The sequence below is a fragment of the Hyperoodon ampullatus genome (assembly GCF_949752795.1).
Source record: "Hyperoodon ampullatus genome assembly, chromosome: 3".
Taxonomy (NCBI): domain Eukaryota; kingdom Metazoa; phylum Chordata; class Mammalia; order Artiodactyla; family Ziphiidae; genus Hyperoodon; species Hyperoodon ampullatus.
In genome coordinates this window covers 46569838-47135209 of record NC_136916.1, presented here as the reverse complement: position 1 = coordinate 47135209, position 565372 = coordinate 46569838, and the positions used below count along the sequence as shown (strand labels likewise).

At 38.0% G+C, this 565372-nt stretch overlaps 3 protein-coding genes across 7 annotated transcripts; 2 read left to right on the top strand and 1 right to left on the bottom strand.

The window, feature by feature from the left end:
* The first annotated feature begins 95665 nt into the window (after window positions 1–95665).
* MNS1 (meiosis specific nuclear structural 1) lies at window positions 95666–167497 on the top strand. Of its 4 annotated transcripts, XM_079700041.1 has the most exons (10): window positions 95666–95753; window positions 99571–99801; window positions 109364–109491; window positions 128024–128126; window positions 130618–130847; window positions 131814–132030; window positions 132132–132239; window positions 151006–151263; window positions 162836–162961; window positions 167379–167497. In XM_079700041.1, exons 1-10 carry the CDS (start codon window positions 95751–95753, stop codon window positions 167469–167471), a joined length of 1497 nt encoding a protein of 498 aa, XP_079556167.1. In that variant the 5' UTR covers window positions 95666–95750; the 3' UTR covers window positions 167472–167497. The 4 variants fall into 4 exon arrangements, with proteins under 4 accessions (XP_079556167.1, XP_079556169.1, XP_079556168.1 ...); XM_079700043.1 differs by lacking the exon at window positions 109364–109491; XM_079700042.1 differs by lacking the exons at window positions 162836–162961; window positions 167379–167497 and adding an exon at window positions 152656–152727.
* Window positions 167498–168131: 634 nt separating this feature from the next.
* TEX9 (testis expressed 9) lies at window positions 168132–369539 on the bottom strand (the record flags this gene model as incomplete). 2 transcript variants are annotated; one of them, XM_079698779.1, is made up of 12 exons in its annotated part: window positions 168132–168386; window positions 168968–169102; window positions 197659–197793; window positions 220037–220210; window positions 220634–220716; window positions 223646–223824; window positions 225931–226013; window positions 227381–227429; window positions 236697–236776; window positions 238522–238585; window positions 254086–254177; window positions 369414–369539. In XM_079698779.1, the coding sequence occupies 12 exons, from the start codon at window positions 369537–369539 to the stop codon at window positions 168312–168314; spliced, it is 1275 nt and encodes a 424-aa protein (XP_079554905.1). In that variant the 3' UTR covers window positions 168132–168311. The 2 variants fall into 2 exon arrangements, with proteins under 2 accessions (XP_079554905.1, XP_079554906.1); XM_079698780.1 differs by lacking the exon at window positions 369414–369539 and adding an exon at window positions 254279–254299.
* A 7786-nt stretch (window positions 369540–377325) lies between these two features.
* RFX7 (regulatory factor X7) lies at window positions 377326–541441 on the top strand (the record flags this gene model as incomplete). The annotated part of the gene is made up of 9 exons (XM_079700410.1): window positions 377326–377486; window positions 429894–429927; window positions 465179–465261; window positions 466654–466776; window positions 530619–530753; window positions 532043–532115; window positions 532762–532969; window positions 536257–536552; window positions 538163–541441. The coding sequence occupies 9 exons, from the start codon at window positions 377326–377328 to the stop codon at window positions 541439–541441; spliced, it is 4392 nt and encodes a 1463-aa protein (XP_079556536.1).
* Window positions 541442–565372: the final 23931 nt, after the last annotated feature.

Below are 565372 nucleotides of genomic sequence, written 5' to 3'. Positions count from 1 at the left end.
GCTTTGATGATACATGATACATGAAGAGTCACAAAGACAACATAATCAAATTGCTTAAAACCAGTAATAAAGAGAAAAAATGTAAGAATTTTAAGCAACCAGATAAAAAAGAAAATGACATACAGAGGAACAAAAATAAGGATGACATCAGAATTCCTTAAAAGTACTGGAAAAAAAAACAACAATCCTGTAAACCTAGAAGTGTATTCCCAGCAAAAATGTTCTTCAAACAAAGTCAAAGCCTTTGAAAATTTACCACCAGGAGACCCACGTTACAAGAAATGCTAAAAGAAGTCTTTTGGGCAGAAGGTAGACACCTGAGATCAAATTACTTAACTATGTTGTTCAAATCATCTATAGCTTTACTGATTTTTTTCCCTTGATATATCAGTTACTGAGAGAAATATTTTAAAATCTGACTCTGATAATGGATTTGTATATAAGCTGTAATTTTATCAACTTTTGCTTTGAGATTATATGCCTACAAGCTTAGTTTATTTTTCTGGTGACTTGAGCCTTATTATGTAGTGACCCCCTATATCTCTAGTAATACTTACAATTTACAGGCATAGCAGGTTTTATTGCGCTTTGCTTTATTGCGCTTCACGGATGCTGCATTTTTAACAAACTGAAGGTTTGTGGCAACCCTGCATCAAGGAAATCACCATTTTTCCAGCAGCATTTGCTCATTTCATGTCTCTGTGTCACATTTTGGTAATTCTCACAGTATTTCAAACTTTTTCATTACTGTTACATTGTTATGGTGATGTGTGACCATGATCTTTGATGTTACTACACAGCTCTCTGAAGGCTCAGTTGATGGTTAGCATTTTTTAGCAATAAAGTATTTTTTAATTAAGGTATGTACATTTTTTAGGCATAATGCTATTGCACACTTAATAGACTACAGAATAATGTAAACATAACTTTTATATTCACTAGGAAACCAAAAAATTCATGTGACTCACTTTATTTCAGTGATCTTGAACTGAACTTGCACTAACTCTGAGGTGTGCCTCTATTTTGTTTGATACAGCAATACAAACCTTCTTTTGGTTCGTATATTTTTAATATTTATTTTCCCAGTCTTATACTTTCTGTAGCATAAAATTATGTTATTAAAATTCAGGGACTTCCCTGGTGGCACAGTGGTTAAGAATCTGCCTGCCAATGCAGGGGACTCAGGTTTGAGCCCTGGTCCAGGAAGATCCCACATGCCGCAGAGCAACTAAGCCTGTGCACCACACCTACTGAGCCTGTGCTCTAGAGCCCACAAGCCACAACTACTGAGCCTGCGTGCCACAAATACTGAAGCCCACGTGCCTAGAGCCCATGCTCCACAACAAAGAGAAGCCACTGCAATGAGAAGCCCGCGCACCACAACCAAGAGTAGCCCCCTCTTGCAACTAGACGAAGCCCACGCACAACAATGAAGACCCAACGCAGCCTAAATAAATGAATTAAATAAATATATTTATTTAAAAATTAATCAGATAATCTTTGTCTTTTATTTATAGCCTTAAGTCTGCTGCATTTATGGTACTGATCAATTTTTCTATTTCTAAAAAACATATTTCTGTTGCCATTTCTTAATTTTTTAATCTTATTTCTTCTTTTGAACTATCCTTTTTCACATCTTTTTTTTTTATTCTACTGGTTTTGGAAGTTATATGTTCTATATTCTTTTTTTAAAAAATCTTTTTATTGGGTAACCCAAGAATGATACCATATATCCTTAATTTTTTAAGTTTAAAGTTAATTATATTTACCCTTTCCCCAAACAGGAACTAAAAACACTTTTAAATTCCACTTGAGACCACATACCCTTTTCTAACGGTAAACACTGCTCGTCAGTCAGTTCTAGTCCACTACTACAACCAGAAATGCAGACTTAGAATGGGATTTGAGATCTCTTGATTTTTAAGTGTTGGCCAAAAATGTGTAAACAAAACAAAAACGTTGACAGTTCATCAGTTATAAGCCTCTGCTAGGGTCTACAAAAGAGGAAATTTCATCATGGCTCTAATCAATAGTGGTTACAACTATTTTCATGCAGAAAGCCTAACTGTAGTCCCTTGCCACGTGTGCCATGCTTTTTTTCCCTGTGAGGTAAGAAATAAAAACTTCTAGTAGTCTCTGCTTGCCAATTATACCATATATCCTTAGCTTATTAATGAAGTTAATTATTTTTAACCTATTCCTAAATAAGGATGTAAAAACACTTTAATTCCAATTGCCTGCGGAAGACTACATACCCCTTCTAAGGTGGTAGCTGTGAGTTAGTTGCAGTCCACAACTGACCACCAGGAACATAAGCTCAGTTCTTGATGTTTAATCTCCTGGGTTTTTTTGTTTCTGTTTTTTGGTTTTTGGGGGGTTCTTTCTTGGCCAATGTGTTGTCAGCCAATAGTTTACAAACTGTTTGCAAACCAGAAATGGTTGACAAGCCGCCAGTTTTTAGCCTCTGCTAGAAACTAATAAAGAGCTAATTATAATGTTCGTTCATTCATTCATTCATTCAATACATGTTTATTGGGCCCTATGATGGTTAATTCTGTGTGTCGACTGAGCTAAGGGATGCCCAGATAGCTGGTAAAACACTATTTCTGGGTGTGTCTGTGAGGGTGTTTCCAGAAGAGATTAGCATTTGAATTGGTGAGCTGAGTAAAGCAGATGGCCCTCCCCAGTATGGGTGGGCATCGTCCAATCCCTCCAGAGCTCAAATAGAGCAGAATGGCAGAGAAGGGTGAATTTACTCTCTCTGCTTAAGATGAGACATCCATTCTCCTGACTTCTGACATAGGCACTCCTGGTTCTCAGGATTTCCAACTCAAATTGGAACTATACCATCATCCCCCCAGTTCTCAGTCCTTGGAACTCAGACTGAATTATATCATGGACTTCCTTGGCCCTCCAGCTTGCATATGGCAGATCCTGGGGCTTCTTGGTCTCCATACCATGTGAACCAATTCCTATAATAAATCTCCTCTTACATATATCTCTTTCTATATATCCTGTTGGTTCTGTTTCTCTGGATAACACTGACTAATACAGGCCCCTAGAATTGTCATGTACATTAATCCTTTGTTTTGTTTTAACCACTTGAGTAGTGCCTCCAAATGTCTGACAGAGGTAATTCTCTTTAGAGGACCCCATCTTCATTTTAGGCCTCTAAGAATTTCTCATGACAGAAATTAACCTATCAGTCAGGTTCATTCAGATTTACCATCATATTTACTAGTTTATTCTTCTTCATTCCTTCTTGTATTTCAGACTTCTATCTGGGTTCACTCTCCTTTGCCTGAAATACATCCTTTATGCTCTTCAGTGGGGAGTTTTCAGATTGTAGATTCTCAGCTTTTGCCTGATCAAAAATGTCTTTATTTTAATCCTCATTATGGAAAGTAATTTTCTGAGTATAGAATCATATATAGAAGAGTAATTTTCTTTCAGCATATTAAAATACCATTTATTTTTTCTGACTTTGTTGCTAAAAAGTCAGCTGTCCATCCTATTGTTGCTCCTTTTTCTCTGTCAAACTTTAAGGTGTTTTAGTCTTTTTTGCTCTGTAGATTCATAATGATATGTTTAGGTATGGGTTTTTGTTTATTACCCTTAATTTATTAGAGTTTTTGAATCTGTGCATGGGTTACTTTCTGGAACCTTTTCAGCCACTATGTTCATTTCCAGCATCTGTTCCATTCTCTCTTTTTAAAACTCTGAGTAAGGCTTTTCTTACTCAGACTTTTCTTTTTTTTTACTCTTTACTTCATTACTCTTAACTTTTTGTTTTCTTTTCATGTTCATTCTGGGCTACATTCTGCATAACACATTCAGTTCTTCCAATAATATCTTTCCCTGTATCTAACCTGCCATTAACTATATCTGCTGAATTTTTTAAGTTTCAGTTATTATATTTTTCATTGTAGACATTCTCTTTGAGTATTTCTTCAACTCTGCTTGTGATTTACTTATTATTTTCAAACTCCTTGAAGCATATTAAGCAAAATTATTTTCATGTCTGATATTCTCATCTGTGAAGTTTTTTCAGCTCTGATTCAGCTCACTGCTGTTTCAGCTATTCTCACTACGGGGTCTTATGTCCTTGATGTTTAGTGCTTTTATTTTTATTGTGATCTAAGTGTTAATTTTCCTCACATGGTAATTTTTAGAGGCCTGGAATGAATGAAGTTTCCTTCAAAGAGGGTTAGATTGTGTCAAGCATCTAATGGTAGTACTAGTCCATCACAACTTTTAATTCATGATTTGAGGTTTTATGGACTACCAAAATAAAAAATTCAGGCTGCAAACCTGCTTGAAGTCCAGCTTGTGAATACAAATTCTCAGGGGAAATCTTCCCTACTCCCAACATGCCACAGTTCTCAAACTGATCATTTTTCTTGCAGTCCCAGTGGTTGAGGGAGTGTGGGGGGGTATTTTTAATTCACCTTTACACTACAGAGTAGACTTCTGTGGTCTTATTTTTGTAGGACAGTCTCCTATTTGACATAAACTTTCTTTTCCTTCTTCAGAGTGAAGGCTGTAAAAACTGATCTTCAAGTTCATCTTGTTCAGCAAGTGACTCAAAGCAGAAATCAACTTCAGTACTCAGATTCTCAAATGTTCTGCATTCCTGCCTTCAATAAGTTTTCTCCTGTGTTCCTTCTTTCTTTCTAGATTATGGACCCATTTAGGAAGATCTTTAAAATATTTGTCCGGACTTTTGGGTTATTTTCAGTGAATTCTATTCTTGGCTTTCTTTGATAATGTTAATTTTCATCAGATGGTTTGGAATTTTCACCTGCAGATTCATTTTCAGTGAGAGTTTTTTTCCTCCTCTCCTTTTTTCTGTGCTAACCCTTCCCTATTTGGCAATTTTGTGGTTTTCTCCCTCTACTCATCCAGGACCCTAGTCCAAAACTAGGCCTCCATGGCTAAAAACTCCTGCCCCAGAGTGGATTGGGGCTATAGCTGGCCTTGTATCCAAGGCAGTATGCAGCTTTGCTAAGGTCTGTGCAGTTTTCTCTGCTTTTAGCAATAATAAAGTTATACAGGTTTACATAAGCAGTTATGTCAGGCAGAAATCACCAACTATTTTCACACAGAGAGCCCAACCATACCATGGTTCCATGCCACATATGGAGTGATTTTGCTACCTCAGAGTAGTAAATGCTCCCAGTGGCTTCTGGCTGCTTCCTGGACCTAGAAATCTGCAGGGCTGTAGCTTTAGCTACATCTTTCTGTTGATACTTTGTTGCCTTCTACTTATGACCCAGAGAAATTCTTACTTTGTATTTGAGCATGAGTCAGGCTTTTTCTTATTGTTAATTGAATCTATAATTCACATATGTAGAGCAGTAAGAGAGTTTAAAGTGTGAATTTACCACACTCTTGACCTAAAATGTCCCTTTCATATTTCTCTAAGTTTATTTTGTTGTCCTCTTTCTAGCTTCTTTATTTGGATGCTTAGATCCTTTTGAATCATTCATGTTTTCTAAAAATTAGTTTAAGGTGCTTATATTTTACAGCTAACATTTACTGACCATTTGCTATATGCCAGGCATTAGGCCAAAAGCACTCTATATCAATTATGTGCTATAATTGTCCCTCAAATCTTATGAAATAAAAATTATTAGTGCCATTTGTAAATGAGGAAACTGAGGCACAGAAAGAATAAGAAATTTGCCAAAGATAATCAAATAGGTTGTCTGTTTCTCAAAAGCCTGAGCTTTTGACTAGAATTAGACCAACCAGTTAAATGATACAATATGTATAAATAAAATGTAATAGATTTTCTTTGTTTCGCATTTACCACCCCCCTTACCCAACACACACGAAGTAACCAATGATAATAATCTGGTGCGTATCATTCCATTCTTTGCACTCATATAAACATATAAATGCACACGTATATGCATGCACAAACAGGCACATACAGATTTGCTTTTATGTGGACAAAACAGCTCTGTAAAAGCTCTTTAAACAAGGAGTACAATAGGGAGGGGAAGTAGATGCCTGGGGGTCTGGGGTGTGATGAAGACTTTTCACTTTATACTTTTACATACCTTTGGTATTTTGAACTATGTTAGTGAATTGCCTATTCAAAAATCAATTAAATAAAATACCTATTTTAAGCCACTAAATTTATAGTAATTTGTTACGCAGCACAGAAAACGAGTAAAGGTTGTTTTCAGTTTTCAGCCATCATAAGCTGCTATGAGCATTGTATACAAGTCTTTGTATGGACATATGTTTTCATTTACCTTTGATAAATACCTAGGAGTGGGATGACAAAATCACATGGTAAGTGTATGTTTAATTCTTTAGGAAATTGCTATACTCTTTTTCCAAAGGGGCTACCTTGTTTTATATTTTCATCAGCATTATATGAGAGTTCCATTTGTTCCAAATTGCCACCAGCACTTGTTATAGTCAGTCTCTTTAATTTTATCCATTTTAGTAGGTGTGTAGTAGTATGTTTATTGTAGTGGTATATCAGAGAATATACTCTACATGATCTTAACCTTTGAAATGTGTTGCGAGTGTCTTCATGGTTGAGTAAATGTCAATTTTGGTTAATGTTTCATATGTACTTGAAAGGTATATATATTCTGCAGTTGTTGGGTACAATGTTTTATATATGTCCACTAGGTCAATTTTATTAATTTTTATGATTCAAATCTCTTACATCCTAACTGACTTTGTCTACTTGTTTTATTGCTTACTGGGTAGTGTTAGTTAAAATCTCACTCTGATTCATATGTTACTCCTTTCAGTTCTTCAGTTTTTTGCTATATTGCAACCACTGACATAGTCTCTGTTACTACAGTTTTGTCTTTTTGAGAATGTCATATAAATAGAATAATAATACCTTATGTAACCTTTTGAGACTGGCTTCTTTCAGTCAGTGTAATGCATATGAAATTCATACAAGCTGTTCCATATATTAACAGTTTGTTCTTTTTTATTGCTGAATATCCATTATATGGATAAACCAAGTTTATGCATTCATCTATTAAAGCACATATGAGTTATTTCTTGTTTGGTGATTATAAGTAGAATTGGTATAGACGTTCATGTACATATTTTTATGTGACCATAAGTTTTCATTTCTCTTAGGTAAATACCTAGGAGAAAGATTGCTGGGTCACATTGTAAATGTATGTTCAACTTTATAAGAATCTAAAAAACTGTTTTCCAGAGTAGCTACACAGTTTGCATACCTAACTTTTCACATTTTACTTAGGATAAGTATTTTATCTCTTAAAGTGGAATGTAGAAAACTTACCACCCTATTTCCCTTTATCCTCCTTATGTTGTGTTGTAATTGTCCTATATATTACATCTACATTCATTAAAAACTCCATTAGATAGTGTTATAATTTTTGCTTTTAAACATCAGATATATTTTAGACTTCAAGAGAGAATAGTTTATTATATTAGAAATTACCATTTCTTTTGCTCCTCCTTTATTAATGTTGTACCAAGTCTCCTTTAGGTGTCATTTCTCTTTCATCTGAAGAACTTCCTTTAATAATTTTTTTAGCATAGATCTAAATGGCAACAGATTCTCTTAGTTTTCCTTCATCTGAGAACGCCTTTATTTCACCTTTGCTGCTAAATAATATTTTAACTGGATATTGCATTTTAGGTAGACAGATTTTTTTTTTCTTCACTTTCAAAAACATTGTACCATTTTGTTTGTGTCTCCATGGTTTCTAGTAAGAAATCAGTAGTCATTTGATTCATTGTTCCTCTATAATAAGGTGTTGTTTTTCTTTGACTGCTTTCAATTTATTTTCTTTGTCTTTGGTTTTCAGCAATTTGATTATGGTATGTTTGGGTGTGAATTTCTTCAGGATTATCCTATTTGGTATTTGCTGACTTCTTGAATCTGTAGGTTTCTGTCCTTTGCCAAATTTGGGAAGTCTTCAGCCAGGGGGAACCCTTTAAAATTTTTTTGGTAAAATATACATAACATAAAGTTTACTATTTTAATGTTTTAAGTGTACAGTTCAGTGGCATTCAGTGTATTCACCATGTTGTACAACCATCACTGCTATCTATTCCTAGAATTTTTTATTATCTCAAACAGAAACTCTGTGCCCATTCAGTATAACTCCCCATTTCTCCTCCCCCTAGTCTCTGGTAACTTCTATTCTACTTTCTGTCTCTGTGCCTTATATAAGTGAAATCATATAATGTTTGTTGTGTCTGTATTATTTTATTTCTGTATTATTTCACTTAGCATAATGTTTTCAAGGTTCATCCATGTTGCAGCATATTTCAGAATGTAATTCTTGTTTATGACTGAATAATATTCCCTTGCATGTATATATCACAGTTTGTCCATTTATCTGTTTATGGACATTTGGGTTGTTTCCACTTTCTTTTTCTTTCCTTTTTAGTCTTTTGGTTTTTTTTTTTTTTTTTTTTTTGGCCAAGCCAGGTGGCTTGTGGGATCTTAGTTCCCCAACCAGGGATTGAACCCAGGGCCACAGCAGTGAAAGTGCTGAGTCCTAACCACTGGACCAGGGAATTCCCCAGGGTTGTTTCCACTTTGTAGCTACTGTGAATAATGCTTCCCTGAACATTTGAGTACAAGTATCTGAGTCCTTGTTTTCTGTTCTTCTGGACGTACACCTAGGAGTGGAATTGCTGAGTTGAATTGTAATTCTACATATAACATTTTGAGAAATTGACAAACTTTTCTACAGTGGCTGCACCATTTTACAACACCATTAGCAATGCACAAGGGTTCCAATTTCTCCACATCCTCACCAAAACATACTAATTTCAGGGGTTTTGATACTAGTCATTTTAGTAAATGGTATTAGCTGTTATTTCTTTCTCTTTGTCTGGAACTCTGCTAACACAAACATTAGACCTCTTGGTAGTGCCTCATAGGTTCCTTTTAATGTAATATTTATTTATTTTTAATTAATTAATTTATTTATTTATTTTTGGTTGTGCTGGGTCTTTGTTGATGTGCACTGGCTTTCTCTAGTTGTGGCGAGCAGGGGCTACAGTTGGTGGTGGTCCACCCGCTTCTCATTGCAGTGGCTTCTCGTTGCAAAGCACGGGCTCTAGACATGTGAGCTTCAGTAGTTGTGGCACGTGGGCTCAGTAGTTGTGGTGCATGGGGTTAGTTGCTCCATGGCATGTGGGATCTTCCCAGACAAGAGCTCGAACCCGTGTCCCCTGCATTGGCAGGTGGATTCTTAACCACTGCACCACCAGGGAAGTCCCAAACTCTGTACTTTTTAAGAAATATTTCTCTCTCTGTTTTCAGACAAGATAATTTCTATTGATCTATATGCTAATTAACTGACTTTTTTTTTGCCATCTCAATTCCATCGAGTGAGAATTTTAAAAAATATAGTCATATTTTTTAATTGTAAAATTCTCATTTGGTTTATCTTTTTATCTTTCATTTCTTTGTTGGGACTTTATATCTTTCCACTCATACTGAGTGTTGCCCTTACTTCCTGGAACACTTATAATAGCTTCTTTAGTGCTTTTCAGATAATTGAAACATCTGTGTCAAATCAGCTTTGATAATAAAGTAGATAAGGAACACAGATATATTGTACAGCACTAGGAAATATAACCATTGTTTTATAATAACGTTAAATGGAGTATAATCTATAAAAATATTTAGTCACTACGTTTTACACCTGAAACTAATAAAATCAACTATACTTCAGTTTAAAAAATCAGCATTTGTATGTGTTGATTGTCTTTCTCTCATGTGAGTTCAGATCTGTCTGGTTCTTCATTTGCTGAGTAATTCTGGATGGTATCCTGTATGTTTTGAATATTATGTTATGAGACTCTGAGTTTTGTTTAAGTCCTATGGAGAATGTTAATATTTTTGTTTTAGCAGGCAATGAACCTGGTTGGGTTCAGGCTGCAAGTTCCAACCAGCCATCTGTAAGTTTTAGTTTCAAAGTTAGTCCCATTTTCAAAGCCTTCAGTTTATATTCAAATCTGTCTCACATGTATGCTGCTCACTGGCCAATCTGAGTCACTGGCTGGGAAAATACTTATACACAAATAATTGTGGAAAACAGTTCTGTGGTTCCTCAAAAAGTTGACAATAGAATTACCATATGACTCCACAATTCCACTCCTAGGTGTGTACCCAAAAGAAATGAAAACACAGTCTTCAACAAGCACATGTATATGCACATTCGTAGCAGCACTATTCACAATAGGAAAAAGGTGAAAACATCCCAAATGTCCATCAACAAATGAATGGATAAACAAATTTTCTTTCTTTCTTTCTCTTTCTTTCTTTCTTCTTATTTCTGTGGCTGGGACTTCCAATGCAATGTTGAATAAAAGTGGCAAGAGTGGGCATCCTTGTCTTATTCCTTATCTTAGAGAAAATGCTTCCACATTTATTATTATTATCGCCATCCTGGTGAATGTGAAGTGGTACTTCATTGTAGTTTTGTTTTGCATTTCCTTAATAATTAAGGATATTGAGCATTTTTCATGTACTTCTTAGCCATTTGTATATCTTCTTTGGAGAAATGTCTATACAAGTACTTTGCCATTTTAAAAATTGGGGTGTTTGTCTTTTTGTTGTTGAGTTGTAAGAATTTTTATGTATCCTGACCCTTGTCAGGTATATCATTTGTAAATATCCTTTCCTATTCTGTATGTTTTCTTTTCACTTTTTGATTATGTCCTTTGATGCACAAATTTTAAATTTTGATGAAATCCACTTTATTTTTTTGTTTTGTTGCTGTGCTTTTGATGTGATAGCTAAGAATCCATTGCCAAATACAAGGTTATGAAGATTTACCATATTTTCTTCTAAGAGTTTTTAGTTTTAGCTCCTATACTGATCCATTTTGAGTTAATTTTTATATGTAGTGAGAGATTGGGGTACAACTTCATTATTTTGCATGTGATATCAAGTTGTCCCAGCATTATTTGTTGAAGAGACTTTTCTTTTCCCACTGAATAGTATTGGTTCTCTTGTTTAAAATTAATCAATCAATTACCTCAAAGACACGGGCAACAAAAGAAAAAATAGGCAAATAGGACTATATCACAATTTTGATATTTGGTTTCTTGAAAGACACTGTCAACACAGTAAAAAGACAACCCACCAAATGGAAGAAAATATTTGCAAATCATATAGCTGGTAAAAGATAAATATCAAGAGTGTATAAAGAACTCCTACAACTCAACAACAACAAAAAACCCACTTCAAAATGGGCAAAGGAATTGAATAGACATTTCTTCAAAGAAGATAAAAAATTATCAGGAAGCACATGAAAAGATGCTCAACATCACTAATAATCAGGGAAATGCAACTCAAAACCACAATGAGATACCACCTGACATCCATTGGGAAATCTACTGTCCAAAAAAAAAAAAAAAAAAATAGCAAGGGTTGACAAGGTTGTGGAGAAATTGAAGCACTTGTGGACTGTTGGTGGGAATGTAAAATGGTACAGCCACTGTGGGAAACAGTTTGGTGCTTCCTTAAAAAATTAAAAATAGAATTACCATATGGTCCAGCAATTCCACATCCAGACCTATACCCAAAATAATTGAAGGCAGGGTCTGGAAGAGACATCTGTACACCCAAGTTCATAACAGCATTATTCACAATACCCAAAGGGTAGAAGCAACCCAAGTGTCCATTGATGAGTGAATGGATAAACAAAATATGGTATACATATCCAATGGAATATTACTCACTGAAACTCTGGCACATGCTACAACATAGATGAACCTTGAGGACATTATGCTAAGAGAAATAAGGTGATTACAAAAAGACAAATACTATATGATTCCACTTGTATGAGCTACTTAGAGTAGCCAAAATTAAGAGACAGAAAGTAGAATGGTTGTTGCCAGAGACTGGAGGGAGAAGATAATTAGGAGTTATTATTTACTGGGTATAGAGTTTCAATTTTGCAAGATGAGATGTGTTCTGGAGATTGGTTACTCAACAGGGTGAACATACATAACACTACTGAACTGTACACTTAAAAATGGTAAAGATGGTAAATTTTGTAATATATACTTTACTGTAATTTTTTAAGTCTGTACAGTAAGTACATTTTGAGAGGTAGGATGGGGTTTTGATGAGGAAGGGGCATACCTATTTATTGCCATTTTACCCCTTTACTATAATTTTAATGGAATTTTGGGAGTTGAGCAAAATTGTAAATTTGAACTGTTGCATAGATTTTTGTTTGTTTTTTGATTTTTTTTAGGAGATAATATTCAAATACCAATGTGTGAAGGATAGGCTGAAATCAGGAAAACCTGATGGCAATAGAAAGCTACAGGGAGCAGTTATAATAGTCAAATTTAAACACACTCATGGGGTTGGGCTCCAGCCTCTAAGAGTATTTGCAAATTAGCTTCAATTATTTATCAAGGAAATCTCTCCCTCTCTTGTAGTATCTCTAGGACTGATAAATACAGCAACAATCCAATTCAAACAACAGACATCTTGGTATGCTCACATTACTGTGATTCTCAAGAGCTTCTAATTTATATGGAATCACTGTACCCCTCAGTTTCATTTCTATCAAATATTGGAATTCGACATGGATTATTTTCTTCCTCCCATTTTAGGTCAACCTCGGCCTCATACTGTTACATGGCATTATCCAACTTATAGATTTAGACAAGTGAAGTCCAAGGTACATTCTACCTGGGGAAGAGGAAAAGTGGTAGAAAACTGGAAGAGAGATGGTGGGAACCAGCACCTATTTAGTACATCTCTAAAGCTGTATTATTGATTTTAAATAGGTTATGTCATTTAATATTTATGACAACCCTATGAGGTATATATTGTCATTTTCTGTTGTATAAATTAATAAAAAGAGACTTGGAGAGCTTTGATAACATTCCCAAAGTTAACTAAGTCATACAGAATAAGAAAATTGAGTTTAGAACTCAGGTGGTCTAAAGCTGTTCTGAGGTTGTTTTCTGACCTGCCAGGGGTGGTTAGCCCTGAGCTTGGCTTGATTTTAACCAGAAATTTCAGAAATTGGCCTTTGATTAAGATAAGAATGCATCACTGGGTTTTCTCATTTCTTCATGCACATTTTCCCGGTTGCTGTAACAAAGATGCTTCATCAAATGGAGAACAGATCCACACTTTGCCAATAGGAAACAGGATTCACACTCAACAGTTGCCTTTGGTGCCCAAATACACTATGAGAGGATAAACAGATTCAAATTCTGTATTTTGAAATTGAGAGCTATAGAATAAAACATCACAAGTTCAGTGCTGATTATGTTTAGATGTTAAGTCTGTTCTTGCTACCAAATAACAAAACAAAATAGTGATGAGCATTGAATTTGCACCAATGCACTCTTTGTGCTTACTTATTCATGAATGCTACACTGATTTTTTCCCAACTCATGAAAGGTTTATAAGAATACAAGAGGGAACATACTGAAAAGTTTTTAAATATTTACTAATTGAATGGCAAGTTTTCAAATTATGCTAGAAAATTAAAGTCATCTTTCTTGTTCAGTGGAACAAACTTGCATTAGAATTTTGAAGTAGTTCGTTGCTTAAATAGATCAAAATCCTGTGTTTAGAATCTGCTTCTCTTATGTGGGGATATGGAAAATAGTGAATATGTTTCTAGATCTTCATAAAGTAAACCTTTGTTAGAATATCACTTCCTCTAATTTCTCCATCCCAAGCTGACCTATATAGCTGACCGCTCTCTAAACTTGTGTTCCTACTTATTGTGAGAAGCACCTGACCATTGAGATGACTGTTAACTCCTTGAAGAAAGCTTCAGACTTCAAATTTCATTCTTTGCAGTACCCGGAGCAGTGCTTCTCAACCTTGCCTATAGGTAAGAACAAATTGTGTTGGTTAATTTTATGTGTCACCTTGACTCGACCGTGATGACCAGATATTTGGATAAACTTTATTTCTGGGTGTGTCTGTGAGGATGTTTCTAGATGACATTAACATTTGATGGATAGATTGAGTAAAGCAGGTTGCCCTCCCCAGTTTGGGTGGCCCTCATCCAATCCACTGGAGGCCTGAATAAAGTAAGATAGAGTGAGAAAGAAATATTTCTCAGCTACCTTTTCTGAATTAGTCAATGTTCCCTGGGCAAAAGCAAATCTCTGAATTGTTATCCTCTACTCTGAATCTAGCTCTAATATTTCTTCAATATCTTGTACATTTTTCACATGCTTTTAAGAATATGATTGTTTTATTCTAACACTTTTAAAGTTGTCTTCAACAGGAGGATTGATTCAGATTATCTAGTCCATCATCACAAGAAGGGAAGTCCTAATCATGCCTAAATTAGGGATTGGGGTTTTAATGTTTTTACAGTGACTTGGCTAACTTTGGGCTATAGCCTTGAGTCCAAATAAAGAACTGGAACAAAGCCCCCAGAATAAAACTAGGATCCCCCCCAAAAGGGGATCACACTTTTTATTTCTATGAAAAGGAAACTAGAAGAACTTCACCCATGAAGTTTTGGAAAGATGCAAAGTAGCTGGTCATTTGCCTGATTTTGTGATGTGGGGGCGCTTCAAAGTCTAAGAAATTGAAGCCTTGAGGCCACTCCACCAGTGGTCTCACTGTGGGCGTGATGTAGAGGATCTGAATTTATTCTACCCCATAGTGTAAGACCTTAATTTAAAAATTATCCCTAACTGTTACAATAATTTGGGGCATTCAGCAGGGAAATAAAGAAACCACAAAATTGCTCCATGGAGATCTTTCCACACCCCAGAATTCATTAACTCACACATATAAAGCAAACCCCCATTAAAGTTAAGCTAGCAATAAAAATTTATAGACAGCATGAGCATGAGATGATCTGACATGAGGAAGAGTCACCAAACACAGCAAACTAGAGAATTAGTAGGCTAAGAACTTGAGGTAACAGAATATTCTCATAAAGTCTACAAAGCAAATTTGTTTAAATGATCAAAGAGATGAAAGAAGTAGTAGAAATCACACTGATGAACAAGACACTGTGATTAAAAAAAAAAAAAAAAAGAGGCAAGGGCTTACCTGATGGTGCAGTGGTTGAGAGTCCGCCTGCCGATGCAGGGGACATGGGTTCGTGCCCCGGTCTGGGAAGATCCCACATGCCACAGAGCAGCTGGGCCCGTGAGCCATGGCCGTTGAGCCTGTGCGTCCGGAGCCTGTGCTCCACAACGGGAGAGGCCACGGCAGTGAGAGGCCCGCCTACCGCAAAAAAAAAAAAAAAGAGACAAATAGTTAAAAGAACCAAGTATATTTTTATTAATGAATATAGTCATTATAGTCATTGGAATTTAAAACTCAGTAAATGTTTAAATTGTGAAAAACAGAACTAGTGACATAGAAAATAAATCTCTGGATATTACACAAACACAGATTAAAAATATAGAACACAAAAGAAGTTATAAGACATGAAGGGTATAATTAGCAGGTCAAACATGTCTCAAAACAGTTTCACAATGAAAGAACAGAGTTGCACCAAGGTTTGAGGAGAAAATGTCTGCAAATTTTCTAGAATTGAAGAAAAGACACACACACCAAAAGAAAAGACATGAGTATTCAGACTGAAGGTACATTGAGTCCCCTGTTCGATAAATCAAATGAAATGCAGAAGTAGACACACAGTCACCAAAGTAGAGAATACCAAAGATAGGAGGAAAAATTTAGAATACACCAAAGAGGAAAAGACATATTTATAATGCAAATAAAACCTCAACTGACAGACTGAAGATCTGTTATATTGATAGTCATAAGATGATAGGATAATAATTTCAAATGTTAAGGAAAAATAACTCTCAGTCTATAAATCTATACCCAGATGAATTATCTTCAAGAATAAAAAAAAATAAAACCCCTTCCAAACAAGCAAAGAATAAGTTTATTGTACTCAGATCCTTGAAGAAAGATTTATAAAAGTAAATACTTTAGGAAACTTAAACCAGAGTAAAGTGTGGGCTGTAAGAATAATATGAGCAAAACAATGTAGATAAATCAAATTAATAGTTGAGTATATAAAAAAGAAAAACTAAATGAAGAATCACTATTATGGGACTGGAAAAAAAAAGGTGAAACTGAGAAATCCAAATTAACATGGGTAGTAGGTGCTTGTTGTAATCAGAGTCCTTACATTTTAAGGAGGAAGAACAATTGACTAATTTTAGATTTTCAGTCAAGTACAATCAGTAACCCTTACATCCATAGAGGGGGAATACGTGAGTAAAGAAAACTCAGTCAATCAAAAAAAATACATAAAAGTAAGTAAGCAAAGTAGGAGAAGGAACAAATAAAAAACCCAGAAAGTAGAAAACACAATACAATATGGTAGGAATTAAACCAAATAATATGAGTGATCATGATAAATGAAAATAGAATAAACTGGTCTTTTGAAACACAAAGATTGTCAAATAGGATTTCAAAATGTAATCTAAAAAAAATACAATCTAGCTATATGTTTTACACAAGAACTCATCTAAAATATTATGACACAAAAAGAATGAGGACTTGCAGTCATTGCTGTGACAATGACCCCATTTGTACCCAGGCCGGGGAGGCCATGGAAAACTCATAATGTGCTGGATCTGTAGACAAATGGTGATTCATGTTTACTGACCCTGTTACTAAAAAAGATTAGTTCTCCAGTCTTCCAATTTTAACATACTCATTTAGAACAGAAGCATTATTAATTCTTCAGTATTTGACGAAATGACTGTGGACAAAATGTGTCTTTTGGGTTTTTACATGCCAATCTAGAAATGGTGCCAAGGTTCATTCACTACTTGTACCCTTCTGCAGTCTAATTCAAATGTGCCAACTCATTCTAGCTCAGTCCTAATGAACTAGATCCACAGTGCAATCAGAAAATCACTGTTTGCTGAACTAAACAGAATACCTTGGAGGATACCATAAAACTACAAAATGATTTTGTTATGTTAGACGTCTAAATAGGGTTACTAAATATAATATTGTTAAGTTCATTTCACTGATGCTAAAAGGTTAAAATTTTCCTAGTATCCTTTGTTATTACATTTTTATTTTTAGAGTTATTATTTTAATCTAATATAAATATAACACTCAATAATATGTATTAAATAGTATATCTGAAAGACTGATACTTTGCATTCAGTTTATTAAAATTCTAAGCTGAACATTTACTTATCTTTCTCATGATAAGATGTGGATAGAAGATAGATGCACACTCATTTCTCAGGGCAAGATTGTGAATATTATCAACACTTAAAAATAATATTATGTATTACTAGAAAGATTAATGGAATAATAGAATCCATAAAAGAAGTCTAATAGTCATATGACGAAGGTGGCATTAGTGGAGGAAAGCCGGATTCTTCAAATAAGTCATGTTCAGACAACTTATACCAAGATATATTCCACGTGAAGCTAAATTTGATGATAAAAATGACTCCATAAGGTACTAGAAGAAGACATAGATTGCTATATATAATATTGGCATATGGATGGCCTTTCTTAGTATGATATAAAACCAAGATCATATAAAGGAAAAGAATAAGTAAATCTATTTAAAAATTAGTAACATTTCCATGAAAACTTTATATAGTAAAGTTAAAAACAACGTATTGGCAAAAACATTTGAAGATAAATTACAAAGTGCCATTTAAAAATCCACATTGAGTTTTTATAACTCAGTAAGTAAAGATGAACACCACCAATAGATATATGGGAAATGATATGAAGTCATTTCATATGTAAAAAATACTGAGTGAAAATAAATGCTCATCCAGCAAATACTTTAAAAGATGCAAGTTAAAAAAGCAATGGGATACTATTTTCTAATGTATAAGCTTAACAAAGATTTAAACCTTTTTTTAATATTACCCCATTAGCAGGATATTGAGGTACAGGTGCTCTCATAATGTGGGGATGCAAATTAAATTAGTTGTAACTGCTATAGCAAAAATTGACTACATAAATAATTTTTTGTCAGATTTACTGAGATATAATTACATACAATAAAATTTATTCTTTAGGGTGTATGATGAGTTTTGACAAGCACATATATTACTATAAAAATTTCTATTTCCATCATTCCCCAAAGTTCCCTCCTTCCTCCTTGAAGTAAAGCCCTTTTCTTCATCCCTAGACCTTTGCAACAATTAATATACTTTCTGGCCCTATATAGTTTTGCCTTTTGTAAAATATCATCACCTTTTTTATCTGGCTTCTTTCATTTATCATAATGCTTTTGACTCTTGTTGTATGTATCAGTTTATTCCTTTTCATTGCTGAATACTATTCCATTGAATGGATGTGCCACAGTTTGTCCTTTTGTAACTTGGGCATTTGAATCCAGTTTAGAGGCATTATGAATAAAATTTCTATGAATATACATGAGCAATTATTACATGGATATATGCTTTCATGTTTCATTGGTAAATATCCAGGAAAGGGATTACAGGGTTATATGGTAGATGTATGTTTAGCCTTATAAGATACAGCCATACTGTTTTCCAGAGTGGTTTTTCGTTTTGAGCATTTTAATTACTCCATATCCACACTAACACTTGGTATTGTCAGTCTTTTAAATTTAACCATTCTAGTGGGTCTATAGTAGTATTTTATTGTGGTTTTAATTTGCATTTGCCTAGTGACATACTGCGAATCTTTTCATGTGTTAAAAGAAAATGTAATGATAACACCAAGTGCTGGCAACATGAAGAAACTGGATCACTCATACATGGTGCAGCCACTCTGGAAAACCGTTTGGTAGTGCCTTAATAAACTGAACAGGCAAGTACCATATAACCATGCAATTGTACTCCTGGACATTTATCCCAGAAAAATTAAGAAGTATGTTCATAGCAACATCTATACATGAGTGTATATAGCAGCTTTTTTCTAATAGCCAAAAACTGGAAACAACATAGATGTACTTCAGTGAGTGTATGGTTAAACAAATTGTGATAAATCCATATCATGGAATATGACTCAGCACTAAAAAGGAACGAACTATTGATAAATGCAGCAGCCTGGATAAATCTTCAGAGAATTATACTGAGTAAAAAAAGCTAACCCCAAAAGGTTACATCATGTATTATTTTGTTTATATAATATTCTTGAAATGATTTCTAGAAATGGAGAATTAATTAATGTTTGGTTAAAGAGGGAAATGAATGTAGCTATAAAAGGACAAAATGAAGAATCCTTGTGGTAACAGAAACATTCTGTATTTTAACTCTATTAATGTCAATATCCTGGTTTTGATATTATAGTATAGTTCTGCAAGATTTACTACTGGGGGAAAACTAGGTAGAGTGTATTCAGGACCTTTGCAATATTTTTTGCAACTGCATTTGAATGTTCAATTATCTTAAAATAAAAAGTTTAACTTAAAAAAGTTAAATATACACCTACCATAGAATCTAGCCTTTCCATTCCTAGGTATTCACCAAAGAGAAATGAAAGCTTATGTCCATGCAAACAGTTGTATAAGACTGTTCATAGAAGCTTTATTTGTAATAGCCTAAAACTGAAGAGAACTTGTATCCTTCAACAGGTGAATGGATAAACATTGTGGTATATCCAAACAATGAAATACTCAGCAGTAAAAAGAACTGAACTTTTGGTACATGCGACACTATGAATGAATCTTAATATAATTAGGCTGAGTCAAAGAAGTCAAACAAATATAAAATTCTAAAAATGCACTTTAATCTTTGATGACGGAAAAGAGATCAGATGAATTTACAAGTGCATTTCAAAGCTTGTCAAATTGTATACTTTTAAGTGCATAAAACGAATTGTATTTTAAAATATAACTCAATGAAGCTGTAAAAATAGTCATGCTCTTTGTGTTTTTACAGAATTTTATTTAAAATCTCTATTGCCATGTGAGCTGTGGAGTTAGAGGCCTGGGATGGAGTCCCATTTTCATCATTTATTAACCATGTAACTTTATGGAAGTTAAAATCATTTCATCATCTATAAAATGGATATAACAAAAGTACCTATCTCAAAATGTTCAGAGGATTGAATGTAAAAATGCAACTCTTGACATACTGCCCATCAACTAGTAAGTGCTCAAAAATGCCCAGTGCTATTATTAATAACACTACATAGTGACCATTTAAAGGTTAGGAGGGACCATGTCTTACCCATTCTTGTATTCCCACTATCTCTTTTGTGTTTTTTTTAACATCTTTAGTGGAGTATAATTGCTTTACAATGGTTGTTAGTTTCTGCTTTATAACAAAGTGAATCAGCTATACATACACATATACCCCCATATCTCCTCCCTCATGCATCTCCCTCCCACCTTCCCTATCCCACTCCTCGAAGTGGTCACAAAGCACCCAGCTGATCTCCCTGTGTTATGCGGCTGCTTCCCACTAGCTATCTATTTTACATTTGGTAGTATATATAAGTCCATGCCACTCTCTCACTTTGTCCCAGCTTACCCTTGCCCCTCTCCGTGTCCTCAAGTCCATTCTCTACATCTGCATCTTTATTCCTGCCCTGCCCCTAGGTTCTTGAGAACTTTTTTTTTTTAGATTCCATATATATGTGTTAGCATATGATATTTGTTTTTTTCTTTCTGACTTACTTCACTCTGTATGACAGACTCTATGTCCATCCACCTCACTACAAATAACTCAACTTTGTTTCTTTTAATGGCAGAGTAATATTCCATTGGATACATATGCCACATCTTCTTTATTCATTCATCTGTTGACGGACACTTAGGTTGCTTCCATGTCCTGGTTATTGTAAATAGTGCTGCAATGAACATTGTGGTACATGACTCTTTTTGAATTATGGTTTTCTCAGGGTATATGCCCAGTAGTGGGATTGCTGGGTCATACGGTAGTTCTATTTTTAGTTTTTAAGGAAGCTCTATACTGTTCTCCACAGTGACTGTATCAATTTACATTCCCACCAACAGTGCAAGAGGGTTCCCTTTTCTCCACACTCTCTCCAGCATTTATTGTTTGTAGACTTTTTGATGATGGCCATTCTGACTAGTGTGAGGTGATACCTCATGGGGGTTTTGATTTGCATTTCTCTAATGATTAGTGATGTTCAGCATCCTTTCATGTGTTTGTTAGCAATCTGTATATCTTCTTTGGAGAAATGTCTATTTAGGTCTTCTGCACATTTTTGGATTGAATTATTTGTTTTTTTAATATTGAGCTGAATGAGCTGTTTATATATTTTGGAGATTAATCCTTTGTCCATTGATTCATTTGCAAACATTTTCTCCCATTCTGAGGGGTTTTTTGTCTTGTTTATAGTTTTCTTTGCTGTGCAAAAGCTTTTAAGCTTCATTAGGTCCCATTTGTTTATTTTTGTTTTTATTTCCATTACTCTAGGAGGTGAGTCAAAAAAGATCTTGCTGTGATTTATGTCAAAAAGTGTTCTTGCTCTTTTCCTCTAAGAGTTTTATAGTGTCCGGTCTTACATTTAGGTCTTTAATCCATTTTGAGTTTCTTTTTCTGTATGGTGTTAGGGAGTGTTCTAATTTCATCCTTTTACATGTAGCTGTCCAGTTTTCCCAGCACCACTTATTGAAGGCTGTCTTTTCTCCATTGTATATCCTTGCCTCCTTTGTCATAGATTAGTTGACCATAGGTGCGTGGGTTTATCTCTGGGCTTTCCATCGTGTTCCATTGATTTATATTTCTGTTTTTCTGCCAGTATCATATTGTCTTGATTACTGTATTTTTGTGGTATAGTCTGAAGTCAGGGAGTCTGATTCCTTCAGCTCCGCTTTTCTTTCTCAAGATTGCTTTGGCAATTTGGGGTCTTTTGTGTCTCCAAACAAATTTTAAGATTTTTTGTTCTAGTTCTGTAAAAAATGCCATTGGTAATTTGATAGGAATTGCACTGAATCTGTAGATTGCTTTGGATAGTATAGTCATTTTCACAATATTGATTCTTCCAGTCCAAGAACATGGTATATCTCTCCATCTGTTTGTATCATCTTTAATTTCTTTCATCAGTGTCTTATAGTTTTCTGCATACAGGTCTTTTGTCTCCTTAGGGAGGTTTATTCCTAGGTATTTTGTTCTTTTTGTTGCAATGGTAAATGGGAGTGTTTCCTTAATTTCTCTTTCAGATTTTTCATCATTAGTGTATAGGAATGCAAGAGATTTCTGTGCATTAATTTTGTATCCTGCAAATTTACCAAATTCATTGATTAGCTCTAGTAGTTTTCTGGTAGCATCTTTAGGATTTTCTATGTATGTTATCATGTCATCTGTAAGCAGTGACAGCTTTACTTCTTCTTTTCCAATTTGGATTCCTTTTATTTCTTTTTATTATCTGATTACTGTGGCTAAAACTTCCAAAACTATGTTGAATAATAGTGGTGAGAATGGACAACCAAGTCTTGTTCCTGATCTTAGAGGAAATGGTTTCAGTTTTTCTCCATTGAGAATGACATTGGCTGTGGGTTTGTCATATATGGCCTTTACTATGTTGAGGTAAGTTCCCTCTATGCCTACTTTCTGGAGGGTTTTTATCATAAATTGGTGTTGAATTTTGTTGAAAGCTTTTTCTGCATCTATTGAGATGATCATATGGTTTTTCTCCTTCAGTTTGTTAATATGGTTTATCACATTGATTGATTTGTGTATATTGAAGAATCCTTGTATTCCTGGGATAAACCCCACTTGATCATGGTGTATGATACTTTTTATATGCTGTTGGATTCTGTTTGCTGGTATTTTGTTGAGGATTTTTGCACCTATGTTTATCCGTTATATTGGCCTGTAGTTTTCTTTTTTGTGACATATTTGTCTGGTTTTGGTATCAGGGTGATGGTAGCCTCATAGAATGAGTTTGGCCATGTTCCTCCCTCTGCTATGTTTTGGAAGAGTTTGAGAAAGATAGGTGTTAGCTCTTCTCTTAATGTTTGATAGAATTCGCCTGTGGAGTCATCTGGTCCTGGGCTTTTGTTTGTTGGAAGATTTTAAATCACACTCTCAATTTCAGTGCTTGTGATTGGTCTGTTTATATTTTCAATTTCTTCCTGGTTCAGTCTTGGAAGGTTGTGCTTTTCTAAGAATTTGTCCATTTCTTCCAGGTTGTCCATTTTATTGGCATATAGTTGCTTGTAGTAATCTCTCATGATCATTTGTATTTCTCAGAGTCATTTGTTACTTCTCCTTTTCCATTTCTAATTCTATTAATTTGAGACTTCTCCCTTTTTTTCTTGATGAGTCTGGCTAATGGTTTATCAATTCTGTTTATCTTCTCAAAGAACCAGCTTTTAGTTTTATTGATCTTTGCTATTGTTTCCTTCATTTCTTTTTCATTTATTTCTGATCTGATCTTTATGATTTCTTTCCTTCTGCTAACTTTGTGGGGTTTTTGTTCTTCTTTCTCTAATTGCTTTAGATGTAAGGTTAAGTTGTTTATTTGAGATTTTTCTTGTTTCTTGAGGTAGGATTGTATTGCTATCAATTTCTGTCTTATAACTGCTTTTGCTGCATCGCATAGGTTTTGGGTCATCTTGTTTTCATTGTCATTTGTTTCTAGGTATTTTTTATTTCTTCAGTGATCTCTTGGTTATAAAGTAGTGTATTGTTTAGCCTCCATGTGTTTGTATTTTTTACAGATTTTTTTCCTGTAATTGATATCTAGTCTCATAGTGTTGTTGTCGGAAAAGATACTTGATATGATTTCAATTTTCATAAATTTTCAGAGGCTTGATTTTTGACCAAAGATATGATTTATCCTGGAGAATATTCCATGAGCACTTGAGAAGAAAGTGTATTCTGTTGTTTTTGGATGGAGTGTCCTATAAATATATCAATTAAGTCCATCTTGTTTAATGTATCATTTAAAGCTTGTGTTTCCTTATTTATTTTCATTTTGGATGATCTGTCCATTAGTGAAAGTGGGCTGTTAAAGTCTCCTACTCTGATTGTGTTACTGTTGATTTCCCCTCTTATAACTATAGGCATTTGCCTTATGTATTGAGGTGCTCCTATGTTAGGTCCATAAATATTTACAATTGTTATATCTTCTTCTTGGATTGATCCCTTGATCATTATGTAGTGTCCTTCTTTGTCTCTTGTAATAGTCTTTATTTTAAAGTCTATTTTGTCTGATATGAGAATTGCTACTCCCGTTTTCTTTTGATTTCCATTTGTATGGAATATCTTTTTGCATCCCGTCACTTTTAGTCTGTATGTGTCCCTAGGTCCACTATCTAACTGTTGAACAATGTACACTCTCAATCTTTAATAAATTGAATTGAATAAGTTGGCTTATTATTACAATACTCCAAAATACTTTTACCCTTCCTCAGCAGTTGAACATTTGGGCCATTTGCAGGGTTTTTTTTTCTGTTGAAACATACACAGCTACCTTATGTTGTCACAGTAATCACACAGACCTTCCCCAACCCATTTCAACTTCTTGGGATAGTCTCAGGAATAATATTATCACAGCAGTGGGCATGATTAGAATATTGGATTGTGGTGACTTTTATTTTGTGTAGGATACCTTCCCATCCCCTGTAATCTGGTGCCATCATCTTTACTTTGAAGGATGCATGAGGATGAGAGTAGTCTGGAGAACGTTGTCGTTCATGGTGTCCACCTTCACTGGTGAGTCTCTCATTATCCTGTATACCTCTGGGCAAGTGACTGGTTTGTTGATCAGACGGCATGTGACCTAAGTCTATCCAGTAAGTGTCCAAGTTGTAGAGGGAAAAATAGCCCTCTCTTTCTCCTGGATCTTGAGATGTAGGATATAGGCCTCAGATGATCAACTGTTCAATCTTCAATAATGTTAGCAACTCTAGTCCTTCAAAGTTATAAAAGAATGCTTTTTTTACTTAAATATAAAAGAAGTCTTGGGCTTCCCTGGTGGCTCAGTGGTTCAGAGTCCGCCTGCTGATGCAGGGGACACGGGTTCGTGCCCCGATCTGGGAGAATCCCACATGCCGCAGAGCGGCTGGGCCTCTGAGCCACTGCCACTGAGCCTGCACGTCCGGAGCCTGTGCTCCGCAACGGGAGAGGCCACAGCAGTGAGAGACCTGCATACCGCAAAAAAAAAAAAAAAGAGAAGTCTTGACCAATATGATTAGTTTTATGGCTTTTTACCCCTAACTCTCATTTAACTTACTGTACTAAAAACTTACTCATTTGTAGTGTTACCAGAAACATATGAGTGTACTTAATCCCCTTTGCCCACCCACACACGATTTCAGAATTTTAAAAATTATCTTTTACTAATTTAATAGGTGCAAGAATTGTGTAAGTTGAGGGTTCTGAACCTGCGACCCATCTTGTCACATGTTTTTCTCAGACTCTTTAAGAAATGCAATACAGAAGACTCTGCAGCCCAATGCATAGTCTACACTCCTAACTAAAGCTTCTGACTCCATCTTTGTCTGCTTTACAACCCTGGTGAGCTGGCCTGGACAGTAAACAAAATGATCTGATTCACCCACTTCTCTGAAATCCTGAGATAGGCCTAAAGTCTGGCTGTGGCTCTCCGCAACCTGTGGCTCTCCAGAGCCTCCTCTACTCCCTTGCTACTACATACTGCAGCAGAGAAATACAAAGAAGACAGAGGGCAAGCAAGAAATAGAGCAGAAGAAATTTTCATTATTTCTTCACTCTTCCCACCAAAGGTTTTATCTCCTAGTCCTGAGACAGTGATGAGCAAAAACACTGTTAATACATAGCTACCATGTATTTAGTGCTTATTAGGAGCCAGGTCTTATTTATATATATAGCCAGTTTAATCCTCATAACAATCCCATGAGCTTGGTGTAGTTATCCCAGTGAAGCTAATGAAACTGACCTAAGGGAGATTAAGTAAATATCCCAGGCTCACATGTTCATAAGGGACAGAGCCAAGATTTGACCCCCCAACCCAGACCACTGACCTCCCTGACATAGAGCATGCTGCCTCTCAGAGGTCACACCATTTAGAACGTATAATTCTTGGCAGTGGCCCTCTCTCCCTTGGCAGGTACAGAAAGACAGTAGATACTTTAAAAAGCCTTATTAATAAGAAAACACCTCTGTCATAATATAAATTTTGAACATAGCTTTAAGGTCAAGGGAACCATCTTGTATATGTTTTCTTGCTGTAGGGAAATTGATCAAAAGAAAAGGAAAGCATTGGTGCACATAATCTTAATAGATTTTAAATGATCCTTGGACCACCAAATGCTACCAAAGTGCTTCTAAACTCTAAAATGCTGTCAAATTACTTTTAATTTTTCAATCAATTTAAAATACATCATTTATATTTATGTTCCTAATGTGCTATGCTTGTAATTTACAATATGTTGTGATTCTCTGTATGAGCATATGAGTAAATATGTTTACAAAAATATCTTTGGAACTTGGGGCATAAGTTTTCTGTTTTAAGATACAATGAAGAGTTATAATTATATATATTGTCAGGCCAATAAATCCATAATCACAAAGCTGTTTCTAAGTGAAAATACTTATGCTGTGTTAAAATTTCTAGTATCTCATTGTATAGTAATGGCCCAGTTTCTCCTTTTCAGCTGCTCCCTGGTACCCTCCTAAAAAAGTTGTAGATTTAAAAACAGCAACCTTTACCTTATACTTTATAATAAGTGGCACTCCTGTTCTTATCCTACTGAAGACACTTAATGCCTACAGTATGTAAGTATAGTTAAGTAAATGACAAAAACTCAATGGTTTCTAATTACTGGGTAACAACTTTAATTAGTTTTTCTCTTGCAGTTAAGTAGCAGACTTCTCCAAATATATATATATATTATTCTTTTTTCTTGTTTCCCTCATTTTACTTGGGATTTTCAGAGCATTTTTGCTCTTAGAATCGCATGCCATTTTAAAATAAGACCCTTTTCTACATGTATCTTGTGTCAAAAAGCCTCTGGGTATAAATTCTACTTCTATTAATAATTGAGAGTCATGGTGGCTTTGTTTCTCTGCTTGTTAGTATTCAGCTCTCACTAACTTTTCTCTGCTAAAAAGTGTTAATAACAAGTTGGCTATTATATACTTTAAGTGAGCTATGCACATGAAAAGGATTATTAAAATGTTACATGAGATAGAAATTCAAAAGTATACAATTATCCATGAAAAGCAAGAATATGGCTAAAATACCACTATGTCTACTGAATAAACAGAAAAGACATGTCAGAACTTCACTGGCTTTGCTAACACTAACAGCAGTGAAGTCAGGAGAGGGGTTGGTACTTCAGTAATAATACCCTTGGAGGCCTCCCATATATGGGTTGCAAATAGTTAACCTTGAGCTACAAAGCCACTTAGTCTAGCCTACACAGTATCAGGCCATGTGACATTTAATAACAGTGTAATTATGCACCCTTTTAACATTTTCAAATGCAGCTTCAATTCGAGATAAGGAAAATGACAAATCTGCATATTTTTCTTCTATGAAATTTGCATAGAGCTGAGGAGTTGTATCTGTCATGAATTAATATATTTTTTAACATCTTTATTGGAGTATAATTGCTTTACAACGGTGTGTTAGTTTCTGCTTTATAACAAAGTGAATCAGTTATACATATACATATGTTCCCATATCTCTTCCCTCTTGCATCTCCCTCCCTCCCACCCTCCCTATCCCACCCCTCTAGGTGGTCACAAAGCACCGAGCTGATCTCCCTGTGCTATGCGGCTGCTTCCCACTAGCTATCTATTTTACTTTTGGTAGTGTATATATGTCCATGCCACTCTCTCACTTTGTCCCAGCTTACCCATCCCCCTCCCCATATCCTCAAGTCCATTCCCTAGTAGGTCTGTGTCTTTATTCCTGTCTTGCCCCTAGGTTCTTCATGACCTTTTTTTTTTTCTTAGATTCCATATATATGTGTTAGCATATGGTATTTGTTTTTCTCTTTCTGTCTTACTTCACTCTGTATGACAGACTCTAGGTCCACCTCACTACAAATAACTCAATTTCGTTTCTTTTTATGCCTGAGTAATATTCCATTGTATATATGTGCCATATCTTCTTTATCCATTCATCTGTTGATGGACACTTAGGTTGCTTCCATGTCCTGGCTATTGTAAATAGAGCTGCAATGAACATTTTGGTACATGACTGTTTTTGAATTCTGGTTTTCTCAGTGTATATGCCCAGTAGTGGGATTGCTGGGTTGTATGGTAGTTCTATTTTTAGTCTTTTAAGGAACCTCCATACTGCTCTCCATAGTGGCTGTATCAATTTACATTCCCACCAACAGTGCAAGCGTGCTCCCTTTTCTCCACACCCTCTCCAGCATTTATTGTTTCTAGATAATTTGATGATGGCCATTCTGACCGGTGTGAGATGATATCTCATTGTAGTTTTTTGCATTTCTCTAATGATTAATGATGTTGAGGATTCTTTCATGTGTTTGTTGGCAATCTGTGTATCTTCTTTGGAGAAATGTCTATTTAGGTCTTCTGCCCGTTTTTGGATTGGGTTGTTTTTTGCTATTGAGCTGCATGAGTTGCTTGTAAATTTTGGAGATTAATAATCCTTTGTCAGTTGCTTCATTTGCAAATACTTTCTCCCATTCTGAGGGTTGTTTTTTTGGTCTTGTTTATGGTTTCCTTTGCTGTGCAAAAGCTTTTAAGTTTCATTAGGTCCCACTTGTTTATTTTTGTATTTATTTCCATTTCTCTAGGAGGTGGGTCAAAAAGGATCTTGCTGTGATTTATGTCATAGAGTGTTCTCTCTAAGAGTTTGATAGTGTCTGGCCTTACATTTAGGTCTTTAATCCATTTTGAGTTTATTTTTGTGTATGGTGTTAGGCAGTGTTCTAATTTCATACTTTTACATGTACCTGTCCAGTTTTCCCAGCACCACTTATTGAAGAGGCTGTCTTTTCTCCACTGTATATTCTTGCCTCCCTTATCAAAGATAAGGTGACCATATGTGCATGAGTTTATCTCTCTGTTTTCTATCCTGTTCGATTGATCTATCTTTCTGTTTTTGTGCTAGTACCATACTGTCTTGATTACTGTAGCTTTGTAGTATAGTCTAAAATCAGGGAGACTGATTCCTCCAGCTCCGTTTTTCGTTCTCAAAATTACTTTGGCTATTCAGGGTCTTTTGTGTTTGCATACAAATTGTGAAATTTTTTGTTCTAGTTCTGTGAAAAATGCCAGTGGTAGTTTGATAGGGATTGCATTAACTCTGTAGATTGCTTTGGGTAGAAGAGTCATTTTCACAATGTTGATTTTTCCAATCCAAGAACATGGTATATCTCTGCATCTATTTGTATCATCTTTAATTTCTTTCATCAGTGTCTTATAATTTTCTGCATACAGGTCTTTTGTTTCCTTAGGGAGGTTTATTCCTAGGTATTTTATTATTTTTGTTGCAGTGGTAAATGGGAGTGTTTTCTTAACTTCACTTTCAGATTATTCATCATTAATGTATAGGAATGCAAGAGATTTCTGTGCATTAATTTTGTATCCTGCTCCTTTACCGAATTCATTGATTAGCTCTAGTAGTTTTCTGGTAGCATCTTTAGGATCCTCTATGTATAGTATCATGTCACCTGCAAACAGTGACAGCTTTACTTCTTCTTTTCCAATTTGGATTCCTTTTATTTCTTTTTCTTCTCTGATTGCTGTGGCTAAAACTTCCAAAACTATGTTGAATAAGAGTGGTGAGAGTGGGCAACCTTGTCTTGTTCCTGATCTTAGTGGAAATGTTTTCAGTTTTTCACCATTGAGGACGATGCTGGCTGTGGGTTTGTCATATATGGCCTTTATTATGTTGAGGAAAGTTCCCTCTATGCCTACTTTCTGCAGGGTTTTTTATCATAAATTGCTGTTGAATTTTGTCATAAGCTTTCTCTGCATCGATTGAGATGATCATATGGTTTTTCTCCTTCAGTTTGTTAATATGGTTTATCACATTGATTGATTTGCATATATTGAAGAATCCTTGCATTCCTGGAATAAACACCACTTGATCATGGTGTATGACCCTTTTAATGTGCTGTTGGATTCTGTTTGCTAGTATTTTGTTGAGGATTTTTGCATCTATGTTCATCAGTGATATTGGCCTGTAGTTTTCTTTCTTTGTGACATCTTTGTCTGGTTTTGGTATCAGGGTGATGGTGGCCTCGTAGAATGAGTTTGGGAGTGTTCCTCCCTCTGCTATATTTCGGAAGAGTTTGAGAAGGATAGGTGTTAGCTCTTCTCTTAATGTTTGATAGAATTTGCCTGTGAAGTCATCTGGTCCTGGGCTTTTGTTTGTTGGAAGATTTTAAATCACAGTTTCAATTTCAGTGCTTGTGATTGGTCTGTTCATATTTTCTATTTCTTCCTGGTTCAGTCTCAGAAGGTTGTGCATTTCTAAGAATTTGTCCATTTCTTCCAGGTTGTCCATTTTATTGGCATAGAGTTGCTTGTAGTAATCTCTCATGATCTTTTGTATTTCTGCAGTGTCAGTTGTTACTTCTCCTTTTTCATTTCTAATTCTATTAATTTGAGTCTTCTCCCTTTTTTTCTTGATGAGTCTGGCTAATGGTTTATCAATTTTGTTTATCTTCTCAAAGAACCAGCTTTTAGTTTTACTGATCTTTGCTATCATTTCCTTCATTTCTTTTTCATTTATTTCTGATCTGATCTTTATGATTTCTTTCCTTCTGCTAACTTTGGGGTTTTTTTGTTCTACCTTCTCTAATTGCTTTAGGTGCAAGGTTAAGTTGTTTATTTGAGATGTTTCCTGTTTCTTAAGGTAGGATTGTATTCCTATAAACTTCCCTCTTAGAACTGCTTTAGCTGCCTCGCATAGGTTTTGGGTCATCGTGTCTCCATTGTCATTTGTTTCTAGGTATTTTTTGATTTCCTCTTTGATTTCTTCAGTGATCACTTGGTTATTAAGTAGTGTATTGTTTAGCCTCCATGTGTTTGTATGTTTTACAGATCTTTTCCTGTAATTGATATCTAGTCTCATAGCATTGTGGTTGGAAAAGACACTTGATACAATTTCAATTTTCTTAAATATACCAAGTCTTGATTTGTGACCCAAGATATGATCTATCCTGGAGAATGTTCCATGAGCACTTGAGAAAAATGTGTATTCTGTTGTTTTTGGATGGAATGTCCTATAAATATATCAATTAAGTCCATCTTGTTTAATATATCATTTAAAGCTTGTGTTTCCTTATTTATTTTCATTTTGGATGATCTGTCCATTGGTGAAAGTGGGGTGTTAAAGTCCCCTACTATGATTGTGTTACTGACAATTTCCCCTTTTATGGCTCTTAGTATTTGCCTTATGTATTGAGATGTTCCTATTTTGGGTGCATAAATGTTTACAAGTGTTATATCTTCTTGGATCGATCCCTTGATCATTATGTAGTGTCCTTCTTTGTCTCTTGTAATAGTTTTTATTTTAAAGTCTATTTTTTCTATTATGAGAATTGCTACTCCAGCTTTCTTTTGATTTCCATTTGCATGGAATATCTTTTTCCATCCCCTCACTTTCAGTCTGTATGTGTCTCTAGGTCTGAAGTGGGTCTCTTGTAGACAGCATATATATGGGTCTTGTTTTTTTATCCATTCAGCCAGTCTGTGTCTTTTGGTGGGAGCATTTAATCCATTTACATTTAAGGTAATTATCGATATGTATGTTCCCATTCCCATTTTCTTAATTTTTGGGGGTTTGTTATTGTAGGTCTTTTCCTTCTCTTGTGTTTCTTGCCTAGAGAAGTTCCTTAAGCATTTGTTTTAAAGCTGGTTTGGTGGTGCTGAAGTCTCTCAGCTTTTGCTTGTCTGTAAAGGTTTTAATTTCTCCATCAAATCTGAATGAGATCCTTGCTGGGTAGAGTAATCTTGGTTGTAGGTTTTTCTCCTTTATCACTTTAAATATCTCCTGCCACTCCCTTCTGGCTTGCAGAGTTTCTGCTGGAAGATCAGCTGTTAACCTTATGGGGATTCCCTTGTGTGTTATTTGTTGTTTCTCCCTTGCTGCTTTTAATATGTTTTCTTTGTATTTAATTTTTGATAGTTTGATTAATATGTGTCTTGGTGTGTTTTTCCTTGGATTTATCCTGTATGGGACTCTCTGTGCTTCCTGGACTTGATTAATTATTTCCTTTCCCATATTAGGGAAGTTTTCAACTATAATATCTTCAAATATTTTCTCAGTTCCTTTCTTTCTCCCTTTTTCTTCTGGGACCCCTATAGTTCGAATGTTCGTGCGTTTTATGTTCTCCCAGAGGTCGCTGTGACTGTACTCAGTTCTTTGCATTCTTTTTTCTTTATTCTGCTCTGCAGTAGTTATTTCTACTATTTTATCTTCCAGGTCACTTTTCCATTCTTTGCCTCAGTTATTCTGCTATTCATCCCTTCTAGAGAATTTTTAACTTCATTTTTTGTGTTGTTCATCATTGTTTGTTTGCTCTGTAGTTCTTCTAGGTCCTTGTTAAACGTTTCTTGTATTTTGTCTATTCTATTTCCAAGATTTTGGATCATCTTTACTATCATTATTCTGAGTTCTTTTTCAGGTAGTCTACCTATTTCCTCTTCATTTATTAGGTCTGGTGGGTTTTTACCTTGCTCCTTCATCTGCTGTGTGTTTTCCTGTCTTCTCATTTTGCTTATCTGTGTTTGGGGTCTCCTTTTTGCAGGCTGCAGGTTCGTGGTTCCCGTTATTTTTGGTGTCTGTCCCCAGTGGCTAAGTTTGGTTCAGTGGGTTGTGTAGGCTTTCTGGGAGGGGACTAGTGCCTGTGTTCTTGTGGATGAGGCTGGATCTTGTCTTTCTGATGGGCAGGTCCACGTCTGGTGGTGTGTTTTGGGGTGTCTGTGGTCTTATGATTTTAGGCAACCTCTCTGCTAATGGATGGGGCTGTGTTCCTGTCTTGCTAGTTGTTTGGCATAGGGTGTCCAGCACTGTACCTTGCTGGTCGTTGAGTGAAGCTAGGTATTGGCATTGAGATGGAGATCTCTGGGAGATTTTCGGCATTTGATATTACGTGGGGCTGGGAGGTCTCTTGTGGACCAGTGTCCTGAAGTTGGCTGTCCCAGCTCAGAGGCACAGCACTGACTCCTGGCTGGAGCACCAAGAGCCTTTCATCCACATGACTCAGAATAAATGGGAGAAAAAAATAGAAAGAAAGAGGATAAAATAAAATAAAATAAAATACAGTAAAATAAAGTCATTAAAATAAAAAATAATTATTAAGAAAAAATTTTTAAGTAAAAAAACAACAAAAAAGGATGGACAGACCCCTAGGATAAATGGTGAAAGCAAAGCTATATAGAGAAAATCACATACAGAAGTATACACATACACACTCACATAAAGAGAAAAAGGGGAAAAAATAATATATCTTTGCTCCCAAAATCCACCTCCTCAATTTGGGATGATTCATTGTCTATTCATGTATTCCACAGATGCGGGGTACATCAAGTTGATTGTGGAGATTTAATCCGCTGCTCCTGAGGCTGCTGGGAGAGATTTCCCTTTCTCTTCTTTGTTCTCACAGCTCCCGGGGCTCAGCTTTGGATTTGGCCCCACCTCTGCATGTAGGTCGCTGGAGGGCGTCTGTTCTTCGCTCACACAGGACGGGGTTAAAGGAGCAGCTGATTCGGGGTCTCTGGCTCACTCAGGCCGGGGGCAGGGAGGGGTAGGGATGGGGGGTGAGCCTGCGTCGGCAGCGGCTGGCGTGACGTTGCACCAGCCTGAGGCGCACCGTGCGTTCTCCTGGGGAAGTTGTCCCTGGATCACGGGACCCTGGCAGTGGCGGGCTGCACAGGCTCCCGGGATGGGAGGTGTGGAGAGTGACCTGTGTTCGCACACAGGCTTCTTGGTGGCGGCAGCAGCAGCCTTAGTGTCTCATGCCCGTCTCTGGGGTCCGCGCTGATAGCCATGGCTCGCACCCGTCCCTGGAGCTCCTTTAAGTGGTGCTGTTAATCTCCTCTCCTCGCGCACCAGGATACAAAGAGGGAAGAAAAAGTCTCTTGCCTCTTCGGCAGCTCCAGACTTTTCCCAGACTCCCTCCCGGCCAGCTGTGGCACACTAACCCCCTTCCGGCTGTGATCATGCCGCCAACCCCAGTCCTCTTCCTGGGATCCGACCGAAGCCCAAGCCTCAGCTCCAGCCCCCGCCCGTCCCGGCGAGTGAGCAGACCAGCCTCTCGGGCTGGTGAGTGCTGGTCGGCACCGATCCTCTGTGCGGGAATCTCTCCACTTTGCCCTCCGCACCTGTGTTGCCGCGCTCTCCTCAGTGGCTCCGAAGCTTTCCCCCTTTGCCACGCACAGTCTCCGCCTTCGAAGGGGCTTCTAGTGTGTGGAAACCTTTTCTCCTTCACGGCTCCTTCGCACTGGCGCAGGTCCTGTCCCTATTCTTTGTCTCTGTTTTCTCTTTTTTCTTTTGCCCTACCCAGGTACGTGGGGACTTTCTTGCCTTTTGGGAGGTCTGAGGTCTTCTGCCAGTGATCAGTAGGTGTTCTATAAGAGCAGTTCCACCTGTAAATGTATTTCTGATGTATCTGTGGGGAGGAAGGTAATCTCTGCGTCCTACTCTCCCGCCATCTTGAAGCTCCCTCCATGAATTAATATTTACAGTGAGAGAATAAAATGTTTCATTAGGAACAAGACTGGATGCAATTTTACTGATTCACTTCTTTTGTGTATCTATGTCACACCTTTTTTTACCTTTGTAATTTTTCACTTCATTTTAAACTACACATCAAATTTTCTTAGTGAATCTGAGATCAGTTTCCTCATCTGCAAAATAAAAGGATAGTAAAATAGATTATTTTTTTTTTATTGGAGTATAGTTGACTTACAATGTTGTGTTACTTTCAGGTATACAGCAAAGTGAATCTGTTAAACATGTATGTATGTATATATATATATATATATATATATATATATATATATCCATTCTTTTTCAGATTCTTTTCCCATATATGTTATTATGGAATATTGAGTAGAGTTCCCTGTACTGTACAGTAGGTCCTTATTAGTTATCTATTTTATATATAGTAGTGTGTATATGTCAATCCCAATCTCCTAATTTATCACTTCCCCCATGTTTCTGCTTTGGTAACCATAAGTTTGATTTCAAGATCTGTCTGTTTATGTTCTGTAAATAAGTTAATTTGTATCACTTTTATTAGATTCCACATGTAAGTGATATCATATGATATTTGTCTTTGTCTGACTTACTTCACATAGTATGATAATCTCTAGGTCCATCCATTTGCTGCAAATGGCATTATTTCATTCTTTTCTAGGGCTGGTGTGTATATATATATATATATATATATATATATATATATATATATATATATACACATTTCATTGTATATATGCACCACATCTTCTTTATCCATTCCTCTGTCAATGGACATTTAGGTTGCTTCCATGTCTTGGCTATTGTATATAGTGCTGCAGTGAATATTGAGGTGCATGCATCTTTTCAAATTATGGTTTTCTCCAGATATATGCCCAGGAGTGGGATTGCTGGATCATATTTTAGTTCTATATTTAGTTTTTTAAGGAGCCTCCATACTGTTCTCCATAATGGTTGTACCAATTTACAGTGTAGGAGGGTTCCCTATTCTCCACACCCTCTCCAGCATTTATTGTTTGTAGACTTTTTGATGATGGTCATTCTGACTGGTGTGAGTTGATATCTCATTGTAATTTTGATTTGCATTTCTCTAATAATTAGTCATGTTGAACATCTTTTCATGTGCTTTTTGGCCATCTGTATGTCTTCTTTGGAGAAATGTCTGTTTAGATCTTCTGCCCATTTTTTGATTGGGCTGTTTCTTTTTTTGATATTGAGCTGCTTGAGCTGTTTGTATATTTTGGAGATTAATCCCTTGGTGGTCGCTTCATTTGCAAATATTTTCTCCCATTCTGTGGGTTGTCTTTTTGATTTGTTTATGGTTTCCTTTGTTGTGCAAAAGCTTTTGAGTTTAATTAAGTCACATTTGTTTATTTTTATTTTTATTACTCTAGGAGGTGGACCAAAAAAGATATTGCTGTGATTTATGTCAGAGAGTGTTCTGCCTATGTTTTCCTCTAAGAGTTTTATAGTATCTGTCCTTACACTTAGGTCTTTAATCCATTTTGAATTTATTTTTGTGTATGATGTTAGGGAGTGTTCTAATTTCATTCTTTTGCATGTAGCTGTCCAGTTTTCCCAGCACCACTTACTGAAGAGACTGTCTTTTCTCCACTGAATATTCTTGCCTCCTTTGTCATAAATTATTTGTAATCAAACTTTTTTAATGCTGAAAGTAAACATATCAAAAAGATAGAACTAGAGCTATTATGGCTGACACTGGGATAGGGAGAGGCTTTTCTCCCAAGGAGAACACTGAATCATCTCCTTCCCCTCTACCCTATAAGAACTCTAGAGAATCTAGTAAAAACAAAACAAAACACTTATTAGAAATAAGAAGTGAGGCCATATGATACAATATCAATATAGCAATCTAGTTAGTAATGAAATTTTTAAAAATTTCACTGAAGCATACAAAAGAATAAAATACTTACAAATAAAGTCAATAAAAGGGCAAGACCTATACACTGAAAACTATAAGTCATTATTGAAAGACATTAAAGGCCTAAATAAATGGAGATATGTACTATGTTCATGAATTGGAAGAGTTAATATTGTTAAGATGGCAATATTCCCCAAATTAACCAATAGAGTAAATAAAATTCCTATCAAAATCTCAGTAGGTTGACAAATTGATCCTAGAATTTATATGAAAATGAAAAGCACCTAGAACAGGCCCCCCCCAAAAAAGACCAAAACCCAAACCAGAACCAATCATGTTGAAAAGAACAAAACTGGAGGACTTATCCTACTTGATCTCAAAACTTACTACAAAATTTAAGAAATTAATATATTATGGTGTTGGCATAAAGCTAAACATACAAATCAATGTAAAAGAACAGCAAGTCCAGAAATAAATGCACACATTATGGTCAGTCAATTTCTGACAAAATTTCCAAAACAATTCAGTGGAGGAAGAGTAGTCTTTTTTTTTTTTTTAATGGAGTTGGAGTAACTGAATATCCATTACAAAAAAACACAAAACTATAGAACTTTACCTCATACCATACACAACAATTAGCTCAAAATGTGTCATAGACATCAGTGTAAAAGCTAAAACCATAAAATTTCTAGAAGAAAACACAGGCAAAAATTTTTGTGACTTTGGGTTAGGCAAAGATTTATTATATATGATACCAAAAGCACAATTCATATGAAAAAGTGATATATTGGCCTTTGCCAAAATTAAAAACTTTTCCCCTTCAAAGGACACCACTTAAAAACGAAAAGACAAACCACTGGCTGGGGAAAATATTTGCAAATCATATATCTAAAAATGGACATATGTACACAATACACAAAAATCAACTCAAGGGCTTCCCTGGTGGCGCAGTGGTTGAGAGTCCGCCTGCCGATGCAGGGGACACAGGTTCGTGCCCCGGTCTGGGAAGATCCCGCATGCCGCGGAGCGGCTGGGCCCGTGAGCCATGGCCGCTGAGCCTGCGTGTCCGGAGCCTGTGCTCCGCAACGGGAGAGGCCACAACAGTGAGAGGCACGCGTACCACAAAAAAAAAAAAAAAAAAAAAAACAACTCAAAATGGATTAAAGATTTGAATGTAAGACCTGAGACCGTAAAATGTCTAGAAAAAAATATAGGAGATAAGCTCCGTAACCTTGGTCTTGGCAGTGATTTTTAGATTTGACACCAAAAGCAGAGGCAACAAAAGCAAAATTAAACAAGTAGGATTACATCAAATTAAAAGCTTCTGTAAAGCAAAGGAAACCATCAACAAAATGAAAAGGCAATCTACAAATCAAGAGAAAATATTAGAAACTTATATATCCAATAAGGGGTTAATAACCAAAATCTATAAAGAACTCATACAGCTCAATAGAAAAAGAACAAACAATCTGCTTTAAAATAGCCGAACCTCTGTCCTAACAAATACAGGAGCCCCGTGTAGGTAGAGTAGTGTGTGAGGAATCCAGAGTGTCCAGGGTTAAGGGGGATTCGGGAGTAAGGGAGTGAAGGCAGCTCATGTGGACAATCCTTATCAGTATTTGTCAGTAAAAGGACTATGAGTAAGGCATGAGCACTTGAAGACATAATAAAGACATGGGACAGAAACTTCCTTAGGGAAGCTGTTTGTTTTTAAAAAGGGTAAGTATATTCCTAAGCTAAGGCTTGAAATAGTTAAACTAATACAGTTTGCTGCTACATTAGTCACTGATGAATATAAGCCAGTTTAGGAATAAATGCTATGAAAATAAACACTATGAACAGCAAGAGTGGAAACTTCTGTTAAGTGCTTCTTAATAGCAGAATTTACATTTCTATAAATCTACTGCATTGATGTTGCAATTTAACAAAATTAAAACCATTTTATTAAGTCAAATAACCTTAATCTGGTTTGATTATGAATGAGATTATATTAGTCAAGCAACTACTATATGTACATTATCACATTATTTAAAGAATCCTCTTGCGATCATTATGACAAGAGGTGAACATGCAGTAAACTTAGCTGAACGTAAGGCAGGACATTTTCAGCATCTTAAAGATATTTAAAAACAAATTTGTATGGAGATTTTATAGCAGAGATATAGATATGTCGATATATACAAAAGATATACAAAACAAAATATTTAGCAGTGGTTAGGTCTGGTTTATATACTTTCTTTTTGTTTATTTGTAATTTTTGCATTTTTGACAATAAAAATTTTTTAAAGAGGAGAAAAATGAACATTTTAAGTTTAAAAATCTTCTTTCTCCCAAACTGACATTAGTTGAAAGGAAACTAGTTAGTTGAAGGTGGAAGTAATAGATGTAACAAAACGTAAGCATGCACTCTGAACTGGGTTTACTTTTGTAAAGGAAGATGAGGAACAATTTCCAGAGTCAAGAGTGCTCTTTAGCTGTAAACATGCCTTTGACTGTGGTCAACTCTATTACCCCTGTGCAGGACAGGGCTTTTCCACAAGAGTCTAAGATTAAAATGGTGAAAGGAAGTGACTGTGATGAGCTAAGGTGTGTTTTAAGGATAACTGACAGTCCAGAGAAGAACTGAACAAAATGACCCAGTGGAGAAGTTGGAGAAATACCCTGTCAAGCAAGTAGTACAGGCTTAAAATCCGAGGACAGGAGTGTTTGCTTGGGCAGAGCTGATGGGAAAGGCACTTGGAATGGGCTCCTGGGGGAGGCCCCAGATCAGAGAAGTGGAGTCTGGACTAGGAAACTGTAGCATTTTCCTTTGAGGAAAACCCAGGGAAGAGTCTGGCTGAGGTGGGAACAAAGGCAACTTCCAGCGTGGCTGGTGGAGAAGCAAAGACCCTGCTCTGAGATTTGGAGGGTTACGAGAAAAGGAATGTGGGTGAAGTAGGATGATTAGTAACCCCAAAGACTGAGCCTAGAAGAGAAATCTCTGGACTGAAAAAAAAGGCACTATCACTAGGGAGGCGCCAAAAGTTCCCAGAATTTTATATCAAAGCATTGTGAAATTGCCTCATTGTAAGTTTAAAATTGTTTGTCTCAGCTGTATAACTATATGAAGCACACACCTCCAGATGTCCGCCTGCTACAGGAAGTTATATCTGTATATTGACACTACAGTGCACCCTGATGGGAAAAGAAGCACTGGTGGAGACTAGAGGGTCAGAAAAGGAAGGGTACTAACATCAATAGAGAAAATGCTCCTTCACAAAATTTGGCTACGGGTGTTAAGTATGCAAGGTTTTCTTCCAATTTTCACAAGGACCTTGTGCAGTCAATATTATTATCATTGTTTTATAGACATGGAGAGAAAGGAGTTTGATAAGTTGTGGCCTAGTTGACCAGTCAGCTTCAGTCTGCTCTGAGCCCAGGCCCTTATTCCTCATTTCACCACACCCATAAGTACTTTCTGACTTGAAAGTGGATATTAAATTTAGGTGAGTCAAGATACATAATTCAAGTGGGAAGAATCATCTGTTTGGCATTGTTTTTACTAGAAGGTGTAATAGTTTCAGCATATTGCCTAATTTCCCAAAGATTCCCAAGAAACACCTCCATACAAACTATTATGTATAAAATAAGCTACAAGGATATATTGTACAACACAGGGAATATAGCCAATACTTTATAATAAGTATAAATGGATTATAACCTCTAAAAATTGTGAATCACTATATTGTACACCTGTAACATATAATGTTGTACATCAAGTATACTTCAATAAAAAGTTTTTTAAAACAGAGATACACATTTCAAGACCTAAAAAGCAGAAACATTCCATTCTTTAAATGAAAACATTATAAGTAGTATTTTTAAAATGCAGCATCGTTATAACTGGTGCTAATGGAATTAGATACACTCAGCTATATAAGCAGGGCACACCATGTCCAGCTGGCCTGAGAGGGTGAGGAAATCAAATATTATTAAATGTGATTTAGGGATGTACAAAGATAGCTCTCATAGAGGAAGCTGTTAGCAGGTTTATACCATGTCTAAATTTTTCTTTTCTATTTTTGTATTACAGCATAGCTGTTGATAATCAAGAAAGATTACTTGTTTTCAGGGTGAAGGAAAAGAAGCAGCCAATTACACTGAATCAGAAGTATCATTTGGTAGGGAATAATAACTGATAGGAGTGATGAGTGACAAAGTTTCAACAAAGAATTTTAATGAGAACATTTTCACTCACTCATTCATTCATTCATTCATTCATCATTCATTCATTATTCATTTTTTCCTTCCAACGCCAGGCCCTGATAAGTATCAGAGAAAAGATAATGAGTAGGGCACAATCCTTCCCTCACAGAATTTGCAGTCCAGTGAGGGCAATAGATACGCATAACTACTACCTTGAAGTGATGGGCTTTACAAGGACAGGATGAGCAAAGGGCTGTGAATGCCAGAAGGAAAGAGGCCTCTAATGCACCTAGAACTGTGTGACTGTTAAAGTAACCCAGGGGCCAGAGGCCAGCCCCGGTCCCCGCAATGCTGCCATTGTGGCAGCTGCAGAGCCGCCGTTACACCGTCGTAGCAAGAGCTAGAGAGCAAGGTAAAGCCAGGGCCGGCAACCTCATTGTTGTGGTTAACAGGTGTTGAAGCAAGTTTGAAGAAAATGTTAAGATCACGCCACAGCCGGGTTTTGAGAGGTAAGAGCTCTATTAAACGCATAAAGAAATAACATGAGCAGGCAATGTTGGTATTTCACTGAAGTTTAAATCCATCTTCAAATTATCAGGATCCCAATATTTTTCTTCAGCTTTTCTCAGGCTTGACACTTATCTTGGTTATAGCCCTGATTTGGAAAGGATGGAAGTGTTGAGAGTTAAATGTTTGGAAGTGAAAGATGAACTTCTGTAAGAATGTGGCTGGAGTTTTGATTAGACCCTCATCTGGAACTTTCTCACCTGCTAATTCCTCACACTCTTTTCATTATTCTTTAAAAATTGTAGTGCCCCATTCATCCATTAAACACATATCAAGTGCTTAATGTGAGCTAAACAATGAGGATACAGAGGTGAGCAAGTGCCATCATTCCTCTCTGGGAGTTCCACCTTGATGAGAAGGCAACACTGAATCCCAATATAAGACAATAAATGTGTAAGACATACACTGGAAACACAGTGGAGAGACTGACTGATCTGCTCGAGAACGATGTCACAGCAGACAGCACCTTTGAGCTTGGTTCCAAAAGATGGGCAGGAGTTTTCAAATGGAGGATGACAAAGAGCTTTCCAAAGAGCCTGAGCCAAGATATGAAGGCACGGAATTGCATGAAATGTTCAACAAAGGTGACCAGTTTTAGGTAAGAATTGGAGTGGCAGGAGATGAGCTGGAAAGGTAGGTTGAGACTACTGTACAGAAAAGAGGAAACAAGTAATTGCATTAAAAGCTTTAGCCCCTCCAAACGTGTGGGTTCAGAGATAAGGGGGTTGCTTCTAGTTGACCTTAGATTGGCTTTTGCCTGTTGTGTACCAACCCAGTCATTTCTCAAAAGTTTTGAAGCAAGCAGAGTGCGTATAGAATGTCCCTCTCCCCCATTTCCTCTTCCCCTCCATCCTTCCCAAGAGTACCCTCTGTCTCCAGACTCCTTTCTAGCTTCTTTTACTCTGGTGATCTAACAGAGTCGACCAGCTAGAGACTCCCTTCCTCCTGGCTTTGCTCCAGGCTCAAACAAATTTGATAAACATATTAAAAAAACACAGTAGCTTCACTGTGTCACTTCTCAATACAATATAGCTGACTCTTAGCAGAAGTGTTCAATGTTTTACATAAATTTTTGGATCTGGCAAGTGCATGCATGTGTGTTTGTGTATGTGTGTGTGAAGATTTGGGGAGGGAGGGAGCAGGTGCCTTTTGGGCTACTGAAGTCATCACCTGGATCCCCATTTCAGTGAGAGTAAGGAGCTGGTCACATCTAACCACTTATTGGCTGGTGTGGTTGTGGTCCTGTCACCAATAGTCTGGTAGTGTACAGTGGTGGTTGATTGCAGCTTCAATGTACAACGTTCACATGTTTAAAATATTTATGATTATAAATTACCTGCAAAAGATGTAATATATTATTTACACTAGCAAAACAACCATCACCACTACAACAGATTTCATTCATAAAGTTCCACTGTATCTTATGAATCTGTAGGCTTCCTGCTTTAAGACTACTTGGTGTTTAATGAGATGCTTTGGACAAATTAAAGAGAGAAAACATAAATAGACAAAACTGTAAATTATATGATGGTTTTGTTGCCAGAACCAATCAGTGACCTAGGAGCAGAAGCATCACTGTCGTAGTCTATGAAACCAAAGATGTTTCCAGGATCCTACTATTCTTTCTTTGACACACAGCCCATTATAGTAGATATAGATTTCTACTATATTCTCCATTTCCTAAGTGAGGGTTCTAGAAGATATTGGGATGATGAGAGTGTTTAATATTATCAATATGGATAGGGGAATGTAAGTCTATCAGTGCAAACAAACAACTGCACTGTGGTAGTAAAGGAAGAGCCATTTGCCTTGCAGTGTGTATAGTCTAAGACTTTCACAGTCCCTGGTGGCAACGTTAGGGGGCAGAAGTAAGAGATGATACTAATAAGCTCTGATCTTGCAGATGCAGAATGCTGGGCCAGGAACTGACTATAAAAGGCTTTGCCAGCTGGGGATCCAAGACTGGCACTTAAATTAAAATGTGAGAACTTCACTTTTTTACACGACCTCTTTCCTCCCTACAAAGGAACAGAGGGCCTACAGTACTCTTTTCCTAATTCTACTGAGGGGTTTTAGCTTCATGAGCAAAGGGAGATGGAAGTTTTCTTTTAAACCAACATCCTAAGCAGGTCAGCTGGGAACTCTTCTACACTCCCCGGGAAAGGTAAAAATAGTAACATGCTCCCTCAAGGGTACGATGTCAGAAAGTGGGGGTGGCTCTATTATATAGGGCTTCACAACAGCAACATGATCTAGGCTTTGGCTGTGAGGGAATATTTAAAATGCTCATTGCCAAAGGGGGTGAGCTACCTCCATGCAGTCATGGGAAACAATTGTTGGAGGCTGGTGAAGTGGAGTCTGGAGAATTTTGAGCATTATCTCTTCTGAGTTGAACTCCTTCCCTCGTTTGATATTTGCTGTGTACAAAGCAGGTTAGCCCATCGCCTTGGGGAAAGGAAAATCCAAACTGAGGGGCCACAGAAACATTATCCATCTGCAACTTGGGCAGGGCTTTTGCATGTTCGTACACAGCTCAACGAGCAACAAGAGAGTTGTTTGTGTTTGGCTTATGTTTGCTGTGTTTCAAAACTAAGGTGAAATCTGGCCTCCGATCCCCGAGGTCTAACTAATCCAGTAATGAACTGAGACAGCTTGATAGGCAATGTTTCCACCCAATTCCCAGACTGTTCTGTTCCAGGAAGATATTTTCTAAGTTGAAAATGGGGTAAATGTAATGCGCCCCACTCAAAAATGACAAATCTCATTGTAAAATCATCTATAAATGAATTGAGCTGGTGATGCCTTAAAATATTCCTCTGTTCCTAAAGTTATAGTCAAGAGTCTTATTGTCAAGAAGACATGATAGGTTTATTAAATACCCTATAGAATAATATACTTGAAGTGCCTGCCTTATGCAATTTTTCTGTTTAATCTGAGTTGTATGTATGCTACTGTAGCTTCAAAACATCTGGGCACAGCAATTTTTTTTTCCTGCACCTGCAAGGGTAAGTACACACATAAACAAAAAAGAAATTAAATCTTCCGCAGAGGCAGGGAAAAAAACAACCCAACCAGCCATGAAGCTCAAGGGAGCAGTATGACAAGTGCTGAGCTGTAAACAAGCTTGAGAGGGATTTAATTCTTATGACAAGTGCCAGTGGTGGCATCTCACATGGACGCAGCATATGCACACATTTCAGAGAGAAGCCACACAGGATTTAATGCAAATAGAAAAGAAGAAAAAAAGGAAAAAGCTCTCAGTGCATCAGCTTCTCCTTATCTATAAATAGCCAAGCAAATCAGGATGAGCTAGTGTTGTAATTATCTTGATCTTCAGAATTTTTGCCACTCAGAAGAGATTTTTAGAGTCTCCTCCCTGCTCTTTATAGTTATAGCTGCTGTTCCAACCTCTGCCAAATGTTGGTGGTTGCAAAGTGATATTAACCAGGTGGCTGCTCTGCAGCAGAGAAAATTACCAAGTTTCCTTGGTTGGTCCGGTTTTGTCACTTAGGATCCAAATCAAAACTTCAGAGGGCAGCCATTCATCATCTTGTGACAGCCACTTCTTCACTTTGCTTGTGCCTTCTAGACTCTGGCGCTGTGGGGCCCTCTTGCACTTGAGTAAATGACATGACTAAGATACCAAATAGCTGTGTTCCACTTCGCTTAGAATCACAGACACCTGTGTCAGGAGAGGGTTAGAAACCAAGTCTTGTAACAGCCCAGAAGCTGGACCCCTTCCAAATGTGAAATGCCATGTTTTCTGATCCCTATTCTCTTGGTGTGTTTAAGAACTAGAATGCAGGATGGGAAAGGGGAATGGAGAGTGATTCTTAAAAACAGACGGGTAGGATGGGAGACCTTGCTCATTGCCTACCTAATATCTGTCTCCTACATCAAGAGTGGGCAAACTATGGTCCACAGGCTAACTCCAGCCCGCTGCCTATGTTTATAAATAAAGTTTTATTGGAACACATCCTCACCATGTATTACCTACGGCTGCTTTCATGCTACAAGGGCAGAACTGAGCAGTTGCAACAGAAACCATCTGGCCCACAAAACCTAAAATATTTACTGTATAGCCGTTTACTGAAAAAGTTTGCTAATCCCTGTCTTATACTAACAGAGCCCCATTTTGATTGTGGCAGCTATATGCCAGTTTTGTTTTTGTTTTAATCACCTTCTTGAAGCTAGGGGTAGACACGTGATCCAGTTCTGCCTAATGAGATGTAAGAAAAAGTGAACTTGGTGAGGGTGGGCTCTAGGAAAAACTATTGTTTGTCTAGATTGTAATGGGAAAGCTCCCTGAATCTCTTTCCCAAAAGTCATCTGCCTTTGTGGTATATATTAGCTATTCCCTGTGGTCAATAGTAGCGTTATGTGACGGTATAATTCTCTGACTTGGCAGGTAAACATGGTTGAATTTAGGATGTGAGAAGAGGTGGAACCAGGTAGAATTATCTCCAGTTCTGTATTTGAAGATTTTCTTTTTGTTCCATCTATGAGGAGGTAAAAACCATTTCTAAATGATTTCCCCAGCTCTTCCCGCAAGACTTCTCCTCTCCCTTTTCCCTGCTCTCCTCTTCCTTCTCTCTGCTGTGGTTCCCATGTTTGATATGCAGGGGATGGGGGTGGTGAGAGAGAGGAAAGTGGAAGGGGCAGGGATTTCATGAAATACGCAGTGCAATGTCTTCCCCTTACCTCCTCATAACTTGATCAAACTGCATCCATTAATGGACTTTATTCAAAAAATGATCATCACAGTTACAAAATCAGTCCATGCCAAAACGATAGCTTCAGTGCGGACGCTGCCAAAACCATCCCACAGCTTCCCCTGCTTCCTTATCTGAGCCTCAGTAGGACAGAAAGATTCTGAAAGAAACCCTTGAAATTCCTAATCTTTTCTCATAAAATCCGAGCAAAATCCAAAGAGACAAAATGCAGTCAAAGTTTCAATGGAAGATAATATGCCTGATACTTTCCTCCTTTGAATCTTAAAAGTCTACAATCAAATAATTCATCTTATATAAGACCCATGTTGATTTTTAAGATACAGACAGGGTAAAGTTCTGGAGTTGAATTACTATAAATACCAGTAGGAATTTTAAATGAAAAAAATCTTTAAAAGGATTCTAATGTGGTCATTTGCATGAATGTTTCTATCTGAGAGACATCATTCAGGAAAGCATTAAAAATACTTTTTTTTTGGTATTAAGTTTAAACATTATTTGGTCTATTAATGCTATCTTGATTTGGTTGTAAATGGTCTGTACCTGGTTTAACTTTTCATGGTTTTGTCTAAAAATTATTGTAGACTCTGGCTACCATGCTTGTGAAGTTATAAAGAAATATGATTGAATCCATAAGGCACTTGGTGCTTCAAAAATCACATTTCCAGGGCTTCCCTGGTGGCGCAGCGGTTGAGAGTCTGCCTGCCGATGCAGGGGACACGGGTTCGTGCCCCGGTCCGGGAAGATCCCACACGCCGCGGAGCGGCTAGGCCTGTGAGCCATGGCCGCTGAGCCTGCGCGTCCGGAACCTGTGCTCTGCAACGGGAGAGGCCGCAACAGTGAGAGGCCCGCATACCGCAAAAAAAAAAAAAAAAAAAAAAAAAATCACATTTCCACAATTTTAAGCAGCCACTCTTTCCTCTTTGTTCCTTTGGGAATGACATCAGATCCACCAAACCCCTTCATCAGAAATGGTTCTAAAACACAGGCATAGCTACTGATACCCCAGCCTCCTCAACATGCATCTCTGAAAATATAAATGGCCTGGCAATATTCCCAAGTTAAAACAAAACAAAACAAAACAAAACAAAACACTCTAGACTTTAAAGATTTGAGGTCAGTATGACAAATGTAAACAGACTTTTTACTTGAAAAAATATCTAGGAACTTTGAAGAGCACTAGAACTTGCAACACTGTGAAAGGCAGAATTCTGCAGCAGCCCCCAAGATTCCAACCCCCTGGAGTGAACGCCCTGTATATATATCCCCTCCCCTTGAGTGCAGGCAGAACCTGTGAATATGATGAGATATTAGATATCAGGTTACTAATAAATAAGTTGATTTTGTTTAATCAAGAGGGAGATTGTGTAGGTGGGCCTGACAGATTGGAAGTGTGAGAGGACTTATGGAGAAAACCACATAGCTAAATTTGAGGGCAGCCTCTAGGAGCTAAGAGCAACTCCTGGCCGACAGCCAGCAAGAAACAGAGGTCTCAGTCCCACAGCTGAAAGGAAATGAATCCTGCCAACAACTTGAATGCGCTTAGAAGAGGGCCCCAACCTCCAGATGAGACCCCAGCCCTAGCCAACACCTTGATTTCAGCCCAGTGGGATCCTGAGCAAAGAATCCAGTTTACCTATGCTTAGACTCCTAACCCAGAGAAATAATAAATTTGTGTTGTTTTAAACAGCTAAGTAAGTTTGTGGTAATTTGTTATGCAGCAATATAAAACTAATACAGTCACAAAAAGAACCCTATCTCTGATAACGCTTACAGCTATGGGACTCCATATTCTGTTGTGGGGAGGAGATGTCTCTCTTTATAACTTTCCTGCTGAGATGGATGGTCTGTTGACTGGATGTTGTACTTGGCAAGAATCACACAGGAGTAATATTCCATTGTATATATGTGCCGCATCTTCTTTCTCCGTTCATCTGTCGATGTACACTTAGGTTGCTTCCGTGTCCTGCCTATTGTAAATAGAGCTGCAATGAACATTGTGGTACATGACTATTTTTGAATTATGGTTTTCTCAGGGTATATGCCCAGGAGTGGGATTGCTGGGTCATATGGTAGTTGTATTTTTAGTTTTTAGGGTTTTTTTTTGCGGTACACGGGCCTCTCACTGTTGTGGCCTCTCCTGTTGTGGAGCACAGGCTCCGGACGTGCAAGCTCAGCAGCCATGGCTCACGGGCCCAGCCGCTCCACGGTATGTGGGATCTTTGCGGACCTGGGCACGAACCCGTGTCCCCTGCATCGGCAGGTGGACTCTCAACTACTGCGCCACCAGGGAAGCCCTATTTTTAGTTTTTAAAGGAACCTCCATACTGTTCTCCATAGTGGCTGTATTAATTTACATTCCCACCAACAGTGCACAAGGGTTCCCTTTTCTCCATACTCTCTCCAGCATTTATTGTTTGTAGATTTTTTGATGATGGCCATTCTGACTGGTGTGAGGTGATACCTCATTGTAGTTTTGATTTGCATTTCTCTAATGATTAGTGATGTTGAGTATCCTTTCATGTGTTTGTTGGCAATCTGTGTATCTTCTTTGGAGAAATATCTATTTAGGTGTTCTGCCCATTTTTGCATTGGGTTGTTTGTTTTTTGATATTAAGCTGCATGAGCTGCTTGTAAATTTTGGAGATTAATCCTTTGTCAGTTGCTTCGTTTGCAAATATTTTCTCCCATTCTGAGAGTTGTCTTTTCATCTTGTTTATGGTTTCCTTTGCTGTGCAAAAGCTTTTAAGTTTCATTAGGTCCCACTTATTTATTTTTGTTTTTATTTCCCTTTCTCTAGAAGGTGGGTCAAAAAAGGATCTTGCTGTGATTTATGTCATAGAGTGTTCTGCCTGTTTTCCTCTAAGAGTTTTATAGTGTCTGGTCGTACATTTAGGTCTTTAATCCATTTTGAGTTTATTTTTATATATGGTGTTAGGGAGTATTCTAATTTAATTCTTTTACATATAGCTGTCCAGTTTTCCCAGCACCACTTATTGAAGAGGCTGTCTTTTCTCCATTGTATATTCTTGCCTCCTTTATCAAAGATAAGGTGACCATAGGTGGGTGGGTTTATCTCTGGGCTTTCTATCCTGTTCCATTGATCTATATTTCTGTTTTTGTGCCAGTACCATACTGTCTTGATTACTGTAGCTTTGTAGTATAGTCTGAAGTCTGGGAGCCTGATTCGTCCAGCTCCATTTTTCTTTCTCAAGATTGTTTTGGCTATTCAGGGTCTTTTGTGCTTCCATACAAATTGTGAAATTTTTTGTTCTAGTTCTGTGAAAAATGCCATTGGTAGTTTGATAGGGAGTGCATTGAATCTGTAGATTGCTTTGGGTAGAATAGTCATTTTCACAATGTTGATTCTTCCAATCAAAGAACATGGTATATCTCTCCATCTGTTTGTATCCTCTTTAATTTCTTTCATCAGTGTCCTATAGTTTTCTGCATACAGGTCTGTTGTCTCCCTAGTTAGGTTTATTCCTAGACATAAAAAGAAATGAAATTGAGTTATTTGTAGTGAGGTGGATGTACCTAGAGCTGTCATACAGAGTGAAGTCAGAAAGAGAAAAACAAATACCATATGCTAACACATATATATGGAATCTAAAAAAAAAAAAAAGGTTCTGAAGAACCTAGGTGCAGGACAGGAGTAAAGATGCAGACGTAGAGAATGGACTTGAGGACACAGGGAGGGGGAAGGGTAAGCTGGAACAAAGTGAGAGTGTAGTATGGACATATATACACTACCAGATGTAAAATAGATAGCTAGTGGGAAGCAGCCGCATAGCACAGGGAGATCAGCTCGGTGCTTTGTGACCACCTAGAGGGGTGGGATGGGGAGGGTGGGAGAGAGACCCAAGAGGGAGGAGATATGGGGATATATGTATATGTATATGTATAGCTGCTTCACTTTGTGATAAAGCAGAAGCTAACACACCATTGTGGAGCAGTATACTCCAATAAAGATGTTAAAGAAAAAAGGAAATGAATATAATCTAGAAATTATTAGTCATAAACAAAATGCTTTCATTTTCTGGTCTTGTCTATTCCCAATAATAATAGCATTTATTGGGCTTCCCTGGTGGCGCAGTGGTTGGGAGTCCGCCTGCCGATGCAGGGGACACGGGTTCGTGCCCCGGTCTGGGAGGATCCCGCATGCCGTGGAGCGGCTGGGCCCGTGAGCCATGTCCGCTGAGCCTGCGCGTCCGGAGCCTGTGCTTCGCAACGGGAGAGGCCACAACAGTGAGAGGCCCGCATACAGCACAAAAAAAAAGAAAAATAGCATTTATTGAAAAAAAAAGAATCACACAGGAGTTCATAAGGATGGCTTGATCAACAGTAAAATTAGTTGATTAATCAATTTATTTATTTGAAAAATATTTGAGCACCTACTGCATACCAGGCATGGTTCCAGGCTTCATTTTGTATGATTGTCTTATATGATGGTGCTCAATTTTTTCTGTTTTCTCCTCTAGATACTATCTCCACTTGTTTCTGTATCTTAGGAGGCTGAGTTTTAGGGCCTTCCATGTGCTCTGGATTCAGCTAATGGAACAAACCAGCAGGAAGATGAAAGTGTAGAAAGAGAATGAAGTCAGGAAATTTATTTCCCTGGATTTTTCCTTAATGGGCTACTTAGAGTTAGTTGCAGCCCCCAGCTCTTGTTGGTGTTCCTCTCCTAGGCTTCTCTCTTTCGGAGCAGCCCCTCCCCTCCTCCCAGCCCCAGGCTGGTAAGAGCTCCCCACTATTGCTAGCCTTGGCATACTGCACCCTCCCTATTGGTATACCTAACACTGGCCACACTTTTGTAAACAATTCCCTTATCAAACTCTCTTCATTTCTTTGATGTTTGACTGTACTTTTTCCTACCAAGACCCTGAGGATACAGCACTAATAATCCCCCCACTAAAACTTGATATTTAGAACCAGTGGATCAGGGGACATGGAGGCCAATCTCAGTTCATCGTCTAGTTAACGGCAGGAACATGGTCTTTCAGGGACATGTTTCTTTATCTGTATAATGAGAGAAGAGGGTTAAAGTATTTCTAAGGTTTCTATCAGGTTTATGATATTGGTAAGTGGGTTGTAAAACACATTATGTGATGTTCAGAGAAAACATAATATATTTATCTGTGACTGATCTGGACTTCCTCATGTTTCTCAACCCATGCATGGATCATGTAACCAAATATAGTTAGAGAAACTATATTCAGGCCAATCTAATGAAATAATAGAACTAACCCTGTAGATAACACTCACTCTTTCTAGGTAAAAATGCTCAGCCTCTTAAAGTTCTTCATTTAATCTTTAGTCCCTATTCCACCTTCTCTCCAGGACAGTTTCTGGGTGTATAGAGGGAGGAGAGTGGCTTTTGTTATATGACCTTATGATGAAGGAAAGGAGTCAGCTTCTTAGATTTTCTTGGTATTCTCTGGCTCCTCTGATCTCCAAGGTACCATCTCTTGTTTGCCTCATCGCAGCCTGTCCTGCAACCTTTCATAAGGTCTAGGGCAGGGGTTGGCAAACTTTTCCCATAAAGAGCCACATAGTAAATATTTTAGGCTTTGTGGACCTTACAGTCTCTGTTATAATTACCTAGCTCTGCAGCTCAAAAGCAGCCATAGACAACATATAAACAATTGGGCATTTACCTTATTTACAAAATCGGCCAGCAGGTTGGATTTGACCCACGGACCATAGTTTGCTGACCCCTTGGCTGACTCGGCTTCCCCGAACTATCACTCTCGTAGACCCTGCCTTCTGCATGCTTACCACTCAGGGCTCAGCTGGCTCCATCTGGAACCCTGGCCTGAGGGGTCCACTCCAAGTCTCTGCTGTGAGGTCATCTCACCACCTCCAGGGTTAGCCCTCAAGGCCCCCGACTCAGAACCAGGGCACACGGGAATAAAGGCTCTAGTTTCTTCCTGTTGTGCCCCTCCCTGCATTGCATATGCCCCTCAGTTTAGATGGTATTTCCATAACCACCCTGTCTTAAAGCTTTGTCCCAAGAAGAGAGAAAAAATTAAGAACTCTGGAGTCCACTGTCTCTGGTTCCCTTCTTCTCACTATCCCTTAGGGTCAGAAGGGTCATTTTTTTTTTTTCTCCTGACCTATATTTTTACTCTTATCACAGAACAATAAGCTTCCTGGTCTAGCTGCCTTAGTGGAAGGAGTCTCTTCTCTCTAATATGAGAGAACTCTTTGAGTTGGTGCTTCCATACTTAGTTCTCAACATGTTTAAGGGGAAATAAAGGAATTTTGAAAATCTTGTCTTGAGAAAATAATCTGTTTGCGGACTAACATCTTTCTGCAAAATTCTCTTTTAAATATTAAAAGCTGGGTATTAACTCTTTCATTCTCTTTATATGCTTTTTGGAGCCACCACTACCAGTAAACATGCAAATGTCTTTAGTGGAAGTACAAGACTGGGGGGAAAGTCTTGTATTCAGGAAAACAAACGAGAAAAGCACATTCATGCTTTTTTTCTAAATACTACCCCTGTTACAAGTGAAAGGAGAAGCAAAATGTGGCAGCTGTGGAAGAGTCACCAGAAAAGCAGCCTCATTCCTAAATAGTTGTTTTATCTTTTATTCAAATCAGTATTGATCATTCACCCTATTTAGCACATGGGGCTCCAAATGACTCTGGGCTGTTTATTCTCCAATATATTCTCAAAAGACTAACATTCCTGCCCAAGGATGTCAGAAGCATGTGCTGGTGGCTCTGAGGCACTTCCTGAAAGAGAGGTGTGGAACGGATGTGAGAACTTATGCTTTAGGGTCTTACAGGACCACGTTTCCATCCTGCTTTGCCCTTCAGTTGCTATGAAATCATGGACTAGTTTTTTACTGTTTCTGAGTCTCATGTTTCTTATTTCTAAAATTAGCTTTGTGAAATGTAATGTTATATAACTGACTAGAATAGGGCCTGATTTTATGGTACATGTTCACTACATGGACTTTGATAGCTAAAGCTATTATCAGGAGCAGTCTAAGATGTCTTTAATTCAGTCATAGTAGTGGATAGTCACAACTCTGTTTTGTAATCTCTGTGTTTTGTAAAGGATTTTTAGCAAGTTGAATTGAACTTGGATTGAATTGGACAGTGTCTACATAAATCTCTGCTATCTTTGACTGTTTCTTCACTCATTACAGGTGACCTCCAGTGGAGGAAAGCAATGATAGGTTGGTTGGTACTGGATTTCAAGTACAATTTATGATAAGAATTACACATAATTGTCTTTTCTTTAAAATTTTTTTGCCTTTATATTTTAAAAATCATAATTCTTGGTTAGCAAAGAATAAACACACCAGCAGAACATACCACTTTAATTGACCAAACTGACATTTAGACCCTGTAGTTCATGCAAGGTGTGGGTTTCAGATATGTATAAGCAATTCAATAGTTGTAAATGTTTAGTTCCATTTGTCCCTTTTGCAACAAACAGACAAGAAAAACTTGTCTCCCCTGACCCCTGTCTTTTGGCTTTACTCGTAATACTTACTGGGAAATGAAATGTTAAATGAGGTCAAATAATAAATATGTACAGAACTGTTTAAAAGTCAATACCAATTGTTACATTTCCCACAACAACTTCACACCAGAAAATAATTAGATTTGGTACCAAGCTCACTGATGCTGAGTCTTACTCCACTGATTCCTATTCTCTGTGGAGAGGCAGACTCAGTGTTACTGCCTGAAGACTGTTTTATGGATTTTAGTTTTTTACTTCCCATGAGAGAGTTCAAATGGCCACAGCTGCTGGGCTTATCAAAGTGTAGCTGCAGACATCTGCGCTGTGTTTCCTGCTGTTTTTGATATTCCCTATGCTTATTTAAATGTATTGTGACTGACCTTTAGCCCAATCAGTTTAACTTTACATTGAGAGTTTATTGGGGATAGTGGAGGTGGGGAGAAGAGTGAGTTTCATGATGAAAACTCAAGTGAGGAGGTAAAAAGGCGTCTTTGGAGAGACACTTTGTCTATGAAAATGAGGAAGTAGATAAAAGAGAAGAAAAAATTAAACGCACAAAGGCTGCCCAGGTAAAAACTCCATAATGAGAATGGAAGAACTGTGGAAAACAGGAAATAAATTTGAGAAGTTAATAACATGTGCTTGATCCATCCTATGCCCATTCTCTTTCCTTTGACCTATGGCATTTCCTCTACTGCTCTCCTGGCTGCCTATGCCTGGCCCAGGGACACTTTCTCTAACTTCCCCTTTCTTCCTGCCCTGTCCTTAATCCTCATTAGGATGTACTTCCTCTGCATCCCTGGCCCAGGTAATGGGATTGCTAATGTGATGGTCTGATAATAGGTGTGAGTATGTTGGTATCTGCAAGGCACTGTCTTTAAAGTCTAGAATGAAAGTTTGGGTAGCCTGGGACTTGTCTGACTCTAGTGGAGAGAAAATCAATCATGGAAGCAGGACAGCTGGGGAGATCATTGTGGGCAGGAAGATGCACTGAAAGATCAGAGCCCCTCAAGTCATACCTGCCTACTCTAAGTGATGAACCAGCCCAGGACATGCATATCAGAATATAAAACTTAAGTTTGATGAGGATAAAGTTGCAAGACCAAGGGAAGAGTGTAGGGTGGGAGGACACAAAGGTGACGACAATCACAGCAGCATCCTACTAAGGGCAATTCAATAGGTCAGAGATGCTAGGAAATTGTAGCTCTTAATTTGGTGCCTGCTGCTATTTACAGAGTAGTAAAGATGGAATTCCACAAAAAGAAGGGGGAGGTGGCAGAGTCATTGACAAAATGGAACTTCCCTACAATTTAGCTTCAGTCTCCATAACGCTACACATTGGTGTTTCACAACACTTCTTTAAGAGGGTCTCTTAAAGATAGACACTCATTTGAAATCTATGCAAATTCCCACGATGGAGCATGCATTCGTTCATTCAATTATAGTTATAGGAAGGCTGTGTTTTTTAGGCATGTTCCAAGGATGCAAAAATAAGACAGACTTCATGTCCTTAAGGAGCTCGTGATCTAATCCAGGAGAGACACATGAGCAAGTAATTGCAATGCCATGTGACGAGTGCCCCAGTAGTTACATGGGTGGGGGAAGAGCAGGTGAAGGAGGAGAAAAGGCAAAAAGGTGTTCACAGAGGAGGTCGTGTTGAATGAATAGGAGTTTGCTGGCTGGACATCCCAAGCAGTGGAAGTAGCCAGTGCAAAGACATAGAGGAATGAAATAATCTAGTGCCTTTTTAGGGAGCAGATAGATAGAAGTTCAACGAAGCTGAAGGGAGCAGGGGTCAGATGATGAAAAGTTTTGAATGTATTACTAAGGATCTTGGGTATTATTTTATAGGTGATGGGCAAGTTGAGGAATTCCTGACAACTTTGGACCTTGAAGCAATAGAGATTCGTCTCAGGCCAGGTTAGTGCTCTGCACTGTCCCTTTCTTCCTTTCAATGGGCTTGATTCCCCTCAGGTGCCAAGAGCTGAGTTAGTCACACTCTGGTTCATGGCACTCTGTTGACATGGGTCTATGCACAGCCCCTCATTTATTTCATTATGTTATATTTTAATTTTTATTTCACTTTCCCCCTTCAACCATGATCCCTACACCCATTCCTTCCTCCCCACAGAGGCCTCCAGTCTGGTGGATTTGGCAGATGTCCTCAGATATTTATGTATCCTTGTAACTTATGCTGTGCTCTTTTGTATGTCTTTTTTTTTTCTTTTGTATTTATTTATTTATGTTAGCACGATTTAAAATTTTTATTTTATATTGGAGTATAGCTGATTAACAATGTTGTGTTAGTTTCAGGTGTACAGCAAAGTGATTCAGTTATATGTATACATGTTATCTATTCTTTTTCAAATTCATTTCCCATTTAGGTTATTACAGAGTACTGAGCAGAGTTCCCTGTGTTTTTCGTATGTGTTTTTAATTCACACAAACAGTATTGTGATGTAACTTTTCTTCATTCAGCACTATGTTTTATAACCTATCTTATGGCTATATGTATACTTGAATTATTACTTCCTACTCCTGCATAATATCCCACAGAATCTATTCACATTTCCTGATCCCTTCCACTAAAGTTGAACAAGAAGTTCACTGCCCTCTAGAACAAACAATGCAGCAATAAACATCCTCCTATATGTCCCTTATGGATCTGGGTAGGAATTTTTTTAGGTTATGTAATCAAGACTGGGGTTGTAGGAATGAGCTGTATGTATCTTTGGTTTACCAATTTGGCAGATTGCTCCCCAGAACAGCTATACTAGTTCACACTCCAACTAATTATACATGAGAGTACCATGTCCCTTCATCCTCACCAACATATAGTATTTTCTGACTTTGTAATTTTTACCAAACTCAAATATGTCAAGTGGTACCTCATTTTAATATAGGTGTTCCTCTGACTGCTAATGTGGTTGAGCATCTCTTCAATGATTTGGTAATTGTTCAGATTTCACTTTATGTGAATTATTCACTTATATACTTTCCCTATTTTACTCCCAGGTTTCCTTTCCTTTCCTTATTTATTTTCAGGTATTCCTCATGTATTGAGATATTAATCCCTTGGCTTCTTCAATCATTGCAAACGTCTTTTCCCATGGTGTCACCTGTTAATTTTGTCCATAGTGTTCTTCATCCAATAGAAATACTCAACTTTGATAAAGTCAAAACCATCAGGTTTTTTTCTTTAACTTACAACATATACTTTTAGGCCTGTTTAAAGAAGTTCTCTTCAACCCCCAAGTGGACAAAGATACTCTTTCACATTTTCTTCTTTTGGCTATATAGCTTTAATCTTTTATGCTTTGGACTCCTTGATCTGAAGTTCACTTTTGTGTATGGTGTAAAGGAGGGATCTAGATTTGTTTTTCTCCAAAGAGCAAAAAATTACCCCAACTCTGAGTACTAAGTAATCCATTTTTTCCCACCTATATGTCACCTTTTTCATTTATCGAGTACTCATACGTCTGTGGGTTGATTTCTGAGGACTCTATTTTGTTTCATTGTTCTTTTTATCTACTTCTATAGCATTGCCACAATGCTTTTTAAAAAATATCTCTTGTTTCTGATAGGGTAAATGTCTCTCAACCCCATCCTTCTTTTTCACAACTGGTGATGTTATCTATGGACTTGTATTCTTCCATATAAATTGTGGAATGTTTTCAAATCTCCTCAAAAATTGCTGCTGAAATTTAAATTGGGATTCCTTTGCATTTATGGATTAATTTGGGGAGAACTTATTTTTAAAACAAATAAGTCAGGACTTCCCTGGTGGCACAGTGGTTAGGAATTCGCCTGCCAATGCAGGGGACATGGATTCGAGCTCTGGTCTGGGAAGATCCCACATGCTGCGGAGCAGCTAAGTCTGTGAGCCACAACTGCTGGGCCTGCACTCTAGAGTCCATTTGCCGCAACTGTTGAGCCTGCGTGCCACAACTACTGAGCCCGCGCACCTAGAGCCCACGCTCCGCAACAAGAGAAGCCACTGCTGTGAGAGGCCCATGCACCACAATGAAGAGTGGGCCCCGTTCGCTACAACTAGAGGGAGCCCACGAGCAGCAATGAGGACTCAATGCAGCCATAAATAAATAAATAAATAAATAAATAAATAAATAAATAAATAGCAAGTCATTTCATCCATTAACATGAAAAATCTCTACATTTATTCAGGGTCTTTTTAATACCCTTTTAAAGTTCTAGATTTTTCTCCATTGAGGTCTTATGCATGCTTTATTATTTCATTCCTAGATATTATATAGCTGTTGTTATTGTGAGCAGTGCCATTTTTAAAAAATACATTTTTTTTTTTTTTTAATTTTGGCTGTATTGGGTCTTTGTTGCTGCACGCGGGCTTTCTCTAGTTGCAGTGAGCAGGGGCTACTCTTTGTTGCGGTGCGCGGGCTTCTCATTGCGGTGGCTTCTCTTGTTGAGGAGCATGGGCTCTAGGCACACGGGCTTCAGTAGTTCTGGCACATGGGCTCAGTAATTGTGGCTTGCGGGCTCTAGAGTGCAGGCTCAGTAGTTGTGGCACATGGGCTTAGTTGCTCTGCGGCAGGTGGGATCTTCCAGGACAAGGGCTCGAACCCAGGTCCCCTGCATTGGCAGGCAGATTCTTAACCACTATGCCACCAGGGAAGTCCCAGTAGTGCCATTTTTAAAATTACATTTTCTCTTTAATTGCTATTAGTGTAATAAAACCACTAGCTCTCTTATTCTGACAGGTTGTTGGTTTTGAAGGTTTTCCAAGTAGGGAATCATGATATCAGCAAAAAATGATAAAATAAAGTCTCTTCCCTCTTAAAACTTTTAGTTCTTGCTTCTTTTTCTGTGTTATTGCACTGTCCACGACTTCCAAAATCATACTGAACAAGAGTAGTGATAGCTGTTTTCTTGCCTCATTCCTGCTTTTAAGATGGCTACATTTAGAGTTACTCTAGTAAGTATGAAGTTTGCTGCAGGCAGCAATACAGAGCCTTTAACAAGTTCCAGACATTGCCTTCTATTCCTAGTTATCTGAGAGTTTATATTTTTATATTACAAATAGAGGTCAACTTTTTTCAAATGCTTTTTAGGCTTCTATGAGTTAGTTGTGTATTTTTTTCCTTTTTTGTTCATTAATGTGGTGATTTACATAGACAGATTTTCTGTTATAAAACCATCCTTCATCCCTAGGATAAGTCCTATTTCATTATAATATATTATTTTTTAAAAACTCTGCCAGGTTCTGTTAGCTTTTTTTTTTTTTAGGATTTTACATCTATTTTCATATATGAAATGGTTATAATTTTCTTTTACTACCATCATTTTGTATTGGAATCCAGGTTATACTGACTTTATAAAGTGAGTTGACTAACTTTCTCTCTTTTTCTACTTTCTGTAACAACCTACATATGGTTGAAATTACATATCTCTAGAATATTTGGTAGAATTTACTTGTAAAACAGTCTGGGGCTAGGGGATTTTTATTCTTTTCATGAAAAGGTGAATTCTTATTTTTCCAATTTCACTAGTGGTTTTAGCCTATTCACATTTTAGATTTCATCTTGTATTAATTTTTGGCATTTGTATACTTTCAAAGACATTTATTTATTTTGTCTAGGTTTTCAAATATATTGGTTATGTATATATGTGTGTACAATTTTAAATTTCTAATTTCTTTCTGTATTTTGTTTATTTGCAATTTCTCTCTCTCACTTTTTTCCCCTTTAACATTCTTGCCAGAAGCTGTTCTGTTTTATTGATCTTATAAAAAAATTCAGGTCTTAATTTAGCTAAATTTCTCTGTTTTTTTTTGGTGTTGCTTGCTGCTGTTCGGTATTTTATTGATTTTAATCTTATGTTTATTATTTCCTTCCCTTGTATATCTTTGGCTATCTCTGTTGTTCATTTTCCAATTTCCTGATTTAAGCACTTAGCTCATTAGTTTTAAATCTTTCTTGTTTTCTGATAGATATAAGTTTATTAAATCTATAAATTTCCTTCTAAGTAGTGATTTAGCATGTCCTACAGATTTTGACTGGTATATTTTTAATACCATCTAATTTTAAGTTTCCTCTTTAAACAAAGGGTTTTTGTACATATTTTTTAGCTTCCAGACAAGTACATTTTAATATTTTTTTCTTGTTACTGATTTCTTATTTTATTACATACAGTCAGGTAACACTGTATCATTTGATTCTTTGGAATTTATTGTGGCTTCCTCTGTGTACCATCACATAGTTGCTTTGTGTAAATGTTTTGTATGTGCTTGAAAAGAAGTGTATTCTCTCTTAAGGATAATAAATAGATACACGATAGATAGGTAGAAAGACACAAGTTCTTAATTTTGTTCTTTAAATCTATCTTCTTTATATTTGATTTTTAAAAATCTGAACAAAGTTGGCCATATGGACTTCAAATTTCCTAATCCAGGGTTGAGTGAGTGTAGTGAAACAAGATTGGGCATGAGCTGGGTGATGGAGGAGGGAATTTTTTTCACCCTCTGTGTCCAATTTGACTGTACTATGCTAATAATTTATTTTTATAGAGACATGTGTTTTATTGGCAGTGGTTGTAAGAAGAGTGGAGAATGAGGAAAGGAAATGAATGAGGTTTGGATGAATGCCTCCCCACAGTGGAAGGAGAATTAAAGAAAGTTACTCCAATTTGCTCTAATTTGGGCCCTGTGGATGGCTTAAAACCTGGAGAAAGGTAATGTGTGTATGTATGTGTGAGTGTGAATGAGTGTGTGTGTATAGGTGCAGGTACCTTTAATGAACTGGAACATTTGGGCACCAAACTGCTTTGCTTTGGGACATCTTGGATGGAAGGGAAACACAAAGAAGAGAGAACACTTTGGTATCACCTCCAAACTGCTCCTTCCTGAACAAAACAAGAAGGCTGTATGCTGTGGTTGGCAGGAATAGGTAATTATTTTGGAATCACTTTCTTTTCATAATTCTTGCTTTGTGTGAACAAATCTCAAAATTACCATAAATGTAGATGGAAGTTACACATTAATGCAGCCATCGGGTCTGAGACTAATATTTGTTTATGCATGTCAGCTCCCCTGGGGCTTTCAGAAATATTTTGGGAAGTGGACTTTGTAAAAGACTGGATAATCAAGCAGCAGAAGAGCTCAGGGCCATTGGATTTTGGCCATTAAGTGTTAAAATGACAATTTGTACTCACAGATAGTGACATACTAATTTTTATATGTGTATGTCTTTGTGTGTGTGTATTACCAGATTATATATATTTGGAAATATATATATAAACACATATATAACATTTTCCACAACTAGCATACAGCTTTGTAAACCTGCTTCATCCATTCAACCGTATGTCATTGATGTGATATAACAGTCAATAAAAATATTACTAGTAATCCGCAGTTGGGAAGAATTAATACATTTGAAAATTTGAGGAATTCACCCACTACTGGCTTGTCTGATCAGGCCAAATTTATTTAGCAAGGTAGTATCCAAACATTTAAGTATGCAAATATATAAAGCCAAGTGAGACATCATTTAATTCCTTTATTGTCTTACAGTGAAAGAGAGCAAATGAGCAAGTTGATGGCTTTATGCCAATTATTTTTACTGTGATTTCTTTTATGCTAAGGTATAGCTGAAGGCAAGCCCTCAAATTCTAGCATGAACATGCAGCAGCAATAACATGAATATTTCAGGGGCTATAAGATTCTTTTCATGGGTTATGGTTGGAAATAAAAGATTTAAGTTACAACTGCTTTGGCAAATGTCAAAAACGACTGGGACTAAATGTAAGAGTGTGTGTAGCCTCAATCCCAGACTTGCTTTAAAAGACCCAAGTTCAGGACTTCTCCGGTGGTCCAGTGGTTAAGACTCCACACTCCCAATGCAGGGGGCATGGGTTCAATCCCTGGTTGGGGAACTAAAATCCCACATGCCGCATGGTGCAGCCCAAAATAAATAAATAAATAAGACAAAGACCCAAGTTCTGGGTGTTCAAGGCCCTCCACAATGGTACCCTCTTTCTTCCTTTCTTTCTAGATTCATCTTTTACCACTCACCCCACTTAATGCAGCTCCACACCTCCTTCCAGTCACACAGACTTACTTAACAGGACATGCATTTTCACATTCAAGGAATATGGCCTAAGGACCATCTTCAAATATCGAAGCCAGCAACCCTGCAGTACAATGGTGGCAACACCAAGAAACTCAGACAACTGAGGCTGACTGGCTGAGTCCCACAGAACAGTGGGTTTACATGGCTTAGGTCATGACCCCCAGCATGACAGCTACATTTCCTCCAGTCCTCTACCAGACAGCAGGCTTACCTTCATGCAGTCCTCTTGAAGACTGTCTATTGGTCGCAATGGTGACCACAGCAGGGACCACATAAAGACACTCTCCCTGGGCTTCCCTGGTGGCGCCGTGGTTGAGAGTCCGCCTGCCGATGCAGGGGACACGGGTTCGTGCCCCGGTCCGGGAAGATCCCACATGCCGCAGAGCGGCTGGGCCTGTGAGCCAGGGCCGCTGAGCCTGTGTGTCCAGAGCCTGTGCTCCGCAACGGGAGAGGCCACAACAGTGAGAGGCCCGCGTACCGCAAAAAAAAAAAAAAAAAAAAAAAAGACACTCTCCCTGTCCGAATGACAGCTAGTTGGGAACATCCATTCACACTGAAAGGGAGACATTATTAATCTTGAGGAGAATTAACCAATCAGAGTATTTAACCTATTTGTGTAAGGGTGGTTTTTCCCTTTCCCGGGGGGAAAAAAAAAAAAAAAGTACAGTATTTCTGTGTTTAAAGCACATCAAGAATTAATGAACCTCATTCTCTTTTTCTTACCCAAGTCACATCACTGCTTAAAACCACAAAGTGCTGACCAAGCCAGTGGTTCCAGAACCCGGGGCCTCCACACAGCATTTTAAAGACTCCTCCTCATAATAACTTACTATTTTAATGATAGTCCTGGTAACATATGGTGAATGGAAAACACTTTCTGTAGATTAAGCAACATAGTTCCCATTAATGGTTTACTATACTTGAGACCTTAAAGAGATTTAAGTAACTGGTCATTTGGTTCAGTTTCTGCTGAATTATTTAAAACGCCTCCTTACTGCTTTAACTTTGAATCTGCATTAGAAAGTATAATGCCAATTAGGATTCCTCCATTGCTTCAAATGCTCTAAAAATAAATACAAGCTAAATCCCACCCCCAAATACATTTCTCTCTTTACACTGTGAGCTATCATCTTGAGCTTAGGCATAATAAATAAACAACACACAAAAGTTTGTGAAAGGGGAGAGCCAGAAAATTAGGAAATAATTAAGATAACAAAAATGAAAGTCTAATGGATGGCTTTTTGGCAGTGCCAAAGATACATGGTTCAGAGTTGTACACTTAGGTAAAAAACTCAGCGTTTACATTTGACTAGTACAAGTTCCAGAATTACATAATCTAAAATATAAATGTAAGTACTTACACTTATATAAAACCAGAAATGAAAGATATTGGCTCAGTTGACTGATTTGAATTTTATTTACTGTGATAATCAAAAGGGAAAATCAGATGCAAGGCAAAACTTTGGCTGACCATATTTCATTTTTGTTTATTTTTGCAAAGCTGAGTATTTCTCTTGTTTCTCCTCACCCACCTGCACCACTTTCTTCTCATGATATGAAGCTTAGGTGTTAACTTTAAGCCTCCATCAGATAAGTTTCCCAAAGTAGACCCAAACTGTTTCATATTCCTCATATACACTTCTTTGGCTCCCAAGAAACCTTTCTACAGGCCACTTCTCCTACCTGGAATGTCTGTCCCTTGCTGCCTCACATCCCTTCCTCTCCATTCAAAGCACTCTACTTAAGGAAGCTCTTCCACAAAAGAGTTCTCAACTAATCCCATCTGGTGCCAGGCATTCTGATCTCTCTATAAGGATTGTACCCTATATCCTTGTACACGCCGACTCTCCTAAAATAGTTTGCAGATATGGTTTGCATTACTTTTGTTACCACACGTTTTCACCCGGATACATCTCAGCTGATTAGTACACTGTCTTCCTCACAGTTACTGCTCAGGACCTGTTCCTGCTGGACCACTGGAGGCTTAGAATATCAATTTGAACCAGAGTGCCATCTACTGGTAGGAAAGCTATAATACATCAACATGACTACCTTCTGCCCAAGGTACACACACACACACACACACACACACACACACCAGTTCTCACAGTTTGATTAAAGAATAAGGAGTATGCTATATCAAATCAAAACTTTACTCCCAGCTTTAGTAAGATCTCTGTATTCAAAAAGAAATGACAATGAAGTAAGAAAAGATCCCCATTTGGATCCTCTAAATGAACCTGTCATCTTCAAAAGATGGGTGTGAATTCTAGACTATGTCCCCCGGCTGCTTTGTAACTTTTTCCTTCTATTTATTAAAAAGATTATATATGAAATGAGGAACTGGAGCAATATACAATAAAACATCTGAATGCCATTAAGTTTCTATGGAAATGGCACTGTTTTATGAGGAAGACTAATTTTTGTTTTTGTTTTACTCCAAGAATTGAGGCCTTCCCTCCAGGACTGACCATGTCTTTGAGTCATGAGTCTCTGAGTGCATGATTTCTCAGCACATTATGGAAGGAGTACATAAAAGCACAAAATGAGAAATATTTAGTCCCTGTTTATCAGGCTAACATTTTAGCCTAGTAAATAATTCCTCAAACCCTTTAATAATGCCAATCTTTCTACTCACTATAAAGCACATCACATTGTAGGTAAATTTAAATGGCACAGAAATGGGTCTGTAAATTAAGAGAAAACTTTTCTTTCCCCACACAGAGGCTGATTTAGATAGCATGGGATCATCAGTGACAAAACAGATGCCCCCATCTATAACCCAGAGACAGCTCTCAGCTGTACAGAGAACCTTCCGTTTCCTACAGAGAGGTGAACTCAAAACTTGTCACTGATTTTTGCACTCTCTTAATCTTCCTGTTTATTCTGTGCTTCATTAAAGTCAATCTCCACGGGCCAGGCTGTCATCCGAGCTCGGCCTGTCCTGCTGTCTGCTCTCTCCAGAGAGCATCCTTCATCCTGATAAACGGGCTATGAGCTGAGCACGTGACTTCTTAAAGTAAATAGATTACAGAGAGCTGCTCCTTCCACAGTCGCTCAACAGAATTTGATAAGCAGGAGCTCTGACGTGGGCATCACGGTGGAGACAATGCTTTCCCAAAAGATGGGGTTTCAGATTTACTGTTGTAAAATGAGATAGAGGATATTTATCTTTATCACTGTGTCATACCATCCGTTTAAGACTGCATTAGCTAATGTTGTTTATCTGCCAAGTGCCTCCCTCAGGATTTGGCATCATTATAGGATGTCTGCTGCATGCCAGGCTCTGCGCTAGGCACTGGAGACATAAAGATACTTAGAAGGAGGGACAGTGATGACCGTGGTGGAAAACACAGTGAAGCTCCGTGGGAAGCCCTAAAGTATGCTACTATTACAACTCCAGCCCATGTTCTGAGCTTAGGGTGTGCCTGTTTGTTGGACTCACAGACCATGTTATCCCAGAGCAACTGTTATATCTGCATGAAAAAACAACACTGGGGCCCATGACTGGTTTCTAGGCAGCTCTGCTTCTACCCTGACTCATGCTGACAGATGAAGCAGCAAACCTACCCCGAGGGTGCACGGCTCCTTCCTACCTAGGAAACCAGATGCAGACCAGACTCTGGAGAAGGAAAGTCTCATCTCTCAGAGAGGAGGTTTAGAGGCATCTTGGATGCCTGAGCTGAGGACAGTTGTGTTCCCGTGACCACCAGTGGAGCACTGGAATCACTTCCCAATACCTGGACGATGGGAACTGTGAAAAAGACACCCCATGTGTCATGGCAAGGGTAAAGGTATGGGCAGACCCATAAACTTTGGAAGCATCCATTCCTGGATGGCCAGGGCAAGAAGCTCACTTGTACTGAGCTAAGAAGCAGGATGAGTTCAAGGGGGACTCTCAGCCACCCCACCCCAGTTTTCCCAAGGTCTGAGTAGCAGAAATCAAATCCAAGAAGGGGCCTGATGATTGGCACTTCTTTATAATGATTGCAACTTCTGCCTGGGAGGCTTGACGATCAACAAGAAGACAGGACTCCAAGGAGATGGTGTCCTGCTCCACCAGGGGCTGCTCTGGGCTCCTGACTTGCCTCTAGTTTACTTGGTGACATGAGCAGCAGTGAAGAGCCTGCACGGGCAAGGCATCAAGGGCAAGGACTGCAACATCTGTGGGGCTGTTGAACTGTGCAAATCCATCCACCATCAAAGCTTAGTCAGCTAACTTCTCTTCCTTTTGGTTCACCAGGCCCTCGCTGGATCACGTGCGTCTCTCTCTCCACTGAGCTGCTCTTACAATGTGCAATTTATCATTTTATTATAATCAGTCTTGTAATCTAATTGTTCCTGGTACATTGAGCTACCACAACAAAACCACATTTGTGTCTTTCACTTCTTTGAAATGAGAGAGACACAGTATCAGGTGTGCAGCAGGTGTCTAATACTTAATCTAATTGGGAATCAGAAAATAAGAGCTTGTAGAAAATGTAAGTATAGCTTCCTCCTTTCAAAGAATAGTACACAGATCCAGAGAATTGCTGCTTTATTCATTCCACAGGTGTCTAATGGAACTTTCAAGTCACTGTGCTGGGCGCTGTGCAGGAGACAGAGGTGCCCAAGAGATGGGCCCAGCTCTCACGGACCTTTCAGTGAGGCATGGAAAATAGGAGTCGTGCCCCAATCACCAAAGGGCGAAACCCAGGAGGAAGGTAAAATAAGTCTGAGGGGGGATCTCAGGTGAGGGAGATGATGGGTCATTTAAAGACTCAGGGTGGTTTTATGGAGAAGGTGGCAGCTGAATTCCGTGTTGAAGGATGTGCTCTGTGGGAATGGGAGAAGAGTATTCAAGTATGCATGCGCTGCGGCCTTCACCAAGCTTTACATCCAACTCAACACCAGCCACAGGAGTCCGCTGGGACAAGTGTGATTGTGGCTGCCAGCCACGCTGAGCCTCCTGAGGGTTTGCTGAAGGAGGACACGACCGTCCACCAGAATCAGAGCTCCTCTTGACGTGGCTACCCCAGCTCTCCACACCCAAAGAGGGCTGCCTCTCTCCTCTCGTTTCTCAGTTCTAATTGTCCCCTCTTCCCCCCTCCAAGGGCAGGGAAGCTTGTAGTCCGACTTGCCTTTGGCAGCTGAGATGCGCTCTGACCTTCTCCGGTGGCCCCAGCCCCAGGGCCCTAGACCAAGGCCCAGCTGTGCCCAGAGCCCCTCTGCCCAAACGTGCTGTGAGTTTCTGCTCTGCCCGAGCCTTGCCTGGTTATCGCGCCCCTGGAGGGTACACAGGTGTGGCCCACTTCTGTCTGGGCTCCGCCTCCGCTCCGCCCCCGGGTTTACTCTTCCCAGGACGGAAGCCAGGCTGGGCCTGTTTCTGGGAGAAGAGAGGAGTGGTTGAGTGAGCTCGGAACGCTCAGGCCAGGAGCTTCCAAGCCCTCCCCACTGAGGCCCCAGCTCGCCCTTAACTCTGCCTTCACATGGCTCCGCCCCGCCCTCCCGCCTGCACAGAAGGCTCACTCTCCGCGACGCTGCCTGCGACCCAGTTCCGCCCTCCCCCGTCCACCGGAGTAGAGGCTTCAGCCCTGCTGGCGCTTCTGCTCACCCGGCTTCCCCTCGCTGGGCATGTGCAGTGGCCAAAGCCATCTCCTCTCCAGGTCTGCTTGCTTTCTTTTGTCCCCTGTCGCTTATTCCCTTTGGATTTAGGGAGAGAGGGAAAGCATCAGGATGCCAGCACAGCAGCACAGGGAACAGAACAGAGAGGTGCTGGATAACGTGCTTTTCTTCTTAGCTTAAAAGCCTGTCCCACAATTTCCTCTCCATTCTCCCCTCTAGACCTGAATCTTAGCTTCCTGTCTCCAACTTAACCGCCACATCAAGGGGGTTTCTGAAAGTGGCATCTGGATGAAAAGGCAGCCTCTTGGGCACTCCAGCAGCTGGTGAGGCCTTCCTGCCTTCTGATTGTTTAGGTTTCTGTCCGGTGGCAACGGGGGTAGGTAGGGTGGGAAGATGCTCCAAGCCAGGGTACCCTAATGTCCTCCCTCTTGGCTCTAAGGCTTCTTGTCCCTTTGGCCTGGGCAGGCTTTAAGTCACTAATTCTTTAGAGGTATGATATCCTTTTTACCTTTTATTTAAGTTCCTCTATCCCAAAGTTTAGTTTAAGTAAACATTTATATATGGCAAAAATATATGATTCACTTCTAATCCTTTGGTAGATGTGCATTTCACACTGTTTAATGTCACCCTGTTTGAGGTAGGACAATACATCAGGGCTGTACCCAGTTTCCCTTTTCCACCTTCCAACTACACCTCATTCTTATCACCTGCCCTTGGGTGGGGGCCTCCATCTTCTTGTCCGTCTGTCAGGCAGGCACTGGCAGTGCTGATGCTGGCCAGACTGAGCTCCCATTGCTGCCTCAGAACCTCCAGGTACTTTAAAAAACACCTTGCTTAGGGCTATCTGTGGATTTGGACTGAGGGAAAAGGCTAGAGGAGTGACTTCTTTGCTGTAATCTGCCTCAAACACCTCATATTTGAACGTGTAGGCAGCAAACTCTGGTCTCCTGGCCTGATGATATGACAGCCTTGGGAACCAGTGGTCACAGACCACCCCAGCTTCAGTCTGAGCAAGCAGGGAGGTCATTGGACAGGGTTTCACCTGATCCTTCTCTACTTCCAGCCCCCCAAACCCCCATTAGCTCACGGTTAAGATTCAGGAGATATTCACAGACAAAAATGACATAAAATGTCCAGACGTTAGGTACTTAATATTGATCTCCTCAAAAGAGGTTTAACACCAGTAAAAACTGAAAATAGACTCAAAATCATTTTCATTTTAGAAATTGTCCTATGGAAGCATTTGAATGCATGATAAAGAGTATCCTTCTCAATCTACTAAGCAAATGTAGGATGCGTGAACCCAAGGCTGACTGAGCCTGGAAGCTTTCTCTCCAGCCTGCAGGCCATGGCTCCCTCTAGTGTCCCTGACTCAGCCTTTGTTTCAGGCTTCAAACGCCCAGGGCCTGAGGAGTCTATTTATATGGAGATTCAAAGCCAGGTTCAAGGAACTTCTCTTCCTCTTAACCTTCCACGGTGACTCTTGACCACAGGCATCTCCTCCCTCCATGAGCTCCTTTGTTATTTTCTGTTGCTTACAACTAACATTTTATCATAGTCTGTTTATAAGTTAATTCTTTCATGTCTTTACCAACCCCCCGCCAAAAAAAATCCCACAATATCAGTCATGCAATAAGTATCTAATACTTACTTTAAATTTGGGAATCAGAATATTAGAGTCAATAGGAAAGCTAATATAGCTTCCTTCTTGCACAAAATGGGAAACAGATCCAGAGAATTGCTGCTTTATTTATCCCACAGGTGTCTAATGAAACTTTCAAGTCACTGTGCTGGGAGCTGTGCAGGAGACAGAGGTGCCCAAGAGATGGGCCCAGCTCTCACGGACCTTTCAGTGAAGCATGGAAAATAGAGGAGTCGTGCCCCAATCATCAAAGGGAGAAACCCACTAGGAAGGTAAAAATAAGCCTGAGGGATCTCAGGTGAGGGAGATGATTGGTCTGCTGTGGGACTCAGGGTGGTTTTATGGAGAAGGTGGTACTTGAGCCCCACCTTGAAGGATCTGGCTATGAGGGAATAGGGGAAAGTGTGGTGGTGTGAAAGCACATTCAGGGAAGAAAACATAAAGGAGAATATTAGAAGCTAGGACCAGAATGCCTCAGGGTCAAATTATAGCAGACTTTGAATGCTGGCCAAAAAGCTTGCACTCTAACCAGTAAGCAGGAAGCACTACAAAGGAAGATTTATAAAAATTTCCAAATTCTTGGGCTTCCCTGGTGGCGCAGTGGTTGAGAGTCCGCCTGCCAGTGCAGGAGACACGGGTTCGTGCCCTGGTCCGGGAAGATCCCACATGCCGCAGAGCAGCTGGGCCTGTGAGCCATGGCCGCTGAGCCTGCGCGTCCGGAGCCTGTGCTCCACAGTGGGAGAGGCCACAACAGTAAGAGGCCCGTGTAACGCAAAAAAAAAAAAAAAAAAAAAAAAAATCCAAATTCTTGAACATGTATTGAACTCTTTTTCAAAAGTGAATTCTCCATCCTTGGAGGTTTAAGGACCAACTGGATGTGCTTTTATCCACCTATCCACTTATGATTTATAGAGATTCACAAAGAGGATTCATGCATGGACTAGGTAACTGCTATGGTTACTTCTGATTGAGATTACAAAATCAGGATTTTGGAACTAGAAATTGACCCTAACATCACAGGAGGGAAGACTGAATTTGTATTTAGTAGGTGCTAAATGTATGCTTCCACAATTAATGAATGACATGAACAGAGTTATGCTTTAGGGAAAGGAATTTGGCTGCAATGTTTAAACTAGATTAGCAAGAAGGGAGAGACTGGATATAGGGAGACTGCTTAGGACACTGTTATTCATTTTCAAGGCCTAAACTAGGTTAGTGGAGATGGGAATGGAAAGTAGATAGACACGGTGGATGTAGAATCAGGATGACTACTTTGTTGTAGTTATCTGTGACTCTCTTCCTCAATGGATTGAAAATTCCATGGGAGCAAGAAGTGTATCTTATTTGACTTTCTATCCCCATTGCCTAACAATGACTAGCACATCTAAGTGCTCAGCAGGTATTGAATGAGGTTGTGGAGTCAGTGGTGCCTGGCTGAATGAGCAAGTAGTTGAGATGGTAACACTTGAGGGGCACTGGATATCCAAGCTGCTGGACAGGGGGCAGCCAGAGTCCCTGGATCTGAGCCCAGGACTTGGGTGGTCGTGGGGCAGAGGGAACACAGGACACAGCATCTGACTCTACTTCCTCACTCTCCATGCCAGGCAGGACTTCATCCCCACAGCCCCACCAGAAATTTTCACATTTAGGTCACTCCACCCTTGCCCTGCCTTCCCTCTTTGACTTAACTTCTCATCAGCATTTGACACAGCTGACCATTTCATTCTTGGAACATTCCCTTCACTTAACTTCCAAGACATTACTCTGCTGGTTTTCTTCCTACCTTAGTGATGGCCCCTTTCATTCTAGGCATTTTGGCTTAACCTCCTATTCCCAATCTTTAAATCAATGGTTCTAAGTCTTAGCTGCACATAAGAATCACCAGGAGCTTTTTTTTTTTTTTAACATCTTTATTGGAGTATAATTGCTTTACAATGGTGTGTTAGTTTCTGCTTTATAACAAAGTGAATCAGCTATACATATACATATATCCCCATATCAACTCCGTCTTGAGTCTCCCTCCCACCCTCCCTATCCCACCCCTCTAGGTGGTCACAAAGCACTGAGCTGATCTCCCTGTGCTATGTGGCTGCTTCCCACTAGCTATCTATTTTACATTTGGTAGTATATATGTGTCCATGCCACTCTCTCACTTTGTCCCAGCTTACCCTTCCCCCTCCCTAAGTGCTCAAGTCCATTCTCTACATCTGTGTCTCTATTCCTGTCCTGCCCCTAGGTTATTCAGAATCTTTTTTTTTTTTTAGATTCCATATATAAGTGTTAGCATACAGTATTTGTTTTTCTCTTTCTGTCTTACTTCATTCTGTATGATAGTCTCTAGGTCCATCCACCTCACTACAAATAACTCAATTTCGTTTCTTTTTATGGCTGAGTAATATTCTATTGTATATATGTGCCACATCTTCTTTATCCATTCATCTGTCGATGGACACTTAGGTTGCTTCCATGTCCTGGCTACTGTAAATAGTGCTGCAATGAACATTGTGGTACATGAACTCTTTTTAAAAATAAATTTATTTATTTATTTATTTTTATTTTTGGCTGCCTTGGCTGTTGCTGCGCGTGGGCTTTTCTCTAGTGTGGCGAGCAGGGGCTACTCTTTGTTGTGGTGCACAGGCTTCTCATCGGGTGGCTTCTCTTGTTGCAGAGCACAGGCTCTAGGTGCATGGGCTTCAGTAGTTGTGGCACTCGGGCTCAGTAGTTGTGGCTCGCGGGCTCTAGAGCGCAGGCTCAGTAGTTGTGGCGCACGGGCTTAGTTGCTCCACAGCATGTGGGATCTTCCTGGATTGAACCTGTGTCCCCTGCACTGGCAGGCAGATTCTTAACCACTGTGCCACCAGGGAAGTCCCTGAGTAAATGTTTTTGTCATTTCTCCACATCTAATCCATCATCAAATTCTGATAGTTTTATTTCTAAATTACATTCTAGACCCAACCACTTCCCATCACCTCTGCCACCACCATTCTCAGCCCTCACTGTTCCACAGCCATGGCTTCCCGACTGTTCTTCCTGACTTCACTCTTGCTGCTTTACAGCTCACACAGCCCTTAAAGGGTTCTTCAAAAACTTACATCATATTTCTTCCTCTTTAAAAATCTGTCCAGTGGCTTCCTATTATATATAGAACAAAATTCAAACTCTCTAGTCTGGCCTTCAAGGTTCTTTGTGATCTGACCTTTCCTACTATCCAACCTTTCCCTCACTCTCCCCTTTATTCACTCTCTTCTGGCTGTGCCTCCTTTTTGCTGTTTGTGATAGCCTTTGCCTCGCAGGCTCTTTGCCTAAATCTTCATGTGGCTTGATGCTTACAGTGTTCAGATCTCTGCCCACGTGCTATCTCTTTAAAAGAGTCTTTGCTGACCTAGCCTCTCACAGCTAAAACGGTCACTATCCCTCCCCGCAGTGGTCCTCTATTTTAACCTTGCTTTATTATCTTCTTAGCTCTTATTATTATCTGAAATCATGGTATTTGTTTATTTCTGTCTCCCCCTCCCCCCAGGAGGAGACAGGGGACTTGTCTGTTTTGTTTATTACCAGTAGTTTCTCAGTAATTATCTGTTGAATGAATTGTTAAATCCAGACTTGGAATTCAAACTGATAGTGAAGCAGACTGTACTACCAAGTTGTCACTGTGAGGTAGATGAATAATCTCAGCACGAGGCATAATTAATTAAAGACTCTATCAAAGGTGTTTTAGGAGAGTCTCTGCCTTAGCCGGTAGGCAGGCTGTCTGCCCTAAACTTCCTTCTTTCCTCTAGTCATGGTGTCTGAAACTCTCCCATTGGCAATTCAGATTCATGCCTCTATGTTGGAAGGTTTTCACCTCCTCTTGAATTCTCTACCAAAATTCAAATGCCTTCAGCATGTGTCTATTGGCTAATAAAAGATTCGGGAAAAAGGATTTTCTGAGAGATCAGACCAAGAACAGAAGGGACTAAAAGCAGAGGGAAGGCAGCTGATGGCCATACTAAATTTTCTTCACCGTGCTATAATGCCTTTGACAGAGTCACTGGAGGGAATCAGTCCTATAGAAAGCTGGATTGCTATAGGCCTTAACAAAAGACTTTCTGTGTGGATTCCAGTGGGACTAGCAACCTCCGAATCTCTCCCTCTCCCGTGTACTTCCTGTTCCACTCCGCAATCCCCAGTATAATTTCCTGCATGTGGGGGCTTGACAGTTTGGTAGTCTACCCTCCTGATTGTTTTTCTATCACAGTAAATCAACCAGCCCAACCTATATCCTTAAGAAAATAGTGATTTTTAAATGCCTAAACAATATGTTATAGTATTCTTAAATGCTAGTTGAAAACATTTCCTTATTATAAGGTAATACTTATATTTTAATAACATGTTAGAAACAAAGAATTTAATTTCCCTAGTATTCAAATTTGGGTTCCCTGAGAAGTAGACTCAGAGATGGAGATTAGCATGCAGAGCATGTAGCAGGGAGCACTCTTGGGATCAACATTTGTGGAAGGGAAGGAGGCAGGACTGGGCAGAGGGAAAAGCTGAGATCAGTGCAGCTTCCACAAAGGCCTCAGCTCAGCCCCTGGAGAGCTCTTCAGAAGAGCTGGGATGGCCCTTTAGAGTTGACTCCCCTTGCAGTGAGGAAGCTAGGGTTTCAAACTCCCACATCAGACAGACATTGGATTCAAGCTGATACCCTGTGAGAGAGGGGGCTGTGTGGCCAAGGGCAATTTCTGGAGAGGACTGACAGCTGAGGGTTATCTAGTGACAGCACTCCTAACATCTAGGAAAATAAGTCCTTAGACCAGAATACAGATCTGGGCAACACAACACAGCATCCATTACACCTAGTGTTTTCATGTTAATGTCGCTTTTTGGTTGCTAACATTATTCTGGGTATCTATTGCAAGGCAGTTTGATTAATTATGTACTAAGAATCTCCCTCCACTGAGTTGGCTTTACTACTGAGGAATCTTTTCTTGTTCATGCTGTGCTTCTGAAATACTTTCACTTTTCTGTCCATAACATGTGCTATATTCATATGCAGACGAGAACTTTGTTTTTTGATGTTGTTGTCATTCTTATTTAACATTTTGTGAAGCACTCACAGGATGTACGAGGGTTCTCAGATTGTTTCTTGGCCATCTGCAGTGGCCAGTCCGGATGATTAGAAAAGTAAGATTCGACTCTCATTAATCCTGCAGACTCATTTGAATCCATGTCCCAGAATTTTCTTTAAAATAAATAAATAAAACCCTCAGCCTAGATGATGTTGGAGGAACTAATTACCCAGGCTTCCCATTATAGTTTTGTCTGTGTAAGGACTGCCAACTGGGGCCCTGAGTAAGCGTAATTGAGAATTAATGTGTTCTGCAGCTCAGAGATGGGAAATAAAACTGAGATGACCCATATAAAGGAAAAGAAGATGATTCTTATCATGTAATTGAGGCAATAAGGACCCATGATTTTTGGCTTTATTGCTCAGGCCTAGCACACGGACAAAGACAAAAGGGCCTTCTTTCTGCTATGGTTTTTCAATCTGGCAAATTTGGTCTCTGAAATAAGACTAAATTATACCTTGTTCATCTCTGCAAAAACATGGACATGAAAGAGCAAGGAAGTTATACTTAGTAAGTTCAACACATGTCCCAGCGAGCATTAAGCAAATAATAGATTCTTGTTTGAGATGGTCTACTTGTCTGGAATTCTAATATTGTGGTTGGGACTAGGAGTTGGTATCAGGTGCATCATGGGCCTATATCCCTCTCCCTGCACTACTCCCAGCAACTGAGGATGATGAGGGAAGTTCCCATTTTTCCTTGCAGCTTTGGTTTATTGCTAGGGAGGCTCTACTCAGTGTTTTTGTTTGGATGGCAATATAGTCCCATGGCTTGGCATGTGACTCTGAAATCCTGGCTTCATAACTTAGTAGTTGTATTATGTTAGCCATCCTAAACTATCTGCTCTGATCCTCAGTTTCTTCCTCTCTAAATTTACAACGACCAGAGTTCCTACTCCTAGAGTTGTTAAAATAATTAGACAATGCATGTGAAGTGCTGATGGTGCATAGTAAAACCAGTAAATATTAGGTATTATTGTTTGCTAAGAATGAGTTCACAGGTATAAGATTAGGTTGAGAGTCACTTGGACAATTTCTGGGACAAAGAAAGGGGCAGATAGATTTGGTTGAACTACTAATTCTTTTAATATATACAATTAAGTAAATAAAATAGCAACAAAGAAGTTTCCATACAGAGTTGAAACCAATGAGATAGATTCCCTCTTTAAAGTTAGATCTAACTGTGGGAGCTGGATTAGATAATTTATTGGTAGCAAAGGTAATATTAAATGTTAAGTTAGGAGTGGCCATTGCTGTCATTGCAAGTCCAGGAATAGCCATTTCTGTCCATCACAAAAGATATAAGTCAGTCAAGGAATTGTATTTTCCTATACCAAAAAACCTTCCCTAGCTGAGCAGAACAAGATGTAGACTCACCAAACTCAACAACCTGCTTTTCTCACAAGAAAGCATAAAACTTAAGAACAGAATTTTAAATTTTGATCTGGTAGCCAACTTAGGCTCTGCTCCACTAAGGTATTATTATTATTATTATTATTGTTATTATTATTTTTTTTTGCGGTACGCGGGTCTCTCACTGTTGTGGCCTCTCCCGTTGCGGAGCACAGACTCCGGACTCACAGGCTCAGCGGCCATGGCTCACGGGCCCAGCTGCTCCGCGGCATGTGGGATCCTCCCGGACCCGTGCCCCCTGCATCGGCAGGCGGACTCTCAACCACTGTGCCACCAGGGAAGCCCTACTAAGGTATTATTAACTGAGTAGGAAAAACGGGTCTCTGTAAAACCTAAAATGTTTCTAGCACACGTATTCCTTAATCTAGGTATTTTATTTGGAAATTTTAAACTTCTGTGTTAGATTGCCTGTTGATTTTTATGTTTAAGAGAAATGTTTCTTCCATATCATGTTGTCTTTTCTAGTTGAATTTGCCCTGTCTTTATTCACTCAACAAATATTTATTGAAGGGCCACTATGAACCAGTTAGGTAGTAGGTGGGTGTTCTGAGTGGAGGTAAAAGGAGGAGGATAAAAATGGTTAACAGGCAAATGTCTTTGAAAATTCTATTGAAAATGTGTATTATTTTTATACTTTACATTCATGTGTCTGAATGAACTCATCTCTATGCTTCCTTAGAGTTGGGACCACATCTCCATAGTATTTTGGTAAAATTTCTGTTATCTCTGACAAGCATCCACTTGACACATTTGCTAAGGGATGCTAAAAGATTGTTGTAGTCAGTAGCGGGAGACAGTGACCCTAAGGGCAACGTGATTACCAGTAATATAGTTTCTCTGATTGGAAGAAAGTTAGCTACAGGTATAAATGCAACCTGAATAAATGATACAATTTGTGGATCTGTTTCTAGACATCAAGCTTTAAGAAAGTTTGAGGAGTTAAGTTTTAATTAGTTAAAACAAAACACAAGAAAATCAAGCTGCAATAATCAGAAAAAGGAAAAATGGAATAGAGAGAAAAGGGAAGTTAAAATGAAAACCATAGCTTCTCTCTGAAATTATAACAGTGTTGGTAAAGGCTTTGGTATCTTGCCCACTACAGGTGAGAATAATTTCTAAAATATAAAGTCAAGGTTTCACTGAAGGCATCCGGAAAGATTAGCATCCAGTAGAATTGAAAGGAATCAAGTTTAGTTTTTTATTTATTTATACTGCATTCTTCTATTGCTTCTTCCATCCTACTTCCTTTCATTTAAGGGAATCTTAAATAATTTGTTTTGGCTTTTCTGTGAAGACTGTGAGAGGGGAATGCAGGGCTCTACCCATAACCTCCTGAATCAGACCATCTGGAGAGTGTGATTCATTCACCTGCACATTTTTTTTGGTAGTAAGATAAACATAACATGAAATTTACCATCTTAACCATTTTTTAGTGTACAGTTCATTGGCATAAGTATATTCACATTGTTATGCAACCATCACCACCATCCATCTCCCAAACTCTTTTCTTCTTGCAAAACTGAAAAGTCTTGGCCCATTAAACAATAACTCTCTGCTCTTGTCTCTTCCCCCAGGCCCTGGCAACCACCATTCTACTTTCTGGCTTTATGACTTTGACTATTCTAGGTATCTCATGCAAGTGGAATCAGACAGTATTTGTCCTTTTGTGAGTGGCTTATTTCACTTAGCACAATGTCTTCAATGTTCATCAAGGTTGTAGCATGTGTCAGAGTTTCATTTCTTTTTAAAGGTGAATAATATTCCCTCTAATGTAAATGTCACATTTTGTTTATCCATTCGTCCATCTGTGGACACTTGGGCTGCTTTCACCTTTTGCCTATTGTGAATAATGCTGCTATGAATTTGGGTGTACAAATATCTCTTCAAGACCTGCTTTCAGTTATTTTGGGTATATGCCTAAAATTAGGATTGCTGGATTGTATGGTAATTCTATTTTAATTTTTTAAAGGAAGAACCAAACTGTTTTCCATGGCAGCTACACCAATTTATATTCCCACCAACACAAGAGTTTTGATTTCTCCACATCCTTGCCAACAATTGTTGTTTACTTGTTTTGTTTTATTAATAGTAGTTATCCTACTATGTGTGAGATGATATCACACTGTGGTTTTGATTTGCATTTCCCTAATAATTAGTAATGCTGAGCATCTTTTCATGTGCTTGTTGGCCATTTGTATCTCCTTGAAGTGTCTATTCAACTCCTTTGCCCATTTTCAAAATTGGCTGGGTTTTTGTTGTTGTTGAATTGTATGAGTTCTTTATATATTCTGGATATTGACCCCTTATCAGATATATGATTTGTAAATATTTTATCCCATTCGCTGGATTGCCTTTTCACTCTGTTGATTGTGTCTTTTGATGCACAGAAGATTTTTATTTTTACGTAGTCCAATTTATCTATTTTTTCTTTTGTTACCTGGGCTTTTGGTGTCATGTCCAAGAAAACACTGTCAAATCTAATGTCATGAACTTTTTACCCTATGTTTTCTTCTATGAATTTTACAGTTTTAGCTCTTAGGTTTAGGTCTTTGATTCATTTTGGATTAATTTTTGTGTATGGTATAAGGGAAGGGTCCAATTGATAAAACTGAATTCCCATTCAGGATTAAAACTCTTCACAAACAAGGGAATAAAACACCTACAGTGTGAAAAATAGTTTCCAATGTGTAACTTTTATATTACAGCATATACAGTATAATTTCTGTTAAAGATCTGTAAGTATATATGTGCACGGTTCACTAAAGTGTTAATAGTCATAATCTCTGGGTAAAGAAATATAGTGTTCTGTTCTTATATTTAGTTATCTATATTCTTACTTTCTAACAATGTACATATAATGCTTTTGCAATAATAAAGCAAAAAACAAACAAAATCTGCAGCAAACATCATACTTAGAGGTGAGATGTCAAACATATAAGTTAAGGTGTCCCCTATTAGTTCTTCTATTTGTCGTTTTATTGTAGATTCTAGCCAGTTCAATAAGGAAGGGAAATTTTTTAATGGTATAAGGAGAGGAAAGAAAAGCAAAAAAATGTTTATAAACATGGAAACTCAAGAGATAACAGAAATGATTATAATTTTAAATGGAATTCAGAAAGACTAGTGGATGTAAAGTCAATATGCAGAAACAATTTGCATTCTTATATAACAGCAATAAGCAGAAAATTAATTTTGTAAAAGATACAGTGCTGGATGTCTATTTGTCCCTCCAGATTTACTCTCTACTCTTGTCCATACTTGGTAATGCCTTATTGACTAGTGATAAGAGGCTCCCTTATTCTTTGGCTTCTCATTAGTTTAAGCAGCAGGAGATCAAGGAAGGGTGAAAGAGGGTGGGGATTATATTGCCTCACCTCTCTTCCTGTGAGGTTGTTCCTGGCTGGCTGTATCCCTTGACCAAAGGTCCCAGCTCCCATCAAAGTAGCAGTTTTTTACTTTGGGTTCTGGAAAATTGCCTCTTCCCCTTGCCTTTAGGGTTAGGAGTGGTAACGGTTCCCCTCAGTACTGTACAATTTCTGGTTTCTTTAAACCCTGCTTACATCTTTGTAAATGACCCAAATGAGCTGCTCTTTCCTACTTGGACCTTAAATGATATAGATATTATTTGTGACAGCAGCAAAGAAGTTAAAGTAACTAGGAATAAACCTAACAAAAAGAGGCACAAGATCTTTATAGAGAAAATTACAAAACTTAATTAAAAGATTTTTAAAAAGACATTCTAGGGATGTACAATGTACATGGATGGGAGGACATACTATCATAAAGACACAGGGTTTTCTCCAAATTGATCCACAGATTCAGTGAAGTTCCAATCAGTTTTTTTTTTTTTTCATGGAACTTGGCAAGGGAAATCTAAGTTTATATATATGAACTGAGGGCAGAGAATAGCCAAGGAAGTTTGAAGAACAGCAAATCTGGTCAAATATTATTATAATTTTACATAATAATAGTATTATATAAAAGTATTATAGGAAACATATAATAATTAAATAATCATGAAATTGGTACACTGTAAATTATTAGGGAAAGACAATGATGCTGGGACAATGGTTATCCATACGGATAAAAGAATAATAAAATTGTATTCTTATATCACATTATATAAAAGATATGTAAATTCTAGGTGAATTATAGATGGATCATGAAAAGCTTTATGAACTCACATTATTAAAGGATTGTTTAAATAAGGCACCCCCCCCCCCATAAGACATAAAGGAAACAATTGATAGCTTTGACTACATTGGACTTAAAATTTCTGTGCATTAGAAGGGATCTTAGAGAAAGTAAAAATATAAGCCAGAGCTTGGAGAAAACAAAGTAGATATATGTGTACTACCATGTAATTTCACAAGCACAGTGTGGAATTAAAAGCTATTTGCAGAAGTATGGCTCAGTTTTATCATTAAAGCATGCAAAATAATATCACATTTTTTTCAGAGATTGAATTGATTCATGGTATTAAAAGTATAAAGACATGCATGAGAATGATAAATGCTATTAAATACAGAATAGTGTTATCTCTTGAAGGACAAAATGAGACAGGGTGATGTTTACAAGTGCACAAGACAGCTTCCATAGGTTTTCTTATGTTGTATGAAAACATGGGTGTCATATTATTCTCCATACCTTTCTGTATGTCAGAAATATTACCAATGCAAGTGGACATGATATAAAAGTAGAAACTAGATACCAGCAATCAAAGTTCAAGAAACTAAAAGTTGTGGGATTTAAGTTTTAAAATCTAAACTAGATATGACTGTAATATTTAAGGGAAAAGTAGGAAAATAAAGCATTGTTTAAATGAATAGATGTTAAAAGGAGGATAACATAAAATATTTCCTTATTAACGGGAAATCGAAACTGTGGGGTTTTTTTTTGTTTGTTTGTTTTTATTTTTTTGCTAGAAAATTTACCAACATCTTTTCTACTAGTAATTCAATGTTGACCCAAGGTAAAGGCTATTTATGGAAACTCAGAAGCCAAAGAAGAATAAGAAAAACATAATGGAATTAGATGAAGTAGGTGTGGACAGAACTAAAATCCCTGATCAGATGTCCTTGCGCGCTTCAGAAATTGGTAAAGAATTTCACAAAACCACTGTCTATCATTTTATAAAACTCTGGTAGAGTTTCTGCTGAGGTTCTGAATGCAAAAAAAAAAAAAAAAAAAAAAAAAAAAAATGTCAGCACAAAGACTTTTTTTTAATGGAAAAGAACGGCCTTAGTATTATAATATGTCTGTCAAGTCAAATTCCTTGCCCAGGAAGCTATTGAACCTCTTTTGAAAGGATTAATTTGCAAATCTTAAAAATAGTGTTGGACTTAAAATCAACATGAATTGGTGAAGATTAGAATCTGTCAGTTGAATCTAATTTTCTTCTGTGATAGGTCTGTTAAAGGGCAGCGACAGTGTAATTAATTGCTTGAGGCTGAGAAACCCAATTAATCTTCAAGCTGACTTTTATTTCATATAATGTTAGTGCTAGAAGAGGCCTCAAGGAACATCTAGACTACTCTGTTCATTTTATAGATGAGGAAACACACATCAGGGAGGTTAAATGATTTGTTCAAGGTCAAAGATACTGTCTGTCCTTGCCACTGAGTCCTGTAAAGAGGTTCATATTGCATCCTTAAAGCTTCTATGAGTTTCTTTGCATCTGATCATGAAATATTATTTGAACATGGGTTTTTCTGGGAATTCATCTCATGAATATCTCCTTGGAAGGATTTCCAAGCCTCCATTTTTAAAATTTGAAGCCTGCTCCATAATGTTTATGCAGCAAAGGGGGAGTGGGGAGGGGCCATGTCCTCGTCTACACACTCCTGGAGACAGAGGAGCAGCCCTGTGTGGACTTGTGGAAAAACAGGGGTACCAAATTGACGGTGTGAGTGACACCTAATCCTGATGGTAACTTGCAAGCCATGCCATCCCTTAAGGATTCTATGGGCCTGACTGTAAGATGTAAGTAGAAAAAGCTAGTATGCAGAGTATTTTTCGAGAAGTTATCAGTCTGGTAGCTATGATAACAAAGATGACATATGAGAAGATCAGCAGAAATGAGACAGCTACTGTAATTGTGGAAAGCATGGAGGCATGCCTTGTGTCAGTGTGGCAGCCACGAGGTGTTCTGCTCAAATCTCCCTTTAAGAGAACCTGCTGCAAGGGGAATGGGTGTCCAAGAACCTCCAGTTGCTGTGCATTTGGATCTCAGCAGCATTCATGCTGAGCCCTCGCTCTCCTGAAGCTGCTCCCAGCCAATGCCTGAGCATGGCTGGGTGTTTTGGGCCCAACATGGGACACCTCTAATGCAGAGTCTTTGCTTGGGGACTCCACATTGGCCTGGCAGAGACTTTCTCAATTGTGCTGCAGTTTGAGGCTCCTCCATTTTTGTTTCCTCTCTCCTTCTACAGGTGTCAGATCTGTAGCAGTTCTGAAGGCTCTCCCTGCTTACCTCTACTTCCCCTCCTCTTTCATCCTTTATAGACCCTTCCCAAAATAAATGCCTTGACAGACCAATTCTGTCTTGGCCTCTGCATCTCAGAAGACCCTAGCTGATGCAGAGTATAACAATTGCCCTGGTTGATGCCAAGGAGGGATAAAAAAAATAACTTGAAAAAGAATTAGGATCCTACTCTGCTGGTGAGGGCGGCATAGTAATTGTTTCTGTTTGGTTGTTGTCGTTCCCATTATTATAATTCCTTAACTGTGCTCCTTCATGAAAAAATTCCATGTTTCATAGATTCTAAGCTATCCTTTTTTTTTCATTTTAACCTTTCTGAAATTGGGATAGGTCTTAAAATTGATGATGTGCCAATTTAATTGGCAGAGTTTTTTTCTTCTTTACTGATGAATAAAATAACGGTGCATCCTACCACTGATGTATTGTAGATTCAGTAAAATACATTAGCTTAATTCAGGTCACCAGATGCTAGGTACTATAATGGATTTTAAAGAACTAAGGGGCTGGATTAGACTTAGTGGGCTGTAATTTTGCTATTTCTTAGGTATATCTATGAGGAAAGGAAAACCCTAAGGAACAGGATTATATTATACAGAGATGTACAGCAGATAACTGTTGCCATGGGTATATTAATATAGAGAAGACTAGAGATCCAGTGAAACATTAAGTAATCATAGAAAGCAAGGGAATATGTTCTTTCACTTCTGGCTCTATTCATTCCTTTATTCTTCCTTTTTTGGCTACTTTTATGACTGATAATTCCTTGCAGGCCATAGTCACCTTGTTTTCCTGGTTATTCTGTCATTCTCCCCGGAGTATCTTGTATACTGAAACCTGTGATAATAAAGGTTTTCCCCTCTATGTGTTGAATCCCATGTTGGTATGTGGGCAAGAAGCACTGCATGGAAGACCAAGCAAATTTAGTAAGCTTACTAACAGTCTCCAGGAAGATGGGTTAGATGGAAGGATCTGTTGCCTGGGATCCCATAAATGTATCTGCTTATCTAAAATTGGAATCCTTGGCACTGACTGCTTCTAAAATTAGGATTGAAACCATTGTTTCCCTTCTCTCCAGGCACAGCCTTTATGCCTGGATAAGTTTCCCCTAGCACTCCCCATTTCCAAAATGGGGAAGTCTCTACCTCTGAAAAAACATAATTGTTATTCCTTATCTGGACACAAATCAGAGTACTGGATACTCAGTAAATAGTTGCTATTCTTGTTCTATAAATCCTATGCAGAACATAAACTGTGTAATGTATATACCATTAGTATATTACATATTTTATTGTGTATAAATTAAAAGTGTGTTATGTAATCTATGATCTATTGTTAACATATGCATTTTATTATAGCCATTAATTATAATGCATATTTTAACAAAACTGAAGGTTAGGTTTGCATAGGAAAGAATAAATGAGGATCATCTTGATATACTAATCCATAATCGTTAAAAGGACTGGTATAGTTTGTGGAAAACATTCCATAAAATGAGAAATTTGCTATAATTCAGAAGTGAAGAGCATCTCCCTAAGACTGGGAAAGAGAGGCAATGTGATCTAATTCAGTAGTTTTTAAACTTTTTTGAGCTTGGCCCATAGTGAGAAACACATTTTACATCATGATCCAATATATACATGCATTCTTTCTTTCAATAACTGAAGTTTCACAAAACAATACCCATCTTACTAGATTTGATGCCCTCTAATATTTTTCAGGCTATTCTATTTCTATTTAAATACTGTTCGTGATCCACAGTTTGAAAAATTCTGAACTCATGAAAAGAGCATGAGCTGGGGAGACAGACTTGGTACAAAACTCTGTCCCACTATTGGCCCTGTCTGTGAACTTGGCAAGTTGTTTCTTCTGAATCTTGTTTTCTGCATTTGTAAAACGAACTGGGTTGTTCTGATGATTACAGACAATTATATACGAAGTGACTGGCATGTAGTAGGTGCTCAATAGATGATAAGGTACCAGGATAATACTTTCTAATATTAACTGTTTTCCACTACATTTGCGTATACACGTTGCCATCTATTACCTCAAGGTAAGCTTGTTACAGAATTTCTGGACCATTCTTTTCTGTTAGCTCTATCACTTGATGGATACAGCTTCTCTCTTTCTCTCTTTCCCCCTCACACTCCCTACTCCTCCCTCGCCTCCAGCAATGGACCTACCTAGCAGGGCTGGGTCTGAGGACAGGACAATGGAAACAGCCCTGTACCAGTACTTCTCTGCCTGGCTCCAAGTTCCGGAAGCCAGCTTGGGTCCTTTGACTCCCTCCGCAGGGGGCTGCCTTCTTCATCTGCCATTCCTCCTGGAGGGTTATTGTGTCCCTCTTCCTCCCCTAGGACCTTAGAGTTACTCCTCAGGTTCTGAGTGCCCAGTCATTCTCCTTTCCTGTGAGGGTGCTTAGGCTCCCCCCAAATCACCTCTCCCTGGCCTGCCCTCCAGCCCTCCAGACACACCCACATTTCTCTAGGTACATAGCTGACGTGTTATCATTTACTTTAATCATTCCTTTATCATTGCATATTTCAATCACCCCTCATTTTTTGCTAAATTAGAAATTTTTACAATGAATATAATAATGCACTTAGTGGTTTGTAAGTTGGAGTCATGTTAATTTTTAATTAGAAAAAATTGCCATAAATGTACCAAATTTGATCAAATTAGGCACTTTTTCTAAAGCTAAGAAATGAAAAAAATACCTTTATAAAGGTAATTTACATATATATTAATATATATACATATACTTTTAAAAATCATTAAGAGCTTTATAATTCAGAAGCGGATGCCTCTGCTCTTCACAATGAATTAAGTGTGGTCATCTTTGCTTCACCACTAACCAAATTACAGTCTCTGTGCACTGTAACACTGGACAAATCCCTAAGCAACTATTATTTCATATCACAAGTTCCATACCCTGTTTATGTATACATGATTTTTTGTATATTCCAATCCCCTATTTTACTACTAATTTATATCACTTTCATTCAATTCTGTGCCTATACCTGTTTGTCTCTACTCTTTCTCCTATGCTTAGAATTTGACATTCAAGGCACAAAAAAGGACAATTGAGGCAATTATCTGGATGAAGGTAATTTTTTTCCCAATTATATGGTATTTTAAACAAAAGTGGCTTTTTACAAAATTACCTAGATAAAATTGTGTTCGTATCTACAACGAATAAGCCTTCTTTCTGTGTAGTGTTCCCCAGCCCTGGAAATGAGTATATAGCAATTCTGCAGTTATTTTCCAGTTTTACTTCAGAATTTACAAAGTCAGCAACTTCCTGGTCCCTGTAGACTTGGTGGGTGAGGGTGCCAGAGCAAGAGTGAAAGTGGGAGAGCAGGAGAGGAAGAGACCCACTACTCTAGGTTTAAATGGGGCAACAAATAAGCCATTTAATAGTGCCCTTCCCCCCACCCCAAACAATTATGTGACACTTGATCCCATCCTCACATAGTCAATGTGATTCCCAGCTTATGGTGGCTAAAATATCTAGAAACAGATTTCATTGTCTTAACAGAACAATCAGATTCAACACATGGAAGCTGGCCTATTCTGAATCAACCAGAACGTAGTCATTTCCTAACTGCATATAACAGAGAGAAAAAGTACAAAAGGAAGTTATATACGATGAAACCATTAAATGCAGATTTGCCACAAGGCAAGTTGGTAATGCTTGAACATTATGAAGTGCAAAAACTGCACAAGCACATTATATTTTAAACACTCCATCTATTTAACAAACTATGTATGCTCTTCAGCTAAATAAGATGAATTGAGATTCAAGTGGCAGCACCGTACTGGCAAATCTCATCCTAAAGGCATCCATTAATATAAATCAACAGTAGCAATTTGGTTTGATCATTTATTTGCAAGAATCATTAAGGTTTATTAGCATAATTATTCCCTGTGGGATTTCATGTCAAGGAAATGAAAAATGGCATTATCAATATTTAAAAGATAAGTGTGTAATGTTCAGAGTACTTAAACAGTCATCTGCAGGTGGTGTGTCCAGCTGCAGCAAATTAGATTAGATTTGGGCATTTTTCTGAACAAAAGAAAAATTGTTTTGTTCTAATTGCTTCATTTTATAAAGCAATACGATTTTGTAAATAATTTCTCCTGCATAGTTAGAACTTACAGTGTGTACCTATTAACATGCCTTATTTCATATCAGCACCTCCGATATGTTCAACCCTTTTATGTTGTAACTATTGGGGAACACTAATCAGTATAATCCATCATTTATTATCAGGGAAAGCTTTTTCTCTCTAGTAATCTAGACCTTTAGTCTAGACCTGTAAGTGAAAAGCTATATCCCAAAGGGAAATGAACCAGGAGATTTCCCCTTAATTCTGGGAAGGCATAAATCCGTCCTTAACAATGAAATATCATTTATAATAGTAATAATTTATCATGAGACATCTTTAAATGTGATAAAAATTTTTAAATATATATTTTTAATTTATTTATTTTATTTATTTTATTTTTTATTTTTGGCTGTGTTGGGTCTTCGTTGCTTCACGCAGTCTTTCTCTAGTTGCAGCGAGCGGGGGCTGCTCTTCGTTGTGGTGCACGGGCTTCTTATTGGAGTGGCTTCTCGTTGCGGAGCACGAGCTCTAGGCATGTGGGCTTATAATTGTTTTTTTAAAAAGCCATACAATGGAATATTATTCAGTGATAAAAACAAATGCTCTATCAAGCCATGAAAAGACACGGAGGAACCTTAAATGCATATTACTAAGTGAAAGAAGTCAGTCTGAAAAGGCTATATACTGTATGATTCCAACTATATGACATTCCGGAAAAGGCAAACTATAGAGACGGTAGAAAGATTAGTAGTTTCCAGAGGTTTGGGTGGAAGGAGGGAAGGATGAATAGGTGGACCACAGGGCATTTTAGAGCAGTGAAACTATTCTGCAGGATATTGTAATGGTGGATACATGACATAATGCACTTGTCAAAATCCATATAGAGGGCTTCCCTTCCCTTCCCTGGTGGCATAGTGGTTGAGAGTCCGCCTGCCGATGCGGGGGACGCGGGTTCGTGCCCCGGTCCGGGAGGATCCCGCATGCCGCGGAGCGGCTAGGCCCATGAGCTGTGGCTGCTGGGTCCGCGCGTCCGGAGCCTGTGCTCCGTGACGGGAGAGCCCACAGCGGTGAGGGGCCTGCATACCGCAAAAAAAAAAAAAAATCCTTATAGACCTGCACAAAACAAAGAGTGAACTCTGATGTAAACTATGGACTATAATGAATAATGTATCAATATTGGCTCGTCAACTGTAACAAATGTATGGTGCTAATCATAGTAGAAATTGTGTGGGTGTGAAGGGAAGAGGGCACATGTGGGAACTCTCTGTATTCTATCAATTTTTCCATAAACCTAAAACTGATCTAAAAAGCAAAGACTATTAATTAAAAAAAATTTTTAGGCTAATTTTCTTCAGATAAAATCAGTTAATCATTGCAATTGATTAAATTTGTCTTTGTTTTAGATGAACAGTCAGGCCAAAAATCTTTTTCTCTGGCAGACCTCCTATTAAATAGCATAAATTATTGTAGAATCTTTCTACAATATCCATGTGTGGACTAGACACAAGAAGCTATAACTAAAATTTCCTTTAGAGTCAGAGATCCTCAGTTAGAGAAGCAAAATAAATGAAAAGCATACATGTTTGCTAAAATACTTTGCAATGCTGCATGACATTTCACTATTAGGAATTAACAAATTCTACACTGTTGAACCTGTTATATCCTGAACTGATCCTCATCTCTTACCCTCACTTCAAGGAGCCTAACACTTTGAGGAGATGGTTATGTCAAGAAATCTGCAGCAGACTTCATCTCAACTCAATTTATACACAACACGAAGAGGGTAACCTTCCCTCTGTTCCTCTTAGACAGTGTTGCCAATGAGTAGAGCAGTAGAGGTAACGCTGATATGCAATCATGTGACCAATGACTCAAGGAGAGAGGGGAGCAAAAGGTTTGCAGCTCCCAGAAACTCTTTCAAGGCTCAACGGAAGCTTTTTATTCGTGCTTTGTATTCTTTTTCTCATGGTCTCAGTCTTTGCCACATACAGTGGTCCTTGGGTATCTGTGGGCAACTGGTTCCAGGACCTGCCCTGGATACCAGAATCCACAGATGCTCAAGTCCCATATACAGCCCACGGTACCCATCGTTCTGCATCTGCGGATTCAACCAACCAGTGATCCTGTAGTACTGTATGTATCTATTGAAAAAAATCCCTGTATATGTAGACCTTAGCAGTTCAAACCCATGTCGTTCAAGGGTCAACTGTATATACCTTTTAACCACAATTTCCTTCAAGGTGACTGTTGCATGTTTTAACTTGATGATGTATGCCTCAATCTTTAATCACTGTTTCTTAATTAGTACACTTTGTTCTTATTATAATGCCATTACCTTAAGGTAGAGGTCCCTTTGTTGGGGCAACCGGGAGTACAGTGTGAATACTCTATAACTGAGAACTTGAATTGTACTTGGTCAGAATTCTATTGGTTTTATTCAGCTCCCCCTCACTATTGTGATTAAAAGTGTGGCAACCATTCCACAAATCCTTCTTTTTGTCTCTCATAACTTCTGATGACCTACATGGCTTCCCCTTAGTTTATTTGTACTAATTGAATGTGGTGCTCCCCCCCCACCACATAATAGATTCCCTCCCTGAATTACCCTTCTAATCATCCTAACACTCAAATTAGTACATTCTAAATATAATGTTAATCCTTCAATGGATATTTATTAAGCTATGCTATGTTCAGGGCTCTGTGCTAACCACATTTTGGTAAATTTAGACAATTAGTACTGCATTTAAACTACTGCTGTGTGTGATGTTATGAAATATTAATTGCATGTTTTAAGAAGCAAATAGTATTGATATATTTAACTGCCTGATGAAACAGATAATCTATATATCGATGAGTGACATACTTTGTGTATTTGATTAATGAGTAGTCTCAAAGTTACAAATATTTCCTTGCAAAAACTAATATCCTATTGTGATTTAGAAGTCCATTGTACATGATAGAGCTTACCTTCATCAAGTAACTAAACATTTAAAGATCAGATTTGTACCCTGTTAATGTTTCAAAGACATTTCTATTTATTGATGTGTGAGCATTTCAGATAAATAATGTTGACTTGAGTCTGTGTATGCAACCAAAGAATTTGTCATATGGATGCCAAGCAATTAATTAGATTGTGTTAGGTAGATAAGGAAATGAAGAAATCATAATGTATCTAGACTTTAGAGAAGTCTTTTTGGAGAATTCCCTCATTCTTATAGAAGGGTATAGAAATATTGGTAGTATACTAGTAAAATTAGTGCATTGGTAAATTGTTGAATGATCATACTCAGTTTGCTGATCTAGTTCCACCTGGAGAGATACTCTAGTAGTGCATATCAGGGCTCTGTGTTCTCCCAGTCTTACTCAGCATTTTTATCTATGAAGTATTTGAAAATATGAAAGGCATTTTTATCCAATTTGTAAACGATGTCAACTGAAAAAAACGCACAGTGTAAGAGCTGTGAGTTAAGTTTCATTTGGGGCAAAATGAGGGCTATAGCCTAGGAGACAGCATCCCAAATAGCTCTGAGGAACTTCTCTGAAGAGGTAGGGGGGAAGGTCAGTATTATAGGTGATTTTAGTGGAGGTGGATACATGCAGTCAAGTTTACTTTTTTTTTGTAAAAAGTAAACTTGACTGCTAGTCTCATGAAGGTTGCTGCTAGTCATGAGGAGCAGATGTCTCTGTTAATGATTTTAGTGTCTTACTGCATATGAGAAGATGCAAGTATTTGGGCTCAGAAAATCTTCTCCTGAAAGTTTCTAACTATCTGAAGGCCTGTTCTGCTAGTTGTTCCCAGAGCACAGAGTGTCTCATTCCTGATCTCCACCCTGAACTCCTTTCAGGGTGTATTGAAGGTCAGTTACTGCAGTGGCTAGTGACTTAATCCTTGTAAAGGCAGATGGAAAGTGCCAATTTTTAGATAGCAATGACATGACTCTGGGTTATTGAATTACTAGACAAACATGTTGCATGGGTATTTTGGAGAGCAAAGCCAAGTATTAAAAATTGCAGTCAAGACTCTGAGATCACAGGGATTAAAGGAAGGAAACTGGCTAGTAACTTCTAGAAAATAAAGAAGGGAGAGAGGAAAATGTGAGAAAGGAACTTAGAGGTTTTCCACTCTAACTACTAATAATCTTTAAAATCAAACATTGATTTTTATTTAAAAAGGCAATTAATGCTGCAAAAAGTTTTGTTCTTCTTAATCATTTTCACCCATGAAATTAAACAGAGATAGTGGTTGTATCAGTTAGGAATTTCATTTGGATAACTGTAATAGAATCACGGGTGGAGAAGAGGACACAGAGGCTTAGACAAATTAGTTTACTTTTCTGTCAGATAGCATGAGGTCATGAGTTAGGCAGCCCAGGGCTGGTGTGGTAGCTCTGTGGTCATAAAGAAGCAAGGCTCCTTCTCTTTTTCTGCTCTGCCATCCAGAGCATGTGTTATCTCATTGGCAAGACAGCTGGTGGACTCTGTCATCACATACTCTTATTAAGGACAGAAACCCACACAAACAAAGGCCCTCTGACAAGAAAGAGCTCAGAGAAGTCCATTTTGGCCAAAGTTTGAAGAAGAAACCTGAAGGGCTAGATATATAAGCCTTTACAGGTCAGGTTGATGGTTTTAGACTTTCCTTAAAGGCCAGAAGAAAACAGTGAATTCTTATCATTAAGGAAAGTTTTTCCAATATGAGACAACAGAGACCTAGTGTGCCAAGACCTGTCTAAAATGCTGAGACTGGACCAGGATAACAGAGAACCCCCTTCCTCCCACCTCCTGGCTAGTAAGCAGGAGCAACAAAGAAGAGCAATCTGCTGGGGGAGGAGACAAGTATGGAGAGAACCTCTGACATGCAGGAACACAGGGAAGGCCTAAAGGTAAGGGTGAGTCAGGAATGTTGAGAGAAGCAATCTGGAAAACCAACCCCCAACATAAGCACAAGATAACACGAGAGAAATTTGAAGACAGTGGTGCACTGAAGATAACCGAAGCAACACAAAATTCAAATCCAGCTCAACTTCTGACTATACAGAGTCAACCTCCTACATTCACTGTAGGAGAATAGGTGTGCTATTGCCAGGCATAAATATGACGTATCTCAGTCTCTGCTGTCTTACACATGATGTCTGGCATTCAATCAAAAAGTATGAGACACACACACACACAAAACCAAGAAAAAACACTGTAAAAAGTGTACAAAGGTGAAGCAGTCAACAGAACAAAACTCATATGACCCAGATGGTGAAACTATCAGAAAATTTAAATACTATAATTAATATTCTAAAGTCTCTAATGGAAAAGATAGACAATATATGTGAAAAGATGAGTATTTTTAGCTGAGAAGGTGGAAAGTATAAGAAAGAGATAATGGAAATATTAGATAAAAACAAAATAGTAATGAACATGAAGAATGCCTTTGACAGGCTCATCAGAAGACTTGACATAGCTGAGGAAAGAGTCAGAAAATTTGAAGATGTAGCAATAAAAGCTACCTAAACTGAAACACAAAGGTAGAAAGATTGGAGGAGGAAAAATCAGAGCATTTGAGAGCTTCATGACACTATCAAATCACCTAACGTATGTGGAAACCTACGTATTGTGGATTTATATATGTAAATAAAATGTATGATAACAATAGCACAAAAGATGGGATGGAGGAATTGAAATTAAACTGTTGTAAACTGTACACACACACACACACATACATATATACATATATATAGTAAATCTTAGGGCAATCACTAAAAAATAAAGAGGTATAAATAATAAGCTGATAATGAAAATAAAATGGAACCACAAAAAATAATCAAAAAGAAGAGAAAATGAATCAATAACAGATGCAACAAATATTTTAAAATTTGCAAAATTGTAGACATCAATCCATGCATAATATCCATAATGGTATGTAAATATAAATGGCATAAACACACCAATTAAAGGATAGTGATTGTCAGATTGAATAAAAAAGCAACAACCAACTATACACTATCTACAGGAAAGCCATTTTAAATATAAAGACACATTAAAAGTAAAAGCAAGGAGAAAGATATATTATGTAAACACTCGTTAAATAGAATCTGGAGTGCCTACATTAATATCAAAAAGACTTCATAACAAAGACTATCACCAGGGAAAAAGAAGTTCATTTCAGAATGTTAATGTCAAAATATTTTTAGGACATAATAATAATCCTACAGGTGTATACATCTAACAATAGAACTTTAAAACACATGCAGCAAAAAAAGAACTGAAAAGAGAAATAAGCAAATCCACAGTTATTCTTGATGACCTCAACACTCCTCTCAGTAATTAATAAAGCAAGTCGACAGAAATACAGTAACGATATAGAATATCTGAACAGCATTCTCAATCAACTTGACCTTATTGAACATCCCACCCAAAACATCAGAATACATATTCTTTTCAAGGACACATGAAACATTCACCGGAACAGACAGTATTCTAAACAATAAAACAAACCTCAATTAAAAAGATTTGAAATCATACAGAGTGTGTTCTCTGACCATAATGGAATTAAACTAGAAATCAATAACAAAAAGACACCTGGACAATCTGAAATGTTTGGAAAGTTAACAAAATGCCTCTAAATAATTCATGGGTCAAAGACAAAGTCTCTGAATATTCTGAATTGAACAAATGAGAATGCACAACATAATCTGTGGGAGGCAGCTAAAGCAGGGCTTAGAGGGAAATACAAGTTATACATTTATATTTGAAAAGAAGAATGGTGTTAAAGATTTAAGCTTTCACTTTATGAAACTATAAAAAGAAGAGCAAATTAAACCCAAAGCAAACACAGAAGAAAATAATGATGGTAAGAGCAGAAAACAATGGACTTGTAAATAAAAAAACAATAGAAAAAAAATTAATAAAACCAAAAGTTTGCTCTTTGAAAACATAAATAAAATTAACAAAACTCTAACTGATGAAGAACAATATTTCTTCAAAGTTATTTCTGGTAGAGCTTTCTCTTGTGTGCATAAAAGTAATATAATTTCAATCATTTGTTCATTTAACAAATATTTATTTATCACTATATGCCAAGCACTATTTTAAATGCTTGGGATACATTAATGTTCAAAATAACAACAACAGGGCTTCCCTGGTGGCGCAGTGGTTGAGAGTCCACCTGCCGATGCAGGGGACACTGGTTCGTGCCCTGGTCTGGGAAGATCCCACATGCCACGGAGCAGCTGGGCCCTTGAGCCTGCGCGTCCGGAGCCTGTGCTCCGCAACGGGAGAGGCCACAACAGTGAGAGGCCTGCGTACCGCAAACAAACAAACACAACAACAACAACAACAAAATCTGCTGACTGCCCAGTCAACAAGGTTTAATTAGAGGCTACTTTAAGAGAAGCTATACATAAGCCATGATTTTCGTAGAGTTCTTTTGGAAGTTGCTAGACTAACGGGATTAAATGCAAATAATAGTTACATCCTGGCTTCAAAGTGTTTTGTACTGTACACACCCTGTTGTCAATTTTACTTTTGTAGTAACTGGGTTTATAAGACTCCCAAAAGACAGAAACATTGACAATATTCTCCCTATACACAGACACACATACACTTGCACAAGTCCCTTCTGATGTTAGAAAACAATATGAGTCTAAGGTGAGGTCTAAAAGCCCATTATGGTTATCTATTTGCTATTAATCTCTTTGCATTTCAGTTTGGGAGGTTTCTATTGACATATCTTCAAGCTCACTGATTCTCTCTTCAGTGGTGTCCTGTCTACTGATATCCTATTAAAGGCATTCCTCATTTGTTACAGTGTTTTTGATTTCTAGAATTTCCTTTGGATTCTTCCATTTCCATGTCTCTGCTTAAATTACTCTTCTGTTCTTGTATGTGGTCCACATTGTGTGTCAGATGCCTTAGCATATTAATCATAGTTATTTTAAATTCCTGTTTAATTCCAAATGTGTGTGAGAGCTGAGTCTAGTTCTGATACTTACTTTGCTTTTCAGACTGTGCTTTCCCTTGCCTCTTAAAAATCTGCCTTTAGCCTTGAAATTTGTTGTTGAAAGGTGGACACGGTATATTGGGTAACGGGAACTGAGGTAAACAGGGCTTTAGCGTGAGGTTTTTTATTATATGGCTAGGAGTTAAGCTGTGTTTAATGTTTGCTGTAGCTGTAGGTTCCAGAGGCTTCAGATTCCTCTGTTTTTGTTTTTGTCTCCTGTTGTCTTTGGATTCCCTAAGAATTCCTTGTTAGAGTGTGTTTTGAAGGACTTCCAGCTGTAATCAACTGTTATTACACTGGAGCATTGTTGGTGTGGTGATAAAGTGTGGGAAAGGGGAAGCATTTTATGGTTTTATGGTTAAGCTGTGTCCCTGGGCTGTGACCTTTACGAATATTTCTTAGATCCCCTTTGTCCACTTAGGTGAGACAGGAAGGCTGGAGGCAGAGAAATGTCCTTGCCCCAGGTAGAATAAGGCTCTGGTAAAATCTTTTCCTCTGTAAAGTAGGCCTTTATTGTGGAGAAGGCTCTGGACATATTTCACAATGATTCTTCTTCTCAGCCTCCTGCCAGGACCATGGGCGATCTTTTTCGGTTCTTCATTGTGAGAACCTGGTGAGATTCCTGGAGACAAAACCCAGAGAAGTGTGGAGGCCTCCCTAACACGGCAGCCCCCACTAGTTTCACTGATTCTAGTCCATACTCAGTCTCCAGCAATCCATCAAAATTACCATTTAATTATTCCTAATTCATGGCTTCAGGGGCTTCTGCTCCACGTAAGGAGGTCTTGACTGTGACTCTCTGGATTTACCTCTCCCCACATTTCAGGGTGATGGGTTGCCCTGTGACCTCAGTTTTATGGTGAATGCAAGAAAAGTCATTAGTTTCGAGTTTTTCCAGCTTTATCTGGTAGTAAGGAGGGAAGTGATAGCTTCCAAGTTTTTTATATTTCGGAGCTGAAACCGTAAGTCCTATTTTTAATTAATCTTTAAGCAGACATATTGCTACACAAGATGGACTTCAAATTAGCATAAACTAAGCCAAGTTCACATGCTAGCTACCTTAAAAATTTTTTTTTTCAGTTTGGACAAGATTTCTCTAAATATGTCATCTCTAAAATCAATATATTTGACTAATTTCTCTGACCCATTCCTGTTCTTAAGTTCTTCCATTTAAAATGGACTTCAGTGTGTAACTTGCCAATAAAATAAACCTAACCAAAATCCTGCCATCATCTGTCTGCTCTCTCATTGGTACCTGGACCTTGTATTACATAGAATAAGATCCATGTGGCCCATATATTTTATTCCCCCAATTTACCAACAGCTTCTGTGGGTCCCCCACAGTGCACAGTTTCTCAGCTAGGGAGACCGTGACCGTGCGTGCCACTGCCGAGGACGAATGCCGTCATCAACCCTGCAGAACCTGCATTGAGGCTGCAGTAAGTTCTGTGCACGGAAAGTGACTTTGGCCTCATGTCTTAGACAGGAGTTTGCCGTATTTCTCTGTAAACAGTTTCCACACCTCAACTTGGCTCCCAACTCCACCAAACCGACAGATAATGGCTTGAGGGAAATCTTGGCTCCTAACAGACTGCAAAGGGCTTGCCTCAGGACACATTTGGACTCCCCCCCGCGCCCCCCACCCCCGTCTCCTTAAAATTTATGGAAATACAAAAACAAAAAACTTACGGAAGTAGCCGCCCTGCCAAGCCTCCCAAGAAGCTCAGCGCTCATTGGATAGGGCTGCGCCCAATGGGAGGCGGCGGCCTTCGCGGGTGGCTGGCGCGCTGCGGCGGCAGTTGCCGGGAGACCGTATCAAAACCGGAGAGCTCTAACGGCGTCTTGGTATACCGCCTAAGTTGGTGGCCGCCAGAGCGGAAGAGGGGGAGTTTCGTCGGCCGAGATGGTGAGCCTGTCGGGGGTCTTAAAACTAGTTGGTGGTCTATTGATTTAATTCTAGTTCAGAGCCAAACTGCTTCTAAAAAAGGATTAGAAGTGCCCAATCTGAGAACAAAGTGGGAAACTCGTATTTGCTTTCAGAGACCTCAGGTGCTATTATTTAAGGGACTACTTGGTTGTCTATTGATTTAATTCTAGTTTAGAGCCAAACTGCTTCTAAAAAAGGATTTGAAGTGCCCAATCTGAGAATAAAGTGGGAAACTCGTATTTGCTTTCAGAGACCTCAGGTGCTATTATTTAAGGGACGCTCCTGGTGGCTTCAAGCCTTTTTTTCGCATTTCTCCACAGTATATTAAATCCGCCCGGTAAAAATCTTGCTTCCCACACATCTGGAAATTTGGGAAATGTTTAAGAACCGCTGAACATATGAGTGGAAATGAACGTCCAGGAGAGAGCGAATGAATAAATAGCAGCGGGTTGACCTATTAAATCTACATTAGAAAAACGTGACCTTTTTTTAACATCTTTATTGGAGTATAATTGCTTTACAGTGTTGTGTTAGTTTCTGCTGTATAACAAAGTGAATCAGCTATATGTATACATATATCCCCATATCCCCTCCCTCTTGCATCTCTCTCCCACCCTCCCTATCCCACCCCTCCAGGTGGTCACAAAGCACCGAGTTGATCTCCCTGTGCTATGCAGCTGCTTCCCACTAGATATCTATTTTACATTTGGTAGTGTATATAAGTCCATGCCACTCTCTCACTTCGTCCCAGCTTACCCTTCCCCCTCCCCGTATCCTCAAGTCCATTCTCTACGTCTGCACCTTTATTCCTGTCCTGCCCCTAGGTTCTTCAGAACCATTTTTTTTTTAAGATTCCATATATATGTGTTAGCATACGGTATATGTTTTTCTCTTTCTGACTTACTTCACTCTGTATGACAGACTCTAGGTTCAACCACCTCACTACAAATAACTTAATTTCATTTCTTTTAATGGCAGAGTAATATTCAATTGTATATATGTGCCACATCTTCTTTATTGATTCATCTGTCGATGGACACTTAGGTTGCTTCCATGTCCTGGCTATTGTAAATAGTGCTGCTATGAACATTGTGGTACATGAACTCTTTTTGAATTATGGTTTTCTCAGGGTATATGCCCAGTAGTGGGATTGCTGGGTCGTATAGTAGTTCTATTTTTAGTTTTTTAAGGAACCTCCACACTGTTCTCCATAGTGGCTGTATCAATTTACATTCCCACCAACAGTGCAAGCGGGTTCCCTTTTCTCCACACCCTCTCCAGCATCTATTGTTTGTAGATTTTTTGATGATGGCCATTCTGACTGGTGTGAGGTGATACCTGATTATGGTTTTGATGTGCATTTCCCTAATGATTAGTGATGTTGAGCATCCTTTCATGTGTTTGTTGGCAATCTGTATATCTTCTTTGGAGAAATGTCTATTTAGGTCTTCTGCCTGTTTTTAGTTTGGGTTGTTTGTTTTTTTAATATTGAGCTGCATGAGCTGTTTATATATTTTGGAGATTAATCCTTTGTCCGTTGATTCGTTTGCCGACATTTTCTCCCATTCTGAGGGTTGTCTTTTCGTCTTGTTTGTACTTTCCTTTCCTTTGCAAAAGCTTTTAAGTTTCATTAGGTCCCATTTGTTTATTTTTGTTTTTATTTCCATTACTCTAGGAGGTGAGTCAAAAAAGATCTTGCTGTGATTTATGTCAAAGAGTGTTCGTCCTATGTTTTCCTCTAAGAGTTTTATAGTGTCCGGTCTTACATTTAGGTGTTTAATCCATTTTGAGTTTATTTTTGTGTATGGTGTTAGGGAGTGTTCTAATTTCATCCTTTTACATGTAGCTGTCTAGTTTTTGCAGCACCACTTATTGAAGACTGTCTTTTCTCCATTGTATATCCTTGCCTCCTTTGTCATAGATTAATTGACCAAAGGTGCGTGGGTTTGTCTCTGGGCTTTCCATCCTGTTCCATTGATCTATATTTCTGTTTTTCTGCCAGTATCATATTGTCTTGATTACTGTAGCTTCGTGGTATAGTCTGAAGTCAGGGAGTCTGATTCCTCCAGCTCCGTTTTTCTTTCTCAAGATTGCTTTGGCTATTCGGGGTCTTCTGTGTCTCCAAACAAATTTTAAGATTTTTTGTTCTAGTTCTGTAAAAAATGCAATTGGTAGTTTGATAGGGATTGCATTGAATCTGTAGATTGCTTTGGATAATATAGTCATTTTCACATTATTGATTCTTCCAATCCAAGAATATGGTATATCTCTCCATCTGTTTGTATTATCTTTAATTTCTTTCATCGGTGTCTTACAGTTTGCTGAATACAGGTCTTTTGTCTCCTTAGGTAGGTTTATTCCTAGGTATTTTATTCTTTTTGTTGCAATGGTAAATGGGAGTGTTTCCTTAATTTCTCTTTCAGATTTTTCATCATTAGTGTATAGGAATGCAAGGGATTTCTGTGCATTAATTTTGTATCCTGCTCCTTTACCGAATTCATTGATTAGCTCTAGTAGTTTTCTGGTAGCATCTTTAGGATTCTCTATGTATAGTATCATGTCATCTGCAAACAGTGACAGTTTTACTTCTTTTCTGATTTGTATTCCTTTTATTTCTTTTTCTTCTCTGATTGGTGTGGCTAAAACTTCCAAAACTATGTTGAATAATAGCAGTGAGAGTGGGCAACCTTGTCTTGTTCCTGATCTTAGTGGAAATGTTTTCAGTTTTTCACCATCGGGGATGATGTTGGCTCTGGGTTTGTCATATATGGCCTTTATTATGTTGAGGTAAGTTCCCTCTATGCCTACTTTCTGGAGGGTTTTTATCATAAATGGGTGTGAATTTTGTCGAAAGCTTTCTCTGCATCTATTGAAATGATCATATGGTTTTTCTCCTTCAATTTGTTAATATGGTGTATCACATTGATTGATTTGCATATATTGAAGAATTCTTGCATTCCTGGGATAAACCCCACTTGATCATGGTGTATGATCCTTTTAAAGTGATTCTGTTGAGGATTTTTGCATCTATGTTCATCAGTGTTATTGGCCTGTAGTTTTCTTTCTTTGTGACATCCTTGTCTGGTTTTGGTATCAGGGTGATGGTGGCCTCCTAGAATGAGTTTGGGAGTGTTCCTCCCTCTGCAGTATTTTGGAAGAGTTTGAGTAGGACAGGTGTTGGCTCTTCTCTAAATGTTTAGTAGAATTCACCTGTGATGCCATCTGGTCCTGGGCTTTTGTTTGTTGGAAGATTTTAAATCACAGTTTCAATTTCAGTGCTTGTGATTGGTCTGTTTATATATTCTATTTCTTCTTGGTTCAGTCTCGGAAGGTTGTGCTTTTCTAAGAAGTTGTCCATTTCTTCCAGGTTGACATGACCAGCTTTTGAACCTCACTTTACAGCCAAAGGGGAAGGGGTAGAGGGTGGAATGAGGAGGAATTCCCTCCGTAGTGGTAAAGAGCTGGGTCTATAGAGCTCTGCTGCCCATCTTTGAATTCTAGTATGGCTGTTTATTAGCTGAGGAAACTTGGGTCAAGTTGCCGTAACTTTTCATGCCTTATATATAAGATGGGGAACACTAATAGTACCTGCTTCATTGATATATCATGTATTTACCTACCACATTTGCTTTTTTATTATGATATATTTCTTTGAATTTAGGAAGGAAGCCAAAAGCCTTTCGTTTTTTACTGTTAGCTATCTTCATTTCATTTGTTTCTGGGGCTACATCAGTATATTTTAAAAAATTAGATCCTGGATCACCAAAGTATTCTTTCCCCCCCACCCCCATTTTAGGCTTCCAAAAGGAGAACTCTGAGCTCTAGTGAATGGCATCAGAAATTAGTAGATGTAAACTATTGCAAAAAATTGCATGTCGGGGCACTACAAAGGCTACAAGAATCAAAGAATCAAATCAAGTACCAAATGGTGCAGAATGAGAATGATGACCGGGCTGAGTGCAAAAGGTTCCTCAGATTATTACAGAATGAACAATTTGAGTTGGATATGGAAGAGGCCATTCAAAAGGTAAGTTTTACTATTCATTTTTATATCATTTTTTTCCTTCATTTTCTCTTTGGAAACAATGAAAGCCAACTGGAATTGAGTAGAGAGACTAAGTATCAGGCAAAGGATGTCTCCCAGTGAGTCAGCCCAGTGTAGTGGTAAAGAGCTGGGGTTTTGGAGCTGGACTGTGTGTCTTTGAGTCCTAGTACTCCTATATGTTAGCTGTGGAAACTTGGGTAGTTTGCTTTTACTTTCTCTGTCCCATCTAGAAAGTGAGAAGAATAATAGTACCTACTTCATAGGATTGTTTTAGTAATTAATCAGTTAATACAGGCAAAGCCCTTAGAGCAGTGCCTCGAAGAGTAAGCACTCAGGTTTTTTTCTTCATAAATATGAAATCCATAATTACTAACTTCCACAGTTTTGTTCACATAAGTATAATTCTGTTCCTTTCCCTAAAATTCTAAAGACAAAAATTTAAGAATACCTTTTTTGAATTTATTGAGATTAAACATGTACATTAAGTGGTAGAAAACGAACACTTATTTATTAGCTATGAATTTACTTGTATTTTTGATTTTTGAAATACTGCCTTGAAAAATTCAGGTATAATATGTAGGTATGCAACTACTAAAGTGTGGAGACAGTTTTTCAGTGCATATTTTAAGGGATGAGGGAGGTAGAAAAAGGGAAACCAACAAGAAAAGAAATGAGTTCTCATAAATGTGAAAAAGATGTTCTGATATTTCAGTATTTTTTGAGTGTCTGCTATATGTTCAACATTTTGTAAGGTATTGTGGGGAATGGCAAAACCAAGTTTTAAAAGTGGTATTCATCCTTCTGAGTTTCAAATTCCAGAAGCTTAGACATGACTTTTTAACCCTGAGCAAGAAGATCCTTGGGGATTAGACTTTTTTGCCTATTCTTTTTATTCTTATTTTTTCTTTAATTTTAAAGAAAATCCCAGATATCATGTCAACTCTCTCTTGTATACTTCAGTATACATCTTACAAAATATGGATTTATTTTTATATAGCAGCAGCATAATGCCATTATCTTACCTGGTAGAATTATCAATAAATAAATTCAAGGTATCATTTAATACCATTCCATAATCAAATTTCTGTGATTGTGTCAGAAGACTGCTTTTACAGTTGGTTTGGTTTAATCAGATCCAAACAAGGTTTATCCAGTGTATTTGGTTATGTCAGGTCCCTTTTAATCTAAAACAACCCTTCCCTGTGCTTTTTTTTTTAACTTCATGTTTTTAACTTGTTAAAGAAGCTAGGACAGTTGTTTAATAGGATATCCCACTTTCTGAATTTATCTCTTTGCTTCCTCAGTGGTTCCTTTACTTTGTTCCCCTATCTCTTCTATTTCCTCTAAATGAAAGTTAGCCCTAAGGGCATGATTAGATTTAGGTACAACTCTTTTGGCTGTGACTCCATGGCAATGCTATCCTTGATATTTTATCCCACCAGCAGACATACTGGTGCTGATGTTGATGCTAATGTTGATTAGTGGGTTTAATGAGATAGCCTGGTTCCTCCATTGTAAAGATCCCTATCAAACTTTTTTTTTTTGTGGTATGTGGGCTGCTCACTGCTGCGGCCTCTCCCGTTGCGGAGCACAGGCTCCGGATGCGCAGGCTCAGCAGCCATGGCTCACGGGCCCAGCCGCTCCGCGGCATGTGGGATCTTGCCGGGCCGGGGCACGAACCCATGTCCCCTGCATCGGCAGGCGGACTCTCAACCACTGCGCCTCCAGGGAAGCCCCCCATCAAACTTTAATATTTGGTTTCACCAATGAATCTTTTTCATTATTAGGGGTTGCAAAACACTGATTTTCTAATTTTGGTGTTCCTTTCACATTTATTTAGCTGCAATTCCTCTGTAAAGAACTTTCCCTCATCAATTAGCGTAATTTGGTATCCTGAGATATAGTTTTTACTGGAAAGGGAGATAAATAATTTTCAGAGTAAGAATTGGTGCCCTAGTCACTTCCATTGGTGTATGCCTATGTTGCTTTTTAAAATTTTGTTTTCTTGAGCTTTGGGCTTTTTCCCTTAAAAAAATTTTTTTTTTTGGAGTCATGGGCCTTTATATACTTGAATTAATTGTATTTATTATTCTTTTTCATGCTCAGATTGTCCTACATTTGGCCAATGGATGCCCTTTTATTGCTTCTGTGTCCTTTTGACAAGACTCCCTTTATTTGTGGTAGCTTCCTTGCTTTTTGTCAGAATACAGTGTTACAGGCTAGGGATGGTTAATTTTACATGCCAGCTTGACTGGGCCATGGGGTGCCCAGATATTTGGTCAGCCATTATTTTGGGTGTTTTTGGATGAGATTAGCATTTGAATTAATAGACTGAGTAAAGCAGATTTTTTTTTTTTTTTTTTTTTTTTTCTCTACGTGGGCCTCTCACTGTTGTGGCCTCTCCCGTTGCGGAGCACTGGCTCCAGACATGCAGGCTCAGCGGCCACGGCTCACGGGCCCAGCCGCTCAGCGGCATGCGGACCCTCTCGGACTGGGGCACGAACCCATGTCCTCTGCATCGGCAGGTGGACTCTCAACCACTGCGCCACCAGGGAAGCCCGAGTAAAGCAGATTTTGAACTGAAACAGCTCTTACTGAGTCTCAAGCCTGCCAGCCTTTAGACAGGAACTACACCAGTGGCTCTCAGGCCTTTGACCTTAGACTGGAACTAAACTATTGGCTGGCTTCTGTCTCCAGCTTTCCAACTCACCCTGCAGATCTGGGGACTTGCCTGCTTCCATAATTGCTTGAGCCGATTCCGTATTATATTGTTTCTGTTTCTCTGGAAAACCCTAATACAAGGTTCGTTTTGTAAATTTCTTGCTTCGTACCTGGAATTGGGCATTGTACCAAGGAGTTCTATTATCATTTAGTGGAAATAATATTTAGAGACAATTTTGGGTTTAGATATGCTTATTACTCTTGTGTGTTAGATATGCTTATTATATTGGTTCTAGGTCTTTTCAGCAGATAGAACTTGGACATATGCATATTTTTAACTTTTTGAGATAAGTTTAGTTTTACAGAATAGTTGCAAAAATAATACCCTTGACCTGACTTCCCTTTATGTTACCGTCTAACATAATCATAGAATAATTATCAAAATGAAGAAATTAGCCTTGCCACCATACTATTAACTAAACTGTGAGATTTATTCAGATTTCATCAGTTTTTCCACTAACACCTTTTTGTTGTTGTTGTTCCAGTATCACAAATTGCATTTAGTTGTCAGGTGTCCTTAGTCTCCTCCATTCTGTGAGTTCCTCCCTTTTTTTCTGTCTTTCATGACCTTGACAATTTTGAAGACTATAGTTCATTTGTTATATTAGTTTTCTGTTGCTGTGTAACAAACTTCCACAAACTTAGTGGCTTAAAACAATATCCATTTATTACCTCACAATTTCTGTAGGTCAGAAGTCCAGGCATGGTGTAGGTGGATTTTCTGCTTGGTCTCACAAGGCTGAAATCAAGGTGGGATGCATTCCCATGGGATGCATTCTCATCTAGATCTTGGGGCCTCTTCTCAGCCCATTTAAGTTGTCAGCAGCGTTCATGTTCTTGTAGTTGTAAGCCTGAAGTTTTCATCTCCCAGAGGTTGCTGACATTCCCTGCCACGTGACCCTCTCTACACATGCAGTTTACTTGCTTTCTGGCACCACAAGATGTTCCAGGCTCAGCTTATTCTTTCCTTGCCTTGGAATCAACCAGTTCTCTAAGAAGACTTGGTCCCTTTTATTGGAAAATGGTATTTAGAAACCAAGGTCTGAATGATGGACGTGTTCATTATTACTGGGGTTTTACTGCTCTACTCCCTCTAGGTGGAAAGAACTAGAAAACAAACTAGAAAATAACCACACACACACATCTGTGTTTACATTTGTGTGTCTGTCTATCTGCATGTATTTATTAATAAAAAAAACTCATGAGCCTGAGTTGGTACTGCTAACTCCAGTCTGCCACCATAGGGGTCATTTTAGTCTTTCCCCTTTCCTTATTTGTAATTGCATTCTCCCAACAAAAAGAAAGCTGGCTCTCATTATCTACAATATATTTATTTATTCTTTCAACCCTAGAATACAAATAGTTTCAGAATTGCTAACCTGCACCCTTGTGAACAACAAATTTACTTACTACAATACAGACTTGGGTGCAGTTCTTTGTGTCTTTAGCCTTGCAAAATCTAGTCATTCCAAAGTTACTTATGTCCACTCCTACCTATCTCCTCCATTGTGGTTATTTGATTGATTTTTGCTTGGTTGGTTTTTTTGTGATTGATTTTTAATACAGTTAATTTGTTATAGTCTGCATTCCATTGTCCTCCCCAATCTGACTGATTGTCCTCAATCAATCTGATTGATTTCTTTTTTTTAATGTTGAAATAATTACATATCCTTGGGAAGGTGCAAAGATAGTGCAGAGAGGTCCACTGTGCCCTTGGGCAGTTTCCCCCAATGGTTACATCTTACACAACTGTAATATGATATCAACCCTGTAAAATGACATTGCTATGTTATGCGTATATATTTCTATGTCATTTTATTACATGTGTAGATTTATGCAGCCACCACCTCATTCAGGATACAGAACTATTCCATCACCACCAAGACCTCATTCATGCTACCTTCCCCATTATTGTCACACACTTCCTTCAAACCCCACAATGACTGGCAATCACTAATTTGTTCTCCATCTCTATAATTTTGCTATTTCAAGAACCTTATTTTTAAAAAAAGATGTTGGGGCTTCCCTGGTGGCGCAGTGGTTGAGAGTCCGCCTGCCGATGCAGGAGACACGGGTTCGTGCCCCGGTTCTGGAGGATCCCACATGCTGCGGAGCGGCTAGGCCCGTGAGCCGTGGCCGCTGGGCCTGCGCGTCCGGAGCCTGTGCTCCGCAAAGGGAGAGGCCACAACAGTGAGAGAGGCCCGCGTACCGCAAAAAAAAAAAAAAAAAAAAAATTAAAAAAGATGTTATATAAACAGTCCTGCATGTGATTCCATACATATGTGGAATCATACATCTATAACCTTTATTTATTTATTTTTTAAACATCTTTATTGGAGTATAATTGCTTTACAATTGCTTTACCAAGGTGTTAGTTTCTGCTTTATAACAAAGTGAATCAGCTATACATACACATATATCCCCATATCTCCTCCCTCTTGCGTCTCCCTCCCACCGTCCCTATCCCACCCCTCTAAATGGTCACAAAGCACTGAGCTGATCTCCCTGTGCTATGCGGCTGCTTCCCACTAGCTATCTATTTTACATTTGGTAGTGTATATGTGTCCATGCCACTCTCTCACTTTGTCCCAGCTTACCCTTCCCCCTCCCTGTGTCCTCAAGTCCATTCTCTACGTCTGTGTCTTTATTCCTGTCCTGCCCCTAAGTTCTTCAGAACGATTTTTTTTGTCTGTAACCTTTAGAATAGGCTTTTTTCACTCCACATAATGTGCTCTTGAGATTCATCCATGTTGTTGGATGTGTCAACAGTTGATTCCTTTTTATTATTAAGTAGTAGTACATAGTATGGATGTACTAGTTGATTTCATTTTAAATTTGCATATTATAAAATTCATTCTTTGTTATGTACAGTTCTGTGGATTTTGGCAAATGCATAGATTACTGTTTGCACCATCACAATGTCATACAAAGCAATCCATCACACCAAAAGTCCCCTCATGCTTCCCCTTTATCAACCACTCATACCACCCCCCAATCCCTGGAAACCATTGATTTCTTTTTTGTCCAATAGGTTTATCTTTTCCATAGTATCATATAAATGGAATTATGTAATATGTCACTTTTTGGGTCTGACTTCTTTCACTTAGCAGAACAAATTTAAGATTTTGTGTTGTTGCATGAATCATTCATTTTAATTGCTGAATAGTATAGTAGTGTTCTATTATATGGATGTAGCACAGTTTGTTTATCCATTCACAGTATGAAGTAAATTTGAGTTGTTTCCAGTTTTGGGCAAATGTGAATAAAACTGAATACAAACTTTTGTATGAACATAAATGTTCATTTCTCTTGGATAGATATCTGATAGTAGGATGGTTGGGTCATATGGTATGTGTAAGTTTCATTTTATAAGAAATTACCAAATCATTTTCCAGCGTTACTGCACTACTTTGCATTTCCTCAAGTAATGTATAAGAATTCCAATGGCTTTGTGTCCACACCAGTACTTTCTGTTGCTTTTTGTTCATTGAAATTTTTATTGAGATAATTATAGATTCATATGAAGTTGTAAGAAAAGTACATAAAGTTCCTATATATCCTGTACCCAATTTCTCCCAATGGTACATCTTACAAAAGTATAGTACAATATCACAAACAAGATATCAACAAGGATGCAATCCACCAGTCTTGTTCAGATTTCCCCAGTTTTACTTGTGTGTGTGTGTTTGTGTTTAGTTCTATACAGTTTATAACATGTGTAGCTTTGTATATGTAATACCATAGCCAAGATCCAGAGGAGTTCCATGATCACAAGGATCCCACGTTTTGTCCTTTTGTAAGCATACCCTTCTCTTTCTTGTCCATCCCTACCTCATCCCTAACTGTAGTAATCACTAATATGTTCTCCATTTCTATAATTTTGTCACGTAAAGAACATTACATGTACAACTCATCAGTAAAAAGAAAAAAAAATTTAATGAGCAAAGGATTTCAATAGCCATTTCTCCAAAGTAGATATACAAGTGAGCAATAAGCAGAAAAAATGATGCTCAACCTCATTAGTCATTAGGGAGATGCAAATCAAAACCACAGTGAGATACCACTTCAGACCCACGAGGACTGCTGCAATTGGAGGAAAAAAAAAGGAAAATAAGTGTTGGAACCCTTGTACATTGCTGCTGGAAATGTAAAATGGTGTAGTGGCTGTGCAGAATTGTTTGGTAGTTCCTCAAAAAGTTAAGCATAGTTACTATATTACACAGCAGTTACACTCCTAAGCATATGACCAAGATAATTGAAAATCTATGTCCACACAAAAACTTTTACACAAATGTTCATAGCAGCATTAATCATGATAGCCAGATAAGTGGAAACAACCCAGATGCCCATCAGCTTGTGAATGGATAAGCAAAATATGTTATATCTATACAATTTTATATTATGCAGCCATAAAAAGGTATGCATTACTGATATGTACTGCGACATAGGTGAATGTTGAAAGCATTATGCTAAATGAAAGAAGCCAAACACAGAAAGGCCACATATTGTATGATTTCTTTTACATGAAATATCTAGAATCGGCAAATTCACACATATAGGAAGTAGATTAGTGGTTGAGGGGTAAGTGGAATGGTGAGTGACTGCTAACAGGTATGGGGTTTCTTTTTCGGGCGATAAAAATGTTCTGTAATGTTGAAAACTTACATCCACACACAAAATTGCACTTGGATGTTTATGGCAGCTTTATTCATAATTGCCAAAACTTGTAAGCAACTAAGATGTCCTTCAGTAGGTGAATGGATAAATAATCCAGAAAATAGAATATTATTCATTGCTAAAACAAATGAGCTATCAAGCCATGAAAAGACATGAAAGTGAAAGAAGCCAATCTGAAAAGGCTACATAATGTATGATTTCAACTATATGACATTCTGGAAAAGGCAAAACAATGGGGATAGTGAAAAGATCAGTGGTTTCCAGGGGTTTTGGAGAGGGTGGGATGAATAAGCAGAACAAAGAGGATTTTTAGGGCAGTGAAACTACTCTGTATGATATTGTAATGGTAGGTATATATGTCATCATACAGTTGTTTAAACCCATAGAATATGTAACACCAAGAATGAACAGTAAGGTAAACTATGGACTTTGGGTGTTAATGATGTGTCAGTGTAGGTTTATTGATTGTAACAAATGTCCCCTCTGGTGTGGGATGTTGATAGTGAGGGGGCTGTGCATGTGTGTGGGCAGAGTGTTTATTGGGAACTCTGTTCTTGTCAGTTTTGCTGTGAACCCAATACTGCTCCAAATAATAGTCTATTAAAAAAAAAAAAAGTTCTGGAACTAGGTAGTGGTGTTGGTTGCACAACACTGTGAATGTACTAAAAAACTGCTGAGTCATGAATTGTGAAATGTGAATTTTATGCTGTGTGAATTATGTTTCAGCTTTAAAATAGAACATGTTCCAAGAACATTATATAAATAGGATCAAACAGTACGTAACCTTTTGGGATTGGATTTTTTTCATTCAGCATAATTCCTGGAGATTCATCCAGATTGTAGTTTGTATGAATACTCATTCTTTTTTGTTGCTGAGTGGTGTTCCACAGTATGGATATACCACAGTTTATTTGACCATTCACCTGTTGACGGATGTCTGGGTATTTTCAGTTGTGTATTTTGAATAAATCTGCTGTAAACATTTGGGTACAAGGTTTTTTAATAAACATAAATTTTCATTTCTCTGGGAGAAATGCTTAAGAGTACAACTGTTGAGTTGTATTGTAAAAACTATTTTCCAGAGTAGCTATACCATTTTACATTCCCACCCAGTGAATAATGCTGTTTCTCACCAGCATTTGTTTTTGCTGCTACTTTTTGTTTTAGCCATTCCAGTAGGTACGTACTGATATATCATTGTAGTTTTAACTTGAATTTCCTGATGTCTAATGATATTGAACATCTTTTCATGTTCATATTCTTTCCTAAATACAGAATTTAATCAAGTCTCTAGATCTTTCTACCATTTTATAGGAAATACAAAAGAGAAACAAGATATCCTGGTGAAGCAATCAGTCGAATTCAGAATGTGGGACATTCTGTGGGACATATGTCCTAATTTCCACAACAAATCAGTGTGCTGGCGGGGGGTAGTCTGTGAGGAGACTGTTAAAAAATAAAAGAGACTTAAGAGACATCATAACTAGATACAATATATGGACCTTGTTTGGATTTTGATTTGAACAAACCAAAAAAAAAAAAAAAGGATCTTCAAGACAGCTGGGGAAATCTGAATATGGAAAAGTTATTAGACCTTACTAAGGACTTATTGTTAATTTATTTCAGTTTATTACTTGTATGGTTATATAAGAAGAAATTCTTGTCAGGTAGAGATCAATATTGAATTATTTACATGGTAATGATATATCTAGGATTTGTTTTTAAATACTCTAGCAAAAAAAAAATATATATATAGGAAAAAGTGGGAGTGGAGTGGAAGAGTAGAGAAAAAAGATTGGCAAAATACTGATAATTTTTGAAGATGAGTGATGGCTACCTGAGGGAGTGTTTCAATATTCTTCTTACTTTTGGTGATGTTTGAAATTTTCCATGAAAAAATGTTCAGAAAAAAAAAACATTCAGATAAAATGTTCAGAAATTTTCCATGATAAAATGTTCAGAACATTTTCCAGATAAAGTGTTCAGAAAAAGTATTTATTGAAATTATATTTTGTATTTTAAAACATAAACAGTTGACTGCTCAAAAGGTAGTTGTAGTTTTTTGCTATAAAACAAATTCAACCTTAATGAAAAAAAATCTGATTCTGGGGGACAAATGACTAAAGTTATTTATTTTTTTATTTAGGCAGAAGAAAACAAAAGATTGAGGGAGCTCCAGCTTGAACAAGAAGAAAAATTGGCTATGGAATTGGCAAAACTTAAACATGAAAGTCTAAAGGATGAGAAGATGAGGCAACAAGTAAGAGAAAACAGGTATCTTGGCTTCCAAAAATTTCATTTATCTAGTCTTTTTGGCCACTTAAAAAAATTTTTTTTGTTTGCATTAGGTCCTTGGTTATCTATTTTAAGTATAGCAGTGTGTACATGTCAATTCCAAACTCCCAATCTACACCTCCCCTCTACCATTCCCCCCTGGTAATCATAAGCTAATTCTCTGAGTCTGTGAGTCTGTTTCTATTTTGTAAATAAGTTCATTTGTATCATTTTTTTTAGATTCTGCATATAAGTGATATCATATGATATTTGTCCTTCTCTGTCTGACTTACTTCACTTATCTTTAAACTTTTATGTAATGCTTAGCATCTGAGAGTGAGATTTCTTTCTTTATGTCATTGTACTTAGTTAATAGTTTGACTAGAAATACTGCTTTAAATCCTATATATATGTTCATCTGAGAAAAGAGGTAATATTCCTAGAAATACAGTATTAATGTTTAAGGTGAAAATCAGTATCAATTCCCTCTTCTCTAAAGATAATTTTTAAAATGACCTCTTATAAAAAAGACTCATGAATTCTACTCATAAGAAAAATCTTAGGTGATACCTAATTTAATTTTATGCCCCTACATAAATTTCCTACAGTATTTCTGGAAGGTGGCTGGTCAGCTGTGGTTTAGCACGTCTAGTGACCGCGATAGGAACTTTTTCATTCAGCCCTATCTTTGAATAATCCTTTTTTCCCTATTGTTTCAAAATTAATTTCCCTGTAATATCCAGGCATTTATCTTAGTTCTGCTATCTGATTGAAAAAGAAATAAATTGAGTTTTTCTTTAGGACATCCCTTCATATTTATGAATCCACTAAACATTTCCTTCTGTAAGTTAAATGTCCCTTATTCCTTCGTTTGTTCCTCAGATAACATGATTTCAACTTCTTTACCATCCTGGTTCTCTTCTGTAGATGTAATGTAGATTTTTAGTATTCCTTAACAAAATATTGCCCCCACAATTATGTGTAATACTCTAGGGTACTGTTTATTTTATTTAATTAAAAATATTTATTTGGTTTGTTTATTTATTTGGTTTATTTATTTATTTATTTGGTTTACTTATTATTTATTTATTTATTTGGTTGCACCGGATCTTAGTTGTGGCAGGAAGGCTCCTTAGTTGCAGAGCACTGGCTCCTTAGTTGCAGCATGTTGTCTTCTTAATTGTGGCATGTGGGCTTCTTAGTTGTGGCATGCATGTGGGATCTAGTTCCCTGACCAAGGATTGAACCCGGGCCCCCTGCATTGGGAGCACAGAGTCTTATCCACTGCACCACCAGGGAAGTCCCTAGGGTACTGTTTAGTACTCCTAATAGTGAGACTATTAACCACATTGTTCTAGAATATGTTTCCTAATGTTGCCTAAGATCGAATTACTTTTCAGTGGCAGCCTATCACACTGTTGATTAAAACTCAGACTAAACTAAATGCCCATTCTGTACTTATGTAGTTGAATATATTAGGAATTTACTTTGATAGTTGTTACATTTTATCTGAGCAAGGTTTCTATAGAATATTATATGACTCATGGATGAGCTCCAGAGGTTTTGAGCCCATTAAATTATATATGTATGTTTGGCAAATGTACCCATGTGTATTTTTCTGTGTCCACAACTTTTATCACATTCTCTAAGGGATTACTAATTCTTAGAAGAAAAAAAAAAGATTTAAAATTGCTGCTAATGTCTTCGTATTGCTCTAGTCTCAAACTATCTTTTTTGATCTTAATTCTCCAATTATTGTTAGCTATCAATCACACTTTTATGTTATCTGAAGATGAAATAAATGTTTCATATGTCTTTGTCTAATTCACTGATAAAAGAATTAAATACAGGACCTTTCTAGCAATTGAAGACTAGGTGATTCAGATAAAAGCTCCCTCTCAGAGCAGACTGTCTGGAGAAAGTATAATAATAAGATATGGGAGAGGAAGGAAACCAGAATGGTGAGCCTGGCATTTGTAGCTGCATTTCTCCTGGAAGTTTCTGCAGATGGCAAAAGTATGGCTGAGAGTTAACAAGTGAAGCAGAGCTTGGCCAGTAAGCATATAGTAAGGTGTTCAACATCATTCTACACACTGTATGCTTAAGAGTTGTGTATTTTGGTGTATGTTTTACTTTAATAATCCAGAATTTAATTAGATTTTATTAGATAGAAACAGATGAAGAGATAACGTGCAGTTTAGTGGAAAATATCCAGAATAAGCATAGAGAGACAAAAGGGTAGAAAAATACAAAAGAGAACTTAAAAGAGATAAGGGCTGTGCTGGAAAGTTCTACCACAGGGGTCCCCAACCCCCGGGCTGTGGACCAGTACCGGCCCACTCCCTGTTAGGAACCAGGCCACACAGCGGGAGGTGAGCGGCGGGCAAGTGAGTGAAGCTTCACCTGCTGCTCCCCATCGCTCGCATTACCGCCTCAACCATTCCCCCCATCCCTCACCCTCCGTGGAAAAATTGTCTTCCACAAAACCAACTGGTCCCTGGTGCCAAAAAGCTTGGGGACCGCTGTTCTACCAGATGTATAATTTGAATTCTGGTAGTAGAAATGAAAGTGGATGATGCAGAAGCAGTATTCAAAGAGATACAGGCTGAGAATTTCCAAAAATAATAAAAGGCATAAAGCCACAAAGACACAGTAAATAATTAAAAATACATCTATGCTCATCCTAGTCAAACTTTAGAAATCTAACAATAAAGAAAATCATAAAAATCACAAAAGTAGCCACACAAAAACGACTACTGCCTTCAAAGGAGCAACAGTGAGAAGTATGACTGAATTTTGAGCAACAACATTAGAAACTAGAAGACTGGATTTAAAGGACTGAAAGAAAATTTAGTATTCTATATATTGTGGAAAGTTTCTTCAAACATAAGGCAAAAGTCATTCTTGAGTATTCTTTCAAATAGAGTATGTTTCCTCAGCAGTGTCAAAACTGCTAAGAGTTTTTAATTTTGTGCATAAGCCGTGGTAAAATTTTGACTGACATGCAGAAATGGAGCACTTACTGATCAGTGTATTCATCTGGAAATTGGCGGGTCTAAATTGAAGGAAATGTTTGCTGTGGTGCTTGAAATGTATCCAAAGTAATTAAAAATCACCTATATCATGATTAGGCTCTTTAAACTTAAAAGAAATTAATTTTTAAAACCCAGGGTAAATTTTTAGAAATCAGTGAAATTTATTTTGAAAATAATTGTTCAAGTTCAGAAGTCATGAGACTCTTTTATATTATTGAGAACACATGATTTTTTTTAATCCAAGAAAATATTGAAAAGACAATCTAATTTTATTATAGCTTTTAACTGGAGTTGAGACACTCACTGTCTAGTTTTATCTTATTTATTTTTTATTGGAGTAAAATTGCTTTACAATGTTGTGTTAGTTTCTGCTGTACAATGAAGTGAATCAGCTATATGTATCCCTATATCCCCTCCCTCTTGGGACTCCCTCCCACACCCCACCACTGCCCATCTAGGTCGTCACAGAGCACTGAGCTGACCTCCTTGTGCTATACAGCAGCTTCCCACTAGCTCTCTGTTTTAAACCTGGTAGTGTATTTATGTCAAACCTAGTCTTCGAATTTGTCCCACCCTCCCCTTCTCCCCCATGTCCACATGTCCATTCTCTACGTCTACGTCTCTATTCCTGCCTTACAAATAGGTTCATCTGTGTCATTTTTCTAGATTCCACATATATGTGTTAATATACGATATTTTTTTTCTCTTTCTGGCTTACTTCACTCTGTATGACAGACTCTAGGTCCGTCCACATCTCTCCAAGTGACCCGATTTCGTTCATTTTCATAACTGAGTATATTCCATTGTATATATGTACCACATCTTCTTTATCCATTCATCTATCATTGGACATTTAGGTTGTTTCCATGTCCTGGCTATTGTAAATAGTGCTGCAGTGAACATTGGGGTACATGTGTCCTTTTGAATTACGGTTTTCTCAGGGTATATGCCCAGTAGTGGGATTGCTGGATCATATGGTAGTTCTATTTTTAGATTTTTATGGAATCTCCATACTGTTCTCCATAGTGGCTGTGTCAATTTACATTCCCACCAACAGTGCAAAAGGGTTCCCTTTTCTCCACACCCTCTCCAGCATTTATTGTTTGTAGATTTTTTGATGATGGCCATTCTGACCAGTGTGAGGTGATACCTCATTGTAGTTTTGATTTGCATTTCTCTAATAATTAGTGATGTTGAGCAGGTTTTCATGTGCCTCTTGGCCATCTGTATGTCTTCTTTGGTGAAATGTCTATTGAGGTCTTCTGCCCATTTTTTAATTGAATTGTTTGTTTTTTTGATATTGAGCTCCATGAGCTGTTTATATATTTTGGAGATTAATCCTTTGTTAGTTGCTTCATTTGCAAATATCTTCACCCATTCTGAGGGTTGTCTTTTCGTCTTGCTTATGGTTTCCTTTGCTGTGTGAAAGCTTTTAAGTTTCATTAGGTCCCATTTGTTTATTTTTGTTTTTATTGCCATTTCTCTAGGAGGTGGGTCAAAAAACATCTTGCAGTGGTTTATGTCAAAGAGTGTATTCCCCTAAGAGTTTTATAGTGTCTGGTCTTACATTTAGGTTTTTAATCCATTTTGAGTTTGTTTTTGTGTATGGTGTTAGGAAGTGTTCTAATTTCATTCTCTTACATGTAGCTGTCCAGTTTTCCCAGCACCACTTATTGAAGAGGCTGTCTTTTCTCCATTGTATGTTCTTGCCTCCTTTGTCATAAATTAGGTGACCATGTGTGCATGGGTTTATCTCCAGGCTTACTATCCTGTATGATTGATCTATATTTCTGTTTTTGTGCCAATACCATACTGTCTTGATTACGGTAACTTTGTAGTATAGTTTGAAGTCAGGGAGCCTGATTCCTCCAGCTCCGTTTTTCTTTCTCAAGATTGCTTTGGCTATTCGGGGTCTTCTGTGTTTCCATACAAATTGTGAAATTTTTTGTTCTAATTCTGTGAAGAATGCCATTGGTAGTTTGATAGGGATTGCATTGAATCTGTACATTGCTTTGGGTAGTATAGTCATTTTCACAATATTGATTCTTCCAATCTAGTAACATGGTATATTTTTCCATCTGTTTATGTCATCTTTGATTTCTTTCATCAGTGTTTTATAATTTTCTGAGTACAAGTATTTTGCCTCCTTAGGTAGGTTTATTCCTAGGCATTTTATTCTTTTTATTGCAATGGTAAATCGATTGTTTCCTTAATTTCTCTTTCTGATTTTTCATTGTTAGTGTGTAGGAATGCCAGAGATTTCTCTGCATTAATTTTGTATCCTGCTACTTTACCAAATTCATTGATTAATTCTAGTAGTTTTCTAGTGGCATCTTTAGGATTTTCTATGTATAGTATCATGTCATCTGAAAACAATGACAGTTTCACTTCTTCTTTTCCAATTTGTATTCCTTTTATTTCTTTTTCTTCTCTGATTAGCATGGCCAGGACTTCCAAAACTATGTTGAATAAGAGTGGCGAGAGTGGATATCCTGTCTTATTCCTGATCTCAGAGGAAGTGCTTTCAGTTTTTCACCATAGAGTATGATGTTTGCTGTGGGTTTGTCACACATGGCCTTTACTATTTTGAAGTAGGTTCCCTCTATGCCCATTTTCTGGAGAGTTTTTTTTTTTTTAAACATCTTTATTGGAGTATAATTGCTTTACAGTGGTGTGTTAGTTTCTGCTTTATAACAAAGTGAATCAGTTATACATATACATATGTTCCCATATCTCCTCCCTCTTGCGTCTCCCTCCCTCCCACCCTCCCTATCCCACCCATCCAGGTGGTCACAAAGCACCGAGCTAATCTCCCTGTGCTACGCGGCTGCTTCCCACTAGCTATCTATTTTACGTTTGGTAGTGTATATATGTCCATGCCTCTCTTTCGCTTTGTCACAGCTTACCCTTCCCCCTCCCCTTATCCTCAAGTCCATTCTCTAGTAGGTCTGTGTCTTTATTCCCGTCTTACCCCTAGGTTCTTCATGACTTTTTTTTTTCTTATATTCCATATATATGTGTTAGCATACGGTATTTGTCTTTCTCTTTTTGACTTACTTCACTCTGTATGACAGACTCTAGGTCTATCCACCTCACTACAAATAACTCAATTTTGTTTCTTTTTATGGCTGAGTAATATTCCATTGTATATATGTGCCACATCTTCTTTATCCATTCATCTGATGATGGACACTTAGGTTGTTTCCATCTCCTGGCTCTTGTAAATAGAGCTGCAATGAACATTTTGGTACATGCCTCTTTTTGAATTCTGGTTTTCTCAGGGTATATGCCAAGTAGTGGGATTGCTGGGTCGTATGGTAGTTCTATTTGTAGTTTTGTAAGGAACCTCCATACTGTTCTCCATAGTGGCTGTACCAATTCACATTCCCACTAACAGTGCAAGAGTGTTCCATTTTCTCCACACCCTCTCCAGCATTTATTGTTTGTAGATTTTTTGATGATGGCCATTCTGACTGGTGTGAGATGATATCTCATTGTAGTTTTGATTTGCATTTCTCTAATGATTAATGATGTTGAGCATTCTTTCATGTGTTTGTTGGCAATCTGTATATCTTCTTTGGAGAAATGTCTATTTAGGTCTCCTGCCCATTTTTGGATGAGGTTGTTTGTTTTTTTGCTATTGAGCTGCATGAGCTGCTTATAAATTTTGGAGATTAATCTTTTGTCAGTTGCTTCATTTGCAAATATTTTCTCCCATTCTGAGGGTTGTCTTTTGGTCTTGTTTATGGTTTCCTGGGCTGTGCAAAAGCTTTGAAGTTTCATTAGGTCCCATTTGTTTATTTTTGTTTTTATTTCCATTTCTCTAGGAGGTGGGTAAAAAAGGATCTTGCTGTGATTTATGTCATAGAGTGTTCTGCCTATGTTTTCCTCTAATAGTTTGACAGTTTCTGGCCTTACATTTAGGTCTTTAATCCATTTTGAGCTTATTTTTGTGTATGGTGTTAGGGAGTGTTCTAATCTCATACTTTTACATGTCCCTGTCCAGTTTTCCCAGCACCACTTATTGAAGAGGCTGTCCTTTCTCCACTGTACATTCCTGCCTCCTTTATCAAAGATAAGGTGACCATATGTGCGTGGGTTTGTCTCTGGGCTTTCTATCCTGTTCCATTGATCTATATTTCTGTTTTTGTGCCAGTTTTCTGGAGAGTTTTTATCATAAATTGGTGTGAATTTTGTCAATAGCTTTTTCTGCATCTATTGAGATGATCATATGGTTTTTATTTTTTAATTTGTTAATATGGTGTATCACATTGATTTGCATATATTGTAGAATCCTTGCATTCCTGGGATAAATCCCATTTGATCATGGTGTATGATCCTTTTAATGTGTTGTAGGATTCTGTTTTCCAGTATTTTGTTGAGGATTTTTGCATGTATGTTCATCAGTGATATTGGTCTGTAATTTTCTTTTTTTGTAGTATCTTTGTCTGGTTTTAGTGTCAGGGTGATGGTGGCTTTGTAGAAAGAATTTGGGAATGTTCCTCCTTCTGCAATTTTTTGGAAGAGTTTGAGAAGGATAGGTGTTAGCTCTTCTCTAAATGTTTGATAGAATTTGCCTGTGAAGCCATGTGGTCCTGGACTTTTGTTTGTTGGAAGATTTTTAATTACAGTTTCATTACTTGTAATAGATCTGTTTATATTTTCTAATTCTTCCAGGTTCAGTCTTGGAAAAGTGTACCTTTCCAAGAATTTGTCCATTTCTTCGTGGTTGTCCATTTTATTGTCATATAGTTGTTTGTAGTAGTCTCTTAGAATCCTTTCTATTTCTGTGGTGTCAGTTGTGATTTCTCCTTTTTCATTTCTAATTTTATTGATTTGCATCCTCTCCCTTTTTTTCTTGATTAGTCTGGCTAAAGGTTTATCAATTTTGTTTATCTTCTCAAAGAACCAATTTTTAGTTTTATTGATCTTTGCTATGTTTTCTTTATTTCTATTTCATTTATTTCTGCTCTGGTCTTTATGATTTCTTTACTTCTGCTGACTTTGGGTTTTCTTTGTTCTTCTTTCTGTAGTTGCTTTAGGTGTAAGTTATATTGTTTATTTGAGATTTTTCTTGTTTCTTGAGGTGAAATTGAATTGCTATAAACTTCCCTCTTAGAACTGCTTTTGCTGTGTCCCATAGGTTTTGGGTTGTGTGTTTTCATTGTCATTTGTTTCTATGTATTTTTTAAATTTCTTCTATGATTTCTTCAGTGATCTCTTGGTTGTTTAGCAGTGTACCGTTTAGCCTCCATGTATATGTGTTTTTTACAGTTTTTTTCCTGTAATTGATTTTCAATCTCATAGCATTGTGGTCAGAAAAGATGCTTGATGCAATTTCAATTTTCTTACATTTTCCAAGGCTTGATTTGTGACCCAGGTTGTGATGTATCCTGGAGAATGTTCTGTGTGCACTTGAGAAGAAAGTGTATTCTGCCACTTTTGGGTGGAATGTCCTATAAGTATCAATTAAATCTATCTGGTCTATTGTGTCATGTAAAGCTTGTATTTCCTTATTTTCTGTTTGGATGATCTGTATGTTGGTTAAGTGGGGTGTAAAGTCCCCTACTATTATTGTGTTACTGTTGATTACCCCTTTTATGGTTGTTAGCATTTACCTTATGTATTGAGGTGCTCCTATGTTGGGTGCATAAATATTCATAATTATTATATCTTTTTCTTGGATTGATTCCTTGATCATTTTGTAGTGTCCTTCCTTGTCTCTTTTAACATTCTTTATTTTAAAGTCTATTTTATCTGATACAAGTATTGCTACTCCAGCTTTCTTTTGATTTCCATTTGCATGGATTATCTTTTTCCCTCCCTTCTCTTTCAATCTGTATGTGTCCCTAGGTCTGAAGTGGGTCTGTTGTAGACAGCATATATGGGTCTTGTTCTTGTATCCATTCAGCCAGCCTGTGTCTTTTATTTGGAGCACTTAATCCATTTACTTTCAAGGTTATTACTGATATGTGTGTTCCTATTACCATTTTCTTAATTGTTTTCATTTTGGTTTTGTGGGTCCTTTTCTTCTCTTGTGCTTCCCACCTAGAGAAGTTCCTTTAGCATTTGTTGTAAAGCTAGTGTGGTGGTGCTGAATTCTCTTAGCTTTTGCTTGTCTGAAAGGCTTTTGATTTCTCTCTCAAATCTGAATGAGATCATTGCTGGGTAGAGTAATCTTGGTTGTAGGTTTTTCTCTTTCATCACTTTAAGTATATCCTGCCACTCCCTCTGGCCTGCAGAGTTTCTGCTGCAAAACCAGCTGATAACCTTATGGGGATTCCTGTGTATGTTATTTTTTGCTTTTCCCTTGCTGCTTTTAATATTTTTTCTTTGAATTTAATTTTTTTTTTTTTTTTTTTTTTTTTTTTTGCGGTATGCGGGCCTCTCATTGTAGTGGCCTCTCCCGTTGCAGAGCACAGGCTCCGGACGTGCAGGCTCAGTGGCCATGGCTCATGGGCCCAGCCGCTCCGCGGCATGTGGGATCCTCCCGGACCGGGGCACGAACCCGGGTCCCCTGCATCGGCAGGCGGACTCTCAACCACTGCGCCACCAGGGAAGCCCTGAATTTAATTTTTGTTAGTTTGATTAATATGTGTCTTGGTGTGTTTCTTCTAGGGTTTATCCTCTATGGGACTCTCTGCACTTTCTGGACTTGGGTGACTATTTCCTTTCCCATGTTAGGGTAGTTTTCCACTATAATCTCTTCAAATATCTTCTCAGACCCTTCCTTTTTCTCTTCTTCTTCTGGGACCCCTATAATTCGAATGTTGGTGCATTTAATGTTGTCCCAAAGGTCTCTGTGATTGTCTTCAGTTCTTTTCATTCTTTTTTCTTTGTTCTGTTCCTCGGCAGTTATTTCTACCATTCTGTCTTCCAGCTCACTTATTTGTTCTTCTGCCTCAGTTTTCTGTTATTGATTCCTTCTAGTGTATTTTTCATCAGTTATTATATTGTTCATCTATGTTTGTTTGTTCTTTAGTTCTTCTAGATCTTTGTTAAACATTTCTTGTATTTTCTCAATCTGTGCCTCCATTCTATTTCTGAGACTCTGGATCATCTTTACTATCATTACTCTGAATTCTTTTTCAGGTAGCTTGCCTATTTCCTCTTCACTTATTTGGTCTCATAGGTTGTTACCTTGCTCCCTTATCTGTGGCATTTTTTTGTTGCCTTATTTATTTATTTATTTTTGATGGGTGGGATTGTGTTCCTGTCTTACTGGTTGTTTGGCCTGAGGCTTCCAGCACTAGAGTTTGTAGGCTGTTGGGTAGAGCTGGGTCTTGGTGCCGAGATGAGGACCTCGGGGTGAGCTCACTCTGATGAATATTCCCTGGGGTCTGAGGTTTTCTGTTAGTCCAGTGGTTTGGACTTGGAGCTCCCACCACAGGAGCTCTGGCGTAACCCTCTGCTCGTGAACCAAGATCCCGCAACCTACGTGGGGCAGCAAAAAAAAAAAAAAAAAAGAAAGAAGAAAAAAAGGAGTAGAACAATAATAGAGTAAAAAATAAGATTAGAAAACTAATGGATATGTTAGAAAGAATAAAAAAATAAAAATATAGATGAAACAACAACCAGAAGGTAAAACAGAACTACAATAGTAAAAAAGAGGAGAGGAAAGAAACAAAAAAAAGCCAGAAAAGGCCTTGGCTGTGGGGGGGTGGGGCTTAGGTGGGGCGGGGTTTATGTGGTGGGCGGGGCCTATGCTTAGGACCCACAGGGCCGGCAGAGGCCCTGGGTGGGGTGTGGGGCTTAGGCTCAAGGCAGCAGGAGGGACCCAGGTGTGCCGCTGGCCTTGGAGGTCAGAGCACCAGGTCCAGGACCCCAGCAGGCTCACTGGGCCCGAGTGGGTGGGGGGAATGCAGGGTTCTTTCCCCCCCATCCTTGGATTCTAGAGGTCCCCTCACTTTTGGCCTCTCTTCTTCTCCCCCCCCACCTCCGTCCTATGCCCCTAGGAGCCACGTGGCCAGAGGGAGCCCCAGAAGGCAGGGGACCAGACCTGGAAGCCCAACAGGCTTCCCGAGGCCTAGTGGGTGGGGGAAATGCCCTCCGCCCCTCCCCTGATCCCCCAATCCCAGAGGGCCCTCCCATCTGCCTCTCCTCCTCTTCCCCCCTTCTCCCTCCATCCTATGCCCCTAAGACCCCCACAGCCTGACAGGGCCCGGGAGAATGGAGGACCAGGCCCAGGAGCCCAGCAGACTTCGTGGGCCATAGTGAGCAGGGGAAACATCCTCCATGCCTTCCCTGATCCTCTGGTCTTGGAGGGCCCCTCCCCGTCCACCACTCCTGTTCTCTGCTCAGCCCCACCCCCCATCTCCCTCCTACACCCCTAGGACCAACGTGGCCCGGAGGGGGCCTTGGAAGGTGGAGGACCCGGCTGGGGAGCCTGGCAGGCTTCCTGGGGCCCGATTAGGCAGGGGAAATGCTAGGCGTGCTCCCACTGATATCCAAGCCCCTGAGGGTCCCTCCAGGCATGGGAACCCCTCCCCCTCCCAGCCACCACTTCTCCTCCCCTCTCACTCCCCCCATGTCCTACCCATCACTCAGGGGGTTCCTCCCATCTCCTTGGGCCTCTAGGTCCCCCACCAGCGTCTGGCAGGTGCCCTAGTTGTGGGGAGATGTGAACTCTGCGTCTTCCTGTGCTGCCATCTTGACTCTGCCCCCACACTGTCTAGTTTTAGAAATCCTATTTTAATTGCAGCATTAATCAATAATTATAATTAGTTGTACAATTAGTTATAATTATTTACAGTTATTACAACTAATTGTATAATTATGACCATACAATTTATAATTATTAAATAATGAGCAATTGTATATTTATTATATAGCTAACCCATAGCTTTATGAAAGAAAAAATAAGTACCTTGTTTATAACTTGTATTTAAGTTCAGCAAAAACTATCTCAAAGAAGAGACAGAGATAGTCTTCCCTTATTAAATGTACAACAAGTTCCTTGCTGATGCCAGTACTATTATATTTCTGACTAATAATCAATATATTAATTATTAAAATAAATAAGATGGATTAAAAAATAACATTTTCAGTTAAATAAAACAGAGAATCAATCATGATAACCCTGAATTAAAGGAAATACTAGCAGTTGTTCTTCAGGTAGAAGAATAAAAATGATCCCAACATTAATCTCAAAACTTCAGGGAGGCAAATGCATAGTAAATCTAGGTGAAATATGAATCTGTAAATCACTTATTGTAATGTCTTTAGGATTTAAAATATATAAAGAGTTAAAAATGTAACAAACCATAACAAAAGTGAGGTAGGAAGTACATACATGGAGTTAAAGTGGTCAAGAATCTTTCATTGTTTAGTAAAAAATAATGGACAAATTTTATCAGACTTGAAACAAACGTGTAATCTCTGTAATACAAATTTGGAAAAGAATATACAATTAACAAATTAATAGAGGGGAAAATGTGATAATAAGGAATGATGAGGCTGTGCAGAAAAGAGTTGACATACCACACTTGAGGCTAATTTCCTCTGATAGGCCTGCTTTGCAACTTAGGTCCTTGGCTGGCATCTGGAAACTTGGATTTCAAGAAGGTTCCCACCACTCTATGATAAGAGTGCCTAACTGTTTGGAAAAATAGTATGCTTCATGCTGAACTCTATTCCTTCTGGTAGTCGTAATTTTGGTACTTGATAGGCAGAGGGTACGTGCATGACCAGCCCCTAATGAAAATCTTGGGCCCTAAGTCTCAGCGAGCTTTCCTGGTTGACAATTCTCACATGTTGTCACAACTCATTGCTGGGGGAATTAAGCATCTCCTGTGTGACTCCACTGGGAGAGGACTTTTGGAAACTTGCAGCTAATTTCCTCTAGACTTTGCTGACATGCTTTTATTCCTTGTCGATTTTGCTCTGTATTTCACTGTGATAAATCATATCCATGAGTATGACTATATACTAAGTCCTGTGAGTCCTCCGAGTGAGTGATGGAACCCAGTGTGGGGGGTGGTCTTGGGGACTCCAAACATAGAGACAAAAAGAAGAGAAGAGAGAACATAGAACAGGTAAGACAAATAGAAAGAATATATTAAGATTGTAAATGTAACCCAACTATATTAGTAGTTATAATAAACATGTTTGAACCATTTATGAAAACAGACCATTTATTATGCCAGAACAAATACAACAGATTTTTAACACATTTATTTCATACATAGTATGTTCTCTGACCACAGTGGAGTTAAACTAGATATACAATAACAAAAAGACCCCAAAAAACTAGACAATCTTTGTATGTTTAGATATTTTAAAATGTACTTCTAAATAACCCCAGGCCAAAGAAGCAATCAGAATTGAAATTAGGAAGTAGTTTTAACTGAATGATAATGAAAATGCCACATAGTAATGGTTGTAAGATTGGAGTGACATCTGAGAAATGGTGTAGTAGGCAGCCCCAAGTTCCTGTCCTCCCAGTCAAACTAGCAGAAACTGTCAGAATCAACTTTGTAAGAACTCTGAACAACAAAGTTTTATAGCAACCAACTGCATGCTCAAACAAGAAAAAGGCAACTTAACAATGGAAGCAAAGTCTGTAGTGTTTTTACTTTTCCTTGCTCCATCCCCTCCCAGCTCTGAGGCAGTCTTGAGGAGAGCAGCCCATAGAGTACCAGGCCCTGGTTCTGGAAGAGCAGATCTTATTTGCAAATTATTGTGTCTGTATATTCTAACCTACCTGGGAGCTACCTGAAGGACTGACACAATGTGCTTATCTGTGTTTCTCCTAATTCAGAACTCAGGCCAGAAAAGCAAATCGTATCTCTGGTTAAGATTTAATTTCCATAATATATAAAGGATGCTCACAGTTCAACAACAAAAGACAAACAACCCAATTCAAAAATGGGCCTGGTACTTAAAGATTTCTCCAAAGCAGACAGACAGTGGGCAATAGCACATGAAAAAGTACTCAACATTTGTTATTAGGGAAATGCAAATCAAAACCACGAGGAGATACCATTTCACGCCTGGTAGGATAGCTGTAATAAAAACAATGGAAAGTAAGTGTTGGTGAAGATGTGGACAAGTTGGAAACCTCAGATGTTGTTGGTAGGAATGTAAAATGGTGCACTGTGGAAGACAGTTTGGCAGTTCCTCAAAAAGTTAAACATAGAATTACCATATTGTCCAGCAATTCCACCCTTAGGTGTACACTCAAAAGAATTGAAAAATTGAAAACAGGGACTCAATCAGATACTTGTACGCCAATGTTCAATGCAACATTATTCACAATAGCCAAAAGCTAGAAGCCACCTAAGTGTCTATCAACAGATGAGTAGATAAACAAATCGTGGTATATACATACAATGGAATATTATTCAGGTATAAAAGGGAATGAAGCTCTCATACATGCTGCAATATGGTTGAACCTTGAAAAGCATTATCCTAAGGGAAGTAAGCCAGAAACAAAAGGATAAAGACTGGATAATTCCACTTACATGAAATATCTAGGGACAGATTTGCAGAGACAAAAAGTAAATTAGCAGGGAAGGGAGGAATGGGGAGTTATTGCTTACATGGGTACAGCATTTCTTTTTGGAAAAAAAGTTTGGAAATAGTGTTGATAGTTGCCGAGCATTATGAATGTAATTAACACCACTGAATTGTACACTTAAAAATGGTTAAAATGACAAATTTTTGTTATTTTACCACAAGAAAAAAATTCTAGGATCAAAAAACCCCCAAAACTTGTCCCCGTAAGTAGCTAAAGCTATTCCTTGAGGATAGCTTATAATCTAAAATGACTATTAGAAAAGAAGACTCCATCTGGAATTATTTGAAAACAAAGAGAAAATTCCCATCTGGAGTGACTAAAAAATAATGTAGGATAAAGATAAGGTCAGAAATGAGCAATTTAGAATGTAGACATAAAGTAGAGTCAACAAAGCCAAAAATTGTGCCTTTAAAAAGACCAATAAAATTGATAGTCCCTGGCAGGAATATATAACTGTAAAAGAGAATGCACAAATAACCAATTCTAGGAATAGATAGTGCGATATAACTGTAGATCATACAAATGGGAGATCACTGTAGATCATAGCAGGATATTGTGAACAATTTTATGCAAATTTGAAAATTTAGGTAAATTACTAAATAGCGCATTTACCAAACTGACTAGCAGTAGTAGAAAGGGAAACTGGCTCTGCAGTGCCAGTTTTGTCATAAAATAAATGTGCATATATGCATGCATCTATTTTTGCATTTTTCTATCCCATCCTTCCGCAACTGGGGTTCCATAAGAGATCCAAGTGTCACAGAAAGTTGAGTGAGTGTATTTTTAATTTTCTCAAAGACAGTATATAGCTGGTATTATTTTAGATCCAGAGGAACCAAGTTAATTCACTGCACATAATAGATGCTTAAGGGCATTAGGGCTTAAAACTTGCAGTTGAGAAGAGCTGCTCTAGTCCATTCCATTGATCCATTTGTTCATCCTGTGCTAAATCTACACTATCTTAAATATTGTGGCTTTATAATAGGTATTCATATCCTGAAGAAGTCTCCAATTTTGGTCTTCTTAAAGATTGTTTTAGCCATTCCTACTTTGCATTTCCATATACATTTTAGAATCACTGCAGGGCATTCAGAAATAGACATTTAAAAAAATGATACTGTTATCAATTAGATATCCATATGGAAGAAAATGAACTTGATTTCTACCTCACACCACACATAAAAATCAATTCCTGGAGGATTATAGTCTAAAAGTTAATGGTGAAATAACAAAGCTTTGAGAGACTAATATAAGAAAATATATTTATGTCTGTGGGGTGGGCAACATTTCTTAAAACATGACACAAAAGTTACTGACAATGAAGAAAAAGATTGGTGGATTAGAATACCCTTCATCTGAAGAAACCACTGTGAGAGTAACTGCAGACTGGAAGGAGGTATTTGCAATGCATATAACCAACAAGAGACTTGTATCTGGAATATGTAAAGAACTTTTGGGCTTCCCTGGTGGTACAGTGGTTGGGAATCCACCTGCAAATGCAGGGGATACGGGTTTCATCCCTGGTCCAGGAAGATCCCACATGCCGTGGAGCAGCTAAGCCTGTGTGCCACAACTACTGAGCCTGTGCTCTAGAGCCCATAAGCCACAGCTACTGAGCCTGCGTGCACAACTGCTGAAACCTGCGTGCACAACTGCTGAAACCTGCGTGTACAACTACTGAAGCCTGCGTGCCTAGAGCCTGTGTTCCACAACAAGAGAAGCCACCGCAATGAGAAGCCTGTGCACTGTAACGAAGAGTAGCCCCCGCTCGACGCAACTAGAGAAAGCTGGCGTGCAGCAACGAAGACCCAACGCAGCCAAAAATAATAAGTAAATAAATAAATTAAAAAAGACTTTTATGCAACAATAAGAAGTAGACAAACCAGTATAAAAATGAAAAAATTTTTTTAAAAATATTAAACAAGAACTTCACAGAAGTTATACAAATGAGTCAACATATGAAGAGGTCTCAGTTCCATTAGTAGTTGGGAAACATAAATTAAAACCCCAGTGATAAATTACATCCCCCAAAAGAATGGTTAAAATCTATGACAAGACCAAAGTGTTGCTGAGGATGTGGAGTGGTGTGAGTGCTTAGACACTGTTTATGAGAGTGTAAGTCTGACAAAGCTTTGGAAAACTGCCATTATCTACTCAATTTGAACACAGCCTACCCTGTGACTCAGAAATTTCACTTCTAGGTGTATATCCAATGGGTATGGGTGCCCTTGTCCTTCAAATGAAGGTCGTTTATTTGAATGTTTGTTGTTTCCAATTTAATGCACTTTTTTTTTGTAGAGACAGTATTATAAATTGATTGGGTTTGTATATTGGTGCATGATCATTGGTACCCAGCTCTAACAAAAATCTTTGTAAATGTATCTCAAACTCTTAGTGGAATAAAATATGTAGACTAACCTAGAAACTTAATCCTCGTTTCTAACACTATTTTTATGTAAGAAGGTAATCCTGTGTCATATACATTTGCACCTACAATGGTAAGGGGAAGAAGGACCCACACCATAATACCAGGAATATCTCTCTTCCCTTACCCCTTATGACTGTTTCTTTGTAGGTAGGGGGGTACTTGTAACTTGAGTTTATAGGTAGGTGAGTGCCTCTTTGTTCCAGTAAGAATTAACATGTACATCTTGGTGACATCTCAGGGCCCTTCCAACTCAGAATTCTCATATTCTGTCATATTCAGAATTATGACTGGCACAGTAAAATAAAAATTTTTGTATGGCATATTGTTTTCATTAAATTTAGGAGAGTGATAGATTAAAAAGTAATTCAGAGATTATCTGAGGCCAATCCCCATTTTTTTTTAACAGATAAGTAAAAAGCCCAGAGAAGTGACGTAAACTTGCCCATGTTACTCCCTCTTCATCATCATCAAAAAATAGTTACAGGGCTTCCCTGGTGGCACAGTGGTTAAGAATCCGCCTGCCAATGCAGGGGACACGGGTTTGAGCCCTGGTCCGGGAAGATCCCACATGCCACGGAGCAGCTAAGCCCGTGCACCACAACTACTGAGCCTGCACTCTAGAGCCCGTGCTCCGCAACAAAAGAAGCCACCGCAATGAGAAGCCTGTGCACCACAACAAAGGGTAGCCCTTGCTCGCCCCAACTAGGGAAAGCCTGCATGCAGCAGCAAAGACCCAACACAGACAATCAATCAATCAATCAATCAATCAATAAATGTAAAGTTGGGGTGGATCATACCACACAAATTTGTTGGGAGGATTAAAAAAAAAAGTTACCATATGTAGTAGAGTGTCTTCTGTTATACACATTAACTTATTTAATTGCCAAAACTACCCCTTGTACAGATAGCAAAACCAAGGTACAAAATTTAAGTAACTTGTATAGGTTTAAACCTCTCCACTTTAGTTATTCTTTTAGCCTAATAGTACTGGTAACTGGACATAAATTTTAACCTATATTGATGTAGCACCTTTTCTGAGCCAGGCACTGGCAGAAAGATTTTTAGTGATGATTATTGAAAATAAAAGGGTTGTTTTGTCTAGAAAAATTAATTACAATGTCTCTTTTCACATGCATTCTGATTTTTCTTGAGATGAATGGAGAAAGGGGTATTTTTTCAAAATATTTTTATTTTTTTTTTTTTTTTTTTTTTTTTTTTTGCAGTACGCGGGCCTCTCACTGTTGCGGCCTCTCCCGTTGCGGAGCACAGGCTCCGGACGCGCAGGCTCAGCGGCCATGGCTCACGGGCCCAGCCGCTCCGCGGCACGTGGGATCTTCCCGGACCGGGGCACGAACCCACATCCCCCTGCATCGGCAGGCGGACTCTCAACCGCTGCGCCACCAGGGAAGCCCTCAAAATATTTTTAAAATAATGTAAATATCTTTTATACATTTAGAAAAAAATTCATTTAAATTGCAGATACATGTTATTTTTAAAATAGTAAGAGATATATGGTCCTCGAATTTAAATTTCTGTCTTTTTTTAAAACAGTATTGAGCTCAGAGAATTGGAGAAGAAATTAAAAGCAGCTTACATGAATAAAGAAAGAGCAGCTCAGATTGCTGAAAAGGATGCCGTTAAATATGAGCAAATGGTAATCATGTTTCTGGTCATTATGTTTTCCATATTTTTAGCTTCATTTAGAAAACCAAAAATAGACCAATTTTTGGAAAATTGTTACATTCTATAAAGAATTTACACTGTTAGATTTCTCAAATACTTTTATACTTTTTAGATCCTTAAGGTGTAAGAAATTATGGATATTGAGCTTTGTGTAATTTAATATTAGAACCTTTCAGAGACATAAGGAATTAGGTTGATGCTTAGAATGAACAGCTATATTCAGTAACTCCCAGCATTCTTAATGGTCTCTGATTATTCTTTGACAAACCAATACAAGTTGTTAGCATAATCAGTGTATTTTAGAATGTTACTAAATTTTTAATTTTTAAAATGTTTTAAAAAATAAACTATAAGTAGGAAACTTTTCTGTTTCATAAAAGCAATCTTTTCTTCTCATGTTTTCCTCTATTTTTATCCTCTTTTCTTACTCCTGACCTACTGCGCATTACTGGTAATAGTTACTCTTGGGCAAAGGAGTTTCAGACACATACAGCAGTAGTGTTACACAGTATACTATAAAATAGGGTTTATTAACACTTAAAAGCAGGGTGTACGTCATCACTTGAACTATCGTTGTCACTCATAAAGGCTAGACATAGATGAAAAGGTCTGATTGCAATGTTACACAGTCTTTTAAGTTCCCTTCTCTCATTTCTCTTACTTTGTAGAGCATTTTGATAGCAGAGTTCCCTCTCTCATAGATCCCTTTCAAAGATGTTATATGGCTATTAAAGAGAAAGAGGTAAAGGGAAATAGTTTGGTTTTTAAAGTTGGCCAGAATATATTATATGTTAAAAGGAAAAAAAGCAAGTTGCAAAAAAAATTGGAGAATAATACATTTCACAGTACATTTTCATTTTTAAAAACTTGTACATGTATGTATGTGTATGTATGTGTATGTATGTGTATATCAGCATCTGTGTGTGCATGTATATGCACACACACATATATGTGTTCTGTATATCAACACACATGTTCACACACACATAGAATTAGAGGGGTGATATTAAAATACTTGACCAGTGCAATGTTATACAGGCCTCAAATAAGAACAGATGCTGGCCGTAGTGAAATGTGTGTGTGCATGTGTGTTAGTATAGAAAAAGTCTGGTGGGTTGTACAGCATGCTGTTAACAATGATAACCTTTGGTGTGGCAGGTGGTAGGAGAGGGTAAGGAGACTTCACTTCATGAGCCATATTCTACCCTTTAAAAAATAAAGTAGAACATAAACAATGTACTATTTGACCAGTAGATTGCAGTTTTAATTATTTTGATAATTGAGATTATTCGAGGCAGTTGTAGATATTTATTCTGGCTGTTGAAAGAATTGCTGTTATTGTCTAAATAAAATTGATCCACAAAAATTAAAGTCAAATACTCCTAGGACTTGACTAGGTGTCAGGATATTTAGGTGCTAGTTTTGGCTCTCTCTCTCAGCCTTAGTTTTCTTATCTGGGAAATGAGAACATTGTACTTCTATAAGTGTGTGATAATTTGTACATACATGTTTTTGTCATGTCATATTTTTTCTATAGAGCCTAGTATAACATGCTAAGAAAAGAGAAGGAAAGAAAGAATTTTGGTCAAGTCATATTAACAGTGTATATGTTAAAGGCATCAATTAGATCAGGAATGGCATTAGCATTCATATTTTAATCTGTTTCTTCTTTTATGTTTAATGCTGCTAACCATTCTAGCATTTGGGATGTGATCCTAATGGTAAAGGATGATTTTTTAAAGTGCCCTCATATATTTACTTTAAAACATTTTGTTAAATGATTTCAAAATGCTCAAAACAAGTAAGGAGTTTAACCCATTCAAGAAGGAAGATTGTGTCTAACTCAGAAGGAATGGTCTTGAATGAGTGAATTAAAACCTAAGAAAACAGGCACAGTGACATATGTGACCCTTTTACTAAATTAAAGTGATTACCAGGGGCCTTTAATAAATGAGAAAGAGGAGACTTCAAAGGCCAGTGGCAGGAAAGAAAATTTAGGCTGAGAGAAACTTAAGAGCTGCTCAGAGCTATTTAATAGTAGACTTGTATAAAAAAGATAGTACCGTCCTAACTCTAAATAGCAGCCAATACCCAGTGGAGCTAAAATTTGTGAAAATTGCCTACATCAACTTTTAAATAGATGAAAAAGTTGACTACTGCTTTGGCAGTTAACATAGTTGTTAACAAAGCACTTCTAATTTTACTTACTGGTTTTCACATGTGGAGTTTATTCTCCTTATTGCCCTGAGAGAGCTACTTGAAGGAATAGGAAAGCCTCTTTAGGGTTTGACTCATCATTCAAACCGTTCAGGTGACAGTGACTTACCTTTGCTTTTTACCTACACAGTTACATAATATTTTATATAACAGACTTTATAGTATTCAATTCCATCTGCTAAAAGTATTCTATCCTATTGTGCTCAGATTTGAAAGTGGAAAGATGAATTTTGTTTTAATAACAGAAACGTGATGCTGAAATAGCCAAAACTATGATGGAAGAACACGAGAGATTAATAAAGGAAGAGAATGCTGCAGAGGAAAAACGAAACAAAGTAAAAGCACAGTACAATCATGACTTAGAGAAACAACTTGAAGAACAAGGAAAGAAGAAGCAGGAAGCTTATGAGCAACTGCTGAAAGAGAAACTCATGATTGATGAAATTGTTAGGAAAATCTATGAAGAAGATCAATTGTAAGTTTATCCGAACTTTCTTACATGCCTAAACATTTACATTAGATTTATCTCAGGCTTGTCATGAAGAGTAAATCACCTAAACAGTGCCTAATACATGGTAAGTCCCAGTAAATGTTATCACATAAACTGAGACCAACTCTTCTCTTTTTTTTGCATAAATTTCTTTCTCTTTCTTTCTCTGTCTCTCTCTTTCTTTTTTCTTTTCTTTTCTTTTCTTTCTTCATTTGTTGCTGTGTGCCGGCTTCCTCTAGTTGCGGAGAGCTGGAGCTACTCTTTGTTGTGGTGTGGGATTCTCATTGCAGTGGCTTTTCTTGTTGCGGAGCACAGGCTCTAGGTGTGCGGGCTTTAGTAGTTGTGGCTCGCGGGCTCTGGAGCGCAGGCTTAGTAGTTGTGGCTCTGGGTCTAGTTGCTCTGCGACATGTGCGATCTTCCCGGACCAGGGCTCAAACACGTGTCCCCCACATTGGCAGGCAGACTCTCAACCACTGTGCCACCAGGGAAGCCCCCAAGTCATACTTACCTTTGTTAGCATGATAATTAATTGTCTGATAGTTAAGAAATACTTATTAAGTGACAATGGCTAAACTTTGTTTTTCTTAAGTAAGCCCATATCAAGAGAACTTGTTTTCTGTTCAGTTTCCCTGGTAGACAGCTAAAGTGTAGAGTGCTGTGAAACATATATAAACAGGTGGTGGCCTTTCTGAAGTGAGATGCATAAAACATCATAATAGGTTAGAGAAGAGGCATAGTAGTAGTTTACTCAGAAAATTCATACCTGTTATTATATTTAGTGGCACATAGTAAACACTCAAAATGTTTGTTGCATGAAAGAATGAAAAAATTGTAAATAGGGAAGCCATTTTTCTCCACATCATTATCAACTGAAGGAAATGATACTTATATTTTTTGATATTTTATTATTATTTCTGTTACTATACACCTGCATTCACTATTGCTTTTTAGGGAAAGACAACAAAAGTTAGAAAAAATGAATACAAATCGAAGGTATATAGAAGAGTTTAAGAAAGAGCAGGCTCTCTGGAGAAAAAAGAAACATGAGGAAATGGAAGAAGAAAACAGAAAAATCATAGAGTTTGCCAAGATGCAGCAACAAAGAGAAGAAGATTGGATGGCAGAAGTTCAAGAAAGTGAAGAAAAAAGGCTACAGCTTCAGAATATGGTATTAAAATAATCATCTCTTTAACACTTGAGAAATTCTGAAATATTGGTCATAGAATCTGATTCCTTTACATGTTTGTGTGTTTTTTTAAAATTTAATAGCTGACGCAGAGATTGGAAGAAGTGCTGCGGCAACGTGAAGATTTAGAACAATTGCGACAGGAATTATACCAGGAAGCACAAGCAGAAATACATAAGAAGAAACTAAAAGTAAGTTTTGGAAATTGAAGGAATGATTAACATAGAGAGGAGTATCATTTTGATTTGAAGCAGTAGAAAGATAATAGATTTAAACCTAACCATATTGATACATTATATGTAAATGGTATAAACACTACAGTTAAAAGAGATTTTCAGGCTGGGTAAAAAAGCTAGACCCAGGCAGCAGTTCACAAAGTGCATCAAAAGCATGATGCAACTATATTATCTACAAAGGAACATAATTTAAATATGAAGACACATATGGTTTAAAAGCAAAAGGATGGAGAAAGATATACCATACCAACACCAACCAAGAACATGTTAGAGTAGAAATCATGATGAATAGGCTAAATTCATGTAGAGGATGTAATAGCCCTAAAGGTGTGTGAACCTAAGTAAAACTTCAAAATACATGCAGAAAAACTGGAAAAACTGAAAGGAGAAATAAATCCATAATTATATCTGAATGTTTCAATACTCCTTCTCATTACTATATAAAATAAGTAGTCAGAAAACCATGGAATATAGTGTTGAATAATAATATCAACAAATCAAGAAGATTTGTCAGTTTTCTAATTGGGTGTTTTTTGTTCATTTATTGTAGAATTTTAAGAGTTCTTTATGTATTCTAGGTACTAGTCCTTTGTCAGGTGTGTGGTTTACAAATATTTTCACTCAGTCTATAGCTTGTCTTTTCATCCTCTTAACAAAGTTGTTTTCCAAGTAAATGATTTCAATTTCTGTGAAGTCCAATTTATCAATTTCTGTTTTTATGGATCATACTTTGGTATCAATTCTAGGAAGTCTTTGCCTACATCCTGAAGAATTTCTCCTTTTTTTCCCTAAAAGGTTTCATTTTCAGTTAATTTTTGTTTATAAGGTATGAGACTTAGGTCAGGTTTCATTTTTGCTTCTCTGTGTCCAGTTGTTCCACACTATTTGTTGAAAAGGTTTTCTCTCTTACATTGAGTTGCTTTTGCACCTTTGTTTAAAACACAGTTGAGCATATTTGTGTGTATATTCCTGGGATCTCTATTTTGTCTGTTGATCTATGTGTCTATCCCTTCAGCAGTACCACACAGTTTTGATTTACTGTAGCTATATAGTTGAAGTCTTCAAAATTGTTTTAGCTATTCTAATTCCTTTGCCTTTCCATATAAAGTTTAGAATAATCTTGTCTGTATCTACAAATAGTCATTGGGGAATTTGATAGGAATTATATTAAGTCTGAATATCAATTTGGGGAAAATTGACATATTCATTATATTGAGTCTTCCAGTCCATGAACACAGAATGACTGTCCATTTACAGTTGCCCCTTGAACAACACAGGTTTGAATTGTGTGAGTCCACTTATATTCAGATATTTTTCAGTAGTAAATACTACTATTTACACAGTCCATGGTTGGTTGATTCCACAGATATAGAGCAACTGTGGATACGTAGAGCTGACTAAATTTTGTGGATTAACCCCCGTGTTGTTCAAGAGTCAAGTCTATTTAGATCATCTTTGAATTTTTTCATCAATGTTTTATAATTTTCAGCTTACAAATCCTGTACATGTTTTGTTAGATTTACATCTAAGTATTTCAGTTTTTTGAGTGATTGTAAATAGAATTTAAGTTTTAATTTCATTGTCCACATACTCATTGCTAGTGAATTGACTTTTTTAATGTTTATCTTGCGTCTCATGACCTTGCTGAATTCACTTAGTAGCTGTAGGAGTTGGTTTGTTTGTTTTTTCCATACATAGTGATGTCCTCTGCAAACAGGGGCAGTTTTATTTCTTGCTTTCTTTTTTTTTTTTTTTTTTTTTTTTTTGTGGTATGCGGGCCTCTCACTGTTGTGGCCTCTCCCGTTGCGGAGCACAGGCTCCGGATGCGCAGGCTCAGCAGCCATGGCTCACGGGCCCAGCCGCTCCGCGGCATATGGGATCCTCCCAGACCGGGGCACGAACCCGTATCCCCTGCATCGGCAGGCGGACTCTCAACCACTGCGCCACCAGGGAGGCCCTCTTGCTTTCTTATCTATATACCTTTTATTTACTTTTTTTGCCTTATTGTACTGGCTAAAACTCAGCACTGGCTAGCACTATGTTGAATAAAAGTGATGAGAGTAGACATCACCTTCCTTTGTTATCTATCAGGGGAAAAGCATTCTGTTAATTGTAGTCTTTTTTTGTAGATACTCTTTATAAAGTTGAGGACTTTTTCTCCTATCACTGTTTTTCTGAAGATTTTTGTCATGAAGGGTGTTGAATTTTGTCAAATGCTTTTTCTATATCTATTGATATGACCATGTACTTTTTCTTCTTTAGCCTGGTTGATTGCATTGATTGATTTTGGGGGTTACTGAACAACCTTGCATCACTGGAATAAATCTCACTTGATCATGGTGTATACTTATAATATATGACTGGATTTTAGTTTTCTAATAATGTGTTAAGGATTTTTGCATCCATATTCATGAGGAATATTGGGTTTTAGTTTTCATTTTTTATACTGGTGTCAGGGTAATACTGTCTTCATAAAATGAATGGAGAAGTATTTCCTTCTATTTTCTAGAAGAGATTGTTTAGAATTGGTGTTAATTCTTTAAACATTTGGTAGAATTTTCCAGTGAAACTATCTAGGCTAGGAGTTTTATTTTTTGAGAGTTTAAAAATATTAATTCAATATTTTATTGTATATTTATTTTAAAGTTTTTATTTTATATTGGAGTATAGTTGATTTATAATATTGTGTTACTTTCAGGTGTACAGCAAAGTGATTCAGTTATACATATACATATATCCATTCTTTTCCTGATTCTTTTACCATATAGGTTATTTTAGAATATTGAGGAGAGTTCCCTGTGCTATACAGTAGGTCCTTGTTGATTATCTATTTTATATATAGTGGTGTGTGTATGTTAATCCCAAATGCCTAATTTATCCCTCCCCCACACCTTTCCCCTTTGGTAACCATAGATTTGTTTTTGAAGGCTGTGAGTCTCTGTTTTTTTTTTTTTTGTTTTTTTTTTTCTTTTGCGGTATGTGGGCCTCTCACTGTTGTGGCCTCTCCCGTTGCAGAGCACAGGCTCCGGACGCGCAGGCCCAACGGCCATGGCTCACGGGCCCAGCCGCTCCGCGGCATGTGGGATTTTCCCAGACCGGGGCACGAACCCGTGTCCCCTGCATCGGCAGGTGGACTCTCAACCACTGCGTCACCAGGGAAGCCCGAGTCTCTGTTTTGTAAATAAGTTCATTTGTATTGTTTTTTAGATTCCACGTATAAGTGATATCATATGATATTTATCTTTCTCTGTCTGACTTACTTCATTTATTATGATAATATCTAGGTCCATCCATGTTGCTGGAAATGGCATTATTTCATTCTTTTTTATGACTGAGTAATATTCCATTGTATATATGTACCACATCTTCTTTATCCATCCTCTGTTGATGGACATTTACGTTGCTTCCATGTTTTGGCTACTGTAAGTAGTGCTGCAGTGAACATTGGGCTGCATGTATCTTTTTGAATTATGATTTTCTCTGGATATATGCCCAGGAGTGGGATTGCTGAGTCAAATGGTAATTCTATTTTTAGTTTTTTAGAGAACCTCCATACCGTTCTCCATAGTGGTTGTACCAATTTACATTCCCACCAACAGTGTAGGAGGGTTCCCTTTTCTCCACACCCACTCTGGCATTTATTGTTGTAGACTTTTTGATGATGGCCCTTCTGACTGATGTGGTGTGATACCTCATTGTAGTTTTAGTGATGTTGAGCATATTTTTGTGTGCTCTTTGGCCATCTGTATGTCTTCTTTGGAGAAATGTCTCTTTAGATCTTCTGCCCATTTTTTAATTCGGTTGTTTGTTTTTTTGATATTGAACTGTATGAGCTGTTTGTATACTTTAGAGAGTAAGCCCTTGTCAGTTGCATTATTTCCAAATATATTCTCCCATTCTGTGGGTTTTCTTTTCGTTTTGTTTATGGATTCCTTTGCTGTTCAAAAACTTTTAAGTTTCATTAGGTCTCCTTTGTTTATTTTTATTTACATTACTCTTAGAGGTGGATGAAAAAAGATATTGCTACGATTTATGTCAAAGAGTGTTCTGCCTATGTTTTCCTTTTAAGAGTTTTATAGTATCTGGTCTTACATTTAGGTCTTCAATCCATTTTGAGTTTATTTTTGTGTATGGTATTAGAGAATGTTCTAATTTCATTCTTTTACTTGTAGCTGTCCAGTTTTCCCACCACCACTTATTGAAGAGACTGTCTTTTCTCCATTGTATATTCTTGCCTCCTTTGTCATAGATTAATTGACCATAGGTACATAGGTTTATTTCTGGGCTTTCTGTCCTATGCCATTGATCTATATTTCTGTTTTTGTGCAAGTACCATACTAGTTTTTTGTTGTATTTTTTTTATTTTTGGCTGCATTAGGTCTTCATTGCTGCACGTGAGCTTTCTCTAGTTGCGGCGAGCAGGGGTTACTCTTCGTTGTGGTGTGTGGGCTTCTCACTGCGGTGGCTTCTCTAGTTGCAGAGCATAGGCTCTAGGCACGTGGGCTTCAGTAGTTGTGGCACGTGGGCTCATTAGTTGTGGCGCACGGGTTAGTTGCTCATGGCATGTGGGATCTTCCCAGACCAGGGCTCGAATCTGTGTCTCCTGCATTGGCAGGCAGATTCTTAACCACTGCACCACCAGGGAAGCCCTACCATACTGTTTTCATGACTGAGGCTTTATAGTATAATCTGAAGTCAGGGAGCATGATTCCTCCAGCTCTGTTTTTCTTTCTCAGGATTGCTTTGGCTATTTGGGGTCTTTTGTGTTTCCATACAAATTGTGAAATTTTTTGTTCTATGAAAAATGCCATTGGTAATTTGACAGGAATTGCATTGAATCTGTAGGTTGCCTTTGGTAGTATAATCATTTTAACAATATCGTTTCTTCCAATCCAAGCGCGTGGTATATCTGTCCATCTGTTTGTGTTATCTTTGATTTCTTTCATCAGTACCTTATACTCTTCAGAGTAAGGGTCTTTTGCCTCCTTAGGTGGGTTTATTCCTAGGTATTTTATTCTTTTTGATGCAATGGTAATTGGAATAGTTTTCTTAATTTCTCTATCTGATCTTTCATTGTTACTGTTTAGAAATGCAAGAGATTTCTGTGCATTAATTTTGTATCCTGCAACTTTACCGAATTCATTGCTGAGCTCCAGTTTTCTGGTAGCATCTTTAGGATTTTCTATGTATGGTATCATGTCATCTGCAAACAGTGACAGTTTTACTTCATCTTTTCCAATTTGGATTCCTTCTGTTTCTTTTTCTTCTCTGATTGCATGTTAGGACTTCCAAAAATATGTTGAATTATAGTGACGAGAGTGCACATCCTTGTCTTGTTCCTGATCTTAGAGAAAATGCTTTCAGCTTTTCACCATTGAGAAGGATGTTTGCTGTGGGTTTGTCATATATGGCCTTTATTATGTGGAGGTATGTTCCCTCTATTCCCACTTTCTGAAGAGTTTTTGTCATGAAAGGGTGTTGAATATTTTCAGAAGCTTGTAGTTGATTTCTAATCTGATAGCATTGTGGTCAGAAAAGATGCTTGATATGATTTCAATTTACTAAATTGACTGAGGCTTCTTTTGTGGCTTAGCTTGTGATCTATCTTGGAGAATGTTCCATGTACACTTGTCCCTCCTCCCAATGCCAGACCCTCAGGCTGGGGAGCCTGACGTGGGGCTCAGAACTCTCACTCCTGTGGGAGAACCTCTGCGATATAATTATTTTCCAGCTTGCATGTCACCCAACTGGCAGGTATGGGATTTCATTATATAGTGAAAACACTCTTCGTACCAAATAGTTGTGGCTTCTTCTTTGTCTTTGGATGTAGAACATCTTATATGGTAGGTTCCAGTCTTTTTTGTCGATGGTTGTTCAGCAGTTAGTTGTAATTTTGGTATTTTCGTGAGAGGAGGTGAGCTCAGGTCCTACTACCCCACCATCTTTTTTCATCCCCTCAATATTCTTATTAGTTACTGAATAGAGTTATTCAAATTATCTTATTTCATATTCGGTGAGTTTTGGTAACTTGTGTTTTTCAAAGAAGTGATCAATTTTGTCTAAATTGTCAAATTTAGGTGTGTAGAATAGTTTGTACTACTATCCTTTTAATGTCTGCAGAGTCTCTAGTGTTTCATTTCTGGTATTGATAGTTTGTTTCTTCATTTATTTGGTCACTCTTACATTAGGATTTAATTTTATCTGAGGTTTCTTTAAATTTCAGCTCTCTTGAGGTATAATTGCCACATAAAATTGTAAGATATTTAAAGTGTACACTGTGGTGATTTGATAAACATTTACATTGTAAAAAGATTCCCCCATCTAGTTAATTACACATCTATCACTTAACAGATTTGGTTGTTTTTTTTTTTTACATCTTTATTGGAGTATAATTGCTTTACAATGGTGCGTTAGTTTCTCCTTTATAACAAAGTGAATCAGTTATACTCATACATATGTTCCCATATCTCTTCCCTCTTGCATCTCCCTCCCTCCCACCCTCCCTATCCCACACCTCTAGATGGTCACAAAGCACCGAGCTGATCTACCTGTGCTATGCGGCTGCTTCCCACTAGCTATCTGTTTTACGTTTGGTAGTGTATATATGTCCATGCCTCTCTCTCGCTTTGTCACAGCTTACCCTTCCCCCTCCCCATATCCTCAAGTCCATTCTCTAGTAGGTCTGTGTCTTTATTCCCATCTTGCCCCTAGGTTCTTCATGACATTTTTTTCCCTTAAATTCCATATATATGTGTTAGCATACAGTATTTGTCTTTCTCTTTCTGACTTACTTTACTCTGTATGACAGACTCTAGGTCCATCCACCTCACTACAAATAACTCAATTTTGTTTCTTTTTATGGCTGAGTAATATTCCATTGTATATATGTGCCACATCTTCTTTATCTATTCATCCGATGATGGACACTTAGGTTGTTTCCATCTTCTGGCTATTGTAAATAGAGCTGCAATGAACATTTTGGTACATGACTCTTTTTGAATTCTGGTTTTCTCAGGGTATATGCCCAGTAGTGGGATTGCTGGGTCGTATGGTAGTTCTATTTGTAGTTTGTTAAGGAACCTCCATACTGTTCTCCATAGTGGCTGTACCAATTCACATTCCCACCGGCAGTGCAAGGGTGTTTTCTTTTCTCCACACCCTCTCCAGCATTTATTATTTCTAGATTTTTGGATGATGGGCATTCTGACTGGTGTGAGATGATATCTCATTGTAGTTTTGATTTACATTTCTCTAATGATTAATGATGTTGAGCATTCTTTCATGTGTTTCTTGGCACTCTGTATATCTTCTTTGGAGAAATGTCTATTTAGGTCTTCTGCCCATTTTTGGATTGGGTTGTTTGTTTTTTTGCTATTGAGCTGCATGAGCTGCTTATAAATTTTGGAGATGAATCCCTTGTCAGTTGCTTCATTTGCAAATATTTTCTCCCATTCTGAGGGTTGTCTTTTGGTCTTGTTTATGGTTTCCTGGGCTGTGCAAAAGCTTTGAAGTTTCATTAGGTCCCATTTGTTTATCTTTGTTTTTATTTCCATTTCTCTAGGAGGTGGGTCAAAAAGGATCTTGCTGTGATTTATGTCATAGAGTGTTCTGCCTATGTTTTCCTCTAAGAGTTTGATAGTTTCTGGCCTTACATTTAGGTCTTTAATCCATTTTGAGCTTATTTTTGTGTATGGTGTTAGGGGGTGATCTAATCTCATACTTTTACATGTCCCTGTCCAGTTTTCCCAGCACCACTTATTGAAGAGGCTGTCCTTTCTCCACTGTACATTACTGCCTCCTTTATCAAAGATAAGGTGACCATAGGTGCGTGGGTTTGTCTCTGGGCTTTCTATCCTGTTCCATTGATCTATATTTCTGTTTTTTGTGCCAGTACCATACTGTCTTGATTACTGTAGCTTTGTAGTATAGTCTGAAGTCAGGGAGCCTGATTCCTCCAGCTCTGTTTTTCGTTTTCAAGATTGCTTTGGCTATTTGGGGTCTTTTGTATTTCTAAACAAATTATGAAATTTTTTGTTCTAGTTCTGTGAAAAATGCCAGTGGTGGTTTGATAGGGATTGCATTGAGTCTGTAGATTGCTTTGGGTAGTAGAGTCATTTTAACAATGCTGATTCTTCCAATCCATCTATTTGTATCATCCTTAATCTCCATCCTAAATAGATGGAGAGATGATTCTCTCCATCTATTTGAATCATCCTTAATTTCTTTCATCAGTGGCCTATAATTTTCTGAATACAGGTCTTTTGTCTCCTTAGGTAGGTTTATTCCTAGATATTTTATTCTTTTTGTTGCAATGGTAAATGGGAGTGTTTCCTTGATTTCACTTTCAGATTTTTCATCATTAGTGTATAGGAATGCCAGAGGTTTCTGTGCATTAATTTTGTATCCTGCTACTTTACCAAATTCATTGATAAACTCTAGTGGTTTTCTGGTAGCATCTTTAGGATTTTCTATGTATAGTATCATGTCATCTGCAAATAGTGACAGCTTTACTTCTTCTTTTTTGATTTGGATTTCATTTATTTCCTTTTCTTCTCTGATTGCTGTGGCTAAAACTTCCAAAACTATGTTGAATAAGAGTGGTGAGAGTGTGCAACCTTGTCTTTTTCCTGATCTTAGTGGAAATGCTTTCAGTTTTTCACCATTGAGGATGAGGCTGGCTATGGGTTTGTCATATATGGCCTTTATTATGTTGAGGAAAGTTCCCACTATCTCTAATTTCTTCAGGGTTTTTATCATAAATTGGTGTCGAATTTTGTCAAAAGCTTTCTCTGTATCTATTGAGATGATCATATGGTTTTTCTCCTTCAATTTGTTAATATGATTGATTTACGTATATTGAAGAATCCTTGCATTCCTGGAATAAACCCCACTTGATCATGGTGTATGATCCTTTTAATGTGCTGTTGGATTCTGTTTGCTAGTATTTTGTTGAGGATTTTTGCATCTATGTTCATCAGTGATATTGGCCTGTAGTTTTCATTCTTTGTGACATCCTTGTCTGGTTTTGGTATCAAGGTGATGGTGGCCTCCTAGAATGAGTTTGGGAGTGTTCCTCCCTCTGCTATATTTTGGAAGAGTTTGAGAAGGATAGGTATTAGCTCTTTTCTAAATGTTTGATAGAATTCGCCTGTGAAGCCATCTGGTCCTGGGCTTTTGTGTGTTGGAAGATTTTAAATCACAGTTTCAATTTCAGTGCTTGTGATTGGTCTGTTCATATTTTCTATTTCTTCCTGATTCACTCTTGGCAGTTGTGCATTTGTAAGAATTTGTCCATTTCTTCCAGGTTGTCCATTTTATTGGCATAGAGTTGCTTGTAGTAATCTCTCATGATCTTTTGTATTTCTGCAGTGTCAGTTGTTACTTTTCCTTTTTCATTTCTAATTCTATTGATTTGAGTCTTCTCCCTTTTATTCTTGATGAGTCTGGCTAATGGTTTATCAATTTTGTTTATCTTCTCAAAGAACCAGCTTTTAGTTTTATTGATCTTTGTAATCGTTTCCTTCATTTCTTTCTGATCTGATTTTTATGATTTCTTTCCTTCTGCTAACTTTGGGGTTTTTTTGTTCTTCTTATTGCTTTAGGTGCAAGGTTAGGTTGTTTATTCAAGATATTTCCTGTTTCTTAAGGTAGGATTGTACTGCTATAAACTTCCCTCTTAGAACTGCTTTTGCTGCATCCCAAAAGTTTTGGGTCGTCGTGTCTCCATTGTCATTTGTTTCTAGGTATTTTTTGATTTCCTCTTTGATTTCTTCACTGATAACTTCGTTTTTAAGTAGTGTATTCTTTAGCCTCCATGTGTTTGTATGTTTTACAGATCTTTTCCTGTAATTGATATCTAGTCTCATAGCATTGTGGTTGTAAAAGATACTTGATACAATTTCAATTTTCTTCAATTTACCAAGGCTTCATTTGTGACCCAAGATATGATTTATCCTGGAGAATGTTCCATGAGCACTTGAGAAAAATGTGTATTCTGTTGTTTTTGGATGGAATGTCCTATACATATCAATTAAGTCCATCTTGTTTAATGTATCATTTAAAGCTTGTGTTTCCTTATTTATTTTCATTTTGGATGATCTGTCCATTGGTGAAAATGGAGTGTTAAGGTCCCCTACTATGAATGTGTTACTGTCGATTTCCCCTTTTATGGCTGTTAGTATTTGCCTTATGTATTGAGGTGGTCCTACTTTGGGTGCATAAATATTTACAATTGTTATATCTTCTTCTTGGATCGATCCCTTTATCATTATGTAGTGTCCTTCTTTGTCTCTTCTAATAGTCTTTATTTTAAAGTCTCTTTTGTCTGATATGAGAATTGCTACTCCAGCTTTCTTTTGATTTCCATTTGCATGGAATATCTTTTTCCATCCCCTTACTTTCAATCTGTATGTGTCTCTAGGTCTGAAGTGGGTCTCTTGTAGACAGCATATATATGGGTCTTGTTTTTGTATCCATTCAGCCAATCTGTGTCTTTTGGTGGGAGCATTTAGTCCATTTACATGTAAGGTCATTATTGATATGTATGTTCCTATTCCCATTTTCTTAATTGTTTTGGGTTCGTCATTGTAAGTCTTTTCCTTCTGTTGTGTTTCTTGCCTAGAGAAGTTCCTTTAGCATTTGTTGTAAAGCTTGTTTGGTGGTGCTGTACTCTCTCAGCTTTTGCTTGTCTGTAAAGGTTTTAATTTCTCCATCAAATCTGAATGAGATCCTTGCTGGGTAGAGTAATCTTGGTTGCAGGTTTTTCTCCTTCATCACTTTAAATATGTCCTTCCAGTCCCTTGTGGCTTGCAGAGTTTCTGCTGAAAGATCAGCTGTTAACCTTATGGGGATTCCCTTGTGTGTTATTTGTTGTTTTTCCTTGCTGCTTTTAATATGTTTTCTTTGTATTTAATTTTTGACAGTTTGATTAATATGTGTCTTGGCGTATTTCTCTTGGATTTATCCTGTATGGGACTCTTTGTGCTTCCTGGACTTGATTAACTATTTCCTTTCCCATATTAGGGAAGTTTTCAACTATAATGTCTTCAAATATTTTCCCAGTCCCTTTCTTTTTCTCTTCTTCTTCTGGAACCCCTATAATTCGAATGTTGACGTGTTTAATGTTGTCCCAGAGGTCTCTTGAGACTGTCCTCTGTTCTTTTCATTCTTTTTTCTTTATTCTGCTCTGCAGTAGTTATATACACTACTTTATCTTCCATGTCACTTATCCGTTCTTCTGCCTCAGATATTCTGCTATTTATCCCATCTAGAGTATGTTTAATTTCATTTATTGTGTTGTTCATCGTTGCTTGTTTCATCTTTAGTTCTTCTAGGTCCTTGTTAAATGTTGCTTTTATTGTGTCTATTCTATTTCCAGATTTGGGATCATCTTTACTATCATTATTCTGAATTCTTTTTCAGGTAGACTGCCTATTTCGTCTTCATTTGTTAGATCTGGTGGGTTTTTATCTTGCTCCTTCATCTTCTGTGTGTTTTTCTGTCTTCTCATTTTGCTTATCTTACTGTGTTTGGGGTCTCCTTTTTGCAGGCTGCAGGTTCGTAGTTCCCATTGTTTTTGGTGTCTGTCGCCAGTGGGTAAAGTTGGTTCAGTGGGTTGTGTAGCCTTCCTGGTGGAGGGGTCTAGTGCCTGTGTTCTGGTTGATGAAGCTGGATCTTGTCTTTCTGGTGGGCAGGTCCACGTCTGGTGGTGTGTTTCAGGGTGTCTGTGGACTTATTATGATTTTAGGCAGCCTCTCTGCTAATGGGTGGGGTTGTGTTCCTGTCTTGCTAGTTGTTTGGCATAGGGTGTCCAGCACTGTAGCTTGCTGGTCGTTGAGTGAAGCTGGGTGCTGGTGTTGAGATGGAGATCTCTGGGTGATTTTCGCTGTTTGATATTATGTGGAGCTGGGAGGTCTCTTGAGGACCAGTGTCCTGAAGTTGGCTCTCCCACCTCAGAGTCACAGCACTGACTCCTGGCTGCAGCACCAAGAGTCTTTCATCCACATGGCTCAGAATAAAAGGGAGAAAAAGTAGAAAGAAAGAGTTAGTAGTAGAAGAAGAAAGAAAGAAAGAAAGAGAAAGGAGGGAGGGAGGAAGGAAGGAAGGATGGAAGGAAGGGAGGAAAGAAAGAAAGAAAGAAAGAAGATAAGTAAAATAAAATAAAGTAAGATAAAATAAAGTTATTAAAATAAAAAGTAATTATTTAGAAAAAAATATAAAAACAAAACAAAAAATGGATGGATAGGACCCTAGGACAAATGGTGGAAGCAAAGCTATACAGACAAAATCTCACACAGAAGCATACACATACACACTCACAGAAAGAGGAAAAGGGGAAAAAATCATAAATCTTGCTCTCAAAGTCCACCTTCTCAATTTGGGATGATTCGTTGTCTAAAGGAGGGAAGGAAGGAAAGAAAGAAAGAAAGAAACAAAGTTAAATAAAATAAAGATAAAATAAAGTTATTAAAATAAAAAATAATTATTAAGAAAAAATTGTTTTTTTAAAAACAGACGGACAGAACCATAGGACAAATGGTGGAAGCAAAGCTATACAGACAAAATCTCACACAGAAGCATACACATACACACTCACAAAAAGAGGAAAAAATCATAAATCTTGCTCTCAGAGTCCACCTCCTCAATTTGGGATGTTTCGTTGTCTATTCATTTATTCCACAGATGCAGGGTACATCAAGTTGATTGTGGAGGTTTAATCTGCTGCTTCTGAGGCTGCTTGGAGAGATTTCTCTTTCTCTTGTTTGTTCTCACAGCTCCCAGGGCTCAGCTTTGGATTTGGCCCCGCCTCTGTGTGTAGGTCACCGGAGGGCGTCTGTTCTTTGCTCAGACAGGATGGGGTTAAAGGAGCAGCTGCTTCGGAGACTCTGGTTCACTGAGGCCAGTGGTAGGGAGGGGTATGGAGTGCGGGGCAATCCTGCGGCGGCAGAGGCCAGCGTGACGTTGCACCAGCCTGAGGCATGTTGTGCATTCTCCCGGGGAAGTTGTCCCTGGATCCCGGGACCCTGGCAGTGGCGTGCTGCACAGGCTCCCGGAATGGGGGTGTGGATAGTGACCTGTGCTCACACACAGGCTTCTTGGTGGTGGCAGCAGCAGCCTTAGCGTCTCATGCCCGTCTCTGGGGTCCGTGCTTTCAGCCGCGGCTCGCGCCCGTCTCTGCAGCTCCTTTAAGCAGCGCTCTTAATCCCCTCTCCTCGAACACCAGGAAACAAAGAGGGAGAAAAAGTCTCTTGCCTCTTCAGCAGGTCCCGACTTTTCCCTGGACTCCCTCCCAGCTAGCCGTGGTGCACTAACCCCCTGCAGGCTGTGTTCACGCCGCCACCCCCAGTCCTCTCCCTGCACTCCGACTGAAGCCCGAGCCTCAGCTCCCAGCCCCGCCCGCCCCAGCGGGTGAGCAGAGAAGCCTCTGGGGCTGGTGAGTGCTGGTTGGCACCGATCCTCTGCGCGGGAATCTCCCCGCTTTGCCCTCTGCAGCCCTGTTGCTGTGGTATCCTCCACGGTTCCGAAGCTTCCCCCTCCGCCACCCGCAGTCTCTGCCCGCAAAGGGGCTTCGTAGTGTGTGGAAACCTTTCCTCCTTCACAGCTCCCTCCCACTGGTGCAGGTCCTGTTCCTATCCTTTTGTCTCTGTTTATTCTTTTTTCTTTTGCCCTACCCAGGTACGTGGGGACTTTCTTGCCTTTTGGGAGGTCTGAGGTCTTCTGCCAGCATTCAGTAGGTGTTCTGTAGGAGTTGTTCCACGTGTAGCTGTATTTCTGGTGTATCTGTGGGGAGGAAGGTGATCTCCGCATCTTACTCTTCCGCCATCTTCCCCTCCTCCAGATTTGTTTTTTTATGTGTGAGAATATTTTAAGTTCTACTCTCTTTGGAAATTTCATTTATACAATAAAGTGTTATCAACTATAGTCACCATGTTTTATATTAGATCCTCAGACCTTATTTGTTTTAGAGCCAGAAACTTGTACCATTTTACCAATGTCTTTCTATTTCCCCCACTTGCCAGCCTCTGGCAACCAGTTTTCAACTTTGTGTTTCAATGAGTTTGACATTTTTTTTCTTTTTCGATTCCACACATAAGTGTTACCATGCAATATTTGTCTATCTTTGTCCAGCTCATTTTACTTAGCATAAAGCCCTCAGGGGCCATCCGTGTTGTCAAAAATAGCAGGATTTCATTCTTTTTTATGGCTGAATAATATTCCAGTTTATATAGATGTACCACATTTTTTAATCCATTCATATGTTTATGGACAATTAGGTTGTTTCCATATTTTTGTTATTGTGAGTAATACTGCAATGAACATGGGAGTGCATATACCTTGTTAAGATCCTGTTTTCATTTCCTTTGGATATATACCTGGCAGTGGGATTGCTGGATCACACCTAAGAAGTGTAGCCCCGCTTGCCGCAACTAGAGAAAGCCCACGTGCAGCAACGAAGACCAAAAGCAGCCAAAAAATAGATAAATAAGTTTTTTTTAAATTAATAATTTCTTAATATTGTTAGGAAAATGAAAATGCAAGCCACAGTTTGGTAGAAAATATTCCCTATATGTGTATCTTACAAATAACCTTTATCCAGAATATATAAAGAACACTCATAGCTTGATAAAAGAATATAAAAAACCCAGTTTAAAAAAAAATTAATTTATTTATTTTTGGCTGCATTGGGTCTTTGTTGCTGTGCACGGGCTTTCTTTTTAGTTGCGGCGAGCAGGGGCCACTCTTTGCTGCAGTGTGCGGGCCTCTCACTACGGTGGCTTCTCTTGTTGCGGAGCACAGGCTCCAGGTGCGTGGGCTTCAGTAGTTGTGGCTCACGGGCTCCAGAGCACAGGCTCAGCAGTTGTGGCGCACGGGCTCAGTTGCTCCACGGCATGTGGGATCTTCCTGGACCAGGGCTCGAAGCCATGTCCCCTGCATTGGCAGGCGAATTCCCAACCACTGCGCCACCAGGGAAGCCCCCGAGTTTTTTTGTTTTTTGTTTTTTGTTTTTTTGCGGTACATGGGCCTCTCACTGTTGTGGCCTCTCCCGTTGCGGAGCATAGGCTCCGGACGCACAGGCTCAGCGGCCATGGCTCACGGGCCTAGCCGCTCTGCAGCATGTGGGATCTTCCCGGACTGGGGCATGAACCCGTGTCCCCTGCATCGGCAGGCGGACTCTCAACCACTGCACCACCAGGGAAGCCCCCCCCCCCCCGTTTTTTTTAAATGAGCCAAAAGTTTGAACACTTTGTTTGTTTGTTTTTTCTGGCCCCACTGCACAGCTTGCAGGATCTTAGTTCCTTGACCAGGGATTAAACCCATGCCCTCAGCAGTGACAGTGGGGAGTCCTAACCACTGGACCACCAGGGAATTCCCAAAAGTTTTAAGTTTGTAAAACAAGATATATGAATAGCCAAGTACACAATAAATTATAGCTATTAGTACTATTATTTGTAATACTATTAGCTATATAAAAATGGAACATTATTTTAGATACTGTTTCATTAATGAGGAGGAAATACATACCATGTAAAATATCAAAACTTATTTCATGTAAATCCTTAATTAACTGCATGTAAGAATATAAAATGTGTCCAGTTTTTTTAAGAAAACATCTTAATGTGATCCACTTATAGATACCTAATGTCAAATAACACCAAAAAGCATTAAGAATAAAATGATGGAAGAAGGCATAACAGGCATATATGACCAAATGGGAAGCAGGTAGGCAGGGTTATCACTAGGTAAGTGGAATATCAAATGAATCCCAGATACCACAGATAAAAGGTATAATCACCAAGGGAGGTAAAACAGAATGAACATTTAATCTTCCACGTAACGTTGTATTGAAGTACGTAACTTTAAAAGCTGTTAGATCGCCAAAGAAAATTTACTGGAATAATACAAGGGGAAAGCGTGTTTAAACATCACTAGAAATTAATAACAAATATTTTAAACTACTAACTGAAAATCTAAAAACTTTCTTTTCAATTATTATTGGTTGAAGAGGATATTTGCAGAAAATTCAGAGGATAAATTTATGACCTATCAAAATCTATCAGGCAATTAATTATTAAATGAGAAATATTAGAAAAAACTGTGTAGGCAACCAACTCAATAACTGAGAAAAAAATATAAATTCAAGTATGAGGCAAGAATATGGAAGGAAATAATAAAGATACAAGTAGAAATAAACCAAAAATCAGGAGAACACATTAGCATTTATTAATCCAGTTGCTTAATATTGGGGGGGGAAATGATTTTACTCTGGAAAAATGTAATAAAAAAGAAAAAAGGTGAAAACAAAATTTGAAGGAATAAAGGGTCTATAAAGAGAGTAGACTAGAAAAATAGTGAAAAGTTATTCAATTATCTACTAATAAAATGAAAATCTCAATGGCACAATTTTCTGCATTAAAAATACAGTGATTTCAAAAAATGTAGAAAAACTAGACAAAATAAGATTATTAAGGATATTTCCTCTATCACAAGACTTTTGTGCCCTGCCTCACATCTTCTCAGTCTCACCTCTGATTTCAGTGACAGCTGTGGGGAACAGTTGTGAGGGCTCAGACGGACTCTGTGCTGACGGCTTCCTAAAGTGTAGGGGTGTGTGGGGGGGGCAGGGAGGTAACATCCTCTGGGGCATCCCTCAACCAACAGTGGACAGAAATTGAGGGATAAATTCTTCTCTGCCTGGCGGCCTTTGGGAAGGTCCTAAAAGGTGCTCCATGCATTCCTCACAAGGTCCTGGCAGGATTAAGCCTCAGTTGTCTGAGGCGGTAACCAGCTCAGTGATGTAACCTTGTGTTGGCTTTTCTTCCTTCCTTGTTTTACTCTGTCCCTCACCACTGAGATTCCCTCCCTGGTAAAATATCTATATATAAGTCCTTGTTTAAGGTTCTGCTTTCAGAGGAGGACCCAGACTAAGATATCTCTAAAAAGTTTCCAGCCTCAGAGTAGTTTTCCAGCAAATTACTTCAAACCTTCAGTGAACTATTCCTCAAACCACATAATGGGTTTTAGAACACAGAAAAGGATGGAAAATTATACAGTTCATATTATGTAACTACATAATCCTGATCCAGAAACATCAGAGTACATGAACACTTTTCTGGTTGAAAAACATAATAAACGGTGTGTTGTTTTGCCAAACTCTTCCCTGTTCTTTAGCCAGATGTCTTCACCATTGGATTAAACTAAAATTTGTATGGGAGATGGTTGCCAGGCAATGTCAACAGTTCATTTAGTTCAATATGTACTGAATTTCTCTGTGCAAAGTATTATGATAAGCTGTGGAGGAATTCAAAGCTAACTGACACAGCGTCTTTGCCTTCAGTGAGCCTTTGACTTCTATAAAATATATGGTAAATAAACACAAACTATATATTATAAAATCACTACGTGCCCAGCATCTCAAAGGAATATAAGATATGCCATCTATGAATTTATTTTTAGTGAGAAGATGAGGCATGTATATATGGAATAAAATTAAATGATGGAACATTAAATGGTGTAAGAGCTCACAAAGAGAAGTTTGAGTTACAGTGATTAGAGAAGACTATGGAGGAGGTGGGATTTGAAAAGAGGATTAGATAGGGATAAATGAAGAAAAAGAGGCTGAATGATCAATATAATGAACAAAGTTGCTGTAACTGATACTGCAGATTGGCTCACTTAAAACCCACTCCTACTCCTACCACATCCTACCCTGTTTTAAATTCGTTTTTCTTATTATAAAGACTATAAAGTTAAAACTATATTTCTCTTCTTTTAGCTAGAATTCTTCATATGAACTATGTTACCTCCAACAGTCATCACCCCCACTTCAAGGTGTGAAGATGGAAGTGAGCAAAATGAGATAGCAGTCAGAGTTACCATAGGCAGAGTTACCATAATAGGACTTGAGCAGTGTGAGGACAGCTTGGTTCCCTGGCCTTCCAGGAAGTTCTGTATGCCACCTGATGGCCTAGAGTAAATCCCTTGTAGTTTGTGTTATCTGTAGGTAAGAACATTGGCCATCTGGGTGTTGTTAAGGCAATATTTTGAATGCTTTGAAGATTCTGGCCTACCTGGAGCTTGTATTAGAATTGAGCAAATTTGGTTAGATTAGCAAATGATTTAAAATTTACATCGGTCCTAATTGAATAGATAGATGATAAAGCAAAAATGGGTGATGACTGTAAAATTCTTTGTATTTTTTGAAATCTTTCATAATAAAATGTTGGGGAAATTAAACCTTGTAGGAAAGGACTTTAACTGCTTCAAGTAAATTTGAATTTCCCTGAAATACTTCCGATTGTCATTGCTAGATTATTGTTCTGAAAAATATTTATCAATGATTTGAACACAAGTTTCTAGAATGATTCATAGTTGGTACAAATTATACAGATGACAGATTTAATAAACTGAGATATACAAAAATTTTTTATATCAGCTCTTTTCAAAGTTAATGCATTAATTCTGACTACAGAAACAAGGTGGTAAATATATATTAATTAAAATTTAAAATAAGTAATAGGAGGCAATCCAAGGATAACATGTACTTTGTGTAACTATTAGTTTTTAAAGGATGGGGCAAAGTGTTACCTTGAAAAGCCTTAATTTTTCAGTTTTATTTCATATTGTGACACTAAGCGTAATCAAACTCTGTTCTACCCTATCTTTATAAATCTGCTGTAAAGAAATAGTTACTGAATTAACTTTTATATGTATTGTGATTTAGGAAGAAGCAGAAGAGAAATCGAGAAAGCAAAAGGAGTTGAAGCAAAATTTTATGGAACAAATGGCCTTGAAGGAACTAGTACTTCAGGCTGCAAAAGAGGAAGAGGAGATCTTTAGAAAAGCTATGCTGGAGAAGTTTGCTGAGGATGATCGAATAGAATTAGTGAATGCTCAGAAGCAAAGAATGAAGCAACTAGAACACAAGAGGGCTGTGGAAAAACTTATTGAAGAGCGTCGCAACCAGTTCCTTGCAGACAAAGTAAGAAAAAGTATTTTGGGGTTTTTTTTTTGGTAATTATCATTGAATAGCAACCAGCTAATTTATTTATCCACTAAACATTTAACTGAGAACCGTTTATGTGCCAGATGTTAGATATCCACTTACTAATCATATGATATATAAATTTTCTGACCACTTGTTAATCAGTGAATCTAGAAAATATTTGTTGATGCTTTCTATGTGTTAGACATTGTTTGGTGTTGAGAACACAAAGATAAATATGACTAAGTCCATATCATCTATGAGTTTTTGGTGTTGGTTAAGAAAAATACATTAGGGCTTCCCTGGTGGCACAGTGGTTGGGAGTCCGCCTGCCGATGCAGGGGACACGGGTTCATGCCCCGTCCGGGAGGATCCCACATGCCGCGGAGCAGCTGGGCCCGTGAGCCACGGCCGCTGAGCCTGCGCGTCCGGAGCCTGTGCTCCACAATGGGAGAGGCCACAACAGTGAGAGGCCCGTGTACCTCAAAAAAAAAGAAAATTAAAAGAAAAATAAAAAGAAAAATACATTAAAAACAGTGATTATAAAGATATATCAAGTGTGTGTGATGATAATTATACAGACATGGACATCTTGGTATGGCAGAGAGGAGACAGATCATGAATGCCCTGGTTCCTATTTTAATGGTGGACTTTATCTAGGGAGACCCACTGAAGAATTAAGAAAGCTACATGATAAGATCTGCACTTGGAAAGATGACTCAGGTAGCAGTGTTGAGGACAGATGTGAGGGGAGTAAGACCAGAGACAGGAAGATCAGTAAGGAAGTTATTATAGTTATCCCAGTGATAGGTGATGAAAACCCATGTGAACAGAGAAGGGATCCATCTGTGAGATGTTAGGAAGGTAGAGTTGATGGGACTTGGTGACCAATTAGTTCTGGAGAGTTGAGAGAAGAATTAGGCTACTACTAATAAATAATGCTATTATGTACTTCCATCTTCAGTGAGTGGTGATGTGCTACAGAAAGAGTATGTACAAAGAAAAGCAGATTTTGAGGGAGTATATAATTCCATTTTGTCCACATTGATTTTGAGGCCCAGGGGAAGATTTCTTAATTGTAAATGTGGATTTAAGAATTGGTGAGGAAACTAGCTTTGTGACTTTGGACACCTTGATTTGTCTATTTGTGTTTCATCCGTAAAACTGAAATAATACTTTAAGAACCAAATAAGAAAATGTGTGTTTTGAAAAGATAAAGAGCTCTAAATATGAAAAGTACAGATTAGGCATATGGCAAATATTTTTAAGTAGTAATAGAAGTGGTAGTAATAATAACTAACACTTACTGAGCATTTTCATATGTCATTCACTATTCTATACTCATTACAAGCAAAGTAATAACTTTTAACTTTCAACCCTGTGAATTAGGTACTATTACTACCCCCATTTTAAAGATGTGGACACTGAGGCATAGAGATTATATGTATTGCCCAAGGTTTCACAGCAAGTAAGTGGCAGAGCTGGGATTATTAAATTAATATCATAATGCTGATCTTTCCTGCATGGGTAGACAAAAAGAAATCTCAAGATATTCTTATAATCAACAGATACTTATCTGCTAGGCATTCTGCTGAGTGTTGGTGAGGGAACCAATACAAATAAAAGCTCATTCTGGTAGCTTCTAATCTAGCAAAAGAAAATGTCTAGATACCCAAAAAACTCGACTATATATAGCACTATATTAAGAATATATTTCTTAAATGAACAATGTAAACATTTGTAGAATGTGGTAGTGTGGGATTTACTAGTGTTCAATACCTTTATGACAGAACTATGTGGATTTATCTGGAAATACATACAAATGAATAAAAGAAGACAGAGGAAGGCTATTCCAAGTTGGCAGCATATGGAATTATCAAATGGAGAAAGCTGAATAATAGGCAGAGGAGTTTTGACATGATACAGTAGAAACTGGTTATCATAATATGGTCTTTAACAAGAGGAGAAAGTAGTAATTTAAGAGTGAAGAGATGAGGACCTGGAATAGGTTAACAGAGCAGTGGAAGGAGAGAGAAAGGGGAGAGTTTAAATATTTTTAAGGGAAGAAGAGATGAGACCTGTATGATTTTTTTGGACCATATAAGGTAGAGTGGAGGAAGGAGTCAAAATAACTCTCAAAGTTTCAAACATGAGAAACTCAAGGAATACAAGTGCTGTTATGTTTTGAATTGGAGCAAAAAGATATAATGACTTCATTTTTAGTCATATTGAGTTTGAAATAGAAACACAAGTTGAAAAATCCTGAAGGCAGTTGAACAGAAGAAAACTTAGGTCAAGTATTCTTAGACAAGCATTTCTGTCATTAAGTAGCACAGAGAGTTTCAAACTAAGATGATTCTTCCAAATAATATATTATAATGAGAAACAATCAGAGGGCCAGTGACTGAGACTTGGAGAACATTCTAGTTAGGAGGTGGAAGTAGTAGAAAAAATTGCCAAGACCGAGAAATGGTCAGAAAGATAAAAGAATCTGGAGATCTTGAACTGTGTCAAGTACAGCGCTTCTGCATATGGTCCCAAGCTGAGGTGTCGGAGCAGCGGTTTCACACTCAAGTGCCAGGTGCAAGGCCTCTGCACACGGTCCCCTACGAGCAAGTGAAACTAGATGAAGCACAGAGGAAAAAAGCCGGGTAGATGAAAGGCTCTTGGTGCTGCAGCCAGGAGTCAGTGCTGTGCCTCTGAAGTGGGAGAGGCAACTTCAGAACATGGGTCCAAAAGAGACCTCCCAGCTCCACATAATATCAAGTGGGAAAATCTCCCAGAGATCTCCATCTCAACACCAGCACCCAGCTTCAGTCAACGACCAGCAAGCTACAGTGCTGGACACCTTATGCCAAGCAACTAGAAAGACAGGAACACAACCCCACCCATTAGCAGAGAGGCTGCCTAAAAACATAATAAAGCCACAGACACCCAAAAACACACCACCAGACGTGGACCTGTCCACCAGAAAGACAAGATCAAGCCTCAACCACCAGAACACAGGCACTAGACCCCCCCACCAGGAAGCCTACACAACCTACTGAAACAACCTTACCCACTGGGGACAGACACCAAAAACAACAGGAACTACGAATCTGCAGCCTGCAAAAAGGAGACCCCAAACACAGGAAGATAAGCAAAATGAGAAGACAGAAAAACACACAGCAGGTGAAGGAGCAAGATAAAAACCTACCAGACCTAACAAATGAAGAGGTAATAGGCAGTCTACCTGAAAAAGAATTCAGAATAATGATAGTAAAGATGATCCAAGATTCTATTTCCATGATCCAAAATCTTGGAAATAGAATAGACAAAATGCAAGAAACAGTTAACAAGGACCTAGAAGAACTAAAGATGAATCAAGCATCGATTAAAAACACAATAAATGAAATGAAAAATACTCTAGATGGGAACAATAGCAGAATAACTGAGGCAGAAGAACGGATAAGTGAGGTGGAAGATAAAATAGTGGAAATAACTGCTGCAGAGCAAAATAAAGAAAAAAGAATAAAAAGATCAGAGGAGAGTCTCAGACACATCTGGGACAACATTACACGCACCAACATTCGAATTATATGGGTTCCAGAAGAAGAAGAGAAAAAGAAAGGGACTGAGAAAATATTTGAAGAGATTATAGTTGAAAACTTCCCTAATATGGGAAAGGAAATAGTTAATCAAGTCCAGGAGGCACAGAGAGTCCCATACAGAATAAATCCAAGGAGAAATACGCCAAGACACATATTAATCAAACTGTCAAAAATTAAACACAAAGAAATCATATTAAAAGCAGCAAGGGAAAAACAACAAATAACACACAAGGGAATCCCCATCAGGTTAACAGCTGATCTCTCAGCAGAAACTCTACAAGCCACAAGGGAGTGGCAGGACATAATTAAAGTGATGAAGGAGAAAAACCTGCAACCAAGATTATTCTACCCAGCAAGGCTCTCATTCAGATTTGATGGAGAAATTAAAACCTTTACAGACAAGCAAAAGCTGAGAGAGTTCAGCACCAACAAACCAGCTTTAAAACAAATGCTAAAGGAACTTCTCTAGGCAAGAAACACAACAGAAGGAAAAGACCTACAATACCGAGCCCAAAACAATTAAGGAAATGGGAATAGGAACATACATATCGATAATTACCTTAAATGTAAATGGACTAAATGCTCCCACCAAAAGACACAGATTGGCTGAATGGATACATAAACAAGACCCATATATATGCTGTCTACAAGAGACCCACTTCAGACCTAGAGACACATACAGATTGAAAGTAAGGGGATGGAAAAAGATATTCCATGCAAATGGAAATCAAAAGAAAGCTGGAGTAGCAATTCTTATATCAGACAAAATAGACTTTAAAATAAAGACTATTAGAAGAGACAAAGAAGGACACTACATAATGATAAAGAGATCGATCCAAGAAGAAGATATAACAATTGTAAATATTTATGCACCCAAAGTAGGAGCACCTCAATACATAAGGCAAATACTAACAGCCATAAAAGGGGAAATCGACAGTAACACATTCATAGTAGGGGACTTTAACACCCCACTTTCACCAAAGGACAGATCATCCAAAATGAAAATAAATAAGGAAACACAAGCTTTAAATGATACATTAAACAAGATGGACTTAATTGATATTTATAGGACATTCCATCCAAAAACAACAGAATACACATTTCTCTCAAGTGCTCATGGAACACTCTCCAGGATAAATCATATCTTGGGTCACAAATGAAGCCTTGGTAAACTTAAGAAAATTGAAATTGTATCAAGTATCTTTTCCGACCACAATGCTATGAGACTAGACATCAATTACAGGAAAAGATCTGTAAAAAATACAAAAACATGGAGGCTAAACAATACACTACTCAATAACGAAGTGATCACTGAAGAAATCAAAGAGGAAATAAAAAAATACCTAGAAACAAATGACAATGGAGACACGACGACCCAAAACCTATGGGACGCAGCAAAAGCAATTCTAAGGGGGAAGTTTATAGCAATACAATCCCACCTTAAGAAACAGGAAACATCTCGAGGAAACAACCTGACCCTGCAGCTAAAGCAATTAGAGAAAGAAGAACAAAAAACCCCCAAAGTTAGCAGAAGGAAAGAAATCATAAAGATCAGATCAGAAATAAATGAAAAAGAAATGAAGGAAATGATAGCAAAGATCAATAAAACTAAAAGCTGGTTCTTTGAGAAGATAAACAAAATTTATAAACCATTAGCCAGACTCATCAAGAAAAAAAGGGAGAAGACTCAAATCAATAGAATTAGAAATGAAAAAGGAGAAGTAACAACTGACACTGCAGAAATACAAAAGATCATGAGAGATTATTACAAGCAACTCTATGCCAATAAAATGGACAACCTGGAAGAAATGGACAAATTCTTAGAAATGCACAACCTGCCAAGACTGAATCAGGAAGAAATAGAAAATATGAATAGACCAATCACAAGCACTGAAATTGAAACTGTGATTTAAAATCTTCCAACAAACAAAAGCTCAGGACCAGATGGCTTCACAGGCGAATTCTATCAAACATTTAGAGAAGAGCTAACACCTATCCTTCTCAAACTCTTCCAAAATATAGCAGAGGGAGGAACACTCCCAAACTCATTCTACGAGGCCACCATCACCTTGATACCAAAACCAGGCAAGGATGTCACAAAGAAAGAAAACTACAGGCCAATATCACTGATGAACATAGAGGCAAAACTCCTCAACAAAATACTAGCAAACAGAATCCAAGAGCACATTAAAAGGATCACACACCATGATCAAGTGGTGTTTATTCCAGGAATGCAAGGATTCTTCAATATGCGCAAATCAATCAATGTGATACACCATATTAACAAATTGAAGAAGAAAAACCATATGATCATCTCAATAGATGTAGAGAAAGCTTTTGACAAAATGCAACACCCATTTATGATAAAAACCCTGCAGAAAGTAGGCATAGAGGGAACTTTCCTCAACACAATAAAGGCCATATATGCCAAACCCACAGCCAACATCGTCCTCAATGGTGAAAAACTGAAACCATTTCCACTAAGATCAGGAACAAGACAAGGCTGCCCACTCTCACCACTCTTATTCAACTTAGTTTTGGAAGTTTTAGCGACAGCAATTAGAGATGAAAAATAAATAAAAGGAATCCAAATTGGAAAAGAAGAAGTAAAGCTGTCACTGTTTGCAGATGACATGATACTATACATAGAGAATCCTAAAGATGCTACCAGAAAACTACTAGAGCTAATCAATGAATTTGGTAAAGTAGCAGGATACAAAATTAATGCACAGAAATCTCTGGCATTCCTGTACACTAATGATGAAAAATCTGAAAGTGAAATCAAGAAAACACTCCCATTTACCATTGCAACAAAAAGAATAAAATATCTAGGAATAAACCTACCTAAGGAGACAAAAGACCTGTATGCAGAAAATTATAAGACACTGATGAAAGAAATTAAAGATGATACAAATAGATGGAGAGATATACCATGCTCCTGGATTGGAAGAATCAATATTGTGAAAATGACTCTACTACCCAAAGCAATCTACAGATTCAATGCAATCCCTATCAAACTACCACTGGCATTTTTCACAGAACTAGAACAAAAAATTTCAAAATTTGTTTGGAAAAACAAAAGACCCCGAATAGCCAAAGCAATCTTGAGAACGAAAAACGGAGCTGGAGGAATCAGGCTCCCTGACTTCAGACTATACTACAAAGCTACAGTAATCAAGACAGTGTGGTACTGGCACAAAAACAGAAACATAGATCAATGGAACAGAATAGAAAGCCCAGAGATAAACCCACGCACATATGGTCAACTTATCTTTGATAAAGGATGCAGGAATGTACAGTGGAGAAAGGACAGTCTCTTCAATAAGTGGTGCTGGGAAAACTGGACAGGGACATGTAAAAGTATGAGATTAGATCATTCCCTAACACCATACACAAAAATAAGCTCAAAATGGATTAAAGACCTAAATGTAAGGCCAGAAACTATCAAACTCTTAGAGGAAAACATAGGCAGAACACTGTATGACATAAATCACAGCAAGATCCTTTTAGACCTGCCTCCTAGAGAAATGGAAATAAAAACAAAGATAAACAAATGGGACCTAATGAAAGTTCAAAGCTTTTGCACAGCAAAGGAAACCATAAACAAGACCAAAAGACAACCCTCAGAATGGGAGAAAATATTTGCAAATGAAGCAACTGACAAAGGATTAATCTCCAAAATTTATAAGCAGCTCATGCAGCTCAATAGCAAAAAAACAAACAACCCAATCCAAAAATAGGCAGAAGACTTAAATAGGCGTTTCTCCAAAGAAGATATACAGACTGCCAACAAACACATGAAAGAATGCTCAACATCATTAATCATTAGAGAAATGCAAATCAAAACTACAATGAGATATCATCTCACACCAGTCAGAATGGCCATCATCAAGAAATCTAGAAACAATAAATGCTGGAGAGGGTGTGGAGAAAAGGGAACCCTCTTGCACTGCTGGTGGGAATGTGAATTGGTACAGCCGCTATGGGGAACAGTATGGAGGTTCCTTAAAAAACTAAAAATAGAACTACCATATGACCCAGCAATCCCACTACTAGGCATATACCCTGAGAAAACCATAATTCAAAAAGAGACATGTACCAAAATGTTCGTTGCAGCTCTATTCACAATAGCCCGGAGCTGGAAACAACCTAAGTGTCCATCATCGGATGAATGGATAAAGAAGATGTGGCACATATATACAATGGAATATTACTCAGCCATAAAAAGAAACGAAACTGAGCTATTTGTAATGAGGTGGATAGACCTAGAGTCTGTCATACAGAGTGAAGTAAGTCAGAAAGAGAAAGAGAAATACCGTATGCTAACACATATATATGGAATTTAAGAAAAAAAAAGTCATGAAGAACCTAGGGGTAAAACAGGAATAGAGACACAGACCTACTGGGGGTGGGCTTGGGGATATGGGGGGGGCTGTGACGGGGTGGGGGAGAGGCATGGACGTGTATACACTGCCGGGCGTGGGGTGGATGGATGGTGGGGTGTGGCCGCATGGCGCGGAGTGATCGGCTCGGTGCTTTGTCGCCGCCTGGAGGGGTGGGATGGGGAGGGTGGGAGGGAGGGAGACACAGGAGGGAGGGGATGTGGGAACAGATGTATATGTATGACTGATTCACTTTGTTGTAAAGCAGAGACTAATAAAAAAAAAAAAGAATCTGGAAGTCACAGAAAACCAAGAGAGATCAGCTCTTTTGCCTGCTGCAATGACGTGTTGATAGACTTGGGGTTCAATTTTTGGCTTTCCTCTATACTTAATCAACTCATGGTGTAGTTGTTTTTTTAAAAAATATTTATTTATTTATTTTGGCTGCGTCAGGTCTTAGTTGCGGCACGTGGGATCTTTCATTGTGGCATGCAGGCTTCTCTCTAGTTGTGGCCCACGGGCTTAGTTGCCCCGCAGCACGTGGGATCTTAGTTCCCTGATCAGGGATCGAACCCACGTCCCCTGCATTGGAAGGCGGATTCTTAGCCACTGGACCAACAGGTAAGTCCCCTTACGCCGTAGTTCTTTTGTCATATTTCCAGATGCCTAAAGGACACAGTTGGAAATCTTGTGGGTGCCTTAGAATTTAGGTTTCCAAAAGAGAATGTAACAGACAAACCTTCTCCAACTTCTGTAGCCTGAATCTTGGTTAAAGACAGGCTTGGGTGACTGAGTGAATATGCTATCACATTGGAATCATTCCTGGATTCTTCCCATTTCTTACCTAATAATTTTTAGTCAACCACCAACTCCTATTGATTCCACCTCAACAGTCCTATTGATTCCACCTCTTAAATTCAGTTTCTCTTCTTCATAACTTAATTTAGACATTCAGTATCATTCTGTGGACTACTGAAATTGACTTATAATTGGTCTTCTTGTGGCATCTGCTACCAGTTAGCAAGGTATAAAAAAAAATCTCATTACGTCCTCATCCTGCTTAACTTAAGTGAATTCCTACTGGATAAAACTTCTGTAGCTTTGATATAAACCAACCATGATCTACTGTAACCTTTAAGGGAGATAATTACCTATAAAGCACCTAGCATTTTGCCTGGTCAGAGCAAAGTGATCAAGGAGACTGAAAATTAAAAGCCTTTTGAAATTGACCAGAAAGCTTTGAATACTCTTTGTCTAGAAAGAGGTAGAACCAGTGACTGTGACTGTCCTATCTCATGGCTTACAGAGCTAATCTGAAAGCTATTGGAAAAGTTATCAAGACAGCTATAAATGGAAGAAATCTGAAAATATTACCTAAAGCATAAATACTTTTACAAAAAATTTATATCTTATTTTTTTTTAATTGTAAATGTTCCTGATATGAAGCTGTGGGCTAATTTAAATATCAGTGAGATTGGGTCACATTTCTATTCTGGTCCAAGGGCAAGGATGAATTTTCATGATCATAGAATCATGAATCCATTCTATTACACAATCATATAAGCCTCTAACTCTGTTTTTTTTTTGTCCTCATGAACAAATTGGTTTCATACCTTTCTAAAATATTTATCCTAATTAACTATAAAAATGTTTTTTAAGAATGAACAGTTAATGTGGTCTACCACATCCTAAGAAGGGAAATCCTGTATTACACCCAAATTAGAGCCCATATACATCACTGGACAAAAATCTAATGAGTGAGTTTTTCTCATAACATTATAGAACTTCTTGCACCTCCATATTATAAGGAATAGATCAGTTAGGATGATGCCTGGCTACAAGTAGTCTCAAATTAACAGTGGCTTAGTAGATAGTTTACTACTCCCTCACATGAAAGTGTGGAAATTGAGGCTTTATTCATAGTCTTCAGGAACCCAGGCTCCTTCTAGCTTTTCGCTATGGCTTCTGTAGGATATAGTCGTCATCTTCATGGTTTAAATTAGATCTTCAACCTTCATATCCATGTTTTAAGCAGAAGATGGAAGAAGTGCAGAAGGGACAAAGGATATAAAATTGATTCCTGGAAACTGCCATCTGACACTTCTGCTTATATTCCATTGGCAAAATCCTAGTCCTGTTGTGACCACATTTGACCCTAAAGGAGTGTTAGAAATGTAGTCTAAAAAAAAATTCAGGTATAGTGATTCTATGGTAGATTCTATTACCCTGTTTCATCTTAGAGATAAAATAATTAAGAGCAACTCAACCCTTTGATTCAGTAGCAACATGGGTGAAAGTGTAAGTCTTTTCTCAATTAGCTGTCGGTGATACTTCTAATTCTGGTAATACAAATGAATCTGAGATGATAGTAGACAAAATATTCTCAGGAGAAGCAATTCCAGGTTTTAACTGGCATTGGATATGGCTGTGTCCTAGCATTCTTCTGTATTTTCATTCAATAACTTTAAAGAGGTTATATAGAAGCTTGCCTCTCACTGTAGCAAAAAAGACAGATATCCTGCTTTCTGGTTTACATGACTTAAACTAGTTATTTCAAAGAAAAGTTTAGCGTTAATACTACTTTAAAGTAATTCTTGGCAGAAATTCATCAATGTTTTTTCAGTGGTCTGCCTTTAGTATCCTTCCCTATCCAATAGGACTATTTGGATATATTTCCATAAGAGTTCTTTTAAGCCCTAAAACGTGTTAAAGCTAGTCATCTCTTCCATATTTATATGGCACAGAAGTTTGGTGTGGTTGTGTATCAGACATTTGTTTGTTTGTTCATTTATTTTTGGCTGTGTTGGGTCTTTGTTGTGGCGAGTGGGGGCTATTCTCCGTTGTGGTGTGCTGGCTTCTCACTGCGGTGGCTCCTCTTGTTGCAGAGCAGGACTCTAGGCAGGCAGGCTTCAGTAGTTGTGGCTCACGGGCTCTAGAGTGCAGGCTCAGTAGTTGTGGCGCAGGGGCTTAGTTGCTCCGCGGCATGTGGGATCCTCCCGGACCAGAGCTCAAACCTGTGTCCCCGGCATTGGCAGGTGGATTCTTAACCACTGTGCCACCAGGGAAGTCCCTCTATCAGAACTCTTGCCTGAGAAATACTGGTTCTCCTGTTGGAACTCTTGCTGTTACTCTTGTGCTTCATACAGGCTTTACAAAACTTTATATGGCAGTATTTCTCTTTTAGATATCCCTATTCTATTTTATCTACCTTTTTCTTCATCTTACACTGTAAGCTGCTTTCAGTACCTGGAGTATGGTAAGCACACAATAAATATTTGTTGAATTAATTAGGAAATCATTTCTTTGAATCTTTTTCCTTGGTAATGAAGATACTTGTCCTGAAAATATGTACTTGCCTCCCTAAAATCCCAGTCATAACTGGGATTTTTCTTGTAACTTTAAAGAAATAGTGACTGTAATATATACATATATACATATATATATATATATATATATATATATAAAGTGTAAAAGATATATATTATCTAGTACCTATCAGTTTTATCTAATTTACTGCAAGAGTAAATTAGACAAATTTATTGGACACATTCTTAGTTTAATGTGTTTTGTGACAATAAATTTTATTTATATTTCCAGCAACGTGAACTGGAGGAATGGCAGTTGCAGCAAAGAAGGCAAGGATGTATTAATGAAATTATTGAAGAAGAAAGACTAAAACTTCTCAAAGAACATGCTACACAATTACTAGGATATCTCCCTAAAGTAAGTGACATTTAACACATAACCTCTAATAGTGGGGAAAAAAACATGGTATTAAGATTTCAGAGGGAAACTGAAGTAGAGTAGAAGTGGAGTAGAAGGACGTGCGCTCACTCCCTCTTGTGAGAGCACCAGAATCACAACTAACTGCTGAACAATCATCAACGGGAAGACACTGGAACTCACCAAAAAAGATACCCCACATCCAAAGACAAAGGAGAAGCCACAATGAGATGGTTGGAGGGGTGCAATCACAATAAAATCAAATCCCATAACTGCTGGGTGGGTGACTCACAAACTGGAGAACACTTATACCACAGAAGTCCACCCACTGAAGTGAAGGTTCTGAGTCCCACATCAGGCTTCCCAACCTGGGGGTCTTGCAACGGGAGGAGGAATTCCTAGAGAATCAGACTTTGAAGGCTAGCAGGATTTGATTGCAGGACTTCAACAGGACTGGGGCAAACAGAGACTCCACACTTGGCGGGCACACACAAAGTAGTGTGTGCATCAGGACCCAGGGGGAAGGAGCAGTGACCCCATAGGTGATTGAACCAGACCTACCTGCTAGTGTTGGAGAGTCTCCTGCAGAGATGGGGGGGCAGCTGTGGCTCACCATGGGGACAAGGACACTGGCAGCAGAAGTTCTAGGAAGTACTCCTTGGCATGAGCCCTCCTGGAGTCCACCATTAGCCCACCAAAGAGCCTGTACCCTCCAATGCTGGGTTGCCTCAGGCCAAATGACCAACAGGGAGGGAACTCAGCCCCACCCATCAGCAGACAAGCAGATTGAAGTTTTACTGAGCTCTGCCCACCAGAGCAACACCCAGCTCTACCCACCACCAGTCCCTCCTGTCAGGAATCTTACACAAGCCTCTTAGATAGCCTCATGAACCAGAGGGCAGACAGCAGAAGAAGAACTACAATCCTGCAGCCTGTGGAACGAAAACCACATTCACAGAAAGACAGACAAAAGGAAAAGGCAGAGGACTATGTACCAGATGAAGGAACAAGATAAAACCACAGAAAAACAACTAAATGAAGTGAATATAGGGAACCTTCCAGAAAAAGGATTCAGAAAAATGATAGTGAAGATGATCTAGGACCTCGGAAAAAGAATGGAGGCAAAGATTGAGAAGATGCAAGAAATGTTTAACAAAGACCTAGAAGAATTAAAGAACAGACAAACAGAGATGAACAAAACAATAACTGAAATGAAAAATACACTAGAAGGAATCAGTAGCAGAATAACTGAGGCAGAAGAATGGATAAGTGACCTGGAAGACAAAATGGTAGAATTCACTGCCGCAGAACAGAATAAAGAAAAAAGAATGGGGGCTTCCCTGGTGGCGCAGTGGTTGAGAGTCTGCCTGCTGATGCAGGGGACACGGGTTCGTGCCCCGGTTCGGGAGGGTCCCACATGCCGCGGAGCAGCTGGGTCCGTGAGCCATGGCTGCTGGGCCTGCGCGTCTGGAGCCTGTGCTCCGCAATGGGAGAGGCCACAGCAGTGAGAGGCCCGCGTACAGCAAAAAAAAAACAAAAACAAAAACAACAAAAAAAAAAAAGAAAAAAGAATGAAAAGAAATGAAGACTGCCTACGAGACCTCTGGGACAACATTAAATGCACCGACATTTGCATTGTAGGGGTCCCAGGAGGAGAAGAGGGAGAGAAAGGACCCAAGAAAATATCTGAAGAGATTACAGTGGAAAACTTCCCTAACATGGGAAAGGAAATAGCCGCCCAAGTCCAGGAAGCGCAGAGAGTTCTAGGCAGGATAAACCCAAGGAGAAACACGTCAAGACACACAGTAATCAAACTGACAAAAATTGACGACAGAAAAATTATTAAAAGCAACAGGGGAAAAACGACAAATAACATATAAGGGAACTCCCATAAGGTTAACAGCTGATTTCTCAGCAGAAACTCTACAAGCCAGAAGGGAGTGGCATGATATATTTAAAGTGATAAAAGGGAAAAACCTGCAAGAATACTCTACCTGGCAAGGATCTCATTCAGATTTAATGGAGAAATCAAAAGTTGTACAGACAAGCAAAAGCTAAAAAAATTGAGCACCACCAAACCAGCTCTATAACAAATGCTACAGGAACTTCTCTAGGCAGGAAACAGAAGAGAACAAAAAAGGAAGTGAAGAAAAAAGACTTTGAAAACAAACCCAAAACAATTAAGAAAATGGCAATAGGAACATAAATATCAAGAATTACCTTAAACGTGAATGGATTCAATGCTGCAACCAAAAGACACAGCTTGCTGAATGGATAGAAAACAAGACCCATAGATATGCTGTCTACAAGAGACCCACTTCAGATCTAGGGACACATACAGACTGAAAGTGAGGGGATGGAAACAGATATTCCATGCAAATGGAAATCAAAAGAAAGCTGGAATAGCAATTCTCATATCAGATAAAATAGACTTTAAATTGAAGAATGTTACAAGAGACAAGGAAGGACACTACATAATGATCAAGGGATAAATCCAAGAAGATATAACAATTATAAATATATATGCACCCAACATAGAAGCACCTCAATACATAAGGCAACTGCTAACAGCTATAAAAGAGGAAATCGACAGTAACACAATAATAATGGGGGACTTTAACCTCACTTACACCAATGGACAGATTATGCAGACAGAAAATTAATAAGGAAACAAAAGCTTTAATGACACAATAGACCAGATAGATTTAATTGATATTTATAGGACATTCCACCTGAAAACAGCAGATTACACTTTCTTCTCAAGTGCACACAGAACATTCTCCAGGATAGATCACATCTTGTGTCACAAATCAAGCCTCGGTAAATTTAAGAAAACTGCAATCATATCAAGCATCTTTTCCGACCACGACGCTATGAGATTAGGAATCAATTCCAGAGGAAAAAACGTAAAAAACACAAACAGATGGAGGCTAAACAATACGTTACTAAATAACCAAGAGATCACTGAAGATATCAAAGAGGAAATCAAAAAATACCTAGAGACAAATGACAATGAAAACATGATCCAAAACCTATGGGATGCAGCAAAAGCAATTCTAAGAGGGAAGTTTATAGCAATAGAATCCTACCTCAAGAAACAAGAAAAATCTCAAACAATCTAACCTTACACCTAAAGGAACTAGACAAAGAGGAACAAACAAAACCCAATGTTAGTAGAAGGAAAGAAATAATAAAGGTCAGAGCAGAAATAAATGAAATAGAAAAAAAACAATAGGAAAGATCAATAAAACTAAAAGCTGGTTCTTTGAGAAGATAAACAAAATTGACAGACCTTTAGCCAGACTCATCAAGAAAAAGGGAGAGGACTCAAATCAATAAAATTGGAAATGAAAAAGGAGAAGTGACAACAGACACCACAGATATACAAAGCATCCTAAGAGACTACTACAAGCAACTCTCTGCCAATAAAATGGACTACCTGGAAGAAATGGACAAATTCTTAGAAAGGTATAACCTTCCAAGACTGAACCAGGAAGAAATAGAAAATATGAACAGACCAGTCACAAGTAATGAAATTGAAAATGTGATGAAAAATCTTCCAACAAACAAAAGTCCAGAAAAAAAGTCCACTTTTTTGCTTAGTCAGTGCAAAGGAAGGAGAAAGAGAAATGTGAACACTTATTACCTGTCCATAGGACCTTATAGTAATAGACAGGATTAATGAATACAAAATGATACATTAATGACAAAAGCCATGTGGAATTGATAAATTTCATAAACTAGACTATAAATTCTGGGAGAGTCTTAGGGTTTATATATTTGTGTAGCAAATAATTGTGGAAATGGGAGAGCCTGATGATAACCTAAAATGATTTTATCCTAGATCCTAGTGGCTCCAAATGACCTAAATTATTCTCTGGATTCTTAGGATAAGTAAATACTCAAGTTTAATTTTGTTTTAAAGGGATTAAGATTAGTTGGCTTAACTCCATACCTGGATTCTTTCCTGTAAGATTGAATGTTTGCTGATTAGACAGAAAACTGAGGCAAGAACCAATCCCATGCATGAATCTGGCAAAGCTCAACCTCTTCACCCTGACCTCTCTCATATCATACTGTAGGGCTGTTTCAAAACAAGGGTTGAGGGTATAGTATGGATTAAATTAATTCCTATTCAGCCCATCAAAGCAGTAGTACTTGTAGTAATAAAGCAGAAGAGCCCAGATTCGTATGACAAGTTCTAACACAGAATCTGGTAAATCAGGAAATCAGGTCAGGCTAAGAATATTTCGTATATATCAAGTCATTATTTCAGAAAAAAATTTTTCATAAATATATTAGATTTTATCTTGGAAATAATTTTAGAAATTTCACGTCTGTATATCTGTTAGCCTTAATGAACATTTAGTGAATTATTCTAGCATTCATAGTAACCCACAAAATATTTTTCTTGTAGGGAGTATTCAAAAAAGAGGATGATATTGATATGCTTGGTGAAGAGTTTAGAAAAGCGTATAAGAAAAGGAGTGAAATTTGTGAAGAGAAGTGATATCATCAAAATTTGGTAAACCTGGATTCTTTTGTATGTTACCACTAGATGTCATAGTAACTTCTGTTTTACAGTTCGGTGAGGGTAGGAATCCATTGTCTGGATTTTCTAAAACATCTCTATTTCATCATTTATAAACAATTATTTATAAGAAAACATTTGTTTTTGATAAAAAAATTACTGCATATTTTTTCACTGCAAAATTAATGGCAAAGTTAATTGCTTTTAATCAAACTATTGTTTTTATACTAATAATTTGAAGATCTGAATTCTACACCACACTCCATATAGAGAAATATATATATATATATATATATATAAAATCCAACAACCCAGGAGACTAACCTCTCCATACCACTTCTATCTATGTTGGTGTGTTGGAACTTTACTTCCCTTATTTGGCCAGGGAAAACTTTACTTTTCTTTTCTCACAGTAGACAGGAAAAGAGTGAGGAATTTCAACGTTCTTTACTAGCGAATGCACTTCTCAGTAAGAACACAGAAACAGTTTCTCTCATATAAACATCATTTACAACCTAGAGTTACAACTCTAGAACATAAAATATTTTCTATTCAAATGCAGTTGAAAAAGGGCTAGATGGTCATAAGAAAGATAACAATCAAAAGTTAAATTCCTATTGCTTTATTTTATAAAATATTTCCATTTTGTAATAATTAGATATCAATTTTACATCCCCAGATCTACACAGGGAATTTGGAATTATTTTGATTTATCAAGTATCTTCATTTCTTAGAGTAAAAATAATTCAAACCATTACAACTTAAGTTAAATAAAGGGTATATCCACCATGCGCTATAGGTTAAGAAGTAGATCACTTATTACTTTCCCCATTTGAGTGCCTTCATAAATTCCTCTTCAGTGAAAGACAACATCTTGGCAGCTTCAATATGCATCTGTGTTTAAAAACAAATATTGTCTAATTTAGTGTTGAGTAGACCACAGAACAACAGGAAATTTATAAAAGTGTGTATAATATGCTATCAAATTAAGTTTTGTTGTAGGAATGTGTAATTCTAATTACAATGAATGTGACATTTGAAATGGTCAGCTGCTAAAAACCTTCATTCACTGCTGGTATTGTACCAACCTGTTAAGAGAGCAATTCAATAATATTGTAATATCTAATCTTTGCAAAAAGGGACAGTGGCAAAGCCATGAATTCATATTCTCTTACCACTAGGTAACTCGTGTAGTGAACAGGACAAAAGTGGGTTGGAATCAGTTTTCACTCTTCAAGAGGCAAACGGATCCCCTAAGTTATTTTTATATATGGTATTTTCTTTAGTTAGGGAGTATCCATATTGTATTTACTAGTCCTATTTCCACATTTCTAATTTACCTGCATTGATGTATAGATAAAATTTTGTGACTAAGCATGTCAAAATAAACATATCTAAAGTAGAAATACTATCTTAGTAGAAAGAGCCAAATAATATCTATGATTTATTTTAACTGTTATTTAGGATAAACTCACCTTCTGCCTTTTTAAAACATCAATTAATTTTAATTGTTTCTTGAACCCTATCATTAATTCTCCTTTTTGTCTTTCTAGCTTCTTGTTTTCTGATTTTAACACTTCAATTTTTTTGTGTTCTTCGTTTGCTATATCCTGCAAAAAGAAAAAAAAAATCCCATTTATTCTTTGCAGTATTTGAATGGAAAAAATGATATCAGCAATAAAAGCTATTTTTAGTTTTTGCATTACTAAATTACTGTAACTTTGATAACTTGTAATGATGCTCACACTTCCAGCATTTTAAAAAACGTTTTTAAAATAACAACTCAGTTCTAATTCCAATAATGCCAAAGTAGCTTATATTTGAAGGCAGAGATGAGTAATCAGTAGTAAGCAGAAACTGGAGATGGTTATGAGCCTTGAAAAAATGGAAGCATACTGGTTGAGATCCACATTCAGCTGGTTTCTGAGAGCACTTTTCAGTTCATCAGTTCACAGGGGACAGACTTGAAGCAAAAAGTATCAGTCTTATTGGGCTAAGGAATTGGACAGAAGGGCTGCCACAATGGTAGAAATTTCCAGGTGGGAAATCCCTCAATCTGCATACACAGTTCCCTCAAATCCTTGGCACCTAAATAACATGGGCAGGGTGAGACTCCTAGGAACCCATGAAAGGTAACAGTTGTGGCCTAAAGAGCTGAGCAGAGAATTCAGCCACTTCCCATGATAAGGAAGACCGAGTTTGTAATCTTGGTAAAAATTAATTGGATAAGCTCTGCAGCAATTTGGACAATGGAGAAAAAGGACCAGTGAACTCTAAGACAAGTAGAAACTATTAAGTAGAGGAACATCTGGTACTTGGAAAAAGTGTGAAAGGATGTCTTTCATGCAAAAAGGGAAATGATACCAGAAGGAAATCTGAATCTACATACATACACATTAAAAAAAAAAGTATCAGAAATAGTAACATGTGGTAAGTACTAGTAGAGTTTTTCGTTAAAAACTTCTAAAAGATAATTGACAGTGGGTTAGATTTGGTTGCCAAGATGGCAGAGTAAGACCCTGAGCTCAACTCCTCCCATGGGCACACCAAAATTACAACTATTTACAGAACAACTATTGATGAGAAAGACCTGAATCTAACAGAAAAGATCTTCTCCAACCAAGGATATAAAAAAGGAACCACAACAAGATAGGTAGAAGGAGTGGAGGTGCAGTATTGTCAAGACCCATACCCCAGATGGACAACCCACAAACGGGAGGTTAATTACAATTACAGAGGTTCTCCCTAAGGAGCAATGGGTCTAAGCCCCACATTGGGCTCCCCAGCCTGGGAGTCTTGTACTGGGAAGACAAGCCCCAGAATGTTTGGCTTTGAAGGCCAGTGGGGCTTACTTTTAGGAGACCCAGAGGGCTGTGGGAAAGAGATATTCCACTCTTAAAGGGTGTACACAAAATCTCACATGCTGCAGGACCCAGAGAAGAAGCAGTAATTTTTGAAAGGAGCCTGGGTCAGATCTACCTGCTAATCACCAAGAGGTAAGAGGCAACTGAAGTTCATCCTTGGGACATAGGCATTGGCAGCAGTCATTTGTGGGAGCCCATTCTATCACGTGGACACTGATGCTGGGTAGCACCACTTCAGAGTCCTCCTCTAGCTTATTAGCACTGGGACATGGCTCCACCCACCAGCCTGTCAGCACCAGTACTGGGAAGCCTCAGGCCAAGCAACTAGCTTGGTGGGGCCAAAGCCCCATCCACCACCAGCAGGCAGGCTACCTTAAGACCCCCTGAGCCTACAGACACCTGGAACACAGCACAGCCCCGCCCACCAGAGGGCCCAGGACCCTGCCCCACACACAAGAGCAGAGGCACTAGCCCCAGGATCCCCAGGGCCTTGCAGCCAGAGACCCTGGGACCCAGCTCCACCCACCAGTGGGCCGACACCAGCCCAGGACCACCACAGCCTGCCATGGCAGGACCCAGCCCAGCCACCAGCACTGGGTGCCTCCTCACCGCTAGACCCTGGCCCTGCCCACCAGCAGTCCAACACCACCTCTGAGACACCTTGGGACCCTTGGCAAGATTCAACACACTTTCATGATAAAAAACACTTAAAAAACAAGGAACAGAAGGATTCTACTTCAACATGATAAAAGCCATATATTGACAAGCCCACAGCTAACATCAAACTCAATGGTACAAGACAAAGCTTTCCCTCTAGGATCAGAGACAAGACAAGGATGTTCACTTTTATCCAACACAGTACTACAAGTTCTGGTCAGAGCAGCTAGGGAATAAAAATAAAAGGCACCCAAATCAAAAAGAAGGAAGATTATCTCTGTTCACAGATGACATTGTCTTGTATGTAGAAAACCTTATAGATTCCACAAGATTCCACAATTTATCCATCTGAATAAATTAATTTGGCAAAGTTGCATGATATAGAATCAACACACACAAAAAACCAGTTGTGTTTCTATATGCTACTAGTGAACATTCCTAAAAAAAAATTAAGAAAACAATTACAAATATAATACCATCAAAAAGAATAAAGTACTTAGGAATAAAAGTAACCAAGGAGGTGAAATGCTTTTACACTGAAAACTTCAAAACACTGCTGAAAGTATTTAAAGACAAACGAATGGAAGGATATTCTGTGGTCATAGACTGGAAGATGTCAGTACTACCCAAAGAGATCTACAGATTCAGTATGATCTTTATCAAAACCCCAATGGCACTTTTACAGAAATAGAACCATGCTAGCTAATATTTATATGGAATCTCAAGAGAACACATAGTCAAACAATTTTAATCAATAACACAAGTTGAAGGTCTCACACTCCCCAATTTCAAAACTTACTACAAATCTATGGTAATCAAAATAGTGTAATACGGACATAAAGAAATATTTACCAATGTAATAAAGAGCCCCTAAATAAACGCTTGCATATAAAGTCTAATGATTTTTGACAAGGATGCCAAGACCATTCGCTAGGAAAAGATGGCCTCTTTAACAAACTGAGCTGGGAAGCTAGATATCTCCATGCATAACAATGAAGCTGTACACCTACTTCATATCATATACAAAAATTAACTCAAATTTGGTCAAAGACCTACATGTAAACCCTAAAACTATAAACTATTAGAAGAAAATGTAGGGGAAATGATCATGACACTGGATTTGGTTGTGGATTCTTGGGTATGAAACCAAAAGCACAGGCAAACAAAAGAAAAAAATAGATAAATTGGATTACATCAAAGGACAATCAACAGAGTGAAAAAGAAACCTACAGAAAATATTTGCATATGATATACCTGATAAAGAGTTAATATCCAGAATACAGAAATAACTCCTACAAATCAGTAACAAAAACACAATTAATAAATGGGCAAAGGACTTGAATAGATAATTCTCCAGAAAAGATATACAAATGGCTAACAAGCACATGAAAAGGTGGTCAACATCACTAATATTTAGGGAGATTCAAATCAAAACCACAATGAGATACCACCTAGTAAATATAAGGATGACTACTATTAAAAAAAAAAAGCAACACAAAATAACAAGTTGGCAAGGATATGGAAAAATTGGAACCCTTTTGCACTGTTGGTATGGATGTAAAATGGTGCAGCCACTATGGAAAAACAGTATGGTGGTTCCTCAAGTTAAAAATAAAATTACCGTATGATCCAGCAATACCACATCTAGGCAAATATCCAGAATAATTGAAAGCAGAGTCTTTAAGAGATACCTGTATACCCAGGTTCATATCAGCATTATTCACAATAGCCAAAAGGTGGAAGCAACCCAGGTTGCTTTATCCAATGAATGGATAAACAAAACCTGTTACATACATACAATGGAATATTCAGCCTTAAAAAGGAGGGAAATTCTGATACATGCTACAACATGGATGAACCTTGAGAACATTATGCTAAGTGAAATAAGCCAGTCACAAAAAGACAAATAGTATATGATTCCACTTACATTAGGTACCTAGAGTAGTCAAAATCATAAAGAGAGAAAGTAGAATTGTGGTTGCCAGGGATCAGGGAGAGGGGGATGGGGAATTATTTTTTAATGGACATAGGTTTTCAGTTTTTGCAAGATGAACAAGGAACAAGTTCTGGAGTTTGGATACACAACAGTATGAATGTATGTAACACTAGTGAACTGTACACTTTCAAAAATTAGGGTAAATTTTATGTGTAGTGTAATACAAAGGTTTTTTTTTTTTAATTCAGAAAGTTCATTAACTCCTCAAATCAAAAAAGTAACAATGTAGGGTGGAGTTTGTGTATAATAAATAAAATGTATGACAACAAAAAGGGGAGGAGAGAAGTATACTGCTGAAAGGTTCTTACATTATTCATAAAATGCTGTTACTTGATGGTAGACAATGATAAGTTAAAGGTGTATCTGATAAGTGATAAAACGTCCATAAAAAGAAGTGGAGATAATAAGCCAGTAAAAGAGATAAAATGAAATTGTTAAAAAATATTCAAAAGGAGAAAAATAAGAAACAGGAAGAAAGAGCATGAACATATAGCAAGTTAATAGAACAAAGAGAACAAATAGCAAGTTAATAGAATAAAACCCAACCATTATTAATAATCATATTAAAGGTAATGGTCTAAGCCTCCTAATTAAAAAGTCAGAGATTGTCAGATTGGATTAAAACAATAGGAAAACAACTATATGTTGCCTACAAGAACATACAAAGGAGTTACAAATGAAGGGATGGAAAGGACAACACTAATGTCAAGACTAATTAAAAGAAATTACACAATTTCAGGATTTATTATAAAGGTATAATAAGACAATATATTAACATGAAGACAGACATACAGATCAATGGAACAAAAGAGAGATTCCAGCAACAAATCCACACATATCTGGGCAACTGATTTTCAACAAAGGTACCAGGGCAATTTAATAGTGAAAGGATAATATTCTCATCAAATAGTGCTGCACATATTCCAATAATGAACCCTGACCCCTTATATCATGCACAAGAACTCACCAAAACATAAAAACTCAAGCTATGCAACTTCTATAAGAAAACCTAAGAGCAAATCTTAGTGACCCTTTAGGTTTAGCAAAGAATTCTTAAATAGGACACAAGAAGCATAAATTATAAAAGAAGAAAAACAACAGATTGGACTTCATCAAAATTTTAAACATTGCTCTTCAAAAAAACTGTTACAGAAATAAAAGGCAAGAGATATTTGCAAAGCACATATCTGACAAAAGACTTGTAGTTAGTATATATAAAGAACTCTTAAAACTCAGTTATAAAACAAGTCAACTCAATTCTTTAAAATGAACCAAAGAGATAAAAACTAAGGAAATATGAATAAAGTATGGTCTTTAGTTAATAATAGTGAATCATAATAATATTGATTCATTCATTAATGGTAACAAATATACTATACTAATGTATATATTAGTTGCAGAGGAAACTATGTAGAGATTATAGAAATTCTCTTTACTAATTTCCCAATTTTTATGTAAATCTAAAACTGTTCTAAAAATTAAAGTTCATTTAACAGTTTTTTAAAAGAAGAAAAGACTTATACAGACACTTCACCAAAGAAGATAACAAGACTCTCCTGAATAACCAACGGATGAAAGAAGAAATCAAAGAGGAAAAAAAATGATCTTGAAACAAATGAAAAAGGAGACACAACATACCAAAACTTATGGGATGTAGTAAGAGCAGTTCTAAGAGGGAAGTTCATAGCAACAAATGCCTACATTAAGAAAGATCTCTGCATTTTTACTCCTCCCTGCATGTTTAATGTTTTTGACATCTTATTTTACATCTTTTTGTTTTGCATATCCCTTAACTACTTACTGTGAATATAGATGATTTTACTACTTTTGTCTTTTAATCTTCCTAGTAGCTTTATAACTGGCTGATCTACTACCTTTATTATATGTTTGTGTTTACCAATGAGATTTTTCCTTTTGTAATTTCCATATTTCTAGTTGTGGTCTTTTCTTTTTCACTTACAGAAGTCCGCTTAACATTTCTTGGGAAGCTGGTTTAGTGGGGCTGAATTCTTTTAGCTTTTGCTTGTCTGTAAAACTCCTTCTCTCTCCTTCAAATGTGAATGACAGCCTTGCTGGATAGAGTATTCTTGGCTGCAGGTTTTTTCCTTTCATCATGTTAAATATATTGTGCCACTCTCTTCTGGCCAGCAAAGTTTCTGCTGAAAGTCTGTGGACAATCTTATGGGAGTTCCTTTATACATAACTAGTTGCTTTACCCTTGATGCTCTAAATATTCTCTATTTTTTTTTTTTTTTTTTTTTTTTTTGTTGTTGTTTTGCAGTATGCGGGCCTCTCACTGTTGTGGCCTCTCCCGTTGCGGAGCACAGGCTCCGGAGGCACAGGCTCCGTGGCCATGGCTCACGGGCCCAGCCGCTCCGCGGCACGTGGGATCTTCCCGGACCGGGGCACGAACCCGTATCCCCTGCATCGGCAGGCGGACTCTCAACCACTGAGCCACCAGGGAAGCCCAATATTCTCTATCTTTAACTTTTGCCATTTTAATCATAATGTACCTTGGTGTGGATCTCTTTGGGGACTCTCTGTTCTTTCTGGACCTGGATGTCTGTTTCCTTTCTTGTGTTAGGTACGTTTTTAGCTACAAATGCTTCACATAAGTTCTCTGCCCCTATCTGTCTCTCTTCTCCTTCTAGGACCCCTATAATGTGAATACTAGTATGCTTGATGTTTTCCAAGAGGTCTCCTAAACTGTCTTCATTTTTTAAAATTCTTTTTTCTTTTTTTTGTTCAACTTTGGTGATTTCCACTACTCTGTCTTCCAGTTTACTGAGCCATTCCTCTGTATTACCCAATCTAATGTTGATTCCTTCTAGTGTATTTTTTATTTCAGTTGCTGTATTTTTCAGCTTTGTTTGGTTCTTCTTTATATTTTCTAACTCCTTCTTAAAATTCTCACTGTGTTCACCCATTCTTCTTCCTAGTACATTAAGCATTTTTACGGTCATTACCACGAACACTTTATTGGGTAGATTGCTCATCTCCAGGGTTGTTAGAATGTGTTCAAACTTAAGACATCTTCAACTTTCAATATTCACCTGTGTATGTTGCTATATATAAACCTCATGGTAATCACAAACCAAGAAATCTATAATAGATACACAAAAAGAGATAAAGGAATACAAATATAACACTAAGATAGTCATCAAATCACAAGTGAAGGAAGGAAAAGAAGAAAGGATGAAATAAGAACTACAAGGACAACCCCCAATCAATTAACAAAATGGCAATAAGTACGTACCTATCAATAATTACTTTAAATGTAAATGTACTAAATGTTCCAATCAAAAGACACAGTGACTGAACAGATACAAAAACAAGATACACACACACACACACACACACACATATGCTGCCTATAAGAGATTCACTTCAGATCTAAATACACACACAGAGTGAAAGTGAGGGAATGGAAAAACAAAGTCTGTAACGAGAGACAAAGAAGGACGTTACGTAATGAACAAGAATACATAACACTTGTAAATATTTATGCACACAAACTGGAGCATTTAAATGCATATAGCAAATAATTCCAAATATAAAGAAAGATATCGACAGTAACACAATAATAGCCAGGAGCTTTAACACTCCACTTACATCAATGAACAGATCATCCAGACAGAAAATCAATAAGGAAACACAGGCCTTAAACACATTAGATCAGATGAACCTAACAGATATATATAAAACATCCCATCCAAAAGCAGCAGAATACACATCCTTTTCAAGTGCACATGGAACATTCTCAGGATAGATCACATGCTAGGCCACAAAACAAGTTTTAATAAATTTTAAGACTGAAATCATACCAGGCCTATTTTCTGACCACAACACTATGAGACTATAAATCAACTATTAAAAAAACCCAAAACACATGGAGGCTGAACAATATGCTACTGAACAACCAATGAGTCACTGAAGAAATCAAAAAGGAAATAAAAAAATACATGGAGACAGAAACAAAAACACAATGATCCAGAATCTATGGGACTCAGCAAAAGCAGTTCCCAGAGGGAAGTTTATAGTGATACAAGCTGACATCAGGAAACAAGAAAATCCTCAAAGACCCTAACCTTAAACCCAAATGAATTAGAAAGAACAAACAAAACCTACATTTAGTAGAAGGAAAGATCAGAGCAGAAATGAATGAAATAGAGATGAAAGAATGAAAAAGAGAGAAAACAAGAAACAAAGAAATTAAGAGCTTTGAGAAAATAAACAAAATTGATAAAGTTTTAGCCAGACACATTAAGAAGAAAAAGAGAGTGGGCCCAAATAGGTAAAATCAGAAATGAAGTTACAGTTGACACCACAGAAATACAAAGGATCATAAGAGATTACTCTGAATAATTACACACCAATAAAATGGACGACCTAGAGAAGTGGACTAATTCCTAGAAATATACAGTCTCCCAAGACTGAATGAGGAAGAAATACAAAATATGAACAGACCCCAATTAACACTAATTAGATCAGTAATAAAAAAATACTCCCAACAAACAGAAGTCCAAGACCAGATGGCTTCACAAATGAATTATGCCAAACATTTAAAGAAGATTTAATTCTTATCCTTCTCAAACTATTCCAAAAAATTGAAGAGAAGGGGATGCTTCCAAAGTCATTCTTTGAGGCCATCATCACCCTGATGCCAAAATCAGATAAAGATACCACAAAAATAAGAAAATTACAGACCAATAACACTGGTGAACATAGATGCAAAAATCTTCAACAACATTAGCAAACTGAATTGAAAAATACATTAAAAGGATCATACGCCATGACCAAATGGGATTTATCCCAGGGAGGCAAGAATAGTTCAATATCTGCAAATCAATGTCATACATCACATTAATAGGATGAAAGAAAAACATCACATGATCATGTCAATAGACACAGACAAAGCATCTGACAAAATTCAACATCATTCATGATAAAGACTCTTAACAAATCAGGTTTAGAAGACATTTACCTAATGAAAAAACAGGCCATATATGACAAGCCCACAGCTAAAATCATGCTCAATGGTGAAATATTGATAGCTTTTCCTCTAAGGTCAGGAACAAGGCAAGTGCCCACTCTCACCACTCCTACTTAACATAGTACTAGAATTCTAGCCAGAGAAATCAAGCAAGAAAAATAAAAAGTATCAGAACTGGAAAAGAAGTAAAATTGCCTCTGTTTGCAGTTGATATGATTTTATATATAGAAAAGTCTTACAGACTCCACCAAAAAACTGTTAGATCTCATCAACAAATTCAGTAAAGTTGTAGGGTACAAAATTAACATTAAAAAAATTAGTAGTTTCTATATATTAACAACAAATTATCTGAAAAAGAAAGAAAACAATTCCATTTAGAATTCCATCAAGAAGAATAAAATACTTAGAGATAATTCAACCAAGGATGTGAAAGATCTATACACTGAAAACTTTAAGAAATTGATGAAAGAAATCAGATAAGGCACAAATAAGTTGAAAAGTATCCTGTGTTCATGGATTGGAATAATTAATATTTTAAAAATGTCAATACTACCAAAGCCACCTATAGATTCAATGCAATCCCCATCAAGATTCTGAAGAAATTTTAAACAGAATTAGCAAAAAAAATCCTGAATTTATATGGAATCACAAAAGGCCCCAATAGCCAAAGTAATCCTGAGAAAGATCAAAGCAAGAGGCATCACACTTCCCAATTTCAAGCTACATTATAAAGCTGTAGTAATCAAAATTTGTATTGTACTAGCATAAAATCAGAAACATAGACCACTGGAACAGAATCAAGAGCCCAGAAACAAACCCCACCATGTACAGTCAACTAATATTTGACAAAGGAGCCAAGAATACTCAATGGAGAAATGATAGTCTCTTCAGTAAATGGTGCTGGGAAAATATGATATTCACATGTAAAAAGAATGAAACTAGTTCTATATTACACCACTCACAAAAATGAACTGAAAATGGAATAGAAACATATATGTAAGACTAGAAACCATAAAACTCCTAGAAGAAAACACAGGATAAAGCGCCTTGACATTGGTCTTCATAATGATTGTTTTGGATGTGATACCTAAATCAGAAGTTACAAAATGAAAAATAAACAGGTGGGGCTATGTCAAAGTAAAAAGCTTCTGCACAGCAAAAAAAAAAAAAAAAAAAAAAGATCAACAAAATGAAAAGGCAACCTACAGAAGGGGAAAAATACTGTAAACCATATACCTGAAGAGGTTAATATTCAAAACATATAAAGAATTCATACAATTCAACACACAAAAAAATCAAATTATCCAATTTAAAAAATGAGCGAAGGACATAAATATACAATTTTCCAAAGATTTACAAATGGCCAACAGGTGCATGAAAAGGTGCTCAACATCTCTAATCATTCGGAAAATGCAAAATAAAACCACAATGAGGGGGCTTCCCTGGTGGCACAGTGGTTAAGAATCCACCTGCCAATTCAGGGGACACAGGTTTGAGCCCTGGTCCGGGAAGATCCCACATGCTACGGAGCAACTAAGCTCATGCACCACAACTACTGAGCCTGCAAGCCACAACTACTGAGCTTGCATGCCACAACTACTGAAGCCTGTGCACCTAGAGCCTGTGCTCTGCAACAAGAGAAGCCACCTCAATGAGAAGCCCATGCACTGCAATGAAGAGTAGCCCCCGCTCGCCGCAACTGGAGAGAGCCCGTGCGCAGCAACGGAGACCCAATGCAGGCAAAAATTTAAAAAAATAAATAAATAAGTTAAAAAAAACCCCAATGAGGTATCACCTCATGATTGTTTGAATGGCTATCATAAAAAAAAACAAAACGAGATAACACATGATGGTGACGATGGGGAGGAAAACGAACACTTGTGCACTGTTGATAAGATTGTACATTATATTCCAATCACTATGGAAAACAGTTTAGAGGTTCCTCAAAAATATTAAAAATAGAACTACCATATATCCAGCAATTCTACCATTGAGAATATATCCAAAGGAAACAAAAATACTATGTCAAATAAATATCTGCACCCCAATGTTCACAGCAGCATTATTTACAATAGCCAAGACATAGAAACAACCTAAGTGTCCCATGACAGATGAATGGATAAATAAGTTGTGGGATACATACACAATGGAATATTATCTAGCTACAAAAAAGAAGGAAATCCTGCCATTAGCATCATGGATGGGCTTTTGAAGGCATTATCTAAGTGAAATAAGTCAGAGAAAGTCAAATAATGTATGATCTCACTTATGTGTAGAATCTAAAACAACAACAAAAACAAAATAATAAACTCACAGAAAAAGAGATAAGATTTGTGGTAACCACAGGCAGAGGGTGGTGGGAGGGTGGGATTGGATGACAGTGGTCGAAATGTATAAACTTCCTGCTATAAGACAAAAAGTACTAGGTATATAATATACAACTTGATGACTAGAGTTAACACTGCTCTATGGTATATTTAAAAGTTAAGAGAGTAGATCCTAAGAGTTCTCATCATCAGAAAAAAAACACTTTTTTCTTTTTCTTTTTGTATACATATGAGATGATGGATATTAACTAAACATTATGGTAATCATTTCACAAAATATGTAAGTCAAATCATGTTATAGGGCTTCCCTGGTGGCGCAGTGGTTGAGAGTCCGCCTGCCGATGCAGGGGAAACGGGTTCGTGCCCCAGTCCTGGAGGATCCCACATGCCGCGGAGCGGCTGGGCCCGTGAGCCATGGCCGCTGAGCCTGCGCATACGGAGCCTGTGCTCTGCAACGGGAGGGGCCACAACAGTGAGAGGCCCGCGTACCACACACACAAAAAAAAAATCATGTTATACACCTTAAACTTATAGAATGTTGTATGTCAATTATATCTCAATAAAACTGGAAAAAAGATAGCAAGATGGCAAATAAGCACACGAATATGCTCAACATCACTAGTCATTAGGGAAATACAAATTAAAAGCATAACATGAAATACGACTAGGCACTTATTAAAACAGCTAAAATATAAAAAACCGACCACAGTAAGTGTTGGGGAAGGTATGGAACAGCTGCAGCTTTCATACAGTGCTGTTGAGAATGTAAATTGGTACAACCATTTTAGAAAACAGTTTGGCAGCTGAACGTACATGTAAAATACAACCCAGATAATTGACTCCTAGGTGTTTACTCAAGAGAAATGAAAAGACATGTCCACACAAAGACTTACATGTGAATGTTCATGTGGGCTTTACTTGTAATAGCCAAAAAGTGGAAACAACCCTAATGTCCATCAACAGGTGGTACAGTTTGGTAGATTTACACCATGCATAAAATTATTAAAAGTGAACTACTGTAACATGCAGTAACATGGATGAATCTCAAAATATTTTACTGAGTGAAAGAAGTTACACTTTAAAAAATATGAAGGGGGACGAGGGGAAGATGGCAGAAGAGTACGATGCGGAGATCACCGTCCTCCCCACAGATACACCAGAAGTACATCTACACGTGGAACAACTCCTACAGAACACGTACTGAACGCTGGCAGAAGACCTCAGACCTCACAAAAGGCAAGAAACTCCCCACATACCTGGGTAGGGCAGAAGAAAAAAGAATAAACAGAGACAAAAGGATAGGGACGGGAACTGCACCAGTGGGAGGGAGCTGTGAAGGAGGAAAGGTTTCCACACACTAGGAAGCCCCTTTGCGGGCGGAGACTGTGGGTAGCGGAGTGGGGGAGGGGGAAGCTTCTGAGCCACAGAGGAGAGCACAGCAACAGGGGTGCGGAGGGCAAAGCGGAGAGATTCCCACACAGAGGATTGGTGCTGACCAGCACTCACAAGCCCGAGAGGCGTGTCTGCTCACCCACCGGGGCGGGCAGGGCTGGGAGCTGAGGCTCCGGCTTAGGTCAGAGCGCAGGGAGAGGACTGGTGGCTTGAACACAGCCTGCAGGGGGTTAGTGCACCACGGCTAGCTGGGAGGGAGTCCGGGGAAAAGTCTGGACCTGCCGAAGAGGCAAGTGACTTTTTCTTCCCTCGTTGTTTCCTGGTGCATGAGGAGAGGGGATTAAGAGTGCTGCTTCAAGGAGCTCCAGAGACAGGCGCGAGCCGCAGCTAAAAGCGCGGACCCCAGAGACGGGTATAAGACGCTAAGGCTGCTGCTGCAGCCACCAAGAAGCCTGTGTGTGAGCACAGGTCACTATCCACACCCCCTTCCAGGGAGCCTGTGCAACCTGCCACTGCCAGGGTCCGGAGATCCAGGGACAACTTCCCCGGGAGAACGCACGGTGCGCCTCAGGCTGGTGCAACATCACGCCGGCCTCTGCCGCCACAGGCTCGCCCCGCACTCCGTACCCCTCCCTCCCCCCAGTGTGAGTGAGCCAGAGCCCCCAAATCAGCGGCTCCTTTAACCCTGTCCTGTCTGAGCGAAGAACAGACGCCCACAGGCGACCTACACGCAGAGGCGGGGCCAAATCCAAAGCTGAGACGCGGGAGCTGTGAGAACAAGGAAGACAAAGGGAAATCTCTCCCAGCAGCCTCAGAAGCAGCAGATTAAAGCTCCACAATCAACTTGATGTACCCTGCATCTGTGGAATACCTGAATAGACAACGAATCATCCCAAATTGAGGAGGTGGATTTTGAGAGCAAGATTTATGATTTTTTCCTCTTTCCCTCTTTTTGTGAGTGTGTATGTGTATGCTTCCATGTGAGATTTTGTCTGTATAGCCTTGCTTCCACTATTTGACCTAGGGTTCTAGCCGTCCGGTTTTTTTTCTTAATAATTAATTTTTACTTTAATAACTTTATTTTATTTTATCTTACTTTATTTTATTTTACTTTATCTTCTTTCTTTCATTCTTTTTTCCTTCCTTCCCTCCTCCCTTCCTCCCTCCCTCCATCCCTTCTTTCTTTCTTTCAACTTCTACCAATTCTTTCTCTCTACTTTTTCTCCCTTTTATCTGAGCCGTGTGGATGAAAGGCTCTTGGTGGTTCAGGCAGGAGTCAGTGCTGTGCCTCTGAGGTGGGAGAGCCAACTTCAGGACACTGCTCCACAAGAGACCTACAAGTTCCACATGATATCAAACAGCGAAAATCTCCCAAAGATCTACATCTCAACACCAGCACCCTGCTTCACTCAACGGCCAGCTAGCTACAGTGCTGGACACCCTATGCCAAACAACTAGCAAGACAGGAACACAACCCCACCCATTAGAAGAGAGACTGCCTAAAATCATAATAAGTCCACAGACACCCTATAAAACACCACCAGACGTGGACCTTCCCACCAGAAAGACAAGATCCAGCCTCATCCACCAGAACACAGGCACTAGTCCCCTCCGCCAGGACGCCTACACAACCCAGTGAACCAAACTTAGCCACTGGGGACAGACACCAAAAACAACGGGAACTATGAACCTGCAGCCTGCAAAACGGAGACCCCCAAACACAGTAAAATAAGCAAAATGAGAATCAGAAAAACACAAGCAGATGAAGGAGCAAGAGAAAAACCCACCAGACCTAACAAATGAAGAGGAAATAGGCAGTCTACTTGAAAAAGAATTCAGAATAATGATAGTAAAGATGATCCAAAATCTTGGAAATAGAATAGACAAAATGCAAGAAACATTTAACAAGGACCTAGAAGAACTAAAGATGAAACAAGCAACGATGAACAACACAATAAATGAAATTAAAAATTCTCTAGATGGGATCAATAGCAGAACAACTGAGGCAGAACGGATAGGTGACTGGGAAGATAAAATAATGGAAATAACTACTGCAGAGCAGAATAAAGAAAAAAGAATGAAAAGAACTGAGGACAGTCTCAGAGACATCTGGGACAACATTAAACGCACTACATTAGAATTATAGGGGCTCCAGAAGAAGAAGAGAAAAAGAAAGGGACTGAGAAAATATTTGAAGAGATTATAGTTGAAAACTTCCCTAATATGGGAAAGGAAATAGTTAATCAAGTCCAGGAAGCACAGAGAGTCCCATACAGGACAAATCCAAGGAGAAATATGCCAAGACACATATCAATCAAACTGTCAAAAATTAAATACAAAGAAAACATATTAAAAGCAGCGAGGAAAGACAACAAATAACACACAAGGGAATCCCCATAAGGTTAACAGCTGATCTTTCAGCAGAAACTCTGCAAGCCACAAGGGACTGGAAGGACATATTTAAAGTGATGAAGGAGAAGAACCTGCAACCAAGATTACTCTACCCAGCAAGGATCTCATTCAGATTTGATGGAGAAATTAAAACCTTTACAGACAAGCAAAAGTTGAGAGAGTTCAGCATCACCAAACCAGCTTTAAAACAAATGCTAAAGGAACTTCTCTAGGCAAGAAACACAAGAAAAGGAAAAGACCTACAATAACAAACCCAAAACAATTAAGAACATGGGAATAGGAACATACATATCAATAATTACCTTAAATGTAAACGGACTAAATGCTCCCACCAAAAGACAGAGACTGGCTGAATGGATAAAAAAACAAGACCCATATATATGCTGTCTACAAGAGACCCACTTCAGACCTAGAGATGCATACAGACTGAAAGTAAGGGGATGGAAAAAGATATTCCATGCAAATGGAAATCAAAAGGAAGCTGGAGTAGCAATTCTCATATCAGACAAAAGAGACTTTAAAATAAAGACTATTAGAAGAGACAAAGAAGGACACTACATAATGATCAAGGGATAGATCCAAGAAGAAGATATAACAATTGTAAATATTTATCCACCCAACATAGGAACACCTCAATACATAAGGCAAATACTAACAGCCATAAAAGGGGAAATCAACAGTAACACATTCATAGTAGGGGACTTTAACACCCCACTTTCACCAATGGACAGATCATCCAAAATGAAAATAAATAAGGAAACACAAGCTTTAAATGATACATTAAACAAGATGGACTTAATTGATATTTATAGGACGTTCCATCCAAAAACAACAGAATACACATTTTTCTCAAGTGCCCATGGAACATTCTCCAGGATAGATCATATCTTGGGTCACAAATCAAGCCTTGGTACATTTAAGACAACTGAAATCGTATCAAGTATCTTTTCCGACCACAACGCTAGAGACTAGATATCAATTATAGGAAAAGATCTGTAAAAAATAAAAACACATGGAGGCTAAACAATACACTACTTAATAACGAAGTGATCACTGAAGAAATCAAAGAGGAAATCAAAAAATACCTAGAAACAAATGACAATGGAGACACGATGACCCAAAACCTATGGGACGCAGCAAAAGCAGTTCTAAGAGGGAAGTTTATAGTAGTACAATCCTATCTTAAGAAACAGGAAACATCTCGAATAAACAACCTAACCTTGCACCTAAAGCAATAAGAGAAAGAAGAACAAAAAAACCCCAAAGTTAGCAGAAGGAAAGAAATCATAAAAATCAGATCAGAAATAAATGAAAAAGAAATGAAGGAAATGATAACAAAGATCAATAAAACTAAAAGCTGGTTCTTTGAGAAGATAAATGAAATTGATAAACCATTAGCCAGACTCATCAAGAAAAAAAGAGAAGACTCAAATCAATAGAATTAGAAATGAAAAAGGAGAAGTAACAACTGACACTGCAGAAATACAAAAGATCATGAGAGATTACTATAAGCAACTCTATGCCAATAAAATGGACAACCTGGAAGAAACGGACAAATTCTTAGAAATGCACAACCTGCCAAGAGTGAATCAGGAAGAAAGAGAAAATATGAACAGACCAATCACAAGCACTGAAATTGAAACTGTGATTTAAAATCTTCCAACAAACAAAAGCCCAGGACCAGATGGCTTCACAGGCGAATTCTATCAAACATTTAGAGAAGAACTAACACCTATCCTTCTCCAACTCTTCCAAAATATAGCAGAGGGAGGAGCACTCCCAAACTCATTCTACGAGGCCACCATCACCTTGATACCAAAACCAGACAAGGATGTCACAAAGAAAGAAAACTACAGGCCAGTATCACTGATGAACATACATGCAAAAATCCTCAACAAAATACTAGCAAACAGAATTCAACAGCACATTAAAAGGATCATACACCATGATCAAGTGGGGTTTATTCCAGGAATGCAAGGATTCTTTAATATATGCAAATCAATCAATGTGATACACCATATTAACAAATTGAAGGAGAAAAACCATATGATCATCTCAATAGATGCAGAGAAAGCTTTTGACAAAATTCAACACCTATTTATGATAAAAACCCTGCAGAAAGTAGGCATAGAGGGAACTTTCCTCAACATAACAAAGGCCATATATGACAAACCCACAGCCAACATCGTCCTCAATGGTGAAAAACTGAAACCATTTCCACTAAGATCAGGAACAAGACAAGGTTGCACACTCTCACTACTCTTATTGAACATAGTTTTGGAAGTTTTAGCCACAGCAATCAGAGAAGAAAAGGAAATAAAAGGAATCCAAATCGGAAAAGAAGAAGTAAAGCTGTCACTGTTTGCAGATGACATGATTCTATATATAGAGAATCCTAAAGATGCTACCAGGAAACCACTAGAGCTAATGAATGATTTTGGTAAAGTAGCAGGATACAAAATTCATGCACAGAAATCTCTGGCATTCCTATACACTAATGATGAAAAATCTGAAAGTGAAATCAAGAAAACACTCCCATTTACCATTGCAACAAAAAGAATAAAATATCTATGAATAAACCTACATAAGGAGACAAAAGACGTGTATGCAGAAAATTATAAGACACTGATGAAAGAAATTAAGGATGATACAAATAGATGGAGAGATATACCATGTTCTTGGATTGGAAGAATCAACATTGTGAAAATGACTCTACTACCCAAAGCAATCTACAGATTCAATGCAATCCTTATCAAATTACCACTGGCATTTTTCACAGAAGTAGAACAAAAAATTTCACAATTTGTATGGAAACACAAAAGACCCCGAATAGCCAAAGCAATCTTGAAAACGAAAAACAGAGCTGGAGGAATCAGGCTCCCTGACTTTAGACTATACTACAACACTGCAGTAATCAAGACAGTATGGTACTGGCACAAAAACAGAAAGATAGATCAATGGAACAGGATAGAGAGCCCAGAGATAAACCCACACACATATGGTCACCTTATCTTTGATAAAGGAGGCAGGAATGTAGTGTTGAGAAAGGACAGCCTCTTCAATAAGTGGTGCTGGGAAAACTGGACAGGGACATGTAAAAGTATGAGATTAGATCACCCCCAACACCATACACAAATATAAGCTCAAAATTGATTAAAGACCTAAATGTAAGGCCAGAAACTATCAAAGTCTTAGAGGAAAACATAGGCAGAACACTCTATGACATAAATCACAGCAAGATCCTTTTTGACCCACCTCCTAGAGAAATGGAATTAAAAACAAAAATACACAAATGGGACCTAATGAAATTTCCAAGCTTTTGCACAGCAAAGGAAAACCATAAACAAGACCAAATGACAACCCTCAGAATGGGAGAAAATATTTGCAAATGAAGCAACTGACAAAGGATTAATCTCCAAAATTTATAAGCAGCTCATGCAGCTCAATAGCAAATAAACAAACAACCCAATCCAAAAATGGGCAGAAGACCTAAATAGAAATTTCTCCAAAGAAGATATACAGACTGCCAACAATCACATGAACGAATGCTCAACATCATTAATCATTAGAGAAATGCAAATCAAAACTACAATGAGATATCATCTCACACCAGTCAGAATGGCCATCATCAAAAAATCTAGAAACAATAAATGCTGGAGAGTGTGGAGAAAAGGGAACACTCTTGTACTGCTGGTGGGAATGTGAATTGGTGCAGCCACTATGGAGAAGAGTATGGAGGTTCATTAAAAAACTAAAAATAGAACTACCATATGACCCAGCAATCCCACTACTGGGCATATACCCTGAGAAAACCATAATTCAAAAAGAGTCATGTACCAAAATGTTCATTGCAGCTCTATTTACAATAGCCTGGAGATAGAAATAACCTAAGTGTCCATCATCGGATGAATGGATAAAGAAGATGTGGCACATATATACAATGGAATATTACTCAGCCATAAAAAGAAACGAAATTGAGTTATTTATAGTGAGGTGGATGGACCTAGAGTCTGTCATACAGAGTGAAGTAAGTCAGAAAGAGAAAGACAAATACTGTATGGTAACACATATACATGGAATTTAAGAAAAAAAATGTCATGTAGTACCTAGGGGTAAGACAGGAATAAAGACAGAGACCTACTAGAGAATGGCCTTGAGGATACGTGGAGGGGGAAAGGTAAGCTGTGACAAAGCAAGAGAGAGGCATGGACATATATACACTACCAAACGTAAAATAGATAGCTAGTGGGAAGCAGCCACATAGCACAGGGAGATCAGCTCGGTGCTTTGTGACCACCTAGAGGGGTGGGATAGGGAGGGTGGGAGGGAGGGAGACGCAAGAGGGAAGAGATATGGGAACATATGTATGTGTATAACTGATTCAGTTTGTTATAAATCAGAAATTAACACACCATTGTAAAGCAATTATACTCCAATAAAGATGTTAAAAAAAAAGAAAACACCCCTCAAAGTTAGAAACAGGGCAAAATAATTTAAAAATCAAAAACTTAAGACACATACACATATTTTTTCAGAAATCTGAAACAATATACATGTAACAAGTACATTTAAGAACTTTGATCTCAAAATGTCTACTTGAGAGTAAACACTTAAGTAATATATACAACAAAATGTCATCCCACTATGTTTAAATCGATCACCATAATGCAGACCTAGAGTCAGAAGTTTGTCTTGAACACAGCTAAGTTGTTTTTATTTTGTTGATGGTTTTGAACTGAGATGTTCACATACCAAATCCTGATGACTTGAATTTGCAAAATGGCTGGCTAGAATAGGAGAGTCATCTGTTGTCATGGAAATAAGTTTTTCTTTCTACTTCTCTAATGTATGTGCTAAAATAGAGCTCAAATCTGAAACCGGAATTAGCAAATACTGACATTTACATGATTATTCCATTTTATTTTCTTCAAAATCCCTTTAGAATACAGCAGAATTAGAAATAATACTCCAATAACATAATTACTGGCAAGTCTGTAAAGCTGACTTCCTAAGTTGTTCATTAAATACATTCTATTAATAATTCCCAGTCATACTATCGATAGCTCTTGAATGTGAACACAGTCTGATCATACAGCATAAACTATCACACAGACAATATCTTAAAACTCTGTAGTCACTGTAATATATTTGCCTCTGTTAAAAATATCGTACTTACCAAGATTGATTTAGTTCTATGTCCTATTAAGTGTTACTAATTTAATCTAAAATCTGTGCATGTAAGGGGGGTGACACCTAAATTCATCATCCAAGGCATTGTTAAATAACTAAGTATTGTCCTAAGGGAGAGACTCCAATGGAGTGTCACTTTCAGGTTGACACAAAACCAAAAACTAATAGCCAGTATTTATAGAGTGTACAAAAGGCTTTCACATCCATTGATATTTGAGTCTTCATTTATTCAACAGATATTCCAGGAACTGAGTGTTAATTCTACACCAGTCATTGGCTAGATGCTAGAGACCCAGTGGTGATCCTTACAATAACTCTATAACAGTGGTTATCAAAATGTCGTCTCAGAAGCACTAGCATCAGCATCAGCTGGTAACTTGTTAAACCTGCACATTTGGACTTTCCAAGATGGTGGAGGAGTAGGAGGATGTGGAGTTCATCTCTCCCCACAAGTGCATCAAGAATACATTTAGAAATAGAAAAATTCTCACAGAGCACCTGCTGAACACTAGCAGAGGACCTCAGACACCTAAAAGGACAAGAAAGATCCCTACATAACTGGGTAGGACAAAAGAAAGAAGGAAAAAGGAAGAGGAGAGGAAGCAGGACGGGATGGTCTGTGCCACAGCCCTGTGCACCTCAGCCTGAGACAGGTGTCTGATGGTGGCTGGAATGTGGGGTTTGGAGAGCAAACCTGGGGAGGGGACTGCTGTTGGGTGTGAGATGACAGCCAGAAGGGACGGGAGTAAGGAGCTCCACAACAAGGAATGCTCGTAGAGGAAGCCTGGACCTCCACAGAGGCAAAGAGCCATTGTTGAGTGATGCATAAAGGGCGGGGCGGCCATTACAGCCTCTCCCCTCATGCACCAGACCCTGCATCCATGGGCACTAAGGAGGGCTCCCGCTGGAGCTGGCTCTCATAGCTCTGCTACTGCCTCCTCCACCCCTTCCCTCAGCCTGGGGGACCCACTCACCCGATTGCTGCCTGATGGGCTTGCATGTTCCAATCCCTACCCCAGCACCCTCCCGCCTGGGGAGCCTGCTCACCCTGATCACCACCATTGTTCCTTCCTGCCCGATGGGCTCTTGTGCTCTGACAACCTCTGGAGCAGACTCTGGTGGGAGGAACACACAGAGGTGGGGCTGAAACCACAGCTGAACCCCAGGGGGCCATGTGACTAAGGAAGAAGAGCTGAAATCTCTCCTCATGGCTGCGTGAACTGCGGAGTTACACCTCCACTGATGGCTTCCTAAATTCAGTGCCTGCAAAACATCTGAAAGGACAAATGCTCCAGTAGGTGGGACAAGTCTGGCTTTAGCAGCTGTGGGCTTTGTGGGCACATACATGCAGAGGTTGGGCCAGGCCAGAGTCTGAGCTGCTTCCATAGCTCCACAGCAGGTCCAGGTGCACAACTACTGTAGTCCTGGGACCTGACTTCAGTGGAGCTATGCCAGTGGCCTGGTGAAAACGCCTGAGAGTCAACAGAGCCAACTGCTGGCATACCCACAGTTAAGGTGGGACCGAGAGCAGTGCCAACAACAGTGTACTTTGTGAGCCCGCACAATGGGCGAAAGGGGACAGAACAGAGGACATTCATGGTGATCAGCTCCAGAGGAGGAATACTCAGTGGCTTATCTCCCAGTGGGAGTGCTCCATTCCCACCTACCTCACACCACAGTACAGAAACACAGCTAAGAAACAGACCTGGGGCCTCTACTCCAACAACCAGGGAGCAGACCCCACCCCTGACAGGACAGTGACAACCACAGAGCAAAGGGAGGCCCCACTCAATATCCAGGGCAGGCTCTGGTCACCACAACACCAGTCAAACCTCCTATCAAGGGGATAATGGCACAAACCTCTGGACAAACCTCACCCACTAGGGGGCAGACACCAGAAGCAAGAGGAACTACAATACAGCAGCCTGCGGAAAGGAGACCACACATACAGTAAGTTAGACAAAATGAAAAGACAAAGAGATATGTTGCAGATGAAGGAGGAAGATAGAAACCTACAAGAACAATTAAATAAAGAGGAGACAGGCAATCTTCCTAAAGAAAAATTCAGAGTAATGATAGTAAAGATGATCCAAGATCTTGGAAAAAGAATGGAGGCACAGATAGAGAAGATACAAGAAATGTTTAACAAAGACCTAGAATAACTAAAGAACAAAAAAACAGAGATGAACAGTACAATAACTGAAATGAAAATAGACTAGAAGGAATGAATAGCAGAATAACTGAGGCAGAAGAACAAATAAGTGACCTGGAAGACAGAATGGTAGAAATCTCTGCTGCAGAACAGAATAAAGAAAAAGAATGAAAAGAAATGAGGACAGTCTCAGAGACCTCTGGGACAACATTAAAGGCACCAACATTCTAATTATAGGGGTCCCAGAAGAAGAAGAGAAAAGGCCTGAGAAAATATTTGAAGAGATTATAGTCAAAAACTTCCTTAACATGGGAAAGGAAGTAGTCACCCAAGTCAAGGAAGTGCAGAGAACCCATACAGGATAAACCAAGGAGGAACACACTGAGACACATATCAATCAAACTAACAAATATTAAATACAAAAAAAAAAAATTAAAAGCAGCAAGGGAAAAGCAACAAATAACATACAAGGGAATCCCCATAAGGTTATCAGCTGATTTTTCAGCAGAAACTCTACAGGCTAGAAGGGAGTGGCATGATATATTTAAAGTGATGAAAGGGAAAAATTTAAAACCATGAATACTCTATCCAGCAAGGCTCTCATTCAGGTTAGACAGATAAATCAAAAGCTTTACAAACAAGCAAAAGCTAAGAGAATTCAGCACCACCAAACCAGCATTACAACAAATGCTAAAGGAAATTCTCTAGGCAGGAAACAGAAGAGAAGAGAACAAAAAAGGAAATGAAGAAAAAAGACTTTGAAAAGAAACCCAAAACAATTAAGAAAATGGCAATAGGAATATACATATCAATAATTACCTTAAACGTAAATGGATTAAATGCTCCAACTAAAAGACACAGACTGGCTGAATGGATACCAACAAGACCCGTATATATTCTGTCTATAAGAGACCCACTTTGGACCTAGGGACACAAACAGACTGAAAGTGATGGAATGGAAAAAGATATTCTATGCAAATTGAAATCAGAAGAAAGCTAGAGTAGCAATACACATATCAGACAAAATAGACTTTAAAGACTGTTACAAGAGACAAGGAAGGACACTACATGATGATCAAGGGATCAATCCAAGAAGAATTTACAATTGCATATTTACGTACACAATTGTAAATATATATGCACCCAATATAGGAGCACCTCAATATATAAGGCAAATGCTAACAGCCATAAAAGGGGAAATTCATAGTAACACAACTATAGAGGGGGACTTTAACACTCTCTTACACAATGGACAGATCACTGAGACTGAAAATTAATAAGTAAACAGAAGTATTAAATGACACATTAGACCAGATAGACTTAATTGATATTTATAGGACATTCCATCCAAAAGCAGCAGAATACACTTTCTTAAATGCACATGGTACATTCTCTAGGACAGATCACATCTTGGGTCACAAATCAAGCCTCAGTAAATTTAAGAAAACTGAAATCATATCAAGCATCTTTTCCAACCACAAAGCTATGAGATTAGAAATAAATTACAGGCAAAAAATCCTGTAAAAAACACAAACAGGGCTTCCCTGGTGGCGCAGTGGTTGAGAGTCCGGCTGCCAATGCGGGGGACACGGGTTCGTGCCCCGGTCCGGGAAGATCCCATATGCCACAGAGCGGCTAGGCCCATGAGCCATGGCTGCCGAGCCTGCGCATCTGGAGCCTGTGCTCTGCAACGGGAGAGGCCACAACAGTGAGAGGGCCGCATACCGCAAAAATAAATAAATAAACAAACAAACAAACAAACAAACAAATAAATAAATAAATAAAATAAAAAAACACAAACACGTGGAAGCTAAACAATATGTTACTAAATAACCAATGGATCACTAAAAAAATCAAAAAGGAAATAAAAAAATACCTAGAGACAAATGACAACAAAAAGATGAGAATCCAAAACCTAAGGGATGCAGCAAATGCAGTTCTAAGAGGGAAGTTTATAGCAATACACTCCTACCTCAAGAAACAAGAAAAATCCCAAATAAGCAACCAAACCTTAATGTCTAAAGCAACTAGAGAAAGAAGAACAAACAAAACCTAAAGTTAACAGGAGGAAAGAAATCATAAACATCAGAGCAGAAATAAATGAAATAGAGATGAAGAAAACAATAGCAAAGATCAACGAAACTAAAAGTTGGTTCCTTGAGAAGATAAAATTGATAAACCTTTAGCCAGACCCATCAAGGAAAAAAAGGGAGAGGGCTCAAATCAATAAAATTAGATATGGAGCTTCCCTGGTGGCGCAGAGGTTGAGAGTCCGCCTGCCAATGCAGGGGACATGGGTTCATGCCCCAGTCCGGGAAGATCCCACATGCCGTGGAGCAGCGGGGCCCGTGAGCCATGGCCGCTGAGCCTGCGCGTCCAGAGCCTGTGCTCCGCAACGGGAGAGGCCACAGCAGTGAGAGGCCCGTGTACCACAAAAAAAAAAAAAAAAAAATTACATATGAAAATGGAGAAGTTACAATGGATACCACAGAAATACAAAGGATAGTAAGAGACTGTCTACAAGCAACTATATGCCAATAAAATGGACAACCTAGAAGAAATGGACAAATTCTTAGAAATGTACAACCTTCCAAGACTGAACCAGGAAGAAATAGAAAATATGAACAGACCAATCACAAGTACTGAAATTGAAACTGTGATTAAAAATCTTCCAACAAACAAAAGCCCAGGATCAGATGGCTTCACAGGCAAATTCTATCAAACGTTTAGAGAAGAGTTAACACCTATCCTTCTGAAACTCTTCCAAAAAATTGCAAAGGAAACACTCTCAAGCTCATTCTATGAGGGCACCATCACCCTGATACCAAAACCAGACAAAGGTATCACAAAAAAAGAAAATTACAGGCAAATATCACTGATGAAAATAAATGCAAAAATCCTCAAAAAAATACTAGCAAACTGAATCCAACAACACATTAAAAGGATCATACACCATGATCAAGTGGGATTTATCCCAGGGATGCAAGGATTTTGCAATAACACAAATCAAACAATCTGATACATCACATCAACAAATTGAATAGGGACTTCCCTGGCAGTCCAGTGAAGACTAGTTAAGCAGGGTTAAGGCTCCTTGCTCCCAATGCAGGGGGCTGGGTTCGATCCCTGGTCAGCGAACTAGATACTGCATGCCGCAACTAAGGATCCCTCATGTTGCAACAGATGCTGCATACGGCAACAAAGATCCTGCATACTGCAACTAAGACCCCGCACAGCTAAATAAATAGATTAATATTAAAGAAAAAACAAATTGAAGAATAAAACCACATGATCATCTCAATAGATGCAGAAATAGCTTTTGTCAAAATTCAACACCCATTTATGATAAAGAATCTCCAGAAAGCGGGCAGAGGGAACACACATCAACATCATAAAGGCCATACATGACAAACGCACAGCAAACATCAATCTCAATGGTAAAAAAATGAAAGCAGTTCCTCTAAAATCAGGAACAAGACAAGGATGTTCACTCTCACTACTATAATTCAACATAGTTTTGGAAGTCCTAGACACGTAATCAGAGAAGAAAAAGGAATAGAAGGAATCCAAATTGGAAAAGAAGTAAAACTGTCACTCTTTGCAGATGACATGATACTACACATAGAAAATGCTAAAGATGCTACCAGAAAACTACTAGAGCTCATCAATGCATCGGTAAAATTGCAGGATAGAAGTTAATACACAGGAATCTCTTGCATTCCTATACAATAACAATGAAAGATCAGAAACAGAAATCAAGGAAACAATCCCACTTACCATGGCATCAAAAAGAATAAAATACCTAGGAATAAACCTACCCAAGGAGACATAAAACCTGTACTCCAAAAACTATGAGATGCTGATGAAAGAAATAAAAGATGACACAAACAGATGGACAGGTATACCATGTTGTTGGATTGGAAGAATCAACATTGTGAAAATGAGTATACTGCCCAAAGCAATCTACAGATTCCATACAATCCCTACCAAGTTACCAATGGCATTTTTCAAAGAACTAGAACAAAATATTTTACAATTTTTATGGAAACACAAAAGACCACAAATAGCCAAAGCAATCTTGAGAAAGAAAAACGGAGCTGGAGGAATCAGGCTCCCTGACTTGAGACTATACTACCAAGCCACAGTAATCAAAACAGTATGGTACCGACACAAAAATAGAAATACAGCTCAATGGACCATGATAGAAAGTCCAGAGACAGACCCACACACCTATGGTCACCCAATCTATGACAAAGAAGGCAAGAATATACAATGGAGTAAAGACAGTCTCTTCAGTAAGTGGTGTTGGTAAAACTGGACAGCTGCATGTAAAAGAATGAAATTAGAACACTCCCTAACACCATACACAAAAATAAACGCAAAATGGATTAAAGACATAAATGTAAGGCAGATACTATGAAAACTCTTAGAGGAAAACATAGGCAGAACACTCTCTGACATAAATTGTAGCAAGATCTTTTTCAATCCACCTCCAAGAGTAATGAAAATGAAAACAAAAATAAATAAATGGGACCTAGTTAAACTTAAAAGCTTTTGCACAGCAAAGGAAACCATAAACAAAACAAAAAGACAACCCTCAGAATGGGAGAAAATATTTGCCAATGAAGCAACTGACAAGGGATTAATCTCCAAAATATACAAACAGCTCATGTAGCTCAATATCAAAAAACGAAACAACCCAATCAAAAAATGGGTGGAAGATCTAAATAGACATTTCTCCAAAGAAGACAAACAGATGGCCCAGAGGCGCATGAAAAGATGCTCAACATCACTAATTATTAGAGAAATGCAAATCAAAACTACAATGAGGTATCACCTCACACCAGTCAGAATGGCCATCATCAAAAAGTCTACAAACAATAAATGTTGTAGAGGGTGTGGAGAAAAGGGAACCCTCCTACATCATTGGTGGTAATGTAAATTGGTACAGCCACTATGGAGAACAGTACGGAGGTTCCTTAAAAAACTAAAAATTGAGGTACTATATGATCCAGCAATCCCACTCCTGGGCACACATCTGGAGAAAACCATAATTCGAAAAGATACATGCACCCCAATGTTCACTGCAGCACTATTTATAATAACCAGGACATGGTAGCAACCTAAATGTCCATCAACAGTGGAATGGATAAAGAAGATAAGGTGTGTATATATATATGTGTGTACACACACACACACACACAAACACACACAATGGAATATTACTCAGCCATAAAAAAGAACAATATAGTGCCATTTGCAGCAACATGGATGGACCTAGAGATCGTCACAGTGAGTGAAGTAAGTCAGAGAAAGACAAATATCATATAATATTGCTTATATGTGGAATCTAAGAAAAGGGTACAAATGAACTTATCTACAATATAGAGTCACAGATCTAGAAAACAAACATGGTTACCAGAGGGTAAGGGGGGAGTGATAAACTGGAAGGTTGGAATTGACATACACACAGTACTGTATAGCACAGGGAACTCTACTCAATTCTCTGTAATGACCTATATGGGAAAAGAATCTAAAAAAGAATGGATATATATATATACATATAACTGATTCACTTCGCTGTACAGCAGAAACTAACACAACATTGTAAATCAACTACACTCCAATAAAAATTAAAGAAAACAAAAAAACCTGCACATTCTCAAGTCTCACTCCAAATCTACTGAATAAGAAAATCTGTGGGTGGGACCCAGGAATCTATGTTTAAATAAACCCTCCAGGTGATTCTGATATGTGCTCAAGTTTGAGAACCACTGCCCTGTAAAATAGCCCCTTGCATTATATATTAGAAAAATTGAGGCTCAGAGAGGGATAGAACAGACTTGAGATTCAAAACAGACTTTTTTCCACCATTTATTTATTCCCAGAGATTAGAAAGGTATCTGGCATATAAGATGGGCACACAATAAAGATCTGTTGGATGAAAAAATGAATGAATTCTCCAAAGAGCTGTGCCATCACCCAAGTATGGCACTAGTCCAAGCAATATAATTCTAACTTATTGGAAATGTACATATTGCTAATAAGGGTATTTCTTCTGAAAAGAGGTGTGTTCACCGCGACATCAAGAATTATAATTTAAAAACTATCACTTTTGAGTCTTGCATAAAAGAGAAAGTTACCAAAGGTGATCACAACCCAAATTATTCAGTTTTTCCATACCTTGTTATTTTGCTTTAGTTTACTTAACTCCAGTTTATACTTTTCTGCTTCTTCTAGAGCTCTATTCAAGCGAACTTCCATGGTACTTTGACTAGCAGCAGCTTGTTTTTGTAGTCTTCTTTTATTCTCTAATTCCTGTACAGTAAGAGAGATATGTAGAACATTTATAAACATATCATATGTTCCTTCTATTATTCTGAAACATTTTCCATTTCCATATTCCTTGCTTTCCCCTAAACTATATACACACACACACACGGCCAGAGACAACACTGAGTGACAGAGGTCTCAGGGAATTCTCACTCTGAATTGGTTTTAGGAAAATATATCCTTAAAGATGTAGTCACAAATTAGGCTTCCAAATTGCTTTTTGTTTGGAATTTTCTGCCTTTTTATTGATCCCAAGAGTCAGTATACATGTCTTCTACATTTACTTTATAAACATTTTATAATCATGGTTCTTCTCTTGGGAACCTCCCAAAACACCAATGTAAGACATAAATTCTCTCATAAATACTGTGTTTGTGTAAACCTGATGAAATATATCACTTGAAAAAATATTTGTTAAGTACAGAGCATTCTATTGTATATTAGCAATATAGGAAAATCCCAATTCTGAGCAAAAACAACAGATTCTATGGATATTTTCCATATCTTGGTGTGGGTTTAGACCTGCATTTCTGCAAATATTCTAAGAGTTGCTGTTGCAGAGTCTACAGGCCACACAGGAAGAAACATGAACATACAGGATAAGCTCCAAACTCCATCACAATCTGGTACCATAATCTCATCTCCTCCCACAAATGTTACCTTCAGCTATAAGAGCAGTACTTGCTTGGATCTCTCCCAAACAGCCATGATATTTCTTGCCTCCGACCCTTTGCTCATACTCTTCCTTCTGCCCTGATCTCTCCCTACCCCTCATTTTTACCTGGCTAACAACTATTCATCCTTCAAGACTCAGGGCTATACACTGGGGTTTTACCTTCTCCCAGAAGCCTTCCCTCACTGTCTTCCTCACTATCCTCCCAGGTTGAATTAAGTACCCTTTCTTCAGAGCTTCTATAGCATCTTGATATACATATATCATAGAACCTGCTTGTGTGGAACCGAAACTATCCATTTACTTCATTTCCCCCACTATATTGTAAGCTCCTTAAGGATAGAACTACTTTAATTTCTATATTCCCAGCACTTCAGCAGCATATAAAAGGCACTAATGACATGTTTACTGAACTGAATTTATTTTGTAATATTTAACTCACTCTTCTTTGCATGTCCTACAATGCCTGGTACAGAGCATTATACAAAGCAGACACTCTCAGTAAATATCATGGAATTGAAATGATGCAGTTAACAACGTAGTTGTCTGTTTTCTTCTTTTATAATTTTTTCTCCTGGCTGTATCACTATGTTTTATTTGAACACTGATCTCCCTGGCTCTGAGTAATTAAGGGGAAAACAAAACAAAACAAAACACATGCTGCTCTTTATGCAGGTTTCTACACAAATCAAACTGTGCCTGGATACCATCTGCTCTCACCAGCCTTCTTCACAGCTTTGTGGGTGGTAGCTACACTAAGAGCAGCCTGATTTCTCTCACTGTTCACACGGAAAAGGCAGAGACTCTCATTAGCTACCAAGGCACAATTCTTGCTGCCTCATTCCAGCCTCTTCTCACAAGAATATGGAAATGAATCTTTGCCCTTCTCTTTCCTGCTAGTGACTCTGTAACCTACTTCATAGAAAAAAGAAAACCTTTCTTTACCACATGATGTTCCCCTACTGCTGAATCAATAGTGCCCCACTTCTTGGGAAAAGTGAAAAAGAAAAAGGATAGTCAGAAGAATAGTAAAGTAGGAAATAAAATTTTCCTATACGAGAAAATCCATTAAGAAAGGGATAATCTTAACAAAAACTTGAAAACACTTCTGTTTTCAATCATACTTCAGTACTTTTTACAAAGTGCAGACAAGATACCAATATTGAGTATTTTTAGGATGAAAACTCTCTCCTAAAGCAAATCTATTATTACCTCCCAAATTAAGAAGTTTACAGGTTGCTAGAGAACATTTTTATGAAAAATCTCAAATCCTGAATTTCACATTAGTTTTAAAAGAAAAAGCTGGATAGCTTAAAGAAAATCAAGTCTAAGTTTAAAACTCAAATACTAAGAGATCTAAGAAGAAATAATTTGTGATTCTCCCATAATTTTTAAAGCATTCATAAGGTACTGGGATAGCGCGAGAAAGAGGTATGCATCAGTAACAGTACAAAACAAATGTAGCAAATACTTAAAGAGTAACAAAAACAACCATAGTATTTCTGATGAGGAGAAATCAGATGAGGACAAATAAACAATCAGATAAGGTTCCAGAAACAAGTGGCTGAGGTTCAAAAAGCAATAAACTTGGAATCAAAAAACCTGCCAGCTGTGGTAGATTCAGTTTCTACATCTGAAATTGGGAGTAGTAATATCTATGCCTAATAGGTTTTACTTATTCACCACATTTATCAAGCACTTACTACGCTGCCAGGTACTATTCTACATGATGGGCACATGACAATTAACCAAAGTTCTCCTCTAATAAAGCTTGCACTCTAGAGGAAGAGACAGATGATAAACACATACATATATACACACCTGTATGTAACATCTGACAGTGATAAGGGCTATGAAGAAAAAGAAAGTGTAAGAGAACTGAGTAGGGAATTCCCTGGCAGTCCAGTGGTTAGGACTCTGTGCTTCCACTGCTGGGCTTGGTTTGATCCCTAGTCAGGGAACTAAGATCCCACAAGCCGTGCAGTGAAGCACCACCACCCCTTCCAAAAAAAAGGAAGAAGGAAAAAAAAGAGGACAGAGCAATGTGGGAGGGACATAATTATTTAAAATACAGTGGTTAGGGAAAGGCTTCCAAATGAGGGAATGATTCATGTATAGATCTGGTGGAACAAAGAAGACAAAGACCCTGAGGCTGGAATGCATTTAATATATTCAAAGATCTCCTACATGGTCAGTGTGGCTTCAGCTCAGTGACACAGGCAGTGTTAGGTCTCGAGATTGCAGAAACACCCAGGGTGACCTTAGGTGGACCTTGTAAACCCTGCCTCATAGTTTGGATTTTATTCTGAATGACATGGAAAGTCTTTGGAGGGTTTTTAGTCAGTGTGTGTGTGTGTGTGTGTGTGTTTTATCCTAAGTTTTTTTAAGGATTGCAGTTGAACCAACATGGGTTTCAACTATGTGGGTCCACTTACACACAGAAATTTTTCAATAGTAAATACTACAGTAATACACGATCCACAGTTGGTTGAATCTGCAGATGTGGAACCACAGGTACATAGGAACTGGGGATACAGAGGGCCAACTATAAATTATATGGGAATTTTAGATTGTTCAGAGGATCGGCGCCCCTAGACCCCAGGCTGTTCAAGGGTCAACTGTACTCTAGCTATTGTGGTATTGCTATTGAGTGTAGGAAATCTAGGAGGTCATTAGAATAGTATAAGTGAAACACAGTAGCTTGGGCTTGGGTGGGAGTAATGAGTTTTTGAGAAGTAGTTAATTCCATGTATTTTGAAGACAGAATTGGCAGGACTTGTTGATGGACTGGATGATGGTGTGAGGAAAGAGAAGATTCAAGATGACTCTTGGATTTTGGCCTAAATAACTCAATGTTTTTACTGAGAGGAGAAAAGGAGAAGGTCTGCAGAGAGCAGGGAAGCAAGAGCTCCCTCTTTAGGACACAGGATGTTTAACATACCAAGTACTGATATCAAGTTGGAAGCAAGATGTTAATAAGAGTCTGGAGCTCAAAGAAAGATCCTAGCAAGAAGTAGAAATGTGAGAGTGATCAACACATAGATGGTACATAAAGCCATGGAAATGAACGAGTGCATCTCAGAATTGGATGTAGACAGAAGAGAGCCAAGGACTGAGCCTTGGACACTCCAACATAGAAAGGTCAGGAAAACAAGGAAGAAAATTACGAGTGTGATGCTCCAGAAGCCAAATCAAGTGTTTCAAGGAGGGAGAAATCAACTATGTCAAATATTGCTGAGATATAAATTACTATGAGGAATAATAACTGACTAGAACTGGCAATGTGGATTACTAGTGACCTTGTTAAGAATGGTTTCAGAGGCAGAGTAGAGATAGAAGCCTAACTGTTGTAGTTTCGAGAGAATGGCAAGTGAGGAATAGATAAATTGAATAGAGACAACTATTTTAAGAAGCTTTGCTATAAAGGAGAGTAATGATACAGGGCCAGAGGTACATATGAGATCTATGGAGGTTTTAAAATATATATATTGGAGATCCTGTGGCATGTTTGTATGCTAATGCAAATAATTTCATAGATAGAGTAAATTTGATTTTTGCAAGAGAATGGAAAACAGGATAATTGTAGGAGCAAAGTGCTTGAGTAAGACAGACTACGGGATCCAGTGCACAGTGAGGTGATCAGCTTTAGATAGAAGAGATAGTAATCCATGGTAATGAGGGGGAAAGAAGAGTAGATGGGTACAAAGGCCAAGAGACTGATGTAAAATTTACTGTTTTCTTAGTAAAATAGGGGGAAGTTGTGAACTGAGAATGGTAATGTTGGAAGAGGTATTGGAAACATGAGGAGAAAAAATAACCTGTTTAATAATCACCTCTGAAAGTGGGAGGGGGGACTACCTTCTCAGAAAGTAGGAGAGGAAAATAGCATTACACTTGATATTTGTAAATAAGTTAAAGTAGGACCAATCCACTTGGCTGTGTATTTTTGTCCAGCCATATAGACAAGCAGTATGGGGGAAATTAGGTTGGGTTTTGCCATGCACTACACTGGCAGGGAAATTAAGAATATATTCAATGGCTAATTAAGTTGTGTATGGAACCTAAGCTGGAGAAGAAGGAAATAAAGAATATGAGGGAAGGGGTAGAGCTATGTAATAAAATATATAAAAATGAGAATATATAACTCTTATATGTATATGATATATATACAATATTAAACAAAGATAAGGTACATTCATATCATGATTTTGCAGGATAAATACAGGCAAAAATGAAAAAAGTTTTCTTTACAATATAAGGAAATGAAGAAGGTGAGAAAATGCTTTTGAAGAGTTTTTACTATGAAAGCAGAAAAGAACAAAGCAGTTTTAGGAAATGACACAGAGATCAATTTTACCTGGAGCAAGATAACAAGAGGGCAGACATTTTTTTTAAAGAAGGTGAGTTACTGATGTTAATAAGAGTGTTAATATGACAAATCCATGATCAGAGAAACTTGTGGAGTGCACCAATAACTTTAAGTTAACCAAAAAACAAAACAAAAATGAGATTAAGTCTTCCGGCCATGAAGAAATAATAAACACATGACACAAAAATACACTGTAAACAACTAGAAAAAATGATTAAGATATGTTTAGAAATACTGGAAAACAGTAGGGTTGTGATTCCTGAGAAAAGGGAAACAAATAAGTCCTACAATCACCCTAGCATTCTTCTGGGAGGCAATATCCACACTGAGGCTACAGGGAAGAGAAAATACAAACAGAGCCCAGAGGTCCACTGAGTTGAGGAAACAGAACACAGCTGGAGGAGACAGAGGCAGCTGGGAATTTGTGTGAAGGTTCAAGTAAGGAGGAACTACACTAGGAGAGAGCTTCAGGAATCTACACAGGAAATCCCTTGAGTCTATTAGGCTATGCCTAAATACATGAAAATTCAAGAAGGCCAGATAAAGCACAATTAGAACAATTGTAAATAGAACAATTCCCATAGCTCACACAGGGCAGGAAGACATCTGAGGTCTAATCATCCAGAATGACAATCCTCAGTGATCATCAGGGACATTTGGTGGAGATCCTGAAAGGTCTCTTTAGGGGAAGACTTAAGGGTAGAGCTGAACTATTCCTGAAGGCTGCTCTAGACACACTCTAGCAAAACTTAAAAACAGGTCTCAAAGTGATTAAACTGGCAAATAACTACATGTCAAAATCCAACACTGTCTTCAAAAAGCACACTAAAGAGAAATGCTCAACAATATAATATTCAGTGTCTAGCATCTGGTAAAAAATCACTAACCAAGCCAAGAAGCAGGGAAATGTAACTGATATCCAGGAGAAAAATAATCAGTCAATAGAAACAAACCCATAAATGAGAAATATAATGGGTACAGTGAACAAGGCTGTCAAAACAGCTATTTTAATTATACATAAGTGATTAAAGCAAAACATTAATATAATGAGAAAATAAGCTGAAGCTATAAAGGAGAATCAAATGGAACATCTATAGATGTATAATATATCAAAATGAACATCTCTCTGCTTAAGAATAGGGGCATACTAGACACTACAAAGAAAAGATCAGTAACCTACTGAAGACATAGCAATAGAATCTATCCAAATAAAGAATATAAGAAAAAAGGCTGAAAACAGCTCATAAGTAACCTAATATCACAGATATTATCAATGTGAAAATATCAAGTAGTCTAACAGAAGCATAATTGGACTCTCAGGTTGGGGAGGGAGATAGGGAGTACAGGAAAAACATTTGAAGAAATAATGACCAAAATTTTCCAAATGTGATGAAAACAATAGACCCACAGATTCAAAAAGCTCAACAAACTTCAGGCAGAATAAATACACTCCGCACACAAAACTGAGAAAGCACATCATTATGAAATTGCTGAAAACCACTAACAAAGAGAATATCTTAAAAGCAGAGAAAAAAGACACATTACATCCAAAAGTAGAAAGAGAAGTTATGTGGACTTTTAGTCAGAAACTATACAACACAGAAGACAAAGGGAGGACAACTAATGAAAGAAAACAAAAAACAAAAACAGTCAATTGACAATTCTATACCTAGTGAAAAATACCCTTCAAAAATTAAAGGACTCAAAAACACATGAGTGCATACAAAACTGGTGAAATCTGAATAATGTCTGTGGATTGTACCAATGTCAGTTTCCTGGTTTTAATACTAGACTATAGTTATGTTAGATGTTACCATTGAGGGAAACTGAAGGATACACAGGACCTCTCTAGAGGTACTATTTTTGCAACTTCATGTGAATTGATAATCATTTCAAAATAAAAAGTTTTTTTTTAAGTAAGGAAAATATTCTTTTTCAGAGAAACAAAAACAGAGAATTAATGACTAGCAAACTGGTACCACAAAAATTGAAAGGGTAGGTATATCAAGCAGAAGTATGGAAAACAGATCTGAAGAATGAAGAATACAAGAAATGGCAAATATCTTCATCTCTTTAAAATATAACTGTTTAAAGAAAAAAATATTGTGTGATGTATGACCTTTAAAAATAAAGGTATGGGGCTTCCCTGGTGGCGCAGTGGTTGAGAGTCCACCTGCCGATGCAGGGGACATGGGTTCGTGCCCCGGACCGGGAAGATCCCACGTGCTGTGGAGCGGCTGGGCCCGTGAGCCATGGCCGCTGAGCCTGCACGTCCGGAGCCTGTGCTCCGCAACGGGAGAGGCCACAACAGTGAGAGGCCCACGTACCGCAAAAGAAAAAAAAAAAAAATAATAATAAAGGTATGACCACAAAAGAAGCAGACGGAGTATGAGAGTGTTATATTATACATGAAATAGTATAACATGATTTGAAGGTAGACTGTGATATGTTAAATATGTATATTGTAAACCTTAAATCTAAGACTAGATTTAAGGTTAAATCTAAGACTAGATTTAAGACAGCTAATAGCAGAGGGAAAAAATGGAATACTAAAAAATATTCAATTCAAAGGAGGAAAACATAACAAAGTTAACAGTTGGGAAAAAGAGTAAAACAAATAGGAAAATAGTAGGTTTAAATCCAAACATCAAAAACTGCTTTAATGTAAATGGACTGAACGTTCCAGTAAGAGACAAAGACTGTCAGAGTGGATAGAGAAGCAAAAACCAATTATATGGGTTCTATAACAAACCCATTTTCAGTACAGAGACAGATTAAAAGTAAAAAGATGACAAAAGAGAGTCAAGATGATGGAGGAGCAGGAGGACGTGGAGTTCATCTATCCCCACAAAGGCATCAAGAATACATTTACAAATGGAATGATTCTCACAGAGCACCAGCTGAACACTAGCAGAAGAGCTCAGACACCTAAAAGGACAAGAAAGATTCCCACATAACCAGGTAGGATGAAAGAAAGAAGAGAAAAGGAAGAGGAGAGGAAGTGGGACAGAACCTGCACCCCTGAGGGGGGGTGCTGAAAGAAAGAAGAGGTTATCACATCCAGGGAAGCCCCCTCACTGGCGAGGAGATCAGATGGGACAGAAGGGGAGCCTTAGGGCCTATCAGAGGAGAGCGCAGCAACCGATCTGTGGCAGGCAGGACAGAGTGAGACCTACACAGAGGGTCCATGCCACAGCCCTGCATGCCCTGCCTGAGACATGTGTCTACTGGTGTGGCCATGGGTTGGGTTGGTGTGGCCGTGGTGGGGTTTGAAAAGCAAACTTGGGGAGAGGACTGCTGTTGGCTGCAAGGAGGCAGCCTGAGAGGACAGGAGTGAGGAAATCCACAACTGGGAATGCTTGTGGAAGAAGTGCAAACCGCCACAGAAGCAAAGAGCCACTGTTGAGTGACACACAAGGGGAAGAGCCATTTGCAGCCTCTCTCCCCACGTGCCAGCCCCTGCCTCCCCAGGCACTAGGAAGGGCCCCCGCTGGGGCTGGCTCTCTTGAGCCTGCAGCCGCTGGATCCCCTGTGTGCCCTGTCCCCACCAGGGCTCCAGTGACCCTGGCTGCCACCACCTCCATGCCCCTCCTCACCAGGGCGGACTCGTGTACTCTGGGGCAGCCTCAGAAACAGACCCCTGTGGGTGGCCCACATGCAGAGGTGGGGCTGAAACCACAGCTGAGCCCCAGGGGCCATGCAACTAAGGAAGAAAAGCTGAAATCTCTCCTCACAGCTGGGCAAACCATAAATTGACACCACTGCGACTGACTTTGTAAACTCAGTGGCTACGGAACATCTCAATGGACGACGAGTGCTCCTGCAGCCAAGACGGGTCTACCTTTAGCAGCTGTAGACTATGCAGGCACATACACATGGGGGTTGGGCCAGGCCAGAGTCTGAGTTGCCCCCACAGCACCCACAGAGGGTCCAGATCCATAATTACTGCAATCCTGGGACCTGACTTCAGTGGATCTACACTGGTGGCCTGGTGAAAACAACATCTGAGAGACACCAGGCCAATTGCCAGCATACCCACAGTTAAGGTGGAGCCGAGAGCAGTGCCAACAACAGTGTAATATGACAGCTTGAACAACAGGTGAAAGGTGACATAACAGAGCACACCACAGGTGAATAGCTCCAGAGGAGGAATACTCAGTGGCTTCCCTCCCAATGTGAGTGCTCCAATCCCTCCAACCTCACACCACAGACCAGAAACACAGCCAAGAAATAGATCTGGGGTCTCTAATCCAACAACTATGGAGAAGACCCCACCTCTGACTCGGCAGTGACAACCACAGAGCAAAGGGGAGGCTCTGCTCAATATCCAGTGCAGGCTCTGGTCACCACAACATCAGTCACACCTCCTATAAAGGGGACAATGGCCAACATACAGTGAGGAAAGAGGCGGCAGACATTCACACTAAAAACAGCCCTCACACCAAAAAATATTAAACCACGCAGGCTACACAGGGACGTTCCCACATAAAATGGCCCTACAAGATAGTCTGAGGGTCTGGCCTTTGGCAGAAGAACCGCCCAGAGCATTTAGGCTTCAATGCCAGCAGTGCTTGAGTGCAGGAGCTCCACAGGGCTGGAGGAAAAAGATTCCACTCTTGGAGGATGCACACAAGGTCTCACGTGCACTGGGACCCAGCATAAAGCAGTATTTCCAGAGGAACATGGCTACACCTAGATAGGGGTCTTTGAGGGTCTCCTGGAGGGGCAAAGGTCAACTATAGCTCACTGTGAGGGCAAGGACACTGGCAGCAGAAGCTGCAGGGATACTGATCAGAGTGAGATCTCCTGAAGGTCCACATTTTGGCACCATGACCCAGCCCCACCCCACAACCTGCAGGCTCCAGTGCTGGGAAGCCTAGGGCCAAACAACCATCAAGATAGGAACACAGACCCACCCATCAGAAGAAAGGCTGCCTAAAGTTGTACTGAGCTCACAGCCACCTCAAAACTCACCCTTTGACACAGCCCTGCACACCAGAGAGAAAAGACCCACCCAGCTCCACCCATCAAATGGCAGGCACCAGTCCCTCCCACCAGGAAGCTTGCATGAGCCCCTGGGCCAACCTCACCCACCAGGGGGCAGACACCAAGAGCAAGCAGAACTACGATCCTGCAGCCTGTGGAAAGGAGACCCCAAACACAAAAAGCTAGAAAATGAGATGACAGAGAAATATGTTGCAAACGAAGGAACAAGATAAAAACCCACAAGAACAACTAAGTGAAGAGGAGATAGGCAATCTACCTGAAAAAGAATTCAGAGTAATGATAGTAAGGATGATACAAAATCTGGAAAAAAGAATGGAGGCACAGATCAAAAATATAAAAGAAATGTTTAACAAAGAGCTAGAAGAGTTAAAGAACAAACAGAGATGAACAATACAATAACTGAAAAAAAAATACACTAGAAGGAATCAACAGGAGAATAATTGAGGAAGAAGAATGAATAAGTGACCTGGAAGACAGAATGGTGGAAATCACTACCACAGAACAAAGAAAAAAGAATGAGAAGAAATGAGGACAGTATCAGAGACCTCTGGGACAATATTAAATGCACCAGCATTCGCATTATAGGATCCCAGAAGGAAAAGAGAAAGAGAAAGGGTCTGAGAAAATATCTGAAGATATTATAGCTGAAACTTCCCTAACATGAGAATGTAAACAATCATTCAACTCCAGGGAGTGCAGATAATCACATACAAGATGAACCCAAGGAGGAACATGCTTAGACACATATTAATCAAACTGACAAAAATTAAAGACAAAGAAAAAATATCGAAAGCAACAAGAGAAAAGCAACATTTAACATACAAGAAAATCCCCAGAAGGGCTTCCCTGGTGGCGCAGTGGTTGAGAGTCCGCCTGCCGATGCAGGGGACACGGGTTCGTGCCCCGGTCTGGGAGGATCCCACATGCCGCGGAGCGGCTTGGCCCATGAGCCATGGCCATTGAGCCTGCGTGTCCGGAGCCTGTGCTCCGCAACGGGAGAGGCCACAACAGTGAGAGGCCCACATACCGCAAAAAAAAAAAAAAAAAAAGAAAATCCCCAGAAGATAAGCAACTGATTTTTCAGCAGAAACTATGCAGGTCTCAAGGGAGTGGAATGATATACTTAAAGCAATGAAAGGGAAAAACCTACAACCAAAAATACACTACCCAGCAAGGTTCTCATTCAGATTCGACAGAGAAATCAAAAGCTTTACAGACAAGCAAAAGCTAAGAGAATTCAGCATCACCAAACCAGCTTTACAATAAATGCTAAAGGAACTTCTCTAGAGGGGAAAGAGACCAGCAACTTAAAACAACCTTGTACATATATAGACTGCTATATCAAAACCTCATGGGAACAACAAACCCAAAACTACAATAGATACACACACAAAAAAGGAACAGAAATGTAAACACAACACTAAAGATGGTCATCAAACCACAAGAGAAAAGAACAAAAGAGGAAGGGAAGAAAAAAGACCGACAAAAGCAAACCCACAATAATTAAGAAACTGGCAATAGGAACATACATATCGATATCCCTTAAATGTAAATGGACTAAATGCCACAACCAAAAGACACAGACTAGCTGAATAGATACAAAAACAAGACCCGTAAATATGCTGTCTATAAGAGACACACTTCAACTCTAGGGAAACATACAGACTGAAAGTAAGGGGATGGAAAAAGATATTGCAAGCAAATGGAAATCAAAAGAAAGCTGAAGTAGCAATATTCATATCAGACAAAATAGACTTTAAATTAAAGACTATTACAAGAGACAAGGAAGGACACTACATAATGACCAAAGGATCAATCCAGGAAGAAGATATAACAATTGTAAATATCTATGCATTCAACATAGGAGCACATCAATATACAAGGCAAATGCTAACAGCCTTAGAAGGGGAAATCGACAGTAACACAATCACAGTGGGAGACTTTAACACACCAGTTATACAAGTGGACAGATCATCCAGACAGAAAATTAATAAGGAAAACACAAGCCATAAGTGACACATTAGACTAGATAGACTTAATTGATATTTATAGGTCATTCCATCCGAAAGCAGCAGAATACACTTCTTCTCAAGTACACATGGAACATTATCCAGGATAGAGCACATCATGGGCCACAAATCAAGTCTCGGTAAATTTAAGAAAACCGAAATCATATCAAGCATCTTTTCCGACCACAATGCTTTGAGATTAGAAATCAATTAGAGGGAAAAAACTGTAAAAAACACAAACACATGGATGCTAAACAATATGTTACTAAACAACCAATGGATCACTGAAAAAATCAAAACGGAAATAAAAAGTATCTAGAGGCAATGACAACGAAAACACAACAATCCAAAACCTATGGGACACAGCAAAAGCAGTTCTAAGAGGGAAGTTTATCACAATACAATCCTACCTCAGGAAACAAGAAAAGTCTCAAATAAACAACCTAACGTTACACCTAAAGCAACTAGAGAAAGAAGAACAAACAAAACCTAAAGTTAGTAAAAGGAAAATCAGAAAGATCAGAGCAGAAATCAATGAAATAGAAAGGAAAAAAAAAAACAACAGCAAAGATCAATGAAACTAAAAGCTGGTTCTTTGAGAAGATAAACCAAATTGATAAACCTTTAGCCAGACTCATTAAGAAAAAAAGGGAGAGGACCCAAATCAAAAAAATTAGAATAAAAAAGAAGTTACAACGGACACGACAGAAATACAAAGGATCACAAGAGACTACTACAAGCAATTATACGCCAATAAAATGGACAACCTAGGAGAACTGGAAAAATTCTTAGAAGGTATAACTTTCCAAGACTGAACCCAGAAGAAATAGAAAATATAAACAAATCAATCACAAGTACTGAAATTGAAACTGTGATTAAAAATCTTCCAACAAACAAAAGTTCAGGACGAGATGGCTTCACAGGCAAACTCTATCAAACATTTAGAGAAGAGTTAACACCTATCCTTCTGAAACTCTTCCAAAAAATGGCAGAGGAAGAAACATTCTCAAGCTCATTCTACAAGGCCACCATCACCCTGATACCAAAACCAAACAAAGATACCACCAAAAAAGAAAATTATAGGCTAATATCAGTGATGAACATAGACGCGAAAATCCTCAACAAAATACTAGCAAACCAAATCCAACAACACATTAAAAGGATCATACACCATGATCAAGTGGGATTTATTCCAGTGATGTAAGGATTCGTCAACATATGTAAATCAATCAATGAGATATACCACATTAACAAACTGAAGAATAAAAACAATATGATCATCTCAATAGATGCAGAAAAAGCTTTTGACAAAATCCAACACACATTTATGATAAAAAACTCTCCAGAAAGTGGGCACAGAGGAAACCTACCTCAACATAATAAAGGCCATATATGACAAATCCACACAAACATCATTCTTTTTTTTTTTTTTTTTTTTTTGCGGTACGTGGGCCTCACACTGTTGTGGCCTCTCCCGTTGCGGAGCACAGGCTCCAGACGCGCAGGCTCAGCGGCCATGGCTCACGGGCCCAGCCGCTCCACGGCATGTGGGATCTTCCCGGACTGGGGCACAAATCCGCGTCCCCTGCATTGGCAGGCGGACTCTTAACCACTGCGCCACCAGGGAAGCCCCAAACATCATTCTTAACAGTGAAAATCTGAAAGCATTTCCTCTAAAATCAGGAACAAGAAAAGGATGTCCACTCTCACCACTTTTATTCAACATGATCAGGAACAAGACAAGGATGTCCACTTTCAACCACTTTTATTCCAATTTTGGAAATCCTAGCCATGGCAATCAGAAAAGAAGAAGAAATAAAAGGAATTCAATTGGAAAAGAAGAAGTAAAACTGTCACTGTTTGCAGATGACATGATACTATACATAGAAAATCCTAAAGATGCTACCAGAAAACTACTAGAGCTCATCAATGAATTCAGTAAAGTTGCAGGATACAAAATTAATACACAGAAATCTCTTGCACTCCTATACACTAACAACGAAAGATCAGAAAGAGAAATTAAAGAAAAAAATCCCATTTACCACGGCATCCAAAAGAATAAAATACCTAGGAATAAACCTACCTAAGGAGGCAAAAGACGTGTACTCCAAAAACTATAATATACGGATGAAAGAAATCAAAGATAGCACAAACAGATGGAGAGATATACCATGTTCTTGGATTGGAAGAATCAACATTGTCACTGATTCTTTACAGAGCATTTTTTACAGAATTAGAACAAATAATTTTACAATTTGTATGGAAACATAAAAGACAACGAATAGCCAAAGCAATGTTGAAAAAGGAAAATGGGGCTGTAGGAAACAGGCTCCTCACTTGAGACTATACTACAAAGCCACACTAATCAAAACAGTATGGTACTAGCACAAAAACAGGAATACAGATAAAGGGACCATTGTTGCATTCCTGGGAACACCCCATAGAGAGGGTTGGCCTAAGCAGTACCCTTGGGTTGAGCAACAGGTTGGGGGAACTTGTCTAACAGATCAAGGTCAGTGCACAAAAGCATCATTTATCCATGACATGATGAAGATAAGAGAGTAAGCCTGCAGACGGATGTCACCAACTATGGGTGAATGGATCGCTCTGGGTTGGATACTTTCACCTGCATTTACCTGGTCTGAGTTGTACCAAGAGACCAAGTTCTAGTTTCTTCCTAAGAATGGTAGGTTCAGGACAGGTTGTTTTTCTAGATAATAGATCCTCTTTTCTTCTTTGGGGACCCAACCCTTAGCCACTCTCAGTCCATGTGACTTGGAGGGATGGACTTCATTTTCCACCCCCCTCTGTTCCCATGTCCAGAGCTCAACACCTCACCAAAGCTTGTCCAGTGCTGAGTCCACAAAGCTAAAGTAATTGGTTTGGGGACAAACTAATGGGAATCAACCTCAAGACTCCTGCTGGAGCTGTGGGGAAGCAGGGGCTCTCTTTGCTGGGGTTGTGATAGAAAGTCCAGAGATAAACCCATGCACCTATGGTCTCCTAAACTATAACAAAGGAGGCAAGAATATACAATGGACAAAAGACAGTCTCTTCAATAAGTGGTGCTGGGAAAACTGGACAGCTACATGTAAAAGATGAAATTAGAACATTCTCTAACACCATACACAAAAATAAACTCAAAATGGATTAAAGGTCTAAATGTAAGACTGGATACCATAAAATTCTTAGAAGAAAACATAGGAAGAACACTCTTTGACATAAATCATAGCAAGATCTTTTTTTTTTTTTTTTTTTTTTTTTTTTTGTGGTACGCGGGCCTCTCACTGTTGTGGCCTCTCCCGTTGCGGAGCACAGGCTCCGGACGCGCAGGCTCAGCGGCCATGGCTCACGGGCCCAGACGCTCCGCGGCATGTGGGATCTTCCCAGACTGGGGCACGAACCCATGTCCCCTGCATCAGCAGGTGGACTCTCAACCACTGCGCCACCAGGGAAGCCCCGCAAGATCTTTTTTGATTCACCTCCTAGATTAATGAAAATAAAACCCCAAATAAACAAATTGGACCTAATTAAACTTAAAAACTTTTGCACAGCAAAGGAAACCATAAACAAAATGAAAAGACAACCCACAGAATGGGAGAAAATTGATGCAAATGAAGTGATGGACAAGAGATTAATCTCCAAAATAAACAAACAGCCCATACAGCTCATTATCAAAAAAACAAACAACCCAATCAGAAAATGGGCAGATATAAACAGACATTTCACCAAGGAAGAGATACAGATGCCCAAGAGGTACATGAAAAGATGCTCAAAATCACTAATTATTAGAGAAATGCAAATCAAAAATACAGTGAGGTATCACTTCTCATCAGTCAGTATGGCCATCAACAAAAAATGTACAAAAATAAATGCTGGGAAGGGTATGGTGAAAAGGGAACCCTCCTACACAGTTGGTGGGAAGGTAAGTTAGTACATCCACTATGGAGAACAGTATGGAGTTTCCTTAAAAATTAAAAATAGAGCTACCATATGATCTAGCAATCCCACTCTTGAGCATATATCCAGAGAAAACCATAATTTGAAAAGATATACATTTACCCCAATGTTCACTGCAGCACCATTACAGCAGCCAGGACATGGCTAACTGTCTGTTGAAGGAGGAATGGATAAAGAAGATGTAATATACATATACAATGAAATATTACTCAGCCATAAGAAAGATCAAAATAATGCCATTTGCAGCAACATGGATGGACCTAGAGATTGTCATACTGAGTGAAGTAAGTCAGACAGAGAAAGACAAATATCATATGATATCGCTTACATATGGAATCTAAAAAAATGGTACAAATGAACCTATTTACAAAACAGAAATAGAGTCAGAGATGTAGAAAACAAACTTATGGTTATCAAGGGGGAGAGGGGGCAGGACGGATAAAGTGGGAGATTGGGATTGACATATACACACTAATATATATAAAATAGATAAGTAAGAAGAACCTACCATATAGCCCAGGGAACTCTACTCAATACTTTGTAATGACCTATATGGAATAGAATCTAAAAAAGAATGGTTTTATGTATATGTATAACTGATTCACTTTGCTGTACAGCAGAAACTAACACAACATCGTAAATCAACTATAATCCACCAAAAATTAATTTTAAAAAAAGATATACCACACAAACACTGAGAACAAAACTGCAATTACTACGCTAATGTTAGACAAAGTAGACTTTGGAAGAGAGTATTATCAGAGATTTTTTAAAATAGTGTTTCACCATAAACGGGACGAAAAGACAACCCTCAAAAGGGAGAAAATATTTGCAAATGAAGCAACTGACAAAGGATTAATCTCCAAAATTTGCAAGGAGCTCATGCAGCTCAATATCAAAAAAACAAACAACCCAATCAAAAAATGGGCAGAAGACCTAAATAGACATTTCTCCAAAGAAGATATACAGATTGCCAACAAACACATGAAAGAATGCTCAACGTCAATAATCATTAGAGAAATGCAAATCAAAACTACAGTGAGGTATCACCTCACACCAGTCAGAATGGCCATCATCAAAAAAAATCTACAAACAATAAATGCTGGAGAGGGTGTGGAGAAAAGGGAACCCTCCTAAACTGTTGGTGGGAATGTAAATGATACAGCCACTATGGAGAACAGTATGGAGGTTCCTTAAAAACTAAAAATAGAACTACCATATGACCCAGCAATCCCACTACTGGGCATATACCTTGAGAAAACCATAATTCAAAAAGAGTTCATGTACCACAATGTTCATTGCAGCACTATTTACAATAGCCAGGACATGGAAGCAACCTAAGTGTCCATTGACAGATGAATGGATAAAGATAAAGATGTGGCACATATATACAATAGAATATTACTCAGCCATAAGAAGAAACGAAATTGAGTTATTTGTAGTGAGGTGGATGGACCTAGAGTCTGTCATACAGAGTGAAGTAACCGTATGCTAACACGTCTATAATCTAAAAAAAAAAAAGGTCCTGATGAACCTAGGGGCAGGACAGAAATAAAGACACAGACGTAGAGAATGGACTTGAGGATACACGGAGGGGGAAGTGTACGCTGGGACGAAGTGTGAGAGTAGCACTGACATATATACACTACCATATGTAAAAGAGATAGCTAGTGGCAAGCAGCTGCATAGCACAGGGAGATCAGCTCAGTGCTTTGTGACCACCTAGAGGGATGGGATGGGGGGGTGGGAGGGAGACACAAGAGGGAGGGGATATGGGGATATATGTATACATACAGCTGATTCACTTTGTTATATGGCAGAAACTAACACAACACTGTAAAGCAATTATACTCCAATAAAGATGTTAAATAAAAGAAAAGAAATATCAGGAAGGAAATTAGAAAATACTTTGAACTTAATGAAAATAAAAAGACAGTCTCAAATTTTGTGGGATGCAGATAAAGCAGCACTTAGAAGAAAATTTATAGCTTTAAATGCTTATGTGAGAAAAGAAGTAGAAAATCAATTATCTAAACTTCTGCTTTAAGAATCCTGAAAAATAAGAGCAAATTAAGCCCAAATAAGTATGAAGGAAATGCTAAAGATGAGGTTGGAAATCAATAAACAGAAAACTGACAAACAGTACAGAAAAACTAAGGAAGTCAAATGCTGAATCATTGAAACGTTCAATGAAACTGATAAAAAACTGGCAAACAGTACAGAAAAACTAACGAAGTCAAATGCTGAATCATTGAGAAGTTCAATGAAATTGATAAGTATGTAACTAGACTGATTAAGAATAAAACAGAGAAGAGACAAATTATTAATATCAAGACTGAAATGGGGTCACTATCACAGATATTAAAATTATAAATAAAAATATAATAAATATTATGTTCAAATTTATGCCAATAAATTTGACTACTTAGATGAGTTAGAAAAATTTCTTGAAAATCATAAATTACCAAAACTGACTCAAAAAGTAATAGAAAATCCAAATAGACTTATATACACTAATAAAATTCGTGGGCAAAGACTTCTCAAATAGGATGAAAAAAGCACAAAACCACACACTGTGTGGTTTCAAAAGACACTGTTAAGAAAATTTTAAAGTCAATTCAGATTGGGAGAAACTATTCAGAATACATATTCTTCCTAGCAAAGAAACTATATAAGGAAGCATAAAGAACTATTACTACAACCAAATGTTTTTAAATTGGGCAAAAAATTTGAACATACACATAACAAAAGAAGATATATGAACAACCAATAAGCATATGAAAACATGCTCAAGATCAATAGTTATCAGGGAAATACAAATAAGCCTATACTGAGATACTACTTCTACCCCTCTAGAGTGGCTAATACTAAAAAGACTGACGATATCAAGTGTTAAGTGAGGATATAGAGTAACTGGAACTCTCGTACATTACTAATGGGAATGAAAAATGGTACAATCACTTTAGAACACAGTTTGACAGTTTCTTAAAAAGTTAAACATATACTCTCCATAATACTCAGAAGTTCTACTACTAGGTATTTAATCAACATCATGAATGATACTGAATGTGTCTACACAAAAACATGTATCTACACAAAAACTTGTACATGAAAATTCATAGTGGCTTTATTTTTTATAGTCCAAAGCTGGAAACAACTCAAATTCCCATCAACCGTTGAAGAGATGAAATGTGTAAATCCATAAATAAATACCACTCAGCAATACAAGGGAATGAATCACAAAACAAGCAACAACACTGATGAATGTCAACAACATTATGCTGAAGAAGACAGATGCAAAGAAGTACATACTTAGGATTCCATCTATATGAAATTTTATAACAAGGAAAACAAATCAGTGGCTGCCTGGGGCTATGATTAGAGACTGGGGATTCATGGGGTAGAGACACAAAGGAAATTTGGGGGAGTGATAGAAAAATAAAATCCAAAGCTGGAGTAAAATGCTTTCTGTTTTTTTTTCTTTTTAAATTTTTTTATTTTTTGCGGTACACGGGCCCCTCACTGTTGTGGCCTTTCCCGTTGCAGAGCACAGGCTCCGGACACGCAGGCTCAGTGGCCATGGCTCACGGGCCTAGCCGCTCCGTGGCATGTGGGATCTTCCTGGACGGGGACACGAACCCGTGTCCCCTGCATCGGCAGGCGGACTCAACCCCTGCGCCACCAGGGAAGCCCTCTGTTTTTATATTTTAAAAATGACTCCATCTGTTAGAATCAGCAGCTAAAATAAGTTAATATACATAACAATGTTTTAATAGTTGGTTTTTGCAGGTTTACGGAAGCAGCTACTTAAGCTCTGTTTTGCATTTCATTGAACTGTACACTAGATTTGTTTCTAGAGATATAAAAAATGAATTAGCAAGAAAGATTCAATCTTGAGTTTCACATAATCCAGGAGAGTTATGTTATGCCTCTCTGGCTGGTAGGTAGATAGGAATTCAAGCTGAGAAGCTCAGAGCCAGTGCAAATTTTCATAAAAATCTTCAGCTAGCCAATGTGTCATAATGCCTTAGTACATTCACTGTGAACTAAAAGTTTCAAATATTAATTCTAAATAACGAGATTTTAGAACAGCTGTGTGTTTAAGTCTATTTAATTCTGGGGAGTTGGAGAAAGAGTCTACGTGATTTACAAAGTCAGATAAACAGAGTTTGAATCCTGCTCTGCCATTCCTGTTTGACCTTAGGCAATTTGCTTATCCTCTCAGACTCAGTTTCTCTTTTGTACAATGTGTTTTACCTGGCAGGTAACACTCAAAAAATGTTAGTTCCTTTTCTGCTCAAATAAAAGTAGAGTTATAATCAATGTGGTCCTTTGAGAATATTAATCTTTTGACAGGGTACAGAATACCGTGGATAAGAAAAAGAGAAAGGACATAAAATAACTAGTGAGAAGGATTCAGAAGTAAGATAATAATAGCCTGAACCAAGAAGTGGCAATGGGAATTGAAAAGAAGAGATGAATGAAAACATTTAGAAGAAAGAAAACACAGGATTGGGTATGAGAGCCAAGAACAAGAAAAGAATCAAAGATGCAGGCAAGTTATGTGGACTAGAGTAGTGAAATGACCACAGCTTGGATGGATGATGACAAATGGTAAAGTGACAAATTAAAACAGTTGTTTCCCAGATATAACAGCTTGTTTTTTCTTAGACCACTTGCCTTTATTTCTTAGAGCAATAGAAACATAGTACAAACTATGTATGTAATTTTAAATTTCCTAGCAGTCACTTTAAGAAGAAATACATAAAATAAATTTTATTACTATATTTCACTTATCCCACTATATCCAAAATATTATCATTTCAATGTGTAACCATTAAAATATTAATGAGATTTTGCATCATTTTTTGTATTTAATCTTCAAAATTTGATGTTGATTTACACTTACAGCACGTCACAAGTTGGACTAGCCACATATTAGTGGCTACCATTTTTGACAGCACAGGCTTAGACTATTAGATACTATAATTAATTTTTCTTTCCAGATGAGAAGGTCAACAAAATGTGGAATACCCATTCAATGTTACAGTCAACAATAAAAAGGAACAGACTACAACATGGATGAATCGCAAATGCATTATGCTAAGTGATTGGACTCAGGAAGCTACGATGTAATTCTATTTATATGACATTCTGGAAAAGGCCAAAATATAAGAATCAAAAACAGATCAGTGGTTGCCTGAGGTTGGAAGTAGGGAGAGGACTTGACTAAATTCACAGAGAAATTTTTTGGTATGATGAAAATGTTCTGTATCTCAATTACGGTGATGGCTATGTGGCTACGCATTTGTCAAAATTCATATTAGAACTGTATAGAGTCATCCCTCAGTATCCACAGGGGATTGGTACCACCAATCTAATGTGTGTTGGTAGGATGTGGAGAAATTGGAACCCTTATATACTGCTGGTATAAATGTAAAAATGGTATAGCTGGTTTGGAAAACAGCCTGCAGTTCCTCAAAAGGTTAAATGTAAGGTTATAATTTACCAATTCTACTCCTAGGTATATACTCAAGAAAAACAAAAACATATATCTACACAAAAAATTGTACATGAATGTTCACAGCAGCATTATCCAAAACAGCCCAAAACTAGAAGCAACCCAAATGTCCATCAACTGATAAACAGATAAATAAAATGTATTACATCCATATACTCTATAAGAAAGAATATTACTCTATAAAAAGCAATGGAGTGCTGATACATGCTACAATGTTGATGAACCCTAAAAACAATACTTAAAGTGAAAAATGTTGGTTACTAAGTATCACATACTGTATGATTCTACATATCCAGAAATGTCCAGAATAGGCAAATCTATCAAGACAGAAAATAAATGAGAAGTTGCCTAGGGCTGGAGGAGATTAGGGGAAGAGGGTAGAGGTACTGAGGCTAAAGGGCATGGGGTGACTTTTTGGGTGATGAAAATGTTCTAAACTTGATAGTGGTGATGGTTGCACAACTCTGTGAATACACTAAAAGCTACCAAATTGTATAAAGGGTGAGATGTTTGTGAATTATATCTCAATAAAGCTGTTTAAAAATACTCTCCTAATAATGGGGGAAGAGTTTTTAGCATACACCAACAAAATAACTAAACAATGAAAAGTGGTGTCTATGCAAACATGTAACTTATATGTTTTTGTGCATCTTTGGCACTAGATTAGGAAAAAATAGCAAAATTATTACCCTTTCTACTGAAGACAACTGTTGCTGTAATCCATCACATTTTTTGCTTGCTTCTTCAAAAAGAGTTTTATACTTTTCTGTTTGAGACTGTTGCAAATTAATTGTCCGCTGCTGTCTCATATAATCTCCTTCAGAATTTTTCAGTTGAGACTTTAAATCCTGAATTTCATCCTCCTATAGTTATGAAATTATAGATTATATGGAAAAACATACATGATTTGGTATCAAAACATAAAGCAGAAAACATAAAGGAGCTTCGTATGATCTTTGGTGAGATATTTATACCCATTTCACTAAGAAAAATGAATTACATTCTATTTTCATCCTCAAAATGGAAGTCAGATGTTTTATTTGCACTTAATAGCTTACACTTGTAAGTCTAATACAGAGCATTCTAATTGCTAGCAAGTATTTAAAATTCTTCAGCTCTGTGAAAATTCAACATCTCAGAATAAAGTTCAGTATTTAAATTTCTGAATTTAAAAGTTAACTGTGAATTATACTTCAATGAAGCTATTTTTAAAATAAAATTGAAAACTGCTCCTAAAATGACTTTGAATATTACAGCATTTATTCTGAAAGGTTTTAAAAACTTACCTTTTTATTGCATTCACATACAACATTATCCAATTCCTCCTGCATAACATGGAGTTTGGCCTTCAGATATCTGATCTGTGCTTCTGTGTCAATTTAATAATAATATTTATTGTCTTTCACTGAATCTAAGATGCCATCAATTGTAAGAAAGAGTATTATTTTATGAGGGAAAAAAAGGCTCAAGATGGGGAGTCTAATAGGAGATCCCTGTTTGGGAACACTCAAGACACTACATACCCCTAATGTAGAGGTAAATGAAAAATCCATCCAACAGAAAGGAACTGTTACACTGGAACCAAGTAAAGAAAGAGGAAAAAAACAAAAACTTTCCCTGAGAATCAGAACCACAAGCCAAGTACTCACATAAGTTTGCAGACTGAATTCATACTTACCCAGGTGGTTCGAAACACCTCAAACAGAACTTAAAAGTGGTCTCAGATCGGTAATGCCCCTAGGTGTTTGGCAAAAGCAAACACAAATCCTCTCTAGCAAAACTCAACTTCAATCCCAGCCATTGTAATTATAAAATGCCACTGACTGTAATACACATCTCAATTTCACAGATGTTAAAATGTAGTGACGTGTCTGAGAAGCAAAAGAACGCACTAATACCTTACTGCCGAAGCTTTCTCCCACAAACCCCTCACGAAGATCTATCTTTGCTATTTCATTGCTATCAAAAGTTCTTTATTCAATAATATCAGTAAATCTCTGAGGGTTTTAGGCCTATAAAAGTAAATAAAGTAAAAACTGAACTTAGAACTCACTCATAATTCATTCAATCATTCATTAAAAAGATATACATCAGGACTTCCCTGGTGGCACAGTGGTTAAGAATCAGGGGACACGGGTTCGAGCCCTGGTCTGGGAAGATCCCACATGCCGTGGAGCAACTAAGCCCATGCGCCACAACTACCGAGCCTGTGTTCTAGAGCCTGCGAACCACAACTACTGAGCCCACATGTCACAACTACTGAAGGCCACATGCCTAGAGTCCGTGCTCCACAACGAGAGAAGCCACCGCAATGAGAAGCCCACGCACCGCAATGAAGAGTAGCCCCCACTCGCCGCAACTAGAGAAAGCCCGTGCCCAGAGGCAAAGACTGAACGCAGCCAAAAAAAAAAAAAAAAGATATACATCAAGTCTCTACTATGTTCCAGGCATAATACGGATATTATAAGACAAGGTTTGCCCTCATGGGACTTATCTTGCGTAAACACTCTGAATAGCCTCTGAAAGTTATTAGGACAAATTCCGCAGAGCACAATAAATCTCCACATACTTCCTGTTTCAAAGCTCTTCTTATGAAGTGTCCCCCGTGTTACATGGAGCCAATGAACAATGGTTGGCTCTAACCCCACCTAGCTTTTTCCAGCCTCAACACTCCTTCTAGCTTCTCATGTAACTCCAGGTTAGCAGAGGACAGAAGGGAAATGATAAACTTAAAAGTGTGAAGTTTGCAGTCGTTGGTCTCTAGGGGAAAGAAGGAAGAAGCAATGGGAGAGCATGACTTTTCACATCTCTTTTTCTCCCCAACTCTAACCGCGGTAGCATCACCAAGGATTTGAGTGCTCTGTCTCTGTTGGTCCACAGCATTAACCTCCCCACCCATCCCACTCCAACTTTAGTCTTATAAAGCAGTCTGTGCTCCTAAACTACTTTTTTATTGTTTCCTCCCACACATAACCCAGCCATTCTAGGCAATCATGTGGAATAAGTGAAAACTCCCCTAAAAGGGGAGACACCTTGGCCAAAGATTCTGAAAAGGGAAGACAGGGATGCAAAGTGGCAGAGAGGTCATTCAGCAATAAGAAAAAAAGCAGTAATTTAAGGTAGTCTGTGCTGGTTCCCATACTGGGAAGAGGACTTTTGTTAACAAGGCTATGGGTGACTGTAAACTGAGGAACAGCCAACATCTGACCATTGCATCCCTGAAGGTATCTTAACAGAGGCATGAAGGTTAACTCTTCGCTTCACTTACCTTCGTTCCTAACAATTAGCCCCAGAAAGCTTGGATAGGTCAGTAAATGTAATAAATGCATAAATGAATTAATCTGCGTTTATGACTAACTAGCATGTAGCACAATAATCATTATACATGTAAATCGTTGTGATTTTCACAGAATCAGAGAATTTTAAGGGTAAACTTCATGATCATTTAATACAAACTGCTACATTTTCAAGTGAAGAGATTGCTATTACAGAGAGGCTAAAGCAGTTTGCCTGAACCTACAATTAATTATAGTTCAGCATTAACTGTTCATATACACTCGACTGTCTTTTTTAAAATTTATAATAGCATAGGTGGCTCCTCATAAATTCAATAATTTTAGAGGCACTACTGGTAACTAACATGTTTTTGATGATCTAGACTAAGTATTAGTTTTCTAGTGGTATGCAGAGAATGAATTTATAAGAAAGAAAATAATATTCATTAGAAAATTCATTATTTTACCTGATGCTACATCAATAATTCATTTATCCTTTAACATGTGTTGATTTAACACACAATAAAGAGAATTCAGTAACATTAAATGGAAGGAATTCAAAGAAATATGGTTTTTAAAAATGTATTTCAATGTTTTAATGCTAAGCTATGGGGCATTTAACTTATTTGAAAAGTGGTCAATGAAACCAATACCAGATAGTTCTTTTTTTTTTTTCTTTTCTCTCTCTCTTTTTTTCTTTTTAGCCACACCACACGGCTTGTGGGATCTTAGCTCCCCGACCTGGGATTGAACCCAAGGCCACGTCAGTAAAAGCACCAAGTCCTAACCACTGGACCACAAGGGAAATCCCCAGATAGTTCTTTTTAATTTTACTTTTTACAATGGAAAAAATCAAACATATACAGTAGTGAGATGAGTTCAATGAAACCCTACTCACCCATCATCCATTTTCAACAATTACTGACTCAAAACCAATTTTATTTCGTTAAACAAATGCAAGACATCACTACATTTTCTAAATAATTGTGATATAAGGATAAAAATAAACAAAAAACAACCTACCTGCTCCAATGTCTTCACTAACATCACAAAAAATACCATCATCTATATAATCAGGTAAGCTTTCTTCTTCCAGTTGCCCTTCAATTTTGCTAATTGTTTTTGCAAGAGAAAAGTCTGAGAAATCCTCTGGAATGGCAACATCGCTGGCAGTTTGTACATCAGAGTATTTCAATTTTATTCTAAAAAAAACACATATAGGCACATTATATATTATATACATATAATATAAAAAGGAGATATGACTCCCAGATAGGACTTTTATCCAAATAAAAAAGCAGATCAAAATTATTATAAAGTTTAAATTTATGATGAAATCTACAATTGATACTTTCAAGGACTATATTACAAGAGACTTAGTAGACTTTCAATCTTTATGAATCACACAACCACTGAGCTAGAGGAGGCTTTATGAGGCCACTTAGACATGGCCTGTATAAAATATTAATAAACAGAAGCCTCAATTAAACAGTCAGCAGACCAGAAGGGGGAGCTCTCACACCCTGAGACAACAGCAGAGCCCCGCGGTGTGAAGGAAGGCTCCTCTTCACTCCTGGCAACAAGTCAGGTAATGAAAAGCCTTTGTTTACTCTAGCCCTCCCAACTTCCTTTTTCCCTCTATAAGAGTTCTCCTTGACTTGCTGTGTGCAGACTTGCACGTGGCTCGCCATCGTTGCAGACCCTGAAGTGCAATATTCTGCTGATCCCAAATAAACCCATTTTTTTGCTGGAGAATTATTTGTTCTAGGTCAACGCTCCCAAACAAGTGAACATCAAAACTAAGAGTACTGAACTTGGCCTCCTAGGTGAAATCCAGCCTGTGGCTTTTAATTTTACATGCTGCTGGAGTAGAACTGTACAATTTGATATCACTCTAGTCATAATTCTACAAACACTGAAGAATAATACCTCTTAAGAAAGAATTACAGAGTGAACAGTTCTTAGCTCAAACTCTTTTTCCCACCTAAAAAAACATATTTTAAGCAGGATCAAAGTTTACCAAAAGTTGATTTTTTTTTCTTTAATGAAGAGAGAAATATGAAATGGAAGTTACTTCTAAAGACGTTGAGGAATGGGTCAGGCCTAATCCATCAAGTTTGCTTCTGAAAACCTTACTTTTAACCTTTTACTTACTTTAAAGCCTAACTTACTTTTTTTTTTTTTTTTTTTTTTTTTTTTTTTTTTTTTGTGGTATGCGGGCCTCTCACTGTTGTGGCCTCTCCCGTTGCGGAGCACAGGCTCCGGATGCGCAGGCTCAGCAGCCATGGCTCACGGGCCCAGCCGCTCCGCGGCATATGGGATCCTCCCAGACCGGGGCACGAACCCGTATCCCCTGCATCGGCAGGCGGACTCTCAACCACTGCGCCACCAGGGAGGCCCATAAAGCCTAACTTACTTTTAACACATAAGCAAATGCTTTAGAATTCTTTTGGAAAAAGAACATTTTATTTAAAAAGTAAACTTGAAGTCTGAAAATAAGGTAACCCTTTCCAGTTATGTATGTATGTACAGTACTTATGTATGTAACATATGTTCTCTTTTTTTCCATCAGTTTTAGTTTTTTTCTTCCTTATCCTTTCACCCTATTTTTTTGTCTCTTTTGTTCAAAAAACAAAAACTTTACTTAGCCAATTAAAAGACATAAAGATTAACAAAGATTCTTCTAGAATTATAATGCAATTATCAGTTTGGGTAAGCAACAGACATAAATTTAACAATTTACTGTGAATTAGAAGCTGGTTGGTACCATCCACTGCAGATGTGACCCTCCTTTTCTAGAAGGTCTACTATCCTAAAGAACCTCTTGGGCCCCTTTTTATGCTTAAAGTACTAAAAACAGTCTTGAATTCTTTCTCACCAAAAACAATAGAATGTAAATTATAACTATACTGTAGTTTTATTGAAAGCATGCCAAAGTCATTCTGTATCTCAATAAATACAATAATGCATGGTGTTCAAAAAGTATAAGTCTATTTGAAAGAACTAGGCAGAGAAAGACATCTAGGTTCTAGTTTCTGATCTAAGAAAACATCTAGCTAAAAATAACATTTAAAAAATTTGAAATGTGGCAATTTTGTTTAAGAGAACAATACAAAATGTTCATTAACTGTTGCAAGACATTTCTGATTAGAAGATGTTTTAAATTATTAAATGTGGAGAAGAAATACAGAGTACAATTTTGTATATTTTGGGTATAAAAAGTTCTAGAGAAACAGATCTTATTAAGAACAATGATAGTATAAATTATAAAAATTTTTTAAAGTAATACTTTAAAAACTGTACTATACCTTGAATTTGATTTCCTTCCTTTACTTGCAGAGTGTAATTTGTTTTGAACTTTGTTTATTGGATCAAAGCTTTTGGTCTTTGGCTACATGAAAAGAATTTAAACGATTAATTAATTAGACTCTAATCACTTGCCAAGGAAGGCAACTGTGTAATACACAGAATTGCTAGATTGCTACATAGAAGAATTCCTATTTTCAGAGAATTAATCAAATTATATTTTAAGGAATCCAAAATTGTATACCTGGAAAAGACCTAGTTATTACTAGGACCAAAAGATTTAAAGACAAGAAAATGAATCCCAAAGATTCAAGGATATTCAACTAGTTAGCGGAATGTTAAACTGGATGTTCTGATTCACAGAATTTAATTCTCCTCACCGATTATTCTTCAGATAGGCCTCCACGTATACTATTCCTTAGGTCTAGATTCCCATGGGTAGGGAATTTGTACATCCCAGTGTGCCCAGCACCTAGAATAGTGATCGCTACACACTGTAAATATTTAAATGAATGAATAAACCTTCCCAATCACCTTCTTTGTATATGAATACTTTTCTTTTTCAGATCTTCTATCTAGTAAATTTGGGCTTCGGAGAGAAAACTTAATTTCACTTAGAATTTTTCCAATGTATCTCCAAATTGTTCAGTGAAGTTATGAGACAAAAAAGGACTCAATTCATTTTACGAGCAACATTTCATAAAGACATCCCTTCTGAATATCAAGGCTAATATTCTATTTCTAGCTGTTACTGGAAGGCGTGCTGCGGGCCCTAGGACCTGCTCCCTTCAAACTAGTGGGAGGCTGGTGGGACTGGTTGCTTCTACCCCATAGGCCAGTGCACTGTCACAGGGTAGAGGCAACCAGGGGTGGGGGAAGGGTGCCCAGCCAGAATCAGCTGGAGTGCACCGGGTGAGCATCCTGGGTCTTGTAGACAACAGGCAAGCCCGGCAAATATGAAAGCATCTTCCAGGGCAGCGCGGGAAGCAGGCAGGTTGGGGCTGAAGTGCCCACAAGGGGAGCACGGAGAAGCCCAAGGAAAGGGGGTTAGGAAGGAGGGAGAGGAAACTGCTTGTGGGGTAGCGGGGATGCACACCCAGCTTCGTGAGCCCAAGGGGTGGGGTGCTTCTGGGGTTTGGGTTTCTTTTTCAGAGGGGCCGAGGCTGGCAGAGCTGGCCTGGGGAGCTCTTTGGGGGAGGGCCTGCCTGCCCACCTCATCCTTCTTTCCAGAAATGTTGCAGGAGTGACATGTGCCAGCTGCCCACTCACAGGCAGGGGTCCTGGAGTTCTTGTGACTCAGGAAAAGCATTTTAAAGAAAACACCCCCTACCCTACCCGCAATAAACACAATAAAAGTGAGAATAATAAATACAAAAAAAAAAGAGAAAAATCTAAAAAACAACCTAAATTCTACAGAATATAATCACATTCACAAAAAGTTTGATTTCATACCTTAGTTTCTGAACGTAAATGAACTGTCCCTTCAGACAATAATGGACGTCTACAGATAAAAAGTAAACACCATATATTAATAATAAATTATACTAAACCGAGACATATTAAAACTAATTGTTAATTAATTAATTGTAGTTTGGATCTCAGTGAAATTACATACCATCTGTAAGTCCTTAGGCAATCTACTGAACTTCTCTAAGCTTCAGTTTCCTCATTTTTTAAAATGAGGACAGTAATATTTATTTCAAAATAATAGTTTGAGAATTAAATGAGATAAAATAGGTAAAAGGTTTACATTGTGTCTGACTGGTATAAGCCCCCAATTATTAGTATTTTATAACTTACCTTATTCTTCAAATTATAGATTTCTAATACTTACAGGTAAAAAGATATTATATAATAACAGATCCACATACACTATCCAAGAAAAATGGCATTTTCCCGATTTCAAGCTATTATACAAAGCTATAGTAATCAAAACAGTATGGTATCGGCATGAAAACAGACACATAGATCAATGGAGCAGAATACAGAGCCCAGAAATAAACTCACTCATATAAGCTCAATTAATTTATGACAAAGGAGCCAAGAATATACAAAGGAGAAAGGATAGTTTCTTCAATAAATGGTGCTGGGAAAAATGGACAGCCACATGTAAAAAAAAAGAAAATGGACTGTTATCTTACATCATACACAAAAGTAAACTCAAATGGATTAAACATTTGAATGTAAAACCTGAAACCATAAAGCTCCTAAAAGAAAAATATAGGTGGCTAGCTCCTCGACATCAGTCTTAGTGATTATTTTTTTGGATTTGACACCAAAACCAAAGGCAACAAAAGCAAAAATAAACACATGGGACTACATCAAACTAAAAAGCTTCTGCACAGCAAAGGAAAGCATCAACAAGATTAAAGGTAATTTACTGAATGGGACAAAATATTTGCAAATCGTGTATCTGATAAAGGGTTACTATCAAAAATATATTTTAAAAATCTCATAAAAGCCAATTAAAAAAAACCAACAAACAATTGGATTTAAAAATGGGCAAAAGTGGAACAGACATTTTCCCAAGAGGACAAATAGATTGCCAGCAGATGCACGAGAAGAAGCTCAATATCACTAATCATCAGGGAAATGTAAATCAAACCACAATGAGCTATCACTTCACACCTGTAAGAATGGCTATTATCAAAAGATAAGAGATAACAAATGCTGGCAAGGCTGTGGAGAAAAGGGAACCCTTTCACACTGTTGGCGGGAACATAATTTGGTACATCTTCTATGGAAAACAGTATGGAGGTTCCTCAAAAATTAAAAACAGAGGGGGGAGGAGTCAAGATGGTGGTGTGGAAAGACACAAAGTTAGCGTCTCCCCACAAATAGGGTGCCTGCCGGCTGCTGGTGGGGGACTCTGACCCCCGAGGAGATGGAAGGAACCCCAGAGTGAACTGGTAGGATGTAGGGGGACTGAGGTGGGAGGAGAAGTGGAGGCCAGACAAGATCGGTGGCCCTGAGGGCAGGGAGATCACGAGAGGCAGGTGGGAGGGACTCTCCAGGAAGAGGAAGAGTGGGAGAGGACTGGAGGGCGATAACCTGGCCCACTCAGGCCAGGGAGCCTACTGAGCTCCCAGGCCAATCCCCTGCCCTCCAAGCCCCCTCCAGGCTGCATGGGTCCTTGTGGGCATAGGAGGAAGGCCAGGGAGATCAGGAGAGGCAGGTGGGAGGGGCGCTGTGGGAGGCACCCTGCAGGAGGAGGAGAGGAGCTGATGGCATTTGCCCCACCCACTTGGGCCCAGGATGCCTGCTGAGCTCCCAGGCCAATCCTCAGCCCTCCAAAGCCCCCCTCCAGGTCACGTGGGTCCTTAGGGGCATAGGAAGGAGGCCAAGGGGAGAACAGGAGAGGCAGGTGGTAGGGGCCCTCCAGGAGGAGCAGAGGGCGACTGCCCCGCCCGCTTGGGCATGGGAAGCCTGCTGAGATCCCAGGCTGGTCCCCTGCCCTCCAAGGCTCCCCCTTCCCCGCCCGGCCACATGGGTCCTGGGGGCATAGGAGGGAGGCCGGGGAGATCAGGAGAGGCAGGTAGGAGGGGCCCTCCCAGGCCCCAGACCGGAGGAGCAGGAGAGGAGAGGAGAGGAGGGTGTTTGGGCTGCTCAATCGAGCCCAGGAAGCCTGCTGGGCTCCCAGATGAGGTACCCTGCCCTCTAAGACCAGGGGTGGGGGTCATGCCTGGGTCCCTTCTGTTCCTTGAACCTAAGCCACCCTCCCAGCCCCCAGGGCCTTTTCCAGCCCTGTGGGTCCTGAGCACAGGCCCTGCCCACTGCCCAAACCTCACCCTTGCTTAGGCCCTGCTCTCCACAGCCAAGGCCTTCCCCCCGACCTTTTTTTTTTTTTCTTTTCCCTCCTCCTCTTTTTACTATTGTGGTACTGATGTACCTTCTGGTTGTTGATTCATCTATATATATATATTTTTTATATTCTTCCTAACATATCTGTTAGTTTCCTAGTCTGATTTTTTTACTTCGTTATTGTTCTTTTTTTTCTTTTCTGCCCCAGGTGGCTTGTGGGATCTTGGTTCATGAACCTGGAGTCAGGCCGAAGCTCCTGCGGTGGGAGCTCTGAGTCCAAACCACTGCACACTAACAGAGAACCTCAGACCCCAGGGAACACTGATCCGAGTGAGGTCTCTTGGAGTTCATCATCTCAGCATCAAGACCCAGCTCTACCCAACAGCCTACAAACTCCAGTGTTGGAAGCCTCAGGCCAAACAACCAGTAAGACAGGAACACAATCCCACTCATTAAAAAAAAAAAAAAAGGGACAGCAAAAAATATCTCACAGATGAAGGAGCAAGGTGAAAACCTACAAGACCAAATAAATGAAGAGGAAATAGGCAATCTACATGAAAAAGAATTCAGAGTAATGACAGTAAAGATAACCCAGAATCTCAGAAATAGAATGGAGGCATGGCCTGAGAAAATACAGGAAATGTTTAACAAAGATCCAGAAGAACTAAAGAACAAAGAAAGAGAGATGAACAACACGACAACTGAAATGAAAAATACACTAGAAGGAATCAAAAACAGAATAACTGAGGCAGAAGAATGAATAAGTGAGCTGGAAGAAAAAATGGTGGAAATAACTGCTGAGGAGCAGAATAAAGAAATAAGAATGAAAACAATGGAAGACAATCTCATAGACCTCTGGGACAACACTAAACACACCAACATTTGAATTATAGTGGTCCCAGAAGAAGAAGAGAAAAAGAAAGGGTCTCAGAAAATATTTGAAGAGATTATAGTTGAAAAATTCCCAAACATGGGAAAGGAAATAGTCACCCAAGTCCAGGAAGCACAGAGAGTCCCATATAGGATAAACCAAACATCAAGACACATATTAATCAAACTAACAAATATTAAATTCAACAAAAAATATTAAAAGCAACAAGGGGAAAACAAAAAATAACATACAAAGGAATCCCCATAAGGTTATCAGCTGATTTTTCAGTGGAAACTCTGCAGGCCAGAGGGGAGTGGCAGGATATACTTAAGTGATGAAAGAGAAAAACCTACAACCAAGATTACTCTATCCAGCAAGGATCTCATTCAGATTCAATGGAAAAGTCAAAAGCTTTTCAGACAAGCAAAAGCTAAGAGAATTCAGCACCACCAAACCAGTTGTACAACAAACACTAAAGAAACTTCTCTAAGCGAGAACATAAGAGGAGAAAAAGACCCATAAAAACAAACCCAAAACAATTAAGAAAATGGTAACAGGAACATACATATTGATAATAACCTTCAATGTAAATGGATTAAATGCTCCAACCAAAAGACAGAGACTGGCTGAATGGATGCAAAAACAAGACCCATATATATGTTGTCTACAAGAGACCTACTTCAGACCTAGGGACACATACAGGCTGAAAGTGAGGGGGTGGAAAAAGATATTCCATGCAAATGGGAATCAAAAGAAAGTTGGAGTAGTAATTCTCATATCAGACGAAATAGACTTTAAAATAAAGATTATTACAAGAGACAAAGAAGGACACTACATAATGATCAAGGGATCATTCCAAGAAGAAGATACAATAATTGTAAACGTTTATGCACCCAACTTAGGAGCACCTCAATACATAAGGCAAATGCTAACAACCATGAAAGGAGAAATCGACAGTAACATAACAACAGTAGGGGATTTTACACCCACTTATACCAATGGACAGATCATCCAAACAGAAAATAAATAAGGTAACAAAGCTTTAAATGACACAATAGACCAGATAGATCTAATTGATATTTACAGAACATGCCACACAAAAGTGGCAGAATACACTTTCTTCTCAAGTGCACATGGAACATTCTCCAGGATATATCACATCTTGGGTAACAAATCAAGCCTTGGAAAATTTAAGAAAACTGAAATTGTACCAAGCATCTTTTCTGACCACAATGCTATGAGATTGGAAATCAGTTACAGGAAAAAACTGTAAAAACCACAAATACATGGAGGCTAAACACTGCTCTAATAAATAACCAAGAGATTACTGAAGAAATCAAAGAAGAAATAAAAAATACATAGAAACAAATGACAACAAAAACATGACGACCCATAACCTATGGGACACAGCAAAAGTAGTTCTATGAGGGACGTTGAAAGCAATTCAATCTCACCTCAAGAAACAAGAAAAATCTCAAATAAACAATCTAGCCTACACTTAAGACAACTAGAGAAAGAAGAACAAAGAAAACCTAAAGTCAGTAGAAGGAAAGAAATCATAAAGATCAGAGTAGAAATAAATGAAATAGAAATAAAGAAAACAATAGCAAAGATCAATAAAACTAAAAGGTGGTTCTTTGAGAAGGTAAACAAAATTGAGAAAAACTTAGCCAGACTCATCAAGAAAAAAAGGGAGAGGATGCAAATCAATAAAATTAGAAATGAAAAAGGAGAAATCACAACTGACACTGCAGAAATACAAAGAATTATAAAAGACTACTACAAACGACTATATTCCAATAAAATGGACAACCACAAAGAAACAGACAAAATCTTGGAATGGTACAATTTCCCAAGACTGAATCAGGAAGAATTAAACAGACCTATCACAAGTAATGAAATTGAAACTGTAATTAAAAATCTTCCAACAAACAAAAGTCCAGGACCAGATGGCTTCACAGGTGAATTCTATCAAACTTTTAGAGAAGGGCTAACACCCATCCTTCTCAAACTCTTCCAAAAAATTGCAGAGGAAGGAACACTCCCAAACTCATTCTACAAGGCCACCATCACTGTGATACCAAAACCAGAAAAAGATGCTACAAAAAAAAGAAAATTACAGACCAATATCACTGATGAATATAGATGCAAAACTCCTCAACAAAATACTAGCAAACAGAATCCAACAACAGGTTAAAAGGATCATACACCATGATCAACTGGGATTTAACCCAGGGATGCAAGGATTCTTCAATATACGCAAATCAATCAATGTGATACACTATATTAACAAATTAAAGAATAAAAACCATATGATCATCTCAATAGATGCAGAAAAAGCTTTTGACAAAATTCAACACCTATTTATGATAAAAACTCTCCAGAAAGTGGGCATAGAGGGAAGCTACCTCAACATAATAAAGGCCATATATGACAAACCCCCAGAAAACATCATTCTCAATGGTGAAAAACTGAAAGCATTTCCTCTAAGATCAAGAACAAGACAAGGATGCCCACTCTCACCATTATTATTCAACATAGTTTTGGAAGTCCTAGCCACGGCAATGAGAGAAGAAAAAGAAGTAAAAGGAATACAAATTGGAAAACAAGAAGTAAAACTGTCACTATTTTTTGATGACATGATACTATACATAGAAAATCTTAAAGATGTCACCAGAAAACTACTATAACTAATCAATAAATTTGGTAAGGTTGCAGGATACAAAATTAATACACAGGGTTTCCCTGGTGGTGCAATGGTTGAGAGTCCGCCTGCCGATGCAGGGGACGCGGGTTTGTGCCCCAGTCCAGGAGGATCCCGCATGCCGCGGAGCGGCTGGGCCCATGAGCCATGGCCACTGGGCCTGCGCATCCGGAGCCTGTGCTCCACAATGAGAGAAGCCACACAGTGAAAGGTCCTCGTACCGCAAAAAAAAAAAAAATTAATACACAGAAATCTCTGGCATTCCTATACACCAACAACAAAAAATCAGAAAGAGAAATTAAGGAAACACTCCCATTTACCAATGCAACAAAAAGAATAAAATACCTAGGAATAAGCCTGCCTAAAGAGGTGAAAGACTTGTACTCAGAAAACTATAAAACACTGATGAAAGAAATCAAAGATGACATAAACAGATGGAGAAATATACCATGTTCTTGGATTGGAAGAATCAATATTGTGAAAATGACTATACTACCCAAAGCAATATACAGATTCAATGCAATCCCTATCAAACTACCAATGGCATTCTTCACAGAATTAGAACAAAAAACTTACAGTTCGTATGGAAACACAAAAGACCCCGAATAGCCAAAGCAATCTTGAGAAAGAAAAACGGAGTTGGAGGAATCAGGCTCCCCAACTGCAAACTATACCACAAAGCTACAGTAATCAAGACAGTATATTACTGGCAGAGAAACAGAAATACAAATCAATGGTACAGGATAGAATGCCCAGAGATAAACCCACACACATATGGGCACCTAATTTATGACAAAGGAGGCACGAACATACAATGGAGAAAAGACAGCCCCTTCAATAAGTGGTGCTGGGAAAACTGGACACCTACATGTAAAAGAATGAAATTAGAACACTACCTAACACCATACATAAAAATAAACTCCAAACGGATTAAAGATTTAAATATAAGACCAGACACTATAAAACTTTTAGATCAAACCATAGGAAAAACACTCTTTGACATAAACCACAGCAAGGTCTCTTTTGACCCACCTCCTAGAGTAACAGAAATAAAAATCAACAAATGGGACTTAATTAAACTTAAAAGCTTTTGCACAGCAAAGGAAACCATAAACAAAAAGATAACCCTCAGAATGGGAGAAAATACTTGCAAATGAAACAACAGATAAAGGATTAATCTCCAAAATATACAAACAGCTCATGGAGCTCAATATCAAAAAAACAAACAATCTAGTTAAAAAATGGGCAGAAGACCTAAATAGACATTTCATCAAGGAAGACACACAGATGGCCAAGAAGCACATGAAAGATGCTCAACATCATTAATTATTAGAAAAATGCAAATGAAAACTACAATGAGGTATCACCTCACGCTGGTCAGAATGGCCATTATCAAACAAGCTAGAAACAATAAATGCTGGAAAGGGTGTGGTGAAAATGGAACCCTCCTACACTGTTGGTGGGAATGTAAATTGATACAACCACTATGGAAAACAGTATGGAGGTTCCTTAAAAAACTAAAAATGGAGTTTCATTAGGTCTCATTTGTTTATTTTTGTTTTTATTTCCATTTCCCTAGGAGGTGGGTCAAAAAGGACCTTGCTGTGATTTATGTCATAGAGTGTTCTGCCTATGTTTTCCTCTAATAGTTTGATAGTTTCTGGCCTTACATTTAGGTCTTTAATCCATTTTGAGCTTATTTTTGTGTATGGTGTTAGGGAGTGATCTAATCTCATACTTTTACATGTACCTGTCCAGTTTTCCCAGCACCACTTATTGAAGAGGCTGCCCTTTCTCCACTGTACATTCCTGCCTCCTTTATCAAAGATAAGGTGACCATATGTGCGTGGGACTACCATATGACCCAGCAATCCCACTGCTGGGTATATACCTTGAAAAAACCATAATTCAAAAAGAGACATGCACCACAATGTTCACTGCAGCACTATTTACAGTAGCCAGGACATGGAAACAACCTAAGTGTCCATCGACAGAGGGATGGATAAAGAAGATGTGGCACATATATACAATGGAATATTACTCAGCCATAAAAAGAAATGAAATTGAGTTATTTGTAGTGAGATGTATGGACCTAGAGTCTGTCATATAGAGTGAAGTAAGTCAGAAAGAGAAAAACAAACACTGTATGCTAACACATATATATGGATTCTAAAAAAAAAATGGTACTGATGAACCTAGTTGCAGGGCAGAAATAAAGAGGCAGACATAGAGAATGGATTTGGTGACATGGGGTAGGAGGGCGAAGCTGGGGTGAAGTGAGAGTAGCATCGACATATATACACTACCGAATGTAAAACAGTTGGCTGGTGGGAAGCAGCAGCATAGCACAGGGAGATGGGCTCAGTGCTATGTGATAATCTAGAGGGGTGTGATAGGGAGGATGGGAGGGAGGCTCAAGAGGGAGGGCATATGGGGATATATGTATGCATATGGCTGATTCACTTTGTTGTGCAACAGAAACTAACATGGTATTGTGAAGCAATTATATGCCAATAAAGATCTATTAAAAGAAAAAAGAAAAAATATATTAAAAACAGAACTGTCATATGATCCAGCAATCCCACTTCTGGGTATTTATCTGAAGAAAATGAAAACACTTATTTTTTTATATATATGCACCTCCATGTTCATTGCAACATTATTTACAATAGGCCAGATATGGAAACAACCTAAATGTCCATCAATGAATGAATGAGAAAAGAACATGTGCTTTTACATATATATATATATATGTTAAAGTATTATATAAAATGATATTTATATATATATAACTATTACTGAGCCATAAAAAAAGAATGAAGCCTTGCCATTTTGACAACATGGATGGACCTCAAGGGCATTATGCTAAGTGAAATAAGTCAGAGAAAGACAAAGACAAATAAGTGATCTCACTTGTACGTGGAATCTAAAAACAGACAAATAAAAACAAGCCTGTAGATACAGAGAACAGATTGATGGTTTCCAGAGGCTGGTTGGTTGGGAGCAGGCGAAATAGGTGAAAGGAGTCAAAGGGTACAAATTTCCAATTATAAAATAAGTAAGTCATGGGGATGTAATGTACAGCATGGAGACTATACTTAATAATTCTAATGGCATATTTGAAAGCTGCTAAAAAAGTAGATCTTAAAAGTTTTCATCACAGGGAAAAAAGATTCTGTACCTATGTATGGTAATGGATAGTAACTATACTTACTGTGGTGATCATTTCACAATATATACAAATACTGAATCACTGTGTTGTACACTTAAAACCAATATAATGTTGTATGTCAAATATACCTTAATTAAAAAAAAACAACAGAAAACAATCTTAAAGCATTTACCCAGTAAAAAGAAAAAATTTTTAAGGTGTTTGGGAATTTAGGACTTACCTTAAACTGTAATCATCTCCCTCTTCATATGATTTAATTTGTGTTGAAATAGACTGAGATCGTACTTCTTGTTGATCTCTCTAGTTAAATAAAACAAAGTCATATAGGAAAATAACGCACAAAACTAGGATATATTCAAGTGCCTTTCTGATCATTAATTATTTCAGAGTTGTCCACAATTTCTATAAAATCAAAGCACAGAATTCTAAAAGCTATGGTATCAAAATAAGATCTGTAACAATGTAGTTTCACCCTTTCATTCATTCTTGGTTAAAAGAGTCAGTTCTAAGGCAAAACTGAAAGAATGCCAATGCCTTTATATGGTCTTAGCTGACTCCTGCTTCCCAACTACATTACAGCTTCCATCTTCTGTAACATGCAAAGGAAATAAGGTTCACAAGAAGTGGAAACATAAATCCATTTAATGGATAGAAAAACTTGTCTCAAATCATAAAAACTTCAATGTTAAGACGACCACATACAAATGAAAGTGCTAAAAATGAAGCACTAAGAGTGAAAGCTTTTGGAGAAGATGTATTGATATGAAAGTGAAAAAAACAAAAATTCAACGTGGCAAAAGTTATATCCATTAGAGGACTCTGATCAGAATACATAATGGATCACTCACTCTACTATAATGTTGAATTTCTGAACATTATTTTCAGAAAAATTATTTTCCTGCTCTTCAGACACTGACAAAAACTAAAAGATGTAATGTTTATTTTTTAGTAAAATATTTAATTACAAATGCAACTAGTAAATCTGTAACCATTATCTAAATATTCTCATTCCTAAACTAACAAATAATGATGGATCTGTCTAAGACATTAAAATATTGCCTATTCTTCCCTGCCTCCATCAACTCCAAACTGGGGTGGGGGTGGGATTTAAATGAAAGAGAATTATAAATGAATTAGAATAAAAAATTTAAAAAGTTTGAAAGCAGCTACTTTATTCCTCTAAGGAATATTACTATATCCTATCAACTAATATTGGGAATGCTGATACTTAGGGAGGGATGCTTAAAGTAGGAATAACCAATTTGGTAGCCAGAATGGGGCAAATATGCTTACATTGTCTAGTGATGTAACCTCACTACATTTTGCCTGACTATAAATCTGATTATAGTCTAGCCCTAAGAATCTGAGTTACATCCAACTGCAGAGTTTAAGAAACAGATTACCATCTGAGCATTAATGGTACTTGTTAACCTTTATTCAGCTTCTGTCCAGAGACCAGTTTATTTCTATCCTTACTGAATTACCAGTACTAATTCTATATAGCTACTTGCAAACATTAATCTTAAAACAGTGGGAAATACTATTCAATATTAATGTTCCTATTAATTAGATGACTGGAATATCTAAATGGAAAACACTTTTTCAGTGGCTTTTAGAAAACATGTGCTGGGCTTCTCTGGTGGTGCAGTGGTTAAGAATCCGCCTGCCAACGCAGGGGATGCAGGTTCGAGCCCTGGTCCAGGAAGATGGCACGTGCCGTGGAACAACTAAGCTCCTGTGCCACAACTACTGAGCCTATGCTCCAGAGCCTGTGCTCCGCAACAAGAGAAGCCACTGCAATGAGAAGCCCACGCACCGCAACGAAGACCCAATGCAGCCAAAAATTTTTTTAAAAGTGTGCTTATCAAAAACATATACATGCATGTATACACATACTTATGCATATATTGATGTTCAATTTATGATAATTCATTGAGCTGAAAATTTATGCTTTGGGCACTTTTTGTATGTATGTTACACATCAAATTAAAAAGTTAAAAAACTAGCACTTACATGGAATTACTATTAATTGTACATTCACTTACTATTACTTCCTTAGCTTGTCGAACCAGATCAGCCGTTTTTGCCTCTAATTCTGCATTTAAACGCCTAAAAGCAGAAAATAATAATTGTGATAGACTGAAGATTGTAACACAAAAATAAAAGTAATTAAATTTCAATAACTACAATTTAGCTAATCAATAAATGCCAAAACATACACATGACATTTTTATTAGAAAATTAACACAACTATTACAAAGCTTATCTCCAAATCCCCATGATCCTTCTTCTTTCTGGTGGAAGTTCAAACCATGTAACTCCTAGCCTCTCCCTGGCCATTACTTCAGGTGGAATGATTTATTTGGGAAGAATAAACTGGGTGGGTTCAACTCAGTTCCACTCTCCATGTTCTTGGGATCAACTCCAATTGGGAACAGGAGTGGGGTGGGGTGGGGTGTGGAGGGGGCTGATTTCATCAGGGGTGTTCAGGTGACTGGGGAGGTATATCTGGGGTTTAGTGAGCAGACCTGAGGTGGCTCATAACTCAGCTACATACTTCAATATCAGCTTCATCAGGAATACAGGTGATTACTTTGACCTACACCTGCCACTCCTTTTTTTTTTCAATCTATTTGGAATCTAGCAAAGAATAGGAATACTATTTAGTCCCATTAAGACTGTAAGAATAGCAATGCCATTGAGGGAAACCGTTTTTAAAGGAAAAATTGCTCATCATCCTACCACCATCATCCAATCATTTTTAAAATTCCCTTATAATTTTCATCTGTAAGCACACACACAATCTTGTACTGTTCTGCCATAACAATACAGATGGAATATATTTATCTCTATATAATTTTAATAATTAGTGTCTTAAGTGGCTATGAAATATTCTAGAGTTGAAGTTAACATAATGTACTAAACTGTTCCCCGTTAGTTGAAGTCCCCTTCTCAGTTTTAAAGGTTAACATTATAATAAACATCTTCAAAAGCATGTAACTTTTAAATTCTATTTGTAGGTCACATTTCTAGACTATCTAGGCTCTTCTGAAGTTTTATGGAGAAAATATGCAGAGCAATTTTTAAAATGAGATACCTTGGTTTTTTAGATATGTGATTCAGAAGTACCAAAAACCAGTGATGACTCCCACCCCCAGGAAGAAAAAAAGCAGTATCATATCCCTTCTTTAAAAAGTCTGATGTTTTAAGAAATATTTTTATATCTTAGGATGAGTTAATCAAAATAAAAATATCTAATAAAGACTTAAAGTTGTATTCAAGATGCCTTTACCTGCTTTTTCACATTTCCTTAACAGTAACAATTAGAGGTTTCTGGTCAATATAGCAGGCTGAGATAAATCAAAAGGCTATTCTTCTGCTCCAAAACCCATAGAAATCCTGGATAAAATATAATGAACGAAATATTGCTAAACTTAAACTCAGGCAAGGAAAATACCCTGGCACTAAAAATAAAGCAGCAACTCAAAATGAGAGCAGGAAACAGGAACAGAAGCCAAAACAGCTTAACAGCTAGAAACTGATGCACATGAGTCACCAAGGGCTACACCTGTGAACCACAGACCACAAAAACACTACCCATAACCTTAGGTGAATGGAAATGAAACTAGAGCCATGTGTGGAAAAGATTCTCTTGTGAGTAATCAGAGCACACAGGAGTGTAGTCCAAGTTCATCTTACCCAGATGGTACAGGGACACTATGCTATAACTTTAATATAGTAAGTTGGATTAGAACCAATGAAAACTCTGATAAGCTAATAAAGTTAAATGCAAAACCACCCTTAGGGATTTACTCATCTAGAACACATGCAACTCTCTCAGAAAGCAAACCCTACTAAAGATGTCTTCACAAACGTAACAAATTGCATTAAGAAACAAGTGCATGGACCGAGGGGAAGATGGCGGAAGAGTAAGACGCGGAGATCACCTTCCTCCCCACAGATACACCAGAAATACATCTACACGTGGAACAACTCCTACAGAACACCTACTGAACGCTGGCAGAAGACCTCAGACCTCACAAAAGGCAAGAAACTCCCCACATACCTGGGTAGGGCAAAAGAAAAAAGAATAAACAGAGACAAAAGAATAGGGATGGGACCAGCACCAGTGGGAGGGAGCCGTGAAGGAGGAAAAGTTTCCACATACTAGGAAGCCCCTTCGTGGGCGGAGACTGTGGGTGGAGGAGGGGGGAAGCTTCGGAGCCACGGAGGAGAGCACAGCAACAGGGGTGCAGAGGGCAGAATGGAGAAATTTCCGCACAGAGGATTGGTGCCGACCGGCACTCGCCAGCCCTAGAGGCTTGTCTGCTCAACCGCCGGGGCGGGCGGGGTTGGGAGCTGAGGCTCGGGCTTAGGTCAGAGCGCAGGGAGAGGACTGGCTGCGTGAACACAGCCTGAAGGGGTTAGTGCACCACGGTTAGCTGGGAGGGAGTCCAGGGAAAAGTCTCGACCTGCCGAAGAAGCAAGAGACTTTTTCTTCCCTCTTTGTTTCCTGGTGCGCGAGGATAGGGGATTAACAGCGCTGCTTAAAGGAGCTCCAGAGACAGGTGTGAGCCGCGGCTAACAGCGCAGACCCCAGAGACGGGCATGAGACACTAAGGCTGCTGCTGCCGCCACCAAGAAGCCTGTGAGCGAGAACAGGTCACTATCCACACCTCCCTTCCGGGGAGCCTGTGCAGCCCGCCACTGCCAGGGTCCCGGGATCCAGGGACAACTTCCCCGGGAGAACGCACGGCGCACCTCAGGCTGGTGCAACGTCCCGCCGGCCTCCGCCGCTGCAGGCTCGCCCAGCATCTGCACCCCTCCCGCCCCACAGCCTGAGTGAGCCAGAGCCACCCAAAGCAGCTGCTCCTTTAACCTCGTCCTCTCTGAGTGAAGAACAGACACCCACCAGCAACCTACACGCAGAGGCGGGGCCAAATCCAAAGTTGAGCCCCAGGAGCTGTGCGAACAAAGAAGACAAAGGGAAATCTCTCCCAGCAGCCTCAGAAGCAGTGGATTAAAGCTCCACAATCAACTTGATGTACCCTGCATCTGTGGAATACATGAATAGACAACGAATCATCCCAAATTGAGGAGGTGGACTTTGAGAACAAGATTTATGATTTTTTCCCCTTTGCCTCTTTTTGTGAGTGTGTATGTCTATGCTTCTGTGTGAGATTTTGTCTGTATAGCTTTGCTTTCACCATTTCTCCTAGGCTTTTTTCCATCCGCTTTTTAAAAAAAAATTTTTATAATTATTTTTTATTTTAATAACTTTATTTTATCTTCTTTCCTTCATCCCATCCTCCCTTTCTCTATTTCTTTCTTTCTACGTTTTCTCCCGTTTATTCTGAGCCGTGTGGATGAAAGGCTCTTGGTGCTGCAGCCAGGAGTCAGTTCTGTGACTCTGAGGTGGGAGAGCCAACTTCAGGACACTGGTCCACAAGAGACCTCCCAGCCCCACGTAATATCAAATGGCAAAAATCTCCCAGAGATCTCCATCTCAACACCAGCACCCAGCTTCACTCAACGACCAGCAAGGTACAGTGATGGACACCCTATGCCAAACAACTAGCAAGACAGGAACACAACCCCACCCATTAACAGAGAGGTGGCCTAAAATCATAATAAGTCCACAGACACCCCAAAACACACCACCAGACATGGACCTGCCCACCAGAAAGACAAGATCCAGCCTCATCCACCAGAACACAGGCACTAGTCCCCTCCACCAGGAAGCCTACACAACCCACTGAGCCAACTTTAGCCACTGGGGACAAACACCAAAAACAACGGGAACTACGAACCTGCAGCCTGCAAAAAGGAGACCCCAAACACAGTAAGATAATCAAAATGAGAAGAGAGAAAAACACACAGCAGATGAAGTAGCAAGATAAAAACCCACCAGACCTAACAAATGAAGAGGAAATAGGCAGTCTACCTGAAAAAGAATTCAGAATAATGATAGGAAAGATGATCCAAAACCTTGTAAATAGAATAGACACAATAAAAGCAACATTTAACAAGGACCTAGAAGAACTAAAGATGAAACAAGCAAGGACGAACAACACAATAAATGAAATTAAAAATACTCTAGATGGGATCAATAGCAGAATAACTGAGGCAGAAGAACGGATAAGTGACCTGGAAGATAAAATAGTGGAAATAACTACTGCAGAGCAGAATAAAGAAAAAAGAATGCAAAGAACTGAGGACAGTCTCAGAGACCTCTGGGACAACATTAAATGCACCAACATTCGAATTATAGGGGTCCCAGAAGAAGAAGAGAAAAAGAAAAGGGACTGAGAAAATATTTGAAGAGATTATACTTGAAAACTTCCCTAATATGGGAAAGGATCTTTCAGCAGAAACTCTGCAAGCCAGAAGGGACTGGCAGGACATATTTAAAGTGATGAAGGAGAAAAACCTACAACCAAGATTACTCTACCCAGCAAGGATCTCATTCAGATTTGATGGAGAAATTAAAACCTTTACAGACAAGCAAAAGCTGAGAGAGTTCAGAACCACTAAACCAGCTTTAAAACAAATGCTAAAGGAACTTCTCTAGGCAAGAAACACAAGAGAAGGGAAAGACCTACAATAACAAACCCAAAACAATTAAGAAAATGGGAATAGGAACATACATATCAATAATTACCTTAAATGTAAATGGATTAAATGCTCCTACCAAAAGACACAGACTGGATGAATGAATACAAAAACAAGACCCAAATATATGCTGTCTACAAGAGACCCACTTCAGACATAGGGACACATACAGACTGAAAGTGAGGGGGTGGAAAAAGGTATTCCATGCAAATGGAAATCAAAAGAAAGCTGGAGTAGCAATTCTCATATCAGACAAAACAGACTTTAAAATAAAGACTACTAGAAGAGACAAAGAAGGACACTACATAATGATCAAGGGATCAATCCAAGAAGAAGATATAACAACTGTAAATATTTATGCACCCAACATAGGAGCACCTCAATACATAAGGCAAATACTAACAGCCATAAAAGGGGAAATCGACAGTAACACATTCATAGTAAGGGACTTTAACACCCCACTTTCACCAATGGACAGATCATCCAAAATGAAAATAAATAAGGAAACACAAGCGTTTTTTTGTTTGTTTGTTTGTTTTTTGTTTTTGCTGTATGTGGGCCTCTCACTGTTGTGGCCTCTCCCGTTGCGAAGCACAAGCTCTGGACGCGCAGAATTAGTGGCCATGGCTCACGGGCCTAGCTGCTCCGCGGCATGTGGGATCTTCCCGGACCGGGGCACGAACCTGTGTCCCCTGCATTGGCAGGTGGACTGTCAACCACTACGCCACCAGGGAAGCCCAGGGAACACAAGCTTTAAATGATACATTAAACAAGATGGACTTAATTGATATTTATAGGACAGTCCATCCAAAAACAACAGAATACACATTTTTCTCAAGTGCTCATGGAACTTTCACCAGGATAGATCATATCTTGGGTCAAAAATCAAGCCCTGGTAAATTTAAGAAAATTGAAATTGTATCAAGTATCTTTTCCAACCACAACACTATGAGACTAGATCTCAATTACAGGAAAAGATCTGTAAAAAAAATACAAACACATGAAGGCTAAACAATACACTACTTAATAACGAAGTGATCACTGAAGAAATCAAAGAGGAAATCAAAAAATACCTAGAGGGCTTCCCTGGTAGCACAGTGGTTGAGAGTCTGCCTGCTGATGCAGGGGACACGGGTTCGTGCCTCGGTCCGGGAAGATCCCACAGGCCGCAGAGCAGCTAGGCCCGTGAGCCATGGCCGCTGAGCCTGTGCGTCCGGAGCCTGTGCGTCCGGAGCCTGTGCTCCGCAACGAGAGAGGCCAAAACAATGAGAGGCCTGCGTACCACAAAAAAAAACAACAAAACCTAGAAACAAATGACAATGGAGACACGACGACCCAAAACCTATGGATGCAGCAAAAGCAATTCTAAGAGGGAAGTTTATAGCAATACAATCCTACCTTAAGAAACAGGAAACATTTCGAATAAACAACCTAACCTTGCACCTAAAGCTATTAGAGAAAGAAGAACAAAAAAACCCCAAAGTTAGCAGAAGGAAAGAAATCATAAAGATCAGATCAGAAATGAATGAAAAAGAAATGAAAGAAACGATAAGAAAGATCAATAAAACTAAAAGCTGGTTCTTTGAGAAGATAAACAGAATTGATAAACCATTAGTCAGACTCATCAAGAAAAAAAGGGAGAAGACTCAAATCAATAGAATTAGAAATGAAAAAGGAGAAGTAACAACTGACACTGCAGAAATACAAAAGTTCATGAGAGATTACTACAAGCAACTCTATGCCAATCAAATGCACAACCTGGAAGAAATGGACAAGTTCTGAGAAAAGCACAACCTGCCAAGAATGAATCAGGAAGAAACAGAAAATATGAACAGACCAATCACAAGCACTGAAATAGAAACTGTGATTAAAAATCTTCCAACAGGGCTTTCCTGGTGGCGCAGTGGTTGAGAGTCCGCCTGCCAATGCAGGGGACGCGGGTTCGTGCCCCGGTCCGGGAGGATCCCACGTGCCGCGGAGCGGCTGGGCCCGTGAGCCATGGCCGCTCAGCCTGCACGTCCGGAGCCTGTGCTCCGCGATGGGAGAGGCCACAGCAGTGAGAGACCCGCGTACCGCAAAAAAAAAAAAAAAAAAAAAAAAATCTTCCAACAAACAAAAGTCCAGGACCAGATGGCTTCACAGGCAAATTCTATCAAACATTTAGAGAAGAGCTAACACCTATCCTTCTCAAACTCTTCCAAAATACAGCAGAGGGAGGAACAGTCCCAAACTCATTCTAGGAGGCCACCATCACCCTGATACCAAAACCAGACAAGGATGTCACAAAGAAAGAAAACCACAGGCCAGTGTCACTGATTAACATAGATGCAAAAATTCTCAACAAAATACTAGCAAACAGAATCCAACAACACATTAAAAGGATCATAAACCATGATCAAGTGGGGTTTATTCCAGGAATCCAAGGATTCTTCAATATACGCAAATCAATCAACGTGATACACCATATTAACAAAGTGAAGGAGAAAAACCATATGATCATCTCAATAGATGCAGAGAAAGCTTTCAACAAAATTCAACAGCAATTTATGATAAAAACCCTGCAGAAAGTATGCATAGAGGGAACTTTCCTCAACATAATAAAGGCCATATATGACAAACCCACAGCAAACATCGTCCTCATTGGTGAAAAACTGAAACCATTTCCACTAAGATCAGGAACAAGAGAAGGTTGCCCACTCTCACCACTCTTATTCAACCTAGTTTTGGAAGTTTTAGCCACAGCAATCAGAGAAGAAAAGGAAATAAAAGGAATCCAAATTGGAAAAGAAGAAGTAAAGCTGTCACTGTTTGCAGATGACATGATACTATAAATAATCCTAAAGATGTTACCAGAAAACTATTAGAGCTAATCAATGAATTTGGTAAAGTAGCAGGATACAAAATTAATGCACAGAAATCTCTGGCTTTCCTATACACTAATAATGAAAAATCTGAAAGGGAAATTAAGAAAACACTCCCATTTACCACTGCATCAAAAAGAATAAAATATCTAGGAATAAACCTACCTAAGGAGACAAAAGACCTGTATGCAGAAAATTATAAGACACTGATGAAAGAAATTAAAGAGGATACAAATAGATGGAGAGTTATACCATGTTCTTGCATTGGAAGAATCAACATTGTGAAAATGACTCTACCACCCAAAGCAATCTACAGATTCAATGCAATCCCTATCAAACTACCACTGGCATTTTTCACAGAACTAGAACAAAAAATTTCACAATTTGTATGGAAACACAAAAGACTCCGAATAGCCAAAGCAATCTTGAGAACGAAAAATGGAGCTGGAGGAATCAGGCTCCCTGACTTCAGACTATACTACAAAGCTACAGTAATCAAGACAGTATGGTACTGGCACAAAAAACAGAAATATAGATCAATGGAACAGGATAGAAAGCCCAGAGATAAACCCACGCACATATGGTCACCTAATCTTTGATAAAGGAGGCAGGAATGTACAGTGGAGAAAGGACAGCCTCTTCAATAAGTGGTGCTGGGAAAACTGGACAGGGACATGTAAAAGTATGAGATTAGAACACTCCCTAACACCATACACAAAAATAAGCTCAAAATGGATTAAAGACCTAAATGTAAGGCCAGAAACTATCAAACTCTTAGAGGAAAACATAGGCAGAACACTCTATGACATAAATCACAGCAAGATCCTTTTGGACCCACGTCCTAGAGAAATGGAAATAAAAACAAACAAATGGGACCTAATGAAACTTCAAAGCTTTTTCACAGCAAAGGAAACCATAAACAAGACCAAAAGACAACCCTCAGAATGGGAGAAAATATTTGCAAATGAAGCAACTGACAAAGGATTAATCTCCAAAATGTATAAGCAGCTCATGCAGCTTAATAACAAAAAAACAAACAACCCAATCCAAAAATGGGCAGAAGACCTAAATAGAAATTTCTCCAAAGAAGATATACAGATTGCCAACAAACGCATGAAAGAATGCTCAACATCATTAATCATTAGAGAAATGCAAATCAAAACTACAATGAGATATCATCTCACACCGGTCAGAATGGTCATCACCAAAAAATCTACAAACAATAAATGCTGGAGAGGGTGTTGAGAAAAGGGAACACTCTTGCACTGCTGGTGGGAATGTGAATTGGTACAGCCACTATGGAGAACAGTATGGAGGTTCCTTAAAAAACTAAAAATAGAACTACCATACGACCCAGCAATCCCACTACTGCGCATATACCCTGAGAAAACCATAATTCAAAAAGAGTCATGTACCAAAATGTTCATGGCAGCTCTATTTACAATAGCCCGGAGATGGAAACAACCTAAGTGTCCACCAACAGATGAATGGATAAAGAAGATGTGGCACATATATACAATGGAATATTACTCAGCCATACAGAGAAACGAAATGGAGTTATTTGTAGTGAGGTGGATGGACCTAGAGTCTGTCATACAGAGTGAAGTAAGTCAGAAAGAGAAAGACAAATATCGTATGCTAACACATATATATGGAATCTATGGAAAAAATAATGTCATAAAGAACCTAGGGGTAAGACGGGAATAAAGACACAGACCTACTAGAGAATGGACTTATATGGGCAATTAATCTATGACAAAGGAAGCAAAAATATAAATGAGGAAAAGACAGTCTTTCAACAAGTGGTGCTGGGAAGACTGGACTGCTACATGTAAAAGAATGAAATTAGAACATTTTTTCACACCATATTCAAAAATAAACTCAAAATGGATTAAAGACTTAAATGTAAGACCATAAACCATAAAACTCCAGAAGAAAACAGAGGCGGAACACTCTGACATTAACCACAGCAGTATTTTTTGGATCTGTCTCCTAAGGCAGAGGAAACTAACTAACTAAATAAATAAATGATAGGACCTAATTAAATTTAAAAGGAAAGGAAAGGAAAAGAAAGCATTGACAGGGCTTCCCTGGTGGCGCAGTGGTTGAGTCCGCCTGCCGATGCAGGGGACACAGGTTCGTGCCCCGGTCCGGGAAGATCCCACATGCCGCGGAGCAGCTAGGCCCGTGAGCCATGGCCACTGAGCCTGCGCATCTGGAGCCTGTGCTCCGCAACGGGAGAGGCTGCAACAGTGAGAGGCCTGCGTACCGCAAAACAAAAAAAGAAAGCATTGACAAAATGAAAAGACAATCTACTGAATGGGAGAAAATATTTGCAAATGATATGACCAACAAGGGTTTAATGCCCAAACTATATAAATAGCTCATACTACTCAATATCAAAAAAAACAAATAACCTGGTTAAAAAATGGGCAGAAGACCTGAATAGACATCTTCCCAAAGAAGAATACAGATGGCCAACTGGCACATGAAATGCTCAACACTGTTAATCATCAGAGAAATGCAAAGCAAAACTACAATAATATATCACCTCACACCTGTCAGAATGGCTATCACCAAAAAGACCACAAATAACAAATGTTGGCAAGGATGTGGAGAAAAGGGAACCCTTGTGCACTGTTGGGGGGAACATAAATTGGTGCAGCCACTGTGGAAAACAGGATGGCAGTTTCTCAAAAACTTAAAGATATAACTACCATATGACCCAGTAATTCCACTCCTGGATATATATCCAAAGAAAATGAAAACACTACTCTGAAGAGATATATGCACCCCAATGTTCATAGCAGCATTATTTAGAATAGCCAAGATATGGAAGCAACCTACATGTTCATCAACAGATGAATGGATAAAGAAGATGTGATATATGTATATCTATCTATCTATATATATATATACATCTGCATACATACCATGGAATACTATTCAGTTATAAAAAAAGAATGAAATTTTGCCATCTGCAACAACATAAATGGACCTGGAGGGTATTATGCTTAGTGAAATAAGTCAGAGAAAGACAAATACTGTGTGTTATCACTTATGTGTGGAATCTAAAAAATGAAGCAAATAATGAATATAACAAAACAGAAACAGACCCATATACGTACAGAACAAGTGGTTACCAATGGAGAGAGGGAAGGGGGGAGGAGTACAATAGGGTTAAAGGATTAAGAGATACAAACTACTATATATAAAATAAATAAGATACAAGGATATATTGTACAGCACAGGAAATATAGCCATTATTTTATAATAACTTTAAATGGAGTATAATCTATAAAAGTTTTGAATCACTATGCTGTATACCTGAAAATAGTATAATATTGTAAATCAAGTATACTGCAACAAAACAAAGAAAAACGACAAATATTTGAAACTTGAAGAATATAGCAAGAAACATAAAACAAAAGAAAATACTTTTTTTTAAAAGAGATAATGCTGAGAATGTTCCAGAAATGAATAAATATAGGGACCTCAAGCAGAATTAAGAAAACAAATCCACACCTGTACACATCATAGTGAAACTGCAGAACTTCAAAGACAAGGAGAATGTTCTTTAAATTACAAAGCAAATATTTAAAAAGAAGAGAGAAAAATAGTCTACCTGCATGACTATCTTAAATGCTAGCAGTAGATGCCTTATCAATATCTCTAGATTCCAATGGACAATGAAATGGTATCTTTAATGGACCATCGGGAGGTGGGGGGGGCAGGGACTAGCCATTTCAAGTTCTATATTCAGCTAAACTATCTTTGAAGAATAAGTGCAAAGTAACAAAATTTTCGGGTAAGACTGGAGAATTTAAGACTCCGATTTTCATACAGAGAAGTAATGAATGGCCTATGCTTCAGAAAAGAGGAAATTGAACCTAGAAAAAAAGTGCAAAGAAATGAGAAAACATGATGATAAATCTAAATTAGTACAGAATATGGAAATAACAGGTAAGGGTATTCAAAGCAAAGGGGAAATAAGTATTATATAACTCGACAAATGAGGGAAACCAAGTTAAAGCATTCTAAGGTCTTTCCAAACCAGTAAAGGAAAAATAAAGACATAATGAAAACTCATTCAACCAATAAAAGACAGAAGAAAACCCCAAAGGCATAAATAGAAAACAAAAATAAGATGGTCCAAACAACTTCAAATTAATAAACAAAATAATATAAATAAATTCACTCATTAGAAGGCAGAAATTACCAGAGAATATAAAAGAAATGCTCTTAATAAAGCTAAATGACATAAAAAGTTTGAGAATAAAGAAATGAAAGAAGATATAACAGACACTACATAATAATGAAAGAAATTATTCATCAAGAAGATTTAAATAAATCAAACAATATAGCCCCCAAACAAAATTGGACACAATTACAAGGAGAAATTTTTAATCATAATTATAGCTGATTTCAGTACATCTCTAACAGAAACTAACACAGGTACTAGAAAAAAAATGGTGATGATACTGATGTTATGGACAGCAATATTAATTAGCTTGATCTAAGATATGAGTCAACAAATAGTGAATACACTTTCTATCAAAGAACACACAGAATATTTACAAAAATTCAACACGTACCTGGTCACAACTAAGTTTCAAAACATTTTTGAAAATCAATATTATATACATTCTCTGACCATAGTACAATTAAAAATAAATTATAAAATAACAAAAATAAAACAAACAAGCAAACAAACAGATGCTTGAGAACTACAAAAACACACTCCTAAAATAATCACTATGAAAAATCATAAAATATTTAAAACTAAATAACCACAAAAGAAATATATATATCAAAACAGATACTGAAATACTGATAAGCTGTCGTTGGAGAGAAATATACAGAAATTAAATGTATGTATTAAAAAATAAGAAAAACTAAACTAAAAAAAGAAACTAAAAAAAGAAGAAATAAATCCACCATTAGAAGAGAGAGAAATAATAGAGATAAGACTAATCAAAAAAAAATTTAAATCACATAGATTAGCAATAAAACCAAAAGCTAATTCTGTGAAAAGACCAATAAAACATATACACCTCCCAGCAAGACTGACAGAAAAGTCCCCAAAAGAAGGTGTGTATAAGGTTACAGATACAGTCACGATTTAAAACATAAGAGCGTAATTAGAATAAATGTATGTTAATACATTTTAAAACATACATGAAGTGGACACTTTTCCAGAAAACTTGCAAATAACCAAAATTTATTCTGGAAGCAAAAATTATTAAAGAAACTGCATTCACAGGCAAAAAAAAAAACAAAACCCACACTAGACTCAGTTTCACAATTTTAATCAAAGGGCAGATGATCTCTGATTACAAGAAGCTTCCAAGAACAGACTAAAACAAAAAAGGAAAACTATTCAGCTTATTTTTATGTGGCTAGGATAATAATCACATCAAAATCAGAAAGGCAAAGAACTAGAAAAAAGTGCAAGACCAATTTCATTTCTGTTTATAGATGGAAAACAACCTCCATAAAATTAAAGCAATCTAATCCAGGGGACTTTAAAAGAAAACAAGAAATCTGCCTTTGTAGTTCAGTATGTTAAAACATTAAATGAGGGGGTGGAAAAAATTTCATCGCCTAAATAAATTTTGGGGGGAAAAGCTTTGTTAAAATTTAACATTCATTCAAAATACAAATTAAGGGTATAATACTGCATATCAGCTATCCTTGATTAAAAAATAAAGAATTAAGGGAAACAGCGTCCTTAAGCCTGATTAAAAAAAATACCAAAACGCTACAGCAAACCTCAAATGTAGTAATAAATTATTAAAAGTGGGTTCCTGAAAATCATAACTAAGATAAAAATGCTTACCATTACTTTTTCTATTTCATATTGCACTGGAAGTTCTAACCAGATCAAGAAAAAGGATGTAGAAGAAATTGTAAAGGGACAAAACTATCACAATTTGCATATGATATAACTGTCTTTATAAAAAACTCAACGGACTCTGCAGAATAAGAGAGTTCAGTAGAGCTGACAATCTATATAAATATAGGTCTAGGATCAACATACAAAAATCAGCAATGTTTCTATACATATAACCAATTAGAAAATGTAGTAGAAAAAGAGCCATTCATTATAGCAAGAAAAAACTATAAGGTACCTTGAAAAAATTGTACATGCAAGACTCTTATCTAGTAATATGATAAAATATTATTAATGGATACCCAAAACACCCACATGTAAATAGAGATATATCACATTCGTGGAAGGGCAGATTCAACAGCATAAAGATGTCAGTTCTCTGCAAATTAATCTATAAATCCAATGTAATTGGCATTTATAGGCAAGAAGTTTGGGGGAAGGCTTGCCCTTCCAGTTATCAAGATCAATTAAACCAGATGTCATGTAATCTTATTGTTTAGCTCTCTGGTTTTATGATATACGCACAAGGCTTGGAATATCTATTGACTTGAGTGATCAGCATATTCCTTGGTTTACTGTCTCATATAGTGATTATTTCCTCCAACTATTTGACAGGAGCTGATCGTAAAAGATTCTGCATTGGGATCCCTGCAAAGTGCTGTGTTCAGTTATTAAAACAACATCCCCATATGCTTACCACCAAGACAACATGTGGCAAAATACTCTGTTATGAATTCATAGTCTTGCCTATAAGGATGGCCAGACATTTCACCCTTATGCATAGTGCTGAGTGATCACAAATTTCAAGCAGTGCCTGGGAGCTACTCTGTTCAAACGCCTCAGATTTGCACACCTCGGAGTGCATATAACAGAACAAGTAACAAGTGGGAGCCTTTACCACAAAACTTTTGCTAAAATAGAATAGTTCCTATAGATGCCTGACTTTGATCAGGAGCATATCCTTAATGAAGGGCCAGATGCAAATAGATGTTTAAATAACCGAATGAATTAACCTAATCAGTGCACGTATTTAGTGCTGTCTGGTGCATGATAAAGAAAACAAATGTTTTGGGTTGAAAACAGGTGATTCAGAGCTGTATATGAACAACAGATCCATTGATTAAGTACATTCATACTTGAATAATAGGCCCATTTCATCAAGCAGTGGAAGATCATTATGTTTCTACATGCAAGTTGACACGTGTCTAGTTTATCTAAAGAAAGTACACTTCAGTTTTAACTCTAAACATGCTTTAATTTTAAGTACAGATCATTTGGTAACTCTATGTTAAACCATTTGAGGAACTGCCAGAATGTTTCCCAAGTTTTAAATTAAATTACTTTAAATTAAAAAGGTGAATTTTTAAAATATAATTTTTTTGGTAAGGGTATATACGAGGCCAAATAAAAGACATGGTCTCTGACCTTGTGGAACTAACAGTCCAGTGGAGGAAACAGACAAAATGTAAACTAACAAATGAATTTACTGTAACAAGTTATGCTAATTGCAATGAAAATTTAATCACACAATTAAAAAAGAGTAATGGGGAGCCTACTTATCATAGTCAAGAAAGGCCACTCTGGTAGGCAAAAAGGAGAGAGGTCAAGATCACACAAGAGGTAGGAGCCTGGTGTGACAGAGCTTTTGAAGTGCAACTGGAAACCACTGCAAAGTTTTAGACAAGGGAGTGACAAGATCAAATTAAAAGATTACTCTGACATCTGCATGAAAACCGGGGGATGAAGAGTGGAGTGGTCCAAGAATGAAAGCACGTGTTGTCAGGATAGCTGTAATTACACTGACAGCAGATAAGGAAGGGAAATCCTCCCAACACCACCAAATGTGGATGACAACGGTAATTCCAAATGCCCTGAGAAACATGCTTTCAGTTTAGAAACCAAACCTAAAAGAAATTTACATACGTAAACTCTAGGAACTTAAAATTAAGTGGAATTCCTTTAACTAGAAACTGAACTATTCGTGGCAATTCCTGCTATCCAAACTACTTCTAGCGGTATCATCTCGCTGACGAACAGGTTTAATCACTTGGGTTAAATTTTCACCCACTTTCAACAGCTACGAGGCCGCAGCTCAAGTTAAAAAGAAGGGCAAGCGAACGGGATGATAAACTGCTGGACAGTGAATGGTCCCAAAGATCCAGTCAGTCACCAGGAAAAGTATTTGTAAGCAGCCTCATTTAAGTGAAAGAAAGAAGGAAAAGCTGAACCGCCAAATTTCTTACTTATATTCTTCCTCCTTGGCGAGGAGGTCCCGACGAGGTGTGGCAGGTTGCTGAACGCGTGGTGGAAGCGGAGTCCCTGAAACGCCCCGTCTCTGTAAAAGAGACACTTTCAGACCCATAGTTAAATGAATTCCGGTGTCCGCAGGACCGCCCGAAACCTAGCTGCTACCCAGCAGAGTAGAGTTGAACGAACCTTAAAACTTCGCCCCGCCATCTTTCGCGGCCGCGACGCCGTTACCGAGGCAACGACGCATCTTCCCGCGAGAGTTACGGCAACACGGGCGGCCTCCAGCCTGGGGGGCGATTCTGTCCACGCCCCTACTGTTGGCAGAAAATAGCGCGAGGCTGCGGCGGGGCTGAGAACTGGGGAGTGGACCCTGCGGCCTTTCCGCTCCTCGCCGGTAAGCGCTAACGTCGGTCTTGCTGCAAGAACCCAAGAAGCCGAAGTAGTGCGTTGATTTATAAATTCTTAAGTTGGCGATGGAGGGGTTTCAACCAAGGAAGACAGTTCCATTTCTAATACTCAGTAGGAAGCAAGCTAGTAAAGCTTCTTCTCTGTTGTGGTTTTTCCAAACTAAGTGGCCAGTTTGACCTCCAACTGTTTTGTTTAAAATGAACTATTTAGTGGGATTCCAAGTTCTGACTTATCACATTTATTTATAGCATGGTTAAAAGCTCAGGCTCTCAAGGCAGTCGTCTAAATTCATGTCCTGGGTCTGCCACTTATTAGCTTGGGCAAATCATTATCTCCGCTACTTCATCCGTGAAGTGGGGGTAAGAATAGTGCCCATCTCACAGAGTTACTATGAGGGATAAGTGCATTTGTGCTTAGGATTGTGCCTGGAACACAGTAAGCAGTCAAAAATTCCAGTTTTTTTGGAATTAACTTGGGAATCTAGAAATAAACTTCACATTTAAGGTCAACTGATCTTCAACGAGGGTAGCAAGACCATTCAATGGGGGAAAGAATAGTCTTTTCAACAAGTGGTACTGGGTTAAGTGGATGTCCACATGTAAACGAATGAAGTTGGACCCTTATCTCACACCATGTACAGAAATCAACTCAGAATGGATCAAAGGCCTAACCTCAAGAGCTAAAACCATAAAGCTCTTTAAAGAAAACATAGGTATAAATATTCATGAATTAGGTGATGATTTCTTAGAAATGACACCAGAAACACAAGCAAAGAAAAATCTATAAACTAGACAACATCAAAATTAAAAACATTTCATTTTAAAGGATACCATAAATAAAGTGAAAAGACAAACCACAGAAAGGGATGTAAATTTTGCAAATCTTTTACTTAATAAGAGACCTGTCAAGAATATACAAAAGAGCTATTTTTAAAAGGGCAAGTATCCTGCATAGGCATTCCTTCAAAGAAGATATAGCCAAAAAGGACATGAAAAGGTGTTCAAAATCATTAGTCTTGGGCCTCCCTGGTGGCGCAGTGGTTGAGAGTCCGCCTGCCGATGCAGGGGATACGGGTTCGTGCCCCGGTCTGGGAGGATCCCATGTGCCGCGGAGCGGCTGGGCCCGTGAGCCATGGCTGCTGAGCCTGTGCGTCCGGAGCCTGTGCTCCGCAACGGGAGAGGCCACAACAGTGAGAGGCCCGCGTACCACAAAAAAAAAAAAAAAAAAAAAAAAAAAAAAAAAAAAAAAAAATCATTAGTCTTCAGGGAAGTGCAATTCAAACCATAATGAGGTACCACTTCACACCAGCTAAGATAACTATAATAAAAAAAGATGGACAATAACAAGTGTTGGAGAAAATGTGGAGAAATTCAAATCTTCAAACACTGTTGGTAGGAATACAGAATTGTGCAGCCACTGTGGAAAACAGTCTGGCAGTTTCTCAAAAGTTCACACATAAAGTTACCACATGATCCAGCAACCCACTCCTAGCTATATACCCAAGAGAAATGAAAACATATACCCTCACAAAAAGTTGTACACAAATGTTTATTGCAGAAAAGACAAAAAGTGGAAATGACTCAAATGATAATAAACTGATTAATAGGTAAATAAAAAGTAGTATATTCGTACAATGGAATATTATTCAGCACCAGAAAGGAATGAAGTACTGATGCATACCACAATATGGATGAACCTTGAAAATATGCTATATGAAAGAAGCAATTCACAAAAAAACCACATATCATATGATTCCATTCTAATAGGACCACATATTATATGAAGTGTCCAGAATAGGCAAATCTATAGAGACAGAAAGTAGTTCAGTGGTTGCCTAGCCCTGACAGATGATGGGGGGTTGACTAAAGGGTTGCAAGATTTTTTTGGTGGGGGAGGGGTAATAAAGATGTTCTAAAATTCATTGTGCTGATGGTTGCACAACTCTGTGACTATACTAAAACCAATTAATAGTAATCTTTATATGGGTGAATGGTGGGTATGTGAAATACATCACTCAAGTTGTTAAAACATTAAAAATAAATTATTAAAATTAAAAAGTCAAAAGATGGGAAAAGTTATGCCATACTAACACTAATCAAAAGAAAGCTGGAGTAGCTACATTAATTTCAAACAAGGTGATTTCAGAACCAGAAAAACTGTCAGGGATAAAGAGGATCACTACATAATGATAAAGAGGTCAGCTCTCCAAGGAGATATAACGATCCTTAATGTGTATGAACCAAAAAGTTGAGTGTCAGAATGCATGAGGCAAAAACTAATAGGAGTGCAAAGAGATACAGAAAAATGCACAAATACATTGGGAAACATCTACACCCCATTTTCAGTAGTTGATATTTCAGGCAGGCAGAAAATCAGTAAGGATATAATTGCCCTAAACAGCATTATCAATCTGATCTAATTGACATTTAGAGAATACTCCATCCAACAACAGCAGAATACACATCCTTCTCAAGGTCACACAGAACATTTACCAAGAGAGACTACATCTGGGCCACGAAATGCACATTAATAAATTTAAAAGTGTAGAAATCATATTCGTTCCCTAGAAAGGCTGTAAGAAAGTACCACAAACTGGGTGGCTTAAAACAAAAGAAATTTATTGTTTCACAGTCTGGAGACTGGAAGTCCAAAATCAGGGTGTTGGCAGGACCATGCCCCCTTTGAAACCTGTAGGGGAGAATCCTTCCTTGCATCTTCCTAGCTTCTGGTGGTGGCTGTCACTCTTTGGCATTCTTTGGCTTGTAGTTGCATCATTCCGCTCTCTGCCTCTGTAATCACATAGCATTCTCCCTGTGTGTGTCTGTCTTCACATCGCATTTCTTCCAGTCATACTGGATTAGGACCCACCCTAATGACTCATGCTAACTTGATTACATCTGTAAAGACCCAATTTCCAAATAAGGTCATATTCACATGTTAAGGGGAGGGGTGTGTATGTGATGGGTTAGGATTTCAGCATGTCTTTTGGGGGACCACAATTCAAACTGTAACAGAAGTTATATAAACTATCTTCTCTGAGGCCATGATGGAATTAAACTAGAAATAAGTAACAGAAAAATAGCTGTAAAATCCCAAAATATTTGGAGATAAAATACACACTTTAAAATAATACATGGGTCAAAGAAGTCTAAAGAGAAATTTAAAAGTATTTTGAACTCAATGAAAATACAGTTTATCAAAACCTGTAGGATATAATGAAAGCCGCACTTAGAATTTTAGCATTAAATGTATGTATTAAAAAAGAAGGTAAATCTAAAATCAACAATCTAAGGTTCCACCTTGGGCAATGAGAGAAAGAAGAGCAAAAGAAAAGAAATAATAAAAATTAGAACAGAAATCAATGGAATTGAAAACAGGAAAACAACAGAGAAAATCACAGAAACCAAAATCTGGTTCTTTGAAAGGATCAATAAAATCAATACACTTCGGGCTTCCCTGGTGGCGCAGTGGTTGGGAGTCCGCCTGCCGATGCAGGGGACACGGGTTCGTGCCCCGGTCCGGGAAGATCCCACATGCCGCGGAGCGGCTGGGCCCGTGAGCCGTGGCCGCTGAGCCTGCGCGTCCGGAGCCTGTGCTCCGCGACGGGAGAGGCCACAACAGTGAGAGGCCCGCGTACCGCAAAAAAAAAAAAAAAAAAAAAAAAAAAAAAAAAAAAATCAATACACTTCTAGCCACACTAACCAAGGAAAAAAGCAAAGGCACAAAATTACCTGTTCTGTTCTTTTATGTGATGGTCAGTCAGGTCAGTCAGGTGCAACCACAAGAGAACGTATAGAAGAGGCTCATGAAAACAAAGTTCATTATACTCATAGGTCCTAGAATTGGGAGGCACACCATGCCATGCAGAGATATATGGAAAAGCCTCAGAGTAGTTAGGAGGCAGAAAACATGAGTGAAGGGAAAACCTAGACTACCCTATAGAAAAAGCAAGGCAGAGTGAACAGTTTAGGATTGGCTAGTTTGAATCATTTCAGCAGCCTTTAAGCTTTAAGGTCTGTTCCTAGTTGCCTGGTATCTGGCCCTGGGATGATTAAAACAGAGGAATATTGCCTCCTGAGGTGTACAGGCCAGATAGAGGAGATATGACTCTGCATTGGTCAGTTGGTATATTTAAGGTACACTCCTGGCTGAGCCCTTTGCTATCTCCAAGAATTGGCTATGCCAAGGAGTCTCTCCCCAGCCAGAAAGCTTTTTTAAGATGTAAAAACATAATAATATACAGAAAAAATGTTTAAACAAACAATACAATACCATTATCAGAAACGGAATAGGGATCATCTTTAATTATCCCATGAACACTAAAAGAAAAATAAAGGAATACTATCAGCAACTGTATACCCCAAAATTTGATAAATTAGATGAAATGAACCAATTCCTTGAAAGATGCAAACTATCAAAATTCACTCAAGGAGAAATAGATAATCTGAGTATCAAGGACTGAATCAATAACTTTCCAGGAAAGAAAGCACCAGGCCCAGATGGCTTCACTGATGAATTCAACTAACATTCAAGGATGAAATGATACCAATTCTCCACAATCTCTTCTAAAAAACGGAAATAAAGGGCACGCTTCCTAACTTATTCTATGAGTCCAGCATTACCCTAATACCAAAAGCAGTTAAGGACATTATAAGAAGAAAAAACTATGGACTGATATCTCTCATGAACATAGATGTAAAACTCTTTAACAAATATTAGCAGATTGAACCAACAATGTACAAAAAGAATTATACAACACAACCAAGTGGGATTTATTCTAGGTGAAAGAGGACAGTTCAACATTCTAAAATCACTCAGTATAATTTAGTACATAAAGAGGATGAAGAAGAAAAATCATACAAGCATACAAATTGATGCAGCAAAAGCTTTTGAGACAATCCAACAACATTCCTGGTAAAAATTCTCAGCAAACTAGCAATAGAGGGGAACTTCCTCAACTTGATAAAGAGCATCTACAAAATACCTACATCCAGCATCATAGTTAATAGTGAGAAACTGAATGCTTTCCTCCAAAGATCAGGAACAAGACAAGGATATCCTCTCTCACCATTCTTATTTACTCTCACACCTAAAGTCCTAGCTAATAATAAGGCAAGAAAAGGAAATAAAAGGTATACAGATTGGAAATGAAGAAATAAAATACCTTCGTTTGCAGATGACATGAGTGTCTATGGAGAAATCCCAAGGAATCAACAAAAATCTTCTGGAACTTATAAGCAAGATTGATAAAACAAAATGTAGTATATACATACAATGAAATTTGGATACACATTATAAGATGGATGAACCTTGAAAACATGCTAAGTGAAATAAGCCAGACACAAAAGAACAAATATTGTATGATTCTACTTATATGAGGTATCTAGAATAGACAAATTCAGAGACAGAAAATAGAATAGAGGTTACCAGGAGATGGGGAGAGGGGCCTGACATGTTATTTTTTTAATGGGTACAGAGTTTCTGTTTGGGATGATCAAAAAGTTCTGGAAATGGACGATTGTGATCACTGAACAATGTTATGAATATATTTAATGCCACCAGATTGTAAACTTAAAAATAGTTACAATGATAAATTTTATGTTATGTATATTTTTCTACAGTAAAAAAATTCCAATAGAGGGGCAGCCTACAAAATACCTGATCAGTATTCCTGAAAACTATCAAGGTCAGGCAAAGCAAGGAAAGTTTGAGAAGCTGTCACAACCAAGAGGAGCCTAAGGAAACATGACAAGTTAGTGTAAAGTGGTATCCTGGATTGAATCCAGGAGCAGAAAAAGACATTAGGTTTAAAAACCAAAGAAATATGAATAAACTATGGACTTAGTTAATGACAGTGTATCAATAATGGTTCATTAATTCTAACAAATGTACTATACTAATGTAAGATGTTAATAATAAGGGAAATTGGGTGCAGGATATATGGGAACTCTGTACTCTATTCTCAATTTATCTGTAAATCTAATTCTGTTCTAAAAAATAAACTCTATTTAAAAAAATATATAAGCTGAGGGCTTCCCTGGTGGCGCAGTGGTTGAGAGTCCGCCTGCGATGCAGGGGACACGGGTTCGTGCCCCGGTCCAGGAGGATCCCACATGCTGCAGAGCGGCTGGGCCCGTGAGCCATGGGCCCATGCAGCCTGTGCGTCCGGAGCCTGTGCTCCGCAACGGGAGAGGACACAACAGTGAGAGGCCCGCGTACCGCAAAAAAAAAAAAAAAAAAAAAAAAAAAAAAGGCTGAAAGAGACTTCTCCAAAAGAATTGTAAGCTAAATCATCTGGGGCATCCTTGTACTGCAAAACAACCAGATTCTATTAAAACAAACAAACCATCAAATGGACAAATATATATGCATTGCTGAAAACTTGAAGGAAGAAGAGAAAATTTCTATGTATCCTGCTGACATCTCCCCCTCCAGCTCTTTGCTCCCTCAAATAAACAAAACTGATTCTGTGAATAGGCAATTTAAAATAAAGGGACTAATCTGAGAAAATGCCCATAAAAGAACTGTGCTCAGTCTGTGTTTAAGTCAACAGTAATACGAAGGAGCCGAACTTGAGACCCTTGCTCTAAGCTACTAAGCTAAATGAAAAAGGCTAAAGTAGTTCCAGACTGGTAGTGCCCCCAGGCTCCCAGCAGAATCAAACACAAATCCTCTTCAGAGAAAAACATCTCTAATTAAGCCCACCAGATTCCGGAATTAAGATCAAGAAAATGTGAGTTCACCATCAAAAACCACCAAGCATAAAGGAAACAAATCACCATTAGTGAAAAATGGGAAGAAATAATAAATATTTAGAACTCCCAAGAGAGATATTAAAATTGTATCAGCTGTGAAATGTAGAATATCTATTTAGAAAATATTTAAAGAAATAAGGGATAGAACCATAATGATGAGCAAGCAACAAGAGACTATCAGGAATGACCAAGCAAATGTGACAAATACTCAAATTAAGCTTTCAGACATCAAATACACATTTGTTGAAATGAAAACACTCAGTGGATAGGTTGAATGGCAGATTAGACACAGACGATTTGTAAAGCATAAAATATCTAAGAAAATTATCCAGAATGAACAGAGAATGATAAGGACATGGGAAATACAAAAGAAATGTAAAACAATTGCAGAAGTTAGACTGAGAAGGTCTGACATATAAATAAGCAGATTCCAAGGACAGATTTTTAGAATTGAGAAGCAATATTACAAAAGTTAATTACTTAGAATATTCTAGGACTTAGGAAAGACATGAATGCACAGATTCAAGAAGCACAGAGTGTCACAAAGAGGATAAATTTAAAAATCTATTCTTATGCCTGTCATAAAATCCAAAACACCAAAGAAAAAGAAAAGACCTTTAAAGCAGCCAAAGAGAAAAAAGACAGACAACCTAGAAAGAAGCAATTAGACTGAAAGCGGATGTTTTAATAGCAGTACTGGAAGCTAGAAGACACTAAAATAATGAGTGAAATCCTAGGATAATAAGCCCCGTTATAAATGAGAATTTGGGTCACATATGATTGGTGATTAATCACCAATTAATCATTAATGATTGGCTGCCTTTTGCCTAGCCCCAAATTGGTTGAGATAAACTTTTATCTTCTGGGATAGGAATGTGGATGGGGTACAGGATATGGAGGAAAGGGTAAGGCTGGGTGAGAAAAAAGTAAGCACACTATCCCAGGAAACAGGGAGGCAGGGGCCCTTTATTGCCGTTATTCTTCTAGCTAAATCTCCTTTGATTAGACTGACTAAATGGGCCCCAGCTAAACAGGAGGTTACTATTAATGCTGCCACTGACCTGGAAGTTCCAGCCAGTGAGACAGGATCCAGAATTGGCACCACTGATGTTTATTTTGAAGCAGACAGCCACCACCAAGTGGTGCTAAACCACAACCAGGATGAGAAAAGATTTTAATTATAGAGCCAGACCACTAGAACTTCTAGCCAACCAGCTAGACAGACTCAGATGATTCATTTCTTTAATTTTCACAATAAGCCCACCCTTCTTTTTACACAATTGAAATTTTTTGTCTTCATGAATCTTATTATGAGGGGGTCTTATTATACCCTCAAAGTGATCAAAGAAAATAATTTCAGTCTAGATCTGTGTACTCAGTCTCTAATATTATATTGCAAGAGAGAGGGAGAAATAAAGATATCTTCAGATAAATAAAACCTAAGAGAGTTACCACCCACATACTCATACTAAAGGAACTTCAAAATGATGTAATTCAGGAAGAAAGAAAATAATACCAGAGGAACATTTTGAGACGCCAGAAGAATGTTAATCAAATAAAATGGTAAATGTGCATGTAGGTCTAAATAAATAATTTCTCTAAAATTCCTATCAATAATAATGCCTACCATGTGGTGTTTTTTAAAGAAAAAAGTAAGACTAAAAATTGTATTCTCATCAAACTGGGAGTAGAAGGAAACCTCTTCACCCTGATAAAAGGCATCTCAAAAAAAAACTATATCTAACCTCATACTTAATGATAAAAAACCAAATGCTGTTCCCTCATATGAGGAAAAAAGCAGGAATTTCTACTCTCACTACTCCTATTCATAATCATACCTGGACATTATGAATGATGGTTCTATCCTGTGCAATAAGGTAAGTTAATCAATCAAACAATCTTGGAAAAGAGGAAGTAAAACTGTTTCTATTCACAGATGACATGATTGTCTATTTCAAAAATTCTGAAAAATCTACCCCCGAAAATCTAAGGAGCTACTTACTAAGTTTGGCAAAGTTGTAAGATACAAGGTCAATGTACAAAAACTAATTGTAATTCTATATACTAGCAATGAACAATTGGAAATTAAATTTTGAAATGCAGCACTATTTACAGTAGGACCAAAAGAACATGAAGTGCTTAGGTAAAAATCTACCAAAATATGTGCAAAATCTATATGCTGAAAACTGCAAAGCATTGATGAAAGATTTCAAAGAAGAGCAAATAAATGGAAAGATATTCCATGTTCCTGGTTTAGGAGACTTAATATTGTGAAGATGTCAGTTCCCTCCATTCAACATCCCAGCAAGATTTTTGTGGAAATCAACAAACTGATTCTAAAATTTATGTGGAATGACAAAGGAACTAGGCTAGATAAAACAATTTTGAGAAAGAAGAGCAATGTTGGAGGACTCACAATACCTAATTTTAAAAGTACAGTAATGAAGACAGTGTAGTACTGACAAAAAATGTAGACACGTGGGTCAATGGAAGAGAACAGGGTCTAGAAGTAGACCCACACATTTTAATAAAGGTGCAAAGGCATTCAATGGAGCCAGAGAATAGGCTTTTAAACAAATATTGCTAGAACAATTATAAATCCATATGAGGAAAAGTTAACCTTGATCCACACTTCACACCATATAAAAACCAATTTGGCAGTGTTTTATAAAGTTAGATATATGGTTACCATACAACACAGCAATTTAGTTTGTAATTACCCAAGACAAATGAAAACATATATCAAAGACAAAAGGCCATATACTATATGATTCCACTAATACTAAATTCTGGAAAAGGCAAACCATAGTGACTGAAAGCAGATTGATGGTCACCTGGAACTGGAGGAGGGAGGAAGGCCTTGACTGGAAAGGGACACGTGGAATTTTTAGTTGTTGGAAATGTTCTATACCTTGATTGTGGTGGTGGATACCTGACTGCATATAAGTGTCAAAGCTCATTAAGCTATACACTTAAAATGGGTGAACTTTACTGTGTGTAAGTTATTCCTCAATAAAGCTGGAGAAAAACAGATTGGTTAAGACATTCCTAAAAATTCCTATACTCAGTCTGACTTGTTTGAATTGCTTTTCAACTGACTCAAGGATATCCATCCTTCTCCATATAATACTTTCTTCTGTATTATCAAGTTTAGTTGTGCAACTTTTATTGAGTGCACTACTATTTTCTCCAGATTTTCTTCCATGCTTCTGACTCCATTTTGCAAGTTTTGGAGTGAATATTCAAGCAGTGATGATCACATTGTTTCTGCCACTTATCTGACTGTAACTATAAGATGCCTTCTGACTTCAGCTATATTAAAATGTGAAGAAAAAAAAGGACGTTAGAACTGAAATGTGGTAGAAGCAAATAATGCTTAAATCCTGGTGAAATTAACCTTTTATTATTATGTAATAATCTGTCTATCTCCAATAATGCTTTTTAGTTGGTCAATTTTATATGCTATAAAAATAACTAACTTGGCATTCTTTTCATTGGTCATTTTCCTGGTCTATCTTTTCCCCATCTTTTTACTTTTGGACATAAGTCCTGCTTTGCCAATTCAAGGACTCTAAAAAGCCAATGCTGGTGTTCAGCAGAGTTTACAATGCCCAATGGGAGAGAGGTGGATATCTCACAGAGCAGTAGCAGTACCTTTAAGGTAAGATTTGTTTGTAACTACAAGACAGACACCTCTAGGGACTCCTAGTAATAACTGAAGGCCACTGCAAAAGTGCGTAATGTCCTCTTTAAGCAGGTGGAGCAAAAGCCAGCCACATCTGAGTATTAATGTAAGAATGATTCTTACCTCTGACCCTAAGTGACCTAACTCAGGATACAAATGTGCAAAGTATATAAACACATTTAAAAGCGAGGAAAGTTTCCACTAAAATGTCAGCCTTTGTTATCACATATGATTTTTTAAAATCTGTATGTTCTAATTTACTAAAAAGAGCACATATTACTTTTGTAATATTTATAATGCTAAAAACAAAATGAAACAAATATGAAGTTACCCATCTAAAATACAATGGAAAGACTGAGCAATAAGCAGACTGGGAAAAGTTCTCTGGATTTGGCAAGAAGGAAGACACTGGCCTCAGGAAGGATATTTATAGTAAAGTAGAAGAATTAGAAGCCATGTTATAAGGGAATGAGTGGAAGGCAATTACTATCAACAGTATGTCTGAGGAATGTGGTGCCAAAAGATGGTTGCATAATTCTTTGAATTCGTCCATATCCCAAAATCTGAAGCTTAGGCCTGACCAACTGAATTGCCTCTTGCCAATTTCTTTACATATGGCACTTTAAATTTTTACCACATCATCTCTTTTTGCTAGATTTTTTCCACTTTTTGTTATATTTTACTTTAATTAAGTCATTTAAAACTCACAATTTTAATCATGGTCAAAAATTTCTTTTACTAATATTAATGTAACTTTAAAAGAAGCTAGTATTCACAATTCAGAAAGCTGTAGGTTATAATTTTCAAAAATGCTCTCTATTAATTTAGAGTGCTAATATGGTTTTGTTTTTTCCCCAGTGTTTTTATAGAGATATCAGAAATTCAGTAGTAATTGTTATTTTCATTTTTTTACTTAAAAACATCCAAAGCTGAACATTTCATTGTGGCATCATTGGGAAGTGACTATTCATTTTTCAACATAGCTGTCCTGAAGGGAAATAGCAGAACCAAAAACAACAGCATATACATTAATTTAATTAAATTTAATTAAAACAAGCTTATAAAATCTGAGTATTTCTCAACAAATGCAAACAATATAATAAATCAAATATGCTATACACCAAAATGCATAAAGTAGCTATAAACGGAAAACAAGTACAGTCCAGTCAGGGCAATATGAAAAGGACTATGGAACTCACTTAATTTATCTCTTCCTGGTCAGAAGTTTAGTAGAAAAACTTTAAATGTGTTTTCCAGCTTCAGTTATCAAAGAACTTTGTGACAAAATTCATACAGGGAAAGTTCTCACTTTCTCTTCACCCACAGAAAAAGGTGCTGTTATTAATATATGGATTAGCTCTTCAATATTTTATGATAAGTGTAGATGCCTAAGTAAATCCTTTTTATTCAAATTACTTGCTTTCAAATTATTATGAGAAAAAATATTTCTTATAATATTAATTCAATACATGCACCCCGATCTTCATAGCAGCATTATTTACAATAGCCAAGATACGGAAGCAACCATAAGTGCCCATTGTCAGATGAATGGAATATTACTCAGCCATGAAAAAGAATTAAATTCTGCTATTAGCAACTACATGGATGGACCTAGAGAGTATTATGCTTAGTGAAATAAGTCAAAGACAAATATTGTATGTTAGCACTTATATATGGAATTTAAAAATAAAACGAATGTATATAACAAAACAGAAACAGACTCACAGACATAGAGAACAAACTGGTAGTTACCAATGGGGAGAGGGAAAGGGGAGGGATGAGAGAGGGGTACGGGATTAAGAGACACAAAATACTATGTATAAAATAAATAAGCAACAAGGAGATATTGTACAGCACAGAGAAATATAGCCGTTATTTTGTAATTACTTTAAATGGAGTATAATCTATGAAAATACTGAATCACTCTACAGGTTGTACACATAAAACTAATATAATATTGTAAGTCAACTATTCTTCAATTAAAAAAAAGTCAACCTTTTATAAGAGTCACACTGAATGAATAAAATGAATAGTCAAGAAAAATTTCTTTCCATCTCACCACTGTCCCTAACTAAGCATGTTTATATAATCTATTTGGGGAGGGAGAGATGATTTCTGGATGTTCTTCTTCCCCAGCAGATTGACAACTGGCAGCAAACAAGACACATTCACACACACTATTCTTTGTTATGTATTTTCAGCAGCTGTTCCCTACCTTCAAACATTGTGTAATTAATGTCAGATGAGGTCAGAAAAGAGTGTGTAAAATCCGTAGCCCTTCTTGAGCAAAAGCTGAGCCTTAGCTTTAATTATTCAAAATTTTCTCTATGCCAATGTCTATGTGTAATAATTATTAGACCTGGGTGAAAAGTTGTACCATATTTTGATCTGTCATCTCCCAAATGACAGAGATCTCCTCAAGTCCTGCCCTGATAATACCAATCTTCTGGTGTCTTTCAGATAATACTTGTTACCTACAAAATGACTAAAAGACTCAGCTGTCAGTCAAGTCATGGAGGGCACGTATCATCTCTCACAATACCTCTCTTGAATAAGGAAGTACTCTTTGATAAACTTTTCAAACAGTGCTTTTGATTTCCTCCACTTTAAATGGAACTTGCCCATTCAAAACTAGTCTTTCATAATTCAATTCTGCAAATATTTGGAAAAAATTAGGAATGTTTGTAATTCTATGTAGTCACCACATGTACTTTGAAATAATGTTTTGGGGTAATGAGAATGTATAAAACAGAGCATTTAGCTATGGAAACATTGTGAAAACAAGCAGGAGTTCGAAGGATGTTGTGAATTCCGGACCTTTATCCAATAACATTCATCACTTTGAGTGTGACATGAATAAACATTTGCAGTTGATTCAATAATATGGAGCTAGAAACTAGAAACAGAAAAGGTTTATTGGGGGGCGGGTAGCTAATGAGAATTCAGCTCAAAATGTGCATGACGCAAACACAGCTTGGTAATTGTAAGTATCTAAGATATCCTTAACATTAACTAGAATGGAATCCCAACCTACTTAAAGTATTTTTAAAGTTTCAGATGAAATTATACTATAGAATCATCACATTTTAGAGGAGTACAGTATTTGGCATAGGCCCTTCATTTTCAATAATTAGGAAATCAATCTCTAGAGAGATTTAAAAATTCATTCAAGGTTACATGGTTCATTAACAGTAACTTTGGGGTTAAAAGCCAGGTTTTTATGACCCCCAACCCCATTGTTTTTGACAAAATTTTAAATTAGAATAATACTTTAATTTTATAACCAGTATAATAATTTATTTTTCTCTAAAGTGTTTCAAAATCAGGATTTAACCCTTAGACATGTTAAAAGTACAAAGTTTAAGAAAACAATCCTGTCCTGACATTGTGTCTATAGCCAACTATAAAATGTATAAAAATAAAATACATGCTATTTCAGAGGTATAAATTGGGCTGGATAGGAAAATCCATTACATATAAAGCTATATGTTAGCAGTTTATAAAATGTTTAAATGATGTTGGAGGAAATGAGACTGAAAAAATGTAAAAGTCAAGACAATAGGATAGAATTTGTGATTCAGAAAGGGCTAAAACATGTAATAGATGTTATAGGAATTCAAGAAGGGAAAGTTCCTAAATGTCTTGAGAAATAAGGAAAAACTTCATGGGGAAGGAAAAAATACATTTGAAGGATTTGACCTGGGCCTTAAAGAATATGTAACATTTGGCAAACATTGGGAAACAAAAGAATCATTTGTATTTGGAGGGAAGGGAAGAGGAGACTGGGATGTCCCATACAGTGGTTAACAGTGGGTAGCAGGGAGTAATAAGGAGTGAAGGACAGTGAGAAAACGTCGAAGGCTCCTTGAACTTTGGAGAAGTACTATATATTTTTTAATTTTTAAGGAAAATTCATCCAACAGCAGTAAATAAAATGAATAGGAAGAGGAGCTCTGTGTGCAGAGGTCCCAGCTAAGAAACTATTTTGGTAATTAGACATTTAAAGCATTTGAAAGAAACAAAATTATACTTTGAAAGACAATATAGTATTGTGCAAAGAACACCCACTTTAGACTCCAATCTGGGTTTGATTCCTGGTTCCACCACCTAATAGCTGTGCAAACTTGGGTATGTAACTTACCTACCCTGAGCCTCAATTTCTACTTGTCAAATGGAGAAACCCATATTGTAGAGTTGTCATGACAATTAATAGGTGGTAAATATGATTATTTTTAAATCCTCTAATTCATAGTTTTTGCACATTTAGAGTAGGCTTCACTGTAGTTAGGCCCTGCCTTTGGGAGGCCTCATAACCAGAGTTGTTTGCCAGTATAATGGAAAGTCTTGTAGGGTAGTGTATTCTTCATCACTAATAAGCATTCACTCAGAGGCTGAATGAGACCACACATCATGGATACTGTAGAAAAAGATTCTGGCATTGGTTGAGACATTTGTTATGAACTGAATGTTTGTGTCCTCCCAAAATTCATGTTAAAACCCCACTCCCTAATGTGATGGTATAAGGAGGTGGAGCCTTTGGTAGGTAATTAGGATTACATGAGGTCATGAGGGTGGAGCCCTCTTGAACAGGATTAGTGCCCTTGTAAGAGTCACCAGAGAGCTGACTTTCTCTCTCTGCTCTCTGCCATGTAAGAATACAATAAGTCAGCAGCCTGCAACCTAGAAGAGGGCTTCTCAAGAACCCAACCATGCTAGCACCCTCATCTCAGAAGTCCAGCCTCCAGAACTGTGAGAAATAAATTTCTGTTTTTTATACACAATCCCATTCTATGGTATTTCTCATATACCATATGCCTGAACAGATAAGACAGCATTGAGGTAGATGATTTCTCCAGTGCTAAAATTCTGTTCTTGAAGACTAAAATAATCTTTATAGATGTTACTTCCTAGTAGGAACTTATAGATCAATCAATGATTTAGCACATAGCCCATCGAGGAAGTGTTATCTAAACCCTTGTTACTCAAAGTGCAATCCATGGCCATGGATTAACAGCACCAGTATTACTTGGAAACTTATAAAATGCAGAATCACAGGTCACACCCCACAGCTACTGAATTAGAATCTGCATTTTGACAAGATCCCCAGTAGATTTGTATGCATGTTAAAATTTGAGAAGTACTGATCTGGGCTTTTTAGGATTGTAAGGAACAGTCTCATGTTATTTCAATTAATGAGTCTATTGTGGGTATACAGGAGGAGGTCACTGGAAGAAAAGGAAATAGTCTCAAAAGCCATATAGCCAGGCCATGGAGAACTGGGGTGTCATTAGGGAAACAACAGAACTTCAGCAATCTACTTACTTCCTCATACAGACAACAGTAGACTTTCATTGCTCCCCATTCTAGTGCTCCACAACTCAGTCACTGTCTTTATTGCTACTGCTCCGGGCAAGAACAGTGAAATAACTCTTTCAAAGCAAGTGTCTCATTCAAACTCTCCAAGAGAAGTCTTTGTTGGCATTGGCCAGTTATGGGGCACCTGGGCACCACTCTTGGCCAAAGCTCTCATAATAGGCTCACTCATCTGCTTGCCAGGTCATTTGCTACCTTTGGGTCTAATCAACTGTAGTTATGGTGTTGAGATCCTATAAACCTGAGCATGGCCACCTATGCTTAAGGGCTGCTACTGGTCTATTTGTTCAGAAAGGGGCTGTGAGCAGGTCAGGCAACCAAACATTAGGCCCTATATTACAAGGATCCAAATATTTGTTTATCAGTTTTGTATAAGAATATGAAAGAACTTACCTTAGGTAGTTTAGATAATGAGCTGAATTGGAGAGAAGATGGAGAGGGAAAAATAATGATTCAAAGATATTTAGAAATGTAGTTTTCAAGCACTCTCATCTGGTGTGAAATTATGTTACAGAGCTTAGTCTTTATTAACTGACTATCTTATTTCAGAGTTTGGGTGGAGTAACTAAAATTTTGTGCATGAAAAGCTTATTTTTAAATTTCAAAGTAATATATTTCTGATGTGATGGCAAACATGTTTCCTGCTATTCAGTAACCTGATATAAAAGCATCATATTACAGTAAGAATACTGAAAACAACAGAGATAATAAACAAGAAGTGCCATCAGCCACTTCATTGTCAAGAGAAGTAAATAATTTAAATAGGTTTATACTAATGGAAGACACAGGGCAGAGCTTGAAATAGAAATGCAGCAATTAACATCTCCACCTGCACCTCACACCTAACACCTCATCACTTAACACTTTCCAACCTACTCCTGTCTGGGAGTCCTTTTAAACCTGCACAAGCTAACTTCCCAGAATGAAGTTAATTCCCCAAAGTATCGAAGTTGCTTCTTTTTCAATCTTGTTCACCTTATAATAGCTTTAAGCTCACTTACAGGGATGGATACCTTCACACCAAGAGCTTCATTATGTACTTATCATGCATCCTCTCCCACTCATCTCAAGTACTAAGGAGAATGACAACAGTGTCTAAAGTGCCTCCTTAACAAAGTTAGGTACTAGGATTTAGAGGAATCAAGAGAAAGCATATTGTGTACCTCAACTTGGTATTTTAGTTGAAATAACATTTTGAATGATTAAAGAAATACACAGTGCCAGATAAAATAGCAGTTCTCTCTTTCACACATAACTCAATCTTTGTGACTACATTTAAATGATTTTATGAAGCCAGAAATTTTTTGAGCTCAATATTTTGGCAACTGCTAAGTCTGACTGCGTAAGACATTTGCTGAATCCAAAGTTAATAACCTCTAGCTAGGCCTGATATTTTGCCTAGCTAAAAACCTAGAGATCAGTCAAGGATTATTCTGCCGTCCTTTCATTTTTCTCCATTCAAAACAATATTACACAACATGCAAATACCACCACACTGGCTGCAGTCCAACCCTTGTGCAGTTTTAGTCCTCTGCTTGTGACATAATTTTTTATGTTCAAGTGAAACTACACACTGACATTTTGGGGGCAAATCCAGAGGATTTTGCCTACAACAGATATGTTCTTCAAAGGAGGATGGAGTTCTAACCTTCTTAAAATTGCTGTTTGGGCTGAAATGTTCAATAATGATGGTATCCTATCATAACTCCATTATCTCATTTGAGACAGTTTATTAGGCAGATCTTTCTTTGTCCTTTACTGGAGACAATAAACAGAAACCTGGCATAAATTTCAAACAAAGTTACTTTGGATCCATGATTGCTATAATGTGAAATTTATCTTACATAGAAAGGTGCACAAAATCTGGGCAAGACCTACAAAACATGGTTAACAGCCACAAATTATTTTCACCTTTTCCTCAAGAGACAGGGAAAACATTGTATCCTAAGTGTCTGGGGTTTGATAGCCTATGAAGGGAAAACTGACAAGGGTCTCCTGAAACAGTGACCTTCAATCAAGCTATGGAAATGTTTTACAGTTGCCCTTCTTCCATCTTACCAACTCCACTGCCACACATGCTACAGACTCTTTAAACACTCATTATATGGCATATTCTTGCCTGGTCTTGGCCACAGCAAGCTATCAGTTAATTGACTATCTTCTAAACTGTTACCCCTCCCACAAATATTTTCACTTTAGTTAGGGACCTTTTAAGAACCAATGCAAGCTCAAGGCCTAATGAAATGAATCAAAAAATCATGACATTTTTGGGACCACAACTGATATGTCCCCTAGTAAAAATAAACTAATCATTGAAGATCATCAGACTAAAGGTCAGACTCACCCAGTGCCAGACTAAGTGAGTAGAATCTGGAATTAGTTGCTCTGAATGGAATGAGAACCTTCAGACATCTGTAGGTCCACTATGTAGCTACCTTCTTCTCTGGCCCCCACCATCAGTGCCTACTCAACAGGACATAGATTCTACCTCAGTTCCTAGTTTGAATTGTCATTCCTACTGCTGGGTCTAAAACCCTTTCTAGGACTCCAAGCTACTTGACTGTCTCCATAACCATCCTACCCTACTAGGCCAAGATTTAGATTGAACCCTGTGATTTGACTATCTGGACACTACACCCTTACACACTTACCAACAGGAAAAGAATCATAAAAATCATAATAAAAAATCATAAAATTAAAAATGTATATAATTTTATGATATATATATATCATATCTCATGGCTTGTCAATACAGAATGTTCAACAGAACATTTAGCCTATGTACCAGATCTTGTACTAGACACTAGGGCTCTAAAGATAAATAAATAAACTAGGGTCCCTGAGGTCAAATTGTTATAGTCAGTTGGAAAAAATACATACACATTACTAATTTCACTAAAATATAACAAGTGCTATAAGCAGTTTGATACGGGGTCCTATGAAAGCCCAGAGGAACATCTAACCAGCTCTTAGGTAGCTAACTAACTTTCAACCTGAAGGAAGTGGGTGAAAGGGAAGGTTTCTCTGAGGAGAAAATGTCTTAACTAATTCTTAACAAATGAATAGATGTTATTTTGGTAAAAAAGAGAGAGGAAAGGAGCTAAAATTCTTGTATGGCCGAGTAAGCTGTTGGACCAACACATTTGTAGTTTATAACAACTATAAACTCTAAACACAATACAAAATAATCACCTGTAGGCACTGAAGGGTGACAAAAGCAGGCAATTTATGGAAGAAAAATTATACTTGGGTGAAGAGAATGGCATGGAGTTTATTTACCATTTTTATAGCTTTTAACCTGAGGGCGAGCTACAGTTGGAACAACATAGGGTGGCTAAAACTCTGATAGAAAACTCACAGTAATTCTGGTCTGAATAACCAGAGGACAGAGTTTGGAGCAACTGGAAAACAGGACCAGAGAGGAAGAGCCCAGAATTCTGTGTATAAATTCTACCCAAATCTCTAGCTGACCAATGAATTATTCATGCATGGGCAGGCTTCAAGCAACACAGCTAATGATGGATATGAGATTTGCAGTATTTCCCAAAAGACAAAATTTTCAGATTGAGTCTGACAAACAATTTCCTGTTAAAATAACTCTTTGGAGGAATATAGTAGAATCCAGAGTCTCCATAACATTAGTATTCACATTGTCTAAGGTATAACCCAAAGTTACTTGACATGCAGTAATAGGAAAATGTGACTCATTATCAAAATAAAAAACCATCAATGAAGGTTTTGTGATGATCCAAATGTTGGAATTAGCAAACAAGGAACTTAAAGCAGCTATTCTAACTATCAACAGTGAAATTTTGAAAAATTCATTAGGTGGGCTGAACAGCAGAATGGAGATGACAAAGGAACTTCAGAGAGCTTGAAGACAAATCACTAGAAATGATTCCATCTAAACAACAAAGAGAAAAAGGTTGAAAATATGAACAGAGACTCAGGGACCTATGGGAAAATATCAGTAGTTCTAATGTATGTGATATATGAGTTACTGAGGTCACAGAAACAGAGGAGATTTAGAATGGGACAAAAGAAATATTTTTTAAAATAATGGCTAAAAACTCTCCAAATTTGGTGAAAAAAATAAATTTACAGCTTCAAGGAGCTCAGTGACCACAACACATTATAAATATGAAGAAAATCATGCCTACACATCATCATCAAATCTTTGAGAACAGAAGATAATGTAAAAAACCTGAAAGCAGTCAAAGAAAATTGACACATAAAGGGCAACAATAATTTGAATTACTACTTACTTCTCTTCAGAAATAATGGAGGAGAATGGACAATGGGACATCTTTAAAGTGCTAAAAGGAAAAACCTTTAACCCAGAATTCTTTATCCAGCAAAAATATATATCAATAATGAAAGAAAAATTAAGATATTTTCAAATAAAAGAAAAATATGCAAACTTGTCACCAGGAGACCTGTGCAAATTTATCATCAGGAGACCTGAACTATAAAAAATATTATAGAAGTTTTTCAGGCAGAAATGAAATAATACCAGATGGATATTCAAGAAAAAATAAAAAGCATCAGAAATGGCAAATATTGGAGTAAATATAAAATAGTAATTTTCTCTCTTAATGTCTTTTTAAAAGAAGATAAAGTGCATTTCAAGCAAAGGAAACAGCATAAGCAAAGGCCTGAAGATGGGAAATAACATGGTGTGATAAGGAAGTACAAGCAGTTTATTTCTTGTAATGTTACGTGTGATAAGAAGACTGACAGGCATGCCTGCCATGCTGAGGAGCCTGGTCTTAATCTTTAGGTGAAGGTTCTCCAGCCAGAAAATGAAATTGTGAGGTCTGTATGTATGTAGATCACTCAGGCTACTCAGTGAAGGATATATTTGAAGGGGCAGGAAACTCAAGCTATTGCAGTGATCAAAGAGAGATATTAAAGAAAGCACATCAAGAGAACACGATCTGGAGAAGTAATAGTATAGAAGTTTGAGAGAACAGTGTTAACAATTTTTTGGAGGTAAGATCTGTATGAATTAGAGGTTGTGAGTGAAGTAGAAAAAATATCACTTGGATCATTAAAAAGTTTTGGGGGAGTTTTCCCTCAATATAGACCAATTTACTGCCTAAATTTCTGGTAACATTGTATTGGGCACTAATTCCTGCTACCTGTCTCATTCATAGCCCCTACTTATTGCTCAAACCTCCTACTTAATACCAGGTGACTGTGCCCCATCATCCCCTTGGCAACAGCTATTTTAACTAGGCTGCATGGTAGGCAAAGGAACTGAACAGTCAATGCATAAACCTAGCAAGATCCTATGATGTATCCAGTACCAAAAAATGAACTGAGCTAATCAGATTTTCTCTCTCATGAATTTGAACCAAGAAATCCCAAAAGAATAGGTCATTTAACAGTGGAAGCCAAGGCTAAAACTTCATGTCAAAGAGAGAGGCTAAATGCCTTATGAAATTCTAAGAACTGAATAAGAAATATGGAAAGAAGCAGACACCCCACAAGAGAGTGACACTATAGTTCCAGAGAGAGGGAAAAAGAATAAGCTGATATGCTAGAACTTCCTTGGTTTCTGTGCCTCGCATATAATAAAGACTAAGTAAACTTTTTCTTGTTGTATGGAGGAATAAATAAATGAACACACAAATTAAATGAATGATGATGACTTTCTAGTGACAGTTTTTATAAAGCAAAATTTCGTACAGCCTTGTTTTCTACTTCCTCAGAAATTCCTATCCTCCTTATTGTTCCATTTCTATTCCTACACTACACTCACCTCCACTGCATCACGTTTCATGAAGTTCTTTGAACATCTGCATTCTTTTCAAACTAAAAAGCTGAGCTAAATGACTGTCAACTTTGTTGCAATTTTTTCAGTATCTCTGTTTTCCAAAAGGTCCGAAATTCTCAGTATGTACCCATACCAGTGGTGGATAAATTTTGGACTCAAAATCAAACAGCCTTTACAAGTATTAACAGATGTATAGCCTGAAGACCTTCTGCAGTTTCTGTTTGTTTGTTTGTTTTGTTTTGTTTTGTTTTTGCGGTATGCGGGCCTCTCCCTGCTGTGGCCTCTCCCGTTGTGGAGCACAGGCTGCGGACACGCAGGCTCAGCGGCCATGGCTCACGGGCCCAGCCGCTCCGCGGCATGTGGGATCTTCCCGGATCGGGGCACGAACCCGTGTCCCCTGCATCGGCAGGCGGACTCTCAACCACTGCGCCACCAGGGAAGCCCCCTTCTGCAGTTTTGAATCACTCAAAATTTGGAGGCTGCACCCCTTCTAGAATCACTCTTGTCCTGAAACCATCTGTGCCCTCTGCACAAGTATCAAGTCTGTGAAGGCATCTTTGGGTAGCTCTCCAGGCTGCTACTGTTTTATACTTTTCCTAGACCAGGTGTTTTGTTTAAATCAGAGCCTAAGTGGAGTGAGGAATGATGATAGTACCTGATCATCACTACAGCAAGACTTCCTGTACTCCAGCTCTGAAACTTTGCCACATTTATTTTAGAATAACACAGCAAAGTATCTGAGCCAGTGGCAGAGACCTCAAGCACAGAGACCCCAAACTACAGTAGAAAAGTATTTTGTACCTACACAAATTCTAAAAAGTATTTGTATCCTCTTTGGCACCACTGAGTTGAATAGAGGAATAAAGAAAATTTTTTTCTTTAAAAAAAACTTCTAAAAACTCTTAAAAAGAAAGGAGATATTTTCTCACTTCTGCTCCTTAGAATTGCATACTGCTACACATTCTGCTTGAAGGAGGAAATTAGACAGATGAAGAAGGAAACAGAGATGATTAGCCTGTCACTGGAAAGGAATATTAAAGGATGGGAAAACAGAACACATTTGTCAGTTCCTTACATAACCAGGTGAAATAATTATATTTAATTGTTTCTGAATTATTTAACTATGACGTACCCCCAAATCCTTAAGAAAGCCACATTTGTCCCTGAGGAGAGTATTTCAGTCCAATGTAAACTCTTGCTTATTTTTCTTGTACAGAGGCTTTTAAAAAAGTAATTTACTATCTCTTTAGGAACTCATTGCACTGGACCAGTGTTTAGGTGTGTTTATTTCTGCCACCCCTAACCGCAACACCAACTTTTCTCCAGCACACAGAACTTCTCTTTTCTTTCTCTTTAATAAAATACTGAATGTTCTGAACCATAATATTTGCCCCTACTTCCTTCCTTGACCACAGATGGGTAGATGGAAGATTGTTGTTTCAAGTAAAACAGACAACCACAGAAAAGAAAATTATTCTTAACATTTTTATTTTTTAAAACCAGCTACCATGAAATTCATTTTCTAAAATGAGCAGAGGTGGTCATGTGGCTCATTTGTTTACTAGCTATGTGAGAATTACAATTAACCTCTCTGAGCCTTAGTTTTCTAAACTGAAAAATGAGGATAACAATACTTCCTATTTCATAAGGTTACTGTAAAATGTGACAACAATAATATGAAGTGTTAGAAGAGTTCCTTGCATATTATTAGCTATTATTTTTATGGGGCCACAAGAGTAGTGACCACCAATAATAGCACCAAGAAAAGGGGAAGGAGTGGTATTTTAGTACTGAGTTGAAAGTTCATGTTTAAACTTTTAAAATTCTAGACTCTGGGCTTCATCACAGGGCTCAGCATGGAATTAAATCTATGTCAGTGTAATAGAAAACCTCACTTGCCAAAAAAAACATAGTTGATAAAAAAAGCTGGGTATCGGCATATATGATAAATTGGGAAGATCAATATGAACTCATAACTTTTTTAAAAAGAACTATCTTTTCCACCTCTGCCTCTAAAATTATCAGCATTTTTGCCTATCAGTAACTCTCCTGTGTACCTAGAATTAACATTAAAGATTTCCTATTAAAGTGAACATTTTTATAGTTATGATTATCTTTTTATATACTTTATATTAATTTTTCTTTTGCATATTCTCACTTCCTTTCACAGACTCACATTTTACATCAATTCTTAAAATAATAATTATTATTATTGTTATTTTGCTGCTCAAATATCACAGCTTGAGCAATGGGAACATTTAAGGGACTACACACTTTTGGTTTTTGTATTACTCCCCAATAAAATTAACCAGGAAATCTTGGAAGAAAGTAAACAGCATAAGGCCACTTTAAAAAATTTTTTTCCAAATTTCTACTTACTGCTCAAAGTACAAAAGAAGCATTCCAGGTGCATAGGTTAGTGGCTGGGGTGTTAGTAAATGACTGACCTAAAAGTCTAAAAGCCTGGCCCTCTTGCCTCAAGTTGGGAAAACTGTCAGTGTGATTTATATTCCAGAGGACCCAGCCCCATTCTTAAGTCAGACTTAACCTGTGACCTCATCATTGCATGCTCTTTCCCCATCCCTATCCTGCTTCCTTCTATCCCTCTTTTTCTTTTTTAACTCGTATTTATTATAGAAAAATCCAACAGATTTTATTCCATTTGAAAACTTTGCCATGAACTTCTATGTTATTGTATCCATAGAAATCTAATCTATTTAATGTCCTAAAGGCTAAATTTGTAAAACTGTGCTATATTTCTTCTATTTTTTTATTCCACTAAAGAGTCAAAATTAAATGGTCTACTCTTTTTTGATGTCAGAGGAAACTGTTCTTTTTTAACATATGATTTAAAATACACATTTATAAACAGTGATTGTGTTGAAATTCAAATGTTTTAGATTGTTTTGTACTCATGATAGTTGTTCAAAACGTTTCCACAGGACTTATATGCTATTTTAGTACTGATCACTGGTTGGTTTTCAGAATGGGTTCAGGTTTCCTCCAAGCTAACCTAAAAGACACAGGATTCTGGTGGCCCCTTGATTAAACATGCATCATTTATAATGATTTTCCACATGATTATCCCAAATAGCCACGGAAGAGCACAATTTTAGGTGTAAGTTTTCTTTAGAAAATGCTGAAATCTCTGCCTCGACTCAGTAAAATTGCTTCATCATTGTTAAGCACATAGCAGAGCAGAGACACAATTGCAAATGCCACAGGAACCAGTGCCTGGGTAGGAAAAACAGAACAGTAATTGACAAATTGCTGGAGGCTCAGTACAGACAACTCTGAGAGTTAAAAACTCCAAAGAAATTCGGTCATGGAGGGTACCCACATACTGTGAGATTTACCTCTAGGAGTCTGACCAGATTCCCACAGTATACACTGGAGAGAAATCCCCTTGGTCTTCCTTCAGGGGGAGAGGAAAAGGCACCACTGTAAATACACCAGAGCACTGCCCTTCTATCTCTTTTAAGTTTCTTCCGGAAGTACACTCCCTCAATAAATCGCCTGCATCTGAATCCTTGCCTCAGCTTCTGCTCCTACAGAACCTCAGAATGTGTTAAGAATGGGCTAGGAAGCGGACTCTAAGGATGGTATTCACGAGCTGAATCACCTGCTGGCCAGCTGCCAATGAGGACCTCACCCCTGTGGGTAGGTAGAGTATTGGTAGTCCTGGTATCCTGAAGCAGTAAAATCATTAAGGCTTCCCAATTGTGGCTAACTGGGATATGATCTGGAAGAAGATGCACTGGCTTGTTCAATATCTCTGGCATTTGAGAGGTACGGGAGAAGTAGTAATTACAAGGACTGTGGAATTGCCTACTTGTTGCTGAACACCATCAATGTCTTGAAGTGAAAAAAGAAAATGATAGGCTAAAGATGACTACTCATCAATTCAAAGCAAAGTGTGAATACTAAAGATCCTATTAGGTAGCCCTTAAAGAAGTCATCATTGGCTGAGGACCTCATCTTAAGAGTAGCAGAATTTTAGAAAATATTGCATTTTCAACCCTAGAAAGTTTCCTATGCCAAAATCAGGGCCCAGATATGGAAAGAATGAGACCCTGAGACTTGAGTTAAGGATTCTGGGTAGATCCAGCTCAGAACTTTGAACCCCTGGTATATCTGAACCCTCTGAGCCTACAGATATGCCCCATTCATTCTTGTTAGAAGATGAGCACTGCTCTGCTTGAAGAATATGCAGATGTTTCAAATAGACAGGTGACTTACAAAACAATGCTTACCCTTCTTGGGATCTGCCACCAACTGATGTCCAGATCAATAACTAGAGTAAAATCTCAACATAATTGGGGAGTGTCGGGTTTGCTAAGGCAGAAGAGAAATGAGCAACAAATGAACTGTAGCATCTCAATAACATGCAGTGACCAAAAACCGGGACCATATCCATGGAAGTAAATCCTGAGGATGCTGAATCACAGGGAACAGAATATAAAGCAGACTGAAGAAGAGTCTGTTGATATAGAGGCACTCTCCTATAACATTGGAATTAACACCCTGGCAAGGATCTTGACATCCAGTTCTAGTAAGTTTCTGGGATAGTTCTTAGAAGCTTTGAAAAAGCAATGGCCTATGTTAAGTGAAGTGGAAAATTCAACAGCTAATTATATTGCCTGGTATGGCCCTGAAGACATGCTATTTACCAAAGCAATACAAAATGCAATGGTGAGGATGGGCTGCAGCAGCAGGGAGATACTCAGTAGTGCCTGTTCTCTGTAAGAAGAGGCTGACAGTAAGAAATTTTGTAACACAACTAGCCTCCCTAATAGTTATGGTATAATCCTGGCATAGTAGAGGCCAGGTGGCAGCACCTAACTGTCAGAAGCAAGGTGGGTGTAATTATTCTCTTGGGTAGCAAGGCAACTAGGGAAGCCCAACCCACAGTAATTTATAGAACATGATGTATCCAGGAGCTAGATAGGCATCCAACAAAGTATTACTCACTATAAACAATCAATCAGGGACATACATTACTGGATCAGCAAAAGATTGGGGTCAGCTGCCCCAGTAGGAAGAAATAATCCCTTGCCTAGTTTCCAGATCTAAGACAGTTCTCAGACTCAGAACCCACCTATTAGGGAGGCCAGATCCCTTGAAGAAGGACACTGCAATACAACAGCAAATGTGTACCACAGTGATTCCCCAGTCCTCCCCCACAAAGACTTTTCTCAGGTAATTATAAACTGAGGAAAGGGAATACATACAAGTTTTTGAGAGATGTTGGATGTAAGGTCTGAATGAACAGAGTTGAATACCCCATGGCCCCAAATGTTATCACAACACCTCTGTTAGAATAAAGAATAGAATTCTGTTAGAGTAAGGAAGTCAGATAAAAAATGGAATCTTGGCCCAAATCCATCTCATAGCGCCTCCATTGGGTCCAAGAATAAAAATAAATATAAAATGATCTAAGGGTCATTTCCATGGTATCTAAATACATAATTGGAGTGGACATTCTCAGCAACTGGCAGAACCCTCACAATGGTTTCCTGACCTATGAAAGAAAAACCATTATAATAGAAAAGGCCAAGTGGAAACCCCTGATATTGCCCTCCCCATCCTTGGAAGACCGTAAAATCAAAAACAATACTGCTCTCGTGGGAACAGCAGAGATTAGTACCATCCTCAAAGACTTAAATGATGAAGGCTTGAAGGTATCCATTTTTTTTTGTATTTTTTGTTTGTTTTTTTTGTTTTAAACATCTTTATTAGAGTATAATTGCTTTACAATGGTGTGTCAGTTTCTGCTTTATAACAAAGTCAATCAGTTATACATATTCATATGTCCCCGTATCTCTTCCCTCTTGCATCTGTCTCCTTCCCACCCTCCCTATCCCATCCCTCTAGGTGGTCACAAAGCACTGAGCTGATCTCCCTGTGCTATGCGGCTGCTTCCCACTAGCTATCTATTTTACGTTTGGTAGTATATATATGTTCATGCCACTCTCTCACTTTGTCCCAGATTACTCTTCCCCCTCCCCATATCCTCAAGCCCATTCTCTAGTAGGTCTGCATCTTTATTCCCGTCTTGCCCCTAGGTTCTTCTGGCCATTTTCTTTTCTTTTTTTTTTTAGATTCCATATTTATGTGTTAGCATACGGTATTTGTTTTTCTCTTTCTGACTTACTTCACTCTGTATGACAGTCTCTAGGTCCATCCACCTCACTACCAATAACTCAGTTTCGTTCCTTTATATGGCTGAGTAATATTCCACTGTATATATGTGCCACATCTCTTTATCCATTCATCTGTTGATGGACACTTAGTTTGCTTCCATCTCCTGGCTATTGTAAATAGAGCTGCAATGAACATTTTGGTACATGACTCTTTTTGAATTATGGTTTTCTCAGGGTATATGCCCAGTAGTGGGATTGCTGGGTCATATGGTAGTTTTAATTTTAGTTTTTTAAGGAACCTCCATACTGTTCTCCATAGTGGCTATATCAATTTACATTCCCACCAACAGTGCAAGAGGGTTCCCTTTTCCCCACATCCTCTCCAGCAATTATTGTTTGTAGATTTTTTGGTGATGACCATTCTGTGATGTGTGAGATGATATCTCATTGTAGTTTTGATTTGCATTTCTCTAATGATTAATGATGTTGAGCATTCTTTCATGCGTTTGTTGGCAATCTGTATATCTTCTTTGGAGAAATGTTTATTTAGGTCTTCTGAACAGTTTTGGATTGGGTTGTTCGATTTTTTGATATTGAGCTGAATGAGTTGCTTGTATGTTTTGGAGATTAATCCTTTGTCAGGTGCTTCATTTGCAAATATTTTCTCCCATTCTGAGGGTTGTCTTTTCGTCTTGTTTATTGTTTCCTTTGCTGTGCAAAAGCTTTTAGGTTTCATTAGGTCCCATTTGTTTACTTTTGTTTTTATTTCCACTTCTCTAGGAAGTGGGTCAAAAAGGATCTTGCTGTGATTTATGTCATAGAGTGTTCTGTCTATATTTTCCTCTAAGAGTTTGATGGTGTCTGGCCTTACATTTAGGTCTTTAATCCATTTTCAGTTTATTTTTGTGTATGGTGTTAGGGAGTGTTCTAATTTCATTCTTTTACATGTAGCTGTCCAGTTTTCCCAGCACCACTTATTGAAGAGGCTTTTTAAAATGTTTTTTTGTTTGTTTGTTTTTGCGGTATGTGGGCCTCTCACTGTTGTGGCCTCTCCCGTTGCGGAGCACAGGCTCCGGACGCACAGGCTCAGCAGCCATGGCTCACGGGCCCAGCCACTCCACAGCATGTGGGATCCTCCCGGACTGGGGCACGAATCCGTGTCCCCTGCATCAGCACGCAGACTCTCAACCACTGCGCCACCAGGGAAGCCCTGAAGAGGCTGTCTTTTCTCCACTGTATATTCTTGCCTCCTTTATCAAAGATAAGGTGACCACATGTGCGTGGTTTATCTGTGGGCTTTCTATCCTATTCCATTGATCTATATTTCTGTTCTTGTGCCAGTACCATACTGTCTTGATTAGTGTAGCTTTGTAGTATAGTCTGAAGTCAGGGAGCCTGATTCCTCCAGCTCCGTTTTTCTTTCTCAAAATTGCTTTGGCTATTCGGGGTCTTTTGTGTTTCCATACAAATTGTGAAATTTTTTGTTCTAGTTCTGTGAAAAATGCCAGTGGGTAGTGTTGTATGAAAGGAGAGAAAGTTAGCACTCCCCTTGAAGGTACCCATTATATTCATCTGTAACTGCACTGTCTGGCCTCTAAAATAAAAGGAGGATAATATCTCGAATTTAACTAAGCAGTAATCCTAATTGTAGCTACTGTAATGGATGTGATATCATTGTTGTAGTAGATTGCCACAGCCCTTAATAAGTGGTATGTGGCTATTAGTCTGAAATATGTGTTGTTTTCAATACCTAGAAGCAGGAGGAGATTAAGCACTTTGCTTTTACATGGAATGGACAATAGTATACATTAATGGTCTTGCTCCAGGGTTAACTCTCCTATACTCCATTAAAACATAGTGGAAAATACCTGGATCATCTGGACTTCCCATGGAACACCACACTGTTCTATGACATTAGAGATTTCATGTTAGTTGAACTTACTGCATAAAAAACTGGCAAGTACTCTGTATACCTTTGTAAGACACATGCACTCCAGAGTGTAGGAGACAAACCCTACGAAATTCAGGCCTACCCATGTGAGTGAAGTTTTTAGGGTCTGGGGCTTGCTGAGACATCCCCTCCAAATTAATATTGAGATCTATTTCAGGTATGGGTTTAATTTTCCTGCCCAAAGTGTCTCAGACAACACCACTATACAAAGAATCACTGTCTCAGATGAAGTGAGCATTTTTACAAAAGAGATGTGGTGGTGGACCCAGAACCATGAGAGTCACTGGTCCTATCACATACTGTATCCCTCCAAACCTGTAGGCCTGATAGAGAAGTAGAACAGACTTATGAAAGCACAGCATCATGTATGCATGGGCATGATTCTTCAGCATAGGGTTCACACAAATCAGTAGCCATTGTATGGGGATATTTTCCAAACAGGGGAACCCAGGTTGTGGAAGTAGGAGTAGCTTTCTCTACTAGTGCCCCAAGTGATTTCTGTCACTGCAACTTCATGCTCTGCAGGCCTAGAGGTTCTAGTTTGCATAGGGGAAATGCTTCCAAATAGGAACACAGTAATAAGAGTAATTAAATTTTACTATGAGGCTACTGCCTGCTCATTTTGGATTCCTTGTACCAAGAGGCTGGCTGTCAAGGAAAAGAGTCCCTGTACTGGTGGGGTAACTGACTTGGATGAGGTAGCATTGCGTTACACGATGCAGGGGAAGGAAGCCTATTCTGCAGTTAGCTGGCCCACTGGAATGCCCCTTGATAACTTCCCTAGGCAATTTTGATAGCAAATGGACAAAGCCTAAGCATCCACAGCCTTAGACAGACATGGTAACTCAGGACTTAGATCTCTCAAGGAAGGGAGTCTGGATAGCCCCACCAGACAAGCCACCTAGCCCAGCAGAAGGGCTAGTTAAATGTTAAGGAGATATAGGATCTTTGGAAAAGGAGAGACATGATGAGTTTCAAGATCAAATGCAATGTCAGGATTTGGACTTTTTCCTACTAACTCTGTTGTAAATTTCTCCAGGAAAAAAAAAGAGTAAACAGAATCCAGGATAAGCTGTCTCCAGATGAAGTTATGTTTCTCAGAAAGTTTCTGAGACTACACTCCTTTAAACCTCCCACATGCACATCTCCATCTCAGTCTGTTTCTCAGAAAACCTAACTTAATATCACACCCACTGAACAAATTGAGATCATGAGGATATGATGCATAATTTAGCACTGCTATAAACTAACAGACAACAAGGGTTCTGAGGAGAAAAGAAAGTACTCCAACTATACAACCACACACGGGAAGCCGTGATGGCTCTGAACTGGTGGTACTCAGCTCAAATCCAAATTAATCTTCATAAATATAAAGAAATGGATCCTAAGTTGTGGTAGTGGTGTTAAGTGAAATACATGAAGTTGAATCTCTGTAACCTAAATAGCTGTATCTTGTGATATAATCACAAGACATAATACAGTGTTTTGAATCCAAACTTATCTGAATTAAGTAATATTCCTAAACTGCAAAGCAAGTATGAGTCACTGGCATTTGAATACACAGCGTTCTTTCCCATACTGTTTATATCTTTTAAGCACATTATCATAATAAAAATATAGTTGAGTGGCAACTGAACCAAATATAAATTCAATGTTCAAATGAGACTGAAATAAAGCATCTCCCTGAAGAACAGCAAAAACCTGGAGCCAATCTAAGTGTCCAATTAGAGAATTAGTTTAATAAGTCATGGTATAGTATATCATAGTTAGTGATGATATGAGTAGATTTATATTTATTGACATAGAAAGATGTGATGCATGGTATTACTAAGTGTCAAAGCAGGCTGCAAGTTAATATTGTAGAATACCTCATTATTATTATTTTTGTCTGCGTTGGGTCTTCGTTGCTGTTTGTGGGCTTTCTCTAGTTGAGGTGAGTGGGGACTACTCTTCATTGTGGCACGCAGGCTTCTTGTTTCAGTGGTTTCTCTTGTTGCAGAGCACAGGCTCTAGGTGCACAGGCTTCAGTAGTTGCAGCACACGGGCTCAGTAGTTGCGGCACGTGGGCCCTAGAGCGTGCAGGCTTCAGTAGTTGTGGTGCATGGGCTCAGTAGTTGGGGTGAGTGGGCTCTAGGGCATTCAGGCTTCAGTAGTTGTGGCTTGAGGCTCTAGAGTGCAGGCTCAGTAGTTGTGGCACACGGGCTTAAGTTGCTCTGCGGCATGTGGGACCTTCCCAGACCAGGGATCTTTCCCGTGTCCCCTGCACTGACAGGTGTATTCTTAACCACTGCACCACCATGGAAGTCCAGAATGACCTTATTTATGATAACTTATAGTCATATAAATATATATATAGAAAAATTCTGAATAGAATTACATCAAAATTTTATTCATTAATAATTATAGTTATAATTATTTTGATTATTATCATAGATGCTGCCACTGTCCCATGTAGTACTGCAGCCAACTTCTAATGGCTTCCTCTGTGTCTGACAGCTTTTTATTCCAGAACTGTGGAAGACAGCTTGTTTGGCAGCAGGCTGAAAATGCTGAGGTAGTAGCTCACCCTTGAGGTGACCTCATTCTGAGGCAGTTTTTTACAGCATTTCTCAGGATTTCTCCATGAGATTTCTCTTTAGTAGCCCACTGTGATATTTGGCTTAATAACACACCCTTCACTGGTTGGATTCTCTTCGTTATATTACTCCTTCATTCCCATAAGTACTCTGTATTTCCGAAATAATCTGCTTACACTCAAATCCTTGTTTCATCTGTTTCTGGGCATACTTATACTAAGATATCTATCTGTAATTTTCAAATACTTCTACTAAAGCTCAGATGATTTATGTAAAAATTTAAGAAAAGTTTAAAAAACATTATATATATATATATATATATATTTTTTTTGCGGTACGCAGGCCTCTCACTGTTGTGGCCTCTCCCGTTGCGGAGCACAGGCTCCGGACACGCAGGCTCAGCGGCCATGGCTCACGGGCCCAGCCGCTCCGTGGCATGTGGGATCTTCCCGGACTGGGGCACGAACCTGTGTCCCCTGCATCGGCAGGTGGACTCTCAACCACTGTGCCACCAGGGAAGCCCATATATGATGTCTTATAAGTCAGATGTAAAAAAAACATAAACAGAAGGAAAGTTAAAGAAAAGTTAAAGAACACAGAGTTCTTTCTGTGTTCTTCAATAAAGATATTTGTCTCTGTTTGTTTTAAAGCTGTGATGGGGGCACGAAAACTACTTTCAAATATTTAAAGGGCTAATAAGTAAAAGAAAAATTGATGTATTCATCATGATACTAAAGAAACCATAGAAAAAGAGGCTAGTGGAAGTCATAAGGAGAAGAATTTCTATTTAAATAAGAACTGTCTGGCAGTTAAAGCTGCTTCAAACTGGAATAAACTGTCTCTGGAAAAAGAGCATTTTTGTCAGTGACAAGTCCCAGACTGTGAGCAGAACCTGGTTGACTCTTGACAGGGGCAGTTGGCTGGAAGGATCTTTAACATCCCTCTCAACTTGGAGAGTCTCTAAGTCTGAGCCTAATTAATCAAACTATGTGGATATCTGGGAATCATTTATGCTTTCTTACTAATGATACTAGGAGTACTGGATTATTTGGGACCATATGTTCATTCCTAGACCTTCAAATGTGAGATAAGGGATCACTGTAGCACTTTGTACAAATGGTAAATACACATTCACAAAACATAGAAGTGGAAAAAGATTTAGGAGTCTGGATAAATCATAAAATGTGGATCCAAAAATGTTAATTTAAAAATTGACATTATTGACACTGACTTTAGTCAGACCATGAAATAGGTCTAGTTTCATACAATTTTCTGGCATTTGAAATATGTAAGCCAGAGACCATCAAGAAGTGGTCAGTTTGAATAAACAGGAAAATTAATTGTGTATCCTTAAAACAAAAGGAAACACACTTTTCCCATGGCCTGCATTATGAGAGAGTGAAGAAATGGGAATAAAGATTTAATGTGTAGAGACTGGTTCAAGATGGTGGAGTACAAGGGCATGTGCTCACTCCCTCTTGCAAGGGCACCAGAATCACAACTAACTGTTGAACAATCATTGGTAGGAAGACACTGGAACTCACCAAAAAAGATACCACACATCAAAAGGCAAAGGAGAAGCCACAATGAGACACTAGGAAGGGCGCAATCACAATAAAATCAAACCCCATAACTGCTGGGTGGGTGATTCACAAACTGGAGAACAATTATACCACAGAAGTCCACCCACTGGAGTGCAGGTTCTGAGCCCCATGTTGTCAGGCTTCCCAACCGGGGGGTCCGGCAATGGGAGGAGGAATCCCCAGAGAATTAGATTTTGAAGGCTAGGGGGATTTGATTGCAGAACTTTGACAGGACTGGGGGAAACAAAGACTCCACTCTTGAAGGGCACACACAAATTGTGTGTGCATGAGGACCCAGGGGAAAGGAGCAGTGACCCCATAGAAGACTGAATCAGACCTACCTTCTACTGTTGAAGGGTCTCCTGCAGAGGCGGGGGGTGGCTGTGGCTCATCATGGGGACAAGGACACTGGCAGCAGAAGTTCTGGGAAGAACTCCTTGGCTTGAGCTCTCTCAGAGTCCGCCATTAGCCCCACCAAAGAGCCTGTACCCTTCAGTGTTAGGTCACCTCAGGCCAACAACCAACAGGGAGGGAACCCAGCCCCACCCATCAGCAGAGAATTGGATTAAAGTTTTACTGAGCTCTGCCCACCAGAGCAACACCCAGCTCTACCCACCACCAGTCCCTCCCAAGAGGAAGCTTGCACAAGCCTCTTAGATAGCCTCATCTATCAGAGGGCAGACAGCAGAAGCAAGAAGAGCTACAATCATGCAGCCTGTGGAATGAAAACCACATTCACAGAAAGATAGACAAAGTGAAAAGGTAGAGGACTAGGTACCAGATGAAGGAACAAGATAAAACCCTAGAAAAACAATGAAATGAAGTGGAGATAGGCAACCTTCCAGAAAAAAATTCAGAATAATGATAGTGAAGATGATCCAGGACCTTGGAAAAAGAATGGAGGCAAAGATCGAGAAGATGCAAGAAATGTTTAACAAAGACCTAGAAGAATTAAAGAACAAACAAACAGAGATGAACAATACAATAACTGAAATGAAAAATACACTAAAAGGAATCAATAGCAGAATAACTGAGGCAGAAAAATGGATAAGTGACCTGAAAGACAGAATGGTGGAAATCACTGCTGTGGAACAGAATAAAGGAAAAAGAATGAAAAGAAATGAAGACAGCCTAAGAGACCTCTGGGACAACATTAAATGCACAGACATTCGCATTATAGGGGTGCCAGAAGGAGAAGACAGAGTGAAAGGACCCGAGAAAATATCTGAAGAGACAATAGCTGAAAACTTCCCTAATGTGGGAAATGAAACAGTCAGCCAAGTCCAGGAAGCACAGATAGTCCCAGGCAGGAAAAACCCAAGGACGAACATGCTGAGACACAAAGTAATCAAACTGACAAAAATTAAAGACAAAGAAAAAATATTAAAAGCAACAAGGGAAAAACAACAAATAACATACAAGGGAGCTCCCATAAGGTTATCAGCTGATTTCTCAACAGAAACTCTACAAGACAGAGGGAGTGGCACGATATATTTAAAGTGATGAAAAGGAAAAACCTACAACCGAAGTTACTCTACCTGGCAAGGGTCTTATTCAGATTCGACAGAGAAATCAAAAGCTTTACAGACAAGAAAAGCTAACAGAATTGAGTACCATCAAACAAGCTCTACAACAAATGTTAAAGGAACTGCTCTAAGTGGGAAACACAAGAGAAGAATAGGACTTACAAAAACAAACCCAAAACAGTTAAGAAAATGGTAATAGAGACATACATATCATTAATTACCTTAAATGCCAATAGATTCAATGGTCGAACCAAAAGACACAGGCTAGCTGACTGGATACAAAAACAAGACCGGTATATATGCTGTCTAAAACAGACCCACTTCAGACCTAGGGACACATTCAGACTGAAAGTTAGGAGATGGAAAAATATATTCCATGCAAATGGAAATCAAAAGAAAGCTGGAGTAGCAATACTAATATCAGATAAAATAGACTTTAAAATAAAGAATGTTACAAGAGACAAGGAAGGACACTACATAATGATCAAGGGATCAATCCAAGAAAAAGATATAACAATTATAAATATATATGCACCCAACATAGGAGCACCTCAATACATAAGGCAAATACTAACATCTATAAAAGACAAAATCAACAGTAACATAATAATAGTGGGGGACTTTAATACCTCACTTACACCAATGGACAGATTATCTAGACAGAAAATTAATAAGGAAAAAAAAGCTTTAAATGACACAATAAACCAGATAGATTTAATTGATATTTATAGGTCATTCCATCCAAAAACAGCACATTACACTTTCTTCTCACGTGCACATGGAACATTCTCCAGGATAGATCATAACTTGGGTCACAAATCAAGCCTTGGTAAATTTAAGAAAATTGAAATCATATCACGCATCTTTTCTGATCACAACACTATGAGATTAGAAATAAACTACAAGAAAAAAACTATAAAAAACACAAACACATGGAAGCTAAACAATATGCTACTAAGCAACCAATGGATCACTGAAGAAATTAAAGAGGAAATCAAAAAATACCTAGAGATGAATGAAAATGATCCAAAACCTGTGGGATGCAGCAAAAGCAATTATAAGAGGGAAGTTTACAGCAGTACAATCTTACCTCAGGAAACAAGAAAAATCTCACATAAACAACCTAACCTTACTCCTAAAGTAACTAGAGAAAGAAGAACAAACAAAACCTAAAGTTTGTAGAAGGAAAGAAATCATAAAGATCAGCACAGAAATAAATGAAATAGAGAGAAAGAAAACAATAGCAAAGATCAAGGAAACTAAAAGTTGGTTCTTTGAAAAGATAAACAAAATTGATAAACCATTAGCCAGACTCATAAAGAAAAAAAGGGGGAGGACTCAAATCAATAAAGTTACATATGAAAAAGAAGTTACAACTGACACCACAGAAATACAAAGGATCATAAGAGAATACTACAAGCAAGTATTTGTCAATAAAATGGACAACCTGGAAGAAATGGACAAATTCTCAGAAAGGTACAGTCTGCAAAGACTGAACCAGGAAGAAATAGAAAATATAAACAGACCAATCACAAGCACTGAAATTGAAACTGTGATTAAAAGACTCCCAACAGGGCTTCTCTGGTGGCGCAGTGGTTGAGAGTCCGCCTGCCGATGCAGGGGACACGGGTTCATGCCCCAGTCCGGGAAGATCCCACATGCCGCGGAGCGGCTGGGCCCGTGAGCCATGGCCGCTGAGCCTGAGCGTCCAGAGCCTGTGCTCTGCAATGGGAGAGGCCACAACAGTGAGAGGCCTGCATACCGCAAAAAAAAAAAGAACAACAAACAAACAAAAACTTCCAACAAACAAAGGTCCAGGACCTGATGGCTTCACAGGAGAATTCTATCAAACATTAGGGAAGAGCTAACACCTATCCTTCTGAAACTGTTCCCAAAAATTGCAGAGGAAGGAAAACTACCAAATTCACTCTATGAGACCATCAACACACTGATATCAAAACTAGACAAAGATACCACAAAAAAGAAAATTATACACCAATATCATTGATGAATATAGATGCAAAAATCTTCAACAAAATACTAGCAATCCAAATCCAACAATGCATTAAAAGGATCATACACCATGATCAATAGGGATTTCTCCCAGGGATGCCAGGATTTTTCAATATCCACAAATCAATCAGTGTGATACACCACATTAACAAATTGAAGAATAAAAACCATATGATCATCTGGTGGTGGGATGAATTGGGAGATTGGGATTGACTTATATACACTAATACATATAAAATAGACAACTAATAAGAACCTGCTGTATAAAAAATAAATAAAATAAAATTCAAAAATTCAAAGAAAAACCCACCATATGATCACCTCAATAGATGCAAAAAAAGCTTCTGACAAAATTCAATGTCCATTTATGATAAAAAGTCTCCAGAAAGTGGGCATAGAGGAAACATACCTCAACATAATAAAGGCCATATACAACAGACCTACAGCTAACATCATACTCAATGGTGAAAAGCTGAATGCATTTCCTCTAAGATCAGGAACAAAACAGGGATGTCCACTTCTGCCACTTTTATTCAACATAGTTTTGGAAGACCTAGCTATAGCAATCATAGAAGAAAAAGAAATAAAAGGAATCCATATTGGAAAAGAGGAAGTTAAACTGTCACTGTTTGCAGATGACATGATCCTATATATGGAAAATCCTAAAGATGCCTCCAGAAAACTACTAGAGCTCATCAATGAATTTGGTAAAGTTGCAGGTTAAAAAATTTATACACAGAAATCTGTTGCATTTCTATACACTATCAACAAAAGATCAGAAAGAGGGCTTCCCTGGTGGCGCAGTGGTTGAGAGTCCGCCTGCCAATGCAGGGGACACGGGTTCAGGCCCCAGTCCGGGAAGATCCCACGTGCTGCTGAGCGGCTGGGCCCGTGAGCCATGGTCACTGAGCCTGTGCGTCTGGAGCCTGTGCTCCGCAATGGGAGAGGCCACAACAGTGAGAGGCCTGCGTACCGCAAAAAAAAAAAAAAAAGATCAGAAAGAAATTCAAGAAGCAATCCCATTTACCACTGCATCAGAAAGAATAAAATACCTAGGAATAAACCTATCTAAAGAGACAAGAGACATGCACTCCAAAACATATAAGATGCTGGTGAAAGAAATCAAAGAAGACACTAAAAGATGGAAATATATACCATGTTAGTGGATTGGAAGAATCAATATTGTCAAAATTACTACACTACCCAAGGCAATCTACAGATTCAATTCAATCCCTATCAAAATACCAATGGCACTTTTCACAGAAGTAGAACAAAAAAATCTTAAAATTTGTATGGAGACACAAAAGACCCTGAATACCAAAAGCAATCTTGAGAAAGAAAAACAGAGCTGGAGGAGTCAGGCTCCCTGACTTCAGACTATACTACAAAGCTGTAATCATCAAAACAGTATGGTAATGGCACAAAAACAGAAATATAGATCAATGGAACAGGATAGAAAGCAGAGAAATAAACCCAAGCACCTATGACCAATTAATCTATGACAAAGGAGGCAAGACTACACAATGGTGGAAAGACAGTCTCTTCAACAGATGTTGCTGGGAAAACTGGACAGCTACGTGTAAAAAAATGAAATTAGATCATTCTTTAACACCATACATAAAAATAAGCTCAAAATGGATTAAAGACCTAAATGTGGGACTGGACACTATAAAACTCCTAGAGTAAAACATAGGCAGAACACTCTGTGACATAAATCACAGCAATATCTTTTTCGCTCTGTCTCCCAGAGGAATGGAAATAAAAATAAAAATAAACAAATGGGACCTAATTAAACCAAAAGCTTTTGCACAGCAAAGGAAACCATAAACAAAACTAAAAGACAACCCACAGACCGGGAAAAACTATTTGCAAATGATGTGACCAAAAAGGGATTGGTCTCCAAAATTTACAAACAGCTCATGAGGCTTAATATCATCAAAACAAACAACCCAATCAAAAAATGGGCAGAAGACCTAAACACACATTTCTCCAAAGAAGACATACAGATGGCCAAGAAGCACATGAAAAGATGTTCAATCTCACCAATTATTAGAGAAATGCAAATCAAAACTACACTGAGATATCACCTCACACCAGTCAAAATGGCTATCTTCAAAAAATCCACAAACAATAAATGCTGGAGAGGGTGTGGAGAAAAGGGAACCCTCCTACACTGTTGGTGGGAATGTAGATCAGTACAGCTACTATGGAGAACAGTATGGAAGTTCCTTAAAAAACTAAAAATAGAGCTACCATATGACCCTGAAATCCCATATCTGGGCATATATTCAGAGAAAAACATGGCCCGAAAGGATACATGCACCTCAATGTTCATTGCAGCACTGTTTACAATAGCCAAGACATGGAAGCAACCTAAATGTCCCTCGACAGAGGAACTGATAATGATAAAGAAGATGTGGTATATATATATATATATATATATATATATATATATATATATATATATATATACAATGGAATATTACTCAGCCATTAAAAAGAATGAAATAATGCCATTTGCAGTAACATGGATGGACCTAGAGATTGTCATACTGAGTGAAGTAAGTCAGATAGAGAAAGAGAAATATCGTATGATATCCCTTATATGAGGAAGCTAAAAAAGAAATGATACAAATGAACATATTTACAAAACGAAACAGACTCACAGACTTAAAGAATGAACTTATGGTTGCCACGGGGGAAGGAAGGGAGGAAGGGATAGTCAGGGAGTTGGGGATTGACATGTACACTGCTGTATTTAAAATGGATAACCAACAAGGACCTACTGTACAGCACAGGGAACTCTGCTCAATGTTATGTGGCAGCCTAGATGGGAGGGGAGGATGGGGGAGGATGGATACATGCATATGTACAGCTGAGTCCCTTTGCTGTGCACCTGAACTATCACAACATTGTTAATCGGCTATACTCCAATGTAAATAAAAAGTTTTAAAAAAAGCATGAGTAAATGGTGAAAAGATGCTGATATTGTGAAAAGACTTAGCGATTCAAAGAGAGGGACTGAAGGACCAATCTGAACATTCAGCACAAATAACACCCAGCAAAAGAAATATTTTCAGGAAGTTGGGAGGGACTTTAAAAAATCCTTTCACTTGTATCTTTAGTGAGAGTTGAGATGCTGTTACGTTGATTTAAAAAGATCAATCTGAAAATAATAAAGAATTCTTAAAAAGAAAAAAATAAAGTAAATTACAGATATGTAACAACATGATGTGAGGAATTCCAGGAAGGATTACTCTCCTAAAAAAACCTGAAGTTGTACCATTCATAATTTATTTTGTTAGACAGTATCTTTTGACATTCTTTCGTTCCCCCCTCCTTCTCCCATCCTCTCTTTACCATTCCTCTTACTGTCCTCTTACCTACCTTGATACCCTCCTCTCTTTACCATGTAATAACCTCTTGCAATATGATTGTGTAGTGGATTAAGATATTAACATTTAGTGAGAATTGTGGTAATATTATTTTGGCCCCTTTGTTCATCCCCCAGACATGTCTAGCAAAACCTTGACTCTAGATTAATTAAACCATCTGCCTTCTTCATTATACACCTGGGCTTCTGAACACTGCTAGAGAAAATTATACAGTCAGGTGCCTTGGAGCCACAAAAAAACTTAGTCAACAATCCCATTTATCATCTCATCAAAAAGAATAAAATAGGGCTTCCCTGGTGGCGCAGTGGCTGAGAGTCCACCTGCTGATGCAGGGGACATGAGTTCGTGCCCCAGTCTGGGAAGATCTCACATGCTGCGGAGCAGCTGGGCCCGTGAGCCATGGCTGCTGAGCCTGCGCGTCTGGAGCCTGTGCTCCACGGAGAGGCCACAACACTGAGAGGCCCGCGTACCACAAAAAAAAAAAAAAAAAAAGAATAAAATATATAGTAATAAACCTACCTAAGGAGCCAAAAGACCTGTACTCAACTATAAGACGCTGATGAAAGAAATTAAAGATGACACAAACAGATGGAAAAATAAACCATGTTGTTGGATTGGAAGAATCAATATTGTTAAAATGACCATATTACCCAATGCAATCTACAAATTCAATGCAATCCCTATCAAATTACCAATGGCATTTTTCAAAGAACTGGAACAAAAAATTTTTAAATTTGTTTGGAAACACAAAAGACCCCAAATAGCCAAAACAATCTTGGGAAAGAAGAACAGAGCTGGAGGAATCATGCTCTCTGACTTCAGACTATACTACAAAGCTACAGTCATCAAAACGGTGTTATACTAGCACAAAAACAGACACATAGATCAATGGAACAGGATAGAGAGCCCAGAAATAAACCCTTTCACTTATGGTCAATTAATTTGTGACAAAGGAGGCAAGAATATACAATGGAAAAAAGACAGTCTCTTCAATAAGTGGTGCTGGGAAAACTGGACAGCTACATGTAAAAGAATGAAATTAGAATATTCTCTAACCCCATATACAAAAATAAACTCAAAATCAATTAAAGACCTAAGTGTAAGACTGGATACTATAAAACTCTTAGAGAAAAACATAGGCAGAACACTCTTTGACATAAATCGCAGCAATACTTTTTTGGGATCTGTCTCCTAGAGTAATGAAAACAAAAGGAAAAATAAACAAATGCAACCTAATTAAACTTATAAGTTTTTGCACAGCAAAGTAAACCATGGACAAAATAAAAAGACAACCTATGGACTGTGAGAAAATATTTGCAAAAGATGCATCCGACAAGGGATTAATTTCCAAAATATACAAGCAGCTTATACAGCTTAATATCAAAAAAACAAGCAACCCAATCAAAAAGTGATCAGAAGACCTAATGGACATTTCTCCGAAGAAGACATATAGACGGCCAGCAGGCACATGAAAGGATGCTCAAAATCACTAATTATTAGAGAAATGCAAATCAGAACTGCAATGAGGTATCACCTCACACCAGTCAGAATGGCCATCATCAAAAAGTCTACAAATAATAAATGCTGGAGAGGGTGTGGAGAGAAGGGAACCCTCTTACACTGTTGGTGGGAATGTAAACTGGTGAAGCCACTATGGAGAACAGTATGGAGGTTCCTTAAAAAACTAAAAATAAAGTTACCATATGAGCCAGCAACCCCACTCCCAGGCATATATCCGGAAAATATGAAAACTCTAATTCAAAAAGATACACGCACCTCAATGTTCATAGCAGCACTATTTACAATAGCCAAGACATAGAAGCAACCTAAATTTCCATAAACAGCTGAATGGATAAAGAAGATGTGGTGTATATATATATATATATATATATATATATATCTCCATAAAATGGAATATTACTCAGCCATAAAAAAGGATGAAATAATGCCATCTGCAGCAACATGGATGGACCTAGAGATGATCATATTAAGTGAAGTAAGTCAGACAGAGAAAGACAAATATCATATGATATCACTTATATGTGGAATCTAAAAAAATGATACAAAGAAATTTACTTACAAAGCAGAAATAGACTCACAGACATAGAAAACAAATTTATGGTTACCCAAGGGAAAAGGGAAGTGGGGGGGAATAAATAAGGGATTTGGGATTAACAGTTAAACACTACCATATGTAAAACAGATAAACAACAAGGACCTACTGTATAGCACAGGGAACTATATTCATTATCTTGTAATAATCTATAATGGAAAAGAAGGTGAAAATGAATATATATATAAAATGTATATGTATATAACTGAATAACTTGGCTATACACCTGAAAACTTGTAAATCAACTATACTTCAATAAAACATTTAAAAAATTCTTAGTCTCCAACTGTAACTAGCATTCAAGTTACCTAGAAGCATTTCTACATGTACTACAACGTCTATTTAAGGCCCAAGAGAATAAGGAATCCTAAAATAATATTAAGGATATTATGCAGTGATGAACCAGAGATGGGGCTCTGGCCAGGAAACAGAACAAAGTTTTCCCTCTCATTCACTCCTTCCATACTAAACTCCTTCCACCCTGCCACCACTTCTGTACAGTTGCAATGTCTTTCTTGATTCCATACTTGCCCCCAAATATTCATTCTCCATATAGCAACCATGGTGAGCTTTTAAAAATGCAAGTCAGATCAGATAATTCCCTTGCTTACTCTCAGTGGCTTCCTGCCATACTTAAACTGAAACTTAAACTGAAACTCATTCTTATGAAGGCCTATCAGACTTCACATGATCTGCCTGCTCTCCTAACTTTTGCCTACTCCTCTCTCTCCACACTGAGAATGCTGATCCTCAAAACTAAAGCATGTGTCCACCTTTTTTGCACTTGTTGTTCCCTCTGATTAGAACACTCTTCCTTAGAGTTTGATATGGTTCACTCTCTCATTTCATTCAGGACTCTGTTCATATATTACCTTCCTCTACCTCCACACCTATCCTCTTTCTTATACCATCAGCACAAGTGTTGAGATATATCAGTACTCAAGGTTCTACTTACTACTGTATAAGGGAATTTTGATGGAGCAAGTTACATACTCCCATATACTATTTCTACTGTGTCAATGGTCTATAATATGCCTACACATGGAAAGGCAGATGTATCTTTGTATCCTTCAGAAAGATATAAACTTGTTAAAGCAACAGTCTAGAGAAGGCTTGGTGGCCATGATGGTGGAGTAGGAAGACCCTGAGTTCACCTACTCCCATGGACATATACAAATTACAACTATTTACAGAGAAACTATCTAGGAGACATTCTATGGAGCCCAGCAGCATACTCGCCTCTGGTCACCAGAGCTATATGCTCTTGGGATGCCCTCTACCCAGGCTGTGGCAGGGCTGAGTACTGTGGGTGCACTGATAGGAGGCACTAGTCCCCAGCCTGATTGGCTGTCATGTCCTGCCTCACGTGGTGGCTGCCAGCCCATCTGTGGGAAGGGCTAGGTCCCTGCACAGATGGCTGTGTGGCCTGGGAGTTCTTGGAACTGCTGCTGGTCCACTGGTGGGCGGGTCAGTTCCTGGTGCTAATGCACGAGAAGAAAGATTCCAGTATGGCGCTTGCCAGCACCAGTGACCTCATGATAGAAGGAGCTCCCCAAAATGGCTGCTGCCAGTGCCTATATTCCCAGTGGGAGTCCTAGTTGCCTCCTGCCTCACCAGGAGGCCCTTCAAGATCAGCAGGTGGGTCTGACTAGGCTCCTTTCAAATTACTGCCTCTATGAACACAGTAAGAATCTTAACAAAAAATTAGAAAACATAAAGAAGAACCAAACAGCTTAAGAATATAATAACTAAAATTTAAAAATACACTAGAGGGAATTCCCTGGTAGTCTTGTGGTTAGGACTCTGTGCTTCCACTGCAGGGGGCACAGGTTTGATCCCTGGTTGGGGAACTAAGATCCATGATGTGGCAAAAACAAACAAACAAACAAACAACAACTAAAAAAAACCCACCAGACGGAATCAACAGTAGAATACATGATACAGAGGAACAGATCAGCAAACTGGAAGACAGAGTAGTGGAAATCACCCAAATTGAATAGAAAAAAATAAAAAAGAATTTTAAAAATGAGGGTCATTTAAGAACCCTCTGGGACAACATCAAGCATACTAACATTTGAATTATAGGGGTCCCAGAAGGAGAAGAGAGAAAAAAGAGGCAAGAACTTATTTGAAAAATAATGGCTGAAAAATTCCCTAACCTGAGACAGGAAACAGACATCCAGGCCCAAGAATCACAAAGAGTCCCAAACAAGATGAACCTAAAGAGGACCACAACAAGATACATTATAATTAAAATATCAAAAAGATAAAGAGGGACTTCCCGGATGGAGTAGTGGTTAAGAATCCACCTGCCAATGCAGGGGATGTGGGTTCAAGCCCTGGTCCGGGAAGATCCCACATGCCGCAGAGCAACTAAGCCCGTGTGCCACGACTACTGAGTCTGTGCTCTAGAGCCTGTGAGCCACAACTACTGAGCCTGTGTGCCACAACTACTGAAGCCTGCACACCCGTGCTTCTCAATAAGAGAAGCCACCGCAATGAGAAGCCCGCATACTGCATCAAAGAGTAGCCCCCACTCAATGCAACTAGAAAAGCCCACATGCAGCAACAAAGACCCAATGCAGCCAAAAATTAAAAATAAATAAATAAATTTATATTAAAAAAAGATAAAGAGAAACTATTAAAAGCAGCAAGAGAAAAGCAACAAGTTACATAACTATAAGCTGACTTTTCAAAAGAAACTTTGCAGGCTAAAAGGGAGTGGTACAATCTATTCAAAGTGATGAAAGGAAAAAATCTATAACCAAGAATACTCTACATGGCATGGCTATCATTCAGATTTGAAAGAGAGATAAAGAGTTTTACAGACAAGCAAAACTTAAAAGAGTTCAGCACCACTAAACTGGCTTTCCAAGAAAAGTTAAAGGGACTTCTCTAAGTGGAAAAGCAAAGATCACAACTAGAAATATGAAAATTACAAAAGGAAAAATCTCATTAGTAAAGGTCAACATACAGTAAAGGCAGTAGAGCAACCACTTAGAAAGGTTTTAGGAAGGTTAAAAGACAAAATTAATAAAATCATTATTGTTAAAATGACCATACTACCCAATGCAATCTACAAATTCAATGCAATCCCTGTCAAAGTAACAAAGGCATTTTACACAGAACTAGAACAAATAATTTTAAAATTTGTATGGAAACACAAAAGACCCCAAATAGAACAATTTTGAGAAAGAAGAACAGAGCTGGAGGAATCATGTTCCTTGATTTCAGACTATGCTACAAAGCTACAGTAATAAAAACAGTATGGTACTGGCACAAAAACAGACACATAGATCAATGGAACAGGATAGAGAGCCCAGAAATAAACCCTTTCACTTATGGTCAATTAATCTGTGACAAAGGAGGCAAGAATATACAATGGAGAAAAGACAGTCTCTTCAATAAGTGGTGCTGGGAAAACTGGACTACATGTAAAACAATGAAATTAGAACATTCTCTAACCCCATATACAAAAATAAACTCAAAATGGATTAAAGACCTAAATGTAAGACTGGATACTATAAAACTCCTAGAGCAAAACATAGGCAGAACACTCTTTGACATAAATCACAGCAATATTTTTTGAGTCCATGTCCTAAAGTAAAGTAAATAAAAGCAAAAATAAATAAATGGGACTTAATTAAACTTAAAAGCTTTTGCACAGCAAAGGAAATCATCAACAAAACAAAAAGACAACCTACTGAATGGGAGAAGATATTTGCAAATGATATGACTCATAAGGGGTTAGTATCCAACATATGTAAACAGCTCATACAACTCAACATCAAAAAATAACTTGATTAAAAAATAGCAAGGGATTAATTTCTAAACTATACAAACAGCTCATATAGCTCAATATCAAAAAAACAAAAAACCCAATCAAAAAATGGGCAGAACTAAATAGACATTTCTCCAAAGAAGATATACAGATAGACAACAGACACATGAAAAGATGTTTAACATCACTAATTATCAGAGAAATGCAAATCAAAACTACAATGAGGTATCATCTCACACCAGTCAGAATGGCCATGATCAAAAAGTCCACAAATAGTAAATGCAAGGGAGGGTGTGGAGAAACAGGTACCCTCCTACACTGTTGGTGGGAATGTAAATTGATATAGCCACTATGGAGAACAGTATGGAGGTTCCTCAAAAAACTAAAAATAGAGTTGCCATATGATCCAGTAATCCCACTCCTGGGCATATATCCAGATAAAACTGTAATTCAAAAAGATATATGTACCCCTATGCTCATAGCAGCCTTATTCACAATAGCCAAGACATGGAAACAACCTAAATGTCCACTGAGAGATGAATGCATAAAGCAGTTGCTTCTTTACTTGAGCATTCTGTGCTCTGCCCTTGACTCTGGTTTGCCACATTTGTGTTTTGAGTGTGCCCTGGGACAGGAGGGTTTAAGTGCTAATGTCCAACTTCCAGCCTGGTTACTGCAGCCCTGGTGTATTCTTATTTGACCATTTCACACCCACTAATCATTCACACCCACTGGGAACTCTGACCCATGAATTATATATTGGGATTGGGTTTCCAAGAAGTAGGAAAAATAAGAAATCACACAGGTTAGTTCCTGAGCCTGGTGCAGCTGCAGCATTAACACCAGGGGTTACCATATCTGGCAGGCTATATTGCAAAGTAGCTTCAACAACCACTGATGAGTCACAAACCTGTTTAGGCTTTGTCCCATGCATATTAGAGGGGCTACACTGGGTTCTAGCTCTGAATTAACCTTGGAGGCCTCTTCATTTCCAAGTTCTAACCACTACTGCTCACAAGACTCCTGAGAGAGGTATATGCCCAAGCAACAAGGGCAAAGGGAAAGCAAGCAGTACTTTAGTTTTAGGTTAGTGGGACCATATGGCCTAGTTTGTCAGGACAGTGCTGGATGTGTGGGTATAATTATTGATAACACCTTTTTTACTCCCAAAGTGTACCAGTTTTGATTATAAATTATACGGCTACCCTAATTATATACAGCATGCATATATAACATAAAACTTTCCCCTTCCCCCTATCCTCTAAGCTCTGGAGGGAATATGGAACCATTAGAAATTAGACAGACAAGGAGAGGCATATAGAGTCAAAGAAAGGAACCAAAGTCATTCCCAGCATTAAAGTAAAATTGGCAGCCAGAATTTTGTTACACCTCTTAGAGTGAAAACAATGCACCCATAAAGGGAGTTCTCAGGGTAGAATTTTAAGGCCCCTGAACCTAGAGAATGACATCCCAAAAAAGAAGTGTGGTGAAGCAGGAAGGAGATGCAGGAAAGTCATGCAGATTGGACCAGAACAGAGACTAATCCCTTAGCCAAAATGGCTGAAACAGGAACTAAAAGATGATACCAGAACTCATGATACAGCAGAGGGCCTTATCTTGGGCTCCTTGGATGGACCTTGGGGTCTATGGAACTTCTGTGAATTATAACTAAAACTTCTTGTGTATAAAAATTTTTCTGGAAGATATATCCATAAATTTCATCAGAATCTCAAAAAGTTCCCTCAAAGTTAAGAACAATTGCTTTATGATGTTTTCAGTTCTGATATATATTAAAAGATATATCAATATTAAAAGAGTTTTTTCATTCAGGTGTGTGAGTTTAGTCATTCTCAACACATCTACTACTAGTCTTACAAAATCCTGAGTTAAATAAGTCTTAACTGGGCTAGGTGGGCCCTATCTGAGTTTTACAATAACAATTCCAATACCCAGCATGGAGAAAACCAGATAAATAGCATTGTTAACAAAATACTCTGTTAACACAGCTTATTTCTGTCTAGGCGAGTTGCACATTACAGAAGCCCTTGGTAATTCTGTAATTCCCAAGAGAGAGAGTTTTTCAGCTTCACCACCAGGTTAAGTATTAATAAAATATCATTTGAGATAAAAATAAGAGAGGTACCTTATGTGTAAGAAACTAGACTGGTTCTGCAAGGCCGTTTGAGGACACTTTGTCTCCTTTTGACGTATGGTTTAGTTTACTTCTTCTGAGTATGTGAGCTAGGGTGTGATTGGCTTACATGGCTTTTACCTGTAATAAAATACTGAGTTGTAGTCAACTCTACCTCTGCTACAGTAAACCCCATACTTGTTCCTACCATTAAGTATCTGGATGCCCTTGTGGAACTCACTTAACTTCTCTGGGTCTGATCTCCAGACATGAATGAGAGCACTGGATTTCATTAGATGTTATCAAAGTTTCCTTCCAACTGTCGGATTTAATAGCACTGTATTTCTAGGAAGGCATCTGTGTTTACCATTCTTAAGTTTGTGCAACAAACTCTTGGGGAGGAAAGCACGTTCTGCTCATTCAGGATAACATCTAAGACAAAAAACAAATAAAAGATAAAACATCAATTGAGCACTTTAGATAGCTTGTGAGGGAGCCTCTCAGGGAAACTTTCTTTCTCCCAATTCCTCTTCTTCCTTCTGGAGAAGACTGATCAGCTACATTCCAGGAGTTTGTTTGGACCACCTGACATAGTGGATGGGACCATCATGCAGCAAAAGTCACACACACACACATGCAGCATGAATTCTCTCTTCCTTCTCATACCCACAAGGCTTGTTCTAGCGGGCTCTTTTGTATCTTCTTTCCCATCACATAAAACAAATGCAAAACTCAGCCAAGTTCCACTTCTCAGTGGGAAGGGTCCTGGCCTTCGTGCCCTCTTCCCTCTCTTGGGCACAGAAGTTCTTACAGGACTCCTGTCCTTCTGGCCTCCTTTACAGAACACAAGAAGTTTCTGGTATTCAGAGGTAGGACACATGCCTCTATGAAAGTACCAGAACATGGTCCATGGTGGAGAGAGGAGTGTATGAGGCTGAAGGCCCAAGTAGGCCCATATAATATTTGGTAACCCTACCATAGTTATACACACCATATTATATATAACATTCCCCTGAAGTGAAAGAATTTCCTCCTGATTACAGCCTGACTGAAAATGGGTTCTTCTATTGGGCAAAATTATGAGGCTTTTAGATTATCCCCAGCTCTAGCACAGCAATAGCCATTTATAAGCATTCCTATTTAATAACATATGAGCTGTTTTCATTTTGACAATTGTGATGGCCCTGAAGAATGACTACCCCCTCTTTACTTCATGGCTCTTGTAATATCTTAGACGATACTGCTGGAAATTCAAAATCCAATATATTTTACTCCAGAAATACAAAATCTCCTGCATTTTGCTCCAGAGAAAGTAACTTTTAGTATGTGTCATGCCATGCAACATCCAGATCCAAATAAAATCATTGTTCTTCCTTCACAGCTATGACCTTTGTCTTCTTGAGTTAGTATGTAGTTGAATTCTTCTTTATAATGACTTAGGCTGGACTGCAGCAGTCTTCTGTTCTTATGCAACACAGTGATTACTTAAATACTTGGATATGTTTCTTGCTATCTGAATTCTTATTGCTAAGAACCCAGAGTATTAAATCTGCTCTTCTCTTGCTTCTATAAAAGCTCTTAGAGGCCCATACCCATCAAGGCTCAAATTATATTAAAAACCACTATAGTTTTATGCATGTTGGCTTGGGAATCTCTCCATCTACTCTGAAGGCCTTTTTTTTTTAAGATTTTTTTTTGATGTGGACAATTCTTAAAGTCTTTATTGAATTTGTTACAATATTGCTTCTGTTTTGGTTTTTTGGCCACAAGCCACGAGGCATGTGTGATCTCAGCTCCCCAACCAGGGATGGAAGCTGCACCCCCCTGCATTGGAAGGCGAAGTCTTAACCACTGGACCGCCAGGGAAGTCCCTACCCTGAAGGTCTTTGCTCAACATCAGCTTCCTTTGGCCTTCACCTCATTCAATTTCAGGCCTTACTGGCTTTCGTTATCTAGCTCCATTTTGACATGTGACCAGTTTCCAGCCATTTACCTTATCTCTTTTAAAACTTGGATTGGATAATTGTCTTCAGGTAAAAGCTAAAGGGTGAGGAAGCCCACTGATGTGCTCCATATAGGTCAGCTTTCTGGAGGAAAAAACGGTAGAGAAGGGTAGAGAGGAGGGAGAAATGGAAGAAAGCCAACACAATGGCAAACTGAGTGTCAGGCATTTTGCTCTTCTCTGAGTTTTTCCTTCACTCTGACCCTGAAGCATTGTTCTTTCACCAAGCAAATAGATCTTCAGCAACCTCATCCTATGAGTCCTCCAGCCACATTCAGAAACACTGAAGTATTGGGGTGAACACAGCTCGGAGTGACAACATAGGACCTCACCTCACAAAACAGTGGTACCCAAAGGTATCTTTCTCTGAGCATGAGAATTCTTACATCTTCTTGTAGATGAATTCTCTCTTCCTTTTACTCTTTCAATGTGAATAAAATAATCAATATATATCCATGTGCCAACAAACTGCCATGGTAGTTCCCAGACTTCAGTCTTAACGGCTTTTTTTGAATGGCACGTATTTTTTTTTTTTTTTTTTTTTTGCGGTACACGGGCCTCTCACTGTTGTGGCCTCTCCCGTTGCGGAGCACAGGCTCCGGACACACAGGCTCAGCGGCCATGGCTCACGGGCCCAGCCGCTCCGCGGCATGTGGGATCTTCCCGGACCGGGGCACGAACGCGCGTCCCCTGCATCGGCAGGCAGACTCTCAACCACTGCATGGCACGTATTTTTAATGTGGTCCTTCTTTAGTCTATTTTAGGACTATTTATAGCCATTGTGTTAAGTGTTAAGCGTTGTTATGGACTGAATATTTGCATGCTCCCCAAATTCCTATATTGAAGCCCTACCCCAAGTGTAACTGTATTTGGAGATAGGGCCTATATATAGATAATTAAGGTTAAATGACGTCATAAGAGTGGGGCTCTGATCTGATAGGATTAGTGTCCTTATATGAAGAAACACCAGAGAGCTCACTTCTTCTCTCTCTGTACACAGAAGAAAGGCCATGTGAGGATATAGTAAGAACATCATCATAGTGAGAAGACAAGCTAGGAAGAGAGCGCCTACCAGAAAATGAATCAGCTAGAACCTTGACCTTGGAAGCTCAGGTTCATTGCAGCATTATTCAAATTATCCAAGACATGGAAAAAAACGTAGGTGTCTGTCGAAGGATGAATGGATAAAGAAAATGTGAAATATAAATACATATATACATGCACAAACATGCAAATACACACCCACACACACATACATATACAATGGAATACTTTCTTTCATAAAAAAGAAGTAAGTCCTGCCATTTACAACAACATGGATGAACCTAGAGGATGTTATCCTAAATGAAATAAGCCAGGCAGAAAAATATAAATACTGTATGATCTCAATTATCTGTGGACTCTAAAAAAATTGAACTCATACAACCAGAGAGTCAAACAGTGGTTGCTAAAAGCTGGAGGGCAGAAGAAATGGGGAGATGTCAGTCATATGGTATAACTTTCAGTTATAAGATAAGTAAGTTCTGGGGATCCAATGTACACGACGGTGACTGTAGTTAATGATACTGTATTGTATAATTGAAATCTGCTAAGAGAGTAGATCTTAAGTGTTCTCATCACACACACACACACACACACACACACACACACACACACAGTAACTATGAGAAAAAAAACAGCAGAATATACATTCTTCTCAAGAACACATGGAACATTCTCAAGGAAAGATCACACGTTAGGCCATAAAACAAGCATCAATAAATTTAAAAGGACTGAAATCATACAACATATGTTCTCCAACAACAATGGAATAAAATTAGAAATCAATAACAAGGAAATTTGGAAAATTCTCAGATACGAGGAAATCGAACAACACACTCATAAATAATCAGTTGGTCAAAGAATAAATCACAAGGGAAATTAGGAAATACATTGAAATGAATGAAAATGAAAATACACACACACAAAAACTTATGGAACAGCTAAATATATGCTTAGAGTGAAATTTATAGCTATAAGCACCAGTATTAAAAAAGAAGATCTCAAATCGGTTGCCTAAAGTTTTGCCTTAATAAACTAGAAAAAGAAGCATAAACTAAATCCAAAGCAAGCAGAAAGAAGAAAATAATAAAGACTAGAGTGCAATAAATGAAATGGAAAATAAAAAAATAGAGAAAATCAACAAAATTAGAAGTTAGTTCTTTGAAAAGATCAACAAAATTGATAATCCTTTAGCTAGACTGATAAAGAAAAAGAGAGAAAACTAAAAGTATTAATAGTACAAATGAAAAGGAGATATTTACTACATTACAAAAGTTAAAAGGAGGAGGGAGGGAATCCAGATGGCAGAATAGGAGAATGTAGAAGTCATCGCTCACAGGTACATCACAAATTCATCTACAGATGGAACAATTCCCACAGATCACCTGCTGAACATTAGCGGAAAACTTCGGAAACCTAAAAAAAAGAAAGAAAAGAAAAAAAAGAAAAGAGGAATCAAAAAAGGGACCAGCAACCATGGTGGGAAGCTGAAGGTGAGCGGAGGTTCCCACACTCAGAAAAACTCCCTCACGGTGGGAGAATAAGCTGTGACAGAAAAGCACGTTTGGGGGATCAAAGGAGAATGCAGCAGACAGTCTGTGGAAGGCAGGACAAAGTAAGAACTGTATTCAGGGTCTACACCACTGCTCTGCACATCCCTGAATCACGAGTCACCTGTTGTAAAAGGGGGCTGGGTGCTGGAAAGTGGGGTTTGGAGTGTGGACCTAGGGAAGGGACAGCTGTTGGCTGTGAAAAGAGAGCCTGAAGGGACAAGAGTAAGAAACTCCACAACTGGGTAAGTCTGCAGGAGAAGCCTGAGATACCATAAAAGCAAGGGATCATTGTCAAGTGGTGTGCAAGGGGTGGAGCCGCCATTATAAGCCCTTTTGCCAACCCCCAACCGCCAGCTTCTTCACCCTCTGTGGGCACTGGGAGGAGCTCCCATCTGAGCAGGCCCACTCCTCCCCTGGGCCAGGGTCTCCTCCGCCTGTGTGGGTTCCGGGGGCCTGAGCACTGCCCATCCCAAAGCCTCCTTGGGAATCAGGCCTGGGTGCCCCTGGCTGGGACAAGAGTCTGTAGTGCTGGAGGGGGCTGAGTGCTAAAGCATGGGGCTGGGAGAAGGAATCCAGGGAGAGGAATGCTGTGGGCTACGCGGATACAGCAGAGGGGATGAGAGTGAGGGGAGGCATGGCCAGGAATGCCCCTAGAGGAAGAGTAGGCTGCCTGGAAAGCGAGGCACCATTGTTGAGAGGCACGGGGGCGGGGGTGGGCAGGCTGCCCCTGCTCCCATTTGCCAGTGCCACAGTCTATTCTAACTGTTTGCTGGACCCGTTGCTGCAGAAAACTTGCAGACACTTCAACTGTGGCCACAGTATCCAGGCCCCAACATGAGTGAGACAGGGTGCCCCAAGTAGCCGCTGCTTTTGCTCTCTCCTGCCTGGGCAAGGAGCAGACTCCTGAGGGCGGCGCACACAGAGAGGTGGGGTCAAAACCAAAACTGAGCTTCAGGGGCAGTGCGACTAAGAAAGAGAAATGGAAATCTTGCTGTGCAGCTGCACAAGCTGTGGATTAAACCCCCAGTGTCGGCTGGGTAAATCCTGCATCTGTGGAATACCTGAACAGACAATGAGTGTTTCAACATTTGAGACCGGTCTAGCCGTCACAGCACTGGACTCTGGGGACAAGTACACTCAGGAATCGGGCCAGGTCAGAGTCTCTGCTGGCTCCACAGTTCTCACAGCAGGTCCAGAGACCTACCTAGAGGTATTGGAGGGCCTCCTGAGGAGGCGGGGATTGGCACTGGGTCACTCTGGGAGCAAGAACACTGACAGAGGAGGCCCCAGGAAAATATTCTAAGGACTAATATTTTTTTGTTTTTTTTGCTCAGCTGTTGGTGGTGTTGTTTTCATTATCTTTTATCTTTTATTTTTGATTTTTATTCTTATATTCTTAATCTTTTTTCAAAATATATTATTTTAAATTTTTCTATTTTTACTTTACTGTTGTTGCTTTGTGGTTTTTTCCTTGCTTTTGTTCTTTGTTTTTTATTTTATTTCTTTTTTTTCAATTTTTTTTGAATTTTATTTTATTTTTTTATACAGCAGGTTCTTATTAGTTCTCCATTTTATACATATTAGTGTATACATGTCAATCCCAATCTCCCAATTCATCCCACCCCCACCCCCACCTCCCGACGCTTTCCCGCCTTGGTGTCCATACGTTTGTTCTCTACTTCTGTGTCTCTATTTCTGCCCTGCAAACCGGTTCATCTGTACCCTTTTCCTAGGTTCCACGTATGTGCATTAATATACGATATTTGTTTTTCTCTTTCTTCTTTACTTCACTCTGTATGACAGTCTCTAGATCCATCCACGTCTCTACAAATGACACGATTTTGTTCCATTTTATGGCTGAGTAATATTCCATTGTATATATGTACCACATCTTCTTTATCCATTCCTCTATCGATGGGCATTTAGGTTGCTTCCATGACTTGACTATTGTAAATAGTGCTGCAACGAACATTGGGGTGCATGTGTCTTTTTGAACTATGGTTTTCTCTGGGTATACGCACAGTAGTGGGATTGCTGGGTCATATGGTAATTCTATTTTTAGTTTTTAAAGGAACCTCCATACTGTTCTCCATAGTGGCAGTATCAATTTATATTTCCACCAACAGTGCACACTTTTCTCCACACCCTCTCCAGCATTTGTTGTTTGTAGATTTTCTGATGATGCCCATTCTAACTGGATTGAGGTAATACCTCATTGTAGTTTTAATCTGCATTTCTCTAATAATTAGTGATGTTGAGCAGCTATTCATGTGCTTCTTGGCCAGCTGTATGTCTTCTTTGGAGAAATGTCTATTCAGGTCTTCTGTCCATTTTTTGATTGGGTTGTTTGTTTTTTTTTAATATTGAGCTTCATGAGCTGTTTATATACTTTGGAGATTAATCCTTTGTCTGTTGATTCGTTTGCAAATATTTTCTCCCATTCTGAGGGTTGTGTTTTCATCTTGTTTGTAGTTTCCTTTCCTTTGCAAAAGCTTTTAAGTTTCATTAGGTCCCATTTGTTTATTTTTGTTTTTATTTCCATTACTCTAGGAGGTGGATCAGAAAAGATCTTGCTGTGATTTATGTCAAAGAGTGTTCTTCCTATGTTTTTCTCTAAGAGTTTTATAGTGTCTGGTCTTACATTTAGGTCTCTAAAACCCATTTTGAGTTTATTTTTGTGTATGGTGTTAGGGAGTGTTCTAATTTCCTTCTTTTACATGTAGCTGTCCAGTTTTCCCAGCACCACTTATTGAAGAGACTGTCTTTTCTCCATTGTATATCCTTGCCTCCTTTGTCATAGATTAGTTGACCATAGGTGCGTGGGTTTATCTCTGGGCTTTCTATCTTGTTCCATTGATCTATATTTCTCTTTTTGTGCCAGTACATAATGTCTTGATGATTGTAGCTTTGTAGAAGAGTCTGAAGTCAGGAAGTCTGATTCCTCCAGCTCGGTTTTTTTCCCTCAAGACTGCTTTGGCTATTCAGGGTCTTTTGTGTCTCCATACAAATTTTAAGATTTTTTTTGTTCTACTTCTGTAAAAAATGTCATTGGTAATTTGATAGGGATTGCACTGAATCTGTAGATAGCTTTAGATAGTATAGTCATTTTCACAATATTGATTATTCCAATCCAAAAAACATGGTATATCTCTCCATCTGTTTGTATCATCTTTAATTTTTTTCAGCAGTGTGTTATAGTTTTCTGCATACAGGTATTTTGTCTCCCTAGGTAGGTTTATTCCCAGGTATTTTATTCTTTTTGTTGCAGTGGTAAATGGGAGTGTTTCCTTAATTTCTCTTTCAGATTTTTCATCATTAATGTATAGGAATGCAAGAGATTTCTCTGCATTAATTTTGTATCCTACAACTTTACCAAATTCATTGATTAGCTCTAGTAGCTTTTTGGTGGCATCTTTAGGATTCTCTATGTATCGTATCATGTCACCTGCAAACAGTGACAGTTTTACTTCTTCTTTTCCAATTTGGATTCATTTTATTTCTTTTTCTTCTCTGATTGCCGTGGCTAGGACTTCCAAAACTATGTTGAATAACAGTAGTGAGAATGGACATCCTTATCTTATTCCTGATCCTAGAGGAAATGCTTTCAGTTTTTCACCATTGAGAATGATGTTTGCTGTGGGTTTGTCATATATGGCCTTTATTATGTTGAGGTAGCTTCCCTCTATGCCCACTTTCTGGAGAGTTTTTATCATAAATGGGTGTTAAGTTTTGTCAGAAGCTTTTTCTGCATCTATTGAGATGATCATATGGTTTTTATTCATCTATTGGTTAATATGGCTTATCACATTGATTGATTTGCATATATTGAAGAATCCTTGCATTCCTGAGTTAAATCCCACTTGATCATTGTGCGTGATCCTTTTAATGTTCTTCTGGATTCTGTTTGCTAGTATTTTGTTGAGGATTTTTGCATCTATATTCATCAGTGATATTGGTCTGTAATTTGCTTTTTTTGTAGTATCTTTGTCTGGTTTTGGTATCAGGGTGATGGTGGCCTCATAGAAAGAGTTTGGGAGTGTCCCTTCCTCTGCAATTTTTTGGAAGCATTTGAAAAGGATGGGTATTAGCTCTTCTCTAAATGTTTGATAGAATTCACCCGTGAAGCCATCTGGTCTTGGACTTTTGTTTGTTGGAAGATTTTTTAATTACAGTTTCAATTTCATTACTTGTGATTGGTCTCTTCATATTTTTTATTTCTTCCTAGTTCAGTCTTGGAAGGTTATACCTTCCTAAGATTTTGTCCACTTCTTCCAGGTTGTCCACTTTATTGGCATAGAGTTGCTTGTAGTAGTTTATTAGGATGCTTTGTATTTCTGCGGTGTCTATTGTAACTTCTCCTTTTTCATTTCTAAATTTATAGATTTGAGTCCACTCCCTCTTTCTCTTGATGAGTCTGGCCAATGGCTTGTCAATTTCATTTATCTTCTCAAAGAACCCGCTTTTAGTTTTATTGATCTTTGCTATTGTTTTCTTTCTATTTTATTTATTTCTGCTCTGATCTTTATGATTTCTCTCCTTCTACTAACTTTGGGTTTTGTTTGTTCTTCTTTCTCTAGTTCCTTTAGGTGTAAGGTTTGATAGTTTATTAGGGATTTTTCTTAGTTCTTGAGGTAGGCTTGTATTCCTATAAACTTCCCTCTTACAACTGCTTTTGTTACATCCCATAGGTTTTGGATCTTCGTGTTTTCATTTCATTGTCATTTCTCTCTGGGTATTTTTTGATTTCCTCTTTGATTTCTTCAGTGATCTCTTGATTACTTAGTAATGTATTGTTTAGCCTCCATGTGTTTGTTATGTTTTTTTCCCTGTAATTGATTTCTAATCTCATAGCATTGTGGTCAGAAAAGATGCTTGCTACGATTTCAATTTTCTTAAATTTACTGAGGCTTGATTTCTTACCCAAGATGTGATCTATCCTGGAGAATGTTCCATGCACACTTGAGAAGAAAGTGTAATCTGCTGTTTTTGGTAGGAATGTCCTATAAATATCAATTAAATCTATCTGGTCTTCTGTGTCATTTAAAGCTTTTGTTTCCTTATTAATTTTCTGCTTGGATGATCTGTCCATTGGTGTAAGTGAGGTGTTAAAGTCCCCCGCTATTATTGTGTTACTGTTGATTTCCTCTTTAATAGCTGTTAGCAGTTGCCTTATGTATTGAGGTGCTCTTATGTTGGGTGTCATATATATTTATAATTGTTATATCTTCTTGGATTGAGCCCTTGATCATTATGTAGTGTCCTTCCTTGTCTCTTGTAACATTCTTTATTTTAAAGTCTATTTTGTCTGATATGAGTATTGTCACTACGGATTTCTTTTGATATCCATTTGCATGGAATATCTTTTTCCATCCCCTCACTTTCAGTTTGTATGTGTCGCTAGGTCTGATGTGGGTCTCTTGTAGACAGCATATATATGGGTCTTGTTTTTGTATCCATTCAGCGAGCCTGTGTCTTTTGTTTGGAGCATTTAATCCTTTCACGTTTAAGGTAATTATTGATATGTATGTTCCTATGACCATTTTCTTAATTGTTTCTGTTTGTTTTTGTAGGTTCTTTTCTTCTCTTGTGTTTCCCATTTAGAGAAGTTCCTTTAGCACTTGTTGTAGAGCTGGTTTGGTGGTGTTGAATTCTCTTAGCTTTTGCTTGTATGTAAAGCTTTTGACTTCTCCATTGAATCTGAATGAGATCCTTGCTGGGTAGAGTAATCTTGGTTGTAGGTTCTTCCCTTTCATCACTTTAAATATGTCATGCCACTCCCTTCTAGCTTGTAGAGTTTCTGCTGAGAAATCAGCTGTTAACCTTATGGGAGTTCCCTTGTATGTTATTTGTTGTTTTTCCCACGCTGTTTCCAATAATTTTTCATTGGCTTTAATTTTTGCCAATTTGATTACTATGTGTCTCGGTGTATTTCTCATTCGGTTTATCCTGTATGGGACTCTCTGCACTTCTGGACTTGGCTGGCTATTTCCTTTCCCACGTTAGGGAAGTTTTCAACTATAATCTCTTCAAATATTTTCTCAGGTCCTTTCTCGCTCTCTTCTCCTTCTGGGACCCCTATAGTGAGAATGTTGTTGCATTTAATGCTGTCCCAGAGGTCTCTTAGGCTGTCCTAATTTCTTTTCATTCTTTTTTCTTTATTCTATTCTGCAGCAGTGAATTCCACCATTCTGTCCTCCAGGTCACTTATCTGTTCTTCTGCCTCAGTTATTCTGCTATTGATTCCTTCTAGTGTTGTTTTCATTTCAGTTATTGTATTGCTCATCTCTGTTAGTTTGTTCTTTAGTTCTTCTAGGTGTTTGTTAAACATTTCTTGCATCTTCTCGATTTTGCCTCCATTCTTTTTCCAAGGTCTTGGATCATCTTCACTATCATTATTCTGAATTCTTTATCTGGAAGGTTGCCTATCTCCACTTCATTTCGTTGTTTTTTTGGGGTTTTATCTTGTTATTTCAGCTGCTACATAGCCCTCTGCCTTTTCATCTTGTCTATCTTTCTGTGAATGTGGTTTTTGTTCTACAGGCTGCAGGATTTTAGTTCTTCTTGCTTCTGCTGTCTGCCCTCTGGTGGTTGAGTCTATCTAAGAGGTCTGTGCAAGTTTCCTGATGGGAGGGACTTGTGTTGGGTAGACCTGGCTGTTCTTCTGGTGGGAAGAGCTCAGTAAAACTTTAATCCACTTTTCTGCTGATGGGTGGGGCTGGGTTCCCTCCCTGTTGTTTATTTGGCCTGAGGTGACGCAGCACTAGAGCCTACCCAGGCTCTTTGGTTGGGCTAATTGTGGACTCTGGGAGGGCTCACGCCAAGGGGTACTTCCCAGAACTTCTGTTGCCAATGTCCTTGTCCTCACTGTGAGACACAGCCACCCTCCCGCCTCTGCAGGAAACCCTCCAACACTAGCAGGTAGGTCTGGTTCAGTCTCCTATGGGGTCACTGCTCCTTCCCCTGGGTCCTGATGCGCACACTACTTTGTGTGTGCCCTTCAAGAATGGAGTCTCTGTTTCCTCCAGTCTTGTTGAAGTCCTGCAATCAAATCTTGTTAGCCTTTAAAGTCTGATTCTCAGGGGATTTCTCCTCCTGTTCCTGGACCCCCAGGGTGGGAAGCCTGACGTGGGGCTCAGAACCTTCACTCCGATGGGTGGACTTCTGTGGTATAAGTGTTTTCCAGCTTGTGAGTCACCCACCCAGCAGTTATGGGATTTGATTTTATTGTGATTGCACCCCTCCTACCGTCTCATTGTGGCTTCTCCTTTGTCTTTGGATGTGGGGTATCATTTTTGATAAGTTCCAGTGTCTTCCTGTCCATGACTGTTCAGCAGTTAGTTGTGATTCCGGTGGTCTCACAAGAGGGAGTCTTTTTCATGTTTTTTTGTGTGCATATTTTATGTTTTCTTCGCTGTTTTTGTTCTCTGTTTGCTTTCTGTTTTTATTTTTCATTCTTTGTTTTTGTTAGTTTAGTTCTTATTGACTGTTCTAATTTTAGAATTTTTGTTTTTCTGTTCCCTTGTTTTCCTTAAATTTTTTTTCTCTTTTTTCTGAGAGTGTGGGTGTGTGCGTGTGTGTTGTGCTGTTGTTGCTGCTGTTTGTTTGATGTTGTTTTGCTATTTGTCTTGGGTTTTGTTCATCTGTTTGTTTTCTTTAATTTTTACTTTTTTTTCCTTTCCTTTTTTTTTTCCTCGCTTTTCTCTCATGTTGCACTGTGCAGCTTGTGGACTCTTGGTTCCCTGGCCAAGGGTCAGGCCTGGGCCTCTGGGGTGGGAGCACAGAGTCCAGGACACTAGACCGGTAAAGAATTCCTCAATCCAGGGAATATTAATCAGCGTGCGTGCTCCCAGATGTATCTATATCAATACCAAGACCAAGTCCCACACAACAGCCTGCAGGCTCCAGTACTAGACACCTCACGCCAAAGAACCAGGAAGACAAGAGCACAGCCACACCCATCAGTAAACAGGCCACCTAAAGTCACACTAAGCTCACAGACACCCAAAAACACACCACCTGAAGAGGCCCTGGCCTTCAGAGGGAAAAGACTCAACTCCACCCACCAGAATGCAGGCACCAGGCCCTCCCACCAAGATGCCTACATAAGCCCCTGGACCAACGTCACTCACCAGGGGGCAGACAAGAGAAGTAAGAGGAACTTCGACCCTGCAGCCTGCGGAAAGAAGGCCATAAACACAGTAGGTTAGACAAAATGAGATGACAGAGAAATATGTTACATAGGAAGGAGCAAGGTAAAATCCCACAAGACCAAATAAATGAAGAGGAAATAGGCAATCTACATGAAAAAGAATTCAGAGTAATGATAGTAAAGATGATCCAAGATCACAGAAATAGAATGGAGACAGGGGTCAGGAAGATTTACAAGGACCTAGAAGAACTAAAGGACCAACAATCAGTGATAAACAATAACTGAAATGAAGAATACACTAGAAGGAATCAACAGCAGAATAACTAAGGGAGAAGAATGAATAAGTGACCTGGAAGATAGAATGGTGGAAATAACTGCCAAAGAACAGAACAAAGAAAAAAGAATGAAAAGATTTGAGGACAGTCTCAGAGACCTCTGGGACAACATTAAATGCACTAACATTCAAATTATAGGGGTCCCAGAAGAAGAAGAGAAAGGGAAAGGGCCTGAGAAAATATTTGAAGAGATTATAGTTGAAAATTTCCCTAACATGGGAAATGAAAGCCACCCAAGTCCAGGAATTGCACAGAGTCCCAGGCAGGATAACCCCAAGGAGAAACATGGCAAGACACATATGAATCAAAGTAACAAAAATTAAATAAAAGAAAAAATATTAAAAGCAGCAAGGGAAAAGCAACAAATAACCTACAATGGAATTCCCATTAGGTTATCAGCTGATTTTTCAGCAGAAACTCTGCAGGCCAGAAGGGAGTGGCAGGACATATTTAAAGTGATGAAACGCAAAAACCTACAACGAAGACTACTCTACCCAGCGAGGATCTCATTCAGATGTGATGGAGAAATCAAAAGCTTTACATACAAGCAAAAGCTAAGAGAATTCAGCACCACCAAACCAGCTTTACAACAAATGCTAAAGGAACTTCTCTAGGCGGGAAACACAAGAAAAGAAAGAAGACCTGCAAGAACAAACCCAAAACGATTAGGAAAATGGTAATAGGGACATACATATAGATAATTACCTTAAATGTAAATGGATTAAGTGCTCCAACCAAAAGACACAGACTAGTTGAATGGATACAAAAACAAGACTAGTATATACGCTGTCTACAACTGATCCACTTCAGACCTAGGGACACATACAGTCTGACAGTGAGGGGATGGAAAAAGATATTCCATGCAAGTGGGAATCAAAAGTAAGCTGGAGTAGCAATACTCACATCAGAAAAAGTAGACTTTAAAATAAAGACTATTGGGCTTCCCTGGTGGCGCAGTGGTTGAGAGTCCACCTGCCGATGCAGGGGACACGGGTTCGTGCCCCAGTCCGGGAGGATCCCACGTGCTGTGGAGCGGCTGGGCCCGTGAGCCATGGCCGTTGAGCCTGCGCGTCCGGAGCCTGTGCTCTGCAATGGGAGAGGCCACAGCAGTGAGAGGCCTGCGTACCGCAAAAAAAAAAAATAAATAAAATAAAATAAATAAAATAAAATAAAGACTATTACAAGAAACAAGGAAGGACACTACATAATGATCAAGGGATCAATCCAAGAAGATATAACAATTGTAAATATCTATGCACCCAACATAGGAGCACCGCAATACATAAGGAAAATGTTAACAGCTATAAAAGGGGAAATTGACAGTAACACAGTAATAGTGGGAGATTTTAACACCCCACTTACACCAATGGACACATCATCCAGATAAAATAAATAAGGAAACACAAGCTTTAAATGACACAATAGACCATATAGACTTAATTGATATTTATAGGATATTCCACCTGAAAGCGGCAAAATACAATTTCTTTTCAAGTGCACACCGAACATTTTCCAGGATAGATCACATCTTGGGTCACAAATAGAGCCTTGGTAAATTTACGAAAACTGAAATCGTATCAAGTATCTTTTCCAACCACAACGCCCTGAGACTAGATGTCAATTACTGGAAAAAATCTGTAGAAAATACCAGTACATGGAGGCTAACAATAAACTACTAAATAACCAAGAGATCACTGAAGAATCAAAGAGGAAATCAAAAAATACCTAGAAACAAATGACAATGAAAACACAACAAACCAAAAAACTATGGGATGCAGCAAAAGCAGTTCTAAGAGGGAAGTTTATAGCAACACAATCCTACCTCAAGAAGCAAAAAACATCTCAAATAAACAACCTAACCTTACACCTAAAGCAATTAGAGAAAGAAGAACAAAAAACCCCCAAAGTTAGCAGTAGGAAAGAAATCATAAAGATCAGATCAGAAAGAAATAAAAAAAGAAATGAAGGAAACAATTGCAAAGATCAATAAAACTAAAAGCTGGTTCTTTGAGAAGATAAACAAAATTGATAACCCATTAGCCAGACTCATCAAGAAAAAAAGGGAGAAGACTCAAATCAACAAAATTATACATGAAAAAGGAGAAGTAACAACTGACACTGCAGAAATACAAAGGATCCTGAGAGATTACTACAAGCAACTATATGTCCATAAAATGGACAACCTGGAAGAAATGGACAAATTCTTAGAAAAGCACAACGTTCCGAAACTGAACCAGCAAGAAATAGAAAATATAAACAGACCAATCACAAGCACTGAAATTGAGACTGTGATCAAAAATCTTCCAACAAGCAAAAGCCCAGGACCAGCTGGCTTCACAGTGGAATTCTGTCAAACATTTAGAGAAGAGCTAACACCTATCCTTCTCAAACTCTTCCAAAACATAGCAGAGGGAGGTACACTCCCCAACTCATACTACAAGGCCACCATCACCCTGATACCAGAACCAGACAAAGATGTCACAAAGAAAGAAAACTACAGACCAATAGCACTGATGAACACAGATACAAAAATCCTGAACAAAATACTAGCAAACAGAATCCAACAGCATATTAGAAGGATCATACACCACGATCAAGGGGGGTTTATGCAGGAATGCAAGGATTCTTCAATATACGCAAATCAATCAATGTGATCCACCATTTTAACAAATGGAAGGAGAAAAACCATATGATCATCTCAATAGATGCAGAAAAAGCTTTCAACAAAATTCAACACCCATTTATGATAAAAAAAAAAAAACCTCCAGAAAGTAGGCATAGAGGGAACTTACTTCAACATAATAAAGGCCATATATGATAAACCCACCAACAACATTGTTCTCAATGGTGAACAACTGTAACCATTTCCTCTAAGATCAGTAACAAGACAAGGTTGTCCACTCTCACCACTATTATTCAACATAGTTTTGGAAGTGTTAGCCACAGCAATCAGAGAAGAAAAAGAAATAAAAGGAATCCAAATCGGCAAAAGACCTGGACACAGAAACCTATAAGATAATGTTGAAAGAAATCAAAGATGACACAAACATATGGAGAGAATACCATGTTCTTGGATTGGAAGAATCAATATTGTGAAAATGATTATACTACCCAAGCAATCTACAAATTCAATGCAATCCCTATCAAATTACCAATGGCATTCTTCCTATAATTAGAACAAATAATTTTACAGTTTGTATGGAGACACAAAAGAATCCAAATAGCCAAAGCAATCTTGAGAAAGAAAAACAGAACTGGAGGAATCAGGCTCCCTGACTTCAGACTATACTACAAAGCTACAGTAATCAAGACAGTATGGTATTGGAATAAAAACAGAAATATAGATCAATGGAACAGGATAGAAAGCCCAGAGATAAATCCACCCATCTATGGTCACCTAATCTATGACAAAGGAGGCAAAGGTATACAATAGAGAAAAGATAGCCTCTTCAATAAATGGTGCTGGGAAAACTAGATACCTACATGTTGAAGAATGAAATTAGAATACTCCCTACCACCATAGACAAAAATAAACTCAAAATGGATTAAAGACCTAAATATAAGGTCAGACACTATAAAACTCTGTGAGGAAAACATAGGGAGAACACTCTTTCACATAAATTGCAGCAAGATTTTTTTTGACCCACCTCCTACAGTAATGGAAATAAAAACAAAAATAAACAAATGGGACCTAATGAAACTTAAAAGCTTTTGCACAGCAAAGGAAACCATAAATAAGATGAAAAACAACCCTCAGAATGGGAGAAAATATTTTCAAACAAAGCAACTGACAAAGGATTAATCACCAAAATATACAAGCAGCCCATGCAGCTCAATATCAAAAAAAACAAACAACACAATCCAATAATGGGCAGAAGACCTAAATAGACATTTCCCAAAAGAAGACATATAGATGGCCAACAAACACATGAAAAGATGCTCAACATCACTAATTATTAGAGAAATGTAAATCAAAACTACAATGAGGTATCATCTCACACTGGTAAAAATGGCTATCATCAAAAAATCTACAAACAATAAATGCTGGAGAGGGTGTGGAGAAAAGGGAACCCTCTTACACTGTTGATGGGAATGTATATTGATACAGCATGGAAAACAGTATGGAGGTTCCTTAAAAAACTAAAAACAGAACTACCATATGAGCCAGCAATGCCACTACTGGGCATATACCCAGAGATAACCATAATTCAAAAGACACATGAACCCCAATGTTCATAGCAGCACAATTTACAATAGCCAGGACATGGAAGCAACCTAAATGTCCATCAACAGAGGAATGGATAAAGAAGATGTGGTACATATATACAATGGAATATTACTCAGCCATAAAAAGGAACGGAATTGGGTTATTTGTAGAGGCGTGGATGGACCTAGAGAGTGTCATACAGAGTGAAGTAAGTCAGAAAGAGGAAAAGAAATATCGTATATTAACTCATATATGTGGAGTCTAGAAAAATGGTATAGATGACCTTATTTGCCAAGCAGAAATAGAGACACAGACGTAGAGAGCTAACGTATGGATACCAAGGGGGAAAGGAGTGGGTTGGGAGGAATTGGGAGATCGGGATTGACACATATACACTACTCATAGTATGTATAAAATACACAACTGACAGGAACATAATGTATAGCACAGGGAACTCTACTTAATGCACTGTGGTGTCCTAAATGGGAGGGTAATCCAAAAGGGAGGGGATATATGTATATGTATGGCTGATTCATTTTGCTGCACAGTAGAAGCTAACAAAACATTGTAAAGCAACTATACTCCTATAAAAAAAATGAAAAGGAGTATAAGGGAATGAAAAATTGTTTGCCAACAAATTCAATAGCCTAGATTGAATATATTCTTGTAAAGACAAACTACCAAAACTGAGTCAAGAAGAAATAGAAAATCTGAACAAAATCATGATATGTAAAGATATTAAATTAGTAATTAAAAAACCCACCCAGGGTTCTACTCAGCTTTTAAATAAGACTTAACATCAATCATTTTAAAACTCTTTTGTAAAATAGAAAAGGAGGAAACTTTTCCCAATTTATTATATGAGGCCAGTATTACCCTTATATAAAAATCAGACACCACAAAAAAGGCAAAATACAGACCAATATTTCTTATGAATATAGAGGTTAAAATTCTCAATACCAGCAAATACTAGCAAATCAAATCCAGCAATATATTAAAAGGTTTACACACCAAGTAGGATTTATCCTAGGAATGAAAAGTTCTATTGAATTGGAAAATTAATTAATGTAATATTAATAGAAAAAAAAACCCAAACCACATGGTCATCTCAATAGAGATAGAAAAAAATGTGACAAATTCTAACACCCTTTCTTAATAAAAACACCCAATAAATAAGAAATAGAAGGGAATTTCTTCAACTTGACAAAGGTCAACCATTTAAAACCCACAGCTATCATCATACTTAACAGTGAAATAATGAATGCTTTCCTCCTAAAATCAAAACCAGGAATGTGATGTCTGCTCTGGCCACTTTACTTCAACATTGTATTGGTGATTCTAGCCAGAGGAAAATCAAGAAAAAGAAGTAAAAGGCATTCAGATTGGAAAAGAAGAAATAAAAACTATCTCTATTTTCAGATGACATGATCTTGTACACAGAAAACCCTAAGGAACCCACACAATATACCATTAGGACTAAGAGAAGAATTCAGCAAAGTTGTGGAACACAAGATCAGTATAAAAAATCAATTATATTTCTATACACTGTCAAGGAACAATCTGAAATTGAAATTAAGAAAAGCATTCCATTTACAAGAGCACCAAAAAGAATAAAACACTTTGGAATAAATTCAACTAAAGAGCAATATTTACACAATGAAAACTATAAAACATTTTAAAAGAAATTAAAGACCTAAATAAATGGAGAGACATTCCACGTATATGATTCAGAAGACTTAATATTGTTAAGATGGCAGTACTCCCCAAAGTGATCTACAAATTCAACACAATCAGTAACAAAATCCTGGGTAGTTTTTTTGCAGAAATTAATAAGCTGATCCTAAAATTCATATGAAAATACAAGGAATCCTGAAAAGCCAAATCAATCTTGAAAAAGAACGAAGTTGAAGGACTCACATTTTTCAATTTCAAAACTTACTACAAAGCTATGCTAATGAAGGCAATGTAGGAGTGGCAAAAGGATACAGATTAATGGAATAGAATCAAGAATCCAGAAACAAAAGAAACTTCTATTTATGGTCAATTGATTTTTGAAAAGGGCATAATATAATTCAACGTGAAAAGGATGATGGGACCACTGGGTATCCACGTGCAAAAGAATAAAGTTGAACTCCTCCCTCACCCAATATACAAAAATTAATTTAAAAATGGATCATAGATCTAAATGTAGGAACTAAAACTATAATACTATTAGAAGAAAGCAAAGAGGTAAATCTTCATGACCCTGGATTAGGCAACAGTCTCTTAGATATGACACCAAAAGCACAAGCAACAAAAGAAAAAATAGATAAACTGGACATCATTAAAATTAAAAACTTTTGTCCCTCAAAGGACACAATTAAGAAAATGAAAAGACAACCCACAAATTGGGAGAAAACATTTGCAAATTATGTAGTATTTGATGAAGGCCTAGTATCCAGAATATATAAAGAATTCTTACAACTCAACAATAAAAAGACAACTAATTAAAGAATGGGCAAATGATTTGAATTGATATTTCTCCAAAAAAGACAAACAAATGGTCAATAAGCACAAGAAAAGATGTTCAACATCATTAATCAGCAAATGCAAATCAAAACCACAATAAGATGTCATTTCAGTCCCACTAGGTTGGCTATAATAAAAAAAGTGGACAGTAACAAGTATTGGCAAGGATATGAAGAAACTGGAACACTCATATATTGCTGATAAGATATAAAGTGGTACAGCCAGTTTGGAAATCAGTTTGGTGATTCCTCAAAAGTTAAATATAGAGTACCATATGACCCAGTATTTTCCTTCCTAGATTTATCCTGAAGAGAACTGAAAACTTATGTCCACAAAAAAACTTGTACACAAATGTTCACAGTAGCATTATTCATAATAGCTAAAAAGTGGAAACAACCCAACTGTTCACCAACTAATGAATCTACAAACAAAATGTGGCATACCCATACGATGGAATATTATAGGCTATAAAAATAAATTAAGTGCTGATACACACTACAACATCCATGAACATTGGAAATATTAGGCTAACTTAAGGAAGCCAGACATAAAAGGCTATACATTATTCCATTTATGTGAAGTGTCCAGAATAGGCAAAACCATAAAGATATAAAGTAGTCAGGTAGTTTTCTGGGGTTGGGGAAATGGAGACTGGGGAGTGTATGCTAATGAGTACAAGGTTTCCTTCTGGGGTGATGAAAATGTTCTAAAATTAGATAATGGTGATAACTGCACAACTCTACAAATATACGAAAAAACCACTGAATTATACACTTTAAAATGGTGAATTTATATCTCAAAAAAACTGTTATTTTTTAAACGTCTGGCATACAGTAGGCATTTAATAAATGTTGGTTGGTTTCATTCCCATCAGCCTAAATTTAGATAACAGAGCTGAGGCTACTTCCTGCCCAGGGTTTAACAAATTTTACCCCCCTTCAGCCTTGGCAGTGATCAGGTGGGATGGCCTGAGGGTTGCCAGGGAGGGAAATTGGAAACAGCTGTCCATATCTTTGGGCTGGAAAGAGGAGCTGTGTTAAAGAATGGGGAATCCAAAGTTAGGAATCAGAGGCAGATTCTCTCATCAGAGGCCATTCTAGACAATAAACTTGGGAGGAGGGTGAAAAATAAAAGTTGAGACAAGAGACCACTGGCTTGTGATCTGGAGGCACCTTAATTCAATTAGCAGCTTCCTATATCCCCTTCTCTGACTTTCATTTGGCTGCTAGCTTGATTTCTTTTTTTTAAATTTTTTTATCGGAATATAATTGATTTACAATGTTGTGTTAGTTTCTGCCATATAGCAAAGTGAGTCAGTTATACATATACATACATCTGCTCTTTTTTAGATTCTTTTTCCATATAGGTCATTACAGAATGTTGAGTAGAGTTCCCTGTGCTATACAGTGGGTCTTATTAGTTATGTATTTTATATACAGTAGTGTGTATATGTCAATCCTAATCTCCCAATTCATCCCCCCATATATACAATGGAATATTACTTAGCCATAAAAAAGAACAAAACAATGCCATTTGCAGCAACATGGATGGACCTAGAGATTGTCATACTGAGTGAAGTAGAAAGACAAATATCATATGATATCACTTATGTGTGGAATCTTAAAAAATGGTACAAATGAACTTATTTACAAAACAGAAATAGAGTCACAGATATAGAAAACAAACTTATGCTTGATTTCTTATAGAGAAGACAGGTATCCCACTGCTTATAGTCACAGTGGACTGAGTCATTTTCTTGCCAGGAAACTATATCATTTCTCCTATTTTATTGAGGTATACTTGACATATAACATTGTGTTTGTTTTAGGTGTACAACATAGTAATTTGATATATGTACTATTGCAAAATGATCACCCCAATAAGTTTAGTTAACATCCATCAACTCACATAGTTACATTTTTTTCTTGTGACGAGAACTTTTAATACCTAATCTCTTAGCAACTTTCAAATATACAATACAGTTTTATTAACTATAGTCACCATACTGAACATTACATCCCCAGAACTTATTTATTTTATATTTTAGGTAAATAATTATATTACTAAGCATCGCAATGAAGTACAACAAATGAGAGCTGAGTTTCTAAAATATCGGGACCCACACCCTGGATATGAGTGAAAAAGTGTTGAAATGTATTGTGCTGTATTAGCAACAGGTAAACCAGGACTGCCTAAATCTTCACTTGACTCGATCTTTTATGCAGATAAAGAATACTATGTATTTATTCATTTAATCAATAATATTAAACAAATTCTTGTGGGAATAGAACTAAAATGTATTAAGAATTGACTGGTTACTGGGCACTGCATTAAGCACTGTCACAAACGTGATCCAGAAAAACAAAGCCTAAGAGAGAGCCTTTGAATCTCAGGATGGACAAGAGTGGCCTTTGAAAAGCAGGTTCACTGGAGACGTGAACCAGAGTTGGGAGGATTAGAGTGAGTGGCAGTGAAAAAGTGAAAGCAATAATGTGTGTGGGCTCCTTTTCCAAGTTCACCACTAAAGGAAAGGATAGATGAGACAGCTTGAGGAAGAGGCAGGGTAAAAAACATTATAGTAACTTATTTTTCTGATTATATAATGAGGGCCCAATGTAGATAGTTTGGAAGAAGAGAGAAATATAACAAAAAAAGAAAATGGTTTATGATCTTTAAACAAATCTACATTTTCTGCATAAATTCATATCAAAGAAACCTGGACACTAAATTTAAAAGCTAGTATACAATTTAGATTTCTAACTAATCAAAGTATATTTCTATCAAGGATAAATAAAGAAGGAAAGGTCAAAAAGTGGCTTTTCTTTTAAGGCAGACGTTTAATTTGAAGGAAAGGTATGAAAGTGACTGAAGCCACTTGGTACTGCTTTGAGATTATTTTCCTTACTGATAACAAGAAACTTGTTGACAGAAGGAGATCTAGAAACTTAGAATAAAAACAGAGTGGCTCTCCTGGGGATGCAATGTACAGCATGGTGACTACAGTTAATAATACTGTCTTGTATGTTTCAAAGGTGTAAGATAGTAGATCTTTAAAGTTCTTATCACAAGAAAAAAAATCTGTTAACTATGTGTGGTGATGGGTGTTAACTAGACTTATTATGGTGATAATTTTTGCAATAAATACATCTATCAAATCATTATGTTGTACACCTGAAACTAATATAATGTTATACGTCAATTATATTTCAATTTAAGAAACAATAAAATAAACATATAGGAGCAAACAAAAATTCTATTCCCATTTAATAATCGAAATTAGAAACTTCATTTATATTTTAGGCTTCTCCTCTCTATATCTGGCTCAGATTTGCTGCACCCAAAGCAGCCTGCAGTCAGAGAAGCCGGAAGTCAGGAAAGGGAATATGATCCATTTATTTTCCTTTTCATTGCATTTCTACTGCTCCTCCCATAGTTTTATTACTCTTCAAAGCTGGAGTGCAGAGGGAGAGGAGAGGAAAGCAGGGCAGGAAAATTCTTACTTAACTGATGCTGATGCTGGCTGCTATTGGCTCTTTTTAGACTTGGCAGATGTTTAAATCTGGCTCTTTCTCTCTTAGATGATGTTTGGGTTATTTTGCAAACCCTATCACCATCACCACCACTCTGCATATGTCCAATCCATCTCTATTCCAGCTAGTCATTTGTGATTTCTTCCATACCCTGAGGGTTCTGCGGGTCCACTTCTGGCCTACTTCTACTGAGGCTTCCTCCTGGGCAGGAACTAAGACAACCCCAGACTGACACTCTGTCACATTATCCACCCAGATCTGGTCCATGGGAAACCTCACAACTCTTGTTGTGACAGACTCTAAAGGGCACTGACTTCCCAACTGCAGCCATTGATGACTTCCTCTTAAGCCCTCATTTTTTAGATTTTTCAAGCATTATTCTGACACCAGTATTCTGAATCCCCCAAATGCCAGGGAGCACATATTAAGCTCTTTCAGTGGTTTCCCTAAGTTCCTCTTTCTTGCCTTGATGTGAAGGGGAAGCACCCAGACCCTCAGGCTCTTCCCACCATGCATGGTGTAATCATACTTATAAATTTATATAAAATTACATGTGCATATATTAAAAGTTTTAAATAAAAAAGAAATAAGGCATTTAAAGAGCCAAGCACAGTGCTAGGAAGATGGTAAGTACTGAATGAATGTTAGCTATTATTGCTAAATATTAGTTTTCCTGAAAGGTCATCTATATGATTGTTAAGAAACAGGAAAAAAAGCATCATTTCTTAATTGCCTAGCTAGCTACACACCAGTAAATCGATTCTCATTATTAAAACAAATATAGTTAGAAATGTGAAGGACTATCTCGTGTCCTATATGTATATATATATATATATATATAGATATAGATATAGATATAGATATAGATATAGATAGTATATGTTTACAACAAAGATGGAATGACATAGTTAAATGAGATCAGTACATCTGCCAAGGCAAAGGAAGTGTTATCAAAACATGAGACTTCCCTGATGGCGCAGTGAATAAGACTCCACACTCCCAATGCAGGGGGCCCGGGTTCGATCCCTGGTCAGGGAACTAGATCCCACATGCGTGCTGCAACTAAGAGTTCATATGCCACAACTAAGGACCCTGCGTGCCACAACTAAGGAGCCTGCCTGCTGCAACTAAGATAAATAAATAAATATTTTTAAAAAAAGAACCACTATGAAAGAAAAACTAAACATACATGGCACAGCATGTTGAACATTGTTAGGATCTTTAAAAAAAAACTAAACAGGGTGGCATGATCAATAGAGCTATTTTGGTGCCATCTAATTTTTTTTTTGTAAATGAGGTGGAATATAAATGAAATAAATTATAGTAGCTATAATTGTTCCTTGAAGATCACACAATCAACATGGCAGAGGCAATTTGGTGGGTCATTAAAATGGCTAAAATGATCAAATTGCCTCTGCTGTGTTCTTGTTATTTGGGGCAGCCAGACTTAACCAGAGACACTCAAGCATTCCATATTCATGCCTTCATTCATTCAAAAAATATGCACCTACTATGTGCAAAGTGTTTTCCTAGAGCCTGCATTGGATATAAAGAACTATAATACAGTAATTTGCCTTAAGGCATGTACTGTCTAGTTGAAGAAGGTAAACAAAGCATGCTGTCTTTCAATTTAGAAATTTTGTGGCAAACTAAGCTAGCTAGGTAGAGTGTTAGGTACTTGTCATTAGGAGAAACATTTGCTGTTGCTGTCAAATTCCATATATATTTTCAAATTCAAGGTGTCTATTTTCAAGTTTGTTGTTGAGTAGTAAAAGATACATATGGTGAAAAATTATTCAAGAGTATTTGTTTTTAAATACTGTGTATATATGCATTTCTTACATACCAGGACACAAGAAATGCCCTAATCTTCAAAGACACTAGCTTTTACTTCACCAGCTTATTATTTCACTTCCTTCTCCAATTCACCTCTACGTCCATGGCATGCAGTATATCGAATTTGGTAGGGATATTCTAAGCCAACATAATACTTGGCCAGATATCATTCCCTGTTCTCTTTACAGAATTTCTGCAGTATTTTCTCTAAATGTTTTTTTTTTCCTATGACATAATCTCTCTTCCTTTTTTTGTTGTTGTTTCCCAATAGGAATCTAAATTTGTAACCTAATAGGGATCTAAAAATCCTTACTTCAGCAGCTTCTAATCTGCTACTGAATTCTTCCCAGACCCATGATTTAACATCTGGGTTCGATATTCTAATCTTCCAATGAGGACTAGAGCTCAGCTTTACTTGCTTCTTTCAACCTGGGAAAGCAACTCAAAAAAAAAAAAAATTGAACTCATCAGCTTCCTGATTTGAGATCTTTGTAATATAGCTTCATTATTTTGACATGAATTCCCTAGACATCAGACTCACCCATATTCAAATTTAAGGGCAAAAACATCCCAAAGACAAACATAAATTCCTTTTGGATTGCTCAACCTCTACTTCTCCCGATGCAGATAATTGAGTTGACAGTATATTTTACACAATGAAAAATATAAAAGGACCTTTGGCTAGTAATTAGCTTTTTATATAACTTTGAGATACTGTAGACCAAAGAGGTAGCATACAGACTTGTTAATAATTCTTTTTAATGTTACATTTAAAATAACTTTAAAATTGGGTCATAATGAGTGATTCTTGAAAAATCCCCAGTTATTTCAATTGCCTAGCTTTAAATAATGCTGAAACACAATGGCTTCATCTTGAAAATTTGACAACCAAATTGATACTAATTAAAGCCATGTGTGCAATTTTCCTAGGGCTTTAAAACAAAATGGAATTTGAAACTCAGTGACAAACTAGAATGACTGTCACAAAATTAGATAATTAGAAGATTTTAAAAGAACACATGTAATACAGTAGACAGCAGGTAGCTCTACAAAGTACTATACGGAATGTAATTTACGTGAATTTTTAAAAGGTATAATACCAGAGTGCACTTAGCAGTACTTAACACTTGTATGAGCTTGACCCTGAGGTATACTGGGCTGAATCCAGGATGAGACAGGAGGAGGAACAGATCCACCTATAAGTTGGGTCATGGGGCTGCAAGCTAGTGTTCAAATGGCAAATTCCTCACTGATTCAGACTGGCAATGAAAGCTGGTCCATTCCAGTGGGCAAGGGTATAGAGATTAGAAAATAATGAAGTCAGAAGAGGTAGTGGTTTGGGGTTTCGGCAGCAGAAGTCTAACAAAGCCTTAGTTTATGGAGCACAGGATTCAGCACCTCAAGAGTGGGCTGTTAGGGTCCCCATTCACGTGGACTTGGTTCAGTGCTCCTGTTCCAAAGGGGAACTTGAGTTCTGAACAGTTAACTGAGACAGAAATCCAGTCAAATGGCCTGGAAGAGCATAGAAGGATGAGCAGAGCCTGGGCTTCAGGCCATATGAGAAGCCAGGGCTCTTCCCAGGCACACAAAACCCAGGCTTAAAGCAGTAAGATGAATCCCATATTCCAACGACTCTGGTTTGAATCTGATTTTAAACATTGCCTGTTAGGAACAAAGATAAAAGCAATGGCTGCAAGAGAGTCAGGAACCTGGTTTAGCTGAATGTCAGGCTGAGAGTATTGGTACCTTCAAAAGAGCAGGGCTAGTGAAGGCAGAGCCTATAAAAGCTCAGTCCTCAAGAAGTGATTCGTGATTTAGAAAGGATGGAAACCCAAAAGGAATGGTTTGTACTTGTATACATTCAAAAAAGGATGCTGATTAACTTGTACATCCAGTTAGGACACCAGAGTGGTGTCCCTTTAAGAATACTTGGTGAGAAGTTTTTTAAACCCAGAATGTTATGAGAGCTAATAGTAATGGCTACATTTATTGAGCACCTCTATTGGGCCAAGCACTTTTCGTAAATTATCTATAATGCTTTCAACAACTGACAAGGTACTTAGACTTACTAGTATTTTACAGATATGAAACTAAGACTCAGAGAGGTACAGTAAAGGGTCCCCAGCCACTCAGCTAATAAGGTGCTGCACTGGGTCTGGTTCCAGTAAAGCAGTTGAGAAAAAATAGGCTTATCTTATGGAATAAAATATGTATAGTTTATTACCAGTTAACTTAAGCAAAAAAAAAAATTTCATTCACATGTATAGTTCAGCTTACTTTAATATATGTATAGCAAAATGAAAATAAAACACAGGCTTTGTTACTGTGATGATCTAATGCTAACTGGTCCTTTCTCATTCAGATATTAGTGAAATCTTTAGATAATGTCTACGCTTCTCAATCTGTGTCTTGGTTTCTTAGTGTCCGCCTTTTTACTCTCCCAATTGGTCTACCAATTGGGATGTACTGGTAGATGTATTACCCCAGTTACTAAACTAATCCTAAGTGAAACAGAAATTGTGTTTAAAATCTGCTAGTATTCAAATTCCAACTTAAATTTCCTTCATATCTTTGGGTCACAGTCATGGAGCCTCCTCCCAGCTCCCAATATCAACTAACACCTGACGACAGGGAAAACTAAGGTATGAGGTGATATTATTATCCAGGATAATAAAACGTTAGAAGAAAATTACCACAGATATTTAAAAATCATAAAGACAATGCTATGGACGCCCTACTACATCTATTCACAAAGAAGTTTCAATGTAAAGAAACACTTTAACATTAGAAACACAATTTCAGAGATAAAAATATATAGTACAGGGCGTCCCTGGTGGCGCAGTGGTTGAGAGTCCACCTGCCGATGCAGGGGACACGGGTTCGTGCCCCGGTCCGGGAAGATCCCACGTGCCACGGAGCGGCTGGGCGCATGAGCCATGGCCGCTGAGCCTGCGCGTCCGGAGCCTGTGCTCCGCAACGGGAGAGGCCACAACAGTGAGAGGCCCGCATACCTCAAAAAAAAAAATATATATATATATATATAGTACAGGAGTTGTATCTGTGCATCAGATAAAGAAAGATTCAGTACTGATTTCCAAGCAAAATAATATCAGATGTGTCAACAAAAGCATACATTGGGCATCTGAAGGGAGGAGGAGGGTGAAGGTTAGGGGTGAGAGGGGAATATCTGTCCCTGATGCAAGAAACAGAAGAAAGGAAAAGAAGCAGCATCAATAATAGTCTGAATGGAAAAGCAGACTTTGGTCACGGCAGGGCAGATGCCAGGTCCCAGAAAATGCTGCTGAAACTAAACATCTCTTTGTCAGTCCACCCGACCAGCTCCCCTGCCTCCCAACTCCAATCACATGTACTGATGGGCGGCACTCACTTGGCCCTAGTGATGGTTCCAGAGCTGGAGATGAGAGGCCAAGCCAAGTATGAGAGTTTAGCCAACTGAACACTTAGGAGGAACAGTGTCCACACAAGATTGCCATCACTTAGGACACCAGCTGCAAATGTGGGGCATTCCCCAAACCACCCTCAGTTTTGAGAATTCGCTAGAAGGACTCAGTATGCACTGAAAGCTGCTACACCCACAGTTATGGGATATTACAGGGATTAAGATCAGTCAAGGGAAGAGATGCATGCATAGGGCAGAGTCCAGGATGGGTCCAAATACAGAGCTCCTGGTTGTCCTCTTCATATGGAGCCATGGACAGTGTTAACTCCTATGGCCATGTCATGTGACAATACACATGGCCAGCCAAGGAAGCAAACCCCAGTCTTCGGTGTTTAGAGTTTTTACTGGGGCTCCATCACACGCTGTCTACATGGCTGACCTTCACTCTCCAGCCCTTCTGGGAGGTTGGGCTGATATCTTTAGTCTCCAGTCCCTTCTGGAGACAAAAGGGACTGATACCTCACGGCCCAAAGCCCCCATCATAAATCACATTTTTAGATGGATAACTAGTGGGCCAAAACCCTCAGGCAATGATACTCCAATCAGGCAGGACATTCCAACGGCCTAGAGATCACCTCCCTGTAGTTGAGGGAAAGGCCAGACCACTCTCTGCATAAGGTTAATTTTCTACTGCATACCAGGCCAACCAGAATTCTTCCCCAGGAATTTTCTTTTTGGAGATAGAGAAGAGGGGACTTTGTTAGTCGGAATCCCTAGAAGCATAGCAAGGACTCTTGTGTAAGTGATTTACTGAAGGAGTGTTCTCAGCAGAAAGTATCAGGATGTAAGGGAAGCACAATAGTACAGGGGAAGATGCTAAGCAAAGAAATGGTTTCAGCTGAAGTCTAGCCATAGACCAGGGGCATGACATTGATTATACCTCAGACCTGACCCACCTTGAGAAGAGGCTTTGTATCTCCAAAGCAGTCAGCCATTGGCTTTGGGCCACCACGGGGGAGGGGAGGCATTATTTCCCAGGCATTACTGGGTGAAGCAGCAACTAGTGTCCCAAGGCAATTCTCCAGAGTTGGGTGCAGCTGTGAGCCAGTATCAATAGGCACACTGGCAGCAGCTCAAGGACAGATGCACTGACCTGGAAAAGCAGGTATGGGTGGGCCACCAATATCAATGACTGTAGTCCACACCTTGTACTGCTCACATCAGTGTGCTCTCACAGTGAGTTCACTCCACCCAGTCACGGCTTCTCCAGCATTCTGGAGCATTCATTTCCCCAAAAAGGAAGGTCAGTGGGACAGACTTTAGCCCTCTGCTGCTACATCTGATCACAAGGCCAGATACTCATCATCTCTCTCCTCTGCCGCTCATTCTAGATTCTCCTCTCCACTGGCAAGGGTTTCCACTGGATTAGGTTAGCCTGGTGTAGTATCTCAGACCCTCACTGTGAGCAGGGCTAAGGCCCTTCTCAGACTGTGATTGCTATTTTCATCTATTTACAGTTAAAATCAGGCAGGAGAATAATAGATGCCACAGCAGATCACCTGAATAGCAAACCAATTTCCCCCTGCTCCTTTAGATATCAACAGTTTTACCTCTTCATAATGATGAAGGTTATTACCCTTGCCAGTGTGGTAGTTACTTTCTTTGCCTACCAACTGCTGTAGAGGGACAAGGATCGCAAAGTGACCAGGAAGTAGCTATAGCTTTAGGTTTAGAGGTACTCTCTGTTCTTTGGTGGAAGGACCCACCCCCCTGAAAATTCAGAACTCTCAACCCTCAGATTCTAAACCTGAAAGGATAGGAAGACAAATTCTCCAAGTGGGTCATTGGGAGTGATGTTGAGTAGGGATACTACTATTTCTACCCCTTAGATCCTTAAGCTATGCATTCTAACTACCTGAGACATAGATCCATATAATAATCATCACTTTAGTATGTACACAACATTCTAAAGAACAGCGCTCCTTTCTCACTCGGGAGTCATCTCCCAGCTAGCACCTCAGCAAAAGCTTCAAAAAGCCATTCCACCACATTATCAGGCTGACAGCTCCCGAGTCATGCTATATGTGGTAGGACCAGTGGATTCTATATTCAAACGCAAGTTGTCTCTTCTCCTTTGCCATAAGATGGGTCCTTTGTTCTAAGGAGATATTATATGGGATCTTATGTCAGTTAATCAAAATCTATGAGCCATCAAAGAATACAGTTAGATTAGGTTCTGTAAACGAGAAAGACACGCCCACACCCAGAAGGATCATAGTTAGAATAAATCTTTGCTCTTTCAAAGGTGGACATTATCTCATGTAATCAACTTGCCACCAAATGATTGCAAGGGAGACCAAATGGTCTCCTTACAGGAGTGTAAAGGCTCCTCTCATCCCGAGCAAAAACAAGCATCGTTGGCTCTTCAGCAACATACCACACTCTATGGTCATGACCAAGGCCAATAGTATCCTTCTTCTCCTGTTCAGACTTGCAACAGCTCTGACCCAGAAGACCTTTCACACATGTATTTAGAAAAGTGTCTCAGTCTACATTACAATTTGTATAAATAAAGAATTCTAAATTTATCTAAAGCTTCTAGGTGCATTAAAACTGTTTCCTTACTTATAAATGGCTTCTATTCTCTTTCCACTTTGTTAGTTTTACTTTTGAATGCTCTTTGCTAGACAAAATGGAAGGAAAATAGGAGTTACCAAGTCCTGTCTTCCTTAGTAAACATTGCTTAACCTGCCAGAACAGCTAAAGTGTGTCTTTTCAATCATTTTAATCCAATCATCTAAACATCTTTTTTTAAAATGGGAGATGCGGCACTTTTCATGTCTTTAGCATATCTTATCTATTGAACTCCAGCCTTCCAGTCTTAAACATTCACAGCACATTTTGTTGTCTTTGAATTACGTGACACTCCCTCTATTTTTTTTTCAGATCATTTTAAAGCCTGAGCTTATCACAAAGCTCCCTATATAGCTAATTTTATTTCTTTGTATGCTGGTTATCTCACTTTCCCAATGACGTAATTAATGATTGCATAGTGATAATTTTATAAAAATCTCATATATTTTGAACCATATTCTTTTATAGATAGTCTAACCCTAGTATCAACCCTAGTATAACATACTAGATTATCCATAACATATGGATAATCTTGGCACGTGGCCAAAAACTCATGGCTGCTGAAATCACTAGGAAGGTCAGAGTCTGTACTTAAAGTAAAATAAATCTGTGCCTTTGACAATCCCATTTTCAGTCCCAAAGCCAGAGGAACCACAGAGGACATGGTCTCTCTCTTCAGAGATTCCAATCTCACATTATCCTCGGGTCTTTGTTAGTCAGATTTAAGTCCATAGTGGTATTTCCCATTATTGTATGAGAATGTTGCCTCAGGTCTGGCATGCATCTTCACAAATCTCTTTCTTTTCATTAGATTCCACAAAAGTCCAAACTTAAGTTACTTTAAACACTGTCATGAATTTGATTTGGTGGTTTTCTTTATACTTTTCACATAATATCATCCACCTCCCCCTGAAATCTTGTCCTCTTTAAAACTATAATATTTTCTGAAAAATAAATTCTTTGTTCCAGGCTATAAAATTCCAACGTGATCAAAATGCTCTGGAGGGCTTCCCTGGTGGTGCAGTGGTTGAGAGTCCGCCTGCCGATGCAAGGGACACGGGTTTGTGCCCCGGTCCGCGAAGATCCCACATGCCGCGGAGCGGTTGGGCCCGTGAGCCATGGCCGCTGAGCCTGCGTGTCCAGAGCCTGTGCTCCGCAACGGGAGAGGCCACAACAGTGAGAGGCCCGCGTACCGCAAAAAACAAAAACAAAAACAAAACCAAAAAAAAAACAAAAAAAATTGCTCTGGAAATTCAGAGGTGGGGCAAACTGGAAAGAGTAATGGCTTTCTAAATCAAGAATGGGTTATAACCCATCTTTGCTTGAGATGGAATGAGGACATAGTTCATGAAAACAGGAAGAACTGGAAACACTCAAGATGTGTTTAGAAGACAAATGAACTAGTTTATCTGGAAGGTTTCGAGAATCAGATGTGAGAGTTAAATCTGGAATGGAAAAGTGGAGAATTTACATGCCAAGCTAAGAATTAGGATAATATCCTGGAGTGAGAAGGAAGTCTTCAATGGTGTTTAGGAAGTGAATTGATGGCATTAAAACTTTATTTTGGGAAGATGTGTGATGCATTAAGCAGAACTATCAGAAGGAGAATTAATGACAGTAAAGAAATTTTGAAGTTATTCAAGCATGAGGGAATAACTCCTCATACTGATGGTAACAAAACTGGAAATAATGAATAGATGGAAGACCTATTTCAAAACACAGGGCTTGTATGGCTGTTCCTAAAAAGGTTAACCATAGCATTACCATATGACCCAGCAACTCCACACCTAGGTATATATTCAAAAAAACTGAAAACAGGTGTTCAAACAAAAACTTGTACACATAAGTTCATAGTAGCATTATTCATAGTAATCAAAAAGTGGAACCAACTCAAATGTTCAAATAACGAATGGATAAACAAAATGTGGTATACCTATACAATGGAATATTATTTGGCAAATAAAAGTGATGAAGTACTGATACATGCTATAACATGGATAAACCGTGAAGAAATTATGCTAAGTAAAATAAGCCATATACAAAAGGACCAGTATCGGATGATCGCATTTATTTGAAATATTTGGAATAGGCAAATCTGTAGAGACAGAAAGCAAATTAGTGGTTACCAGGGACTGGGGTAAGGGGATGATGGGGAGTGACTATGTAATGAATACAGGGTTTCTTTTCAGGATGATGAAAATGTTCTGGAACTAGATAGTGATAACGGTTGCACACCACTGTGATTCTTAATTCCACTAAATTGTACATTTTTAAATGGTTAAAATGGTCAATTTTACGTTATGTGTATTTTACCACCAAAAAATTCCCAGAAAAAAAAAAACACAGGGCTTGTTAAATGATTGGAAATGTTAAGGAAAAGGGATGAGCCATGATATCATTTGAAGTATGGTTGACTGGGATACAGATGACACCATTATCTGAAAGAGGGAAATTAATTAGGGGACTTACTTAGGGGAAAACTATGTGGCAGGTCCCCCCCTAAATGGCAAGAGGGGAGGTCATGGGGGTCAACATTAGGTTTTCTTTAGCTGGCTTGTTTACTGTGAGTGGTTAAGCCTTATACCCAATAATACACAATGAAGGTGGAGCTGATGCCTGCTGATTTATGAAGGAGGAGACTTCCACCTAAGTGCTTCAGATACTGCCTCACCGACTGTGAAGGACAGGACATACCACCTAGATTCCCCTTCATGGAAGGAGTTTGTAACTCCAGCTGCTGGAAGTGCTGTCAGCAGGCAGCCTTTAGCTGTCAGCGCTTATGGGGTCTGCCTCAGGCACAGACAGTGCCAAGCCCAAGGTCATGCTCTTTCCAGAGCAGCTCATAGCCATGACTTATTAACAGGGGAGTATAAAGGCCCTGCCAAGTGGGCCCAATACAGGAAAACTCTGATGGGCTATTTTAGCCCCAGAGCTCTTCCCTCCCTTCCACAGCTACTGATCACAATGGCACTCCCTAATAAACAACCTGTACCCTAAACTCCAATTCAGTATGCTTCCCAGAAAGTCCAACCTGCACTAATTAGTGCCAGGAGTGGTCTAAAACACAGATAAGATAGGGATTTAGAGTTAGTTCGTTCACTACCTGCTCGGTAAAGAGGATGCCATCACTGACAGCAAATGAAGCACGGACAGCCTCTGGAGGCAGCGAGCTCTGCAATGGTCCAAATTCCCACTTGTGGTGAACGGGGAAGGCATACCAGTGGAAAGAAATAACCTAGCTGGTCTGATGTATTAGACATTTGAGAAATATGGACACATTAGTAACTACAAGGACAATGGAATTCCATAGCTAATGCTAAAGTGGATTGATGCTCTAGAAAAAGAGAACAAAAGGCTGAGAGCAATTAACACACAATTGAGAGTCAAATGGAAACCAGGAGGCCCCTTAGCAGCATACAAAGTGGCTCTCCTTTCCTGAAGTAGGAGGGCATAGAAAACTTAGGACCAGGCCCAGAACTTAATTGTTAGAGTGGGTACTTTCCAAAAAAAGTTCAACTTTCAAACAAGACAGGTCAAGACACTATCTGAGAAAGAATTGGGCCTTAACACTTAGAGTGGGGAAGTCTCGGTTGATACCCTTGAAAATATCAAATTCTCAGATTTCCTGAAAGCTATCAGGCTACAGAAAGAGCCCAACCCTATTCAGAGCTACCATGTGTCACTTGCTTTAAGAAAATGCAGATTTCTCTCTCCTGCCAGACAATATGTGCTCCTCTAAGAATCTGTAAGGTAGGCAGTGGGGGATGATTCTGATGGGGGTCACAGCAAAACCCAGCTGGGAACATGTTGGACCTAATAAGGACAGAAAGGAAATGTGGGAGCCAGCCAGCATGGGCTGGAAAGAGCTTGGGAAGTATGCCTGGGACTGTATTCTGGAGTGCTTGATCAAGAGGATTAGAACAAAAGATTGTAAAAGGGGTTATTTATTAAATCCTGAGATACAGGATTTAACAACTATAGCAAAGATCCCAAGAGGGAGTGTGAACTCACTAACTGCATAGCACATAGAAGCATGCAAAAAATGATGGTGCATAATAAAGGAAGTCAAAATGCCAGAATCCCTGTGGCAGATGGAAAAGGGGATTGAAAGGCACAAGGAAATAAGCATCCTAGAGTAGATATACCATATCATACAAAGAACAAACCAAAAAAAACCTCGTTATGTTCAATGGGAAGATCTGAAGGATACACAATTTACCAAGACCATACAGATGTGCTGGTGAGAGGAAGACAAACATCACCTGAAAACTTCAGTGTTGGTTCTCTTTTGTATGCCTGCACTCTTGATAGGAGTGACAATTAGATAACCAGGTTTACTCATGGCAATAGGGATGATAAGGTCCCAAAAAGATAGAGGACAGGTGGTAATACTTAATGATCAGAAGCCAGGTTGATGCAATTATTGTAACGAATGGCAAGTTCAGGCTGGGAACTGAGAGGAACTGACCCATGGAGAATTATGGAGATGGTTAGTATAATACAGTATCCCCAGCAACAAAACAGATGGACAAAACCAAATGCACTATTCAACTTGTACCATCAGAAGAGAGCAAGGATAACTAATTAGGAGGCTGAGGACAGTTGTCCCAACAAAACTTCATGATCAGGACTTCCCTGGTCCAGTGGTAGAGAATCCACCTTACAACACAGAGGACGCAGGTTCAATCTCTGGTCAGGGAACTGAGATCCCACATGCTGTGGGCAACTTAGCCTGTGCGCCACAACTACTGAGCTCGGGCGCCTCAATGAGAGAACCCGCGTGCCACAAAACTACAGAGCCCACTCGCTCTGAAGCCTGCACGCCGCAACTACAGAGACCATGTGCCCTGGATCCCGCGAGCCATAGCTATAGAGAGAACCTGCAAGCCACAACTAGAGAGAAGCCCGCGTGCCACAACAAAAGATCCCGTGCACCACAACGAATGACCCCACGTGAGGCAACTAAGACCCGACACGGCCAAAAATAAATTTAAAAAACCCAAACAACTTCATGATCTTTTGCCCAGTTTTAAAAATTAAACCAATTTTTTGGACCCAGAGGATGCCAGCTCCTCAGAAGGAATAGCCCTACAACAGCAGGGCAAATGTACATGGTAAAAATCTTTTCCCACTGGGACCTATGGACATTTACTCAGATACACATGTACTGGGAAAAGGGAACTGTCCAAATGTTTCAGAGACTGCTGAATATTGCTTTTAGACTTGGTCGTCATGTCTAAAAACAGCAGAGGTGCCAGCTGAGGATGACAAACATCTGGACTGAGACACGCTGCAATTACAGGGCTGTAGTTCACCTCACTAACATTCCTCTTCTAAGTTTTCTCCAGTAGAAGAGGCCCATCAGAATCCTAGAGGACCTTCCTTCCTGTCCTATTTTAAGAAGTTGATTTGAGCTGTGCAGAGGGTATATAGTGATAGACACAAAATTGTGATGCCCAGACGCTGTTTAGAGAAGGACTTTGCTGTCCAGTCACTAGCTTTTTTGGACCCAGCTCTTATCTCTTTCCAGGATTGCCTCAGCTGTAGAAACACCCCTCACCCAAGGTCACAACCCTTCTCAATGGCACACATCCAGTGACTGATTGACACTAAGAATAAAGGCCCCATCATTTCCATCCCAAATAAAGCAACTCTGACAATTAGCTCCAGAGCTCTCCCCGGCATTGGCAAAACTGTCATCAAGCCTGCATTACAGTTGGGCTTTTCTCTCTGTGCCTACCTGCTTCTTTTTTTCCCGCTACAGGTATTAATCCTGAGGGTATTCTGTAATAAACACCTTGCACTCTAACTTCTAACTAACTCAGAGTCTGAGTCCTGGAGGACCCAACCTACAGTAGCTACCTTCTCCAAATCAAATGGAAGAGTATAGATAGATATTTTACTGAGACAAGGGTTGAGTGGTTGGTGGTAGTAGAAGATGGGTCCCTGGGTTTTAAAATTTGCTCCCTTTTCCATATAAAGCTTCACTCTCTAGACCTTCAGGTGGTAGTGAGAAGATCTACCCCAGTCACTTTGAAAATGTCCCTATCTTTAACCTGCTCTATTTCCATCTGCACATTCTGCAGTGTTTGCCTCTCCATTTCCTTGGAATCTGCCACCTGTCCCTACACAAGTCATCAACTCCTAAACCCTTCTTGGGACCTGTCGCATATTTACTGCATGTACAAAATCTATTTTGCATCACCCTCATGGGACTTAGGGGGGGAAAGGCAACCAAAGGAAACAGAAAGCTCATGCTGTCCGCTGTGCCATGAGTAAAAAGTCCTTTGTCTCTGACCCAAAAGTCTTGTGTCTTCTGCCAGCATCCCTGAAAGTTTCAGGCTGATGTTTAGCATGCAAGTAAGGTTCGGTTTCAGATCCTTCACTGCCCTTCACACATTTTTTTAAAATAAATTTATTTATTTATTTTTGGCTGCATTGGGTCTTCATTGCTGGGCGCGGGCTTTCTCTAGTTGCAGTGAGCAGGGGCTACTCTCCATTGCAGTGAGCGGTCTTCTCATTATGGTGGCTTCTCTTTGTTGTGGAGCATGGGCTCTAGGCGTGGGCTTCAGTAGTTGTGGCATGCAGGCTCAGTAGTTGTGGCATGCAGGCTCAGTAGTTGTGGCATGCAGGCTCAGTAGTTGTGGTGTGCAGGCTTCAGTAGCTATGGCTCACGGGCTCTAGAGCACAGGCTCAGTAGTTGTGGCACACGGGCTTAGTTGCTCCGCAGCATGTGGGATCTTCCCAGACCAGGGCTTGAACCCGTGTCCCCTGCATTGGCAGGTGGCTTCTTAACCACTGCACCACCAGGGAAGTCCCACTGCTCTTCACACTTTTGTCCCATGAAAAGTTGGGAAAAGAATGGAAGCAGGAAGTTTCCACTCTACCTGTGGCTGGGATTCTTCTCAATAATCATAATCAAACACCCATCAACCTTGAAGTTTAATTTTTTTAATACATCTCTCTACACAAAAGATTTCTACTTCTCCTACTGGCATAACTTTGATTTTATTTATTACAAACGTAGGCCTTATGTTAAAAGAACATAACATCCTCCTTGACCTGGGCTAAACTACAAAACGTTCTGACATTAAGTAACAAGGGACACTCTGCTCACGTTGCTTTTCCCTGTTTCTCCCCTGATTAGAGGAAAAAGAGTACAGAGGTAATTGTCCCAGCTGGCTCTCTCTGTCTCATTGGGAATATAAGTGGTATGGTAATAAATAGGCCAAATTTGAGGTGATAGTCGAATACCCAACTAGAAATTTCCAGTAAGCACTTGGATGGAACTTGAGGAAAATGTCAGATTTAGAGATAAAGATGTAGTAATTTGAAAGTTAGTCACAAGCTTGTATAAGATATGCAACTTATTTTCCTTTTTTACATTTCAACTTACTTTCTGATCCTGACTTACTTTCTGACTCCATTCCACTGGGATGACAGGAAAGTTGATCTCAGCCATTCTTAAGGATGGCCTTCTCCCTGGGTTGTACCATAATTTCAAGGTCTTATACAGCGCCAGAGCATGGAGAGGAACTTACACAGTTCCCACTGGGAGTCCATGGGCCCTCCAATTCTAGAAGATCTCTGCGGCTTTTGTGCCAGTTTAGTGCCTGGGAATCTTTTTCAGACTGCCTATGTTCCATCTGTCTATATGCTCCAAGAGCCATTTCTCTCTAGCTGCTTTCTTTCTCTGTGCTGTCTCCCTGGTGGTATAGCTGAAAGCAGTACCCCAATGTCTAAGCTCAGTACCTCACAGATCTTTTCATTCTTGCCTCTGAGAGAATATCTGTATAGTCTGAGATAGATCTTTGTTCTTTCATGTCTCTTCTGAGACATGCCATTTATGCCTAGGAATTTTATCCCCACTTCCTTTTAACTTCCCCTTTAAGTTTTTTAAGGGCTCACACTTTTGGGATGCAAAATCCAAGGAGACTTGGTCGATTTCTGCTTTCCCTTCTGCTGCATGCCTTCTTCTAGGCAATGATCACAGGGCTACGTGCTTGAATGAGACGTAAGGAGAAGGGAAATACAGAGATTAAAAACCCCATAGATTCATATCTCACAGCCACATAGTTCTGATCATGAGCTAAAGGTGAAGCCATTAAAATTAATTAAATATTTTTTATCCTATTACATCAAAATCCTTTGGTGTATCTTGCACTTTAAATCACACTTCTGCCATTAAACTAGTCAAAGTGTTTCAAACTCCGGTGATTTCATTTTCTTCTGAACTCAAGAGAAATAATTATCACTAGATTCATTCTTTTGATAATGACCATGTACTATCTTGTGACTTATCTTGCTCTCTGGATATCCTGAGGTTTTGCCCATAATTGTTTTAAATTGCAAAACTATTATGTTTTCATTATAAAGAATTCGTTTGGGGATTTAATTTTGTGTGATGGCAGGTAAGTATTTGAAGTAATGCTTTTACTGAAAACACCAAAAAATGCTGAATATAATATATATGTTTTAATTAAGAGCACAAAAAAACTGACAAATCATAAGGAACTACCAGGCCAAAATCCAAGGGAAAGCCGAAATCCAGAGAGAGAAGTCACAACACCAAAGCTACTCTTGGCCTGAGGGTTTTGTTATTCCTGGAAAACTTGAATTTGGTTTGGAAAACTTGCAGGGTAGTGGGGACAGATGTCAAATCCTAAGTGGGAGGCAGGGAGTCTAGGAGAAGGTTTAGTCAAATTAAACTGAGGCCATAAAACGCTATACTCTCAAGATAGAGATGAAACAAGTAAATCTGTTCTAATTCCCACTTCTGGGGGATTGCAAAGAATCTTGCTTGGTTCTGGAAGAAGAAGAAGGAGAAGGAGGAGAAGAAAAGGAGAAGAGGAAGGAGGAGAAGGGGGAGGGGGGAAGGAAGAAGAGAAAAAAGAAGGGATTCAAACCTTCTCTAAGAATTTGTGACTACACAGTGTATCCTCCCATGGATGTGCAGCCTGGATTAATATCACTTGATGATCAATAAAACCTCAAGCCATGAACTTGTTTTGAGAGATGGTTTTGGACTGGAGCCTGGCAGAAGCAAACACAAATACTCTCTGGAGAAGGTACTGTGGTAGGCAGAATAATGCCTCCTCCCCCAGAACAAAAGGTGTCCATGTTCTAATCTGTGGCGCCTGTGAATATGTTACTTTACTTGGTAAAAGGGACAATGCAGATGTGATTAAGTTAAGAATCTTGAGCTAGGAGCTTATCCTGGATTATCCAGGTAGGCCCAATGTAATCATAAGGCTCCTTATAAGAAAGAGGCAGGAGGATCAGAGTCAGGAGTAGGAGATGTGGTGATGGAAGGAGAGTTTGAAGTGATGCAAAGAAAGAGCCAGAAGCCAAAGACTGCAGGCAGCCTCAGAAACTAAAAAAAAGGCAAAGAAACAGATTCTTCCCTAGAGTCTCCAGGAAGAATGCAACCCTGCTGACACCTTGATTTTAGACTTCAGAACTGTAAAAGAATAAAATATGTTATTTTAAGGTATTAAATTTGTGGTTGTTATAGTAGCAATAGGAAATTTTTACAGGTGCCTTAATTATAGGTCCCAAAGAATCCCCATCAATGATTTTCAAGAACAATGAGCCATACACAGTAAAAATACCAAGCATAGAAAAATGCATTTCCAAGCTATAGATGATGCTGCAACAATTAACTTTAAACACATAGTTTGGGAACAAATCTAAGACATAAACTTGTCTATAAAATAAATTTTCACCGCTAACTGAAATATCAACATAGAAAGTTTCTATCTCCATTTCTGATATAGCCAAAATTAGAGACCAGAATATTAGGTATCAACTTTTCTACAATTCCAAAGTGATGCACTATACTTCTAAGCAAGACCTGCAAAAAAATTTGTCAAATCTGTCATTGTTTTTGGTGGTGGTATTGTCTCTAACTTCTAATATATTCTCTGCACCACCATGTGGATGGTGTCTATATTCCAAAAGTATTGTCCTGGTTGTGTCATCCTATTCATAAACATTTTTATTTCTATAGCATTCTATTGAACACTATGTGAAAGGTTTTGGGCAGATGGATGGCAGTGTGGATTAGAGAAGAAGGAGAAAAGTGTTCTATCAAATAAATTTGGAGATTTTGCCAATTATGATGTTTTCTTGGAAATTTCCCAACTATATAAGCATATAGATGACTTTTACAAATTCTAAAATCAGGAAACTGATTTTAGTATTAATTATTGTAATTGTTTGCAAATGCATTTGATGAAGAAAATTTTTTAATGAAATCTATTTATATACAAGCTTGTAACATAAATAAAAATTCTTCTCAAAAAAAAGAAAAATGCAAGGTACAATTAATGAAAACCAGCAGAAACAGCATAATAAATAGAGGTACAAAGTATTCGGATATAAGAACTATCAGACATAAATCTTAAAACCCTCTATTCCTTCTGTGTTTGAAGAAAGGAAAGTTTGGAATTTTCTCTAGAGAATAGGTATAAAATAGACTGCAAATGATCAATTAGAAATTGCAAGAAAGAAAAAATACATACTAACCACAATAAAAAATGTAATGGATGTGCTTATCAGCCAATTCTAGCTAGTGGAAGAAAAAAATAAATGAATCAAAAAATAAGTTAGAATAAATTATCCAGGGACTTCCCTGGTGGCGCAGTGGTTAAGAATCCACCTGCCAATGCAGGGGACACAGGTTTGAGCCCTAGTCCGGGAAGATCCCACATGCTGCAGAGCAACTTAGCCGGTGTGCCACAACTACTGAGCCTGCGCTCCAGAGCCCATGAGCCACAACTACTGAGCCCGTGTGCCACAACTACAGAAGTCCCCCTGCCTAGACCCCATGCTCCGCAAGAAGAGAAGCCACCACAATAAGAAGCACACACACTGCAACGAACAGTAGCCCCTGCTCGCTGCAACTAGAGAAAGCCCGCACGCAACAAGGAAGACCCGACACAGCCAAAAATAAATAAATAAAATAAAATAAATTAAAAAGAAATTATCCAGAATGCAGCATATAAGATAAAAACACATAAGATTTTGAACAAAACATTAAAAAACATGGGGATAGAGTGACAAGGTCTAATAAACATTTATCAGAATTCCATGAGAAAGGAAAGAGAGGGTTGACAGAGGCAATATTTTAAAAAATCATGACCATGGCTAAGAATTTTCCAGAACTGATGAATGACAGCAATCTACAGATTCAAATAGAATGAGATAAATAAAAAGAAATCACAATCTAGGTATATCATAGTGAAAATGTAGAACACCAAAGATAGAGTCTTAAAGGAAGCTAGATGTGAAAGATCACCTTAAAGATCAGCTGTTATACTTATGACTTATTTTTCAACAGTAACAATGGAAGCCAGAAGACGGTAGAATATCTTTAAATGTTGTTAAAGGAAATAATTGCCAACCTAGGATTCCATGTACCAAGAGAAAACAGTTTTGAGACTAAAGGTAAGTTCTAAAGGTTGTACTTCAGGTAAAAGGAAAGTAATCTCAAATAGAAGGTCTGAGATACAATAAGGAATAAAGAACAAAAATGGTGGACATAATAGGTAAATCTAAATGAGAAACAAAATCTTGTGAAATTAAAAAAATTACAACATAGAATTTTAGAATTCAACAACATGTAAGTGGAGATGGGAAAATAAAGTTAATGTGTTCTAAGAAATTTGTATTGTGCTGGAGGAGAGCAAAGGTATTGATTACACTTTGATAAGTTAGGTATAAATTTTTTTTTTTTTTTTTTTTTTGCGGTACGCGGGCCTCTCACTGTTGTGGCCTCTCCCATTGCGGAGCACAGGCTCCAGATGTGCAGGCTCAGCGGCCATGGCTCACGGGCCTAGCTGCTCCATGGCATGTGGGATCTTCCCGGACCGGGGCACGAACCCGTGTCCCCTGCATCGGCAGGCGGACTCTCAACCACTGTGCCACCAGGGAAGCCCTAGGTATAAATTTTTAAATTTCTAGTGTCACTATTAAGAGAAGAGAAACTTGAGGTATAAATTCCAAACTAGAAAAAAGTTTAAATAATATTAAATTTTTTAAGAAGTCAAAAAGAAGGCAAGAAAGGAGAGAGAAAGAAACAGAAAAGTGAGACAAGTAGAAACAGATAAAATGACAGATTTAAACCCAAATATGTCAGGAATTGACTGACATAGACTTAATGCTCTAGAAAAAGAAGGATTCAGGCTGGATAAAATAACACAATATAACTGTATGACAATTACAAGAAACATGTCTAAAACAATAAGATTTAAATAAAAAAATGGAAAAAGATATACCATGCAAATACTAAACTCTTTCTTAAAAACCTTGTGTAGCTGTTGCTATGTTAATATCAAACAAATAAAATGCCGAGACAGAAAACATTACTGGAGATAAAAAAGATCATTTCTCAGCTCGGTGCTTTGTGACCACCTGGAGGGGTGGGATAGGGAGGGTGGGAGGGAGGGAGACGCAAGAGGGAAGGGATATGGGAACAGATGTATATGTATAACTGATTCACTTTGTTATAAAGCAGAAACTAATAAAATCCTTTAAAAAAAAAGGTTATTTCATAATGAAAAAGGTACAGTTGTCCAGGACGATATAAACATTTTTAATTTGTATAATCCTAATAATATAGTCTCAAAATTTCTAAAGCAAAAATTTGCCAAACAACAGGCACACAAAAATAAGTATATAGAAGACTTGAATAAAATAAAGAAAATTGACCTAAACAAAGGATTAATGTAAAACACACACATTTTTTCCAAGCGCACATGAAACATTGTCTCAACAAATCTAATATGGTTTAAATTATATAGAATTGTTTTAATTAATAGACTTTATTTTTTTTAGTCATTTTAGGTTTACAGAAAAACTGAGTGGAAAGTAGAGACTTCCCATAAACTCCCTCAGCCTACTCCTTCACCACCGAGTTTCTGCTATTACTAACTTTTTTTTTTTAAATCAACACGTTCATCACCTCACAGTTGCCATTTTTTTGTGTGTCTGGGGAGAATGTGTAATATCTACCCTCTTAACAACTTTGAAGAATACAATACAGCATTTTGAACTATAGTCACCAGGCTGTATATTAGATCTCCAGAACATATTCATCTTATAACTAAAAGTTTGTACCCTTTGACTAATATCTCCCCATTTCCCCCACTTCTCAGTCCCTGGTAGCCAACAATCTAACTTTCCATTTCTATGAGTTCAACTTTTGTTTGTTTGTTTGTTTTTTTCTTTTCAGTACGCAGGCCTCTCACTGCTGTGGCCTCTCCCGTTGCGGAGCACAGGCTCCGGACGCGCAGGCCCAGCAGCCATGGCTCACGGGCCCAGCCGCTCCGCGGCATGTGGGATCTTCCCAGACCAGGGCACGAACCCGTGTCCCCTGCATCGGCAGGCGGACTCTCAACCACTGCGCCACCAGGAAAGCCCTGAGTTCAACTTTTTTAGACTGCACATATAAGTGAGGTCATACAGTATTTGTCTTTCTCTGAGTTATTTCACTTAGCATAATACCCTCAAGTTTCATCCATGTTGTTGCAAATGGCACAACTTCTTACTGTCTTATTGCTGAATTTTATATATATATATATATGTATATATATATATATATATATATATATATGTATGTATATATATGCCACATTTTGTTTATCCATTCATCTATCAGTGGATACTTAGGTCGTTTCCATGTCTTGGCTGTTGTAAATAATGCTGCAATGAACACGGGAGTGAAGATATTTCTGAAATAGTGATTTCATTTCCTTTGGATATAAACCTAGAAGTCAGATTGCTAAAACATGTAGTAGTGCTATTTTAAATTTTTTTATGAAGCTCCATACTGTTTTTCATAGTGGTTGCACCAATTTACATCCCCAACAACAAAGCACAAGAGTTCCCTTTTCTCCACATCCTTGCCACCACTTATTATCTCTTGTCTTTTTGATAATAGCCATTCTAACAGGGGTGAAGTGATATCTAATTATGGTTTTGATTTGCATTTCCCTAATGATTACTAATGTTGAACAACTTTTCATGTACCTACTGGCTGTTTGTATGTCTATTGAGGTCCTATGCCCATTTAAAAATCAGATTATTTGACTTTTTCTATTTATATGGGTTCCTTATATATTTTGAATATAAGGTTTGAAAATATTTTCTCCCATTCTGTAGGTTGCCTTTTCATTTTGTTGATCGTTTCTTTTGCTGTGTTGAAGCTTTTTAGTTTGATATAGTTCCACTCATTTATTTTTTATCTTGTTGCCTATGCTTTTAGTGTCAAATCCAAAAAAGCACAACCCCCCCCCCCAAAATTGCCAAGATCAATATCAAGGAGCTTATGTTTTCTTCCAGAAGTTTTATGGTCTCAGGTATTACATTTAAGTCTTTACTCCATTTTGAGTTAATTTTTGTGAATGGTGTTAAGACTGGGGTCTACTCTTTCATTCTTTTGGATGTGAATGTCTCATTTTCTAACACTATTTATTGAAAAGACCATCTATTCACCACTGAATATTCTTGGCTCTCTTTTCAAACATTTAATGCATGGATTTATTTCTGGGCTCTTGATTCTGTTCCATTGGTCTATATGTCTATTTTTATGGCAGAACTATACTGTTTTGATTACTATAGCTTTGTAATATAGTTTGAAATCATGAAGTGTGATGCCTCCAACTTTGTTCTTCTTTCTCAAGATTGATTTGGTTATTCAGGGTCTTTCATGATTCCATATGAATTTTAGGATTTTTTTTCTACTTCAGTGAAAAAAATGTCATTGGAATTTTGATAAATTGCATTGAATCTGTAGATTGCTGGGGGTAATATGGACATTTTAACAGCATTAATTCTTCCAATCCCATGAACACTAGATATCTTTCCATTTATATATGTCTTCTTCAATTTCTTTCATCAATGTCTTACAGTTTTCAGTGTACAGATTTTTTACTTCTTTGGTTAAATTTATCCCTAAGTATTTTATTGTTTTTGATGCTATTGTAAATGGGATTGTAGTCTTTATTTCTTTTTCACATAGTTCACTGTGTATAGAAACACAACTGATTTTTGTATGTTGATTTTCTATCCTGCAAATTTACTGAATTTGTTGATTAGATATAAGAGTTTTTTGGTGAAGTCTTTAAGGTTTTCTATATATAAGATCACATGGTGTGTGAACAGAGACAATTTTATTTCTTCCTTTTCTGATTTGGATGCCTCTTATTTCTTTTTCTTGCCTAACTGCTGTGACTTGGCCTTCCAGTACCATATTGATTTTAGAAGAAAAGCTTTCAAATGTTCACTGCTGAGTATGATGTTAACTGTGGGCTTGTCATATATGGCCTTGCTTATAGTGGGGTATGTTCTTTCAATACCCAATTTGTTGAAAGTTCTACCATGAAAGAATGTTGAATTCTGTCAAATGCTTTTTCTGCGTCAATTGAGATAATAATATGATTTTTATCCCTCTATTAATGTGATATATCGCATTTATTGATTTACACATGTTGAAACATCCTTGCATCCCAGGGATAAATCCCGCTTGATCATGTTATGTGATTCTTTTAATGTGCTGCTAAATTCAGTTTGCTAGTATTTTGTTGAGAATCTATGCATCTAAATTCATCATGGATATTGGGCTGTAATTTTCTTTTCTTGCAGAGTCCTTATTTGGCTTTGGTATCAGGGTAATGCTGGCCCTGTAAAACGAGTTTGCGAGTATTCCCTCAAATTCAATTTTTTTGGAAGAGTTTGAGAAGAATTGGCATTAATTCTTTTTAAGTGTTTGGTAAAACTTACCAATGACACCATCTGGTCCCAGGCATTTCATTTTGGAGAGGCTTTTGATTACAGATTCGGTCTTTTTACTCATTATTGGTCTGTTCAGATTTTTTCTTTCTTCATGATTCAGTCTTTGTATATTTCTAGGAATGTATACATTTCTTCTAGGTTGTCCAATTTGTTGGTGTATAATTTTCATAGTAGTCTCTTATTATCCTGTGTATTTCTGTGGTATCAGTTGTAATACCTCCTCTTCCATTTCTGATTTTATTTACTTGAGAACTCTCTCTTTTTTCCTTGGTCAGGCTAGCTAAAGTTTTGTCAATTCTGTTTATCATTCAGAACCAACTCTTAGTGTTGTTGATCTTTTTTTCCTGTTCTCTATTTCATTTATTTCTACTCTAATCTTTATTATTTCCTTCCTTCTGCTACCTTTGTGTTTAGTTTGGTCTTCTTTTTCTAGTTCCTTGAGGTATAATGTTAGGTTGTTTATATGAGAGCTTTCTGTTTTTCTTAATGTAGGCATTAACAGCTATAAACTTCCTTCTTAGAACTGCTTTTGCTGGATCCCATAAGTTTTGGCATGTTGCGTTTCCATTTTCATTTCTCTCAGATATTATTTGATTTTCCTTTTGATTTCTTAGAGAATGTTCTCTTGTCACAAAAGAAGTAAGCTAGAAATTAATACCAAAAATCAGTTAGAACAGGAATACCAAATGGGAGTGTGGTTTAAGTCCTGTGAGAAGATCAGAACTTGAAAAAAAATCAAGCCAGTGTCAGTGAGGATGGAGGAAAAAAGGAAACATATTTAGAAATATATGAGTAGAGAGGTGCATCTGGGGAGAAAATGGGTTTGATTTATCTGCAGGACAACAGTTGTCCAGAAGTCAGTTGGAAATATGTGTCTGGAACTCAGGGGAGATGTCAGGCCTAGAGTTGCCAGAGTCATTAATGTATGACATCATGATGTGAATCACCTTGGGAAAGTAAAATATAAGAAAGACGCCAAGGACTTAACTCTGAGGCCCCAAAATTTTTTCCATGTTTTTATCATTCTTTTCTAGTTTATATATTTTAATATAAAATGAATATAATAATTATATACAATTTTATTTTTAATTAAATTATTCTGAATTAAAATAAAATTTTGAAAAAGGATTATTAGAACTATGTGGGGAGTATGAACTATTTTTATTTCATCATACTTTTCCACTTAAAAAGGAAAGATTATCTTTAGAGAAAATTAGAATAAAAAAATCACTCATAGGGCTTCCCTGGTGGCACAATGGTTGAGAGTCCGCCTGCCGATGCAGGGGACACAGGTTCGTGCCCCGGTCTGGGAAGATCCCACATGCCACGGAGCGGCTGGGCCCGTGCGCCATGGCTGCTGTGCCTGCACGTCCGGAGCCTGTGCTCTGCAACGGGAGAGGCCACAGCAGTGAGAGGCCCGTGTACCGCAAAAAATAAAAAGTTAAAAAAAAAAAATCACTCATAGTCTCCTCACTCATTTGAGCGAGTCATTATATTCAATTTGTTTCTTACCCATCTTTTTTCTATATACTTTTAATTTAACAAAATAATAATCATTCAACGAATATACTTATTCAATAAATATATTCCTTCTTTCTAGTTGATATTGTATAACAGGCATTTTACATTCTATCCACACATACTTGGTAAAATGGAAATATAATATTCTATATAGAGGATGTCATAACAGCCATTCTTTTATTTCTGGACACCACTTTAAATACTATTTAGATGACATTTTTATGCATAAAGGTTTTTTTCATATTTAGGATTATTTCCCTAGGTTAGATTCAAGAAGTGTAATTTCTAGGACAAGAGAAATAAACACTTTTAGGGACTTCCATACATATTGCCAAAATGCTTCCTAAAAAATATTTTTACTATCTCACATTGCCATCAGCAATTGACGTAGGCAGCTCACTGATATTAGGAATTCCACTATCAATCTTAAAAAAATCTGTTAAATTTATAGATGAAAAATGGAAGTTCATTTTAATTTGCATGTTTCTGATAACCAGTGAGGTTGGACATTCCCATGTTTATTAAAGATTTGTATTTTCTCCTCTGTGAATTCATTTCCTTTGTGTATCAATTGAAGTCTCAGTATTTTATCAAATTTGTATCAGTGCTATCAAATTAAGTGTGATTTTTCCTCCAGGTTTATGTTTGTCTCAATTTTAGTTGTGGCTTACCTTGGGGATAAACAGAAATGTTAAATGTTCACATAGTTAAATATTTCCCTAATTTTTTCTATTGCTTTTCAGCTATCTCCGTCTAAAAGTTTGATAAATATTCCCTTCTATTTTTCTTGTTTTAAATTGTTTGTATATTAACTCAAACCATCTGGAATTTATTTTGATGTTTGTTGTGAGGTGAAAATCTACATGATTTTTTTTCCAAACTGCTAAACAATGGCTCTAGCATAATTCACTGAATAACTCCTTTTTTTCCATTGATTAATGATATATCCTTTATCTATATTGCTTTCACATTATATTCAAGTCTATTTCTGGGCTATCCTGTGCCACTGACTATCTCTTCTTGCCCCAGTATTTAATGGTGTTTATAATTGTGTGTTACAATATTCTTTAATTCTAGTAGGACCAAAACTTAACAGATGGTTTTCAAACATATTTTTGTTGTTTTTATTCTAGAAATATTTTCAGTGGGGATTATTTGCTGATTGTCTGTGTTTCAAAACAGGGATATAAGAAACTTACAACACAGTCATAGAAAAAGATGCAAATAATATTGAAGAGTAGAAAGCAAACAGAAAAGCCCGCTCCCTCCATGTTCCTTTCAAACTCTCAGTGCTGCTCCTTGGGGGCCACTGTTAACACTTTTTTGGTTGTATTCTTCCAGAAATTTTCCATGTATTTACTTATAAGAATATATATAATGTCCAGTCCCCTTTCCCAATTTTGACACAACTTGGTTCATACTACACATTCAGTTCTTAAACTTGTTTTTTTCCCTTCACCTGTCATAACCGTGGTACATTCCTTATCCAGAAAGAACTCTAAAATAACTTGTGATGCTCCAAAATATCCCACTGAAGTTTTGTCTGGAATTGCATCAACTCCTATACACACTAACAGGCATATTGAACTTCCTTTACTCCCTCAGCGATAAAGGGCCTCCTCTTGCCCCTGGGTCTTGCTTAGAAATTCCCTTAGATAGGAAGAGTACTCTCATCTGCCTCAGTTCCTTTCTGCCTCCCTTCATCTTGGTAACTCTTAACCACCCTTCAGGTATTAGCTTGTGATATTTCTCCCACTTTCTGATATCCAGTGTTTATCCAGTGCTTTAATAAAATGATATTAATTCTAATGGTTTTGGAAATTCAAATGAAATTCCTTGATGTCAAATAATATAATTTGCAAATAATGAGAGTTTACCTATTTCTGGTTTATCTTTATTGCATTAACCAGAACTTCCAATGTAATATTAAGTGGTAATAGTGATGGTAGATACCCCTAATATTGTGTCTACTTTTAATAAATATGTCTTTTCTGTTTTAATTTAAAATATGATGTCTGCTGGTGACATATGTAATATGTACTCTCTACCATGTTAAGGAAGTAACTACCTAGTCCTACTATTTTAGAGGATATGAATGGTTTTGGTTTTATTAAATGTCCTTTTGGCATCTGTTGAGATGATTGTGATTTTTATATGACTTATTTATACAATGTATCACAGGAAAAGTTTCCTAATGTTGAATCTTGATTTCTTTCCTGGGATAGATCTCTTTGGTCTGGGAGACTAAAAATACAATTGTTGCTTTCTCTTTCTCACATTCTGTTTAGCATTTTTTGCACCTATATGAATGAGAAGGATTAGTAACAATGATTTGAGAGCGGTAACTTAGAATGAGAGAACATCAACATTTGCAGGAGCAGGTAGTCTCTCAACTTAAGCCAGAAGTGCCTTTTATTATAAATGAAAAACAACTGATAATCTGGAAAAAAGTATCCTGTGAATTTGATTAGCATGAATCCATATCATCTCATCATCTGTGGATGAATCAAATTACTCAATCTGTAGTTCTTAGGGGGGAAACACTGTATTGGGGCAGAAGTATAAAGTATCATAGCCATGAAAACTGCCAGCATGCAGTCAGCCACACCAATTCTCACGAGTTCCTAGGTCAAAGACCTTATTTTCAAAGGGCAAAAGTATTACAAAATTACTTCATTATATAGATACCACAGTTTTCTTTTGCTTTTCAGTTATTTTGACTACCCAAGGATTTAAACCCATATACTAACCTCTGTTAACTAATATCTTTGGGGGAATTTTCTTTTCATTTGCCTTAAAAGGGTTCTATTTTTCCCTTTCCCATTCTGTGACACAAATATCTTTAAAGGCCTATTAAGCATTTAGGAACTCTTACATTCAGAAACACCAGCACTTTTGTAATGCTGAAGGTAATATGCAAGTAACTCAGATGTCATTTAACCTGTTCAGTGCAAGTTTTCTATCACACACACGATAACGTTCTTACCAATCATTAAAAAAAAATCCCTGGAGTACCTCTGAACTCAAAAGAATCAAACTTAAATTAAATTAAGTCTTTCTGAAGCCATAAAGGACAACTTTGCTTTGGTTTCTGGTTTAATTTACTGACTGATACCCAAACACAAACCTTTGGTTGAAATTACTTCAGCAGATCTATGACAGGCATTAGTTATTCATGTGGCTTTGCAATAATGTTGGTTTTTCTAATTAATGTTCACTCTTAGGCATAAAATCTCCATTGAGAATTTAAATGATTCAGCCAGGGACTGACAAATGTGGAAATCATTCCCAGCTCTGATGATTCTGTTACATCTCTCTTCAGATAACTTTATTCAGAACAACAGTTCTCTGAAATTAAAAATATCCTGATGGAGTTATGTTCTTTTGTATGTTTCTTGTGGACAATGTTTCTTTTTCTTATAAATCTACTAGAAAATGGTTAAAGTAGGCATAACCTTGCTTTTATTTGTAGCAGCCACAATCATACATTATTTAACTTGGCTCATGTAATTTATTCCTTATGCACAGAAATTACATCTATCATTACCACCCCCCCCATCTTTGCCTTTGGGTAGAATATTTAGAAGATAAAAGGGGGTTATTTATCCCTTCTGGTAAAATTATTCCTGCATAAGAACGTGTGTATTTTCAAGACTTACACAATGTGAGGGTTTAACAATAAAATAAATAACATCCTTCATCTCCCTAACACCAAAGGTAATTCCCACAAAGACAGCTAAAGTTGTTAGTAAGGATCATAGGGAGGAAATGCCTCCAAATTATCTCTAAATTCTTATAGTATATTTCTGCTTTTCTGTACACAAATTTAATATTTCTGAGACATTTGCTTCATGTTAATATAATTACATTAAGAAAAATGTTCTGATATTTGTAAATAAAGCAAAAGGATAAGTACATACCTTTTTCATGTGTTGACTGAAAAAAAATGCACCACCTAAAAGTTGAGAATTATGTTTTATTCAGCAGACTTACTGAGAACTTCAGCCCAGGATACAGCCTCTCAGATAGTTCTGAGGGAATGTTCTGAAGAGGAAAGGGAGGAGCCAGGATGTATAGGAATTTTTGCAAAAAAAAAAAAAAAAAACCCCAAAAACCCAGGTAGTCTAACATCAAAAGATTGCTGCTAATCGAAGAAAAACCAGACATCTCAAGTTAATGATTTTAGCACTTTTCTAAGTATTGGAATATGCAAGAGTCTGGACTTAATGAAATTATTCCTTTGATATGAACCTTAACTATCTAGGGCCAGTATCCTGTTTTTCTCCATCTTGAATCCCCTCAGGGTGCACCACTGGGTAGGGGGTGGGGGTGGCTGCAGTAGCTGATGGCTTGATAGCTGCAACATCCTTTGTTTACTGATATGGCAGGAGATATTCTTTGTCCACACGTTACTCTAAAGCACTAATGGCTCTGTCCAAAGATTATTTAATTCCTGAGTAGGGAATTTTACCTTTGCTTGACTTACTATTTACACTTGATTAGGGGCTAGATTCTATAAAATTAGATATTAATTATATATTTTTCTCTGGAAATAATGGTAACCCCAGTGGTTATGGCTCTCTTGCCCTGTAGGACATTAACAAGTTTGTAGCTGTTAGCAAATGCATTTCAGCTTTCCTTTCACTGGATAACTACCTATCTTGGGTTCCTTAGATTTTTTTTCTTGAATCAGCTTTGCCATCTTTATGATTTCCTCAATAATGGATTAAGAAATCCCTGACCCACCATGCTCACTATAATATTTACATAATAAACCAGTCTTAATTTTTTAAAGAAACTACACTTTGACAATTCTCATGTTTAACACATAGTTCACTTTTGAGGTCAAAGCTTCCTATGTTATTCTCCTCCCGAGCTCTTCTCAACACAATATGAAGGCACGTAGTTTCAAATATCATAAAACATGAGAAACTATAATCCCTGAGGCGTATTTCTAAATGCAAGCATCAAGTAAACCCCTTAAAAAAAAAACAAAAAACCCTGTCACTGGTAAGTACATGAACAGGGTTTTTTTTCCCTTAAATTAACAAAAAATGTAAAATTCTGAATGCAATTTAATAGATTGCATCAGGCCAATGTTCCAGATGTAACAATTAGAAAAAAATAAATAAATGACAAAAGTCACATTTTTAAAGACATCAGAGTGATGTGGAAGCAAAAATGACTGGATAATATTCCAAAGAAGGAAGAAGCCTTTCTAATAAGCTATGCTGGCAAGCAGTTTTCTTCCCTGGTGGAATTGGCTAATTCTGGGCTTGGATTACAGATTAGACTTGGTGCAGGTAGAAGAACTAGAATGAGTGAAAGAAAAACCAGTGGATCTTTGGGTGGTTAAAGAAGGTGACATGACAGATTGGAACTTGAGGAGCCTATACAAATACTAACCAAAAGAAAGCTGGGAAGGCAATACTAATATCAGAAAATTGGACTTCAGAACAGGAATATTTCTGGGGATAAAGAGAAAAGTTACATAATGACCAAGCTATCAGTTCACTAAGAATACACCAAAAAATGCTAAGTGCACATGCACCTAACAGAAGATCTTCAGAATACAACAAGCAAAATTGGGTAGAATGAAAAAATAAAGACATATTCAAAATTATGATTGGTGATTTCAACATTTTTCTCTCTATAATCAACAAAATAATGAGACCAAAAATCAATAAGGAATTAGAAAACCTGAACAACATGTCAACCAACTTGAACTAATTAGTATTCATAAAACACTCTACCCACCACAGCATATGTCATCCTTTTCAAGAAAATATGAAACATTCACCAAGATAGATGATATTCTGGGCCATAAAACAAACAACACATTTAAAAGATTTAAAGCATACAAAGTATGCTTTTATAACAGAATTAAGGTAAAAAGAAAGATTTCTGAAAACATCTTCTATTTGGAAAATTTTAAAACTCTTCTAAATAACAAATGGGTAGAAAAAAATCTTGGAAAGGAAATTAGAAAATATTTGGGACTGAATGAAAATGAAAATACAACATATCAAAACTACTGGGATGCAGATAAAGCTGTCCTTACAGAGACATTTTTAATATTAATGCTCATACTCACAAAGAGATGGAGAGATATACCATGTTCTTGGATTGGAAGAATCAATATTATCAAAATGACTGTACTACCCAAAGCATCTAGAGAATCAATGCAATCCCTATCAAATTAATATCATTTTTCCCAGAATTAGAACAAATAATCTTCAAATTTGTATGGAAACACAAAAGACACCAAATAGCCAAAGAAATCTTGAGAAAGAAAAACGGAGCTGAAGGAGACAGGCTCCCTGACTTCAGACTATACTATAAAGCTACAGTCATCAAAACAGCATGGTACTGGCACAAAAACAGAAATATAGATCAATAGAACAGGATAGAAAGTTCAGAGATAAACCCACGCACCTATGGTCACCTAACTGATGACAAAGGAGGCAAGAATATACAATGGTGAAAAGATAATCTCTTCAATAAGTGGTGCTGGGACAACTAGACAGCTACGTGTAAAAGAATGAAATTAGAACACTCCCTAACACCATACACAAAAGTAAACTCAAAATGGATTAAAGACCTAAATGTAAGGTCAGATACTATAAAACTCTCAGGGAAAACATAGGCAGAACACTCTCTGACATAAATCGAAGCAAGATCTTTTTTGATCCACTTCCTAGAGTAGTGAAAATAAAAACAAAAATAAACAAATGGGACCTAATGAAACTTAAAAGCTTTTGCACAGGGCCTCCCTGGTGGCGCAGTGGTTGAGAGTCCGCCTGCCGATGCAGGGGATACGGGTTCGTGCCCCGGTCTGGGAGGATCCCATATGCCGCGGAGCGGCTGGGCCCGTGAGCCATGGCTGCTGAGCCTGCGCATCCGGAGCCTGTGCTCCGCAACGGGAGAGGCCACAACAGTGAGAGGCCCGCGTACCACAAAAAAAAAAAAAAAAAAAAAAAAAAAAAAAAGCTTTTGCACAGCAAAGGAAACCATAAACAAAATGAAAAGACAACCCACAGAACGGGAGAAATATTTGCAACCAAAGTGACCGACAAGGGATTAGTCTCCAAAATATACAAGCAGCTCATGCAGCTCAATAACAAAAACAAAAAACAAAAAAACAACCCAATCAAAAAATGGGCAGAAGATCTAAATAGGCATTTCTCCAAAGAAGACATACAAATGGACAAAAAGCACATGAAAATATTCTCAACATCACTAATCATTAGAGAAATGCAAATCAAAACTACAATAAGATATCACCTGGCTATCATAGAATAATCTACAAACAATAAATGCTGGAGAGGGTGTGGAGAAAGGGAACCCTCCTACACTTTTGGTGGGAATGTAAATTGGTACAGCCATAATGGAGAACAATATGGAGGTTCCTTAAAAATCTAAAAATAGAGCTACCATATGATCCAGCAATCCCACTCCTGAGCATATACCCAGAGAAAACCATAATTCGAAAAGATATATGCACCCCAGTGTTTACTGTAGCACTATTTACAATAGCCAGGACATGAAAGCAACCTAAATGTCCATTGACAGAGGAATGGATAAAGAAGCTGTGGTACATACGTACAATGCAATATTACTCAGCCATAAAAAAGAATGAAATAATGCCATTTGCAGCAACATGAATGGACCTAGAGACTGTCATACTGAGTGAAGTAAGTCAGACAGAGAAGCACAGATATTGTATGATATTGCTTATACATGGAATCTAAAAAAATGGTACAAATGAACTTATTTACAAAACAGAACTAGAGTCACAGATGTAAAAAACAATCTTATGGTTACTGGTGAGGGGGGGAGGGGGAGAGGGATAAACTGGGAGATTGGGATTGACATATACACACTACTATATATAAAATAGATAACTAATAAGGACCTACTGTATAGCACAGGGGACTATACTTAATACTCTGTAATGACCTATATGGGAAAAGAATTTTTAAAAAGAGTGGATATATGTATATGTATAACTGATTCACTTTGCTGTATAGCAGAAGGTAACACAACATTGTAAATCAATTATACTCCAATAAAAGTTCTTTAAAAAAGAGAGACATGACTATATGTAATGTGGTATCCTGGAAGGGATCTTGAAACAAACAAACAGACATCAGTGGAAAAACTGGTGAAATCCAAATAGTCTGTAGTTTAGCTAATAGTACTGTACCAATGTACCAGTGTTGGTTTCTTAGCTGTGAGAAATGTGCCACTCTGAGGTAAGGTGTTACAATAGGGAGACAGAGTGAGAGTTATATGGGAACTCTCTGTATTATATCTGCAAATTTTCTGTAAATCTAAAATGATTCCAAAGTTGAAGTTTATTAAAATAAAAAACTAAAAAAATGCTAATACTACTAGAAAATTAGAAAGGTCTCACATCAGTGATCTAAGCTTTTATCTTAAGAAAGTAGAAAACTTATATGAATAGATAAAGGAGCTAGTATAACAAAAACAAAACAGAAAAAAACAAAGGTGGAGGATATTTCCTATATGGTTTTGAGATGTATTACAAATAATCAAATAATCAAGATTGTGATATTGGTGAAAGAACAGACACATAGGTCAATGGAACCAAGTAATCCAAAAATAGAACCATAGCTAACTGGTTTTCAACAAAATTGCAAAGGAAATTCAATAAAGAAAGGATGTCATACTTTCAACAAACAGCATGGAAAAGTTGGACATCCATTTCAGAAACAAAACTAAATCTCAGCCTATAATATAGACCATACACAAAAAGTAAGTCAAATGAGCTACAGATATATGAAAAATCTAAAGCTATAAAACAACTACAGTAAAACACAGGATAAAGTCTTTGTGACCTTAGGTCATGCAAATATCTCATAGACAGATTTCTTACTCAATAATTTATGAACCATAAAAGAAAAAATTGATACATCAAAATTCAAAATTTCAGGTTTTCGAAAGACCATGGTAAGAAAATAAAAGATAAGTGACAGACTGGGACAGAACTATTTCAATAACACCTATCAGTTAAAGTCTCATGTCCTCAATATATAAAGAACTCTAAAAACTTGATAAGAAGAAAACAGAAATCCTGGAAAAAAACTTGGTGAAAGATCTGAGCAGATACTTTATCAAAAAAGACATATGGAATATTGAATCATTATGTTATACACCTGAAACTAATATAATTTTATGTCAATTATAGCTCAATAAAATGAGTATTAAATAATAAAAACAAAACAAAGCAACTTATGGATGATAAATAAACACATAAAAGATAATTTACATCAGTAATTTTTAGAAAAATGCAAATTAAAATCACAATGAGGTACCACTACACACCTATTAAAATGACCAAAAAACCCGACAACACCCAGGGCTGATGAAGATGTGAAATTTTTATACATTATTGGTAGGAATTAAAAAACTGTATGACTACTTTGGAAATGAGTTTTCAGTTTCTTAGTAATCAATTAACTGTTTACTGATCATATGACACAGCAATCCAACTCCTAGGTGCTTGCCAAGTAAAAAGGAAACATACATTCACACAAAAACCTGTATAAGAATTTTCCTAGCAAATCTATTCAAAATTGCCGGGCTTCCCTGGTGGTGCAGTGGTTGAGAGTCCGCCTGCCGATGCAGGGGACACGGGTTCGTGCCCTGGTCTGGGAAGATCCCACATGCCGCGGAGTGGCTGGGCCCGTGAGCCATGGCCGCTGAGCCTGCGCATCCGGAGCCTGTGCTCCACAATGGGAGATGCCACAACAGTGAGAGGCCCGCATACCACACACACACACAAAAAATTGCCAAAAATTGGTAGCAAGTTAAATGCATTACTACTAATAGTCAAAAAGTGGGAATAACAAATGTTTTTCAATTGGTGAATGGGGAAAGATTGGCTGAAAAGGGACACAGGCACAATTCTGGGAATGACGGAAGTGCAATATACAGGCATACCTCATTTTACTGTGCTTCACTTTATTGTACTTCACAGATACTGCATTTTTTTTTACAAATTGCAGGTTGTGGCAACCCTGCACTGAGCAAGTCTCTTAGTGCTGTTTCTCCAATAGCATTTGCTCACTTCATTTCTCTCTGTCACACTTTGGAAATTCTTCAAATATTTCAAACTTTTCCATTATTTGTATATCTGTCATGGTGTTTTGTAATCAGTGATCTGTAATCAGTGATCTCTGATTTACTATTGTAATTTTTTGGGGCACCATGAACTGCATCCGTGTAAGAGAGCAAAATTAATCAATAAATGTGTATGTCCTGCCTGCTCCACTGACCTGTGTTTCCCCCATCTTTCTCCCTCTCCTCAGGCCTCCCTTTTCCCAAAGACATAACAATCTTAAACTTAGGCCAATTAATAACACTACAATGTCCTATAAGTGTTCAAGTGAAAGGAAGAGTCATATGTCTCTCACTTAAAATCAAAAGCTGGAAATTATTAAGCTAAGTGAGGAAGGCACATAGAGAGCTGAGATAGGCCCAAAGCTAGGCCTCTTACATCAAACAGTTAACCAAGTTGCAAATGCAAAGGAAAGTTCTGGAAGGAAATTAAGAGTGCTACTCCAGTGAACACATGAATGATAGGACAGAAAAACAGCCTTATTGCTGATATGGCGAAAGCTTGAGTGGTCTGCATAGAAGATTAAACCAGCTATAACATTCTCTTCAGTTGAAGCCTAATCCAGAGCAAGAAGCCAACTCTCTTCAATTCTATGAAGGCTGGGAGAGATGAGGAAGCTGAAGAAGAAAAGTTTGAAGCTAGCAGAGGTTGGTTCATGAGGTTTCAAGAAAGAAGCCATCTCCATAACATATCGGTGCAAGGTGAAGCAGCAAGTGCTGATGTAGAAACTGCAGTAAGTTATCCAGAAGATCTAGCTAAGATCAATATTGAACATGGCTACACTAAATAACAGATTTTCAATGTAGACAAAGTAGCCTTATATTGGAAGAAGATGACATCTAGGACCTTCGTAGCTAGAGAGGAAAAGTCAACGCCTGGCTTCAAAGCTTCAAAGGACAGGCTGACTCTCTCATTACACGCTAACACAGCTGGTGACTTTAAGCTGAAGCCAATGCTCATTTATCATTCTGAAAATCCTAGGGTCCTTAAAATTATGCTAAATCTTCTCTGCCTGTGCTCTATAAATGGAACAACAAAGCCTGGACAGCAGTACATCTGTTGACAACATGGTTTACTGAATATTTTAAGCCCACTGTTAAGACCTACTGCTCAGAAAAAAAGGTCCCTTTCAAAATATTACTGCTCATTGTTTTCATGCCTGCTAATGCAACATCCATACTTCAGCCCATTGATCAAGGAGTCTTTTCAACTTTCAAGTTTTATTCTTAAAGAAATACATTTTGTAAGGCTATAGATGCCATAGATAGTGATTCCTAGGATGGATCTGGACAAAGTAAATTGAAAACCTTCTGGAAAGGACTCATCATTGCAGATGCCATTAAGAACATTAAGGGTTCATGGTAAGAGGTCAAAATATCAACATTAACAAGAGTTGAAAGAAGTTGATTCCAATCCTCATGGATGACTTGGAGGGTTCAAGACTTCAATAGAGGAAGTAACTGCAAATGTGGTGGAAATAGCAAGAGAACTAGCATTAGACATGGAGTCTGAAGATGTGAGTGAATTGATGCAATCTCATGATAAAACTTTAACGGATGAAGAGTGGCTTCTTATAGATGAGCAAAGTGGTTTCTTGAGATGGAATCTACTCCTGGTGAAGATGCTATGAAGATGCAGTGGCAGAGTTTGAGAGGACTGACTCTAATTTTGAAAGAAGTCCTACTGGGGGTACAGTGCTATCGAGCAGCATTGCATGCTACAGAGAAATGTTTGTGAAAGCAAGAGCTTACTGATGCAGCAGACTTTGTTTCTGTCTTAGTTTAAGAAATTGCCATAGCCACCCCAAACTTCAGCAACCACCACCCTGATCAGTCAGCAGCATCAACACTGAGGCAAGACCCTCCACCATCAAAAAGATTATGACTTTCTGAAAGCTCAGGTGACGGTTAATATTTTTTAGCAGTAAAGTATTATTTAATTAAAGTATGTACTTTTTTTAAAAAAAGACAATGCTATTTCACATTTAATGGACTACAGTATAGTATAAACAACTTCTATATGCACTGTGAAAGGAAATCTCTAAGCTATGCCTGCATCTTGACTGTGATGGTATTTAAGAAAAACTAGTAAAGAAGTAATACAGAATAATAAAATAATTAATCCTAAAAAATAGGAAAGAAGGAAAAAAGAAAGAACAGATGAGAGAAATTAAAAACATAAGCAAGTCAGTTATATGACTAATTATATTAAGTGAAAATGGACTAAACCCTTCAATTAAAAGGCAAAGATTTCCAGACTGGATTTAAAAAAACAACTCAAGTGTGTGCTGTTACACTTTAAATATAAGTACACAGATTGAAACCAAAATAATGGCAATAAATATCATACAAACTATAAAGTAAAGGAAGCTTGTGTGGTAATATTAGTAACAGATAAGGTAAACTTTAAGGCAAGAAGTGTACTAGAGATAAAGGGTGGCATTTCCTAAGATAAAAGGGTCAATTCAACATGAATACACAGCAATCCTGAGTTTTTATATCCAAAATAACATAGTTTCAAACAAGGTAATAAAACAAAAAAGGAGAAACAGACATAACCCCAATCTTAGTTTAATACACCTATCTCTGGGGTGTTAGACTAAAAAAAGAAAACTAAGTTATATAGACTCTTTGAACAAAATTATGTAAAAATTTAACCTACTGATATATATATATATAGTACACTACACTAAGCAACTGGAGAATACACATTCTTTTCACGTGCTCACGAGATATTTACCAAAATGCACTATATGGTATATGTAAAACAAGTCTGAAGAAACTTCAAAAAATTAAAATCACATAGGGTATGTTCTCAGGCTATGGTGGAATAAAACTAGAAATCAATTAATAGATAACTAGAAAATTTGATAATGTTTAGAAGTTAACCAACATTTTTCTAAATAACCCAGAAGTCAGGAAAGCACAATGAAAATCAGATATTGAAAATAAAACACACTAAAATTTATGGGATATGGCTAAAATGGTGTGTGCTGGTTATTATTTACTGCCTTTCAGTTTTAAGTTCCACCTATTAGGCTGCTTTGTGAAAATGGGTTTGGGTCCTTTAAATATTTCCCCTTGCCAACCGGCACTTTGCCATTAGAGGGCACTGTAAATACATTGCAGGAGGGAAAAGTTTTTGCTTCCTGGTTCTGGGGTGTCTGCTGTGCAAGCTTCTCCAGGATGCATTACTTTCCCCTACACTAGACTTCTGCAGTGCACAGTGGCCAGCAGCACCTAGCAGCCAGCGGCTTCCCCTGGCATATCCCTCAGGCAGTTTTGTAGCAAAGGCCCTCCAGTGAGATATCTCCCTGTGAAGAGTCTTCCCTGGCACCCCACAGGGTGGATTTCCAGCAAATTTCAGAGGGTGGATTTCCAGCATATTTAAGCAGGATGGCACCACAGTAACCTTTCTGCCATCTAGTGAGCCACACTGTGCCTTCTAAAGAAAGGTCTGGATCTCAGGCCTCAGTGGGCCTCTTCCTTGGTGTGCTATCTCAGCTCTGGGGGGTACTAGCTTTTCCCTATATCTACTATTTCTATATTCTTTTGAATCCTCTTTAATTCTTGCTAACCAATCCCTCATTACTGCCATCCCCTGGTATTGTTAATAATTCCTTACATTAAAATCTTTCTGTTGAAATTACTGTGTGATTTCTCTCTCCTGATTGGACCTGTTGATCCACAGTGCTTAGGAGAAAAATGACTTTCAATGCATATATTGGAAAAAAATTAAAAATCAACTTCTAGGAAAAACAAAAGACCCCGAATAGCCAAAGCAACCTTGAGAACGAAAAACGGAGCTGGAGGAATCAGGCTCCCTGACTTCAGACTATACTACAAAGCTACAGTAATCAAGACAGTGTGGTACTGGCACAAAAACAGAAAGATAGATCAATGGAACAGGATAGAAAGCCCAGAGATAAACCCACGCACATATGGTCAACTTATCTTTGATAAAGGAGGCAGGAATGTACAGTGGAGAAAGGACAGCCTCTTCAATAAGTGGTGCTGGGAAAACTGGACAGGGACATGTAAAAGTATGAGATTAGATCATTCCCTAACACCATACACAAAAATAAGCTCAAAATGGATTAAAGACCTAAATGTAAGGCCAGAAACTATCAAACTCTTAGAGGAAAACATAGGTAGAACACTCTATGACATAAATCACAGCAAGATCCTTTTGGACCCACCTCCTAGAGAAATGGAAATAAAAACAAAGATAAACAAATGGGACCTAATGAAACTTCAAAGCTTTTGCACAGCAAAGGAAACCATAAACAAGACCAAAAGACAACCCTCAGAATGGGAGAAAATATTTGCAAATGAAGCAACTGACAAAGGATTAATCTCCAAAATTTATAAACAGCTCATGCAGCTCAATAGCAAAAAAACAAACAACCCAATCCAAAAATGGGCAGAAGATTTAAATAGGCATTTCTCCAAAGAAGATATACAGACTGCCAACAAACACATGAAAGAATGCTCAACATCATTAGTCATTAGAGAAATGCAAATCAAAACTACAATGAGATATCATCTCACACCAGTCAGAATGGCCATCATCAAGAAATCTAGAAACAATAAATGCTGGAGAGGGTGTGGAGAAAAGGGAACACTCTTGCACTGCTGGTGGGAATGTGAATTGGTACAGCCACTATGGAGAACAGTATGGAGGTTCCTTAAAAAACTAAAAATAGAACTACCATATGACCCACCAATCCCACTACTAGGCATATACCCTGAGAAAACCATAATTCAAAAAGAGACATGTACCAAAATGTTCATTGCAGCTCTATTCACAGTAGCCCGGAGCTGGAAACAACCTAAATGTCCATCATCGGATGAATGGATAAAGAAGATGTGGCACATATATACAATGGAATATTACTCAGCCATAAAAAGAAACGAAATTGAGCTATTTGTAATGAGGTGGATAGACCTAGAGTCTGTCATACAGAGTGAAGTAAGTCAGAAAGAGAAAGACAAATACCGTATGCTAACACATATATATGGAATTAAAAAAAAATGTCATGAAGAACCTAGGGGTAAAACGGGAATAAAGACACAGACCTACTTGAGAATGGACTTGAGGATATGGGGAGGGGGAAGGGTAAGCTGTGACAAAGCGAAAGAGAGGCATGGACATGTATACAGTACGAAACGTGAGGTAGATAGATAGTGGGAAGCAGCCGCAGAGCACGGGGAGATCAGCTCGGTGCTTTGTGACCGCCTGGAGGGGTGGGATGGGGAGGGTGGGAGGGAGGGAGATGCATGAGGGAAGGGATGTGGGAACGGATGTGTATGTATGACTGATTCACTTTGTTATAAAGCAGAAACTAATAAAAAAAAAATCTCCTATGGCAGCTGCCTCAGGTGCAGTGTGGCTTTGGATGACTAAGACCTGTGCTTTATCAGATTTTCAAGTGGTGGCACACGGTCCCTCGGCTGCTGGCCCTTTTGATTTTCAGGGCCCCTGTTAATGTCAAGCTCCTTGTCCTCCACCATCATTCTATGTCTTCCCTTCCCTTCTCCACCTCCTCAGGAATAAAATATACAGGAAATTCACATTTATTTGGCTCTTACTAAGTATAAAACATTGTGCTAGGTATTTTCACAAATATTTTTCATCAAACATTCAGCATAACTATGTAAGGGAGTCCTGTTTCCCCATTTCTACCACTTTGAAACCGAGGCTCAGAGAGTTGTGAAGGACTTGTCTGGGAGTACAAAAGTGGCAAGGGGTATGGCTGGGATTTGGGTCCTGGACTCTCAGCTCCGAAGCCCAAGGGATGTCCCTGAGAGTGAGACTCAAGACTGGCCTGTCCAAGAGTGTGGATCTGAATTCAGATGAGAAACTGGAGGCTGAAGGGAGAAGGTAGCTGACTCTTCTCTTTAAAAGGAAGAGGGCTGGCCAAAGTACCTTTAAAACTGGAGAATCATAGCACCAGATGTCTAGTTGAACAGACAATATTTGGCTGCTTGGGAAAGTTTTGTATAGTCACAGAGACATGAATTTTAAGTATGAATTAACTAAGTTCTTAGTACCTGCACTATTATTACGGACAAGCTATTGAGTTTTCTTATTAGCCCTTTCTGCTTTTTCCTGCATTCTGCCTTTTTTTTTCTTGGCCTAAACAAAAGGAGCTCTCTCTAACTCAATAATTCAATTCAGCAAACATTCATTATTTGGCTACTTTATGGTAGGGACTGTACTATATGTAGGAGATACAGAAAAGAATAAAAACATACATTCTAACCACATACAGTTCACAGTACTTGGAGCCAACAGTGGGGAGGGTAGGTACAAGAAGTTGACAAGTAAACCTACAATTACCATATAATGAGATAGTGTCTTTGACATAAGGCTGTGTGAGGTCCTAAAGGACCACAGAAAAGGGACAGCTAACTCAACCTGGGTGTGGGTGAGATGAGGAATGGATAAGGTAAGACTTTCAAGAGGACGCAATTCTTGACATTGAATTGAGCCCTTCAGATGATCAGGACCATAACCGCGTGTGTAAATCTTTTGGAAGAGAGAGATCCATCCTAAAGTAAGGTAGCAATGGAAACCTTCTCCTGGGGATCTGAGGAAATAAACCACTTGCTAGAACTGCATTGGAACCTAAATGGACTTTTAGTTCCCTAGCTCTCTTCAAGTCTGTATGAAGTCGCTTAGACTTCCTGCTCCTTGGTTTCTGGTCAGTTATTCTGGATTTCCCCAAGGCCTGGCCAATAATCTGCTCTTCGTCATTGATGCCCTCTTACTCTGGAGCTCCATCAAAAAATCTCCCCAGTTTCTATCCACCTCTGGGCCTATTGCTCCTACCATTACTAAGCAACTATCTTATCTTCTGAAAGCCTTTTCTGCTTCTCTTCTCACAGTTGCCTCTTACTTATTCCCTCTACTGGTTGCTGCTGCCTAATGGTTTCTGAGGCCTGCCTCTCTTGTGTCTCTTAGCTACTTTATTTTTTTTTTTTTTACCGCCAACTGCCTAACTGTTTCTCTTTATCATATTCATATTCTCCAAGAAAGGAATCAATTTGTTAATTAATTACTAACCTCTTCCTTGAGCAAAGACCTTATCTTTAGCCAGCTCACAGGTCACTGTCCAGCCAGGGGATTGGTTGCCCTTATGTTGGAGCTGAGCCCTGTTCCAACTACAGACCCAGGGTTACAAGTGACAAGGATGGAGGCTTACATCAGCTGAGCCCTTTAGAAGGTAGCTACAGAAGGCAGAAACCTGAGGGCTTGGCCAACTCAGGAGAATGATGCTAATAGGTACACTAGAGGCACTATAAATAGGAAAAACAAAAAACAAAAGATTAAAAAAAAACCTATACTAACGTCAAACCACAATTCTTACTTGGTACAACTTCAGGTAATAGGGGCAGGAGGGAAGGATGAAGAAAAACAGGAAGTTCCTGGGAGTATGTATATTTATATACAAAAAAGAGCAAAGAAAATAAATATACCCAAGGAAAGGACACAAGTTGGCCTACTTCATAGGACAAGATCTTTCCTGAGGTTCCTAAGAAGAAAGTCCAAAGACTTCCCCCTCTTCTCAAATACATGAGGGATGACATAAAGAGTGTAGTGAATGTGACTGTTAGCTTTATGTGTCAACTTGACTAGGCTAATGTACCAGTTATTCAATTAAATATTAACCTAGGTGCTGCTGTGAAGGAATTTTGTTAGATGTGGTTAACATCTACAGTCATTTGACTTTAAGTAAAGGAGATTATCCTTGATATTCTGGGTGGACTCCATCTAATCAAGTGAAAGGCCTTAAGAGCAAAACTAAGGTTTCTCCTAAGGAAGAAGAAATTCCACCTGTAAACTGTAGCACCTGTTCCTGCCCAAGAGTTTCTGGCCTGTCAGCCTGCTGGCCTGCCTTACAGAGTTTGGACCTATTAACCTGCACAATCAGGCAAGCCAGTTCCTTTAAATTATATATTATAATAGAATAATTACAATAAATATTGTGATAAATATGTGATCATAATGAATATTACAAGAAATTTATAATATATTCTACTGGTTGTTCTCTGATACAACCCTGCCTTATACAGCGAGGACAGAAGCAGAGATTTGGAATTTGGTACCCAGTGCAACCTTTATCATCAGCTATTCACTCTGGTTAGGCCAGTCTCCTGTTTGTCTCTTTAGTTATGCTGATTTTCCTGCTTCTGTTCACACTGCTTTTCCCTTCTGGCTTGCTGCCATTCTTTCTCCCACTTTCATAGACTTCCCTTTCCTTACACTGCAACTCTGTCCGAAACCCTCCGTGAAGCCACCTCCTTTTTACTTTTTTTTTGGCCCTCCGTGAAGCCACCTCCATTTGCTCTTCTCTTAACTCCCTCAGCAGTTATTAGCTGTGTCATTCACTGTGATGCTTAATCTTACACATCTCGCTTAACACTGCTTCGTATATAGTATCCACCACTAGTTAGGTTTAAAGCTGTAAGTACAAATTTGGGCGTGCAAGAAATGTCACGTTTCTTTATCGTGTTTAAATCAAATTAAATTCACCTCAGACTTAAATGAGCCCAGCCTTAATTCCACTGAAGTAGAAGGAAATCCAATCCCAGTTATTACTGGGCTTCCCTCCATTCTTCCCTAGAAATGCACTAGAGTCTGGAAGATTTATGTTGAGCCCAGAAAATGGGGGAAGATGGACTTTGACAACTTCATTGTTCAGGGATACATGGTCCCTAGAAGCCAAGCAACAGCTCTGCTCATAGACCAAGAGTGGCAGGGCGATCCAGCCTCCATAGGGCCACCATGCATCTATCTGAGGTCTGGCTATCACTTGGGGTGATCGAGGAAACAGGGCTGGTGTCCCCACTACTGCAACCCTGAACTTTGACTCTTTTCCAGTTTGGGAAATTTTTTCTTTTGCAACAGTTCCACCTACGCACAACCCCTCCTTCCTTCTCTCTCTTTCCTCCTTTTCCTCACCAGATGCCCTTACCTCTTGAACCCCCTAGCAAAATCCCTCTAGGAGCAAGGAAACTGAAAGGCAAATTGCTGGGCACAACTCCAGGGGTAACATTGACAGTGCATCCTAAGGAGTTGTGGTCCAGGAAGCTTCAATTACAATGTGAGTGGTGCCCCCTGGAATGGTCTAATATGGAGCTCCTGTCAACTTCTTTCTGCCTAGAAACACAAAACTCCCTTGAAGCATGTTTGGAATGGAGAGGAGGGAAAATATAAGGAGAACATAAACCAAATTAATAGCTCAATAAATTATCCTGTCACACACTTATTTTTTTTGTTTGTCCCCTGCATTTTCACTTCATGTTTAAAAATATGTGTGGGCTGATATGTCTATGTTCCAATTAGATTATCAACTTCTTGAAGATAAGAACAATACTGTATTTACCACTTATTTTTTTTTAATATTTATTTTTTGTAATTTATTTATTTATTTTGGCTGTGCTGGGTCTTAGCTGTGGCACTCAAGATCTTTGTTGAGGCATGTGGGCTCTTTAGTTGCAGCACGCGAACTTCTTAGTTGTGGCATGCGGATTCTTAGTTGTGGCATGCATGTGGGATCTAGTTCCCCGACCAGGGATCGAACCCGGGGCCCCTGCATTGGGAGCGCAGAGTGTTACACACTGGACCACCAGGGAAGTCCCTTACCACTTATTTTTAAATCTTTCTGTGGTTTCAGCATAATAATTAGTATATAAGAGGGACTTAAATCTGTCTTGAACTGAGGAATGATGAGTTTGTGGATTACTGACTAGGCTCTACCAGTTCAGACTGCACCAGTGCTGACCTCTTCATTGTAGGACTGGCTCTAGTGTCTTTTTACTGTCACTTTTAGGGTTAGGTAAATATGCTTTTCCTTTACCGGCTTCTGTTCATAGCTGCTGCTGGCCTGAATTTCCAAGATATCAAATTTCTACTTAGGACCTTTCCGGCCCCAAGTAAAAGTAAACATTTCTTTTAAATTCAGACAGATGATATTAACTTGAACCTTCTTTTATATAAAGAGAATGCAGGTCACAACATAAACGTGTATTGTAACAACAGTGGAAAATTTCTAAATGAAATTAAAGCAGTATCTGGCATTCATTTTCATAATACCTTTCACTTGAAGAGCCAAGTACATTACGAGAACTTTATCCCAATAATCCTTAGAAGTAAGTAAAGGGACCTGACAGAATGACTGGTATAGATCGGGTCACATAGCCAGGTAGTGACAGGGTTGTTAACACCTTGCTGCCTTACCCAGTATTTGAATAGTTAGGCTACTTCCCCTTAACAAACCATTGTTTTGATGACATAATAGAATATTTGTGCTCTAACAGGAGAAATCATATTTTCACATCATACTAACATTAGTAAGTATGGCATGGAGAAAATTTAACCAAATTTGCCAATATGCACTTGGTTTTGAGCCTTCCAACCTCCCTCTTCTGTAATCTTGCTTCCTCTTTGTTGTCTTCCTCTTGACTGCCCTCACCTCCCTCCCTCTAATGCTAGTAAAAGACTGAAAACTCAATTACATTACAGCACTGGAACTTAATACATCAGCTCCCCTTGTACTACATGCATTTTGAAAGACAAGAGCTTAGTCCAAAGAAATTAATCATCACTTTCTGATACAGAAAGATTTTTTTGGAGATGGAAAGCCTTTCTTCCCTGTTCCCTTAAATAATAACATGTAGGTAATTACATATTCTACTTTCAGCTCCTAGAGGGAAAAGTTTGCAATGGAAGAAGGCAGAGAAAGTAATGATAAAGGAAAAGAGGATGAGGGAATCCTTTGTTTTTAAGAGGGGAAGGAAAAGAGGGTAGAACCTGATCTTTTCCACATCTGTAAACCACCATAATTGGTGGAAATTAAATGTACACTTTAAGCACTTAACCAATATTAACCAATGATGAGCCTATTTGAGGCCTCATTTTGTCAGAACAATCGTAACTAATAACACAGAGTAACATTTAGTAAAATGGGCTGTGTCTCCCTCCCCTCCTTTCCCTCCTCTATACACTCCATTAACGATCTGAGCACAGAGCTAACACTGGGTTCTGCATTATGCACTCATCTCATGTGCCCTTTCATGGCTTCACACCAGTGTTCATGTTGCTTCTTGACCTGAAACCATCTTCCCTCAGTGTACTGCCTGTTGAACTTCTATTCACCCGATGAGACCCCATTCAAATGATAGCCAAGAGGCCTTCTCCAAAAGCTCTTTTACCTTGAGCAGGACCAATACCTCCCTTCACTATACTCATCATCTTGTGTAACTAATATATATTAATAGGTCTCTCTTCTCCCCAGAATGTAAACTACTTCAAGTTAGGACCAGGTCTTACCTATCTATTTAATTATATTTTCAGTGCCTGACACCCTTATGTATGGGATATAATAAATGTATGATAAACATATGTACTACAGTCTGGTCAGTATACAAAGTTTAGTTTCATAAAGGAGACAAAGTTTAGACATAAGAGAGCAAGATGGTATAACGTACTGGGCTAAGAAAATCAACAAATATGAACACCCAGGAGTAAGGAATTGTGTCCCGGGATTACTAAGATAAAATAAGGCTTCGAGGTGCTCATGATCCACCTTATAGATTGTCTTTCTCTGTGTATAGCGTTTCCCTGGTTTAGGTATCACCTTATGTGTTTCTCACAATAACCTTGTGAGGTAGGTCATGATTTTCATTTTTATAGAGATGAAAACAGAGGGTTTGAATTCCTAGGTTTTCTGACTCCCAGACTGGAGTCTTTCTTCCCCACTACATCAGTGTTTCTCAAAATTTTCTACGGGAGTACACTTTCCCAGGGAGAACAGACTTACACTCCTCCGGGTTGAGGAACAGAAGCTCAAAATTTAGTGTATTCTCTTGAAAATTCATGTTCACCATAATGTTTTCCGCTACTTCTCACTGAGTCAAACTGAAGGTCTGAGGAAATCAGCCACATTGATTCTGGGTCCCTGAGGGACCTTAGTACAGAGTTTCATAACCAGAGGGGGGCAAACACAATTTCAGAAGCACCATGGCTACGCTGCCACCTTTACTCAAGGCATCTGGGTTTGGCTTGAGTCCCCACCCACGATTTTGAATAACTTCACCAGATTTCTTTTAGGTTTCTACTGGTATAACTGTATTCACCGCCCTCTCGGAAGACGGTAACAAAACACACACTCTACTCCCAGATTTTAAGTGAGCAGTGGGGGCTGACTCTTTAAAGCCTCCCTGCAAGGATGTCCATTCTGGCAATAAGATCTCTTAAGTCTGACATTATCTGCGACCCCTCTCATTGCTGGTTGAACCTAAGAGTCCCAGATGTCAACCCCTCGTGGGCCCTTGAGGGCCCACAGGCTCAACAATGCCCTCTCGTCAGCACCGCCGCTAGAGGGCAGTTCAGGGTTGCGGCTCTGCTCTGCCCTCTAGTGGCTGCTGGGATGACATGCTCTTTTATGGAACCTATAAAACACTGAAAAATTGCAGTCGGGAAGTCAGCCTGTGTGACACCCGGTAGTAAATTTTAAAAGAAACGTCTTGGTTCTCAGCTTCCTTTTCTTAAGGCGTTTGGCAGTCTCAGATACATTACCCTTCTTGGATGAACCTCCTCCCTAGGGTCTCCCCCTCCCAGGGTGTGGCAACATGGAGCCATCATTCTCTCTTGGCAAGGTAAAAAAAATTAGAACCTGGGAGACTTTGCGACTTTCCCCAATGCCTTTTTACTCCCTCCATCTTCCCCATGGATATACAGCTTAGATATGCATTCAAGATTTTTCAGTATAACTTCATTTTCACCAAGGCTTGTAAGCTCTGGCATTAGACTTCAGGATTCAAATCCTGGCTCCCTCATTTACTATTTGGGTCACTTTAAGAATGTTAGGGCTTCCCTGGTGGCGTAGTGGTTGAGAGTCCGCCTGCCGATGCAGGGGACACCGGTTCGTACCCCGGTCCACGAAGATCCCACGTGCCGCGGAGCGGCTGGGCCCGTGAGCCATGGCCGCTGAGTCTGCGCATCCGGAGCCTGTGCTCCGCAATGGAAGAGGCCACAGCAGTGAGAGGCCCACGTACTGGGGAAAAAAAAAAAAAAAAAAAAAAAAAGAGCCTGTCTTTACATAGAACACAAGGGTCCATATGCAAAATGAATTCATAAACAACTAATATTTTCTAAAAATGGCTAAGCTAATAGTGACCCTAGGTTATAGAAAATGGGGGCTCGTTTGTGTGGCAGAGTCAGTGCTGTGGGTTTCAGGGTGCAAAGGAATCCAAGGGGCTTAGAATTGTCTTGCACGCAGGTGTCCTTCCTCCCTCCTAGTCCTCCTGCTCCCACCACGTGCAAGAACTCAGGGTGAAGCTGGGAGTGGATTCTGTGAGTCAGGCCTGAGGGCACAGTGGTGCAAAAGCAAAAAGGTTCCAGGCCAAGGCAGGGAACCTAGAACTCCAAAGGCCAAGAAACCCAAGCCAATCAGATTCCCCACCCAGGAGGAGTCTAAAAGGTGGCAGGGACTCACTGCCCAAAGTCCAAGCACTGCAGGAAAGTGGCCAGAGAATCTGACAGGTAGAAACCTGATAGAAACTGTCAGAAAAGTTAAAGCAGAATAGCTCATAACACCCACAGGCCCATAGAAAGGTCAGTGTGAGCTGAGCAGCTGTTCCATCTGGTGCCAGAGGCCTTGGCTGTAGTCTTCTACACCCAGGCAGTTTAGGCCTCCCTGATCAGCCCCACCTAGAAAAGCCAATTCTTCTGCTCTTAAAGGGGACTTGCATGTTTCTGGCAGGGAGTCTTACTCTTGGTGGGCAAAGCTAGCTCTTAAGGATGAGTAGCGTGGGAGGGGGCAGAGAGTGCGTCCAGGGGTTCAACTGGCTCCGAAGGAAGGAGCTTGTGGCTGGAGCCTGAGCCTCCATGTTGTGAGAACTACACGCGTTTCTTTCCGAGACAGGCAGGGGCCTTGGCTGCCAGGGACCCTGACAAGCCTCGACTTGAGCTGTGCCCGAGAGCCTGGGTTGGCTGGAGAGCGGTATAGAGGAGGAGGGAGGGCAATCCAGGAAAGGGGGTGGGGTGGGGAGGGAGGTGAGAGGAAGAGCACGAGCAAAGGCACGAAGGAAGAATGAGTCTGCGGCGCATTGAGAATGGCATGGAGACTTCACTGATTGGAGCCGGGAGTTCTTGCACGGGGATGGAGGCAGCTATGATTGGATAGCTAAAGTGGGGCCAGATTTGGAGGGCTTTGAATGCCCGACCGAGGAGCACTCAACCCAGCTCCTGCCTTGCGATTTCCGTTCAAGACTGAATGACCTAAAGGGTGGTTAATTCCAACGGGTGTTCTTCTTTGGGGGCTTCTGAAAAGTCAGCTTATGCTCTTACCTGCTTCAGTTCTCTTCCTTTACCCAAGGAGAAAGTAATCCTCACTTGCCGAGGGGAGGGAGGATAATGTTGATTGATTTCACTTTACTTGCTTGGAGGATGCAAAAAAAAAAAATCCCATTTCCACGCCAAATGTTAAATTTGGTTTCTCCTCCTTCTCCTCCTCACGCAAGTTCTCTTTCTCTCGCCAGCACCTCCCCCACGTTTTCCTGCTCTCCTCCACCAGCTCGTCCAGTCCCCTCCTCGGCCCCGGCGGCGCACGTTCCGGGCCCCGCTGGCCCGCGCCCGCCCTCCGCGCCCGTGCGGCCCCCTCCCGGCCCCCCGCGCCCTCGCGCGTATCCCGCACACACTGGTTCACGCCCCCCCCCCCCCCCCCGCGGCCGAGCGGTAGGTGTTTTGCCGTCTGCGCCTGGCCGCAGTGCGGCTGCGCGCACTGGGCTGCCTCCGGGACTGGCAGGGCAGCGGTGGCCGCGGCGGCGGCGGCGGCGGCGTGGGGAGTGGCGTGCAGCCGAGCCTGGGGCTGCAGCAGCGCGGGGCCGCCAGAGTAGAAAGCCCCGGGGGCAAGAAAGGAAGGCCAGGACGCCAGGTCCCTGAGCAACCGTTCTCCTTGGATTTGGGGGAGCCCTGCCCCCCCACCTCGTGTTCAGACGCCCCCTCCTCACACCCCCCAAGCCCCGGCCGCTGACGGGAGGAGGCGGCGGCGGCGGCGGCGGGGGGCTGAGGGGCGCCGCCATGCCTCTCCCGCGGTGAAGCGCCCGGGCCGTAAGGAGCCGCTCGGTCTCCCCGGTGATGTCCCCCAGGCGGCAGGCGAAAGCGACTCACTCGAGCCCTGGGGTAAAGGCCTAGCTTATCCAGCTTCCTTCCTCCTCCTCCTCGTCCTCGTCCTCCTCCTCCTCCTCTTCCCCTCCCCCCTCCTCCTCTCCCCCTACGTCCTCCCCTCCCCGTCTCTTCCCTCACCCTTCCCCGCGCCCCCATCTTCCCTCCCTCCCTCCCCCCCCTCCAGCAGCGATGGCAGAGGAACAACAACAGCCGCCACCACAGCAGCCTGATGCCCATCAGCAGCCTCCCCCCAGCGCCCCCAACTCGGGGGTGGCTCTGCCAGCCCTTGTGCCCGGGCTGCCAGGGACAGAGGCCAGCGCGCTGCAACACAGGATCAAGAACTCCATCTGGTAAGAGGATCCTCCATCGCTGGGGTAAAAAAGCCCAGGCACATTTCTGCTGCAAAGCGGGTGGGGGGCGGCGGGCAAGGGAGCCGAGGAGGCGGCTGATGCATTCATTGAATGGGGGTCTCCACAAAGTCGGGTGCATATTCATAGGACCTCTGGAGGTGTGGAGACTTTGCATGAGCCCCTGGGCTCCGGAGCCAAAAAATGCTTTTACCCCCTCCTCAATTTCGAGTGCAGATAAACAAGTCATTTATGTTTTTCACTTATGTGTAAGAGGAATACAGGTCGAAATTAAGTCATGGTGCATGATGGTAGCATGAATTTGGGACTGAGGAATGTAAAATGTGTTTACTCCTTTTTGCAGTCATACTGGGAGGAAGAAGTGTATTGTGAATTTTCACCAAACAGACACTGTGCGTAAGAATATTAATATGCAGCACAAAACCTAATGTGTCTCTTCCTTTCAGTTGGTTTAGCTGCTGTTTCTGGATGTTTTTGCCTTCTTTATTCTGAGATTAAAATTCTCTTCCAGGGATCTTAACCTTTGCATTGATTGTGAAGAAAGCGTTTCTTTAGTATGAGATATTTTAAGGTGGTAGTTTACACAGCAAAGTGATTTTCTAATTTAAAAGGATGTGTTTAATTTAAAATAAATGTGTTGCCATTTCATGTGTCTTTTTTTAGAAACCATGGATGAAATATCCTTTTCTATTCCTATACTTTCTTGTATGAGAATTTCCAATATTTCAACATTAGATTAAACTCTGAAAGACTGGTAGCAGTCTTTTAATAATTAAATACACTGACTTAAGTCTGTCCTCTGTTAGAGCCATTTCAAATATTCTTTGAACAGGAACTTGCATTATTTTTGTAGGGTTCTTCATTAACTGACATGTTTTAAAAAGTGTAGTGCTATTTTAAAAATGGAAAGTATTATTTGGAGTTTAGTCTAAGAGACTGCTTTTAATAGAAGTTTAAAAATAGAATTAAATGTGGTGTTTAAAAAAGCTCTGATTTTAAAAATGAGATCTTGCATGTTCATCATTGAATATGATTACTGAAATATCAAAACTCCTTACTTTTTTTATATTGCAACTTAAAAAGTATCATAAAACAACTGGCATTGCAGTACAATATTTACACATTTAAAAATAGTGACAATTTTTTAATACAAAATTAAAGTTTGTTATATAGTAATTTCATTATTTTCTTGGCATATATCCATATTGTCATGATGATAATATGAAGTAGGTCAGTGCAGGCTTTAATAGTTTCATACTGCACAGTAGCTGGCAACTGAGTATCTTGCTTTCAGTTTTAATTTTAAAATAAAGTTTAAATATTTTAAAGGAGAATTTTTTAGGGTTAACAATAGTCCTGCTGTGGCAATTTGAATAGGTCAGATAAATAGGATTGCCTTGTGTGTGTGCATGTGAGAGAGAGAGAGAGAGAAGGCTTTATTCTTCGATGGATGCCCTACCCCCTTTTAAAGCTGTAATTTAAAGGAAGAGATGCTTAATCTCCTTACCATCAAGGTTTCCAGAAACCAGGTTTTTTTCCCCCCTATTAACTTGATGTAACTAGTGTCTCTGAAATCTGAATTGAGCACTTTGGTTTTTACATTCAGGTAAGGGACATCCAAGTTAAAGGACTAAAATCTTTTAAGAAAGGCAAATTTTGAAAGTTGAATTAGTAAGTATATGTTTTAACTTATTATGAGAACAATAGGGGAGAGGAACCTTCACCTTATATTTTTAAAATATGAATAAGTTGTATAGGCAGTGGACTGAAGTGTTTGAATGATAATGATAGTGGAGTGGTGCTCTTTTTGGTAAATCATGTGATTTAATTATTCTTTAATTGATAATTTATATTTACACATCCATTACGACTTAACTGCGCTGATTTTAATGTAAGAAAAACTTCTGAAGTACAGTGTGCTTCAGTTTTTGGTACTTGCTCTGAAAAGAAAAACTGACAACAAACACCTTAATTCCCAAATGTACAATTTTATAGCTTCATTTTAAAATTGTACTGGCACACTTAGTAGCATTTAATTTTCAGCTTTAGAAATCCTATTTGCAAAAATCATTTCTTTATATTTAAAACTTTAGACAACATTTGTGGATCATAAACAACGTTAGTGGCTCTATGTAATATATAGACTCATAGCCACTGCTCCGCAAGACTGGATTTATGTTATTCATCAAGTGACTATATAAAATAAAGACATTAGAAAGTGAAAGCTCCTTCACCACAGTCTCTTCCTAAGAAATAGTGTGTGTATGTGTATAAAATTAAAATGACTTTTAATAGGTAAGAGTGCAGTTCTTTAGGTATCTCATTTCACATTTTTTTGAAGCAACAATATCTTTTTACCAATTATTTTATCATTTGATAATGTTCTGAAAGATTGTCAGTTTTGTAGTACATCCTATATCAACCTTTGGTATCACTACTGATGAGAATTTAAAATTGCATTAAACAGAAATGTGGCATTTAATAATTATCAGAAGGGTTTTGCATTTAGGTTGATCATAGTTTCTAAATTATTGGACTTGGCAGGTCACAAACAAGTCTGAACTTGTCCTCCTATTTTACAAATATACAGTATGTGATGTAGGCCTTTAGCTAGATAATGAATTATTTATTATCTCAGTTCATAATTAATCTATTCTGTTTATTAAACTAAAATACTGTTAGATAAAAGTATGTCCATGGTTATTTCAAGCATTAAAAATGAGTCTTTGGAAAAAATATTAAGTATTCAGAGTTGAAATCATGGTACTTAATGATTAACATCAGGAACCAGATTTCTTAAGAATTGGAAATATAATGTATTTTTAAGATAGTTCTACAAAATAAAGTTACTAACTTGATAACTTGATAGTCTTGTAGTATTTGTGTAATATATTTACAGGTATTTTCAGCTTAAGTCCAATGTAAGGAGCCTGTACCTTTCTTGATCTTCCTTATCCCCACTCCATAGACAGAGGTCCAGATCACTTACACAACTCACTTGAAAGGAGATTTATTTGCAGAGGTGTGTTTTAATACTGAATATGCTATAACATAGTATTTATATTTTGTAAGTAATAGAAAATAATAGAATTCTAATATAAACTTTTCATTAAAAAAGGAAAGCTAGTAAGTCATGCATTTTTTCTAAGTAAAAACTCATACTGGCAACCTAAAACAAAGCCACAATTTAACCTCACTGCAAACTTCTTTAACTTACATTGCACCCTTCTTTGGTTACCTAAAAAAAGAATAGTGAAGCAAGTTTTTCCTTCCTCTTATCTCCCAGTGTCTTCACAGTTAAAAAAAAAAAAGAATGTTTGTATTTAATTTAGACGAAAAGAATTTAAGTGCTTTTCTTTTCCTTTTTAAAGCAGTTTTTCCTGAAACCCTGATAGAATAAAATTACTGTGGAAAAATTGCATTTGAAATCGCTCTGCCTGTTTGTGATTAGTTATGTTTAAGAATAATCATACCTGCATGGTTGGGAGTGATTAGCATATTTGGAATTAGACTGTCACATGGACGATAAACATTTACCTATAAATTCAAAAGAAATCATGATGTTTCATTGTAGAAAATGTTCTAATACTGTATTTACTCAACAAACAAATTCAGGGATTCTTAAAAGAATTCGTTATTATCAGTTATTATTTTTATTTATATAACTATTTGCAAGTAAGACCTTAAAAACCATTTTTTTAAAACAGTTTTATATGATGTGTCATTATTCTACACACTTTATGGAAAGAGATAAATTGAGTGACAGGGAAGCTATAGGACTCCTCTGATTCATTGTCAGATCCTGGGAGCAGTGCTGTGGCTATAGTTCCTTGTCTTTATTTAATCCTGTAAGTCATACAGAGGTATGAATCTGGTACATTTTAGATTTAGAATTTAAACCCAAATTGAGCAATTTTGTTTTACTCTCTTATTTCTTAGTTGCAGCGAGCAAGGTACGGCGATCCATACGTTTTTCTTATTAACGCCATATTTGTTCTGATTTCTGTCCCCTGTCATAGAACTCTGTAGTTCAGTTTTGTCCTTGGTTCTGGGACAGGCAATTTTTAGCTCTAAGAAACAGTTATTGTTTCTTCAACTTCAGTGGGAAACATTTGCTATAAAGCTCATGACTTTAGAGTTTACTTTAACCATAAGCCCAGGATTTTCATTTTGCTTTAAAATTAGAGACTGACTAGTACATCATCTGGCTTTTAAATATTTTGATTAGTTGTTTGACATGTCACCTACCCTGAGTTCAACCTATCTTCCATACCAAGCACACCAAAGACTTAGGGTCCTTTTAGCTTGTCTATATTGAGGCCAGCTGTGATGGTGCATCCTAGCACTAAGTGTTTCTGATTCCAGAAAGAAGGCAATTCCTTGTTCGCCTCTATGATCAGAAACTGATGAAATTGTCTTCCCTATTGCTCAGAAAGGCAAGTTAAGCAGTTTCAAACCCCTCAACTTTATGGCCTCGTTTAACTTAGGTACTGATTATGTGTGTGTATAAATAATTGACCAGTTTGCTCTCCCCATTGGGAGGTGTCTTGAATGATGTAATGTGCAGAACTGATTTGGTTTCTGTGTCACTATTAGTTTTTGGTATTATTGGGGGAAATGAACTTCACAGTGGTAGGAAAGGCAGAAGTATCTTATTTGTTATGAAAGATGCTTTGAATAAAAACTTACGTCAAATCACTTTTTATATTAGAAAAATGTTACACACTAAAACTGTACAAATGAAAATGAGCATTGTCGTTCACTCAAATTTGAACACTTTAAGCAAGAACAGTGTTTAAGTACTCACCTGAGTACCTGCTGTATACAAAGTACTATTCTAGAGACTGGCATTTGAGGAATGCCCATTCACATGTAATATTAACCTAAGCAAAAATGTGCAATAAAACCTCTCTTTCATTCAGTTAGAGGACCAGGGAATGCGGTGACAAGTGCCAAAGCATGGGAAAAGTAGACCCCTTCATTTCCTTGTCTACAAAATGAAAGGCTTATACCAGATGACCCTGCAAGTTCCTTTAACTTAAATTTCTGTGGCTCTGTTACTAAATTAATATTGACAGCAATAATAAAGCAGTCCATAAGTACAGTGAAAGACTAACATTTAATTAATCAGCAATCAGCAGAACATTTTCAATGGACGGATTGTTAGGTTTTGTCCGGGTTTCCTTGGGTGCTAGCCCAGGAGAATTACCTGAAGGTGTGATTCACTTATTGTTACCTTGTGCAAGAGTTCTGTTATGTGAGATTCAGTCTGCAAATATTTATTGAACATGTATTACATTTAATGTATTCTAAGAGCTGTTGTTGATTATGCAAAAATATGTGAGACTATGTAGTACTCCCTGTTGTTGGGGAGTTTACTAACTGCTACTTGAAAGATTGCACTAGGGGGGTTATTTGTGTGATTGTTTTGTTTATGAAGAGGTACTCAATACTTAAGAGCATGTCACATAGGAACTTTTCTCCTGTAGTAATATAATATTTTAAGGCAGTAGAGAGTGTTATATTGTAAATTTGGTTATGTAAATAAGAAAGGTGTGTATTCTTTTCAGAAAATTGAGTGTTAAGTTGAGCTTCACCACTTTATTCATCAAGGGTAGGCATTTTAATTTGTAGTTGTGACAGAGTGTTCTTTATAAGTATTGTAAAGAATGAGACAGTAAGATACTCTGTATCTCTGACCAAACTAGACCACTTTGTCAAGTGCCTCCTTTTCCACTGTCCCCCCCTCCCCCCCGGTACGCGGGCCTCTCACTGTTGTGGCCTCTCCCATTGGGGGAAAAGGCTCCGGACGCGCTGGCCCAGTGGCCATGGCTCACAGGCCCAGCCTCTCCGCGGCACGTGGGATCTTCCTGGACCGGGGCACGAACCCGTGTCCCTTGCATCAGCAGGCGGACTGTCAACCACTGCGCCACCAGGGAAGCCCCCTGCATTTGGTCTTTTTAGTTGCTTTCTCTTCTGCTTCCTTGAGGTTCTAAAAGTTCAGGTTAAAGAAGAGTAACATGGGCCAATAAGAGGAAGACTCTTTCTGCCCTGGGCAGGATAATAAACAAGGAACAATAAGCTCTGAAGCCTTAATGCACTTGATTGCTGACTATGAGATTAAGGTAGTTAACGCTTAACCTTAACCCACATGAATAAAAACTTTAAAACATGATTTAATTTTTCTTTCTTGAGACGTTTACTTTTTTCTGTGTCAGGGACTGTGTACTTCCTATTCATAAGAGGAAATAGAAAACAATGAGGTTTGGTTAATTATGCACAATACCTCTATCAGGCATCTGTTACAGGAGCTCCTATATATATTACAAGAATGTGTGGGAGGTGAGGTTTTGTATCTTAGAACAAACTGAAAACATACAGGTGTATTCCTTGCTGTTTGTACCCTATTTGGTTTCTTAATTTGAAGAGTGAGAGGTCGGAGTGACAGGTTCCGAATCTGTTATGTTTTGGAATTTGGGGAAGCAAGAGTAAATATGGTGGGAAATACCATCTCCTCCAAATAGCTTTATCTTAAAAAAAAAAAAAAAAAATTCCTGAACCTGTTTGTGGTGGTCTGGGTTTGGATAGGAAGGGTTCAGATAGCAAAGGATACCTTTACACTCATTTCGACACAGGATTCAAATAGACTTGAACTTGCATGCCACAAGTCTGACTAATGAGTGATGCCTACGAAGGGCATGGGAATAGGAAGTGATGGTACATATGCCCTATATTTCCTCCCCTTTTCTTTCTGAAGTCTGTGATTTTTAGAATTTGAGCTGTGTTATAGGTAAAGCATCAGAACTATTGGTTATCTTGGAGGATGATTCCCTAGAGCTTTGGGGTTGCCATCTGTGATTCCTAATTTTAAGATACAAACCAAACATGTAGAGCACTTGGGTTTGTGTTTTTCATTCTTTTCTTGTGTTTTTATTTTTCTGTGGCTTTCCTGCTTTGATGATCTTTTGCTGCTAAGTAGCTTCAAGATGGGAACAGGGGATTACTGTATTAAGTGGCTACTTCAGTTTGTCTTATCCATAACCCTTTTTTCTTTGCTTTCATTATCTTGTTTCTCTGCTTATGCCTGTGCTGGTCTTTTTACCTGCTACCTTAAAAACCCTTCTTTTTTTTTCTGTTAATGTAAGTGTCTAACTTTAAGATCCAACTCATGTGCTACTGCTTCCATGAAACTTCTCCCAACTCCTAAGGAACAATGATCTAAAGTGTATAAATTAGTTTTTTTCAGTAATTTAGACTGGCCTTACCTGAGATGAATCCATTTTAGTGAATTTTTACTGAATTTAAATGAAACATTCTCATTTTCCAATATGTAAGGTTTATAGGAATTCAGAGACCGAATATACCTGAAACAAAGCAATCACTGCATAATAAGTAGTTTACAATATGACAGTAAAATAATATTATTTGTATATGGGAGAGCCAAGAACTTGCCATTGTTTTTGCAGTATACATGAAATTTTAAAAATGTAATTGGATAAGAGTGTCACTTCAGTGATATCTTGCTTGGAGCAAAGTTGGTGCTCCTGGGAGGTTGGGAAATGTATTTGAACAAGATGCTTCAGTTAATGTAAGTGAATCATTTCCCTAATTTGATTGCATTCATTAGATTTATTAACTGCATTTGTGTATAAGCAATCTATGATCAAAAAATTAACTGTCAAATTACTAAATGCATGATCCCTTTTTCTGCAGTAGAAGATATTAGTAAGCTTAGTTTGGGCAAATTCTGTACATACAAGTTCCAAAGAAGTGAGAAGGTCAACAACTAATCCTGCATTTATGGAATCAAGTGGTCAAAGAAAACTGAATTCAGTGCACATTTATTTTAATGTCTACTACATACAGGCATAGGAAGATTAAAAAGCAATATGACACTAGCTCTACCTTACATTCACCCTCTGTGGGTAGTTGTATGCAACATAATTGAATTTAACAAAAGTAAGATTTTGTTACATGCAGTGATGGTGTAATCAGTGGTATAAACAAATACAGAATTAGATGAGAGAAAGATTCAGTGAGGACATAATAGTTTTTTTGGCAAAATTCAGGATCATGGCCTTAGCTAAAAATCAAGGGATGGGCTATTGATCCAGATACATTTAACAGTTTGCTTACTGGGAGATCTTTATTCCCACTGTCAGGAATTAGATTCAGAGTTGTTGATGACAGTAAGCCTTGCCAGTAATGAGACTAATTAGAGGAAAATAGCTTAGGACAAAGTTTGCTTGACTGAGGAGTGGGGTTTTCACCAATCACAATCCTCTCATCTAAATTTTAATGCACAGAGGTGGAAGCAATAATATAAAGTAATAATAGAGAAGAAAAGGACGAGGGTGGGTGGAACTGAGGCAGGGGACCAGACTGCTCCAATAGCAGTCTTGGCAGGGGACTGCGTACCCTGAATTGACTCAGTGAATGATGCCACTTCATGAAGAGGATTAGAATATTTAATGTGGGGGTCCCTCATGTATCTCATTCAGTCCATATCTTGGCTCCTATATCTTGGCATCTATATCTATGTACTTTTCTATTATTGGAGGCAGTTTGCTTTCCCCGTTGGATTCATCTGTGTCCATATATTTAGGGAATTTGTTTTAACACATACCCCTTTTCTGTCAGCATCATCAAACTGTTCTTTTCCGTAGGCTGTTTTTCCTGTGGCTTTATACATGCTTAGGACTCCCTTAAATCAGCAGCAAACAACCTTGGAGGTTTTGCAGTAAAACAAACAGTTGATCCCTCAAAGACCTAAAGAACTCATTCATAGTCATAAGAAAAACTAAGAAAAACGTCATTAGGTAAGTGAATGAAGAATGTAGATACTCATTTTATAGGAAGAATAGCATAAACTATTAACAAATATGCAAAAATCTTTACTCTCGATGATAATAATTATAACAGAAAAGTACTATTTTTCTGACTACTAAGAAAAGGTTTAAGAAATATAGTAATTATTGCTAGCTAATCTAACCCCTGGTGGTTTTACTATTTTCCTTATCTCTTTCCCTCCCTCCAGTCCCTCACATATTATCCTGTTGTATGGTATGTAAGCCCACTCATATTTTTGGTAGAATAAGTTTGAACATATGTTTTAAAAGTGTTAACTGTGTCTGCACTTAGGTGGTGGAACAATGTATGGTTTTTCCCTCTGCTTTGTTATATTCTCCAATTTTTTTTAAATGAGCAAGTATTATTTTTAGTTTGGAAAAATATCCAAGCAAGTAAAATACTGCTCGTTGTCTATCCTGCTGCTCTTCCCTTTAGGCTGCCGTCTGTCCTTCAGATCTTTCCTCTCCCTTACCCATTTTAACTCTTGCAGTCTGGCTTCCTGCTCTTCTTGCCAACTCAGTGGGCTTCTCTGAGACTCTGTTTTTCATTTTGTAACTTTTCTTCTGATTATTAAGATTCCTTTGCACTTTGGAAATTCTCATTCATTCCTTTTTGAGAGTCACCTTTGTATCAGCTGCTCTGCCAGGCGTTGGGGATTCCATGGGCAAGGATGTAGGATCTCTGTTTTCGGGACCTTACCTCTGATTAATGTTTTATCTGTTCTGCTGCTTTCCTCTAGATGCTCTTTAATTGTGCATCTCCAAACACTTATTTCTCAGCCATCCATTCTTTTTCTCTTTTTATATCTTTGCTAAAGTCACGAAATAGATAGGCTCACCAGACAACTCTAACCACATCTACTCATTCATTTGCCAGAGTACAGGTTGCCACCATTGTCACGTTAAACTTGGCATTTTCACACTAACCCTTCTTCTATGCCATGATGCCTTGCCACCTCAATTTGCTTTCCTTTCTAGTTATTCTAGTTCTTTTGGTAGTAGATACCAGTGTTCTTCATTCTATAAGGCTAGCAGTATTGGCTTCATATTTGATTTTTCTCTCTCATCCCTTGCCCAATATTTTGACATGTTGCCAAGTTCGCCTTGTCACTTAAGTTTCTCCCTATCTTCCTATTTCTACTGCCAGGACCATAGCTAAGTGCTTTACTATCTCATTCCTGGATTATTACAGCAGCAAAATAGCTGTTCTCTGCCCCTGGCCTTTCCCCCTGTTCAGTGATGCTGTATACTGCTGCCAAAATCAGTCTCTAAAACATCCTTTTTTATGTATCTAAAGCCTACAGTAATTTCCTCTTGCCCCCCGTACCGTGACTGAATATTTGTCAGGTTTCAAAGGCCTTTGTAACCTAGTCCTGTACAGTACATCCAGCCCTACTTCTTTCTGTTCACAAGCATTCAACTCCACTTCAGTGCAGCAGGCACTTCACTGTCTGCCTTATATTTTGTGGTCCTGCTTTCACTCCTGCTTTGTATCTTTTCTAGAATCTCCACTCCCCTGCCTCCAAATCCTGCTTAATCACATTTTAACTATTTTGAAGTCATAGCACAAGTTATTGTACTGTAAAACATTCTTTAGCTACCCTAGTCCATATTTGTTTTTTCTTAACCTCATGTTGTATATTGAGGTCTGTACAATTAAGCACTTAATCACTCTTAATTTTTTTTCCTGTGCTGTTTCAATAAACAACAAGTTCTTTGAAGCTAGGGGCAACATCTTTTGCATCTTTTTATTTCTCATGTAGCAGTAGGTACTACTGAATACCATTTTTGTTTACTATATTCTTAGAGGTATTTTTTTCTACATATTAATGTTTCTGTATTTTATATATTTAATGAGGTAATTTCCTCCCCAAACAAGTTATTAAACTCATGCTGCATTTTACATAATAGAGGACTTATAGCAGTTGTTTTTTTTAAATTATATTGGCGAAACTGAAGTAATCATGTGTTTCAAGTTTCAGTTTTACTAGTCAAATGTCTTTCACTGTATTTAGATTAAAAAATGATGTATATCCCAAGTGAGAGCCGTTTTGTCCCTGATTTAAAAAATGCTGAACAGATGACTACTACACAGTTCTGTAACCTTTCATGAATGAGTATACAGTAGTAGAGTTGACCCTTGAACAACGTGGGTTTGAACTGGGAGGGTCCACATTTATGTGGAATTTTTTCAGTAGGTATGTGCTATGGTACTACACCATCCATGGTTGAAGCCACAGATGCGGAACCACAGATACTTAGGGTGACTGTAAAATTATACTCAGAATTTTGACTGCACAGGGCTGGGCAGCCCGTCCTCCGCATTGTTCAAAGGTCAGTTGTATTTAGTTAGGGTTTTCTGGACTGATCAGCTGTGTCCCAGCTTAGTTCCCAAATGATAAACTTGGAATTTTGAAGACTCCCTTAACATTGAGCTGGAGATAACTTCTTTTAAGTTTGGTCCTGGTGGAAGGTTTGACCTACTTATTTTGGGAGCCAAGATCCAAGGCTAAGGTAACTTGTTGAGTCATGACTGAAGCCTGAAGACAGCAAAGGAAACCACCTGTGAGTGAGGGCAAGTAACTGGGGGAGGTGGATTTATCTGGGAAGTAAGGAGGGAATGACTAAAATAGGAAAATAATTCTGAGGGCCTGAAGTATTTCAGATTCATAAAACAGGCTAGTCTGCTGGGCCTTTTTATCTGACATAGAGCCTTTTTAATTTGTTTATTTGGCCTGCTAGATATTCTTTCAGAGAGATACAGCAACTAGTTTATCTTTAAAAGACTTTTTAAGCTTTAAAATTGTATTTACATGATGCTACTTGATTTGTTAGAGCAGTGGTTGTCAAATGGTGGTCATACTAGCATCACCTGGGAACTTGTTAGAGCTGTAAATTTGGGGACTCTACCTCAGATTTACTGTAACAGAAACTGGGGGTGTGACCATCAGTCTTTGTTTTAGTAGCCTTTCAAGTGGTTCTGATAGATACTGAGGTTAGAGAACCACTGGCTTAAAGGACATATCTTCTAATAAAATATTAAGCCCAAGTCTTCTCTGTGGCAGAGCTTTAGTATTCTCAATTCTTGAGTACCCCAGGTAGAGTTAGTAACTCCTTTATTTTAATTTTTATAGTATTTGAATATAATTCTGCTATAGCATCATTTACACTGTGCTGTAAAAGATTTCCACTAAGTTGAAATCTTTAGTTTCAGTAATTGTACATTAAGTGAATTGATGAATAAAAATTAAACAGATAGTGCATAGTCATCATTGCACTCATCCCTGGTCAACAGTTTAAAGACAGGCAGACAGGCACACGATACCAGTGACCACATGTGCAAGAAAGTATGGGATGTATAACCCAGGAGTCAGCAAGGTTTTTCTTCAAAGGGCCAGATAGTAAATATTTTTGGCTTTGTAGGACATAGAGTCTCTGTTGCAGCTACTTTACTCTGCCATTGTATTAGGAAATTAGCCATCAGTAACATATTAGTGAATGGGGATGGCCAAATTTGTTCCACTGCTGGCAGGATTTGGCCCTTGGGCAGTAGTTTGTGGACCCCTGTATACCATTGCTAACTGGGAGAAGTATGCAAAGAATATAGATAACTGTTCTCAATCTTCACTATCTTACATTGGCAAAGAATGGATGCTAGTCACCTGCTTGATATTAATTGTCTTGTAATTCTCCCTTGGGTAAAACCAGGATTATATGCAAAGCATATTAGAATACAAATGAGAGTTATATTTCAGCAGTAGTCGTAACTCAGCTCCCGGTGATGATAATAAAGTATACTGACTTTTGATTTCTGGTCCAACACATAAAGAGCTTGAAAGTCTTCACTCCTGTTGTCACAACAAGAATAAAAGGAGGAGAAAAGTAACAATTTTGAAATACAGCCAGAGCTCTCTGTTCTCTTTAAGAAGGCCTGCCTCAAGGGAAACTGTTTTACCAGAGCCTAACCAACTGGGGCTTTACCAAAGCCTAATTGACCTGAGGGAAAGAAAATACCCAACTCCAGTCCCCTCTAGTCTTCTATGTGGGGGAAGGGAAATACCCAACTCAGGTTCACTAAAAGACCTGAGACCTAATCATAGGATAGTAGAATGCTCCTCACCCCCCACCCCCAATTTTACCACATCAGTAGGGCTTCTGTATAATAATGGGATTACAGCTAAAACAGCTATAAGCCTCAGACCTTGCTTAATAAATACCTTATTATAGGTACTCTCAAAGACAACACGGGAGACAAAAACAAGGAAATTAGAGAAAATTTTAGTTTCAGACACCACAGCAATGGCAAACAATTAGTGCAGCCCAGCTCTTAGACAGATGAACATAACACCTCACAGTAAGGAGCTATCTATCTCAGTTCCTTTTACCCAACATCATGTCTGTCTTTCAGCAAAAAATTACAAAGCATGCTAAAAGGAAAAAAGCACAATCTGAAGAGGTAAACCAAGCATCAGAACCAGACTCAGATATGACACAGATTTTGGAATTATCAGGCTGAATTTAAAATCACTAGATTAATATGCTAAGGACTCTAATGGAAAAAATGGACAACATGCAAGAACAGATGGGTAATGTAAGCAGAGAGATGGAAACTCTAAGAAAGAACCAAAAGGAAATGCTAATAATCAAAAATACTATAACAGAAATGGAGAATGTCTTTGATGGGTCCATCGGTAGACTGGACATGACTCAGGACAGAATCAGTATGAAGTATGAAGATATGTCAATAGAAACTTCCAAAACCGAAATACAGGGAGGAAGAAAGAATGAAAAAAGTGGAACAGAATATCCAAGACTGTGAGACGATTACAGAAAATGTAACATGTATAATTGGAATACCAGAAGAAGAAAGAAAGAGAGGAACAGAAAAAATATTTGAAGTTTAATGGCAGAATTTTCCCCAATTAATGACAGACAGCATACCACAGATCTAGGAAGCTCAGAGAATACCAAGCAGGATAAATAAAAAATATCTATACCTAGGTATATTATGTTCAAACTGCAGAAGATTAAAGGCAAAGAGAAAATCTTGAAAGAACTCAGAGGGAAATAACCACCTTACCTACAGAGGAACAAGGGTAAGAATTACAATAAGACTTCTCTTCAGAAACCAAGGAAGCAACCAAGAGAGTAGAGTAAAATATTTAGCATTGAAAGAAGGAAACCACCAACCAGTAAAATTATCCTTCAAAAGTGAAGGAGACTGCTTCCCTGGTGGCAAAGTGGTTAAGAATCTGCCAGCCAATGCAGGGGACACAGGTTCGAGCCCTGGTACGGGAAGATCCCACATGCCGCGGAGCAACTAAGCTCATGCACCACAACTACTGAGCCTGTGCCCTAGAGCCTGTGTGTCACAACTATTGAGCCTGTGTGCCACAACTACTGAAGCCCACCGCTTAGAGCCTATGCTCCGTAACAAGAGAAGCCACCGCAATGAGAAGTCCACGCACCACAACGAAGAGTAGCCCCTGCTCGCCGCCATTAGAGAAAGCCTGCGCACAGCAACAAAGACCCAATGCAGCCAAAAATAAATAAATTTAAAAATAATAATAAAAAACATATATAAAAAAAGTGAAGGAGAAATAAAGGCTTTCTCAGACCAACAAAAATTGAGAGAATTCGTTATCAGTAGACCTGCTTTGAAAGAAATGTTAAAAGAAGTTCTTCAAAGAGAAGGAAGCTGATATAGAACAGACACTCAGGTCTGCATAAAGATAGAAAGAGTGAGAAGGAATAAATGAAGATCAAATAAAATCTTATTTTTCTTTAATTGATTTAATGGCTAACAGTTTGTTCAAAATAATGCGTTTGGTAATTATAGCTATGGATAAGTGAAATGAATGACAGTAATGTTATAAGGGACTGAAAGAAGGAATTGGGAATACTCTTAAAAGGTACTTGCACTAACTGTTAAGTGGTATAGTGTTACTTGAAAGTGAACTTCCCTGGTGGCGCAGTGGTTAAGAATCCCCCTGCCAATGCAGGGGACACGGGTTCGAGCCCTGGTCCAGGAAGATCCCACATGCCTCGGAGCAACTAAGCCCGTGTGCCACAACTACTGAAGCCTGCGTGCCTGGAGCCCATGCTCCGCAACAAGAGAAGCCACCACAGTGAGAAGCCCGCACGCTGCAACGAAGAGTAGCCCCCGCTCGCAGCCACTAGAGAAAGACCGGGCACATCAACGAAATCCCAACGCAGCCATAGATACATAGATAGATAGATAGATAGATAGATAGATAGATAGATAGATAGATAGTTAGATAGACTGGGCACATCAACGAAATCCCAACGTAGCCATAAATAGATAGATCGATGGATAGATGGATGGATGGATGGGTAGAAAGGAAGTGAACTTAGAGCAGTCATAAAAGTATCCTATGGTAACCAGTAAAAAGATTTAAAAAGGAAGTATAATTGACATGCTAAGAGAATAGAGAAAATAGAATCATATAAAATGCATTTAAAAAGGAAGTATAATTGGCATGCTAAGAGAGTAGAGAAAATAGAATCATATAAAATGCTCAAATAAAATGAAAGAAGGCAGAAGGTGGAGAAGACCAAAAAAAAAAAAAAAGGCAATGAATAGTAAATAGTTACAAATATGGTACATATTAATCCAGCTGTATCAATAATTTAAATGTGAACGTTCTAAATACACCAATTAAAAGACAGAGGCTGTCAGAGTAGATTAAAAAACAAGCCCCAACTATATGTTGTCTACAAGTATTACCATTCTTATACTTTGGTACATTTAGTAACCAATTACTTGTAACATAGCTCAGGAATATGTTGTAACTGAATTTAAGAATCTTTGCTATAAAAGTTGCAAGCAAATGGTTTAAATGGTAAAGAGCTCAAGGGAGGGTGGCCATGTTTTGTGCCCAGTTTTGTCTATAAGCTATTTAATATCCATTTAAAATTAATTTTACAAGTAATTATTGAGCATTTCTTATGTAGATTCTGATTTTTTAAACAGCTTTAATGAGATGATTTGCATACCATTAAATTCACCTCTTCTAAGTGTACAATTCAGGGGTTTTAGTATATTTACAGAGTTGTGCAGTCATCACCATGATCTAATTTTAGAATGCTTTAATTTTTTTTTTTTTTTTTTTTGCGGTACGTGGGCCTCTCACTGTTGTGGCCTCTCCCGTTGGGGAGCACAGGCTCCGGATGCACAGGCTCAGCGGCCATGGCTCACGGGCCCAGCCACTCTGTGGCACGTGGGATCCTTCCGGACCAGGGCACGAACCTGTGTCCCCTGCATCGGCAGGTGGACTCTCAACCACTGAGCCACCAGGGAAGCCCTAGAATGCTTTAATTTTTTTTAAGCAATTGAGAAATTAATTATATTGACTAGAAGTGGAAAGGTTATTTGTATAATTGTAATTCTTCAGGGTCAAAGGTAGTAGGAGCATTTGAGGTAGTGTTTTTGTTTTACCTGTTGATGAGACTTAACAATAGTACATGAGTTTCTAGAAACTCAAGAGATGAAGTTGCATTTGGCTCTGCTCTTTTTCCCTGCAGTCTTTGCTTGTCTTTATCCTCTGTGGACCAGTCTTTCATTACTTTAGATATGCTAAAAAGCTTTCTACTATTTAGGTGCTTTCTGCTAAAAAAAATTTCCTAAGTATTGCCTTGAGCTTCATCATAACTGGTTAAATACTCGTGTGAGTCTTACTATGGCACACATTATTTTAAGACATTTCTACTTTATGTATTTGTAATTATAAAGCACAATATGTCAGCTGTCACTTTTGTTTTTGAACCAGTGAGGTAATTGTACTGTCCTAAATTAATTTTCTCTTTAAGATGGTTAGAAATTTTCTCTGCCAAGCATAAAAACTTACAAAATAGTGTAACTTTTATTTTTAAAATCTTACATATTTAACAGTTTTAAAGTGAAAGTAATCAGAATCACAAAGAGGCAGTCCAGTGCAGTGGTATGTCATTAAATTATAAGATATTCTGAAATTAGTTGCCTTGGTTTACCACTGAAGTCACATAACTTTTTGAAGTTGTCTCCTTTACCAGTAAAATGGAAACAGTAATGGTGTTTACCTGGTAAGGTTGTAGTGAAAATTAAATGAGATAATTCATGTAAAACACTGAGTACAGAATCTGGCACATGGTAAGTACTCAGTAAATGTTGGCTACTATTTTTTAACCACAGTAAAATTCAGGGAACTTTTTCACTTTAACATAGAATCTGTTTACACAGAGAATTCAGATTACTTCCTGATTCTAATTACTGAATTACTGTACTGTGATAGAAGGAACCATATTTGAAGGAAGTTTTCCAGGCTGAGGGAACAGCAAATGCAAAAGTCATGAGAAGGCCTCCCCAAGGAGGCCAAGCGATGAGAGTGCATCAGAGTGTACAAGTGAAATCAGAGATAGAGGGGCAGATTTGTTTAGGCCTTTGCAGGTCTAGTAAGCACTAAGACTTAGGCTTTCCTTCTGAGTGAGGTGGGAGCCACTGGAAGGCTCTGACCAGAGGAGTGACATGATCCTACTGATATTTTAAAACTCTCACTGGTCCACACTTTCCCAACCCTAATACCCCCTTGGTAAATTTCTGCTTATCATTCAGAGCTCAACTTATATAACTCCAAAAGGAAAGAATCTTTCCTGAATATTTAAGGTAAGTCAGGTCCATCACTCTCCTCCTAGGTTCTAGTTCTTGTTACCATGCATTACAATTGTAGTAAAATAGTTGAATAACTTCATAGTCTCCTCCGTTAGAATATTAGCACCATAAAGACAGGGATTGTATCTCTCAAAGATATTTCCCCAGTGCAGTGAATGCATGCATGTGTACAGGAGCTAACTTAATAACTATGTACCAGACTTCTTTTAGACTTCAGTTGGAGGTCTGATGCAGTTTTCCTGTTATTCCTTCTCCCACCTTCCACTGTCTACCCCTCATGTCATGTTTTAAGTTATAAGTTACTAAGTGTAGGAGTTATAAATAAAAATAGCAAGCTTTAGTACTTTTACCATTAAAAATCTTAAGTTTTCTTGATAAACCATTTTCAACAGTACAAAAGTATAACTTATTTTCAATTTCTGTTGAGATGATCTTTTTGAATGTCTAAACTAGTGTTAATATAGGCAGCATTACCAAAAATAAATCATTTTATCAGAATTCAAATTGGTATGTATTATCTCAAGTTGGTGTTTTTTAGCTTGAAGTATGAAACATTTTTCTGAAACTCTCCCACATATTCCTTTTTCCCTCAGTATGGTAGATTTTACCGGTGTATATATATGTATATCATAGTATGTTTTATTGTGAAGAAGTATTAAGTGCTCTTAATAGAAATTTGTTAAATTTCTTTATAATTTCTCATTGGGGAGGTAGGGGAGGAGAAAAAAAAAAGACTTTGTGGTGTCACTGCCCCACTTCTTTATTTTTAATATCTGGAAATGATGGCGTGTCTGATTAGTACATCCTGAGTATACTAGTCAGTATGAGGGAAATAGTATGAGGGAAAGTCTGGCATATAGACAGCCTGTGCACTTAGCTGTGATCCTTAAGGCTTCATTCTGGGGGGATGTGATTTCTTTCTTGAAGGGCCTTTCCAGGGAATTCAAGATTAACTAAACACATATGTTTTTATGTCTATCTCAATTCTTTAAAAAATCTTTCTGATCACTTTTTTCCCCTTGGAGAGTAATAAAGTTTTTATTCACAATTTCTTGCTTGGGGATTTTTGGAGGTTTTTTTTAAACACAGAGAATTCCAAAAAAGTTTCTCCTATGTAAAATGGATCTGAAGAACCTCCAAACATAAAGAAAGCTCTCTTTTGTTCTTTGGCTTGTGGTTCACCACACTTACTCCCATCCCAGTGTTGGGTGCCACTTTTCTTGGGGCTGCACTCTTGTTTTTATGCTCTTCCTATCTGGAGGGTTTCACACATTATGTGCTCAACTATTTATAGCTTTTCATTGTATATATCATATATACCATAATGATAAGGAAATCTTTGGTTATGGACTTAAATACTGGTGGGTAATTACATCAGGGTCACACTTTTGTCGTGTGAAAGAGCAGGTCTTAACACAGTGTGTAAGTATTTACAGTTTTCTCTGTATATTACCTTCTTGTTCCATCTTTGCTTCTAGCACATTTAAGTCTGGGTTTTCTTTCTCAGTTTCTTTCATCATTGTCTGTCTTTTTTCCTCCAGTTCTACCTCTGCAGTTGGCATGTAGCATCTGTTTGTCATTCTTCCCAGAGCTCTTCTTTGTTCTCTATCTTTCTCTAGGGGACTTCCCTCAGGATAAGTAAGGGTGGATATCTACCCTGTACTTCCTCTTAATCTTCATAGTTAATCATCAGTTTCTCATTTCTTCTAGTCGTTTCTTCAGGCAGACTCTCTGTGGCCCCAAAATATTTACATTGGTCTAGTACATTTACTTCTTTAAACTTCTGTTTCATAAATGTGGATCATCTCATCTAAAACAAGACAAGAGATAATTTCCAGTAAATTGTGAAGTGTTTCCTCACAGTGCTCATATTAGTACAAGGTGTTTATAACAGCTAATTCAGAACCTCCTAGTTTGTCTCCCTCAATTTTTCTCCATCCCCCTTTTTTCTATTATTTTATTCTCTCTTATTCTTTTCCTTACCCCCTCTTCTTTTACGTTTTTTTCTGTCTCTTACCTTTCTCTCCCATTCATAAAAGAAAAAACTTTATGTAATTTATTAAAATTGTATGTCATTTCTTAAATTTAGAATCTGAGAAGTTGATAGCTTTATATTTTTTTTTATCAGGGTATTTCAAAGCCTAATCAGGTTTTTATCCTTTTTTTCTTTTTTTGGCCACGTCTCTCTGCATGCGGGATCTTAGTTCCCCCACCAGGGATGGAACCCATGCCCCCTGCAGTGGAAGCGCGGAGTCTTAACCACTGGACCACCAGGGAAGTCCGTAATCAGGTTTTTAAAGAAAAGATGTGATGAGCCTTTGCTATGGAAAAGATTATGCAAAATCATTTAATAATGTACTGTAGAGAAGGTGTTAGTCAGCAGGCAAGTTTAACAGAAGGAAGGGCTGTGCTCGGCTGATTGCTTTCTTGCTTTAGTCTCCAGATAAAAGGCTACCAAATTCCCACTAGTTGAAGACAGATAGGAATAAAGCTAAAAGGACATTTTGGGATACCTGACTCCTGAAGTGAGATGTGAATTGTTGTGAATTCTCTAAAATTTCAGCTTATTTGGGTAGACATGCAGCTTAGTCTTGCTTTATTTAAATAATAGAATAAGTTCTCTGTAGTTGTTTAGAATCTTTTTTTTTAATAAGTTGGAAGTTGTATTCCAGCATTGGCAATGCAGTATGAAGAATTTAGAGGTTGCTCAGACAGTTGCTTTGCTGGATGAAGACAAAGAACTGTGAGGGACTATAAATGAAACCCAGCTAGAGAAATTCAGTTTTATAGGAAATTGTTTTGGGACATCAGTGCTGTAGTGTGTTTGCTATTTGAGTATATAGCTGAGGTTATATGTGTTTAATCTTTCTGATAATTTAAAGAGATGAATGGGCTTTGGAGTGATCATGGCAGATTAAAAAACAAAACAAAACTGTATATTTTAGATCTGTATAATTTGGCTGTTTTGGATTGCAATTATTCATCCCTTGAGTTCCAAATATAAAACTGTTACATTAAGTAATATTTAATAATATAATTTTGTTTGTTACTGTCATTTATATATTTTTTAAATTTAGAATCATAATCAAGTTGTTATTTCAACTATAATACAAATACATGATAAAAAGGGCACCACAAATGAGCAGGAGGATTATTTAAGAAATGGTGTTAGTACAATTGCTTAAATTTAAAGCTGCAACTCATAGCAGTCATCAATACATTACAGATGAATAAATGGTTAAATGAAAAGAAAAAAAATGGGTCGATTAAAAAAAAGACTAGAACAAAATAGAAATCAGTTTTGGTGTAGTGAAAGATTTTTTTCTGTTAGAAGTAGTAGAAGACATCTCAGAACAAACCAAAAAAAAAAGAAGAAAAAGATTTTACTACTTAAAATGAAAAACAAAAAACTTAGTAATTTTTTTTTACCTCCTAGTCCAAATTAGAAGACAAATTGAACAGAATAAAATTTAAATGGTTATGCTCCCATTAAAAATTATTGAGGAGAATAAATGAATAAAATATTCTGATAGACTCTTAGTGGAATAAAAAAAAAGCAATATAGTTGCACAATTTCACACACATAACCAAACATACACACACATGTGCACATACACACACACACACACACACACACAACCCTAATCTTAGAAGAGAGAGTGAGAGAAGAACACACCAAAATACTGCCTTTCAATAATGTTGGGAGTGGTGGTGTGGGTGATTTTCAAAATAATTTATTTTATTTTATTTTTAGTATTTTTGAGCCTCTCTGAAATGCTTACTTACTTTACTTTAAAAAATATTTCTTTTAAAATTGCTTACAGGATGAAGTCTAAACACTTCCTAATTTGTTTCCAGCTTTTCTTCTCTGTCTTACTTTCTGTTACACAGTGTGTCTACCAGGGACTAGTACAATGCTTTTTATAAAATTTTACAGAAATTTTAATGTGAATACCTTCAATTTGTTTGATTTCACAGCATGGCCCACCACATCTTATTTGTATTAGATACTGATGCATCACACATTTAGGTTATATGTCTAGCCCTGGAGGATATCCTTGCCTTGCACCCCTTGCCTGATAGGTGTTTTGGAGTTTGTGCTGTTCTCTGACAGATCTGTCACATAGTCTTCATCTCTTTTCCTTGGTTTTGGCTTACCTTTTCCCTCTGCATATGCAAAGACAGTTTTCAAGAACATAATTAGGCCACCCCAGTTTACTGTATTCTTTCCAGTGTTTCTTTTCCCCCAGTTTACCTTGTACTTCCAGTATAGCACTTATCACAGTTTGCATGTACTGTATTTTGTGCTGTGTATGTCTTTCTTTCCCAGTAGATGTTGAGTCCCTGATGGGCAACAACCATATCTTATTCATCTTTATATCTCCCACAGTGCTATGTTAGCAAATATTTATGGTCTTAAATTGATATAAATAATAATTTGTCACAGTTTAAATCACTAGTCAGAAAGATGTTTTAGTTCTTTTTTTACTTATATGGATTTATTCTTGTTTGATATGTAATCCAAATGCAGTCTTTGTCAAAAAGATCATTTATTTTTTACATCTTCAAAGCAAAGAATATTAATTACAGAAAACTTATAAACATGTTTCTTTTGTTTTTTTTCCTATAAATAATTTTTGTTTTGGTCTAGTTTAAATCATATTGTATATAGTTTATCCTTCTTTAATATTCATATAGTGATTCATTCAACAAATAATAAGTACCTGCTGTTAAGCAGGGATTCTTTTAGAACTCTGGGGTTATAGCAGCAAACAAAATAGTAGAAAACGTCTGCTTTCATAAAGCTTGCAGTGTAGTTGAGGGAGACAATAAACAATAAATAAATACACACACACACTAAGTAATATGATGGTAAATTATATATACACATATACCACCATTTCTTTTATTCATTTATCTATCAGTGGACACTTAGCTTTCTTCCATAACTTGGATACTTAAATAATGTTGCAGTGAACATAAGGGTGAATATATATTTTTGAGTTAGTGTTTTTGTTTTCTTTGGATAAAGACTCAGCAGTAGCATTGGTGGATCATATGGTAGTTCTCTTTTTAATTTTTTGACGGACCTTCATACTGTTTTCCATGGTGGCTGCACCTATTTACCTTTCACCAACAGTGCACAAGGGTTCCCCTTTCTCCACGTCTTTGACAACACTTGTTATTTCTTGTCTTTTTGATAATAACCATTCTAACAGGTGTGAGGTGATAACTCATTGTGGTTTTGATTTACATTTCCCTGATGATAAGTGGTGTTGTGCATCTTTTCATGTGTCTGTTGGCCATCTGTATGTCTTCTTTGGGAAACTGTTTATTCAGGTCTTCTGCCCTTTTTTAAATTAGGTTGTTTTTTGGTAAGGGCTGTAATCCTTAAGAAAAGGAAAACTCAAGAGGTGAGCTCACTCTGGCTTTCCAGACTGCAGCTCAGGGAAGTAGAGCCCACCCAGAGACCAGAGATTTAATGAGTTGGTGGAACCAGTGATTGGAGTGCATGGCTGCTGAAACAGCTGGAATTGGAGGTACTAGAAAGGAAGGAGATACTTATAGAAGGAGCTTCAAAAATTTCAACAGTGATTGTCAGATTCTTTGGCTAAATAGTGATTTCCACATGTGCAGGACAGGTCTTTTTTCAGAGAACAACTGCTGGGACCTTTAAGTTAGCAGGAGATTCTGAAGGTCACATGGTGCTGAGAGACAGAATTTCAGCCAAGCAGATTGGAAAGACCTTGCTGAGCACCTTGGGTATTAGTTGAGACCCCAGAAAGTCTTATATTTTAGGGCTAAGGCTGTTTTACCCATAGAGTAAGGGCTGTTCTAGACCTACTCCAACAAAGCTTAAAACTAAGCTTCAACAGAATCATGTTGAATTGCCATACATTAACTTCCTGCCAGAATAAAACACACTTTGAAGGAACTTCAGACACTCAACAACATAGTACCCACAGTGTCCAGTTATGTAAAAAATTATTAGACATATGAAGAAGAAGGAAAATGCAACTCATCTGTAGAGGAAAAAAACAATAGGAACAGACCCAGAGATGACAGAGATGTGGAATTAGCAGGCAGATATTAAAAATTATCTCTGGTAAATGGGACTTCCCTGGTGGTCGAGTGGTAAAGAATCCACCTTCAAATGCAGGGGACGCTGGTTCGATCCCTAGTCAGGAAACTAAGATCCCACATGCCACGGGGCAACTAAGCCCGCGCACCACAACTACTGAGCTCGCCTGCCTCAACTAGAGAGCCTACATGCCACAACTACAGAGCCCACACACCCTGCAGCCTGTGTGCGCCACAACTAGGGAAGAGAAAACCTGCATGCCACAACTAGAGAGAAGCCCGTGTGCCACAACAAAAGATCCTGCATGCTTCAACAAAAATCTTGCATGCTGCAGCTAAGACCTGACACAGCCAATAAATAAATAAATTAATTAATTTAAATTAATTAATTAAAATAAATAAATAAAAATTAGCTCCAGTAAATATTTTCAAGGGTGTAAATGAAAAGATGGGCATGATCCATGTGTACAGGTAGGGAATCTCAACAGAAGTGGAAATCTAAGTAATTATCAAATGAAAAATCTAGAACAGAAAAATTCAGTATCTGAAATAAAAATTCACTGAATATGTTTAATAGCAAATTGTAAACTGCAGAAGAAAAATTAAGTGAACTGAAGCACAGAGAGAAAAAAGAGAGGAAAAAAAATGAACAAGCCTCAGTGATCCATGGGCCAGTATTGAGTGGTAGGACACTTGTGTAAATAGAGCCCAGAAAGAGAAGAGAGATTGGAGCAGGAAAATATTTGAAGATAGTAGTTGAAAGATTTCCAAATTTGATGAAAATTCACAGACCTGTGGTGGTCAAGAAACTCCAAGTACAGTAAACACAAGGGAAGCCATACTAACGTATCAAGTCAAATTGCTGAAAACCAAACATAAAGAGAACACCTTAAAAGTAGCTAAAGGGAGGGAAAGACATTGCATTATACATAGGGGAACAATAATAGGAATGAACACTGATTTCTCATCAGAAATAATGGAGACTAAAAGACAATGGAATATATTATTTATAAAGTGCTGAAAGAAAAAAAAATTCAACCTGGAATTATAAATCCAGCAAAAATATCTTTTAGCATTGTAGGCAAAATAAAGACGTTTTCAGATGAGCAAAAGCTAAGAGAATTCATCACCATCAGAATTCACTACTAGTAATACTAAAGTAAGTCTTTCAGGCTAAAGGAAACATACCAGTCAGAAACTCAGCTCTAAATGAGGGAATGAAGAAGGCCAGAATTGGTCTTTATTTAGGTAAATATAAATAACATTTTTCTTATTATCTATAAAAATTCTATTTAAAATTGCCTCTTTAAAACAAAAAAGTTAATATATTGTGAGATAAAGTAAAAAAAACATGGGACAGTAGCACAGGATAGTAGGAAGGTAGATTGAATCACATAGTTGTAAGATGATGGAATGGTGTAATATTAACTGAAGGTAGACTGTGATAGATTAAGGATATAATATAACAGATCCCTAAGGCAATCACTCAACAAAGTGGTGTGGCTAAAAAGCCAATAGAGATGATAAAATGCAATACTAAGAGATACCAGATGAAGCAAAGCCAACCATATTAATATTTACCTTAAATGTAAATGGACTAAACACTACAGTTACAAAGCAGAGATTTTCAGACTGAATAGAAATGCAAGACCCAACTATATACTGTCTCCACGAGATGCACTGTAAATATAAAGATACAGACTAAGTGTAAAAGGAAGGAAAAAAGACATACTGGTAAACACTAATGAGAAAGTTGGAGCAGCTCTATTAATATTAGACAAAGTAGTCTTCAAGACAAAGAGCATCACCAGTGATAAGGAGGGACATTTCATGATGATAAAAGAGCCAATTAATCAAAAAGATCTAAAAACCTAAAATATGTATTTGTGTTGTCATATAATGGAGCTTCAATATACATGACACAAGAACTGATTAAAGAAGAAATAAAAGTAAATATTGTAGTTTTGCCAGTTAATAACTGAGGAATTAATATATTTTAGGTTTTTATAGTAAACTTCAGAAGGGTATTATGTTACCAACCTCTTCTTTTCCCAGTGTCATCTTGCTCACTAAATTTTTATCTGAACTTGAGTCCTTCACTTATTTACATTAGTTTATTCACTGTTCTAATGGACATTAACTCTCTAATTTTGCAGTTAGGTGTTTCTCTTACCTGGTATTAGTAAATAGTGAGTGTATAGGTTTGTAATAAGACAGACCTACATTTGAACTCTGCTTCTTTTTCTAGATTTGTATTTCTTTGTACCTCATTTTATAAGCAATGTATATAAAATACTATGTATTGGCACTTAGTATGTGATAACATTATTACCTGGGAGAGTTTTTGTTTTGTTTTAGTATTTTTTTGCTTTGTTTTGGACAGAGGTGATTAGATCTTTCTTGTTGCTTACTGCACATGCTGTTAAAGTTCAGTCTCTACTTCCTTCCCAAATAGAGAATAATTATACTTTACTTTGTCATCCCTTCTTGCCTCTAGAGGCCCAGATACTGTAGTTCCATAAACCAGGCTCACTGTGTTTTCTCCAGTTTCCCAGGTAATCAGCCTGACAGTGCATTGCCCCTGCTGTGGTTTTAAGGGCACTATGTTTCTTCTGTTTGGGATTTAAGACCTAAGGGGCTAATGATGTACGATAGTCAGTAGTCAGTGAATTGTTGAAGGACTCCTTAGAGCCTAGTCTTTAGGGAAGATGTAGAGAAAGATTAAGTCTCAGTCATAACTGTACCAGGGAAGAAGGCAGGATCAAGGAATATTGGTTCTCTTTTTAATATGTGAATTATTGAATATGAGGATTAAACTCTATGCTGTTATTACATGTAGTAGACCTTGGTGCTAGTTCATTACTGGAGAAATAATAAAAATGAAAGAAAAACTGACAAATTGGTTTCGTTGAGTAAAAGAATATTGATAACTATCATTTACCTGAGCTATTTAGCATTTGTGTCTGAATACTTTGCCAGAAAAAAAAAAGCATGTCATTAAATTTGGGTCAAATTAAAGCTATAATCAAATAAATCTTACATACTGTGCCGTTCAGTTAGTGTGTTCTCAGACATCCTAACTGGTGCTCAGATTATATGGACATTGACTCCTAACTTAAAATGTTTAGTGGAAAAGATAAAGTATTTGCTTTAGAATAGTCCTTGCATTCACTTGTGCCATCAGGAGGAAGCAATCACAAAAATCCAGAGTATGTGACATTATCAAGTCAACTGTCCTGGACTTGGACTCTTCAAAAAGTGAATGTCATAGGGGAAAAATGGAAGAGACTGTTCTAGATAAAAGATACAAGAGCCACTTACAGTGTATGAATCTGGATTTGATCTGGTTCTGGGATAAAAGCTATACTAAGACATCCTTGAGATAATTAGGGAAAATGTGAATGTGGGCTACATGCTATCTTGTGGAATTATTATTAATTTTCTTAGGTGACATAATGGAATTGTGGTTATTTAGGAGATTGTGCTTATTCTTAAGAGATGCATGCCAGACTCTTTAGGAATCAAGTGTCTTAGTGTCTACAACTTGTAAATGGTATAGCAAAATGCATGTGTTATATATACTATATATGTGTGTATGTATTAAGAGAAAATAAATTTGGCAAATAATTATTGAATCTAGGTGAAGCATATATACAGTTGTTGGTTGTACTTTTTTAAAAAAATGTTCTTTGCTTTAACTGTTTTTATAATGAAAAGTTTGAGAACCTCCACGCATTTAGCAATTTAAAAAATATCTTCAAAGAAGAAATGATGATGAATATTAGAAAATATTAAGAACTGGCTGATAATGAAAAGATTCCCTATTAGAACTTATAGATGTAGCTAACTGGTACTTAATAGAGAAATTTGTAGCTTTCCTTGCTTGTATTAGGAAAAAAGGATTGAAAATTAATGAGCTAAGCTTTCAGTTTAAGATGAAAAATGAACCACAGAATTAACCCAAAGAAAACAGAAGGAAAGAAGTAATAAAGGTAAGAATAAAAATCAATTGAATAGAAAACCAAGATATGATAGGATCCAACATCAGAGTTCATTTCTTTGCAATATCCTGTTAAATGGTCAAGACTCAGGAATGATGAATCAAGAAAAAAGTAGATAGAAATAATATTAGGGATGAAAAATGAGATATAACTATGGATGCAGCAGAGATCAAAATAAGGGAATTTGTTGGCTTCCGTGGTGGCTCAGTGGTTGAGAGTCCGCCTGCCGATGCAGGGGACCACGGGTTCGTGCCCCAGTCCAGGAAGATCCCACATGCTGCGGAGCGGCTGGGCCTGTGAGCCATGGCCGCTGAGCCTGTGCGTCCGGAGCCTGTGCTCCGCAACGGGAGAGGCCACAACAGTGAGAGGCCCGCGTACCGCAAAAAAAATTAAAATTAAAAAAAAAATAAGGGAATTTGTAAGCAACCTTGATGTCAGTAAATTTGAAACATTAAATGCAGTGGATAAATTTTTTTTTAACTTTAAATTACTTCAGTAACAGAAAAGCTGGTTGCCCTTTAACCATTAAGGAAGTTGAATCTGTTCTCCAAAAATTGCCTACAAAGAAAATACCAACTCACAATAGTTTTAGAAGTGAAATCAACCAAATGTTCAAGGAACAGATCATTCCAATTTTACACAAATTTGGAAATTAGAAAAAGAGAGAATACTCTGTGGTCATTGTAATATATGTTAAACTCTTTGGGTACTGGCTGGACCTATTGATGCAACCTTTTTTTTTTTTTTTAATTTATTTATTTTGGCTGTGCCAGGTCTTAGTTGTGGGCTCTTTGTTGTGGCGGGTGAGCTTTCTCTCTCTAGCTGTGGCGCACGAGCTCCAGAGCATGTGGGCTCTGTAGTTTGCAGCACGTGGGGTCTCCAGTTGAGGCGCACAGGCTCAGTAGTTGTGGCACGTGGGCTTAGTTGCCCCACAGCATGTGGGATCTTAGTTAGTTCCCCCACCAGGGATCGAACCCATGTCCCCTGCATTGGAAGGTGGATTCTTTACCACTGGACCACCAGGGAAGTCCCCTATTGACACAGCCTTAACAGAAAAAAAGCAGAAGCGATGGTATGAGACTTTAGAGAATAGTTCTTAAAAGGTGCTGCAGCTTCTTCCTCACTCTGTCTGTTGGATTACTCATTCTTGGAATAGCCAGCTAATTATCATGAGGACCCTCAAGGCTATGGAGGAACCTCTGTTTGAGGAGGTGAGGCCTCCCACCAACAGCATGTGATTGGGCCATCTTGACAATGGATACTGCAGCCCCTGCTGACATCCTGACTGAAACCCCATGAGAAACGCTTAGACCGCACCCAGCTAAACCACTCCCAAGTTCCTGACATACAGAAACTGTTAGAAATGTTTGTTGCTTTAAACCACTAAGTTTTTAGGTAATGTATTACACAGCAAATAACTAATATATACTGTTACTCATTTTGTGAAGCTAGGATAATCTTGGCACCCAAATCAGGTAGAATATTTTAAAATGGTCTTTAATTTTACTATACCACGCAAACATAGGAACAGAATGTCCAAAACAAAAATAAGAAAATTGAAGCCAAAAATGTTTAAAAAGGTAATATATCTCAGCCAGGTTGAGTTTTACAGAGTACAAAGTTAGTGCATTAGCAAATCTGTTCATGTAAATGACCACTTTAACATGCAGGAAGACAAATTATTTATCTGTGATGCAGGAAAAGAATTTAATAACATTCAGTATCTGTTTATGATAAAACTCTTAACAATCTAGGAATATAACTTTCTTGACTTGTTAAAGGGTATCTACAAAGAAACTACAAAAAGCATACCTATTAGTGAAAAAGATTTAAAATATACTTTTTAAAATCAGAAACAAGATGGGGATGTTTCTTATCACTCTTATACACATTGTACATTCAGAAATAAAGAAAAAAATAAAATGAGTTAAAGTTAAGAATAATTACAAGGAAAAAGCAAATTTATGGGTTAATTTGTATAGAAAACTCAATCTACATAAAAATTACTGAAATTATTAAAATAATCTAGCAAGTCATTTGCATTTGCATATATAACAGTAATTTTATCTAAAAATTTATATACAAGTATAAAATTTAATTTAAAAACATATTCAGTAACAAAACAAATAGGTTCTTGTATATAAATCTAATAAGAAATGTGCAAACCTTTTAATAGATTTTAAGACCTTACTGAAAGATTTAATAATTTAGACCTAAATAAATGGAGAAACTTACCATGTTTATTTAAAGACTACTGTGAAGATTTTTTTCATTTCTTACCAAATAGTTCTATAGATTCAATGCAATTTTAAACAAAATAGTGTTTTTCAAAAAAACACACTATCTAATTTTAAGCTTTTTGTGGAAGCGTAGTCAAGATGCTCCTGAAGAAGGACAAAGTTAAGAACTTGCAATACCAAATGCCAAGGCTAATTATAATTATGACTACAGTATTTATGGCACAAGGGTTCCAATTTCTCCATATCCTTACCAAGACTTCTTGTTTTGTTTTGTTTTTTTGTTTTGTTGATAGTAGTTATCCCAGTGGCTGTGAGATGGTATCACATTTTTCAACCTATGGAATTGCTCCAGCACTGTTTGTTGAAAATCTGTCTTTCCTCCATTATTGCTTTTGCACTGTTGTCAAAAGTCAATTGAGCATGTTTGAATGGGTCTATTTTTAAGGTGCTCTGTTCTATTTCATTGATCTATGTGTGTTATCACTCTGCCAATATAGTGGTAATCCCAGCTTCATAAAATGAATTGAGAAGTTTTCCCTCCTATTCTATTTTCTGGAAAAGACTGTAGAGTTAGTGCTAGTTCTTAAATGTTTGGTAGAAATCTCTAGCATTTCTGAGCATTTAAATAAAAGTTTATTTAATTCTAAAATTTTATTAATTTTGTGTCAGCATAATGAAAGTGAAAGGATAAGTCACGAACTGAGAGAACATGGTTGCCACATAACTGAAAGATAAGTATTTGAAATATATAAAGAAGTCCTCCAGATTACTAAGAAAGAGAAACAAGTAAATAGAGATTTGGGCAAGAAATGTAATCAGGCATTCCATAAAAAGGAAACATGTTTGTTTGTTTATTTATTTATTTTTGGCTGTGTTGAGTCTTCGTTGCTGCGCACAGGCTTTCTCTAGTTGTGGCAAGCGAGGGCTACTCTTCGTTGCGGTGTGCGGGCTTCTCATTGCGGTGGCTTCTCTTGTTGCGGAGCACAGGCTCTAGGCACGCGGGCTTCAGTAGTTGTGGCACACAGGCTCAGTAATTGTGGCTCACGGGCTCTAGAGTGTAGGTTCAGTAGTTGTGGCGCACGGGCTTAGTTGCTCTGCGGCATGTGGGATCTTCCCAGACCAGGGCTCGAACCCATGTCGCCTGCATTGGCAGGCAGATTCTTAACCACTGCGCCACCAGGGAAGCCCTTGCTTTTATTATCTTAATTGGCACCCTTATAGGTATTTTATATTTCTTTTCATTCTAGACAGTGTAGCTGTTTCATGTGTTTCTATTTACATTAATTATTCTGGTTGCTTGTTTACTTTAACTTTGTGCTGTGACGTTCATAAAGTCCTTAAACATGCCTAATTTCAACTGCAGCAGCTTTAGAATCAGGTGAGTTTTTGACCCTCACTCCTATTTGATTTCATAAAGTTTCTCTTTTGGTTTGCAGGAGCATACAGACCAAAATAAGATTTGGGGAGGGTAAGATTTTAATTAAATTAATCTTGTATTTCATAGACATTATGACTTGAATATAAGAAGAGGGTAGGTATTACAGCTCTGCAGACAGATCATTGCCTTTTATACTGGACCAAATCAAAAAGGTGTTCCTGATAATTTAGTCCTTAGAGTTTATGTTAGAATATAGGAGCTATACCTTCAAAGCCTACCCTAACAATATAGTATATTCTGTTCTTAAAGCCCTTAGGAACACTCTAGCATTGATTCTCCCTGGGGTTATGGAAGTAGTGATTCTTACCTGTGCTTCTAGATCATTATTTTACAGCTTGAGATACTAGTTTCTCAAGATGATCCATGAGAGTAAAGTATCTTTGTTAAATTAGTTGGGAAATGCTGCATACTGTAGCCCTCTTTCTAACCCACTCTAAGATGGAGACAGTGCATGGTAGCATGTTAAGGTGCATGAACAGTCCTGCATTATAAGGATGGGGGAACCTAGAATATGTTTAATTTTATTTAACTCAACAGTTCCTAAATTTACTTGAATATTGGCCACTTTTCACATGGGATACCTATTTATATGAGGAGGAACAGTCCTCCCAAAATGCAACTCTAGAATAAATACCAGCAATATGTCACTAATGTATACTAACCTTACAGTTCTCAGTTCCAGATGACTGGCTGCTAACATTTTCATACTCTTTTTTACTTGACAACTACCTTCTCCCTGTATTATGTTATAATCACTGTATTATGTTATAATCCCTTATTGACTACAGCACATAAATGGTTTATCATCTGTGCCTGTGATTCTTGGTTTTAAGTGAAGGACAACAGGATATTAGCTTAGTGACTTCTTTTGGTAGGGACAGATATTGGGATACTGATCCCTTTATTGTCCTAGAAAAGGAATTATTCCACATGAATCATGAAGGCAATCTACCCAAGAGATTGATAGTTTCATATACTTTTTAAGGAGTAAATATAATTAAAGAGCAACAGATGACCTGTTTGGTCTCTGCTTGCTTACCTCTGAAACCATCATCAAACGTACTTATATTCTTTTAAGTATAGCCCTGGAGACATACTGTGCCATACACCTGTGCTATCCAGTACACTTAGCCACTAGCTACATGTGGCTATTAAGCACTTGAAATATGGCTAAATCATATTGAGATGTGTTAAGTAGAAAATACATACTGGATGTCAAAGATTTAGAAGTATGAAAAAACGATCTAAAATATTTTAATGATTTTTATATTTAAATACTGAGGTGGTAATTTTTTTTCTCTCTTAATGTCTTTATTTTTTTATTAAAAAAATTTTTTATTGGAGTATAATTGCTTTACAATGTTGTGTTAGTTTCTGCTGTACAATGAAGTGAATCAGCTATATGTATACTATATTCCCTCCCTCTCAGACCTCCCTCCCACCACCTCCCCCCATCCCACCCATCTAGGTCATCACAGAACACCGAGCTGAGCTTCCTGTGCTTTACAGCATGTTCCCACTAGCCATCTGTTGTACACATGGTAGAGTATATATGTCAGTCCTAATCTCCTAATTTGTCCTACCCTTCCCTTCCCTGTCCTGTGTCCACATGTCCGTTCTCTATGTCTGCATCTCTATTTCTGCCCTGCAAATAGGTTCGTCTGTACCATTTTTCTAGATTCCACATGTGTATGTTAATATACGATATTTGTTTTTCTCTTTCTGGCTTACTTCAGTCTGTATGACAGACTCTGGGTCCATCCACATCTCTACAAATGACCCAATTTCGTTCCTTTTTATGGCTGAGTAATATTCCATTGTATATACCACATCTTTATCGAAAATATTTTAATGATTTTTATATTGAAATACTGAAGTAATTTTTTGATGTATTACTTATAAAATATTTAATTAAAATTAATTTCATCTGTTTTTTAGTACTTACTGTGACTACTGGATAATTTAAGATTACTTATGTGGCTTGTATTATATTGCTATTAGTCAGTGAGACTGTAGATAATTTTCCCATGAACTGACAGATCTTGAAGAATTGAACCTCGTTAGTTAGGTTTTTATAAAGCTTTCTGGCCCAGGGAAGAATTCTGTTTTTGTTTTGAAAACTTTTGCCTTAAGATCAAATGATCCTTCATTCTGTAAGTCTCTTTGAAGTATCCCAAGAAGAGATTATTACCAGACGTTCCTTTATGAAATCATGCTTTAGCCATAGAAAGATGAAAAATCTAGATGTTTCTAACTGTATCATTAATTATTTTACCTATTTCCATTGATAACTATTCTGTTTTAAAAATATATCAGTCTTAGTATCTTCCTTTCTAAAACATCTGAGCATTGAATATCTGATCTCCTTGGATGATCTACTTTATAGATTGGAACACTGTTTTTAGGTTAGGCACTCTGCTTTTGGTTCTTTTAGTGCTTTGGGGGAAAAATTTTAGTATTAACTATCAAATTGGTTTTTACCTTTCTGACAAAAGTCCTTGATTCATGAGCTTAAATGGCAGATAGTAGGACATTGAACTTGGTGGCTTCGTTTTTTGAACAGATATTGAAATACTGAACCCTCTACAGCCCTAATAAAATCTAGAAAAGAGTAGTAGTAAGTCATCTCTCAAGAAGGCAGTATACACGAGGGTCATTTCAAGTACAATTTTAAGAAATATTCTTGTAGCCGTTTATATGAAACATTAGCATACTTTCTGATCTGCACATCAAGCATCATTGCCTGCATCTGCCATCTTAGAGGAAGTCTCATTTTAAGTTCAGTCCTCTATAGCCATCCTCACTTTGGTTTCCTTCTTTTAGAATCTCAGTTAAGCATCTAGTAATGACTACCACAGGTTGGTATAATGCTTTTTAGTTTAAAAAGACTTACACAGGGCTTCCCTGGTGGCACAGTGGTTGAGAGTCCACCTGCCGATGCAGGGGACACGGGTTCGTGCCCCGGTCTGGGAGGATCCCACATGCCGCGGGGCGGCTGGGCCTGTGAGCCATGGCTGCTGAGCCTGCGCGTCCGGAGCCTGTGCTCCCTAATGGGAGAGGCCACAACAGTGAGAGGCCCGCGTACGGAAAAAAAAAAAAAAAGACTTACACATATGTCACCTATTGATCACACATAAGGTACCTATAAAGAAAATGAAATCACTTACCTTTATCTCTGTTTTTCGCAATTTAAAGATCTGCCTTATCTCTGATCCTGCTTTTTCATAAGGTAACATAAGAAGATATGAAGCTGCATGGCTGTGTAACTCTTTTTCTGAAACTATGCAGTGGGGGAGAAGAATAGTTTACCCCACTGGGCTACCCACATGATTCTGTCCTCTGCATATTTTAGTTTGTTTTTGAAAGTTTCATATGTTTATTATAAAAATTCAAACAAAAACAGAAAGTGTAAAAAGTTTTTTTTTCTTTAAGTTTGAAAAGAAAACAGAGCCTCTCAAAAATCTCATCTCCCAAAGAAAACGGAGTCACCTTTATAGATGGGTCTCTATGTGCATGCACTTGTCTCATGTTTCACTTCGTTATTTTTATGGGCACTGTTAACCTGTTCTGTTTGGAACCTGAGGCTGCCTCTGCAGATCAGCACTAGAGGGCATTGAAGCCCAGCAAAGAGTATATGGCTTGGGAGTTAGTCCAAGCCTTCATCCAGCCCACTTACCAGCAATACCTAATGTTTTTTGGAGAAGTAAGTTCCCAAGTGATGAGACTAGGGCACAGTTTTTCTTCTTAATTAAAATATCAGTGTAAAATAGAGGCATTATTATCAGTTAGTATTTTTTACTGGATAATGGGGCAAATAAAAATCAATGTGTGACTACCAGATGTAAAATAGATAGCTGGTGGGAAGCAGCCTCATAGCACAGGGAGATCCACTTGGTGCTTTGTGACCACCTAGAGGGGTGGGAGGGAGGGAGACGCAAGAGGGAAGAGATGTGGGGATATATGTATATGTATATCTGATTCACTTTGTTATAAAGCAGAAACTAACACACCATTGTAAAGCAATTATACTCCAATAAAGATGTTAAAAAAAATCAATGTGTGACCTTGCACAAGCCATTTAATCTTTTTGATCCTCAGTTTCCTTACTATAAATGAAAAAGGATTTGACTATTTAGTTTCATTTAACATTTATTAGCAATCTATTACTTGCTTGTTGTTGCAGTATGGCTTTTATTTAGATCATCTTGTTTAATCTTCACAAAAAACTTCGGAGGTATCATTCCTCAAAAAAAAACAGTTCATCTAAGTAAGAAGCATATCGCTGGTAGTGGCAGTATTGGAGTTCCTTCTTTCAAAAACCACAGTATTGGGACTTCCCTGGTGGTCCAATGGTAAAGAATCCGCCTTACAATGCAGAGGACGTGGGTTCAATCCCTGGTCAGGGAACTAAGATGCCACATGCCACGGGGCAACTAAGCCGGCACGCACCACAACTACTGAGCTCAGGCGCCTCAACAAGAGAGCCTGCACGCTGCAAACTACAGAGCCCATGCACTCTGGAACCTGCGCACCGCAACTGCAGAGCCCACGTGCCCTGGAGCCTGCATGCCACAGCTAGAGAGAAGCCCGTGCACTTCAAAGAAGAGCCTGTGCGCCACAACGAAAGATCCCGCGTGCCGCAACTGAGACCCGGCGCAGCCAAAAATAAATAAAATAAATTAAAAAATAAAAAATAAATCTTTTTAAAAAATGATATTTTTTTCCTGTTACATGTATCATGGTGTTTCTTACTACATAAATTTCTTTGAAGGAGTCTTTTTAACTTTAAAAAGTATATTGTATGAGCAAATGCTTTCCTGTTATTTGACTGCACATTTGAATCCTGTTGACTATTTGAACTTTTATTATCAACCTGAAAATCTGCGTCGAAAAAAATTGGGCAAATGCATAGATTGAGACTAAAGAGAACAGCCAATATTGTTCAGTACCCTGCCTCCCCAAAGTACAGATTTTTACAATCCTTTTAGAGCAAATTTTAATGGTAAAAGTCAGCATTTGGAACAACCAGCTCATATAATGAAAGATGCCTGTATGTGGAAGAACAGCAAAAAAAGGAAAAATAACTCATTAGAAACTTTTCTATGAAAATGAGTCATTATAGTCTAAACTTTATAATACAGTCATCCCTCATTATCTTTGGAGGATTGGCTCTAGGACTCCCCTCGGATACCAAAATCTGCACCACTGAGATCCCTAATATAAAATGGTGTAGTGCAGTTGGCCCGCAGATACTGAGGGCTGACTGTACTACCAACATAATTTTTCAGTATCACTCAGTAGACATTGGTTATAGTGGATGAATCTGTGATTCTTAAGTATTCTGTATAGTCCTCTCATAGAATTTAAGTCCTTCAGAGTTTTAATCAACATCAGAAGGTTTCTAGGTCTCAAACTATTCTCTTAGCTTTAGGACCTACATGGTTAGTTTGCTTTTCTTTTAAAAAAGAGCTACTAAGTACTCCCACTTTCTAAACGTTATTTTGAAAAATTTCAGTTGTATACAGTAGAGAAAATGCAGTGAACTCTCCTGTCCTTATTCAGCCTCAACAACTAGTCTCATAGCTATCTTATTTTTATATAACCCCATCTATAACCCTCCACTGATTATTTTGAAGGAAATCTCAAAGATCATATGATTTCATCTGTTAATAAATATAGCTCTATGATTAACACACAAAAAATAGTGATTCCTTAATATTTGCAAGCATAGAGTCAGTGCTCAAATTTCCACATCTCATTTTGTTTTATTTTTTCCTTTACAGTTTGTTTGAATCAGCATCCATACACTGCTATTGGTTGATAATCTCTTAATCTGTAGATGTTCTTTTAAATTTTTTCTTGTAGTTTTTGTATTTGTTGAAGAAGCTGGATCATTTGTCCTCTGGATTTTCCCACAGTCTGGGTTTTGCTGGTTTCATTCCCATGGTGCTATTTAGCATATTTTTCTTCCCCCCTTTTTCCTGTGTAGTGGTGGTTAGATGTATATATGGTTCAGTATGTAGACATGGTTCAGTATTTCAGCAAGAATACTCCCTTTCACTCTTATGGAACATACTTCTTATACTATACTGAACTAGATACCATAATGTTACTCTAGGGAGCTGTTTTTTCTGTTGAGGGCCACTGAGACAAAAGTCATTCTAGGTCTCATTCTTTTCTTTGTTTTCTATTGTCCCCCACCCCCATTTGACTTTCAGGTTAAGAATGGTTGGGAGGAGACTATTCACCCACCTGTTGATTGTTCCTGTATTATTTAGTTAAGGATATAGAAGCCACATGACTGTTCTGAATAGTAGTAAATACAGCTTACCTTTTAACAGCTTTTCCAATCTCTCTAGGCTTCCTGTGGTACATATAGCCACCTTTCCTACAGGAAAAATTCAGCTAGAGTTATTATATTGAATTCTTGGTATATCTTTGCCCTTTATACTTAGGCTTTGATGAACATTCTGCAAAGACTTGATGTAACAATCAAGTGATGCTTACAACATCACAGTTTTCTGGATTTTTGAACCAATTCAACACCAGCAAGGCCATATTCTCATCCTGGGAGAGAAAAAGCAGAGTCAGTATCAGTTACACATGAGTAATATCTTTGCCTCTTAACTTTCAAGAGTTCTGGAAAGTCATCTTCCTGCAGACCACCTCTGAATCTGTTTTAATACCTTTTGACTTGTATGGGTCTGATATTTAGTTTGTACCAAGGACTATGATCTGAATACTTTTCCCCACACTCCCATCCCTACCTTGCCTTCCTTTCTTTCCCTTTTCTTCCCTCTATTCCTCCTTTTATTGATCACACATTTATAACTGCCTAATATGCACCAGGAAAAGTGCTTTTAAGAAACAGATTAATAAGACATAGGCCTTTAAGGGAAAGGGTGGACTGCTGTCTACATGAAAAAAAAAAGCTTATATCACATGCAGAATCCAGGGAAATTTAACCCCCTAAATGTGAAAAGCAAACATTAAAAAAAGAAAAACTCTGTGGCCTCATGATAAGGAAGACTTTTTTTTTTAAAGGAAGACTTAAGACACCAAAAGCACTTCTCATGAAGAAAAATATTAATAAATTTGACTATATTAAAATAAAAACTTTGTAAAACATTGAATGCCATAAAAAGAAAAACAAGCTTCAGATGGGGAGAAGATATATGTAATTCAAATAATTGGCAAAGGATTAGTATCCAAAGTATAAGTGGGCTCCTCTAAGTAATAAATAAATAAATAAGTAAGTAAGTAAGTAAGTAAGTAAGTAAGTAAGTAAATAAGTAAGTAAGTAAGTAAGTAAGTAAGTAAGTAAGTAATATTGGCAAACAACCAAATAGAAGAATGTGTAAAGGATATGAGTAGGTAGTTCACAGTTGAAAGATTAATGGTCATTAAACACATAAAGATGTTCAACCTCACTAATAGGGGAATGCATATTAAAACAACAAAGTATTTCACACGCATGAGATTGGCAAAAGTCTGTCATTACCACATTTTGGAGAGGATAGAGAGAAATCATTCTCATACGCAGTTCATGGAGTGTACTTTGAAGGGCAATTTAGCAATAATTAGAAAGTTGAAGATCAACATTCCAGAATTCGCCTGCAAGGTTTGTCTGTGTATGTTTCTGTGTGTGTCTATCTGAGGAAAAGTCTTGGCAGTGTGTATAGTAAGATCTGTGTGCCACATGTTTGTTGCAATATTGTGTGTTACAAAAATAGAGCTGGAAATACCATAAAAGTTCTTCAGTGAGAGAAGGTATAAATAAAAAGTGGTATGTTCAAATAATGGGATACTATATGTATTACTTTGCTAGGGCTGCCACAACCAAGTACCACAGAGGAGGTATCTTAAACAACAGAAAATAATTTTCTCATAGCTCTGGAGGCTAGAAGTCCAAGGTCAAGGTTTCAGCAGGGTTGGTTCCTTCTGAGGGGTATGAGGGAAGGATCTTTTACAGGGCATTCTCCTTGGCTTGTAGATGGCCGTCCCCTTATGTCTCTTCACATTATCTTCCCTCTATGTATTTCTCTGTGTTCACCTTTCCCTTTTTTATAAACACACCAGTCATATTGGATTAACATCCTTCAAATACTGATTTATTCATTTTGACTTGATTGCCCCTATAAAGACCCTATCCCCAAATAAGGTCACATTCTGAGGTACTGAGGGTTAGGACTTCAACATATGAATTTTGGGGTGGGAGAGATACAATGCAAACCATCACACTATGTAACAGTTAAAAATGGATAAACTAGAATGAATCAAAGTAGATAAACTTCTAAAGCCTATTAGGTAAAAGGAAAAAAAGATAGAGTGATATATGCATCATAACTCCATGTCTATCAAGTAAGCAAAACTGCTTTATATAGTTTGAGTATACTCAACATCTATAGTAAAAATCTCAACATTTATGGGAATGGTAAACAGCAACTTATGGATAGTTCTCACCACTGAGTTAGGAATGGTGAAATGCAATTGCAAAAGGACCATAGCAGCTTCAGTTTTACCTGTAAAGTTTTCTTCCTTAAGGGAACAAAGGCAAAATGTTCAGATTTGTTCAAACTGGCTGGCAGGTACATGAGTGTTATTAATATTCTTTGTAACTTTCCTATATTGCTGCAACTTGATAATTTAAAAAATAATAAGAGAAAAGAAAATATTAGTGAATGGAATAATGTCACTAAGTTGAAAAGTTAATTTTAATAATATAACCAGTAATTAAATCACAGGCAAAAGTTATAGAGTAGTGACAGAGTTAATTCTGGTTGAAATTAGTTTTAATGTTCAGAGCAACAAAATGAATTTTACGATAAAATTGACAAACATTTATAATACAGGCATACCTTGGAGATATTACAGATTTGATTCCAGACCACTGCAATAAAGTGAATATCAGAATAAAGTGAGTGGCATGGATATTTTTGGTTTCCTAGTGCATATAAGAGTTATATTTACAATATACTGTAGTTCATTAAGTGTGTAATAGCATTATGTCTAAAAAAAAGCAATGTACATAATACCTTAATTTAAAAACACTTTATTGCTAAAAAATTCTAACCATCACCTAAGCCTTCAGTGGGTCATAATCATTTTGCTGGTGAGGGTCTTGCCTTGATGTCGATGCTGCTGACTGATCAGGGTGGTAGTTGCTGAAGGTTGGGGTGGCTGTGGCAATTCTTAAAATTGCAGTAAAGTTAGCCACGTCAATTGACTCTTCCTTTCAAGACTGATTTCTCTGTAGCATGCAGTGCTGTCTGATAGCATATTACCTATAGTAGGACGTCTTTAAAAATTGAACTCAGTCCTCCCAAACCCTGCCACTGCTTTATCAACTAAGTTTATGTAATATTCTAAATCCTTTGTTGTTATTTCAACAATCTTCACAGCATCTTTACCAGAAATAGATTCCATCTCAAGAAGCCACTTTCCTTGCTCATCCATGAGAAGCCACTCCTCATCCATTCAAGTTTTCTCATGAGATTCCAGCAATTCGGTCACATCTTCAGGCTCCACTTCTAATGCTGATTCTCTTGCTATTTCTACCACCTCTGCATTTACTTCCTCCACTGATGTTTTGAACCCCTCAAAGTCATCCGTGAAGGTTGGATCAACTTCTTCCAACTCGGATCATGAATGGAATCTAGAGTGGTAAATCCTTTCCAGAAGGTTTTCAATTTACTTTGCCCAGGTCCATCAGAGGAATCACTGTCTGTGGCAGCTATAGCCTTACAAAATGTATCTCTTAAAGAATAAGACATGAAAGTCAAAATAGGTCCTGATTCATGGGCTGCAAAATGGTTGTGTTAGCAGGCATGAAAGCAACATGAATTTTGTTGTACATTTCCATCAGAGCTCTTGGATGACCAGGTACATTATCGATAAGCAGTAGTATTTCGAAAGGTATCTTCTTTTTTTTTTTTGAGCATAAGATGTTCAATAAACCATGTTATAAACGGACGTGATTCCATCTAGGCTGAGTAGATTTAGCATAATTCTTAAGGGCCCTAGGATTTTCTTAGTGGTAAAATGAGCACTGGCTTCAACTTAGAGTCACCAGCTGCATTAGCCCCTAACGAGAGTCAGCCTGTCCTTTGAAGCTTTGAAGCCAGGCACTGACTTTTCCTCTCTAGCTATGAAAGTCTTAGATGGCATCTTCTTCCAGTATAAGGCTTTTTTGTCTACACTGAAAATCTGTTGTTTAGCATAGCCACGTTCATTATTGATCTTAGCTAGATCTTCTGGATAACTTGCTGCAGCTTCTACAACAGCATTTGCTGCTTTACCTTGCACTTACATGTTATGAAGGTGGCTTCTTTCCTGGAACCTCATGAACCAACTTCTGCTAGCTTCAAACTTTTCTTCTCCTTCATCAAATTGCAGAGAGTTAGGGCCTTGCTCTGGATTAGGCTTTGGCCAAAGGGAATGTTGTGACTAGTTTGATCTTCTTTCCAGACCATTCAAACTGTCTCCATATCAGCAATAAGACTGTTTTGCTGTTCTATCATTCATGTGTTCACCAGAGTAGCACTTTTAATTTCCTTCCAGAACTTTTCCTTTGCATTTGCAACTTGACTGACTGGTGCAAGAGGCCTAGCTTTGGGCCTGTCTCAGCTCTCTACATGCCTTCCTCACTTAGCTTAATCATGTTTAGCTTTTGATATTAAGTGAGGGACGTATGACTCTTCCTTTCACTTGAACATGTAGAGGCCATTGTAGGGTTATTTATTGGCCTAATTTCAATATTGTTGTGTCTTAGGGAATAGGGAGGCCTGAGGAGAGGGCGAGAGATGGGGGATTGGCTGGCCAGTGGAGCAATCAGAACTCACACAACATTTATTGATTAATTTTGCCATCTTATGTGGGCTCAGTTCATGGTGCCTCCAAACAGTTGTAATAGTGACATCAAAGATCACAGATCACCGTAACAGGTATAATAATAATGAAAAAGTTGGAAATATTGCAAGAATTACCAAAATATGGCAAAGAGACATGAAGTGAGCAAATGCTGCTGGAAAAATGGCACCTGTAGATTTGCTTGATGCAGGGTTTCTCATCAACCTTCAATTTGTAAAAAATGCATTGTTTGTGGAGAGCAAAAAAGCAAAATGCAATAAAACAAGATATTCCCATGTCCTTTGTAAAAAGCAAGAAGTTCACTTTTCATACCTGAAGAAGTTTGAACTTTTGAAGTGACTCATTTGTGGAGCATTGTGTTGGCCATGTTAGGGAACATCTTATATGTGACTCAACACATAGCATGTAAATGACTTTATTCTCTACAGTCTAGAGCAGTGGCTCTTAACTAGGTATGTATGGTAGTAGGTGGGGCATTTTTGGTTGTTATAATGTCTCTTGACACTTAGTGGGCAGCATCTAGTAATGCAAAACATCCTGTAATGTATAGGACAAACTTGTACAGTAAAGAAGGATGCCAATAAATGTCAATGGCCCATTGAGAAATGTTGGTCTACAGGCTAATTTCCTTTCAAAGCAGATCACCTGAAGGTTCATAAAAGCAGATAAGAACTGTGAAACAGTAACTATTTTTAAAGCATTTTGGGTTATAAAAATAAACAGTACTTTCTTGATTAGTCACCGGTAGCATCAAAATGAATTTTTCTTAGTTTTATGATAACAACTATTTGTTTTTCATTGAGGTAAAATTTACATAACATAAAATTAACCATTTGAAGTGTACAGTTCCGGGACTTCCCTGGTGGTGCAGTGGTTAAGAATCCTCCTGCCAATGCAGGGGACATGGGTTCGATCCCTAGTCTGGGAAGATCCCACATGCCGCAGAGCAACTAAGCCTGTGTGCTGCAACTACTGAGCCCACATGCTGCAACTACTGAAGCCCACGCCTAGAGCCTGTGCTCCACAACAAGAGAAGCCACCGCAGTGAGAAGCCCATGCACCACAACGAAGAGTAGCCCCTGCTCAGCGCAAATAGAGGAAGCCTGCATGCAGCAACAAAGACCCAATGCAGCCAAAAATAAATTAAAAATAAATAAATAAAGTGTACAATTCACTGATATTTAGTACATTCACAGTGTTGTGTAACCAACACCTCTGTCTAGTTCCAGAATTTTTGTCATTACCCCAAAATGAAGCCCCATATGCATTAAGCAGTCACTTCCCATTCTCCTGTCCTCTCAGACCCTGTCAACCACCAATCTGTCTTCTTAGATATTGTGGGTATTTTATATATATGAAATCATATAATATGTGACCTTTTATGTCTGCCTTCTCTTACTTAGCATAAAATTTTTAAGATTCATCCATGTTTGGCACATGTCAGTACTTAATTCCTTTTTATGGCTAAATAATCCCATTGTGTGGCTGTATTGCATTTTGTTTATTCATTTATCCATTGATGGACATTTGGGTTGTTTTCACCTTTTGGCTCTTGTGAAGAGTGCATCTGTGAATATTTATATACAGGTTTTTGTTGGCATAGCTGTTTTCATTCCTTTGGATGTATACCTAGGAGTAGAATTGCTGGATTGTATGGTAATTCTGTGTTTAACTTTTTAAGGAAATGCCATACTGTTTTCCACAGCAGGTCTACCATGTTGAATTCCCACCAGTAGTGTACAATTGTTCCAATTTCTCCACATCCTCACCAACAGATCCCAGTTATATTTAAGATGACATACTGAGTAATTGAATCAAAATGTCTGGATAGTGGGATTCAGGGTAGTTTCTGTTTTCTTTTTTATATTTTTCTGGGTATACCTTTTAACCTTTTTAGAATTAGTCACTATTACTATGGTTATTTTTTTAATGTAAAATTTTATTTGTTCTCATTTGAGCAAACTAAAAGTAAATGCTTCACATTCATTATCGACAAGTGTAAGGTTAAAATTCGTTTTATATGTTGGACTGTGAGCTGAGTTGTAATCCACAAAAAAGATCTGAAGTCTTAATATATTTTAACAGAAGTATTTTACAAGAGAAGAATGTAAGAGTTTGATTTGTCCTGGCAAGACTAGAATGCAAAAGGTTCTTACGGTTGAGTATTACACGGTACCTCTGCTACCTCAGATTTTCTGTGGGTGAAGTCTCGTATCTAGTGTTCACAGATCTCTATTTCTGCAACACAAGAATTTTGAATCAAGAATATAGGAATTGTGAGTCTGAATTCAAACTTGGGGACTCCAAATAAATTTAGAAGTAGTACTGAACTTTTGGATGGAGGCCAAACTGGTGTTGGAAGAGATGAGTGGGAGTCTCTTAGAATGATATTATTTGCATTAAACAAATAGTTAAGAAACAATTTGTTTAAAGTGGGGAAACAGAGCTTCTGAAATGTTTTTAGCAAGAGAAGTCTCTAAGTGTTCTTTCACGCATCCTTTTACTTAGAGTGTATTTATTATATACCATGTGTGTTTGGCCCATGACTGTTAATTTAGTTATTATATCATATTTTAAGTCTGAAGAAAGGGAAGTATTACAGGGTATTTTTGTGAAGTGTTTCTTTGAGGTAAAGTAGGCTTAGATTAAGTTATTTGTCTTTGTTTTTTAAACATGTGCTTCTTAAATTTACTCTCTTTTGTGTAGTCCTACTGGGTAAGAAAGTTTTCCCCAGCTTCACTCTGTAATTTGATTTAGGGAAAACAAAATATGCTTTCTCAAACTGTACCCCTCTTCCATAAGTTTTTATATGCTCTCCTTGCTGGTGTGTTTTCCCCTTTTTCTTACTCCATTGGTCTAGGATTAAGCTTTCCTTTATAACACTGTGGTGATCTGACTTGATATGTGAAGGTTGAACTAAAAGATTTAGAAGATGAATGATTGGCATGTTTCATAAACTTTGTAATTACAATAGCACAGCAAAATTATCATCCTGATATTTTGTTTTTATCTAATACCAAAATACCAGGTTGATACTATTTAATTAAAATGTTTACAAAATAATTTTTAAAAAAAATCAGTGAGACCAAAAGTTTAATGCATATCAAATATTATCAATTATCAACAATTCAGAAAATGTCAAAAACCTTATAAAAATATTAATATTAAATATATATTATTTGAACATAAGCTATTTGTGGATAAAATTAACAAAATACTTTTATTCAAAAATAAAAATGAAGAACACTTAAGTGCAGCTTCAAATGTGCATCAGTGGTTCATTATCAAGCAATGATCGTATCTTTGTGCATATTTTTCCTGCTGCTGAAGAAGTTTTCTTAAACTTAATGAGTTGAAATAATGATGAAAAAATAATTATAATCCCAAATATATTCATAGATAATCTCATTTCTTGTTTGATAGCTTTGAGATTTTTTAATTTAAATTTTATATATTTAAGTTTCATTTTTGATTGAAGTTTTAATGCTCATAGTTTAATGAGTCAAAAAGGTCTTACAAGACTAGCTAAGAAGAACCACAGTCCCCCAACCACTAACTCATTGCCTTGTCAGAGGGAAAAGCCAAGTGCAATAAATACCTCCTTTCTCTTTTGCGCTCTCACCTCCTTCTCATGACTAATATCAGCCCACTGAAAACCAAAAGGGAAGGAAGCCATATAGATACAATGCATAAAGGCCAACCTCCTTTTGCAGAGGGTGGGAATTGGATCTGAAAGGGCAAACAGGAAAAAAATTAGCCCAATAGTTTTAATTTCTAAAACACCACTTTTTTTTTTTTTTTTTTTTTTTTTGCGGTACGCGGGCCTCTCACTGTTGTGGCCTCTCGCGTTGCGGAGCATAGGCTCCGGACGCACAGGCTCAGCGGCCATGGCTCACAGGCCCAGCCGCTCCGCAGCATGTGGGATCTTCCTGGACCGGGGCACGAACCCGTGTCCCTTGAATCGGCAGGCGGACTCCCAACCACTGTGCCACCAGGGAAGCCCTAAGACACCACTTTTTAGTGAGTTTTTTTTTTTTTATATATAGTAATATAGTACCCAATTTTTGGTTTTTACCTTTGTGAGGATTAAATTTTTTTTCCTTCTTTCATGGTCTTCTTCCTTCCAAGTGAGGGTTTCATGCCCTTTTTATAAGGGGAATGTTCTGTCTTTCATATTAGAGATTTTCCCCAATTGTATACCCATCTGAGTGAATTTAAGAGTGAGGCACAAAAAGCTGACAGGAAGGTCTTTGCAGGTGGATGGGGCTTCTGCTTTCTCATTCAGTAGGCCTGAAATGGGACTTACAAATTTGCATTTCTAACTAGTGTTGCTAGTCCAAGAATCACATTTTAAGAACCATTTTATTAAGGAGACTCACATCTATGAAAGGAATGGATTGGAAGGAAGCAGAGAGAAAGTTAAGCTGCAGTGCGGAGAGTTCTGAAGCTAGAATGGCCCATCAGAGATGTCCAAGTTAAGACAAAGAGCTGGGCCTTTATTACCCCCATGTTGATCAGCCTCTGGATGTGGGCTGTCCCTAGAAGGAGATATGACCTTAGGGAGTGAAGTTTTCTTCAGCATAGGTATCCCCACAGGGGGCTGACAACTGAGGGCTTTCTGCTGGAAGCACTCCCAGCAGGTGTGGGGGACAGTGTCCTTCTTTCCTGAAAAGGGGAAATGGGGCAGTATATTACATATGTTCCCAGTCATTTCCTGAGCTTCTTTGGATATGTAAGTTTGTGTTTTTCACAAAATTTGGGGAAATACTGACCATTATCAGATATTTTTCTGTCTCATTATCTTCTCCAGTGGTACATAATTAGACCACTTGATATTGTACTATGAATCTCTGAAGCTCTGTTTATTATTTTGAAGATCTTTTTCTTTCTCCTTTAGAATCAGTAAAATGTATTGATTTATTTACTGGTTTAGTGTCCCCTTTTCTGCTGTAGCTGATCTCCTTTAGGGTAATCCAATGAATTTTTCATTTCAGATATTGTCCTTTTTGCTTCTAGAATTTCCATTTGGTTCTTTCATTTTGGTTCCATCTCTCAGCTGAGATTCCTCCCAGGTGTACATTTATTATGACCATATTTTCCTTTAAATACTTGAATGTGTTTGTAATAATTGCTTTGAAGTCTTCATCTACTAATTCGGATGTCTAGGTCTTACAGCATTTGGTTTCTTGGAGCTGCTTTTTTTTCTTGACTCTGGGTCTCTTTTTCCTTTGTTCTGGTAAATTTTGCTTGTGTAATGGGTATTGTGAGTGATATGTTGTAGACTTTGGATTCTGTTATTTTTCTCTGATGAGTGTTAATTTTTTTTATCCTGGTTGCCAGTTAACAGGACTGGATTCAAACTCCAACATTATCTCTTCTGTGTTAAGTAACAACAAAAGTCTCAACTCACATCTTTACACCTTCCAGCTAGTGCTTTTTGCTGGTAACCTTGGAGTGTTCCCCAAATGAAGGTCATCCAAATATTTGGGCATAGTTTATACAGAAATTTTGTGACATTTTCCTTTCTGGGATTCATCTTTATTTTACAGTGACTCTGGCAGCCCTAGACTTTGTTCTGTGGCTCCTCAGCTAGCAAGAAGGCAGATTTCTGCTTCCGTCCTGAGTGATTGTTGCTGTGTGGGCAGTTAAGTGCTATCAGGCAACAGCCCTATAAATACAGCTCCTACCTGGTGCAGTTCCTTCTTTTTTTTTTTTAAATTAATTAATTAATTTATTTATTTTAAATTTATTTTTGGCTGCACTGGGTCTTTGTTGCTGTGCTCAGGCTTTCTCTACTTGCAGCAAGCGGGGGCTACTCTGTTGCAGTGCGTGGGCTTCTCATTGCGGTGGCTTCTCTTGTTGTGGAGCATGGGCTGTAGGCACGCGGGCTTCAGTAGTTGTGGCTCACGGGCTCTAGAGCACGGGGTCAGTAGTTGTGGCACACAGGCTTAGTTGCTCCGCGGCATGTGGGATCTTCCCAGACTAAGGCTCGAACCCGTGTCCCCTGCGTTGGCCGGCGGATTCCTAACCACTGCACCACCAGGGAAGCCCCAGTTCCTTCTTTTAAGGATGACTTCCCTCCAGTTGCTACCTGTTTTTGGTCTTGTTTGTTTTTATATTTTAATGTTTGTTTTTATATTTTATCCACAGTATATAATTGTTAAGGGTGGGAAGGTTACTCTAATATAGGTTAGCTTGTCATTTCAAAGCAGAATATTATAATATTGAAGCATTATTTTATTTTAGTTCAGTCAAAACATCCATTATTCAAAGAATATTTTAGGAAATTGTAAAACATCCACTAAACGGAATATTACGATACATTATGTTAAATTTTTGAAACAAAATTTGGAAACAACAAGGATGTCTGCTATCACTGCTACTCTTCACCTTTAGATGAGAGATTTTAGCCAAAGTAATTAGATAAAAAGCCGGGTGTGGGGGTGGGGAGAGGCCTAAAGATTGGAAAGGAAGAAAAATATTTTCATTAATTGTAAGTGAAATTATTATCAACAAGAGAACCTACATACTATTAGAACAGATAAGAGTTCAGGAAGGCTGCTGGATCTAAGGTCAGCATAGAATACCAATAGTTTTTCTGCACATCAACATGCACATTAGCAAAAGCCAATTAGAAAACATATTAAGAAAAAAGAGATACAGTTTACAATACCATCTACAAGCTACTAGTACTCTATAACAAAAGATATAGAGAAAATTACATGACATTTTTAAAGGACAGACAAGAATAAATTCAAATTATCAGTCAGCTCCCCCAGTTCAATCTATAACATCAGTGCAGTCCAATAAAACTCTTAAGACTTTTGTTGAGTTGGAAAAACAAAAGGCTCACCTGGATATTAGAGGTCCAAGAATTCTCAAGGTTGTTCCGCAAATGGTTGAGGAGTGTCATACAAATTCAAAGTGTGGTGTTGGCTTAAGTATAGACAAGTAGATTGATAATAAAACTGAAAAAAAGCTGGAAAGAGATTCAAACATATATGTAAACTTGACATAATAAAATAGAGAACAATTGGTTTGCCAAATACCAAACAAGAATAAATTCTGATTAAAATAAAGATCAAAAACAAAAAAGCTAACTTCAAAAATTTTAGAATGAAATATAGAATGTCTTTAAAACCTTAGCTAGATAGGATTTCATATGACAAAAAACACAGGTCATAAAGGAAAAAAATTAATAAATTTTACTAAGTCAAAAATTTAAACTTTAGTAAGTTATTAAAATGTACCACTAACAAACTTAAGATAAGTATATGTAACAAGCAAAAGATTAGTATCCAGAATATATTAAGAACTACTACAATTTATTAAGAAATCATCAACTCCACTTAAAAATGGGCAAAAGCGAAGAACCAACAGTTAATGGAGGAGAATCCATGTGGTCAAAAAGCAGGTGAAAAGATATACAACAATGCTAGTAATTGGGATAGTGACAAAGAGTTTTTCATACCCATTAGAATAGTAAGTTTTTTTTTTTTTTTTTTTTTTTTTTTTTTTTTTTTTTTTTTGCGGTAGGCGGGCCTCTCACTGTTGTGGCCTCTCCCCTTGCGGAGCACAGGCTCCGGAGCACAGGCTCAGTGGCCATGGCTCACGGGCCCAGCCGCTCCGCGGCATGTGGGATCTTCCCAGACCGGGGCACGAACCCGTGTCCCCTGCATCGGCAGGCGGACTCTCAACCACTGCGCCACCAGGGAAGCCCTAGAATAGTAAGTTTTTAATATATGTCAACGTAATATATGTATCATATATAAATGGCATATGTGTATACATTTTTTTTTTCACGGAAGTTGACAGGAAAATAGGAACTACATATACTGTTGATGGAAGTATGAATGTATACAAGTGCTTGCGAAAGGAATTCTGTAATACATAATAAAACTGAAAAGATACATCCATGAATCCTAGAAAATCAACTTTTAGACTTATAACTGAGAAATTTTTGATTGTGTATACCAGGAGACATGTACAAAGATGTTATTGCAGCATTGTTTATAGAAAAACTGAAAAGTACATAATTGGCTTTCAGTAGAGGAATGGATGAATAAATTTGATACATTCATTCAATGGAATACTTTGAGCAGTTGAAATAAATGGACTTCATCTAAGTGTGTCAACATGGAAAGATCTCAAAAACAGGGTTGAGTGAAAAGGACATTTGCAGAATATATACAATGTAATGGCATTTACATAAACACTTAAAAGCTTCATGGAGAAATAGTGTATGTTGCTTGTAGATCTAACACAGGTATAGATATACCACCTGGGAAGGTTATACATCAGATTAATGATGGTTGTGTTTGGGAAGGTGGGGGAGGGTGTGAGACTGGACAGAAGAACAAAGGGGACTTAAATTTCTTCTATATCCCTCTATCATGTTTATGTTAAGTATGAAGGGCTAGATTTAGATATGTTCCCATTTTACTTTATAAGTTTATTCCATAAAAGGCTGTCTTTTACATATTCTTTTCAGAGATTTACCAAGTTGTTTGTTTGTGATAGGAAGTCACAGTCATCCTCTTTAGATATCCTGTAGAGCAGTCAGTTTCTTGTAGAAGGGGAATATATTTAGATCTATTGTTTTTAAAATAATCACATTTTCAAGTTCATATTAATTTCTCTAAAAACGCTTTCTTAAGTGGTCCCAAAGAGTTGTCTTTATATGGGGGACTAAATGTCTGTTTGTCATTCATTTATTCAGCAGATTTTATTGAACATCTAACATATGCCAAATGATAATACAGCAGTGAGCAAAACAGATGAATCCTGCTGTCATAGAGTTTAAATTCTAGACAAGGAAGATAGCCAGTAAACAAATAAATTAATAAAAATATAAAATGGTGGTAAGTGCAGTAATGAAATTTAAAACAGGATAAGAGGGATAGAGCGTGATGGAGAGTATTTTACATGAGGAAGTAGTCAGGGAAGAAGTGTCTGTGAAAGATAATATTGAGCAAAGTCATGAGGAAAGTGAACAGATAAGTTATATGGGAGAAGATTCTTAGATGCTGACCAAAAAAGCCAGTTCGAGGCCCTACTCCTGCCTTGAGAAACAGCATGGAGGACAGCGTGGCAGGAGCTGAATGAATGAGGAGTAGACTAACATGAGATGAGATTAGAAAGATAGCAGAGGGCTGGATCATACAGGGCTTTGTTGGTCATGATTTTTTACTTACGCTATAGATTAACTGTATAGCTATATACAAAGGTAAATAACCACTTTTTTTTTGCATTTATTTGGCTCTAGAACCTTTTATGGAAAATAATTTGGTTTGTAACATCTATTCAAGATAGTATATAAACTATCTTTGAACTTTTGCATGATTTCATTGCATTTTCACTTTGATATGTTAAAATCTAAATTATAGTTCAGCTATTTTATACCGGCTTCATTTGTATTATATATTAATTGTTCACTTATTTTCAATAGTTCAGTTAAATTTTTATATAGTGGCTTTTTGTGTTATTTATTTCTAAATATAGTCTTTCCAACTTATTACCATATTAGCTAATCTTTATTATTACTTTTATGTCTATGGATTCTGTGTGTGTGTGTGTGTGTGTGTACATGAGAGAGGGGGAGAAAGAGAGGAGGGGAAGAGAACCTACTTTTTTTTTTTTTTTTTTAATTTTTTGGCCGTGCCACGCGGCATGCAGGCTCTTAATTCCACAACCAGGGATGGAACCCACGCCCCCTGCAGTGGAAACGAGGAATCTTAACCACAGACTGCCAGGGAAGTCCTCGAGAGAATCTACTTTGTAATAAGTCTTTAGAAATACAGATAATGTTACACCATTATGGCTTTTAAATGCTAAACAAATCATTGTCCAGAGGGGCAGGCATACAGTAAAAATCATAATTCATTGTAAACTCTGTGTTCTATTTCTATGTGTAATAATACATCTGCACTTTTATGTATCACTAGAAACAAACTTTGTTCAAAAACATCTTTTACAAAGATAGAGCGTATCAGCAATAGGGTGACTGTAGCAACTCAGAAAATATTCTGATCATGCTTTAGGATTGAATTTAGTACAATGAGTGGGAAATAGATTTTTATTTTGCTTTGTGAAACATGCAGTTTTAGGGTATGATGCCTCATCTTAAGAAGTTTTGTTTATTTTTTTCATAGTACAGATAACGAATTACCATGTCTGTTTGAAAATACTTTGAACATTTAATAAATTTATCAGTCTTATTAACTTAACTTTCTTTTTCTTTTAGCAAAACTATACAATCTAAAGTGGACTGCATTTTGGTAAGTAAAATAACTAATCTTAAAGTTCTTTTGTTATAAGGCTTTTCCCACTATATAAAATGCATTTTTGTGTAAATATTTATTTTAAGTATAACTCAATTTTAGTGAAAAAATTTGACATTTAATTACATCCCTAGGGGTGAACTGGCTATGTGCTGTCTAGATACTTTCCTATATCTCATCAGTAATAATTGCATGTTTTTGAAACTTACTGGCTTTTACTAAAGATCGCTTCAGCATTTAATAAAGTGAATGTTTATTTTTCTGTTCTAATAACTCTTAAAGGATTTGTTAAAGAAAAAATTCAAGATGTTTGATGGGTTAAGTTTTGTTGTGATAGTGTATTTTTTGTATTTGGGTTGCTAGACTTCAGGAATTAAAGCCACAATAATAGTTTACATTCAGGTTTGACTTACAGACTATAAGAATTTGTTTAAATGATAGCTTTTAAAATACTTTATGGGTTGGTTTTTGTTGCTATAATATACTTTTTATGTTTGGATTGCTGGCCTTCAGGCGTTAAAGCCACAAAAATAGTTTAAATTTAGATTGTGTTTTTAGTTCCTTAGATCTTCTCTTAAGCATATGAGGGAAGAAGTATGCAGCTACTGAGACTACTGGAATAGTACTGACTTCTTTCATGGAAGTGTTTATTAATGGAATGTTCCCTAGGCTCTAGAATATTCAGTGATTCTGCACTGTTAGATTCCCCCAAATGTCACTGTAGTTACTCCTCTTTCTATATTTGTGATATCAGAACTTTCTTATTCAGGTTCAGGTCTTACTATAAGCTAACATTTTTTTGTTAGGGAGTAAGTGTGTGTAGTGTCTGGTGCTGAAATAGTATGAAATCTTATTAGCTTATGATATTATTATTAGTTTCTAGGTAGGTGAGTAGATAACAGTACTTCATAGGAGAACAGGTAATTTGATCAGTTCTCCTATGCCTTTCTAACCTAATAGTTAAGAAAGAGGACTTTGTGGAGGTGTTTTCCCCTTTTTTTCACTTACCTTTATTATCTTTTTTTTTCCACAGTAACCCTCTGAAGTAGATAATCTTGTTACTTCCCTTTTACAAATGAAGAAACTGATGCTCTTGCATTTACTTCAAAAAATAATTATTGAGCCCATGCTAGATATAAGGGATACAACATTAAAAGGAGATGTTGCCTTGCCCTCAAGAAATTCAGTCTGTTAAAATAGATTTAATAGTGCTCTTAAGATCTAGGGAGGTGGTGATTAGGGATGGAGGGGCGACCTTACCCCCACCCCCCAGAGCATTTTCTGAATCTCCCATCTCTGGAGTCTCATTGTTTATATCTATCACTCAGTAACTATTGCATAATTACTCTGTGCTAGACCCTGTCTGGGTGTCAGAATACAGTGGTAAACAAGACAGATACAGTTGCTATCTAAGACCTCCTGCCCTTTTTTTTTTTTTTTTTTCAGTATCTGAGATAATGTTGAAGGATTATTCAATTTTTTCTTATCATTGAGAAAATTGAGACAGAAGACTAGTATAATTTATTAAATATGGCATTTATAAAACACTAAATAAGAACAAAAAGGTTTTTTTTAATCTTTCAAGAGTTCACAAGTATTTATATTTTAGCATAAGTTTTAAAGTTATATGTATTTGATGAACAAGATAGTAAGATCTCTTCTTCATGAATCTTACATTTTATTGAGTGAAGTAGACATTAAATGAATGGTAAAATAAATAAGCATTATAACTTCAGATAACCGTAAATACTATTACAGAATTTTTAGAGGCAACAGGAGACAACTGATGGTGGGTAGGATAACCTCAGATTGGGTGATTAGGAAAAGTCTCTGAGGAAATGACATTTGAGAGAAGACCTGAAAAATAGGAAGCCAGTCTTGTGTGAAGATCTGCCAGTGACACATACTAGGCAGAGGGAACAGAAAATACAAAAATTCTGAAGCAGAAATGAGTCTGGGATGTTTGAAGAATACAAAGAACCCAGTATGCTGGAACTTATGAAAGGAGGAGAGGATGATAGGAGAAAAGTCTAGATAGGGCTTATTTAGCTATGGCAAATAGTATGTATTTTCTTCTAAGTGAATGGAAAGCCAATTAAAAGGTTTTAAGTAAGAAAATAGTATGATCTAGTTTTTTTGTTTGTTTTTGTTTTTTTGTTTTTTAATACCTTAGCTGTTGTTGGAAAATGGGCTTGTAGGGGGATAAGAGTAGAAGCAGGAAAACCAGTTAGGCTATTGGAAAAGTCCAAGTGAGAATATAAGGCTCTTGCTCAGATGATGACAGTGGAAGATGGGGAAAAAATAGATGAATTCAAGGCATATTCAAGCCAGTAGGCCTTGCTTGCTGACGTATTGAATGTGAAGGGAGAAACAAAGAGGAATTAAGGATAATTTCTTTTGGTCTAAAGGATTTCCCTTAGTATTTCTTACAAGGCAGGTTTGCTCATAATGAATTCTCTTGATCAGTATTTATCTGTGAATGTCTTTATTTTACTTTCAGTTTTGAAGGATAGTTTTCCTGGAGATAGAATTCTTAATTAACAGGGTTTTTTTTTTAAATTTCATCTCTTTGAATATGTCATTCCACTGCCTTTGGCCTTCATTGTTTCTGATGAGAAGTCAGTCATTAATCATGTTGTTTTCTGGTACACGATGAGTTGTTTTTCTCTTATTGCTATCAAGATTCATTCATAAATTCATTCACTGTTTGTTCACTCACCCACCTACTCTTGCTTTCAACAGTGTGACTATATATGTAGGTGTGGATCACTTTGTGTTTATCCTACTTTGGTTTTGCTGAGTTTGCACCTGTAGATTAATTTGATTTGGGACGTTTTCAGCCATTATTTCTTCACATACTTTTTCTGTCCCTTGGATTCCCCTCTCCATAGAAAGCTGCCATTACACAGCTGTTGAAATTATTGATTTTATCACTCTAGTCTCTGGGGCTTTGTTTCTTTTTTTCTGATAATTTTTCCCTGTGTTCTAGTTTCTCTATTTTTATTAAGATTCCCTATTATTTCATTCCTTTTCATCATGTTTTCCTTTTTATGTTTAAACACAGTCAGCCTCATCCATGTGGGATGAGTCATGGGAGAAGCCCCAAGCAGGAGCAAAACAGACTCTCACAGTTAATACCTGAAGTTCACCAGTTTTTAATGACCAAAGACTTCTCAGTTTGTTGCCTTTCGTCAGTTTCCAAAGCCCTAAAATCATTCTTTTTGACAATTTTTCATCATTTTAGAGTTATTTTGAGGGGAGGATTTGCTGGCTATTCATTCCATTTGTTCTAGATAGCTCAGCTTTCTCACATAGATTTTATCATGTTTTCTTCAAGAAGTTTTATAGTTTTAGCTTTTTCTATTAGGTCTGTGAACCATTTTGATTTAAATTTTCTCTTTGGTATAAGGTGAACTGCAGTGTTTATTTTTTACTGTATGGATAGATATCCAGTTGTTCCAGCATCACATATTGAAAAGTCTACCCTTCCCCAATCACCTCCTATATCAAAAACCATTATGCATGGGTCTTTGGCTAGAGTCTCTTTTTTCCATCAATTGCTGTCTCTTTCTTTATGACATCACCACACTGTCTTGTTTACAGTAGCTTTGTCAAAAGTCTTGACATCAGGTAGTGTGATAGTTCAAATTGGTTTAGGCATTTCCATACAAATTTCAGAATAACCTTGTCAATTTCTTTCAACAAAAAAGTCTACTGGGATTTGTTTGTGATTACAGTGAATTTATTGATAGATTTGGGGCCAATGGACATCCTAATGACAAGTTTTCTAATCCATAAGCATAGTATATCTCCATATTAGTGGATTCTTCTATAATTTCTCTCAGCAGTGTTTTCTAGTTTTCTGTGTATAGGTTTTGTATATATTTTGCTTAAATTATTCCTAGATATTTTGAGATTTTGGATGTTATCACAAACGGCATTAAAAATGTTTGTTATTCAATGTTTTGTTGCTAATATTTATATTGACCTTGTGAGTATGCAGACTTACTAAATTCTCATATGAGACGTAGAGTTTTTTGGATTTTCTACCAAATCAATCATATTATCCATGAATAAAGAAAAGTTTAATTCCATTTCAGTCTAAATATCTACTTATTCATTTTGCTCTCCTTATTCACAGCTAGGACCTTCAGTTCAATGTTGAATAGAAATGGTGAGAATTGGATTTCCTTCCCTGTTCTCAGTCTTAGGAGAAAGCCGTTTATTCATTCACCTTGCAATGTGATGTTAGCATTAGCTTTTTTTTTTTTTTTTTTTTTTTTTTTTTTTTTTTTTTTTGCGGTAAGCGGGCCTCTCACTGCTGTGGCCTCCCCCGTCGCGGAGCACAGGCTCCGGACGCGCAGGCCCAGCGGCCACGGCCCACGGGCCCAGCCGCTCCGCGGCATATGGGATCCTCCCAGACCGGGGCACGAACCCGTATCCCCTGCATCAGCAGGCGGACTCCCAACCACTGCGCCACCAGGGAGGCCCCAGCATTAGCTTTTTTATGAATGCTCTTTTCAAGTTGAACATGTTCCCTTCTGTTCCTATTTTGCTAAGAGGATTTTTATCAAAAATACATGTTGGATTTTATCAAATGATTTTTCTGCACTTACTGAAATAATCACATGGTACTTCTACATGATTCTATTAACAAGGTGAATTACACTGATGGATTTTCCAAAATCAACCATCTTTGCATTCTCCTGGTAAACTCCATATGGTGCATATATTTCCATATGTTGTGTTATACTATTATATATTGCTACATTGGATTTTCTGTTTTTTTAAAGACTATTGTCTGTGTTAATAGGACTTTTGATCTGCTGTTTTCTTATAATGTCTTTTTGTTTTTGCTCTCTGGGTAATGTTGGCTCATGAAATGAGTTTGGAAGTGTTTTTCCTTTATTTTTTGAAGGGATTTATTTAAAATTAATATTATTTCTTCTTTAAACGTTTGGGGTTTTTTTTTTTTGGTCACACTGCACGGCTTGTGAGATCTTAGTTCCCCAACCAGGGATTGAACCCAGACCCTCACCTGGACCCTCGGCAGTGAGAGCGCAAAATCCTAACCACTGGACTGCCACGGAGTTCCCTCTTCTTTAAATGTTTATGGTAGAGGTCACTAGTGAAACTATCTGTGGAAAAGGTTTTAGTTATGAAATCAGTTTCTTTAATTATTATAGGTTATTAAATTCTTAAATTTTTTCTTCATGCAGTTTTGGTGTTTGTGTCTTTCAAGGAATTTGTTCACGTTTCCTATGTTAGTGAATTTGTTAGTGTAATGTTCATAATATTCCCTTATCATCCTTAACTATCTGTAGGATTTGTAGCAGTTTCCTTTAATTTCTGATAATGGCCATTTGTATCTTCTTTTTTCTTGATCAATTTAGCTAGAGTTTTTAAAATTTTATAAATAAAATTAGTTATATTAAATAATTGTTACTTTGTAAATAAACTTTTGGCTTCATTTATTTTCTTTCTTTCTTTATTTTTTTTTTTTGCGGTACGCGGGCCTCTCACTGCTGTGGCCTCTCCCGCTGCGGAGCATAGGCTCCGGACGCACAGGCTCAGCGGCCATGGCTCATGGGCCTAGCCACTCCGCGGCATGTGGGATCCTCCCAGACCTGGTCACAAACCCGCGTCCCCTGCATCAGCAGGCAGACTCTCAACCACTGCGCCACCAGGGAAGCCCTATTTTCTTTCTTGATTGTCAGTTTTCCATTTTGTTTCTTTCTCCTCTAATATGTGTTATTTTTTTTCTCTTTTGCTTTACTTGGCTTCAATTTACCCTTAGTTTTCTAGCCCCTCAATAAGGAAATTTTTAACTTTTTTTTCTTTTCATTGTAAGCACTTAATGCTGCAAATTATCCTCTAAGCACTGGTTTAGCTACATTCCATAAATTATGTTGTGTTTTCATTATCTTTCAATTAAATTTTTTGTCTATTTTCCATTCTGATTTATTCCTGTACCCATGGAACACTTAGATATAGGCTGATCAGTTTCCAAATAGTTGAGTGTTTATTGAATCTTGTTTATGGTATATCTTCATGAATGTCTCATAGGTACTTGAAAAGAATGTATGTTCTAGTGTTATTGGACGGACTGCGCTCTCTCTCTCTCTCTCTATATATATATAGATAGATAGATAGATATAAACTGATATATGTATATATCCATTGGTTATTGTTTTTCAAGGCATATTTATTCTTACTGATTTTTTTTTTTACTTATTTCAGTTATTGAGAGGGATGCCTAAAATCTCATATTTGTGATTGTGATTTTTTTTTCTCTCATCTTGTCAGGTTTTGCTTCATGTATTGAAGCTGTTAATAGGAGCATAAATTTTTAGGATTTTTATGCATTCTTCATGAATTGATTCTTTTATTATTATGATATTTCTATTTTTAACTCTGGTATCATTTGTTGCTTTCAAGTCTGCTTTGTCTGATATCACCATAGCCCCTCCGTCTTTCTTATAATTAGTGTTTGTGTGGCATATCTTTTTCGTCCTTTTACTTCTAAGCAATCTGGGTCTTTGTAGTTAAAGTGTTTTGTTGTTGTTGTTGTTGTTGACATCATATGCTTGTCTCTTTCTTAACTAGTTTGACAAGTTTTGTCTTGTGATTGGTTGAATGTATGTATACCATTTTGCTATTTATCTTCTTGTAGTGTAGGTCTACTGTTGATTAATTCTCCCAGTTTTAGCTTATCTGAAAAAGGTCTTTAATTGCCCTTCATTTACAAAGGGTATTTTCACTGGGTGTAGAATTCTAGATATTTTTTCTTTCAGCATTTTTGCAATGTAGGTCCGTTTTCTTTTGGCTTGCATAGACTCCATTGAGAGGTTTGTTGTCATTCTTAACTTGTTTTCCTGTGTGTAATGTGTTCTTTTTTTCTCTGGCTTCCTTTAAGATTATTTATTAGTGGTTTTCAGCAATTTTATAACCTTAGTATGGTTTTCTTTGTTTTTGTCCTGCTTGTGGTTTACTGAGCTTCCTCAAACCTGTGGGCTTATCATTTTTCATCAACTTTCAAAAATTTCCAGCCATTCAAATACTATTCTTTGCCCCCTTCCATCCTCGGACTCAAACTATGCTTACGTTGCATTCCTCAGTAATTTTCCACAGGACACTAAGGCTATGTTTATTTTTTTCTCTTTTTGCTTCATTTTGGATAGTTTATATTTCTTTATTATTATTATTATCACATTCCTTAATCTTCTTAAAGTGTCTAATCTGCTATAATTCTATTCAGTGAATTACCCATTTTAGACCTTGTATTACTTAAGTTCTAGAAATTTCACTTGGTTATTTTTTTTTTATATATCCTCTGTTTCTTTCCTTGTTATATCCTTGGGCATGTTTATAATAGCTATTTTAAAGTCCTTGTTTGCTAGTTATATTATCTCTAAGTCTCTTTTTATTTACTGAGTTTTTGTTGCAATTATGGGATCACGTTTTTCTGCTTCTTTCCACATCTAGTAATTTTTAGTTTAGTATTTATTTAGAATGTTTAGGTTTTGTTCTCTTTCTTTAAAATGTATTGCAGTTTTCTTTGGCTGGCAGCTAAACTACTTGCAGATTAGTTTGATCCTTTTGAGGCTATGTTTAAGCTCTGTTGTGGCAAGTCTAGAATAGCTAGACTTTAGAGTTCAGCTTTTATACTAGAATGTTACCACTCTAGTGTCTGTACTGCATTCCTTGGGTGTTGACTGATATCTCTCAGTGCTGTCTGATTGGAATTTGAACATGTCACAGTCAGTTACAGTTCCCTGGTAGTTCTTTTCCCAGCCTCATGGAGTTTTCCTCTACCTATATATAGTTTAATACTCAGCAGTAGATTCCAAATCTACGTAGGGATTTGTATAGATTTTGAAGATATTTCTGTGTCTTCCTTCCTTTTGGTACTTTGCCTTCTCAGACACTGATCTCAGAAACTGAACTGCTTGGGTTCCTACTCCCTATACCACAGTTCAAAAGTTGCCTTCAGACAGAATCATCTCATTTATTTTTTTCGCTAAGAACATTCCATCCAATGACAGTAGAATATACAACTCTGTTTTCAGAAAATGGACAACAAGTATGCTCTTTTTAACTTTAGCTTCTTTAGCTAAAGTTCCTAAAGTCACTTCTGTTGTCAGCAGATGATCTCACCTCCTACTTCTCTGAGGAAGTAGGAAGATGCAGTGTAGGTATCCCACAAAATTAAAACCACTTCGTATTCCCAACTCAGTAGTTCCTCACTTCTGTACCATGTCTTCCTTCCCTTCCTCCCAACAGAAGGAATATCTTTCTGCCTATCTGAAGGTTGATCTCCTCCTTCTAGGCCCTGGATACCATCTCTTCCTGTCTCTGAATTCATTTATTCTCTTCCTCCTGTTCTTTTATGCTCTCATTTTCTACTGACCTTTTCCCATTAATAGTTAAGTGCTTAATTTTTTTCCATCTAAAAAAAAATCCTTCCTGAAACACACAACCCTTCTTTAGCTACCACCCTATCTTCCTCCTTTCTTTTGAAAGAAGAAAGTCAAGGCTTAGTCAAAGTGTTGATTGAATTCAGTCTCCTCCTCTGAAACTTGTGTTTGTCAAGGATACCATGACCTCTCGTTGCTAAATATAATGGACAGTCTCAGTTCCTAACTTGACAACCCTTTTTCGGTTGACTCTGTTGACCATCCTTTTACCCTCCCTTGTTTAGTTCATTCTCATTCTTTTAATTCATTAGATGCCACACTATCATGGTTTTCCTGTTACACCTTAGGCTGTTCCTTCCCAGTTTCTTCAAGGGTCTCTGTTCCTCAACCTAAGTCCTCTGTATTCTGTCTATATTTGCCCATGGTCATCTCATCTATTTTGATGGTTTCAATTAATCTCAGTATACTGATGATTCATAATTATACATCCCCAGTTTAAGCTCTAGACCCATACAGCCAAACTGTTATAAATTGACCAATTTTACTAAGATGTCACATAGGCACTTCAGACTCAGCTTTTCCAGAACCAATCTCACTGTATCACACCCCAAATTCTGAACATATTTCTATTTGTTTCTTATTGCTGCTGTAACAAATTATCATAAAGTTATTGGCTTAAAACAACACACATTTATTATCTTTTAGTTCTGCAGGTCAGCAGTCTGACACAGGTCTCACCTAGATAAAATGAAGGTGTCAGGAGAGCTGTGTTCCTTTTGGAGGCTCTAAGGGAGAATCTGTTTCCTTGCCTTTTACAGCTTTTAGTGGCTGCATCTTCAAAGCCAGCAATGGCTGCTCAAGTCTTTCTTACACTGTATCACTCTGACACATCTCTTTTTTGTAGTCAAATCTCCCTCAACTTCCCTCTTACTAGGACAGTTGTGATTACATTAGGCCTACTAGATAATCCAGGATGCTCTCTCCATCTCAAGGTCCTTAATTTAATCACATCTGGAAAGTCCCTTTTACCATCCATGTAAGGAAACAGATTTAACAGGTTCCAGGGATTCAAGGATTAGGACATGAACATCTTGGAGGGCCATTATTCTTTCTACCACATTGTCTTAGTGAATATACTCACTCATCCAACCTAAAAGCCTGGTGGCCATTCTTGTTTTCATCCTCCTTCTCACCTGCCTCACATCTAGTCAGTCACCAAGTCCTATCACTTCTGTGTTCATAATTGCTCCATTTTTGTCTGTCCCTACTGCTACTACATTAATCCAGATCATTGTACTTGTTGGAAATACTGCAGCTATTTTTCTGCTTCTCGTCTCTCCACTTTTATTCCATTCTTCACAGTATCATCTTTATGAAATGTGAATCTGTGTATTTTGCACCCTTGCTTAAGACCTTTTGCTGGTTCCCCATTGTTCTATCTTTAAGGCATTGAAGACCCTTCTTCATACTCAGGCTTTACTTTTCTTATTTAATGTCATCTTTCTCTATACCCTCCACAGGCTGTCAGCAAGCTGTAATGAACATTTGTGGAGTAAGAAAAGAGAATATATGCTCTCTCAGTCTAGAACAGCAATAGCCATCAGAACATTCTATGGTGGTAGAAATGTTCTGTATATGCACTCTTCAGTATGGTAGCCAGTAGACACATGTAGCTATGTATTAAGCACTTGAAATGTGGCTAGTGTGACTGAGAAACTGAACTGTTAATTTTATTAATTTAATTTTAAGTTAAATAGCCACAAGTGGCTAGTGGCAACCTTTTTGGATAGTGCATATCTAGACAGTGGTTCTCAACTGGAGGCAGTTTTTTGCCCCCCAGGAAACATTTGACAATATCTGGAGACATTTTTGTTTTGCTACCAGTTGAGTGGGTAGAGGACAAGTATGCTGTTTAAACATCCTGTAAAACACAGGACATCACTTTATCAGCCCAAAATTGTCAGTACTGTTAAAGTTGAGAAACTGTGGTCTAGACTGTCTTCTCTTTTTTTTTCCCCTCTCTCTAGTTATATTTTAAGATTCATCTTAGATATCACCCCCTTGGAAAACCATCTGTGATTTGTCAGGTCTGGGTCTGATACATTTTCTGTCCCCTAATGTCCTGTGCTTACCTTTATTTGTTTTATGTAGTCACCTCTGTGATAGTCATAATCAGCATTTTTATTTGTTCTTGGCTTCTTGAGTGTAGGAACATATTGGAATATGCCCAAAGGCACATGAGTATGATCAATAAATATTTGTTAAATGTATGAATGAGTATAATCTAACGACTCAGTTATTAAACATATTGCAATTTAAAATGTAAAGAAGTGTTACCACCTTCAGCTGAGACCTTTTTAGAGACCGTATACTTCATAAAACATTTGAATTTATTTGTTGGAATTACTTCACAGTTTGCCCGTAAGAACAGAAACTGGTCTCATTCTTTTAGAGGGAAAGAACTTTTTTTTTTTTTTCCTGGCATTCTCCTCTTTTCCCCTGTTCTTCTCAGCTTAGGTATTTCTCTTCCTCCTGCACTAACCTGTTAAGAGAGAACCAGCCAAAACCACTCCCACTCATCCCCAGTGTACAGATGGGGAACTGAAACTTTATTGCATAATTCAGGAAGGATTTAAGCAAGTAAACTGGGATAAATAGTTCAGAAACTAAGAGAAACTGGCAGCATAACAGAATGGCTCAGAGCTGAGGCTATAGAATGACACAGTCCTGAATTTGAATCTTTGCCCCTACCATTATTGCCATTATTGTCTGATTTTGGACAATTTTAACGTATTTTAGGTTTTTTTTTTAAAAGGTGATAATAATAGTACCTAAGCCACTGAGTTACTGTGAATATTAAAGGAAATAACAACTGTACTTGTTACAGGCATACCTCAGAGATGCTGAGGGTTTAGTTCCAGACCACTGCAGTAAAGTGAATATTGCAATAGAATGAGTCACACAAATTTTTTGGTTTCCCAGTGCATATAAAAGTTATCTTTATGTATATGTATGGCTGAGTCATTTTTCTGTGCACCTGAAACTATCATAGCATTGTTAATCAGCTACACTCCAATATAAAATAAAAAGTTTAAAAAAGAAGTTATTTTTATACTATGCTGTAGTCTTTTAAGTGTGTGATAGCATTATGTCTTAAAAAAATTGTACATACCTTAATTGAAAGATACTTTATTGCTAAACAATGCTAACCTTCATCTGAGCCTTCAGCAAGTCTTAGTAATAATATCAAAGATCACTGATCACAGATCACAATAACAGATATAATAATAATGATGGAAAGCTTTGAAATACTGTGAGAATTACCAAAATGTGACTCAGAGACACAAAGTGAGCAAATAAGATTGGGAAAACGGTGCTGATAGATTTGCTCAACTCAGGGATGCCACAAACCTTCAAATTGTAAAAAACACAATATTTGCAAAGTGTGATAAAAGGAAGCTCAATAAAAGGAAGTATGCTTGCAGTATAAATACAGTGCCTGGCACATTGTAAGCACACATGACAGCTTCAGTTGAAGGTGTTGTATGTGTAAATTGTTAATGTGGATCTAATTGACTTTATTGCCACAAATTTATGTTTCTAGAAGTCTGAATATTAGTCAGGGATAACATTTTATGTTCATCATCACAAAACTTACCATTTAAGAATGAATGCTTACCATATGGAACCAATGAGGGGAGAATATTGAACCCCTCAAACATAGACAGTGGAAGACAGAGAAGTTGGGAATCACCTGGCTAAAGCTGCCTGGAAGCCAGAAGGTACATATTGTAGAACAGCTGCCAGTATCAACACTCTATGCTCCCTCCCCCTTCAGGCCTTTGTAGGTGCTGTTTCCTCTGCCACCTGTGCCCTTCTCAGATTTCTTCACTTGGATAACTCCTAGTCCTTTTGGACTTGGCCCAGAAACCCTTTTCGGAATGCTTTTTATCTATTAGGAATGCATTCAGTTGCAGATAACAGAAAACCCCAACTATTGGTGGCTTAAAGAAATAAGAGTTTGTGTCATCTAATAAGTCCAAAGTTAGGCATCCAAGAGTGGTGCAGTAACTCAGTAATGCCACTGGAATCCTAGGCCCTTTGTTTTTTGCTGTGTCATCTTTTATCCTGTCATGTCATTGATGGCTGCTGCACTTCCATGCCTTCTGTCCAAATGCTAAGGCAGGAAGAAGGGAGGAAGGGTCAAAGGGCTTTCTTCTACGGAAGCTCTGTCTTTGTTTTCAAGTACACTACTTCTGTTTCAAAAACCCACTTCAGGAACTTCCACCTCCAGGGTAATGTCACTTGGGTGCTTCTAGCTGCAAGGGAAACTAGGCTATGTAGTATTTTGTTTTCTAGCCTCTATACCTACCAGAAAAAGACCAAAAAGAAGGTGGTTAGCATTATACGTCTGAGTCCAGCCTGTCTGCCATACCTTCTCATGTTAAGGTCCCCTGCTGTCATGCACCTTATAAAAAGCTTTATACCCCTATTAAAGCTCTTACCATATAGTATGCTAATCCCCAGATTAATTGGTTTTCTTCCCCAAGAATAAGCTTTTGGTAGTAAAGACTGTGTCTTACAGTCTTGGTATCCTCAGTGCTTAGCACAGTGTCTTGTATGTGGAAGACACTCAGTAAATATTTGCTGAATGATTATCCACAAACAATAATTATCAAAAAGAATGTATAATATGCATATAATATCCCCAGAGTTTCTTTATACGTGTTGTTGTTATGAATATTAACATTTATTGAGTATTTATTATCATGTGCCAGGCAAGTGCTTTACATATTTTATCATTCAGCCCTCATAATTTGCCTATGAGGTTAATCTGTTATCCTCATTTTACAAATGACGAAACAGGCTCAGACAAGTTAAGTAACTTACTCAAGGTCATAAAACTTGCTAATTGGTAAAATTAGGCTTTTAATCCAGATAGTCTGACTCCAGAGCCCAGGCTTCTAAAAAACTGTGATATACATAACATTTTTAAAGTGTCTGAAATATTAGGTTATTATATATGAATTTTTAAGAATTCTACTTCTTCATCTTCCTATAATTAAGAAATGTTCCTGAAAGTAATTAGCCACTTTGAAAATAAATCTGAAAAGAAAAAATGAAAAGCTGCCCTCATTATCTTACTGAATTTTAGTAGTCAGTAATTCTAAATTCAGTCTCTTTTTTTGCATGCAGGTTGCTTGAATGCCATTTTAAAAACATAATATGCTCATTAAAACAAAATTGCTAAAATGATTTCAGCTATTTAAATTGATTACAATTGTGAAGACTATGGTGCTGTGAAATATGCTAGAAGTGAAAAATAGAAAATTGTATCTGTGCTATTTTTAAAGCCTAGTATTTTGCCTGCTTATCACTAAAGACAAATCGAAAATATTTGCAGAAGCATAATTGTGAACAGAGTTTTTTGTTAATATTTTAATGCTTTTGCAATAAAACAATTGATTTTTACTTAATTTTAACAATAATCAACATGACTTAAACTAAATTTCTCATGAGTTATAACAATTTTAGATCTATAATGTCATTGTACATTTGTAAAGCCGATCCAATTATATTTTTCATAACCAGCTTAATAGTCAAGGCAAAAGTCTTACCATTGATACTTCCAACACCCTAGGATTAGCTAGACCTCAGCAGAATTTGAAAGCTGCTCATTCCATATCAGCTAGGCCCCTTATTTTAGTTGAATGAAATTGGACTACCTGAAAGCTATAAGCGAGGCCTAAAGTGTGAGAGAAATAATTCTGAATGTTTGATGGAGAAAAGGCCTGGTTTGGTGAGGCTCAACCACAGAAGGATGGGAAATAATAGTTAATTTCCCAAAATATGGTCCTTGGAAGAATAATTCTATAGGATGTTAATATGCAAAAAAGGTTCCAAAAGTCAAATATGTTTCGTGAACTCTGGATTAAAGGATGTGTTAAGAGCTGTTATTAATATGCTGCTGTGTATCATGAATCCTAACAAATATTCAATATATACAAGACTTTTTTCCCCTCATAAAACGTCTCATGAAACTGATGTTCATGAGAAGACACACTATTTGGGAAGTGATTGATAAAACTGATAGCAATGCTAAGTTTCTGCACTAAAGAGAGAAATTATTTTCCATGTGCCATCCAGAACTATCAGGATATTGAGAACTTCCAGTTTATATTACTGTATATTAGGTGTGTATGCTACCAGGAAGCAATCTTTCACCAGTTCTAATGTTCAGGTCCCCTATATTGATTAGTTGTGTTGGAGTTACTAGAACTAACAAGAGTTAAAAGAGGGGGGAAAATGACCATATATTTTGGTTCCCGTTTGGAAAAGCTAATGTAAATATTAAAACAAATAACACTTCGCTTATCAGGAAATCAGTTGAAAGCAAGAAGAAAACTATTTCTGTCTCATGGACTGGGCAATTCAACAGCAATCCTAGTAAGATTATAGAGATAAGAGTAGACAATCTTTGTTTACTTTTTTTCCCATCAGCTGGAGAGATAAAAGGCTTAAAAGGAGGAATAAGGGAGGCTAAGTACAGTTGACCCTTGAACAACACAGTTTTGAACTGCTTGGGTCCCTTATATGCAGATTTCTTTTGCTAAATATGGTACTACAGGCTCTGTGGTTGGTTGAATCCCCAAGTGCAACTGTGGTATGGAGGACCAACAGTGAAGTTATACTCGAATTTTCAACCACAAGGATGGTAGACAACCCTAACCTCCATATTGCTCAAGGGTCAACTGTATTTTAGATCCATTTAAGTCCATATTTTAAATGTCTAAGGAAGAGTATACTGTCTTACTTCTAGGGCTCTCTACTGACCAGTATTCTAAGAGAGGACTCTTACGCATTGCCAGTTACTTCTAAGTTTAATAAATGCAGTGTTGGCGAGTTAACATGGCCTAATAAGGCATGTGCTTTACAGAGCATTCTATGCTCTGCACCAAGAAGGCCAGGTAAACTCAACTGGGCAGAAATTGAACATGTCTGATGAGTTCCTTGCACAGATGAGTCTAAAGGCTTCTTGACCTAAGTCTGCTATACTGGGAGAGGGCGAGTTTTATTCACGCGAGTTGAACCAAGGAGGACTTTCTAGGATTACCAGTAAGAGAGAGAAGTTGAAAGTGATGTGAGGTTGCCAGAATGCCTATTCCTTCTGGAGGGCTAGAGAAGCTTGAAGTTTGGCGACAGATGCCATCATTCAGATTATTCTGTAGTGAGGCAGGTTCCCTACAGGGGAGAACTCTCAATAGGGTCCTCTTGCGAGGGAATACAGTAGAAAACTTGAAAGGGTAAGATTGTAGTGAATCAATAGTCAGTATGTGTTAGGTTCTGAATGCTGATTAAGTAATCCTTCAGTACTCTGCTGTCGCCTCCCACCCATGCTGGACTAATGTTTGTCCTCCCTGCGGGAAATGAACAAAAATTAACAGTCTAAGCTATGTTCTATAAAAAGTTTCTTTCTGGGGCTTCCCTGGTGGCGCAGTGGTTGAGAGTCTGCCTGCCGATGCAGGGGACACGGGTTCGTGCCCCGGTCCGGGAAGATCCCACATGCCGCAGAGTGGCTAGGCCCGTGAGCCATGGCCGCTGAGCCTGCGCGTCCGGAGCCTGTGCTCCCTAACGGGAGAGGCTACAACAGTGAGAGGCCCGCGTACCGCAAAAAAAAAAAAACAAAAAAAAAACAACTTTCCTTCTGTAACGGACACCAAAGTCTATTATTAGATGAATCCTAAGAACCAACTTTCTGGGCACACGTGAGTTGTCCGTTATAAATGCTAAAACCTGAAAAGAGAATCACAATGGAGGTACTAACTACCCTATCTGAAAAACCCTGTTTAGCTCAGTAATAAGTTGGTTAGAAAACAGGCAGGGGGAGAGCAGGGCAAGCAATCTGTCTGTAGCAAGTCTATTCACTTATCATGGATATCTATGTGGAGGTTCAACATTACTTACATTCGCACCAGGGTCACATCTGAAACATTGCAGTAGAGAATATTTCCCTGGGTATAACCTTTCCAGTATCATTTCATCTTGGCTTATAGCATCTTATTCATATAGCTTACTCTGAATCGAAGTACTGTACATCCCAGAGATCCTGGATTTTAAAACATATGGTTGCTCAGGTATGGACTGGATGGTAATAGCAAGCAGGCCTGGTCCAGCAACTCAAGCATCTTGGTGCTTATGACCCTGGAAGGAATCAACCCTTAACCCTGTAGACCCGAGGAGCTAAACTGGAGACCCACAGACTAGATCCATTCCACAGAGGTGCTTCCTTTGGCCCATGGTAACATTTTCTAAATTTCGAATTGGTTGCCATTTTTCAAATTTGAAATTTTAAAATTGGGAGAGTTCACAGAAAAAAATCAGGTGTCTGGCCTCTCTGAAAACTTAGGACACTGATGAGTCTTTATTTCTACATGATGTGTATTTTCCAATTTTCTTGCATTTTCCTGCCATGCATTTAACTCCTAAACATATATATTTTTATTACCTGTAGTCTAGTTTAATCATTTGCATTACCTACCTGGCATTTGAGCTTGTGACCTCTGTGTTAGATCCTTTGGGGGCAAGAGTTTCCTGAGAGCCATTCATCACAGGATTGGAGGAGCCATAATAGTATGTATGAGGACAGATAATGAGAAGGCAGCCTCCATTTTTGTCTCTTAGTAATGTGGCCTCTTTACTGTCAGTTCTTGCCCTGCCTGGCCATTACAACAGTCAGTCAGTAGAAAGCAAAAGTAGGGTAGAACAAAGAATAATGGTAAAGATCTTTGAGAATCTTTCCTATTGGTTAGCTACTGTGTGAAACGTTTTATCTTCATACTTTCCAATGAAACCTTCCCTGACCACTCTAGTTTAAATTGTACCCGCTACCAATACTTATTCTTTATAGCATTTATCATTATCATGTAACAGATGTTCTACTTTTAAATTTTATTGTCTGTCTCCCTGGTCCTAAAATGTAAGGTCATGCATGTCTAAAGCATAGTTGGCACTCAATACTCAATGAATGAATCAATGAATATAATCTCATTTAATCTTTTAAACTTTTCAAATCTATCCCATAGTTAATGTTTTAAGTTAGAAACCAATTCTTTTAATGTGCCTACAGCTGAAGTGGTTGGATGAGAAGTAAAAGATACGTGAAGCAGGTTGTAGGATATCTGCTTCCTGAGAACCAGACTAATGTTATTAGAGTGGGACTTTCTAAGACAGATGACACACTCCCAGAAATACATTCGAGTAACTTGCTCAAGGGAGAATTTTTCACAAAAGGCACACCTCCTCTCCTGCCCTCCAGGGATATATGTTACTGAGGGGGCATGTATGAGGTGCATACAATTTGAAAAGACTTCTTTCCTCCCTTTCCTCCTTTATGGAAGAAAGCATGCTTTCTCACCTCAAATCCTTGCTATAATGAATACTAAATGATGACCAAGGTCAATTTCCTGACCCAGTATTGATTGAAACTAAAAATTTTGTTTGGACTATCTAATTAAAATACATCAGACTTGAAAAAGGCTCATTGTTAGAATAGAAGATAGGGTTTATCATGTGACGTAGCACTGGGGTTACTTTTAGTAAAGACCTAGCTTAGAATCTGACTTTTCCTTTCAACCACTTGGTGGAGAGGAAATGAGTAACTTTCAAGAGAGCTACTTTTGTGTAGATTTTGCCTGTCCTGGCAGGGGTTGGGGCATGGTGCTTGCTGACAGAGGGGCTGGATTTAAATAGCTGCATTTGCTTTGTTTTTTGAGTATCACAAAAAGAAATCATCTGTATAAGGCCATGCCATCCATTCAGAGGAATTTGAACCCTTTATTCTTCTTTATTCACATCGAATACATGAGTTATTTTATCCCTCAGTATGGGAGGACAATATAGTTACAATGTTTTTCGTTTTTTGGGTTTTCTCCTATTAGGAATTCAAGTGGACTAAATTGCCGCTAAGGCCCAAATCATGAGTTCTAGTTACTTTTCTCTTTCGTAATTGTAAAGAATGCCTTTACCATTGTTAGCTAGCTTTCAAATTCATTTTATTGCCACTAAGAGGAATAGGATAACCAAGATGGCAATCTCTCACCCATTTACCTGAAATAAGTCCAATTTTCATTAGTACCTTTATATTCAAAGAATGATATAATACACAATAATGCGTTTTGATAGAAAACAAATGAATTCTTATAGTATTCTAGTTTTTCTATTTTTGCATTTTAAGTTATTTTCAGACTTACAGAAAAATAAACTAAGGGAGAAAAAAGGAAAGGTTACTAGGAGCAGAGACAGGAATTAAAGAACTAACTTTTCCTCTGTGGCCTACACCTTAGTTGAGGCTGTAGCTTTGTGATCTTGAAGAATCAATTAGAACAAATCCAGTTTTTTGGAAACATAATGGTAGCTGTGCTCCCAGGGACTATCCTTTCTTTCCATGCTATAAAAACAAAAACAAACAAACAAAAAAACTTTAAACACAGTGACTCGAAACACCTAAACCTTATCCTTCTTGCTAGTGCCCTCAGCCTTATCCCTAACCACTAGTAGAACCCTAAGATCTTTTCAAACAGCATACAGAAACATTGATAATAACCTTTGCCTCACCTAAATGAGCCAGAGAAAGATTACATGATCATTCCTTGATGCTCACTTTTTGTAGCATTTAACTATGGGCAGAAGTATTCTCCCTAGAGATGGCTCTCATTTGAATCCTGTTTCAAAGGGACTCAAATCTGTAGGTTTATGTACCCTCTGCCTATTTGAACCCTAGCAATATGACCTTGTCTCAGCATTGAATTTGGTTTTTAGTCATCTGGGCATTTATGTAGCTGTGGTACTTGCTACCATGTTATTCATTATTTCAATTTGAGGGATTTAGCTTCCTTTTTTGTTAAGCCCTAAAAAAAAAAATCAAAGAATATATTTTAGGGCACATTTATAAAAAATGACCACATGGTTCTCATAGCAAGTTAGGAAACTGAAAATTGCTGAAAATTAAGAATTCTAAGCAAAACGAATTGAAAAATGGAGTCCTTATACCTTGACCTTTTTCTCTATCTTCCTTACTCAATCCTGTGGAAGGACAGCTTTCACAACTGCTGGGGCCTGAGAGAATGTAATATCAGGTATGTTCATTGTTTCCATAAATTTTTTAAAAGGCTATAGAATAAGGTTCTACTTTCCCCCTTCAAGTCCTTCTGTCAGTGATGCTGGTGAAGCAAGAGGCCTTTTAGTAACTGTGCTCCGGAATCAGTGTCTCTTGTTGGGGAAGAAATAATTAGAATTTTTTTCACATTTTGTTTTTTGTTTTGTTTCTGAAGTTTACAAAATTAAAAAACAAATTCAAGGGCTTCCCTGGTGGCGCAGTGGTTGAGAGTCCCCCTGCTGATGCAGGGGACACAGGTTCGTGCCCCGGTCCGGGAAGATCCCACATGCCGCGGAGCGACTGGGCCCGTGAGCCATGGCTGCTGAGCCTGCGCGTCCAGAGCCTGTGCTCCGCAACGGGAGAGACCACAACAGTGAGAGGCCCGCGTACCGCAAAAAATAAATAAATAAAAAATAAAAAACAAATTCAAGTCTGATTATCCTGTCATTGTATATATTTTCCCTCCTTACCTGGTAACTTAACTGAAGAAACTTGTCAAACTGGAGAATTTAAGTTTCTGGATTTTAAGCTAACTGTTCTAAATACAAATTTAAATTAAAACTTCTTTTAAAACCTTTTTCTGATACTAGTTTGAAAAGTAAAATTTAAAGAGGTAATCATGAATGTGATACCCTGGTTGGTCATCTTCCATCAAGACATTAAAAAAAAAAAAAAAAAAAAGACTCCGTCATTGTCAACCTGACTAGTTCCTTGAAAGGTGTTTATACATCTCAACAGGAGAGTTTCTGCTTCTTTTGGAAATAAAGATAATGATCCATTAAGGATTTGCATGAAAGCTCCTCAGTTAAGTCCTTACTTGTTACCATCTTTATAACCATCAACCCTTCCCCAGTTTTGTGACCTTGTAAAAAAAACCAAACAAACCTGAGTAATACCTGAGAGCAAAGTCTCATAACAAGAAACACATCACTGCAAAGAAATTTATTTCAAACAGGGAAAACCTTTTTTAGTAATGTTTAAGAAATTGTGGGGTAAACCTGATTCAGGATGTTCCCTAAAAACCGGAGCAGATCTCTCCACTGAGACTACCTTATAACTGTATTCTATGCCAGTAAATAGTGGGAACGTTTTTCCTTACCATATGCTTGAAGGTTTTCAAGTTCTAGTAATAAGACATTGAAAATTCTACCTGGTTCTCTGCAATTCATCTGGTATGTTTTGATAGTTTGGAGGTGGATGTCCTGAGCAGACAAGCTGAAGCACTAAAAATTAACTCAGTTTTCTGAAATTAGAATATTGTTTCAGGTATTTTTTTTAACAACGGAAGACAAATGGAAAGTTATACATTTTTTTTCCAAGTCCAACCTAGGGAAAGCTTTTATTTCTGACCTATTCTGCTTAGATTGATTCCTTTCTCTCTAGTATCAGAGTTATCAGAAATACTTTCTAACTTCAGTTACATCTTGATGGCTCAGGAAGGAATAGTGTCTACATTTTTCTGCACTTACCCTGACGAAAGTCAGTGCCGGTGGAACATTGTCTTCAGTAATTTGTGGTCAAGTCTGATGCTCACATAAAATCTAGGAACCTTGCTCTTGTGGTATACCTCTTAAGTTAGTGGAGGCCACCAGGCAAAATATTTCCTAAATTTCTTAAGATACCTTGCTTTTTCAAATAAAAGATTCTATACTTGTTGATAGAATTTGAAGTATAAACTCTTTTGCCAAAATCTGACTTTAAGCAAGTTTATATTTCAAAATAATATTTATGTAATAATAATACCTATTATAGATACCTTTTATAAATTTCTTTTAATCCTCACAAAAATTTTATGGGCATTTTATCACTGTTTTACAGACTTGAAAATAAATGCTCATCTTGCCTAATATCACAGAGCTAATGAGTGGCAAATCTGGAACTCTTCTGCTTCTGTATCCTGTACCTTAGCACTATATCCTACTGTTTTAGATAGATTAGACTTGAAAGGTCCACCAATCAAGCTCAAGTAGCAGCTGCTTTATTCATCTATAATATATGATATAGGTCCTTTATCCTTATTAGCTATTAATTTATCAATACGAGACTTGCCTATTAATCTCAGATTTCTAAAAGTTCCATCAGAGCTGCTTTATTACTACACTAATCAGTTACTGGGAGATATTCTTATATGAAAAGTCTGTTTCACAAGTTCAAGGAGGATCAGTGAATCATATATTTTGCTATATGATCCTCTCAAGGATAAGTTGCCAGATTTTTTCTAAGTTAATTCCAACTCAGTGAAAGTTGTTTTTAAATACTGAAGGTAAAAACAGCATTATTTTTAACCTTTAATAAACAAGAATCCCATAATAGATGTGGCATGAAAATTAGAATTGGTGAATCATTCAATAAATTATACTAGGAAAATTAGCTAACCTTGTGGAAAATTTTTAATTAGATTTCTACTTCATAACTTATAGAAAAATAAATTTTAGAGGAATTAAGTACAATACCTAAAGACCTAAATGTGAAAAACAAAACTTTAAAAAGAAAACATGGGATATCTTAATGACATTGGGATAGAGAAGGATTTCAAAATAAGACACAAAAAGCACAGATTATAAATGAAAAGATTGATATATTTGACTGCCTGGAAATTAAAAACTTCTCTGCATCTCAAGACTCCAAAAACAAAATGCAAATACAAGCTACAACTAGAGAAGATATTAGCAACACTTCTAAGCAATAGAAGATTACTATGTGGACTACATAGTAAATATTCCCATTTTTAAATGTGTAGTTCCTTGAACAGTGGTTCTTCAGATGTGATCCTCTGACTAGCAGTATCAGCATCACTGGGAACTTTTTAGAAATCCAGGTTGTCAAGGTCCCTGCTCCAGACTACTGAATCAGAAACTGTCATCTCTAACAAGCTCTCCAGGTGATTCTGATGCATGATAAAATTGGATAGCCATTGCATTAGAGTAAACTCAAATGGTAAATAATATGATAGTCTCATCGTCAATCAGAAAATGTAAAATAAAACAGTGAGATACTTTTTCATACTTATAAGATTAGCTAAAATGGAAATCTTAAGTTTTAACAAGGATGTGGAGAAATTGTAGCATTGCTGTTGGAAATAAAAATAGGCATAACAGTTTTGGCGAGCAATTTGGGAATACCAACAAAGTTGAAGATGTGCATCTTATATGACCAAGTACTTCTACTTTTAGGGAAGTTCGTACTATAGAAAAAACTCCCACTCAAGGACACAAGTCACAAATAAAAATTTTTATTGCAGCACTATTTGAAATAATGAGACTTTATAACAACTGTCTGTCATAAAGAAGTGGAACCCTGGGGGCTTGTAAATTTCAGGGGCTGGAGGGGGATGAGGAAGAACCAGCAAGGTGATGGAGAAGGAGAAGCCATTTGGGGAGCAGGAAAGCTGATATCTTCTCCCATTTACTGATCAATCCGTCTCAGGAAAGGCAGATTTACAAAGGTCTTAAGACTGAGGGTATTGGACTCAGTTGGATCTGGATTCAAATCTCCATCACAAACAAAAATTTTAGAAATAAAGTTTGCAGCTAAAGATGTCCTTCGTGAGCCGGAGGAAGATGGCGGAAGAGTAAGACGCGGAGATCACCTTCCTCCCCACAGATACATCAGAAATTCATCTACACGTGGAACAACTCCAACAGAACACCTACTGAACGCTGACAGAAGACCTCAGACCCCCCAAAAGGCAAGAAACTCCCCACATACCTGGGTAGGTCAAAAGAAAAAAAGAATAAACAGAGACAATAGGATATGGACGGGACCTGCACCAGTGGGAGGGAGCCGTGAAGGAGGGAAGGTTTCTACACACTACAAGCCCCTTCGAGGGCGGAGACTGCAGGTGGCGGAGGGGGAAAGCTTCGGAGTAGCGGAGGAGAGCACAGCAACAGGGGTGTGGAGGGCAAAGCAGAGAGATTTTGGCACAGAGGATCGGTGCCCTCGGGCACACACCAGCCCGAGAGACTTGTCTGCTCGGCCGCCAGGGCGGGCGGGGCTGGGAGCTGAGGCTCGGGTATCGGCTTTCAGTCGGAGCGCAGGGAGAGGTCTGGGGCTGGCGGCAGGAAGAGACCCTGAAGGGGTTAGTGCTAGCCCGGAGGGAGTCCGGGGAAAGGGTCTGGAGCTACCGGAGAGGCAAGAGACTTTTTTCCCTTTTGTTGCCTGGTGCGCGAGGAGAGGGCATTCCCCTCCCTCCCCTCTGCCTGAGTGAGCCAGAGCCCCCGAATCATCGGCTCCTTTAAACCCGTCCTGTCTGAGCGAAGAACGGACGCCCTCCGGCGACCTACGCGCAGAGGCGGGGCCAGGTCCAAGGCTGAGACCCAGGAGCTGTGAGAGCAGAGACAGGGAAATCTCTCTGTGCAGCCTCCGAGGCAGCGGATTAAAGCTCCACGGTCCATTTGATGTGCCCTGCGTCTGTGGAGTGCATGAATGGACAGCGAATCATCCCAAATTGAGGAAGTGGACTTTGAGGACAAGATTTAAGACTTTCCCCCCCTTTTTTTTTTCCTCTTTTTACAACGAATTATCTCAAATTAAGGAGGTGGACTTAGCAAGATTTCAGACTTTTCGCCCTTTTCCTCTTTTTACAACGAATTATCCCAAATCGAGGAGGTGGACTTGGAGAGCAAGATTTTTGATTTTTCCCCCTGCTCTCTTTTTGTGAATGTGTATGTGTAATCTTCTGTGTAAGATTCTCTCTGTATAGCTTTGCTTCCACCATATGTCCCAGGGTTCTTTCGGTCCGTGTTTTTTTTCAATAATTACTTTTTAATTTTAATAACGCTACTATATTTCATACTTTATTCTATTTTACTTTACCTGCTCTTTCTTTTTTTCCTCCCTTCCCTTCCTCCCTCCCTCCCTCCGCTCCTCCTTTCCTTCTTTCTTTTTCTTTCCTCCATCCCTCCCTCCCTCCCACCCTTCTTCTTTCCACTTTCTTTTTCTTTCCTTCCTCCCTCCCTCCCTCCTGTCTTTCTTTCTTTCTTTCCTTCCTCCCTCCCTCCCTCTCTTCTTCCATTCACTCTTCCTTTTGCTTTCATTCCTCCCTCCTTTCTTTCCTTTCTTTCCATCCTTCCTCCCTCCCTCCTTTCTTTCTTTCTTCCTTCCTTACTTCCCTTCTTCCTTTCTTTCAATCTCTCTTTCTTTCTTCTACTAATTATTTCTTTCTACTTTTTCTCACTGTTATTCTGAGCCGGGTGGATGAAAGGCTCTTGGTGCTGCAGCCAGGAGTTAGTGCTGTGCCTCTGAAGTGGGAGAGCCAACTTCAGGACACGGGTCCACAAGAGACCTCCCAGCTCCACATAATATCAAGCAGCGAAAATCTCCCAGGGATCTCCATCTCAACACCAGCACCCAGCTTCAGTCAACGACCAGCAAGCTACAGTGCTGGTCACCCTATGCCAAGCAACTAGCAAGGCAGGAACACAACCCCACCCATTAGCAGAGAGGATACCTAAAAACATAATAAGGCCACAGGCACCCCAAAACACACCACCAGACGTGGACCTGTCCACCAGAAAGACAAGATCGAGCTTCAACCACCAGAACACAGGCATTAGTCCCCCCCACCAGGAAGCCTACACAACCTACTGAAACAACCTTAGCCACGGGGGACAGACACCAAAAACAACGGGAACTACGAATCTGCAGCCTGCAAAAAGGAGACCCCAAACACAGTAACATAAGCAAAATGAGAAAGCAGAAAAACACACAGCAGGTGAAGGAGCAAGATAAAAACCTACCAGACCTAACAAATGAAGAGGTAATAGGCAGTCTACCTGAAAAAGAATTCAGAATAATGATAGTAAAGCTGATCCAAGATTCTATTTCCCAGATCCAAAATCTTGGAAATAGAATAGACAATATGCAAGAAACAGTTAACAAGGACCTAGAAGAACTAAAGATGAATCAAGCATCGATTAAAAACACAATAAATGAAATGAAAAATACTCTAGATGGGATCAATAGCAGAATAACTGAGGCAGAAGAACGGATAAGTGAGGTGGAAGATAAAATAGTGGAAATAACTGATGCAGAGAAAAATAAAGAAAAAAGAATGAAAAGAACAGAGGACAGTCTCAGAGACCTCTGGGACAACATTAAACGCACCAACATTCGAATTATAGGGGTTCCAGAAGAAGAAGAGAAAAAGAAAGGGACTGAGAAAATATTTGAAGAGATTATAGTTGAAAACTTCCCTAATATGGGAAAGGAAATAGTTAATCAAGTCCAGGAGGCACAGAGAGTCCCATACAGAATAAATCCAAGAAGAAATACGCCAAGACACATATTAATCAAACTGTCAAAAATTAAACACAAAGAAATCATATTAAAAGCAGCAAGGGAAAAACAACAAATAACACACAAGGGAATCCCCATCAGGTTAACAGCTGATCTCTCAGCAGAAACTCTACAAGCCAGAAGGGAGTGGCAGGACATAATTAAAGTGATGAAGGAGAGAAACCTGCAACCAAGATTACTCTACCCAGCAAGGATCTCATTCAGATTTGATGGAGAAATTAAAACGTTTACAGACAAGCAAAAGCTGAGAGAGTTCAGCACCACCAAACCAGCTTTACAACAAATGCTAAAGGAACTTCTCTAGGCAAGAAACACAACAGAAGGACTATACCTACAATAACGAACCCAAAGCCATTAAGGAAATGGGAATAGGAACATACATATCAATAATTACCTTAAATGTAAATGGACTAAATGCTCCCACCAAAAGACACAGAGTGGCTGAATGGATACAAAAACAAGACCCATATATATGCTGTCTACAAGAGACCCACTTCAGACCTAGAGACACATACAGATTGAAAGTAAGGGGATGGAAAAAGATATTCCATGCAAATGGAAATCAAAAGAAAGCTGGAGTAGCAATTCTTATATCAGACAAAATAGACTTTAAAATAAAGACTATTAGAAGAGACAAAGAAGGACACTACATAACGATAAAGGGATCGATCCAAGAAGAAGATATAACAATTGTAAATATTTATGCACCCAACATAGGAGCACCTCAATACATAAGGCAAATACTAACAGCCATAAAAGGGGAAATCGACAGTAACACAATCATAGTAGGGGACTTTAACACCCCACTTTCACCAATGGACAGATCATCCAAAATGAAAATAAATAAGGAAACACAAGCTTTAAATGATACATTAAACAAGATGGACTTAATTGATATTTATAGGACATTCCACCCAAAAACAACAGAATACACATTTTTCTCAAGTGCTCATGGAACATTCTCCAGGATAGATCATATCTTGGGTCACAAATCAAGCCTTGGTAAATTTAAGAAAATTGAAATTGTATCAAGTATCTTTTCTGACCACAATGCTATGAGACTAGACATCAATTACAGGAAAAGATCTGTAAAAAATACAAACACATGGAGGCTAAACAATACACTACTCAATAATGAAGTGATCACTGAAGAAATCAAAGAGGAAATTAAGAAATACTTAGAAACAAATGACAATTGAGACACGACGACCCAAAACCTATGGGACGCAGCAAAAGCAGTTCTAAGGGGGAAGTTTATAGCAATACAATCCCACCTTAAGAAACAGGAAACATTTCGAGTAAACAACCTGACCCTGCACCTAAAGCAATTAGAGAAAGAAGAACAAAAAACCCCCAAAGTTAGCAGAAGGAAAGAAATCATAAAGATCAGATCAGAAATAAATGTCATAAAGAAATGGATAAACTGGTTTCAGTCCGTATAACAAACACAACTGTATAATCTAAAAAGTGAAAGAATTCTGAAGCAAATATGGTAAAAAGTTAACATCTTTTAAATATGGATAGTGATACATGTGTACCTACTTTGTATACTTTGGTTGAAATACTTTATCATTTTAAATTTAAAAATTAAATGGGGTATTAAAATATTAAAAGGAGTACCATCTGTCTCTGTCTTACATTTCAGGATTCTGCTTCAAAAGGTGGTTGAGTTTGGATAAACCAGAATCTTCGATCTAGTTGAGGGGGGAGGTGTAACTAGATACCGAAAAACTTTTTTTTAGCAATCAATAAATGCAAATTAATTGAGTATAAATCCCTGAGTAATTGCTGTGGCCCAAAGTAAAGGGACAAACAGGCATATTATAGGACCTTGTGTACAAAATCTATGAGTTGAATTTTTTTTTTTTTTTTGCGGTACGCGGGCCTCTCACTGCTGTGGCCTCTCCCATTGCGGAGCACAGGCTCCGGACGCGCAGGCTCAGCGGTCATGGCTCACGGGCCCAGTCGCTCCACGGCATGTGGGATCCTCCCGGACCGGGGCATGAACCCGCGTCCCCTGCATCGGCAGGCGGACTCTCAACCACTGCGCCACCAGGGAAGCCCTAGAGTTGAATTTTTTAACTAGGTTTTTTTTTTTTTTTTTTAAATAAAGTGGGAGAGAGCATGAAGGCTGTATATTCTAAACTGGTACTTCTTAACTTTTTTTTATCCCGTGTCTCATTTTGATAAACATAAATATCTTATATTCTTGGTTAATATAATTTGAAATTTCAAAATATGTTAAACACTATTCTAAAAATGAGTGAATGAAAGCTTTTGTGATTAGAGAGGAGGAGCCCAGTTCCTCTCTCAGTGTTTTTATCTGCATATCTAAAAGGGATCTTCAGTTCTCTCAGAAGTGCTAGGGGGAAAGGTCTGACTTGCTATATTAATCAGGACGGGCAAGGCTATGCTGCCGAAACAAAGGAAGCTTGAAATATCAGTGGCCTAACCAGAAGAACTTATTTTCATTCACACTACATGTATAGCACAAATCATTGGAGGACCCCGTTCCACGTAGTCCCTCAGGAACCCACACTGACAGACATTGCCATGTTGTAGCCTCACCACTGAAACACAGGACTGCCAAGGTGCCACAAAGGGGGAAAAAGGATATAGAGGTGACACATTGGTTCTTAACTATGTCAGCTGAGAAATGAAATGCGTCACTTGTGCTAAGTTCATGGCCCTAAACTAACTGCAGAGGAGGCTGAGAAATGTAGATGAGCAGATGGAACATTTGATGAACTGTCTCTGTTCCTTATTCTCTTCACCACTTTACTTACACCTCATAGAAAGAATTAGATAGCTTCATGCTCCTCGTTCCTCATGTGAATATTCTTTATCAGCCAAAGTTTCAGAGGGGAAGGGCATAGGAGTGGTAGAATTCGAACACAAACTCCACCTTGATCCTCCAAAAGTACCTTGATCCTGTATATTTTGCCTTACACCTTTAATTTTCTCTGGATCACATGATATCAAAGTGAATGTTGAATCTGGTTGTTTGCTATATGCTTTTCTGTCTAGGATGTGAAAGAGCAAAGCACTATCTAGGTCATTTGCAACATTAAGTCTGTAATATTGCTTTGTTTTCATACCCAAAGTTTCTGAAAAACCGGCTACATAAGTGTATGCTTATGTAAATGGGATGACTGAATGATTGACACACAAGGTCTGCTTACTTACGGGGAAGTAAACAGGGAGATTTTTACCAAAAATTCTCCAAAGGGGTTTCCTGGAATGTCTTTGACATCTAAATCAAACTTTAGTTCCAAGATTCCTTGGATATCTTCTTGCAAAGATTGAACTGTGTGAGAGAGAAGTCCCCATAAGCTTTTGGGCAAGATTTTCAACTCCAGTAGTGGGAAATCATCACCTTAGTTCATTCAACAGACTAGATAATATTTGAGGTTCCCCCTAAACTTGAAGACATTTTCAATAACTTTGCTTTGAGAACTTAACTTCTTCAACTCAAGAAAATGAAGACTTTTCAGACTAATGAGTAGAGATGTTGTTGTTTGTCATTTGAAGTTTCAGGTCAGATATTCAGATATATCTGCCAAATATGCCAAGCACTATTAAAAATTGTGATTTTTTTTATTGTAAAATACACTTAACATAAAGTTTATCATTAGTGATATTTATTATAGTATATTCACAATGTTATGTAAACACTACCTCTAACCAGGTCTAAAACATGATTTCATCACCCCAAAAGGAAACCCGTTAAGCAGTCAGTCCTGTTACTCCCCTCCTCCCAGTCCTTGGCAGCCACTAATCTTTCTCTCTCCATGGATTTGACTGTTCCGGGTATTTCATAAAAGTGAAAGCATTTGATATGTGGCTTTTTGTGCCTGGCTTCTTTCGCTTAGCATGATGTTTTCAGGGTTCATCCATGTTGCAGCATGTATCAATACTTCATTTCTTTTTATGGCTGAGTTTTTAAATTATAATTTTCTTAAAATTTATGCAGTTGGTCTTTTTCCTAATACTCTAAAAATAGAGCAGCTTTGTCCTTCATTTCATAAATGCATCAAACATATTTCTTTTTGACAACCAATGAATCTCCACTTGGAACAGAAAACTAATTCTTTATTTGTTGGCGGCATTGGGTCTTTGTTGTTGCTGTGCTCGGGCTTTCTGTAGTGGCGAGCGGGGGGGCTACTCTTCGTTGCGGTGTGCGGGCTTCTCATTGCAGTGACCTCTCGTTGTGGAGCACGGGCTCTAGGCACGCGAACTTCAATAGCTGTGGCACGCGGGCTCTAGAGCACAGGCTCAGTAGTTGTGGCGCACGGGCGCAGTTGCTCTGCGGCATGTGGGATCTTCCCGGACCAGGAATCAAACCTGTGTCCCCTACATTGGCAGGTGGATTGTTAACCACTGTGCCACCTTGGAGGTCCAAAACTTTTATTCTCAATGTTTAAATCTTTACAAAGTATATCAAATAATCTGAGGTTTAACATACTTGCCAAATGATATTCTTGCCTTGATAATCAAGCAAGGTTACGGTCTTCTACACCACTGATCATTGTTTTGGAAGCCAGTGATTAGCCGTAAATGACAAGTGTATCCAAAACCAAAAATCCTCGTGGTGAACTCAGCTTTGCTGGACTGGAATGCCATCACTATACACTTGCATTGTTTTGTTCTCATTTGCTTCATAGAATTTTGATAATCAGTTTTAGTAAACTCCCCCAATTTTTTCTTCTGTGTGTTGAGTCCTACATAACAAATAAAAGAGTGATTGACAGTAGTAAGGTTTCATTGTTTGAAAGGCAAAAAAAGGGGGACAGCAGTGAGTTTGATCTTTTTCAAAACTATTCCATCTTTAAATTAAATCTCTTTGGCACTTTATCCTAATTTGGATTATCTTCTGAATTCCTTCTGGAATTTCTTCTCTGTTCTTTTCTCTAGCATATATAAAAATTGAAAACTGTAGCATCCAAGGTTTCTCCAACAGTATGAAGTTGTTTTATTCTTAGTCATCAAAAATGATGTGTTTTTCATTTGATGTTTTTTAAGTGAGGTATAACTGACATAACATTATATTAGTTTCAGGTGTACAACATAATGATTTGATACTTGTATATACAGGTACACTTCATTTTATTGCGCTTTATTACACTTTACAGATACTGCCTTTTATTTATTTATTTATGTATTTTGCGATATGTGGGCCTCTCACTGCTGTGGCCTCTCCCGTTGCGGAGCACAGGCTCCGGACGTGCAGGCTCAGTGGCCATGGCTCACGGGCCCAGCCGCTCCGCGGCATGTGGGATCTTCCCGGACCGGGGCACGAACCCGTGTCCCCTGCGTCAGCAGGCAGACTCTCAACCACTGCGCCACCAGGGAAGCCCTGCATTTTTTATCAATTGAAAGTTTGTGGTAAGCCAGCCTGAATTGTCAGATGATGGTTAGCATGTTTTTAGCAATAAAGTATTTTTAATTAAGACATGTACCTTGTTTTATTAAACGTAATGCTATTGCATACTTGATAGACTATAGTATAGGGTAAAGATAACTTTTATATGCACTAATAAACCAAAAAATGTGTGTGACTTGCTTTATTGCAGTATTTGTTTTATTGGAGTGGTCTGAAACTGAACCTATAGCACCTCGAGGTATGCTTGTATTGCAGAATGATCACCCCAGTAAATCTAGTTAACATCCGTCACCATACATAAGTTTTCTTACGACAGGAACTTTCAAGATCTACCATCCTAGCTACTTTCAAATATGCAATACAGTATTATTAATTGTAATCACCATGCTGTACATTATATCCCTATGACATTCATTTTATAACTGGAAATTTTTACCTTTTTGACCTCCTTCACCCATTTTCCCCACTCCCACTCCCACCCCCCACCTCAGGCCACCACCAGTCATCACTGTATCCGTGGGCTCAGGGTTTTTTTGTCTGTCTTGTTGTTGTTTTTAGATTCCACGTATAAAGAAGGTCATACGGTGTTTATCCTTTTTTGTCTCACTTATTTCACTTAGCATAGTGCCCTCCAGGTCCATCCATGTTGCCACAAATGGCAAGATTTCACTCATTTTTATGGCTGAATAATACTCCATTGAGAGAGAGAGTTTCTTTATCCAAAAAAAATGATGTTTTGTGTTGTGTTTTCTCAGACTTTGCTCATAATAATAACCATGGTTTTTTTGGTAACATAATCTATTTTCGATTTAATACGATAGACACTGTTGGGATTAAGTGGGTGATGTTAATAATATTGAACAAGAGGTATTTTGGGGATGATATTTATTTATTTATTTTATTACTTATCTCCATTACATCATTTTATTTTATTTTTTTAACATCTTTATTGGAGTATAATTGCTTTACAATGGTGTGTTAGTTTCTGCTTTATAACAAAGTGAATCAGTTATACATATATGTACGTCCCCATATCTCTTCCCTCTTGCGTCTCCCTCTCTCCCACCCTCCCTATCCCACCCCTCTAGGTGGTCACAAAGCACGGAGCTGATCTCCCTGTGCTATGTGGCTGCTTCCCACTAGCTATCTGTTTTACGTTTGGTAGTGTATATATGTCCATGACACTCTCTCACTTCGCCCCAGCTTACCCTTCCCCCTCCCCGTATCCTCAACTCCATTCTCTAGTAGGTCTGTGTCTTTATTCCTGTCTTGCCCCTAGGTTCTTCATGACCTTTTTTTTTTAGATTCCATATATATGCGTTAGCATACGGTATTTGTTTTTCTTTTTCTGACTTACTTCACTCTGTATGACAGACTCTAGGTCCATCCACCTCACTACCAATAACTCAGTTTCGTTTCTTTTTATGGCCGAGTAACATTCCATTGTATATATGTGCCACATCTTCTTTATCCATTTATCTGTTGATGGACACTTAGGTTTCCATGTCGTGGCTATTGTAATTAGTGCTGCAGTGAACATTGTGGTACATGACTCTTTTTGAATTATGGTTTTCTCAGGGTATATGTCCAGTAGTGGGATTGCTGGGTCATATGGTAGTTGTATTTGTAGTTTTTTAAGGAACCTCCATACTGTTCTCCACAGTGGCTATATCAATTTACATTCCCACCAACAGTGCAAGAGGGTTCCCTTTTCTCCACACCCTCTCCAGCATTTATTGTTTCTAGATTTTTTGATGATGACCATTCTGATGGGTGTGAGATGATATCTCATTGTAGTTTTGATTTGCATTTCTCTAATGATTAATGATGTTGAGCATTCTTTCATGTGTTTGTTGGCAATCTGTATAGCTTCTTCAGAGAAATGTCTATTTAGGTCTTCTGCCCATTTTTGGATGAGGTTGTTTCTTTTTTTGATATTGAGCTGCATGAGCTGCTTGTAAATTTTGGAGATTAATCCTTTGTCAGGTGCTTCATTTGCAAATATTTTCTCCCATTCTGAGGGTTGTCTTTTTGTCTTGTTTATGGTTTCCTTTGCTGTGTAAAAGCTTTTAAGTTTCATTAGGTCCCATTTGTTTATTTTTGTTTTTATTTCCATTTCAACAGATTAAAGTGGGGAAAGGCTGGAGGCAGGGAAAGCAGGTAGACATTTTTAGTAATTCAAGAATCATTGTAAGTTCCTTACGGGCAAGGGCTATTGTTGTGTTGTTCATATGTCTATTTCCAGTCTTTGTATAGGTTGTGATACACAGTATAAGTTCATAGTTATAAATCATTTGTGGAACATTGCAGAAAGTAAACTTAGTGAATAAATAAATGAGTAAATGAATTCTCCTTTATTTTTAAAAGAAGGACAGCTAAAGACTTAAACTAATGTGGTGGCTGGGAAAATAAAGAGACTAGAAGAACATGGTGGAAAGAGTTAAGAAGGCTAAATGAAGGATTAGAGTGTAATACACCAAGAGGAACAAAACTAGGCAGACTCCAAAACTGAACACTGGGAAACTAGATTAAAGTAGGTGCTAAGTAACAACTGAGAAAGAAAATGCCTGTTTATGTGTAGGGGTTTTTTGTTGTTGTCAAGGGAAGAGTTATGCAGGATAATTGCTGATCAGTCTGTCAGATATTAAAGCAAGAGCTAATTGGAAAATACGCCATAGACAGTGGAATGAAAAAAAATGTGGATTTGAGAGTTAATTGCATGTAATTGATTAAGTCATTCTATGGATAAATTCTAAGATTAAACTGTTTCGTGAATGAATTCTGGTGAGAATAAGAATAGGCTAAATTATATCATTGTAAGCTTTTTTAAAAAATTGGATCTATGTTGGAGCTATGCTTTATTGTGTAAGAATAAATTCTGCCACCAAGAATGCCAGTAATCTGTCCATATTTTCCATTGCAATGCAATTCAGTTGTAATGAATTAGGCTACCAAAATCTTATTATGATTTTTTAATTGCAGTAGGATTTGTGGCACATTTAAAGCTATCCTGTGGCAAATTCAGCTGGGAAAGAAAACTATACAGTTCTCTGCATAGCAGAAATTTTCTTAAAGGGTACATTTATAGACAAAATGACAAAGTTGCACAACAGTAGTGTTAGACAGTCTTATAAGTAGGTTCTCCAAATAGCATCCACTGTCGCAAGTCAGAGAATAATTACATCTGCATAGCATGGAACAGATTGTTGGTTGTACTTTGGAACAGCTGGCCTTCCGTATCCACAGGTTCTGCATTCGCGGATTAGACCAACCCCGGATCAGATTTGATTCCTCGGTTATGGAGGAAATGTGCATAAGGAGGACTAACTGTATAACACCATTTTACATAAAGAACTTGTGTATCTGTGGATTTTGGTATCCATGGAGGGGAGAAGGGGATTCCTGGAACCAATTATCCACGGATATTGAGGGATAACTATATTTTTAAACCTCAATTCCACCCCCACTGACAGTAGCATCATCAGTCACATGTTCTAGATTTTTGAGAAATAGAAAAGAAGCCTAGAAATCATCTCATTCATTTCACATTTCTAAGGAAAATCCGCCAGAGCATGGAAGCCTCATAACCAGTTAAATAGTTAGGCTAAGGCCAGTTAATAAATAGTCTCTTGACTCCCAATCTAGTACTTTTCCTGTAATATTGCACAACCCTCCTTCTTTAAATGTGATTTAAAATGAGAAATTTTCATCTAAGCATTGATTTATGGTTTTATTTATACCTAGAATGTAAGAATTAATAGGAAAGTACCATTTTCTCTTACTAACCAACTTTTTATATGCAATAAATTTATCACACAACTTGACTGTATTATTTTACTGATAAGAATAAAGCCTAGATTCTGTTTTCTTTGCCAAGTGATTCATTCCACCTGGTTTAAATTTAGATAGTATTTTTAGGGAGGTGTTAGTAAATTTTGTTGAGGGAGAAACAAGAATTTTTTAAATGATCTTTCTTTTTAATCCTTTTTTAACCAGCAAGAAGTTGAGAAGTTTACAGACCTAGAGAAACTCTACCTCTACCTTCAGCTGCCTTCTGGTCTCAGCAATGGAGAGAAAAGGTAATATCACTTTTTGTCTTTGCCTCAATTACAGTGTTTATGTGTGTGTTGTGGTGGTTATTGCTTTGCACTATTCCTAAAATCATCAGGAAACAGACTGTCAAAACAGTAGATATTTTTAGTCTTTGATCATATTTGGTTAAGTGTTTACCCATAGTTTTTGCGAATTCATTTGTGTACCTGGGTGAATGCTGTGAAATGCAGTTGGGTTATGTTTTATAAACAGATTAGTGTATTTATACAGTATGGCAGATTTTGAAAATTGAACAGAAAACCAAAGAATAAACAGATAAGTATTGTGAGCAATAAAGTGCAAGAGTTTTTTTAGGTACTGTCAGGTAAGCAGATCACAGAGCATAAAAAAGAAAAAAAATGAATTGCCTGTATGGCACCTGAATTTATGGTAAATGTGTGATGTTTTAAGTGCTTGCGGGGTATTACTCTATTTTCATTAGTACACATATTTAATAGCCTCATTTTGAAAATATAGAGAAAAGTTGTTGGTTCATGGATTCTGTTCTTAAAGGAGTTTCTCTACCCTTTTAAGTATTTCTCAGAGTTTATTTCATTCATATAAGTTATGCTTAACATTACTTTAAAAGTATAGGTATGAAAAGAACTGGAATGAAAAATCTGTTGCTTTTACTTTTTTCCCCTTGGACCACATTTTGTAACTATTTTAATAATTTTCTGTCCTAGAAATTGCTCAGTAATTTCTTTGAAAATACATAAATTATTGTTTTCGTAGCTGAGATGAATGTCAGAGTCAAGTGAGGAGCTTCCCTCATGTTATAAGAGATACTGCCAGATAATTAAAATTTATGATGTTTAGTGGAGGTGTTGTCCTAGAGAGGAGGACTGGTTACAGAAAGGACCATAGAGAGAGACTTGTCCTCTCAGGATCTCTCCAGTGTGAATTCCATTCTGGAGCATAGAGGCTTTAGTAAGATTCAGGGTAGTTACTTGAGAATGCTAAGCAAATAGAAAATAAACAATTTTTTCCATAACTTTCATTTTATAGTTTGATGATTTGGTAAGTTTAGGCAAATGAACAGGCAAGTAAGTAAACAAATATCCCCTTAGAGGTAATTTTGGCCAAAACAAATGCCTTATGTTTTCAATGCTCCATCATCTCTGCCAGTTTAGAGACCGTGGTGGGGAGGGAACAGGGCAATAACTTTAGTCAGACACTAGCTATAGAAAATGGCTCACAACCACAGGTGGACAATTTGTATTTGGATAACTGGGCATATACTTTATGTCCTGAGTTTGGTTTGGTCATTTATAGTGAGTTTACACACAGTCCTTTAGTGGAACGTTTAGGCCTGGTTCAAAAATTATCAATGAATTGCTGTCTACTTCAGCTAAAACATGATTTTGTTTTATGATTAGTGATCAGAATGCCATGTCATCTAGTCGGGCACAGCAAATGCATGCCTTTTCCTGGATTCGGAATACCCTAGAGGAGCATCCTGAGACTTCACTGCCCAAACAGGAAGTCTATGATGAGTACAAGTAAGTATTATGTGTATATGTCAGGCATGCAGTGTATTAAAGAGATTAAGTACTATACTTGGCTACAATGGTTTGTTTTATCATTGGCGAATATCATACTGGTATATGAGAGTTTAACTTAGAAATCTCTAAGATTCCATCCATCTCTAAGCTCCTCTGGTAGCGTGTGTAATAAAGAACAGGATTACTGAATAAAAAGATTTCTTTAGAGTTCTTCTGGATCACAGGAGGGATGTCTGAGGGCAGAGGGACAATGGAGTAGGGTTGGTGAATAAAAGGATTCCTGTAAGGTTCTTAAGGATGACAAGAAGGGTGTGTCTGGGGTTCGTAGAGGGACAGTGGATGGCAATAAATAAATCAATGCATAAGGAAAAACTAAAACATGGTTTTTTTTAGATTTCTTAAACGTCTTTTTCATGAATCCAAAACTTTTCTAATCATTTTCTGTGCCAACCCGAGAAAAAGCTAAGTATCTGGAATGTTGTGAATTACTTACTCAGACGAAGGAGTTCAGTGGCTTGCACATAGAAGACATTCAGACAGTTTTGATTGTACAGATAACTTATTTAAACACGGAAAACACAAGTATAGAGGCTAATGGGCCTTTCTGGATAAATGTCATAGATGCTAAATCTAGTCTTGTTTAACATTTTATAATTGATTTGGAAGCGGGAATTTGTTCTAGCAGAGTAAGTGAAACCAAAATTTTCTGGGTATTGAAATATCAAAGCAAGGAGCACATATGTGTTGTACTTACACAATGTGGAAGAAAAGTGTCAAATAAGTGCTGCTGTTAGCCAGTGTAAGATGATGCAAAAGAACTACACTTACTGAGAAGATTATTGGTATCTAGAAAGAAAACTTTCTATGCTCATTCAAAATTCTGATTCCCTCACCTTAAGGAATGCAATAGAGCTGGAGAAAGTCTAGAGAAAAATGTCTGAAATAATCAAGGGAACAAGGTTAAACTGAAGAGCTTTAGATTTTTCCTCTTTAGAAAAATTACAGCTAAGAGTACGTGTGATCCAAGTCTATAAAGTTCATCTTCTCAGCCTACAACAGTCTACTGAATACCTGCTATGTGCCGTGTCAAACCCTGTAAGAAGTTCTGAGGATACAACAAATAAAACACAGCTTCTGCCCTCATCAAGAATATGAAAAAACAAAAACAAAAAAACAAACAAACAAAAATATATATAAAATATATATATAGTGAGCATGAATTCTTAACTAACTTCAAGTTAATTCTAATTAAGATAGAGATAACCTTGTGAAACTACAAAGAAGTAAATTTAAATTCATTAAAAGTTTATTAATATCAAGCAAACGTGATATGTTTAAGAAACCCTGTATTGAGGATCAAGAGAATAGGTTCTGTCATTAAACTTGTGTGACCTGGACAGGTGTTTTAACCACTCTTTTTTCAGTTGCATCATCTATAAAATGAGGTGATTGAAGAGGTATGAGGCTTCTTTTAGCTCTAAAATTCTAAAAGTTGTCTGAGGTAGGAAATGAGGAAAATAAATTATCCAAAATGTCTCATGTTTCCCAAAAGGCAAATCAGACAAATTAATGCATGACATTTCCATAATGAATTAATAAGGAAAGCGAGGATATTTATATTTTTTTGAAGTGATATCTTTCCCCTGCACAACCCTTTGCATCACCATTAGAGACAGCACCCTACATTTGTGGAAGTATGACTCTGAACCATTAAAGCAGTCCTTACGTTCCTAAGAGTTTCCTGCCTTGGGGAAAGCACAGTTATATTTTTCTATAATATTTTTCTGTGAAATCATTTTCTAAGGTTCTCATAAATTCTTACAATTTTTTTCACTAAGAAAAAAGTTAAAGGTTTTTCCTAAACAAAAGAGAACCAAAACATAACATTGTTTTGGGACAAGGAATGGTAGCTCCAATTTTGAGCAGTTTATTCGCAATTCAGTAGAGAGCAACTGAGATAAAAGGAAGTAACTTAGACTAGAGTTTTAAAAGGAAGTAGTAGGTAAGGGAAATTCTTGATAATAACGTAAATAGGAAAGAAATACCAGTTCTGTTCATGGAATTTGAAAGTATTATGCTAATGATTGTCTCTTTATAAACATCAGTATATTACTATACAATAGTACTGTAACTGAGTCTGAGTATTTTAGTTCAAAACACATTTCACTAAGAATATACGTTATTCACTGTTGTATTCTACACAGTGTTTCCACATAGTAGGCACTAATTTAATATTAAGAGTGACTAGAGACGAGTCTCTCCCATCAGGAAACTTGCACAAGCCTCTTAGATAGCCTCATCCACCAGACGGCACCCAGCAGAAGCACTTCAGACCTAGGGACACATACAGACTGAAAGTGAGGGGATGGAAAAAGATATTCCATGCAAATGGAAATCAAAAGAAAGCTGGAGTAGCAATACTTATATAAGATAAAAGAGACTTTAAACCAAAGAATGTTACAAGAGACAAGGAAGGACACTACATAATGATGAAGGGATCAATCCAAGAAGAAGATATAACAATTATAAATATATATGCACCCAACATAGGAGCACCTCAATACATAAGGCAACTGCTAACAGCTATAAAAGAGGAAATCGACAGTAACACAATAGTGGTGGGGGACTTTAACACCTCACTTACACCAATGGACAGATCATCCAAAAAGAAAATTAATAAGGAAACCCAAGCTTTAAATGACACAATACACCAGATTTAATTGATATTTATAGGACAGTCCATCCAAAAACAGCAGATTACACTTTCTTCTCAAGTGCGCACGGAACACTCTCTAGGATAGATAACATCTTGGGTCACAAATCAAGCCTCAGTAAATTTAAGAAAATTGAAATCATATCAAGCATCTTTTCTGACCACAACACTATGAGATTAGAAATCAGTTACAGGGAAAAAAACATGAAAAACACAAACACATGGAGGCTAAACAATATGTTACTAAATAACCAAAATATCACTGAAGAAATCAAAGAGGAAATCAAAAAATACCTAGAGACAAATGACCACGAAAACACGACAATCCAAAACTTATGCGATGCAGCAAAAGCAGTTCTAAGAGGGAAGTTTATAGCAAAACAAGCCTACCTCAAGAAACAAGAAAAATCTCAAACGATCTAATCTTACACCTAAAGGAACTAGAGAAGGAAGAAAAAACAAAACCCAAAGTTAGTAGAAGGAAAGAAATCATAAAGATCAGAGCAGAAATAAACGAAACGGAAACAAAGAAAACAATAGCAAAGATCAATAAAACTAAAATCTTATTCTTTGAGGAGATAAACAAAATTGATAAACCATTAGCCAGACTCATCAAGAATAAGAGGGAGAGGACTCAAATCAATAAAATTAAAAATGAAAAAGGAGAAGTTACAACAGACATGGCACTAATACAGAGCATCCTAAGAGACTATTACAAGTAACTCTATGCCATTAAAATGGACAACCTGGAAGAAATGGACAAATCCTTAGGAAGATATAACTTTCAAGACTGAACCAGGAATAAATAGACAATAAGAAGAGACCAATCAAAAGTAATGAAATTGAAACTGTGATTAAAAATCTTCCAACAAACACAAAAGTCCAGGACAAGATGGCTTCACAGGTGAATTCTGTCAAACATTTAGAGAAGAACTAACACCCATCTTTCTCAAACTCTTCCAAAAAATTGCAGAGGAAGGAACACTCCCAAACTCATTCTGTGAAGCCACCATCACCCTGATACCAAAACCAGACAAAGATACTCAAAAAAAGAAAATTACACACCAGTATCACTGATGAATATAGATGCAAAAATCCTCAACAAAATACTAGCAAACAGAATCCAACAACACATTAAAAGGATCATACACTATGATCAAGGGGGATTTTTCCCAGGGATGCAAGGATTCTTCAATATATGCAAATCAATCAATGTGGTACACCATATTAAAAACTGAGAGTAAAAACCATATTATCATCTAAATAGATGCAGAAAAGGCTTTTGACAAAATTGAACACGCATTTATGATAAAAAACTCTCCAGAAAGTGGGCATAGAGAGAACCTACCTCAACATAATAAAGGCCATATACGACAAACCCACAGCAAACATCATTCTCAATGGAGAAAAACTGAAAGCTATTTCTTCTAAGTTCAGGAACGAGACAAGGATGCCCACTCTCGCCACTGTTATTCAACATAGTTTGGGAAGTCCTAGCCACAGCAATCAGAGAAGAAAAAGAAATAAAAGGAATACCAATTGGAAAAGAAGAAGTAAAACTGTCACTGTTTGCAGATGACACGATACTATACATAGAGAATCCTAAAGATGCCACCAGAAAACTACTAGAGCTAATCAGTGAATTTGGTAAAGCTGCAGGATACAAAATTAATGCACAGAAATCTCTGGCATTCCTATACACTAATGATGAAAAATCTGAAAGAGAAATTAAGGAAACACTCCCATTTACCACTGCAACAAAAAGAATGAAATACCTAGGAATAAACCTTCCTAGGGAGACAAAAGACCTGTATGCAGAAAACTGTAAGACACTGATGAAAGAATTTAAGGATGATACCAACAGATGGAGAGATATACCATGTTCTTGGATTGGAAGAATCAATATTGTGAAAATGACTATACTACCCAAAGCAATCTACAGATTCAATGCAATCCCTATCAAATTACCAATGGCATTTTTTACAGAACTAGAACAAAAAATCTTAAAATTTGTATTGAGACACAAAAGACTCCAAATAGCCGAAGCAGTCTTGAGGGAAAAAAAACAGAGCTAGAGGAATCAGACTCTGACTTCAGACTATACTACAAAGCTACAGTAATCAAGGCAGTATGGTATTGGCCCAAAAACAGAAATATAGATCTATGGAACAGGATAGAAAGCCCAGAGATAAACCCACACACCTATGGTCAACTAATCTATGACAAAGGAGGCAGGGATATATAATGGAGAAAAGACAGTCTTTTCAATAAATGGTGCTGGGAAAACTGGACAGCTACATGTAAAAGAATGGAATTAGAACACTCCCTAACAGCATACACAAAAATAAACTCAAAATGTATTAGAGACCTAAATGTAAGACCGGACACTATAAAACGCTTAGAGGAAAACATAGGAAGAACACTCTCTGACATAGATGACAGCAAGTTTTTTTTTTTCATCCACCTCGTAGAGTAATGGAAATAAAACCAAAAATAAACAAATGGGACTTAATGAAACTTAAAACCTTTTGCACAGCAAAGGAAAAACCATAAACAAGATGAAAAGACAACCCTCACAATGGGAGAAAATATTTGCAAACAAATCAATGGACAACGGATTAATCTCCAAAATATATAAACAGCTCATGCAGCTCAATATTAAAAAAAAAAAACCCAATCCAAAAATGGGCAGAAGACCTAAATAGACATTTCTCCAAAGAAGACATACAGATGGCCAAGAAGCACATGAAAAGCTGCTCAACATCACTAATTATTAGAGAAATGCAAATCAAAACTATAGTGAGGGGCTTCCCTGGTGGTGCAATGGTTGACAGTCCGCTTGCCGACGCAGGGGACATGGGTTTGTGCCCTGGTCTGGGAAGATCCCACATGCCGCGAAGTGGCTGTGTCTGTGAGCCATGGCCGCTGAGCCTGCGCGTCCGGAGCCTGTGCTCCACAACGGGAGAGGCCACAACAGTGAAAGGCCTGCGTACCGGAAAAAAAAAAAAAAAAACCTACAGTGAGGTATCACCTCACACCAGTTAGAATGGGCATCTTCAGAAAATCTACAAACAGCAAATGCTGGAGAGGATGTGGAGACGAGGGAACCCTTTTGCACTATTGGTGGAGATGTAAATTGTTACAGCCACTATGGAGAACAGTATGGAGGTTCCTTAAAAAACTAAAAACAGCATAACCATATGACCCAGCAATCCCACTACTGGGCATATACCCAGAGAGAACCATAATTCAAAAAAACACATGCACCCCAGTGTTCATTGCAGCACTATTTCCAATAGCCAGGTCATGGAAGCAACCTAAATGCCCATTGACAGACAAATGGATAAAGAAGTAGTGGTACATATATACAATGGAATATTATTCAGCCGTAAAAAGAAACGAAATTGGTTCATTTGTAGAGATGTGGATGGATCTAGAGACTGTCATACAGATTGAAGTAAGTCAGAAAGAGAAAAATAAATATCATACATTAACGCATATATGTGGAACCTAGAAAAATGGTACAGATGAACCGGTTTGCAGGGCAGAAATAGAGAAACATATGTAGAGAACAAACGTACGGACACCAAGGGGGGAAAGTGGCGGGCTCGGGGGATGGTGTGATGAATTTGGAGATTGCAATTGACTAATATGTATAAAATGGATAAGTAATAAGAACCTGCTGTATAAAAAAATAAATAAAATTCTAAAATTCAAAAAAAAGTGAGTGACTAGAATGGAATCTGATCTTGACATTCATAATAAAATTTTAGTGTTATAAGACTTCATAAGTCTTCTAGTACACTACCATCCCCATTGTATAGGCAAAACATTAAAACTCAGAAGTTAGGTGACTCTTCCAGTGTTCCAAAATTTGTCAGGGATGAATATAAGGCTAGAACTCAGATTTCGTGAGTAGTTCATAATAGGTGAGAAGGCAAATCTGTTAAATTTGAGTGGTATGAAGCAGAGTGAATAGAATAGTTTGGGAAAGTAGTCAGAAATAAAGTTGACTAGGGCTTCCACTTAGTGTCAATAAATAAGCTGCACAAAATATGAATCTGTTAATATACAGTTAGTATACATGCATACAGATAACGTGAGTGTTGTAAGAGACACAGCACAGTAACATCTATTAGCAGCATGCCATGTTCTAAGAAGAAAGTCTGTTTGTGTTTCCACAGAATTACAGCATGTGGGAGCTCCAAGCTATTCTCTCATTTCATTGTACATTGCCTAAAACCATAATTTGGTATGTGGGTTTAAATAACTTGATGAAAACTGTAGAAAGGCTAGAGACAGGCAAAAAGTAGATCAAAGTATTAGGAAATAGATACTTAAATGTTTTAAAATTATGTTTTCTAGAGAAAGCAAAATGGAATATAGCTATATTTTTTTAAAGGACAAGAAGTTTAAATCACAGGAGGAGAGATTTCAATTAGACACAAAATAACACTTCCTGCCAGAAGTGATTTTTAGACAAATTTTGTCCTTTTCTAAAGGCCTTTTGGACTAGTTATTTTCCAATTTGGAGTGCCTTAATGAGGTTTCCTGAGTAAAAACTTAACATAGAGTGACAAATCTTAAATTGAGTCTGTTATAAATATTCATTGAAAAATATTATTAATGTGAAATGTACATTTATTTTAAGCTATTCCTATTCATTGAAGTGATATTTAGATATATATGTGTGAAAATCAATCCCTTTCATAGTCATTAAAATCAGAATCCCTTTGAGAGAAAAAATGAAGATGTAATCTAAGACAGTATGGTTTCTTTTAACTGTATTTTTATGCTAAATTAAGATATTCATAGAACCAGAGTTTTAAGGGACTTTCCACATGCAAAGACAGTTGATTTACAAACTATTGTGAACTTTTATATTTGTTGCAACTTCTGAAGTCTGATAATCACATGTGTTTATGAAAGTGATGATTAATGTATTAATTTTTCTAATTATGAAAGTAGTATGTATTCATCATGAACGTTTTGGCAGGTAGTCATAAATGTATAAAAAGAAAACTAGCACCAGTAATCTTACTACCTACAAATAACCTTTTGGCTTATTAATTCTTTTTATTTTTTCTACCGCCTTCTTTTCATGTATATGTTCTTGTTATTGTTTAATCAAATTTTGACCCCACTGGTTACACAATTCTTGAATGGGGGAACAGTTGTGAATAATACTGCAGTGAACATTCTTGACTATATAATTTAGTGTAGATTATTACAGTTGGAATTGCTGCTTATGAACCATTATATATTAAGGATATTAACTATTGAAACATAAGTTTTTTTCAAGATTGCTGTTTATTATTTAATTTTTTAATAAGTAGTCTGATCTGTCTACTTTCTTTGCAGCTTGTAACATTGCTATTATGCTTAGAAAGAACTTCTTCCCAATGCCACTAGCAGCTGAATACTCATGTGTATTTTCCCTAGATATTACTTACTTCATTTTTCACATATAACCCATTAGTTCTTCTAGACCAAATATATACATTTATTTTGATAAATGCCATAAGATAAGGAACTGATTTTAATTTTTTCTAAATGGTTAATTTCCCAGTCTTATTTATTGATAATTTTTTCTCAATACTAATCTATAATTTTTATCTTACTAAAGCCTTTTGGACTCAGTTTTCTTCCTTTGTATTTTTCTGTTCTTATGCCAGTACCATACCATTTTTAAGTATTTTAGCCATTAAATGTTTAAAAAGCTAGTGGGACCGGTCTTCCTTCATTATTCCTCTTTTTCAAAAATTTCCATGTTTTTATTTTCGTACCACTTAATATTTCTTGTGAAGTTTGGAATCACTTTTCTAACTTTTTTTTAAAAGGGAAACCTCAAAGGAATTTTGATTCAAAATGCATTAAATACGAAAATTTATTTTAGAAAAATTAACTTCAGAGCTAGAAGTATGTTTCTTAACATCTTTCTTGTGTCGTTCAGTAAAGTTTTAGTTATTTTTCCTTCAATTGACTCCACTTATTTTTCTTAAGTTTATTCCTTACAAATTTTTATTATGTTATTTATATTATGAAAAATATATTTTATTATTTCATTATTGGTTTGGTTTGTAAGATATCTGTAGACTTATATTTATGTTGCACATTTTATATTTAGTGAACTTTGTTTAATCCTAATTTTTCAGCTATTACTTTGGACTCTTCTGGGTAGCATTTATCCTGTATATCTTCCTCATCCTCTTTATTTAATTACATTTAATTGATTTTCCTTCTGACTTTGAATAATAACAATAATAGGCATCATTTTGTCTTACAGTTCTTTGATGTTAAGGGTGTATCATTTATAATTGACCAAGACTTTATTGGCTTTTTTATGAGAAATTGATATTGAAATTCATCTAATGCTTTTTGGGCATCTGTTAAGATTATTCAGTTCTTCTTGTTACCTATTTATATGATATATAAAGATACTACCTAATATAAACCCTTCTTTTATTCCTAGAATGAATGTCTTCTTCATGTCAAGATCTGTAATCTTTTAGCATACTGTTGGTTTCTATTTTCAAGTATATTTTTTAGGATCTTTGCATCTATATTCATAAGTGAATATGGTCTGTAATTTTCTTTTTTTGTGCTGTCTTTGTCAAGTTTTGATATCCGGGTTAGGCCAGCTTCATAAATGAATTGGAACTCTTTCCCTAATTTCCTGTGCTCTGGAACAGTTTATATAGTTTGGGAATTATTTGTTCTTGAAAATTTTAAAGAACTCAACTATAATACCATCTAGGCCTGGAGCCTTTGTTGGAGGTAATTCTTTGACAATTTTGGGGGTTTTTTTCTGGTTAGATTTTTACTTCGTTAGTCAGTTTTGGTAATTGGTTTTTCCTGGAATTCATTCAGATTTTCAAATATATTGGCATAACATTATATATACTATTCTCTCACAAATTGAATATCTTCTTTATCTGTTATATCCTCTTTTATATTTCTAGTTTTAGTCATTTGAGTTTTCCTCTTTTTTCAAAGTATATTTAGCTGTAGTTTATTTTTATTGGTTTTCTTTAAAAAAAAACTAAGATTGATAAGTCAGTTTTATTTTTTTTTTTTGCCTGATGTCTCATTTTTAGGTGTCTGTTTTTGTTATCCTGATTTTCTCAGGTTTTTTCCTTATTAAATGGAATGCTTCCTTTGTTTTCATATTTAAGATAAAAAAGATGGCGCCATTACAATGGAGAAGCATATGAGGATGATGAACATCATCCTCGGGGTGGTGTTCCTTGTCAGACCTCCTAATAGGGCCAGTGAATCACACTCACCATTGGCATTTTATTTGCAGTAGTGATTGAGTGAAGGACTGTAATCATAATATGCTCACTACTTGCTACTGTTTGTTTTAATATTCAACTATAGTAGTGTTTTAAAAATTAAATGAAGAATAAACTTGAATATAAAAGCTCAAAAAAAAATCTCCGAATTGCATCTTTTTTTTAATTCCACTTTCATTCCTCTGCTATATATGGCCTGGTAGTCAACATTCTACACGACTCTCTTTCCATTCAGAAGAGCCATCTTTATATCTATGAATTTGCCTCTTATAGTTCTGGCTGTATTCCTTAGGTATGGATATGATTACCTTTATTTTCTAATATACCTTTATTTTCTAATAGTGTGCAATTATAGCTTTGATTTCTTCTTTGACCCAAAATAGTTAGGAGTGGTTTTTTTAACTTTTCACGTGCTTGAGGGAGTTGAGGTTTTCTTCCATTTTGTTTTGCACTTTATTAATTCCTAGTTTTATTATATTTTAGTCAAAGAATGTGGCTCATTCAATTTTTGATTTTTTTTATAATCACTGAGGTTTACTTTCAGGCTAACATCAATTTTTATAAATATGTCTGGACATTCCCTTTATTTGCACTGTATATTGACTTATATTGATAAGCACTGAATCCAGTTCCTGTAATTTTCAGATCCTTCAGATTCTGCAAGAAGTCCTTACTCTTTTGTCTGTTTAATTAGTTCAGCATGAGTACTGTGTTAATTGCTTACAAAAGTGATATTTCTCACAGTTCCTTATGGTATTTTTAATGGGTTTTGCTGCACAGGTCTTGGGGCTGTTAAACAAAAAACATTCATGATTGTATATCTTTATGATAGTTAAAGCCTATTGTCAACAAAAAAAAATGATCCTCTGTCCTATTAAATGTATTTTATCTTAAATTCTCCTTTGATACCAATATTTGTAACCCATTCTGGATATCTGTCTAATATAAGTATATAGTTTTCCATCCTTTTATTTTTACCATTTATGTCATTTTGTTTTAGGCAGTTTACATTATTATGTTTCTAAAGTTTTTAATCTAAAATTGTCTCTGGTCTTAAAATCTGACCAATAGAAGCTGGTGGAATGAACCAGTCTCAGAACTCTGATGTTTGCAAACACTTAGCAACAGAGACAGCAGCAGCCACAGTTCCTGCTGCTTTTTCTTGCTGCATGCTAGAGAAACACAAGCATTAATCCTAAGTGGATTTCTTACTAAATAATATGTAGCCTGTTTTAGCATTCCTGAAAATCTGTTTGCTTTCATTCTCGGTAGAATCACAAATGTTCAGATTTATAAACTTGACAACTTTGGCTGCAGTGTTTCCTGGGACACAAATGTTCTCTCCAAATCCTTTTTTTTTTTAATCTATGTAATATTTTAAGGAATATGATTATTTTGCTTTTTATTTTTTTAATTTAAAAAATTATTTTTATTTTTGGCTGTATTGGGTCTTTGTTGCTGCGTGCGGGCTTTCTCTAGTTGCAGCGAGCAGGGGATACTCTTCGTTGCAGTGCACGGGCTTCTCGTTGCGGTGGCTTCTCTTGTTGCGGAGCACGGGCTCTAGGTACGCGGGCTTCAGTATTTGTGGCACGCGGGCTCAGTAGCTGTGGCTCGTGGGCTCTAGAGAGTAAGCTCAGTAGTTGTGGCACACGGGCTTAGTTGCTCTGCGGCATGTGGGATCTTCCCGGACCAGGGCTCGAATCCATGTCCCCTGCATTGGCAGGCAGATTCTTAACCACTGCGCCACCAGGGAATTCCCTGTTTTGCTTTTTAGTTTGTGCATGGTCATTAATTTTGTATGTGTGAACTTTAGTGCTTACCCATCTAAGTTTGTAATTTCTGTTGTATTAATCAATGTAAGTTAAATTCTTAGGACAACCTTGAAGGTAAAAATAGATTCTAGTAACATATTTGTTTTAAGAGCTTTAAAATAGTTAACATTTCATGAGTTAAATGACATATATACGTTTTACAGCAATCTGTAATCTAAGTCAGACCTAAACATATGTGTAGAATTTATAAATTTCTTAAATACATATTGTTTAATGTTACATCACCTGTATGAAATAAATGGAAGCAGATATTATTCCTGCTTTATGGATGATGTTCTTATATTCAGAAGTGAATTGTCCTGGACAAATCTGAAACCAGGTTTTCTGACTTCAAAGCTGGGCTCTTTTTACATTAATCCCTATTACCTCTAGAAACTTGTCCCAAATGCTATCCCTTTTCTTTTTTATATAAATTTATTTATTTATTTTATTTGGCTGCATTGGGTCTTCGTTGCTGCACGCAGGCTTTCTCTAGTTGTGGCACATGGGGGCTACTCTTTGTTGTGGTGTGCGGGCTTCTCACTGCGGTGGCTTCTCTTGTTGCAGAGCATGGGCTCTAGGCACGTGGGCTTCAGTAGTTGTGGCTCGCAGGCTCAGTAGTTGTGGTGCACGAGCTTAGTTGCTCCATGGCATGTGGGATCTTCCCAGACCAGGGCTCAAACCCATGTCCCCTGCATTGGCAGGCAGATTCTTAACCACTGCACCACCAGGAAGTCCCCGCTATTCTTTTTAAAATTTAAAATTTTGGAGTAGCATTTGCCAAGCCTTAATTGTATTTTAAATATATATAACTAATTGGAAATAGTAAACTAAAACTTAAAAGTGATCAATTCTGGCATTACTGACTTTTTGTTCATATTTGATAGTTAAATATGTATGCTAAATATGCTTAAGACGTAAATTGGTTTAAGATTTTTACCATTTAAATTTACATTAATATGTGTAGTCTGAATTGTTACCCTAAATACATTGTCTAGCCTTTAAGTTATTACTTTTCAGGTAAGTTTTTTTTCACACTTCCTTGGTGTGGCCTGTTTCACAGAGGTCCTTATCCTAGTTTTCTCTTTTCCCTGTGTTTCCTTTGACTTGATTCTCAAGGAGCTAGTTGATAATCTGTCTTTCCCTCACCTTCTCTATGTTTCTGACCTCTGGTACTTTCACAGAGTGCTCATTTACTCTCATCTTTCCCTCCTCAACTCTTTACAATAATAATAGGAAGAGCAGTAACAGCGCAGTGGAGAATAAAGCTGGAATTGTAAATATTATATCAGGAAAGGAACTAGTTCTATTATTTGACACATTTGTAGAGAAGACTGATTGACTTGTCTAAAATTACACCAACTGTACTAAACATATGTTATAGTCATAACTGGAACTACAAAGCAAGTCTCCTAATTTAAAATCAGTCCTTTCCAATACCCCCACCCGTGTAAACTGCATGTTCATGAGCCCAGCTGTTCCATATCTTGAATCTTTCAGTTATCAATTCATCACTGCTCTTACTACCTTTTTTGTCTGCCACTAACATGGTATGTTGCAATTGATAGGCACTGAGTACTTTCCTTTTAGCTAATGCTATTAAGACTTCAACATGGGCTTCCCTGGTGGCACAGTGGTTGAGAGTCTGCCTGCCGATGCAGGGGACACGGGTTCGTGCCCCGGTCTGGGAGGATCCCCCATGCCGCGGAGCGGCTGGACCCGTGAGCCATGGCTGCTGAGCCTGCGCGTCCGGGGCCTGTGCTCCGCAATGGGAGAGGCCACAACAGTGAGAGGCCCGTGTACCACAAAAAAAAAAAAAAAAAACCTCAACATTACTACTCCTGAGGACAAATTAAAATAAATTATTAAAAATAAATTAATTTGAGTGCATTAATTCACTGAGCATTATATGCACACAATCCCTGCTCTCAAATAGGAGAAATAGACCAGTAAGTAAACGGGTGCAAAGAAAGAGTTACTATAGTTCAACCTGGTGAATTGAAGGCAGACATCACGGAAGAGGTGACTTCTATAAAAACTGAGAAGTTTACCAAGCAGACTAGGGATTGAGAAGGGGGTTCTAGGTGGAAGGTGCAATTCGTAATGCATGGAGGCTTATAATCAGAGTTCAGGAGAAGATGTCAGAGACCAGGCCAAAAAAGTTAGACTACTTCCATGGCGAGGTCATGCAGGGTCACTGAAAACTTAATAAAAACAAACATCGGCAGACAGTGAGAAACTGTAAGGTTAAGGAGAGAATTGGTATTTAGGAGTTAGGAACAGGAGGAACAAGAGCCCTCCTAAAATGAAGAGGAATTTAAAAGAGAAGCAAGAAAGCATGTTGTGTTATAATGTGAGAAAAGAGATTATTTTGAGAAGGGAATTCGCTCCAGTCTCCTGTGCCTCAGGCAGCTCAAGTAAGAGGAAGACAAGAAAGAAAGTCAGTTAATAGCCTATTGGAATCTGTTGCCAGAGGAGTTTCCACATCATATTAGGGAAGCCTGATTTCAGTGTCATGAAAGGTAAATAGGTGGGAAGTAAAGAACTTGAGTAGAGACTCATTTTTAAAGGGTTAGAGAAAGAAAAAGTAGTTAGAAGTAGAGACGTGAGGTGGTGAGAATAGATTTTTTTTTTTTTTTAGTCTCATCCATTAGGGATCAAGTTAATTTGCATATAGCAACATGCAATGAGCAGTAGCTGCAACAAGAAGAAGGAATTCAATTTTCCTTTTGCCAGCTCTGTAATATTAGCAGGGATCCAGGCTTCTAAGTCCCCACTCCACCACCCATAATCCTTAGTCTGGTTTTACTTGTTGTGTCCAAAATGAGCTACGATGGCTGATGGGAAAACTAAGCAACTTAGAATTCAGATGCATTATGGAAGGGAGAAAAAGGTTGAAAAATCACTGATTTATGTTACTTATTTAAAGCTAATCATCCTGTCTTCTGGTTTTCTAAATTACCATTTAAATATAGTGTTTTTCTCCTCTTCCCAAATAGATACTTAAAAAAAAAAAAACCTTGGACTAAGCCTTGCTTATAATAAAACCACATTTCATTTATTTTTATTTGTGGTAAAATACACACATAAAATTTACCATCATAACCATTTTTAAGTTCATAGTTTGGTGGTACTGAGTACATTCACATTGTTGTGCTACCACACCACCATACATCCAGGGAACTCTTTTCTTCTTGCAAAACTGCAACTCTGTACCCATCAGACCATAACCCCCCATTCCCTCCTCCCCGAGCACCTGGCAACCACCATTCTACTTTTCTGTCTCCATGAATTTGACTATTCCAAGTATTACCTCATATAAGCCAAATCATATGGTATTCTCCTTTTGTGAATAGCTTATTTCACTCAGCATAATGTCCTCAAGGTTCATCCATGTAGTAGCATGTGTCAGACTATTCCATTATGTGTATTCACAATTTTGTTTATCCATTCTTCTGTTGATGGGTACTTAGTTTGCTTCTACCTTTTGGCTGTGAAGAATAATGCTTCTATGAACATTGGTGTACAGATATCTCTTTAGGACCTACTTTCAATTATTTGGGGTATATTCCCAAAAGCAGAATTGCTGGAACATATGGTAATTCTATTTTAATTTTATGAGGAACCATCATATTGTTTTTCATAATGACTATACCATTTTACAACCTCACCAGCAGTGTACAAGGTTCTCCATATCCTTGTCAATGCTTATTTTCTGGAGGTTTTGATAGTGGCCATTTTAGTGGGTGTGAGGTGGTATCTCATCGTGGTTTGTTTTTTTTTTTAACTTCTTATTTTATGTTGGAGTATAGCCGATTAACAATGTTTTGGTAGTTTCAGGTGCACAGCAAAGCATCTCAGCCATACACATACATGTATCCATTCTCCCCCAAACTTGCCTCCCATCCACACTGCCACATAACATTGAGCAGAGATCCCTGTGCTATACAGTAGGTCCTTGTTAGTTATCCATTTTAAATAAAGCAGTGTGTACATGTTGATCCCAAACTCCCTAACTATCCCTTCCTCCCACCCTTCCCCCCTGGTAACCATTAGTTCGTTCTCTAAGTCTGTGAGTCTGTTTCTGTTTTGTAAATAAGTTCATTCATATCGTTTCTTTTTAGATTCTGCATATAAGGGATATCATATGATATTTCTCTTTCTCTGACTTATTTCACTCAGTATGACAATCTCTGGGTCCCTCCACGTTGCTACAAATGGCATTATTTCATTCTGTTTAATGGCTGAGTAATATTCCATTGTACATACATACCACATCTTTATCCATTCCTCTGTCAATGGACATTTAGTTTGCTTTCATGTCTTGGCTATTGTAAACAGTGCTGCAGTGAACACTGGGGTGCATGTATCCTTTCGAACCATGTTTTTCTCTGGATATATACCCAGGAGTAGGATTGCAAGGTTATATGGTAGCTCTATTTTTAGTTTTTTAAGGAACTTCCATACTGTTATCCATAGTGGCTGTACCAATTTACATTCCGACCAACAGTGTATGAGGGATCCCTTCTCTCCACACCCTCTCCAGCATTTATTGTTCTGGATTTTTTGATGATAGCCATTTTGACTCGTGTGAGGTGATATCTCATTGTGGTTTTGGTTTGCATTTCTCAAATAATTAGCGACGTTGAACATCTTTTCATGTGCCTCTTGGCCATCTATATGTCTTCTTGGGAGAAATGTCTATTTAGATCTTTTGCCCGTTTTTCCATTGGGTTGTTTGTTTTGATGATATTAAGCCACATGAGCTGTGTGTAAATTTTGGAGACTAATCCCTTGTTGGTCACATCATTTGCAAATATTTTCTCCCAATCTGTGGGTTGTCTTTTCGTTTTGTTTATGGTTTCCCTTTGCTATGCAAAAGCTTTTGAGTTTAATTAGGTCCCAATTTTTTATTTTTGGTTTTATTTCTATTATCCTGGGAGATGGATCAAAAAAGATATCGAGGGCTTCCCTGGTGGAACAGTGGTTGAGAGTCCGCCTGCCAATGCAGGGGACACGGGTTCGTGCCCCGGTCTGGGAGGATCCCACGTGCCGCGGAGCGGCTGGGCCCGTGGGCCGTGGTCGCTGGGCCTGCGCGTCTGGAGCCTGTGCTCTGCAGCGGGAGAGGCCACAGCGGTGAGAGGCCCGCGTACCGCAAAAAAAAAAAAAAAAAAAAGATATCGCTTCAATTTATGTCAGAGTGTTCTGCCTATGTCTTCCTCTAGGAGTTTTATAGTGTCCAGTCTCACAATTAGGTCTTTAATCCATTTTGAGCTTATTTTTGTGTATGGTATTAAAGAATGATCTAATTTTATTTTTTTGTATGTAGCTGTCCAGTTTTCCCAGTGCCATTTGTTGAAGAGACTGTCTTGCCCCCACTGTGTAATCTTTCCTCCATTATTGTAGATTAATTGACCATAGGTGCATAGGTTTATTTCTGGGCTTTCTATCATGTTCCATTTATCTGTATTTCTGTTTTTGTGCCAGTACCATACTGCCTGGATGACTGTAGCTTTGTAGTATAGTCTGAAGTCCGGGAGCCTGATTCCTCAGGCTCCGTTTTTCTTTCCCAAGATTGCTTTGGCTATTTGGGATCTTGTGTCTCCATACAAATTTTAGGATTTTTTGTTCTAGTTCTGTGAAAAATGCCTTTGGTAATTTGATAGGGATTGCATTGAATCTGTAGATTGCCTTCGGTAGTATAGTCATTTTGACAATATTGATTCTTCCAATCCATCAACATGGTATATCTTTCTATCTGTTTGTGTTGTCTTCGATTTCATTCATCATCATCTTATAGTTTTTGGAGTACAGGTCTTTTACCTCCATAGGTAGGTTTATTCCTAGGTATTTTGTTCTTTTTAATGCAATGGTAAATGGGATTGTTTCTTGAATTGCTCTTTCTGATCTTTCATTGTTAGTGTATAGAAATGCACATATTTCTCTATTAGTTTTGATATCTGCAATTTTATCATAAATGGGTGCTGAATTTTGTCAAAAGCTTCTTCTGCATATATTGAGATGACATATGGTTTTTATTCTTCAATTTGTTGATACAGTGTATCACACTGATTGATTAGTGGATATTGAAAAATACTTTCATCCCTGGGAGAAATCCCACTTGATCATGGTGTATGATCCTTTTAATGTATTGTTGGATTCACATTGCTAGTATTTTGCTGAGGATTTTTGCATCTATGTTCATCAGTGATATTGGCCTATAATTTTCTTCTTTTGTGGCATCTTTGTCTGGTTTTGGTGTCCGGATGATGGTGACCTCATAGAACGAGTTTGGGAGTTTTCCTTGGTCTGCAATTTTTGGGAACAGTTTCAGAAGGATAGGTGTTAGCTCTTCTCTAAATGTTTGATAGAATTCACCTGTGAAGGCATCGGGTCCTGGACATTTGTTTGTTGGGAGGTTTTTTTTTTTTTGCGTTTTTTTTGCGGTACGCGGGCCTCTCACTGTTGTGGCCTCCTGTTGCGGAGCACAGGCTCCGGACGCACAGGCTCAACGGCCATGGCTCACAGGCCTAGCTGCTCCGCAGCATGTGGGATCTTCCCAGACTGAGGCACAAACTCATGTCCCCTGCATCAGCAGGCGGACTCTCAACCACTGTGTCACCAGGGAAGCCCTTTTGGGAGTTTTTAATCACAGTTTCAATATCAGTGCTTGTGATTGGTCTGTTCATATTTTCTGTTTCTTCCTGGTTCAGTCTTGGGAGGTACCTTTCTAAGCATTTGTCCATTTCTTCTAGGTTGTCCATTTTATTGGCATACAGTTGCTCGTAGTAGTCTCTTACGATCCTCTTTTTAAAAAATATTTACTTATTTTTTTCTTTTTGGCTGCGCTGGACCTTTGTTGCAGCATGTGGGATCTTCGTTGCCATGTGTGGTATCTTTAATTGCAGCATGTGGGATCTAGTTCCCTGACCAGGGATTGTACCTGGACCCCCTGCATCAGGAGCTCACAGTCTTAAGCCCTGGACCACCAGGTCCTTTGTATTTCTGTGGTGTCAGTTGTAACTTCTCCTTTTTCATTTCTAATTTTATTGATTTGAGTCTTCTCCCTTTTTTCCTTGATGAGTCTGGCTAAAGGTTTATCAATTTTATTTTTATTTTTCAAAGAACCAGCTTTAGTTTCATTGATCTTTGCTATTGTTTTCTTTGTCTCTGTTTCATTTATTTTGCTCTGATCTTTATAATTTCTTTCCTTCTGCTAACTTTAGGTTTTGTTTGTTCTTTCTCTAGTTGCTTTAGGTATCAGGTTAGATTGTTTATTTGAGATTTTTCTTGTTTCCTGTTGTAAGAATGTATTGCTATAAACTTCTCTCTTAGAACTGCTTTTGTTACATCCCATAGGTTTTGGAACATTGTGGTTTCGTTTTCACTTGTCTCTAGGTAGTTTTTGATTTCCTCTTTGATTTCTTCAGTGGTCCATTGGTTGTTTCGTAGCATTACTGTTTAACCTCCATGTGTTTGTGTTTTTTATAATTTTTTTCTTGTAGTTTATTTCTAAGCTCATAGCATTGTGATCGGGAAAGATGCATGATATGATTTCAATTTTCTTAAATTTACCAAGGCTCGCCTTGTGGCCCAGCATGTGGTCAATCCTGGAGAATGTTCCGTGTGCACTTGAGAATAATGTGTATTCTGCTGCTTTTGGATGGAATGCTCTGTAAATATCAATTAAGTCCATCTGGTCTAATGTGTCATTTAAGGCCTGTGTTTCCTTATTGATTTTCTGTCTGGATGATCTGTCCATTGATGCAAATGGAATGTTAAAGTCCCCTCCTACTGTGTTACTGTCGATTTCTCCCTTTATGGTTGTTAGTATTTGCCTTATGTATTAAGGTGCTCCTGTGTTGGGTGCATGTACATTTACAACTGTTATATCATCTTCTTGGATTGATCCCTTGGTCATTATGTAGTGTCCTTCTTTGTCTCTTATAACAGTCTTTATTTTAAAGTCTATTTTGTGTGATAGAAGTATTGCTACTCCAGCTTTCTTTTGATTTCCATTTGCATAGGATACCTTCTTCCATTCCCTCATTGTGGTTTTGATTTACATTTCCTGAATGATTAGTGGTATTGAGCATGTTTTCATATGTTTATTGGCCTTTTGTATATCTTCTTTGGAGAAATGTATTCAAGTTCTTTTGCCCATTTATGCATTGGGTTGTTTGTTTTTATGTTGTTAAGTTGTAGGAGTTCCTTGTATATCCTGAATATTAACCTCTTATGAGATATTTACATTAACTTGTTTTTAATTCTGCAAATAATATACAATATGTGTTCATTATAATAAATTAAAACAGTCTGAAAATATAACATCAAATTAAGATCTTTATTTATTCCCCCCTTCATCCCACTATGCTCTTGAGATTTAAATATTCCTAACAGCTTTATCTTTCTGTTCTTTTTTTCTGTACCTATGAGTCCTGTCAGTTATTCTTACGGTTTTTTATTTAAAATGAAACTATACTGTAAATGTTCTTACTTTTATCACTAAGCACTATATCTTAGGTAGCTCTCCTTGTCTATATATGTAGAGTTGTTACATTCTTTTTTTTTTTTACTGCTGCACAGTATTTCATAATATAAATGTTCCATGGTGTGTGTGTGTGTGTGTGTGTGTGTGTGTGTGTGTGTGTGTGTGTGTGTGTTTATACCCTCTATTTATGGACATTTAGGTAGTTCCTGATTTTTTCTACTATTAAAAAATGCTCAACAGCCTTGAATTAAGTATCTTTGCACTTGTATGAAAGTAACATTGAAGTATACACTGTGGTTGACTCGAACACTGCAGGGGTTAGGAGTGCTGACCCGAAGCAGCCAAAAATCCACTATAAATTTACACTTGGTCCTTCATATCCTTGGTTCTACATCTGTGAATTCAACCATCCGAGGATAGTATAGTACTGTAGTAGTATTTATTTTAAAAATTCTGCATATAAGTGGACCCATGCAGTTCAGCCTCAGGTGGTTTAGGGATCAGTGGTATTTGGAATTGTTAGATCAAAAGCTACAGTTTATCCATGCTAATTTAATTTTTGAATGATTACATTCACATGATTATAAATCATAAAGCATAAAAAGTATACAAGGAAGAAATCCCATCTCATCTTTGTCTTTCAGCCACCCATTTTCTAAACCTATAGGCAGCAACTCATATTACAGTAAGTCACCTATATACGAACCTTCAAATTGAGAACTTTCAAAGATGCAAACGTGTGTTTGCATGTCCAGTCACGTAAGTTAGTTCACGTGTCTGGCATATATTGTCATGTGCGTGCATCCTCTACAAGTAGTTGTGCTTTTATGTCCTTTACAGTACTGGATAGAGTACAGTAAGTAGTACAGTATCTTTATTTCAAGCCCAGGGTGTCCAGAAGCAAGCGTAAAAGCAACAGTGGTGTAGCTGGTACTTTTCAAGGTACTGTACTGTAAGGTTAAAAATGTTTTCTTTATTTTTTGTGTTTGTTTTTTATGTATTATTTGTGTGAAAAAGTATTATAAGCCTATTACAGTACAGTACCATACAGCTGATTGTGTTAGTTGGGTACCTAGGCTAACTTTGTTGGACTCACAAAGAACTTAAACTTACAAATGCATTCTCGGAATGGAACTCGTTCATATGTAGGGGACTTACTGTAGTTTCTTTTCTGTCATTCCAGCAATATTTTGTAATACTGTACAGGTAAGCAGTATTACATATTTTTGTTTCCTCTTTCCTTACGTGCTATCTACATGGCTTTTTGCTTTGCATTTGTTCACCCAGCAACGTATCCTGAGATCTGTCCATAAGAGAACATTAATTATTAATCGTTTTACTGTACTGGCATACCTCATTTTATTGTGCTTTGCTATACTGTGCTTCATAGATACTACAGTTTTTACAAATGAAAGTTTGTGGCAACCCTGCCTTAAGCAAGTCTGTTGACACCATTCTTCCAGCAGCATTTGCTTACTTCATGTCTCTGTCACATTTTGGTTAATTCTCACAGAATTTCAAGCTTTTTCATCATTATTATTCTTGTTATGATGATCAGTGATCTTTGATGTTACTACTATGCCTCACTGAAGGCTCAGGTGACAGTTAGCATTTATTAGCAGTAGTGTTTTTTTTAATTAAGGTATGTATGTTGTTTTTTAGATGTAATGCTATTGGAAACTTAATAGACTACAGTATAGTGTAAACATAGTTTTGTTATGCACTGGGAAACCAAAAACTTCGTGTGACCTGCTTTATGGTGATGTTCGCTTTATTGCAGTGGTCTGGAACCCAACCGGAAATATATCTGAGGTATGCCTGTATAATTATTATAACTAAATAATTATAATTAAATAATCATAATTAATCTTAATTATGAATGGCGTCATCTCATTCTATCATATGAATCATTATGTATATTTAGACTTCAGTTGATGGACCTCTAGGTTGTTTCTAGCTTTTTGGTAATACTGACAGTGCTGCTGTCAATGAACACACACGTATATCAGTAAAACAAATTCCAATACATGAAATTACTAAGGATTTGTGTTTTTGTAATTTGGATAGAAGTCATCTAACACATAGAGAAGCACATTTTTTTTGGCCTTCATTTCCTGCATTATCTCTGCTTCTGAATTTTTATTGTTAGTTTATTATTTTTTTTTAAATCTCTTTCATGTTGGAGATTTTCTTTAACACGTCCAGTGCTCTTTGTTATCTTCATATTTTGAAAGGCAAGCCAGAGCTTGTCTGCTGTTGGGCTTTACTTTTAGGTGACCAAGCTTTATTTTGAGAGATTTCCAAATGTCTATATGTTCTCCAGGTGTCTCTCTGTTCTTCAGAAGGATTCTTCCAAACTTCTGCTTAGGAAGCACCACTGGCTACTGGTAATAGTTCTGGGCCTTGGGCAGGGAAGGGAGAAATGGACTCTTCTGTTAGCAGACTTTTAACAAATCTGCACTGCATTCCCCTTTCCCCTCCCCACTACCACCCAGACTGGCTTGAGATTTCTACCTCACCTTTTGCTTTCTCTTGACTGTCACTCACTCCTTTTAAATTTATCTGAAGGGTTAAGTTATTCTGCCTGGGAGATGATTTCTGACCCCTGTTACTCTGTGCCTTGGGGGTGTAGGAGGATTTATTCCTTATATTAACTTTTTTTTAAGCATGTGATCTGTCCATTACATTTAACCAGAACTTTTCTTCACTTACTTTGGCATATGACAGTGTAATGCAGCATATGATTATGTAACTATCTCAAGTTTTCTGGCCTTCCAGATTAATCTTAAATCCCCATAGGAGCCTAGCACCTAGGAAACACTTAAACAGTGTAAATAACTATCCTGACAGCCTAAGGCAGAATAACTTTTAGATCTCTAAGAAGCTTCTTTTAGTAGAAGTGGGCCATACATTAACTTCCTCATGTCCCATTCACTCTGCAACTCACTGTCTTCATTAAAATTTTTTAGGCAGAAGTTATTCTGTCTTCATTAAAATTTTTTAGGCAGGGCTTCCCTGGTGGCGCAGTGGTTGAGAGTCCGCCTGCCGATGCAGGGGACATGGGTTCGTGCCCCGGTCCGGGAAGATCCCACATGCCGCGGAGCGGCTAGGCCCGTGAGCCATGGCAGCTGAGCCTGCGCATCCGGAGCCTGTGCTCCGCAACGGGAGAGGCCACAACAGTGAGAGGCCCGCATACCGCAAAAAAAAAAAAAAAATTAGGCAGAAGTTATTCTGTCTTCATTAAAATTTTTTAGGCAGAAGTTATTACATTTTCTAATAATTCAAGTCTGTGAATTTGATGAGATAATATAGAAAAATATTTTAAATGTATGCTTAAAAATATTAACTTTATTAATTGTATTGTTTGTATGCATTACATTGTCTCCCGCAAGTCTCTGGAAGAAACTAATCAGTCAACATGAAATCCCTGCATGTCTCTGGGAGCATATACCCTATTTACTTTATCTCCTACACACACACCCCAGTTCCACCCCACCACCCATCCATTCTCCCTTCCTCCATGGCACCCTACCAACTATAAGCAGCAGTACTATTGAATTTCTAAAAACTTTAAAATTGCGTTGGGTGTGTAGGTTAAAAAATTGTTTACTGAAAGTAAATGAGTTTACAACAAGTCTTTTCTTTCCCAGCTCTTAGCACCTCTTCCCTGAGTGTACTGTTTCATCTAGTAGCCAGACTAGACATGACCAGCATATACCCAAAATGCACCTGTCCTCTCTTTCTGAGAGTTCATAGATATCCTGGAAAGGAGAGAGAAATTATATATAAAATTGTCACTTCAGAGTAGTTTGGCTAAAAATTGCAGTCACCTGGGGTGCTTTCAAAACAAGTCTGCTTCTCACCCCTGTCTACCCAGATAGTCCAGTTTAATTCATATGAGGTGCAGCTGGGCATTAGGAATTTTAAATGGTTACCAAGTGTTCTTACTTTGAGGCCAAAGTTGACATGTACTGCTTTAGAGTACAGGTTCTCAACTGAAGGTAGTTTTGCCTGCCAGGGGACATTTTTGGTTGTATTACAGGACACTTATTAATTCAGGTGTGCTACATACGGGCTACTTAACCATTTTTATTTTACTGTTAGATTTGCCTTTATGTTTAGATTATATTATTATTAAATTGAAGAGTAAAGAGTACTCTGATTTTTCAAAAGCCTTTAACAAGGTAATGTGCCTGGATATTTTTGTTTTTGTTTTTTACTGGATCACTTTGCTAAAGGATAGGGAAGTAAAAATGAGGATAAACAAATAACATCTTTAAAGGAGAAGTACAAACAGCAGCGTAGTCCTCCGTGGGCCATGTAAGAAGAAAGGCAGTTTACGCTGAGCTCTATCAGGTCAAGAATGCCAATAGTAGGGCTTCCCTGGTGGCGCAGTGGTTGAGAGTCTGCCTGCTGATGCAGGGGACACGGGTTTGTGCCCTGGTCCGGGAAGATCCCACATGCCACGGAGCAGCTGGACCCGTGAGCCATGGCCGCTGAGCCTGCGCGTCCGGAGCCTGTGCTCCGCAACAGGAGAGGCCACAGCAGTGAGAGGCCCGCGTACCACACACAAAAAAGAAAGAATGCCAACAGTATATCAACTGTAGGAACAGTCCTAAGGCATATAAGTTGGCAGAAAAATCCACATAAGCATATTTAATCAGGAAACTTCACTGTGGGCAAAAGTAAGTGTATTTAAGAAAATAACCTGTATTACAGGAAGAGGATTTTCAGCTACCTTTTATAAATGGCTCAGGAAGATCTTTATAAATTATATCCTGGGAAGAGTAGCCTAATGTTGTGCCATGGCCAAAAAGATCAATCATAGTGGGTACCATCAGAAAGAAAACAGAATTAGAAAAAACATTTCACCCTTTCACAAAACCATGATGCTGCCAGGTAATGCAGCCTGAAATTTGCCAAGTAGACACTATACGTCCTACATGAATTCATAGTTTTGGGAATATCCTTATTCTTTTAGATCTCTTCAGCTTCTATTCAGTACTGTCGTCATCTACCCTGAAGAACTGTTTTGTGTTCAGGGCGATTTCTCCTCCAACTTCTATTATCAAAAATTTCAAATATAACAGAATTGTTGAAAGAATAGTGTAAGAATATGCACATATTCTCCACCTAGATTCAACAGTTTTTTTCCTGTACCATATGAAATTAAGTTTTGGATATGATACTTTTAAGATTAAGAACAATCCCTTTTATAACCATAATACCTTTATCACATGTGGGAAAACTAACAATCCTCTAATCCATGTATTACCGGGTTTGGAGCTATTTTAAATATAGAAAAACATTTTTTTCATATTTGGAGTCTGTGTTTTAATGATTTGAGAACAGTGGAGCCTTACTTTTGCAAATGTAATTGGCTAGCTTATATCTCAGCAAAGGAGTCACTTCCACTCCCCAGTCTTTTATTTATTTATTTATTTTTACTACCCAGTCTTAAAGTATATGATTCAGATTCACACAGTAGTAACGTCTCATTTTACTGCATATTATAGACTAAGACAGTTATTCACAGGTAGACAAAACTATACATTTTTCTTTTGTTTATGAGCTTTTATATTTTGAGATATGTCACATAAAATTCACTTTTAAATTGCACAATTCTGTGGGTGTTAGCATATTTACAAGGTCGTGTATCAGTCACATCTAATGCTAGAATATTTTCGTTACTTCCCCAAAACCCCATTATCCATTAGTGGTAACTACCCATTTTTCCTTCCTCCCAGACCCTAGCAACAAATAATCTTTCTGTATGAATTTGCCTATTCTGGACATTTCATATAAATGGTTTCATATATTTTGTGTCCTTTCCTGTCTGGCTTCTTTCAGTTGACATAGTTTTCAATGTGTATCTATGTTGTATCATATATCAGTACTTCATTCTCTTTTATGGCCGAATAGTATTCCATTGTATGAATATACCACATTTTGTTTATCCATCCATCAGTTAATGAACATTTGAGCTGTTTACAATTTTTGGTATTATAAATAAGGCTGCTGTGAACACTTGTCTATAAGTCTTGATATGGCATGTGTTTTCCTTTCTCTTGGGCATATATCTAGAAGTGGAATTTCTGGGTCATATTGTAACTCGATGTTTAACTTTTTGAAGAATTACCGAACTGTATTCCAGAATGGCTGCAGCATTTACATTCGTATCAACAATGTATGAGGGTTGCATTTCTCTACATCCTCACCAACACTTGTCTGCCTTTTATATTATAGCCATTCTAGTACATATGAAGTAGTAGCTCATGGTTTTGATTTGCATTTCCCTGATGACTGATGATATTGAACATCTTTTCATGTGCTTATTGGTTATTTATATATTTCCTTTGGAGAAATATTTATTCTTTTCCCATTTTTGTTGTTTGTCTTTTTATTATTTAGTTATAAGTGCTCTATATTTATTCAGGATAATAGATCCTTATTAGGTATATTATGATTTGCAGATATTTCTCCCACTCTTTAGGCTTTCCTCATTGTTTTGATAGTGTCTTCTGGTGAACAAAAACTTAATTTTGATGAAATCCAATTTATTTTTTCTTTGGTTGCTTGTGCTTTTAGGTATCATATCTAAGAAACTGTTGCAGAATTACACTGTGTTTATAACTATAAGAGTTTTATACTTTTAGCTCAGGCATTTGGGTCTTTGCATTTTGAGTTAATATTTGTACATGGTGGGAAGTAGATACCCAAATTCATTCTTTTGTACATGGATATCCAATATCCAATTGCACAGCATCATTTGTTGAAAAGACTACTTCTTCAGCATTGAATGGTCTTGGCACCCTTGTGGAAAATCAATTGACCATACGTATAAGGGCTTACTTCGGGACTCTGAATTCTGTTCCATTGCTTTATATATCTTTCTCTGTGCTAGTATTATGATGTATTGATTACTTTAGCTTTGTAGTAATTTTTGAAATTGGGGAGATTATTTTGACTCTTCTGGGTCCCTTGAATTTCCATATGGATTTTAGAATCAGCTTGTCAGTTTCTGTAAGGAAGACAGTTGGAATTTTCATAAAGATTGCATTGAATCTGTATATCAATTTGGGAGTGTTGTCATCTTAACAGTATTACTTATTTCAACCCATGAACATAGAATATATTTCCATTTCCTTAGGTCTTTAATTTTTTAAGAAATGTTTTATAGTTTTCATATATACATCTTATACTTCTGTTAAGTTTATTCCTGGCTTTTTTTTTAATGATTTGTAAATGGAGTTAATTTTTAATTTCATTTTTGATTGTTGCTAGTTTATAGAAGTAAGACTAATTTTTATATGTTGGTCTTGTATCCTGCAGTCTTGCTGAACTAGTTTATTAGCTCTGATAATAGTTTTTATTTTTTAGTACATTCCTTAGTATTTTCTACATATAATATGTCATTTGAAAATAGAGATAGTTTTACCTCTTCCTTTCTAATCTGGCTTTTATTCCACTTTCTTGTCTAATTGCTCTGCTAGAATCACCAGTACAGTGCTGAATAGAAATGATGAGCCCAGTCTGAAGGGGGAAGTATTTAGCATTTCATCATTAACTATGATAGCTATGGGTTTTCCATAGATTATCTTTATATATGTGAGGAACTTAACATTCTATTACCAGATTGTTGGATGTTAAAATTTGTCAAATGCTTTATATGCATCTATTCAGATAATCGTGTCAGATTTTTTTCTTATGCAATTAATACAGTGTATTATGTTATTGATTGATTTTTGTATGTTGAATCTGTCTTGTATTCCTGGGATAAATCACACTTAGTCATGATGTATTATTCTTTATATATGCTGACAGACTCAGTTTGCTAATATTTTGTTAAGGGTTTTTACATCTATAATCATAAGGGATATTGGTCTGTATTTTTCTTTCTTTGATATCTTTGTCTAGCTTTGGAATCAGGTAAGATTGGCCTTACAGAATGAGTTTGGAAGTATTCCTCTTCTGTTTTTATGCAAGACTTTATGAATGATTGGTATTAATCTTTAACTATTTGGTAGAATTCACCAGTGACATCATCTAGTCTTGGGCTTTTCTTTGTGGGTACTTTTAAAATTCAGTTAAATTCATTTAAATTAAATTCAGTCTCTTTCTATAGATCAGATTGTCTTACTCCTTTTTGAGTCCCCTTTGGTAGTTTGTGTCTTTCTAGGAATTTGTCTATTCATGTAGGTTATTTAGTTTGTTGGCATACAGTTTTTCATGGTATTCTCGAACAGTCCCTTTTATTTCTATAAGGTTGGTCATAATATCCCTGTTTTATTTCTGATTTTAGTTGAGCCTTCTCTTTTTGTATTTTGGTCTGTTTAGCTAAAGATTTATCAGCTTTGTTCATCTTTTTCAAAGAATCAACTATTGGCTTCATTAAATTTTTTCTATTGTTTTTCTATTTCCTGTTTCATTTATTTCCACTCTAATCCATATTATTCCTCTCTTCTGCCTGCTTTGGATTTGGTTTCCTCTTAACTTTTCTAGTTTCTTAACATGGAAAATTAGTCATTTGAGACCTTTCTTCTTTTCTAGTGTAGGCATATGCAGCTATAAATTTTCCTCTAAACACTGCTTTCACTACATCCCATAAGTTTTGGAATGTTGTGCCTTCATTTTTATTCTTCTCAATGTATTTTCTAATTTCTCTTTTAATTTCTTCTTTGATGCATTTGTAATTTCCACATATTTATGAATTTCCAATTTCCTTCAGTTATTAATTTCTAATTCCATTCCATTGTAGTTGAAAAAAATACTTTGTATGATTTCATTCCCTTTAAATGTATTGAGACTTGTTTTATAGCCTAACATATGATCTATCTTGGAGAATATTCCATGTACACTTGAGAAGAATGTATATTCTGTTGTTGGGTGGTGGAGTGTTCTATAGATGTCTACTGTTTCTATTTGGTTTATACTGTTGTTTGTTGTATATTTCCTTGTGTATCTTCTGCTTAGTTCTATTACTGAAAGTGGAGTATTAAAATCTCCAATTATTATTGTTAAATTTTCTGTTTCTCTCTTCATTTCTGTCCATTTTTGTTTTATGTATTTTGAGCTCTGTTGTTCGGTACATAACAGGTTATGATTGTTATATCTTCTTGATGTTGACCCATTTATCATGAAATGATAACTTTCTTTGTCTCTAGTAACAATTTTTGTCAAAGTCTTTTCTCTGATATTAAAATTAGCATTTCAGTTCTCTTTTGGTTACTTTTGGCATGCTGAATCTTTTTCTGTTTTTTTACTTTCAACCTATGTGTGTCTTTGCGTGTAAAATATATATGTAGTATGTAAATGACATATAGTTTGATCATATATTATTCTAAATCCGTTCTGCCTGTCCCTGCCTTTTCATTGGGAAGTTAAATCCATTTACATTTAATGTAACTACTGATAATATTTACATTTGCCATTTTTGTATTTGTTTTCTATATGTTTTATGTCTGTTCCTCAATTCCATCATTACTGACTTATTTTGTGATAAATGGGCATTTTCTAATAAACCATTTTAAACCCCTTCATGTTTCTTTTACTATAGTTGTATATTTTAAATTATTTTCTTCTGTGGCTGTCCTGGAGATTACAGTTAACACTTACTCGGATTAAAACCAACTTAATTTCAAAAATATATAAAAACTTTTGCTCCTATATATCTCTGTTATCTTCCCCACCCCCATTCATCTTATACATTGTGTACCCATTCAACACAGATTTATATTTGGTGCTTTATGTAGTTGTCTTTTAGATCAGATAGGAGAATAAAGGAGTTACAAACAAAAAATACATTTAGACTGTATTTTATATTTACCTATGTAGTTACCTTTAATGGTGTTCTTTATTTCTTAATGTGGATTTGAATTACTGTTTACTGTCCTTTCATTTTAAGCCTAAATGACTCCCTATAGGACCAGTCTGCTACTGATGAATTCTCTCATATTTTTATCTGTCCATTGAAGTCTCTACTCAGTTCACTTAATAGTCAGCTGTTGATTGGACAGAGATTTCCTTAAACATCTTAAACCAATAAATCAGTCTTTGCCAGAGGGCTCTGTGTGCATGTTGGGGTACACCATAAACATTCAAGCAATTGACAGCTCTTCCTTAGCCTTCACTTCCTGCTTTTTTGGAGCCTCAAATTTAGCAAAAGGTTAGAGCTTAGGGACTTCTTGGGTCTTGAATTGCACATAATTCTTTGCATGTACATGGCTTTCTAGATTCCCAGGAGTATGTTGGAGCTTTTCAAAGCTTCTTTGGACATCTTACTTCCCAGCTTTGCCTTTTAAGCTTTTTGGTTAGTGTATTGTTTGCCCTAATTGACAGCCACTGTCTCAGGCTGTCGGGAAGTTAAGATACTTGCCTATAATTTTTTTAACAACTTCTTTTCCCCATCCTTCCACCCCGACAAAGGGGAAAGCTTTTCACAGTGGGCAAGTTCCAACACAGGTCAAATACAACCAGTAGGTGGGGCCTACCTAGGATCCACCACACAAGACAAATAATGAGTCTTTGGGATGAGGCTTTGAGAGAGCTCTAGCTGTGTTATATTTCTTCTGGTGACCACCAGAACTAGGAATATGGGCTGTTACTTTTCAAGGCTACTGCTGAAGAATGGGGTATTTTATGGAGAAGTGAATCTTAATGGTCCTTACTATGCAATTTTCATTGATGTTTCACCAAAACTATAAAATTGAAATTCATGAATGTTAAAGGACCAGAAATGGTATTTGCAGTTCTGAGTGCCACACTTCATTGAAGTTAACTGGAATGATACAGCAAATGGAATAGCTGTTTCAAACATAAATAAAATTGTTCAGCCTAGAAGATGAAGACCTCTATACTTTCTTTAAAAGTCTACAATCATAAACTATGAAAAAGACTCATTCTAAATTATATTTAATATTAACCATTACTACAGAATAAAGTTCAACACCTTAATTTTTCAGAGGACGGCAGAATTATATGGTAGAGAAAGATTAGACTTTGGAGCTAGCCACATCGAAGTTTGAGACTAATTTAAAGTGTACTGGGGTTTGTAGCAATAGGCAGGTCCTTAATCTTTAGTGTCGGTTGTTTTCTATCCCTTTGTGAAATGTAAAGATACTATACTGTTTTTATTAAGGTTTAATTAAAACCATATATATATATATATATATATAATGTTTGTCACAATGCCTAGAACATAGTAAGCCCTCAATATGTGGCAGCACTTGTTACTCAAACTCTTCCACAACCCAACATTGTAGCCTACCTGGTGTAATCCTTATTTTGTATAAACTTCTTCCCCCTCCTTCTTTTTTCCCACCATTCATCCTACACCTTAGCTCTTTTGAACTTACTGAGATTTCAGAAGCACACCCTCCTCTTCTCAGTTTTTGTTCACACTCCTCTACACGAATCACCCCCTCCCACACTAACACCCATATGATTAAATCTGCTTGTTTTTTAAGGCCCAATTTAAATCCACTTTCTCCATATACCATTATATCCTCAATGACCTAAGTTAAAATTACTCTCTACTCTTTGATCACATTACACCTTTTTTGTATCTCTCTTACCATTTATTTACAGTGTTTTATGTAACTTTCATTGAGGTGTAACATACACATAGAAAAGTACACACCTTTTAAGTGTACAACTTGATAAATTTTCACACAGTGAGTATGCATGTATTACTAGCTTCCAGATCAAGAAACTGAGCATCGCCATTATCCCAGAGGCCCCTTGTGTCCTCTTCCAGTCACTACCCTTCCCACCACCTCCACCCCACCCTTGCCAAGAGCAACTGCTCTCCTGCCTTCTAAACACCGTGGATTAACTTTGCTTGTTTTAGAACATTATGTGAATGAAATTATACAATGATCAACATTTTATTTGTAAGATTCAAGCATTTTGCTTTCTGTAGTTTTGGTTCATTCGTTCTAATTGCTGTTCAGTATTCTGTTTATGAATACATACCAAAATTTCTTTTTCCATTCTACCATGTATGGACATTAGGTTTTTTTCCCATTTGGGTGTTAATTTGCATTTCCTTGATGACTAAATAAAGTTGACTGATTTTTTAATATTTTTTTTGGCCAGTCGGATATCCTTTTTCATGAAGGACCTATTTAAGTCTTTATTTTTCTCTCCTGTATAATCTTTAAAGGCAGGTAAATATATCACACTCATCATTAACTGCTGACATAGTTTCTAGAAGAATGCCATACTGTATACATCATAGCTTTATATATTTATTGATTGGAGACTTTATGCAGCAGATTAAATTGGGAACTGACCGATGTTCTTCAGAAGGAAGATGTTGCACTGCCACCAGTTAACAAATATGTATTGAGTACCCATTGTATAAAACTCTGCTTGGCTCATTGGTGATAGAAGAACCATTCACTAATGAACTTGCAAGTCATCTTTACTTCTCTATTCTTTTGTTTCTTCATCTATAACATGGTGTGAATACACAAGATGATGTTGGAGTTTGTTGGGGGTTTTTAAATGTAGACAACCTTGTTCCTATATGAACTTATCATTTTATTAAAATTATTTCAGAAATGTTTGAAACTATTGAAGAAAAATTGTAGTAAAATTGGATTTGAGTGGAAACTCAACAGAAATGGTTGATCAGGAATTAATTGACTCAAGGCCCACTGCTTCAAGTATTTTTGTTCATTCTTAATCTGTATGCAGAAACTACATTCATATAATCTGAACATTTTATGTGAGGTTAATTTAAAACAAAGAAAAACTGAGACAATCTAGAAATGAAAGTAAGCATACTAGTATAGTTTGCACTATATACAGAGAGATATTTTTTTAATTAAAAAAAAACTACAATCTAAATTGAGCAAAAGGATAATTGTTTTAAAAGGCTCTTTTATAAGCAATAGTGAGAAATCAAGTCTTTTTAAAGAAATAATAAAAGCAGAAATATTTACTTTTTATTATTAAAAAATTGACACAAATTTCTTTTTAAAATATTGAGGATTTATCAGTGACTACCCCTGAGGTTTATATTCTTTTATTAGTAATTTTAAAACTTTACAATAAGATCCTTGACATACCAATCATGATTCATCATGACTGAGTCTTTTTCATGGGATTGTTACCTAAAATCATTTCAGCTAATAATCCCATGAAAAAGGAAAGGCAAGTTGGAAGGAAAGACCTGATTACTAAGGTCATACATGATCATCATGATCATTTGTTTATATAAACATGGTAGTTTAATTCTTTATTTTTATCTTTTTAATAGAACTTTATTGGAGTATATTTGCTTCAGAATATTGTGTTGGTTTCTGTTGCACAACAGAGCAAATCAGCCATATGCATACACATGTCCCCATATCCCCTCCCTCTTGAGTCTCCTTCCCATCCTCCGTATCCCACCCCTCTAGGTCATCGCAAAGCACCGAGTCTATCTCCCAGTGCTATGCTGCTGCTTCCCACCAGCCAACTGTTTTACATCTGGTAGTGTATATATGTCAATGCTACTCTCACTTCGTCCCAGCTTCCCCCTCCTACCCCATGTCCTCAAGTCCATTCTCTATGTCTACCTCTTTATTCCTGCCCTGCAACTAGGTTCATCAGTACCTTTTTTTTTTTTTTTTAGATTCCATATATATGCGTTAGCATACGGTATTTGATATTTGTTTTTCTCTTTCTGACTTACTTCACTCTGTATAACAGACTCTAGGTCCATCCACCTCACTACAAATAACTCAATTTCGTTTCTTTTTATGGCTGAGTAATATTCCATTGTATATATGTGCCACATCTTCTTTATCCATTCGTCTGTCAATGGACATTTAGGTTGGTTCCATGTCCTGGCTATTGTAAATAGAGCTGCAATGAACATTGTGTTACATATCTCTTTTTGAGTTATGGTTTTCTCAGGGTATATGCCCAGTAGTGGGATTGCTGGGTCATATGGCAGTTCTATTTTTAGATTTTTAAGGAACTGCTATACTGTCTTCCATAGTGGTTGTATCAATTTACATTCCCACCAAAAGTGGAGGAATGTTCACTTTTCACCACACCCTTTCCAGCGTTTATTGTTTCTAGATTTTTTGATGATGGCCATTCTGACTAGTGTGAGGTGTTACCTCATTGTGGTTTTGATTTGCATTTCTCTGTTAATTAGTGACGTTGAGCATCTTTTTATGTGCCTCTTGGATATCTGTATGTCATCCTTGGTGAAATGTCTGTTTAAGTCTTCCACCCATTTTTTAACTGGATTGTTTTGTTTGGGTTTTTTTGATATTGAGCTCCATGAGGTTTTTGTATATTTTGGAGATTAATCCTTTGTCTGTTGTTTCACTCGCAAATATTTTCTCCCATTCTGAGGGTTGTCTTTTTGTCTTGTTTGTAGTTTCCTTTGCTGTGCAAAAGCTTTTAAGTTTAATTAAGTCCCATTTGTTTATTTTTGTTTTTATTTCCGTTACTCTAGGAGGTGAGTCAAAAAAGATCTTGCTGTGGTTTATGTCAAAGAGTGTTTTTCCTATGCCTTCCTCAAAGAGTTTTATAGTGTCTGGTCTTACATTTAAGTCTTTAATCCACTTGGAGTTTATTTTTGGTGTATTGTGTTAAGGACTGTTCTAATTTCATTCTTTTACACATAGCCGTCCAGTTTTCCCAGCAGCACTTATTGAAGAGGCTGTCTTTTCTCCATTGTATGTTCTTGCCTCCTTTGTCGTAAGTTAGTTGCCCATTTGTCTGTGGGTTTATCTCTGGGCATTCTATCCTGTACTATTGATCTATATTTCTGTTTTTGTGCCAGTACCATACTGCCTTGATTACTGTAGCTTTGTGGTATCATTCAAAGTCAGGGAGCCTGATTCCTCCAACTCCATTTTTCATTCTCAAGATTGCGTTGGCTATTTGGGGTCTTTTGTATTTCCATACAAATTGTAAAATTTTTTGTTCTAATTCTGTGAAGAATACCATTGGTAGCTTGATAGGGATTGCATTGAATCTGTAAGTCACTGGGTAGTGTAGTCATTTTCACAGTGTTGATTCTTCCAATGCAAGAACATGGTATACTTCTCCATCTGTTTATGTCATCTTGGATTTCTGTCATCAGTGTTTTATAGTTTTCTGAGGACACGTCTTTCACCTCCTTAGGCAGGTTTATTCCTAGGTATTTTATTCTTTTTGTTGCAATGGTAAATGAGAGTTTTCCTTAATTTCTCTTTCTGCTTTTTCATTGTTGGTGTATAGGAATGCCAGAGATTTCTGTGCATTAATTTTGTATCCTGCAACCTTACCAAATTCATTGATTAGTTCTAGTACATTTGTGGTGGCACCTTTAGGATTTTCCATGTATAGTATCATGTGATCAACAAATAGTGACAGTTTTACTTCTTATTTTCCAACTTGTATTCCTTTTATTTCTTTTTCTTCTCTGATTGCCATGGCTAGGACTTCCAAAACTATGTTGAATAATAGTGGCAAGAGTGGACGTCCTTGTCTTGTTCCTGATCTTAGTGGAAATGCTTTCAGTTTTTCACCATTGAGTATGATGCTTGCTGTGGGTTTGTCATATATGGCTTTTATTATGTGGAGGTAGTTTCCCTCTATGCCTATTTTCTGGAGAGTTTTTATCATAAATGGGTGTTGCATTGTGTCAAAAGCTTTTTCTGCATGTATTGAGATGATCACATGGGTTTTTTTCCTAATTTGTTAATGTGGTGTCTCACATTGATTGATTTGCGTACATTGAAGAATCCTTGCATCCCTGGAATAAGTGTCACTTAATCATGGTGTATGATCCTTTTAATGTGCTGTTGGATTCTGTTTGCTCGTATTTTGTTCAGAATTTTTGCATCTATGTTCATCAGTGATATTGGTCTGTAATTTTCTTTTTTTGTGATATCTTTTTCTGGTTTTGGTATCAAGGTGATGGCTTCGTAGAATGAATTTGGGAGTGTTTCTCCCACTGCAATTTTTTGGAAGAGTTTGAGAAGGATTGGTGTTAGCTCTTCTCTAAATGTTTGATAGAATTTGCCTGTGAAGCCATCAGGTCCTGGACTTTTGTTTGTTGGAAGATTTTTAATTACATTTTCAATTTCATTACTTGTGATATGTCTGTTTATATTTTCTAATTCTTCCTGGTTTAATCTGGAAAATTGTACCTTTCCAAGAATTTGTCCGTTTCTTCATGGTTGTCCATTTTATTGGCATATAGTTGTTTGTAGTAGTGTCTTATAATCCTTTGTATTTCTGCAGTGTCAGTTGTGATTTCTCCTTTTTCATTTCTAATTTTATTGATTTGCATCCTCTCCCTTTTTTTTCTTGATGAGTTTGGCTAAGGGTTTATTAATTTTATCTTCTCAAAGAACCAGCTTTTAGTTTTATTGATCTTTGCTATTGTTTTCTTCATTTCTATTGAATTTATTTCTGCTCTATATGATTTCTTTCTTTCTACTAATTTTGGGTTTTCTTTGTTCTTCTTTCTCTAGCTGTTTTAAGTGTAGGCTTAGATTGTTTATTTGAGATTTTTCTTGTTTCTTGAGGTGAGATTGAATTGCTGTAAGCCTCCCTATTAGAACTGCTTTTGCTGTGTCCCATAGGTTTTGTGTTGTCATGTTTTCATTGTCATTTGTTTTTATGTATTTTTTAATTTCTTCTTTGATTTCTTCAGTGATTTCTTGGTTATTTAGTAGCACACTGTTTAGCCTCCATGTATTTGTCTGTTTTACAATTTTTTCCTGTAATTGATTTCCAATGTCATAGTGTTGTGGTCAGAAAAGAGGCTTGATTTGTGACCCAAGATGTGATCTCTCCTGGAGAATGTTCCATGTGCACTTGAGAAGAAAGTGTAATCTGCTGTTTTTGGATGGACTGTACTATAAATATCAATTATATCTATCTGGTTTATTGTGTCATTTAAAGCTCCTGTTTCCTTATTAATTTTCTGTTTGGATGGTCTGTCCATTGGTGTAAGTGAGGAGTTAAAGTCCCCCACTATGATTGTGTTACTGTCGATTTCCTCTTTTATAGCTGTTAGCAGTTGCCTTATGTATTGAGGTGTTCCTATGTTGGGTGCATATATATTTATAATTGTTATATCTTCTTGGATTGATCCCTTGATCATTATGTAGTGTCCTTCCTTGTCTCTTATAACATTCTTTATTTTAAAGTCTATTTTATCTGATATGAGTATTGCTACTCCAGCGTTCTTTGGATTTCCATTTGCATGGAATATCTTTTTCCATCCCCTTACTTTCAATCTGTATGTGTCTCTAGGTCTGAAGTGGGTCTCTTGTAGACAGCATATATATGGGTCTTGTTTTTGTATCCATTCAGCCAGTCTGTGTCTTTTGGTGGGAGCATTTAGTCCATTTACATTTAAGGTAATTATTGATATGTATGTTCCTATTCCCATTTCCTTAATTGTTTTGGCTTCGTTATTGTAGGTATATTCCTTCTGTTGTGTTTCTTGCCTAGAGAAGTTCCTTTAGCATTTGTTGTAAAGCTGGTTTGGTGGTGCTGAACTCTCTCAGCTTTTGCTTCTCTGTAAAGGTTTTAATTTCTCCGTCAAATCTGAATGAGATCCTTGCTGGGTAGAGTAATCTTGGTTGCAGGTTTCTCTCCTTCATCACTTTAATTATGTCCTGCCACTCCCTTCTGGCTTGTAGAGTTTCTGCTGAGAGATCAGCTGTTAACCTGATGGGGATTCCCTTGTGTGTTATTTGTTGTTTTTCCCTTGCTGCTTTTAATATGATTTCTTTGTGTTTAATTTTTGACAGTTTGATTAATATGTGTCTTGGCATATTTCTCCTTGGATTTATTCTGTATGGGACTCTCTGTGCCTCCTGGACTTGATTAACTATTTCCTTTCCCATATTAGGGAAGTTTTCAACTATAATCTCTTCAAATATTTTCTCAGTCCCTTTCTTTTTCTCTTCTTCTTCTGGAACCCCTATAATTCGAATGTTGGTGCGTTTAATGTTGTCCCAGAGGTCTCTGAGACTGTCCTCTGTTCTTTTCATTCTTTTTTCTTTATTTTTCTCTGCATCAGTTATTTCCACTATTTTATCTTCCACCTCACTTATCTGTTCTTCTGCCTCAGTTATTCTGCTATTGATCCCATCTAGAGTATTTTTCATTTCATTTATTGTGTTTTTAATCGATGCTTGATTCATCTTTAGTTCTTCTAGGTCCTTGTTAACTGTTTCTTGCATTTTGTCTATTCTATTTCCAAGATTTTGGATCTTGGAAATAGAATCTTGGATCATGTTTACTATCATTATTCTGCATTCTTTTTCAGGTAGACTGCCTATTACCTCTTCATTTGTTAGGTCTGGTAGGTTTTTATCTTGCTCCTTCACCTGCTGTGTGTTTTTCTATCTTCTCATTTTGCTTATGTTACTGTGTTTGGGGTCTCCTTTTTGCAGGCTGCAGATTCGTAGTTCCTGTTGTTTTTGGTGTCTGTCCCCAGTGGCTAAGGTTGTTTCAGTAGGTTGTGTAGGCTTCCTGGTGGGGGGGACTAGAGCCTGTGTTCTGGTGGTTGAGGCTCGATCTTGTCTTTCTGGTGGACAGGTCCACGTCTGGTGGTGTGTTTTGGGGTGCCTGTGTCCTTATTATGTTTTTAGGCAGCCTCTCTGTTAATGGGTGGGGTTGTGTTCCTGCCTTGCTAGTTGCTTGGCATAGGGTGACCAGCACTGTAGTTTGCTGGTCGTTGACTGAAGCTGGGTGCTGGTGTTGAGATGGAGATCTCTGGGAGATTTTCGCTGCTTGATATTATGTGGAGCTGGGAGGTCTCTTGTGGCCCCGTGTCCTGAAGTTGGCTCTCCCACTTCAGAGGCACAGCACTGACTCCTGGCTGCAGCACCAAGAGCCTTTCATCTACCCGGCTCAGAATAAAAGGGAGAAAAAGTAGAAAGAAAGAATTAGTAGAAGAAAGAAAGAGAGAAAGAAAGGAAGAAGGAAAGGAAGGAAGGAAGGAAGAAAGGAGGGAGGGAGGGAGGAAGGGTGGAAAGAAAGAAAGAAAGGAGGGAGAGAGGGAGGAAGGAAAAAGGAAGAGTGAATGGAAGAAGGGAGGGAGGGAGGGAGGAAGGAAAGAAAGAAAGAAAGACAGGAGGGAGGGAGGGAGGAAGGAAAGAAAGAAAGTGAAAGGAAGAGGGGTGGGAGGGAGGGAGGAAGGAAAGAAAGACAGGAGGGAGGGAGGAAGGAAAGAAAAAGAAAGTGAAAGGAAGAAGGGAGGGAGGGAGGGAAGAAGGAAAGAAAGAGAAAGAAGGAAAGGAGGGGCGGAGGGAGGGAGGGAGGAAGGGAAGGTAGGAAAAAAAGAGCAGGTAAAGTAAAATAGAATAAAGTATGAAATATAGTAGCGTTATTAAAATTAAAAAGTAATTATTGCAAAGAAAACGGACAGAACCCTGGGACATATGGTGGAAGCAAAGCTATACAGAGAGAATTTTACACTGAAGAATACACATACACATTCACAAAAAGAGAGCAGGGGGAAAAATCAAAAATCTTGCTCTCCAAGTCCACCTCCTCAAGTTGGGATACTTCGTTGTAAAAAGAGGAAAAGGGCGAGAAGTCTGAAATCTTGCTAAGTCCACCTCCTTAATTTGGGATAATTCATTGTAAAAAGAGGAAAAGGGGGGAAAGTCTTAAATCTTGTCCTCAAAGTCCACTTCATTAATTTGGGATGATTCGCTGTCCATTCATGCACTCCACAGGCGCAGGGCACATCAAGTGGACCGTGGAGCTTTAATCCGCTGCCTCCGAGGCTGCACAGAGAGATTTCCCTGTCTCTGCTCTCACAGCTCCCGGGTCTCAGCCTTGGACCTGGCCCCGCCTCTGCGCGTAGGTCGCCGGAGGGCGTCCGTTCTTCGCTCAGACAGGACGGGTTTAAAGGAGCCGATGATTCGGGGGCTCTGGCTCACTCAGGCAGAGGGGAGGGAGGGGCGCGCAGTGTGGGGCGGGCCTGCGGCGGCAGAGGCCGGCGTGACGTTGCACCAGACCGAGGCGCTCCGTGCGCTTTCCCGGGAAAGCCGTCCCCGGGTTCCGGGACCCCGGCAGTGGCGGGGTGCACAGGCCCCCCCAGAAGGCGGGGCGGACAGTGACCCGCGCTCGCACACAGGCCCCGCGACGGCGGCAGCAGCAGCAGCAGCCCCAGCGTCCCTCACCCGTCTCCGGGGTCCGCGCCTTTAGCCGCGGCTCGCGCCCGTCTCCGGCGCTTCCCATTGCGGCCCTCTTAATGCCCTCTCCTCGTGCACCAGGAGACAAAAGGGAAGAAGAAGCCTCTTGCCTCTTCGGCAGCTCCAGACCCTTTCCCCGGACTCCCTCCGGGCTAGCCGTGGTGCACTAACCCCTTCAGGCTCTCTTCCTGCCGCCAGCCCCAGTCCTCTCCCTGCGCTCCGACTGAAACCCCATACCCGAGCCTCAGCTCCCAACCCCGCCCGCCCCGGTGGCCGAGCAGACAAGCCTCTCGGGCTGGTGTGTGCCTGAGGGCACCGATCCTCTGTGCCGGAATCTCTCCGCTTTGCCCTCCACACCCCTGTTGCTGTGCTCTCCTCCGCTACTCCGAAGCTTTCCCCCTCCGCCACCTGCAGTCTCCGCCCGCGAAGGGGCTTGTAGTGTGTGGAAACCTCTCCTTCTTCACGGCTCCCTCCCACTGGTGCAGGTCCCGTCCCTATCCTTTTGTCTCTGTTTATTCTTTTTTCTTTTGCCCTACCCAGGTACGTGGGGAGTTTCTTGCCTTTTGGGGGGTCTGAGGTCTTCTGTCAGTGTTCAGTAGGTGTTCTGTAGGAGTTGTTCCACGTGTAGATGAATTTCTGATTTATCTGTGGAGAGGAAGGTGATCTCTGCGTCTTACTCTTCTGCCATCTTCCCAAGTTCTCGTCTTCCATTCTTTTTATTCTTTTTTCTTTAATCTTCACCATGGCAGTTATTTCCACCATTTTGTCTTCCTGCTCCCATATTCGTTCTTCTGCCTCAGTTATTCTGTTATTGATTCATTTAGTGTGTTTTTCATTTCAGTATTGTGTTGTTCATCTCTGTTTGCTTGTTCTTTAGTTCTTCTAGATCTTTGTTATACATTTCTTGTATTTTCTCAGTTTGTGCCTCCGTTCTCTTTCTGAGATTCTGGATCATCTTTACTGTCATTACGCTGAATTCTTTTTCAGGTAGATTGTCTATTTCATCTTCATTCAGTTGGTCTTGTAGGTTTTTACCTTGCTCCTTCAACTGTGACATATTTTTTTGCCGTCTCTTTTTCTTTTTTCTTTTTTCTTTTTTTTTTTTTTTGATAGGTGGGATTGTGTTCCTGTCTTACTGGTTGTTTGGCCTGAGGCTTCCAGCACTGGGGGTTGTCGGCTGTTGTGTAGAGCTGGGTCTTGGTGCTGAGATGAGGAACTTTGTGAGACCTCATTCCGATGAATATTCCCTGGGGTCTGAGGTTCTCTGTTAGTCCAGTGGTTCAGACTCGGAGCTCCCACCGCAGGAGCTTCGGCCCGACCCCCGGCTCATGAACCAAGATCCTGCAAGCCATGTGGGATGGCAAACAAAACAAAACAAAACAAAACAAAAAAACAATTACAAAGTAAAAAATAAAATTAGACTAGGAAACTAACAGATATGTTAGAAAGAACTTAAAAATAAAAATATAGATGAATAAACAACCAGAAGGTACATCAGTACCACAATAGTAAGAAAGGGGAGGGGGGGAAAAGAAAAAACAGTGGGGGTGGAGGCCTTGGCTGTGGAGGGGTTGCTGAAGCAAGGGTGAGGTTTGGGTGGTGGGCAGGGCCTATACTTAGGACCCACAGGGCTGGAAAAGGCCCTGGGGTCTGTGGGAGTCAGAGCTTAGTTAAGCTCAAGGAACAGAAGGGGCCCAGGCATGCCCCCACCGCTGGTCTCAGAGGGCAGAGGACCTCACCTGGGATCCCAGCAGGCTTCCTGGGTGCAAGTGGGTGGGGTAAACGCCCTCCTCTCCTCTCCTGCTCCTCCGGTCTGGGAGGGCCTTTCCCGCCTGTCTTTCCTGATCTCCTCGGCCTCTCTCCTATGCCCCAAGAACCAACGTGGCAGCTGGGAGAGGTGGGCCTCAGAGGACGGGACTGGCGTGGGAGCTCAGCAGGCTCCCAGGCCCAGGTGGGTGGGGAAATCGCCCTCCACTTCTCTCCCGTTCCTCCTGGAGGGCCCCTCCTGCCTGCCTCTCCTGATTTCCCCAGCCTCCCTCCTATGCCCCCAGGACCCATGCCACCTGGATGGGGCTTTGGAGGTGGGTACCGGTTTGGGAGCTCAACAGACTCCCTGGCCCAAGTGAGCCAGGCAGTCACCCTCCACTTCTCTCCCGCTCTTCCTGCAGAGTCCCTCCTGCCTGCCTCTCTTGATCTCCCTGGTCTCAAGGGTGCTGATCCTGTCTGGCCTCCACTGCTCCTCCCCCCTCAGTCCCCCCATGTCCAACTGGTTCACTTGAGGGTTCCTCCTGTCTCCTTGGGCATCAGTGTTCCCCACCAGCAGCCGGCAGGTGTCCTAGTTGTGGGGAGATGCTCTAATTCTTCTTTAAGTTAATTTTGTTGACTTCAAAGTAATCTTTTAAGTATATTGTTTATTATGTAGTTACCACAAAAATAAGATTTACCACGTGAATTTCAAGGGTGATGTTTGATCTTAGTCTAAGCTCGGCTTAATAGTACTATTAACAGCTCTTAATTTCTCTCCAGGGCCTAGACTAGAAGACACCATCACTAACCAACAGACATATGCAGTGCTTTTCCAGCTGTGCTATTCCCTGGGACACCAAACCTTCATGTACTTTACACTGTGTACTTCTGCAGTGTTCTCTGAGTGTTCCTGCCAAATGCCAGACTCTGGTGGACTTTAGCCATGCCTCAGACTCCGCTGTGTATTATTGTTCTGTCCAGAACCTGGAACACTAAGAAAAATCAAATATGTTTATGATCAAGGTCAGGCCCCTTCAAAGAGTTTTCTCTCCAGAGATTCGATCTAATTGTACCTTAAAATTATTGGAGGGTTTCAACAACTGTTATACTTTCAAAGGCTCAAGCTAATTAGATGTTTGACCGTATTACTTTTACCTCGTTTATGTATTACCTAGCAAATGTATTATTTGCTTAATACTTGTAAGGGAATATAATTCTACCATGTCTTTGGGACCTTTCTAAATTCCATCTTTTATTGTCATCTGTAATACATGAATGTTAATAATACTATAGGTCTTGGTAAGAAAAAGACTCAATAGAAATTAATAAGTTCTTCTCTTTAGAAGTATTAGAAAAAATTTCAGTGATATAATTTTGGTTGCTTTCCAAGCCATTCAGTTTGCTTACACTCACTGATTAGTAACAAAAGCTTCTCACATATAAAATGAGTGGATTAGGCTAGATGAGCAAATTCTTGCCAGATTCACCTCTCTATGCAAGTGTCTCATTTATAAAATGTGTATAATAAAAAATACCTGGGGAGAACAGCTCAAGATCTTGATGCAGAAAGCTCTTGAACTCATCTCCTCCCATGGACACACTGTGTCTCCAGCAACATATGGAAAATTTCCTCTTTAAAAAAACCTAAAGGCTGGCTGAGTGATGACTACACATCAGGCAAACAGGAAGAAAGCCACATGAAGCAGGTAGGGGAGGCTCAGACACAAACTTGCCATAAACCCCACCAGTGACACAGCAACCTCCAATCAAGAGGGAACTCAAAACCCGGGGCTTCTCATGAGGAGCAAAGGGTTCACACTCCACATTGCACACCCCAAGTTTTAAGACCTGCACCTGAGAGACGAACCCTCAAAACATCTAATTTTGAAAACCAGTGGGGCTCACAGCCCGAGAACCACAAGACTATAAGGTTCTGAGACATGGCTATTGGAGGACCCACACACTCGGACTTACCTGCCCCAGGGCCCATCTCAGAGGCAGCCTGTCTTGCCCAGACATAAGGGAAGGAGGATCACCTACTTATATTAAAGCATCAGCCTGGGGGGCAGGCATCCAATTGAAGACACATCTAGGAGACAGCTGGAACACTGTCTAGGGACAGAGACTTGTAGGTGCTATCTTTGCAGTCTCTCTTTGCTGTGCTCCAGAATACCAGTATCTCCCAGAAGGGAGCTACTACATGTATCTGGTGCCCTGATTTGTGCAGTTTCCGCCCAGGAGACACCTCTTAATTGCCTTGCTTTGGAGGCCAGGGGAGCTTGTGTTCTCGGTCCAATGGAACTGTAACAAACAGTCACCCAGAAAGGAGATTTTACACCCTTGTCTGGCACCCTGATTTTAGTGGCTGCTACCAGAGGATACCTCTACATAGCATGGCACCGGTGCCAGTGGGGCTTACAGTCAAGGGTCCCACAGGACTGTAACCAACAGAGAAAGAGTTCTTCAACAGCTACCGGCACAGCAGCAGTCACAGACCCAAGAGCTCGGTTTTTCTGTGGAGACCTGTTACCCGGCTGTCACGGCTGCAGCCTGAGGGGCAGGCTTCTAATTAAACATGTATCTATCAACTGATTGTAATCCTTTTCGGAGACCTCAGAGGGCTGGTGCTATCTTCGTGCCCTCCCTCTGCCACACTCCTGAATGCCAGTGTGCCCCCAGGGGGAGCTTTCCACTCATCTGGCAGCCTGGTTTTTGTAGCCACTGCCCAGGGGATGCCCCTAAATCACCTAGCTCTGGTAGCCGGGGGGGGGCTTGCATTCCTGGGTCATTCCAAAGTAATGTGGCAGTTGGAAAGACAGTTCTTGGCCAGGTACCACTTCAAAGGCACTGCACAGACAGCAGACTGGGACACCCCCTCCCATCCCCAGTTTTTCTGTGAAGGAAGCCTCTTTGCTTTCCTCGAGCTTTGGCCCAAGGGGTAGGCTTCAGGTTTGGCATATGTCGAGTGGCCTACGGAGCTACTCTCAAGGAACAGGTGTAGTCTTGCCTCTTTCCCTCTGTCTTGCTCCAGCTCACCAGTATCAATTTCCAGCTCACCAGTAACTCATACACTTGTCAGGAGCCCTGATTTTTGCAACTGCCCAAGTGACACCTCCAGATTGCTTGGCTCTGGTGGCAAGCAGGGTTTATGCTGTGGTCATACTGGACTATATATACTTGCATACTTTTAAAGCTGCTGCCTGAGGGTCCAACTGCCAGTCAGCCTGATTTTAGGTGCTGAGATCCTCCCTTCTGGGACCTTGATAGGTCTTGGTACATACCTAACTACCGGGAGCTATTAAAGATACAATAAGCTGCTTGGACAAGCACAAAAGTTTAAGGGACAACCAAGACCTAGGACAGAGTTGAACAACAATTTTCATCTCCTACATCCTTCAAGACTGGGAGGAGTGGTAGTTCCATCTACTGCATAGAAACCAACACAGAGTTAAGCAAAATGAAGAAACAAAGGAATATGTTCCAGGGACTTCCCTGGTGGCACAGTGGTTAAGAATCCGCCTGCCAATGCAGGGGACATGGGTTCAAGCCCTGGTCCATGAAGATCCCATATGCTGCTTAGCAACTAAGTCCGTGCACCACAACTATTGAGCCTGTGCTCTAGAGCCTGCAGGCCACAACTCCTGAGCCTGAGAGCCACAACTACTGAATCCCGTGTGCCTAGAGCCCATGCTCCACCACAAGAGAAGCCAGCACAATGAGAAACCCGTGCACCACAACAAAGAGTAACCCCTGCTTGCCGCAACTAGAGAAAGCCCATGCACAGCAACAAAGACCCAATGCAGCCAAAAAAAAATTAATTAATTAATTTAAAAATATATATATATATATGTTCCAAATGAAAGAACAAGGTAAAACCTCAGCAAAAATTCTTTTTTTTTCCGTTTCTCAACATGTATCTTTTTTTTTTTTTTTAGTTTCTGCTTTATAACAAGGTGAATCAGTCATACATATACATCTGTTCCCACATCCCTTCCCTCTTGCGTCTCCCTCCCTCCCACCCTTCCTATCGCACCCCTCCAGGCGGTCACAAAGCACCGAGCTGATCTCCCTGTGCTATGCGGCCGCTTCCCACTATCTATCTACCTTACGTTTGGTACTGTATATTTGTCCATGCCTCTCTTTCATTTTCTCACAGCTTACCCTTCCCCCTCCCCATATCCTCAAGTCCATTCTCAAGTAGGTCTGTGTCTTTATTCCTGTTTTACCCCTAGGTTCTTCATGACATTTTTTTTCTTAAATTCCATATATATGTGTTAGCATACGGTATTTGTCTTTCTCTTTCTGACTTACTTCACTCTGTATGACAGACTCTAGGTCTATCCACCTCATTACAAATAGCTCAATTTCGTTTCTTTTTATGGCTGAGTAATATTCCATTGTATATATGTGCCACATCTTCTTTATCCATTCATCCGATGATGGACACAGGTTGTTTCCATCTCCAGGCTATTGTGAATAGAGCTGCAATGAACATTTTGGTACGTGTCTCTTTTTTTTTTTTTTTTTTTTATTTTTTTTTTATTATTAGTTTCTGCTTTATAACAAAGTGAATCAGTCATACATATACATCTGTTCCCACATCCCTTCCCTCATGCATCTCCCTCCCTCCCACCCTCCCCATCCCACCCCTCCAGGCGGTCACAAAGCACCGAGCTGATCTCCCTGTGCTCTGCGGCTGCTTCCCACTATCTATCTACCTTACGTTTGGTAGTGTATATATGTCCATGCCTCTCTTTCCCTTTGTCACAGCTTACCCTTCCCCCTCCCCATATCCTCAAGTCCATTCTCAAGTAGGTCTGTGTCTTTATTCCCGTTTTACCCCTAGGTTCTTCATGACATTTTTTTTTTTTAATTCCATATATATGTGTTAGCATACGGTATTTGTCTTTCTCTTTCTGACTTACTTCACTCTGTATGACAGACTCTAGGTCTATCCACCTCGTTACAAATAGCTCAGTTTCGTTTCTTTTTATGGCTGAGTAATATTCCATTGTATATATGTGCCACATCTTCTTTATCCATTCATCCGATGATGGACACTTAGGTTGTTTCCAGCTCCGGGCTATTGTGAATAGAGCTGCAATGAACATTTTGGTACATGTCTCTTTTTGAATTATGGTTTTCTCAGGGTATATGCCTAGTAGTGGGATTGCTGGGTCATATGGTAGTTCTATTTTTAGTTTTTTAAGGAACCTCCATACTGTTCTCCATAGTGGCTGTACCAATTCACATTCCCACCAGCAGTGCAAGAGTGTTCCCTTTTCTCCACACCCTCTCCAGCATTTATTGTTTCTAGATTTCTTGATGATGGCCATTCTGACTGGTGTGAGATGATATCTCATTGTAGTTTTGATTTCCATTTCTCTAATGATTAATGATGTTGAGCATTCTTTCATGTGTTTGTTGGCAGTCTGTATATCTTCTTTGGAGAAATGCCTATTTAAGTCTTCTGCCCATTTTTGGATTGGGTTGTTTGTTTTTTTGCTATTGAGCTGCATGAGCTGCTTATAAATTTTGGAGATGAATCCTTTGTCAGTTGCTTCATTTACAAATATTTTCTCCCATTCTGAGGGTTGTCATTTGGTCTTCTTTATGGTTTCCTTTGCTGTGCAAAAGCTTTGAAGTTTCATTAGGTCCCATTTGTTTATCTTTGTTTTTATTTCCGTTTCTCTAGGAGGTGGGTCCAAAAGGATCTTGCTGTGATTTATGTCATAGAGTGTCAGGCCTATGTTTTCCTCTAACAGTTTGATAGTTTCTGGCCTTACATGTAGGTCTTTAATCCATTTTCAGCTCATTTTTGTATATGGTGTTAGGGAATGATCTAATCTCATACTTTTACATGTCCCTGTCCAGTTTTCCCAGCACCACTTATTGAAGAGGCTGTCCTTTCTCCACTGTACATTCCTGCCTCCTTTATCAAAGATAAGTTGACCATATGTGCGTGGGTTTATCTCTGGGCTTTGTATCCTGTTCCATTGATCTATCTTTCTATTTTTATGCCAGTACCACACTGTCTTGATTACTGTAGCTTTGTAGTATAGTCTGAAGTCAGGGAGCCTGATTCCTCCAGCTCCGTTTTTCGTTCTCAAGATTGCTTTGGCTATTCGGGGTCTTTTGTTTTTCCAAACAAATTTTGAAGTTTTTTGTTCTAGTTCTGTGAAAAATGCCAGTGGTAGTTTGATAGGGATTGCATTGAATCTGTAGATTGCTTTGGGTAGTAGAGCCATTTTCACAATATTGACTCTTCCAATCCAGGAGCATGGTATATCTCTCCATCTATTTGTATCCTCTTTAATTTCTTTCATCAGTGTCTTATAATTTTCTGCATACAGGTCTTTTGTCTCCTTAGGTAGGTTTATTCCTAGATATTTTATTCTTTTTGTTGCAATGGTAAATGGGAGTGTTTTCTTGATTTCACTTTCAGATTTTTCATCATTAGTGTACAGGAATGCCAGAGATTTCTGTGCATTAATTTTCTATCCTGCTTCTTTACCAAATTCATTGATTAGCTCTAGTAGTTTTCTGGTAGCATCTTTAGGATTCTCTATGTATAGTATCATGTCATCTGCAAACAGTGACAGCTTTACTTCTTCTTTTCCAATTTGGATTCCTTTTATTTCCTTTTCTTCTCTGAGTGCTGTGGCTAAAACTTCCAAAACTAGGTTGAATAAGAGTGGTGAGAGTGGGCAGCCTTGTCTTGTTCCTGATCTTAGTGGAAATGGTTTCAGTTTTTCACCTTTGAGGACGATGTTGGCTGTGGGTTTGTCATATATGGCCTTTATTATGTTGAGGAAAGTTCCGTCTATGCCTACTTTCTGCAGGGTTTTTATCATAAATGGGTGTTGAATTTTGTCAAAAGCTTTCTCTGCATCTATTGAGATGATCATATGGTTTTTCTTCTTCAGTTTGTTAATATGGTGTATCACATTGATTGATTTGCATATATTGAAGAATCCTTGCATTCCTGGAATAAACCCCACTTGATCATGGTGTATGATCCTTTTAATGTGCTGTTGGATTCTGTTTGCTAGTATTTTGTTGAGGATTTTTGCATCTATGTTCATCAGTGATATTGGCCTGTAGTTTTCTTTCTTTGTGACATCCTTGCCTGGTTTTGGTATCAAGGTGATGGTGGCCTCGTAGGATGAGTTTGGGAGTGCTCCTCACCCTGCTATATTTTGGAAGAGTTTGAGAAGCATAGGTGTTAGCTGTTCTCTAAATGTTTGATAGAATTCTCCTGTGAAGCCATCTGGTCCTGGGCTTTTCTTTGTTGGAAGATTTTTTTTTTTTTTTTTTTGCGGTATATGGGCCTCGTGCTGTTGTGGCCTGTCCCGTTGCAGAGCACAGGCTCCAGACGCGCAGGCTCAACGGCCATGGCTCACGGGCCCAGCCGCTCCGCGGCATGTTGGATCTTCCCGGACCGGGGCACGAACCCGTGTCCCCTGCATCGGCAGGCGGGCTCTCAACCACTGCGCCACCAGGGAAGCCCTGTTGGAAGATTTTTAATCACAGTTTCAATTTCAGTGCTTATGATTGGTCTATTCATATTTTCTATTTCTTCCTGATTCAGTCTTGGCAGGTTGTGCATTTCTAAGAATTTGTCCATTTCTTCCAGGTTGTCCATTTGATTGGCATAGAGTTGCTTGTAGTAATCTCTCATGATCTTTTGTATTTCTGCAGTGTCAGTTGTTACTTCTCCTTTTTCATTTCTAATTCTATTGATTTGAGTCTTCTCTCTTTTTTTCTTGATGAGTCTGGCTAATGGTTTATCAATTTTGTTTATCTTCTCAAAGAACCAGCCTTTAGTTTTATTGATCTTTGCTATCGTTTCCTTCATTTCTTTTTCATTTATTTCTGATCTGATCTTTATGATTTCTTTCCTTCTGCTAACTTTGGGGGTTTTTTGTTCTTCTTTCTCTAATTGCTTTAGGTGCAGGGTCAGGTTGTTTACTCGAGATGTTTCCTGTTTCTCAAGGTGGGATTGTATTGCTATAAACTTCCCCCTTAGAACTGCTTTTGCTGCATCCCATAGGTTTTGGGTCGTCGTGTCTCCATTGTCATTTGTTTCTAGGTATTTTTTAATTTCCTCTTTGATTTCTTCAGTGATCACTTCGTTATTGAGTAGTGTATTGTTTAGCCTCCATGTGTTTGTATTTTTTACAGATCTTTTCCTGTAATTGATGTCTAGTCTCATAGCATTGTGGTCGGAAAAGATACTTGATACAATTTCAATTTTCTTAAATTTACCAAGGCTTGATTTGTGACCCAAGATATGATCTATCCTGGAGAATGTTCCATGAGCACTTGAGAAAAATGTGTATTCTGTTGTTTTTGGATGGAATGTCCTATAAATATCAATTAAGTCCATCTTGTTTAATGTATCATTTAAAGCTTGTGTTTCCCTATTTATTTTCATTTTGGATGATCTGTCCATTGGTGAAAGTGGGGTGTTAAAGTCCCCTACTATGAGTGTGTTACTGTCGATTTCCCCTTTTATGGCTGTTAGTATTTGCCTTATGTATTGAGGTGCTCCTATGTTGGGTGCATAAATATTTACAATTGTTATATCTTCTTCTTGTAGTGTCCTTCTTTATCTCTTCTAATAGTCTTTATTTTAAAGTCTATTTTGTCTGATATAAGAATTGCTACTCCAGCTTTCTTTTGATTTCCATTTTCATGGAATATCTTTTTCCATCCCCTTACTTTCAATCTGTATGTGTCTCTAGGTCTGAAGTGGGTCTCTTGTAGATAGCATATATATGGGTCTTGTTTTTGTATCCATTCAGCCAGTCTGTGTCTTTTGGTGGGAGCATTTAGTCCATTTACATTTAAGGTAATTATTGATATGTATGTTCCTATTCCCATTTCCTTAATTGTTTTGGGTTCATTATTGTAGGTATTTTCCTTCTGTTGTGTTTCTTGCCTAGAGAAGTTCCTTTAGCATTTGTTGTAAAGCTGGTGGTGCTGAACTCTCTCAGCTTTTGCTTGTCTGTAAAGGTTTTAATTTCTCCATCAAATCTCAATGAGATCCTTGCTGGGTAGAGTAGTCTTGGTTGCAGGTTTTTCTCCTTCATCACTTTAATTATGTCCTGCCACTCCCTTCTGGCTTGTAGAGTTTCTGCTGAGAGATCAGCTGTTAACCTGATGGGGATTCCCTTGTGTGTTATTTGTTGTTTTTCCGTTGCTGCTTTTAATATGATTTCTTTGTGTTCAATTTTTTTTTTTTAGATGTTGGGGGTAGGAGTTTATTAATTAATTTATTTATTTTTGCTCTGTTGGGTCTTCGTTTCTGTGCGAGGGGTTTCTCTAGTTGTGGCAAGCGGGGTCCACCCTTCATCGCGGTGCGCGGGCCTGTCACTATCGCGGCCTCTCTTGTTGTGGAGCACAGGCTCCAGACGCGCAGGCTCAGTAGTTGTGGTTCACGGGCCTAGTTGCTCCGCGGCATGTGGGATCCTCCCAGCCCAGGGCTCGAACCCGTGTCCCCTGCATTAGCAGGCAGATTCTCAGTCACTGCGCCACCAGGGAAGCCCTTTTGTGTTTAATTTTTGACAGTTTGATTAATATGTGTCTTGGCCTGTTTCTCCTTGGATTTATTCTGTATGGCACTCTCTGTGCCTCCTGGACTTGATTAACTATTTCCTTTCCCATGTTAGGGAAGTTTTCAACTATAATCTCTTCAAATATTTTCTCAGTCCCTTTCTTTTTCTCTTCTTCTTCTGGAACCCCTATAATTCGAATGTTGGTGCGTTTAATGTTGTCCCAGAGGTCTCTGAGACTGTCCTCTGTTCTTTTCATTCTTTTTTCTTTATTTTGCTCTGCAGCAGTTATTTCCACTATTTTATCTTCCACGTCACTTATCCGATCTTCTGCCTCGGTTATTCTGCTATTGATCCCTTCTAGAGTATTTTTCATTTCATTCATTGTGTTTTTAATCGATGCTTGATTCATCTTTAGTTCTTCTAGGTCCTTGTTAACTGTTTCTTGCATTTTGTCTATTCTATTTCCAAGATTTTGGATCTTGGAAATAGAATCTTGGATCATGTTTACTATCATTATTTTGAATTCTTTTGCAGGTAGACTGCCTATTACCTCTTCATTTGTTAGGTCTGGTAGGTTTTTATCTTGCTCCTTCACCTGCTGTGTGTTTTTCTGTCTTCTCATTTTGCTTATCTTACTGTGTTTGGGGTTTGCTTTTTGCAGGCTGCAGATTCGTAGTTCCCCTTGTTTTTGGTGTCTGTCCCCAGTGACTAAGGTTATTTCAGTAGGTTGTGTAGGCTTCCTGGTGGGGGGGACTAGTGCCTGTGTTCTGGTGATTGAGGCTCGATCTTGTCTTTCTGGTGGACAGGTCCACGTCTGGTGGTGTGTTTTGGGGTGCCTATGGCCTTATTATGTTTTTAGGCAGCCTCTCTGCTAATGGGTGGGGTCGTGTTCCTGTCTTGCTAGTTGCTTGGCATGGGGTGACCAGCACTGTAGCTTGCTGGTCGTTGACTGAAGCTGGGTGCTGGTGTTGAGATGGAGATCTCTGGGAGGCTTTCACCGCTTGATATTATGTGGAGCTGGGAGGTCTCTTGTGGCCCCGTGTCCTGAAGTTGGCTCTCCCACTTCAGAGGCACAGCACTGACTCCTGGCTGCAGCACCAAGAGCCTTTCATCTACCCGGCTCAGAATAAAAGGGAGAAAAAGTAGAAAGAAAGAATTAGTAGAAGAAAGAAAGAGAGACCGAAAGAAAGGAAGAAGGAAAGAAAGGGAGGGAGGAAGGAAGGAAAGAAAAAGAGTGAAAGGAAGAAAGGGAGGGAGGGAGGAAGGAAAGAAACAAAGAAAGAAAGGAGGGAGGGAGGAAGGAAAGAAAGAGAAAGAAAGAAAGGAGGGGCAGAGGGAGGGAGGGAGGAAGGGAAGGTAGGAAAAAAAGAAAGAAGATAAAATAGAATGAAGTATATAATATAGTAGTGTTATTAAAATAAAAAAATAGTTATTGAAAAACAAAACAACAACAACAAAACAAAACAAAACAAAAAACTGACGGACAGAACCCTGGGACATATGGTGGAAGCAAAGCTATACAGAGAAAATCTCACACAGTAGCATACGCATACACATTCACAAAAAGAGAACAGGGAGAAAAAAATAGAAAATCTTGCTCTCAAAGTCCACCTCCTCAATTTGGGATAATTCGTTGTAAAAATAGGAAAAGGGGGCAAAGTCTTAAGTCTTGTCCTCAAAGTCCACCTCCTCAATTTGGGATGATTCGCTGTCCATTCATGCACTCCACAGACGCAGGGCACATCAAGCGGACCGTGGAGCTTTAATCCGCTGCCTCCGAGGCTGCACAGAGAGATTTCCCTGTCTCTTCTCTGCTCTCACAGCTCCCGGGTCTCAGCCTTGGACCTGGCCCCGCCTCTGCGCATAGGTCTCCGGAGGGCGTCCGTTCTTCGCTCAGACAGGACGGGTTTAAAGGAGCCGCTGATTTGGGGGCTCTGGCTCACTCAGGCCGAGGGGAGGGAGGGGCACGCAGTGCGGGGCGAGCCTGTGGCGGCAGAGGCCGGCGTGACGTTGCACCAGCCTGTAGCACTCCGTGTGCTTTCCCGGGGAAACCCTCCCTGGATCCCGGGACCCCGGCGTGGCGGTCTGCTCAGGCTCCCCGGAAGCGGGGGTGGACAGTGACCTGCGCTCGCACACAGGCCTTGTGGCGGCGGCCGCAGCAGCCCCAGTGTCCCACGCCCATCTCCGTGGTCCGCTCCTTTAGCCGCAGTTCGCGCCCGTCTTTGGAGCTTCTTTAAGCAGCGCTCTTAATGCCCTCTCCTCGCGCACTAGGAAACAAAGAGGGAAGAAGAAGTCTCTTGCCTCTTCGGCAGCTCCAGACTTTTTCCCCGGACTCCCTCCGGGCTAGTTGTGGTGCACTAACCCCTTCAGGCTCTCTTCCCACCGCCAGCCCCAGTCCTCTCCCTGTGCTCCAACTGAAACCCAATACCCGAGCCTCAGTTCCCAGCCCCGCCCGTCCCGGCGGCCGAGCAGACAAACCTCTCGGGCTGGTGAGTGCCTGAGGGCACCGATCCTCTGTGCGGGAATCTCTCCGCTTTGCCCTCCACACTCCTCTTGCTGTGCTCTCCTCCGCTACTCCGAAGCTTTCCCCCTCCGCCACCCGCAGTCTCCACCACAATGAGAAACCCGTGCACCACAACAAAGTGTAGCCCCTGCTTGCCGGAACTAGAGAAAGCCCATGCACAGCAACAAAGACCCAATGCAGCCAAAAATAAATTAATTAATTAATTAAAAAAAATATATATATATATATATATGTTCCAAATGAAAGAACAAGGTAAAATCTCAGCAAAAATTCTTAATAAAATGGAGATAAGATACATTATAATTAAAATGTCAGAAGTTAAAGACATGGAGAGAATCTTAAAAGCAGCAAGAAAAAACTAGTTATGTACAAGCAGACCCTCATAAGATTACCTGCAGATTGGTCAGCAGAAACGTTACAAGCCAGTGGGATTGCTGCAATATATTCAAAATGCTAAAGGAAAAAAATCTCCATCTGTGATCAAGAATACTCTATCCAGCAAAATTATCATTCAGAATTGAAGGAGAGATAAAGAGACTTTAAAACAAGCAAAAGCTAAAGGAGTTTATCACCCATGAACCAGCCTTACAAGAAATGTTAAAGGGACCTCTATAAGCTCTAAAGAAAGGGTACTAACTAGTAACAAGAAAACATATGAAAGAATAAGTGTCACTGAGAAAGTAAATATATAGTAAATGGGTTAGTAATAAAGCTAGTATGAAGATAAAAAAAACAAAAGTAGTAAAACTATGATTATAATAACTTATGGATACAGAAGATTAAAATATAAAATGTGACATAAAACATTGGAGGGCAGAGTAAAAACGTTGAACTTCAGAATGTAATCAAATTTAAGGTGTTAACCACCTGAAATAGACTCTTATAAGTTTTTATATGTAAGCCTTATGGTAACCGTAAAGCAAAAACCTATAGGAAACACACAAAAGATAGAAAGCAGTACAAGCATATCACTAAAGAAAGTCATCATACTACAAAGAAAGAGAGCAAGAGAAGAATAAAGGAACAGAGAGGAACCACAGAAACATCCAGAAAACAAATAAGATGGCAATAAGTACATACCTGTCAATATTTACTTTAAATGTAAATTTACTAACTCCTTCAATCAAAAGACAGACAGAGTGGCTGAATAGATAAAATACAAAACCCATCTATATGCTATCTACAGGAGACTTGCTTTAGATATAAGGACACACAAAGACTTGAAAGTGAAGGGATAGAAAAAGATATTCCATGAAAGTAGAAACCAAAATAAGCTGGGATAGCTATACTTTTATCAAAATTGACTTTCAAACAAAGGCTATATAATAAGAGACAAAGAAGACATTACATTATATTGGGCCAACCCAACAAGAAGATAAAACATTTATAAAATATTTTTTTATCCAACTTAGGAGGACCTATATATGTAAAGCATATATTAACAAACTTGAAGTGAGAAACAGACACCAGTACAACAATAGTAGCGGACTCTAATGCCCCCTTTATCTCAGTGAATAGATCATCCAGACAGAAAATCAATAAGGAAACATCATCCTTAAAAGACACAGTAGGGGCTTCCCTGGGGGCGCAGTGGTTGAGGGTCCACCTGCCGATGCAGTGGACACGGGTTCGTGCCCCGGCCCAGGAAGATCCCACATGCTACGGAATAAGAGCTGGTTCTCTGAAAAGATAAACAATACTGAAAAACTGTAAGCTAGACTCACCAAGAAAAAAAGAGAGGACTCAAATAACATCAGAAATGAAGAGGAGATGGTACAACTGATAGCACAGAATACAAAGGATCATAAGAGACTACTTTGAACAGTTATATGCCAACATATTGAACAACCTAGAAGAAATGAATAAACTCCTAGAAACATACAACCTACCAAGACTGAATCATGAAGAAATAGAAAATCTGAACCAACTGATTACTAGTAAGGAGACAGAATCACTAATCAAAAACCTCCCAACAAACAAAAGTCCAGGACCAGGCAGGTTCACTGGTGAATTCCACCAAACATTCAAAGAAGAATTACTACCTATCCTTCTCAAACTCTTCAAAAAAAATAGAAGGTGTGGAAACTCTTCCAAACTCATTTTGTGAGGCCAGCATTACCCTGATCCCAAAACTGGACAAGGATGCCACAAGAAAAGAAAATTAACAGGCCAATATTCCTAATGAATACAGATGTAAAAAATATTAGCAAGCAATTCAACAATACATTGAAAGGATCATACACCACGATCAAGTGGGATTTATTCTAGAGATACAAGCCTGGCTCAACATTCACAAATCAGTCAATGTGATTCAACACATTAACAAAATGAAGGATAAAAATCATATGATCATTTCCATAGCTACAGGAAAAGCATTTGACAAAAATCAACATTCATTTATGATAAAAACAAAGTGGCTATGAAGGGAATGTACCCCAACATAACAGAAGCCATATATTGTACAAGCCCACGGTCAACATCATACTCAAAAGCTGAAAGCTTTTCCTCTAAGATTAGGAACAAGACAGGGATGCCCACTTTTTCCACTTTTATTCAGCATAGTATTGGGAGTCTTAGGCAGAGCCGTCAGGCAAGAACAAGAAATAAAAGGCATCCATATTGGAAAGGAGGGAGTGAAACTGTCACCATTTGCAGGTGACATGATGTTATATATAGAAAACCCTAAAGACTCCAACAAAACAACTGTTAGAATGAATAAACAAATTGAGTAATGTTGCAGGATACAAAATCAATACACGAAAATCTTTTGCATTTCTACACACTAATAACAAACTATCAGAAAGCAAAATTAAGAAAACAATCCCATTTCCAACTGCATTAAAAAGGATAAAATACCTAGGATTACATTTAACCAAAGATGTTCAAGACCTGCATACTGAAAACTACAAGACATCAAGGAAAGTAGTTGAAGAAGACACAAATAAGTGGAGAGAGATTTTGTGCTCATGGATTGGGAGAATTAATAGTATTAAAATGTCCATACTACCCAAAGCAGTCTATAGATTCAATACGATCCCTATCAAAATTCCAATAGCATTTTTCACAGAAATAGAACAAAGAATTCTAAAATTTGTATGAAACCGCAAAAGACCTCAAGCGGCCAAAGCAATCTTGAGAAAGACGAACAAACATGTAAGCATCACACTCCCTGATTTCAAGCTCTATTTCATATCTATAGTAATTAAAACAGTATGGTATTGGCATAAAGACAAACATATAGTTGAATGGAGCAGAATAGAGAGCCCAGAAATAAACCCACACATATGTGATCAATTAATTTACAACAGAGGAGCCAAAATTAGTGGGGTAAGGACAGTCTCTCCATTAAATGGAGTTGAGAAAACTGGAGAGCCACATGCAAAAGAATGAAACTGGAACACTATCTTACACTGTACACAAAAATCAACTCAAAATGGATTAAAGACTTGAACGTAAGATCTGAAATCATAAAACTCCTAGAAGAAAACATAGGTAGCAAGCTCCTTGACATAGGCCTTGGCGATGATTTTTTTAATCTGACACCAAAAATAAAATTTTTAAAAAGCAAAGATAAACAAGTGGAACTATATCAAACCAAACAACTTCCACACAGCAAAGAAAACCATCAACCAAATAAAAAGGTAACCTACTGAATGGGAGAAAATATTCGCAAGTCATATATCTGTTAAGGGGTTAATATTCAAAGTGTATAAAAAAACTCATACAACTCAATAACGAAAAAAAGTAATTCGATTTTAAAATGGGGTAGAACATCTCAATAGACATTTTCCAAAGAGGACATAAAGATGGACAACAGGTACATGAAAAGATGCTCAACATCACAAATTATCAGGGAAATGAAAATCAAAACCACAATGAGATATCGCCTCACATGTGTCAGAATGGCTGTTATCAAAAAGATAACAAATAACAAGTGTTGGTGAGGATGTGGAGAAAATTGAACCCTTGTGCACTGTTGGTAGGAATATAAATTGGTGCAGCCACTGTGAAAAACAGTATGGAGGTTCCTCAAAAATTAAAAATAGAACTGCCATATGATCCAGCAGTTCCACTTCTGGGTATATATCTGACAAATGAAACACTAACTCAAAAAGATAAGCACCTTCATGTTCACTGCAGCACTGTTTACAATAGCCAAGACATGGAAACAACCTAAGTGTCCATTGATGAATAAATGGATAAAGAAATTGTGTGTATATACAGTGGAATATTATTCAGCTGTAAAAAAGAATGAAATCTTTCCATTTGCAGCAACATGGATGGACCTCAAGGGCATTATGCTAAGTGAAATAAGAGAAAGATAAATACAATGTGATCTCTCTTACATGTTGAAACTAAAAATTCCTTTTAAAAAAGCTGACAGATACAGATAATATATTGTTTGTTGTCAAATGATGATGGTAGAGGGTGGGAGAGATGAGTGAACTCGGTCAAGAGGTTAAAAATAAAAAATCTTGAAAGCATACATTAAGTCAGAAGTATATGCCTTGAATTGTAGGAGTCCATAGCCAAATTAGAATTTTTGGTACACAAATTGAAAGCATGTTCTTATAAATAAAAGCAGTTGGACTTTATAACATTTTATACACATGCTGTTTTCTTTATTTTCTACATAATAATGTAAGGATTATCTTTTGCATCAATCTTTTTATAGGTAATAATGTGTCATTGCAATGAGACAGCTTAATTGCATTCTAGGAGCTACTGTCACCATCCTCATTAACTGACATTTAGGCAGTATGGATAACACATATACTTTATGTATACTAAAGTATGTGTGAATGTTTTCATATAAATAATGTTGAGGCCATTTTTTTAACATCTGTAAGAAAATAGGGGCTTATTTATAATGGGTTTTGAAATTTAATGTCTCAAAAGAACTATAAAAACAGCTTCGCAGGAAAAAAACAAAAACAAAAAAAACAACCTGCCTCAAGGTGGTTGGGGGGATTAAATGATGTAACACATACAATGCGGTCCAAAAATGTCCAGGTATTGTTATGTATCCTATGACTATATTTTGCCACAAGTCTTTTATGATTTTTATTTGTATTTTTGTACCTTTAAACAATGTTTACCTTTAACTTAATAGTTTATTTGTAAATGGTATGAATAAACATTGAAGACTGACTTGCTACTGAGGATTTTGAGTGACATGTTCATGGCCATATTAAATATTAAGCTTAATTTCAAAGTCTGTAAAGCATACTTTTAAAAAAAGAGTAAGACCAAAAGAAAAATCTCATTTGAAGAATGGCATTAGAGTGTTAGTTATCCTGTGAACAGAACATTCTCTGTACCTTCCCCTTTTTTGAGTCTTGCATAAATATAATCTGACGCTGAGTTAGGTGTTAACTGACACCATATCTTGCTTGATCAACCTGCAGTTTAGTTATGAAGCAGGAAAACAAGATGTAAACTATCCAAGATCTCCACATGGCCTGGAATGACATATGGCATCTTATATAGCCCTGGTTTCAAAATTATGGATAGATAGCCTATAAATACTTAATTTTATTAAACAGTGTCACTGAATGTCTAGAACTTCTCAATGGGGAAGAGCCTGTAATAATGAAGTTATTTTTCTTTGAAAATTAGAACCACTGAAAATTGGATAGGCCACGTCACAATATAGAGCCCTTCCTATCAGGAGAAGTGTTCAGAGGTAACCCATCATTCAGGAGGATAGCCATTTCCACAACTGGCAGGAAGTTGAACTATACAACCTTCTGAACTCATTTCCAGTTCATTAATTTCACAAAATTAAAGAAATTGATGACCTGTCTGGGTATTGTTATTGTTACTTTCAAATTGAGGCGCTCTTTATTTTCTCTTTGACATGTAAGGTGTCAAAAGTATAGAGTTTTGAACCATAAGCAGTTTTATTCTTAACATTGCCTACTATTTGATTCAGGAGGTATAATTTGAGTTGTTTATTATATGTCTACAAAGTATTGGGTTGGCCAAAAAGTGCCTTCGGTTTTAAGTAAAAATAAAAGACATTTTTCATTTTCACAAAGAACTTTATGGAACAACGTATTCACCATTTTTTCCCACTACCTTCTGCCATTTTTCAGGCAACTTCATAATTCCATCTTCCCAAAACTTTATCTTTTTGAGCAAAGAACTGTTCCAGGTGCCTTTTACAGTCTTCCAGGGAATGGAAATTTTTTCCATTAAGAGGATTTTGTAAAGACCAAAATAAATGGAAATCCGAAGGTACAATGTCTGGTGAATATAGTGGATGAATCAGAACTTCCCAGCCAAGCTGTAATAGTTTTTGCCTGGTCATCAGAGAAACATGTGGTCTTGCATTATCCTGATGGAAGATTCTGTGTTTTCTGTTGACTAGTTCTGGATGCTTTTCGTGGAGTGCTGCTTTCAGTTGGTCTAATTGGGAGCTTGTTTGACTTAATCTTTGGCTTTCCAGAAGGAGTTCATAATAGATGACTCCCTTCCAATCCCACCATATACACAACATCACCTTCTTTGGGTGAAGACCGGCCTTTGGTGTGGTTGGTGGTGGTTCATTTCGCTTGCCCCGTGATCTGTTGTGTTTCACATTATTGTACAGTATCCACTTTTCATCGCCCGTCACAGTTTGTTTTAAAAACAGAACGTTTTCGTTATGTTTTAGTAGAGAATCGCACGTGGAAATACGGTCAAGAAGGTTTTTTTCGCTTAACTTATGTGGAACCCAAACATCAAAGCGATGAACATAACCAAGCTGGTGCAAATGATTTTCAATGCTTAATTTGGATATTTTGAGTATGTCAGCCATCTCCCACGTGGGATAACGTTGATTGTTCTCAATTAATGTCTTGATTTGATCACTATCAACTTCAACTGGTCTACCCAACTGTGGAACATTGTCCAACGAGAAATCTGCAGCACAGAACTTCGCAAACCACTTTTGACACGTTCGGTCAGTCACAGCACCTTCTCCATGTGCTGCACAAATCTTTTTTTTGCATTTTGGTTGCGTTTCTACCTTTCTTGAAATAATGTTGCTTTTTTTCTCCATCTTCAATATTAAAATGGCTACACAAAAATTCACCAGTTTTGATGTCTTTTTTTAAATGCACACTGATATGACAGCTGTCACATACAATCTAACAAAATTGTTTTGAATGAAGTTAAAGGCAATAAGTGCTACTAGAGCCACCTTACAGAAAAAACCAAACGAACCTTTTGGCCAACCGATACTTTATATATTTATCCACTAAAGAGTATTTTAAAGGTAAGTTCATTGTTATTCTTCCAAATAGTGAATTCCCTGCTTTTAGTGGAATAAATAAGAATCAGAAACCAGATGAAACTAGATGGTCACATTCTGAAATCACACTCAGGATTAGTTCAGTTTGACAAGCAAATTTTGCATTCGTCATCCTGATACTTAATTTTGCCAACCTTCCACCTACCCCTTCTGCCAAAATAAAGAACTTTTGTATACTAATATAATGAAAAAAATATCAAAACCTAAATCACGAAAGGAGAATAGAATGGATATTATATCTCTCATTAGACTCATTGCTTTGATTCTCTTTATTTGGTTTCAGTTTTTTTAGGCCCATCTACCAGTGCTGTCATAGGAGCCAGTGGTTACTGTTTTCTTTTTTGCTTTGTTTTATGTGTTTCTTTAAGGTTTCTTGTCATTTTAAATATGGCATACTTATTAAGTCATATTTAAAGTCATTTTAAGTTGTATGTCATATTAAGGTTTAATGTGACACGTGGGCATAATATGACTCTTCAGTCTTGTTCCTAGTGATGAGAATACAGTGATGAACCAGATAGATATGGTCACTGCCCTCTTTGAACTTACAGTCTAATGGAGGATACATAACAAATAAATTGGCTGTTACATAATTTTAAGTCAGGCGAAGAAAAGAAAGTACACACACAAGGAATATGGTGAGGGTATGGCAGGAGAGCACTACTTTAGATAGGGTGGTCAGTAGAGACCCTTTCAAAATCATAACAAGCAGGGGCTTGAAGGGTAAGAAAATATTCCAGGTAGAGGAAACAAGTATCAAGTCCCTAAGGTGGAAAAGAATCATTCACATTTTCTTTCTGTGCTGGTTTAAACCATAAAGATGACCAATTTAACTTGCTACTGAAATGGTTATGATTTGATGCAATTCATTTAAATTGTCAGCCCCCCCAAATAGTCACTCCTTCACTTTGTGCTTTAAACCTTGGCCCCTGAACCATTTGGAGTATTAGTCTCAACTTACATATGATGTATCTAATATTCCTTATAGAGGGAGTTTTCGATACATATTAGCTCCTTTCCCTTCTCCCTACTCTGCAGCATTGTTGAGAATGCATTTGCTAGACAACACTTCTCCTTCCCCTCAGCCCCACCCCCAACAGAAGTGTGTGGTATTTGGTGCTGAGATAGGGAGGGCACAATCAAGAAAAACACCAGTGTTCAGACCTACCCTGTTCTCTCTATTAAGGCTCCCAGGGGTCCCAACCTTCTCCTGAGTCTCTACTAATTTGACTTCTGGAATTCAGTTCACTTCAAGAATGTTGCTAGGATATTCAGCCATCTACAAGAACTCAAGTCCCAGTTACCATTATATGCAGCCCATTCCAGTGGTTTTCCTTCTTCATCCTAAACCTCTTTCCTTGGCTCTCTACTGCATGACTTCTTCCTCAAGAAGCTGCTCTAGTTGATGCTGAAATGGGGGATGAGCTGGGGAGATTTGATTGAGTTATTTTGGAATTCCTCTGACTTGCTCTTTGGTAGCGGTTCTCCCAAAGGCCAACAGTTGTGAGGGAGGCCTTGGTAGCCAGAATAGGACATGGCATTTTCCTGCTGCTGAACTGGTAGAGAAGGAATTGGCCTTTTACCCATGACTGGCAGCTGTAGAGAAAAACAGAACACCTGATCTAGTAGTAGGTAAGACTTGGCTTGTTTCCCTGGTCCCACTTGAAGTTACTGCCTTACAAGGTACTTTCTTCTTGCAATAATGGGGGAGGGGGGTGAGAACACTGTGCCTTCATTTTTTTCCCTTATTGGTAAAATGAGAGTGTTGGTATAGATGATCCCTAAGGTCCCTTTTAGTTCTAATACATCGTGTTTCTATTCCAAACTATGTAGTAGTTTTGTCTCTAATGTCTGACACACATAATGTTTACATTGGAAATTATTCCAGTATGTGAGCTTGATATATATGTGGAAACGTATAGCCCTACTGGTCGAGCCTGGATATTCTCATTTCAGAATGCACGTTTGGATTGTAGCTGGAAAACTTTGTACTGCCAATGTCTTACTGCAAGTTTTTGCTATTAAAAGCAGTAGTACTGTGTACCCTGAGGATGAAACAAGCTAAGTAAGCCTGAGTTAGTCTTTAAAGAAGGATGAGCATGTATCAGTGAAAACTGTGGTGAATGACTTGAAGATGTGTTTTTTCACTTTCTCATGGGGTCAAATTGGACTGAAATAACACTGTGCTAATGTGATTCTGAGTTCTGTTGCTCTCTCTGAATTGATCACTCCTTCTTTTGCAGGAGCTATTGTGACAATCTTGGTTACCATCCATTAAGTGCTGCTGACTTTGGAAAGATCATGAAAAATGTCTTTCCAAACATGAAGGCACGTCGTCTGGGCACAAGAGGCAAATCTAAATATCCTTTACCAGAATGGTTTTTAGTAATCTCTTTAAGCTCTCACTTATTACAGAACGTCTGCTGCTGTAGTTCAACTAGCAACTATATTTAGAAATAAATTTAAATCAACAAATATAAACGACTCAAAAGTACTTAGAATAATTGTAAATTGTATTTTCCCAGCTGTTTATCACACTGCAAGAGAAATAACGAAGAGTGGTTATCAGGATTGTGGTAGATTTCACCTTACTCTGTCACTATAATGTGTTCTTAATGGTCAGATCTTCTTTTCCTTAACTATAGAATTACTAAGGCACGCCACAGTACAGCAGTTGTAAATTATATCAGTGAAAGTGGAGAAAGATGTTAGTTTCTCATCTTTCCTTCCTCTAATTTAGAAACATAGGGATCTCCTTGGCAATATATACAACATTCAAAAAAATTTTTTGTGGAACTTGTGCTGTAAGATTAGTGTTCTCTATATTTTCACCCAACCCTTTAAAGGCTATATTAAAATTAAAGCCAGGGCATAGAAAAGGCCCCTCTCGTGATAGAGAAATACTTAGGAGCAAACAGAAGTAAGGAAATTAAAATTAAGAGTTTACTAAAGTTCTTCCTACCCTTGGAAGAAGATTGTAACATGGAGGGTCTCTGTATCATATTAGAAATACATCATTTCTCTCTGCTTAGCTTTTGGCCTTTTTCAAAACATAAAATTCTGCTGTGGAGGAGATGTAGAGGGGAAGGGGAGAGACTGCTTTTCTAAAACGGCTCCAGGTGTTCTTTAACCAGTTGTTGCACGACCGAGTCTTGTTTCCTGAGTACAAACAAAAATGTCTTCGTGTGTCTTTGGCATGTTACAGGTGATAATCCTTTACGTTTCAGTGGAAAAAAAGAAGTGAAAAGGTTAAAGCTCTTGTGACACTCTTAAGAGTTGTTTTTGTCCCAGTGCCCTGGACTAAAGTTTCCCTTCTCTCTGCCAGGTTTCCATCTGGATATTCCTTTCCTTCTGACCTGTTTGTTACTGGTGGCTGGCACAGCTTATTAGGAACATTTATTCATAAAATTTATAACAGATGAAAATCATTTTGTTCCATTTAAGCCAGTAACATTCTACAAGGACTGTTTCAGTTTCAAAGGAGTAAAGGTGTCCTGAGTTTCTAATATTAAGTTTTCTTTTACTGAAGAACTCAGAAAGTAGATGGTATCTCAGGCTGATTTTATTCTCATTTCATATATGGTTACTTTTCAAGTGCTAACTATATAAACAGTTCATTTAATTTCGAGTACTTTAGACCTTAACCATTTATTACATATTGCTACAGTGGACTAAGAAAAAAAGCTTTTGTTCATATGCCAACACTACCCAATCTTGATTTTCACAAAACTGGGGATGCGGTAAGAATTTCTGCCTTTTCTTTTTGATAAGTAGAATTGTACCTTATTATCAACATTGAAACGATCCTGCATGGTCTCATTTGGATAAAACCAGGGACCAGGAACTGTCTTTTACTGAATAAATGAGCCAAAAAATTCAACAGTGGCTGGTAACTGTTAGCATATATGACTTATATCACCGTGGTTCATGAAATTAAGGAGAAAAAAGATGGATCTAAAGTTCCTGATTTGTAGATATATCTACGGTATATATTGTCAAGAGGAAAATTTAACTTATAGAATAACGTGTAGAACGAATGTTTTCAGAAGAGAAAATGCGGCTTATGGCATAGTTTGTTTTCTTGATGTTAGAAAAGGCTTTTTAAAAAATTCAAAAGATCTGTTAGCTTCCATATATGTTTAACAATATATGTTTAAATGTTATATTCACAACACTGCTGGTGGCCGTGCACCAGTGGGTATAGGCATAGGCCTCATATTTGCAGGTCTCTACTTTTATGCCTGCCAGTACCAGTCACTTAGTACTACTTTGACCCAATAGTTTTATATTGTATCTCCTGATTAAGAACATGTATCTTAAGTGTGCTTCAATTTAATTTCTCTGAACTTTCTTTTAAACGTTTTTTTTCCTTTTTCCTTTGTTTAGTTGGAAGGAGCTGAACCTTCTGGGCAGCTTCAAAATATTGATGAGGAAGTTATCACTTCTGCTTGCCGTCTTGTGTGTGAATGGGCCCAGAAAGTGTTAAGCCAGCCATTTGACACGGTCTTGGAATTAGCCCGCTTCCTTGTAAAAAGTCACTATATAGGCACCAAGTCGATGGCAGCTCTAACTGTAATGGCCGCAGCACCACCAGGTACAAAATTATTAACAAGCTAAAACTGACAGGGTGTTAACTATATTTAGAGTTGGTAGTAAAAAGAAGAGCTTAGCCAAAAACCTCCTTTGTCTTTTTAGTATTTGTATGCATTCACTCTTACTTCCCTTAATACTAAATTCAGATGGGCTTGTTGAGCTAACAAAAATAATAATAGTTCTTTCATGATAAACTTTGTATGTTGCTCTGCTTAAGTATGAAGCTTTTATGATTTCCTAGTTGGTATTTCATTAATTTTTCCATTGCTGTTTTAAAGTTTAAAGAATATGTGTATGTGTACTTTTAAGTATATATGTGTTTCTAAATTAATGAATTAAATATTACAAGTAAAAAGTAAGGTTAAGTTTTTTAATTACTTGCTAAGACTCCTATCCCCAAAACTAATACTTATAAATGAAATGATCTTTGGACAATGTGAAAGGTACCTTAGTCTCACAAAAAATAAACCATGTGAAGCATTACTATGAAGTAGCAAGAGTGATTTTTTAATATGCATTCAATGAGTATTTTTATTCAGATAAGAACTTAAGAATTAACAGTATTAAGACAGACAGTATCGTTGGAATAATAACTCCCTCCTAAATTAATAGCTGTGTAAAGTATCTATTTTAATGAAATTTTTTAAATGTCTTATTTCAGTCATACTTTATAAACCTAAAAAAGAGTGAATACATTTTGTTATTACTCTAGGAAATTATAACTTCTATAAAAAATTTATTAATATGAAACAGTAGATTTATCACAGCCAGAACTATAATTATAATTTTACTCTTAAATAACTTTACTTTTCTATCTTAACTTCGTTATTTTAATAAGGAATCCTTTTTCTCTGTTTAAATTTATCAGAAGCTTTAAGCATTTGCAGTATGTGTGTGAGAGAGATTGTTCTGTTCTCTCATTTTATTGTCAATTGAGGACCATAAATATCAGCAAAATAGCCTTTTACAAGAGCCTCATCATAATTTTTCCTGTCTCGATATAAAATGGATGGCTCTAATCTGTACACTTATATAGTTACACAGGGGCAGGAGAGTGCTTAGTCAGCCTTATCTAGCTAGATAGCTCACATCTGTTACCTCATTTATTTTCCCAGTGGTCCTGTAAGATAGGGGATATTTATTCCCATTTTACAGATCGGGAAACAGATTTAGGGAGGTTAAGTAATTTGTCCATAGTCAGATAAGTAGTGGAATTAGCCAGAATTTGAATCCTGATTTGTCCTTCTCCAAAACCCAGGTTACTCCTTTACACCAGACTATCTTCCTAGCTTCTGGCAAAATGAGGTTCTAAAAGATATGGGCCCTTCAACTTTCTGTGTTCTCTTTCTCCTACCCCTACTGACACCCAGAAGAGTACTTTCACAAGTTGAGGACTTAGGAGGTATCATGGGGTAAAGAAACAGAGACATCTCTATCTTCTTATTTCCCACATTATTCACATAGTCTCACTGAAAGAAATGTTGAATGAATGGATTTTTAAGGCATAAGTGTGAAGAAAGGTATATTTTTTAAACTAAAATACTAAAAATCACATATATAAGTAGGCATTTTCACTCTTTGAAAGTAGCTTGGGAGGCTGTTTTTTAACATCTTCTGAAATTTCGTTCTCAGCCATTGCCACTTTGTTTTTTTTTAATTTATTTTTGGCTGCAGTGGTTCTTTACTGCTGCATGCGGGCTTTCTCTAGTTGCAGCAAGCGGGGGCTACTCTTCGTTGTGGTGCACAGGCTCCTCATTGCAGTGGCTTCTCTTGTTGTGGAGCGTGGGCTCTAGGTGCACGGGCTTCAGTAGTTGTGGCCCCTGGGCTCAGCAGTTGCCGCTCACGGGCTCTAGAGCTCAGGCTCAGTAGTTGTAGCACATGGCTTAGCTGCTCCGCAGCATGTGAGATCTTCCCGGACCAGGGCTCAAACCCGTGTCCCCTGCATTGGCAGGGAGATTCCTAACCACTGCACCACCAGGGAAGCCCCATTGCCACTTTTAAAAATATCTTTGGTAGTGATGAATCTTCATCCTTTGAAGGTGCATTTGCTTTTTTGTAAGTATCATCTCCATATTAAGAACAGGTTGTATTACAGATGTCCTTTGTAAGCAGCTGCTTGGAACTCATGCCTGTCCAGAAACCCTAGCAGGAGGCATGAGACAGCGAGCTTGAGCGGTTGGCACAGGCTCTCGGGTGCAGGTGCTGAGCAGCCAGAGCCGAGGCTGCAGACCGGATGGGAGCAGTGCAATTCGAGTTGGATTTGAGGAGAAAGAATAGTACTTAGGTGATAAAAGAGGGGTCAGAACATGTGGGATTGTTGAGCAGTGAGTGTGTGGGTTAGAGTTTACAGTCACTTTCCCTCCTTCCCGTCTCCCACTCCCGAAGCTGTTGCTGTTAACAAGATGAAAAGCAGAAACGGCTGGGGAAGGGAAGGTCAGGATGTGCCAGCAGGACAGGGGTGTCCTCCCTTTGCCTCTCTCCACTGTTTCTACTGACCCCTGCTCACTTTCTAATGATCTTAATGCCACTTCCTAAATGTGAAATGAGCTTTTGAAAAATTAGTCATATTACATAATCAAGTTTTCTTAAAATTTATCCCTTGCTTATTTTATCATTCCTTTTTCTCAGTGTTGATCTTACTACTACTTTAAAAAGCTTTTTCAGCGACCCTTTTTTAGAATATCTTAACCTCAGTCTTATTAAGAAACTCTGCTTAATTTCTCCTAGGTCATACTGGAATAATTAATTAATTAATTAAAGCAGTTAAAATTGTATTACCTATTTTTGTGAAATTCATGTAGAATTAAAGACTTCTTTTCCCCATACAATTTTTTTCTAAGATATGGATGGTTTCAGCAAATATTTATTGAGTGCCCCTTGTGGACTGAATATTAAAATCATGAAAATGCATGAATTTCTTAATTAGAGAAGGGTGAAGGAAGATTTTTCTGACATCTGATAAAATGTAAAACATGTTATCTTGGCATTTATCTTAGCTTTTGCACATTAGTGACATAGCTACTACTCTTTTCAAAATCTTCATCTATTATTGCAGATATAACTACAGCTGTCATCTAAGTTGAACCATATTTTAAGGTGTCAGTTAAAACCATATTGACAAATGTTTATAAACTGGAAGTGTAATATTTATGCTTTATAAAGAAATTGTGAGTTAAAATTTGCTGGGTTTGGTTGCTTTGTCCAGTAAATGGCTACATAGTCTTAGAAATTGAGTTGTAACTGCTTTCTATAAAGAGTATTTTAGCTTTACTTTCTGTTTATTTTCAGGAATTAAAGGAATTACCCAGCCTTCTGCTTTTATACCTACAGCTGAAAGTAATTCCTTTCAGCCCCAAGTGAAGACTCTGCCATCTCCTATTGACGCTAAACAGCAGTTGCAACGGAAAATCCAGAAGAAGCAACAAGAACAGAAACTACAATCCCCTTTGCCAGGAGAATCCTCAGCAAAAAAATCAGAAGGCGCTACAACCAATGGAGTGACTAGTCTTTCTAATGGAAATCCTGCAATCCTCTCTCCTCAGCCTATCGGTATCGTTGTGGCAGCTGTCCCTAGTCCCATTCCGGTAATATCATTAAATAGCATTTGGCCTTACTGGGATTGTGGGAAGTCAGTTGTTTAGTTTAAAGTGGCACAGAAGGAGGCAAGTATAGGTGTAGATTCAGTTATAAACTGATTTTGTGACCACACACGATTTCACTTCAGTCGGTTGTCTTTTATTCAGGATATACGTTGTTGATTACAGCGTGAGCTATAAAAGGAACAGAAGTGAAATTACAAGACATACAAGTTTGCACATAACTGGTCAGAGCTTTATGTAAGAGATGAGTCATTTTCAGAGTTGTTTCATCTCTAGCTAAGCAAAGGTGACACAATTACAAACTTTTTTTGGTTTATATTTTTTTCCTTTTTAACATTCAGATGGAGCAAAATTGTAATATGTGTTGGTAATACATTAACATAGACTTGTCTCAATGGCTTGCTGGACATGGGACCTTGGGCAAATCTCTAAGCTACTCTGAGTCTCTTATCAACAAATAGAGGTTATGGTCTACTCCTTGCCTGTCTCACACAACTGAGTTTATGATGAAGAGGCTTTTAAAATGAGAGTGCATGGGCTTCCCTAGTGGCGCCACGGTTAAGAATCCGCCCGCCAATGCAAGGGACATGGGTTCGAGCCCTGGTCCAGGAAGATCCCTCATGCCACGGCGCAACTAAGCCCGTGCACCACAACTACTGAGCCTATGCTCTAGAGCCCATGAGCCACAACTGTTGAGCCCGCATGCCACACCTACTGAAGCCCGTGCTCCTAGAGCCCATGCTGAACAACAAGAGAAGCCACCGCAGTGAGAAGCCCGTGCAAAATGAGAAGCCCGTGCACCACAACGAAGAGTAGCCCCCGCTCGCCGCAACTAGAGAAAAGCCCACATGCAGCAACAAAGAGCCAGAGCAGCCAAAAATTAATTAATTAATTAATTAATAATTGTTTTTAATGTTTAAAAATAAATAAATAAAAATAAAATGAGAGTGCATCATGCTAAAGCAGGATGGTATTTTATGTCGTTATTTATGATGTTATTAGGGAAATATAGTATCTTGTGGTTTTTCCTGTTCTTATCATTATCCTTATCATCATCATCATCATGTTATTGAAACATGGAATACCTGGGAACCATACTCTTGCACTGTTCATTGTAGAGAAAACTGGGGAAGGCAGCAGTAATTAGTAATTACTAATTAGTAATGCCCAAGGGAGATCCATTTATAAGACAGTCTCCCCTGTGAGTGAGTCATCTTGCCACAGACTCCAGTTAGATACCTTTATCGTTGCATGTTTCTTCAGGATTTTATTTCTGCTCCCTATAACCTCCTTCAAATTCATTGTTTTAGCAAGTATTCATCACAAATGTGAAGTTTTTCATTGAAGTCTTAATACTCTTCTTACATATCATTGTATTTGGTAACTATATTACACTATGTTGCATTTATTATAGTATTTTCTTGTCTGATCCTATCGAATCTGGTCTAAAAACTCTTGTCTAACATACAAACTGTCTTCTTTTTTCTTTTTAGCATTACTTGTATCAAATGCCTTAATACTAATGAATATATGAATTGCTATTTATATTCTAGACTTGTTACCGCTGATATTTTTGTTTTCCGCCTTTTTAACAGGTCCAACGGACCAGGCAACTGGTAACTTCACCAAGTCCAATGAGTTCTTCTGACGGCAAAGTTCTTCCCCTCAATGTACAGGTGGTCACTCAGCACATGCAGTCTGTGAAGCAGGCACCAAAGACTCCTCAGCACGTCCCAGCCAGTCCTGGGGGGGATCGCTCTGCCCGTCACCGCTACCCTCAGATCTTACCCAAACCAGCCAACACCAGTGCCCTCACCATCCGCTCTCCAACTACTGTCCTCTTTACTAGTAGTCCCATCAAAACCGCTGTTGTACCCACGTCACACGTGAGTTCTCTAAATGTGGTGAAAATGACAGCAATATCGCTCACACCCAGCAACAGTAGTGCCCCTCTGAAACATTCTGCCTCAGTAAACAGTGCTGCAGGAGCAACGGAAGAATCAAGGACCATTCCACAGATCAAGAATGGTTCTGTTGTTTCACTTCAGTCTCCTGGATCCAGGACCAGCAGCACCGGGGGACCATCTGCTGTGGAAGTCAAAATGGAACCTGAGATGTCATCAGATGAGCATCCTGTACAGTGCCAAGAGAACTCTGATGGGGCTGACCTGCCCAAAACAACACCTAGTGCCCTCTCGGGGCAGAAGAGTAATACAGAGGGAGTAGTGCAAAAACCTTCCAATGAAGGTGTTAATGAAATAAAAGCAACTAAGGTCTGTGACCAGAGGACCAAATGTAAAAATCGCTGTAATGAAATTCTGCCAGGCACTTCAACAGGCAATAATCAAAGCACTATCACTCTCTCAGTTGCCACTCAGAACTTAACTTTCACCAGCACCAGCTCACCATCTAATGGTGACTCAATAAATAAAGACCCTAAATTATGCACTAAAAGTCCAAGAAAGCGGCTGTCTTCTGCATTGCAAGAGTCCCAGGTGCCTCCTGTAAAGAAACCAATTGTGGAACAGCTTTCTGCAGTTATCTCGGAAGGTCAGAAACCAGGCAGTGTTAAGAAGGACCAAAAGGTTCCACATTCAGGGAAAACAGAAAGTTCAGCAGCAGGTTCTCAGATTCCTAGCAAGGTATCAACAAATGTTAACTCGCACGTAGTGGCAAGTCAACCCGTGAATTCCTCTGCTCTTGTTACCAGTGATTTAGCTTCAGAACAGCAAACCACGCCATCATCATCTCCAGATATAAAAGTAAAGCTTGAAGGCAGTGTCTTTCTCTTGGACAGTGATTCAAAATCGCATGGCAGCTTTAATCCAAATGAATGGCAACAGGTCACTAAGGATTCTGAGTTTCTATCTGCCGGCTGTGAACAGCAGCAAGGTATCAGTGTCATGACAGTTCCTGAGCACTCTGATATCAATGACTTAGAGAAGTCTGTTTGGGAATTAGAAGGAATGCCACAGGGCACATATTCCCAGCAACTACACAGCCAGATGCAAGAATCTTCTCTGAGTCAAATGCAAGCACAGTCTTCAGATCAGTTACCTCTACAGTCCGAACTGAAGGAGTTCGAGCCTTCTGTTTCCCAAGCAAATGAAAGCTACTTTCCTTTCGATGAGGAGCTTACCCAGGACAGTATTGTAGAGGAGCTGGTACTCATGGAACAGCAGATGTCAATGAACAATTCCCATGCTTACGGTAACTGTTTGGGAATGACCCTTCAGAGTCAGTCTGTAACTCCAGGCGCTCCAGCGTCATCTCACGCCCCCAGCACCCACTTCTACCACCCCATCCGTAGCAATGGCACCCCGATCCCCACCCCAACCCCAACCCCCACCCCGACCCCAACCCCCACCCCCACCCCCACCCCCACATCTGAAGTGGTTGCTGGGTCTCAGAGCCTGTCACGGGAGAGCCCTTGCTCCAGGTTGGCCCAGACCACGCCCGTGGATAGTGCTTTAGGAAGTAGCCGACACACACCCATCGGTACTCCCCATTCTAACTGCAGCAGCAGTGTCCCTCCCAGCCCCGTGGAATGCAGGAATCCATTTGCATTTACCCCAATAAGCTCCAGTATGGCATATCATGACGCCAGCATTGTCTCAAGTAGTCCTGTGAAACCGATGCAGAGACCCATGGCCACACACCCCGACAAAACCAAGCTTGAATGGATGAATAATGGGTATAGTGGGGTCGGTAATTCATCCGTTTCTGGCCATGGCATTCTCCCAAGCTATCAGGAACTAGTGGAAGACCGTTTCAGGAAACCTCATGCTTTTGCTGTGCCTGGACAGTCTTACCAGTCTCAATCCAGACATCATGACACTCATTTTGGTCGTCTGACTCCTGTCTCTCCTGTGCAGCATCAAGGTGCCACTGTAAGTAACACCAACAAACAGGAGGGCTTTGCGGTCCCTGCCCCTCTTGATAATAAAGGAACTAACTCTTCGGCCAGCAGCAACTTCCGGTGCCGAAGCGTGAGCCCTGCTGTTCATCGCCAACGTAATCTTAGTGGAAGCACCCTCTACCCAGTATCTAATATCCCCCGATCTAATGTGACCCCCTTTGGAAGTCCAGTAACCCCTGAAGTTCATGTTTTCACAAACGTTCACACGGATGCATGTGCCAACAACATAGCTCAAAGAAGTCAGTCAGTTCCATTGACAGTCATGATGCAAACAGCCTTCCCAAATGCTCTTCAGAAGCAAACAAACAGTAAAAAAATAACCAATGTTTTGTTGAGTAAACTTGATTCTGACAATGATGATGCAGTGAGAGGTTTGGGCATGAACAACCTGCCCTCCAATTATACAGCCCGGATGAATCTCACTCAGATTTTGGAAACTTCCACTGTCTTTCCTAGTGCCAATCCGCAGAATATGATCGACTCCAGCACTTCTATTTATGAATTCCAAGCACCATCTTACCTCACCAAAAGTAATAGCACCGATCAGATCAGTTTTTCTCCTGGCGATAATCAAGCACAATCAGAAATTGGAGAGCAACAATTAGATTTCAGTAGCACTGTTAAAGACCTGTTGAGTGGAGACAGCTTGCAAACCAACCAGCAGCTGGTAGGTCAGGTAGCATCTGATCTCACTAATCCTGCGTCTGATTTTTCTAGCGACATCAGGTTGTCTTCTGAGCTCTCAGGCAGCATCAATGATTTGAACGCTTTAGATCCAAATCTACTGTTTGATCCAGGTCGTCAGCAGGGACAAGATGATGAAGCTACACTGGAAGAATTAAAGAATGACCCATTATTTCAACAAATTTGCAGTGAATCCATGAGCTCTATGACTTCATCAGGTTTTGAATGGATAGAAAGCAAGGACCACCCTACTGTTGAAATGTTGGGTTAAATTGTATTTTATAATATGTAGCACACTGTATCGAAAGACATATGTATTGTATTTGTCTTAATGGAAGTGCCTCCCGCAGCAGAAACACTTACTATTAATTGTGACATTTTAAGAGTTTGCTGCAGAAGCGGTTTCTTCTTCAGTAGGAAATGGTTAGACTCGCCTCAGCTCTTAACAAGTTTCTGAAGAGAGTAGGCTGTAGAAAAACAAATATTAGGTTTTCAATTTTATAATGTTCCCCATTTAATCATTATTTGCTAGTAAACAAAAGAATAACCAGCTTTTACGAGAGCAGTCTAGATCTTTATTTTGTATAAGTTTATTTTAAGGCATTGGTTGATCTGCACAGATTTTAGAGGAAACCATTGATTTTAGGTGTAGGATATTTTTGTTGTTGGCATTATCATTTAGATATGAAATCATAGTTAAGGTGAACTGTAGACAAGAAGGTCTTCCTTGAAACAGGGATAATATTCAGGTTATTATAAGTATTTAGGCTTGAAGCATAGAGCTACTGTAGAATGAAAAAAAATCTCTGTAGGACTTTCTGGGACTTCAGTACCATTTGCACCTGCAACGAAGGGCTTAAATAGGAGAAAATAATGGAAAATTAAATATTAATGTAAGGAAAGCAAAAGCTGCGCTAAAATATTTAAAAGGAAAAACTAGTAGCCATTTATATTTGTGACCTTGCATTAGTCTTCTTTTAAAATGTTGATTTTAACATGGAGCTAACACAGAGACATGCCCGCATGTGCACACACACACAAACAAGTAATTCCAAACACTGTAATTTAATAGAATAAATACAAGCATGTTAGAAGAATATTTTATGTTTTATTATTTGGTAGTTGAGATAGGGGAATTTAGAAGGAAACTAAAAGCATTTTCTTAGTTTCATCACAGTATGTCTGCATGCACATATTAAAATTCTATTTAAGATTTATTTTGAAGGGTTTTAATTATAAGTCCTCGATTTAGTGACTGACTCCTTCACTGCTCCTGAATATAGAAATGCAATTTGATCATGGGAATCCCTTTGAAAAACAGATAAGCAGGAGAGAACATAAAAAACTAAACAGAAAACATTTCACCACCTGAGGTCTGAAGTCACAAATCTTTATATCTCTGATAAAACAAAGGGGATATCAATAGTACTTGAAGAAGAGGAGCATTTTATAACATGCTTAATTTTTATTTATTGTGATAACCACAATTGCAAAAGAAGCACTCAGGATTTGTTTTAAAATGTTTCTCTCTGTGGCTCCCATTTTGTTTTGTGAATAATTATTTATGAATTTCATGCTGACACAAATCTTCTCACTAGTCGACAGCTCCATTTAAGTGAGCTTCAATATCAGTTTCAAATAGACTTAAAAATTGCCGTTAAGTTTTTAAAGCTAACATTAAACCATTGCTATGCTACCTTGAGCCTAGCTAAGCTTTCCTTTACCGTAAGCCAATCAAAAGACTACAATCCATGAATATTTAACAAATGTGATGAAGGGTTTAATTTAATAAGATTTCATTGTTCAATAAATTTGCAAAGTAGGGTATTAACATTTTGATAAATAAATGGTGCTAGGTTTGGCTCAGAGGTTTATATATTGATATGTCCTAGTTATTGGCATTTGTGTGTGTTTGCTGTTATCTTGATTTAATGATCTGTTAGATTTTTTTTCTTGATGCTAGTTATTTCTTCACTGTACATTGAGACACAGCACTACTGCACACCAAAGTATGCAATACCCAAAGGAAACTGTGTGATTTCTTTTAACAAATGATGGGAGCCTTTCTACATGAGATACTCTGAAAAGGAGATTTTGAGGCCATTCTAATCCCTTGTTTACATTATTAACTTCCTACTAATACAAAAATAATGGAAATCTTTTTTGATAAAAATATAAAGACTGGAGGATTTTTAACCCCCTGTACAGTATTGCAGCAAACACTTTAAATTTGGTTGAATTCGTCCAGCAAACTTTCTGGGGTTCATATATTGCACTAAATTTGTTGAACCTGTGGTAGGCACATCTCTTAGGATAAATGCAACCAATACAGTCCACAGATTAAACTTTTTAAATGTGTTTCATTATGAAAAGACAAAATGTCATCAAAGTGACAGATAAAATTGTCTTATGTAGCAATGTGCATTAATCTCAATGAGATATTTCTATTTCTTATTCTCTTACATGAGAATATTACAGCAGGAAAAATTAAGTTTAGTTTGCTTCACCATGTTAATACATGATCACAAAATGTGCATGAGTGTTATTGACTTATCTTGTACAGTACTAGGTATTCCTGTAACCACTTTTTTTTTCCCTTGGCTGTACTGAAACTGGTTCATTGTTAGCCAGACAAGCATAGTTATTCACAAATTATTTGCTTTTTTATGTTTACTAATTCTGCTTAGTTATTGTTGAATATGTTCTTTTCTCAGATTATTTTCATTGTTTTGATGTTTTAAACATTTTGCATACTGTTTATCATGATAAGACTTCATGAAGTAAATAATTTTGCATATAATTGCAATAAGCACTGACTTTTGAACTGAAAAGAAGGAAAGTGTTTTTTTGTGCAGTGCATCAGAGGTTCATATAACAGTCTTGTACTATAATGTGTTTTACTACACCATAAATGACAAAAACAAGCCCTGTTTCATGTTTTCATTTAGTGCAAAAATTCAAGATTTCCCCAGTGTTTTGTTGTCTGTTGTACCTGCTGAAACTACGGTAGTTGAATATTGCAGTAGCATTTCAGTTCTCTTTTTTTATTGAAAGTGCTCAAAAATTGTTTTTTAAATGTTTTCAAAAACAATTAAAAACATTTTATATTAAACTGACTGGATCTTAAGGTGATTTATGGGATTCGTTTTATGTAGACAGCATGCCATTTTGTAAACAGACCTGAAGCATTTCTTCCTTTGATCTCATGAAAGTTGAGAAAATGGGAAAAAATCAGCATCAGGAAGAACAGTGCTGCTAATCTATTCTCTGCTATTAATCCAGGAGGCTACACAGATCTTATTTTGTTCATCAGAACTCTGCTACTCACAGTTTATTACCAATGAATGATACATAGCATAGAGCTTTATGTTGTCCAGAAAAAAAAAAAGGTCTTTCCTTTTGTTCACTGACATATACTGTTTGCTTTCAAATGTTAGTCTGTGTAGTACCTAGATATGGGTATTTGGGGAACTTTGAATAGAAAAATAACAGAAAATTTTAAAGCACAGCTATGTCCAAAAGCATTATAGGCATTTTGGTGAAGAACAGGCAAGCAGAACAGGAACCAATGGCTATAATGAACCAGTAAGAAGTTCTGGAGGAAAAAGTGTTATGTAGTACCTGAGGTGCTTTTGGCTGCAGGTAAGAGAAAACCTAACACTGACTTCAGCCATAAGGACATTTATTTTTAGCTTAATAAGAATTTTGGTGATAGGAGGTGCTCAGGTTCATTCAGTGACTCAGTGTTTTTTTGTGTTCCATCAGCTTCAGCGTTGCTGTTCTGTGTCTATTGCCTCATGGTCACAAGATGACTACCACAGCTCCAAATATGGTATCTTCATACATCCCAAACAAGGTGGTAAGGGCAGCTCTCAGCCTTTTATCGGAGAGAAATATCTTTCCCGTACTCTCCCATTACTCCCTCCCACTCCACCCCCTACTTAATCTTGTTAGAAAAAAGAGGTCAAGGCCCACCATAAAACTAACTAGTTTAGATTCTTGATTCATCTTTTATAGCTAGGGGAGGGGCCCATTTCCAGGAGCATGTGATCATCCACTGAAAATGAGTTCCATAACCTAGAAAAGATACCAGGGACTTAAGATATTGTGCCCACCTTTGAGAGAGGCTCATAGTCTTGTGAAGAACTGATTGCATGTTCTTTGATAAGTGCCAATTAGAAGTATATATGGCATACTATCTAGAAGAAAAAAGGTGAGGTTTCACACTCTGAGGATCCATGAACTGGGCAAAAGAAGGTCATTAGTAAGGGCTACATTTAGAAGTAGCCTGCTAACTAGTGTAAACTGTTAACTTGTGTCTTGCCTCCCTCTCTGAGTTGAAAATCAGATATTATGGAATATCATAAGTGTAAATTGCCTCAGTACCTATTATTGCCATAGAAGACTGAAATTTTGATTCTGTTGAGTCTGTGGAGATTTATTTTGATATACATTGCTATCAATGAATTTTTAAATAATTAGAATTACAAATTTGTGGATGGGATCATTTATCAATAGCATATGATCTGGAATTTTTTAAAAATATGTATATGACCAGTCCTGGAGCTATAAGTTTAGAAGGGGAAAAACAAAAAGGCAACAACTTTCAAGATAGGTTTTATTTCTTAGAACTACTTAATTTTAGAGGGAAGGGAAAATAATTTTATAAGTGAAATGTATCATGAGAATGGTATTACTACCATATATAGAATATTTCCTTGCACTAAACCCTGTATTAAATACTTCACATATATTCTGATTTTCTCATTGTAACAATTATGAAAGAATATCATTTTTCAAGTGAGAAAATTTTAGCTCAGATATTAACTGGTAGGAGTAACAGCTAATAATAGGAAAAGCTGCAATTAACTTGGTTCCAAAGCCAAGTTCGCAACTATTATGCTGTACTTGAAGACACTTGTTCAAATCACCTACAGTAGTAGTTTGATTTGGTGGCTTCTTTGAAATTTTCATTCTGGCTTAAAATTTTAAATTAAATTTGATTTTCTTGGGAATTTTGTTTCTGTTTAACCTCTGATCCTTATATTTCTTATACTTCCTTTGCATTTTTGTTGCTTTTAGATTTTGCCTGTGTTTTGTAACTTTCCTCTAAATTATTTGCATTCCTTTCCCCTTCTCTCCCCCCTTGGAAATGCATGCCCTAATGTATTGGAAATCAAGGGAGAAGTAAGATTTAAATAGAAAATTTTGTTTTACGCACAGCTTTTCAAGCACGTCTTACAGGTATACCTAATCATATCTATTTTAAAACCACTTCTTAAATTTCATCAGGAAATAAAAACTAGGCAAAAAATGTTTTGTTGAACAAATGATAAAGTGCCTAAAATATGTCAGTGTCTGTGCCAGGAGTAAGAGAAGACATCTGCCATTTTAAAATTTTACAATATTATGAGGAAGATGCACAATGAACAGGATTGCAGGATGCAGTGATGTCACTGTAGCAGAGACTGCTGTTTGCCACTAACACATTCTCCTAGCCATCTGCACAAAAGACATTTACCAGCTTCCCTTGTAGCTAAGTGGAGCTGCTTACCAAGTACTCAGCCAAAAAGAATCAAAAGGTTTGTGTGTTTCTTCGAAGTGTTCCTGCAGTCCTTCCTCTCAGCTGGCTAGAATGTAGATATGATGACTAGAACTACAGTAACTCCCTTGGACTTTGCGGTAAGGCCACAGAGGATGATGGAGTAACAAGACAGAAAGAGCCCGAAGCCCTGATGACTGTTAGGGAAGCTGCCCTACTAGTCCTGACTGTTGCCTCTGGATGTGTTTTATGTGAGGGAGAAGTTTCTTTCTGGTTGAAGTCATTTGAGTTTTCTGTTACTCAATGCAAATGCAAATTCTAACCAATGTAGCCACTAGAAGGTTTTAAGCAGGAGTGGGGAATGTTAGATTAGCATGGGGATCACTAAACCATGGGTTCCCCTGCAGAATGACAAACTTGCATCTCCTTTTCATTGAAATTGGTAAATCAGGAGAGACTCTTGGAAAGAATACCCTGATTTTAGCACAGATTTGAATAATGTTTCATGACTGTCCAATATAAAGAATAAATTTAGGTGGATTCTAAGCTACTTAAACAGCAAAAGAAAATTGATTGAATTGAAAGGAAATATGGCTTTCTGGTCATTGGTGTCAGACCTAGGTTTAAATCTCAGCTCTACCAATTATAACCATAACCCTACCAAGTTATATGAGTACTAGTAATGATATCCATCTGGAGAGCATTTCCTAGTGGTGTGCCACATGGTTCTGGCCTGTTCGTTATTTTTGCCAACATCTTGAATGAAGACAAAAGTTTTACTGTGGCAAGTACTGTGGAACAGCTTGCTCAATTTCTGTTCCAGACTCTTCCTCTTATGCAGACCCTGGGAATCCCAAAACTACATTTTCTAGACTTCCTCACAGCTTGGGTTCCGGATATGAATTGCATGCTGTCTATTCGATGCATTCTTGCAAGATTTGGAGGATGAAAATGAAACAGAAGCTATCCTCCTACCCATTTTTGGTGATTTTCTTGAAAGCAAGCTCATAGCAGCAACTATGTTCTAGAGTCCATTCTTGAGATTCTTCGGTATCTAGGATCCACGTCCCAGTGCCAAGTCAGCAGTTCTGTGAATATCAAGATACAGTCGAGTGGTGGCAGTGATGGTAACAGCAGCAGTATCAGCAACTTCCTGGTCTGGCTTCCTGATCCGTGGAGTGGTCTCAGGTATGAACTTGTCCCCCAAATGATCAACTCTACCGTGTTGTTCTGGTTGTCATTTCTGGAGGCACGGTCTAAAGCTTGTTCTTCCATGTATGTAGAAGTACCAAATTCCCTGCATTAAGTATTTTTTTTGCTTAAAATACCTAGAATAAACATTTCCTACACGTAACTCTGACTCATACGCCTACAGGGTAGGAGTCATGAACATCGGAGATGCAGACCTGGTTCTGTCATTCTTTCCCCCTCTTTGCACTTTATGAAGAATAATGACCTCTGTTCTGGTTACATCCCAGAACCTTTCGTGAAGTTCAGTGAGAAATGACAATATTTTGTAAACCCTAAATATAAACTATTATGACTGTTATAAATGCCTACATAAAAGAACAGACATTCACCTAGGAGTGGGAAAAATTCTTGTCCTTTTTAGCACTAAAATGCACTGTTTTACTTGAACACACACATATATCACATCTGTCAGGAGGTAAAGTAAGAATTATATTCAGACAAAGGGCTGAACTTTGAATTAGGTTATGTATCCATAAGAAATCACCGTTAATAAAATTTAATTTAAACCAAGTTATTGTCACCTGAGCATGTTTGTTTAACTGACACCTTCATAGATTATTTAAATCATGATACCATGTATTTAGATTTCACCTGTTTGAAGGACACAGAGTTTAAATTTCCTACGCAATTTCACCCCTAGTCAATATAATCTCTCTACTTAGTCTTTCATAATTTTACCACACCCTCACAACAGTTCTGAAATGGCTGTCTCAAAAATTACTGGTGATTTCATAATTGGTAAATCCTGCGACACTGTTCCTTTGGTTTCTATGGCTTTATATTCTGGTTCACTTCCTACCTCAGACCCCTCATTGCCCATCTCTCTCATAGATCGGCTTCCTCTGCCTATTATTTAGATATAGAAATCCTTCAACATTCTATCATTGTCTTTTCTCATTCTGCTTTCTCTCCCTAGTCATTTCAAACACTCCTACAGCTCCTCCAGATGGCTTCCAGCCTCTCCCTGACTTCCAGTCTTAAAATCTAAGCACCCAGAACTGAAATTCACTCTCTTTTCCCCAACCCTCTCCTCTTCCTATTATTTGTTAACAACATTACCATCATTGCAGTCACACAGTTGAAAGCTCATGTGCCCTTTCCTTCATCCTCTCCTCAACATCAAATTAGTTTCCAAGTTCTATACCTTTGATGTCCCTATCTCCTTGTTCTTCTTTTCCCTCCTGATCCTGCCCTGGTACATGGATTCATTTCTCACTTGAAATATTGATACTTAATTATCTCTCACTTTTCTAATAATTTCTGTACTATGTCACCTTTGAAATCCTTAACTCAAAAGCCTTTGATATTCAGAAATCAGTATTCTTCATATATATAAACAATAACCAGCTAGAAGATATGATGCAAGAGAAGACCCTTTTTATGCTAGCAAGAAAAAAGATAAAATATCCAGCCATGAACCTAATGGGAAACGTGCAAAAGTTATATAAGGAAAAATTTTAAAAACACGTTTACTGAAAGACACAAGGTAGACTAGAGCAAATGGAATGAGAAAACCATGTTCTTAGATGGGAAGACACAACATCACTAAGATAATTGATAAATTTAACATGATCCCAACAAAAATGTCAATCTTTTTTTCTAGAGCTAGACAAGTTGAATGTATTCTTAGAATATAAATAATTATAGCCCCCCCCCGAAAAAAATCATAAAAAAGCAATGTCTGAGGGGTTGACCCTACTAGGTTTTAAACATAGAGTCATATTCCTAAATCCCTATAAGTAAAGTCAAACAACAAATGACAAAGTAGGAAGAGATATTTATAACACATACTACATACAAAGGAGTAATGGCTCCAATATGGAAAGAACTCCTAAAAACGGGGGAAGAAGGAACACCAACAACCCCATAGAAAAGTGGACAAAAGATACGAACAGACAGCTCACAGAAAGAAGAAATGATCCTTAAACATTAAAAAAAAAATTCTCAACCTGATTCATACTAAGAGAAATACAAATTAAAACTATGCCAAGTTACCCCTCCTTATCAGGTTAGCCAAAAAAAAAAAAAAAAATCTATGCTTGATGCCATCCTCTTTTAGAAACATTGGGGTAGCACAGGCATTTAATATTGTTTCCTTGCACATTTCCTAAAGAATCTACTAGAGAACAGACTTCAAATGTCCAAATGACTAGAGAGATGTCAACCTAAGGACAGGTGGTGAGCATTAAATACCTATTTACTTGTAAAACAAAGACGACATGAGGGTTAGAGAGGAAAGAGCATACTATGTATTGGCTATATGCTCTGAAAATGTATATAAAATCAAACTATAGAAAATGGAGAGAGTATATGCAAACACTTTTTAAACTGTTTCAGTAATATTGGTGATGGTAGAATGGGTGGTTTTGCTGAGACTGTAGTGGGTATAATGCAAGACCATGCAAACTGTAATTGTGTGATCTTCTAATTCTATCATTCTCTGGTCTCTGAGAACCTGGATTCTCAGAAGAAAGGTGATACCGATGTAAAACAGAGGTGTTAAGTAAAAACATTACAGTCCTGACTTTGCATTGGAAGTATCAGTGTGAACTCATGGAATATCTTGCCATACAATAGCAAGGAAACTATCACATACTACTGAGGTCATGTAAAAAGGACATAAGACCCAACTTGAAGAAGCTGCCACTGACCAGAGATGGAACAATTAAACTCCATAGGGGTAATAACTTCAGGGGATTGACACACTTAAAATATTTTAATCCATGAGTTTTAATGATCCTAAAAAATTAATTGGTCACCTTTTGAGAGTGATAGGCAACCAACTTATTATTTTAAAAACTGGGTAAAGGGAAAGAATCAAATATTTATCCTGCCTTTCCTATGTGAGCTATACTACTGGATAATCAAATAATAGATGAGGGGTAGCTACTCTATATAGAAGTGTTCTAGCTAATAATTAAGGGAGTGATAAAATTGGAATATCATTTTGCAATCCCTAATGAATTGAATGGATCTAGACAATGGGCATTGACAGCTACTAATATCACGAAGAGAAATAAAAAGACATCGTGTGCCCCAATATAGAAGAGTACAGTTCACAATTAAGTAGCCTTGCCTCCAAAAATTAAACTGAAATCTAATCAAGTCTCTGTACCCAATTACCAATTTACAGGAAGTACACAGATCATGCAACACTGCATCATGGCAGTACAATCAGTAAAATCCAGAGTCTGGGAAACTCTACAGGCCAAACAGTTGAGTTTCTTTAACAAATAACTTTCAAGGAAAAAAAAGAAAAAACAATGGAAGGAGAACCTGTAGATTAAAAGAGACTTTTTTAAAAGTTATATTAAAGTTCATAGTAAATAAAAAATAGAAGAAAGTTAACTATAGTGTTTAGAGTTCCACACTTGGGTGATAAAATATAAAGAGAAGCAAGGAAATGATTATCATAAAAATGAGAATAAGTGGAAATACAGATGGCTTCTGGGGTAGCTGCCAAAGTTCTGTTTCCTCACCTAGGTGGTGGTTACAAAGGTGTTCGCTTACAATAATTTATTAAGGTATTCTTTATTTTATGTGGCTTTCTGTATCTGTTATGTTTTACATTTTTAAACATTATTTTTTTAAGTAGTATGTTGAAAATTGACCAATTATAAGGAAATTTGCCTTTCCTATATCAATTGTATTTAGGATAACCAAATTGCCAACTTGACACAAGGAAAATTTTTCTTTAGTAAAAAATTCCAAATAATAAGTGTGGAAGGAGCGATAAAATTAGAAAATCACCACTTTGTAACCCCTACCCCTAATGAAATAGTAGCTTCAGGCAAATTTCATTAACAGATGAAACCAGTAGGTAGTAGATGAATAGGCAATTTTATAATGGAAGAATCAGGCTGTCACCACCTGAACCCACTTACCAGTCTTTGCATTACTATTAATAAATGTGGGCAAGCAAGATATTAGGCTATTTCTATTCATAAATACAGGAGATAAGGGAACAAGTTAAATAACACCCCCAGGAAAGCAACCAGACCAGTACAGAATCAGGAGCATTCTAAGGGATGACTTGCCTGGGTATCTCAACAAGACAACAGCATAAAGAAAAAAGGTGGGGTGAGTAGGGCTGCTGTGGATTAAAGTAAACTGAAGAGCTATAAAAACCACATTCCACGTGTGGACGTTGTTTAGAACATGATTTAAACAAGCCAGCTAACCAAAGACATTTTTTAGATAATCAGGGAGATTTTACTTTATTTTGCTTTTTAATTTTTATTTTATATTGGAGTGTAGTTGATTAATAATGTTGTGTTAGTTTCAGGTGTACAGCAGAGTGATTCAGTTATACATATACATGTATCCATTCTCTTTCAAATGCTTTTCCCATTTAGGTTATTACAGAATATTGAGCAGAGTTCCCTGTGCTATACAATAGGTCCTTGTTGGTTATCTATTTTAAATATAGCAGTGGAAATTTTAATATGGACTGGGGATTAGTCAATCCCAAAGAATCATTAGGTGTGATGATGGCATTTTGTTTGTAAGAAAATGTCCATACTTTTTAGAGACGCATGCTAAAATACATAGAATTGAAAACACAGGATGTCCAGGATTTGCTTTGAAATGCTTTAGCAAAAGACAGAGCGGAGGATAGAGGAAGAATGATAAAATCTTGACACAGGCATACCTCAGAAATATTGCAGGTTTGGTTTCAGACCACTGCAATCAAGTGAATATTGCAATAAAGCGAGTCACATGAATTTTTTGGTCTTCCAGTGCATGTAAAAGTTATGTTTACACTATACTGTAGTCTATTAAGTGTGCAATAGCATTATTTCTAAAAAAAAGAAAAACAATGTACATACCTTAATTTAGAAATAATGCTGTTGGGAAAATGGCGCTGATAGACTGGCTCAACTCAGGCTTGCTACAAACCTCCAATCTGTAAAAAACACATTATCTGCAAAGTGCAATAAACCAAAGCACAATACAATGAGATATGCCTATAATTGTTTAGTCTGGGTATGGGGCTTATAGAGATTCACTGTTTTGTCTTGTTTTACTTCTGTACATGTTTGAACACTTTTTCATTTACAAAGGTTTTCATGATTCTCCCTTCTATTAAATAAGAGATTTGAAATATGGAACTCAAAATCCAAGCTTTTTAGATGGTATTCATGGCATTGCACAATCAGCTCCTTCAAGTCACATGAGCTGAAAAAGAGGGCAGGCATAGATTCCCAAGGGAAAACCATGGTGCTGTTTCTAGAAGAAGGAGAATCAAAGCCAGGCAAAAATCATAATAGATGCCCACCATTGTTCCCACACAACTTTTTGAGCTTCATCTTACAAAATCCATGTAGCCAAACAGGACCACATGCTGTGTCCTGAGTAGAGTGCATTCCTATGCCTGTTAGTCTTGCTCAGGCTGTCCTCTGTACTTTTTTTTTCTTTAACTGAAGTCATACTTTCCTTCAAAATCCACTGCAACTGCCATCTTAGGGGTAGCCTTTGCCCTACAAGCCTATAAAATAAGAAGACTCCTGTGGCACTGGATTCAGCCTCTGTGATGGTATTCTGCCTTGTATGGGCAAATGTGCATATCCATAGCCCCCACTAAATTGGAGGCTCCCTGAAGGCTCCTTTCATTGTATACCTCAAAGAATGGCGCCCAGAGCTGTCTGTAGCAAGGGCACAATCCTTGTTTGCCTAATTGAATTAACACCAGTGATTTTCAGATTGAGTTTCTCAACAAGGCACAAAGTATTAATAAGCTAAGAATTTGTCATCTTTCATAATAGCCAATAAATGGAACATTTATTATCCAATATCTCTTGCCTGTTTAAAGACATTGGATATCGTTTTAGTTGAAGTACTAGATATTTGATCCAAATTGTCTATAGCCAAGATGCCTGCTTTGAGGTCTGTAGGGGTAGACTGAGAAGTGTTTGCATTTTGAAATATGTTAATTTTTTGCCAACCACAGCAGATGGTCACCCTTACTGCTTGTAACAGACATTTAACTGATTTGACAATAGCCTTATGGTCTTTCTGGTAGGACTCCAAATATTTGCATTAAACAGATCTTTGATTAAGCTACTATTTTATCATGAGTCTGTAAATGGTAACGTCCTCAAATCTAACTGAATTCCAATAAGAATATAACATTTTTATATTTTTATTTTTGTGATTGGAGTCTACTCTTGTCTATGTGAAATTATGCTATGCAAATGTGTATATTTTTTAATTTAATAAGCCCTTTTTGAAAGGAAGTCTTGACATAGGCTTGTGTTTCCATTTGCAAATCAGAACTGCTTCTCTCTCTTGTCTAGGTGATGTGGTCCTACATATGGAAGGTGGGCTTCACCTATGGGAAGGAAGCAGGAGACACATTCATTGAGCACTGTGGCAGGTACCTTCATTTAACTTATTCCAAAAAACCAAGGTCAATGTGGGCCTTTGAACATAATCACAAAATGAGTAACTAGTTCCTCCCACTTGTCCATGATCTACTACCCACCTACAGGAACTACACACCAAATATTCCTGGATCTTTAGATCCTGATATCTCAGAGAAGTTAGACCACTCCCTCCTTGTTCAAATGGGAAAACGGGGTTCGGAAAGGTGAGAAAAGTGATGACTCAAGACCAATACTCAGGCCACCTGGCCCCTGGCCTCCAGTATAAATTCAGGGCCTCCCTGAGAACGTGAAGCTGCCTGAAGTTAACCCACACTTGCAGTTCACTGTTACTTGCAGCTGAGAGCACCCTAAACTGTTATGCTTCTCTTACCCCAGGTCTCTTCCCTCCACACACCTCTATTTCTGTGTTTTGGCCCTTCTCCAACCATTTTTATAATCAGACAGCATTAAATGTAGATGTGTGTGTGAATTTTGAGTGAGGACAAATCCCCCAGCAAAGAGACTTCCATTAAAACAAATTCATACTTGTTTCCTTATCTCTATTCCAGAGGCAGAGATGCCCAGCAGAATGGTCTTCCTGAATGGATTTGCCTAGTTACAATAAATCTGGGGGTCTCTAGGAGTGGGAGACCTCACTGCTCTGCCTGGAAACCAGTCACCTGGTCTTCTGCCCCAATAACGACATCATCGATTCCATTGCTCACTCATGAATAAGCTTTGTGCTGAATGATTTTGGCCCCATGGTGCTGATCCCTTAAATGAATGCCCAGGATATGACAGCCCCCAAACACATTAGTCTTCTTCTAGTTCTGGATGGAAAATATTATATAATGCTTAAGGCTGGACTTGTTCCTAAGCCCTTGAAATCCTCAGGCTCCTTGATACCAGGGACAAAACCTTATTTCTTCTATATTTCCCCAAATTATGACTTGTAAGGAAGATATATAATAATTAAAAGTCCTTATTAATTGAATTCTGCCAACAGACTAGCAACTCCCCAGACTGATAACAAAGCCAGGCAAAGCAGCTGTCAGTTTGAGGATGGCATCTGTGGAGGCAAACTCCTGCTCTCCCTGGCTTCTTCTTGATCGAGGCAGAGAACATAAAAATTTGCTGCATCAGATACCTGATTGAGCCCCAGATCAAGGCAAAATGCCAATGCTTACATGAGCTCTGCATTTCCCATCTCCTACCCTGGGCTATAATTAGCAGACAGGGAAATCAGCAGGAGATATGAGAGCATGTCTTCAAAATTGAATGGAAATCAATGGGGAAATGACTTGCTTTACCGAAATCTGTTCCACATGCAAAGTTCCAGGAATATTTTAAAATAAGGTCTATTACAGGTTAAATGCAACATCTAAATAACCTTCAGATTATCTAGCCAATGACATTTCTAGATGATCTTTAAAATGCCTCCCATCATATCTCTTTCTAAAAGATATAGGAGAAGTAAGAATATTAATAAATTAGTTCATACTTATGAATATTTCTCACAGTCTTTCCAATGCTCTTCAGCCCCTTAATAATCTACATGTAATTTTAAAACTTTTTATTATGGAAATTTCAAACAAATATGTAAGTTAAGAGAACAGTATAATGAACCTTCATGTACCCTTAACCCAACTTAAATAAGTATCAATTCACAGTCAGTCTCATTTTCTCTGTACTCCAATCCATTTTCCCCATGTTCTCCAGATTATCTTGAAACAAATCTCGAATATATCATTTATTTTAAATATTTCAGCAAGCTATAACCATTGTTCAGTCCAGTTCTCAAAAAGACTTTCTGGATCACTCCTGATTTTTAGTAGTCAATAGTTGTTTAAAAGTTTGATACAGTTTCTATAAAAATAAACATATTTACTTATAAATTTCTTTACACTGATTTAGTTAGTTCATCCATTTGTCCATCCATTTGTTCATTCATCACACATCAGAAACATTTATTGGGAATTCCCTTGCAGTCCAGTGGTTAGGCTCCATGGTTCCACTGCAGGGGGCACGGGTTCAATCCCAGGTCAGAGGACTAAGATCCTGCATGCCGCACAGCCAGAAAAAAAAAGGAAAAGAAAAAGGTTATTAAGTACTTAGTATGTACTGGACCTACTTGAAATTCTGGGAATACAGCTATGAACAAAGTAGACAAGAACCCCTGATATTATATTTTGGTAGGGAGAGGAAAATAGTAAACAAATTAGAAAATTCATAAGCAAGTTTACTTGATCGTGTGCTTTGCTTTGGCCAGTGGGACCTTAGCAAGCATGGTAGAAGGAGACTGAATAAGCACTTGCACACTTGAGCTTGTCCTCTTGGAACGCTCTCTCTGGAAGCTAGCCACCATGCTGAAAAGTGACTTGAGCTAGACTAGTGAGTGATGAGGGACCACATGGAGACACCCTCTGGAGGATGAGAGTTCACCTTGGACAGTGCAGCGCCACCGAGCTGCTAAAAGAATGTGGTCACATTACTGCAGTCAACCCACAAAATCATGAGAAACAATAAATCACTGTTTTTAGTCATTATTTTGGGGGGTGGTTAATTACATGGCAATAGACAACTGAAACAGAAAGTAGTACCTGGAAGTTGGGTGCTGCTGTAACAGAAACCTAAAGCAGGTGATTCTGAGATTGAGCCATGGAGGAAGGCTGGAAGGGTGGCAAAGGCAGTGAGGAAATTGAACGCTGGAAAGATGGTCATCTGTGTTGTAAAGCTGGGGAACAACTGGTAAAGCTGATGACTGTGGTAACATGTAAGATAGAAAATGTACTTAATGAACTTGTGGATCTGTCCAAAGGAAACTTCCAAGTAGAATGCCAAAGGGGCTAATCTGCTTCTTTTAGCTACCTGTCATAAAATATGGGAAGGAAGGACGAACGAGAATTTCAGTTTTCAAGCAGAAAAAGTAATAAATGGGCTCAGCATGCTGCCAGCAAAATGTGATCTTAATCAAGATCAAGTTGAGGGTGTGGCTGTAAGACCTATTTTAAGACCTCAGAGCCCAAAATGCAGAGGGCCCGTTCCCAAGAGATGTGTGGATCGGTGTGTGACTCTTGTCTAATGGAGTAGATTATAATTTACCATACAGAACATCCACAACATTTTAAAAGGAACTGTACACACTTACAGTAAAGGAACAAAGACAGTTGAAAATGAAAAGAGACCTCTGGGCTCCCACCTTTCCATGAGCAAGAAGCAGACTGAGAAATCAGCCTCAAAGATGAACCGTTTCTCATGGAAAAGGGAAAAGGTCTCAGAGGACAGAGCCAACAGCCAAGAACAATGGATTGAGGAAAAAGTGAACATATTAGAAAATTCATAGACAAGGTCATTTCAAATGGCAAGAAAAAAAAAAAAGAACAAGGTAATATGATGGTAATTTGGCGGGGTGTGGTGGAGGAGGGAGCAGAAGCAGGCCCCAATCAAGTAATAGTCCCTCCCTCCAGACCTAGGGAAACTGGCAACATGTGTACAGCTGGCTTTTAGAACTGCTAAGGACTCGTGCCTGCTATGTGCCTTTAATGTCCTCCCCCTGAGAACGGGAGCATCTACTGCTATCTTATCCCCCTCTCACCACTGCATGTGGGGTTGGGGGAGGGGGTTTGGTGATGGTGGCAGATAACTTGAATTTTTAGTTCACAGGTTTCCAGACTGAGAAAAGCCACACCCAAGCAACCTCATCCACATCCAGACCTGATCCAAATGATGAAATTCTGGGTACTGAGCAGCTGCCATACTGGGTGAGACTTTGGGAGGTACTGGAAGAAATGAATGTGTTTTGCATAAGGGAGAAATGCCAATAATTTATGGCCAGAGGATGGATTGTGATAGATTATAAAGATGGCCACAAAGAGCTTCCCTGGTGGTGCAGTGGTTAAGAATCTGCCTGCCAATGCAGGGGACACGAGTTCAAGCCCTGGTCCAGGAAGATCCCACATGCTGCGGAGCCACTAAGCCCGTGAGCCACAACTACTGAGCCTGCACTCTAGAGCCCACGAGCCACAACTACTGAGCGCGTGCACCACAACTACTGAAGCCCGCGCACCTAGAGCCTGTGCTCCGCAACAAGAGAAGCCACCACAATGAGAAGCCTACGCACCTCAATGAAGAGTAGCCCCCACTCGACCCATCTAGAGAAAGCCCATGCACAGCAACGAAGGCCCAGCACAGCCAAAAATAAATCAAATTAAAAAAAAAAAAAAAAAAGATGGCCACAAAATCTTTTGTGTCCTCGCATAGAGACCAGAAGTCTATTTCTCCTCCCCTTGAGTCTGGGCTGGCTTCGTGACCTGTTTTGACAAATAGAAGGAGCAGAAGTGATACTGTGCCAGGTCTTAAAAGACTGTGCAGCTTCCACCTTTGCCCCCTTGGAGCCCCAAGCCACATGGAAAGAGGTTCAGCCACCCAGATGGAGAGCTGAAAGGTGCCTGGCTAAAAGAAAACTGTTTCTCTGCTCGTAGCACTTCTGACGCCAAGTGTGTAGATTTTCCACACCAAGCAATTCTCCAATTCTCTGTGCACACCAAGTGGTGTCCCACAATTTAATTCAATTCTGACATTATTAATCTAGAGTTAGCACACAGGTTAAGGGATCAGTCCCACTATGCAAATAGTGGGTCCCCAGGTTACCCACACTTCTGTCCAACTTCTGTCCAACTTCTGGCTACGAATCAGGAGTTCCCATGACCCTCCCCTCAGGTTTGATAATTTGCTATAATGGCTCAGAACTCAGGGGAACACTCTGCTTCCTATTTTTGGCTTATTATAAAGGATACTGTAAAGGGTACAGAGGAACAGCCAAAGGAAGAGGTACATGGGGTGGGGTCTGGAAGAATCCTGAGCACAGGAGCTTCTGTCCCGTGAATTTGGGGTGTGCATCATCCCGGCACATAGACATGTTCACCAAACTAGAAGCTCTCTGAACAATCTATAGTTTAGTCATTTTATGAAGGTCCCATTTTGTAGGTATGATTGATTAAATCACTGGCCATTGATGATTAACTCAGTCTCCAGCTTCTCTCCCCTCCATGGAGGCTGGGGGTGGGACTGAAAGTTCTAATCCTCTAGTCACTTTGTTGGTTCCTCTGGTGACCAGCCTGTATCCTGGGGCTTTTGGCCACCATTCATCTTATTAACATAAACTCAAGCATGGTTGAAAGGGGTTTATTATGATTAACAAAGACCCTTCTCTCACCACATCACTCAGGAAATCACAAAAATTTTAAGAGCTCTGTGACAGGAACTGGGATGAAGACCAAATATAGATGTCTTATTTTATCACAGTGTCACACTGGCCAAGCCCTTGATGTTCCAGCTGTCACAGTGAGACACCAGACTTGTGGGAAAACCTGTCTTGAATTCCCAGCCACAGGCAAAGAGCTGTCCTGCTAAGTCCAGCGAACCCAAATTGCACAACTGTGAGTAAATGCACAGGGGTTGTTTTAAACCACTAAGTTTTGGGATAGCTATTTACAAAGCAATAGATGAATGCAACAGAAATATAGTGCTGGACTAATGATAGCTCAAGTTCTTTGGGGTTCACCCTTCAAAAGGCAGAGGTTTTGCCTGGGCTCACTCATAGGGCTGCATTCAGCTGGAGGGTTAGCTGGGCTGGAAGGTCCAAGACAGCCTCACTCACAGGGCTGGCCATTGGTTCTTCTCCATATGTCCTCTCATCTTTAGTAGGCTACACCAGTTTCCTTACATGGTGGTCTTAGGGCAGCGTTCCCAGAAGGAAAAACCAGAAGCTGTAAGGCTCCCTGAAGGTGAGTCTCTACGGACTTATACAGTGTCATTTCCACCACATTCTGTTGGTCAAAGCAATTCAAACAGTCAGCCCAGATTCATTCAAGAGACAGGAGAGAACCAAGTAGTTTCTTTTCTCATCTTATTGATGAGAAGAGCTGCAAAGTATTGTGGCCAAGTTTTTCAATTTACCATCATATCACAAAAATTTTAGTGAAATGCCAGATATTTGTGCTTAAGAACGGAACTAGAATGACTGTACACAAAATAACATATATGACATTTAAAAATTAATCTAAGAAAGCATTATATCATCATTTTTACTTTAGCCCTAATGTCAAAACCACCTTTTTTTCTTTATTTTTAGAAAGCCTATTTTAAAAGATACCAAATACTAAAATAGAGTCTCCGAACTGTTTTATGAGTTACCAAACGTTTCCTCAGGTCTTGAGATCATCCTGCATGGACCCCATCGCTGGTGAGGGCTTTTCTGCCCCTGAAATCCTTTTAAGCCTGGGGAAAAGAGAGTAAGGAGAAAGTGGAATGTGAAAGCAGCAATCAGCTGGAAATTCTGTCAGGTAAGACCTTTAGATCATTGGGTAGGTCCCTATCTATCAGAAATCGTGCTCTAAAAACTTCTGTAAAAACCTACATTTCAAAGTGTTAAGCTTAACTTTTCTGGACTTGTCCTGGAGTGATTAATAGTTAGAAACGTACTGAGAACCAGCTCTTGTAGAGCATCCTTTAGTTCACAAATTCCACAAATATGGGTTTGCTAAACTAGAAGAATTAGAAAATATCTGCATTTAGTCCAAGATATTTATGTCATGGGTCATAAAGCAATGGTGACACTTATCTAAGCCAGATAAAGGAAACGTACCCATTTACAGGAATCTTTATGATTGTTTGTAGCATCTTTATAATCTAGAGAAATTTCTTGCACACAGTGTTTTGATCAAAAATGCTATAAGAGGGCTTCCCTGGTGGCGCAGTGGTTAAGAATCTGCCTGCCAGCTCAATATCAAAAACACAAACAACACAATCCAAAAATGGGCAGAAGACCTAAATAGACATTTCTCCAAAGAAGATATACAGATTGCCAACAAACACATGAAAGGATGCTCAACATCACTAATCATTAGAGAAATGCAAATCAAAACTACAATGAGGTATCACCTCACACCAGTCAGAATGGTCATCATCAAAAAATCTACAAACAATAAATGCTGGAGAGGGTATGGAGAAAAGGGAACCCCGGTGCACTGTTGGTGGGAATGTAAATTAACACAGCCACTATGGAGAACAGTATGGAGGTTCCTTAAAAAACTAAAAATAGAACTACCATATGACCCAGCAATCCCACTACTGGGCGTATACCCTGAGAAAACCATAATTCAAAAAGTCATATACCACAGTATTCATAGCAGCACTATTTGCAATAGCCAGGACATGGAAGCAACCTAAGTGTCCATCAGCAGATGAATGGATAAAGAAGATGTGGCACATATATACAATGGAATATTACTCAGCCATAAAAAGAAACAAAATTGAGTCATTTGTAGTGAGGTGGATGGACCTAGAGTCTGTTATACAGAGTGAAGTAAGTCAGAAAGAGAAAAACAAATACCATCTGCTAACACATATATATGGAATTTTTTTAAAAATGGTTTTGAAGAACCTAGGGGTAGGACATGGATAAAGATGCCTAAGTAGAGACTGGACTTGAGGACATTGGGAGGGGGAAGGGTAAGCTGGGATGAAGTAAGAGAGTGGCATGGACATATATACACTACCAAATGTAAAATAGATAGTGGGAAGCAGCTGCATAGCACAGGGATATCAGCTAGGTGCTTTGTGACCACCTAGAGGGGTGGGATAGGGAAGGTGGGAGGGAGACGCAAGGAGGAGGAGATACGGGGATATATGTATATGTATAGCTGATTCACTTTGTTATAAAGCAGAAACTAACACACCAGTGTAAAGCAATTATACTCCAATAAAGATGTTAAAAAAAAAAAAGAATCCACCTGCCAATGCAGAGGACACAGGTTCGAGCCCTGGTCCGGGATGATCCCGCATGCTGCGGGGCAACTAAGCCAGTGCACCACAACTACCGAGCTTGTGCTCTAGAGCCCGCGAGCCACAACTACTGAGCCTGAGTGCCACAACTACTGAAGCCCGCGCGCCTAGCGCCTGTGCTCCGTAACAAGAGAAACCACTGCAGTGAGACGCCCGTGCACCGCAACGAAGTGTAGCCCCCACTCACTGCAACTAGAGAAAACCGCGCACAGCAGCAAAGAACCAAAGCAGCCAAAATAAATAAATAAAATATATAAATTTATTTTTTAATGCTATAAGAGAGCTCAGTGTCTGCCTAAGAAGTAACACAGTGCATTTCTCAATAGAGATTAAAGTTGAAGCAATCTGTAGTATCGATGAGGCAATCTTTTTTTTTTGTTGTTGGAGGGGAGGTTATGATAACTGTGTTAGATAAAGCAAAAGTTGCATGCAATTTTTCAGTTCTACCACTAGATGTATCCATCTTCTTACCAACTTACTCATCTTCTTACCAACACAAGACAGAAATCTCCAGTGCATAATTTGTGCAAAGCTTAATGTTAGGCACTCCAGATTATCAAAAATAAGATGCAGTTGATGTTCTAAACATCATAGTAGTCTGGTGAGGATAAGACAAGAACTCAAGAATCTGTATTTCAAAGCAGAATATAAATGTCAAAATACAAATGAGAAGTTCTATGGAAACTCGAAAGAAAGAATAACTCCAAAACATTAGCAGAAGATTTTTGGATGAGGTAGCATTTGAATTTTGAAGTTCAAGTAGCATTTCAACTGACTGAGGTGGAGAGTGTTGGATAAACAAACACAGAGGTGGGAAAGCATGATAATGTGTTCTTGGAACACCAAGAGATAAGACTTGAGATGTAGTGTAGGGCTATATTGTTTTAAATGCCGAGATGAAGAGATTATAATTAATTCAATCAGTGATGGAGGTGCCCCCCGGCCCCACCCCCACCCCCCTCCGGTTCTTTGAGACACCAGTCTATAAACCAGGCTCTGTTCCTCCACATTCCTTCCTTTGGGCAGAGTCAGGACTCCCTTTCTCCCACACCTACAGCCCTCCTACCTACTAGAATATCTGACAGATGTGTTGGGGGTAGTGAAAGTGAGAGATAAAAAATAAACCCAAATTCATTTTTCCCAGTTTTTGTCTTTTTATTAAGGGTACTCATGTTATTATTATTTTGACTATTTTCGAAAATTTGGCTTACCACTAAAGAATGTATATTTCATATGATGTGAATATTCAAAAGAATGGACCACATTATGGAGGTAACTAAAATATCCACAAATGTTACTGAGTTGAGGAAGATTATTTGAACACATAGTGTATATTGCTCCAAAGAATAATGTCCAATTAGGGCAGAGATTGCAAACTGGTGACTTGGGGTCCTATCTAGCTCAAACTATGTTCTGTTAGGGCACTTCCCTGGTGGTCCAACGGCTAAGTCTCCGACTCCCAAAACAGGGGGCCCGGGTTTGATCCCTGGTCAGGGAAATAGATCCCACATGCCACAGCTAAAGATCCAGCATGCCACAATGAAGATCCCGCACTTTGCAATGAAGATCCTGTGTGCTGCAACTAAGACCTGGCACAGCCAAATAAATAAATACTAAATATATATATATATATATATATATATATATATATGTTTTGTTAAATTTGCACAACATTAAATTTTTTTTTGAGTTAGTTGATATTACTTTACAAATCATGAGACTTTCACATGCAATCTAGATTTCTGGCTTCTCTTCAAATTTTGTAAAATTTCATAACAAGGCATCCCCGTTCCCATTCGGCATAGTCAGCTGGAGCTGTGTAGAGACCCCCCCCCATTCAGTAACACACCTCCTCTCTAGTTTCCATGTGCCCTGCTCCCTTCTGTAATACACAGGATCTGCTTTCCCATTTATATTACCTGTCTGGCCCATAGACATTTGATTTGTGTGATCTCTATGTCTGCCCATTTGGATCTGCAGATTTTAGTATCTTGGTTGGACTGGTCATCACCAGTCATTACACACTGATGTTCTCAAACTCTTTCCTGCATCCACATTTTGGTCAGTGTGTAAAACTGATTTTGTTGCAACTGAGCATATATGCCATCAATTCATTAAACTAAGTGGGTTGTATGACTTGCTATCGAATCGGGTATAATCTACAAGAAAGAGGTAAGAGACAAAGGGTAGAATCCAGAAAGATCACATGATTAATGGAACACCAGAGAACTTTGCCCCCTGAGTATATAAGGGCAGCAAAAAAATGTCTATTCAAGTAACAATACAATGAATTCAATAACTATGGATGCTCTTGTGGTGAGATATTTTGAAATATATTAATGTGTTTTTTACTTCTGTACTTCTTTGGCTACGCCTTCCCCCCTAATTTAGTCTTCATTGCCTTAAGAAGGATTAGGATATTTTTTAGCAGGAATGCAAAGTCATTGTTTAACCATGAAGCCTATTTCAGAAGTAAGAGTCTTGAAAGCCAGGTGTACCGTCAGGGTCTAAACAGGAAAACAGAAATCCCTTTAAGAACTTACAGTATAGGAAAATTGACTTAGGTAACTGGGTTTACAGGAGATGGAGTAGATGAGAAGCCAGAGACTGGGTGGTGAAGTCACCCAGAGATGAGCAACATCAGCAAGACTGGAGGGACAAAGGGAGGAGACTGTCGCTACAGGAAACTGGATCCACAGTGGAGTAAGGCAGCTCCTGCCAGAGGTACCGCAGAGGCAGAGAGAAATATTTAGAATTCTCCCTTCCCGTCCTGGCCCCATCTCCTGCTAGTGTCATCCAGTGGCTGAACCCAGCCAGAGTCAGTACCATGGGGACCTGCAGGCATCCAGAGCCCCCGGAGAGATGGACAGGGGCAGGACCAGAGGGCACTAGAGGGCAAGCAGGCTCAGTGTCCACACACCAATTACAAAGGCCAGCCACAGGGGATAGAACAGGGTTTTGCTCTGTTTTGTTTTGTTTTCATCTTCCTAAACGTTCTCTTTAAATCTCTAGACCCAAAGCCTGGAGGGCTAAGTTTAGAGTCTATAACATAAACCATAGGGTATAGAACATGAGGTCATGGCAATTTCTGTCACACAAAAAGGCAATAAAAACCCTTCCTGGCTTGGGAGAAGGAGCTTGGAGGAAATACTGAGGAACACAGGATTCTCAAACTCCGTGAACGGGGACAGGCAGGGAA

Excerpts from the sequence above, each read along its gene's own strand:
- MNS1 (XM_079700041.1), top strand. Across the intron at positions 151,264-162,835 it reads ACCAGTTCCTTGCAGACAAA|CAACGTGAACTGGAGGAATG; the intron begins GTAAGAAAAAGT and ends TTATATTTCCAG. Across the intron at positions 162,962-167,378 it reads TACTAGGATATCTCCCTAAA|GGAGTATTCAAAAAAGAGGA; the intron begins GTAAGTGACATT and ends TTTTTCTTGTAG.